Source organism: Thermobia domestica, chromosome 4 (assembly GCF_964235325.1).
Source record: "Thermobia domestica chromosome 4, izTheDome1.hap1.1, whole genome shotgun sequence".
Lineage (NCBI taxonomy): Eukaryota > Metazoa > Arthropoda > Insecta > Zygentoma > Lepismatidae > Thermobia > Thermobia domestica.
In genome coordinates, this window is record NC_137457.1 from 252,569,492 (window position 1) to 253,125,380 (window position 555,889).

Consider the following 555,889-nt stretch of genomic DNA (forward strand, 5'->3'; position numbering starts at 1 on the left):
TAGAAAGAAAGCAAAAACAAATAAGACTGAGTAAAACGAAATAATCGGAGAAAAACTCAACTATTCCAAATTAATTTTCATTGCATAGAAACGATTACTTTTCTTACTTCATTAAATCGGCTTTCAACATTAGCCGGGAAACAGACATGCAGACAGAGCAGAAGATTGAAAAAAATCAACGAAACTGCAAACCTAAGATAGGAATGCATTGAAGAGACCGTTCCCATCGCCAGGAAATCAATTTGCTGAGATATGGACGCTTCATCGCTATCCGTATGATAAAATATTCGACTTTTGTTTAGCAGTATGAATAGGAAATCAGAGTTGTGTGTTCATCACATATTCATTATATCATAGGAGCCGACTTTGGGGGGGCAGGACACTTTTGGTACCCCCAATATTTAAAGGTGGGGTCCTCGCCCCTCCAATATAATCCTGTCGAGGAAGGAGAGGATGAAGCGGAGTAGCGGACCGAGAACTTGGAGGGGGGAAGAAGAAGGGCTTCATCAAACAGTTGGTAGAAAACGGCTGAATGTTCATTGTTTGTTCATTGTTTGCCCCTTCCCAATATTTTCTTCAAGTCGGCGCCTATGCATTATATTAACACAAATGATATCGAGAGAACCGTGACGAACGTGCATCAGGAACAAAATATATATGTGTTGTTACGGAATGAAATAATAGTTGAAGTGAATCGAAATTCAGTTGTTATTTAGTCTTCCTATTGTTTCTAAATACATAATTAAAAAAAAGAGATTTAGATTTGTACTGTTATGAATGACATAGGTTTTAAGCGGCCATCTTGGATTCAAAGTGTAGTCATAGACCTTTCAACTTGGTTTGTGTTTATACTTTAACCCGCCGCCATTTTCACAAGATTATCGTAGAGAATCGAGACTTGCTCCATCTTCTTTCATTTAACAACAGCTTTAAAACGATGTGCTACTTAACCTCCTTTGCCATTTGAAACTTTTGAATTGGACCTCACCTGGGATCCTGTGGGGGTCCTGGGACAAGACGTTTCAACTTAAATCGTTTGAATATAATGCCTCACTTTCCAAATAATGCCACACGTCCTTTCCTGTTTTCACATTTGCCTCACCGTTTCCGATTTATAGGAGTAACCATTGACTTTTCAACTAATTTTTTGTTTACATTTTGACCCGCCGCCATTTTGCACAGGGTTGTCATAGAGAGTCGAGACTTGCTCCATTTTCTTTCATTTAACAACAGCTTTCAAATGATATGCTATTAATCCCCCTTGTTATTTGAAACTTTTGAGTTGAACCCCGTCTGGGACCCTGTGGGGGACCCTGGGACATACTATTTTACCCCAAACTCTGTGCCCTTGAAAATTGTGGGATTCGTGTTGGCCGAGTTTTCCACTTACCCAACCGTTTCCGAACAAATTACTCGGTTCCAACTATTCTGGTAGTTTTGTAGCTTTTACACTAAAAAAATATTGTAACTCACGATATCCCGTCCGGTGGCACGTGTAACTTTGGGATTCGTCTAGTTATTATAACATATCAAATGCAAACACAATTGTCTCGTTCGGATCTCAGCGGAGCCACTTCTTGACCCTCCGTTGTGGGTATAAATTCCCTTTAACTAGTTTTTGGGATAACAGGAAGTGCTGATGCGTCGAACATGGCCGCCTGCACAAGTGTGCGATAATTAAGTAGGCAAAGACATTCGGCGAAACTGAAATAGGCGAAACAGGATAATACAACATGTTGCAAGAAATGTAATTTCCAATTATTTGTCGCAAATTCTATAGTATCTGGCTGTGGAACAGAAAACCACTTTACACAAAATAAACCTAAAGTAGCGTACACAATAGTCCAATAGTTTGATGAATAATTTGTTAATCGTGTGTTTAAGACATGGAGAAAGTCACATTTGATTTTTTAATTTTCTTTCTAACTTACCCGGAGACTGAGAACATTTTTTAAAAGTAATTCTTTATTCAAGTGTTTTCGTTTCAAATTTGATTAGGAAACCATATTATAAGAACTGTAAATGTAAAATGCCATAGCTGAAAACAGGATGATAAATATCTTCACTGTTTCAACGGTATTACTGTAATTTCTTACGCGAGGCACTAGATTTCGATTATAGGTTGAAGCATATGCGGTGCGGGTCCCACGTTGAGTTGTGTTTCCATATCTCAAGTAGGCCCGCTGCTGAAAGGGACGCTAAACTCTAATTGAGTTGATTTTGAGTTTAACACCCCTTTCAGCAGCGAGGCTATATGAGACATGGACCTGCTGATTAGCGTGGAGTCCTAACCATGGCTAAACTCTAACTAATCAACTATTACTTTCTGATTTGTACATCATAAAATCATTCCTAAATGCTTTCTTGACAAATAGAATAATTCACTGGTTTCTTGCTATACATCTCGAAATGGCAGAATTATAACTTTTGTAGATAGAACAAAGAAATATTTAGATTACTCTATTACAATTGCCATGTATAATATCGATTTCAGCGGAAGGAAGGTGCTTAATTCGCTCATGTAAAAATAGTATTGAAAACGAACGTGAAATCTCAATTAATTTATTAATCAATCAATCGAACACAGTATAAAACATGTCGCAGTGGGGTGGGGTAGAATCCACTTCATCGTTCTTGATTGATTTTAAATCTAACAAAGGACATCACTCAATTGTCCGGCTCTGATTTCAATGATTTTTTTCTGTTAAAGGACATGTATGCACTATTTGTGATGATAGAAATATTTGCCGTGGTGCATGTTTCTATTTTTTTATAATTTTTAAGAGCTGTGATGCGGTTATTAGAGATTACTGCAGAAGTTCCTTACTACCCTTTATAAACGGAGCGTTAATGGAAAAAAACAACAATGTATATATAAAGCTTAGGGGAAGTCGTATGGTAGGCATGACCTTAACGGCATCCATCTTAAAATCCGCCATTTTGAATTAACGCCAAGTTTTTTAAATAGGAATAGGTAATACGATACATAATTTCGGGCTATAATTTAATTAGGAAGACAATGGTGAAGTTAGTTTTAAGATATGCCAATTTGGGTAAAAGTTACAGGCATATTTATTGTTTACTAGCTGAACCTGCGCTCTCTACACAGCGCATCATTCGCATATGAGCATAAATCTCCTCATTCCTTACAACATCTGTACATGTCCTTTTACAGACACAAGTGAAAGACGTATTGATTTAAAAATCCAAGGGGTATCATAAATGAGAATTTTTTTGATTATTTTTTCTCGCACCGTTTGCAAGATTTGAGCCTACTTCCGGTTGGAGTTTCTAATTCATGTATGGCCAGTGTTTTCTTTCTTCTTGCATGCAATATGTAATAAGATAATACATTACATACACAATTAATTATAATGTCAGTTATATATGGTGTTCATTGGGCAAAACACTCAAAAAATAAAATAAAGGTTCATCTTAAACTGGAGAAATAGTTATCCTTGCCTTTCCATTATTATTTGGTCATGAAACAAACGCTGAGACATATACAACCCCTATATACAACTATGTGGTGTTGGGATGTATAATGCGTAGGATGTGATGCTTTAGTTTTTTTTAATTTCAACCCTTCCAATGTGCCCGTAAAAATGTAATAAAGAAATAGTGTCCATGTTTTTTTTTTAAATATTCAATTAGAACTGGACAATCTACATGAAATTGGCAATCGATCAGTGAAAACGTCATCTTTCTAGAACCTGCAGTTTCCGAGATCTCATTGTCAAAAGGATTGACCACAAACAGATAACCGTCCACAACATCTATCTATTAAAATGCTACAATAGCAATTAAAAGCGTTTTTTTAAGTGCTCGCCATAGGCTAGCTCCTTTTTTGAGGGCTACACCCTCTCTTAGGTGGGAGAAGTGAAGGTATTATGGTTAAGAAGTAAGGAATGGTTGGGCTAAGAGTAATGTATTTATTTATTTATTTATTTATTACTAGAACTAGGACATTATGATCTTTTCGATCATAATCATACTTGAATGGTGGGTGTAGTTTTAATAACACAAGAGCAGTAACATAATAACGAGTATAACTGAATACAACATAAATAATAAATATACAAAAGCTTAGCCGCTCTCCCTGTCACCAGGGTAAACAATGAAGTTTCGAACTATTCTTTCTGAGTGTTGCAAACCAATAAGCAGATACATAAAACCAGAATAACCATTTAAAATAGGGATAAAATACGTACAGGTCATTCAACAAGTAATTTTCTCTCCTATTAATATAATAAATAATAATAATAATAATAATAATAATAATAATAATAATAATAATAATAATAATAATATGATAGTTTTTACGTCCGAGCCATTTCGGGCTACTGTGCATTTGCGGTAATGCTCGGAAAATAGAATAGAAACTGGACCGCACGTTGGACCGATATTGTATTTTTACCCGTATGAATCGGGTTTGCCCGATTGAACCGTATGAATAGGGATGACCTGATAATCCCATTTTTATGAAAACAAGCTTAGTCTGTCATTATGGTAAATGATGTGTTGTTTCACTTTATTATCATAACACAAATTGTTCTAATTATCATGTACGAACTCATAACGAGTCTATCGGGTCAAACGGTCCAAACAGGCCAAACACGGGTCAAACGGGTTTATCAGGTCTAAGTTGATCGAGTATACCAAACGCAATGGGTATCGGGCGGGTTCAGTTTACCCATAAGTTCAAGCACTAATTATAGGTTAAAGTCAATACTTAAGAGCTCTAATTGTTTGCATTCACTTTTTTCTTTTTTCTTTCTTTTTTTAGGTAGCCGACCAACGAACTTGAGGATACATAAATATAAATGCTCAAATCTAAATTATTGTATTATATTATTGCAATGAGCATCAACGTGATTTACTATTAGGAGTTAGCGTGATGCACTAATGTTAGTCTTATAAATGTTATTATTATTATTATTATTATTATTATTATTATTATTATTATTATTATTATTATTATTATTTGTTTATGCCCTTCATGCAACTTAGAATTAATCTCACATAAAGAACTATATCACACCTGATTGAACATTATTTTGAAAATTCTCACATAAATAGATAAAATAAACAATTGGAACTTAACACTTCAAGAGTTCAAAACATGTCCTCGTTTTCGTTTTCCTCAGTTTCTGAGGACGATTGAACTCTCTCGATGACAACATGATCTTTGTCTCCAACAAAAATATTTTGCAACACGATAACTTTGTTCAATGTCCTGGGAAAACATTATTATTATTATTATTATTATTATTATTATTATTATTATTATTATTATTATTATTATTATTATTATTATTATTATTATTATTATTATTATTATTATTATTATCATTAGTAGTAGTAGTAGTAGTAGTAGTAGTAGTAGTAGTAGTAGTATAGTAGTAGTAGAAGTAGTATATTTCATATATGCTACATTTCTGAGACTTGAGTCTTGATAGTACGTGAAGTTAAAATCAAAGGTTATGTTACGGGCGGCAAATGATGGCTTAACACCAAAAACATATTCCTGGCCGGGACCGGGGGTTAGTCTGTTTTATGTTTATTAAACGTGTTTAATAATTACAGCAAATGAAATATGTTTATAATAGAATGAGAAAGAATACAGTTTTAAAAGAATTAAACTACGTCAACATGTTAAAATAATTAAAAGAACCTAATTAATCAGCCACTTTGTACTCTCGTTTGCTTAACTGGATGAACTGAGGCCTAAAAGAAAAGAGTTTTCTGCCCAAATCTCATAAGCAGTGGGATATTTTAATATTATAGAAATTGACCCTCCTTTCCCTTAGAAATGTAATTTTCAAGACACTGAAACATATAGTATTTCATTACTTTTAGTTAAAAGTTCAAATACCGAGTTTCACGCATCTAGCTTAAACAAATCCTTCCTTAATTTATTTACATATTTTCTGAGTAAGTAATGGGGAATTCGAACATAAAAAATGTGCTCCCTTTGCTCTTTCCCTTTTATATGTTCAATTTTCAGGTTTTTTTTTTTAAAAAAACAGGAAAGCTTATATGCCAAGTTTCATTTTACTAGCTTCAGAAACTTGCGAGATACACTACCCTTTAAAAAAATCTTACCCCACCCTTTTTAGGATACTTATTTCCAAAAATTCTTTCTTATGTTCTGCTTTAATAAGAAAATTATATTTTATAATTAAAATTTAACGACTCTACTTGTAGTAATATGCCCAAAAATCACTCATCTTTACTCTTTTATATAAGAGTACAGAAGATAAATACAGTCAAACAAATGGACTTCCATGAACAGTTTCCGATTTCTTATAACTAACTTATTCGTACATTTCCCACAAGCTGTGGTTTTAAATTTACGCTCTGTCAAGGTCCAGGTTTCAAAAAGGAATTAACTGGAAATATAATAATATTATGTATTTATGTACATATGTAATATGTATAAATTTATTGTCTTATTGAAGCTTTCGTAATCTGAAAATAAACTTTTGATTTGCTTTTAATATATAAAAATCATGCTCCCCTAGAAAAATTTGCAGGCTACACCCCTAAATGACTATGTAGTAATTTCTGCAAAAATGCCACAGGACCTAAACTTTAGGTCTAGTGCCTATATTTTTAGGACTTGTGCCGTTTAGAACTTATGAATGTCACCCACTGTATTGCATAATAAATGTTCTTTGTTCAATTTTAAATCTACTGCGTTCTTTATGTATACAGTTGGTATTTAATGTACACTCGTGAAATGTCTAGTGAGCTTTTGTCCTAATTAAAAAAACTTTGGTGGATTTTTGTCTTACTCTTAATAAAATACGCTCCACACAGTATATATTGCAATTCTGAATGTTTGCTTGCTTTCAGAAGCCTGGTAAAATATGCTTTTTAAACATTTTTTCAATTTTTTATTTATTTATTTTTGTTTTAGGAATTTGTCTTGGGATTCTCGTATCTCCATTCGAAAGAAACGAATTTTTTAACTAATTATGTAATTAATTCTTAGAATGAAATAGGTTGTATTATGCAATTCGTGTATAAGTGCAGAACAGATAGTGATAATAATAATCTTAGTACTGTAGTACAAATATAGCTGTTATTGTTGGAATTAGCTACGTTCGTGACATTACTGCCAACTAGTTGCTGCATCGTTGCAATTTCATGGGGTGGTGGCGAATTTCAGAACTAAAGCAAGTGAATGAAAAAGGCACAAGACCTAAACGGCACAAGTCCTAAAAGGCAGAAGTACTAAAATTCAGGTCTAGTGCCTATATTTTTAGGAGTTCTGCCGTTTAGGGCTTCTGGATGACACCCGGCACATCATGCTGCCTCAGTGATGGTTTGGTGGGGAGTGAGCTACTCAAGCACAACCCAGCTGTATTTTTGCGAACAAGGTGTTAAAACATCTGCCAAGGTATACCAGGACACAGTGCTAACACCTATAGTGTAACCACTGTCTGCTACCATGTTCCCTGGAGAAAGGTGGACCTTCCAACAGGATTCCGCTCCAGGCCACACAGTGAAAACAACTTAGGACTGGCTGGCGCGGAACGTCCCTCACTTCATTTCTACCACTGATTGGCCTTCTAGCAGCCCGGACCTTAACATGTTGGACTACAAACTTTGGGTAGTCCTTCAGGCAAAGGTCTGCCATAAACGGCATCCATCTGTCGACAGTCAGAAACAATCCTTGGCCCGAGCAGTGAACAATTTTCCCATGGACAGTGTTGGGTAAGTTACATGTAAAAATGTAACGCGTTACAAGTTACTTTACTTTTTCCTAAAATGTAACGCGTTACTTGCCCCCAAAAAGTAACTGTTACTTTACTTCGAAAGTAACGCGTTACTAACGCGTTACTTTTAGGTCTGAAACTTAGAATATGTGAAAAAATGTTATCACTTCAATTTTCCGTACTACTATTACTATCGCTTTTATTATTATTATTATTATTATTATTATTATTATTATTATTATTATTATTATTATTATTATTATTATTATTATTATTATTATTATTATTATTACCTTTTCTGAATCGCTTTATGTAAATGCAAGGACACATTTTTACTTGACAGCTATAAGTTATGAATATTTTCATATAATGTAACATTGGCTAAAATGCCATACTGCGTTACTCGTAGGGATGGGCTAGGGTAACCAGACGTACTGATTTTCGCAGTACAGTACTGTTTTTCAAAGAGCTGTCCTGCGTGTTGCGAAGATGTCTAGGAAATCGAGAAATATCCTTCTTCTTTAAAATGTCCTGCGAAATGTCCAGGGTTAATTTATTTGCAATATCTTAATGTTTCATTCTTTATTCACAATATTTTGAATCAAACACACTCTTTTTCTGAATGATGAACCGCTGTGTTTTTTAACACTCCTCAGAAGACTAGGGATGGAGAACAATCAACAAACCATTTTTTACAATACATCGCTTTTACTGAGAAGGGCTTGTTGAGATATCGGTAAAGTAGGAAAGGTTTCTTTTTGAACTTATGACAGTGATGCTAACTAAGTTAAATAGAAGTTCCCTTGTACCGGTCTAAATTTTCTCTCATTTCTTAAAATAATACCACGCTTCGAAATTTATTATTTTTTTAGCCCAACACGAACTTTGACTTCATAAAATAAACCAATTTTTTATTCAACAAAGCATTTGGAGTTGTGTTTAATTCATTTAATAATTTTGTTCAGTGCTTCTTCTTAACAAAAATGTTTATTAACTTTAGGTTAACATTAAATGAAATAATGATATGCGTATTGCCGACGCAGTAAGATATCATATACTATTATACTTGTGTCCTACTTTTCGATTGTTAGAATGTGGTCATCCTACGATGGGCACGAGCGAGTACGAGCGAGTATTCTTTGAAACTCGATTCGACTAAAAACAGACATCTTTGAACGCGATTCGAAAAATTTCCTCCAACTCGACTCGAATTCGGGTCGAGTCGAGCCAAATCTGGTATGTAGTTTCGAGTATTCTTTTCAAGTATCTTGCATAGACAATATAGGTTATCAATGATACTACTAGTACAACTTTTATTATTATTATTATTAATAATAAATAATAATTATAATTATAATTATAACAACACTGTGTTTAAACATGAAAGATACGCGGTCTGTATTTAAATACTAAAAAACTGGTTGATTTGCTAACCTCGGTAGTCGTGAATTCTAGGAGTCAAGGATATTGTTCACGAGCTTGTGAATTTCGGTTGAGGGTTTAGGTTGAGTATTCGGGCACGAGCCAAACATTTTTTAAAAGTTATAGGGCACTGGCCAAATATCTTCAAAACTGTTTGCCCCGGGTTTACAATTGTCAACAACTTGAGCAGCTCGGCTCACAGCTCACTCACTATCGACCCGAACCGAGAAGTGAGCCGAGCCAACAGCTCACCGAACCGAGTCAGCTAGAGTTTCGGCCCAGATGAGCCGAACCGAGCAGATGGCTCATCCCAACCAAGCCAGCTCGAGCCGATGGTTCACCCCAAGCGAGCCGGCTCGAGCCATCGGCTCAGTTATTACTTCCCAACTGAGCTTCTTATTAAAAAATCTCTTGTGGTCTCGATATCGAGACGAGAAGACATGCGAGTAGTGTTTCCTCTAGTCAGCAACATTAAAAGTATTCCATATTACTACTTAGCTTATATTTCTCATGGCTTTCGCTTTCTAGTGTAATCAGGCCATGATTTCAAAACGAGTTAAAACGTAATAATAATAATAATAATAATAATAATAATAATAATAATAATAATAATAATAATAATAATAATAATAATAATAATAATAATAATAATAATAATATTATAATAATAATAATAATAATAATAATAATAATAATAATAATAAGAAGAAGAAGAAGAAGAAGAAGAAGAAGAAGAAATATAAGTATTCCATACATATAGAAATGCTTTTGACCAAGCACACAAGAAATTACATTTTGTCCATTTAACACTATCATTCTTTTGTCACTCACAATTATTAATATTCATATAGTAAATATCTTATAATTCTTATATTTTAAAATCAATTGACAGGGCTCTGATTGCTTTTATGAGAAATAAATCTTTGGTTTTATAGATCCTACGCAGTGGCAATGATCGTGCATCGTTTCGGTCCTATGCCGTTTCGGTCCTGCGCCGTGTCGATCCTGTGCCGTTTCGATTCTGTGCCGTGTCGATCTTGTGCCGTTTCGTTCCTATGCCGTGTCGATCCTGTGCCGTTTCGGTCCTATACCGTGTCGGCTGTATGCCGTTTCGATCGTACGTATTCTATGCATATAACTTGCACAGGCATAGAATCGACAGGAGTTTATAATTTTTAAGAGCAAAGATTAAACAGATAATAAAAATATTATTTTTTTAGGCACATGATTAAAAGTTAAATTATTTCAGAGCAGCGGCGTGAGAGCAAAACGGCACAGGACCGAAACGGCATAGGATCGACACGGCATAGGACCGAAACGGCACAGGATCGACACGGCACAGGACCGAAACAGGTTTCTGAGCTGAATTGTCGGTTGTATGCCGTGTCGATCCTGTGCCGTGTCGATCCTGTGCCGCATCCCCGTGTTGTGTTACAATGAAATATCAAGTGATATATTTTATCGATTCGTAGGTAATATTCAGTGTTCACAGAATTTAAACCTGGAAATGCAGCATATGTCTGTCATGTTATATTTTTCCATTAATCATATTGACTCTATTTGTTTAGCTGATTGGAACACATTTTATTTGGTCTTTTTGCCATGCCGGATGAATCTTTTCAAGGCATCACGTACTGAAGATAGATAATGGACTTCTAGTTTCCCGAAGTAGTACAACATATACCGGATATGATTTCAGGACCTTTCTTTTCAACTATCCCATACGATACAAGTATACTAACAGTATACCTGTATTTTCATAAATTTTATCCTGTCAACTCTGAAAAGGGAAAAAATAATAAAATACAATATATTGCAATAATATTACTTCATAAGTTCGGAGATCCGAGAATTTTTTAAGGGAACTTGAAATTTCTACAGTAGTTGCAACCGTGCAACTAACTAGTAAGATAGTTAAGGACATATATCTACCCCCCAAAAATGTGAGTAGACTCTCTGACAAGCAAAATTTACAGCAAATAAAAATAGAATAATCTGTATTTTTAAAAAAAATCCTTTTGGTACTAGGGCAAATCAGTCAATACTTCTACATATAAATATTGCATATTACAGTCACGGTCAAACATTCTGTTACTTTTTGGTTAGTCTATCGATCCTTGCCCGACGCCTGAGCAATTATTAGTATAAACACAGTAAATATTGTATATATATATATATATATATATACTCAGTTCAGTTGTATGCAGTTCAAGTGTTATAAAATGTAGTATCGAAAAAACATGCTCTCCAGCAGTGAAAGAATTGCTAAAAACAATAGATCATTCAACAAATAAAAAGTGTTCACGCGTCGATAAATTTCTAATTGCACATTGTACATTAATTTGAATACGTTGAATTAATTGAATTCTGTTTTTAAACAACGAGGTGCCTGAAAAATACTTTCAAATTTGGGATATAAAAAATACAAATATTCTAAATTTGTTTGAAAGTAGTTTCTTGGATTCAGAATTTTCAAATTAATATTAACACACACATACAATTAGAGATGTATCCAATCATGAAACATTTGCTATTGTCAGAAACAGTGTTTCAAAGATCTCAACTTTGACGTCATTTTTCTCGTAACCCTATGGTTCGACGCAATTAGAAATTTGTCCAAGCGTAGACACATTTACTTGTGGCGTGATCGTTAGATCTTTCGGACATAAGTTCGAGTAAACATTGTCTAACTTCTGAAGTGATATTAAACATATCAGTGAGCTTTCTTCATATAAATTGCTCGAGTTTCAAATTTTGTTCACTAATTCGTAGTTCAATAATGACACACCCGTTTATTCGTATGCCCGTCTAATATAGCTCTACCTTAAATCAAATACATTGGACAAGAGCGCATACTCCCAGCCAATCACCGAGCACTATTTGTTTACTTTATACTGTATTTCTAGGTAGAAATTCTCTGAACACCGTATATCACGTATCACTCAGACAAAATATATCACTTAATTTTTCATTGTAGCATCTTTGACACTATCATTTAAAGTTTGCATTATTTTGATTATGTTACTGCATTATGTTTATTTTTCTGCTAAATTATTAACATTTTTCTTAATTTTCGTGTGCTTAAGAATGTAGCACTTGTAACGTTTCTGAGCTAATATTAGGAGTAAAATTATATAATGCAGTTGGCAGACAAAAATATTTCCAATGATGGAACATTAGAGGTAGTATAGAGTGCTTTAGAATTAAAAATAAAATTTCTTTTTCACGTTCACCACTTTACTTAGATTTATAATTTCTTTTCATAAATCTGTTAGATTTAATCTTATATACAGAAAACTGCAATTAGTGAGTGGTCAAATATTGCATTAAGTATTCCAAAACAAAACAAACAAACAAACAAACAAAAAAACATACACAGAACTCATCCGATCGGAATCAAACTCGGCATAGTGGTAGATCTTGATCTGTTTCTAACGTAAGAAATATTAGGTAGTGCAGGCTTTGAGTTCCGGAGTTATGTACGAATAAATTTCTAAATCATTGGACATAACAAATGCCGCTTAAATATCAATGAAAGATCAGTTTTTGGATGGGAAATTAAAAATCAATACATATTTCACCTGTAATATAATTATCTATATCCATCTATCTATAGTTATCTAATGTAATATAATTACTTTTTCAGTTTAAAGATATAGCGATATATAAAACACTACACTGAAGAAGTCGTTGTGATGAGGTCTATCGGTCACCTCCCAGATGCGTACATGTCAAAATCCTTCCCAGATGCGTAAAAGTGCCATGGGCGATGACATGACATATTTTGATATTGATAAGAGTTTTCGCACTTCCGCACATGTTTAATAACTGACACTGATTGTGTGCATTTTTAATAAAGTTTGAGCAGAAGAGGATATGGAATTGCATGCTCAAGGAAATACGAAAAGATGCATACATGCTTTCCATACTGTTGTAAGTTTTTTTTTTTTTTTTTTTTTTACAACTCTTCACATTGAATTCAAATTCGACCAATGTATTCCCGAAATATGTGTGATATGAATTCACAAATCACATCAAAGGGATATACAAGTTGGCTTTTTTAAAATGTCTTCGTCGAACTATCTGGATTAGGAGCGGTCTGGTATCTCTGGGGACCCTCGGCTGCAGGAAGCTAGAGGTGCCCCTTTAAACAAAAATGTCCACTTGCTTATGTTACTAAATTCTATTATTATTGGCCCACTTAAGTAAAGTTACCTACCGCATTGTTTTGCTTATATGTTCTAATTACATAAATTCTACCATAATATTCTTTAAAAACAAATTGTCAATACTTTGATCAATGATATAAGGTAAGTAACCAATAAATACTACCAGGAATACTTTATACTTTTCATATATTACATGAAACTTACAATATTTTGGTTACTTGAAACTTCAAAATAGTGATTTTGCATAGGCGAATAAAAATTACATAAAAATCCTATAAAATCAAAGAAATATATATACAAATTGTGTACGTATTGTACTTAGATTCATTCATAAAAAGAAAATTTCAAACTATCAACCTATAAAATTATGTTTGAATATCTAAAACTGTATTCTGTTGATGAAGAAGAATATTGCCATATTATGAATACAACATTTACTAAGAAGTCTCCTTCTACCTAGATCAGGTTTATAGGCCTAACGTCTAAATGCTTCATTAAACTAATAACTTTTTCTTAAGTTTTTCACTCGTTATTGCTGCTTTATTTGTAATCAAATTTTTATCTAAATTTACAAACAAGTCTCGTTCTACATTTATAAAAAGTTGCTTAGACATTAAATCTTGGTTTAGCGCAGAAATTCTATTCAAATCTTTCTTAACAATTTTAAGTTTTGAAAAGTCCTTCCGCAGGTTAGCTGCGTTCAAAGCAGAGTTAATATAAACTTGTAAGCTGTATATAGAATGGTAAAAATTCCATATTGTGACAGCACGAAAACAATGTTAAAGGTACATGCTATTCATCTAGAACATTTCTTCTTCACTGAGCAGCTGACATGGTTCTCTTCGCCTTCTTCTGACTCTGAACCGTCATTCGTCTTAATTTATGTTATTCACATCAATTTCATCACTTTGATCCCACTGAGTCTAAGATCACCTTTGGTTTGGTAAGACTTCTGTTGGAAATTCTGCTATTCAATGTAAATGTCTGCCATTTCAGGGATATTTTTTTTATGAAGCTATGAACAATCTTTCAAAATATCTGGATTAAATCTTTTTTCAATACTTAAAGTAGCACAATCGATAATATGGAAATAAATTTGATTAAATTTCTGAACTGGAGTAACTTCTAAAACTTCATCTTTAGGTTTTTCACTAGGCATTTTTCTTTTCGAAATTCTCTTCTCATCGAAGTCCAGTAAAACTTCTACATCATCCACATCCTCTAAAAATACTATTCATGGATATTGCACTCTATTTTGATTTGTCAAGCAGAAATTCAAAGTGCTCTGAACTAATTTTAGCAGTGATTTGTTGTAACAAAGTTTGCACCAATTTCCAAGCTGTACAGTAATCCATTTCTTTAAGAATTTGGAAAGGGGAGTTGTGATCAGAAAAATATCGAGCATGACAAAAGACATGAGAACATATTCGAATTTGGACTATTGCTTTATGGCCGCGAACTTTGATTTGCAATCCAAGTTTCCATTCAATATTTTGTTTAAAACATTCAACAAATCAAAGCACGCACATGGCACTTCATGACTTTCCTGATTTGGTATCACTTATCAAAAACTGTTCGTCAATAATTGATGAAAGTGCCGTATGCTTACTCCACCATCTTGTGGCACCAATTTTTTGGAGTCTGCATAGTTTGGTGCTGGCACTGTTCCTTTTTAGTCTCTTTCTCCCAGACAGTCATTCTCTTGTAACAAGAACTTAAGAAAACAGCCGATTCCTCTACTAAACCAAATAAATTTTCTGCTTGGAGCAAGTTTACTGTAGAATCAGCTACAGACAAATTTAGTACGTGTCCCATGCAGTGTAAATTAAATACGGATTCTCCCTTTTGAAATGCTCTTGAAGACTGTTGTAACAGCCGCTCATGTTACTCGCCCCATCAAAAGAACACGCAATAATATTAGAAATTTTAATGCCACATTCAACTAGCTCTGACTTTATACATTCTTACAAAGCAAGTCCACTTGAATCAACAACTGTTAAATTTATGTCTTTCATATACCTTTCCTTGGATTACGTAGCGGACACAGATCGCCAACTGGTCCATAAAAGTTATACCTTGTGTGCTATCCACCATCAAGCTATAAACAACACTGTCTTGAAAGTCTTTCAAAATAATATTTAATTTGAGGATTTTGCTTGTTTAGCAGAGTATTTAATCTATTATCCCAATCCTCTGCGGGATTATTTGTTCTATGGCGTTTTTCATGACAGTTCCACATGCTTATTGGGAATGTAGAATTTTCTAGCCACTGGCCAATGAAATAGCCATAGAACTGCTCAAGCTTAGGGGATGTCTTCTTGAATAGACAGTCAACCACTGTCAATCATTTCTAATGGGAGAAAAGCTAATGACTCAAGTATTCGAACCTGAAGTCATTGTTGTTGTAGTCTGTAACCAAGACCAAATCCTGTATCTTACACCAAAGACCCTGATTAAAGTGAAAATTGCGCCCACTTATGGAAGCTGAAGGGAAAATTGTCCTAAAAGAATGTATTACTGCTTCCTTGAAGTCTACTATTACAACTTCAGGATTCCAATTCAGGACTGCAACCTTTCATATATATGCTTTCTCTTGTTCGGGAGAAGGCTAAAAACCTCTGTAATCACATTAGTTTCCTCTATTGAACTTCCAATATCTGCATGAATTACCAAAATTTGGGAGAAAAGTTTGTTGTAGCTCTTAAGAGTCTTCATCCCAGCGAAATTAAAATACCGCTAATTTTACAGTAATTATGTGATATCTTCAAATAGATAAAAGATAATCGAAATGTGGAACAAGAGCGCCCTAGACAATATTATTTTACATGAGAAACCGTTATCACGACTCACTTATCTGCTTTCGATTTCGAGCCATTTTGAAAATCGGCATTTATTTTCGCGTTTCTAAACAGCTGAAAACGGAAAGCCGGTAGGTGACTTGTGATAACGGTACCTCAAGTCACCTAGCGGCTTTCCGTTTTCAGCTGTTTAGAAACGCGAAAATAAATGCCGATTTTCAAAATGGCTCGAAATCGAAAGCAGATAAGTGAGTCGTGATTACGGTTTCTCATGTAAAATAATATTGTCTAGGGCGCTCTTGTTTCACATTTCGATTATATTTTATCTATTTGAAGATATCACATAATTACTGTAAAATTAGCGGTATTTTAATTTCGCCGAGATGAAGACTCTTAAATGTGCCATTAATAAAGCAGGTCGTACTCGCCTGCAAAATGAAACTATTCAGGTACTCTTATTCGCTGTGGCTGCTGCTCAAAACGAAACCTTTAGATTCCATATCCCCCTCTGCTCAAAAACTAACAAAAATTCACAGAAATAGTACCAGCTGTTGAACCTGTACGGAAATGGGAATTCGTATCTCACTTTTAAATCATAACATTTCATTGCATCTGGCACTTGTACACAACTGGGAAAGATTTTGACATGTTCGGAAATGGGAATATACGCAAGTGGGAGGACACCGGTCTAGCACTGACGAGATCTTTCCTTGGTGAGATTACATTCCGTAAGGTTCTGGTCAGGCGAGAGTCTGTCCCACGAGATTTTGGACGACCAGATTTTAGCGCACAAGGTTTCTGTCACGCGAAATTTTGGGTAGCAAAGTTTTGGACACGCGGGGTTTTGGCCAGGCGAAATTTTGAGCCGCGAGATTTTGGGCGGCGAGATTTTGGCTGGTAAAGTTTTGGCCAGGCGAGATTTTGGGCCAATAGGTTCTGTACTCAAACTCCCCAGGCCGTACACAGACAGACAAACAAACTCTTTATTTTATTTATATTAGATTAGATTACTGAAAATTTACTCGAGGTGTATAATGTTCTCGTTGGAAAGCCCGTTGGGAACCTTTGTGTAAACTAAGAAGAAGTAAAATAATAATAATAATAATAATAATAATAATAATAATAATAATAATAATAATAATAATAATAATAATAATAACCCCGCTAAAGACAGTAAAAAGGATTGCGCGAAATGTACATTTATGAATGAATGGGATAGGGTAGCCACCGTTAAAGTCACCGTTACCCGTAAAGATGTTAACGTACTCCATTCACGACCTTGTCAGAAATAATCTCTTTACCTATCCATTGCATGAAACAGAATTCCATAGTTCAATTTTGTTCAAGATATATCATTTGGAATAACGGACGGACGTAGTCACGTTACCCGTGAAAATTTTAACAAAATGACTTCATTAACGAACTCGGTCAAGACAATCGCTTTAGTTATCTATTGCGAAAAACAGAATTCAATAATTCGATTTCATTCAAGAGTTATGTGGAATAACGGAAGGACGTAAGTCGCCGTTACCCGTGAAAATGCTAACAGATTGACTCCATTACCGAACTCTATCGAGATAATCGCTTTATCTATCCATTGCAAGAAACGTAATTCCGTAATTCGATTTTGTTCAAGAGTTATCATGTGGAATAACGGACAGACCTAAGTCACCGTTACCCATAAAAAATATTAACAGATTGCCTCTATTAAAGAACTCGGATGAAATAATCGTCTTAGCTATTTATTCAAAAAAAAAAAAAAAACACAAGTTTAAAAATTCACTTGTGTTCAAAAACTATAATATGGAGTAATGAACAGTCATGCTGAACATACAATCTTGTAAGTAAAACTTGCGATATTAATAACACAGTATAAAATAGGAAATCCGAAAGATAGGTAACGACGATCTATACTGGATTAGCTTGATGCAGAATAAGATTTAATTTTTGTTTCTGTGGCCATGAACTTTTGGATTTCTTAAACCACATTGTTTTCAAGCTAAAAATAAAGAAGCTTTTTTTTTTCGTTATTTTGTGTTCTTAAAAGAAACATTACTTCCAACTTGAAAAGAGGTTTGAAATACTTTTTTCTAAAAACTTCCTTGAGTTTCTACTGAACCGAGCTTTAGTCAATCTTAACCACTTTTCACTGTCAAAATAAACACAACACAAAACTTATTTAACCTCGTTTAGTGCTCGTAATTTTAACTGTTATAAAAGCAAACATGAATTCACTAATGAATCTCAAACATGTGGAATATATGCAAATATTGAGTTTTTTTTCTTTTTTTGTTTATTTTCATGTTTTAGTTTCTGTGCGCCCTACATCTGCACCATCTTAACTGTCTACACCATCAACAAGCACGAACGTTCAAAACCTCTTTTTTTTCCCATTTATCACAGTAACAAATCATAAAAGGTCAGAATACACTCTGAAAATATGTGTGTATGTTTTAAAGTTTCATTTCACATTTAATTTTCGCGAAACATAACTCTATTTTTCTCTTGTGTGTTTCGCTTTATCTTTGTTTTTTTCTCTCTTTCTATTCCATCTATTCATATATTTTGAATTTTAAAAAGGGAACAAAAAACAGAATAAACTTCATCAAACATGAGTATGTATTTATCTTTGGAAAAAATATACTGCAGGAAATTTCTTCCATCTCTCGTCCCATGGTATTAAAATGAAATCAATATATATTTAACTTTTCATCATTGCGGTCACAAATATCATGATGTTTGAAAACGTGAGGAAAATTATGATTACGTTTAGGACCAGGATTTTCAAAATTTTATAAAAGCAAAATTAGTCGTTTATGATAATAAAAAAAGATTTTTTTTAAATATGTATAAAGAATGAATATTCAGTTTAACGTCTCACGATTCTCCTCTTTTTAGGTTAAAAGAGACAGATGATAAATTAGGTGTGTAACGGATGACATTTTCCTTCGTCACATTTTGTTTTGTTAGTGTCCATTGGCAAATGTCAGGTGTATTTGTTCTATAAAATTTTGTTTTGTATCTTTTCTGGTACTAATATCTGCTTCATTGGAAACTAAATGGTCCATTTAATATCTTTTAGTTCTCACTTCTCTAGTTTATTTGTTTGTGTTTAATTTTTGTTATTTACTAGTTATTGGATGAAAAAATCCAATATATTTCAACAAAAATTTTCTTGTAGGCCTTATATCTGGAGAACTATATACAGTGTAGCTAAACCCAAACTATCAGTTAACTCAGTATGATGCGTTTACTCCGTAGAAAATACGAAAACTCGATTTAGGAGCCATTCAAAAATTTTGTGGCTCCTGATCCAAGATCCAATATATTTCATTCAATCAAAAAATTTCTTGTAGGCCTGATGTCTGGAGAACTAGTAGATATAGTGTAGCCAAACCCAAACTATCACTTAATTCGGTATGACGTACTTATTCCGTAGAAAATACGAAAACTCGATTTTGGGACCCTTCAAAAATTTTGTGGAGTCTGGTCCAAAAACTAACTATTGGCCAAAATCGCAATATTTTGAACCACTTTTGTTTTTAGAAGCATAGGCTTGTTAAGCTGTGTATATTTATGTTCTGTACCATCACTTCTATTATTCATAAGTGGGATTTGTAGTGGACAAACACAGTGCACTTGCGTTTTCTTGGGGTTCTCCCGTTTGTTTACATCTTATTCTTTTCACAAATTCATTCACTCTCATTATCACTATCTCCTTTAGCCTCCAGGGCATTATCGTAGACGTAAGACTAAAAGATTTCATTTTGCTATTATTCATATATTGTGCCGTATGCTGGCGCACATCCAGAAATTTTTGTTGGGAGGGTTCCAATACTAAAAGTTTCTACATCTATTATTAAACGGGTATTATTCTGCACCCAAAAAGACGATAAGTAATTGTAAAATTGCGTCAAGTCCTGTAAACCGGATCGGCTTATAAAGAGGAACAAGGTAAGGAAAACGAGATGTGTGACCAACAGTGGACACTCCTGTGTTCCCATATGTAACAGCATCGAAGCGTTCAAGTCCATTTGAGTGAATACCTACGTTGGAAGTGTTTGTGTAGTGCCGTCTGTTGCATAGGCAATCGGAAAGAAAGTTTCGGCGTCCATTGTTAGAGCAAAAGTTGCTTCCGATAGAGCAGTAGAAGAAAACTGTAAGGTTCTGCGGTATTTTTAGCTCAAACTGAACCATACTTTTCCTATTCATTAAGATAACCATTATGCAACAATCTATGCAATTCAGTGACGCCTCGTCTTTCTCGTTAGCTGCTCACAGTTGAACGTTATGTGAAAGGTTATATCTTGTAAACCAGATCTTAAATTGTCTTGTAAACAGGATTGTCTATAGAAAGGTCTCATAAAATGGGTCCCTAGATTCCATTTGTTTCTCTTGTGAAACAAAAATATTTTTATTTAAAAAAAATATTTTATTTTGTACAATTTTGATTAGTTGTATGGATTTGTAATTGAATACGTCAGGACTTACTGTTATTTTTAATAGAAAACCATCCTTCTCTTCCTTATAAAACGTGGATCAATTTTACTACACATAAAAACATTTTTGCACTATATGCTGGATAACAAATGGATAACGTATTTAATTTAATATTCATCTTCCCGCATAGATAGTTCTGGATACGGGCTAGAAAGATTCGTGATCAGAAGTTCATGGTGCCTGAGGAAGACTGTTGGTGTCCGAGGAAAAAAGACATCCCTTTGTGGAAAGTGCTTAGCTTCAGAAAAACTTGAAAAGAAACGATCCAATGCAACTCGTGTAACACATGGTTCCATGAATGCTGTTTTGGGGTCAGAAGAAAAAAGACATACCTTTCTGGACAGTGGTTTGTTTCAGAAACACTTAAAAAGAAATGATTGTAGATACTAGGAAGTGATGTAATTATAAATTGAGCTAGTTATTACACCTTGTTTTCCATTTATTAATCATTTAGATTATTTGTGCTTTTGTGTTGTTATAAATGGGCTATGATCCACTTAGCAGGACATATGATCCACTTTAGAAGACAAATTGCTTAATATCTAGTTTTCGTACATGTTCCATGTTTTGTTTATTGTACATTTATGTTTAATTAGAAAGAAACAAAACTTCTTTTTTCAATAAAATACATATCTTTCTATCATGTGAAATTTCCTTATTTGTATTTGTTTTTTTTCCAAGTCGAAGCTTTTTTTTTTCTTGAAAGTGATCCGGTTTTGGGGACTTGACTATACTTCCAGAAATATTTTCACCAAAAAAAAAAAAAAAAAAAATGCTAGAACTAGATTGTTATTATAAGGAAAAGAGTACAGATGAAGGGTAAGATCAAATTTTCATGCTACATCAATCATGTTCCTGTTAAACAAGGATAGTTTTATTGAGAAAGTGTATAAATCTATGTTGAGTTGGGAAGTTTTGGGGGAAATGCGGTCCCGGTGGATCCCCGTAGGTGCGCCCTTGGCTATGTAAATGTAATGGGCCAGCCAAGGGAGCGACAGTGTCCGAAATAATTCAATCAAATTCAAGAGCAAAATGTTTGAACTTTGTTGGAAGAGAAGCTGAGCAAACGATCAGAATAGTAATTCGTGGATTTTTTTTTTTTTTTTACTATTTTGTTTCTTTCATTGTTAATAGGAAGGACACTGTAGTCCAGTGGTTAGAGCGTTGGCTTTATGTCCACGTGGTCCCGTGTTCGATTCCCAGACGATGCTTCTGCAATTTTCACCCAGCGTCGTGAGGCAAATTGGGTATTCACGTGAATGAAAGATGCGGCTTTGATGTCTAGAAAGCTCCTGATACGCCGGTTAGCGATAGGGCGACGCGGCGCGCTGACTACGACATAGTTCCACCAGTCGCTAACAGATGGCGTGGAGCGACTCAGGGCCACATATCGGGCTATTAGGCCAAGTGGTTTGGTAATAGAGTATCATTATCGGGATCATGTTTCCGAGGAATAAAATTAAGTGCGCTCACCAATGATATAAAAACAATATCAAAAACTACACAGCAAAAACTACTCAGCAGCGTCGTAACTTTAGGAAAATAAAAATTAATATGGGCACTCGTAGAAAGATATGAAGTTGGGTTCCGTACGAAAAGGTGCTGACTGCCACGGGTGCTGACTGCCACAGCCAATTATTGGTGCTGATTGCCACGACTGGCGCTGATTGCCAATATCAAGGTGCTGACTGCCACGATGGCGTGCTGACTGCCACGAGCCTGAGAGAAAGTTGCTAGACGTAACATTACCGGACGCCAAGAAGCATGAAAGAAACTAGATGAACCTTAGGATCGTGTTGTTTAGACCAACACCTAACAAAAGTAAACAGGTCTCTGTATGTACACTCATGTCCAAAATTATTGTCGCATGACTATAAATATGTTGTTCTAGTAATATAATTTGATAACGAATTCGTCCAGTATTTCTTATAATGTTAGTATGTGTATAATCGGCAAAGACAAGTATGTGGTAAATTTCATGTCAAAGGAACAGTAAATAAGAACAATAAAACGAAAATAATTTTTTTCTTGTCCATTAGTTACATTTTATTTTACTCATTATGATTTTCGTATTTATAATTCTTTCCCTATGAAATTTACCACAAATATACATTTCCTGATTATACACATATCAGTATTAAAAGTACTCTGCAAAATTATCAAATTATATTCTTACAAGACGACAGTTATAGATATGCGACAATAATTTTGGACATGAGTGTACTTCAGTTTTGTTAGGGAGCGGTGCGTACAAAATTGGTACGATTTATGTATTCTCACTTGAACTCCGTATGTCAGCGTGAACTATGTACAGCTGCGCAAATTGTTTCGAGCAACTCTTGAAAGTTCCATCAAAAAAGCACTGATGGCTGTCCCTCACAAGAGAGGTTCAGGATAAAGCACTCGTCTGCAGAGATACCAAGCATGCCATTTAAAGTCCCAATTCATGCTGATTACAACAAGCCAGTAAAATTCCTGTACGGTTGAGAACGGTTCGAGATATTCAACTTGGAAGTTTATATGAGAAAATGAGGATATACACGTTTATACGCGTTAAGTACAACATAATTAGTAACGAATATTGACATACGAATTGAAAGCTATCGGAAGTAACAGAAAAAAATGTGTTTTGCAATAACTAACGGGTTTGTTAGATACAATTAGTCATTACATTGTTCACAATAATCATAGGTTAGAGATGAAAATTGATCACTGTTGTTCTTCTGTTTTATGAAGAAATGACGCAGGCAAAAGACTCCCTTGCACCATGAACATTTTATACGTGCAATTGCGTTGCATCCGTCAAGGTAACAGTTCGCAGAACCAAAGCAAAAAGCAAATTCGACAAGTGATTCAAAAGTTATAGGCCTATAATTTGTTCGTAACCTGCAACGCAAACTGAAACAACCCAATGTATAGCGGTGATCGGAAGTGATTCGTATGGACACGAACTTTATTTGATTGTTTCGTTGGTACATTATAACGTCCAGATGAAGAAGTTTCATGCTACAGTACAAACCTCCTGGAATAATCTTTGATTGGTCGGAATTCAAACACATCAAATGGTTGCACAAATCGTGTGCAATTCTTTGGTATCTTCTCAACCATTAGATCTTTACCATCCGTCATGCAGCTTGTAATGGACAATTTGTCTGTGAATGGACCCCAGTGATCAAGCAATAGCAAGTTCAAACCATCAGGCTTCGCCATGGGAGAGAATACTTAACACATTGAAACGTGCATCCACTCATTTTCTCACATAAACTTCTACGCTGAATATCTCGAACAGTTCTCAACGTACAGGAGTTTTATTACCTGTTATAATCAGCATGAATTGGTCCTTCAAATGACATGCTTATTTCTCTGCAGGCGAGTGCTTCTCCGAAACTTCCCTTGTCAGCTGGCTTCAGACCATCATATCCATTAAATAATACAATAAAACAATTAATATAAAAAATGAAATGTGCAAATTGTACATATAACAAAAGACAATCCCTTTATAAACATCCAAGTGTATGTCGTTCCACTTAGTGAGCAACTTTGTAACTTATAGGATGCCACATAGATTTGCTGTGATGATTACTAAATTAACCCCTAATTATTCTCTACTAAATTAATTAATAATCATAAATTTAGTATGAGGGATTAATTCCTCTCTTTCCAAATACAGTTTCTCCCAGGATCGTTGCAGTCAGCACGCCATCGTGGCAGTCAGCACCTTCATATTTGCAATCAGCCACAGTCGTGGCAGTCAGCACCAATAATTGGCTGTGGCAATCAGCACCCGTGGCAATCAGCACCTATCCTACGAAAATATGTTATGAAGTTGGTCCCTTCTCCTGGAATCAAAAACTTTAATTCACATTTTTTATTACTTCTAGGAGTCCTAATTGGCGTTATACTGAAATAGGATCTGTAATAGCACAAATATTAACACGATAATTTACGATGTATCTTAGTAAGGCTCAGCACTTCTATCACAGTGTCCGAACACTACAAGCATTAATCGTTATGTAGTTTAATTTGCATAATCTTATCGTAAAACCTTCCTTTTTACATAGTCATAACATTAATACATAAACAGGGTTTCTTGCCATATGATCTAACAACGTGTTTAGTTATTCTTATTCTGACATGTCTAAACTATGGTGATTCCAATTCTTAGGGCAAAGACATACCAAAGAGACCTCGCGATCGAGGTCGAGACTTAAGTCGCGGTCGCTACCTCGATGTCTATGTCGCGATGGATGAAGTTCGCACATAGCGAGGAGGTCGCACTCTCGCTGTTAGTTTCTCAGTTTGAGGAGAAACGGAGAAACATTACTGTGACGCATGTGAAATTATTCCGTCGGTGCCTAAAAATCACTGCGAAACCAATTTTGAAATTGAAAAGACCAAACAGTTTATAAATAGGGATGTACGCGAGACGAGATACTAGAAATGCCAAAGTCTCGTCTCTTGTTTCGCAAAAATATTTGAGTCCCATTTCTTGTCCATCTCTATCAATAAATCAAAGACTTTTAAATTTTTTCAATTTTCTGTGAAAAAATGACCTCTTTCAGCACTCAGGAGAGAAATCATTTCCCAGTAAAATTAAAAAAAAAGACATGTCGTCAGGTTTCGAGGTGGAGGTGGTATTAACTTCAGCAAATGAATTTTCGCCACTACAATTCCATCATTTGATGTGTCCTCCCTATTGATACGTGTATGTCTTTTCTTTACATGTATTTCTTTAGCTTATTTCAGTAACGAATTTAGAAGATATTCTTTTTTATTAGAAGAAATTCTAAACAAATGAAGATTTTGTTCCGTGCAGCACTTCAGGGAGAACCAGTGAGAACACAAACTACAGCGATGCTTCCGATGAACATCGATGTAAAAACAAACTCGGTTGTTTACTATCGGGGCCATAACTATTCAGGACCAACCCCTTATTAGAGCCACTGTGCTGGCTAATTTCATTGGCCCTCATTAACTCTTCAATCATAGGCTAATCCTACTTCCAAACCATCCAATCATCTACCTCACCCAGAAATCACTTTCTATATAAGACTCCAGAATTGCAATGCACCAAGGACAAATACCGAAGGACTGTGACAATTGCGTCTGGCTACAGACAAAGTTCGCCTCTTCCCCCAAGCTAGCCAGTAAAACTTCACATAAGAGGCAAGAGTCCATATGGGACTCGGAACTCAAACAATGCAAATTGTCAAGACAAAGTTGCGAAACCTGCGATAGCTTCGCGGTAGACCTCTAGGTCGTGATGTAGCGTACAACTTCGGCATGTGCTTACCTATTATTTATCCATGGGTTTGTGAGAGTATCGAGGTAGCAACCGCGAATTAAACCTCGACCTCGATCTCGAGGTCTCTTCGGTATGTCTTTACTCTTATGTTATTTTCCGAAGTACGAATCCAGCAATAAAACAAGTAATCATCATTTTAATTTTTCTAATAATTATATTTCATGGCACTACACACAGAGTCACTCTAAGCCAACCATCAATACTCCTACAACAGAATCTACAGACGTGTTCAAATTATTAGACTCACTCTCGAAAAATGCAAAATTCATGTAGGAGTCCTAATTTCAGAGTTCTAGAACATTTAATTTAATGGTTAAACCACCAATATAGGTTCCTCCCTTTGTTTACTGTACAGTTGAAGTGGTGATATCACCGTTGAACAGTAGATGGTATTAGTGAGGGGGGAAAATTCTGAAAGTGGTGTGTCAGTTCTAGATAGCTATTTTGGTTCCTATCAACAAGTTACAGTCTCAAGTGTTGTGGTTGCTGTCGTAAGAAATTAACGACATTCAAAGCGTTCAACAGTTCGAATGGGCCAGTTTAAAATGATCATGACGTGTTTCGTGTATCAATCTTTTATTAATTGACACTTAATTGATGACAGAAAACTACTTCTCGCTATCTATTATCGTTTTTACTCTATACCGATCAACGTTAAAACCGGAAATGATTCATTTCTACCACTTCTGGTTTGAATATTACTTCCGCCAACGAACTCAAATCCTTACTTTTAATTCTGTATATCGTGGCCAAAATTGATTGTGAAATCAAATAATCCTTAAGATTTTTTTTTCCTGAAGGAAGGACACACAATTTTGTCTTCTAGTCAGCCGATCGGACCAACACACGGACAGACAAGTAAATATGTAAAGAGTTTTGGTAAACTAAACATCTTAAGAATAAATCTGCAGGCAGTACCGGGTATAAGCAGTACCAGCACCTGAACTGTTAGAATATATTTCTCAGAATGTATACAAAAGACGTACAAGTTCTATTCGTGGACAAAAAAGACTGTCAATTTGTGTTGGAGATTGCAGGTTAAAACTTTTTCTCCGCATTGAAGTCGCTTCAAACACGCTCTTGTTAAAAAAAAAAATGTGATTTATTTTTGACTATGATAATTCATTGGAAAATACCTCATAAATCTTTCATTTCAGCAAACGGTAAAAAGAGCGTTCTTTTTTTTTCTATTTAAATAAAATCCACAACGCAATAGAACATTTATTAATACCACACACTGGTATAAATACATTTATAGATTTGCTTGTAATTATCCGGCATGTATACATGTGTAAAGCAGCCGTTTTCAATGGGTCTACCATACCATTTGCAATAATAATAATAATAATAATAATAATAATAAATAAAACCAGACAATTCAAGGTGCTGTTGTTGCCCATCATCTGAATAAATACTATATGTCCCTAAGATGAATCATAGATGTAATCTACAGACGTGTTCAAATTATTAGACTCAACATTCAGTTTCTGAATATTTTACTGTTCTTACAATATTACGTGAGAAAATACTTTCGAACTTAATCCAAATTACTACTTTGTAACTCTGTCCTAGTTTCTAGTGGGTGTGGCATATGCTTTTCAATATCAATAAAACAAATGCGTACGTAATATTCAAATATAATTACTATAAAGTGTGTATATCCAAATTGGAAACAAAAAATGAAATGGAATATTTACAAGAAAATTATCTTTCACACAAAGATTAATATTTTTTTATGAAATACCTTATTCTTTATTAAGTCTTTTATCCTTGGGGGCATCCTATGTACGAGTTTAGCACATTTTGCCTTCAATTCAGCATCGTGATACCACAAATTGTTGATCTCCTTGATCAATTGAAGTTTGGATCTAACATGTTTCTTCTCTAGCTTTTATTTCATGAAGTTCCAAAAGTTTTCAATCGGGTTCATATCAGGACTAGTGTCTGGCCACGGAAGAACACTGATTTCGTTGTCCTCGAAGAATGTTGTCACAGCTTTGGTCCGATGGCATGGGGCTCCATCATGCATAAACATAAATTGTACGTCATCAAACCAGAGTGCAGTCTGGGAAAGCAGTTCTTCTTGAAGAACTTGTAGGTATTGATCGTGCTTCATTGTCCTCTCTACTATATACAGTCTTCCAGGCCCGAAGACAGAGATCACACTCAGGCCATGACTGAAGTAGGATGCTTCGCGGTTTATTAAAGACATTCTAACTTGAATTCCTCCCAGGTCAACGTCGCACATATTGTGAATATTCATCAGGCACAAAGATACATAATTCATCACTAAAACACACTATTCTCCAATCGTCAACAGTCTAATATTCTAGGCCACGTGCCCATTCGAGGCGTTTCTTTGCCATGATTGGAGTAGAATCTAATTTTTGTTTTCTTTCTTGACCGTGTACTTTTATTCCGCCGGCACAAAGAATCCTTCGAACACTTTCAGGCCAAATGTCTGCGCCATACTCAGCCATTTTTATGCTTAAGTCTATTAGAAGTTGCACTTCTGTCTCCCAGAGCCAATCTTTTTAGTTTTCTGATACCTCTTGGTTTTCGCCCACACTTCCCAACCCTATTTTCACTCTTGTTCATTTCAACAGAGATTCTACTCACAGATTTTTGTTCTATTCCAACTCTACTAGCAATGTATTGCCGTGTATATCTTATTTCCACCAGAAGTATTTTGTTAACTTCCATTTTACGCAGAGAAATGTCTTTTGCTTTTCCCCTTATGCTGTAACTACAGGACTACACAGAATGAAAGACTGACACACGAAAACACGTCACGATCATTTAAACTAGCCCATTCGAACTGTTGAACGCTTTGAATGTCGTTAACTTCTTACGACAGCAACCACAACACTTGAGACTGTAACTTGTTGATAGAAACCAAAATAGCTATCTAGAACTGAAACACCACTTTCAGAATTTTCTCCCCTCACTAATACCATCTGCTGTTCAACGGTGATATCACCATTTCAACTGTACAGTAAACAAAAGAAGGATCCCATATTGGTGGTTTAACCATTAAATTAAATGTTCTAGAACTCTGAAATTAGGACTCCTACATTAATTTTGCATTTTTCGAGCGTGAGTCTAATAATTTGAACACATCTGTATCTGTGATCTTTGGTAGTTTAGAAATAGCATGAGAAAGTACTGCAGAGATTGGCGGGCAAGTTATCTGTCAGACGCCCACTTTCCCAAACTGCATAAGAGACATTACTCTATCGTTCTATGACGTATATAGTTTTTATAACATATTCATAACCAGCTTTTGCTATCAATAAATATAACATTAATCTAAGTTATGCACAGTAGTTTGTGACTCATGTACGAACTTGTAGTAGTGCGTCCTAGGAGTACGCGTTTACGATCGAGGAAACGATTGAGGTGGAGCAAATTAAGGGAAACGGCGAGATAGGGTAATGGAATAAAACAAGTGTTGCCAGTGTACTAGTAATCATGAATCAACGAGAAGTAATCTGCAAAACCATAGACTACACCATCCATTGTTCTTGTTCGTGCATTACCATTGTCTTTATAAACGCCAGGTGTTCTCTGCTCTTTGGTCTCTCTGTGCACTTTACTGAAAAAGGGAGCAGCAAGAGACGACGTCATAAAGTATCCAGTTGGAGATGATCGCTGTAGTTCATTGGACAAAAATCCAATTTAGGAAATTTCCGGATAAGTTTAAGTCTATTGCAATTCTGGAACTTGTTAGGTAAATAACCAACACTTTCTGACCAGAGTTTAATACACATATTAAGTAGTAAGTGTATTGGGCTTGTAATCATAGAATTATAATCAGGGAATTAATTTGGCTCTAAAAAATTGTACTGTATCATTTATTACTGAATACTGCATAATGGTACATGGAAACTAGATGTTTTTTTATACCATTATAGATGTGTCCTTTCGTCTTAGGCTGTAGATGAATTTGATCCACTCTTCCTGTAGCATCTCCCGTTGTCGTCTCCAAAGAACAGTAATGTGGTTCCTGTTATGCTAGTGGTAAAAAGGGGTACCAAACAATGTCTATCATGCTCTCAACTGAAAACTCGTAGGCTGTAAGGTTTGTTGATCCTGGAGGCCACCTAAACAACCCCAAGTCACTATCAACATGAATTCAACTAGTAATATGGTGTGAATATTCTTTCTCGTTCGTAAAGTAACGCACTTTAGTGTGATAAAGAGGCACCAACCGGCGTCCTTAAATTATCGATACAGTTGCACAATCATAATGCTACCAATACTCTAAAACCAATTCTAAAATGCAATACAATTTCTGACATAGTATGATTGTTTTGCAAAATTGAACTAGTGCTGCCAAATAGGCGATGACAAGTAAATTTTTCATGCGACCATCTAAAAATCTGAGAGATTTGTTTGTGTTACGAAATAGCATAAAGGAGTCCAAACTTAAGTTTTGGAATTATATTATTTTTAAAACCAATTATTCAATTTTAATAATCATCTATAGAACTAAATTTGTAATGTACACAAACTGAACCATTGCAAAAACTAAATAGAAATAGAAAATAAATAAAACATGTATACATGGGTATGTTCTTATTTCTGGCTATATTATAGGTTGTGCATTTCGAAACATGAGAAACATTTGCAATGTTCTGCAGTGTTCTCTTCTTACGGAGAGGATACGGATTTCGATTTTTGTCCCTCGTTTGATTTTTCTACTGGGTGAGGTGCGGAATCACAAAGATATTCTCATATCGTACGCAACAGATGAAACTCATTCGATCTTGATCACATTTGGAATAATAGTAGATCTTCATGAGCTTAGTAAGCATAGGGAATGTAATGGTGTGTAGATCCTTGATTCCCAAGCTATAAGCTATCAGTGTGGATTTAAACTTTCTTTTTTTCTTTGACTAAGTCCTAATCCAAATTTGATACACAATAACTTGGAAACCAAGACTTAACATATAATCTTTCGAATGCCTACTTAGCTCACCAACGTTTATCATCATTTGAAGTTTAATCAAGTAGGGATTTTTTGGTAGGCCATCAAATTTTGAGTTTGGATTTGAACTTACTAACCCGCCTTAAATTTTCATTTAGTATGTAGATTTGAAATATATAATACTCAGCAATTTGAAAAATAGAATTTTATATCCCGTCAGTTATATTAATTCACTGGTATTGCTGAGTATGTCAAACTATTACTCCTTATCAGTATCTGCATCGAATAAAATTTCTAGTTGTTTCCCTATTAGTTTAAAAGTTATAACTACAAGTACGTTTGAATATACTGGCCGTGTGGAATCTGCATTATCCTGCTGGAAGATGAGGTACTAGAGAAATAAGGTCAGAGGACAGGATTCATGAGGTCATGTATGAGCAATTGATTAGTCATACTAGTCTAAATGAAGACCAACGGAATAAGTAGCTTATTACCCTATACCAGAATGCCAGAATGGATCTAGCGCGATGGTGAGTACAAGCATACACTGGCAAGTCTACTGACATGCACACAACCATAAATGAAAATAAAAATAAGCAAGAAGAACTTTCTTTAATGAATAAACCAACCCAAGAATAGGCTTCATGTTCACCTCGATCCCAGTACTGAAACCGAAAATATTAGAATAAATACCTGCCATTTCTGTTTTTAATGTTGATCTCCATAGATTAAAAGTGGCAAGAGATAGCGAGATAGAACTTTCTGATACCAATTCAGCTCCCCGAGAATTGGTTTTGTTCCTACCTTTATCCATCTATTCATACTGAAAGTGATAGGAATGAACGATTTTCAGTTTTAATCCTGATCAACATAAAACTGGAAACGTTAATAGATAGCAAGAAACTGTTTGTAGATATGAATTCAGGGTCACAGTAATACACTTTTGCTTTATGTACTTGTGGAGATATTATTTGTAGAAGTCCGTAGATTATTCCAGAAGCCAAGATTTTACCTCAAATATCAACGTTTCTTCGTCTTTGAAATGCTTTTCCTTCAAAAATGACTTTATGGCTACGAAAATAAAAATCAGATAGTGGAAGGTCAAAAGAGTATAGTGGATGGGGCAAGGATTTCGGGCTCACAGGATCGTGCTTCTGTCTGGGTAATGTGTGAGTTCTGAACTGGGGCGTTGTCTTGAACGATGCAACATTTTTGACAAGCAATCAATGTCTCTTACTTTTCTTGGACTCCTGTAATTTTTATAACAATAAAATATATCCCTGTAATTGTGGTGCCCTTCGCCAGGAGATCCATCATGAGTATTCCAAAAAAACTGTCAGCAAGACCTTGCCCTCTGAGGGTTGAGCACGGACCTTTTTTGGAGTTTGTGAGTAAGTATGCATTCACTACTTTGACTTGAATCTTTGAACGAATATTTCAGTTTTACATCCCACGGTTATGCCGGTTAGGCTAAAGGAGACGGTGATGATGAGTATTGAATGAAATGGTGGAGGAAACGGTAGAATCCCGAGAAAACCCACGCACACGGTGTTTGTCCACCACAAAGTTCACTTGGCGGGGGCTGGGATCAAACCCGGGACCCCAAACACCAGAGGTGAAGGCTCTACCACTGAGCCACCGCGGCCCCCTACTTTGACTTGACTTTAGTCTCTAGATCATAGCGATGAACCCAAATTTGATCCTGAGTTATTAGTCAGTTAAAACAATCTGGTTTTCATGGTACTGGGTCAAAAGTTCCTAAAAGCAAGTGACTCGTTCCTGTTTTTGGATAGGTATCAGTAGCCGAAGAACCTATCGGAAAGACACCTTGTGCACGTGCAAACGCTCATGGATTATTATTTTTTTCCACAGACTTTGAGATCTTCAACTAGTTGAGGAATGGTTATGCGGCGATTCTCCAAGATTGTGGCTTCTACTTGACCAATAGTGTTTTCATCAATAGCGGACTGGGATTGCCATAGAATGGAGGCTATTTCTACGGAAAATACAACCACACTTGAACTGACAATGCCAGTGCCTCACAACACCATATAATGGAGCTTACTCTCCGTAAGTCTTTCCCTTTTATCTCCTTAAATGTTTCCGTTGCTGTACGGCCCCTCAAATACAGAAAATTGATCACTGATCGGAATTCAATTAGATCCATCTTTACACTTTTGTTTAGTTTAGTACTTGTAACCCAAAATGTATTAGGAGTAAAAAGATTAAATTTCCTCATAACCCATAGAAACATGTATCAATACATACGTAAAATTTCAGTATTATACATAACTAGAACTATATCAGAGAAAATCTTTAATGGATGTCCCACGTATATTTTTATCTATACCTTGGTAACTATGTTAGTTTTCATGAGTGACCCACGAGACGAGACGGGAAATAAAATCTTCACGTCTCATAAATTTTGTAGAACTCGAGTGTTTTCGATTCTCAAAGAATCTCTTGTGTGTCTCGTCTCGATTTTTAGAAAGCTGCTCTCGCCTAGTCTCATTTTGTAAACAATTAATGCTTTAATGTTTTTTTTATAATATCACCTAGGTTGTCAGAATCCTTACGCGTCACGTGAAGTCCATCCGCAAAGGGTATGGATATAACAACTTTTAAACCATATTTACAATTGGAGTACATTGTCACATGACTTGCATATGTTTAAACTTCGATGAACGATCTTCATTATATTCATTCATTAACTTTAGCAGCTTATAGTTTTTATACTATGAATCATGTAACATAGCCTAAAACTGTATCATGTGTTTCAATCTAAGAGTTGGGTGAATCAGTGTCGCTCAGGAGGTTCGAGAAATTTATAGCCTTGTCTCGAAAACGAAACGAGAATGGTCATGTTTCTCTTCTCGTCTCTAATTTAAAAATGTACTTCTCATCTCGAAAACGAGACGAGAAATTTCTCGTCTCCTGGGCACCACTTATTTATACTGTGAATGCATAGTGATTTGATATGTACTAAGAAAATGTATAGAATGTAAAGGGATGCCCAAGAGGAAATACTATCCCAGTCAAAGAGTGTTACTCGCTATTGTATGATAGATTTGACTTTCTAGTCCAAAATACAGCAACTTGTATCATTACGAGAATGTTGCATGCCAAAATGCAGACTAATGCGTCAAAGCAAAAACGCGGAAATTGAAAGCTGTCAGCCTTAAAAGACGTATCGACATTTCATCTTTATGAAACAAGAAACTATGTAAAAATAAAGTACCATTTATAAACAGCTTAGAAATTTCAAAAGTTCATTGACTTCTAATAAGTTTTTGTAATTGCAAAAATGTGTGCAAAAAACTGTCATGTTCCCATAGACGAGTTCTACAGAGCCAAAAATGGATCAAAGAGCCGTAAATTTCGGACTTGATTTTTCAAGATGACAATCTTGGCTTAATGCCATCTGGAGGCAATGTTTACGGAGAATAATATCACTTGAAGGGTAAGGGGAAAAAAAGGAAGGAATGTCACAAAACTGCATTTTCGCGAAAACGGCGTTATAATATTGAAAACCGCGTAAAAAAGAATAGGATTAGTCAAATCTTTTGCCCCTTTTTACACGGACATATCTACATCTTCGCATGCATGGCATATACAGTCAAATAGTACCAAGAGTCGCCAACAGATAGGACAAAGCACCCGATAAAGCACACACATGGATATTCCTTGTTTTTTCCTCTTACCCCTCACTTGTGATTTTAATGTTGATGCCATCGGAGATAGTTGAAAATCATAACATTCTTCTGGTACAGCACAGTAAAAAATGTAGAGAATTTAATTTATGGAAATTATTATTAGTTAAAAAATAATAACATACAACATTTATATATATATATATATATATATATATATATATATATATATATATATATATATATATATATATATATATATATATGTATATGTATATATTCGACGGTATAAAATTATTAAATATGTGTTCATTCAACATCAACTTGTAATCTACAGATGCTGTGAATATAATATAATTCAAATATTAATAAGCAAGTTGCTAAATCAAAACAGAAAACTAATATATACCATAACATTTCCATGTTTTTGTTGAAATCCATGCATTTGATTTCATATATAGCTATCAAGAAGTCATCTTACAGAACAACAACATAGCAAGTGTTTGGAGTGCGCCAAAGCTCAAGGAAATTGACTAGTGAACAATGGTGCAAGTGCAAGGTACTGTTTTATGGCGAGAGAAAAATTACCACTTATGGAACTGATTCACATATTATAGCATAGGTGCTGATTGCATGGATGCTACAGGGCTCAAGTCTCCATTGAACATTTTTAATGCGTGCTTAGCCCCCATTCTATTTTTGCGTTGAAATTAATTTTGAAATTACATTTATCTGCAGTGATTTTTTTTTTAAAAGTCATCTAATGTAAGCTAACATTATATAGCAATAATAATAATCCAGATTTACAAGGGAGTGTACCTTCTTAGAATTATTTCTTTAAATTACTTGAAGTTAACGCTATTATTTTGTGTTTTTTAAAAATGTAAAAAGATTCATATAAATTACAAGACAATTGGAAGACATTTAAAGTTCGCACTAAAATTGAATCAGTAGTTTTGAAAAGGTCATGAGTCAGAAAAGTAAAGTTATGAGTACATCAGTAAAAAAAAAAAAAAAAAAAAAGTTTTATTATTTTTTAATTCTAATAGATATGAAATGATCGACTTCCGTTTGAGAAAGTAGAATTTTCTTGTCATTTTATGAAACAAACAGCTTGTTGTGAGCAATTGGTGTTACAAAATAAATAAATAAAATTTAGGCCTAAAGCAAAATCGTAATTTTCTGACTCATGACCTTTTCAAAACTACTGATTCAATTATTCTCATGTGTTTTGGAGATCTGAGAATAATCAATATTATTGTAATATTTTTCATCTCTTCTCTTTGACCAATATTGTTAAACACATATGAAGTGGTAAAACAAAATTTCAAGGCCTAGTTCGAGATTTGTTTAATAGAAAGTTTTCATAATCACAGTTTAAAAAATTAAAAACCTGATATCTTCGCAGTTAAAATAATTCTCCTACAGTTAAAATGATTACAGTTCATTTTAACTCAATATCCCTTCTTCATCGTCTTTCACGTCTTTTAAAAGTAACTTCTCAGTTTGGGAAACACTGAATTATTGGATCTATTTAAAACTTAGAATACGATTCACTGTGATTTATTTTTTTAAGTATCGAAGCGTGAATACTCATTGAAAAATTAAAAGTCGTTACCTATGTATTGTGGTGTATCACATATCTCATAAAGCACAATTCTGCATGCATTGTTAGAATCTCAAAGTACATTACAAGTTTTTTGATTTAGCGATGTCTTCTTTCTAGTGAAGTTAGTAGAATGCACAATTGTGAAGGTTGTGTTAATGAACAAAAATGCAAAATAATTCTTTAGGCGAAAATGATGTCTTCGGAAAGTGATTTATATTCAATTTTTAATCCTCTATTATTCAAGATGGTTTTGCTCCTTACCACTTCACTAGAGCTAGAAAGAATTGTATACCACCTTTACGTCACGGTACACCACTATCTTGGCCTTGACTAAATCCAATCGAAAACTTGTGGAATGTTAACGTTCCTGCAAGAAAACCTCTAACAAGAATTGATTTGATTTTAAGTTTACAGCTTTTCATGAGAGAGAATGTGAAACTTAGTGAACTCCATGCCAAAAAGGTATAATGAAGTTATCAAATCGTTTGGATACCCAATCAAGTATTAGTATAAGGTAAGTTCATTTATTCTTATAACGTCTAATGAGTGATATTCTAAGAAGCGCAGAGTTCAACAGAAAATTCGCTTAGATCCTAAATAAATCGTTTAAAAACTTTAACTTTGACAGTCTTGTTTCCAAGTATCTATGTATCCACGTAAAACTGATATTATTCAATAATTAAAAAAAAAAAAACATTAAACAGAGATAGGTTTCGACAATTGGTTATAGGTATATATGAGGTGCAAATCATTGTTAATTTGAATTTCCAAAATTGAAGACGGTGATGAATTATTGAAACTGTATATTCATTTTATACTTGGTTGTTAGAATCGATTACGTAGCGTACACTAATATATTTCCATATTTATTTTACAAAATATAGCTATAAATATACAGAAAGATTAGTGTTGCCCATGAGACAAAAAGTACATTTTCAAATTCGAGACGAAACGAGAAGCATCATAAAAAATATTGTTTCGTCTCGATTCTAAAAAAAAGTTTTATGTTCAATTTTTTTTTAATGGGAAAAATTCCTCTGTAGACTAAATAGAACAGGAAAAGGCTACTTTGTAATTCAAGGCTCATGTAATATCCAAGGAACACAAACAAAAATAGGTCATTGTTTTGCTTGTTGTGTATGCAGACTGAGTTTCTATCTCCTCCCTAGTATAATTGAACATACTGTTTAATCTGTGATTTAACTGCCTGATATAGATAGTAGTCTCATAAGTTTTGAAATATGACTGTAGTCGTTATGGGTACATCACATCTGTACCACGAGTATATGCTTCAGTAGAAGCAAAATGACATTTCGTTGCTTGTATATTAATAAAATATTCTTAATGCTTGTAAATATAACAAATATTTATAAAATACTGGTCTGTAACAAACGAAACACTAACCAAAGCTTCAACACACACTGTATTTTAAACTATAATGTGTTACTCTTTCGGATATCTAACCTGTCCTTCATCAGACATTATATAGACACTATAGAACAGTGTTTCGTTTCTAAAAATATCCAATCCAAAGCCATGGATAGTTTTGTTATACTAGTCTGTACTAACAGTTCAGAAAATATTAAAAAGAACGGGATTTGAGATACAAAGTGTGTTTCAATGATATGGGTGTTGCAAAAGTGAGTAATTATATAACTCAGGCCTATTCAGCTTTTCTATTCGGCTCTTCTGTTGTAACACAAATAAGGAGATCCAAACAAACTTTATGGGCGAGCCCGCTTCCCCATGCATTGGCACTTGAGTTTGAGACGCCTACTAAATACGCAATAATAATCATATATAGCCAATTGATACTGTTGGGCCATTTGACATTTCTCTTTGAGATCTTAGAAGTACTGTTTTCAGACGCATAACTCGGATTACTGAATAAAATAAAATTCGCAATACTATGTGTAAATTTAACATTATGTGTAGGCGGTACAAAGGCATCTGTTCAAAAGGAAACAACATTAAACATTTCAAGTGCTCAAAGCTATATGCAACTTCTAAACAACTCTGTATCACAGTATCTAAAGGGAAACTTTAACTCTTTGAAGTCTTTAGAGCAAGTTGGTTATTTCTCTCTGAGAAAAATGCTGCTGCACTCAATATCAGGCAGCAAGTGCAGTACAAAGTATCAACAAAACTTGCTTTTTTTGTTTGTTTAATTTCGAGTTCTGTCGTCCACACATACCAAACATACATTACTTGTATATTCTTTAAATCTTTAAATTAGATCTTCTATTTTAATTTAAAGAAATACTTTCATCAAAGTTTTAAAAAATTTCTTACTTTACGTACTTCACTTACATTGAATAGCAGAATGTACAGAGCATGTGAAGTATTTTTTTTTAATTACGTCCTTATGTAAACTGAGGTTATTAGCAATACGATGATAGGAAAACAACAGAAAGAAATACAGAGGTCTTATTAACGCTTGCAGGGACATCGGTCTAGAAGTAAATACAGAGAAAACAAAATACATTGAAGTTTGTCGGGATCGTAATACGGAAAATTATTAATTTATATCAAATAATACTTTCGACAAAGTGGATACTTTCAAATATCTAGGATCAATATTAACAGACGAAAACCATATTCACGAAGAAATTAAATGTCGACTAAAAGAAGGGAATTCGTGTTATTATTCAGTTCAAACTCTCTTGTCGTCGCGAATTCTGTCGAGGAATTTGAAGCTTAAAATATACAAAACGATAATCATGCCTGTTGTGTATGGATGCAAAAGGTGGTCGCTTACTCTGAGGAAAGAACATAGACTAAAAGTATTTGAGAATAAGATCATAAGACGAATATTCGGACCCAAGTGGGGTGGGAATGGGGAATGGCGGAAACTTCATAACGATGAACTGCACAATTTATACCGTTCACCAAACATTATTGGGGTCGTCTAGGGGGCTCAGGTGGGCAGGTCATGTAGCCGGAATGGAAGAAAGTAGGAACGCTTTCAAAATTTTAACTGGAAATCCAATCGGAAAACGCCCATTAGAAATATTAAGGCGCAAATAGGACATTAAGATGGGTCTTGCAAAAGTAGGAATACAAAGTAAAATCTGGATCCAGTTGGTTAAGGACAGAAATCGATGGAGAGCTTTTGTGAACGCGGCATTAAATCTTCGGGTTCCATAGGTCATAGAGAGAGAGAATATAACGAAATATTGGATAGGTTAATAATTACCTGTACCTTGGGTAGAAAGTGCTCATACATAAGCACTATACCTTATAGAATGTCAATTTAATTATAACAAAAGAAGAAGGTTTTTAATATCTGTAAGATATAGAGATTATTATATAGTTCGTTGCTATATAATTGTTTATGGATACCTAAGCGTCATGTATGTGTACACGACAGTGTAAAGGAAAAGTACATTAAAAGTGTATCAACTAATAAACCATTTAAAACCGTTCATCTACTTTATAAATCTGATATAGAAGGTGAAAATGATTTGATATATAATTACTAGAGATATTTTTACATGAAAACAGTTACTACCACTCAAGTTCTTGATATCATCAATCGAACCAGGTTGACGACTACCCTTGGTAAGTTCGTTATAAAAATTTTGGTTTGCCGAAACCCGGGACTTCTTGTAAATTCACTACCCGAAGCAAAGTAAGGGTGAATTTACTTTTATAATAAGTTAATGAATACAAATTTCACAAGATTGAGAAGTGGTAGAATCATAATAAGAAAAATGAACGGTAACGCTATGGAGAATGAACCCAATGATAGTGACAACGGTGAACATAGTGTAGCAACAGAAATGACACTGGAAGACCGGATCTTGTTAGCCTTACAGCGGCAAGAACAATGTCGTAAAGACGATTCTGAAGCCATGAAGCGATTGGAACAAAATTTGGTTCATATGTCCAACGAATTGAAACAGAAGATAGAACAGAAGTCCGAAGAATCCAACAAGCGATATGAGGAATTAAGTAAACGAATGGAACAGAAGTCAGATGAAACGAAACAATCAATTATCCAGGCGATGGACGACATCACCTCGCAGTTCGAGGGAAAGTTAAAAAGAATATCTGAGGATTGTCAGGATAATCATGACCACATTATCCAAGAAATCAGTGGTGTAAAGAAGGATTTAGAAGTAATGGAATCTTCTGTTCGTCAGCAAAAGGTTCAGGTCACCAATAATTCAAACAACATACGCGCAAATACGCAACTGATAGCTACTCTACAGGAGGAAATGAGGAAGCTACAGGTCAAGGACAACGCACACCACAATAATACGGTTAGTGATCGTTTAGAGTTTTCCCATTCACAAGAGATGACCTCGCCTCCACCCACATCTGATGAAGACATTATTTTGGAAGAAATACATCCGAAGAGTACAGATGGGCGGATAAGAGACGGTGCAACAACACATCATGTTATGGATAGGAATTGTCACCCAAGAAGTACACGGAATGATAAAAGGAAGGTAAAGTTAAGCGTTAAGATGAGTGAAATACGGGCCATGAGTAAATTCAGTGGTAAATGTAATGAGAATGCTACTTCTTTCCTGGAAAAATTTCAAGACGAATGCAATATAATGTGTATAGATAGATCACAATATATGAAGCTAATCCCTCATTTATTACTCCCACCATGTTCCTTATGGTTTAAGGCAATACGTGATCATATCAATACATATGAGGAATTCAAGGCAGCATTGATCGCGAATTATGAAAATGATTTTTTGCTTGCAAATAGAGATGCCACGATTAGAAATCAACATTTCAATCCCCGTTTACACAAATCTGTTGTCGAGTTTGTTGTAAATACCTACAACGAATTAAAAGTTGTTAATCCATTGCAGTCAGAATCTAGAATAATAGCATCCATTCGAAATTTGCTCCCATTTAAATTACAACAGATCTTGTTTTCTACACAATGTATGAGTTTCAATCATTTGTTAATGCTCGTTCAATGTTATGAAACTCAATACCATGCTTTGAATCAACAAGCAGGTGTGAGTAAAAATAAGAATAATTCAGATCATTTTGTACCTGTTAGGAATCTAGATATCCATAGTATGAACGATACGGAATACAACCGAAGCCGAGTAAATTCTAGTAATCCAAACGAGCAAAATAGGCAAAGCTATGTAGGGAATACACCTAACCTAATTAATCGTGGCAATCCTTATGTTAGATCATATAGTCAAAATAAATTTAAAAATCGACGAAATACATGGCGAAATTCCAGGAATGCAGTAAATCCTATGTATAGACATAATCGTTGTTCAAGAGATGACACATCGCATCAAGATCCAGGTATTGAAGTAAGTACTGTACAGAACAGTAATACGGGGCATAATCATGATTGTGCTGTGCAATGTACTTTATTGGAACCATACACGAGTATGAATTTAAACTAATTGCGGCTGATGTGGTAGGGGTTAAACCCATATCAGCTGTAGATTCTCATGAACATTTAGTTACAAAGTTAAGTGATAATGTCAAATGCACTTCAGATACTGATTTTTATGAACACTTATCTTCCAATTTACATATTCATGTTAATGATAAAAATGAACTTTCACATGACGTCTCTATAAATAATTATTCGGAAATAGCAGTTAATAGATGTCAGTACCAATTTATGCCTGTAGTAAATCGTTGTTGGTTCGAAGATGATACTGTCAATGATGGTTTTGATATTGAAAAAAATTTTGTATTTTTAAAATCATATAGTACAGCTAAAATACCTATCAAAATCAATGGGTTAAGCACTGAAGCTTTACTTGATACAGGAGCAAATGCCTCCCTATTATCGTATTCGCTGTGGAAAACAATTACTAGTAATTATTCGAATCCTAAGTTACAGAAGGCTGAGAATCTTATTATAGTTGATTTTACCGGTAAACATAAAAAGAGAGTAGCTGGAATTACTCGTGTGACAATAACTATTCAAGATTTTGAAATATCAATCCCTATTCTGGTAATAAAGGAACTGAACGAGAAATTAATTATGGGTTTAGATTTATTATCTCAATTGCGTGTCATGCTTGATTTTAAAAACCAAACGTTGACTATACCTGGTATACCTCAGGAAATCGTTCAGAAACTGCTTCCAAAATTAGATAATAGTGCTTGTCAATATAATAATATTTCTCATGTAGTGAATAATGTTTCTGTTAGTGCAGAAAGTGGTAAATTAAATGATCAACGAATGGAAGACACACAAAATTTGGTGAATTTAAAAGACGATGTATTGTTTTCTGAACGTGTTAAATCACTCGAAAGCAGTCTTGATTTTACAGATAATACAGTAAAAGCTGACTTTAAGAATATCCGAAGACATAACAAATTTTTGAAACGTAATTCTCAAGTAGAGTCTTTGCAAGAAGGAAAATATCGGATCAAGGTCAATGACTTAGTTTTTGTTAAACAACATCCACAAAGTAATATGTTGTTAAAGAAGATTTATAAATTTTGTGACATTTTCTCAGGTCCTTATTTATGTTTTAAGGAAATAAACCCTAAAGTTTTTGAATTATTGAACGCTAAAACGGGTACGTCAATTGGACTTCGTAATATAGATGAGTTAAAGGTTTGGAAACCTACTCCGTATACAAAAGAAAAATGGATGCATCTAGTGAAAGAGTTAGTCGCGCCTGACATTCTTGCTCAAATAAATAGGAATGAAGAAGACTAAAAACAAAAAAATATATATAAAAGAGTGTTCTCTGTTTGTGTAAAAATAGATTTATTTTCTTCCTTTTGTTCATTCAAACATAGGTTATGCTTAATTTTTGATTTTTATTCAATTTCATTTTCTTTGATTTTCATTAACCAACGATAAGTTTCTAATGATTTTAATTCTTTCTTATTAATGTGAAGGATTATAATTTAATTCATAATTGATTAAACACAAAAATTGTTAACATTATATTAATTTTGTGTTGAAACTTTATTGTTAAAAATAAGTATTAATGCAATGAAAGATTTGTTATAAATGTATCTATATATATGAAATGTAATGAAGATATACGAAGGGCGATCAAAATGTAAAGGACATATATAATGTAAGATCACTATTGTAAACGGACCAGTGATTCTTGAAGATAAAAGCCAAGTTCGTTTATGACTTTTATATTCAGTCCCATCGTCGGGCGACATTTTATATAACGAAATATTGGATAGGTTAATAATTACCTGTACCTTGGGTAGAAAGTGCTCATACATAAGCACTATACCTTATAGAATGTCAATTTAATAATAACAAAAGAAGAAGGTTTTTAATATCTGTAAGATATAGAGATTATTATATAGTTCGTTGCTATATAATTGTTTATGGATACCTAAGCGTCATGTATGTGTACACAACAGTGTAAAGGAAAAGTACATTAAAAGTGTATCAACTAATAAACCATTTAAAACCGTTCATCTACTTTATAAATCTGATATAGAAGGTGAGAATAATTTGATATATAATTACTAGAGATATTTTTACATGAAAACAGTTACTACCACTCAAGTTCTTGATATCATCAATCGAACCAGGTTGACGACTACCCTTGGTAAGTTCGTTATAAGAAAAAGAGAGATGATGATGATGATAGCTCAGTGGTAGAGCGTTCACCTCTAGTGTGAGGAGCCCCTGGTTCGATCCCATCCGATATGATTTTATGGTAAGAAATGTCGTTCCTACTTTCATTAATCATTTGGCTCATTTAGCCCAAATTGTAAATCGTGGGACGTAAATCAAGGAATTTCATTTTCTCACCATCAAGATTTTGTTATCAGAAAACTCCAACTCTTTTCCATCTTTCACATCTACAATGCAGCACGCAAAATTCTGCTTTTGTTGTCGATTAAGGAGATACTAAACTTTGAGTTTGAGAGCCTGGAGTAAGGGTACTGTGCTTACAGATATTGCTCTGTAACTCAAGTTATGATCTTAAATATTATGATGTGTGTCTTTCCAGATTCAATCCAAACTTAATAGTAAACTATTTTTGTATAGGCTTTGGATAAAGTTATATAGAAAACAAACTATTCTATAAATAAGGAAAGGAAAAAAAAACTCTCGTAAATGTATAGACATGTCATGTAAGTACATCTTTCCTCTGTATCACAAAGCATAAACATCATCGAACAAGGAAACTACGGAACGCCTATTGCTTGTGGATCTCAGGTTAAGATAGGTGAAAGCAGATTTTAACTTCTATGTTGTTCGATTAAGTAGCAGTAAAAGGCTTCGTACAAACTTAATGGTGCATGTTATTTCTTCGATCTCTTGCTACTACTACGCTTAAATGTTTAAACTTATTCCTACTTCATATTGTTCAAAACTTATGCCTTAAATATTCTTTTGTATCTATCACTGATATAGTAGTTACGGGGAAAATGTACAAAGAGGAAAAATGTGCATATCGGCAAATACACAGTACAATGTTTAATCAGTATTTGGCAACATTTATCAATATAGTGAATGTAATATGGAAAAGTACTCCGTAGAGGAGGTGTTGCAAAGAAGAAATCAAATTTTGATGATAAGTAGGTCACAAAATACGGTTTCTGTATTTAAATAGGGCTTGAGGTAACCTCAAGGTATTGTACAGTCAGAAACAATATTAAGTATACGTTGGAGCTATCATTTCTTAAAATGCTTAATATTTTTTTCTGACTGTACAAATGATTACTAGAAAGATATATTTATATAATTAAACATGAAGTGAAATGTTTCAGTTTAACTTCCCACGATTGTGCCCTTTAGGCTAAGGGAAACAAATGATTAAGGCAAGTGGAAGATGATGGAGGAATTGGTAAAGTAAACAGGAGTACCCTGAGAAAACCCACACACCATGTTATCCACCACAAACTTACTTGATCGGTCATGCACCCCACAAACCAAAGTTAAGTGCTTTACCACTGAGACACTGTGACCCCCGTAGTGTGCTTCAGTTTACATGGTGCTAGAGATGTAAAAGTTCGATTTTTTTTAAAAATCATTCTTTCTTTTAAAAAGGACGTTTTCTTCTCCATTTTTTAAACCCTGGAAAATTTTGGATCTTCTTTTAAATATTTCAATTTTAGTGGAGAGATAACAGTACATTTCACCTTGGTTTTCCCATTATAACACCAAAAACATTTAATAGCTGCATTCTGAAGAGAATGTCCTTTAAAAAGAAAGTCCTGAGTTAAGAAAACAGGTCATTCGATATCGTAGAAAAAAATGCAAATTGATGGACACAGTGGGTTTTCTAGTTTCAAAGAATTGTTTATACAGCTTCCACATTCATACATCATGAGTAGATTTTATGTAGATTACTCTTCTTGTCTTGTAGTTATGCTAATTACTGGTAATTCCTTAATGAGCGTGTGTTGCTTCAAACAGAGTTTGACTGATAAAAATTGCTCTTCTATTTTAGTTTTAATTTTATCTTTTTGTGACATATTTTCAAAATATTAGTGTTACAACACCCACATTTATAATCCCACAATTTGATTAATCAATAACATTGGTGATTTTGGTCGGAATGCATCCTGTTCTTACAACATGAATTCCTGTGTTAACGAGTACGGCGAACTACATGTACTGTATTATATACAACAGTCGTATTCTTGTGGTTATTGCAGATTGCATGTGATTCTGTTTCATTTTTTGAACCTTTCGTTTATGAGGTGATTTGCATTTTCGGGTGCAGCATTCTCTACCGTTCATTCAATTTGCTTTGTAGTCGTTATGCTATGGTTCATAACCAATGGAAAATTACTTTCCAGTTCAAGCTGCACGAGAGAAAAGAATGGACGGATCGAAAAAAAAAAAAAGGAACAGCGTTGGTAGTTCCTCAGCGTTTTAGTACTGAGTTTATGACGAGCTATTGAAAGCAACAGACATTCACGAGCCACCTGAGTCGTAATATAATTTTCGAATTGTGTCAGTTTTTTCTTATATATATATAAACTGGCCCCTTCAGGATCAGCGCCTTTACTAATAAATCTTACTGAGTATTCATCACATATGTAGGTTACTGATACATATATAACATATCCAGAACCTACATATATGATGAATACTCAGTAGGCCCTAAGATTTATTAGTAAAGGCGCTGATCCTGAAGGGGCCCGGTCTTAAACTCCTCATATATGCCTTCTGTATCTGGATGTCCCCCTTATCAAATTTACAGAGAAATCGACGCCCTTGGTTATTAGAGCCCTGTACATACCGAAACCTCAACAATAATTAATCGATTTATCATCTCTGACGTTCTTTCATTCCAGCGTCACATTATTTAATCAATGTATGGTTTGATGTCGGGACATTAATGGCATTTTCATTCCATTTAACACGTATAAGGTGTTTTCTGTAGATTCATATCGACTATACCACTTGTATAATTATTTTAATTGTATATAATTATGTTGTTATCTTATGAAAATAGATGTGTCCTTAGTAAACGCACTGATCACTGGTCATCAAATTGACTTATTAGTATAAGTATATTCAATTATTTGCCAAATGTTTAACAGTATATTCTATTCGCCATTTACAAACATTATTTTTCACTTTTGGATTTAAATTGTTTTAAGTATTTGTTAATACTCATTTATATGAATGTTAGTTATATATGTTAAGAAGTAGATAATGTTATATAATAGTTAGTAAAAGTCTTCATCAGCCTTACTTTGGTTGAAAACATGTTTCCTAGTCTTCTACAAGATTCTTCTTCTTTCTTATATTATAGAGATAGGTTTCCTTGCTTTTAGTGAATCTTGATTATATTCTAAAATATGTATTATTATCAGCTTCCAGCATAAGCATATGGGAGATTATAGTTTTACTCCAGGTGTATATGTGTATCTGTGTCTGAGGCACTTTATTTCTCGGCAATTACTGGCCAAATCTAAAGCAAATTTGGTGGGTAAATAAGAAATAAGAATATGATACTTGGTGGCCGTGTTTGCCCAGGAACGGGCTTGACTCGGTCTAGTTCGCCTTGTATCTTATACTTTATTTCTTAATATTATTGGCCGAATTTGAACGAAATTCGGCTAGCAAGTAGCCTACCGTTTAGAGAATAAAGATCGTTTATTATTATAAAGATCGTTTCGGACTCGGCCACGGGCAGGCTCAATTTGCCTTTTATATGATACTTTATTGCTCGGAAAATACTGGCCGGATCTGAAAAAAATTTATCAATTAAATAGCTCATGGTCTAAGGAATATAGATTACTGTATTTGGTGACCGATCTCAGCCAGGACAGGCTCGGGTAGACAACAAATGCTGTGTTCCACGGTTTTGTACGTAGGAGCTTCCGTATTTGGTTCACCTTGGCTTGTTATATTCCAGATGATCTGTGATACGAGAATTGTATGAATAAGTATTTTAAAAAACGTAAAATTGTTAAAAATCAGACTACACTAAATCTATATAACTCTTCACGCCATCGTGAAGCCTTGAAATTTTTCAATTCTCAACATTATTGTCTCATCATTGCCATAAGACCAGTCGATTATTCCGAAGAATGTTCGCCCTCACACGTATGTATAAAATCTTTATTTCTATATTCCAAAAATGCAGATGAAACTCGAAAGCTTAGCATGTTCTTCGTGTGTGTGTGTGTGTGTGTGTGTGTGTGTGTGTGTGTGTGTGTGTGTGTGTGTGTGTGTGTGTGTGCGCGTACATCTCTCCAACCATTTGTCTGATATTATCATGGAGAGCACGCTGGCTCAGTGATAGAGTGCTTACCTCTGGTGTGTGAGGTTTCTAGTTCGGTCTCCGACCAAGTAAGCTGGTGATGGACAACATCGTGTCCGTGGGTTTTCTCGGGGTATTCTTGGGGTATTCCAGTTTCCTCCTACATTCTCATTCCACCAACCCTTACTTCGTCCACTTGCTTTAATCATCGTCTCCCTCAGCCTATGGGTATAACCGTGAGACGTTAAAATGAAAAATTTCATTTATTTTATTTATTTATTTTATTCTCATGGAAGGTGATTCACCTCTGACGCAGTAATCTCCTTCACTTCCCACACGTGCCATCGTTATTTCTATTAGAAGTAAATACAGAATTTTAAATGTTTAATTTTATCATTTTCAATTTTATATTATTATTATTATTATTATTATTATTATTATTATTATTATTATTATTATTATTATTATTATTATTATTATTATTATTATTATTATCTTTAAAAATTCCTCATAGAAACATGAAATTTGTTCCCTTTATTAGTAAATATCTAATTAGGTCTTCTATATATAAAAGTATAGAAACAGCTAATAACTTTTATGCGGTTCTTGATTTGTTTCATAAGAATTTCAAGGTGCGTGAATTATTTTTTAAATTTTTTTAGATAAACTATGAATTGTCTTAGTATTTTTAGGCTTGCAACTGATTCTCTTAATTCTGTTTTGTATTTTTCTAAATACTATGTGGATTTGTTATATATATATAATTTTTTTAAATCAAATTATTTTTATTATATTTCTGGAGGTCATTTTGTAAAGTTTGTAAAGTGCCATTTGAAAGATCCTTTTATGTTTTGTTAGTTTTTAAAAATTATTTTCTCGTCTTTTATTTTCCTATCATCTTTTCTTTTCTCCTATGCTTAATTCCTTTTTTACTACTTATACTGCACTATTTTTTAAAACTTGGTCATGGATTTTTTTATTTGTTACAAAAAATTTTTATGCTTATTTTATTATCGTCATTATTACTAGCCTTATGTATCAGTGTATTTTACCTGAAGTGTTTAACTTAGAAATATTTATTTTCATATTTATTAGCAGCTACATAGCGTCTTTTTGAACTTTTTTTTCTCTTTCAATATTTTGTAAACTGTTACAACTATATGGTTCATAATAATTTATTTTTGAACTTTACACTGTATACTTATCCTATATGGTATACCTTTTCTATATGCATGTTAATTATGCTTATTTTTTTACTATTGTTATTTTTGTATTTTCCAGTTTGTAACAGATACTGCATGTTCTTATATTGTTTTTCTGAACTAATATTTTATCAATTTCATCTATTTTTGTATAATCAGTTGTGTGCTGTTAATTCTATTTGCATGCGCCGTATGCTTGTATTTTTTTTTCTTTCTTAGGGGCACCTGTGGCTGTAATTCTGTTTGCTTCCAATAAATATATTTCAAACATTATTATTATTATTATTATTATTATTATTATTATTATTATTATTATTATTATTATTATTATTATTATTATTATTATTATTATTATTATTATACTTCCAAACTAAGCGATGCATAAGTATCTGAAGTATTATAGAATAGCCTTGGAGTCACTTCGATAGTAAGACTATTCATGGCTTTGGATTGATTATTTTAACAAAAGAGACACTGACCAAAGCTTAAAACCCACTTTATTTTAAATTATAATTTGTAACTGTTTCGGATATCTAGCATATCCTTCTTCAGACACTATCGAAAATAAATGAAAATACAGGCATATATATATAAATATTGTTATGACAAAGTTTAAATTATTTAACCGTCATCAGTATTGAAACAGAAGTAGTAGTAAATTTCAACAACTTCCAGTTTCAGTAGTGTTCGACATTGTCGTTTAAATTCAAAGTTGAAATTTACTACTACTTCTGTTTCAATACTGATGACGGTTAAATAATTTAAACTTTGCCATAACAATATTTATATATATGTCTGTATTTTCATTTATTTTCGATAGTGTCTGAAGAAGGATATGCTAGATATCCGAAACAGTTACAAATTATAATTTAAAATAAAGTGGGTTTTAAGCTTTGGTCAGTGTCTCTTTTGTTAGAATAGCCTTGTCCATCCATCTGTCGACAGTTACCAAAGCAAAACGGTAACAAATATCGTGATGTGTCTTTTATTTCAATCGATTCAGTGTCCCAAGGAGAGGTTCCATCTCTTCCGATAACTCTCTATTCAAATCGAAAGTAGTTCAAATAAGCCACTTTCGGTTTCAGCGTTTATCGCCACAAAACGAAAACGGTAAGAGATAGTGATAACGTGTTTCTTTGCAAACGATTTAGTGTTTCAACGCAACGTATCATGACTATCCTGATCACACTATCACATCCGGAAGTAGTCCAAATTTATTGTTACTTTTGGTTTCAATACTGATTTCCACAGTGCAAGAACGATAAGAGATATAGATATATAGTTTTTTGCAATCGATCCAGCGCCTCAAGAATATGCTCAATCTTCGCGATTAACTTCTATTTAAACCGGAAGTGGTTCAATTTTGAAAATTCCGAATCAACATTTATCGATATAAACGAAAACGGTAATATATAGCGAGAAGTGTTTTTTTTTTTTTTTTTTTTTTTTTTTTGCAAACGAATCAGTGTCACGAAGCAACGTACCACGTCACGATAATGTCGAACACTCTACTGAAACCGGAAGTTGTTGAAATTTACTACTACTCCTGTTTCAATATTGATTTCCATAGAACGAAAACGTAAGAGATATCATGATACCGTTTTTTTTTTTTTTTTTTGTAATTGGTTCAGCGTGCTAGTAATAGATTTTGTCTCCTTCATTAACCCTCTATTCAAATCGGATATGGTTTAAGTAAACCATTTCCGGTTTCAACATCTATCGCAATAGAGCAAAAACGGTAACATATAGTGGCAATATTTTTTCTGCAATCGATTTAGAGTGTTAAGGGAACATACTACAATAACCCGCAATAATGTACAAAAACCGGAAGTAGTTGAAATTTACTACTACTTCCGGCTTCAATACTGATTTATATAGATCAAAAACGGTAAGAGAAATCAAGATGCAGTTTTTGTCTTTTTTTCCTTTCTTTTTTCTTTCTTTCTTTCTTTCTTTTTTCTTTTTTCTTTTCTTTCTTTCTTTCTTTTTTTTTTTTTTTTTTTTTTTGCAATCGTTTCAGCTTCCCAAGAGTTCGTTTTATCTGCTCCCTTAATAATTAATTTATTCAAACTAGAAGTGGTTCAAAATAACGATGTCCGATTTCAATCATTATCGCCATAGAACAAAAATAGTACAGCATAGCGAATAATGGCTTTCTGATGTGAATTCAGCGTCCGAGGAACATGTTATATGATATCTTTGATCTCATTAATATCTTTGATATCTTTGATCTCAACTTATATCTTTGATCTCATTAATCTATTGCAACCTGTAATTATAGATGTACTACTTGAAGTTTGAGTATTGAATTGTAATAGTTTGGAAGTCTACCGTAGTTTCATACTGTGAAACGAAATTCGCTTGTTATTACTTGTTAATATACTACGACCTTAAAATCCAAATATTTCCGGTTAAGAAATCCTTTTAAAATTCGAGTTGGTGGTACTCAGGAACGGATTGATTCAGTTGATATTATTTTAAAGCGGAAAATTTGTCTTGGAACTCCAACAGGTTTTGGAAAGGATTTAGTTCGGACTTCGAGATATCAAGATTGACTCGGAAAGCTCATTAATCGCAGAAACTTCCTTTTTCACTGTGCACATCTCTATATGTTTAAGAATGCCATTCCGAATAGTGATAGATTCTCTTTTGTGGCTGAATGGACAGCTCAAAAAGACTGTATAAACTTTGGTCGTTGCTTTCCAACCTTCTACTCAGTTGTAGACTCTTTTCCACGACGGTACGTGTTCTTCACACACTGCCACAAATCACCTGTGGATTTCAGCAGTCACCACGCCCCATTTCCGCAGGAACCAAGACGTCCAGTGCTGTCCTCAATAATCATTTTCCATGTTGTCCGTTAGTAACACTCACAGGAGTTCAAGAAATGGGCTGCACAGGGTGTTGCTGTCTTCCTTGTTACCAGTGACGCTCCTAATTGGTAGACGAAGGTCCTAGGCGTCTGTGACTACCTTCCCAACTTCAGTGATCCACTGCACCTGGAACAAGAAAAGAAGGTAAATTATTATAGTACACCCCTCGTAATATAATGTGATCTCGCATACAAGAGTTGCTAACGCTCTTATCTTTGGTGTGACTGGTCCCGGGCTCAATTTCTGATGGCTACACACGGTCAGAAAGGTATAGTGAAATCGCTCGAACCGTCCCCACGCGGCTACAAAGGAAGCGGAACACAATTGAAGTAAACCGCGTGTTTCTTTGTTACATGGGAGGGATAATTCAACATGTCCTTCCAGTTGAGGGTGGCCTGCCAGTTGACCTGCTGAAAAAGAAAGCGATGTTGCAATTTTCACCCTCTTGCTTACTGATTATTCAGTAATCTTCGCAGAAAGACAGATTTATCTAGTTTTTTTTAGTTACTTTTGTTTTCATTGCATCCTCCTCCTTCCGTCTCCTTTAGCTTGAAGGGCATAATTCTGGGACGTTAAACTGAAATATTTCATTTAATTTGAATTCGTTGTAATGAAGAGAAAAAAGAAATCAATCATTAGTTTCATGATATGTGCTTATATTACTCTTAACACGTTGGCCGCCATGTGCATAATTCTGATGCACAAATAGTGGGTTGCAAAATACTCCGAAATATGGCTTGGCGGCTAACGTTTAAACATAGCATATTTTTAATATTGTGTAACTTCCATAACGATAACGCGTGTACGAAGCAAACATGTTAAGTGGTTCGCCTCTGTCCTTTCTCTCCCCCGCCCCCCCCCCCCCGCAAGGCAGTGCCGCAAAAGCCCGATGAGAAAAAATACAATCTTTCTTTGCCACTCCCAGAAATCCGCCCCTGACCGCCCCTGTCCATACTATTATACTGAATTTCTTTAATGATTGTTGTGTTTTATTATTATTATTATTATTATTATTATTATTATTATTATTATTATTATTATTATTATTATTATTATTATTATTATTATTATTATTATTATTATATAATGTATCCATCGATAATAAAAGTTTAACGATGGCAACAACGTATTACTTCGACACCGAACACGTGCCGTTTATGGCTTATTTGGAGTGTTATTTATGAGGGCGGTTAGGGTAAATTTTCCGCTTGAGTACAAAGGAAGCCGGTTGGGGACCAATAGAACGTCTCGACTATATAGCAGTTTTTCAGGTCAACCATCCTGAAGGAGATCTTTCGTGGGTTTTCTTCACTCACACCAGGCAAAAGAAGGGAGGGATCATAGAAATAGTCCCAGGCCATTTCCTTTCTTTCTTTCTTCCCAATTCACCAAAGGATGTCATCCCTTACGTGACGGGCCAACATGGCCATAGATGCCAGAAAACCAGAAATCTAATTCCTTACCCTACTAACTAATGTCCGGATTTGTATGTAATTACATATTTTTTCCTTCATGTTTAGGTTCCTCAAATCCTTAAATGTTTGTGATTCACACCTTTAGGGTGCTTCAACTCAAGTTTCATATTACATATTTTAACATATTTTGACCAATATTACATATTTCTATGGTTTCTACATATATACATATTTTTTTACATAAAACTGTCTTAAAAGTTTGCGTTTACTGAAATTTTAATTTAAAATAAAAACAAACTCTCCAACTGTGCAAGGCTTGCATCTAAATTCAATTTTGTCATGTCTATATTTTCGTTTCTTTACCGAAAGAGAAATATATCTGTTTTTTTTCAAACTATGTTTCGCAGAATTTTCGCCTATAACAAAAGAAATATAAGAAAAAACAAGTAAAAATCCTCCCTCCGGGGTACATTAGCAGCGCTCTTTATTCTCAACTCTGGAGGAAGACAGATCACGTGCCTGATAGGCGACTGGCCAGGAAATTCCTAGAATGAAGTCTATTTGATTGTTATCGGAGGTCGGACGGGAAAAAAGATGAAAGCAAATCCTGCAATTCAAGTTAAAACTGTATGCTAGTGTGCTTCCAGGAATTTATTGCAAGAGTTCGTTCCAAGAAGCTGGCGATAATGGCAATATCATAGCAGGTAACCTAAGCTTTCAAAGAACTTCGCTTGTTTAACTGAATGACAGGAGGACAGTACTGTATTATTGCAGTTGCAAAACGCACGTGTTCTGTATTGAGCGTTGAAGTTAGAAATGGCTCCAGTTGCCTCAACTTTATCCGCAAAATTGCGGTCGTGGGTAACTATCGATTATGCGTTAACTACGGACGGTAAAGTGATGTTGTGCCAAGTGTGTGATAAAAAAAATGGATGTTCAATGAAATCTCAGTTAGAACAACATGTACGAAGTGCACTCCATGCAAGAAATAAAAATTTGCGAACTGCAAAAAAACAAGTACTCTTGACACAAATGCATCAAGATACTTCAGTGAGTGAGTTTTTCAAAAACTTGTGCCAAGCAATAATAGCAGCAAACATTCCTTGGAACAAAGTTCAAGTGCCAAAATACCGTGCACTTTCTGGAGAAGTACTGCGGGCGTCGAATTCCTGCCGAATCCACTCTTTGAAAGTGTTATCTCGAAGTTTGTTATAGGGAAGCTATAGATACCATTAGGGCAGAAATAGGTAGTTCATATATTTGAATTTCTGTGGACGAAACAACAGACGTTTTGGGACGTTATGTAGCAAATTTAGTGATTGGAAAGTTAAGTGAAGATGCTCCATCTAAATCCTATCTTATTACGAGTAATTTGCTGGAACGCACGAATCATTCCACGATTGCTCGCTTTGTAAACGATGGTCTTAAAGTGTTGTGGCCAGGAGGAGTTCAGGAAGAAAAAGTCCTTATTCTCTATACAGTTAGTGCAACGTACATGTTAAAAGAGCACTTACAGATTTTTACCCTCATTTAATTCATTTCACCTGTATGGCCCATGCTCTTCAGCGTGTTGCTGAAGAGATGAGAGACAACTTTTGCAAAGTAAATCAACTAGTTTCTTCCAGGAAAAAAACTGTTTGTTTAGGCGCCACAACGTGTTCAAGTTTACAGAGATCAACTGCCAGACGCGCAACTTCCTCCGGAGCATGTGCTAACATGATGGAGCACTTGGATACAGGCAGTACATTTCTACAATGAACATTTTCAAAAAATTAAGCCTGTTGTTCATTCATTTCCATCGGAGTCTGCTGTGTCAGTTGGCATTGCTCAGAAACTGTTTAATGACTCAAAAGTAGCGTGTGATATCGCATACATAGAGAGTAATTTTGGTTGACTATCTACAAGCATTAAAAAGCTAGAGGCTGTTGGGCGGCCTCTTTCGGAATCCATGGAAATCACAGAGGATGCAAAGAGACTGCTGCAAAATGTGTGTGGAGATGTAGCAGAAAAAGTTCGAAAGAAACTAAATGCAATGTTGGAAAGAAACCCGGTTTACGACAGCCTATTGGCAGTGTGTGAGATTGTCAGTGGTGAAACAAAAACCCCTCCTGAAGATATTTCCCCCAACTACATCCCCCTGTTGAAATACCCTCCTGTTACCTCATATGATGTGGAGAGATCATTCTCTGCATACAAGAATATTTTATCCGATCGACGACAAAATTTTACTTCTGATCATTTGGAAATGTACCTTGTAACTCATTGTGCAACAACACACAGCTGAACTGCAGGCACATCTTTTGTAAGTACTTTATTTCAAATTAAAAATGTTCATTAGTGGAAATATTCTTCAATCTTAGTTCAGCTGGTATTGTTTAAAAGATATAGAACTGCTTTTCCCTGCATGAAATAAATATATATAAAACCATACATTTCGTCTTAAGTTGCTTTTGGTATTTAAATCTGTATATTGCGTATAATTCATTTCAAGATTGGGCCGTGGTGACGGATGCGCATTTAGTGTAAAAGGTTATAGATTTGAAACGGGACCGCAACACACCACATGAGATTTCTAATGTACAAATGACGTATGCATTGCTTTTCTCGGAGCTTTCCTGTTTCTCTCTAGCCGATTCACATCTTCCTTCATTCGCGTCTGATTTTTATTATCCTGCAATCATTCACGTCAGTGGCGTATGGCTGTCTCAGCTGTTCAAGCATTTCACTTCATTGGGGGACTTGCATTAAGCAGGATAAAGTGTAGTAGATTTTCCTTTTTATTTTTATAATTCGTTTAAATATTGCATACTCATACGCGTGTTAATATTACGTTTCCATAAATATGTATTAATAACATATGTAATATTACATATTCTTATATAATATTACATATTTCTTACATTTTTAAGCGAGTTTTGTTACATATTTATGCACATATGTAGGGGGTTGATATTACATAAAAATCCGGACTCTACTAATAATTAACTCTATGCCCAATGGAACCTAGAGGTTCAATGTCGCCTTCATAAAAGCTCTCCATTGACTTCTGTCGTTAGCAAACTGGATCCAGATTCTACTTTGTAATAACTACTTCTGCGAGATCCATCTTAATATTGTGCTCCCATCTGGGCCTAGGTTTTCGTAATGGTCGTTTTCCGATTGGATTTCCAGTTAAATTTGAAAGCATTCCTACTTTCTTCCATTTTGGCTACATGACTTGCCTACCGGAGCCTACTAGACTTGATGACCTTAGCCATATTTGGTCTTCTTCTTTCTCACCTCAACCATACGTTGGTGGACAACATGGAAATATTGTCTTGGGAGCCCTTGGAAGAGCTGTTTTATATTTTGATAAGGTAAATGGTATAAATTTAATTTCTTCGTGAATATGGTTTTGGTCTGTTAATATTGATCCTAGATATTTGAAAATATGATATCTACTTTGGAGAAAATATTATTTGATATGTTAGCACATTTATAATTTGAGTATTACGAACCTAAGATAATATATAATACAGTATAATATAATTCTCCCTATATAAAAGAAGTACTGATTGATTGGCTGATTGATCAACTTCCAGGAAAACCCCTTAAGCTAGAAACTTGAAATTTGGACAGAGCATAGCATTTGTAATATGAGATCTCATTAAGAAAGGATATTTGGAAATACGACGGAGCTATGCGGAAAGAGCGATGGCAATTATTATCTTAAACTGGCAAATATTATTTAAAATGGTTTAAAATGGCTTCAGATGGAATATCTGAAGGTTAGAGACAAGAAATTTGGTACATGGACTTCTTATTTAAAATAATTAGACACGTATTTCGACGTTTCTCGATATTTGCCCTAGAAGGGAGGGGAAAAAGGCAGGAAGAGAAAAGGGTGAGGTTACAATTGTTATAATTGGATGTTTATATCTTGAAATTTGTTAAGGTTAGAGGCATGAAATTTGCTCTTTAGATTTTTCATTTAAAATAATCAAAACCGTGTTTCAGCATTTTTTAAAATATATTTTCCCTACAAGGGAAGAAAAATACGGGTAAACGCATTGTAACTCTTCTTTAAAGATTATTTGGAACCAAACTGTTAGATTTAATTGAATTTTGGTTACTAGTTTTATCCCGAAATAGTATTCAGCGATATTTTCCCGCTTTTTCTTAGGCGTTTTTGTGATGGTATTATAGTAGATTAGATAGAATAGATACTGATTGTCTCCCATTCTTTTTTTTTTAACAGTTGTCAAAGGAGAGAGTTAGGCATAGTTTATGAAACTCATTTTCTAACATTTTCTACAGTAAAAAGGATACATTTTATGAAATATGTTTGTTATTACAATGTATTTATTTATTTTGATGAATACTTTTAGTTTTTTAATATTATTAACCATGAATTTACATTCACCCTGTATATGTCCTGGATAAAATCATATAATCAATACAAATATCTAGATTGAAAGAATCAATAGAGAAAAAAGAGAACTCATCTTTCATACCAAAGTCTCATGTGACCTGATATGGCGCCGGAAAAGTTAACTCTCGTGAGAAACTAAAAAAGAAATAAAATTAATTGTCCGCCATATGATTATATTCAACCTTATTTCCCAACCATAATGTATCTCTTAACCTATGTATAATTTTAAACAGTGTTGCAAGGTGTTATGTGTCTGATGTCGCTAAAGTTAAACAAGAGAACTACAAACGATATTTTGCTCATATGTTTACCACTAAGTGTATCAATAAAAATTAGGGTAGATTAGAGTGTTATATGATTACAAGATGATATTCCTGTTCTTCGCATGGGAAATAATTTGAACTCTCTTCCCTTCTTTAGATACACATTTTAATGAAAGTTTAAATGAAAAAAAATAACATACTCTGTTTTAGAGATAAATTTTGAACCTCTTTATTCCCTTAGGATGCATACAGTAATCAAAGCGACATGTTAAAAACCCAGCTCGAGACAGGCACTATATTCCAAAATTCATTTCAAATGCTTTAATCATTTTTTTTCTGTCATGCTACCACAAATAACAGATAATGCCAATTTTAATGTAGTTACAGAAATTGCCCGTCTCCTCCCTTTTAAAAATACTGCAGAACCTATTTTTGCTTGTCGTTCTATTCGACTAAGCTTGGGCTTAAATGTCATTGGAAAGTGTCACTAATCGGCGTAGCGACCCCAAAAACAACGGATTCGATAGTAATCTCAATCATTTTCCGACATTTTGTTTCTCACTTTTCCTTGAACATCTCCCTCCTCAATGCCTATGGTGACTGAAGTTGGACTTAAACACCATCAAATGTGCCATTATTCATCTCAGTGACCCCGGAGTCTATGTATTCAATACTAATATCGATCGTTTCTACATGTCATCACCAACCCTTAGGGGTTTCTTACCCCAATACAAGCTGAACTTGAAGTTTTAGTGTGTCACTATATTAGAGTTGTGAATATGAAATATTTCAAGAATTGTGACCGACATAAAAACATGCCCAGTCGATTTTCACAATCAAATTCACTCCTGGACATAGAGCATAATCGAATAAAGTTATAGTGTGATTCTAAGGTAGAAAGCGCTTCATCACTTGGACTAATGTGTAATGGGTGGACAAACGTAAGAAGAGAAAGTATCATTAACTTTGTTTAACCACACCCGAGCCAGTTTATATATAATTACCTTCCAACTAAAACTGTGGAACATGATGCTCTATACATTGCTAAAACCGTAACTGATATGATGGAACAAGTCGAACCTGGAAAGTTCATTAGCATAGTAACTGATAACGCAGCAAATATGAAAGCAGCATGGAGAAAAGTTGAAGAAAAGTATCCATATGTCAACTTATGGTTGTGTGGTACATGGTCTCAACTTGCTTATACAGGACATTGTGAAAATAGACAGCCTGCAGCACCTTACTGGCCAAACAAAAGGTGTGATAAAGGAAATCAACGGCAGTGGATGCAATATTCAGGGAGAAACAAACGAGTGTGAAAGTTACTCCGAAACGACCAGCTGTAAGTCGATGGGGTTTCTTAAGAAATTTCTTTGGACAGTCTGCTGCAAAACAAATCCGCTTTAAGAAGTCTGTGCATTGATGAAAAGGCAGAAAAACTATTATCGAAAACACCCAAGGCCCTCATTCACCAAGATGTCTTCTGGGACAAAATAAGCAATTTTCATATTGTTCCAATAGCAGACTGGATCACTAAAATCGAAAGCGATAAACCTCAGATAAGTAAAGTGTATTAAATATTTTCCGACCTGAGGGAGAAAATCCAAAACACAGTTTCAAACAGTTCTTCGAGAACCGTAAGCAAAGTTTCTGCGTTCTGTATATTTTATTTTAGTTAATCTAGATCCAAGTCACAGAGGCAAGAACTTGACCACCGAAGAACAATAGGACGCTCTACAATATCTGAGTCAGATTTCAAGGCTTTATTCAGATGTTGAAGAAGCAGAAGTTCTGGCCCAATTTGCACAATACAGAATGAAAGAAAATGTCTGTTCCAGAGAATATCTGTGATTTACTGCGTCAAAGTGTCTCGTCTAACTTGGTGAACTGAACTATGCCCTTCTTGTGAGCTCACAAAAGTTGCAAGCATAGTTCTTGTTCTTTCTGTCACATCTACTCCTTTTGAAAGGATCTTTAGCACATATGGGAACATCCATACGAAGAAACGCAACCGTTTAACAAATTGACGTGCTGCTAAACTGACTGTTGTAAGCATAACTTGAAGTACACATCGCTATTTAAAAAGTGTTCTGTTGGAAATGAAAAGCCATCTTCCCTTTCTAAGAGAAGTGGACCGACTCCAAGTCGTAACCAAAATGAGCCTACAGTAGGAATAAGTGGATGGATATCCAGTGAAGAAAAGGAAGAAGCAGATTCAAGGACGAATGGACCCAAAATGTGAAGAAGAAACAGACACTTCTACACTTACAGAATCTGATGATGGTGACACTGATGTCGATGTGCTATATGGAAACTGGTGAATGATATCTCTGAGAACAGTGACAGTGCTTATTCTGATGATTCTGATGCAGAAACATATTAGTCAGCTTAACATGGGAACTGTTGAATCTGCCGTATACTCGTATAACAAAAGTTTTACATCATACTCCTTGCTTGGTAACTTACTACTTCCTACGCTACTTTAATAATAATAATAAAAAAGAGACTGTATTCACTGTAATAGCTGCGATTTTAATTTCCACAATACCAGTGTCATATCTGTATTAAACAATCATAAAAACGAAAAAGATATTTTTCTGAAATTTGAATGAAATATTTTAATTTTAAAAATTTCATGAAATTGTCCATCTCTAGTCACTATTCTTTTCAACGACCCTGAAAAATTATAGAGTCGACACTAATATAGGTCGTTTTAGATTGTTTTTGCATGTCATTCTTTTCCATCTTCTCAAGACACTCTAGAATTACTTACTACTTCCGCATTTTTTTTTTTTTTTTTTAAGAATGTAGGTCTAAGTCATGTGCATTCCATGTTTGGTTGAAATTGCTCGAGGCGTTCCAAATTTATCCTGGAACATATACAAACACACATACACATCCATCCATTTTTCGTCCTTCAATTGACTTTTCCCTGAAAAATCAAGGACACTATTTATCGTATGAGTTAAACTGAACTCCTCTGGTCGTTATCAAACTTGGCATGGTGGTAGACTTCAACTTACTATGTAAGCGTATGAAATATTATGACGGTTTTGCTTTAGATTACTAGTTACGGTGGGGTAAGGTCAAATTTTGTGTCATATCTTCGAAGACAAAAACCTATATATACCAAACTGAATTATTCTCAGAACCCTTGTGTGTTCTCGGGTCCCCTACTTTCCTCCCTATCAACTTTTTTCTACCTCTGTCACTATCATACACAAATATTTACTACCAAAGTTCTTTACAGGTGCGCACCCAAAATTTTCTGTTAAAAGGGATCCAATTCTACAAGCCAATATATCTGTGTACAATTGCGCCTATGTGGTGGTTTCCAAGGGGGGTCAAGTATAAGCGACGTTTCAAAAATAGTTTCAAATTTTGCTATAACTAATGTAAAAATTCTATTGGATTTTCGATATTCTGAAGTACAATTTCCTCTAGGGGGCAATCGCCCCACCTTGCCTCCCCTGATGGTCGCCCTTGTGTGTGTAGTACTGAAGGATATTATTCTACACCCGAAAAGATTATAAGTAATTGTAAAATACTTCAATTTATATTTTCAGAAGATTATAGAACTAGGTTATGTTTATAAGAGTACAGATGAAGTCGTCGCATGAGGTTTACAGGTTTACAGGCGAGAGGACAAAAATATTATTTTCTTAGAAAGATGTGTTTTTAATAAGATGGTAATTGAGCTACGTTACAACAGATGATCGACAAAGAGAACAGATAACGTTTTTACACCAACTGAGGCTTTCAAAATTATATTCAAACATGAAGAAAACGAAAACTGCATTTTTGAAGTTACGTTACTCTGGTTCTCATGCGGCGAAGTGTAAGATAAAATTTTAGTGTTACATCAATCATTTCCCTGTTAAATAAATATAATCTTGTTGAGAAAGAGTACAAATATAGGTGGAGTTTCGAAGTTTTGGCGGGTCCAGACCCTGTGGATCTCCGTGGATGCGCGCCCGGTTCTTTAGTATAGTAAACGAACATTAAGGTTGATTTAAAGGGACAAGATTTGCCGATAGATGTCACTACAGTCTTTGTATCTCTCTCGTGTATTTTTTATCTTTCACGAAAATTCACGATTTCTCTTACAAATTTCAAAATAGGGACTTCAAATTTTTCGAGAAGGAATTTCATAACCTATTGCAGGCAACAATCCGTGCCGATTTTTTTATTTATAATTTTCTTCATTGTTGAAATGACATGATTGTTGAAATGGATATTCAAACCTTTAACAACATAGCTGTTTCAACAATGAAGAAAACTCTAAATAAAAATCGGCACGGATTGTTGCCTTCGATAGGTTATGAAGTTCCTTCTCTAAAAATTTGAAGTCCCTATTTTGAAATTTGTAAGAGAAATCGTGAATTTTCGTGAAAGATAAAAACTACGTAAGAGAGATACGAAGACTGTAGTGACATCTATCGGCAAAGCTTGTCCCTTTACACCAACCTTAAACTTAATGAGCCTTATGCAGAGTCGTTATGACACGTGATTAGTGCCATACTAAAGAGTTCGACTAACATACGTTTCCTGCTGTAGTCAAGCCTTTAGTATTACGCTAATCATACGTCGAAACGACTCTGAATAAGGCCCAATAATTCTTTTTACTTCCTAATTACGAGTATTTGCAAATATAGGTTTATTTTCTTTCCTATGGTAGCTTTTATTTTAAATCATCGACATATTTTAAACTTACTAAACTTAACATTTACTTATATTTCACATCTCCGGTGAAGGTATTAGGTCAAGATATACCGAGTTGTTTGCTCATTAAAGTTTAGCATCTCTCTTCAGCACCAAGGCCATGTGAGACGTAGACTTACGGTTTAGCTTGGAATCTGCTCTATCGTAATGAGTTCAAATTTCAAATCCCTACCACCGGATTCGAGCCCGAAATCCTGTGTACCGAAAGCGCTCGCGCTAGCCTCTAGACAAATTTTGAGGGTGGCAGCAATGGGAACGAATTAATTCCATACAACCATTTCCGTCTATTGTATACCAGTAATTCATAAACGAAAACAACCACAATAGTAAACTATATTTATATTATTAGAATTTTATTGGCAATTTCAGAACTTTTAATTTTCGTTACGTCAAACACAACACTCAAACAATTCGTTTTAATATGTATCTTCGTTCAATCCATGTATTCCAAGTTTTGGTGTGCATGCTTAAGTGAAAAAGCATTTTTAAAAAGTCTCGAACTTTTTACAGGGGAAACAACTAACAATCAAAAATTATAACAATATTTGAAAGTCTGCCACTTCTAACATCCCATGATTACAAAACATCCCAACATTCGTCAAGTGCTCCATTGTGACATATGGTTTGCCATCACATCTGTCGTACGCGAAAACAAAGTTCATTTTCGATTAAAATACAAGTACAGTAAAATGATTCTACAACAGTAGTTACCAAAGTGGAGTCCATGGGACCTAGCCAGGAGGTCCGCGACGCGTAAAAATTGAAATGTGTTGTAATAAAATAGAACTGTCAGCTGTTATGCAAGAAGTATTTTTTTTCAGTTCTAAAAAGAAAGCAATTAGAAATTATACCTACGTTTGTAAATTTAAATGTTTCCTTACTTTACTAAATTTCTGCCCTGAAGCTGATCAACCGTTATATAGGACTACTTCAAGTGAGAGAAATTTCTTCTTTGTTTGGGCACTTTTTTAAAAGCAGTTGTATATACATTAACTTACGACGCCTCTGAATTTTATGGATTTCATCTTCAAGTGGTGGAAAGCTCCAAACACTATCACCAATTCTAGATTTTATTTTGAGAAAAGTAAATTTATTTATTTATGTATTTATTTAAATGTTAGTCATTGCTGTGCTTATAAACATCAATCCTCCCCCCCAATTCTGGGATTTCTAAAAAAAAAAAAAAAAAAAAAAAAAAAAAAGATGAGAAACCCCTCCTAAAATATGTTCTTAGATCTGCCGCTGGAATTGGTGTGCGTTGTGAGTACGAATAGGTGCAACATGCGATGTCTTTCCCTACCACTTACTTATGTGAGCAGAACTTTTCTGCTCTTTGCAGTATTAAAACTTTAAAGCGAAACCATCTTAATGTGGAATCGGACCTAAGACTGATGGTGACAAAAAATATTCCAGATTTCAATGCAGTCATGGAAAACCAAAGAATTTCATTCCTCACATTAGTGATCCCACATTTTAAAACGTTTATCAAGTGAATTTCCTTTAAAAAAAAAAAAAGTCTTGAAAGTTACTGTATTTTCAATTGAAATTTCCTTCACTAGCAAACAATTGTGTATTTTTAGAACAAATTAGTTGTTGCATTATTTTTTCTCGATCTTTTTCTTGTCATTGGTAATTCTAATTAGTACATTTTTTAATACCATGTGAAATTTCAGATAGCATTGCAAGGGGGTCCGCAGATCAGTTCATGAATGAACAGGGGAGCCGCGTTATCGAAAAGTTTGAGAACCATTGTCCTACAATATAGCCTATGCGTATTACAGTAGTCAACATTACATTTTTAAAAAAATAGTTTTTCAGTTGATACAAGATTTTCTACTAGTATTGCCAATATCAACGATAAGTCGCTATATCTAACGTTTCTGCCACGTTTGACAGCAACAAAATGTAACTTCTTTAAAGATTAAATTAAATGATAGATTTTTAAAATATGCAGTTAGTAATTTTCTAAGAATCGCAAATGAAGTTCAGTTCACTGATAATACAGGAACTAAGTGACATTTGAATTGTTACTTAGCTATTTTCATAAAAACAGAGTTGGTAGCAGTGCTGACGATCGTGGACTACATTCAGTTTTGTCATGTTTTACATGTGACATGAGTTAGAGATTAAAGGCGGAATTCAGAGAGGATTCGTTAATCGAGGGTTAGTCACAGACTAGTTAGAAAGCATACTAACTCTTTACTAAGGAAGGTGCACTTTTTGGTATTCAGAGTCAACTTTGAGTACAACTAAAATGATGATTTGGGTATGATTAACTTATATAACCCCAATGCATCGGGTGAGAAAAATAAATGTGGCAACTACGGAAAAGTAGATCAGCGCATGCGTAGTCTGTAAAAATGAAAATATATGAAATACGAAATATCTTGTCGCACGTTAAACCGTGGGCAAAAGATTAGCCTCTGCAGTAGATTAATTAGTCACATGTGATTAACTTCGTCAAATACTACGTCCTAATCAGAGACTCTGAATACAATTTTGATAACCATTCGTTAGTCAAACCCGTAGTATAGCGTTAATCAGACGTCAAAACGACTCTGCATAAGGCTCTAAGATTCTGTGCTTATTCTTACTAATTTTGGCAACAGTGTACCATTATTTCAAGTTTTGCTGTGAAGGGGGAAGAGTATTACTATTTTATTGATTTCTCAGGGGGACAATTGCCTTCTCTGTCCGGTAAACAATTCTCCTATGTACAAGTTATTGTTTTCGTGAAAAATTGTCTACGAATTCTGTGCTTTTTTTGTGCAGATTGGCATGGGCCCAAAAGTACCACTTCTCCTGAACAAATTTACCGGGGAGAGCACGGCGCTCTCCTCCGGTACGTGGGGTCCCTGGTTCGATCCCAAGCCAAGTAAACTTGTGGTGGACAACATCGTGTTCGTGAATGGGAGTATTCCCGTTTTCTCATACATTCACATTCAACTAATTTTTCCAACATCATTCACTTGTGCCAATCATTGCCTCCTTTAGCCTCAAAGACATAATCATGGAACGTTAAATTAAAATATTTCATTTCATTTAATTTTGAACAAATTTACTGGATCTCCCGGAGAATATCGATCACGAAATGAACTTAAATTTAAAATTGTAATATTAAAAAAAAATAACATTTTTGTAAAACAGTTTATATTGATACTTAATTTCGCATATAAAGCCAAAAAATTGCAGATAATAAAAGTTACTAATGCACATACTGAAATTCAAGTTTATTTTTATGTTTCAAATTTAAAATCATATTTCTGGTTGCTACGAGTAGCAGTAAGCAGCAGGGCCGTGCGGTGGAAAATCAGCGCCTGGGGCGGGAGTAGAGGACGGCGCCCCCATGCATATATTCCAAGCAATTTTTCCTATCTTTTTTCCTTTCTTCTCCCGAATTTTTCGCTCCCCTTACCTCGGCGCCCGGGGCCGTCGCCGCACTCGCCCCCCACAGCACGGCCCTGGTAAGCAGTTTAGGTTAATTTTCACACATTTTATAGGGATCCCATAGTTGACCTTCACATAGAGTTCAGCTATAACTAAACTTGCATCCATAAAGTATTATCAAACTGAAAATTAATTCTGGAAAGACATTACTAACTGGAACTGATAGTACAGCTTGTAATAGTTTTAGTATGATTAGAGTACCGGTACTTGCACTTCGAGAAATAAATCTCATCCATTTATACTCTACTGATAACGAAGTGTTAATACGTGATCGTACAAATTAAAAAAAAAAAAAAAACTATTCATACATTGTATTAGCTTCAAATTCAATGTTGAGAAAAGCATGCGAAAAAACTAACATCAAGCGTCAGCTTTTAACATGTAATCGAACACCGGACACTTTCCTCAGATATCCAATTCAAAAGAGAACGAATGGCAACCCTAGCCTCATTGAAAATTTGGCTGGGGCCCATAAAATCTATGGACGACTTTCCCCCTGGACTATTCCTTGAAATCATCACTGGTCTAGTCTCATATGGCTTCGGCGCTGAAAGAGATTTTTAAACTTTATGTACCAACAGTCAATCAACGGCATTTGTCTGGTGAGACATAATAGAAAGCATCATTCAGGATGGCCAGCCATGAGAGTAGAACCCAAGACCTCATTACAAAGCGCAAATGTTAACCGTGCATTTAGTGTTTACACCTAGTACGCATATTTTTATTATACGTTTTGACAATCAAGTCAATAATAAGATTTCACAAGCAGATTACACTAATATTAATTTTATTTACGTTACAGCACTCGTAAGCAGTGTTCTCCCCAGTGGGCCCTATTTCTCAAAACTATTAGTCTTGTAATACTAGTGTAAAAGGTGGTGGTGTAGTTTTAGCGCACCACATTTTGGAACATTTACAGGTAAAATTGAATACTTCGTATGAAAAGATATATTTATAAGGAACATACGTATTTCTGCAGACAATCAAATTTTATACACAGTAATACAGCTGTTAGTATAATGTCATGACGAGTGCTACTGAAACTCGTATATTTTGCCAAAATCCACTTCCTTTTCACTATCATCGCTTACGCGTATACCCACCATGGCTGACGCTCCTGCTCCCTTCGGACGCACCCCCGCGCGGACCCTTCAGCTTCGCCCTATCTTGACTCGGTTAGATAGCATTCGTGCTTTTTAGTGGTCACCTAGCACAGGTTGGTCTGTGCTTTTGCACTGTAGTTCTTATGGCGTACATCTGGAAATCATATTTATACGCAAATCGAGAAGGAAGTGTGGTCTTTCAACAATTATCTCTGGTGGCCTCCTTGAATTTTATCTATGCCAAGTAAGATATTTTCATGTCGCCCATGGCAAATCTTTTAGGAGACAATAAGAAGAAAATCTGAAAGAATTACAATTTTTCAACAATTATTTCTAGCGGTGCGCCAAAACTACACCTGCACGGTGTAAAATTTTTCAAAATTAAGTAAATATACCATGAAACCATGACAAATTAGAAGTATCAGCATTAGTATTTAGAAATGACTTTTGCTATTATTCTAGAATTTCTCCTTCATGATATTTAACGACTTGTAAAAAACATATTACAAGACTCGTTGCTTTGAGAAATAGGCCCCCGGTATACCTCTCAGGAAAGGCCCTTAGAAATGAAATCTTCCGAGTTTTACGACCCACTTTTATGCCGGCTATGTTAAAGGAGACGGTGGTGATGAGAAATGAATGAAATGGTGGAATGAAGAAAGTGGGAGGAAACGGGGCAACTCCGAGGAAACTCACTCCATGGTGTTTGTCCACCGCAAACTTCACTTCGCGTGAGCTGGGATCGAACGAGACTCCACCATGTACCAGAGGTAAACGCTCTACCACTGAGCCACCACCGCCCTGGGAAAGGCCCCTTGAGTTGAGCAACCATTCCCTGAAAGCTAAGATAAGTTTCAAGGTTACATGCCACTCTTCTGCAGAGTACATCCTTTAGCAGATAGTGTCCTAGAGCAGCCCCGACCATTTGAATCCCCGGGGACCGCGGTGGCTCAGTGGTAGAGCGTTCACCTCTGGTGCTTGGGGTCCCGGGTTCGATCCCCGCCCCCGCCAAGTGAACCTTGTGGTGGACAAACCACCGTGTGCGTGGGGTTTTCTCGGGGTTCTCCCGTTTCCTCCCACTTTCTTCATTTCACCATTTCATCATTACTCATCATTAGAGATGCAAAAAAAGCCGGCTTTTTTGAATCGATGGTTTTTTTCACATAAAAACGCGGCTTTTTTGGGAAAAAAACGAGAATTTTGGAAATTTTGGCTTTTTTCATTTTCATGATTTTTCTATCTAAATAGCTTTCTTATAGTATATTCTATAGTTAGATAAGAATTCCGTGACCTAAATGCCATATTTCACTCTGAAATTCACCATCAAGATGGATGGAACACATGTTTTACGAATTAAAGCTAACATAAAGAATGTAGTATTTCTAGGGCAATTTTAGAGACTTTAACTTTTGAGTTATCGACATTCTTTTCTTCTCTAGATCATTATAGTTCGTCATTCGTGTTCCATTTCTAAGAGCTTCATACTCTAGCTTCTAGCGCAAAAGTTAAACTTACGTTTCTCTATATATCCGTCAAAGCGTACGTTGTTCAATATATCCGTCAAACCGTACTTCCACATTTCTGTTATACTGTAGCTGTGCAACGATTTAGCAGTAATTTTTCGGATACAATCTTCAATACTAATTATACAAATAATCAGTAGCGGATTGAGAAAAGTACTTTGGGAGGGGTTTCTCTGATTGTTTCGTTTCTAAAATGTCCCTAATTTCTATTTGGGAGGAACTTGAAGCTTATGAGTACAGGCATAATATTTCGTTTCGTTTATATATTTAGCGATAATCTTCCGAATACAACCTTGAAGATCATTTTATACTGAGAATCAGTGGTGGGATTTAGAAGAGTATTTTGGGAGGGGTTTTTCTTACTAATGTTTAGTTTTTCTAAACATTCGTAATTTTTATTTGACAGGAGCTTAAAGTTATGAGTAAGGCTTAACTAATAGATATTTCCTTTGTTTTAGACATTCCGTACTTTGGGGAACAGGTTTCAGTCCGAAAGACCTCCCTTCTAACCTTCTCAAAACCGTCACTGCTGGTAATTAGTAATAATAACGATTTAAAAACAATAGGAAAGGAAGTCGGCCAACCTCACAGTACACGCACTATTTCTACTTCACAGATGGAATGAAGAAAAGCATTGTCAGAATGGTCGAATGCTGAGTTGAATCCCGAACTTCCCGATAGAAGCGCAAAAGCTCCACTCAGTCATGTTTGTTGTGCAGTTGTATTTATCTTAACTTAAATATATTCCGTAGTCCTTTTTTTTTTTTTTTTTGTGGTGGTGGTGGGGTGGGGAGAGTTCGGGGTAATGATATAAAGCAGGGTTGGCTGGTTTAAACCAAGATAGTTTAAACCGGCTGTTTTAAAAAAATGGTTTAAACCAAAAAAAAAAAAAAAAAAAAAAGAACGAAAAATACTTTAAATCGTGTGAATTTCATGGTGACGTTTTCACATATCATACCATCCGCATTACGTTTATCTACTTTTCACCTTTTAATCAAGGGGTCCCGTGTTCAATTCTCGGTCGAACCACAACTCATCTTTCAAGTGTAAACCAAGTAGCGATTCGAGGTGTCCCTCTAAGCGAAAGTCTTCTCCGTGATAACCTTGGTATTTCATAAGGATGTTAAGCCTAGACATACGAAATGAAACCAAATTATATATTTCTACTTGAATGAATGCCTGTTTTATAAAGAAGCCAAGGTTGCTTAAATATATTGATAGAAATTGGTAAAATTTATCAACTGCCTACGTAGCTTCCAACATCAGCTTGGATTTGACTTGGTTTTTATTTTATTGAATGATATCTACATACCAAGTTTGTAATTTAATACCTCAGTTTTAGTGTAGTGATTATGATACGTTGACCTTAAAATTTTACATACAAATACATTTAAAGTAATAGCAGGATTTTCCCAAAGGCTAAGGCGGGAGTTTCCTGATTTGTATATAATTCTGTATAATGTTTTTACTTGTGTAACTGTTTATCTTTTTGTCCTTCTGAAATGACAATTATATTAACAAGTAGGCCTATGTAAAGATCAGTACAACGTATTTTTATCAGGAATCCTTCGTGAGTGAGTCGGCAATAGCATTTGTGACCAATTAGTCCCGGTATTGAGTCCAAATGAACAATTTCTTTTGGTTGTAAGCCGAGAAAAGGTTTGGATTCCGCTTTACCTTGTTTGACCCCTTCCAGCATAATCTTGTTGTTGCATAATAACACCAAGGCGAAACAAGCAAATTTCTGTCCATATCTAATATAAATACATACAGTGAATTATTTAAATAAAAAAAAAACTGTTTTTTTAAATAAAAACCATGGTTTTTGTCAACCCTAATATGAAGGGTGTGAGCCAAGAACATGGTAACCAACAAATTTTTAATTGCTGAGTTATGCAGCAGATAGATAGCAACGCATACCGCTTCGTTTAGTCCTTCATGTATAGTCTTATGTGAAAAATCAGCTTTCCGACTTTCAAAATGGATTGTGCAACAGAAAATCTCTAATTTCTTAAAATAGTAAAATTGTGGGTTACCATGTTCTTGCCTCACACCCTTCATATGTGGAATCCCTCTTGTTAAAGTTCAGAAAACTTGAGGAAACCGTGAAGGCGGTTATACAAAACTATAGAATTTCAAGAATATACAATACCAAAAGCTCTAGATGTGCAGCCTGTAAGTGTATTATATAAATCTAAGTATTTCTCTTATGTTTTATTTTAATTTTATTTTGTTCCAAAAAAGAGGGTATGGAGTATTTTGAAGTAAGAATACTACATAGAATTTTGCTAGTTATTTGCGTATTTTATTTAAAGAAGTATTTACTTTTAGGTTTTGCTGGTTTACACTAGCTGTTTTCTTTAATAAACAACTGGTTTAAACAAAAAAAAAAAAAAAAAAAAAATGCGAATCGTGTGGACTTCATGGTAACGTTTCCACACAGTAAACCATCTGCATTAGTTTTATTTCCTTTTCACCTTTTGATGAAGGTGTCCCATATTCAAATTCTCGGTTGAACCACAACCCTTCTTTCATGCGTAAACAAAAGTAGCGGTTCGGATCTAACTTTAGGCGAAAGTCTTCTCCTTGATAACCTCGGTATTACGTAAGGATGTTAAGCCTGAACATACAAAACGAAACCAGATTGTATATTTCTACATGCCTGAATGCCTGTTGTTTTATAAAGAAGCCAAGGTTGCTTAAATATATATATAGAAATTGGCATAATTTATCGATTGCCTACGTAGCTTTCAACATTAGCTTGGATTGGACTTTCAATGATACGTGCGTACTAAATTTGTAATTTAATACCTCAGTTTTAGCATACTGATTATGATACGTTGACCTTTAAATTTTACGTGCAAAGCAATAACAGGATTTTTCCGTTATTGTTTTACATTTAGAGTAATGACGGGATTTTCCCGATGGCTAGGGCGAGAGTTTCCCAATTTAAGAAATTTACTGACCGGACTTCTTTAAGCTTATGTGACCTCTTTCAGCATAACCTCGTTGTTGCATAATAACACCAAGGCGAAAACACCTTATTTCTGTCAATATGTAATATAAATACATAAAGCAAAATATCTAACCCCCCCCAAAAAAAACTGGTTTAAGCCAAAAAAGCCTAGTTTAAACTCCCCTCCCTCCCAAAAAAAAAACGAGTTTTTGGCAGTTTCAAAAACAACCATGGTTCTTCCCAAGCCTGCTTACTTTTGTATATAGGAATTTAAAAAATCTTATTATATGCATTAGTTAATCCTTTGGAATTCATAATGTAAATATGTTGAGAAGTAAAATTGTTTGAAATATCTTTTCGAAATTCATGGTTTATTTTCGAGGCTTTATATTATTATCGGCATCAACCACTAATTAAATGACTTTTTGTGTTATAGAGAAGCGAAACAAAATCTGATTTATCAATTTAAAGCAGAATTTTGAAAAAAGCCCAAAATTTCCCAAGCAAAAAAGCAAAGCAGAAAAAACCGAGTTTTTTTTCAAAAAAGCCGGTTTTTTTCCGAGCCCTTGCATCTCTACTCATCATCACCGTCTCCTTTAGCCTAACCGGCATAACCGTGGGACGTAAAACTCAAAGATTTCATTTTTTCCATTTGAATCCCCGTCCATACATTTTTTTTCGAGAAAGTCTGGTTGTAAGAAATCGAGAAGATAATTATAAATTTTCAACAAGACATTACAAAATCATATTAATTAATAAACCTTTTCCTTCAACTAAGAAAGACTTCCTTTTGTTCTAATTTTAAAAGAAAACAACCACTAATAGTTAACAAGGTTTCATTTTTCGAAACCTTTTCAACTCCACTAGCAAGCACATTCAGCTGTATATCGCGGAACTGCAGTCATCTGACATTTGTTTACATGAATCCGATCTTTGTTACTGAGTGAAATAGTGAACTCAAGAAAACATTAAGTATTAATTAGAATGCTACTTAATAATAAAATTAATAAGTTTCTGTGATATAAATCATATAATAATATGAAACTAATACGAAACGAAACACCCTAAGTCTATTTCTAATATTACAAGCTGTATCACATTAATCCAGAGACTTTATTTTGACTCAAGAGTAAAGTAGCCTCGACAGCAGCGCCACACGAAAACAATCAGCTGTTCAGTGTGAATCGGTGTGGTGCAGTGTGGAGGTTGTTGCCTTTGTTTTTGTGGTCGATGGTACTAAACCCGACTTGCGCAGAAAGTTACTTACTTATAATAGCTTTGGTAGTGAACAAGAGATTGGTATAGTGTGGAAGTAAGTGTCTCCGTGTGATCAGAAGGATGTGTCAATAGATTAGTGTTATAGATTTCAGGAACTTGACTTACTGAGTTACTGCATACGCGCTACATTCCGAGACATTGACCTCCATAGGGGGACAGCATTGGTGAGTAAAAATGCTTTTTTGTTCTTTTAAAAATTGATCCACTGTGCTCATGAGCTTGATTTAAATATCAGCTGTTCGTTTTTGTGAGTGTACAGTGTATCATTCCCATATATATTGAAGCAAATTATTAATCTTTTGTTTTATTATCCTGGATACAAAAAAGGCCTATGTATTGATTTAAAGTTCGGTCCCGCGTTTTGTGCCAAAACAATAGATACTCCAGTTGATAGTTCAGTTAAAAACAGAATGACCAGAGCATGCTATATGTTGTTCCTTATGTACTAATCATTTGGAACGCTAATTTTTGTGTTTAATATTGAACTTTTATTCGTAATAACTACAGATTAATATTTTGGAAAATTACTTCCTTTCCCGTGTCTTTTAAAATCTGAGTTGCTTGTATAGTGACAGGCACTTCGTATCTGATTTTCTTACTCATTGAAGCATGATCCTACCGGCCAAGTAAGTCTTGAGTTGTTTTTATCAATTTTGAGAGCGAAGTTCATTGATAATGAATTGTGTTTTTAACGAAAGCTTTGTGCGGATTCCGTAGGGACAGGTTTGCTTATATATACACAAATATTTCATCCTCTTGCTGTCAACAAGTACACGATTTAATGAGAAGATATAGCAAGAGCACTTTATTCAACATAGTAGGCTCACTGGGAATTTATTTACATATATTAGTACTCGTAAATTTTAGTGAAGTTCAGTTTGTTACGTTATGCGGGAAACAATTTGAGTAGCTGCGGGTTCTTTGGAGGAGTTCAACTTACAGAGGTGTACAAGATATAATGCAGCTTTTGCCTTACATATATAATTCTTGGCCCGTGCTTAGTGTTATTATCAGTAATGAACAAAGGCGTTTTGTGTAGAGGAACTGACTTGTGGATTAATTACTCAGGAGATTAGTAAATTCTTTTTCAATAGGTTGGGTTGGGTAATTTCTGGTCGAACCTATTTAAATGGAGGTACACCATGAACTGGAATAGATTATTATTATTATTACTTACATTTTGTAGTACTTGCCATTCATTTTTATAAATAATCGTGTTATCTAAATGCACCCTGAATAATAACTGATTTCTGTTTTACATTCTTACGCAGCGCCGAGGTCATGAAGCACACGTTACTTAGGTGCTATTTTTAGAGTGATATCGTAACCAGTGTTTAATTTCTTTTATCCAAGACTTTCTATTCTTATCAGAATTTGAACCTGCAAACACACGCGCACCTTAAGCGAGCTTGTTAGCCATGAGATTATGAGGAAGAACACACACGTTGTATTTCGACTTTATCGCAGATCAGCTCAATTTCCAATTTTGGGTATAATTACAAAGCAGGGATATGTATATGTATTTATATATGTGTGTGTGTGTTTTCGTATGACATTTCGGAAACAAAAGTTAGGGGATTCTCTTTCGAATGAGCACAAAGGTACAACTTAACGTATCGAGATAATGTTTCAGGGGAACAAGATCCTGGTATTAGCCTTGATTAGTATTTCTACCATGTATGTGTATATTCTGATTCTAGCAGCGATTTACATAATGATGACTGTGTTTTAATAAGGGATTATCATGGTTCTTTTTTATTTTATTTTTTTCGGAAAATATGCTGGTCCAATAGCAATGTCTAAGTACGGGATTTTAAGACTTCTTTCATGTTGTATTTTAAACTTGGTAACACTTCTGGGTTAATGAAGCCAAAAGGTGTTTAGTACGAGGCGAACTTACATTTGATTATAAGTACCTTATGGTGTTTATTTCGTATGCGTGGACGATACGAAACAGTGTGTTGATCGTAGAACCTATTTACTTTATTAAGATCGTCGTAATGCTATTCTTTTTATCTGATAGTCAACGGTCGTGTTATGTTTGTTGTAATTCAATAAAGGTATTTGTTTCTCTTTATCTTATACAGAGCTTTTTTTTCGGTTATTACCGAGAATGCAGCGTATAAGCATCAGGAAATGATGTGGCAAGAAGGCATATAGCGTTTAGCGGTCTGCTTTCCTTGATCTAATAAAATATTTTCTTTTTAATAATCTCAGTCTCTCTTTGGAAATGGAATGTATAAGTAATTTGCAGAATATCGATAGAAATTTTTAAATAATTGTATTAAGGTATTATGAAAGTTAGAATTCTTTTAGGCTATATTCTTTTCTCCGTTTAATATCAAACATACTGAATGTTACGCATGTAAAGTGCAACAAGCAGCGACGTAACTTGGAGACTTTTTCTGTAGATTTTGATTAGTTTTGATTTCTAGTTTAGCGTACCGTTCAGCACCGAGGCTGTATGAGACGTGGAGTGGCAGCATAATGTGGGATCCGAACCGCATGAGCTCCCGCCGGGAATCGAACCCGCGTCTCCCACCCCAAGGCCATACGGACCGCTTGGCCACGAGGAAGATCAACTTTTTCTGTAAAGAGGAGGAGGGGCAAGCATTAATGTTTGGACCTTCATAGAAGTTATGCCCCCCCAAGTTAAATATGAAATTTTCCTTTCCCCGAAGAATTTGAAACCTTATTCAACGTTTTTATTACTTACAGGAAGTTTTGGGGCTTATGTTTAGCAGAAGGAGTCCGCTAAAGATAACCTGTTTTGGTGAAGTACGACCCAGATTTGATTTATATTCCATACACCAGGAAATATTTTTGTTCAGACGATTAGGCACACATGGTGGACCCATTCCATGCTTCGCAAATTTAATTGAAGGGACAATATTTTGCTCCAAGTCTCAACAAATATATAGGATATTATTTCTTGTGGACCTAATGTTAGATATTTTACCGAAATTTGGTCAGATCACATTTTCGTTACATTTAAGGGATTTTGTTTTGTTTTTGGAGTATGGTGAATTCTATTCCATGCTTAATTTAATACATTCATTTTCGTCGGTTGATTTGGGATCCTTTTCACCAGTGATGGTATATGAGTCGTAGATCTACAACTTGACGTAGAAACCAAACCATATTAGCTCCCGTTGGGGATAAAAAAAAAGATGAAATTAAAATTTTCACTTTACCGTTCCACGATTATTCCCCTTAGGCCAAGGGACACGAATGATTAAGGCAAGTGAAAGGATCGGTAGGAGGAAGTGAGAGTACCGCGAGAAGTCCCACAGACACTATGTTGTCCACCACAAACTTACTTGGCCGGGGATCGAACAGGGTCCTAACACACTAGAGATACGTATTCTATCACTGAGTCACCGGGAATCGAACCCGGGCCTCCCTATACTCATGTTCGTATCTTATTATATTTTCCTGTCCGTTCAGGTAGGGAAATTTTTCCTTGAAGTGGACTCCCATCGAGCGTCGGTGATTTTAAAAGGGTGGCAGTTGTCCCTCCACAAGTTATGGCAACAAAGGATACGTTCTCAGCATCTGGTTGAAGGCCATAATAACAGCGAGATACGTTTTTGAACGACTTAATATCATTGCTATACTTTTGATTACAGTTGCAATCTGTTACTTCCAAATATAACTTCAGTCTGGGTATTGTACGGTAAGTACATGGGTTGACTACAAACAGCATGGCAAAAAGGAGATAGTATTTTTAATTCGCTTTTTTTTTTTTTTAAGTTAAAGATATCGTATGTATTTCAGTTCTACTATTAACTTTTGCCAAGCCTAATCCAGTTCCTTAACCAGGCACAAGCAGAGAAAAATGTTTTGTATTAGTTGGTTGAAGTTTAGCGTCCCTTTTATATTATGGACGGTTCTAGACATTTCATAAGTGTAAGCAAACAGTATTTCGGCGTCTCCACCTAAATGACAATAAAAGAGTAGAAAGTTGTTAAGGCAAAAATTACTCTAATAATTGTTCTAATTGCAAATTTCTTCAATATCTGTCAGTCTCCCTGTGACTTTTCACGAAAAGTGGCGAAATTGTAAACAATTGACTGTGGATGAATACTGAACAATTTCCAATTTTAATATTTAATAGCATTTGTATTAAACAAGCACAAGCCACAACTAAGATATGTACCTAAGGTGTATTTTGACAAGTACAATTGAAACGTAAAAGTCGGAACACAATAAAACTCATGAGCTTCAAGTATAACACTAACACATGTTTGATTTTTGACATGGTCTTATGCTTCATTAAAAGCATATTTACATAGTATTTTCTAGGGATACGATTATGGTAATTAGCTTAATTTTTGCTTTCTTTGTTACTGAAAAGTTCATGTTATAAAGACACTTTCTTCCAATTATTGTATTATTGCATTCGTATCCATTTCAATGAGTATATCATTTTGTATGGCCGTCAATGCTAATCCATTTAATCGTTCTTAAGATATAGTTGATCTCGAATAATTCCTTATTGGTTTTAACTAAACTTATTTACAACTAATTTCAATAATGTGTGCCTTAATCCTTATTTAATTAGTCTTCGATCGAGTGGTGATACTTCAAAATCAGGTCCCCCACGTAATAAATTTTTAACCTGCTCCTGCAAAAATTATTTTCAGGGCCCCTTAGGCCTATAGAACAATTCAGTCCTTTTATGTCTCTTTCCAAAATAGACATTCGAAATGTAAACACAAGCAGTGGCGCACCCGAGATTTCTTTTTTGGGTCCGAAGATGTTTCGGAGTAGTTTACAAAATGCAAATAATTTTGTGTATTAATTTTCTTAAAAATTAAAAGTTCTAAGACTGTACATTTCAAGGAAAAAAATGGGCCAACACCGACCAATATTATGGCCACAATAGGCAATTGATTTTGAAAAAGGTCCTTAACCTGTCGAAATCCGGCGCGTTTACCTTACGAGCATTTCATTTACGATGAATTAAGAGTCGACTTTATTGTCCTTTTGATATAGTTTATCCATATCTCAGTCTGTACAATATTTATTTGAAGCTATTTGGAAAATTTTCCATCATTACACTTTCTCTAATAAATATTCACATTTAAAACACAAATTCGTTTTCCAGTTTGGCGCCTTCTGCGAACACATAGTTCACAGGATTCAAGATCCGGCCTTGATTATTATAGTGAACATCTGAAGATTACCGTGGAATCCGATCCCGCCGGAGATCGAAGCTAGGGCTCCGGACGTTCTTGGTTTATATGCATATAAAAGTATAGTAATTAATGTTAGCTTTACCTGCTAAACTGCAATTAACCTTTCTGACGTTGTGCTCTATGAATGAATCTATTTGGCTTTTGGGATTAATACACAGTCTTCCATCTCTCGTGCTTCTGGCTTCGTAGATTGGGGATGGTTACCTGTTAATCTAGGTAGTTGCGCATTTGCTTCCGATGTTGGATTAACATTGAATATTCTCAGTAGAGGTGCACAAAAATCTGCATTTTTGGGGGGAAGGCTTAGGTTTTCCCTTCTTTTAAAAAAAGAAAAATACAAATTTTAGCTTTTTTGGCTTTGTTTTGTTATTGAAGTGCTACTTTTTTCTTCGTAGTAGATTCTACAATTAAGGGAGACACATTATAACGTTAAATATTTGTGAGCCCTATGTTCATTCCAGGGCTGATATTCTTGATTAATTCTCAGACTGGAATAATATTGTTGCCAACAGCAGCCCATCATATCAAAAGTGTTGTGTTGGTTCCCTGTCTTACCTGGTTTGTGAAAATTATACATCTTGTCATGTGTTTTAACTGTTACCTAAATTCAAACTGACAGAAAAAGAAAAGATTTATCATAAACCAATAAACTGATACACAACTTTTTTCCCCCTTTTTTGATGTAGAATTTTTCTGTCTCCGATTTTTCATCCGGGAAACGCTTTATTCTAAGCTTAATATATTTTCTTTAGCATCAAATATTTCAGTTTACAAAATTAAAGCCGTAAACCGCTAGTTTGTGTATGATCTTACACTGGTGAAGCTTCATTCTTCAACATAATTCCGACTTTATTTTATTCTGTTTCATCGTGTCAAAATGTTTAAAATAAGAACCTTTTGGATAGAACTTTTTCTTCGAATTTTAATGACCTCAATAAATATTAATAAAGTGTCGGTTTATTCCTAAATTTAGTTTCACAAAATTTACTACATTTTGAAAACAGTTGTTGCTAACACTATTTCCAAAAATAGAATTTAAGGTCCCACAATTATACACGGAGGTTAAGGATTTTTTTTTTTTTCAGAATTTCTTTATCATGTTATAAAGAGAAAGGTAAGGCGAATTGTTTATTTACTCGTTAATACTGGAGTATTTTTTAAAAGACCATTTCCTAGGCAAAAGAAGCCTTGGAAAAATCTTTGTATCTCTAATTCTCAGTTCTCACTGAAAGTAGAACCGGGTATATATGCGCGCTAACCACTCAAATATCCCAGAACACTTAAATTGGGGCCACAACTTTTATTATTATTTCAACTTGCCATATTCTCCTGTAAATTATTTCTTTCTAACCTGTGTAAAAGCGTTACATTTATTTTAGATGTCTTAGCAATCAGTGGAAAAATCATGTTAATTTGAAGGAAAACACAGCATTGTACAAGGGGAAACTTTTGCCGTGTCAGGTTAAGTCTTGGACAATCATAGATGCGTTTAAAAGCTGGGATTGAGTATCATATCTTCTCATCACAAATGCAGATAAAGGGAATTAGAGGGAAGGGATATATGGGTTGCCATTTAGAACGAGCATTAGGGGAAATACTACTTGGTTTTAAAAATGAGCATGTTTAGACTTACAAGGAGACTTACGGAAGTGTCACTCACCGATTTGAATGAAACTTTGTATACTTGTAGAACATCGAAAAATAATCGACACGTATTTTTTCGTTTCGGCAATGGTGAAGATTTAAGGATGGAAACCACCCTTTGAAAGTTAGGGGTGGTCTCGAAGCATAGACCCAAAACAACCATTTAATTTAGAAGAAAACATACTGCCCGGGAATTTTAGGACAGCTGATTCAGAATCGGACGTCAAAATACAAAATTCAAAATGGCGGATGCAATATAGTGATTACGATTACAAAATGTCTCCTGGTTTCTCTGCAGTTAGCCAAGAACAATTATAGATTGCAGAGATTACTGCGAGGAGGTTGTAGACCAATTTGAAACCCCTTTCTGTACTTTTTTTTTTTTATAAGGATGCTTGGTAAAAGTGAGTCTCTGCACCTCTGACTATAGCGTTTACAGGGACACAAACAGTAGAACGTGTGGCAGTCAATAAATCTATGAGTCATAGCTACACCATACAGCCTTTAATTTCTTAAAATGGTGTTTTGTTATCACCGTTGTTAATTATTTTGCAGGAAAAGAATGGAAGATTTGGCCCTATGATCCAGAACATATTTTTTTATTCTGAAAATGTCCTTGTGAAAGCATCAAATTCAGGAAAATTAACATCAGGTCTTGTGAGATCATGCTTTCAAGATGTTTTTCTCCCAATGTCTAATGCAAAGTCCATTTTGATATTAGATTCGTGGAGTAGTTCCACTTCATCAACTTTTCAACTTATTTTACGAACAAACCATTCTGCAGGAACAACTGGTAGGATTCACCGTCTTTGTGTGTTCGTCTTTAGGCCGTGGAAAAACTTCTTGAGACATTTTTACTGATATTGTCCTCTACAACTATAACATAAATTTACATCTCCGTAATAGATAATATAATTTAGATCCAAATCACTGATTCTTAATCAGTTTTCTTCTCAGATTTGCAAATCTTATTAGATATGCGTGATACAAAAACAGTTATTTGGAAGAAGATGGTGCTGCAATTTAATATTTATCACAGTTATAGCTGTGATAAAGTGAGCTTGGTGTATATGCAATGTTTATGCATCAGACGGTTTTTTTTTTAATGAAATATCATTACTGTGAAGCATTTTCTCAATAAATTCATATTTATAATGATTGAGGATATATGAAGTTCTGACATAATGAGAGGCGTGGAAACTCACTATACGTAATTATTATAATAGGGGGAGGAGCAGAGACTCACTTGAATCAAGGATCGCGTTATAATAAAGGGGTTTCAAATCAAAAGTCAGGTTAAACCCTTTTCAAATCGGTCTGCAACCCTCTCGTAGTAAACCCTACCAACTATAATTGTTCTTGGGGAACTGCAGAGGATTTCAAACTAGAAGACATTTTGTAATTGTAATCACTACATTCGATCCGCCATTTTGTAATTTTGACGTCAGATTCTGAATTAGCTGTCCTAAAACCCCTCCGGCAATATGTTTTCTTCTATATTAAATTATTGTTTCCTGTCTGTGCTTGGAGACCACCCTTAGAGTTCAAAGGTCGATTTCCACTGTTAAATCTTCACCATTACCGAAACAAAATAATTCGTGTCGATTGTTTTTCGATGTTCTACAAGTATGCAAAGTTTCATTCAGATCGGTGAGTGACACTTCCGTAAGTCACCTTGTTGGTCAAATTTTTGGAAATTAAAAACTAACTATTGCTATTTAGAACGAGGATTAGGGTAAACACACTGATCGCTATTTAGAACGAGCATTAGGGGAAATATACTGATCGCTATTTGAAACAAGCATTAGAAGAAACGTACTGATTGTTATCTAAAAAAAAAAAGTTAAAAATAGTATTAAGAGAAACGAGCTGATTGCTATTTAAAATGAGCATAGGGAAAATACATGGAAAAAATCTGTTACGTATTAAGTAAGTATATTGTTTACTTGTAATAAATATTTGCTAAACTCAAAGCAGGATGATTTTTTTTTTTCCGAAACCTGGAAACTCATTACTAGTACTACTAATCCGTGGTACTTTCTCGAATATTCGATTCGAACAGTGGCGTACAAAGAGGTTCGTTAAGGAAGGGTTATTGCAGCTCACAAGTTCATATAATTTCAAGTGCTTATATAATTTTAATGTGATAAATATATATTTTTATATATCTTGCTCAAGAGAAGAGTTGAAGCTACGAAATTCCTCTTGCGTGCGCCACTATTTTCGAATGTGGAAGTATTTTGATCGTAACAACACTACTGTTGATGGGTCAACAACTGCGACTTAAGTTATTACGTGCGGCAGTATGACTTTATGTTAAATTATAACGTTGTAATATACAACATTCTGTGTAGAAAACAATTATATATTCAGGACAATTATTGAGCAGTTAATGGTTTTTATAAGCAAGAATTTTGGGAATTTGTCATTTTTTGCTCACAAGCAGCGTTTCATGTATGTTAATGTAGCAGATCTTTTGTAGTTTTATGTTTCTGTGAGATCATTCGTACTTGTGAATTCCCAAGTTGAAATTTGTGGTATCGAGGAATGGCAGTAGTAATTATTAATTACATTGCGGCATTTTCTCCTTTTAGAAGTTTATAAGGTACTGACAGTAAGTGGGAATTAAAAAAAAGGAGAGGAAAAAAACTTGGTTTTATTGCAGCAGCTTTTGTGGTTCCACGTTGAATCAGCCAACCATACGATGTATCCGTGTTTCAGATGTGTGTGCAGGCATGCATGACTGTAGCTGTGATACCATCCATGCTGAAGTTGGATTAAATGCAATAGTTAAATAGGAAACACGAACGGATCTTTGTTAATGTATAATTTCTTTCGAAGTCCCTCTTAAATATGGCCAAATTCTCGAGAGATTATGAGAAAAGAGCTGATTCTGGATAAAAGATTTCATTGCTTAATAGCTATAGAGGTCTTCCCATTAAAAAAAAAATAATATAGAATCATCTTTACTACGTTATTGTGTGGTAGAGATCTTCACGAACCGAATTTTTCGGCCTAAGCCCGATCCAGCCCAAATGTACCTAGGCCCATCCCATCCCGGACCCGAAAAGTTTTGGAGGATTTTGGGCCGAGCCCAGCCCGGCTTAATAAGTATTAAAACTTCTTGACTTGGGCCCGGCCCGATAAGCAAGCCGCCGCTAGGTTTTCACTCATCTGTTTGGAAATTCTTCCGCCCCACGACAGTGTTAATACTAGCGTATACAAGTTTAATTTCATCATGAATTTGGAGGTCGCTGCGACTCTTCAAATGCAGAGGCTTAATCATTCTACGAGCTTCAATCTTCTCCATCTTGCACCTTGCTGACAACTTGTGCCATCTGAAAGAAAACGAATGAGATATATAAGTAATTTTCACTAAATCATACATCTGGGAGTCTTTCTATTTCAAGTGTGACCCTCCTGGCGCTACTATCGATGTGTATTTTCCCGTACCTCGCCCAAAAGAGGAGGAACAAGTTACTGCGGCCGAGATCTTTCAATTATTGGATCCGGAAGCGTTGCCACAATGAATTTTTTCACGGACTTCGCTGTGATCTGTAATGTTAGTCATTCTAAGTAGCCTACGATCTTCACTCGTCGAGACCAAACGACTGAATGACAAATTGGCAACACAGGTGACGTTATTCACTTCTTTTCCCTACACAAAGGGATGATTTCATCCGCCAGAGGTAGGCGGGGGTGGAGCCGAAGTATAATTCGCATAGTTTCTGAGGGCACAGGTGGAATAGACAGGCTCTAGGCCAAGTTACATTAAAATCATTCTTTAACTTCTAGAAAATGATTAATTTTTTCGATACCTTCCTCGGAACTTTACTTTCAACGGTAAATTGGAATACTCTTAATTGCTCCGTTCGGGGCACTCCAGAATTAGATGCAAGACCATTTGAAGATGAGATGGGAATAAAAGAAATAAATTACAGCGAAATATAAAGGGTTGCAGGAAAGAATGTTTTGCGCCTTATGCGAAGGTTTTGTTTGACCAATTTTAGCGGAAATCTTTTCAGTGACATCTGTAAGTGAAATATATAGTAAAATTGATTAAGTGAAAATTGCTGCAAAATGGAATATGATTTTAGAATGTAGCAAAGAATTGGAGAATCAGTTAAAATCATTGTTAGTACTATAAATCAGCATGCAAACGTGAACACACTAACTCTGTTATGTATATATCGAGTACTTAGCACCAGCTATTTTTATCTTTGTACTTTGATCTGAGAATAACTTCTAAAAATTACCAGTAAATATCATTCATTTCTTGATTATTTAGGGCTTTCTCAGTGACTGTGTTTAGCGTTCCCACTTTCTGTTCTCAAGTCCCGGTGTTGCTTTTCGATGGGAACATATACGACTTGGATTCCACGTTAACTTGTAGGGTTACATCTCATGCATCTTCGGTGACGATAGCTTAAAACAAAACAAACAAACAAACAAAAAAAAAAAAAAAAACTTAGGGTCTCGGGTTCAATCTATGGTCGTTTCAGTTGGTTTTATGCTGGATAAACGCCGTATGTATGGTTTTTCTCGGGGTTCTACCCTTTAAATGTAGAAACTTAATCATTTTACGAGGTTTTGCCTTCCCCATCTTCTCCATCTGAACTTAATTTATTCTGCCATTTCCTTTATAATAATAATAATAATAATAATAATAGTCTTCCTTACCCTCAAAGCATAATTGTGGGACGGTAAGTTAATATAATAATAATTTAACTGCCTGCCTAAGCCCGTAAAGGGTTATGTTTGACCAGACAACGATTGACCACGCGACTTTCAGAATATCAACTTCTTCATTGTTTTAGGGTATCGTGAGTTCACACTCTGTAATGGTAATCACACTGATAAATATAACGATGAAATATGACTTTCTTGATTTATTTTGCCGGTGTTTTTGTGATTTCCTTTGGTTTTATATCCCAAACTGTTGAGAATTTAGACACATGATTTTATAATGTTTTGTTCAGAGCTGTCCAACCTAACAGCTCTCAAAGTTTAGAATGTGCAGCATACTTCGGAATTTATTCCTTTTAATATTAAAAGTAGGACATTAGAAAGAAAAGTTTGAGATGTATTAGCAAGTTCGAACGAAGGGAAAGAGAGAAAGAAATTATAAAATATGTATATATAGAGAGAGCATATTAGTGTATGGATAGATGTCATGGACGTAGGGCTATAATCTGCAACAGCACGCGAACCCATTTTCCTATTATTTAGCTAGTTCTTTGCATAATAGAATGTGGTGTCCTTGAATAAGATCACGGCACTGTATCAATCAATCGATAATCCTTATTTACATCTGTGGGTGATTGTATACTATTTACGCTTTTCTTTTCTGTATATTGCCTTACTTTATGCAAGTGCTGGTTTCTTGTGTACTTTTCTGCCATATGCAGTGTCGGTACCAGAAAGTTAATTTTAATGTGGCATTGGAGCATAGGTGTAACCATGGGTGGGGGTTAAATATATTCTTATTCCTCAAGGAATTTCTCGGTCCCCCAAAAGTACTTCCTCTGTTATGTGTTACAGCAAATGAAAAATGTTTATACTTATATTAAAATGCAAATTAAAAAGGAGAAGATATTTTGAACCCCTTCAACATATTAAAATAATAAGAACACTTGAAATTAATCTTTCACTTTATTACTCACTTTCCTAACAGTTAAGAATTTATTTTACTATTGCATGTTATCTAAAGGGTCTTCCCTAGTAAGATAGTAAAATCGGCCCTTGATCCAAATTGGGTTGCTATTGACTCAAAATATTACCCTTGACATAAAACTACCTCAAAATATTTTTAGACCTTCCTACCCCCTCCCCTTACCGAATTATCGTGTCATACATGCTCAAAATTGATTTTTTTTTTAATTTGGTGAGGGTGGTCGAAAAGTTTTGAAAGTTTCACAGATTGTATATGCTATCTGGATGTAAATGTGAATTCTTTTTCAAAACCATCGATGCGTTTTTTTTTTTTTTTTTTTTTTTGCGTGTTGAAAATTTCAAAAGAAATTGTAGAAAAATGGGGGGACATGTCGCTGATTTTTTGGTTAAAAAATTGTTATACCTTTACGTACAACGTATATTTTTTTCGGGATCTGAAAGTGATGGCAACATTGTCAAAAAGAAATAAAACTGAAAACAACCGTGTTTTTCGCACCATTTTAGGGCCTTTAAAGTGAGGGCCCCTTCAAACAATCCTTTACCAAAGTTCACAATTTTCATTTCCCTGGCGTCCCTTCCGCTTCCGTCGTTCTTCGGTTGTGTCCATTTCGGAATAGAAACATCAAATATGTCTCCGTAACAGTGCTTCCACTTCAAACGACTCTTGCACAACAAAGTTACACAGCTTGCGGTAGAGAGCGTCACTGTGTGTGGTCAGTGAAGCAAGCATTGATAGATACGAAGAGCCGATGCGAGGTGTTACGCATAACAAGAGTCCGGATTTTTATGTAATAGCAACCCCCTAAATATTTAACAAAAATCGCATAAAAATGTAAGAAATATGTAATATTATATAAGAATGTGTAATATTACATATGTTACATATTTATGGAAACGTAATATTAACACGCGTATGAGTAAGCAATATTTAAACGAATTATGAAAATAAAAGGGAAAATCTATTACACTTTATCCTGCTTAATGCAAGTCCCCCAATGAAGTGAAATGCTTGAACAGCTAAGACAGCCATACGTCACTGACGTGACTGATTGCAGGATGATAAAAATCAGACGCGAATGGAGGAAGATGTGAATCGGCTAGAGAGAAACAGGAAAGCCCCGAGAAAAGCAATGCATACGGCATTTGTACGTCAGAAATCTCATGTGGTGTGGGGTGGTTCCGTTTCAAATCTAAAACCTTTTACACTAAATGCGCATCCGTCACCACGGCCCAATCTTGAAATGAATTATGCGCAAAATACAAATTTAAATACCAAAAGCAACTTAAGACGAAATATTTTGTGTTATATATATTTATTTCATGCAGGGAAAAGCAGTCCTATATCTTTTAAACAATACCAGCTGAACTAAGATTGAAGAATATTTCCACTAATGAACATTTTTAACTTGAAATAAAGTACTTACAAAAGATGTGCCTGCAGTTCAACTGTGTGTTGTTGCACAATGAGTTACAAGGTACATTTCCAAATGATCAGCAGTAAAATTTTATCGGCGATCGGATAAAATATTCTTGTATGCAGAGAATGATCTCTTCACATCACATGAGGTAACAGGAGAGTATTTGAACAGGGAGATGTAGTTGGGGAAAATATCTTCAGGGGGGTTCTTGTTTCACCACTGAGAATCTCGCACACTGCCAATAGGCTGTCGTAACCTGGGTTTCTTTCCAGCACTGCATTAAGTTTCTTTCGAACTTTTTCTCTTACATCTCCACACACACCTTGCAGCAGTCTCTTTGCATCCTCTATGATTTCCATGGATTCCGGAAGAGGCCGCCCAACAGTCTCTAGCTTTTTAATGCTAAGTGCTCTAGCCGCTTTTAACATGTACTGTCTGTATAGAGAACAAGGACTTTTTCTTCCTGAACTCCTCCCGGCCACGACACTTTAATGCCATCGTTTACAAAGAGAGCAATCGTGGAATGATACGTGCATTCCAGCAATTACTCGCAATAAGATAGGATTTAGATGGAGTATCTTCACTTAAATTTCCAATCACTAAATGTGCTACATAACGTCCCAAAAATCCAAATATATGAACTACCTATTTCTGCGCTAATAATATATATTGCTTCCCTATAACAAACTTCAAGATAACACTTTTAAAGAGTAGATTCGTTAGAAATTCGACGCCACAGTACTTCTCCAGAAAAGCACGGTATTTTCCACTTGAATTTTGTTCCAAGGAATGTTTGCTGCTATCATTGCTTGACACAAGTCTTTGAAAACCTCACTCACTGAAGTATCTTGATGCATTTGTGTCAAGAGTACTTGTTTTTTTGCAGTTCGCGAATTTTTATTTCTTGCATGAGTGCACTTCGTACATGTTGTTCTAACTGAGATTTCATTGAACATTCATTTTTTTTTATCACACACTTGACCAACACTACTTTACCGTCCGTAGTAAACGCATCATCGATAGTTACCCACGGCCGCAATTTCGCGGATAAAGTTGAGGCAACCGGAGCCATTTCTAACTTCGACGGTCAATACAGAACACGGCCGTTTTGCAACTGCAATACTAGAGTACTGTCCTCCTGTCATTCGGTTGAACAAGTGAAGTTCTTTGAAAGCTTAGGTTACCTGCTATGATATTGGCATTGTTGCCAGCTTCTTGGAACGAACTCTTGCAGTAAATTCCTGGAAGCACACTAGCATACAGTTTTAACTTGGATTGCAGGATTTGCTTTCATCTTTTTTCCCGTTCGACCTCCGATAACAATCAAATAGACTTCATTTTGGGAATTTCCTGGCCAGTCGCCTGTCAGGCACGTGATCTGTCTTCCTCAAGAGTTGAGAATAAAGGGCGCTGCTAATGTACCCCGGAGGGAGGATTTTTATTTGTTTCTTCTTATATTTCTTTTGTTATCGGCGAAAATTCTGCAAAGCATGGTTTGACAAATAAAAAGGAGTGAGATATTTCTCTTTCGGTAAAGAAACGAAAATATAGACATGACAAAATTGAATCTAGATGCAAGCATTGCACAGTTGGAGAGTTTAATTTTTTTATATTTTAAATTAAAGTTTCAGTAAACGTAAAATTTAAAGACAGTTTTATGTTTAAAAAAAAAGATATGTAGAGACCATAGAAATAGGTAATATTGGTCAAAATATGTAAAATATGTAATGTAAAACTTCAGTTGGAGCACCCTACAGGTGTGAATCACAAACATTTTAGGATTTGACGAACGTAAATATGAAGGAATAAATATGTAATTACATACAAATCCGGACATTACACATAACCAATCAAAATATTATGACCACCAGCTTTTTTTTTTTTTTTTTTTTTTTAATAGACTCATTGGACTGACGTGAAAGGCATGGGTACAGTAGAACCGCTCTCCAGACAGTGACAGGGATCTCGCTCGATAAGTCAGTATGATGCATGTGCGTAGAATGGGGAATGCCGGTGATATATCAGATAAGGACCAGATTTTGATGGCAAGTTGGAACGAGCATCTCGGAAAGTTCGACTTGTGTGGTGTTCCCTATCTGCTGTGTTTAGTGTCTTTCAAAGTAGGAAAAGGACGGTAAAACCAGCATCAAACTATAAGGCGATTGCTGCATCTCATTAAATATGTGAGACGTCGTAGACTGTGGATTTTGGTACAACAGGGTAGGACGTAAACTGACACAATTGCCCACATACTTGCTCAAGTATGATTTGGGAAACCTTCACATCATCAAACAAAGGTCCGGTAGTGGGTGCGGAAGGTACAGTCCGCAGCAAGAAACCTGCAACATGAGCATGTACGTTTATTGTGAAACTACGCCTAACAGCCCAGGGAATCAACATAACGTTTAAATGGCACGAATCACACAGGGGAAACCTCGGCGTCCTCACCTGTACACTTGTTTTGGAGCAAAAAACTTCGTCGTTTCACAATAAATGTACATGCACACGTTGCAGGTTTTCTGCTGCGAACTGTACCATGACGGCTCTTACCTATCAGTAGGTCTTTGCGAATCACGTCATTCATGTCGATGATATTTCCAGGTGCGAATGGGATCTTTCAGCAGGACAATGCTGCTGTTACAAGACCAACGTTGTGCGGTAATGGTTCGAGGAGCGCCGTGGTACTCCAGTGGTCTCCAAATTAACCTGATCTTAACTCAGTTGAACACCTTTTGGGTATTATTGAACGCCAGATCAGAGCTTATCTACCCCATTCACAGGAATTACGAGACTTGAGTACAGATGTGCTGTACTATACCTCGAGTCTCTTATATCATTCTAGAAGTTATTAGAATCCTTCTGTGTCACAAGAGCTTCAGAGGGTTATGCTATAGGCGTAGCAATATTTAAGTCAAATTTACGAGTATTATTAGAGTATATGTGTGTAATGATTTGTGTATCTTGAAACATTGTATTCATATTATCTATTTATAGCTTTTATACTATGAATCATGTAACTTTAGCATAGTGTTTGAGATCTAAGAATCTAGTGTTGCCCACGAGATTCGAGAATTTCTTATCTCGAATTTAAAATCATACTTCTCATCTCGTGGGCAACACTAACACCAAAGAAAGTTTGTTACTACACTTGTATGCTGGGAACAATTATAACTCCTTAGCCTCGTGATTATTTTGTGATGGGCTCAATATCAACAGACGAAAATCATATTCACGAAGAAATTAAATGTCGACTAAAAGCAGGGAATTCGTGTTATTATTCAGTTCAAAATCTCTTGTTGTCGCGAATACTGTCGAGGAATTCGAAGCTTAAAATTTATAAAACGATAATCATGCATATTGTTCTGTTCATGCCTGTTGGTTACGGAACATGGTCGCTTACTCGGAGGGAAGAACATAGATTAAAAGTATTTCAGAACAAGATCCTGAGACGAATATTCGGACCCAAGAGGAAGAGGTATGCGCAATGGTGGAAACTTCATAACGAGGAACTACATAATTTATACGGTTTACCAAACATTATTAGGGTCATCAAGTCTAGGAGGCTCAGGTAGGCAAATCATATAGCCAGGATGGAAGAAGGTAGGAACGCTTTCAAAGTCTTAACTGGAAATCGGAAAATGACCCTTGGGTAGACCTGGGAGTAGATGGGAGAACAATATTGAGATGGATCTCGCAGAAATAGGAATACAAAGTAGAAACTGGATCCAGTTGGCTGAGGATAGAAGTCAGTGGAGAGCTTTTGATGAGCTCGACATTGAACCTCCGAGTTCTATAGACCATAGAGTTAGTTTGTTAGAACTTCCTCGTGAATAAGCGGTTAGCGTACGCGTCTTTGGCATGGGGGGACCCGGGTTCGATTCCGGGCGGGAGCTCATGCGGTTCGGATCCTGTATTAAACTGTAGCTCCACGTCTCATATAGCCTCGTTGCTAAAAGGGATGCTAAACTGAACTCAACAACAATTTCTGGGGTATAAATTCTATGTTTGGGGTCTTGGTACATTGAGATATAATAGTTCAGAAGATGTATATTGCCTAAGGAAGAAATAAATTAAAAAGAAAGAACACTGCTAAATTAAAAAGACAGGAAAGCGAGATAGTTTTTTGGGGGGGGATCTTAACTTGATTTAATCTTGCAGTTATACATTTATAACATAATAATAATAAAAAGTGAATCTTTCAGGGGGACTAAAGGTAATTGCAAGAGGGGGGGAGCAGACCTTCCCTAAGTACAGGCGTGAAAAGACCTCCATATGATTTTGATATCCGTATTGAAAGTTAAAATACCTCTTCTCTGGTGAGCGTGTACCATATGATGTGAGTGATAGGCAAAATGGTTGTTGCAGGAAAAAAAAAATGTGATTCTAATTTCATTTGTTTCTGAAAGTACTGTTATCGTATCGAAATCTACAACAAGAGGCCGGCCATTTTGTGTCCTGCAACAGTGAATTCATACAATACTGATAGGGCGTGGTACATTTATCTGTATATTGGTTTGAATACATAGAACTACCAAAACAAATAATACGTGGTAGTTTTTCCCCAGGTTTTGGATATTTATATGAATAACTCCTCTCTCTAACGATAGGAAAGAATGGTGCATTTTAGTTATTTATGTAGTTTGTAAGATTAATCGTAACGAACCCTTATTAACATTTTTGGACATAGGGTAGTGATACTTTTTTAATAATTTTAAATTAGTTCGTACGACTTTCTCTTGCATCCGGTGTGAGAACTGTGTCCCTGGTTATCGAACATTATCTTTTGCGGAGTTCAGGCTTTAATAAATTGCTAAACGATTGCGCCTGTCGTAGCATGCTCCATTAGATTAATGGGTTATAAATTTGGGTTGTGCAATTCTGCTATCCCTCTACAGACGCTCACATGATTGATGTATTGTTTTGTGTTCTATCATGATATTCTGAGACGAATTGCGACCTTGGAACAAAGTCAATGAAAGTTATGTTATGCTGAAGGATATACAGGGCGTTCGGATATTAACAGCAACGTTTTTTTTTTCTTTTTGACGAGGGGTTGAATTTATAAAAGCACTAAACAAATTAAGGGCCGGTTTGGGTACAGATTATTATTAGGTTTACAAAAAGAACAGTTCTTCGCTAATTTCTCGAGAACTACACAAGGATTTAGTCATTATTCATACAATATTGTTCAGCTTGGTTATATTTGTCAATTGGTAGCTTGTGTGTCACATCTTCGAATTTTTTTCGTTAAACACTGAATAATGTAGAATAAGGAAATATCTACGCCAAGAAAACACAATGAAACTTGAATATCTACGCCATGAAAACACAATTTGACATGATGGTGCATTCAGGGGCGTGCGTAAATGATGGTCTCTGGGTTTCTCTTAACTCCTCGTTGAACAAGATATTGTACAAAAAATAAATATTTACTATATAAAAATATGTATACAAACAACTAAAACGATCTCAATTTGGGAGCTTGAATCCCTCTTGGTGAAATTGTGCGTACACTACTAGTTACAAATCAATATATTTCACCTTTTTGCTCGATTTAGTCATTCTCTCTGAAAGAGTCGATCTTTATTTCTTATTCGAACTGCAAAGGAGAACAGAGTTTCTCCAAGTAATAGAAAAATAGTACAGATTCTGTACTAAGTACTTGTTAATAGTCCCTCTCTCTCTCTCTCTCTCTTTAAATATTTCATTCATTATGAGTAGGATAGAGTTATATGAAATAAGAATTTTAGGAATGATAATGTCGTTATATCGACTAACAAAAATTTTAGAAATGATTCAAAAAAATGGATCAAAACTTTGCGATTTTGGCCAATAATTAGCTTTTGGGATGAGGAGCCACAAAATTTCTGAACGGCCCCTAAGTCGAGTTTTCGTTTTTTTTTTTTTTTTTTCGGAATAATCACATCATACTGAATTAAGTGATAGTTTGGGTTTAACTACACTATATGTCGTTCTCCAGATATAATGCCTACAAGAAAATTTTTGACTAAAATATAGTTGATCTTTTGATCCAAAAATCAATCTACTTGATAAAATAAAAGACCTCGGTGCGCTAAGGAACTTATTGTCTTAAATATCCAAACAAAACGGAACTGAATTAAAATTACGTTCTCTTTCGCTACAAATGGTAATTTGTGTTAAAAGAATTCAAGTAGTCAAGATACAACTCACAGGTATGGTAGATATGAAAAGCTGAGCCATGCCGTTGATATACGAGTCCTGGGGCGGAAGTAAATAGCGGGTCTTGTGATATACACGTATAGTAATGACTTACATGGCGCAAACCCTGAGTTATGTATGAATTACGATAGTGATATTACACTGTAAGTGCATTTTGCGACATTAATAGTATGTAGTCGTAAAATGTCCTACAAAATGATGATTTATCTAAATCTAAATACTTCTCATCTAAATATTTTGAACCCCAGAATGACTTAGAAATAGGAAACTTCTTGCTTTTTGTGAACTATTTCCTTCTATAGCGTGAAGTTGGAGCTACTGCCCCACATGCTTTATCTAGGGACGATCCAGATATCTAGAAAGATTGGTCTTGCTTTGCCTACACGTGGCAGAAGTCTGAATTATGAAAATAGGATAACTTAGGAAGACGACCAACTATATCTGGGCTCCGCAATTTCACTAGTTGCTAATTCCTAGTCGTGGGGTGTTTTTTTTCCAGCTTGATGGGTTTTATCCATTTTCACCCTTTCTGTCAGTAACGTTATTAGTCATTGTTTTTTTTTATCCTTTACTTTTGACCACCTGATAGGTAACGTATCACGTGTACTAAAAAGCAAGAACTAACAATTCCGACGCCGCTGCATGTTCCATTGCATGGATATGTGGAGGCTGGATTGAGATCTGTGTCCAGGACTGGGTGCTGCGAGATTTGCGAGACAGTGTGCAATCACGCCTGTCCCTGTTTGTAGTTCTGTAGTAATGAGATTTTACTTAAGAAACATACTTGAACATCCTTATGGCTATCTTCTTGCCTTTTGCATGGGAGATCGCAGTATGCTCTCTTCATTAGGGATGCATGGTTATAATACCACATTATATTTTAAGCACACATCTCATGCTAAAAGGGGTTGTTACGTCAAACCAAGCAAACAAGATGCAGACAGTCGCTGACTTACCTAAATTCGTACTAACGTCACATATTTCCGATATAAGTAAAATTTGCGAATAGTACTTACACATCTGAAGTCAGTAGTTACATTTCTAAATTATATTTTGAGAGCTATGTGTAGTGAGTGAGGATAAACTACGTGTTAATTTTGCAACATTGCACTTGTCGTAATATGTAAGAAACACGATCGAGATATCTTGCGCCTGAGAGATTTACGTACATTTCGACTTAGGCTTGAACCCCTGGCACGATGTGTTTACGTAAACCTAGTGCTGTCTGTTACATGTTTACCAATAAGGCGTCATCTTTGAAATCGTGTTCTAGCAACAGTAAGAGGGGGAGGGGACAGTAGCTCAATAGTAGAGCGCTCACCTCAATTGGTAGGGATCTCTATTTCGATCCCACGTCAAGGGAGTTTGTGGTGAACAATATCGTGTCTGTAAGTTTTCTCAGGGTTCTCCCATTTCACCAACTGTCTCATTGCGCCAACAGTTTAATCATTTACGTTCGTTAATCACCCATCCTCTTTAACCTAAAGGGCATAATCGTGTGACGTAAAACTAGGATTTTTGCCAACACTTACTGGATTGGCGATATTAAAATTGTAAGAGTTGTGGACAGTAGTCTGAGCCAAATTAGTATGGACAGATGCACGATTCATAAACGCGAAGAAATTATCCTAATTTACTATATATTACTCTAAACTTAATGTTCAAAAAGTTTCCGGACGTATCATGTCGATGGCCTCCAGATAATCTGATCTATCCTCCTTCTGAATTACTTTCCATCAGGTTATGTAAGTCTCCAGTCTACGTGAATAAGCCAGTAGTAGTTCTCGAACTGGAAGGTGATATCCAACACACCTTAAGAATTTACCTCGAAATGCATATCTTATGCTAAAGGAGTCTTATATCCAGATGGAAAAAAAAATAATTTTTCGCCCTTGTGTTGTAAATAGTGGATCACGTGTAAGTTCCTTATTCCTGGAAGACAGTGCCTTGCTTAAATTAGTATCCATGATATGCTACAAGGTAGTCTTGTTCGTTCCGTTATACACGTGATGAGAGTGCAAATGTTGAACGTGATTTAGAAGCAAAGAGTGAGCCTCCCAGCATGTCATCTCTCAACATCATTATCTTTTCAGGTACTGCAGCATCACCATAACGTTACCATACGCTGCTAGTTCTCTTTTCATATACTTTTACAGGTTCATTATAGCTAACAATAACATAATAAATCATACACTTTTGCATCAAGTTAAAACAGATAAATACGGACAACATGTCCTTTACTTCAAGGTACGTGAATAAATGAATGAGCAATTGGTTGCTACAAGTACTATATTGTTACTTCTTTACATCACTTTTAAAAGTATCAATAAACAACAGTATGATATGACATTTTTCCATGCATTGAAAATAGATGGAGACTGCAGCAGGGGCGGATCCAGGATGGACTTCTGGGGGGGGAGGTTGTAATACTGCTACTTAGAGCTACTGTTAAGAGCTCCAAACACTGGGATGGGCTTTATTTATATATAGAATAATAAAGTTTCTTCGTCTGGGGAGGGCGATCACCCCCCCCCCCCGGTTCCACCCCTGGACTGTAGTGGCAGAGCTCTCATCTCTGGTGCATGGGTGGAGTCTATACCTCGGTTCTAACTATCGGCAAGGGAGCTTTGTGATGGACAAGGATCTTGTGCGTGAGTTTCATCGGGTTTCTTGCGTTTTTTCCCACTTTTCACCATGCCGCCATTCGCATCTATCATCATCATCTATAGAAAATAAATTCTGATGCGTAGTTTTGTGGATAATCGAATTTTTATAACGTGAGAATGTGTATAACGTTCGTTGTCAATATTAACTGATACTTTAACTGCCTCTCTCTCAGCTTCAGTCCTGGCGTGAGAGACCCGGGTTTGATTCAAGGCAGGATATCATGTGGTACGGGTCCCACGTTAATCTGTATGTTCACATCTCATATAGCCTTGCTCCTGAAAGGAACGTTGAACTCAAAATCTAATTAGTCAGCCTCGGTCCATAAACGTGGGACGATAAACTTTTTAAAATAATGAAAGTAGATATAGTGTATAATATGTTAATGTACTTATTTTAAGAAGGAAAATATAGACACTCATATATGTTAAATTCTTACGTAATCATGATGTATTTTAATTTATTATCCGTTATTATTATTATTATTATTATTATTATTATTATTATTATTATTATTATTATTATTATTATTATTATTATCCGCAAATAAACTAAGTTGCAAGCAGTTAACACCCAAATGATTATCTGATTCTACATTATTATTAGCTTGTAATGAATGAAAAATGTTTAAGGATTTAACTAATACCGTTCCGTAGATATCAATTGAACTGAACGAAATTATATAGCTCATGCGTAGTTCATTATAACATTAGAAAGACGAAAGTGTACAACATGGTTAATGATATAATTGCAGACCAAAATTACCGTCAACTCATAATCTTTGATTTTTTTTTTTAACTATAATATTGTCGAAGGATGGGACATACACATCAATTGATAGATGATATCGAGCCAAACAAAATGATGTGCTAAATGATATATTCTGATGCATAGTTTTCGAAAAATATAGAAATTTTATGTCTTTAAAATGTATATCGCTCGTTGCCTATATTAATTCTTTTTTAGTTTGCTGGAATTTACTGTTTATTTACTTATGTACAGTATATGTTTTAAAAAAAGAATCTGCTGTTAAGTATCAGATTATATCGCTTGTTGTCTTCTAACAGTGACACACATACTACTTCTAAATAAACTCCTTGATATTACAGCTCTCACCTTTGGTGGGAATGGTCCCGGGTTCAATTCCCAATGGAGACACTCGGTTGAAAAAGTGTAAGAGGTTTTCAGGCTAGCCATCCTTAATGAAGTTTTCCTGGGTTTTCATCATTCCTACCAGGAAAATGCCGGGATGGTACCTAACATACGAGTCCCAGGCCGATTCCTTCTTTCCCCAATTCATTCGTCCTTCCCTTTCATCGGATAGTGTGCTTACCGAGGGACATTAGAGTGTCCTTCATATACGTGACGGACTAACATGGGTATTAGATACTGAAAGCCCAGAAATATAATTCCTAATTCCTTGATATTACAGCCTAAAGTGATTTTTAGTTAGTGATAAACAGTTAATGTGTCATTTTTAGCTCCCGATGTAAGCGTACAGGAACTTACAGAATACGGTTTCACTTTAGGTGTATGTATGTGGTACTTGATTTCTCTCGGTAACTACTAGCCAGATTTTGGTGGTCGAATTCGGCTGGGCTCAAGCTCGGCCCATCTTGTACAGCTCACAGATGACGAGAAGAACCCTAGCAGAAGTAGTGTGACGTAGGTATGGGCTTGCCCACTTTTCGTACGGGAGTTTCAAATGACACCACGGAATAGCACACAGATAACTATCCGGAGTAGCAGACGACATCTAAGTATAGACCACACCTCAAAAACCGAAAATGGACTTGACCGTGTCGTTAACCTTTCCCCGCTGCCCCTGTTTTAGGGTTCTTCTAGTCATCTGTGAGCTGTATGTGGTGCTGTATTTCTCTCTGTAACTACTAGCCGGATAGATCGGCTGTTCGGTGGGCCAAAAGCCCATCGTCTAGGACAGTGATTCTCAACCGATGTGTCGCAACACACTGACGTTCTACGCAGTCCTCCTAAAGTGTGTCGCGAAATTTTAGAATTTAAAAATCATGAAAAATTTCATAATTATTATTTAAAATCGAGACAGACTGTACCAGTCAACACCTCCAGCGGTAGCAATAATGCTCAGTGCTATAAGAGTCATTATAAACACTAATTGATTTCACTATTATAATAGATATTATTATTATTATTATTATTATTATTATTATTATTATTATTATTATTATTATTATTATTATTATTATTATTATTGTTATTATTTATAATAAAAATATCAAACAAGTGTGTCGCGATGTCCTAGACATTCAGTAAAGTGTGCCGTCAGTCAAAAAAGGTTGAGAATCGGTGATCTAATGAATAAAGATGCGCTGTATTTCTGCGCTATGTATCTCGGTCCGGGAAAGGCTCGGCTCGCAACATTGGCTGTGTTCCACAGATTTGTACGCCGGAACTTTCTGAATTCAATTAACCGATTGTGTTCCGGTTGTTGTTTATGACTTTATCTAGACCGGAGTTTCTGCATGTAATTGAATTTATTAATTTATTGATTAATTAGTTGGAGTTTAGTGCCTCATTTTAACACCAAATTTTATGAGAGGCTTAGTCCGTCCGTGTGAAGTGTAGACAATTAGTGTATCTATAGATTGAATCCGAAGCACTCACGTTAATCATCTTTACAAAGTGATACCACGTGACTATTTAAGAATTTTCTTTTCTTACCCCCCCTTTTTTTTACACGATGCTGCATTAGTATCTAAAATTTGTATCTTCACGGGGAATTGAACCCGAGAACATGCGTGTAAACGATTTGATTCACTCCCGAAGAAAGGATAAATTATCAGACGCTGTTTCAATTGGATAATTCGCATCGAAAGACAGGTGACTAAATCTTTTTATTATTTTAATCACTTTCAACATTAATATTTTCTAGGATCTTTCTTTTATCTATAACTTTTGATGAGTGAACGAATGTTTGTTCATTGTTTAATAAATTTAATATGCACTTATAGTAGAATTACAAGCTAAAGCAACTTTTCTTATCAGCAAGGGGCGCTAGCGAATATTCACGGACCATCAATGGTTCGGATGTTGCCACTGCTTGCTACAAATGATTGCCGTTTGCTATTTTAACCGGGGGACGGGTATTAGAAACTGACTTATTCTTTTTTTGAATAGTGGCACTCTTTTGAAACTTTGTTTTTGAGGGAAAACTTAACGTGTAGTTTTGTTTGTGTGCAAACTATATATAGTTTATCATATAGTTTAGATTGGTCAGGGAATTAACTAATATATTATTCACGAAATGTCGTCACCGGTTCACCCCTTTCTGAGCATAACTTTAAACCTATGTGTAATGAAAGGGGTCTTAGTGTTGCCTCATTTTGTTCGAAAGTGGTATCCAAATAGCTTGATCGAGCTATTTGACATCTTTGAAGACTATTTTGCTTGTATGTGTGAAAATGAACACACATTGTGCTTGCCAGCCACAAAACTCATCTGAAGCAACCGAAGTTTAAACATCTGAAAAATCTATTCTTTAACAGTGAATAGTCTTGACAACTGTTCGTCAGTTAAAATTTTTAGAATATTTTATCCGATCAATCGATGTTTAAACGACCTATAAAACTCTTTATACTTTCTTTCACCTTGAGTTTATATTCGCATCAACCATGAGGTATCGATTGCGTTTATTGTAATATGATTCATGGTTATTTTTTATCTTTCAGCTTAGTTTGTGAAAGTTCTACTCGCTATCATAGAATACGCCAATCTTGGCTAATCTTGGGGCTATGTAACACAAGTATCTAATCGTAATATATCTTTGTATCACTAGTCTTGAAACCATTCTTGTTAAATTTTTAAGACATTCTTACCTTTTCTTCATCGAACATTTTTTTAAAAATGTTAAATCATGTCTGAGGGAGATGGACTATTCTTATTATTTCCTTATGGAGATGAACTATCCAGGACCTGTCATAAGGAAGGAACAATGTTTCGGGTCTTTCCCGCAGTTACACTACAGTACCACAGAACCACAGACCACAAGCTTGAAGCAAACATTTTGTATTTAACTTGCCCATACAGGTTAAGTTCATGGGTGGATGAGAAAGAAAAGATAAGAGAGAAAGAAAAAAAATAGTTATGTATCCCAGAACCGAATTGCAAAGTTTTGACCGAAATATTCTTTCGCCCCTAGTTCAAAGTTTGATTGTATAATATTTCAAGTTACAGGATTTAAAACGCTCATCCGTGTTAAAACCTGTGGTATCGAGTTCAGTTTCCGGAGAGGAGACGTAGAACTTTCAGTATTGATCGAGCATCGTTGAGGTTGGGACAGGTTTAGTTAAGTGATAACGAACTATGATTATGCATGAATGAACCAGGACTAATAGTTAACATCCTTTCAGAACCCAAGCTATATGAGACGTACCTACAGTTGAACGTGGGATGCGAACAACTAGTTATCTAAGCTGGGTCACGTCAGCAAGTAGTGTTCCGTACTTTCACAATTATATTGTATGTAAATTTATTTAGGAACAAGGTACGCTGTTCCCTTTTATTAAATAGAGAACCAAAAGCTTCTTTTCGTATAACAATAAAGTAAATAAGTAGGAAATCTTGAAATTTTCTAGTTAATATGTTCAGACTTAGAACCATTAGCCCTTAAGAGGGTACCGGTACAGGAATAGATACAACTAGTATGGATTAATAGCTTCGACTTAACATGGCTATAAACATTTTCTTTTCATTATATTTCTCAGATCTATGGATTTTTTTAAAGGCACAGTTGTTAAATGTAAGTGACAGATAGGTTAATGCAGCTATATCTGGGAAGCTTCATGGATATAGTAAAGTTGTAATTTATTCTATTACACTCCCGCCGCTGTTACTCCCGGCCTGTGCCAACCCTGCTGAACTGTAATTTAGCGTACAATCCTGAACTTCCCAATCAGTTATAGCTGTTTGTATTGTATTGACGTAACGTGGCTATAACCGAGTACTTTGAAGGACATGAAGTACCAGCAGTCAGTGACAAGTGCGCTGTATGGCGCAGTCTTCTGCTTTAGATTGTAATGCTACGTAATTGTAGGACGGTTCATACAGCGATACGACTATAATAATCTATTTTTTAAAAACGGAATTTTCGACTATTAATAACGATTATTAATTAACTTATTTGTCATTTACATTGAAGTATTATGCCTTTAAAAAAATCATTGACTGAGTAGTGTTGCAACGAGACGACGTGAGACAAGGAATACAGTTTTCTCGTCTCGTTTTTCAAAAGCTTATCTCATCCAATTTTGTAATTTTATGTATAAAATTTATGCCGTAATTGTCTTAACACATTCACTACCAATGAATGACTGTGCCATTGACTAATTAAAATCTTCCTCAATTGAAATTGGTTTTATTTGTATACTATAAATCAGAAAAATCAAAAAAAAAAAAAAAATGTACATATCTTCAGATGATGATCTTGAATGATTTAAGTCTGATATACATTTTAATTCAGATCCAACCAAGGTCGGGTGGGAGCGAACGTGTTAATTTTATGTAATAAAAAAAAAAGTTACCAAAATCCTTCCTGCACTACGAAGGAGTATGATATAACAATATTTAAACGATATTTGTTACTGGAGCATATTGTGTAATGACTTACATATCTTTAAACGTTGATAATTCTCTTAATTGTGTTCGTACAATCCAACAAATTTATCAGTTTATAGTTTTTATACTATGAATTACGTAACACTAAACCAGTGTTTGAGATCTAAAATTTGGATGACTAGTTTTGCCTAGGAAAGTCGTTAAATTTCTTGTCTCGATTTTTTAAAAATAATTTGAATTCTCATCTCGTTTTCTAGGTGTGCTGTACTCACTCCTCCTAACATAGGTAACTAGTAAAGTTGGTAAAGCTTACTAATATTAGCTAATCCACTCCTGGTCCCTCTTAAGATGTGTACTGCCTTTCTCATATTTCAAACAGCTTCGTAATGTCTTAGCGATAGAGGAACAGTGCAGTAAATTATGTCCTGACGGGAATCAAACACTCGCATTCAACACTCAGCAATATGGGAGATCTAGTTAGTTTGTATAAGTGGTAAATGAATTCCAATGTTCAATATGCGTGTTTCACTTTATACACTGACTATCTTAAAGATTAAGCGCAATGAATTTTCTTCCTGTGTTTCGTGTGTTCTGGTTTTAATTATCTTTTCCTGTCTTGATCTTTTCGCCCGTCTTCACGTTCGGCTGAACAGGGAGAACGCGTGGATCGTAAAATTAACCGGACACCAGAGGTTGTTGACACATCGCCCACGACTGAAGGAGAGAACCTTCCGCACTACAGAAATAAGGAATTAAGTAAGATGTGGATGCTTATTGTGACGAATTCTGTTAATGATAATTTTAGTCGGCGGCTTATCCCAGTGGAAATTCAATTAGGGATTATGAAGTATAGGACTGAATTAAATAATACCTAAAGGGTTTTTTGACGTAGGATTCACGTGTGCTTATTTGCGGGCGACTGAATTGGGAAGAAACAGTGGACATTAGGAACGACATTAGGTCTCAAAAGTGGAGTATTGAGAAGAACGGTTGTTCAAGTATTATATATAGTTGGAAGAACACTGAAAAACTGAACGTGTTAATATTTAAAATGAGGTAAGAAAAATTGATTGTATCGAAAAATTAACGGTTAAAAATAAAATTAAGTTCAAAATTGAAGTTAAAAATTGCATTGTTAACGATTATGAAATAAGAATTGTCATCAGCTGTGAAAATTAGTGTAAAATTTATTAGGCTGAATAACATTAAGAGCATAGGAAAATTAGTGGATTTTGAAAAATTATATTTAATAAAAACAAAATAAGAATGACATAAAATTAGGGAGAAAACTGTGCATGAAAATTATGTAGTTTAAAATAATGTATAATTTCTTGTATTCAATAGTGGTAATATCACCGTTACAAAGTTCATGACTTACACTTCAAGGCAATTTGTATCTGGTGTAGGGAAAGGAGCCTGCATTAATCCACTTCTATAGTGCAACCACAAGGGCGCCGATTTCTCTGTAACTTTGGGGGGTGGGGATTCAGATGTGTGTGTGGTTGCAGACAAGAGTCTAAGAAGGCATATATGAGAATTTTAAGACAAATCGAATTCAAATTATGCCAAATATTGTATATCCATAATATATATATATATATATATATATATATATATATATATATATATATATATATATATATATATATATATATATATATATATATGACAATAAAAGTACATATAAAAGTTACATATTCATAAATATACATGGGGGACCGGACCCCCCTAGGATCTGTGCCCTTAGGACCATCCCTGATTTTTAAATAAGCACTTCTTTTTTAAAAACAAAACGCTTATCCATTAAAAATTGACTCCTGCAAAATTTAATGAATGAAATCAATAACTAACAAAAATTTAAATTATTAATTTAATCCGTAATTTTGCTATGGATTAATTGTAACCTTGGTATTCTAATACATTTATTCCCCTAATTGAGCTTAATTAAATAAATTTACATATTCTTATAAGACTTGAGAACATTGTGAAAAAAAATTGATAATCCAAAAGAAATAGTCTTTTTTTTTAAAAAAAAATACCTTCTAGATTGTGAACGTAAATACGTACAATTACTTTTCTCAATAACTTCAGAACTAAATAAATGTGGGTGCGGTGACTTAGTAGTACTTCGCTCACTTTTGACCCGAGGTGTCCGTGGGTATCTCACGGGTCTTCCGTTTCATTCCACATTTTCGTCAAGTATTTCAGAATCATTCATTTTCATTAATGATGCATCTTTTTTTTAGTATACAGGAAGTAATTGTGGAATTTTAGACATTTTTGTGACCTAAAAATCCAATTTTAAGCCTTTTGGTAGAAGGATACAGGTAACGAAAGAAGTTTTGAGGTTACCAGCACCTTTCATTGTAAGTGGAAAAGAACACAAAGGTTGAGAGATTGAAGTTTTACTTGTGGTTCTATCACTAAATAAAACTAGATCTATTGCTTGAAATAGGATATGAATGACGAGACGAGATATACCTTTTAAATTTCGAGACGAATTTAGAAATACCCTTTTAATTTCGAATTGAGACTAGGAATACTTCTTTAATTTCGAGACGAGACGAGAAATACCTTTTAAATTTCGAGACAAGTTGAAAAATTTCTCGAGAGTCATGGGCAACACTAGCTGACTCATGTCTTAGATCACAAACTCTATTTTAGTGTTCACTAACTATCCTATTACACAAACAGATTCGTAGTATAAAAGTATAAATTAATAAAAATGATTGTACGAACACAGTGAAGATAATTTTTCAGTCTAAATATGCGCAAACCATTACACGTACAGTGGACTCTCGAGTTACGAACCCTTTGTGAATAACTCGGTTTACGAACAAATTTTCTGAACAATTTTTTGCTGGGCTTACCAAAAATATTTCGTTATACTAATACTCACACATGTGTGCTCCTGTACCGACAATTCCATGCGCTTAAGAGTACCTTTCGGCATTTGCTGTAAATATTATCTGTTATGATTCTGTGTTCAAAAACTGCGTTTGTTCCATTTTGCACTGTTTGTGCTTTTTGTAACCCTCATACATTTTTGTTTAATTTAGTGTTAATTATTTCTCTTTAAAAAGGGTAATGTTATTTCCATTCTATATTGTTCATCACAGAAAAGCACTCAAAAATGTTAAAATTACATACATCATCATGTTTCTGCGGTTAGGACGCATTAATTGTATTTACATTAATTTTAATGGAAAAAATAATTCCGATATACGAACATTCGGTATACGAAGTACTACAGAACGGATTAAGTTCGTAAGTCCATGGTTCATTGTATACTTCAATAATAAATGTGGTTTAAATGTTGTGTTCCATCCTTCGTGGACCTCTCTTGCGTATCAGGAATCTGATAACTTCTAGATGAAATTAGGAAAAACAAATACGGGAACGTATTTGTGAAGTTGAGACGAAAAAGAATTCTTCGAGAAGGACACGAGACGAGAGTTCAACAAAACTATAGTCCAGAAGGTACAACGTCGTTGGTTCCCGCGCATGAACCTGCTCGTCACTGGGGTTGTGGTAAGAGAGTAGCCAATCACAGGCTCATAGCGAATTACTTTTTTAACTGTTACTTTTTTCAAGTTGGTCACTAAGTTACTTTTTTGGGAGGTAAAGTGACTTTTTCGTGTAATGTTTTGCATTGGTAATTTTCTAAGAAAAAATACTATTAAAATAAATGAAAAAAGGCAGAAACTTGTTACTCATTACTCTTCTGAAAGCTTCAGTACTTGCTGCCAGCTTTATTCTAACTTCAGCTTTTATTCTTTCTAAAGCACAGTGGATGGTCGGTGGATGCTTAAGCTCTCAAAGTGGGGTTGAGAACCCTTCTGTGTCTATTCTTTCTTCTATTATATAGTCTTTTAGTTTCTCTCGTAATAGTTAACGCTCCGCTCAACGTTGCGTGTGTGTGTGTTTGATGTGTGGTTCATCATGTTCGTCTTGTGTTATGCTTCTTGTATGTTTCTTAAGAGTAGGTGATGAATTTGAATATTTCATGGCTTTGAGAGCTCTCAGTGCTAAGTTAAATATAAGGTCTGGGATGAAGAAATTCGGAAATAGGCCAGAACTGGTTCTACTTACTCAGAAGCTTCTTACATCTGCTAAGTACGTTTACCGTAACTACAAAGCATACTTAGAAAACCTAAGATAGGAGGAAGCTCCGAAAGAAGTAAAGAAAAAAAGAGAGAGGTGATGGAGAAATTGACAAAGGAAAGAAGGGGCATGATGACATTTTGGTCACTATTTCATGTGCTTTTGATGACTTTTTGGTCACTTTTTCGTGTGCTTACAAGAAACTAGACCAGACTATTTACAAGAGACCTGACCACTATGAGCCCTGCAATCACCACCAACCGTCTACTGCACTCAGGGAGCCACGAGTGACCAAGCTGGCCATTCCCCATAAACGTCACTACTTTTCGCGGAAAGCCAACGTTATACCTTCCGTACTATACGAGACGAGGCTAGGAAACTTTTGTCATCTCGTCTCATCTCATCTCGTGAACTGAAATGAACCACTACTTGGATGCTTGTCTGAGATTTTATATCCTTAATAGGGTCGAACAAGGCCATGCGAACAGAAAGTACTGGTGATAGCTACTTGGCCTTGAAAGAGGCAGTGTGACTGATCGTATGAAAAGTGCAATCCTAATGATAAAACGTCACCACCAATTCAATAATCAATTAGGATTAGAAATTAGATTTCTGGACTATCAGCATCTATGGCTGTGTTAGCCCGTCACATATGAGGGATAGCGTCCCTCGACAATCACATTATCCGAAGAAAGAGTAGGAAGGAAGCGGGTTAGAACCTGTATGTTAGGTACCATCCCGGCAATTGCCTGGTGTGAATAAGGAAACCCTCTCTCAGGATGACTGGCCTAAAAAAGCTTTGACACGTTTTTTGATCGAGGGTCCCCTCAGGAATCGAACTCAGGACCATTTTGCTAATCGAATAGGATAATAGCTTGTATAATTATTATTATTTTTTTTTAAATATTTGATGGTACTAAAGTTCGTGAAGTTGATGTCTTTAAAATTTATGTGTGATATATTATGATAGTCCTTAGCTGTGGAATAGTCCCAAACCTTAAAGCCCGCAAAAAAAAAAAAAAAAAAAAAAAAAAAAAAGTGATGAGATGGCTTTTGCTTAAATCGTGTGTGCTTAGTACACTATGTCTACCACCACCTGTATTTCGAACATTCTAAACTGAACTTCACTCGCTGCCACATTCTCAATAGTTTCTCGATACCATGCCAAGAGGGAAATTATTTGCACTCACCGAGATTTAATCCTGGGTCTCATGCAACAAATTTACCTGCACTAAGCATTCTGCTGTACGGAATCTCCATCTCTACCATGATAAGAAGTATATATATATTAAGTAGATTCTGTGTGAATGTTCCTTTAAAATGCACATTTTACATATAAAGATTTATTCACTTAAAAGCAGTGAATAAAATTTAGTTCACATATATGTTCAATGAATGTTCAAATGAATCATTCTGTAACACTGAGACTACAAATAACCTTAGCTCCGCAGAATTTAACATGTTTCTAGATTATAAATTAGGAGAGGACATGCATGTTTTAGTATTATTTTATTCCTGGAAGTGCAAGCCTATTTCTCATGTGCTGAAGGTATAAATAAGAAGCTTATTGTCCTAGTTAGAGTACATGAATTTCTGTTGAGAGTCTTTGATTATGACTTGATAACATGCAACCACAACGTACCGTCGCCAGAGTTCGAACCTCGGGATAGGATGTGGCGCATTGCGGTTTAACTTTGTGACTCATGGATTATGGTTAAATTATTTATATTAAATTCAGGAGTTCGATATATATTTACTTTGCAGTTCGTCACAGCAGAAACAAAACGTTGCCGTCAGGTCATATTTTGTGCCGAGCCATTCCAATTTCTTTATTTTTCCCACTCTATTTTTGGTCAACAAAACGTCTCTTTCTCACTTAGTCACAAACTAGAACAATATACATCATATAGGACCACACTAACGACATTTACTTCTACCTTTCAAATATTCATTATACTATATTAAAACAGTCTCTTATGTAATGTACAGTATAAGGATTTCAAGACTTTTAAACGAAACGTAGTTCTTTATAGTAGTTCTGAAACGTGATTGTGCTTCAGAATTCAGGTATTAGTATTTTTAATGCACTTCTCAGTAATGGGCGTCTGGATCGAGGCAAGGAAAATCTTTGCCCGTTCCAGGAGTATCAAAGCAAATAATTCCCAACTTGGTGGTTTGTGACGTCACAGTTTGGTCTTTTCAGCACACTGAGAGAACAAGGAACAGAGGAAACCTTGTGCTGAAGAAAAGCAATGGTGACGGCTAACCAAGAGCACCCATAAGGTAGTCAATTATTTTAGAGCATAGTCCATGACTCGTTAACCCATAACTACTTATATACTGGCAATTGCTTATTCCATTGTCTTTCCTCGTCTTGTGTGCATGTGACCACTTGGAAAAATCTTGTTTAATCCATGTTGAGCACTATACATGATATTCGTGACAAAATAATTGAGTAACATCTTTCCTAAGTTTGAGGTGAGGTCCTTCAATTGGTACTCTGTTGTTTATACAACACACATTTGGAAGTAAGCGAATCCCTGCCATATGGAGAAGCCATGGACTTAAATGACCAAAATACTGCTTTGGGGAAAGCTAATCCTGTACTACTATTACTACTACGACTACTAAACACTTCTGAAGACAAAACAAAGTATCACTCCTAGAAGTTCCAATTCTGCTCGGTGAATATCAACAGTTGAGGTAGATATCAACAGTTCAAAGATGATGCGTAGCTTTTAGCATTCTACAATTATACGCTTTTGTTTCAGTAGTAGAAAATTGTCTTCGTTAAAGTCACCGTTACCGGTTAAAATGTTAACGGATTGACTCTTATTAACAATTCGTTTAAGAGTTATCGTGCGGAGTAACGGACTGACGGACTTGTTAACATTACAGTCTCCTGTGGTCCACTAGCGTGATCCAAATAATAATAGTTACGCGGCGTGATAATATAGCCGTTCTTGCTTATCTAGTGGCTATCGCCGATGCCTTTGATGCACATAGGGAGAGTACAAAAATTAATTTTACAATCATTCACCTTTATTAATCATCCATCTCTTAACCTAAAGGGGATATCCGTGGGTCGTTAAACTAAAAAAAAAAAAAGTTTCATTTTTTGTAATAAGAATTGTATTATAGCCATTCACAGCTACGTATGATGGAAAATGTCGCGCATGTAAGCTGATTGATGCAATTAGTGCATCTGATTGTAATATGCATTGCTGCTCGCTTTGTACGCTGAAGTTCGTTACCTTATAATTACGTAGTATATCCATTATTACTTCACGATGTTGGATCAATACAAAGAGTTCAGTGCTCTGCCTGAGAATCGAACCTGCACTAAGCACACAATCACTAGTTGACTAATAGAACTTAGCTCGTTATAACCAGTGAATATTCATATCAAGCTAGATAACTTTTAGTTGTTTGATGTGCAATCACTACATTGCTTCCCATTGCTGTTGCTTCTACCCTGATTAGAGATGTTTAGACTCACGAGCCTGCTCTGGCTCATTAAATGAGCGCAAGGTCCTATGAATGTTAGCCCTGTAAGTAGATAGAGCCCAAATCTGAGCGAATGCGAGCTACAGTGAGATTTGGTAAGAGCATATGCGAGCCTCATTGAGGAAATGAAATGAAATCTTTGAGTTTTACGTCCCACGATTATGCCGGCTAGGCTAAAGGAGACGGTGATAATGAAATAATGAGTAAAATGGTGGAATGAAGAAAGTGGGAGGAAACGGGAGAACCCCGAGGAAACTAACGCACACGGTGTTTGTCCACCACAAGGTTCACTTGGCGGGTGCTGGGATCGAACCGGGGACCCCAAGCACCAGAGGTGAACGCTCTACCACTGAGCCACCGCGGTACCCTCATTGAGGAAAGCGAGTGCTAGTCTACTATCTGTTCAGCCTTACCTCTGAATGAAGATAAACAACAATATTCATATCCTTCCGCTGTTCAAAAATATGATTGGCTAGTGCCATTCTCCATCACTGCTATTTTCACACGAGGATAACCAAATTATGCTTGTGTCGTGCAAGTAGTTGTAGCAGTAAAAGTAGATTACACTTTCACAGTTGACTGGCACCACAGTCAGTGCATATGTAATATTTCGATTATTTCAGTAAGCATACTCGCTTGCAATATTATTGGTTGATATGAATTAATTTTTAGACTTCCAAACTATGATATGTATAACTGTCGGAAGTCTTATAGGATGGCTTTGTGTGTCCGTTCATCTGCCGACATGTATGAGAGTAAAAACAATAAATAACAGATATCGAGATGCAGTTTCTTGCAATTGGTTCAGCGTCCCAAGTATAGGTTCCATCCTCCACTAACACTCTATTCTAGCCAGAAGTGGTTCAAATTAGTCATTTCCAGTTTCAATGTTTATTGGTATAAAATGGAAACAGGAACAGATAGCGAGAAGTGATTTTCGCAAATAATTCTACGTCTCGAGGCAAAGTACTATGAGCATCCTAAATACTGTCAAAAACAGAAGTGCTTCAAATTTAATATTAGTTACGGTTTTAATACAGATTTTCACAGAGCAAAAATTGTAAGAGATACCGAGATCTGGTTTACTGCAATCGAGTCAACGTCCCCGTCGAGAATAGGTGCAATCTTCTTCATTAACCGTATATTCAAACCGGAAGTGGTTCAAATTATCCATTTCCGGATTCACTGTTTTTCGCCATAGAACAAAAATGATAACATATAGTGAGAAGGTTTTTTTTTTTTTTTTTTTTTTAAATGATTCAGTGTGTCAAGAGAATATACCATGACAACCCGCAACACACCACAAAAACAAGATGTGGTTGATATTCACTTCCGCTACCGGTTTCAATATTGATTTCCGAAAAGGAAAAATGTAAAGAGGTATCAAGATGCTGTTTTTCTGGCATCGATTCAGCTTTGCAAAAGTGTGTTCTGTCCCTTCCCTTAACCATCTATTAAATCCAGAAGTGATACAAATTAACGATTTCCGTTTTCTACCTGTATTGCCATAGAACAAATATAGTTTGAGATAGCGAATAATGTTTTTTTGATATGGATTCAGTGTTGGAGGACCAGTTTCTGTCTTTGGTCATAATTAACTAATGGAAACAGTAGTTATAGATGTACTACTTCAAGTTTGAGTATTAAATTCTGATAGTGTGAAAGAGTACCATAGTTTCACACCGTGAAACGAAACTCATTTGTCGTTTATAATAATGTCAGTTTTGTCTGATTGTTTCATAGTAAAAGTATAAAAGCAGTGAACTATTTTGCGGGGGAGTACAAGCTACATGTGGCTTTGTATTCGCAATTTATGGGTAAGGCGGACCAGTGTTATTGAGCGCTAGATTGCGAAAGCATAAGGTTCTTTGAGAATACTGAGCCAAAGTTGGAGACAGCGCGAGCCTGTGTTAGCGTGGGCTTTATTGAAATTGATAAGCGTGAACCTTTACGAGGGGTAATGAACCTGAGTCCTAGAAAACCTCTATTACAAAATAATCTGCAGTCTTGATAGGTCGAACTATTCGATTGCACGAAAACGTAATCCTTTATTGGTAGAGTTGACGGTGGTAAATACTTGCATTGTTTTTTCTTTTTCGAATATTGATTTATATGGAAATTCATTTTACCTATTATTTTTTTTTTAATTTGTTTTCTTACTTCGTGAAAGTTAAATTATGTTCTATGCCTTTAAATATTTAATAATCAAATTTAAGATTACTTACAATATTAAAATGTATAATGCACATTGAAAAAGCAAGGAACATTTGACTAGGTTTGAAAGAGAATTTAGTAAAATCAAATCACTAAACTCCTTGTTTCTCCAAATAAATCAATGGTCTAAAAAAAAAAAGAAAGAAAGAAAAAAGAAACGGCGTACGTATTCTACATCGTCAAGAGAAAATTCAGTAGTGATATTACAGTGAAAGTGAAAAGTTGTTGGGTAGTACGCCTATTGTCCCGTTAATATTATTCTAAAGCTCATTGGCAACTATGTGTTTTGTGGATGATGGTGAGATGATTCTCCAACAGTAACTTAAATCTGCTCGTGCCCATGACCTTGTTGATTTTTTTTTTTTCGCCGAGAAGCAAAAACTCGTTTTGCCTTGGGCAAGGTAACTCTTGTGGTTGTGGTCAGTGCCCTCTTTAAACTTTTATGAGAGAAGGCAACTGTTAAATCATTATTAATATTAGATCTGCAGAAACGAAACTCTGCCAATGGCAATACGAAATTGAAAGGAAATCAAGAATCCATCCATATTGTTTCCAATTTCGGTATAGTAACTTAGGCGATAGGGTTACTTCTTTTCGGCGGATAATATCCTTCTTTTGATTCAGGAAAAACTATACCGAGAAGTGACAGATGAATGGTTAACGTTTGCACACTGTATGGAAAGGTCTTGGGTTCTGATCCAGACTTTTTTTTTTTAATTCGCGATTGGATTTGTGTCTTCAACGTAATTTTAAATGAAAGATATGTTTTCTCATACATAATTTTAAATGCCTTCGGCGCAGTAGACCCGGGGTTTATTCCTGGTGGGACCTCGTCTAGTTCGGATCTCACGTTAAGCTAAAGACCTATTTCTGATATAGCGTTGGTCCAGGAAGAAATCAGTCTGTTGTTGGGCGAACCACTCACTGACTAAACCGCAGCATTGCTGTGGAGCCGACAATCCTGAATGTTTTATTCAGTATCTTTTGAGCGAACACACTCATCACCGCAGACGATTGTGGTTTATGGCCAGAATATATTTCGAGACGAGACGAACAAGGTATCTTGTTGTTGGTCAATCTGTGCGAAACGTTCGTCTCAACAAGCTACGACGGTCGTCTTCAATAAACATACATCTTCATTGATGTCCTTCATCCGATGAAACACCTCAACCAGTTGACATCTCTCTTCACTTAGAAACTGTATGACTGCTCGCTGATTTAACTTGTACGGATAAATATACATTCATTACAAATCACTACAACAATACAACGCTATGTCATCAACTGTTCCTACCAGGGGTGCCGAACGGGTGTAATTTGATCACTCTATACAGTGTATATGAGAAAAATGCATTTTAGTGAAGACTGTACCTAGCGAGTGGAGGCAGGGAAGGATTATTGGAACACGTTTTGAATTGAGGTTAAAATCAAATATTGCTTTTGTGTGAGTTGGTGGATCATGAAAACGTGGATACCCTTCTCCAGAGCTTGATTAAAAAAAAAAAAAAAAAAAAATGCATATGTAAATGTCATACAGGGTATGATGGTTGAAAAAAGAGGCAGAGAATGAAAGAGGCTACTTGATGGACGGTATTAAAACAGAAAAAAAATCATATGCGAAGACGAAGAGGTTATAGGAAGATAGTGGTGCATGGCAGCTTTTCAGTTGCGGCAAGTGGCCTGCCAATGATTACAGAATCACTGGCGCAAATCCCGGTTGGATGAGGATGACATGTTCCGTCCAATCGTGGAACTGAGGGACTGTTCCCCCCCCCCCAATAATCCTATTTGAAATATATTTTTTGGTGAGAAATGTGATGACTTATGTCCGATTGTCACAAAGGAAAGTGAGATGAAATTGATGTCCCACCAAGAATAAGCCAAAATCTTCAAGCCTCCCAGTGTTGAAGACAACTCTGCTCCCCGATCGTCCACAGCATTGTTTTTTAACTTAATAAATATTTCGAACATCACTTAAAAAAAAAAAAAAAGAAAGAAAGATTATGGGAACGATCTTACCTGTTCGCCCCAATATTGAAGACAGATTTGCGACGCTGCTGTGACAAAAGGAAACAAAGTTTCAAACAAAACAGAACTTCTTTTAAAACACAGAAATGTATATTCTCGGCTGTAGCATGTATTTATCTCTTACATGCACCAAAATCATGTACATCCACAAATACTTCTATCTCAGCAACACTGGCGCAAATCTCGGGGGGTGAGATGGGCATGTCCCCTCCAATCTTGGAATTGGGAGAACTGTCCCCCTCAGTAATCCGATTAGAAATTTGTTTTTTTTTGGGGGGGGGCTGAGGAGATAATTTGTGATAATTTGTCTCCGATTGCCACAAAGGAAAGTGAGATGAAATTCATGTCTTCCCAGAATAAGCCTCAAATCTGCCCGCCTCCCAATGCTGAAGACAACTCTGGTTCCCTGATCTTCCACAACATTGTTTTTCAACTTCATAACTGTTTTGAACATCGCTTAAAAAATATATGGGAACGGTCTTACCCGTCCTGTCTCCCCCAATGTTGAAGACAGATTTGCGCCGCTGGACAGAATACCTAAGATGATATGAAATGCGTATGCTAAAGCTTAGTGCCTATTCTAAGGGTATTCCCATATTTTGTGTATTTGAAGTTATGAATCATTTTAATGTTCTTACCATTCCGAATCAGTAGCTTCATGCATGTGGGACATCCCTCGAGAAAGTAGCCTATTTTCCCTACCCTCAGGAATACTCTTTCCTAGCATTAGAAAATTATATCTGTGAAGTTGCTAATTTCATCCATATAGTTAGTTGAAACAATGAAGCGTCTGGAAATTTAAAGCTCATGCCTCTACGAGTTGCTCAAACTTGTTAAGAAGAGAAAATTCTATTCCAGATGAAACTGAAAAACAGGTTGAAAAGATGCTGGATAAGGTGCTTAGCTTAGACCCAGGATTAGGAAGGGGCAGCAAGTTAATCGATCAGTACCGGTACATGTGTGGGATCAGTAATTTTCTGACAAATGAATGACTTAAACTTTCTGTGTCACTATGCAAATATTGTTCAGTCACTATAGTTGATGTTTAAAGGTCATTTTCGACCTATAAACTAAGTTCAACAGACATGAGAGCAAGTTAGACACCGTAGAAAATCTTTAAATATTTCAAGCAGTTTACTGTTGAAATGATCCTACCAATAGGGTATCCTACACACATACTAAACGCTATAAACAAATGAATCTAGAATGAGTAAGCGGTTTCTTAAGTGCATATTATTTTATTTATAGGGTATATTTTCAGATATTTTTGTGCATATTTTAAAGGAGTAGTTTTAAGACATTGCTGTTTAAACTTCATGTTAAAGACGGAATTACTTTCCACCAAAATTCTTCCCACAAATGTTCGTTTGAAGGTAATACTGGGATCTCAGTTCAAGGCCGCTGCAAACGTTCTTCAACACGTTTAGCCAAATTACTTCATGTGTTCAAACGTGCTGATTACTTTATCGTAATGATTATTGTTCGGTACAATGAGAAACCCGGCGAAACAATTACAGAAAACGCTTTTAGGAGATAATGCAAGGAATGCTTGGGAGGTATTACTGAAAACGTTATTAGAAGAGAAACGCATACAGAAGTAGAACCACATCTAATTAATTTTCGTCGTGCAGTATACGCTCACGGTTTGTTGCTGAGAAATTTAAGTGTTTGACAACTCAAGTCATTGCACTCCTTACCTTGTATTTGTTTACACTACTACTTTTTTTTTTTTAATAATTATTTCTAAGTGATAACACGTGTAGCAAATTACATTGTATTTGATAAAAGTCACACTTAATTATAATTTCCTCTCGTGTTAATGAAGAAAGTGGACCATATTGAATTAACATGTTTGTATTCATCAAATGCTGAATCATACCCTATAAGTTGTAAAATGAAAGTTCATTGCCGCATGCTAATTTGGAGGGAAGTAGAGAAAGTAGTGAAAGTTATTAATATTACATATTGCGGAATCAAAAAGAAAAAGTGCTTACGGTCAAGAGCCAGGTTACTTGTAAATTTAGGTTTTCATAAATTACTTGACCATCAATGCCAGGAAAAAGCAATACGTAATAACAATATAAACCGTGGTCTATTTCAGCTTATGAAGAATCATGGACATCCATGTGTCGGACATTCAACCAAATGATGTTTGGTTAGCGAATTGACTCCAACATCACATCGCACAACGTATCTATTCACATTTTAAACTCAAGTTTAAATTTAAAGTTTTTTCTTCAGAATTTTGTTCCTGTCCTCCAAAAATAAAAGTAGTTTATTTGAAAATTAAAAAATGGTGATTTTCCCCCGAAAGCTCTTCTGATTATATTTGTTTAATAAATTTACATTTCGTTAACAATCCTGTGATATTACTGTCTCAAAAATTCACACTAATAGTTTATTCTTGTAGTGATTTTTTTGTACAGTTTTCCGAGTAGCGACTCAAGCGATCCTAGTGTAACAGAGGCACGTACACAGTGGGTTCCTAAGGGTCTGTACCCCAAAACCCCGTAAATTTAGTCTAATTTTATAGGTAATTTTACAAAATTTACTATAATTTATCCTCATATTGAATTTGGACCCTCCTGAAAAGCTTTGGATCCTCCCGAAGTAAAGTGCTTACCTGTAGCGTATGACGAGGCAAATGCAAAATAGTGTTCTACAGCTAGAGTGTTTTTTCTTTCTTTCTAGCGACAAAATAGTAGTAAGAGGCTTATGATCTGCAATAAATAAACAAATAAAATAAAATAAATGGTTTCCTTGAGTTTTCTACTGATTTCCACGTTTCATGATATGTAGTGCGTAAGAAGTGGGTTTTGGATTCCCCCAATCTGTTCTTTCCTAGCGGCCACGTCGGTCAATATATTGACACCAAATTTTTAAAATGCTGGTTTATTACGACTTTCCAATTGGACGTTTCGAATTTTCTCCTAATATTCCAAAATATAAAGACACTTCACTGGAAATAAATACTGAAAATAGCTGTAACATTTCATTAACAAGCCTGTCTGTCATATTGTATAATTGATTCTTCTTAAAATTTCAAGAAAGATAGTAAACTGGTGTGGATTGTTTCGTTCTGAGAATTTTCGTGAAAAGGATTCAATAATTTTCTTGATATTTTGTGAATATGGGTTTCATCATTAACTCTAGAGTATGATATAATTCTCTCCTTTCTGAAAAACCTGAAAAGGATTCTTCTTCTTCTTCTTCTTCTGAGATTAGGTTTTCTAAAGACACGTACGATAGTTTTGATTATATTTCATAAATTCCATAATATTGTTAGCGTTTAACGAAAACACCCAATGAAAGTGCAGAGCTCAGAGCGTTTGGAAGAAAATGGTTGCATCTTTTTTCACACGAAGGAACATGTTGCGGCAATTACACTTGACAATCTCCGTACAGTTAGTAGTGAATGGTAGTCAACAGTTTGCCTTCCTGTAAAAATAAATAAAATAAAAATTAAAAAATCCAGCACCCAACATTAAAACTTGGTCATCTGCTATTGCATCATGGCAATGTGAATGATCACAATGCTGCTAGAACTGTAACCTTTTAAAGCTATGAAAGTATTACCACGTCCATTCTATTCGCCAGACTTGGGCCTTGTGCAATTTCTTTATGTTCCCCAAAGTGAAGGGACAGTTGTGTAGACGAAGGTTTTCATCTGATAGTGATGATATTCCTGCTTATTCGGAGTCTGTGATCCATATTGACGAAAGTGTGTGGAAAGAATGATTTTCTAAATGGTTCAAATTATGATACATCGGTTGGGAACCACTGATTTAGTGCAGTGGCCCTATAGTGTATTCCCAATGTATTATCCTGCAGAGTTTGCTTTAACTACATACACTGAAAGGAACCTCACTAGTCACGAAGGCTACGGAAGAGTTCGTCTATAATTGTGTGTGTTTATGTGGTCCAATAGAAATCTTCTCTGTGTTATTCTGATTCATTGTTTATGTATCAGGGGCTAATCCAGTTAAAGTTGTGTGTCTTGCATTTCTGTACATAGATACATTGAATTTGATTGAGTTTGCATGCATTTATGAATGAGAATTGTTCTGTAACGCGATACATTACATTATGGGGATTGTTTGTTGTCGTTCCATGTATGTATACGATTATGTGTACGTATGTAAGCAAAACAAAGTAAACTAGGATGATTTCTTGTTAAGATTTGTCAGTTAAAGACAATTAATGATCTGGTAAACCATCAAGATTTTTTTTTTCGTGTAACTAGGTATATTCTGCATTTTTTAAACAATTTGATTTCTTTACCAAAAGTAAATAAACGTATAATAATTTGATTCCTCTATCAAAAGTAAATAAATTAATAATAATTTGATTTCTCTACTAAAAGTAAATAAATGAAATAAAATTATTTTCGAGAACTATATGTCGCACACGATCTGCAAAACTCGTCGAATCTTAACCAAAATTGACATGAAGATGGACCTTTAGTTTAATACAAACATGAAATATTTTCTTGTACAGCTCTCTTTGGTTTTCGAGTTATAGATCATCAAAATTGTTTGGATTTAATCAAACTAATTCCTGTTCAGTTATTAATAATGAATTATATATTTTGTGTGTGTGTGTGTGTGTGTGTGTGTGTGTGTGTGTGTGTGTGTGTGTGTGTGTGTGTGTGTGTCCATGTGTGTGTCCATGTGTGTGTCCATGCAGGAAAGCCAGTTGTTCAATGTTATATTGTGAAAATAGAAGAAACTCGCATTTATTGACAAAAAGAAAGGGAAATACTGTGTAGGAAATTTCTTACAACTAGAAACAAACCGAAACATTACTGCAACCGTTTCGACAGGTATTAATTAATCTTTGACGTTTTTTAGTTCGGTTTTGTTTTGGTAGATTGCTTTGATTTTGTGTCTTTCAATGCAGAAGTAATCATCAATATTAGATTTTTTTTAAAACCGACTTTAAAAAAAGTTATCAGTTTTACCTGTATGTATTATGTATGTTTGTAGGGCTGTTCGCGTTTATATCGAGAACCATTGGTCATATTTCAATGCGGTTTTTACTGATCGAATAAGCTATTCCCAACCAATGTCTTTTTAGTCATGCATATATAGACATTTTTTAAAAAGTAATTTTCTTGAAAACAACTATTTTGTACTTTTTAGTACGATTCGTTTTTTGCTTGTTAGATTTATTTTTTAAAAAAAGTCATGTTTTTTAAATATATTTTCTTCTTTCTAGTTATAATTCTATTTACACTTTATTCTGTTTCATACATTTATTATTTATATTTTATTTCTCATACAGTCCATCTCCTCAAGATCCAACTAAATGTTAACTCTTAGTTAAAAATACGAGTAAATATATACAAGTAACAATGGAATGTTGTTATTAACCAACTTAATGTTGCTGTGAAAATTTCATCTTTGTATAACGTTTGGAAATCAGTTAAATTAAGATTGTAACATTTGAGGACACGGTTGGACCATTCTGAGGTAAAGAAAAGCATGTAAAAAAAAAAAAATGTTGGTAATCAGTTAGATTGCTTGACTCGTCATTAAATTGTAATGAGATAAATTATTTACCACAAGTTGATAAAACTAAGGCAGGACATAGGACACTTTGAAAATAAGCCTTCTGTATTTTCTTTCTTGTGGTAATTCTTGAGGGATATCACATCGAAAAAAAAAAAAGCTGCACATTTTAATGGAAGAAGATTCGTACAGCTTCAAAAACATGTATACAGAAGTTAGTACATTAGGACAGTTTCCTTCCCGTAGCTTGCAGGGGATACAAATTTAAATTTTTACCGGTGTGACAAACCTCAAGAGCCGCCATTGCTTTCAAATGTTTGTTTATAGTTAATCGTCTTGTGTTGTAGCAGCGATACCATTACCTTTGTCTTACTCTGTATACCAATGACTTACCTTGAAGCCATCTGTATTACATTTCTCCCTGACTAAAGCCGTTTGTATTATATTTCTCCCTGACTATAACCTGTATCGAAATATGTTGAATACATATCTTCTTTTCTGTAAATTTCTACTGAACATTATGAGTAAATAGGTAAAAGAGCGGCAACACAGGCTTTCCGCATTGGGCTCTTGGCGTAACGGCTTTTGTTACACAATGTTATTTCCTGAATGTTCAGCATGACAGCTGGTTTACGTACGCCACACATGTGCATCAGACCAAATCCCTGCATGAGTTGAGGATTTTTCATCTGTTTCACGTGCAAGATTAACTTTTTTTTTGTTTGTTTGTTTTGTTTCATAAATTTAGTAAGGAATGCTGCAGATGTCATCTAAGAAACACATGTTTTTCGTTTTGATTAAAAGATGTTAGCATCTGTTCCACAAGGATCTCGAAGATGAAGTAGGTATTTTCGATATAATCGGAGATGCTTGATATTGCAACTGGCTCTGTAGTTACGTTGTATATTCAGTAGCAACACGATATACTGGACTAAGATGGAGTGGCGTAACATTAGGGTCTTCAATGCAAGCAGGCCTGTTGTGGCATGAAGGTCGGCAAATATTCCCTTTTTTTGAATGAGAAAGATCATGTATTACACCGGTTTTGTATAATAGTCCTAAGTGTTCATTATTGGGTAAAACAGATGAATAATCAAAATATCAAAAAAATTCCATATTCTAGGTTTGTGCAAAGATCGGTGGAATTGCTAAGAATGATTACCGTCTTATATATATATTATATCGCCTTTCTCTCGCGCGCACTGCTTTCTTTTCTCCGGATCTGTCGTACATACAAACTGCGAAAGAAAAAATTCCAACATGAAAAAGGTGGGAGGTATGTCTGCCATGGAAAACTGAAGTGTACTGTTAGCGAAGCAAGTAACTATAATAGACCAAACATTTTTTACACTCCCCAGGTAGTTAAGAAAGTTAGGATTAATCTCTCTCAATTATTTTTCATTGACATACAGTCTACTTAGGAAATAATTTGTGACAACGAATGAATAACATGGGAAATTGTAATAACAACAATCTTTACCAAGTAAGCAAGTCAAAGTCTCGTTCAACCATACCAAATTTGATCTCAATATTATTGCTGTTTATAAAGTCAGGTGTTTTCTCAATTTTCATGTATGAAGTAGTTTTTATTATTATTATTATTTTACTTTCGTCCATTGTTCGAAATCCGGGACTACTTACACCACGGAGATTCTTACATAAGCTAATTTCCCATCTATAGAGATGCTATATTTAAAAAGTGGATTTTTGGTGCAGTCGCGAACATAAATAAGTAGAGATAAGAGTCTTTATCTCTCCACCTCTACTTATGGCTCCAACCTCTACTTATTTATGTTTGTGACTATACAATCATTCCAAACATGTGGGAAGAAATATAATATTGGGCGGATGGGCACAATATTTTCACACGTAGATTCAAGCTAAATTGCTTCCCTTTGACATTTTGAAATACGTAACTAAAACTTTTTTTTTTTAATGATGCAAGAGTATGATCGATGTTAATCAGCGTTGGTCAACAATATAAAATAATCTCATTCCGATTTTTTTTTTTTTGCATTTACTTTTTTAAGAAGGATTTTCAGAGTTTTATGAGCAGAAAAAATACATTTCCACAACACAAATATTATAATTGTACAACAATAAAGTTTATTGAAATGATATCAAATATTCTCCTCTCAGGTTACAAATGGACATTACTGACCGTCATTTTTGAACTTGATTAAATATTAAATTATCGCGTTCAGTTCTTGTACAGGGTGTTCGAGAAGTCCCCATGCTCCTAGGCTTGAATATCATAGAGAACAAAGCCAGTATAATTTTTGTTGTGGTATTGGTAACCTTGCTTTTATGGTCATGACAACTCTGGTATCCCTGCGTTCACGGTCATGTAGAACATTTCAGTTGTGAAGCCATGGTTGATATGAGTGGTTCCAATTATACTGTTGAGGAATGGTTAGAGGCATGTGTGTGGGTGCACGAGCGACCACACATAAGGTAAACAATGACACAAGAAATGACTGCGTTTAGTCACATGTCCTTCATCGTCGGTACAGAACAGATGAAGAATTGTGCGAAAATGTTGAGGAAGTCCCGTTTCGAACAATAATTTCCCAGATGCTCCACAACATGAGGAGGACATGAGGACGCATACATACGTATGCATGTACAGCAGATACAGATGTAGCACATATAGATCCACTGGATATAGTTTGTACTAAATACATAAACTGAAATTACATTGACATTGCTCTGACTGATACTCGATTCAAGGAATACAAGGGCTTCTCGAACACCCTATATGTAGCTTATTATTTACAATAAAAGTCTTCAATTTCAGTTACACATATTATGTATCTATTCCACGTGATTTGATTTCATTCAAAAAGTAAATGTTTGAATATTTGTTCCTGACATTTTAATAATAAAAAAAAAATACTTATGTATTTTACATGTAACCATGTAACTGCTGAATTCCAGATCAGTGAAGCGAATATTTTGCTAACATAAAATTCTGCTTGGTTAAAGTAACGATTTTGCCAAATGTTTTTAGTTGGTATAAAAACTGTAAAGGGAAGATCAAAGAAGGAACATCCGATAAAGATAGCAAATTTCTTTGCAACATCATGTAATCTTGTTATTACGTGTTTTCTTTGTCGAGCGCTCTTCTTAGAGCTTAATTCTTTTATTCTTCTCTTTTGGTTAATCAAATGCTTATTCCTCTTTCTGGATGAAGAACTGTGTTTCGCACAAACTTTTTCATTGTATTATTGCCAAGTTTCATTGTATTATTGCAGTGAACTGCATCAACTAATTTTTTGTCTGTAATAATAATAATAATAATAATAATAATAATAATAATAATAATAATAATAATAATAATAATAATAATAATAATGTAAATCTGTTGCGTTACACATATCTAGATTCTTATATAAATAAATAAACTCTTCCTTCCTTCGAATCCATTTCTCTTCCAAGAAAAAAAGATGTAATCGTCTTGAGGATTTATTTTACATTTTTTGTTCAAGTACAGGAGATTGAAACTGTGATGCAACTGGGATTTAAGACCATGCTTCGAAGATATTTCTCAATCTCCCTCTTAAGCAGTGATTTTGTACATACACGTACGTCCTGGGAGGATATCATCCTCTTATTATTTGCCTCTACATCAGGAAGAGAGATATTCCGACAAGAATATAGTGCTATTTGTTATTAGTAGCAAAATTTTCTGTCTGCTTGTAGAAAATAAGCTTTCATCACATTACTGTACTGCACTGAAATGCATTTAAATAGTATATGAAGTTGGATTTTTTGTTCAACACCGAGGTTATGAAGGACGAGAGCTACAATTATCGTGGGCTCTGAATCACGACTGTCGCTTCAAGCTGATTCAGTATACCGTTCCTTACGATACTATCTCATCTTCAAAAAAGCTAGTTAGGACCAGCTACTAGTGTGTATCGCTGGAAAGAAGAGGCTGTAATAAGCTACATAAAGACATCTCACAGCTGAGAAGTGCAGTATAATCTATATCTATACTAATATAATAAAATAATATATCTGACCTAGTTACCTGCTTTTCGCATAGGAGAGAGTGACCAAGAACCTCCAAATAGTGTACAGCTAAATCTTCCATATCTATTCCTGTACGAAGCTTCCCCCCCCCCTTTTTTTTTGATTTTCAGCTCGGGAGTGTCAGATTTGGGGGAATACGAAAACGTATGCACGTTTCTTTCAGTTTCTGAAACGCCGTGCATGTATGCAACCTCCGTTACATGAGGGTTGTGCAGCCTATGGAACGGCAGAGGATAAGTTACCCGGGAAGGACCTTTTTTTTTTTCTCTCCTTTAATCGATGTTCTGAATTAAGCATCGGCAACAACAGGTTCTTATTATTTTTATACAGTTTCTAAATTAAGATCCGACAAGTGCTTACAAGTAGTACTGTATAAAGCAGAACGGTTCTGATTCGTAAGCTATTATAAACTTTCCGCCACTGAGTATTGTCCAATGAGCTAATTCTTAACTTAAAATTGGTTAAATTGATTTATCTGTATCGGTTACAGGACTGTGTTAAAAACATATTATTATTATTATTATTAATACTATTATTATTATTATTATTATTATTATTATTATTATTATTATTATTATTATTAGAAAATGTATACCAGGAACTCATAATACTTCAGAAACTAAGTAATGTCCGAACTATATTAGCATAAATTATTTTTGCTGTCAGTGTGTTTGGAATTCATTTCGAAGTTTCAGCTTGTGTTTTTCAAAACCATCTGTGTAAATAATTTTAACAGTTTTAACATATAAGCTCACTTTACAAAATTATCACGGTATTTTAACTTGTAACAATTAATACTACATTATTATTTTACAACAGTAGAATATAAAAGTATAGTTGAATAATTGTCAATGGTATCAATTAAACAAAGCATCGACTAATACGTTCATTGTTCGAATGTGTTCAAAGCAAGGCTGATTTTCATTGATTTCCTAATTACGAGGATTGTTGTAGGAAAAGCGGGTAAATTCATTTACACACAATTCACATCCTAGGTGTACTTTTGTAGATAATTGTATAGCGTAAAGTTTATATTTGAGATTGCTGTAGCTGTGTTCACATGAATTCACAATTTATACTTGTATTTAGTCAATGCCTTTAAAGCAAGAAAATTAAATACAGTTTAATTCATTTTTAAGTACTTGTATAACATTTAATTACTTGTCTGCTTAAGGAGTTCCCAGTATTCAGTGTCTGTAAAGTCACTTAACATTTATTATTATTATTATTATTATTATTATTATTATTATTATTATTATTATTATTATTATTATTATTATTATTATTATTATTATTATTCTAGTATTAAGTATTCTGTCTGTTGTCAGATCTTGGGATAGGTTCGGGCCTGATAATATTTGTTCCAGATTTCTCTATTTTTCAGCTTCCTCTTTTAACTCCCAACTTTTTCATCAATTTTTTTTATATAATCGATCAGTTGTGCTCTTCTTAATTGTACTTGCTGTCTTCTATGGCAGTGTAAAGAAGACATTTCTTCGCAAGATGTGTCTAGTCCAACTGGCCTTCTTACGATCTCTTCTCTCCTATCTGTTTTAAGACAACTTCGTTTGATACTCTCTCTGTCAATTTTATCTTCCTTATCATCCTCCAACGCCACATTTCAAAGCTCTCTAAATATTTCTTCTCTAACTTCCGTAATGTCGAAGTTTCTGAATGGTACCGTCCTGTACTCGATAGCACTTGACTAGTTTCTTTTTTAGTCCAATATTAAATCTCCAAGTTAGAGTGATCCTTCCCTTTTGAATACTTCTTTGGCTGTGTTGTTCTAGACGTGGTCTCACTGCAGTAAGCGTCTCTCGTCAAAATACTTCATAGCTACTTGAAATGATCGACCTCTTCAAGTTTTCTTACTCTGACACGTAAGGGCGTATTTCCACGGGATGTTCTCATGACTTTCGATTTTTCGATTCTGATTTCCATTCCGTATACTTTCCCAATGTCAATTATTTTGTCCATCTCCTGTAGTTATTCTTCATTCTAGCTATAATAACAGTGTCATCCGTATACCTGATTTTGTTAATGATTTGCCCTCCAATCTTGAAATTCCTTCCATTAATGCCCTATTCACTGTAGATGTTGAATAATTGGAGTGACATACTACATTCTTGTCTGACTCCTCTTCCATTTCAATATTATTGGTTTCTCCTTGATTCAAACGCAACTTAACTCGTTGTCCTATGTACAGGTTGCGAATGAATAGTCGGTCCCTCCAATTGATCCCAAATTCTGTAAGTATTTTCGGAAGCTTGGTCCAATTGACCCGATCAAAAGTGTTTTGCCAGTCGATGAAGCACAAATCAACTCTTACGTCAGGAACTCGTTCTGATTCAATTCTCACCAACCCAACAGCATCTCTGGTACCTTTCCTTTTCGGAATCCAAATTGATCTTCCTCCAACTTCGTTTCTATTATACTTTCCAGCTGCCTGCTCAGGATTCACGCAATAAATCTTCCAATGTGAGAAATAAGGCTAATGATTCTGTCATGACTGCATTTCTTTGTGTCTTTTTTTCTTAGGTAATGGAACCATTATAATATCATGAAAATCCTTTGCCCGTTCTGCAAAGGTCTTGTTAAGTCAGTACTTCCATTGCACTGTCTTCTAATCCTCTGAGTAAGTCCGCAGGTATGTCATCGTCTCCAGTGTCCTTCTTCCTTTGCATGTCTTTGATGGCTTATATTACTTGACTTTTCAATATACTCGGTTCTTTTTCTTCATCATCCACCTCTTTGCTTCGATCGAAATATCTTTTAAGCGGTTCATCTGCTGACATAGATCCTTTATGTATTTCTTCCAGATTTTATTCATTCTTTGATGGTCAGTGACTATATGACCTTGTTGATCTTCGATTCCAAACTTGTGTATAATTTTGTTAGCTTTCTGCCCTAATTCTTGTGCTTTCTGATACATCAGATCATATCTTCCGTGCCGCTGAAGTCCCATTGTTTCTTCACGCATCTGTTCTATGCACTTTTCTTTGGCATTGTCAGTCTCTCTTCTCAGTTCATTATTTAGCTCTGTATTCTTTGATGTTCATGGTTTGGCCTTCTACATTATTCTATCTTCCTGAGTATCGCTTCAGTTACCTGTAGTTTTCTCGGTGCTCGATAAGAAATCAGTAAATGTCAATGCGAAGTGGAATAGTCAAAATAATGCATCTACGTAGCTGCGACAGAGATTACACCAGGTATGCTTGAACGAGTGTTTCGAACCATAGGACAGCGCTGGGAAACATATATAGAATTACAAGGCCATTACGTAAAAGTTCGTTATCAGGCAACCTTGTTAACAAATACTGATTTGTATTCGTAGTGAATCTACCTTTGGGTATGTTTGTCCTCACTTGAATAAAGTTTGTGTAAATGGAAAATGTTACATGACTTGGTTGACATTCTGTATGGTGTCTGTGTATGATCCTGTAGGAGTCAGTGGTCTACCTTGGCTCAGTTGTAGAGCATTCGCTTTTGGTGCGTGAGGTTCCTTATTCTATTCCAACTATCAAGTTGACTTTGTAGTGGACAAAATACCGTGTACATGGGTATTTAGTCTCCCCGTTTCTCCATTCCATCATTTTCGTTCATTACCATCATCACAGTCTCCCTAAGTTTCGGAACGTAATCATGAGACGTTAAACTAAAAGAAGAAAATGTCAAGACGGCGCAATAATTTGTTGGGCCACAAAGTAAACAGCGCACCTATTAAATAGCTAATATCAGACCTCATTTACAATATATATCTCAATTTAACGGATAAGAAAGGGGGATATCAGTCTATTGTCTATAAGAAAGGGGTACATTGTCAGGGTCATCAATTCTAGGAGAGACAGGTGGGCAGTTCATGTAGCAAGAATGGAAGAAAGTAGGGACGCTTTCAAAGTTTTAACTTTAAATCCAGTCGAAAAACGTGCATTAGGAAGACCTAGGCGCAGATGGGAGAAATATTAAGATGGATCTCGCAGAAATAGGAATACAAAGCAGATAGTGGATCCAGTTGGCCAAGGATAGTAGTCAATGGAGAGCTTTTGCAGCATTGAATCTGTGGGTTCCATAGGCCATAGGGTTAGTCTACTACATGTCAACCGCTGAGTGATCTAAATCCAGATCAGAAAATTTGTCACTACTACTGAACACTTTTTTAGAAACGAATATTCAATACAAATGTTAAAAATGGCTTTGAAGTTATGGACTTTTATCTTATTTGCGTTTTTCAAAGAATAAATAGTAAACTAATATAAATGTTGTAGATAAGACGTAGAAATATATATATATATATATACTTTAGAATACCATTTCTGACTTTTGATGATAGCGCTGTACGTTTATTTTGATAAGCTTCTTGGAAATGAGATAAGTTTAACATTTTTACATATCACAAAAAATTGTTTGATTCCTCAAGTACAAAATACATCCTTTTTTTTTTGTTTTTGTTATTAGTTGCTTGACACTGTACTATGTGATAAGTTGTTTAGTATCTTCGTATGTTATGCTTCGTAGATTAATAAAAAATGAGTTCCCTTTGGGTACTTTTTGAGATTTATTCTCAAACTCATCTTTATCACTTGGTTATATGGGTGCTTTTAAAATGAATGGGAAATAAAGTAAAAGAAATTTGTTCAAAACCTATATTAGTCTGGAGGAAAAACCCTACTTTTGGACCAAACCAAAAATTTCAGTATGTCTAATGTTTTTCAGCGGTTTTTAGCTCATTTGAGGGTGCTGAATCTGAATCTGCCGGGTGTACAAATGTACACCTTGAGCATTTTGAGTAATTCAAGATGGCGATCAATATGGCGGCTGTAAAAGTGACAGGAATATTTTTGAATATTTTATCAAGATGGGTATCAAATTATGTTTTTTGGGTTGCAGATTCCAATAATAAAGTAAAAAGTGTCATAAAATTGGTACAAATCGAGATATTCAATATGGCGCCAAATATGGCGGCTGCAAAAGAAGTTATGTTGTCATTTCTGAAACCTATTTTTGAAAAAATATTTACTGACATGAGTAATAATAAATCGTAAAATCTTAATCTTGTGCTCACAGATGGCAGCATTTTCATAGAATTTAGGAAAAATATCTCAGAAACAAAATAAGAGATACTTCCAAGTGAAATACTAGAACGATTTATGAAAGGCAAACATGTTCTGCGTCACAAACCAGGTATCTGGAATGCTATATGATCAGACATGTTCATTGACAATACTTTATGCGTTATGGCCATGAACCAGGAGGAATAATCGGACATACACTAAATCTATCAGCAGTGAAGCGATGGGCTTGCAGCCTTCACACTTGCAGTCGTTTAGTAAATGACATTTATGTCATGAGAGATGCTGGACGAGATATGGAAATAACTAAGCATAAGGAAGGAATGCCATCTCGAGTAAAAGGAGATACTGCAGACCGCATTAAGTTAAAGGAAAAGCTGTCTCATTGTATAGATCCTCTGAAGACCGATGATCACCCAAAAACTATTGTGAATATTGTGACAGGGAAAATTTGTTCCCAGAAAGTGAATGTTGATAATGCTGTTGAGATAGGTGAGAAGGCGTTGTGTTCTTACGAAGAAAAACTACCAACTGGTTTCCACGATCCAATCTAAACAACGGTTTGTAAAGTTTCCTGCGATGACGTCAAAAGAACAACTAGTATTGGTGTCATTGACACAGAACTCTTGTATACCCGTGCAATGTGTCTCACATCTACAAGAGATATTGATGCTAAAGGATTGATTTCATATGAGCTTGCCGCTGTCCCCACATCTTTGATGAATATGGGACTCCCAGGTTCTGCAAAAGTAAGTCAAAACTGAAACAAATATTACAGGTAGAGAAGTCTATGAGATCGACAAGCACGAAGATGCTATCATACTTGATGGTTGTGCTGTTTTGTGGGTGATCAACTGGCCATCTAACGGAACTGTTCTTGACTTCATAAAATTGTATCGGTCATATGTTCTTGAAAAATTGAACAAATGCAACGTGTAACTAATATTTGACTAATATAAGGAGTACAGCACCAAAGTATTAATGAGAAGCGTCAGAACATGATCAACATGTAGCAGGTATCATAAATTGTCTTTCAACACGTTCTTGCCCTCCCAACAAGTTTTGCTGAATGTTACGAAGAATAAGGTACAACTAGTACAGCTGATCTGCAAGTACATAATGAAGAAGGGTTGCCATCAGATTCCACCAAAAGCCTATTCATCACTGGACCAGAAGATGTTACAACAGAAATAACTGCTGATTGTATCAAGAAACGTCCAGATATGAAAAACACTCACGAAGAGGCTGATGCCATAATTATCACACAAGTAGTGATGGTAGCCAATCAGCTGGACAGAAATTGTACAGTAAATGTAATTAGTGATGACACGGATGTTTTTCCCCTCCTGATGCACCACTACCACACACAAAAACTTACTTGTTACATTTTTATGGAGGCAACTCAAAGTCATAGAGGAGTTATTGACATTGGATTCCCTGTGTCCAAACACCGTGATATTGTTTCAAACTTACTAGCACTTCATTCTCTTTCTGGCTGAAATATAGTTCCTACTATTTATGGCATTGGAAAGCAGAAGGCAATGAAAGTGCTACAAAGTGGGAAGGAGCTTCAAAAGCTTCGAAATAAGACATCACTACTTGAAGATAAGATTCAGGAGTCAACTGAGTTTATAGCTTCTTGCTATGGTAGTAGGATAACTGGTCCTACAATGTCTGATGTCAGAAGAGATGTCTGGCTGAAGAAATTGTCAAAGAAGTCTGCCGTACATATCCCGAAATTGAAGAGCTTGCCACCAACTACGGAGGCATTCTCTGAAAATGTAAAAAGAACTCATTTACAGGCTTGTATTTGGAAACAAGCAGATAAACCAGACCCACGAGACATGGATCCGACACATTTTGGGTGGTATCGTGATGAGTTGAACAAAACATTGGAACCAGTTACTGTACCACCGGGAACTGTGATGCCACCGAAAGACATCTTGAAGATGGTCAGTTGCGGCTGTTCTTCTGAAAACATGTGTAAAGGACGTTGTGGCTGTGTGGCAAATCATAATACACCGTAGCTGCACTGACTTCTGCAATTGTGAAGCCTCTAAACGATGCCAGAATATCTTCACACGTCAAAATACTAGGAATCTAGAAGACGAAAACATGAGTACTTCTGACGAAGACTGACAAGTGACTGATCTGTGATAGTTATTATTTTGTTGCAAAGTAACATACAAACATCGGCATTTTGTATTGTAAATGTAAATATTTCGCATTAATGTGGCCAGCAACATAATTCTTGATTAAGAAAACGCCCAGGAAAAAAAATATAAGAAAAACTTCAAACCTAAGCTTGTGTTGTTTGTTTTCTTTTGCACACAGAAATGAATGGTTTTGTAAATAAATATACAGAAGCCCAAAATGTGGGGAAAAATGTTCTGGAGCGCAAACAAGGTGAGTTGTGGTGACAGAGAAATCATCAACACCCAATCCAAAATTTCAGTGTATCAGATTATTGTTCTAAGTATGTACCTAGCTCGAGGGTCGCAAATCTGAATATTCCATATTGAATATATTGATTTCTATCGATTTCATAAGGTTTTTGAAGTAACTATTGAAATCTGGAACCCAAAAAACATATAATTCGATACTCATGTCGATACAATACTCCAAAAATATTCTTGTCAATTTTATGGCCGCCATATTGGGTGCCATATAGAATACCTCGATTTGTATCAATTTCATAACATTTTTGACATTATTATTGGAATTTCCAAACCAAAAAACATATAATTTGATACCCATCTTGATAAAATATACAAAAATATTACTGTCAATTTTACAGCCACCATTTTGGCCGCCATCTTGAATTACTCGAAACGCTCAAGGTGTACATTTGTACACCCGGCAGATTCAGATCAAGCGCCCTCAAATTAGGTAAAAGCTACCGAGAAACATTAGACATACTGAAATTTTTAGTTTCGATGGATTTCCTCCAGACTATATTTAAAGGTAGTCTGATAGAACAGATAATTCTTGAAGAAACTTCCACAATGGCTGGCCACTTGATTCGAACTCGAGACTTTTGAGTGGGAATCAATAATCCTAATCATTGTAGCTCGTCTACAGTGACTCGATGTTTGTAACACTGAAATAATTGGAATTTATAAGTTAGCACAAGAATACGTTGGTAATTATCTATTTGCAGAAGTTTATTTGGAATGAATCATCTGTACAGATTATCTCAGAGTACAGAGTATCTCTGTACATAGTACATTTCATTACTCAATTAAAAAATAAATGTGGGCCGTATTGTATATCAGCCTTTGTAAAATTTGCGTAGCGTAACGCAGCGCAAAACATAGAAAAATCAATTATAACTGTTTTGCCTATTATCGCAAACTGAAACACAAATTTTACGTTGTTTTGACGCAAACCATTGCAAAATGTGGCCCTCTGTCAATTTAATACAATAACTCGATGTTACCCGAGTTGTGTTAAATTTTGATTCAAATATAGTGCTATTTCAACTCCATTGCATTTTTGAGAAAAGTGTTAAAATGATATTCGTTAAAGCAACTACTTGACATGATGATGTGTCAATTTAGTAACACATCATTGGTATTGTTTGACATATTTGAAATATTCAAAACATGATATCTTATTAATAAATGCCACACCAGGAATCAAACAAATAAATGTTCGAACTGAAGCAGTGAATATCATTAGTCAACTATAAAATTCTGCTGTTAATGGTTCAAAGATTATATTTCAGTTTGCTTCTGGGTCTCCGGGTTTCATCAAATTTTTTAACTCACAAAGAAACCGATTCAAGTGTGACACGAAATTGTGGACTAGTTTATGCGCAAAGTGTTTCTGTGTACAATTAAACCCATTAGAGGGATAAACCCTCGATCTTAACCGTTCCGGAGATATAGAAGAATAAGAGGAAGGTTGGTGCTCCGATATTTTGCGAATTTTTGAATAGGTAGCGATAGTACAAGTAAAAGAGACTTATGAAGAATTTCTTCATCCACGAAACTTTAGTAATACATCGCCTTAGACATGAGGGTTGCAAAATCGAAGAGTCTATAAAAATTCTAGAGGAAGAATGTTTTGGAGGAGAAAGACGAAAATAACGGAGGTCCATTGTTGACTGAAATCTGTGTGTAAGGTATCTATGCATAGGTTTCTTGGTACTCGAATGAAAGCATCATCATGTCAAATAGGATGAAAAATGTAAAACATGGTGGACCTTTGCAACAATATGTGTTTATGTTTTATATTATTTGATTTATTTTTCAATAGCGCTTTTGCACAGAATATGACCTTGTATTTTTTGTTCGCATAATATCGTTTCTGTTCCTTTGGCAATATAATTAATACATTTTCATATAAACGTTTTTTCATTTTCTACGAACTAAAGACATGATATACGTATTAGCAAGTAATAGCCTATACAGTTTTGTTCTTCGTGTCAATGGCGTTTGTTATTCCTCATAGCCCTTTCTTTTTCCGGCCCTGGGTAAAAGCTACGCCACTCGCCCAAACATATTTGCTCGCAACATAGCCGAAAATCCACAAAATATCAGAGCACTAGTTTTACTCTTACACCTCTGTATCTCCGGAACGGTTGAGATCGATGGTTTTTCCCTCTAATGGAATTCATTGTTCACAGAAACATTTCGATTGCGCATAAACTCGTCCAATTTCGTGTCACACTTGAATCGGTTTTCTCGTTAGTTACAAAGAAAGTTATTTTAAAACTTGGTTGGTATGTTGTGCGGGTCCTTCAAGAATTTCAAGTTCAAAGAAAAGCACAGAAACAACAGTAAACAAATCCACATTGATAGATCAAGTGCAGTTCCTGTTAGGAAATAAGGATCGAATAAGTTACAACATACATAAATGAGAACCTTTGATTTTAATTCTCCGAAGAATTGAGTCACCTTCTTTCTAATAGTTTACTCTGGATTTTTTTTTCTCGTTTGTTTTATGGAAGTTGTCAATACTTACCTGAACAAAAGATCACGTTTTCTTTCGTGATGTAACGAAAACTCAAAATTTAGTCCATCATTTTTCGTTGCCTCTACTCTCTCGGCTGCGAAAGTTTCGAGGCCAGTTTTTCTGTCACTGATTATGGTGATATAATAGTCCAGTGATATATTTCAGTACCAGTAATGTTTTCCATGTAATGTCATTTTTATGTCTGACACAACCCATAAAACGAAACAAAGAGCGTGCGGGAATTTTTTAAAAAACAATGAAGTGCATGTGTACCGAAACAGCTGAACGTAATGAAGCGTGCTGCTCGCTAGCAGCATGTGTATATCCAACGTTTGAATGAACTCAAGTACATCATTGATTATAAAAACGCGCGCACAGGCGAGTACACAGTCAACAGCGCGTATAAATATAGCGATTTTTACAATACCAGTGTATACATGCGTGTATCATTGATTTTTATCTATGTATTTCCTGTGCATTTTGTAATGAATGAAAACTAGAAAAATATCAAATATACTAGATATTATCAAGAATTACTTTATATTACATGTAAATTATGAATTCGCATTTTTGATGGCACCAGTAAACAAACTAAAAATCGATTTGGCAACTCTAACTCAGTATTTGCCAAATACTCTGTTGCGATTTTTTTTTTTTTTTAATTCTTCTAGTAGGATTAAGTTACTGAGATATACTACTGACATGCCACCGAAACCTTTTGTAATACGATGAGGAACTTGGTTAGAGGCAGTAGATTATTATTTTAATCACTTCGAATCCATTCAAAATGTGTTAAGTGCTCTAGACTCCGACAGTGCTGTTTCAGATCAATCTATGTCTCTTGTTGGTGACTCCTCAGTGAAAAAAAAATAAATAAATAAATAAATAAATACAGTAGCTTACATTGAAGCAAATTTCTCATGCATCATTTCTGCATTAACAGCTCTTCAGAAACAAAGCATCCAACTGAACGAAACCTCGATATCGTTGGAAAAGTTGACGAATACCTCAACTCTAATGTTGAGAACTTTCAGAAGTAGTGAGAGTAGTTCAATACAGTGTTAGCCGAGAACCCATGTTACAGTGAAGTGAGTAAAATCAGTGCAGCCTTAAAAGGTAAATCAAGTATAGAAATAAATGTAGATTTAACGCTTCAAGTTGGTGCTTACTTTAAAATGCCCCCTTTACTGCTTATGATGTCATAAGTCATCGCCGCATGTGTGGCTTAGCGTTACGCTTGAATGATAACCCCTTGGAGATCGGCAAGGCCTTGCCGCATCGACCGCAATGAATTCAGCGATCTGTCTAGCTGTTGTCAGTAGAAGGTCGCATTAATTGTTTGATTAGGTTCCAGGACCTCCCAATGAATTGCTCTGACCATCTCATCACACACTTGAGATGAAATTCTTGTTTGAACGTCAATGGAGGTAGTTCAGAAGCGTGACATACAGTTCTGCGAGACTTAACGTTCCTGTACTTAACATACTTCACATCATCTGTGACACTGTATTAAGAAGGGATCATCTTTCTACCAGAAAAGTAAGGAAACATGTCGTGATTCGCCCCTCGTTGAGTTACACTCAACTGATATGGGACCCAACGATCAAACTTTGTGGTGAAACCCAGTGCCACAAGTCTTCGTTTCGTTCTTGTGCTGTGTACCTGCAAGGTTTCCGCCAGTTGCTCTACAGTTGGATTCGGATTGACTGTTATGACTTGGTCCAGATCATCTTCGGAAGACGCTGATGGACGCCCAAGCCGTGGTTAATCGTCAGCTCCTATCGCCGTACTTGAATTTCCGAAACTAGCAACGACATGTGTTTTCGTCAATTGCATCCTCACCATACTCTTGCCTAATGTCGCGGCCCGCGGCAGGCCAAGGCCGTATTACTGCCTTATCGAACTTAAACAGTGCCTGATCTGTTCTTTATTGGTCTTCATTTGATCGGCACGACAGTCTCTCCAGTTATGAGCTACAAGTACAGACTTACTGCCTGTTGCTGCTGTAATACTTTCCCGATAACATACCCATCAATTCCAGCTCTTGGAATGCCATCTGTTGGGTCACAGCACATTTCACCAGCGACCTATCACTATCACAAAGGGTAGAACTTTTACACTTAGCCAGTCAAATGATGGGACAGAAGAAATTATCATTGATTCCAACAGAGTTCATCGAGAGGCAATTACAATTTTCTCTTGAATTATGCAAGGTTTTCATAGCTGGAATTCCTTTGTGAAAGCTGGAAAATAAGACTATAAGGAATTTCCGAGAAAAATATAGTAAAAAAATGTAGTGTCTGAATCTGTGCATAGGAGAACTTACTTAAATGTTTGTTGTAAACAGACTCTTCAAAAGATTCGTGAGTTAAGTTTGTGGGAAGGGAAGATGATTCGGATGTCGATAAATGAGTCTACAGACATTACAGGTAGATACCTATCCAACGTCATCATTGAAACCATGAAACTAGTCCTATCCTCCTCATTTCTTCTGGCATCAGAGACTTCTAAAAGGCAAATAGCTCATCAATAATGCATTTATTCACAAATTCCATTGTTCTACTCTGGTCAGAAGGAACACGACACACTGATGTCCTCTTCACTACTGATGCAGCTGCAGCTCCATATGAAGAAGTCAGGGAGGGTGTTGAAAATATTGTTCCCCAACATGTTTCATTTCACATGTCCAGGTCATGGGATACATAGAATTGCTGAAGAGATGAGACTGTTGCACCCTAGAGCAAACAAGCTAATTTCAAACACCAAAAAATATTTTTGCAGTCTTCTTCCTGATTTTTTTAAGGAACTAGTACCCGGTGTTCCTCTTTTCCCACAGCCGGTTGTTATGAAGTGGAGGACGTGGACTTCATCTGTTATGTACTACGCAAACAATCTTGAAACCAATGCAGTGCTGTGATGGAGCATGGATTTCTGAGGTGAAAAGTCATTCATGCTGATCAGATGTCAGTAGATCTTGCATTCATGATAGTCCATTATGGTAAGTTGCCAGAAATGATTGCGAAATTCAAGAAGACAGGTGAATCTCTTAAGGGGGCAGACTACTAGTTTTCAAAAGCTAATAATTTTTCTTTTGTTCGTTTTTCGTAACTGAAAAGAGATAATGAAATGTAACTTACCACATTAATAGACAATGTTATTTTACACCCGAAAATACAAATCGGAAGAATTTCAGTGTTGCCATCCATAGAAATTACAGTGTGGTCAGAACTTGAATTACCCAAAAATTTAGGTTAAGGCAGCAACTAGAAAAATGAACTCAATGGTAATTGGCTTATCATGCTGTCTTTGTTCCTTGTTAACTACTTTTTAAATAAAATTTGTATTTATTTTGTAATAACTTATGTAATTTATTACAAAATAAATACGAATATTATTTAAAAAGTAGTTAACAAGGGACAAAGACAGCATGATAAGTCATCAATTACCGTTGAGTTCATTTTTCTATGCTTAACCTAGATTTTTGGGTAATTCAAATTCTGGCCCCACTGTAATTTCTATGGATGGCAACACTGAAAATTCTTCCGATTCGTATTTTCAGATGTAGAATAACATTATCTATTAATGTGGTAAGTTACATTTCAATATTTCTTTTCAGTTACTAAAAACGAACAAAAGAAAAATTATTAGCTTTTGAAAACTATTTAGTAGTTCATCCCGTTAACTACATCCTTACAAATGTTTCAAGAAGCAGTTGAGCATATAATGAAAGTGCCTGGAAAAAAGTGACTGTCCGTTTCTGAAAAGTGCAAATGCATTTTGATTGCTGTCTATGATTAAAATATATATATATATATATATATATATATATATATATATATATATATATATATATATATATATATATATATATATATATATATATATATACATACATACATACATATATATATATATATATATACATACATACATACATACATACATACATACACACTATATATACTGAATATGTTGAAAAATATACGAAAGATCTAAAATGATTTCGTGTTCCTGTTGTTGTAAATCGTTACTCATCACTACCGTCTTATTATTGTTACATTATTACTCGATATAAAATAGTTTTATTCGTGCAGCCACAAATTCCTGCTATTCAGAATCAGAATAATAGATTTTTAGATCTGTAGAAACCACATGAATTGCTTTAAATTTCATTGTGTTTTCCTCGTAGCGTTGGTAGACATTTCCGGCCATGAGAGTATTCATTTGAGATTTATTGCGGTGTTACTTGGGAAGACAATGGTATTATGCGCTGCATATACAACATGTTCAATATATAACAAATTGTTTGGCAGTTAACATATATGTAATTACATACTTATTGTTCCTTTAGTGTGTGCCGCGGTAATTTTATTCTATAGAGGATGGTGAGCCTTTTGGTACGCCAAACATTAGTATGAATGTCGTATGTAAAGTGTAGAGGGCGTTAATGTGTGGGATCTTACGATATAATGATCCTACTTTATACTGTGCAATAATGTTTGATCGTGAATTATCGTTTCATCTTGTGTCCTGTGCTGCGATTTTGATTATCGTATTAGCTTGACAACTTTCTTGAATATCTTCGATTAATTTGTGTTGGGGTGGCTCCGCGTAGGGAGCGGTCCGGCTTCGATTCTCCGTGGGACCACTCGGTTGAAAAAGTGTAAAACACTTTTCCAGGCCAGTCACCTTGAATGAGGTTTTCCTCATTCACACCAGGCAAATGCCGGAGTGGTACCTAACTTATAGGTCCCAGGCAGTTTCTTTCCTTCCCTTTCCCCGGATAGTGTGCTCGCCGAGGGACGTCATCACTCAAACGTGATGGGCTAAATGGCCTTAAAATCCCGAAAGCCCAGAAATCTAAATTCTAATCCTGATTTGTGATGGAAACTTGATTAACATTGTAGCCATGAAAAATTGATTTTTCTTAAAAATGAAAAGTTTGTTTATTAAGAAAATTACGTGACATTTTACATTCAAAATACTTGACTTTGTTTTATTTTAACTGATCAGAGAGTTCACGCGAACTTCTCTCTGTGATATCTACTAAGTAGTTCGCTAACAGTTCTAGTACAGTAGGTACTTGTGTTCAATTTGATCTGTTCAGTGCTTTACGGCGGACAATTGATAGTTAATTCGAAGTATGCAACTTTGTGCTAGTATAATATGCGTAGCCATTATAGGTATGTCTGATTAAGGAACAATTAGAGGAGATGGTAATAGTATCATTAGTAAAGCCATGTAATAAAGGAGTCCACTCCTACTTTTAGTATGCGAAGCAAACTCAGCTTTCCGTATAATGATACGATACATCATGTTAAGTACACTTGGATAAGTAGATGATGTTGCTGTCATGGATTCCAGTGTCTGTGTGTTACGGTTGCGTACGTAGAATTTAATTAACCGGGGAGAGGGAGCTTCCAAGTTCATACCATGTCATAATTTTCCTATACATATCGTAATATGGTAGTCTGTTTTTTAAAATAAAATCTTGTTGAGGAAGAGGGGGAATTAAACACCTCGATTGCGAACGCCATTGATATATTTAGTTTCTTTACTATATACCTGTATAAATCAATATAGCTCCTTAGTATTTGTTTTAGATACATTCCTTTATTATTGTGTTTGAATGAAGTTGAGTGTAAAGCTTGTTGAATGATTGTCTTAATTTTTATGATGTAGCATTCTTGCCACTTAACTCTGTACAACGAAGTTTTTTTTTTTTTTTTGGGTGGGGGGGATTTAAATTCCTTCCCGTTTGTTATTTGGAAATTCTTAACTGAAACATATGTTGAATGTTTCATAACATCTATCTGTCTGTACATCTCTGTTAATTTATGCTATTTTGAGTTTGTCGTTTTGCCCTTTAGGCTAGAGAAGACAGGGAGAAAATAAAAGATGGTTATGATATATATTGTGAAAGATCACATAACCAGACGCTGAATTGGGTCAGAATAGGCCGGTATGGCATACCGCTAGTAAATTAAAATACCAAAAATCATCCCAGCTGTAAAACGTTAAAATAAGCTCTACTATAATGAGGTCATGCTAAAGAGTATCGTTCTTCCTTCATACTGTACTATGTAAATTAAACAAAGAAGATCTTAACGAACAATATTCACACAAACACCTAATTTCATTAATAATAATAATAATAATAATAATAATAATAATAATAATAATAATAATAATAATAATAATAATAATAATAATAATAATAATAATAATAATAATAATAATAATAATATTTTATTATTACAGTAAACCCTCGTTAACACGAACTCCAAGGGACTGAAAAATCAGGAGTTCGTGTTAAAAGAATTCGTGTTAACCGGGGACCCAAATTTTATTATTCGAATACATTTTCTCCATACATACGCACTACAGTATACAGACTATACATACCACTACAGTATATTATGTATGTCATAGAAAACACTAGAGATGGTATCGAGACGAGACTGAGTAGTCTCGGTCTCGTTTCGGTTCCAAATTCGAGACGAGACCAAGACTATTCTCCGTCTTGATACCATCCATAGAATTGTATCGAGACGAGACTGAGAGTTTCGGTCTCGTCTCGATTTCGAAAAGCACTCCTCGGTCTCAAATTCGAGTTAACATCAAGATCGAGACTAGTTTCGGTCTCGGTACCGTCCTCTGAAAAGTGAAAACACTACAGTAAGTTTATTATCCTATCTTCGAAGATTTAAAAAAAAAAAAAAAAAAGTTTCCACGAAGAAAATTAATAACTCAAGTTATAACAGGTCAAGTTATAAAATTGATAACTCCGCTAGCAGGGTGAGTACCACTAGTAACGGAAAGGTATTTATGATTGCTGTCACCAGTTTGGAGTTACAGGGGAGAGAAGACGTTTTGTCTCGAGCTTTCGCCAGCTCGTCTGCCAAGCACCTGCATGTTCAGCGCTTGACGGAGCACAGAATCAACACCTCATAAGAGAGTAAAGGTACCTGTTTCTGGTTTTTCTCTTATTTACAAGGCAATTTTCGTCTGTATAAATACTGTATGACAAAAACTGATCTGGAGTGAAATCTGAAATAAGAAAAATGATCTGAAAAAAAAAACAAAGGATTGAAAGTTCGTGTTAAATGAAAACCTTTACTGACTCAAGGGACTAAAAATTAGTTCGTAATTCGTGCTAACCGAAATTCGTGTTAACCGATAAAACTTCCTATAAGATAACGTACAGCGATGTCGGGTCCGAAATTTTGTTCGTCCTAACCGAGTGTTCGGCTTAAGCGAGTTCGTGTTAACGAGGTTATACTGTATTATTACGTTTTGTTCACAGTTTTGATTTTTATTTGAGACTGCCTTCTCACAATCATGCTCAATAGTCCAATGGTTGCGTCAAGTATAAATCTGCAGTATTTCCGACATCACTGGTGTCCGGTGAGTTCCTAAGAAGTTAGCTACATAAGAATTTACTATGGTCATATTTTGCGTTGATCTCTAAATGTTATAATGAATGGGAGGACTGCAATTTTGGACTTTAAATTATTGCTGTGCATAAGTATCGAAAGCCTTGTAGAACTGCTCTATCCATCTGTCTTTCTATCGATATGTACCAGAGCAAAACTTGTAAGAGATATCGAAAAGCGACTATTTGGGAATTGATTCAGTGTTTCAAAAATATGTTCCAAACCGGATGTGGTAGAAATCAACCGTTTCCGATCGCAATGTTTATTTCAGTAACGAAAATGGTTATAGGTAGCGCTACTTTGTGATCGATTCAATGTCTCAAAAATATGTTTCGTCTTATGTGTTAACTTTCTACTCAAACCGGAAGTGGTAGAAATCAACCGTTTCCGGTTTCAATGTTGACTGCAGTAAACGAAAATGGTTATAGGTAGGGCTATTTTGGAATCAATTGAACATCTGAAGAAAATGTACTATCTCACTAAAATAGAGGTAATATAAAGTTACTACTACTTCCGGTTTCGGCATTGAATTCACATACTATAGTTTTGAAATCTTTCCTAGTTTCACAGTGTGAAATGACACTCACTTGTTTCTTTAAATTTTCGAAACCTGTAAAGAATAAATAGATCAGGCGCAAAGAAGATAACGAAATGTATTGTTTTAAAATAAATATAGAACACATACTGCCTTATGGTTTCTTTAATTAGCAGCCATACTGTAGCTTTCGGAACTTTGCACTTTTATTATCACCGGAATTGACTAAATTACTTGACTTATCCATTGTCAAACCCAGGTCATTTTACAATAAACGCGAGTGTGGTAAGTTCTTGCTTTTTGAACCCTAACGCATGCGCAAGTGTTTTTGTTTTAAATATTAACCATTTTTACTTTATCTTTTTTTAAACTTCCTGTAAAAGGAAATTAAAAACGTGTATTGGAACGAGAGGTGTGAAAAGTTGAATGCACTTATTTCTAAAAGTAGTCAGTTGAAAGTGTTTTTCTTCTTTTAACACTTCTTTGCTAATTTATTTTATTGTTCTTGTAGCACATAATGATTTCTATTAGGTATAATTATCAGGGGTTTTAAGTTTTTTTTTAAATATATAAAATTAGGTGCGCACACTGGAAAAAATCGATGAGGGGATAGATTTCTTGTTAATAGGCCTATATAAATCGAAGATTCATTTGTTAAGTTTGCACATGATTCTATGATCGAATTAAAAAATGTTTTTTTTTTTTAATTATGCAGGAAGTTTTTTTTTTTTTTTTTGCGACAGTATGTAATTTTTTACTTTGGTAGAGAGAAAACCGGAAACAAGATATTAACACGCTGAAAGTTACAAGTGTAAAAGAATCGTCCTTTTAACACAGTGTGTGATTATTCTGATAACGCTTGAGTGAGTGAATGTGAAGAACACAATAACAGAACTACATGCATTTTATTTAGTAATTTATTTTTTTAAAAGGATAATTAAAATTCTAGAGAAAGTAGACTAACTACTGTCTGAAGTCTTCATAAACTTTTGTGCGTACTATTTATTTCATTCTCGAACTGACTGCATGCAAGAAAAACTGATTTAATTTGTATTCATAAATTCCGGTATTGTATGCATATTTGATCAGATTGATAATTCATTACTTCCTTTTTACAGTATCGAAAAGTAATCAATATGTAAGGAATGTAAGTTTATTAAATATTTAGATTTTTAAAATGACTGAATGCATCTAACTTCGTATATTATATTTCTTTCTTTTTAAATTTAGAATTGCAGTCACGTTAATTTCAAACTATGTAGTGTAACAAGCTTTCGAATAAAGTGAAAATTCTTGTTGGCTCATGTTTTTTTAGTGTTGCCCATGAAACGAGACGAGTGGCGAGACGGGACACATTTCCTTGTTTCGTGGGCAATGCTAGTACACCCAAGTCTTAGATCGTCAACACTTTTAACCCTCGGATTACCAACGAGTAGGTACTTAGTACCCACCACAGTGTATATATATATATATATATATATATATATATATATATATATTGTAATTACTCTTCTAATCTCTTCTTTAAATTGTAAGAAAATATGTTATTTCTCAACATGTTTATCTAAGGCTTATGCTTTACAGTGGTTCAAATTAAACGTTAGTAGTGTCTCATAAAATTTGCTATTTTAAATTAGTGTGCTGAAAGTACCCCTCTCCGCGTTGGTAAGAGATTTGACTGACATTTAGTAGTGTCAATCCTAGATTGCAGTATAATAAATAGTTGTATCCTGCCTTTTTTTGTATTTGTTGTTTAGTCTTATTCCGTGTGCTGTTCATTTTGAGAGTTTTGCGTTAGTGTGTCTCATAAATTCGCTATTTTCAGTTGTTGGGGACTAAGCACCTCCCCGTTCGTAGATTTAACTGACATTTAGAAATGTAACTCCTAGATGGCAGCATAATAAATAGCTGCTAGTTTTATCCTGTGTACTGCTCACTTTAGTCCCTGTAGGTTTTTGGCAGAGTTTCTAATTTGATTCTTCTGCAAGATATATTTAATCTTAACAGGTCGGCACAAATTGGCCCCGCCTTGGTAGTCTGTTACAAAAATATCTACGTAGTGTGGGGCTTAATCTTACACTTTTCATTGTATGAAAACTATAATTTGATAAAGTGATTGTACGAACTGAATAAAGAGCATTTATCAATGTTTAAAGATGCGCAAGTGATTAGACAATACAGGGTTTGTCCGGAAAGTAATAGGACTGATTTTATTCCGCCATGACTGTACTTCAAAGCGTGCGTGCACCGACTGGATCCGGTAGAGGGCGTTCCTAGCTAACGAACGAGCGGCTGGTCAGTTGTCTCCGAGCTAGTGATGGGCACTATCGAATACTTTTTCCTATCGAATGATCATTCGATAGTTGTTTTGAACTATCGATAGTTTTTATTCGATAGTCCGATAGTTTTTTTATTCATTCAAATATCGTATTCCTGCGTGCTTCTCTGCTACCTAAACATTCATTCGATAGTCTGACAAATATACACTGAACTAGACTCCTTGGAGTCTCTAGGGAGAGGTCCGCAGATTAACAAGGTGGTTGAGGAGGGAAGAGCGTTGTTTATAAGTAGAAGCAGAAGCGCGATACCGCGTCGCTCGAATGAAAGATGGGCGACTAAAGAAATTCGTTTCTCCTTTGCGGTGTTTATAACAGATTTTTCCCTCAGCTACTATTCAACCCAATCTCCGGTTTATTTTTTTATTATTATTTTATGATGTTCATGCTATTATATCAAACATATTATTGATAACAGTAAAAGTGGGACCAAAAGTACATTTCGAGAATGCAAAGATTGCTTGGCGATTTTTTTTTCTCTGAAGTACTCTTAGGAAAACCAGGAAACAAACTCACTCTGGATGGCTGGCCAGAAAAAGGTGTTACATCTTTTCGACCGAGGACCCCACCGGGAATCGAAACGAGAACCGCTCGCACCAAAGGCGAGAAGGGGAACATGCTAGAATTGAAATAAGGATTGCAATCTCCTTAATTGTTGGGACTGCAACAGTATTTGTGAGTAAAGTAGACATAACCCGATAAAGAATATCTATTTTTTAAATTGTCATTATTTTCCTTTGTTTTTTTATATTTCTCTACTCAGATAGCTTATGATGCTACGCCTATATCGGCGAAAATCTGTCTTCAACATTGGGGGGGGGGGATACGATCATTCCTTTTTTTCTAGCGATGTTTAAAATATTTACGATATGAAGTTGAAAAACAATACTGTAGAGGATCAGGGGAGCAGAGTTGTCTTCAACCTTGGAAGGAAGTCGGACACAAATCATCACATTTCTCCCCAAAAAGCACATTTCAATTATGATTATTAGGGGGACATGTCCCCTTCATTCCCCCAAGATTTGAGCCAGTGCCTAAGAATACTAATATGATGACTGTGTATGCAGTCAGAAAGTGTCTTGAAGCCACTGGTATCATAATGTCCCTTGCGCTAACCAACCTTTCGCTTATCTCCTAATAATATGCAAAAAAAAAAAAAAAAAAAAAAAAATCCACTTAAAGGCATAACTGTTGAGCATCAAAGATTTCATTTTTACTTTAAATTACCTAAGAAACCTGTTTTAAACATCACTAAGTTAAGAACCTATAAATGTTTTCAGTCCAATTATGAAATTAATATAGCCAGAAGAAAGAAAGATTAGTATTTTCAAAATTTTAGTTACGGTAAGTAAAATCACAAGATTTTCCTCTTCACAGCATATACTACATACATTTTATCATAACTGGTGCGCGTTTGAAAATTGCTGAGATTGGCTGACAGTTGTCCACGCAGGGTAAATTAACTCTCCCCTTAGATCGGGGCATCTCTTTTCGGGATGCAATACCCCTCGAAATGGAACTTGAAGGGGAATTATACCCTCCCCTCTCTTCTCTGCCGTGTCGTGACAAAACGCTGTAACTTTGGCGGAGAAGTTTTGCGAAAATGAGCCGTAAAGTTTTCATTCGAAAATGTGATCTGTATCGTGTAGAACCAGTGTATCTTGACTTGGAAACACGTGGTTACATGTAATGTTACGTAAATGCATGTTGTGTGATTTTGGTGAAAATTGATTGGTTGACCATTATTGCCTAGTTACACTGGTTCTACACGATACAGATCACATTTTCGAATGAACTTTACGGCTCATTTTCGCAAAACTTCTCCGCCAAAGTTACAGCGTTTTGTCACGACACGGCAGTTCTCTGGTGACACGATAACGTTGCAAAATGAGCATATGTATGCAGTCACTTCTTTCCTCAATTCTCCGTTGCCTGCCATTGGCTGAAATTCATTCGATAGTTTTTTAACAGTCTACTATTGGTTGAAATTCATTCGATAGCGAAAAAGTAGTAGTGATATTAAGCCTTCTCCAGGGCCTCATAGAAAGACACTACGGCTCCTGAAGTCTTAATATAACTATCTATAGTACGAAACATTTCAACAGGCTGGAATTCACTCGCTGCTGTTCAGAAACATTCATTCACGTGGCGCGTTCTACTAGGCTCGGAAGAGGGCGTAATAACACTTCTGGTTTCTCCCTTTCAACATACAGCAAAGCGGCAGGGCCACCTAACGGTAAACTATCGATAGTCTGGTCTGGAGAACGAAAGCAGTCTGTCAGATAGTTAAGCTCAAGTGTTTGCCTCTACAAAGAAAAAAAAAAACATTCGATAGTCTGTCGGGCCTATCGAATACATTCGATAGTACAAAACTATCGAATAATTCGATAGTATTCATTCGATAGTGCCCATCACTACTCCGAGCACACGGAGAGTCAGGACAGGCTTTTTCGCGCGACGTGTTTCTGTGCGTGGTGCAAGCCGAAAATGCAGCGTTCGTTAGAGCAGAGGTACGCGATTAAATTCTGTGTTAAACTCGGTAAATCTGCGACAGAGACGTTTGATATGATCAAGCAGGCTTACCCAGATGATGCTTTAGCAAGAAGTGTTGTGTTTCGGAGGGCCGGGAAGAGGTCGCCGATGAAGACCGTGCTGGAAGACCTTCGACTTCGACAAACACCGACAATGTGAACTCAGAACCAGTTTTGAACTCAGACCGTCGACTAAGTATTCGTTTAATTGCCCAGATGTTAAATTTACCAAAAACTGTGGTTCATGAAATTGTGACGGAGCATTTGAACATGCGCAAGGTGTACGCGAAGATTGTCCCAAAAGTGTTCACTGACGACCAGAAATTGCGGCGAGTGGAATTGTGCCAAGAAAATTTGAACATGTGTGAAAGTGACCCCCAATTTTTGAATAACGTAATCACAGGTGACGAATCATGGATCTTGGAGTATGATCCCGAGACAAAGAGGCAATCTTCCGAGTGGCACACGCCGGCGTCTCCTCGCCCAAAAAATTGAAGAATGAGCAAATCCAAAGTGAAAACGATGCTCATTGTCTTTTTTGACATCAAAGGCATCGTCCACCATGAATTTGTTCCTCCTGGACAAACCGTCAACGCCAAGTTTTACGTGGAAGTGCTCAAGAGACTCAAACGAAGGGTCAATCGGGTCCGACCAGACATCGGAGCCGACTGGAAGCTGCACCACGACAACGCCGAGGCTCACACCACCTTTCTTGTGAACAGCTACCTGACCAAGGCCGGCATCCCAACGCTTCCGCAGCCGCCGTACAGCCCAGATGTGGCCCCGGACTTCTTTTTGTTTTCTCGTCTGAAACGCCCGATGAAAGGCAAACATTTTGAGTCGACAGAGGGGATCCAAGCAGCTTGCACCGCGACTCTCAAGGCTATTCCGGAGAATGACTTCCGTGACGCCTTCAATGCTTGGAAATCGCGCTGGCAGCGCTGCATCGACGCAGAAGGAGCCTATTTTGAAAGTTTTTAAAGAATTGTAACGATTGGCTCAATTTTTTTTAAAAATCGACTCACTCCTATTACTTTCCGGACAAACCCTGTATACTCCAATAATAAATATGGTTTAAATGTTGTTATATCACACCCGTCGCGGACCTCTGGCACGAGGAAGGGTTTTGATAACTTCTACAGCGGTAGCCCATTATATATATATGATGTTTCAAAGACTGCGGTAAAGAAACTAGCAACATAACTTGAACATTACTTTCATAACTTTCCTTACAAAAATATTAATCTCTGTTCTCCATGGTAAGGTTTACCAGTGCACCACCCAAATCGATACATGCCTGGAGACGAAGAGCAACAGTGTCGCAGACATCTTGACAGAACCGTACTGATATCCTGTGGAAATCTTTTGTGATAGCTTTCCGTAATTAGGCCAAATTGCGTACGTGATGTTGATACACTTTGTCCTTGAAAACATCCCATAAGGAAAAGCCAGGTGACACAAATCAGGAAATCGAACTGCGGTTCGGGAATATTTTCGTTCAGCCTCATCATACTGTTCTGGCATACACTAACGGTTCTAAGTCTATTGTGCTGCCAAAATGTCTTGAGCCGTGGCAAAAATGCGAACTAACGCACACACCCACGCGTTGAGCCAATAAGGGTTCAGCTGTTGCTAAGCGAGAGAAAGCGAGTGGAATTCCTTCAGCCGATAGCAGCGCTTGCAACGGAAGACTAGGGATCAAGTTAATGTAACATATCTATAGTGATCGTTATCCCCATTTTCAGGCTACACAGTGGTGCCGTATCGAAACTTCTTCTTTTTTTTGTTGCCCAGAATTGTACATGCTACAGTCAGTGAAACATCACATACATAATTTATGGGCCAACCTGTAGATTCAATTAAGAAGAATATTATGGCGTAAATTTCATACGTAAATTTACGACACCAGATCTGGAACATTTACGAGATGAGACGAGAAAATCTTATTTCTCGTCTCGATTGGTACACTAGTCACGAGTAATATAACATTTTATGTATAAAAAACATCACTTTGACCTTTGTATTTACATGTGAAAGATAGATCCTTAATGTAGAAAGAAATACAGACTGTAGAATTTGAACATTTAAATCTTGAGAAAAAAAAAATACGGTGCAAGATAGAAACTAAGCAACAATTTAATAAAGAAAATTATATAATTGCATAAGTTTAACCTTGGTACTTTCCAGCGAATAGCTTATGGATTTAATAGAAGTAGTTGATAAAAATATCCGTGAGTAGATTGCCGTGATTGATAGATTTGTTCATTAGATCTGATTTTTTTTCTTAAAAGCACCGACGATATGTGAGAAGAAACCTGCGATAAGGTGAGATTCGAACCATCATGACAAGTAAGTTCTCTTTATGAGTAATCGAACGCGGAACCACACACAATGAAAGCAGTTGCATTATCCACTTGCCATGAAAACTATACTATTTTAGCTCGGCACATTATTTATTTCCTTTAGCTTTTGCGGCGATCAACTACGGGTTTTTAAGCATGTCGCAAGTATTTTTATGTTCATGAAACCTTAAATAACTATTTGATTTGTCGATTATTCTTTAGTTTATTTGTTCTTTGTAAAACTTTTCTGGTCTGGGAATTGGTCTGCAGCAGGAATATAACACAGTGCGCTCCCCTAATATAAGAAAACAACTGTTTACCCATCTAGAAACTGATTTTATTTTGTTCTAAGAAAGAATCATATCCGCCTACGTGCTCAGCTTTCATTTTCACTAATGTCCAGCTGTTTATTGATTTTTGTTATGGTCTTGAAACCAACTTCCTCTGCTCTACTTCGACGTTTCTTTCTGAGGAAAGAAGAAATATTTGTTAAACAAAAAACAAAAAAAGTGACATATAATCTGTTACAATGATTTGCCGCAATGCGCACTGGATAATAATCAAGGTGGATGTTTCTTTTGTCGCGATTTTCCGCTTGCCAATCATATTTCCAAGTCTTAATTTTTGTTCAGAAATTTATGACAAAAATCAGGAAATGTTTTTTTTTTCATTCATCAATAAATGTGCATGTGACGTTGATTATTCTGCTCTAATTTTATTATGTATTTTTAAGTTTATATATATATATATATATATATATATATATATATATATATATATATATATATATATATATATATATATATATATATATATATACGTAATTTGATCATTTCCTTTTTTTTCCTTAGCAAATAGCGTGAAGGAAATCAGAAACTGATTTTCGCTCTTGAGCTTCTTTCTTTTCCATGTAAATTCATTGAATTGTTGTTGTGTTGAAGTATTGATTTTCAACGGTAGACCTACTTGACGTTTCGTTACGTATCTGTAAACACATGTGCTACAAAACAATTAGTTTGTATTTTGCTGGTTTGTTGGTAATTGAAGTGTGTGTATTGATGCGCTTTCTGTACTGAATAGGTGTGTCTCTGTTGTATAGATAAATGGCGAATTACTGTTCGGTAGCGACAGTAGAAAAAGTAAAATGCACTGTTCTAAAGTTGCCGATTCAGTAATTTTGAACAGAACATTCACAGTTTGAATATTAGAGTATATCTAGACAAGGGCGCCGATTTCTCTGTAACTTTTTTTTTGGGGGGGGGGCATTCATAAAAAAATAACATATAACAATAGAAAATACATATAAAAATACATATTCGTAAAAATACAGGGGGCTCACATGAGCTTTGGCCCTTCCGCCCCCCTTCCCCCCAGGATCGGCGCCCTTGTATCTAGACTTAACTCTTCCTCGGCCCCATCCAGTTTTAACCGCATCAAAACTTCTCGAAGATCTAGATAGAATTTCCTTGTAGTACAATATAAATTTCATGAGAATTTCACAATAATCTTCGGAGCTAGATGATGAAACTTCTCAACGGCTGACAGTGTTAATACAGTGTGTTCAAAAAATATTTCTGCTTAGTTCTTGCTATTATAAGAAAAATGTTGAAACAATCACTTTTATCCTTCTGTATGTATATGTCGTGATATAATAATATCTAACAAACATAAATGAGGCTAAGCTTTAATCTTCAACACAAAAGAGAGATATACTGCACGATAAATACGGGGCGTGTCATATTGTAGACGGTTGCTGTGCTATAATCCACAGAGAAGAGATTTTCTGAATGCACTGTATCATAATTAACTAATTTCATTGTGCGCATATTTACGCCTAAGTTCAGCATTGATCTACCGGTTTTAACTATTCTTTTTTAGTTTCAAAGAGTATACTTTCTATCGTGCGTTCCATGTAAATCTTATCAGAATCTGAGCTAGCATGTTTGGAGTTTCATGGTCCTACTCCAAAGAAAGTTAGTGAGCGCAAGCCTGTAATGTTACTGAGCGGGAGATTGAGCTAGCGCGAATCTTCTAGAGGATAGCGAACCCAAGCTAGAGCGAGTGCGAGTCTGAGCTAGCCTGATCATTACTGACAAGGAGAAAGCAGAGTTTGGTAAATGAACTTCGGGACCATCTTTCGCGAGGTGGTAGTGCACATTTAAAGTATTAATATTACAAACTGGAGAGCGCAATAGCCAGAAATAGCCTAGAAAAATCATCTTAAAGTTTTCGATTCGCCGCATATATGATAAGTCGCGTAAAGTTATCAAGTGACGGCGTGGAAGAGCGAGGGGCATCTATGACGCACGGGAAAAGGGTCTCGGGTTCGATTCCCGATCGAGTCAGCGTTTTTTGCTTTTACCAATAAAATAGACATTAGTAACTACAAGTAAAATATTAATTCCACTCGAGCTCGAATTCGAGTGAATGGACTCGAGCTAGCGTGCTGGAGTCTGCTGAAGTCATTCGAGCTGGAATCTGAGTCTGAGCTAAAATGAGCTTAATTGAGAATAGTGAGCATTGAGCACCATAAGAGAATGGCTACTCCAGGGTGCGTTTCCGATGCGTTGCCCCTCGCAGCGAACGCGACCATTATGGCTACTCGATAATTTTACTTTTGTCAGAGTTAAAAACCATACTGTGAGCCAGTCAGGGTGCCCATTCCTTACTGCTACACCCTTATTCTTTTTCATGCAAATCACGAGAAATAACTCTATTGTGTTACATAGGTTTTTTTGTGATTAGCTAATTTTTCGGAATTTCCTTGTATTTTTGTGAATTTTCTTTTGTTATACACGTACATACTTTATAATAGCAGAGTTCCAGTACTCTGTACAAAGCCTCTTCCAAGCAGCTGTTTCTTGCTCTAATCCCCTTTCCTGGCAACACGTCTTTTCCTTACTTTGGAAATATTTTACTGATTCTGAAACAGCAGGCGGTCTGTTGTTCCAAAATGCACCAAATACACTCGAGCTGACGTATTGGGCGCGCTTTTTATTGCTTTCGCGTTTGCAATACATTGTGATTAGGCATCCACATTTAAATACAGAGTCAGTATATTCCAAGCATAGGCATGAGCCATAAAAACGCGTTGCGAACGCTTCGAATAGCCGACAGTTAAGAATAGTGAGCCTGAGCCCGAGCAGTGACGACGACAACTTCCATTTCTTAAGAGGAGGGAAATAGAAATACAAGGAGCCAAACGATTTGCTTGCTTCTGCAGGTACAGTTCTTGGGGGATTTTCACGGATAAATACGTTCTCTTTCAACATGCTCCACCAGTAGGTATCAGGTGGTGAGAGATCGGGGAAGTGGAACGGGTATGGGAAGTTGATACCACGTGGAATAATTTGTCCTGAAAAGATTTTCTATAGCATGGTTAGAAATTCTTGAGCGATATGGCTGATCGCCCTGTCGTGTAGATATCTTGCACGACAAAACCTTTTCAAATCCTGAAGAAATGGTCCGCCCTGTAGCGTTCAGGATGCACGAGCCTGTTTATTTTAACGTGTACGTTACTTTTGAATATCGCAAAAGATACTTTTATATTATTTGACCTACATTGCAACATGTCTGTGGGCAAACATATCTACATGAAGCGTTCAATATCCTTCCTTCCCTTCTGGCGTCGTCACTGTACACGAGTGAGACTTGATTGCAAAATAACCATCTCCTATCGCCTCTGCTGTTTCTCAAAAACAGTTCCCGTGCCTGCTCCTTTATTCTGCCATGTGATTTACTGAAAAGAAAAGAGCAGCAAACTATAACGTCACAAGCATTCAGTTAGAAATGACTATCTTAAACTATTACATATTAGAACTTGACACAAAATCCAGAGTGATATATGCAATAATCATATTCATATATGCAATTCATAATATCGTAACTTTTATTACAGAGAGTTCATAAAATTATGCTTGCATCATTAAGGTGTTGCATTTAAAAGTCAATATAAGCAAGAAGTATCTATAAAATAGTGGGTAAGTAATAATATTTGCATTGTTTTTCATTACGAATTGTAAGATAGTATTTATTACGTTTATTTATTTTCCTGTAGTTCTTTTAGTGTTCTTATTGGTAAGAAGTCGAAGACCATGAATTAAATTTATGTCTGAAGATTCTTAAGGTTAATGGACTTCGGCTAGGAGGATGGAACGGGTCAGTTAGGTTCCTTCATGGAAATTTAGTTATTTTATATTTATAGATTGCGGTGGATACAAAGAGGAAAATTTAGAAAGTTGTCATTTTTAGTAACTTTTTCCCCGTAAAGTCCATTTTATGTGCTCATAATGGTTTCATGTTTCGTAATATCCGTATAACACAGACCCACAAAAAGCATTTGTATTTTTGGCTCCTTATTCAGCAACCTGCAAAAGAAGTTTTCTTCTTTTCCTTTAAGAGGTCTAATAACTGCGAAATTAAAATACTGCTGATTTTACAGTAATTTTGTGATATCTTAAAACAGATAAAAAATAATCGAAATGTGGAACAAGAGAGCGCTAGACAATATTATTTTGCATGAGGTACCGTTATCACGAGTCACCTAGTAGCCCTCCGTTTGCAGCCATTTAAAAACGCGAAAATAAATGCCGTCTTTTTAAAGGGCTGTAAATCGAAAGCAAATAAGTGAGTCGTGGTAAGTGCGTTTGTACACGGCAGCGATAATATCAGTGGAAGCGTCGATAATGTCGGTAGTGGAATCGACTTCATTGTACTCAAATCGTAGCTTGCAAATGCCATCGACATTATCGGCCGATCTTCCGACACGCAGATGCTGTCGGCGATATCGCCGATACCGGTTTTGTCGGAGGCAGTGTTTTCTTATGATTGGATGCACATGCGGCCGATAATGTCGGCCGGCCAGTGGTTTAGGTGAAGAGAGTGAGTGACAAGGAGCTGTGTATTCTTGTTTCGTTTCTTGTCTTTGGATTTTTGTTCTTTCCATTTTTTCTATCACAATTGTATAATATTATTATCTTGTCCTACAAACAACTTCGGAACAACTTATTATTTTTTTAGTCTCTGTTTTGGAGTAGCTAATTCCCTTTATTAAATAAAGTATAAAATGTGGGGAATCTGAAGAGTACTGATTTCCCTCTAAATAGCTATTATCAAATAGAATATAGGAAATCTAGGTAACCAATTTCCCTTGATAATTTTCTACTCCCTTTTTTTATTTTTGTTCTCTCTCTTTCTCTCTCTCTCTCTCTGATTGCATTTTTTTAAATCCACTAAGTGGTTTGCATGGTTTGTATCGAATTTTGACTGTAAAAAATAAAATAAAATAAAATAAAAATAAAGTTGGGGGCTCTTTCAAGAATGTGGGGGTCACTCCCCATCCCAAAGGGAAGGGGAAGCTACCGGAAACCTAATGATTAGGTATTAATATCGTAAAATGTCATAAATAGGGTGAAACGGGAGCAGATAAAATTTTAGTACTTTTTCCCCAGATCTAGTATTTTTTCTGCCTAGGTTAGTACGAAATATTTTTGCTGGGTTGTCACACTGCCGTAAGGGAATAGAGAAAGGAAAAAAAACGAAGAATTTAGAAGTAGTCAGTCAGTCAGTCAATAACATTATTAGACCTTTATATTATATTAAATAATAATAATAATAATAATAATAATAATAATAATAATAATAATAATAATAATAATAATAATAATAACAGACTTACCTTATTGCAACTGCAAACATTTCTATTGGTGGAATACAGGGTCTTATTTCTGTATTCTGGCGCTGAATATGGTTTCCAATTCTTTCTATTAGGAAACAAAAGTTAGTGTGGATATACGATAGTAATTTAAAAAAAATTTGCATAGTCTTCGCGTAGTTTCTCATATAGTGTTTAAAAAGCACCTTCTACATAACGCACAGTCAATAATGGATGAACCCAAAGCTTTCGTGACCTACGTTTCCTACTTCTACGTCGTAAGTACAAGACAGGAAGATATCTCCCGTTGGTAGCTGGACTCATCTTCTCTCTTTTCACGTCCTGCACTCTCTTTCACGTGTGCAAACCATCACCGGCAACGATATTGTCGGAGCTTCCACCGATATTGTCGGCGACGTGTGCAAAATAAGCCGGCACCGGCACCGATATAATCGGGGCTTCCGCCGATTTTGTGGCGTGTGTGTCAAACACGCTAACGGTATCTCATGTGTTGTCTTGGGCGCCCTTGTTCCACATTTCGATTATCTTTTTATCTATTTGAAGATATCACATAATTACTGTAAAATTAGCGTCATTCTAATTTCGCAATGATTAGGTCTCTTAGGGTTCTTCTGCCATTCCTGTCCGTGCTCTTATTTCCCGTTCACATTTCATATCTTCACTATCACCTGTTCTACGCCCTCCCTTTCAACTTGTGCTACTTTGTAGTGGCATAGTAGAAACTTACTGTTGAGAAAGGAGTCGTCAAAATGAATTAACGTTTAAGTTGTTTACGATGAAGAACAATGACAATTTTTTATTCAACACGTCCTTTCCTGGCCATTGGAACAGGTGGCGGGATCGCGAGTTAGTAGTTTAGAATCATTTATGAAGATAATTGCGTACTCTAGAAAATGTTAAGTTTCGATATCAGTGGCGAAAAGTTGGCAGAAATATATGGAATCTCATCAGCCCGGAAATGCTACTACCTCTACATGTAGAAGTTTCTCCTCCGTTATCTTCTTATGAAACTGTATCTACAGGCATATTTCACATACTTTTCAAAGCTTCCGAGTCGTGTGAATTTTTCATAACCGCGTCACTGTAACAAGTGGTAGTTGTTACCCGATGTTCACGCATGTTCATAAAACTTGGTAGAAACTGTAATAATTCTTCAGTTCCCATAAACTCAACAACAAGTTCAGCGTTAAGGAAAACACTAAAACACAGAAGAGAGTCCTTTGAGAGACAAAGAAAGAAAAGATGAAAATGAATTGTTTCAGTTTCTTCTTCCTTTCTCATCCGATAGTGTACCAGATCCTTGTGGTAGAATGCTTAATCAAGGACATGTAAGTTGTGTGGTTAGTAAAGATAAAAAAGCCATTTTTTTGAGGATGGAGCTTTTTTCATGAATTTTTAGGGGAACGGAAATTAACGTTTTGTTCTTTCTTTATATGTTTTTTTTTTCAAATATCAGCTTTATTTTCATGTAGAGATTGTACAATTAAGGGAATGCCTTCACAACATTCAGTATTTGTAAATCTTTGGTTCAGTCCGGAGCTTGCAATCTTGGTTGTTTTCAGACTGGTATTGTATTTGTTGCGAGAAAGTGTAAGATATGTAACACAACATATCACAAGTGTAGTTTTGTTTGCCTAACGATCTTATCAAGTGCTTGTAAGTTATTTATCTTGTCATGTGAGACTTGGGGGTTACCGAAATTCGTGCGAGTTTGAGATGTTGATAAAAAAGTATCATAAACTAAAAGACTATTTTTATTTTGGTATAAAATTTTCGCCTACATTTCCTCCCTCATTCGGGAAACACTTTATTGTGAATTTCAGTTACTCTATTAGAACCTAATGTGATCTCAATTCACAAAATTAAATTCATAAACGGCCATTTTGGATATGATGTTTGTTGAACACGACAGTGAAAATTCATTATTCACAGATTTTTTTCTTTCTTTATTGTTACATTGAGCCAATATGCTTGGATAAGGAAACTTATGAATAGCGTTTTTAAATTTCTCCTAATCGAATTTCACATTTAGATAGATATGGATATATTTATTCCGCGTGTGTGGTGACGCGGTTTAAAAAAAAAAAAAACAAATGTACACGTGGAAAAAGGCCAGAGATAAGAAACGCTACCAGATCTATTACATTCTTGTCAAGCAATGATTCAGAAATAGTCCAGACATGAAGACATTACCGAGGGCGAACATTGATTCAGATCCCAATCTCCTAGAGGTGGAAGTGCAAACCTTGTTAAAGTCAACTGAGAAAATGGGAAAAGAAATCGAAAGTGAAACTTAGAACCAGTAAGAAATATGGACAATGATGTGAAAGAATAGACCGAGGGAAAATTCTGTGTAATAGGCGGTATGATCGGAACGTCGAAAATAGTTAGGGAAAAGTTAAACAGAGTACTAGACACACTTCATAACAACATTGGCAGAATGGATAACTGAAGCGATGCTTAAGAATGGAAGAATGTAGAAGGGCGAATACCACGGACGTTAAGAATACAGAAGTCTGGATAATAAATTTAGAAGAGAGATGGGCAAAGCCAAAGAGAAGTACATGGAACAGATATGTGAACAATTAATGGAACTTTAACGGTGCGGCATATATTATTTGATGTATCAGAAAGTACAAGAATTAGGATGGGAAGCTAACAAAACTATACAAACGTTGAAATCGATCAACAAGGCCATGTAGCCACTGACCATCAAAGAATCCTTAGAATCTGGGAAGAATACATACAGGATCTGTATGGTTAGAAGAACCCCCCAAAAGATATTGCGAAGCAGAGGAAGAGGGGGACAGTGAAGAAAAAGGACCCAATACATTGAAAAGTGAAGTAGTACAAAGCATCATAGGCATGTGAAAGGCCACTGGAGACGACGACATACCAACAGATTTGCTCAAAAGATTAGAAGTCAATGCAATGAAAGTATTGACTTCACTTATTAACAAGGTCTACCTCAGTGGAGAACGGCCAAAGGCATTTCTTGTTACAATGGTTGCTTTAATCAAGAAAAAGCAAATAAAGAAGTGCAGTGATCGTAGAACCATTAGCCTTATTTTCCACCTGAAAATACTATTGCGCGCATACTAAACAGGCGGATGGGAAGAAAGATAAAAGAGATGTTAGATCAGTTTGGATTCCGGAAAGAAGAAGACAACAGAGATGCTATTGAGTTGACGACAATTGTTTCAGAACGAGTTCTTGACGAAGGGAAGAGTTGTGTTTGTGCTTCATTGATTGGCAAAAGGCTTTCGACCGGGTCAATTGGACCAAACTGCTGAAAATACTTAAAGAAATTGGGGCGGGGTCAACTGGAGAGACCAACGATTCATTCGCAAACTGTAGGACAATTTGTACATAGGACGAGAAGTTGTGCTTGAATTAAGAAGAAACTAGGAGTATGGAGATCGGAAGAAGAGTCACACAAGGATGTAGTATGCCCCCTTCTCGATTTTTCAATAATTGCAGTGAATGTTTAATTAAAGAAGTATTGATGAGTATTTGAGATTTCAAGACTGGATGGAGGGCAAATCATGAACAGGGTCAGATATGCAGATGACACAATTATTATAGCTAGAACCGAAGAAAAACTACAGATGATAGACAAAATAGTTGATATTGAAAAAATGTATGGAATGGAAATCAGCATCGAAAAGAAATGCACCCCTGCAGGTCAGAGTAGAACAAAGAGAACTTTTAGAGGTCGATAATTTCAAATATCTGGGAAATGCTTTGAGGAGAGACGCGTACTGCACCAAAGAGATTCAGGTCAAGAATTCCCATAGTCCAAGAGGCATTCAAGAAGAAAAGACCACTCTTAATTAGTATCTAATCCAAATGGTCCCACCATCTTATTTGCAGTCCTTCTCCTACTGCACTGTTGAAGTCTCCCATTACTATGGCGTTGACCTTACCCCTTTCCTCTTGATATAGTATATCACTAATTTCATCATATATTGTTTCTACTTCAGTGTCATCGTAGTCGCTTTTCGGCATATACACTTTTATTATCACAGTATCCACTGGTTTTGTACTTAGCTTTACAAATATCAAGCGGTCACTGCAAGATTCCATTTTGGTTACCCTTCTTGCTGCTTCGTTCCTCATTGCTATCGCGACACAATTCTTGGCCGTAACGCCACGTGAATAGAATATTTTGTAATTTCCCAATTTTATTTCGCCTTTTCCTGATCATGTCACTTCATTCAAACTTACTATTTCATTTTACATTTATCCATTTCCACTTTTAAATTTGCAAGCTTACCCGCACATTGGAAGTTAGTATTATAATTTTCTCTTATGATGATTCTTCTCGGAGTAGTCCCCATTCGGAGATCCGAACGGGGGATTATTTTACTTTCTAAATGTTTTATCTCAGGAAGAACCATCATTATATTTTTCTCCTCCTCCGTTCCTCCTGGGATATTATTAATAATTGATTTTTTTTTGGGGGGGGGAGAATATTTATATACTGTCTGTGGAGCAAACTACAGTGTTCATTAGCAGATTGTATCTACTGCTGATTCTCTTCATGACACGTATACACGTACTTTTTTTTTTTATCACGCATTACTTGTAATTTTTACTAATTTATAAAATATGAACTAATACATATAAACATAATTAGTAGCTGGTGTAGAAATGCTTAATATAATCGATATTTTTTGTTTCAAAGTAAATTTATTTTATGTAAGTTGCCCATTGCTCTAAATTGGCTTTTTTCCATTGGAACTGATTGTGGCCACGTAAGTTTCACTATATTAGTTTAAACCATTAACTACAGAAGTTGATAGATATGTCTGTATCACACTTATGAAAAGTTAGCGTACACCGCTTAACGCCGATGTTTTGACAGATTTACACGAACATATCTTTGTTATAATCTTCAAGTTCATATAATATTGACAAAATATACGAGTTAAAATATATGCACACCTCAGCCAGAACATTATGACTACCTACCTAATTGTCAGTATGTCCATCTTTGGCACAGCAAACAACCGCGACGCGTCTTGGTATGGACGCAGGCTATGGATAATAATTTTATACAAGCTAGATAATCAATTATTATTATTATTATTATTATTATTATTATTATTATTATTATTATTATTATTGTTATTATTATATTTGAAGTACACTCAAATGTCACGAAATTAATTATTAGTTTTAATTAACTGAATTGAGCTGAAAATTAAATATTGTTCTCGAAAGATTAACTATTATGCTGCCAATATGTCTTGAGCCGTGGCAAAAATGCGAACTAAAGCTCACACCCTCGACATACCCACGCGTTGAGCCAATAAGGGTTGAGCTGTTGCTGAGCGAGAGAACCTTGCAGTCGTCTACGCTATTGCCAGATTTAAAAACAAGAAACTATCGTATAGAATTCGCACGTTCTGTACTGACCGCAAGATTCGCGTTCCGAAGTGCGGCAACATTGCTCTACGGATGACGAAAGAGAGTGGAATTCCTTCAGCCGATAGCAGCGCTTGGAAAGGAAGACTAAGTATCAAGACAATGTGGCATCTCTATACTAAGTTTATGCGTTCTGTACTTTTTAAAGTAATAAATGCTGGAATTGGTTTCAAGGCTGTTTCTGAGTGAATACTTTCTTCAAAATAATATTAAAACTTATATACAGATTTTCGTGGCATTCGAGTCGAGAAGTAAGTTTGTCTAGACTCGTCTCGAATTTTACAAAGTATGTCTCGACTCGAATTCGAGTCGAGTCGAGTAGAGATTCGAGACATGTCTCGACTCGTGCACATCCCTATTTGCTGTACAGCATTTCAGCTATTGTTTACGTATGGTGTTGATTGGCGTAAAATTTGGAGTATTTAAATTTGGGGATTTTGTTTAAGCTATACTCAACATTGACTTTATTGCTAACAGTGAGGATAAAATTAAAGTAGTCCTTAATCTCTTTGAGGCTGCTAACTAGGGTGGTCCAAAACACAAAACTAACAGTGGTCGGGCATCCACAAGGCTTATTTGATTCCTTCTGATGTATACAAAGAACGAAGGAAATTTCAGTTCAATTAATTCATGTGTAGAGGTCGCTCTATTTTGTCTTTTTTTTCCAGTTGTCAAAACTTTTAGAAAAAAGTCACTATTTGTATTCTCAATTTACAAAAACGCTTTCTTCAGTGGATCGGGAAAATTTGTATGATGGATTTCAACCAATCAAAGAATAAAATGCTTCTGCTCTCATCTTTTATCAAGGCTTCATTATACTTTGGGATGAAACTTATACCTGTTTCAGTTACATCATCCACTACAGCCATTTGTTTTGATAATTTGCAAAATTCTTGGAAAAAAGCATTATCTCGCCAATGTTGTGGAGTTTGTTTGAGAACAGATTGAGACTTCTCTTTACCTGTTTTTCATGAGGACATCACATATCAACAGTGTTCTCTCTGTTACTAGATCCTCCAAATCAAGTTCGGGTTTCTTTGTCAGCTTAAATCGTCGTGGAATTTTCGGTAACGCTGGCCGCTGCAGGCTTTCGGCCATCTTTTCCTTTGTTTCTTCTGATATTCTCTCATCATAAAGTGCTAATCCTGAAAAATGTTCAGACAAAAAAAAAAAAAAAAAAAAGTCTTGAAAATGATACATTTGCATTACTGGAAATAGATTCGCCTGGATAAATTTTCAGAACTGACAAAAAGTTAATGTCATTGAGAGGGGCTTGATTGGCAAGTGGAGCTTCGTGAACTATTACTTCTAAGTGATCATATTGAAAGCTACGAACTTATATATATCCAGCTATTAGCACAGCGACTGCGTTAAATTACATTGTAGTATTGACACTTATAATGCAGTATACAGGAATATGATGGTGCGTATACCCATTACCCACCTAATATTTTTTATCATGCAGCATACATTTACCTTAAATTTACGAATGAAAGAGTATATACGGAGGTGGACATACGCTATATGTTTGAAAACGGTCCCATGTATACTTCCCAAAAAGTCTAGCATTAGAACATTGGTAATACCGTAGAAAGAAAAAGGTTTAAAATGAAGCGACCTGTAAATATTGAACAATAGGGCTAAAATTTAGCAGGTAAGTAGCTTATGAGTAGATGAAGAAAATAAGCCTTGTGGAGGATTATTTTGAACAAGTTCATTTTTTTGCATTTGAGCTTGGACCACCCTACTGCTAACTTATGATTGCCTACATTATTTGTAGTCATAGGTTTCAGGGATCGAATGAAACCACGATGTGCTACAAGTACTTGATTAATTGAGTAAGAAAAGGGGGCTGTAGCGTAGGGGCTACCCAAGACCGCCTCTGCTTTCTAACTAATTATTTACTTTTTTGGTAACTTGTTTGGAAATGAGTAGTAAAACCTACAACTATTGGGAAAAGTAAAAACGTTTTAGTGTAAAACTAAACCAGTTTTACCCATTCCCAATTTCAGCACACCAGCAGTTATATAAGAGATGCCACAAACAGCCGGTATTATTAACTTTATTACCAATGCACTTGTAAGAAAATTGAACAAAGAAAGGGTATTGATAATGGCATGGTTAGAACGATTATCAGATGACTGGCGAGAGGTCAGATCCAGTTGGAAGAGTCACGCGAATTCGATGTTCCAAAGGATGTCATGTCAAGGGTCTGACGACGATTCAAACAGCGTGAAAACGTCTCTCAGAGTTAGGTGGAGGTTATCCAAAGAGTACCACTGCCAAGATGACCGTTTATTACCCTTAACAGCCAGCCGCAATAGAACCGTCTCCGATCTCGGTAAGTATCCTGAAGTTGCTACAAGGATCACTATTTCAAGGTAATTATGTACAGACGTTTCGCTGAGAAAGACCTGTACGCCAGACTACCAGCAAAGTGTGTTTTATTGACTCAACCGCAAAAAAGAATTGCTGCAGAGAATATCATGTATGGACCTAGGAACGATGGAGTCACAAATGAATCCTAGTTTAGTTTCGCTGTTGATCCTCGACGTGTATTCATTCATCTGTAGACAACCTGAAACACAGCTGTTTTCAGTTAACATTGCTTAACAGGGTCATTACAAGTATAAAAGAATTATGGAGTGGAGATGAGATCATTCTGGGGTCTCACACGCCTCTGCATGTCTTTCGACGGGGTACCCACCACAGGCATGCGGTGTTGGGATATGGCGTTCTAGATCATATGTTCGTCTGTTTCGAGATGTAGTGGCCCATGATTTCATTCTAATTGTTGATAATACGTGTCCCCATCGAGTTGGCATAGTGGATGAGCACCGTGATACTCAGAACAGTAGGCGATTCGATCATCAGACTTAAACTCATTAGGACATACGGGAGGCATGTTTGGTAGGCGAATTATACGCCATCACATGACTCCAAGATGCAGTCCAGAACTTACGGAGCCACTGACCTAAGAATTGCAAGTGATACTGAAACCTCTTATTGATAGCCTCATCCTCAGCCTGTATTCACGTTGTGCGGTATGCCTTACAGTGCGGGTAGATCAAATACATTATTGATGTCCCTTACGTAACTTTTTTCGTCGAATATCGAAAATAAAGTCCCTGATTTTCATGCCTTGGTAAATTTTCGTTCCTGTTGCCTCTCACGTTTCTTTTTCACACGGTTTTCAGTGTGTTACATTAGAAATTCCACTTTCCACCAGTACATGGTTGGTTCTCCGTTTTCTCCGTGTGATACATCCTGCAAACCACGTTGTCCTTAACTTTTGCATGCGAGTGTATTAACAATCGAAAAACTCCATAAGGAAATCGATTAGTTCAGCTTTAATATATCCGTGAATCTTCCAGTGATACAACTGCATTAACGTACCGTGCCTATTTTTATTTGTTTTCTAATGGTGACAGGAATATTTCTAACAATGAGACACATACTACTTCTAACGGTGACACGAATATTTCTAGCAGTGAGACACATACTTCTAACAGCGACACACACATAGCAGGGACACACATATTGCTGGTTAAAATTGTAAGGATAATTTGTTTCACAATCGGTGTTTGTGTAAAATTGAATGATTCTCAACTCAAAGTAGGTTATAATAAAGTAAAATAATGTATAGTATGGAAGGGTTATTGGGTCAACGAACCCCATGTTGCCCCTTACGTTGACCTTTGGTATACAGGCATAAAAAGTTAAAGATGTAATATTATTTTTGTTTTTCCTAATAGAGCGTGTATGCTCTTTTCAGTTATTTGGATGGAATGAAACAGCATAAGGTAAAACTTTCCTTTCTCTCTTGTGGTTGAACTCAAAGTACTTTGCCTTCTGCAATGCGAACAAGCATGCACGTTCGAGGATTGCTTTTTCCCTTTTCTGCTTCTGCACACCTCGATTCAATACAGGTCTAACTGAGTTTTCGGTTCTCCCTCATGAACGCTTTGCGGTTTCTTGAATGAACTTGTAATTTCGTCTAGTGGAGCACATACTGCCGTGTTAGTTCCCCTGAATAGCACCGCAATTTCGTGTTTTCATTCTGCCAAATGTGTTGAGAATAAAAACCAGAAGATCAGCTTTCTATACATTCACACACGCGCACGTACCTGCATATCCTAACTGGGTCGAAAATTAAGTTACTCCTGCAGCAAGAGGATAGCGTCTTACTTTGACGTGTCACGTACTAAGGTGCTAAATTGTTATGTCAGTGAGTCTTTCTTTTTTTTTTAAACTTTTTCTTTCAAGCGACGATGGAAGAGAAGAAAGTACAGTAATGGCGATAAAATTAGTATCCAATTGATGTTACTGTATATGTTAAAATTATTCGAATATGTATTATTGTTGTAATTATCGGAGTACGAGGTGTATTCAAAAAGTATCGAACTTTTGGTTGGCAAAAATACATTTATTGATTCGGAAATCCGAAACACTCATCCCCTTCAAAGTAATCTCCTTGATAATGCACACACCATTGTTGCCCAGGTCTTCCGCCCTTGTTGGAAACACTCCTGGAACGCAGTTTTTGGAATGATGAGCAATCGTGCCGTCGCATTCCGCATGTCTTCTCTTGACTCAAATCGGGTCCCTTTTAGTGACATTTTCAGCTTGGGAAATAACCAAAGTTACACGGAGCCATGTCAGGTGAGTAGGGGGGCTGACAACACACAGAAATGTTGTGTTTGACGATGAAAGCCTGAATCAAATTTGGCACACACTCTCTCCATACCCAAATTCTCGTTCAAAATTGAATGTACCGATCCGATTGAATAGTTTCTACTTGAGTACCGCCAGGCTTTTGGTACGTTATCACTGCTTAAGTTTTTCTGTCATTTTACGAAAAACAAAAAAATGAAATTTGACTACCAGCGACAGATGCTTTTTGCGTGAAAAATTCACTTGTACGCATTCAGTGTGTTCTCTCTACATCTACACTGAAGAAAGTCTCTCACGCTTCATTTGTTTATACGGTGCGATACTTTTTAAACACACCTCGTACTTTCTACTGTTAGTCGATTATCCGAATATTCATTTTAAATATTCTAATAATTATTCCTTATCCTAATAAAATATTTGAATAACGAGTACTCAAAGGTTCAATTATTCAAATTTTCGATTTTTTTTTCGAATTTTACCAATAACATTCGTCCCTACATCCGAACAAAGTGATTTTTTTTAAAAAATATCTGTCTGTCTGTTTCTTCATCCGTTCGTCCCGTTGTACGCATGCCTAGAAACCATGCTGTTCAGTGTATCACCACCAAATTCTAAACTTAAGATTTCTATAAAATTCTTCCCTCGGAAGAGGTCCAAACATTTTCCCATTCCCAAAAGTAAGGATAGTTTACTTGGGTAAAAATCAAAACCTTCAATTTTCTCCAAAAAATATTGTAAAATTATATTTCACAAATTAATATCTCATAATCAACCCTATAATATGGTGTAAGAAGAAAATCTGGAAACACATTTCAGAGGAAAAAAGTCCAGGGGCTAGTTTACTCTTGAGGGCAATTTTTTTTCCAATGATTTCCACAGAATAATTCGGTTTCGTACAACAGATTTAAATCGTTCTGAAAAACAGAAGAACAAGTTTTCTCGCCATTCCCCCCAATTTTTTCATTATTTATTGTTTTTAGATATAAATATGATAAACATGAATAACAAAAGAATTTTCCAACAAGTATTGTCACAATTAAAGGTATCAGTGACTGGTGAGCGTGGGCGATTCTTATATAATTCGAACACTAACCGGAGGAAATAATGTTAGTTTGTGGATAATGTGTATGTGGTATAGGAACGTTAAAAAGGCTTGAGAGCACAAGTAAAGATTTTAAGAAGTCTATTTAGTCGCACTCATAATATGTTTTGGTACGTACGGTATTAAGAAAGGTTTCCTCCTTTCAAGGGAACAATTAGTATTCGCTTCTTTTATAATCTAATTATATAAAATCAAGAATTATAGAAAAAGAAAAAGATATACACATACTGAATGTCATTTAGAAGTTAAGCAGATTATGAACGATAGTAGGATTTGAAAAATAAATATACAGAAAAGCAGATAGTTGAAAAGTTAAGTATTATCAGTGAGTTACATATTAGTTGTTCATTTCTGAAGAGATACCACATCTGCAAATCCGCGACAAGAAGGTGAAATATAAACGGTAACAGCTCGTGTTTATGTAAACTCGATGCTTTCTTTGTGGCCATACCAAGAGAAAAATTCAGTCAATATAAGGTAGATTTGACACACCGTGCATATTCTGAGTTGAACTGCAAGTACCTATTAATTTTGAGAGAAATAAAGGTTTTGGGAGAGAAAAATAGTCAACGAAAAGAAGTCCTTAATCTTTGTGACTTGATGGAGGAACTGAAATAATTGCATAGCATTTTTGCGTTGGTGGATATGCCCAACGAAAAAAAAAAAAATCATACTATAAAGTGCTCTTTTGTCCAGATTGTGTATGTAAATATTTAAGTTTAAAAGGGGTTATTAGAGTCGAAAAGGCCAGTCCAACCTCTGTAGAGCATAAAGGTTAGAATTTCCTCCTCTTAAGGATTAACCGGAATATCTTTACTCTAATTGTAGAGTAAAATATATCGTTTTAAATTGAAATTTTTAAGAGAAATATAATTTGTAAAGGAAATATAATATGTTCCTCTTATTTCATTGCCCTAGAGATCGGAAACCGTGTTTTGAAATTCACCGATGTGTTTTGCTGACTTCGCGACTGCTAAATGATTTAACAAGATATTTGGAAAATTTCGCCAATTGTAATAAAATATACGTTGCTGTAGGGTAATAAATAACAACAGAATTACAGGAAATTTTATGATGTATGGTATACATTTATAATATTGATAATTTATAATTTGTTAACTCCGAGGATTGAATTAGTAACGGGACTGAAATATATTTTCCCAAGTTCTTTTTTTTTTTTTTTTTTTACTAAAGATATTTGCTGACGCAATAACGTGCCCTTTTTACCGTTTCGTTAGAAACTGCACCATTATTTTGTCAACTGTGAGTTGCGTGGAAACGGAATGTGTTGGAAACCCCATCCTTCGCCTTTCTTAAGCTAACGTTTTCCTCTTAAAGAGTGGGTGGCAAAGTAGTGGTTCTTAATGTCGACCACGATTCGTGTAGTCATCAAGTTCGGGTAATTAACTGTAAACTACGTGTCAGTTTGTAAGAGAGAGTTGGCACGCGACAGTCTCTGGAGCTCTTTGAAACGACTTTTCTAATGGATCACAGTTTTCCAACATCTCTGAAAAGAGTTGGAAATGGCTGGTTTGGAACATTTCCACCGACTTCTTCGATTTCATACTTTCAAGTCAGTTATCGTTCGCAGTTTCTCTTCCGATGGTCTACTAAGAGATTGATGAGAAAAGTAGGCGATATGGTTTGTGGATGTTATTTATGAGCATTTGCCGAGTTCGTATCCCAGATAATAGTCGTTGAAGACCGTACTACTAATGCCAACTGCAATGTAAATTTGAAAAGAAAAAAAAAAACTAATTTGATTTTAATAATTATGACTTTGCCCCAGGTGACTTGTTTCCGAGATATGGAATAGAAATTTGCTTTATCCTGATCCATCTTAAGTAATAAAAAGTACCCGGGCTAATGTTCAATTTAGATGTATGGGTGTCTTTGATTTCCCGGACCTGATAAAATGAAGAATCAGTATACTTTCGCGCAAGGCTAATATATAACATTGATCGAGTAAGACCCTTTTAATGAAAATGACCCCATAGCTTGAACATCCAAAAGTTACTTTATGAAAAAAAATCGATTTAGAGACAGTCCCCTGAGAAGATAACATTCTACGATCCCTTTGGGAATATTACCATCAATGATAGTTTTGAATGACTTATGTATTTGTACAGTCAGCGACAAAAGTTCTTTATGTTTGATGAAATTAGTTTCGTAAGTAACTCCAGAATAGAATAATAATTTGAGTACAATTTTCAGTAAATTAAAAGAATGTAATTTTCTGTAAACTCCAGCCATACCACCCAAAATAAATCCCATTCCAAAATTTATTCCCGAAATAAATTTTACCGAACCGAAAGAACTTTTGTCGCTGACTGTACTTACGTCTTGTCAGTAGCGAGGCTATATAGGACAAGACCTATAGCTTAAACGAGGATCTTAAACCAATCTAGGGGCGTTCCCTGTTTTCACACCGGGAATTGAACTGGAGACCTTGTACGTCGAAGGCACGCATATGTCGAGCTGGGCTTCATAAAGCAAAATTGTACACACGTGCATCAGTCTCTGTTGTTCTGTTCGTTGCATAGCGAAAGTGTTATAGTGGGCAAAGTGCCGCTGAATTTTTTTTTTTTTGGGGGGGGGGGTACATTGTGGCTCTCTTCTCATGCGAACTTTAGCATTTCTCGTGTCGAAACAATGTTTCTGTGGTAGGACGGGTCATTGTTAGTGTTACATTTATCTTAAACACGTGAATTGAAATCTACAGGAAAGCATACCAGTGCAGTGTTGTCTGTAGTCATAGTGGGCGTGCGTGATTCATCTGATTTTGTCGGGGTCAGAATTTTTTATATTCATCCAATAGCGTGAGATAAATGAGAAATTATTTGAATTAATGAATCTCTCTCTCTCTCTCTCTCTCTCTCTCTATATATATATATATATATATATATATATATATATATATATATATATATATATATAGTATAATAAATAAATTTTCTGCTTTTATTGCGTTTTTGAAGTCAGTTATTTTATTTTTATTTTTCAAGTTTTTCGTTACTCAGTAGTGTAGTTAGGTATCGAAACTAAAGATAGGACTCTAACTTCCTATAAAATGAACGTCCCTATGAAACATGCATGAAAAATTAAGTAATAGTTAATGAACAGAATTATTGATTTTTTAAATATTATAGTGATGCTGTAGGATGGTAACTTAGCCTAAATTTAACTTTGGGGATTAATTAAAGTAAAACTTAATAAGTAAGTTCGAGGGGTAATTATTGGCATATTTTTTTATGTAAAATGCAATAATTTATTAGAACAATAGTTTTAAGAATATAATTGATAAACATGAGTATGAAATAAGAAACGCGATTAGAATTGAGTGTTTTAATGTGTAGTTGACCTTGTGTGTTTCTGTAGATTTACGTAAGTCAGTGTGTTTAATGCCGTAGTGAGTAGAAAGGTTTACTAACCTTTTGATGAATTTAAAGGTGACGATATAAAAATTACACGCTACTAATAATTTAATATCTAAAATTTTAAGTATCACCACAACTGATAAGAAACATCCTTGGGAATAGCTCATTACATTAGTGAAACCGCATCAAAAATATAGTCCAGAAGGTATAACGTCGTTGGCTTCCCGCGCTTGGACCTGCTCGTCACTGGGGTGTGGTAAGAGGGTAGCCAATCACCACCAACCGGCTTCTGCGCTCAGCGAGCCACGGGTAACCTAGCTGACCACTCCCCCATAAACGTCACTATAACTTTTCGCGGGAAGCCAACTACATTATACCTTCCGTTGTGTGGGTAGTCTAAAAAGTAGTGAATCTTGGCATTAGCGTCCCAAATCGCTGGATATATGACTCACGATAGGTTCAGCCTAATGTGAGCTGACAGCTGACAAATTGAAGTTAGTGGATATGATAAAACCCTTGAAATTATTAATCAGACGTAAGGTATTGCAGCGCGAGGATGAGTGAACTTCCCGTAAAACTACGCTACATTTCACAATTTTATCTCGATAAAGGTGCAAATGCTGCACAGGCCTGTGAAGAAATTTTCATTGTTTGTGGGCAAGATATGCTATCCAAAGTAACAGCCAAATTAATTGAGTCACTTTCGTTCTGGGAATTTCTACTCGGCAATAACTTCAGCATCCATCACCAAACAATGTTATTTGGAGAAAAGTGACAAGAAGATTGGTGGCCCCTGGGTTATATGCAACACACCTTATTTTATTGATTATCTGGTTGCCGCATATTTTAGGATTTTTTTATCAGGAATTGCAGGAATTATTTAATTAAGAAAATAATTACGTATTAAAATGTTCCAAATATTTTAGACATAAGAACCTTTCTTCGGAATGGCTTATAAGGTTCCGCGGTGGCTCAGTGGTTAGAGCGTTCACCTCTGGTGTATGTGGCCTTGTTTCGATCCCAGCTCGCGCCAAGTGAGCGTTGTGGTAGACAGGCACCGTGTGCGTGGGTTTACTCGGGGTTCTCCCGTTTCCTATATTCCACTGTTTCATTCATTCATCATCATCACCGTCTCCTTTAGCCTAGCCGGCATAACCATAGGACGTAAAACTTAAAGATTTCATTTCGTTTTTTTCATTTTCGTAATAGCTTATTCGGTTAGTGAGAACCCCTGGAAATACCAACAGTACTTGATATAATCACAAACATACCTACATACAACTCAAACTGATTTGTTTTAAGTGTGTTAAAAATTCATATATCGAATTCCGTTTTAAAAAGACAGAAATAACAGATGTTGAAGTTGATGTGCTGGCCATAGATCGACCAATTAAACCATCTGAGCAGTTGTAACATTTTGTAAAGTGTGTCATTATAGTGTTTTTGTTTTATCTGTTTGGTTGTTGAACACTTCATATAGTACTATATTCAGTGACAATAAAACAGAGTTGAGATTGGGTTTCTTGTGTTTGAACTGTGAGTTATCTATGCATAAATGATTGAAACAAGCATAATCTGAAATAGAGCAAAACATTGTTAACATATTCCCATTTTCAAAACCTTTCTGTCTCCTTTAAACTTCTTTATCATGTGACAACCAAGTTTAACAACGACTGCACGTACAAGCGTAAAACACAGTATTGAATGTTGCGTACTCTATTTTTTCAGTCTGTTTATTACACATTGTGTTGGTTCACAGACGTCAAAAAAATGTGTGCATTTGAATCAACGTAAGCATATTCACAAATAATGATGTGTGACACAGAATTCATGACACGAGCGCCTCAAATGACGTGAAGGTTTCGAATAATTAACAGCAATGATCTGCATTAACTGAAGAATGATGTAACATTATTTATATACGCATGAGTGAAAACATGCTGTTGTATATATATACTAAAAAGATATTTGTATCAGAAATCCTTAGGTGCTTTTTATTTAAAAAAACAATTCTTGACACAATATCATGTTTACGTCGCTATTATGTAAGATTAATTAATTGTCCCGAGAAATGCCATTTGGCTGTCCTTAGATCATTCTAAAATTTAAGTAAAGTACTGTGCAAGGCCGTAAAAAAAAAATTTTTCAGACAGAGATTTGTCTGAGTAAACAAACTATAAAGAAACCTTATTAGCAATAAGAGCTGAAGATTACGTAATGTCAAGTGTCCACTTGAAAATTTCGATGTTTGCCCTGCAAGTACGACCTTGACACTGCCCCACATATAAATGCAGTCACGAAGCTAAGTCATGAACCTTCGTGGCTAAGTAAATAACGAGTGTTCTTTCGTGGTCTCGAACTCGATTCCGGGTTGGGATACTACGTCCGTAGCCAAAAAAATAAATAAATAAATAAATAAATAAATAAATAAAACAAATAGACCAAAAATTTTTTTGGAGGGAGTTAATTCAGTTCACATTACATTCACAGTTTCTAAGTGTATAAATGCAACTATTGTGAAATGAGATTTTCTTTAATAAGCTATACGGAAACAAAAGCAACTGAAATACATTTGAATAATTATTTTAATATGATTTTAACAGCTTCTGGAAATACTTCCGACAAAATACTTGAATTTCTGAAAATAATAAATTACTAAATCCATCCCTCCTTCAAAAGTGCAAACAATAAGGTAAGAATCCTTCACAAAACAGAGCGGTCGTAAAAAAAAAAAAAAAAAAAAAAAAAAAAAAAAAAAAAACGGAAATGTTAATACTTTAAATTGAGTTCTCTAATAGTGTTCTCCTGTTTTTGTTTTTTTTTTTAACTAAATAAATGACTGAAAGTTACAGGAAGGGGGGGGGGAGGGTGAATGTGGTTTCAGAGTGAGCTCAATCGCCATGTCCACAGTCTGGACCTAATAGTCTCGGATAAAATATTCGTTGCTCTCTGTCCTTTATTGTATATGTATATTTTATTATTTTTTCCCCTTTTAATACGATTTCTTTGCATTGAATTTTCAAATTCTTGAACGGTACAATCAGGATTCATTCTTACCGTTGAGATATGCCATCGGGAGTAAATTTATACAGCATTGTCGGAGGAGGTAATCGAAATGGCAGCAAATAAATAAATAATATTTAGTGTGAAATACCGGTGTTTGATGGTACTAGTGTTGCCACGAGACGATACAGAAACCTTTGAGGCGAGACATTATACGAGACAAGACGTATCGTGAAATGTCTCGTCTCGTCTCGTGTCTCGAAAATGCAAACACAGTTTTTTTTTTAAAAAATCTTTAAACATTTATTAATTCGGAATAAATTATTTGCCTTCGAAATGTATACCAGTGGAACAAAAAACTGATAGAAATGGAGACACCATCCCAGGAATTCTGGAAGCTTCTCCGTAGCCTAGCCAGACCGCAGACTGCCCCAAGAGTACAACCACTTAGAAGCGCACAGGGACTCGTACACAACCCGGAAGAACAGGCAAACCTCTTTGCGGACCATCTGCAAGAGATCTTCAGGGAAAACACCACACCGCCAAACGCAGCAGTAGAGGACGCCGTCCAGCTGACCTTACGCAGCATACAGGAAGAGACACCACCCCCACCGGAGGACCTGGCAACACCAAGAGAGATCCAGCGCATCATACAAGGGCTCCACAACCGGAAGGCCACAGGACCAGATAAAATACCCCCTCTCGCTCTGAAGAAGGCCCCGAGGAAAGCAATAGTACTGCTGACGAGAATCACTAACGCAATCATGCAGAAGGGACACTTCCCAGCGGAATGGAAGGAAGCCCGCCTGACGATGATACCGAAGTCCAGAGGCAACAGAACAGACCTCAAGACCTACCGCCCGATCAGCCTCCTCTCCCATCTCAGCAAAGTGGTAGAGAGAGTCATTCAAAGAAGACTTCTAAATCATATCCAGCAGCATGATCTATTGCCACCGCACCAATTTGGCTTCCGGCCGGGTCATAATACAACACTACAACTCGTAAGAGTAGTAGACAGACTCACCCAGCAATTCAATGATGGAGGCCACACCCTAGGGCTTTTCTTGGACATCGAGAAGGCATTTGACAGGGTGTGGCATAACGGAGTCATACACAAACTACATCGGGCGGGCTTCCCAACATACCAAGTGCGAACCAGAGCTACCTCGCAGGAAGAAGTTTTCGGGTCTCACACCTGGGGCACACCACAGACCCCAGACCAATCCATGCAGGAGTGCCACAGGGATCATGTTTGTCACCACTCCTGTATGCACTCTTCACAGCGGACCTACCAACAACGCCAGCCACAATGGTAGCCACATATGCGGACGACACGGCGATTTTTGCAAGCAACCGCAATCATCGCTACGCGGAAGTCGCCATGAGACGCCATATCTCCCTAATAGAAGAGTGGACGCAGAAGTGGAAGACGAAGATCAACCCCACCAAGACGGCACTAGTGGACTTCACTCGGAACACTAGAAGAAAAGACTATCACCTCACCATGTATGGCTCACCACTCCAACTACAAACTGAAGCGAAATACCTCGGGGTAACTCTGGATTGCAAACTCACCTTCCGCACACACTTAACCAACACTGCAGATAAAGGAGCCCAGAGAATGCGGTATCTACTTCCCATCCTACTGAGCCCACAATTTGAGCACAGGACGAGAAGACACGTCTATGAAATGTACATCAGGTCAACGCTGCTCTACGCCCACCCGGCGTGGGAACATGCAGCCCGCACAAACCAACGCCAACTGCAGACCATCCAAAACCGGGCAGCTCGCATCATAACGGGCCACAGCCGTGACACGAGAATCGCCCAAATACACGAAGATTTGGAGCTTCCGCTGCTAACTGAAGTACAACAAGTACAGTCACGAAGATTCTGGGACACCGTCCAAAGACACCAAAACCACTACGTCACTGCCATCGCCACCGGAGATCCACGAAGAAGAATCTACCGGATGCCAAGACCACACTGAACCAATCGACCCACAAGGAAGCAACATAGGGCCTGCGACAGTTGCAGCCCTACAATGAAACAACGCTGAACCCAAAAGTCAAGCCAAACGCAATTCACATGGAAGGCAAGGGCGAAAGCCCGGCACTTCAACCACTTAAACCCGACAATGTCTGTCTGTCTGTATACCAGCGTTTTAATATTTCAAATGAGGACTACCCTACAAAGAACAAGGAATACCTAAAGTTATTTTTTAAATGATTCTTACAAACAGCTTTCATTTCCATTTTTCAATCGATTCAACTATTTTGTGAGTGTTCCAGATTCAAGTACAATGTTAAAGTATTCATCGAGATCAGTATTTCAGATTTCAATCCGGGGTCTGGTGGGAATATCTATATGTAAAAATCCTGTTACAGAAGTACAAGTTCTCTAAGGTTTATCAGTAACTAACTATTGTTTCATGGTCTTTTTCGTTCCAAGCAAAGACAGAAACATGTCAGCCTTTTTCGTCACTGAGTTCTGAAAGAATTCTAGTTTGACCATAAAATTGAGTTTTTATTATTTTTTTATATTATGATGTTATTCGAACCTAAGCCATTTTTGAAATCGGAAAGTCACATAGGCCTCTTCATTTGTTGAAGTGGCGCCAGAGGCTCTGAAAAAATAATTTCGAAATGAGTGGGGAAGGCTTGCCTTTCGACTGTACCTACGGTATTCACAAATATTCCTGTCGTAGTAATTAATTACTGGTTCAGTCGAAACTAAGCTGTCGTTGTTGGAAGATTGTAGTCGTGTTGTATGTTGTGCTCTGTTAACCAAACCAAACTTTGTTAAAAGTTGTAATTTTAACCACTTGGCAAAACAGCTCTTTTTAGTGAGCCTCAGCCGTTCTAGTGTTGCTACGAGTGCACGAGACAAGACGAGAAAACCTGAAATCTTGTCTCGTCTCGTGGCAACACAAAATGGTACGCCATCTTTATTTTTTATTAGCTCATTAATTTATGTGGGAAATTGTTCTTCCGCTTTCTTTGAAAGGAACTAGAATTTTAATCATATGATTTTTATTGATTTCTTCTTCAAGTCTAGCTATATGTTCCTAAATTTTTCAAAATCAATTTGCATTATATATAAAGATCGTGTAATTAGTAAAAAAAAATGCGCACGCTTGGATAAATTTCTAATTATGCTTTGTAGCCTATACTAATTTGAGGGCGCTGAATCCAATAATACTATTTTTTTAAAAAATGTATCCGTCCATGACGTCACGAGAAAAGTTACTACAAAATTTGAAGTACCGTTTATATTACGTGACCAATGGACGCATAAATCTAAAAATAGTGTAATTGGGCTTAGCATCTTTAGTTTAGTATAAAATGTGCAATTAGAAGTGTATCTAACTGTAAGCGTTGAAACTTTTTACTCGTTCCGTGATCGGGTGTTTATTATTATTATTATTATTATTATTATTATTATTATTATTATTAATAATAATAATAATAATAATAATAATAATAATATTATTGCTAAAATTTGAATATATAACAAAATTTATTTTTCTCGAAGTAAGAGACATTGAAATAGTTTTGAAGGAGAAATCAATAAAACCAAGACATTAATTTTTTTGAAAGAAAATAGAAAAACAATTGTCCCTTATAAATCAATAAGCTAACACATAAAGGTATTCAACACCGTATAGTGAGCAATTGCAAGCACAATGATAATGTTTTTGTAAGGAGTGCGCATGAGACAAGATTCGAGGCTGTCTCGTCTCGAAAATGTGCTGTAAAAGTGATGTCTCGACTCGAAAAATGTATATTTCTCTATTGAAAGAGCTGTATCTCGTCTCGTGCGTATCTCTAGTTTCTGCACGGACAAACTAGAACAGTTATCATTTGAGCAGTAGTGTACACAGACGGGAGTTCCTGGTTGTTTGAACCCACCCCTTTCAACATGATACTATAAAAGACACATTACCATATTAAGATTTGTATACAAAAGTTCTGAAATGATATGAACTTGGATGTCTCTGAATCCATCACTCCCTTTCCTCATTGCCTCACCTTCGTCTAATTCTGTTTACCGTACCGATCAGATGCTTAGAATTGATTAAAGAATTCCCAGTGATTCTGTTTGAAGTGTAGTAATATATATTTTAGAGCTGCTAACATTGCAGTATTTATTGCTCTGGTTAATTGTATCAAGTTAGAATAAATAAGTCTATATGATTGATGCACGTGATGCACTCACGTTTTTGTGCTGTCGCGAATAGGAGATAACCCTATATGAAAGGTCAAAGATTGTTGCTTCGAATGAAAACTGGGTCGCGTGTTAAGCGCTGGTAGTAATGGGTTGCAAAAATTGAATTAGATTGTATATCCTGGTGTATTCAGACAACAGCTAATGTATGAATGAAGTTATGGTTGATTAACCTCAGCCTATGTTTTCATGTAATTGACAAGGAAGTTATTCATAATTAGTGTCAGTCTTTTGTCCGAATTATTATTATTATTATTATTATTATTATTATTATTATTATTATTATTATTATTATTATTATTATTATTATTATTATTATTATTATTATTATTATATTAAGATCTGAACCGGAGATTAAGATCGGAGATTGTCATTTAGTTTCCATAAGATCTTGAGTACGATGAAACCTTCCTTAACCTCTTAACTGGCAATGACGATGAGAATTTCGCTTGTATTTGCAGTCTGACGACTACGTTCGTAATCATAAGATTCGTATTGAGCGTGACGAATTAATACGTTTGTATTGGGCATGGCATGGAACGTGAAACTCAAAGATTTAATTTAATTTCATACTATGTATTTTTAACAAATTTATTCCTGATTCAGATGTAACTTTCTCATTCGGAAATTCTCCAGTTAACAGGTTAATGGACAGATCTCAATAGGGAAAACCTCTATAATACAGACAAACTTTTTATCCCCCCAAAAAATATGCTGTATGTATTATTATGGATAAAAACTCCCATTTTGCGGACAGTCTTTGAGCTCGTAACGTTTTAGTAACCTCTTCATTCCCAGCTTATGCATATTTAGCACAGAAAATACTTTCTACAATTTGGAAATAAATCTTCAATGGACCCCTTAAACTGGTCCAGCAGTTACAAATAAATTTCGATCAGAAACTAGAATTCTAGAGGATAAAATAGCAGACAAGTGTTGCGGACTTTTCCTCTCGAAACTCGTAAACCGTCAGGATTGGTTAATTCAGTCTAAATTGACAATATCTAATAATATTATTACATTTTCTTATGGGCTTACTTTTACTTTTAAGACAGTCCGTATGCGAATTAAGGGAACTTTTACAGAGGTATATCTTGAAAAAAGAAAATGAACAACAAGCATTTTGCAGTACACATTCATATGAACACACCCCCGGCGAGAGGTTTGTTTCTTTTTCAATATTAGCATATGTTTATTTTTTGTATGCTGCATACAATTGTCACATTAGCTATTATTAATTTAAATTTGTGTAATCTCATTGTATGGACATCTTTCATTTATTGACAAATAAGTTCCATCGGTATACGTTATTCAAATATTTATCTTTGTAATGTCCGAGTTAATGTGTTAAAACGTAACCTGCTGCTTTTAGAAATAAATTGATTAGCGTTCAACAGTATATCAAAATAAATATATATAAAAATAAATGAAATATTTTACTTCCCTCGATTATGTCCTTTAGACTAAAGAATAATGATCCATGAAAGTAAATAATTATGAACGAAATGATGTAATGAAAATATCAGAGAAAACGGGAGAACCCCCGAGAGAAAATTCTCAGACACAATGTTGTTCACCACAATATCACATGTTAGAGAGATCGAACCAGGGACCCTTTGCATCAGAGGTAAGCGCTCTTATCATTGAGCCACTATACTTTTCGTAAAATAGGGGAGGTCAGTTGAATATGAGCATAGTTAATGAAAATACTAGTATATCTCAAAAATTATGTATTACAGAAAGTAAAGGTCTCACCAAAAGAAAGCCTGATCTTTTGTCTACAAACGCTAGAAAGTACAAGGTTATACATACTTTTTTTTTTTTTGTTTGTTTGTGAGGCGAGAGCTCATGTGGTTCGGATTCCACGTTAATCAGTAGGTCCACCTCTCATATAGCCTCGCTGCTGAACGGGACGTTAAACTCAAAATCAACTCAACTCAGCTCAACTCAACTTTTGTTTGTGGGTAATAAACAAGTTAGTAAGGTAGGTGCGCAGTGCTCATATTTTCCGTAGTACAAGAGTAATATGAGCACTTTATAGGGCAAATATGAGCAGCACTTCTTTTTAAATATTTTCACATAAAATACAAAGCAGATACAAAAAATGCACAAAAGAATAAATAAAACACAAATGATTACGATAACGAGCAAAGTATAGTTGCACATACACGTAAAACACAGTTCATTTCAAGACTCCTCTCTACTGGTGTGTTGTAAATAACTAGGACAATAATCACAAACAAAGAACCCAGGGTGCTGAATGTTTACACAAAGGATATGATACCAGTCTTAGCATATATCACACTTGATCCGTTCTTCCCCTTTGGAGTTTTCACTAAATTTTCCTTCACAAATATGGCAAATACTATCATTCTCCTCACACTGTGTGGACGAGCCTCTCCTCTTTCTTGGCGTAGCATTTCTGGTGTTTTCTTCAATGAAGCTATTATTATGCACTTATGCTTTAGATTTATTTATGGATGTGTGCTTGTTCGCCTTTTCCGCACACATAGACTGTGAGAACACCCCTCCCACACACGGCTGGGATGAGAGACTGAAAATGGACGAAATGTACCCAAGCTGATTATGAACTTGAAGATTGTAAAAATTATATCATCCATGTTATTACAAATTATGTTATTACGGAATGTCTACTTGAGTTAACATTTGCAAAAGCTCCTCACGTCCATTTCTCTTATTACTTTCAAAAAAAAAAAAAAAAATGAATGGCCATATTAAACTGAATTCAAAAGCTCATATTTCACCGACTGCTAATGATATTTTAATATGTTGTAGTTCGCAACTCTGTTTATAGAAAAGAAGTGAGCAAAAGACTGGCGTTGTGTTCCTAGACAGAACTGACTATAAATCCAGTGACAAATTATATACAACGGATAGATACCAAGTTTTAGCTTATTATCCATTACTCTGATTTAACTATAGCTCCAAAAATCTACATTTTTTAATTCTAGGTACGTGTAAACTTGTATTTTATTTCATGACAACTGCAGCGGACGAACTGGGTTCCTCTGTGCAAATTCACGAAACTCCAAAGAATGCTACAAACTTTGTTGTTATCCTCTTGTGCAAGGTATGTGTGTGCTATGTGAGTTTAAGCTTCGTGCTGCGTGCAAACGGTGCGAGATATTGAGAAAAAAAAATAATCGAAAAAATCTCCCCTTTATGATACCCATTGCCGATTTTTTTTCAAGACGTCTTTCACTTGTGTCTGTAAAGGGACATGTATTATAGGGAGCTAGCTTTAATGCGAGGCTGAGGAATTCAGAGTTGATTGGCAGGTTCCCCACCCCGTCGCCAAGAAACGGTCACTCGACGACCCTGGGCAGGGTTGCCAGTGCGTTGTCAAAAAAATAGCTAATACTCACTTAATTCAAAGTTTTATGCAATTATGCAATCCCTATCAAAGATCCGTGTATACGTGGACACACGCAAATTAGGCTGTGATAACAAATGCTTCAGATGCAAACAAATGCAATCAAATTTTCTGCCTCGCTTCTTCGTCGCACTGCACTATGGCCTTCCTTATTATTATCTAGCTTCGCTGTGCATAGTTTGCCCTCTCTTACGCTGTGAAGCCATTGTCAAATGAATAATAAGCAACAAAAACGCAACTACAACATCACAACAAATAACCAACTTACACTAACTCTTCAGAATGACATTCATGAGACAAATTTTTAACCCTGGCAACGCTGACATATAGAAGGAGGGTAAGGGTGTATTGCAAGAGTCAGGCAGAAAAATTGTTGGATTTTTCCCCCCTTTACCTCAGCCCCCGCTGGTAAACAAGCCAGAATCAAGCTATACAGATGTTGCGAGGAATGAGAAGGAGATTTATGCTCATATGCGAATGATGCGTTGTGTAGAGAGTGCGGGTTCAGCTATCTATCTATTAAAATACTACAATAGCAATTAAAAGCGCTTGAGCTCCAACCTATAACTTCAGCTTTCAAATCTTTCATTTACGGTTATGTGTGATTTCACGTTTAACAGAGACAAACATTTTAAGTATTTTTACCTTAAATAGTCTATATTAGTTAACTATATCTTTTTCATAAAGTTTATGATATAAAATTATTGTTCAAAGCCTTCGTATTTTAATAAGCCTTCTCTAAAATCAATGCATGTGAATTGTGCTTCCACCTTCCGAGTTCTTTTAAACTATATGTTGAGGACGTTTATATGTTTATGGTCAATTCTTTCGACAATGAGATCTCGGAAACTACATGCTCTAGAAAGATGATGTTTTCATTGGTCGATTGGAAATTTTGCGCAAATTGTGCAGTTCTAATTGAATATTTAAAAAAATATATAGCAATTAGTTCTTTATTACATATTTTAGGGTACACTGGAAGCGTTGAAATTTAAAAAAAAGCGTCATATCCTATGCGTTATACATTCCAACACCACATTGTTGTATATTGGGGTTGTATATGTCTCAGGCGTTTGTTTCATGGCCAAATAGTAATGACAAAGAAAGGATAACCAATTCTCAAGTCTAAGGTAAATCTTTATTTTTGAGTGTTTTGCCCAATGAACACCATATAACTGACATTATAATTAATTGTATATGTAATGTATTTGCTTATTACATATTGCATGCAAGAAGAAAGAAAACACTGGTCATACATGAATTAGAAACTCCAACCGAAAGTAGTCTCAAATCTTGCAAACGGTGCGAGATATTGAGAAAAAATAATCGAAAAACTCTTCCCTTCGTGATACCCCTTGCCGATTTTTTTTTTTTTTTTTATTAAGACGTCTTTCACTTGTGTCTGTAAAGGGACGTACATATGTTGAGGAATGAGAAGGAGATTTATGCTCATATTCGAATGATGCGCTGTGTAGAGAGCGCAGGTTCAGCTAGTTGTATATGTTAAAATGTTAGGTTTATATGTTTGTCCGCAATTTTTTCGACAATGAGATCTCGAAAACCACAAGTGCTAGAAAAGCTTTCACTGGTCGATTCCAAATTTTGTGTAAATTGTACAGTTCTCATTCAAATTTTTAAAAACCGTGTCGTTATTGTTCTATTCAACCATTTTAGGGGCCGTTTTGAAACCATAAGATTAACATTGCTGCAGGCTGAAACTATGGTTGGACAACCAGAAGAAAAGTTACGTATGGTGGGTTGTCGGACATTGCAGGCGCTTTACTTAAATCTGAATGACAAAACCTATTGCATGCTGGTAATTTTAAAGGATCAAGAGACGCAATGTGGCGTACTCGGCCGGATATGGATTAGAAAAAAAAATATTTCCACTTGATATAGTGTTACTTCTACAATTTGCTACAAATTCACTCCAACATCTATACATAGCAATTCACTTCCTTTGTGAATCTCCTATTCTTTACTTGTGTAAGGAGACATAATCAGTGGAAAGGAGATTCGTGGTCATAAAGATGTGCTGAATAGACAGCGCAGGTTCAGTTATTGTTGTTTTAAAAAGTCTTGGCCGCCCACCTTGCTTTAGAAGGTAATATTCTGGTAACCGGTGATAAATAACATTTTTGTTTAAAAAAAAATACTGGCCACCTATCTTGCTTAAGAAGGTAATATTCTCTTAACCGATTATATGTACAGTGTTGTTTAAAAATATATTGGCCACCTACCTTGTTTTAGAAGGAAATATTCTGGTAACTGCTGATATATAGTGTTGTTCAAAAAATCTTGGCCACCCACCTTGCTTTAAAAGGTAATATTCTGATACCGTATATAGGAAATTCTAATCCTTTGGATCCAGCGGTGCAACTCTGTCTTCAACCTTAAGGGGGGGGGGACACGTAAGACTTTTATTTTTTAAGCGATGCTCAAAATATTTGTGAAGTTGAAAAACAATCCTGTGGAGGATCAGGGGAACAGAGTTGTCTTTAACATTGGGAGGCGGGCAGATTTGAGGCTTATTCTGGGGGGACATCAATTTCATCTCACTTTCCCTTGTGGCAATCGGACACAAATCATCACATTTCCTTCCCCCCAAAAAACATTTCAAATCGGATTATGGGGGGACAGTCCCCCCTAGTTAGAAGATTGGAGAGGACATGTCCCCCTCATCCTCCCGGGATTTGCACCAGTGTTTGGATCTAAATTTAAAAAATTGGCGGAAAAATCCACGTTTGTTCAGTTTGATTCCGACTATAGGTAAGAGTGCAGGATTTTTCTTAAGAGAGGTGGATGGCCAGTTTTTTTTTCTTAATAAGACTGTACTTAATTGAAGTTCCACATAATGTAGCTTTGTAGTATAGTGCTTACCTCTGGCGCAAAAGATACTTGTTCGATCCCAGGACATATGACTTTGTGGTGGATAACATTGTGTACATGGATTTTCTCAGGGTTCTCTCGTTTCCTTCTACATTTTTCAGTTCACAAACACTCCTATAACCAGTCACTTAGAATAAGCCACCCGTCTCTTTTACCCTAAAAGGCATAACTATGAGACGTCGGGCATTAAATTATAAATTTAATTCTTCATCCGTGCGTTTGTTCATCCCGTTTGCTTAAAATAATTGCCTTATTTTGTTTTCAGAGTCCTTTAGATTCTGTTCAAAACGCACTATTAAATATATATATATATATATATATATATATATATATATATATATATATATATATATATATTGGATATGTTAGTATGTTAGATACTGTTTATTTCTTAAGATATTTCATGGTATTAAATGAAATGTATTTTTGCTTTCTTCGTAGCGTTGATCCTTGGGAAGTTCAGCATGGAGAACTGCGACGTGACAGATGACTTCGGGAGGACGGTGTAAAATCAGTCTCACAAAAGATTCTTGTTGTGTTTGTAAGTACTTTTAGAGCTTTCTTTCTTGTAGTTACGTAAGTGAGTTAACTGTCATTCAAGATTTATGCGTTTACTAAACTGTTGGGTGTGTTAAAAATACTCTCTCTAAAATAACTCTCGTGTGCATGTGAGAGTGGTTTTATGGGTGGAGCTTAACGTGGAAAGATGTTGTAGCTGGTACATATTCCATTAGCGCTTGTAACTGTTTTTCAAATCTGAAAAAAATGATCTGTGAGTATCCGCAGTTTTTCCCCCACCATTTTCAAGATGAAAGAAACAACTTAGTGTTTGAGCTTGATAATGCTGCGGTATTTACAAATTATGGTTTATATATATATAATATTTAGCCTGGAATCGACACAATCACCAACAGTCGTAATGGTGGATTGTGGAAAAGATTATGGAAAAAAATCAGCCAAGATATTTATAGAGGTAAGAACTGAGAAAAAATCTTTGAATCGAGACCTGACCGCTTGATTCAATCCTAAAAGCTTTCGATTACAAAGTAAGGATGTTAACTAGGTTATGAAACCAATTGATCAGTCGTTATTTTTCTACAAAGCAATGCGACCACTCATCAATTTCATCTTTCAGTGACCGGTTAAATTATCATATTCTTACAATTTATACATATCTAGTCTAATATGTAAAATTGAAAGTGACTATGTTTGTGACTTCGTAACTTTTGAGTGACTCGACAGGTCTGGACCAAATTTTCAAGATAGATGAGATTCAGGCCTGGGAAGTTTTTTTTTTTTTTTTTTTAAATAATTTTTTCACTTTGACGGTAAAGCTTAGGGGAGGGATAGATACAAAAAATAAATAAATAAATAAAACAACTCCTGAACCATTCTACCAATCTCGATCGAATTTTCAACGTAGATGAGGCTCACACCTGCGATGGTTTCTGCTATCATTTTGCTTTGACGGTGCAACATAGGGGAAGGAAAAATATATAAAAATGATCGGAAATGACCGATATATTAGTGTTTAATCCATAACTTTCTGGGCCACTGAGACGAACAGTAACACTTCCGAAGCCATTTAAATCCAAATTCAACCCCATTGACGTTTATGTCCCTTCATTGCCCTGTGCGAAGAACGAGCATTCTGCTAGTAAATTATAAATACGTACATCCGGGATCACATTAGCACTTACGTGGTACGTGAATACGAAATTGAAACGAAATTTCTAATTTTACATTCCTCGGTCATGGTCTTGTAGGCTAAGGGACACGAATAATTAGCGAAAAGGCAAATATTAAAAGAAATAGTGGAATGAGAATGTGAGAATAAACAGGGGAACTCCGACTATACCCACGGACAAGATGCTGTCCACCACAAACTTATATGGGCTGGAACCGAACCGGCGACGTCTCGCAAGAGCTGAACCACTGAGTAGCCATGGCCCTGACGTTGGCTTGAAATTCAGATTATATCGTTGTTGTTGTGAGACTAATATTGCCTGTCATTCTGTTAAATGGGAATAATTAGCACATTGGTTGGCCCTTTTAAGGGAGAGTGTCAAACAAAACAGTTAGCTACAATGCTGGGTTTTATACTACAAGTTATACGATTTTCTGAAGACAACTGAGAGCTACGCCTTGTACACGCAAAATACGGTACAACGTATCTGGACCCAGCCATCATTTGTAGTTGATTGGAAACTTTCCTTACTGTATCCACTATGATAAATTATTTTGATGCGAATTACTATCTGATATTTTATCAACTTTAATCGATGAGAAATTGGGTAATGATTAGCCTCAGTTGTGTAAGTGTAAAATCAGACAGTAGCTATTCCGTCTAGAGACAAGTCCTACTTTTCAGATGTTAAAAAAAAAAAAAAAATCATCCATTCAAGTATTGATAAAAGATCATGTTTCGTGGATGAAGTTCGCTACCTGACAATCCTGTTGGATTTCATGAATTCGTTAGTAGTCAGTCACAGATCCAAAGTTAAAAAAAAAAAAAAAAACTTTGAGACCCCAAGAATTAAAACCGTAGAACATCGCCAGTAGGTTTTCATGTATTTAGTATAGCTGAAGCTTACTTGATGCATGAATATGTAACGTATACAGTGCAGTGTAGCCTATATGGTAAATGTTAAACATATATATATATATATATATCAGGTTAAGCCTGCCGAATGAAACATTATTTAGCCAATTTTCTTTCATTGTGTGTACTGGTTGTAGCTTTCTCCTTTTGTTGCTAGCGTCGTTCCAGAAGGATTCCACTTTGACGGTTCCATTTGGGTGACTTCCTCAATTGTTAACGACTGCCACTGTGCACAAAAGTTCGCAGTTACTCATTCTTAACATGATTTGAGAAGGAGGTCAAGGAATTAAGAGGGAGAAGGAGTGCGCCACAGCGGCCGGAAGATTGGTGTTCAATTTAACATGGGAGCTCAACCATTTTTTAGGCAAATCATGGTTTCATTTCGTTCTTTCGCAAAAATGTCTCAATAGCTCACTCAATATGATGCATCTCATTTTAAAGGTGCAATTTGAACGCTGTGCGTGATATTTTCTTCTTATAAATACAGATAATTATAATCCAAATTCCCATAAGAAAATGATCAAAATTAGAGGGAAAAGTCTTCTGTTTTTTTACAGTAAGGAAAAGAGCTAAAAACTTCGGACTTTTTTGAGAATGGAGTACTACCTTTGTATTTGTGCGCTACTGTACTATTTTTTCGCTGTTTCCAATGACATTCATTACACAATCGATGAGAAATTATATCCTTCATTATTGAATCTACAGAAATCAGAAATCAGATTTTTTCGTGTTCACGTACTTGGCCGTCTAACTGCTAGATGTCACTATAGTCATTCCTCATCCCACTTTCCTTCTCAGCGGGAGCCAGTCCTTTTGAAAACCTACTTTGAGCTTCTTAACAGGGGCGGGAGGAAGGAAATCATTGTGACGAACCGGAACTTCAAACACGAGGAATGACAAAATTTATGACCTCTTTAGTTGATGGTTTCTGTTTCAGCAGTACAGTGTATTTGTAGATGGTTTCTATGAGAAGAAGTAATTTGTGTTGGTAGCGATAAAGTCAACCTTTCGACAGAGATTTGTGAAGGAGAAGCCGAACCAAAGTCTTCGTTTATCTATTCCAAGAAAGAAATGAAAACTTCCTGCAGGACTGAGAATATACATACAAGAGAAAAAATAAAATACATTATTATAATCTTATTATAATAATCGAGTAGATTAATCCCCGAAATATTCTTTGTTTACCTGTCAAAAAATCAAGAATAATATAAAGCTCTTTCATCAGCTTCCATCGTACAACATACTAAACACAAACATTTATATATATATATATATATATATATATATATATATATATAGTCATAGGCGGCGATTAGGGGGGGCAAGAGGGGGTAGTTGCCCCCCCACTTTTTGAAGTGAGGTCCTAATTTATATAGTTTCATTTGGAAATGTAAACAGGGTGTCCACACAATTGAGAGAGAAAATCTCTGACTTTTCCCTGACTTTCCATGACGAAAATTCCAGATTTCCCTGACCCCTGAATAACTTAAAAATATAGAAAAAAGAAAGAAACCCTAGCCTCCACACTCCCCATAATAGGTGGCCTTGTTCTTTTCCGCTTCTGTTTCTTTCCAAAGAAATGTAAATTTACAAACATGTGCATTAGGCCGATATTGATTAGGCCTACACATTTAAATATTACACAAAATGTAATTACAAACGAAAGTGTGCAGTATACAGAGTACTTAAGATATGGAAAAAATTGCACATTATAATAGCAATTACACAGTATTATAATATTGCCTATAGTAATCAACAGTTCATACATGATTTTACTGATTATTAAAAAAAAAGCACACACACACATATTATGTAACACATACTTTTGCTGGCGCAGTTGTTAAATGCAACCCATTTAGAAATTTTTTCCATCCTTTCTCGCATAGTTTTCTTCTCATTGATCTGAATATCCTTCTTGTTGTCTCCACAGTTGAATTTTCTTCTCTTCTTTCTCCAGCTCCTTTAGTTATTGCTGAATCTTCCATTTCTCTCTCCTCTTCTCGTCTCCAGCATTTATTTCTCTTTTCTTTTCCAAATACACCTGATATTGTCTCATTGAACTTCTCACTGAATTTATCATACCTCTTGTAATTATTAATCCTGACGATCCACCTATTCTCATCACAGAATCCTATATGACCTGTTGAGCCACCAGAGATTCTTCTTGTAAGTTGTCAACAATAAGAATTTTATTTATTGTGAAACCACTTTCAAAAAATGCGTTTCCGTGAAAGAAGATAAAACATATTTCATAACTGACCATAAGTCAACGAAGTTCTTCCCATTTTCTAAGACTAAGTAAAAAACTCATCAAGTCCAATACCATCTCTGTCATTGGCTATGAATTCATTCGAGTGTTCCTTAAATTCTTCAGTGTGAGCTTTCACTGTGAGCTGGAGATACTATTTCTTAGCGTTCTCAGCCACTTGTCCAGATATCCTCTTGGCACCATGCAATTCTTCTAGAGTAGCGTCTACCCTTTTGACCAAATATACCAGGATGCAGTTAGACGTGTTTCTCGCAAAAAATTAGTTTCAACAACTATATCAGAGAACACTGAATCCTTCAATATCATCATTGAGAACACCACATTTTGCATCTAGTAACAGTAAAGAAATCAACCCTATTTCATAAATTCAGTAATTGAACAATGGACCTAAATCAATTTTTCCCTTACTTTCCCTAACCAATTTGCCATTTCCCTCACTTCACCTGATACATTTTTAGTTCCCTGATCTTTCCCTGACTTTCACTTATTTTCCAGAATGTGGACACCCTGGTAAAGGTTTTGTATGTATTACTGTTTCACAGAAAAAATGGTGCCATATGATGTTTGCCGTTGCGTGAGTACGTATTGGTTATTTGTCTTCTCGTGGAGTTAAGAAAGCTACAGGAATTGCGTTTTAATTGCAATTCAAAGCAATTAATATTGCAATTGCATATTTCTTTATATGCCATAGCATATGTTTGCAGTACTTACTGTATTTCATTTTCTAAGAGTAAAAACATTCATTTAATGGCATGTGTGAAATTAAAAGTATAAGTTGTTCATTAATTCCCAGTTTCAATATAACTTCTGCAAAACAAGCGTCATTATTCATTACTATGATTAATATTATCCCTTCTATTTATTTGTTTTGCAAATTTATTAAATAATCTGATCACACAATTTTCCAGACAGAATTTTTAGATGTTCATGAGCAAGAACTCAAATCTCTTCTTACACTTTCGTTGTTTTAGAGTATAAAGGACTAGTACCTACATGTATTGCTCTTATATATTTACTTAATAAAATAGAAGTACGATATAGGTATTTTAAGTGAAAAAAGATAGTATCCTATTAGTTATACAACCTTTCATCAAATAGTGTTAGAAACAACCAGGAAATCTAACATTGATGTACTTAGCTACAATTGTTCACATCATGTCTTGCCCCCCCACTTTCAACGTCCAACCGCCGCCACTGTATATAGTGGCGGATCCAGGATATGATCAAGGGAGGAGCTAAACCATAGTTTGTCTCTTTATCCAGAGTAAACAGGATTGAAGCCCATTTAATCAGTGTATACCTGAACGTCAAGGGGGGGGGGCTATAGCCTCTATAGCCACCTTTGGATCCGCGCCTGTATGTGTATACTGTTTACAGTGCCGGATTTACGTATAAGCTAAACAAGCTATAGCTTAGGGCCCTGCTCTCTTGGGGCCGAAAAATCTAAAGAAAAACTGGATATACATTTCTAAAATATAAGAAAATTAAAAAATAAAATAAAATGTATATATACGTAGCAACAATGCTTCCTGCTGTGTAGCCTACGTTCATGTAATTAATGGGGCTCCTTCTGCTAGTCTGCTTCCTAAATTATCTCTAGTTTGTTCATTTCTGTATGTAGGGTGCCTATGTTCATCTGGACACATAAAGGACCCCATTACCGTAAACAGCTTGGGGCCCCACTAAACCTAAATCCGACTCTGACTATCTATTTATGCATGTTTGCTCCCTCTCTTTTCGAAGCAGTGTTTCTTTGATATTGCTTCAGATTCCGGCAGGTTTTACCAAGGAGGGAAGAGTCCTTATTCATTCCAGGCATTCTGGAGCTCCTTCGTGGCTAAGCGGTTAGCATGCGCGTCTTTGGCGAGGGAGACCCGGGTTCGATTCCCGGCGGGAGCTCATGTGGTTCGGATTCCACATTAATCAGTAGGTCCACGTCTCATATAGCCTCGCTGCTGAACGGGACGTAAAACTCAAAAATCAATCAATCATTCCAGGCATTCAAACTAGGGACTGGACTACTTGCTTCCAACATTCTGTCCCCCATGTATCCCGGTCTGAATCAATTGCCTAAAGCCCATCAAACATTCAAATTCAAATGTAAATGTTGTTCATCAGTGTTGACACCGAAATATTTCTCAATCAATGGTAGGGGTGTTTGGTATCCTCAATCTGTCTCCCTCTTATTAGCGGAGAAATACTCTATATTCGGTAGTAATTTTTATTTTTTTAAAAAAAAAAGTACTGTTTAATGTATCGCATAGGAAACTAAATTTTTATATACCCTAGTAGTATAGAAACGCACCATACGGTACCTTACAAAATAAACATCCTATGCCAAGGATGCAAACATTAACAATAATAATAGAAAAACATACTAATAAACATTTTAAAGACATTCTTTCATTAATCAAGTCGCACTTAAAAGTAGAAAACAATTTTGGTTATGCATGACTTAAAAAAAAAAGGATGCGCTCTAATATAGGCTTACATACAGTTACTTTATAAATTCTTAAAATGACGCGCCCCATTCTTTTTATTTAGGCTTGCATAAATAAGATTATTTTTAACTTTTTAGTGCGAATTGATTAACAAAAGAATGTCTTTAAAAGGTGTTTTATCATTTTTTTTTTATTCGTTGGACACATTTTCCAAATCCTAAAGTGATATGCAACCAGGGAAATAAGGGCTGGTTAAAGGCTAGTATTTATTTTAGGATAAAATAGTTGAAAATAAAAACATATTAAAATTTGCTTTTAAAATAAATAGATATATTGCAAAGTATGAAAGTAAAAATGAAATATTGTATTGTCGCCGGACTTACGTCGCTCTGTGACAGTTCTTAGTTCTATGACGTCAGGAAATAAGTTCAATGTATACGAACACTTATTCAATGTTTGAAACAAACACCTGTTACGTCCTTGTACACTCATCTCCAAAATGATTGTCGCATATCTATAACTGTCTTCATGTAAGAATATAATGTAATACTGAATTTGCTGGGTACTTTTAATACTGATACTATGTGTATAATCGGGAAATGTATATATGGTAAATTTCATAGGAAAATATTTATAAATACGAAAATTAGAATGAGTAAATCATAATGTTCTAAATGGACACGAAAGTTTTATTTTCGTTTTATTGTTCTTATTTACTCCTCTTTTGACATGAAACTTGCATACATGTCTCTGCCGATTGTACACATACTAACATTATAAGAAATACCGGGTGAATTCGTTATCAAATTATATTCCTACAACAACATATTTATAGACATGCGACAATAATTTTGAACATGAGTGTACCTTCCTGAAGAAGGTGACACATCTTTTAATTCTATTGTTAATGAAGTGGTCTATTTCCCCAAATAAAAACCAATACCAAGCAGAGCATATGCTCCCTCCTGTCCTTCTAAGCCGGTACCCAAGGCTAAATGTAACATTGCGTCCCTTTCCTGTTGTAATAGGAAAAATTCAGGATGGTCAGCTACTGGTATCGATCGAGGACCATTCGAATGTGAAGGCGAGACAGAGGGTAAATCTGGTGATCATATTTTGAAAAGAAAATAAAGAAATGGATTCCACTAAAAAAGTCACATTGCCAATACATTTCAGATCTTTGTCTGGGTTTTCTGCCTTTCAATTCCAAGTTTTTTTTTTTTTTTAACCACGAAGGCCCAAAATAAATTAGAATATCGACTCTCCCCCTTTTTTTTTTTTTTTTTTTTAATATTTGCATGGTTCTTCATTTTATATCAGACTCTTCCTGCACTATTCCCGCGTTATTTACCATAGGTAGAATCCTTTGAGAAAGAGACAGGCGACAAGTGTTTTAGTTCTCTATGGTATGTTTGTGACCGTTGTAGATATTTGAGTGGCTGACGGCTGATATCATGTTGGTCCCTCTTAGAATATCTCTGTATTTATTTTTTCTTCAGTTCTGTTTCTCTTTTAGCCAAAAGAAAGGAATTTCACTCCTCTCTGTCCCATTTACATCCGTAACCATCCCCCTCCTGCGCTGTCCAACTTTGACCACATGCAGGGGAAAACGAAGGAAAAGGAGGGGTGCCATTTGCTTTGACGGCATTTCAGCAACAACCCCATCTGTTGCCAAAATAAGGAAACACTTTGCACTGCGATATCTTCGATTTGTCAAGGTCACTTGACTCCTTCCGACTCTTAAGAACAACCTTCTCCTGGTGTAATTTTTGCATAATTAATAATATTGTTTGCTGTTGTAAATATGGCAGCCCGGAAGCTATGTTCCTGTAGAGAGTTTTGCCATGTATTATGCAAGGTGCACGAGTATCGTGGGTGTAGTTTTGAGCATATTGTTTTTGTTATAATGGAAGTGAAATTCTGTATTTTGTCGTTTGTGTGTAAGTGTAGGTGTATCTGCCGGGCGAGTTCTGACATTTACTTGACATTTCGAACGTTAGGAGTAGGATGTTAATGTTTTATCACAGACCTATAAGGATACAAGCGTGTGAATTTTCGGGGATGTTTATAGGTATTTGAAGTAACTTTGAAGAAAACTTACAAGTGATAACATATTTTTCTCATATTTAACAAGTAGAATTGTCTCATATACACCACGTGAAGGAATTTGGTTTGTGTGGCGTGATATTTTCTGAATTAATATTGAAAACGGAAATAGTAGTACATTTTTACCACTTCCAGTTTTAGTAGATACTAGGAGAATACCCATTCTTATTTTGGACATAAAGGTCTGCATTTGGATTTAAACGGGATCTGAAGTGTTACTGTTCCTCTCAGCAGTCCCGAAGACTATGGACTCGACACTAATATAGGTAATTTTCGATCATTTTTATATACAGTAGAACCCCTCTAATCTGTCACATTTGGGACTGGAGTATAGTCGGAACGCAAAAAGGTCAGATTATCAGAAAATTCAGAAAAATACGAATTTACAGTAAAATAAATAATCTCTGAACACAAAAATGAGTGTATTCTCTACAGTAAAAACAAACAAACAGTAAGTACTAAAAACTGCACTGTGCAGTACAGTAAACACGCACAACGAAAGAAACGATGCAAGAGATGGCAGAGCACTAAAGTGGATGTGCGGTAACAGCATATAAACAACAATGCTGCGGCGGCAGAAACAACAATGGGCCTCGTGAGTTACCGATGAGTCGGAACACGGTCGTATCAACCGGAGTGGCGAACCAGCCGAGGGCGGACGAGAGGGGTTCTACTGTATCTTCACCTCCCCATCCCCCAAGTTGCGGGGCTGAATTTGAAGTTAAAAGACATCGGAAGTGTGTCACTTCATCTCAGCGACCCCGGAAACTATGAATTCGGCACTAATATCAGTCATTTTCGATAATTTATATATATATATATATATATATATATATATATATATATATATATATATATATATATATATATATATATATATATATATATTCCCCTATCCCTACCCCAAGTGACACTTTCAAAGTGAAATGATGAAAACCATCCCAGATCCGAACCCCGTCTATGTTGAAAATTTGATTAAGATCCGTCGGGTGGTTCAAGAGTTATAAAGTCACAAATATCTCACCTCCCTTTTACCTCTGCATATACTTTTTTTTTATCCAAATCTCGAAGAATGTCTTCAGTGTAAGTAAGTGTTAAGACGACTTTACGGTATATGAGACATTCCGGGTAGTAAAGGCGAACTCTACAAAGGCTTCTTTCGTGAAAATTCCTCTTGTGCGCTCTGAACGATCGAAATATCGTAAATTTTATTTTAAAACCGTCTGTTTTTAACACTTTGCGGACTTTTTTTTTTTTTTTTTTTTTAAGCTTACGGAGCTGTTTTGTGTGTGTTCCGTAATTCGTAGATAAAATTCGTTTAAGTGGTTTTTATTTTACGCTCAAGTGTTTGCATAAATGAGAAAGTCCGTCTTACTGGACTTTAGTTCCACGAGGGACATAGCCCAACACTCGTCCGGAATATGTTGAGGGAAAGAAACGACAATCTAATATAAATAAAATAAAGTTCGTTTGTTCTATCTGTCTGTGTGCGTCGTGGGAACCAGACGAGTAGACCGAGAGTTACCAAATTTTGGTCACTCATACCTTAGTCCAAGCCCCATACCAAGACGAAGCGTTTATTTTCAAAATTCGAACCACGGGGGGCGGGGGGTCTCAGGGGAGGCGTTTACCGGGACACGTAAAAATTGTAGAAAATGACTGATATTAGTGTCAAATTCATTGTTTTCGCGGTAGCTGAGATCAATGGTGATACTTCCACAGGCTTTGGCTTCCAAATACAGCCCCCATGCGAAGAATGGGTATTTCAGCTAGTCTATAGAAAATACCTGTAGGCGGGAGAACTAGCTGCTACAGATAATTGGGTATTACTACTCAGAACTCCTCAAATGACTATGGCTAATTATTTTTCGAGAGTTCAGATTACATGTAGTAGCCTTTTGTTGAGTTTTCCCGTACTACCAAGAACACATAAACTTGATTCTCTTTCTGTTACACAATCAACAAAAGTGTTCTCTGTGTGTTGTATCGTTAATATTGTGAAGGAAGTTACAAATAATTGCGATTCTGGCAATTCTTGTGCGAATTGCAATATACTCCATTATCATTCGTTTATTGACCAACTCTGATTTGACAGGTTGATAAGATTAGTTATTATGTAAGATTTAAAGAAAATGTTTGTGATTAATCAGCGACTGATTCATTGATCGATAACTGCAGAACATCACTAGTTTACTTAGCTTAGCACTAAAATGGTAACTTGAGGGAGAAGTAAGTAGTGAAACAACGTGCCAAATTATTTGCCTTGTTTGACAGAATTAACTGTTATTGTTATCACTTACACAACAAATAGTAATCAGAGAAGCGGTTATCATGTACACACCAGTGATGGAACGGGTCATGAACTATGACCTGACATAACAGATGCAGCGACCCGGACAGATCCGTCACTCCGCCATAGATCACGGAACTTTGTCACATACACGCAGAACAAGGAGTCTGCTAACTAGGTCTTTAGGTAGGGGTGGCAAGGGAAGGTGATTTTTTCTCTGTGACTACCTCCACCACCCTGGAATTTTCAATTGCCCGGTGGGATCTATGCATGAATTAATATAAGGGGAGTCAATCCATACCCTAAAAAATTATCTCGGCCTCTGTCTTTCTTCTTAGTGTTCTGGCTACAGGCATGCTGCTAATGCAGTTCTAAAGTATGATTCTGTCCTCCCCTTCTTCCTCTCCAAATATATCATTTTCTTTCTTGTTGTGTACGTATGATGTTTGTGTACCAAAAGCTCTACACTGAAAGAAAACTGCAAGAACTATCAGAGTGTAAGCCCTTAAGAATCATAGAAAGTAAAGCTACATGTTTTTCTTATAATGAATGTCAAAGGTTAAGCGAGTGAGCCTCTGAAAGTACCGAAAAAAAAAAAACAAACTTGTCGCGTAGAATGTGAGCGATGCCCAAACAGTGTTTTGTTATATCTTCCTTTGTAATTAGTGTTCGAAACTACTGTATTATTTTTCAGTATCGAAAGACGAATGAACATAGAATTATATTTGAAATAGTCAAGACTGGTATCTTGATTAAGAAATTTCACTCCAGGAATCGAACACATGAATAATTAAGCTCGAATAATAGATATCATTAATTCGTACAAAATTCTACAATAATGGTAAATTTTGCCGACGAGACAAGACGAGAAATTAGCTTGTCTCGTCTCATCTCGTAAATTTCTGTAAAAGTCTCGTTCTTGATTCTCGAAAACTTTGTCTCGTGTCATTTAAAAAAATATATCGTCTCGTTTAGTAATTTTTTGTTCAAAATTTAAGCTATTTTTTTTCCTAATTTAATCTAGAAGTTACCAGAATTTTTCCACCTCACGAAAGGTCCGTGAAAGGGGTGATGTAAGGACATTTAAGCCATGTATATTATTGCAATGTATTGTGTAATGACTTGCGTATCTTTAAACATTGATAAATTCTTTTCTTTATGTTCGTACAATCACTTTCTCAATTTATGGTTTTCATACTGATTTATACTGTAGTTTTCGAGATGCAGAACTTGTGTTAACTAGTGTTCCCCATGGGACTTGTGAAATTTCTCATTTTAATCTCGAATTCCAGAAGTGGCTCCGCGTAGCATAGTTGCTAATGCACTCACATTTGATGGGAACTGTCCCGGCTTCAATTCCCGGTGGAAACACTTGGTCAAAAAAGTATAAAAAACTTTTTCAGGCCAGCCATCCTGAGTGAGATTTTCTTCATTCACACTAAGCAAATGCCGGGATAGTACCTAACATAATGATCCCAGGCCGTTTTCTTCGTTCCCCAGTTCTCTGGATGAGGTTATCATTGAGAGATGTCTTCCCTCATGCGGGGAAAGACCAGAATTAGCTATAATTCCTAATTCGAATTTTAAAATGTACTTCGCGTCTCGTGGGCAGCATTAATAATGCAGTAAAGTTAATATGATTTTAGGTGCTTGCAGATTACCTGGCCTGTTTGAGTCAACAGGTCTGTCCGGGTCAAACCAAATCTGGGAAGCTAGACCCAGATCGGTTACCTTGACCAAAATCGTGACGAAAATGACCTGCATCATCACTATAGATAGGTGTTCTAGTATTAAACCAGTAAATCAGTCGAGTATATTGAAAAATGGCCGTTTTGCAACTCGGGTTTGCGCGGGATCGAGTTCACTATTGTCAATTAGGTTTGCGCTCTCTAGTCTAAATGAGGCTCAGGGTCGCACTCTTTCGAGCTGGGGCCACCTATCTTCACAATGTGACTCGCGCTAGCTCTATCTCGCTCTCGTTTACCTCAATTGGACTCGTGCTTACTGAGGGCTTTGGCTTGCTATCATCAATGAGGGTTGCACTCACTTACCTCATTGGAATTTGCGTACGCCCAGACTTGGGCTCTAGCTTGCTATTCATTCAAAGGACTTGTGCCCATACAAACTTAAGCTTTAGCTTGCTGTTTATTCAGAGGACTTATGCCTATACGAACTTGAGCTGATTGATTCATCTTGAACTCGAGAGCCAGGCTCGCGAGTTTGGACTTCTTGGTGGGGGAAATGGGTGAAGCAAGGCATATCAAACTGTAGTGCGATATCTTTGCGTACAAAAAGTGACTTTGAGTTCCTTCTTACGTAATTCTTGAATATTTCTGGCATTATTTTGATCCTACTGAATTTGTATTAGGCAAGAAAATGAGAGAGGCGAAAAAGCTCTGCCTTAACTAGTGACTAGTGAAGGGGGTAACTGGGTTCACGAATGTGCTGCTTGGTGTTTGGCGTCCAGCCAAGAGCACGGTCTAAACATAACCCAACCAACTTCAAATGATTTACGAGTAACTTTTTTCCTCCTTTATTGAATGCCTGATGTGTTTTTCCAGTACTTTTTTCCTATTGAATCATGAAGTTGGGCAGAACTATACAATAGTACTTTATCCACAAAACGAAAAAGTTGTAATTTTTTTTCTTGTTACGTATCGATTGTGCTGACGACTAGTTCCAGGAATAATGAAATTAACTGTTATTTTATTTAGTTTTTATCTAAATAAATAATAATAACCACCTTGCTGGTTCATAACACACCTGCAGGTAGTAAATTGAAGTCCTTTGTTTATTATTTATGTTTATTGAGTTCTATTGTACTCACTTAAAAAAAAGAAAAGAAAAGAAAAAGAGACAATATCTCACAAGTGTGCCTTGTTCGACACGTTTTATAAAACCTTTTTCTATTTAGGCCCGTAAACTATGGCTAGATTAGACGGTTGTGCGATATTTGGATTTGCATAACGCAAATACGTATCAACAAAATATCGAAACTTGATCAATATATCAAAAAGTATTGAAATATCGAAAAATATTAAAATACTGCACAGTCCCAGGCTAGATCTCTGCGGTATAAAATATTACATTCGTATTGACACATCTGCATCCGCGTCCGCAGATAATGAAATAAATATATACAAGGTCTGACAATTAAGTTCGCGAACTTGTTCCATAAAATGTGCTACCTACTTTTGCTGCATACTGACATGGTCATCTTCGAAGTATTCCCCTTGAGAAGCTATAAACTGATGTCAGTGTCTACTTCACCCTTCGAAGCATTTTTTTTTTTTTTTGACTGTTTCTGGAATAATCTTCAGAGCTGCCGTCATATTAGCCTTAATGTCATCAAAATGCCTTCCTTTCAAAATTGTTTTAATCCTTGGGTAATGAAAAATGTCATTGTAGACGAAATCAGGTGAGTACGGCGCATGGTCTACCGCAGTTATTTGTTTTCTGGTTTAAAAAAATACGTATGAACAGTACCATATGGGCAGGTGCATTTTCATGATAAAAAAGTCATAAGTTTTTCGTAAAAAGTTCTGGTCGTTTGCGTCTCACCTTCTCACGCAATCTTCGCAGCATCCCCAAATAATATACTTGGTTGACTGTTTGACCTAATAGTACAAACTCATGGTGTACAATCCCATGGATATAAAACATGTTATCAGGGACGTACGGAAGGGGGGGGGACACGGGGGTCCGGACCCCCCCTCCGAAATTTCGACTTTTTAAAAATTTAGCCTAATTTTAGGGGCAATTTTAGCAATTTTAATATAAAATAGCTTCATATTTAGTTTGAACCCCCCCCCCGAAATAAATTCCTGGGTACGCTACTGCATGTTATCAACATCGTTTTGATTTGTTATTTTGATTGCCGGAAGGTTTTCGGTCGTGGGGAATCAGCTGCCTTTCGTTGGGCACTTCGATACTTTGTTTCAGGGCCATACGGACTGATGCCAACGTCTACGTCCCTTTCGATGCATTTTTGGAACCCTGTTTCTGGAATGGCCTTCAGAGCTGCCGTCATATTAGCCTTAATGTCATCAAAATGCCTTCCTTTCAAAACTGTTTTAATTTTTGGGTAATGAAAAAAGAAGTCATTGAGGCGAAATGAAGTGAGAACAGTTATTTGTTTTCTAATTAAAAAAACAAACACGTATGGATAGGTACATTGTCATGATGGAGAAACCATGAGTTTCTTGCGAAAAATTCTTGTTGTTTACGTCTCACCCTCTCACGCAATTTTTGCAGCACTCCCAAATAATATGCTTGGTTGACTATTTGACCTTGAAATATAAATTCATACCCTCATGTAGGCTATATAAAGGCATGGATCCAAGGGGAGGGCTATAGGGGCTAAGCCCTCCCTTGACGCTCAGATATACACTGGATAAAATATCCTACTTTCTTTACAGTGGATAAAGCGGCAAACTATGGTTTAGCTTCTCCTTCAGCATATCCTAAATCCACGGCTATATATATATATATATATATATATATATATATACACTTCATCTTCAAAAAATTATTAGAATTTCATATTCTTCTTTTCTTCCAATTTCCATATTTTCTTTTATTTTTTCCTTCATACTTTGCCTCTCTCTAGTATAACAATTCTGTTTGGATCGGACATAGAGAAAACAGAATAGAATCCATATACCTATTGCCGAACCTTTATTTTTAAAAGGTTTGTTTACCAAAACTCTTATATAATTGCTCTGTCTGTCCGTCCTACACACACACACACACACACACACACAAACACGCGCGCGTCAGAGACACAAAACCTTTTTGATGGATCACCATCAATTTTGGCCAGGATGTAGAGCAGCGTTTCCCAACCTTTTTCAACTTGCGGCACATTACGGGTGTTACTTGGATTCTCGCGGCACACTTATAGATATTATTATTTGTAAGTATAAAACACAGTGGTATTTTTTCTGCGATTATTGATATCCTTCTCACAGAGAAGAAAGCTCAATCACTGGTTTTCCTCGTGGTAAATCATTATGCTTATTTTTCATTCTAATTTAAAAATAGAAACAATTGCAATGAAATATTTGACTCAGGTTTTTAAAATTACGCTTTCTTTTTAAAAACTGTATCCAACCTTTTACTAAGAAAGGTTGGATCACTAAAAATCGTTTTTTAAGATCACTAAATAACGAACAAACAAACAAATCTCTCTTACTTTTAAAACACAAATGTAGGTAATTTGTCCAAAGGATTGAATATTTTAATTTTTCAAGTTACAAAATAGTCTGCAACAATAAAGAAGCAAGAATGGTCCTAACAATGATAACCATTTTTTTCAACATTAGAAATGTACAGAACAGAAACACGGTATGAAACTTAAAATTGTAGATTCATAGTAGAGGTTCATAGTAATGTGAAATACAAATATAAATTTTTCCCTACGTTTTGCAATTTGATTGCTATAAAATTAATAATTTTGTTTCGATTCCTCGCGGCACACCAGCGGCCCATTCACGGCACACCGGTTGGGAAACGCTGATGTAGAGGGTCAATAGTTAGGAATTAAGTTCGTTGGTAGAGATAGGGCATTCAGCTGATCATAAGATATGGACAATCAAAAATCGGTTCCTCATGTATTAAATTTAAAAGGAGTGGTATGCAACCCAACAGTACGTAAATGCTACGTTAGTTGCATACTCTTCAGTTTCCAATATAACCAAACTCCTTCACGTGGTACACTGCTACTTGTTCTTAAATTATAAAGTTAGATATTAAGCAATGAGGAAACTCAAGCACAATACCATGTGTAAAGAACTATTATTATTATTATTATTATTATTATCGGACGGTTGTGCATATTTGTCAAACTATAAATTAAAATAACTGTTTGTGTTTTTTTGATTACACACAGCTAAGAAGTGAAAATAATCAGTACTTTTAAGTATTACTTCTGTGGGAAAATTATACTTATAACAACGTATATATTTGACAGGTGAAAGTGTTGTTGGTGATGGTGAAGTAAGTGAAAGTGGAATGTATACAACACAATTAATTACTCGATTTAATGTTAAAAAGATATTAGTTTTGGGAATGATATGTTTGTGTGTCTGTCTGTCTGTTGAGAAATATATTACAACACATTGAATGTCACGTATCTGTTGCATGTTTTCTTTTTTGTTTTAAAAACATTAATTCTCATCATTATTTTGTTTGGTCGTCATTAGGGAAGTTTTCGTTTTAAAACACAATACAAAGGGGAAAAAATAATCTCGAATGACTCATCGGAAAGGTCAATTAAGAGTTGACTTTAGCGAACTTTAGTAATACAAGGTCATGAAACGTAACCATACCTATGATGTTTATTAGAGCGTTTTAAATCAAAGTAAAGGAAATAGCATTTTCCTTCTTAATTGATTACTTTTAATAGTCTTATTTTAGCCGGAATCGTATAATCAAGTATGAAATAGCTTGGACATGGGTGAAAAAAATATTGGTAAACAAATTTGTGAGGGTAGTATGTAATAAAATAATTTCCATTTTTAACTCTGTTATAGATAAGCTTAAGGTTCTTCGATAAACTCTGTTCTTGACTCTGTTATAGATAAGGTTCTTTGATAAGCTCTATTCTTGATCCTGTTATAGATAAGCTTAAGGTTCTTCGATAAGCTGTATTCTGACCCTGTTATTGATAAGGTTCTCTGATAAGTTCTATCCTTGATCCTACGCTAAGCTAACCTCCACCTTCTCTGAATGTTATTAAACAAGCTGAAGATAATAAAGACTATCAAAAATATTGAAAGTGAGCGAGGTAATACGATGCTATTAAACAAGCGAAATAACTGTTTCCTAACCCTTTCTTTAGACCAAAAAAAAAAAAAAAAAAAAAAAAAAAAAAAAAAAAAAAAATGGGTGCACAGTTCAGAAAATTGGTGGGCACCCGAATTTATAAACTGTACGAAGGATCTTGAAAACAATTATTAGCTACAGGTCTTGGAAACACGATCAACTAAGATAAATCTTTATTTTTTAAAAAAATAGTATAAATTTATTTTTAGCCAAAAGTGTACCCAGAAAATACTGAAGAGAAGAGTCTGTCTTTTTTTTTTTAAAAAAAAAAAAGCCTTATGAGGCTGACTTAAAAATACCATATTAAACATACCTTAACATCTTTTTTGTGGCGGGATTGTAATTCCATCGATAGCAGAATCATCATTTAAATTGATTAATTAGTATTTAACATTCCTTTTCTGTCAGAACCTACTGCTTCAATATACTCCGAATTGTTTGTATTCGAATATCGGGAATCTAACTCAAATCCACGCACCCAGAAAGCTTGCTCATTAGCCATTTAACAGGAAATTGAGTTTCTAATTTGCCTAGTTATGCTCTTTAGGCTAAAGGAGATGGATAATTAATGAAAGTGAATGAATTAGAAAAGAATTGGTGGAATGTGAATGTGGGGAAACACCGAGTAAACCGGCGGGTACGGTGTTGTTAACCACAAACTCACATGGGCTTGAATCGAAGCACAAAACCCTTCGAACTAGATATTCCTGGCGCCTCTAAATGCTGAGCCATCGCCTCTATTCCATTTAGCTTTGAGAGCACACAGGATTATCAATCTGAAAGCTTCAGTCTGTGTAACAGCTGCATTATATTCATGTTTGCTTTCCCGTTGGACTCAAAAAATTGTAAAATAATATGAACTATTGCTTGTCAAAATCTAATAATATATCACGTGGAGAAATGTCGCCTGACTTAGCTGCATGAAATGAAATGTTCACTTCATATGAAAAGTTTGAAACTACTTTCCTTTTTCAGTATTATAACTGTGTTTTGTTCAGTAAGAGACCTTGTTATTGTCATACCTTGAAAAACACACGAAAGAAAATACATTCTGCACATCAATAACACGTGGCGAGTGCACAGGCACGTGAGCACAGAATGGCGTTACTGTGGCTGGAGAAGATTTTTTCTTCTCTAAAATGCAATGAGAATTGTTTACTCTAAATGAGAAGAAAGTTGTCATGGCAACCAACGAGGCGAAAACATGTGTCGCAAGGAAGTAAAGAAAAATGTCTGCGTTCGACTACTGGACGGTTGGTCAAAATGGGAAGTCGGGGAGTTTTCACCGTTCTCCAGTCATGCGCACCGAGGTATGTGCTTCTTGGACAAGTGCAGCAGCGTTTCTTAGCTATAGACTCCCGATTTTGTCAGATCAGTGCTCACGCTTCTTAAGATCTAGCTATCCATGGCAGTTAGGTGACAATCTGAAAGAAGACTTTTTCGTTCTTTGTTACGACATGGTGAGCATTCGTGCGTTTCCATAGTTCCTATTTTAATCTTTTTTTTTTTAATTTTTTTTATTATGGGTTAATTAGTGAACATTTCACTAGAATCATCTGCATATACAAGTATCTGCATGTATTTCCGTGCTTACTTTTCCTGCATGCTGCGGAATTACCTGGTGTGCCGCAGGAATAAAATTGACGTTAGCTTCGGGCTGTTGAATTTTAGACCGTAGTGTTCGGGTTTTAATTAGTGCCGTTACAATTTGAATTATTCTTTATTATTTGAATTTGCTCGCGTTAAATAAAACGAAGTTACGAAAAAACTCCTAGCGCAACAGCCCTTAAGGGGTCAAGACTTACCAGTCAGTTTGTGGCACGTATACTTCTTGGGTGATGTGTGGTCAATACCTCGGCTGTCCTCGTCGTTAATTTTGGTTTTCTAGACCAGAGTTTTCTATTGCTTTCTTTCAAGTAGCTTTTCAATTACCATACTTTTACGACGCCGATTGAACGCCACAATCCAACACTATTTGGTGATTCGAACGAACGGTCACTCATCTTTTCTCTGATAAGACATGGAACTGTTGAACTTCACGAGAAGCGGCATTCCAGTGCGGCTGGAGACCTACGGTACTTCAGGGCTCGAGCGTTCACCTCTGGTGCATGGGGTCCTTGGTTCGATCCCAGCTCGCTGCAAGAGTTTTGTAGTGGACAGACACCTTGTGCGTGGGTTTTTTCGGGGTTCTTTCGTTTGTTCCGACTTTCTTCATTCCACCATTTTCCTTCATTTCTCAACCGTAGGGCGTAAAACTTATTGTTTCATTATTGTTTCAGTGTGACTGGCGTCTTGCGGTATAAACAATCCGTAATTCAACTGCGAAGATTTGATTGAAGCTTAACTTACCTTTTTAGAGCCACAGAACTATACGTAAGATACATTTCAGTGTGTGACACATACCAGAAGTACTTCCATCGGTTTCTCGCACTCTCGCTAGGCTAGTGGCTAGCGTTTGCGCTTTTGTTGCACATGGTCCCGAGTTCGATTCCCAATGAGAGTGCATTAAAATTTGAATACACTACGATGATTCTGTTCCCATCTTAAACTGTAAATTCACGTCTCATGTAGCCTTTGTGCTGAAAAGGGGCACTAAATCATAACAAGCAAACACGAAGGAGCTTAAATAATGAATATTTGAATAATGGGATGACCTTGGCGTAGGCAGGAGAAATCGTCCTTCGGTTTTTAAGATAGATGCAAGCCTTTGTTGTATGAAATCAATTCGTCTTCTCAATGATGTTGGGACCGCGGTGACTTAGTGATAGAAAATTCACCTCTGGTGCATAGTGTCCTTTGTTCGATCCCTGTGGTGGATAAACGTCGTGTTCGTGGATTTTCTCGGGGTTCTCCCGTTTTCTCCTACACTGTCTTCATTCCATCATTTCATTCATTTCTCATCTCCTCTTTTAGCCTAGCCGGCATAACCGTGGGACTTGAAACTGAAAGATTTCATTTTTCTCAATGATCTTTCATTCTCTCTCTCTCTCTCTCTCTCTCTCTCTCTCTCTCAGGATATATATAAAATCCGGACTGACTGATTAATACCCAGGCCAAACTCCTTAAGGTAGAAATTTGAAATGTGGACAGTATACAGTATATAGAACTTGTGACGTGAGATACCACTAAGAAATGGTTATTGGAAATTGGGCTGGATGGTAGGCAGGAAGGGGCATTGCTGTTATTATAATATGGACGTTCATATCTCGGAATCCCTTAAGGTTAGAAACATGACATTTGTTATTTGGAGTTCTCATTTAAAATAATTAACCGTGTGTTTCAGCGGTTTTAGATATTTGATCTAAAATAGGGGAAGAGACGGGGAACGTTCACCAAGATGCCCATACGAGACGTTCGAATTTCATACGAGACTATAAGTTCAGATAAATGCTATATGAAAGGGGTAGAAGAAAGACGAGGTTCATTATCTGCAGTATCACATGGAGGCATTTGTTAGTCTAATAGAGTGGTTCTCAACCTAATTCCTATCACGACCCCCATTTTATCACACCCTCTTGCCAGCGACCCCCTTATAATTTCTGGTTTCTAATAAGCTTGTATGTGATTTTTAATATACCTATTGCGGAGATCTCACGATATCCATCTATTTCTATAACCGCAGAATCCATGGTGGATACAGTAACTTTCCTAAAAGCGAATGGATGAAAACCAAATTTGGTCAGTTCATTCATATTACAAATATTGAAAATCCGATCCGTCATACTATTTCAAAATGAAGGCCGTCTGAAAACTTTAAAACTTAGTTTTGGGTCGTATGATAAAAAACAAAAACAAAAAAAAAACTGTTGAAAATGGTTAGTAGACCTATTTTTTGTTGTTTTTAACTATGTATAACAATAAAAATATGCCTATCAGAACAAAATTCAAAATAATATTTATAAATATTTTCTGGTATTAGATTCTAATTATATTTCTCTCTTCCACTTATCTTTGGGACTCCCATGAAACCCTCTCGCGACCCCCAGGTTGAGAAACCCTAATATATATATATATATATATATATGATAAACACCGATGTTCAACCATACAGATCTAACTACCGAACTCGTTAAAAATACAAATGCGTGAATAAATTTCTAATTGCACTCTTTATACTAATTTGCGAGAATCCAATGAAACTGTTTTTAGACGTTGTCATCTATGGGGTCAAGAGAGAAATGATCTCGAAGATTGTGATCTTTGAAGTACCGCTTATGCCATTAGTAAAAATATCAACAACACTTGGATACATTTCGAATACTTCTTTTTACACTAGTTTGAGAATTCTGAATCCAATGGAACGATTTTCAAACATATCCATCCTTGAGTTCACGAAAAGAGTACCTCAAAGTTGTAATGTTTGAAGTATCGCATATGCTAATTTGAGGACGCTGAACTAATGGGATTATTTTAATACACCATGAGGTTCCTAGAAAAGTGATCTGAGATGTAAAATATTAGTATATAAACACAAATGAGCCAACTTTGAGGTCATTTTCTCTTGACCCCACGGACGAATATGTTTGAGAGTAGTTCATGTAGTAGAGAATAGTTTGTATTCAGCATTCTCAAATTATTGTAAAACGTGCTAAGGATAATTGAATTATTTTGGCATTGAGTTTTTCGTATAATGCGTACAACAAAGTATAATTCTTACATTTTTACAGTGATGTTTCTCAAAAAGAAAAAAAACCCTGCGTCTTCGAAGAACTTAAAAAATCAGTATTTATTGAGTGATAAATATTCGAGTTATTTTATCAGGTTTATTGAAATTCGAATTAAAATATGTAGTAAACACTTCAAGAGTAGAGCGCGTTACCTCTGGTGCATGGGGTCCCTGGTTCGATCCTCGTCCAAGTAAGTTTGTGGTGGAAAACATCGTGCTCGTGGGTTTTTCTCGAGGTACTCCCGTTTCCTTCCATTTGCTCATTTCACCAATTGTTCTGTCACCATTCACTTGCTTTAATCATCTTCTCCCTTAGCCTAACAGGCATAATCGTGGGACGTTAAACTCAAAGATTTCATTGGAGCTCCTCCGTGGCTAAGCGGTTAGCGTACGCGCCTTTGGTGTGGGAGGCCCGGGTTCGATTCCCGGCGGGAGCTCATGTGGTTCGGATTCCACGTTAATCAGTAGGTCCATGTCTCACATAGCCTCGCTGCTGAAACGGGACGTTAAACTCAAAATCAACTCAACTCAACTCAACTCAAAGATTTCATTTCATTTCATTTCTATATTCAGGAATATAGTTTGAGCACTTGAATAGATTTGTGCTTACAGTTTTACGTATCAATGCAGCTAAGGTTAGCTTCCGTTTCCAGAGACATTGATCTGCAGTTTGAAGTAGAATTCCGAATACCTTCATAATGCGTTTGAATTTTAAAACTCTCCCACCGGAAATCGAATCCTGGATCCTTTCACTGAAGGCACGCTCGCAAACTAGACCAGTGCGGAGACCTGCGTAGAATTTCAGTAATGTCTTTGGAAAAGAATCATATACGCTTATTCCTCTTGAAGAGAATCTGTAAATTCTTAAAATTTCTCAGAGAGAGAGACATGTTGAAGTTTATTTCAGAAACGCTTCTTAGATTCTGTATTTATAAGCAAAGATATCGATTTGAACCTCCAAAGCTAGTCAGTCTGCAAAAATATATATCATCCTCTGTATAACCATGTATGCGTACATCAAACGTCAACATGATAAAATCAATGTCATTCTATTGTTTAGGAAGCCGAAGTGTTCATTGCCTAATAACAACAGCTCGTCTTTGAATACTGTATTGTCCATTTGAATTCAGTGAGGATTGCTATTATATCTACCTTGATATTCAGAACCTTTAGGCAGTTAACAGAATTGATGCCTTTTTACATGCTCCTCTTTAACTTACATTGGTTCAAGCCGTATTCTCAAATCTGACCACCTGAATTTAACTCATTTCCATATGTCATACAATAATGAAATTTTGCACAGCGACGCCAGTCAGATGACAATACAATACTCGTATTCTATTGTTACTTTTATAGATTTCTATATATTTGCTTAATTAATTTTGTGGCTTGGATCTAAAAGGGCCAATGTCACTTTTTGGCAAAAATGAGATATTCGTCAATTTTAACACTTATAAATGGATAAGAAAGGCAGATGTTAATATGAATGGTATATATTCCAAACTATTTCGTGTTGACATTTGCTCTTCTTGCACAAGAAAATATCCATTTAATTATAGGCGTGAAAATTGAAGAATATCCCCCCAAAAAGTGACATTGGCCCTTTTTAGATTTAAGTTATTAATATTGCTCTGTACTATATATCCTACTCCGTTATGCAACCAAAATGCTCTGGAGGTAACATATATAGTATAACAGTCAGGAGATCTTCGTAAACTAAGTTTCAGAATGTGAAAGTTTGATATACTTCAAGAACTGGTTGCATGTGAGAGCATGATAACAAAAACTAAAAAGTAATATAAATAAAGCTTTTATAAAATGCACAAAAAGGAGATTCTTTTTTGAGTAAAATGAAGAAATCTATCTATATATATAAAAGAGAACGCACAAATCCTTTGTGAACTCATCACGCTAATACGGCTGAACCAATTTCTTTCATTTTTGGGGGGTTATTAGGATTTGGACCCTAGATGGTTTTTATCATATCACTTTAATTTTTAATTACCAGTGTCTTGAGATAATTGACCATTCAAGTGTCCATAAGTACAAATCCTTTGTTATTAGTTCATCATAGGTAAAAATAAACGTATTTATATGCAACCCGCATGACCATGTGACTCGGCGGGTTAACATAAATGACAGGCGATATCACTTGAAAGCGAAAAAGTAAAAATTATCTAAGTAACAACGTTTATTGCGTTCCGGGGTGACCGCAGCGAAGCGGGGTGAACGCTGCTAGTGAGTGTATAAAAGCATTGGGCGCAATTGATTATAATGGGTTATAGGCAGGGTTGCCAGATTTTGTAAACGAAAAACTAGGACACCAATCTCAGGCTATATATATAAGGTCATGGTTCCTACTCATTTAGTGCCCGCCTTTTCCAGGTTATTTCTCACAATTTTCCAGTTTATTCTATACACAGTTAACATAAATGAAGCCCCACAAGGGATGTGTAAAGAGTGTGAAAAGGTAACATAAGAAGAGCTGCCTGGCGTCCCTTATTCTGATTTGTTGTGTTTAACAAGTCCTAAATATTGTGCCAATTACAACACACCCTCCCATTTATGATTGAAGAGATGTTTTCGTTGTTGCGTCATCACCTGTCAGAAACACTAATATACTACTATAAATTTAGCATAAATAAAAAATAAAAATAAAAAATTGAAGTACCGTAAACTGGGGCTGCTTGGAAAACTAACATTTGTTTGTGGTACATGGTATAATAATGAGAGAACTATGACAGATACGTCGTTTTCTTCCAGACCAATGAAAAGTAGGCACCTAAAAGAAACAATATGGGTGGTCATAAGTGCTGTGTCTGATTTATAGACTGGTCTAAAAATTCTCATAGCAGTTGATATTTTTTGTGTTCTCTGAATTTTCTGTAAATTGTCCCTGTGTTTCCGTAATGAAAAGTGATTTTTACTTAGTTGTGCTAAATATCATTGTTTCAGAAGTTTCCGAATGAGACGAATTTGTTTATATTTCTACTTCCTTTCTGGGACAATATGTGGCCATTTTTTTCTTTAAATTTCCTTCCGCTTTTCTGCTAAAAATGGAGATATTGATTAGGGGATAGTAAACGATGCTATTGAAGTTTTGCCTGAACCTACCTACAACCGCAGAGAACAAGTTATTTTTCCATATAACTTTTAATAAGCCAATTTTTGACCTTTTTGTACTGTGTTACATTATTATTGTCATCGCACTAACATATATTTTTGCAACGAGTTAACGTAGATGTACACTTGTAAAAATGGTACCAGGTAATTTTGTAAACCAATGGAAGGCAATTACTGATCTGATACATGTAAGATTATGTAGGGCATGTTTTAGTGTCTTACAGAAGTCTCAAGAGCTTATGCGTGTATTGGCATTTGCCAAAATTTCCCTTGCAATGTTTGAAAAGCTACCGTTTATAAAAGCATATTGCAAAAACTTTTTTTTTTTATTTTTTTTTTTTTTTTTTACTGGTTCTGTAGGCCTTCAGGAAGACCAGTTTACTATTGTAGTTAGTTAGATTGGTTCAACAATTTATTGTGTTTAGCTAAAAGGTTGTACAAAAAGATCTCTCTCTCTTTCTTTCTTTCATTCTTTCTTTCTTTCTTTTCTTTTTTTTATATTTAAAACAGCCTAGGAATACATTACTATGAAAGAAATATAGGCATGTTGCATATCAGTCTTCTCAGGAAAGTGTGATTTTGCAAGTTGTTCTTTCCAAATAGTCCCATCTTTCAGACAGCTGTTACTACTATGAAAAGACGTATATTTTCCAAGTAGATCCACTTTTGGGGTCACTTGGAAACAGCACATTTTGGCTTCTGGGAGGCTTCAGTCTCAGTAAAATTTTGTTATGACTGAAAGAAAAAGTAACATGGACTAAGCTCTAGAAACAGAAGAAGAAAAATATATTGCAATAAAAACAATGGATAGTATGAAAAAGAAAAGAACTTTCCAAGTAACCTCAGTTTACGGTATAAAATAACTAGTAGTTAAAACCCGTCACAGAGAAAGACGTTCATTTCTATTGAAAGTGATATTCGAGAAATTATTGCCATAATATATGCTCCTTTTTTTAAAAAAAAAAAAAAAAAATCTCTCTCTCTCTCTCTCTCTCTCTCTCTCTCTCTCTCTCTGAAAGCGAAACAACCCCATAGGACGAAAGAATGGATGCGATTTTCAAATTCCTTCTTGTTTGTTTAGTAAAATTATTTAGCTACATAAATCTTCCGAAAACTTTGCGTTTTTAGTGAGAGACACTATTTCTTGCAGGTTGATCTTTTTCAGTCTGAAGAACGAAAACCGGGACAAACAGGCATCCCGAAAGCCTTTTTCGGGACAGTTAATTCTTTCATTGAAAACCAGGACTGTCCCGGAAAACCGGGACGTCTGGCAACCCTAATTATAGGGACTACTTAGAGCACCTACTGCTTTGTAAGTTTTAGTCCCATTTTTTCATTTTATCAACAGTAAATATAATATTTTTGTATGATTTTTAAGTTTTTTCGTCAGATGAACTATATTGTCAAAAGACAGCGAATCTCGGCAAAGATGTAGGAAAGGAGACAAAACAAAATTCTACAACGATAGAAAATGTTCTTAATTATGACCAAATAGTAGAAAATAAAATAAATAAATATTTTTAGAAATGTGCTTTTTTCTTTTAAAAAATCGTACTAAGGAGTGAAAAAAAATCTGTTTTCATGAAAATTACTTTTTTAAAATATTCAATTTTTGCATACCTAGAAAAACAAACGGAGCAGCACTTTCATATATTATATATTGATTATGACTATATGAGAGGAGTTCCTATATCTAAATAGTTTTCGCCTAGATACTTGTGCAGCCTGTAACTCTTAAATGTTTTGAAGTTTGCATAAAAGGGTACTGAGAAAGAAGCAAGTGTGGTGACATTTAACTCTCGTCAGCCACGTCCTTGAGACCACGAAACTATTAAATATATTCAAACATGTTGTTCAATAATCGTTTTTATCTTTTTCCTGATGACGTTGCTGGTAGAAGTTAGAAAGATAAAGCGAAGCGTTGACACAATTTTCGTTTAGATATTAATGACGTTCGCTGAAACACAAAGCCCATGAAACACGTGATGTTGAAGTCCATTCAATGTCATTCACATCCTTCTACCTTACAATGAATTTTTTAACAGCTCTTGACACGGAAGACCGGAAACAGCTTGCAGTTTTGCGTTGCCTTGCCGCTGAGTTGTTCTGTGTGCTTTTAATATGTAATAAATGAAATGTTAATTCGCTTTCAGTTGGTTGAAATGCTACTTACATATATATATCTCCAGTGCTGAATTCACGCACAATGAAAGTTGCCTGTATTGGTTTTGGTCGGTTCCATTAAAAAGTGACCAACGTATGTAGCGGTAGAGATGCAGTGGCCCCATTTTTTTTTTCTTTCGACTTTTTTTGTCTGGGGAAATTTTGGGCTTTTTTTTTAAGCATTTGAATTTTAATGAAGATGTAACTGTACGCTACACTTTTCTTTTCCCTATTATAGCATGAAAAACCTTTGCTTATTATATTCTGAAAAAAAAAAAAAAAACACCCTCTCTTGCTCAAAAGAGTAATGAATCAAACGAAATCTGTCATTGAGCGGGAAAGAAAAAGACAGTTCGGTGAACTCATTGGGTTTTCTAATTTCAACGAATTATTTTTTGAAGTATTAGATAATGTTCAACGATAAACATATTTTATTTTAAAAAGTGTTAGAAACTGTTCTAAAAATGTTATAGTTAATGTTCATGAATCAATTATTATTTACGATTTATACATAAACTAAAACTTCAGTTAGCAATGTTTTAGAATCTAAATACACATTTTATGTAGAGCAAAAGTAGGACAAATAAATATGTATATAGCAACCGCATTAGATTGTTGAAGCTGTTAAAATTCGAGGGGTCGAAAGTTAAAAACGCTGTCCAGAAATTTCCTATTTCAAACATACAGTATTGGTAGAATATAACATTATGGCCAAGATGGCCGTTTATGACTTTAATTTCGTAATCTGAACTCTCGTTAGTCTCTAACGAAATATCAGAGGCTCTCGAATAAAAGGTTTCCGGAACGGAGAAAGAAATTTTATACGAGAGCATTTTTTTTCTTGATTTATGGCACTTCTTCCGTCCCTGCCAATTTGATTCTACGTAACTTGAACAACAAATAAGAAAAAATATTTAACTTTCAAAATATTTAAACAACCATCAAGTACTTAATTAGATGGTTAAACAACCAAAGCGTCACTTGTAATACGCTGATTTGCATAACTTACACATGATAGCAGCCGATGCAATGCCAATTTGAAAACTAATCAAGATAGCGAACCCCGGACTAAACATAGAACTCAGACAGTTGAATGAGGAAATAGTAGTCAAGGAAGCTATTTTTTTTTTTCTTAAAAAGAAGGCCGGCTTTTTAAGGGAGGAAACCTCTATTACAAAAGAAAGGGCTTAAGTTTAGAGTTGCCCCTCCAGTCCAGAGTTGCCCTTGGACTTTGCAACATACAAAAAACAGTGTTTAAAGTATTAAAAATTGTTAATTTCACTTAACTTCAGTACACCGTGGGTTTCACAAAAATTTAAAAGGTTTTCTTCATTATTTTTGCGCATCCGTTACACCTATTCGCCATATTTTACAACTACCATGCTGCTGACATCTTCCGCGAATGCTTCCGCATCTGGCAAATAGTACTAACTTCCACATATCTTTTCTCGTATTAAACATAACTCTCCTGCCGAAGTTATATTCGCAAACATCAAATAAAAACTTCAAATTATCATTTCTTACTTCATTTCTCCTGTAAATTTTCCTGATTTTTATAAAAAGCGGAGGGGTAACTCTAAACTTAACCCAAAGAAAGTTGGCTTTTTGCATCTCTAGATGGCGCCACTTTTCAGTGGAATTAAAATTACTTTAGTACTCACGCAGTAATTGTAATCACCATCTTCAACAAGAAATACGTGCAACTCGTAATTCGTTAAAATTAAAGAGTTAATCATCGTTTTAGGTTGTGTCTCATTTATAATCTACTAATCTACTACGAACCTGATTTCGTTAGCGTTCATACCTTGATATGTATGGACCACCGTAATACCAACATAAGAGCCCCCATCATTGCGAAATTAAAATACCGCTAATTTTACAATAACCCTTAAGTACTGTGCATGTTTTTTTGTCACATTCAGGGCCGGATTTCCCAATAGGCCCGGTAGGCCCGGGCCTATGGGCGCAAGCTCCCAGGGAGCGCACGGCCGAGAGAAAAAAAAGTTTAAAAAATATCTAGAAATAAAAATAAATAGCAATAACTTAACATATTTTTTGAATTAATTTTTAAAAATCAGGCTAATAAAGCATTCTGATTTTGAAGATCATTGGAAAAAATAATTGTTGGTAAAGTTCACCAATCTTTTGTTAATACATTAACGGTATTTTGTTAAGCCCAGAACCAAGTAAATGCCTCAAAAAACTTGCAATGATAAAATTACGTCGTGGAGTGGTGTTTAAGCAATTAACATATAGGCCTGATATATTTTTTAAATAAAGGTTTTTAGGAAAGTAACTTTAACCGGACTAGGGGGCCGAAAAAATTATTGGGCCTAGGGGCGCCAAAATGCTAAATCCGGCTCAGGTCACATTACTACTACGCGAAGTCTGTCAGACTCCGAACAATATATTGCGGAAAAACTACCGACACGTTGTTAATTTTCGCATATACACTCAATATAACCAAGAAGGTAGTGGAAGCGACAATTTGGAGAGGTGGTAGAACGGGAAGTTATGGCGAACGCGGAGTTTGACAGACTCCGCGTAGTACTTACGGGATAATTATGTGATATCTTCAAATAGATAAAAGATAATCGAAAAGTAGAACAAGAGCTCGCTAGGCAATATTATTTTACTATCACGACTTTCGATTTCCAACTATTTAGAAAATCGGCATTTATTTTCGCGTTTCTAAATGGCTGCAAACGGATAGCTACTAGGTTACTCGTGATAACGGTACCTCATGCAAAATAAATATTTTCTAGCGCGCTCTTGTTCCAAATTTCGATTATATTTTATGTATTTGAAGATGTCAGATAATTACTGTAAAATTAGCGATATTTTAATTTTGCAGTGATTAGGCCTCTTTATGAATGGTCAACCATCTTTCCTCTGACTAGATACGATACTGGTTGACTTCGTTGATCTTATAAAAATGCCGTATTCCACTGCGGCTAGGGCATTGGCTTCTGATACCTTACACTGTGTTGTTAATCCACGAATACATTGTGAATGCTAATCCATGAATAAGTAGTGTGTGCTTAATCTCTATAAGACTGTTCTGAGCTCACCAGTAGTAAAGGACGGCGTGAAAATAGTTTTCCTATTTAATAAATGAAAATAAATATATTAATCCCGTGTATGGCCGGATGTTCAGTATGCATCTGGCTATCTGTGATCTAACTGACGAATATGGGAAAGTGAATTTAACATTGGTAACGTTAAAGCTGTTGCAATACGGATAAATTCCTCTTTAAGCAAATACCAACCTGTGGAAAATTATACAAGTTCGAGAGGCGCTCAAATTAATAAGTCTATTGCACGTATATTTCACTTGATGCAGATTTGTAATTTGTTTCCTTTAGCCTACACAGTATAATAATAGAAAAGTTAAACTAAACATTCCATTTATTTTTTGTTTCAAAATGAGAAATTTAGAATATTTCTAAATAAAAAAAAAAAGTATTTCCGAAGTTCCCATATCCTTAGGATTAAAAATCGTAGAGAACATTTATATACATATGCTACAAACGTGACTAATACCTTAGCTGCAAGAGAAAGGAATCCTGGATTGTGTATGAGTATAACAGGACGGGGTTCCAGTTAATCTTGCTCTTCGTGTGCGTGATTTCCTTAATGAAGAGGGAGAAAAGATTATTCACAAGCTTACGAAGGTAAGAGATAAAAGAGCGGTGCATCAAGGATGAAAATAGAAAGGTTCTGGCAAGTGCTAGAAGTGAGAACATAAAGAAGTGCTAGAAGGAGTATTTCTAGAAACTTCTTGGTGGAAACAACCCAAGGGAAATTTGCATGAATCAGGGACTTGTTTGGCCTGTGACTATGGTATAGGTGGAGATAAAAATGATAAAGCCCCAGGACTGGAAAATATTTCTATCGAAGCATAGAAAGATTTAGATAAAGCAGTGCAGTGATCTACTCGATTTAGGAAATATGCCAAAGGAATGGAGAATCAGCTGCGGTGTGCCGGATTTTGAAAACAACGGAAATGTTCAAGAATGTGGTAACCACGGAGGAATAAAATTTAGAAGCCATACAATGAAGCTCTGGAAGAGAGTAGTAGAAGCAAGATTGAGGGAAGAGACCGAAATAACAGAAAATCAATTTGGTTTCCTGCTAGGACGATTTGCACTTAGGATGCTAGTGGAAAAGTAGAGAGGATACCAGAAAGACCTCCACATTGTTTCTATCGACCTAGAAAAAGCGTATGATCTTATTTGGGGGCACTGAAGAATAAGCGTGTTCCGAACACATAGGCCTGCCTACATTTCTATAATTCAAAATATGTATAATGAATGTAGAATAGGAGTGAAGAGCGCGTGCCGAATAACAGAAGAGTTCACAAATAAAGTGGGACCTCATCAGGGATCTAGTCTTAGCCCATACCTTTTTGTAGTTGTGATGGTCAAATGTACAAAGGATATCCAAGAGTTAGCACCTTGGAATATGCTGTTTGCGGACGTTATCGTACTGGTAAATGAGACCAGGTCAGCGCTGTGCGATTGCGCAAAAGTGTGAAAGAAGCCTTTGGAAAAATAACTTTTCAGATACACTGTAACATATCGAATAGGATATGGAGACATATACATTTGTGTATACAACACGATAGAGCATATATAGATCCACTGAATACATTGTTCGCTTATATACATACTTAAACTGCAGGATATAATAAATATGTAACCTACAATTACATTGACATTGCTCTCTGTATACTCAAACCTAGATGGTACGGGAACTTCTCGGACACCTTGTAGGAGTTAAAAAGATAAGAAGTTCAGTACTTAGCTTTTCGTCGATCATATTTCCAGCTGAGGATAAGATAACCTTTTTATGATGCAATAATATCAGCTGTAAATACTGTAAATAACTTGATTAAAACTCTTTTTATCATATCCATAATACTTTCGCACCGAGGAAATTATATTCTCTAAATGTTATTATTTATTTATTTATTTTATGATTCTCTATGCACGAGTATCTCAGTATTCCGCTCTTACTTGAAAAAGATGTATGTATACGGTGAATCGTAATTGTTGTCTTCTGGTTCCGTATGATCCGTACACATAAAAAAAAAAAAAAAAAAAGCTGGCAGTTAGCATATATTTCTGTAGTTAGGCTAATGTCCTTATGTTTACTGATATTTTTGCAATTTAGGCACCCAGTTTGCATGGTTGTATTACCACCTTGATAAGTTTTAATGTAAGCAGTTTTAAAGCATAGAAGAAGCAAGTGTAAAATGTATGACTCTTTTAAGAATGAAGTAACGAAGTAGAAAATTCTACGCTGATGTATTATGTATACTGTAGGTTGACCTGCTTGGGAGGGATCAAGTTTCAGTTATTTTTTATTTTATTTTACTTTATTTTATTTTATTTTTTATTTTTTTTTTTACATTTTAATATAAATATACCATATTGACTCGAATATAAATACCCCATTTTTTTGTAAAATGAATGGCTGAAATTGTTGAAGGTTACTTATAATCACATAATACATTTTTGAACAAATGATATGATAGATGATAAATAGCATTGCATTTTTCGGAATGAATAGGGGTAATACCGGTAACCCATCTGGAAAGATACCTATAACAAGACACTAGTTTTGCGTACATTGGTTCGGTAGTTGCGTGAAGATTTTGTAATAATCATAATAAAGATGGTTGTATCCACATTACCGGCGCAAAATTTTAAAGGGACGCGTATAATCGAGAAGTGCTTATATTCGAGTAAATTCAAGATTAAAGATCTGATGAGTCATTCGTGAGGTGATACAGATTACAGTTCAGATTGAATCTAAGGAAGGACTTTTATCCATAAATGCATTGAATATACCGGGTATATCAAAAGTTCGGGACCGTTGGCCTACTCCACTGTGAGTAAAGAATTGAAAAAGGAAATTTTTTAAAAATAGGTGTTTTTTTAGTCTAAAATAGTGGATTTTTTCAGCTCTGGTTTGTGTTTAACACTGGTAAGGCGACCTATATTAAATGAAAAAGCAACGCTGCCACATTAGCATGCTGTTTCATACGGACCTCACCATATGAATAATACAAGATCTTTGGGGAATGCGTATTGACCGTCAGTTTTGTGTGCTCTTACGAGGCGACTGCACTGTGATTGAAAAAACTCCACCATTCTAGATAGAATAGCACCATTTTCTAAAACTTTTCTTTTCTTTTCTTTCTTTCTTTCTTTCTTTCTTTCTTTCTTTCTTTCTTTTTTTTGGGGTGTGTGTGTGTGTATGTGTCTTTACTCGTAAGGGAATTGACCTATGCCCGGGGCTTTTGGTACGCTTGGCAGGGCCGTGCCGTGGAAAATGAGCGCCCGGGGCGAGAGTATACGACGGCGCCCCCATACATATATTCCAAGCAATTTTTCCTATCTTTTGCCTCCCGAATTTTTCGCCCCCTTACTTCGGCGCCCGGGGCCGTCGCCCCCCCCCCACGGCACGGCCCTGACGCTTGGTGTATATATTATGTGGATTTGATTTTAAAATACGCCGATTTTTTCTCAAAAACTGTTTATATATCATCAATATTAATTTTCTCCCCTTTAGATATAGTATACTTGGGTCAGAGCTTTTTCCAATATTCGAAGCACTTCTGGAATGCAATTTTCGGTATGACGTTTAGCGTTTTCAGCGGTCTTTGTTTCCTCAGCGTTCATGGTTTTCTTTATCTTCGGGAATCGGAGTTACACGGAGGCATGTCTGGCGAATAAGGAGGCAGTGAATGACGGTGTTTTTTTTTTCACAAAAAAAAAATAAAATAAAATAAAATAATAATAATAATAATAAATAAATCAGGAACGAGCAGTGAAGTGTGAGTGATAATAATTCAATATTTTTGGTTGGTTGGTTTGTTCATTTGGAGTTTAGTGTTCCGTTCAAAACCGAGGCTCAATGAGACGTGGATGTACAACTTCACATGGGATCCGAACCACATGAGGTTCCACTGGAGTTCTGCATGTTAAAGGCACATACGCTAATAATGTAGCCATGAGTAGTTGAACATTTCTGAAACAAATTTTGCTACCGCACGTTTCATGCCCAAAACATCCGGGGGGAAAATATTTGGTATGAGTCAAGTAATATGCCATTGCGATATTTCATTATGATGCATTTTTTTAAATTGTTTTTTGTTTTAGAAAAGTATTTATACGACGAAGTTTAAAAACAGGGAAAAGAAACTTGCACTATTAATACAAATCTTCTGATTATGCAGCTTTAAATTACAAATCCTACTACCATAGCCTACATGAGTGCTCCGGGGCTCTTATTCACCCGTTGGTGATTTTTAGTGGGTGTTCAGCGTCCGTTGCGTTTGTACGTTGGAATTAATTTCGGAATTATTATGTCACCTCACGGGAAAGAATTAGAGCATGATCCCAGGTTCAGTTGTCAAGAAAGTATTCTGGTCTGGTAGTTATGGCCCCAAGTTCAATTCCCGGAGGGAGAGCACAAAAATTGAATTCCTCAATCATTCATTATCATTTATCTTCCCTCTTCTTTAGCCGAAAGGACATAGTCATGGCATGTGAAACTGAAAGATTTCATTTTTTTTAAAAAAAAAATGGAAGCTAAGCATATACTTTTGAAATTACTTACCAATATCGTATTCTAGCGTCTTTGAGTATACGTCACAGCTAGTATCGAACGATATCATATTGTGTAGCTTAACAATAATAGTAATCCATATTCACAATGAGTATAAATTATAGATTTTTTAAAAATAATATTGAGTTTGATGTCTTTATTTAGTGTCGTGGAGTATACTTAGCGCCCGTAGATTTAGCGCCCACATATAATATCGTGTACTTAGCGCCCAGAAAATATTTGATGCTTATCAGTGTGCTAGGGTTGACCAAAGAGAGAACTAGTTTATATGTATAGATGTAATTTCGTACTCATGTAATCTATACCCATCCCCTCTCTTTTGACGACTAAAGAACAAGGATTTTTCACTTGAAAGATCCTGCTATTCTTGCTGCACAATTGGCATGTTACTTTTAAAACCCTTAGGCAAGTTTAAAGAAATGGATTCTTTTCTTCCTCTTCTGATCACCACCGTCAGCTCTAACACTCTGACTTTTCATGTACATCTGTAATTACGTACAATTTAATTACGACTTAAGAGCATTACCAAATCACCTATGAGATTTTCATATAGCTATGGATATGAATTCATGTGCCAGTGTTATTTTAAAATTTATATAGTTTTAAATAATAACAATTACACGCACGTTAATGCAAATACTACTGCATGGAAAACAGCAATTATTTGTGCACATTGCATAACTTCATTTCCTATCGTAAATACAGGGTGTTAAAAAATTCAAATGCCAAAATTTGCTGGGTAATTCTTTATATCAAATTAAAATAAAACGTTCTAATAAACATGTGTTATAAAACGACTCCTTTCAGTGTTATAAGCCGCCCTAAACGCAATCAATTACATTTTAAACCCTACTTTGAAAATAATGGAACATATCGCAAGTAGTTAAAGATATTCGGCAACAACTAGTATTTTCTCTATCTAAATATCCATACAAGAATACACTTTTAACCCTAGGACTACCAGGTAGGTCCATTGCACTCGTACGCATACTTTCTTTAATAATTACTAAGGCTTAGTAAGTTTTATTGATTTTGAGTTTTACGTCCCGTTCAGCAGCGAGGCCTATGAGACGTGGACCTACTGATTAACGTGAAATCCGAACCACATGAGCTCCCACCGGGAATCGAACCCGGGTCTCCCGCGCCGAAGGCGCGTACGCTAACCGCTTAGCCACGGAGGAGCTCTTAGTAAGTGTTGAGATTCTATGACATTTCCCTTGTTGTGTTCTTGTATTATGTCATTTAAGTATTTTTTTTTTCATTTCCGTGAGTCAAGTGATAGTTTTTAAAATTTATAGCATTGGGTACAGAGTGGGTCCATTAAACTCGAGCCTTAATGAAGAAATATGAGGATAGATTAAGATTGTGGCTCGTAGTGGAGTTAAGGTTCTGATAATCTTCTAACTGTCCGAATGAAGTCAGATAACATATTGCAACTTTATGTGTTATTATGTAGTTTGATTGATTTAATTATTTGCAATTTTGCTTATTTTAGTAGCAGCTTTTCTTTATTTATTCACTTATATAAGTCCCTTGTCAGAAGCATAATAGTAGCTTTTGTCTATCAAACTGTATTAATTTTTCCATTGTATGCAGTTGCGTATCCAGGGGGAGTTTCCGGGGATCTGAACTCCCAAGAACCAACATTTTAAAAAGTTGCTAGAATAAAACCTAAATTTGCGCTTTCAGTCTCCACATTGACAAAAAAGAGTTTTCCGAAGTAGGACACTGACCCCCCGAATAGAAATCCTGGCTTTGCCACTGATTGTAGGAAGAGTGGGAACATTTTTGGTATATCAATAAACGATGAAGAAATTGATTCCCGACAGACGGCAAGATATTAGCAGACTTATATACAAATGCAACTGAAGTTTCTTGTTCAGGTACCGATATTGAAATGACACGTTGACTAGTTTCTTATCCAGAGAATGGGTTAGAAGTTTGAAGCGTAGCACCTATAGCTAATGCAAAAAGCACGTGCTAATGCAAAAAGCAAAACTCCGGAGAAAAGCGATCCTACAAGGGCTGCCTTATGTTTTGATGACAACATCGGTGCTATTAGAATACCCGATGACGAACTGTTCCTAATTCGTGAAGTTGCAGATTCTTCACACACTCTGCAATATAATTTTCTTACATATAATATGACTGTAGACGAACAACCTCTCATTTTGTGGGTGCGAGCCATTTTACAATTATAAAACACAATGCACAACTATCCTGAAGTGGTCACTTCTAGAGCGGAGGTTAAAACTCAGTTATCATATATTACAGCACAACAAAATCAGACGTTCACACTAACAATCATATAGCTCGCTGTTACACTACAAAACAATGAACAAAATGGCCTATGACAGCATTTTACATAACTGATGTAAGTGGACTCAACATTTATGGTATTGTATCATCAAAGCGTAATTTCAAACGAGAAACAAGCATTAAAAAGTTTGAAATGCCGTAAATTCTTCATTTCGTCTGGTTAGCAGTTCGCCAACGTTGAGAAGAAATCACGGAGAATAGAAGTTTCCCAGCATACTGAAGAGAAACAGCCTAAGAAAGTATCTTCACAAAACAAGAACTTTCTGTCGCAAATGCAATAAAACAATTACCTGTGACTAATTAATTTTAAATTTTGTTACGCAGAAATAAGAAATAAGTCACACGAACACGAAGTACATACTGCAGCAGTTGGGATTGGCGAATTTTTACAGGGAGAATGAGAAAGTCCGATTTCTATGGAATGGTGGACGGATTTGTTTTCCTTCTCTCTGACAAGGGTCAGAAGGGATGGATTGCTTACAGCAAATCGTACCAGAAGAAACTGAAGAATTCCTAATTTATTTTGATCAACATTACGTATCAGGTAGTTTCTGGAGTATGCGACTTTCATCTTATGGTGATCTTACGTTTCGATTTCTTCGCTAGCCTCTTTTGTTTCCTCGCAACATACCCGTTCATATAGCAACATTACAGAAAGACACGAACGAGTAAATTGACAGAAGCTTCGAATTTGAAATTCCAAAAGATTGAACCTGTCCATCCTTCCTTGTGGATGGACATTGGAAAAGGATGAGGCCATGGTTTCAACTGCATCGAACAAGTGTAGCGAGATGAATTACCGTAGAAGAGAGTAAAATGGAAGACAACTAGCCTTCAAAGGCGCTTGTTCAACTTAGTGATGGATTATTCTCAAGGAAACACCATACTCGTTCAATATCTGATTGGAATTGATTACTGCATAAGGGTATAATGTGTACAATAAGGTTCGTAAAGCGATTAACTTATTGGTTCGTAAAGTAACGTTCTTTTTATTATAGAACGTTACGTTGTTTTTCAGTGCTTGTAGTGTATGATATCAATTGCTTAACTATATAGATTTATATTACGCATAAAGTTATGAAATATGTATCAGGCTTAATGCGGCTAGCTTGTTAGATGTTTTTTCTGAAACTGTGTAATACCATATGATAATTTGACTTTCTTTCTTTTTTAGTATCGAACCCGATGTTGTTATATAGTCAGAGTTACCATATGTCAGGTTTTTACCGAGACAGTCCCGATTTGGAACCTCTTGAAATTAAATGAATCTTTGGATTTTACATCCCACGGTTAAGGAGATAGGAGTAGGATAGAGGAGACGGTGATTTTGAGAATGAATGAAATGGTGGAATGAAGAAAGTGAGAGGAAACGAGAGAACCCCGAGTTTATCCATGCACACAGCGTCTGACTACTACAAAGCCCATTTGACGCAAGATGGGATCAAACCAGGAACCCCATGAACCAGATGTGAGTGCTTCTACCACTGAACCACCGTGGCCTCCATGAAGACTCTTATCCCGGTGTTTCGCCAGTTTACATTTTGTCCCGGTTTTCAGTCGTGAGAATATGTTCACCGTTTTTTGTATGCCTTATCCTCATTTCAGTATTCTAGATTACGTCTGTTTTACATATTTTTCACATTAAAAGCTACATATGTAATCTTGGTTTATAGTACATTTAAATATTGGTAGAGCATTGCATACCATGGCGTACAGTTATACAATCTTTGGATCTAATATGCTTGTTACTTTCCTAATCATCATCATTGATACATCCAATAGAAATTAAATAAAAATGTCTCTTAAACTGCTTCTGTCGATGAAAAGTGGTGGCAAATAGTGCGCTTTGTCGAATTTTAGTGGCAAATTGTCCCTCAGCCCCCGTTCTTCCAGACATGTTGTATCATAATTTATTTAAAGTTATAATAACGTATAGTTTTGGGTATATAAAAAAAAAACTACTGCCCTCCTAAAATTTTCTCCGCCTCCCCCCAAGACGTTAAAGCTGGCGTCGTTATTGGTCGATCATAGCGCCAGGAAATTATAGTTTGGTTACTAGTTATTGATAATTATGCCCATAAACTTCCTTTGAGGTCCCGCTGGCTCAGTGGTAGAGCGTTCACACCTGGTGCCTGGGGTCCCTAACCGATCCCAGCTCGCTCTAAATTGTTCTTTGTGGTGGACAAACACCACGTGCTTGGTTTTCTAGGGGTTCTTCCGTTTCCTCTCACATTCTTTATTCCACTATTTCATTCATTCTCACTTTACCATACCTGGCATAACCGTCGGACGTAAATCTCAAAGATTTCATTTCATAAACCTGCCTTCACACTTTCTCCAGACTTAGGACTGGTTACATTTCTTACAGGAATATAGGCTTGTTTAGTTTTTTTTTTTTTTTAAGTGAACCTTGCCATGCTATTTTGATTATTGTTTTAACCAATCAAAAACATTTTCTTTATATTTATGTATTAATTTTCTTAAAATAATTTGCAGATATTACCCTTGTCAGTGATGATATTCACAGGAAGCGTGCTTTCATTTGTTACCCTATTCGCATACTGTCTCTGACTACAGTCAAAATGAAATTACATAGTTAGCAATTTGTTCGAACTTCTGCACATAAGCCAAAGCAGTTAAACAGATCCTTTGTTTCCTCGTATTTCTCTAGAATATTCTTTATTCTCTTGTCGATGTTGATATACCTTTTTGCTCTTTTGGTGCCTGGCTCTCCAAATTTCATTCTCCTCCGCATAAAGGCAGTGTTTACAGCTTCCTCTTTCAGCTTCTTCACCATCAAAAATATGTTCGGATGTTTTCTCCCTATGATGCAATTACGTTTTCCATTCCATTTTTCCACAACGTTATTTGTTCTATGCTTTTCTTTATAGAAATTCCAACTCTCAATTGGCCATGTAGTGTTCTCCAAGCACTGATCTACAAAATAATTTGCAAACTCTGCTATTTTCGGCGAGTCAGGTGCGTTCGACATGATTATCAACCATCCTTCATCTATATCTTCTTTGGGTATAAAACTTAAAGCTCTACATCTTCTACAAAATAATTTAAGTTCTTCACTTTCTCTATAATCTTGTGTAAGTCCAAGCTCTTGAATTTTTCGCCACAAGCATTGCATGAAATGGAAATTATATCCCAAAACTTTTGTTTGTGGGACGAGATCATTAAGAACCTTTTTTACAGCCGCTTCAAAATCAATTTTTAAAAGCTGAAGCCTTCACTCTGGAGCCCATCTTTTAAGCAAATTGAAGAATCTCCTATATATTAATTCGGTTTTGCTTGGTAGTAACGCGAATACAACGGGGAAAATGCTGTTTACTTCGTTAGTACTATCTAGCTCCACATGGATGGAATATAATTGTTGAAATTGTTGGGAGCAGTTACTGAAAGTTCCATCCATAAAAAGACTATTCAGCAGTATACTGGCGTCCTCAACCGCAAATATTAATATTCTTTGATCTTCAAAAACGTCGTCCACTACAAGAAAATAACCGCAATCAGGTAGACTTAAAAGTTCGTCCGGAAAACTCATGTCCAAACTTGTTGCAGGATTTTGATCTGTACCTAAAGCTTCTCTTCTTAATTTACAGAGACAAGACTTAACATTTTCATATCTCCAAACTTCTGTCACCAGATCAAAACCCTTTTCTTTCAATTCCTGAACTAAGTGAAGAAAGAAAACCTGTATTGTTAAGTTAGACGATACCAAATACAAATAAAATGATGAACTGAGTACCGTACAGGCACACACACACACAATATATAGGGGGCACGGTCCTCCCAAAGCTTGTCTTCTCTCTCCAAATATTTATTGAAAATTATATGTTATTCCATATATACATAAAATGATTATATATATCGGGGTCATTAAGGGCTTGGGACAACATAGTGCTATGCCATATTTATGTTGTTTCGAGAAAAGCAAAATTCAGCAGCAGGAATATCACACAACTTAATGGAGGCAAGAAGAACACTATGATGTTTTACTGCCGTCTAACTCCGATTATTGCAAGCCTGTCTGCGTGTCACCCTCTCCCCCGGAGGTGATGATTCATTGAAGCGTCATAATCAGTGCTATCGGCTGCTCTCTCTCTGTGTGTGTCTCTCTCTCCCTCCTCATAACAATTTTACTTAGTGGACGCTAAGTACACTGAACATGGATGTAAGAAAATAACAGGAATTAACGACCTGTGGAAAGAGTGGTAAAATGAACTGGACATCCCTGATTATGAGATAAGATCAATAGAAAATTCCTTCTGTGAGCCAGAAACACTGGGCGCTAAATCTACGGGCGCTACATGCACGGAACCATTTAGTGTGTGTGTGTGTGTTAAATATAGAAAATAAAAAATAAATAAAACCAACTGATTGGTTTTAATTTTCATTCAAATTATTGTCATTTGGTTTAGAAGTTTGATTGTAAGTTATTTAACTGATTGACAATTTCAATGGATGTATAATAATTTTGATAGAATTGTCGGTGTAATTAAAAATGCAACAGTTTGTGTAACAGCATAAATATGGAAATCGAAGATAACTTAGTGTTGGAAATTATTTTAGAAGATTTTTCTCTCATTATTACATGTCAGCTAAAATACCTCCAAAAGCACCGATCTTTGCAAAACTTGACGTGTAGCGCTCTTGAAGCAGGCTTCTCTAATCACCGCTTCTGAGTTGTCAAGAGAGGTAGCCGTTAAAGAGAGAACTCTTCTTATGAAGAAGTAAAATCGGAAGTGGTTCTATCGAAAATTCCTGTTATCTTATGTCATTTACATTTTGGGAGGGAGCATTAAAACAAGTGAAATACAAGTTCATTTGATTTTATTATTATTATTATTATTACGTCTAAGATATACCGTTTGTTGTATGTTCAGTGAATTGATTTAGAAATTCGATCACCAGTAACTCGGGTACGAAAAGCCTATACAACCAAATATTTCATACACTTACTCGTATAGCAGATTAAGTTCACCACCGTGTTGAGTTTGATCCTCCTTGGATGAGATCGGTGTTCTTCTTTTTTCTTTAATCTGACTCCAAATTTGAACGCAATTACTTGGGAACCAAAAGTCTGCACCACATAGGTGTACAGCTTTACTTTCACCGTTTTTTCCGACTCGTGGCCACGGGCATATAACTTGAAGTACTCACGAACTATCTCTATAAAAATTGTTGCGGAAGTATCGCAGGATTCTGAAGCATGGATATTTGAATAGAGCACATACTAGTTCCTAAATAAAGTCTTGACCCGACTCGGTAGGTCCCATAGTTTTGCAGCTATGGACCTTTTAAAGTTCATTTTTTCATGTTTTCGGCAGCCTATAACTCCGAAAGGAAGCATTTGTCGACCCAGGATGGTCTATATTTTTCGTCTTATCTTGGTGTCAGGAATCACCTCCCAAACGTTTTCGGTGTTGTTTTGAAACACCCTGTATAAGAGGTCAAGGTTACCACTATCGCAAGTTCGATCCCGATGGATGAATTTTGTTGAACTCATATGATATATAGTGTCCCTATTTATGAAGAAAAAAATCAAATAAAGGACGAAAATTACATTAGGTTTAAAACCCAAAGATAAGTGATACAAGAACACTTGAACGTACGGTGTTTATCGAAAGTTAAAGTAAGTATACTCACAGTTTGTTTTGCAAATGTGTATAGTCTGGTTCAAAAGACTTCTTAAAATCGTTCACAACGACACTTCTGAATGAATTTTAATGGTGAGTGACTTATAATTCCAGAATGAAAAGAAAATTTTAATTTAATGAAGGCTTGCTCTTAAGTAAAATCCATTGACTACTCGTAGTTCGAAACACCGGAGAATTTTACAGTTCTATATAACGCACACGAGATGACACACTGGCGATATCTACCTTCTAATTTAGACAGTCTCTCCAATTTCGTCGCAATTCTTGATCAAAATTGAATTTTCTATGCTCCCTTTGCAAATAGTCTGGCACTTCCGTTTAAAAGCAGGTACGCTAGTTATTCAGTTACACAATATTTATAATAATAACACAATAGTAATATAAACATTCTATTTTTTTAGTTAGGTATTTTTTTCCCTGTACTTTTCACGAAATTTTGATAAATTTTGTTTAGCGAAGAGCGTTGTTAAAAATGAAATTTCAGGTTTGGTCGTATACCGGATATTTCAGATAAAACATTCAGTGTTTATAGAGAATAAACGACTAGTGATTAAAAAGATGAAACAAACAAATGAGATAGGAAAATATTAGAGGAAGGCGTCAAATGGAGCTTTTTGGCTGCCTCACAGGATTTTCGGAATTCATCCGAGAATTTTGAATGGGAAAGTATGTGCCATCCATACATCATTCAAAAGATTATTGAAAGCAAACAACTTAGCACCACATATAAAGACAGGAAAGATGCCTTCTACTTTGATATTTTAGATTTATATATTTTTCACTTACACCACGTCGTTTTTGACAGCAGCTATGCAAGAATTCAGATGAGTGTGCCTGTCCCACAAACAGTGTTCCACACGAAAAACTTCCCTACGAAAGTTGTTTGTTTTTCATGATATGTATCAGATAGCGTACTTACGATTTAAAATTTTCAGGTGATTTCCCCAAGTCGACTCCCTGATAGTGGGCTCTACGAAGCTAGCAGAATTTTCAAGCACTGCTCATTTTATCTGAAAGGACTGATATAACCTGTATGTATTTTTTTGTTATCAGGAAATCTTCCAATGAAACAATTGGCTGTTATTTTTACTTTATTTGAGATACAGACTTGTCTTTTTTCTTTTTTGTAAAGATGCAGTAGTCTGTATAAATGCTGTTAAAATTTGAACAAGTCGTTATTCGTTTGTGTTTATTTGAATCATTGTTCAAATAATTATTCAAATAACGAAGGATTATTCAGATAACGAACAGTTATTCGCACAATTTTTCAGATAAAATATTATTCGAAATTCAGATTACAAACAATTACTCGGGTAACGAAGAATTTTTGAATAATTATTGAGATGAAGATTTATTGCAACAGTTTTTAAATAACGAAGCATTATTCAAACTAACGAATTTTCGAGCAGTTATTCAGATAACGAAGAATTATCCGAAATTCGGATAACAAACATTTATTCAGATAATGAAAAAATACTGTAATAGTTTTTCGATATAGGAAGATTTATTCGAACAGCTTTTCCAATAATAAAGAATTATATGAATTTTTCAGGTAACAAAGATTATTCGAACAGTTATTGAGATAATGAAGAACTGTTCCAAATTCAGACAATGAAGACTTATTTGATCAGTTATTTAGATAAACAATTATTCGGATAGCTAAGACGTATTCGAATAATTACTTTAACAATTTTTCAAATAACAAATAATTATTCGAAATATTATTCGGATAACGAAGAATTATTCGAAATTCAGATAACGAGAACTTATTCGAACAATTATTCAGACAACGTACAATTATTCTAACATTTATTCAGACAACGTGCAATTATTCGAACATTTATTCAGATAACGAATATTTATTCGAACAATTATTCAGATAACGAAGAATTATTCGAACAGTTATTCAGATAACGAAGATTTATTCGAACAGTTATTCAGATAACGAAGACTTATTCGAACAATTATTTAGATAACGAAGACTTATCCGAAATTCAAATTTATAAACAATTATTCGGATAATGCATAATATTGTTCTAATATTGAAAACGTATTTTCGAATGACAAAAAATTATCCGAAACTCAAATTTATAAACAATTATTCGGATAATACATAATATTGTTCTAATATTGAAAACGTATTTTCAAATAACAACAGGAAAATTTTTAAATAATTTTAATATCGCTAGTCTGTATTCTCTTACTTTATAGAATTATTTATAGCAAGTTAGAACTAGATACGTTACGTTCTTTCCATTAGAGATAAAAATGAAAAAGGAGTTTATTGTTACATGTGCCATGGGAAAGGGAACGCTTGTGTTACTAATTGCGTGCGGAGAGTAGCGTTAATTTTGGAAACTGTGATCTTCACCTACTAGCCTACTTCCAGCTGGAAGCTGTGTGGTGTGTGGACCATCACTGCTGCAGGAATTTCAACCTGCTGTTCTAATGTATCGATCGCTCTCCAGGCCCCACCTCGTGTATCATTGCGCTCAAAACACTTTTACCGAAGGGAGGCAGATGGGATGTTAAAATACCTTATAGGCACAAGTAATAACACAATCAATTTGCAAGAAAAAAATATAAAAATCATGTTATTATGTAGTTAACAGTATCATTAGTGTTTAAGATTTTCATTCATTCTTGATTTTTAAACAGACTATAATCTAATCTTACAGAACAGTTATCAAAATATTAGACACCAATAAATAGGTCGATTATAGATTGTAAAGTGATAAAAATAATCCACTAATTATGGTAAACAAGATTATCTATCGGTTATAAAGTAATGAAAATTTTATATTAGTATTAGAAAATTATTGAACAACTGAATTTTATATAATTTATGAGATCATATATATACCAGCATTTCATTTAAGGGGTATCGCATCACAGTTTTGCTACACAAAGTTTACGAACTGCGATACACCTTTAATCATAATTTATTACTCAAAAAACTTTTTTTGTTACAAGAAAACAGCACAATAATGTTTTTTTTTTCTTTCTTCATGATAGAAAGTTTTTCATTCTGATTTCATAAAATCGACATTTTAATTTAAATGCTTCTTTGATTTTCAGTAATATGTACATTTCAATCCTCTATAGACTAGACACCATATTACATTACACTGGCCGTAGAATTGCACTATTTACACTTCGACATTTTATAGCATATTGAAACAAAGCGCCTCAATGGGCTTTCCAAGTGCAAGACCTGAGTTTATTTTGCGAAAATTAAATAACTTGCGAAAACACAAGACTTCAGCAGTGCTTTCTTTTGTATCCTTCTGTTGTTTCAGACTGTGAAATAAGAAGTTAATACAGAACACATTTTCATAGTGTTGGCCTAGATTTTGTCTTTTACATTTTCTTGTTTTTCTCTAAAATGCCGAAAGAAAAGTAATATTTGGTTTATATTTTTAAAAAGAAATGGGAAAATACACTTAATCATTATTTAGCTACAATATGAGTTCGGAAATTAATACTTGGAAATTTATATATATTGTCTTTAAAAAATACGAGTTCACTACGTGAGCTGCGTCATGTCAATTCCCCGTTTCCTGGCGGCACTACAAATTCACCACTTAATGAAAAGATCGATATAAACATATTCAAAATCAGCTACCATCTTTAGCAATCTGTAGATTGCCAAAGCAAGTAAATAATAATTATAAATAAAAAAATAAAAACAAAATGGCGTTACTCTTCTTCTATTTTGCTTTTCATTATCGTACAAAAATAAATAATTGGCATTTCCATTGCTGTTAAAAATACTATGCAAAAAATATGAATTGTGATGCAAACTAAGTTGCTTCGTAAATTGCTATGCAAAAAGCAAAATGTAAATGAAACTATTATTATTATTATTATTATTATTATTATTATTATTATTATTATTATTATAGAACAATTACCTACACAGACACTAAAACTATCTTGAAGGGTTGCACAGCGATCATGAGCGTCAGCACGCATCACCTTTGCAAAAGGTAGGAAGTCATGATTGATTCGTTGTCATGACCTATTCTATTATTTGTGTGATTCCATCTTGATTTTCGCTAGACATTGACATTATGTGGTTTAATACCGGGATATTAAAATTTCATAAATGTAAAAACTAGGATTTTAATACATTGTGAGTGTATAAAAGCTATGAATAGATCTTGAACAAATTAAAATAAAAGGCGAAAAGACTGTAAATGCCATTGTATTCATTACTGTGTCGATTTTCTTTAAAAATATACTTTAGACAAAATGTTCCACCTTTCAGAGGTTTAGTCTGTTTTTGGTTTAAATTTGTATCTTCTGCTTTCGAATGAGACCCGTGTCAATGCTAATTTCACGGTAAGCATAGCAACGGTCTCGGTCGCTTGTGACGTCACGTATGCAACGCTGTTTGTAGTTGCGTCACGCGACACCACTCACACTATTGTTTCTTTCTTTTTTTTTTCACTGACTCGTATAAAATCACTAGTTTGTATGTATTTGTATGTAGGTAGTTACTGCTAGAGATAGCCCACGCACCAGGCCTAATGAACAGAGAAATATATACTGTATGTACTCATAATTACAAGCAGCAAGATTAAAGTTGTCTTTGTTTTCAGTGTGCAGTTACTGCACTAAATATGAACTAAACTAGTCGTAAACCGGGTTAAACATTAGTATATTTTACACATACATTTATGTATGGGCAGGGGTGCACTCACAACAGGAAGTCCACTGGGTCCGGATCTCCCTAAAACTTTGTAACTCAACATACATTTGTACACCTTTTCAATAAAACTTTACTTGTTTAACAAGGAAATTATTGATGCAGCATGAAGATTTGATCTTACACTTCATCTGTACTCATTGTCTTATAAAAACAATCTGAATCTATATTTTTTTTCTGGAAATATAGATGGAAGTATTTTACAATTACTTATCGTCATTTCGGATGAAGAATAATACCTTTTAATACTACATAGACGTAGTGGCGTGTAGTATTGGACCCCTCCTCCAAAAAAATGCCTGGACCCCTCCCAACAAAAATTTCTGGGTGCGTGCCTGTGTAGGGGTCACTGTCAGTGTCTTCCAGGTATACTTCCAGGGCACTAAAGACACTACCCCGGAGCTAATAAAATAAATTGTTCTGAGATTTCATGTTATTCTTCTGCAGAGTATTTTTTTTTTTTTTTTTTTTTTTTTTTTTTTAAGCAAGTAGTATCCCAGTACAGCTGTACAGCTGTCCTTACATTTTGATTTTGCTCCCTCCAGGCAAAAAATTTCTGAAAGAAAACCTTAGTACTGGGACTCAGTATTAGAATGTTCATTACAGGTACGAGGGGTACCCTGGTTCTATCTTTGGCCATGTGAGTTCTGACACATTACCAAACCATGTGATATTGTGTTCTTGGGTTTTCTCGAGATTTTCATTTCCTTCCACATTATCATTCCACCATTCCTTCATAATGATTCACCTTCACTAACCATCTTATTTAGAGGGGTCGCGGTGGCTCAGTGGTAGAGCGTTCACCTCTGGTGCTTAGGGTCCGGGGTTCAAGCTAGAGACCTGCACGGGGCCGAATTTTTCAGCCCGAGTCCAATCCAGCCCGAATGTACCTAAGCCCGGCCCAACCCAGGCCCGAAAATTTTTGGAGATTTTCGCCCCGAGCCCGGCCCAGCCCGATAAGTTTTTTAAAATTCTTGGCCCAAGCCCGGCCCGGGCCCGATAAATTTTAAACGTTTCATTTTGTAACATTTTTCACGGGTACACTTCTTCAACGTTTGCTATTATTTTAATTATCGTTTAACGAAAATCAATAATTATTAAAGAATTGCAATTAATCGGCCCCAGCCCGGCCCGACCTGAAGAGAAATCAGTGTCGGCCCGACCCAAAGAAATAGAGTCGGCTCGCCCAAGCGCAGCCCGCGGGCCGGGCCGGGTCGAACCCGGCCCGTGCAGGTCTCTGGTTCAAACCCTGCTCCCGCCAATTGAACTTTGTGGTGGACAAACACCGTGTGCGTGGGTTTTCTCGGGGCTCTCGCACTTTCTTCATTCCACCATTTCATTCATCTCTCATCATCACTGTCTCCTTTAGCCTAACCGGCATAACCGTGGGACGTATAAACTCAAAAACTTCATTTCATTTTTTATTTTAATTTATGCTCATGAAACTTTAGTTTCAATATCTACGATACCGAGTTATATCAAACTTTTGGAATTAAACAAGTTTTAATGCAATTGTTCTGAAATAAATGATAATACCTTTCTCCTCAACTTTACGTATAAAAAAACAACTGAAAAGCTTTATTCGGTTGTATAGTTAAATCAAGATAAGAGTAAATGGAAGTTGTATGAGTAATGACATAGTTGAGTTGAGTCAACCGTCTCGGGTATAACTGCCTGGGAATTGTTTCGGCCATCTTGACAGGCTGATCGTCTATTTCAGCTTTCTACATTAGAAGTTGTGCAAATAATAATAATTAATTATCCAGTGGAGAAAGAAATGGCCAATGAAGAATTGCTGTAACAGGCCAAGACTTCTGAAACTATTTCCAGATAAATTATCCCAAAATAACTGCTATATCATTATTCTATATCTTCCATTTACTCTATATGGTACACACACAGAGATGGCATCTAGGTGGAGCTTGGTAGGCCGTAGCTCTCCTAAAATTCAAGCAGCGTGCAGTGACGAAGTTAAAATCTTTGTTATAATTTAAAAATTAGACCTTGTTACACTAATTTGGTAATAACATCTTTATATTGTATTCAGTAGGACATGGGAAACCGTATGTAGGTATGACATGTTCTAAGATCATTCTGTTGTGGAAACGATGAGTTTGTCATTCTTTCTCCCAGAAAGAATAAAACAATTACAAATTAAATAATTAAGCTACTGAAATGCCCACTGTTCTTCGAGAAACAGAGGCGAAGTTAATATATACTAGGGTCATCCCAAAAGTATTCCCTCCCTTGCTGAAAAAAAAAAATCGTGTGAGTGAAGAAACTTGGAAAGTTTGTGTGAAGGAGGAGATACATATGTTGAATATCTAATAGGACTATTTAAAATATTGTTTCCCTCAAGTTTCTACCACCTTTACACCCTTTGCTGAAATCTGATTATTAAAAAATTCGACTTTTTATTTATTTATTTATTAACTCATGCATTTACAGCGAGTTGAATGTCTTTTCATTTCCTAGATTGCAAGACAGAATTATTCACATAGATTGTTTTTGACAGGCATGAACAAATGAAAGTCAGATGGGGGTAAAGCAGAACTGTGTGGGAATTGGGATGTTACTGACCATCCTGTTTTGGCAGTGCCTTGCGACTTTTTTCATTGGTAGTGGGAACGGGCGTTATCATAGTGAAAAACAACCCTGTTCAGTACAATGTGATTGCTATTTAATCGAAAGCTTCCCTCAACGCATGAAATGTTTTCATATTATTCTTTCCGGAACCAATCACTTGTCACATCAGTATGATCACATAACAATTCTCTCCAATCAGTACACTCACTCCGTTTTCATCCATCACTGGTGGTAAGTCTGGTACTTCGGTGTATATACTATATACCCTTCGAAATTTCATCATCCAGCTTCTAACATTGCTAATGTCAATTGCATCCTCTCGCCACCTGCAGCCTGCTATGAATCTCCGAAAGTTGGCAGCACTTTTTGCCAGAATAACTTTTTTTTTTCTCTGTTATTTATAGTTATTTATTTAGTTATCTGCAAATAAATTGCGCATTAGTAATATATCATATTACATGTGTATAAACTCTCGCTGTAATCTGATAAGTATGAGAATTTTAGGATACCGTACTCTTTGTATTTCTAGAGGTAAAAACTACCTTAAGAGTTAGTTTTTCGTCGTGAAGGTGAAAGTGTATTCATCATTGTGCTTTTTCCGATTTTGAGTAGTATACTTGTAATTTCTCTTGGATTGTTCACTTTTGTGATTTTGGATTAAGTATTAGCAAAGATTACTTGTTCGAAGGAAGTGATATTTTACCAAAGTACAGGTATAGGACTAAATTCGTTGAGATTCACTCATTCGTACATGTGTTCACGAGTGAGTCTGTAATGTGGCAACACTGGGAATCGTTTGCTATGCTCGATTGGCGGAAATAAGCAACAATTAAGGTGAATCCAGTATCGTTGCGGTAGAGTTGAACAAATTTCTACTGACGTGAGCGTGGTGCCATAACTATGACATGCAATAAATTCCTTTGGTTATTTAGCAATAACGCTCTCTAAGCTTGTGACTAACCCATCCGTGAAACAACCCCGCCTTGAGGAAACGTGAGGGCAGCGCTCGTGACTGAAATTCAGTTAAGAATTTAATCCTAGCCTATTGTGGGTTTTCTGATTTACTTGTATACTTGTATTTTGATATCATTCGTATTCCCTACTACTAAGTTACAACTGAAGTATACAGTATCATCATATGTACGGGTACACAAGCAAGGCTTCTATTTCCCCGCCAGAAATCGAGCCGGAATCTTCCGTGCCAAAAACACGTACCTAGTCATATAGCCACAAGTGAGCTTAATTATTACAGCGTACACTGAATGATATGGGAGACACAGTGACTCGGTGGTAGAGTGCTTACCTCTGGTGCCCGGGGTCCCTAATTCGATCCCCGCCCAAGTAAGTTTGTGGTGGACATCGTGGGTTTTCTCGGGGTACTCCCGTTCCCTCCCACTTTCTCATTCCACCAATTCTTCCATCATCACTCACTCGATTTAATCATCGTCTCCCTTAATCTAACAGACATAAACGTGGGACGTTAAACTGAAATATTTCATTTCATTTTGAATGATATGGCCTCAGGGCTCTGACATGAGCGCGGAATATTTCCGGATTAAGGTTTTAAGAAACCTTTATAGTTAAGAAATTAACGTAAAATGTGTGTGTGTATAAAATGATGTGGGTTTCAATTTGCAGAACACCAAAATGTTAGAGCATCATTTACTTTTCCTCCCCATTATCCCTCGTGCGCATGCGTAGTATTTATGAAATAATTAAACCAATATTATTTACGCCTAGTAAGTTTAATTTTGCAGAGAAGTTTCCGGTTCATCTCTCATTATTATTATTATTTGCAAAACCCAGCAAAATGGTATTACTCGTACATCCTCTTTGATCTGTCACTATTGATTAGAGTGACAGTGCATTAATTAGTTAATTAATTAATCTGTATCGTCGACTGCTTTCCGCTCGTATGTGGGTATTATCCTGAATTATTGCTAGTTAGCAGAATGCTATTTCTGTTCCGTGATAAAACGCAATAAGTATTGAATAAAAGAATATTACAGCGACTTGATGGTTAGCTAATACCAAAATCATTTCAGCATTTCAGAGAGGCGAGTGTTTGGCATGTTTGTGTAATAAGAATTTCTTATCCTACTTCTCTTTGTTTACCATGATGTCTACAGGAAATGCAGTTGTACAACAAATAATATTTTAATATCTCTATTTAAAGCAGTCAGCTCAAACATGGCTGTAGGATAGGGTGACCAGACGTTAAATTTTTAATGAGGTTCTCCCCTTTTTCCAAAAGTTATTCAGTGTCCCTAGAAAAGTGGAAACAGGACGTAAAAGACCCCTTTTTCTTAAAATAAGTGTCCCATTTTTTGGCTCGTATAATCACCGGTCATTTTAAACGTGTTTCTTGTATAGACTTTTTTTTTTTTTTAAGGAAAGGATTACGATTTAGATTTCTGGGCTTGGTCATGTTAGCCTATCACATACAAGGGATGACGTCCCTCGGTGATCACACTATCCGGAAAAAGGGAAAGAAGAAAGGATAGGGAAAGCGGCCTGGGACCTGTATATTAGGTACCATTCCGATATTTGCTTGTTGTGAATGAGAAAAACCACTCAGGATAGCTGGCCTAAAAACTTTTTTTTACACTTTTTCGAACGAGTATCCCCACCGGGAATCGAACCCAGGACAGCTCGCACCAAAGGGGAGAGCGTTAGCGACTACGCTACGCGGGGACACTCTTTTTAAGGAAAGACCTGTACAAGAAATTCTGTCATCAAAAATTTAAAAAAAAGATACATTCAAGAAACTTTCGATGCCCCTAATCGTGGTTTCAATTAATTGTAAAAATATATCTAAAAATTAAAATTGGAATAAGGTTCAATAAATAAAAATAACGTTATTTAGAAAAGCTACAGACTTTTCCATCACTAGTATGAATTACGACGGAACAGTGACTAGCTAAATAGTTCGTGAAATTATGCGTTTGCCGAGTATCCCATTTTATTATTCACTAAATCTGACTATTTCTACTGTAGGAACATCTACGGCCGAACCATTGAACCGTTTGAAATTATTTCTGAAACATAGTAGGTACTTACCTTGAACTGTTTTTTTCTGTCATGGTTAATATGCATCTGGTATAGAAGTGAAGAGGGTTCAAAATTATTGCACAAATCAAGTATTGTAATTAGTTAAGGAGATGAAACGCATCAAATAAACTTCTCATTAATAATATGTTTCAGCGTTTTCGAAAATTCCGCTTCTGAAAGCGGTCAATTTCTATAATATTTTAATATCCAATTCTATACGTGTAAATTGATAAAAGTAAGGAAACTGTCGAATCTTTGCATAGACAAAGCACTTGAATTGACTTGAGTTTTTAACATTACACTGATTGATATCCATTTCCTAAGGAAAGGAGGGAATTTAAATTATTCAGAATGACTGGTATGTCATTTGAAATAAATTTTTACTCATACTTAGCAGTTGGATGGAGCTGGGTTTTTATTACTTCGATTTAAATATGCATTCGAAGGGGGGGGGGAGGAGATTCAAATATACTTTTCCAATATTTTCCACAAAACATTTGCCTGTGTGAAAAGTGAGTACTTCTACTATTTTAAAATAAAAATCGTATTCTTCATAAAATGTAGGTGAATTGCGATGCAGTAGAGGTAAATATGTTAAATCTCACGCTTTAAATTGCAAATGTACTGTTTTATTATGTAACTAATGGACTAGTTTCAGATGGCAATGAGTTGGACCTTCACGGTACTTCAACGTAAAAAGAGCGTTACGAGCTATGTTTTTGTCGTTCATGGTTTTCCATTTGGTACTACACAGCTGTTGACACGGTAAATAACTTTCTTGCATTGTATGTGTATCTCGCTTTTGTGGTTATTGTTAGGCCACCAACGTCGTCTTTGATTTTAGCACTTCACACTGCTTTATACTATGTATGTCTATACGTCTGAGTGTTAACCTCGAAGGCAGTTTTTAGCCCACTTACCCTAATGTATCGGGATGAATCACTAAACCATTAGGGCGATGAAAATGGTACAGTATATAGTTAACTACAGTTGGTGCTACAGCCTAGTGTGGTCCTTGCCTTCTCTGCAATTAGCCTTTATTCTGTACGGTTTTTTGCAATCTGTTTCTATCCTTTCATTTCAATATTATTCAGATTTTCCATTGTCATCAGCTTATCTATTTCGTGATCCTCCTCTCTTCCTAATTTTATATATTCTTCCGGACATTATTCTTAATTTTTTCGACGTGTCTCAACTGTCTGTCATTGTATTTTGATATACTTTATTGTATATGCTCCACTTTTATGATTTTACCGTATCTTATCTTATAGTATATCTTGTAGTTTATATCCTCTAATCTAATATTGGATCGTATTTTTTTCCTCGATATTTTTCTTTCCAACCTAACATTTTATTCTTTTGTTTATTGTTGAGTGTCCAAGTTTTGGAATCATATTACTGATCGTACTAATGGTTTGTATATTGTCATTATTAATTTGTTCGTGATATTGTTTTGTTTGTAGAAAGTTATCCTTTCGCATAGTATGCTTTATTCTTTCTTTCAAACATATCGTGTTCCCATTCATGAGGCGTATAGTTTCTAAATCCGCCATCTCCAATTTTCAAAAAAAGTAGATTTACTGGTATTCCTTTCCATGCCCGACACGATGGGAGAGATTTTTGTCATTTGGTAGTTATAATGAATGTCCAGAAAGCAGGAAAGTATTTCTAAAAAGAAAATTTTATCTCACATAAACTCTGAGTTATCAGTTTTTCCTGTTTTTCACGAAACCTTTTATGAAGGAGATGGCGGATTTAGAAACTATACGCCTCATATATTATATAGTTTTATATATATATAATATAGTGGCGGATCCAGGATATGATAAAGGCAGGGGCTAAAAACCATAGTTTACCGCTTTATCCAGTTTAAAGCAGATTGAAGCCCATTTTATCCAGTGCATACCTGAGTGTCATGGGGGGGCTATAGCTCCCCCTTGGATCCGCCACTATAAATATATAATATTTGATACATATGTTGTTTAGTAATAGTTGAACCTGCGCTGACAGTACACCACATCATTCTGATATGAGAATGTATCTCTTTCCCACTTCCTCACTATATTTGTATATGTCGCTTTACGGATACAAGTAAAGAACGGTGAACTCACAAAAGAAGTGAATTTCAAATAGACAAACATTTCAACATTTTAACATATGTTGCGATGAGTTTGTAGCAGACTTGGAGAAAAATCCATATCCGAGCACACCTCATTACGTCTCAGGACTTTGAAGTTGCCATCATGCAATATGTTTCTGCCATTCAGAATAACAAAGCGCCTGCGATGTTCGTCAACCCGCTTTACCTAACTCTTGTACTGATTGCCTGATACAAGCCTACCAGCCTTAGCAACGCCCTAGTGATGATGATAATCTTATGGGCTCAAAACAACTAAAACGTCGGATAGAAATATAACGTTTCGTTTTTTGAACATTCCAATGAGAACTGGCAAATCTATACAAAATTTGAATTGACGAGCGAAACACTCACTTTCCTAGAGCTTGTAGTTTCCGAGATCTCATTGTCGAAAGGAATTGGTCACAAACATATAAACGTGTTTCCCCACTTATCTGTTTTGTCAATAGTATTGACAGACTGGAAATTTAGAGCTGGAGTAGATGAATAGGTAGAAGAGAATTAAGATTAGGTATACCAAGTACACAAGAACTGTGTTATTATAGTTTCATTAGACCGGTAGATACTTGTACGTCATTTGATTTCCTCCGATTAAAAGCACTCTGACCTTCTACAGTGTCAAGGAACCAGGTCCAAAGGGCTCTGGTATGCCAGATTGTGTATTGGTTGATATGTGTTTGTTTCTTCTTGGTACGTTTAGGGACCCCACGCACTAGAGGTGAGCTCCCGTTGAAGCACCGCGGCCTCAACCGTAACAATAACAAGAACTAGGTACAATATATATATAATCCATAAATGACATAGATAATTACTTGTATGTAATTTAGTTCGTTGGCTTGTAGATCCATAGAATGTATTTCGAACCCAGGTAATCAAGACTGCGCCTGGCCGGGACTATGGATCTGCGTTAACATTTCAGAACGTACAGTAGAACAGTAAGTGGCATCCCAGGTTTGATTTCTTATTACGTTACGGACAGTGGTTCTCAACCTTTTTTGACTGACGGCACACTTTACTGAACGTCCAGGACACACTTGTTTGATATTTTATTAGAAATAATAATAATAATAATAATAATAATAATAATGAAACTAATTAGTTTTTATAATGACTAGTATAGCACTGAGCATTATTGCTACCACTGGAGGTACAGGCTGTCCCGATTTTAACTAATTATTAAATTCCTCATGATTTTTAATTCTAAAATTTCGCGAGACACGTTAGGGAACTGTGTGATACACTGATGTGTCGCGACACATCGGTTGAGAACGACTTCGCTATGAGACATCGATTGTTATGGTGGAATTTCTCATTCCGATCCGTGGCATCATAATTAATTAGGGGCCAATTACTCAGCAATAAATAATATCCAAAAGACAAAAAGCACTTTGTTTTGCTTCTAAAGGAACATTTCATGGTGGTTTTCAATCGTTGTAACCGGAAGTTCTTCTGTTTTCCTTTTTTTTCGTGAGTTTTCGCTTTCATGCCCGTTACATTGAAGACAAAACCTTGGCGAAACCCAATCACCGAAACGACAATAAAAAAAAAAAGAAGAAAGAAAAAGAATAATACGAAAGAAATCACTGACCGTCCTGTGTGTTCTTCTACGATTTTCTCCACACGTTTCTGTAATGGACAAATTCAGCACTAACGATCCATTCTTCGTACAATGTTCTTGTTGTCTTGCCTTATCACACTACCAGTTTCCTGGATATTTATTCAAGCAGTTTCGTGAGCCGATATTGATAAACGTCTTGTTATCGCTGAACCTCGAAAGACTGGTATATTCAAGAAAAGAAGGAAAACTTATTCAGCCTTAAATTTTATCAATTTTGTCCCATCTCACAATTGCTACAAGTCTGGGGTTATATAGAAAACTTGTTGGAACCTTCTTGTGATATACTCGTTATTATTTTCTTGTTTTATTTGAACGAAATGTGCAATACATAATGGTTATCATTATCGTCCACCATTTGATTGTTTTCTTCTCGAAGAAATCAATATCGTGATCGAACATCTTTTTTGACCATATTTGGCATGTGGTAGTTCTTGATTAGTTTAATATTTTTCTATTTTATAAATGTACTTGTATGTATAGTATGTATGTTCCAGCATAACTTTGGAACACCTCGACCAATTTCAACCAAACATGGTACACATACTATTTGCAACCTGGAAAAGAATACTGTGGGGGAAAGGCCCCTTGGCCAAGGTGACCAGACGTCCGTTTTAGCCGGGACAGTCCCTTTTTTGGAACCGTTGTCCCGGTTTTTTATGATTCTCAAACGGGATGCCTAAATGTCCCGTTTTTAAGCAAAAATGACCCAATTGTCCCGTAATTATTACTCTAAATATAAGTAGTCAATGCAAATTCTACACTCTTCCATACCAACACTCATTGGGAAGGTTCAGCCGTGTCTGGAACTTCTGAATGTTCAAGTGGGAATTAAGTGTTCTAGGATTCAAGTAGGAATTGAGTGGCAATTCTGAGTGTTCAAGTAGTTAAAAGTATTGTTGGGTAGTACTTAAGTTAGAAACGTTGTGTTATCACTTTTACTTGTGCATTTTGTAAATTAAAAACACTACTCAGTCCCAAAATACAATCTAAAAGTCAGATATTTAGCCTCCCCGTCTCCGATTCGTATGCTAGAGCGTTCACCTCTGGTGCTTGGGGTCCCGGGTTCGATCCCAGCCCCCGCCAAGTGAACTTTGTGGTGGACAAACACCGTGCTCGTGGGTTTTCTCGGGGTTCTCCCGTTTCCTCCCACTTTCTTCATTCCACCATTTCACTCATCTCTCATAATCACCGTCTCCTTTAGCCTAATCGGCATAACCGTGGGACGTAAAACTCAAAGATTTCATTTCATTTTTTCCGATTCGTATGCGCCCCGTTTTTGCAAGTAAAAATTCTGGTCACCTTGCCCTTGGCACACCTACGGGAAGTGAGAGAGGGTGACAAAAATAATCGAAAATAACCGATGTTAGTATCGAACTTATAGCTTTCAGTATCGCTAAGGTGTATCATAACATTTCTAAGTTTAGCCCCCATCAGCACTTCTGGGGGTGAGGGGAGAAGGATAATATGTAAAATGATCGAAAACGACCAATATTAGTATCGAATCGGTAGTTATGTAATTCATGTAAATTTAATCTGCTACTGTCATTCTTTCTTGACATCCACATCCTGTTCGGAACTTAAAATTTTCCTTCCAGTAGTGAGTCTGTTCAGTTTGAGTAGCAGATTAATTTGTCATGCAGTTTCTAATTTTCCCTGTCGTTTCCAAAATTGGCGGTCCAATTTTCCACTTCTTTTGATACATTCTCTTCCTTTCATTCCTTCCACGGTACTCGTAACATTCATCTGAGGACTATACCTCGAATACTTTCTTTTCTTTCTTTTTTTGAAGTGTGTATATTTTTTATCATATCAAGTCGAAAAAAAAGTAAAAACTGGAGGGTCCTCGAAATGTGGGCATGGGAAGGAAGGAATGGAAGGAATGATAGGAACACTAGAGTAGAAAAAAAGAAAATAATTATAATTAAAAATACGAAGAGAAGCTAGTTGGGACGTTTGCTGAGAGTGACGTGCTGTGCGTTACAGTGCCAGGAAAAAAGGGAAATAATGACTTCATTGGCAGATGAATGCTACAATTGCTGTACAGTATTAAAACAGAAAAAAATCCTATGTGAAAATGAAGAGGTTAGCTTAAGACTATGTTGCATGTAAACTCAGTTTGAAGCAAGTGACCTGCCAATATTGGCAGAATACCTATGGTATTGATGATGATTAGACCAAATATGTAATTTACGGTGAACAGCATCGTGCTCATTGGTGTTATTTGGTTTGTCTTGTTTTTCCATTTTGTCATTCCACCCACTCTTCAACTACATCAACTTTAACTACATCCGTCTCCTTAGTCTGCATGGCACAACTGTGGAACTTTCAACTAAAGACATCATTTCTAAATATATTTTCGCAATTAGACCGTCTCTCTCTCTCACAAATAGTATACTATGATCTATAGCTTTAAATTCGCCCGGCAGATACTAACTTATAAAGAGAACTAGAGATTAATGTGAATTCACTTTGTTAAAGCTGCGGTTGTGAAAAGATCATATGTTAACCTCTTGTTGACCTCTGTGTCAATTTCATTTGAGCCATGAATTTAGAAGATTGAGAAAATAGAGATTATGCAAGGTCTGTGCACCAATATTAAACAGAAATGAACTTTCCGTGACATTGCAGAAAATAGTCACTACTACTGGTCTGTCCCTGTTCGTATATTGCTGCTAAGAAGGAGATCAAGTGACCTCAAAGTTTGTTCAGTGCGGCGCTGTTGGTGATCGTAGAATGACCATTCACCCTGCAGTTTGCGGAACAATCATGTGTCCAGCAGACACAAGCACTTGCCCCGCTAAATGAATGTATACTTCTTTTATTCACTATTTTAGAAGATTCGTGATCTCGAGTTAGATTCATAGATAGGTCAAATATTGTTTATTGTTCACGTAGCGTCGTTTTGAGGCAAATGTGGTGCTAATTGAATTAAGATGTAGTGAATTCCGTCTTGGAAAGCCAGTAGTAAAAGCACTGAATCCATATCAAGAAACAGCTTCTGGTTATCTACTGTCTTTTCCTTTATGGTGATCAGTGCTAAAAACCGGAAATCGTATATTTTTACTATTTCTGGTTTGAATAGAGTGTTAAGGGGGTAGAATAATCCATTTCTTGGGACGCTGAATCTATATCAAAAGTTTTTTCGTGCTATCTGTTACAATTTTTGGTCTATTGAGATCAAAATTAAAGTGGAAGGGGTAATAGATTTCTACAACTTATTGCTTCAATAGAGGATAAAGTATGAAGATGGAACCTGTTTTCGGGACGCTGAATCAAGTTTAAGAAACCGCTTCTCGCTGTGTATTATTGTCTTATGATTAACGTTGAAACCGGAAGAGGTTGGTTTCTGCCATTTTCAGTTTGAATAGAAAGGAGATGAAACCTATTCTTGGCAGTGGCGGATCTAGGCTAGGGTCGTGGGGCCTATCCCCCCCCCCCCCGAATTATTTGACTGACAAAAATAACTTGAGCTATTATTAATATTTTTTTTTCAAGTTTATAGTAAACTCATGATATACCTATCATAGTCTGGGTTCTGTCTGCCCCCCCCCCAGTTTTTACCTTCTAGATCCGCCACTGATTCATGGATACTAAATTCTTTACCTACCGGCTTTCCTTACTATACCTGTTGACAGATACGGATGGGCATAGCCGTTCTACAGGACTTTGCTCATAGCGTAATCTAAAAACGAGTAGTTACGATTCTTTTAAAAATGTTTTCAGGGTTATGTTTGCCTTTGTCCTTATTGAAAACCAGTGAAGAATATTAGGTAGAGAATAGTAATTACTTTGAACATGTTTATAGCTCATTCCAGTAGACAAATACAGTACAAAAATGGTTTCCTCGTACTTTGTTTTGTTGTTTCTTTTTCTTCTTTCTTTCTTTTCTTTCTTTTCTTTCTTTCTTTCTTTTTTTTTTTTTTTTAAGCAATAACTTTCATGAGTAATTCAGTTGAGTTTTGGAATCCGGAAAGGGATTTTTAATTAAATATTCATCATTAATATGAAGTTGTTTTCATATTTAAAACTTCCGGGAAGACAGTAGTTTTGTGCTAAATAAAAGTAAGCTTGCATGGGTTTGTGTAACAAAGGTGAGAATAAAATATTTATAACTTGTGTAGGAAATTATTTCTTTATTGTGAAGCATAAAAAAGAAGTATTTGATATTTTTTGTGTATTTATAGGGTTATAATGTTCAGATAATAATAATAATAATAATAATAATAATAATAATAATAATAATAATAATAATAGGGAAACGTTTCAGTATGTGCATTTTTTGCTAATTGTAATAATAGTCACACCATCGCTTGCCTGCCTGACGCTAATAGTTGTCGCTACTGCTGCTGCTACTGTTACTACTACTACTACTATTACTATTACTATTACTACTACTACTACTATTACTATTACTACTACTACTACTATTATTACTACTACTACTACTACTACTAATAATAATAATAATAATAATAATAATAATATAGCTTTGAGTTTGTTGTAGGTCTTGCAGCAGTAAAATGGTTGTTAATTGTTTATAAAATATTTGGAGTTCTAAAATAGGAATGTCGGAGAAAGCCGTTAGGAATGTAAGAAAAGTGTATTTTGTGGCTTCTTAACTCTCTAAGAACGGCTATCAATCTTTCCCTATAGACAACAAGAAAAAACACCCTAAAAGTCATCCAAGCTTATTGGGTATTGAATTACTTATTTGACATACTCAAATGTGACTTATAAACCACAGCTGACCTCTCTGTCCAAATGTAATTATATATACCACATTCTTCCTCAATGGAACGATCAGCTATGTGTTCATATGCCACGTCTATTGTAAAGGGTTAAACAAAGTTGAGGAGTTCCTTGAGCTTAATAGTTCGTCCGAATCCCAGTCCGAGCAATCCTGAGCCTCACTGAGAAAACATGCCCGAGCTGGAAAGAGTGTGAATCTGAGATATCCTTAACCTCATTAAGATCTGGTTTTGTTCCAGAACCGGAATCAGTTTTCCCGAGAATACTATTCTGGGAGCGGAAACTTAGAGAGATTTTCTGATAAAACGAACCCGATACCGAAATCTATTTTTCCAAGAATCAGTTTCGGACTTGGAACTGATTGATTTTGAGAGAAAATCCATCCAGATTCTGTAACTGAAACTGATATTGAAGTGGAACCGAAATTACAGAGAAAGAGGGGGCACTTTTAAAAAAAAATACTTGAAAAAAACGCTGTAAGTGATTCCTTTAAGTTATTATTTCACAATTGTTTAACATCATTTGCAGTTTCTTACAATTTTCAGGTAGAGTCAAAATATGTTTCGATTCTCAACTGGAAACACTATGAATTATGAATTTTTGGCTCACTGAATAGAACCGATATGTCATTTCGGTTCTCCCGAAGCATTCTTGATTAAAAACATTTCTTTAGGTTCCGGGTTTAGGAACCTAAAACATCTTTAGTTCCGTTACCATTAACAATTTTGATTGAGATTAGTGAACGTATGCCCCATTGTGGATAGTAAGCCTGAGCCCGAGATAAACCTCAGTTGCAGTCTGGTATAGGGTATGTTTCGTTTGTTGGGATTTTAATATCCCTTCCTTTATAGCACGTGAGGTGTGTAGAACGTTCGATTTAAACAGTGATAGAATGAATCTCAAACTTCGTGATCCGTGACTCGGAAGAACCAGAGGCAGACAGATCCATGAACCACCAACTCAAGCCTGGTGATCTGGACAGATCCATGACTCAGAGTGAGCAGAACAGACCCGATGTGACCTGCAGACAACAAAACATACATGTGGGGAGTATGTGTGAGGCTGCTAATGTTCTAAGAAACACTCTTATCTCACTAAATCTACATTTTTCTTTCTCGCTTGTCGTTTGCGTCTGTGTGTGTAAAAACATTACACTGAAACATAACTACAAGTTGTATCAGAGTATAAATGCATGAGAATCACAAAAAAGTTCAACTACACGCTTCTCTTATTAGAAGTCGTCAAAGTTTAACCGAACGAACCTCTAAAACTTGTCATTTAGAATGTAAAAGATGGTACTGATCCCAAACAATGTTTTGTTTAATCATTTTGTATGGCCTGTGTTAAAAAAAACACTGCATTATTTTTTACTATAGGGAGATGAATAAACATGAAATTATATTTGAAATATTCAAGACATGGTATCTTGATTAAGAAATGTCACATAGGGATCAGTCAAATAAATGTTCGAGCTCGAGTAGTAAACGTCATTAATCAATTCGGCAGTAATGCTGCAAAGCTGTATTTCGGCCACTTCCGGATCACTGGGTCTCCGGGTCAGATCGTGTCTGAGACGCGTGACCAGACCCAGATGACTCAGACAATAGTCGTGACCCTTTCCATCACTAGATTCAAAATATGGTGATGGATTCCAGGTCTTTCAAATCAAAGGCGAGAATATAACTATGTATGAGAGAGTTCTGCACTGTAGACCTTATGGCACAGAAGTATGGTTAGTGTAACCATCAAATAACGTCACTGTAAATGTATTTTCAATTTTGACCTCCAACGATTCAATATTAATTAGGCAACCTGATATTAGGTAAGTTTTTTTCCCCTTTACTTGCAACAATGAAATTTAAGATTTTACTCATTCAAAAACCGCCACTACATTTAAGGAGACTCACTCCTACTTGAAGGTGAAGAAGATGCAACTTCTGACATTGTAGCAGATGACGTGCCAGTAATAACAGACTTACGATGAGGTTAATCAATAAGAAAGATAAAGAAGCAGCGGAAGGTTCGCAAGGGAATATAATTTACGAGAGAGTTTTGATAAAGTTTTCGATATAACAAGAACAAACGTCTTTAGAGCAAAGTATATTAAGGAAAACTAATCTTTGTCATCCTAAAAAAGAATTATTGATCGTGAGTTTTGTGAGATATGAGAGAAACTTTCGTGCGAAGTGGGTTAAATTGTTAATAAGTGAGAATATGATAAAGAGAATAGAAATATCAAGTATTTATATATCGTTTTTCACATACTACAACTAATAGTGCTCGAGAATTTGTTGCATATTAGATTGAAGATAGGAAACTAATCAATATTGTGCAGATATTCCAATTGGTCAGTGATAGCTTGATATGATGAACAAACCAAGACAAATGCTTAGGAGCAGTTCTACAAAGGAGAAAATTAAGGTAGATATTCCACCAATGAAATGTAGCCGAAACTCTATTTCAATTGGAACAGTATATCACGAGAAAATAAATTATAACTAGAGACTGGATGTTTAGGCATTAAAAGCTTGGAAAATAGGCACTTAAAGTTTAAAAGGTAGGCAGTAAAATAGGCACTAAAATAACTCGAAATAATGAAGATAAATACTCAATACAATTAAAAAATAAATTCAAGTCATAGATAATGTTCAAGGAATATAGAAAGATACCTGTTTGTTAATATCCTCTTTTACTGCATATAGAAAAAACGAAGCTTGACATGCATTCCATGGTAACCACATTCTATACAGCACTTTATCACTACGCATAACAGTCCAAACTTTATACATTTTATCAGTACACACAGCAGTCCAAAATTTTACAACACTTTTATCAGTAGGGCCGCGGTGGCTCAGTGGTAGAGCGTTCACCTCTGGTGCTTGGGGTACCAAGTTCGATCCCAGCCCCCGCCAAGTGAACTTTGTGGTGGACAAACACCGTGTGCGTGGGTTTTCTCGGGGTTCTCCCGTTTCCTCCCACTTTCTTCATTCCACCATTTCATTCATTACTCATCATCACCGTCTCCTTTAGCCTAACCGGCATAACCGTGGGACGTAAAACTCAAAGATTTCATTTCATTTACTTTTATCAGTACACATTGCAGTCCAAAGCTTTACGGCATCTTTACTACAAACAGCACTTATATTTCTCGGAAGAGACAGAATCCTTTCTTGAAATACTAAATTATATATTTTTCGAACAAAGTCTTATTTTAAAGAAACTGCATAGAATAGGCAACATTAGGCAGGAAGGGGCGAAATAAGCAAAATAAAATTGGCTTAAATTGAAACTATAATCTCCATAAAAACTTTAAAACGTTATTTTTGGTCATATCTTTAGTATTAAAGAATAGGAATTTTACCTAACATCCGATCTCTAAATATAACATATTAGCGCATACAAAATTGGGAAAGTATGAAGCATTTCTGAAGATGTCAATCAAACCAATATATTAGGAGAGAAAAAAATAAAGTATTTTATAGCATAGAGTATTTTTTTTAAAAAAAGAAATGTATTACTAGCTCTACTTTAATTCAAATAACGTATCATGAAAAAACAGATTAGATTTTCTTTTTTTTTTTTTAAAAAAAAAAGAAATGTGGAATAAAGCGGAAACTAATTCAATTGAGAACTAAAAAATAAGTTAGAATATATTAGAGCATACAATATTGAAAAAAATTGAAGTATCCCAAGCTATAACTCAATCATAGCGTATCAAGAGAAAATAAAATAATTAGAATGTTTATAATACAGATTATTAGCAAAACATAAAATGTATCTGTAGCTCTTGGTTTAATTTAAATAGTGTACATGTATTGTGAGAAAATAAATTTAAAGTACTTCACAACACAAAATGTTATATGTTAATATAACCCAAGCCCTGTTTCAGTCGAAACAATTTATCACAACAAAATAATTTGAAACATGTCTATTACAAAACTTTTGACTTAGCAGTAACGGCAATGTTACATTGCCGAATCCCGTAGCAATGTATTATCAAAGTAGTTGATCTGTATTTTGAATGAATATCTGGTTGTTTATTTGTGTTTAGAATTGAATAATAATAATAATAATAATAATAATAATAATAATATAAAGAAAAAGACTACGTATTGAACTCTGACTGAGCTTTTTTTGTATTTAAGTGCTGGATTATATTGAGTACAACAGTAAAATTACATACATAAATGCATTAGTTATAAAATAACTTGGCCATAACCACATACAAGAAAGTCTGTACCATAACCCAAATAAAAACGAGGAAAATTTGCTAGAAATCGCATACATATATTTATTTTAATGTAATTCTGCAGTACGACGTGTGCTTGACGTGTTTCAATCCCCAGCGGGAGTGGAATTGTTACCTACATGCAAATGTAAGGTAGATATGTATTATTTCGTTCCGCTTACATATGTTTCCCCTTGTCCATATCCGGCTTGGAAACTTGTTGCTTTCGGTGTATGTGGTTGGTTCTCTCCGTTACGCGTTAATACCACTATTGTAGTTGACCTGTACAGAGACATTGCAAGGTTGAAAAACCTTCTTCTTGTGTACGTATATGGTGTGTTGCGTGAGAGTTCTGCTTCAGTCGGCATATATATATATATATATATATATATATATATATATATATATATATATATATATATATATATATAATGTGCATTTAGTTTTCTTTGTAAAGAAGAAAATAATGCTTAATTAACCTGTTACGCAGTGTGTCTGCTCATAACACGCTGAAAAAAATTCATCCTTTGGAGAATGAATAAAATACCATTGGAACGAGGCAGGATGACGTCACAAGTATAATTCTGATGAATCTAGGTCTCATTGTTTCACTGTGTACTAATGTACGTATTCTTTTCTTTCTTTCTAACGGATTTCTGTAAGCAAAGAGGAAAGTAACCTCTATAATTTCTCACGCACCAGAATGTCCTGAAAAAAATCACGGAAAGAAGGTAGCAATAAATGGTTCTTCCTTTTTTTAAAGAAAAATAATAATCGTGAATTTCTCCCCCTACTCCTCTTCATTTATGCTAATATGCGTTTAAAGTACTCATGAATGTTTGTATAAAAATTATAACTGTGTTTTTATGGACAATTAAGTAACTCGCTTGTTTTGTCGGTTATAATTTTTGTAATGTTATTCCAATAGTGAACGGTGTTAAATACCCACATTTTCTTTCTGTCTTTTTAAGATAATTGATTTATATGGAGATCTATTTTTCTTTTCTTTGGAATGAGCTGAAATATTAATGATTTGATGTTTCTAATTTCGTCTTCAAATTATGTCTTTATTTTGTGAAAAATAAATTTGGTGGGATATACATTTAATCCTAATTCTAAACTATATATAGGGGAAAAGGGGGTAATGACACGTGTGTGTTTTTTTTAATTGCTCAGAACAGCAATGAGAGAGCACCATGGAATCTAATGAATAGTGCTGTACATACCTACGTATGTTTACTATGAAATAACGGAAATTTGAAACCTTACACTGCGTGCAGTTACCTTGCAGTTGAGGGTAATAGCACGCAACAGTTGAGTTCGTAGTTAAATTATTTCTTAAACTTCCATATGATGATATTCCCTAAACGTATTTGCTTTCTTCGCTCTTTTTATTGCAGAAGAGCCTTAAGACGCATTGCTGTTAGAATTTCTGACCTTTGATGCTTTCCCTTCTGCTTCACTGACGATGGTTTTTGTCTAGGAATTGGAGAAATTCCTGTTAACGGGACTATTGCGGGGAATTTTTCGGAATTGGTGACTTCCCGTGATGGTTCAGCGCGACTGGGAGTTCAGAGAGTCACTAAATTTTGGTTTTGTCGAATCCATTGCATCATGAGAAAGGTCCGCTTTCATATTCTCAATCTGATTACAGCACTGATCACTTGCAGCAAAATCAGCATCTATAAAAACTTCTGGAGTCATGGGGAACATACCACACTTTTTAAAGTCTGATGAGGAATTTTTAATCATACGCACTCTTGTGTTCATGCGTGCTGTTACCCCAAATCAGGCGTTTTTTGTTCTTGACTGGCATGCGTAAATATTATAACAAAATACTAACCCTATATTTATTCTAAATTGACTTTTCATACATATTAACTACAAAAATACCGTGCCCCAGAAGTAAGTTTGAACTTAACCATTAAAGGAAACTGGTGAATTTTTTTAAGAAAAGCAAAGATTTTCAATATATGGTCATACTCCGCAGTACGTTCTCTGCAGCACTCTCCCACTCAAGTGAGGTTCGTTGGGCACGTTGTTGGTAGAGTTGAGCACCATACAGGCTTTCTCCTTCTTCTGCTTCTTTGTAAACAGGGGTGCATGCAATTATACACAGCGTGCCATTACCCCGTTTTCCCCTAAAACTACATGAATTGACATTAATTAAAGGGATATTTCCGGTTGATGTGGAAAGTTGAAATTAGGCACGATTGTAGCTTTCCAGGACTAACCTAGAAAAAAGTTGCCAAAAGTGATTTTTTAAAAAAAAAAAATTAAGGGGTCTAAAGGGCGGATGACGAAATTCCCATGTTATTTAAATTGGCATGTTTTATTTTAGATAGTTGAAATACGGAAAGGAACTTGAAATTTGATACAATTGTGGGTTGAAGAGGTGCGAGGCCGTAAACCAAATTCAGAAAATGTAATTAGAAACCAAATGCACGATATTCACTCTTGATGAAAAGACTGATAAATGAGACACGAGGCCGTAGGCCGAGCAAACGGCTAAATGCTATGCCAAATTCAACTATTTGCATATCCTGTTCATTTACGAGAGCAATTGATGCACTAAAAATGTTAGATTAATCAATAAAAATCGGTCGCTTCACTCCAAATTTGCAATTATTGCATACCTAGTAAGAGCTGATATGAAATCTGTGATCCTGAATTCATATAAAAAATACTTTGTCGCTATCGCTTTTCGTTTTCGCTCTATGGAGATCAATACTAAAACCCCGTGGTATTACTATTTTGTACTATTTCCAATCGCAATAGGGAAATTATATTTGAGAGAGAACAGTATTCTTGCGGTACTGAAAACTTATCAAAAACCTGCTTCTTGATATCTACGTATATTACATTTTGTTCGTCATTATGGTGGTCAGTGTTGAAACAGGAAATTATAAATTTGCTCTACTGCCTGCTTGATTTGGATTTGATGTGAGTTTAGCGTCCCTTTTAGCAACGAGGCTATATGAAACGTGGATTTAGAGCTTAATGTGAGATCCTAATCACATGAGTTCCCGCTGGGAATCAAATGAAGGTCTCCTACGCCAACTACTTTTCTACGAGGAAGAAATGGCTTGAGTAGAGGAATAATGGTAAATATTTGTATGAAACTTCTTTTTGGAACGCTGAGTCCGTGTCGAAAAGGCATTTCTCGTTCTTGCCGTTTCTGCTCTTACATCTGTTGTTTAATAAAAATTAACAATTTTATTTAAGTATAATTAAAACTTTGTCTCATTAAAAAAAAATTAAAAGCATAAAGGCAATAGCAATATTCTTTAAAACGTCAAAATTTTTATCAACCTTGTAAAAAATGTAAACAACATTTGTTGAAAAAAAAAGTGTCCTGCCAAAACAGTATAAAAAGCCTCTCTTTTAATAACAAGTGAAAATTTGAATACCTAAACTCAAATTGGCTTATTGAAAAACTTTGAAAATGGCAGCGTTGTCCTTTCCTTTACCTTTTTGATTTTATTATAATAACTTTGGCTATTCTTAAATTGTTGATAGGTTTTCCATTAACTGGTTAAATTACTTAAATACTTCACTATCACTACCAATCATTAAATTTGTTAATGTTGTTCTTAATATCATTAAAATTATCAGGGCTCCCATTAATTTATTGTGTTTATTATTTAAATGTTGTAAATAATTTTTTGCACAAGCTAACTGCACCTATCTTAAAATAAGAATAAATATTTCCTCACTTAGTGCCTTGAAATAGCTACAAGCAAAATATGATATTATTTGTTGTTATAATTGTCATGCAATAAAACATGTTAGCTAACAATCCATCAATCCTTTCATTTCATATTTCATATCAATACATAAAAATATTTTCAATAGTAATAGTGAATAGTAATAGTAATATTTATTATATATATTCTCTAAATATTTTAATATTTTTAAATTTATAATATATAAAAGAAACATTTTTTTAAAAGAGACAAAACACATTTGTCGACGGGCTTTGGGACGAACGAACATATCCTTTCTGTAAGACTTCTCATACTTATGCATAACCTAATTTGGAAAACTAAAACTTCACCAAATTTTAGTTGTGGACGTGAAGAGCATTTTGTTGGAGGGACTTTCTAGAGTTTATTCTGCAATATCATTGACGTCAAACATTCTCATTCCCTAATCCCCGAAAACCCAACCAGACAGCTTATACCTATATTCTCTGGATGTTGCTCTAGATACAGAATTAAAGACTTTTTAATGTCAAGTTAACAGCAAAAGGGAAGGAAACTCCCAAACAGTCATTAAACTAAGAGCAAACAGAGCAGGATGTTTTCCACAGAATGAGAAATAACTTTTCAGGAATATTATGAGTTTGATCGATATTTATGTCTAATTCACGTAGTTCAGTTCTGAGAAGTTCTCAGCAGAACAGGAGACTGTATAGAATGAAGTGTTATTCTCATTACTTACTAAGTAATATCTTCCGTTTTTCATGGAAATGCCATATAATAGGAGATACACAACACTCCATAATTTACAAAACAATTTTGACAAATACTCGGAAATATCATTAACTTCTGTTCTGCTGAATTTAAAAGTAAACAGAATTTGTGTACAAATAATTCCTTGCACTGTCTTTTTCTAGGAACACAAAAAGTGGAAGCTTTGTGGTAGTAGTATTAGTCATCCTGAGCAACCAATCACAAATATTAGATATTTTAATCGTCATTAGTTGAAATTTTAACAGATATGAAAATGAAAATTTAAATATTTGTCTTTGTAACATCTCTTCAAATTTCAAATTCGGACCTACTCAAATGATGCGTTGCTCCCTTGTAGCTAGGGTGCACGGTGGCTCAGTGGAAGAACACTTACCTCTAATGCGTGGGGTCCCTGGTTCGATCCCAACGCCAAGTAAGTTTATAATGGGCAACATCGTGTCCGTGGATTTTCTCGAGGTGCTCCCGTTTCCTCCCACTTTCTCATTCAATCAATTCATTCATTATTTACTTGTCTTAATCATCATCTCCCTTAGCCTAAAGGACATATTCGTGGAATGTTCAACTGAAAACTTTCATTTCATTTCATTTTTCCTTGTAGCTATATGGTGACCACACGCACCTTCGAGACTGAAAAATTTAGTATGATTCTCGATCTGGCCTCATATTATTTGGATGCCACAATTCCGTACTCATAAAAAGTCGAGGAGAGGAATTTTTTTTAAAATTAAGAACACTAAGAAAATTAAGAAAATTAAGAAAGCGATTTAACTGAGTACGCGCACCATCATTGATTTTTTGAGCCCATTTACTAATTGGCGAATTATTTTTGTTTTCTTTGAAATGAATTGGGAATTTTAATCATGTGATTATACTGATTTCGTCTAGAAATCTAGGTAAATGCCTTTTACTTTTTCAAAATGAATTTTTATTATACATATATAGTTAATGTTGCGCTCGAACCTTCAACCCCTGTACACCTTAAGTTGAAATCGTGCTTAATTTAACGCTCTAGTTGTTTACGTAGAACATTTAAAAAAATATTTACCTAACTAACTAACATGCTGTTATACAAGTATGAATGCTGAAATGTTAGTATTGATACGGCTCTTGTCTTAATAATAAATAGGAAAGCATGTTCATCATCATCACTATCTATTTCGAAATAATTAAATTGCAATAATACCGTTTAAGCTGCAATTAAATCGTCACAATATAGATCCTATTATTACTGAAATATTATATATTTAATGTTCAAATCTAAATATAGTTACAGCCCTTGTATTTTGAAATAATTAAATTGAAACAGTAAAGTTTCAAAGTTGCAATTAAATCGCCATAATGATTTTAAGTTGGAAAATTCCTGTCTGTTGGCGTCGCTACCTTTTAGTATGTCAAATCTAATTAAAACTTGCAGCTTTAACTTCACCCACTTCCATATTAGCTAGAGCTCTGAAATATTGTACAGGTACGTAAACCCGAAGACAGTACATACTGTCACGTAATTTCTTCCATGGCTTAGTGTTTTTAGTGTAAAATTACTTAGCCTTTATTAATGGTTCGCTAAATATATATATCCTGTTCAGTTATGCAACCAAAACTGTTATGATGCTTGTATGTTCAGTATAACAGACAGGAGCACTTTGTGATTCAATTCGGTTTCATACTGTAAAACTGTGGTAGACTTGAAGCATTAACAAAATACGAAAACATGACAAAAGGTTTTTAAATGTAACCTAAAATCAAATTTAAATGCAATGGTTTTTATAAAGTGCATCAAGAAGAAAAATATAATATTTTTGGTAAGGTAAATATGAGTAATACAACCAAGACGATGAAAGCAAGCGGGACTCTTAAGTAGTTTGCTACATATAATCTATATAGACTAGCCTTATATAAAATTGAAAGTCACTATGTTTGTGACTTCATACCACTTGAACCACCCGGCGGACCTCGATCAAATTTTCAACATAGATGAGGTTCGGGCCTGGGATGGTTTTTATCATTTCACTTTAACGATGCAACTTTGGGGAGAAGAGATATTTAAAAATGATAGAAAATGACCAATATTAGTGTCGAATCCATCGTTTTCGGAATCACTGAGATGAACAGTGATATTTCCGATGCAGCTTAAATCCAAATTCTGCCCCGCAACTTGGGGAGGAGAAGGGATATATATATATATATATATATATATATATATATATATATATATGCCTTGCTTGAGCTCAATTAGACACATGGATGCTCACATGAATGTTCCCCAGAGTTTAATTAAGCCGCCACCAGCTTGTCTCCCGTCCCGCATTACAGGTGTCAAGGAGCTGTTCTCTTGGAACACGACTGATTCGCACACTCCCATCGTCATGATGAAGAAGGTATCAGGATTAATCAGACAATGAAACGCTTTGCCACTGCGCCAAGGTCCAGTGGCGATGGTTACATGTTCTTTTCAGTCGTAGTTGCCGATGTCGATGTGTTAACATTAAGATTCGAACATGGATGGGTCGTCGGCTGCGGAGTGTTCGGTGTACTGTGTGTTCAGACACACTTGTACTTTGCACAGCATTAAAGTCTGATGTTAGTTCCGACGACGTCCGACATCTTTAATGAGGTGAGGGGTGCCCAACCCCTCTACGTTTGGACGTAGTTACCCCTTGGTTTCGCCACTTGTAGAAGACACTCACCACAGTACTCTTCGAACACCCGACAAGTTCTGTATTTTCCGAAATTCTCGTGCCGAGTCTCCGGGCCATTAGAACCTGCCCTCGGTCAAACTCAGATAGATCGCGCACCTTCCCCGTTCTACACACGGCCAGCACTCTTACTGATACTACATGTACCGTACGCCTGTCTGTAAAATTAAAAATTATAGAAAGATTTTCGAGACATTCGAGTCGAGTCGAGATTTTTACGAGGAGTCTCGACTCGAATTCGATTCGAGATTCGAGACATGTTTCGACTCGTGCGCATAACTACCTAAAATGAGAAGCATAGTAGGTTCTCTCATTTCAGTTGTCAATTACGGAATTCAGGAAGCGAAAAGATGAGCCAACTTGGTGATCTGAGAAAGAATGAGAGTGAAGTTTTATTAATTTATGGTACATCAATCATAAATAATACGAGAGACAGTTAAATGTTTTCTTAACATAAAAATAAATAATATCGTTATATGGTAAAAGAACTGGGAAGACATTTGTGAACTTTCTTAACAGAACTTTCTCTGGTTTCTCGTTAAGATTCTTCAAGAATGATAAAATCCTACTATATTATTAATGTTTAATGTGAAACAAATTATAAAAAAATTATATAATATTTTGTATATGGATCTTCTAAAACTGGTACCCATGAACAACCGAGTGCTATTATTCAACTCGAAATAAAGCGAAAATACTATATAATGGTATACCCTCCGAGACCTCCTTCTGACACTATGAGGAATCGACTCCATCAAGCGTCTATCGACTTTAACTGCCAGTCGGACCAGACGAGGATCCGAAAGGGTAAATTATGTATATTTTTAGCTTTATTTTGACTTGTGAAATCATACTCATTTGTGGGTCTATGGGCGTCATTTTTAGAACAACTGATATATATCCAGGATCCAGGATATGATCAAGGGAGGGGTTAAACCGTAATTTGCCGTTTTATCCAGTGTAAAGCAGAATTGAAACCCATTTTATCCAGTGTAAACCTGAGCGTCAAGGGGGGAGGCTATAGCCTCTTAGCCCCCTTGGATCCGCCCCTGTATATATATATATATATATATATATATATATATATATATATATATATATATATATATATATATATATATATATATATATATATATAATCGATAGATTTCATTGAGTAGAAGAAAGTAACTTGCGTCACTCTAAAAGTTCTTGCATAGCTCTTGAGAAAATCGAAAAAATGATGCAGAACGAAAACCACACCATCTGTTAAGGGTCTTCACTACAGGGAAATTAAACTACCGCTAATACGTTTTTGCATGTGATACCGTTATCACAACTAATCTATAATGCTTTCGATTTGTAACTGTACATAGATTTAACTTTTTTTTTTTTTTTGTGGGTTTTGTAAATAGCGGCATACGAAAAGCAGAATAGGTGAATTGTGGTAAAGGTATCACATGCAAAATCGTATTGTCTAGTTCACTAGGTTTCTGCTTTTCGAATATTTTTATTTGTTTTAAAGATATTACAGAAAATCTCTAAAATTAGCAGTAGTTTAATTTCGCTGTAGTGAAAACCCTTAACGGTAAATTCTGATGCATAGTTTCCGAGTAAATTCTATGCGTAGTATCCGCCACGTTGATTGGCTCAAATGTACGTACAAGTAAAATGCAATATACATATATTAAAAATACAACATCAAAACATAAACAGTATATTTAAAGTAATAAATTGTTAGAACCAACTGTAGAATAACGCAATTGAAAATAAATAATATACATAAACTTTAAATGATTAGTAAGAAAGAGTGACATATCGCCTGGAAGGAAAAATCTCAGAAAGAAAGATTATGTAACGGAATGAGCAGTTAGGCCTACACATACCAAACCAAACCAAACCACTTGGTAACGGCCCAATTTGTGGGTCTGAGTCACTCCACGCCATCTGTCAGCGACTGGTGGAACTACGTTCATTCTAAAGACGAACGCGTGGTCAGCTCTCGCTAACCGGCGTTTCTTTAGCTTTCTAGGCCTTATTCACGTTACTACCCAGGTTGCCTCACGACGCTGGGTGGCCGCCGAAGATTGGGGAATCGAACCCGGGACCACACGGACATGAATCCAACGCTCTAACCACTAGACTACGATGCTCCCCTAGGCCTACACATGGAATATTCAAATTGTACTTGTATTTCCTTTGCTAATCTATCACAAAAATTACTGCCATTCTGCGTAAATGTAAGAAATTAAATACTCTAGAGTTTATTTTTCTCCAATCAAACTAATTTCTGAATTGTGCTGTAGAAATATGCTATTAGCGAGAAATATTCCTTTTACTTACCGATTAGCGAACTTAAGAGTTTTTTCTATTAGCTGCTACATCGTACAGGCAGCATTTATTTAGTTTCTGTTGCCATTATTTTTCTTTATGTATCGTTGCTCTTCACTATTTTAGAAATGAAATATTCCATGATGATATCGTTGATCGTTAACTATCTTTCTATTTGTTACACTTGTCTTTTGTTATTGTTGTGCAGAATCCATTTTGAAAATTGCACCGTTTTGTGCAGCCAGATTAACGTAGGAAAATACTCTAAAACATTACAGCAAATCATTCCGAAAGACAACATCACCTCGTCCGTGCTCCGGCATTTGGTGCATTTTCATAGCATCGATTTTAACTGACATTTTTTCCTTCAAGTTGTGGCATGTTATTTTGATAACGGCAACAGAAATGATTATGTTTACTGTCGGGAGTGTTTGTGTGTGTTTGTATTTTATTTTATTTTTTTCCGTACAGCGTCAAAGAGATTTTTTACATCTCATCGATTTTGTATGTAAAAGTCGTGGTCCATATTGTCATTTTGTCATGTCGCTCGACAGCTGCAACAGACTTTAAATAGTCGTTGTGCAGGAAGCATAAAACCAAAAAAAAAAAAAAAAAAAAAAAAAAAAAACGAACTTCTCTATGTGCTAATTATTATTCTCCCATGTCTGTTCTCGCTCTATGTCTGTAGGGTACTTACAATTCACCGTCCCATTTTCTTTATGGACTTAACGAACAAATCCAGACACAAAAGGAAGGAAATTTATTTTCCAACTCTACAACCGATGTAAGCTCTGTGCAAAAAGAGAACTAAGACTTAAAAGCATATTTAAATGAGAAATGGTGTTGGCTCTTGATAATCCAAGTAATAAAATATTGCTGTTCGGGTGATCCAAGGTATTGTAATATATTGCATTGGTATAACGTTCATAGCCCTACGACATTTTCAATTTACGAATGACAAATCGAGAATTGTAAAGTAAAGCTTTTTTTTTTTTAACCATTGTAATTTGGGCGATGAGGTTCTTATAGGTGAATCTAGGACTTGTGAGATTTCATAACTATGACGAATGTTCCCTTTTTTGAGACATAAACAGCGAAATATAATAGACTGTAGGCCTTGTAACTTACATTTAGATGGGGAGACGCATGGTGGCTCAGTGGTAGAGCGCTTACCTCTGGTGCATGTGGCACCTGATTCGATTCCCGGCAAGTAAGTTTGTGATGGACAACATCGTGTCCGTTCGTTTCCTCCCACATTGTCATTCCATTAATTCTTCCATCATCATTCATTTGTCGTAATCATTCGTCTTCTTTATCCTAAGGGCATAATCATGGGACATTAAACTCAAAAGAGTTTAATTTCTTTTTATTTTCTCATTTAGATATTCAGTATTCAAGCTAACCTGGTTGAGGTTTTCCAGTGGTTCCATAAAAAGAAGATGCAACTTCTGGATTGGGGTATTTCAGTACCATTCCCGGAAACTCTCACAGGACTTTTTCCAGTGTGGAGGGCAAAAGCTGACAAACAGACGAAGTCGCCAATGCACACACCTTCAAATACACACAATGCTTCATGTAAAACAACCATTATTTAAGCATGTTGCATAATTTTATTAGCTACGGTAAATATATTAAATACTGTGGTGAAAGAAAATCTGTTTTACTGTATGAATTTCGAAGAACCGAATCCCTTTCTAAAATGCCCAACCCCTTTTATTTTTTAACTATCTGAAATGCCCCTTCTTCGCACGGGGTAATATGTTTCAGAAAATTATTGGAATTCCCTTCCCCCACTTAGCTTACGCATTTCAAAGGAACTAGTAATAAAGAAAACTCCATAAGATACTCTATTTTTTACATACATTTTGAACTCTCTACTCGTTTAGGATAAACCCTTTAATCAAAATAATATAATAAAAACGTAGCTTAATGTAGATACTATGTTCCGAAATTCTTTTCAAAATGGGGCAGGCGTTTCCACGTGACATATATTCGACGCTAATCTTGGCTATTTCGGACATTTTATATTTCGCACCTTCTCACTTCCATGCCCATGTAGGCTGAGCTGGGACATAAACTGCATCTGGAGTATCACTATTCGTCTCAAGCTGCCCCAAAAACTATAGATTCGACACTAATATAGATCGTTTTTAATTACCTCACCCCTAGGGGCGCTAAGAATGTCTCATCGTCACAGTATTTTTAGTTTTGTAACTCATATGTGTAACATGTTTGGTTAAAATTACTCCAGAGTTATGCTGTGCAATGCATACACACACACACAGCGTACATCCATTTTTAAGCATTTCTTAATTACTTCAAATAGTTTCCCCAGTTGCTGGGTCAATACCGAAAATGTTCGCCTCCCTGTCGAAAATCGAACTAGGGATCTTGTATAACAAAGTAATCGCGTTAACTATTTGATAACTTCCAGGCATTCGAGAACGTAATATAGTAAACTACTGTAAGTATAGAGTGACGCTTTTCTAGGTCATACACAGTTGTTTACATCAGTATGTGCTTGGCACGTGTCTTTCATTTCAGAACCTCGTAATCATGTTGTCTTACAGAAGATTTATGTAGAATGCACAGAGAAGTGTATTTTAAATTCAGAAATAATGTTTCCTTAGGTGACTGAAACAAAATGAAAATGAAATCTTTTGAGTTTTACGTCTCACAGTTATGCCGTGTAGGCTAAAGGAGACGATGATGATGAGAAATAATGAAATGGTGGAATGAAGAAATGGGAGGAAACGAAAGAACCGGAGGAAACCCACGCAAACGGTGTTTGTTCACCACAAAGTTCACTTGGCGCGAGCTGGCATGTACCAGAGATGAACGCTCTACCACTGAGCCACTGCGGCCCCTCAGGTGACTGAAAAGTAGCATCTTTTGCCAAAAACTACAATGTTTCACAATAATTCAATGAATTCCATGAACGTTCTCGAGCTTTTCCTTTTTTACTGCATATTTTCATTTTACACATTTTTTTTTCATAATTATAATTTACTTGTTATCAATCATTCGTCATTAACTTTAAGAGGACGTTAAAACGTGGAACGTTAAACTCAAGAGTTGACAGTTAGTAGCAGTTACAATGCAAATCATTCAATTGATTATGAGTTATTTGTATGGGATTGCTTTGTATTTTAGTTAGCCAATTTCTTAACTTGGGCAAAACAATGTCGATGGATTTGGTAAAGATGTTGAACAGCCTGTCTACCGGAAAATTTTGTCCGAAGAGGAGGTGAAATCAAAATTTTGAATGCTACACTGGCATACTATTTGCTAGAGGAAGTGTCCTGCACAAGAGTAACATGTAATCAATTTTTTTTTTTTTTTTTTTTTTTTTTAATCCACAAAGAGAATTTTGCTATTTTGGAAGTATGTCTGAAAGAATAATATTTCAAATACATTCACCATCTTTGTTTTCAGCCTATTAATTTGTATGGGATTTTCTTTGAAATGAATAGTGATTTAAACCAGTGCTATTTAAACGGGGGTACGCGTATCCCTGGGGGTACGCAAAAAGTTTTCTGTGGGTACGTAATCCTAAAATAAGCATAGTTCCAACATTTATTGAATGATTATAGTTGTAGAATTTATTGAATTATCAGTGCTATTTCACAACTTCTTCCATTTCCATCAGCATATTTATGTGAATAGGGTTTCCCTGCATTAACATCAGCAAAAATGAAGCACAGAAATTGCTTGAATCCAGAAGCAGCTCTGATTTCCACACTCTCGAAAATTCGACAAAGAATCGAGGAGTTGGCATCCCGGAAACAAGTTCAGTCATCTCATTAACAAGTTAGTTTTAAAGTTCCTTTTCTTTTTTAAATTTTTAACACTGTCCTCAGTGTGCGAATTATCAGGGAGGATGTGGGGGAAAATTCCCTCAGTAGAGCTGAATGTCTCCCATACCTTTTTAAAATTCCCATGTTAATATTTTTGGATCTGCACTTTATCCCCCTGTAGTCTTTTGATTAGCACATTGATTATCCTTTTGTTGGGTCTCTGTTTGCCCCCCCTTTTTTTTTAATCAACATAAGTTTAATAAGTTCATTTCGATCTGACTTTTTAAAAACACTTCAGGGGTACACAATTGGATGGCGAACCGTGGCTAGGGGTACGCGAGAAAAAAAAGTTGAATAGCACTGATTTAAACGGTTTGTTTTTACTGGTATCTTCACGATTATGTAAATGTCTCAGTCTATGAACATTAATTTCCTGCGTTACATATTTTTAGTATTTATAATTGAAACTTCAAGTAATATTAGATTTATATATTCGAGGAGTATTCAAGAATTATTGTCCCTGTTATAGAAGGATATATTTCTCCACAAAATTACCTATTGCAGAAATGAACTTTATCCACCTATGTGCTGTATAGAACCATTAAACCTTGTAAAATCCATAGTACATGCAAGAGAGAGATTATTTTCAAACTTTTTTCTGACTTTTTTCACTTGGAGGAAGGAACGCTTTCACTTAACATACTAACCATAATCAATGTACATCTCATTCGGTGTTAGCCTTTTATCTGGCATATTTGATCACGGTATGCACTTTAAAGGTCCATAACTCCAAAAGTATAGGATCTAATGTTGGCGGGTCAAGACTTCGCTTTGGAACTAATATGTGCACTATCCAAATATCCATGTTCCAGAATCCTGCGGTACTTCCACAACAATTTTTATACAGATAGTTGGTGAGTACTTCAAATTGTATGTCCGTGGACAAACTACCTCTATAAAAATTATCACGTGAGTACCTTAGGATTCTGAAACATGGATTTTTGGATAGGGCACAGATTGGTTCCTGAGTGAAGTCTTGACCCGACTACGGTAGATCCCATAGTTTTGGATCTATAAACCTTTGAAAGTTCATTTTTTCATGTTTTTATCAGCCTTAACTTCGAAGGGAAGCATTTATATAATATCGATTGTGATGATTTCGCACCCTGCATCCAACAGTGATACACATACCATGTGTAATATTTATTTATTGAAAATTATTTTCTTTTTCTGCAGTACTGAATCTTATTACAGATCTTGAAGCTGAATTTATTCAATGTCTTCTGGTTGATACCATGAAGAGAGTGCAAGAGTACATGTATATATGAGACTTCATATGTATATGTATCTCGTGACATGTAGGTTCCTGAAGGGAAGTTTTATTCAATATATATCTCCCGAACCAAATGGAAGAGCTAAGAACAAAGAGACAACATATGGCAGTAAATGCTTGTGTGGATACTCCCTTGGTGGAATGCAATGCGACACATATAAAGAAGAAAAAAAAAACAAAATCTTGTACTGTTTCCTTGTTCTTCGTTTTGATTTGTTTTGTTTCTTTTCACTGCTGAAGAAAGAAAATGGCTTTCTCGTAAGAATAAGAAAAGTTCCAAACAGGATTTTCTATCTCAGTGAAGAGAATCAGTGTTGGTGGAAGCGTAATATTGCTCCTCAGGGAATGGATCTCGTCGACCTGTCGATTTGTTTTGATATTGTCTCGAGCGCTGGTAGTCGTTTGAGAACCGAGTCACATTACGAAATTTGCAACTACTACAACGTTCTTTCTCTTAGAAACAAGGATATTTTGACTGAAGATTGAAATTACTTTTCACTTCCTTATGTATATATAGTGTTGAGATAAGTAAGTTTTCCCGTTTGAAAATAACTAGCAAACCTATATTACAAGTAATTACTACATTCTTATTGTATTTTTATTTTTAATTTTTGTTATTTATATACAGTTAACCTCGTTAATCCGAATGTTTGTTTGCTCGAGCTGTTCGGATTATGAGTAAGTTCAGATTACTAAGGAATGCTTAAAAAAAAGCCCGAAACAACCTTAAAATACGTATTTACTGACAGCATGTACGTAGTAGAATAAATTGAAAAATTAGATAATAAAGACTTGAAACTTTGTATGTTGCTGTTATTTACTACAGTACGGCAACTTTATGTAAGAAAAAAGTAATTTGGAAAGTCTTTAATCATTTTTGACACGTTTTTTAAATCTATAAACACAGTACGCATGTACAGATGACGACTGAAGGCCGTTCGGAGTAGCGCGGCGTTCGGAGTACCGTAAGTGCGGATTAGCGAGTTTTTACTGTATTTTTTATTTTAAATTTGACTAAGTTCAAACTCAGAATTCGATAGCCCATAACTGCGAATCGAAATCTTGTACACTATAGTGTTTTAGAAGCTTATATAGCAGATTAAGAGCTATATCTCAACTCTCGTCTCTTTTTGGGGACCGAGCTCCTCCCTGGCTAAGCGGTTAGCATACGCGCCTTTGGCGCGGGAGACCCGGGTTCGATTCCCGGCGGGAACTCATGTGGTTCGGATTCCACGTTAATCAGTAGGTCCACGTCTCACATAGCCTCGCTGCTGAAAGGGACGCTAAACTGAAATTCAACTCAACTCTTTTTGGGGACCATAATCAAGACAATACGAGAACTTTTACAATTCTCGTGTGCAATACTAGTTCACTCAACGTTTAATGCTATGTGACTCATAGTATAAAAACATCATTAAAATCATTTGATAAAATGCTATTGATAATTGATAAAATGATTATACAAACACAATGAAGAGCATTTGTCAAAATTTAAAGATATCCAAGTTTTTACACAGTATATTCCAATAATAAATACGGTTTAAATGTTATAATATATTACACCGTTCTTGTGACGCGGAAGGGTTCTGGTAGCTTCTAGGAAGGATTAAATTAACAAAAAGAATCAGCGCATACATTTTGTGCATAAATTTACGAAACGAATCGAAAAACTGTCGAAACGAGACGAGAAATATTTTTTCGAAAATCGAGACGAGACCAGAAAGGAAAACTTCGTCTCATGAGTAACACTAGTCAAATTCTACCACAATGCAAAGTTTCACCCAGATTGGATGAATTTGTTTTTTTTTTTTTTTTTTCAGTCAAGCACTGTTTGGTTTCTGTATTTGAAGCATTTCTAGTAGTTTGGTATTAAAGTTGATCATTTAGGTCAGCCATTTCCAACTGGCTGCTACATTACACACTTTTACAAAGAAAAGAAAAAAAAACGGTGAGCAAAGAAAGGAAGAAGATAAGATGGGAGAATAAAATAAGCAAAGTTTTTAGCAGTGTACGTGTAGTCATGGACATATAATAACATTCCTGCAAAATCGTTGAATATGCTATCGATATGCTTGTTTTACATGCCACCACTGTCTTTTTTTTTTTTTTACCAATGTGATTGTATATGCGAGTTCCTTAATCTCTCCGTGTAATTTACTTAGAAGGCGAGCAGCAAACTTGTGACGTCATAGAACATTCAATTGGAAATGACTGCTTTGTGTAAACCTAAATTGATCTTGTCGCCCATTTTCAGTACACTAATGTTTTATAAGCCCTAGACCTACATTTTTACGTAGGACCCGAAGTACGTGTTTTCTCATTGGTAATTGAACTTGGGCTTCCGGCAAAAAAGAAGTGAATTTGAGATCTTCCACCTGAAATATAAGGTATTTGCGTGCGGCAAATAAGGCGTACGTAAGAAAAAAAATCTTCATTACATAAATACTTAATATGTAATAGAAATAAATCTATGTGCATTTTATTTGTCAATGTTTTTATCTATCTTATGGTAAATTTACTTTAACTTAAACATTGAGCTAAATGTATGAAAAACGTATTCAAAGAGAAAAATACACGGTAGGTAAATAAGGCCCACCATTTGAAAAGTAAAATTTTACGACCTGAGAGACTACTGGAACTCAATTAACACGTAATATTTTTACAGCACTTTAAATGCTAATAATAAAAGGACATTTAGTAACAATATGGATATAAAATAATAAGGATATAGGTAATCTTCCATGTGTTATGCAGTCGTTAGTTAAGTCGTGGCAACTAACTGAATTTTAAATAATAAACTTAGACATATAATAAACAAGTCACTATTGAAAACAGATTTCACTAACTTTCAACAATGTTTACACTTGATAACACTTGTAGCAAATGATTTCATCATCATTGGCGTCGACCCAGACAATGCATTCATCAAATACCCATACACCGACCCGTTTACAGCTTCGCATGTCACCGATCCATTCTTTGGCGCATAATGAAGGATATCACGATACCTTGAACGCTCAGAACCGCACGAAAATGTGCTTAGAATATACCCAAAAACAGTGGTATTAGCCATTCACATGCATTATAATTAGAAAGACACCAGTGTAGAACTCGAACCTGCGAACCACCATAGTCAACAACTAGGTACGAACGTGATAGACTGCCCAACTACAGAGAATAGAAATGTCATTCTCTTATAGAAATTCAATATGGATGACTCAGAACATTAATTGCGTGATGACACGTGGGTGAATTTGCTTGTTCTATAAATTGTAAGGAGGAATTTGCCACAGTGAACAAACTCTAAGGTTAGCTTAGAAATGCCTCTTAATCATGACCAATAAGGAAGAATTTTAACAATGGGCAAGCTTTAGGGTTAGGTTGAAAAAGGAGAATTTGCCGCAGTGAACAAGCTTCAAGGTTAAGTTAGAAATAGAGAATTTGTTGCAGTGGACAAGCTTCAAATTTAGATTAGAAAAGTATAACTTGCTACACTGGACAAGCTACAGAGTTAGATTAGAAAAAAACATCTTAATCGTAACCTACGAAAGAGAATTTGTCTCAGTAAACAAGCTTCAAGGTCAGGTTAGAAAGGGAGAACTTGTCACAGTGAACAAGCTTCAAAGTTAAGTTAGAAAGAGAGAATTTGTTACAATGGGCAAGCTTCAAGGTTAGGTTAGAAAGAGAGAATTGGTTACAATGGGCAGGGTTCAAGGTTAGGTTAAAAAGAGAATTTTTTACAGTAGGCAAGCTTCAAAGTTAGGTTAGAAAGAGAGAATTGGTTACAATGGGCAGGGTTCAAGGTTAGGTTAGAAAGGGAGAATTTGTTACAGTGGGCAAGCTTCAAGGTTGTTAGAAAAATTGTTCTTATTTATGACCAATAAGGGAGAATTTGCCACAGAGGGCAAGCTCTGAGGCTTACAAAGATATCTTAATTATGTCCAAAAGGATGAATTTACCACAGAAAAAAGTACAAGCTTCAGAGTTAGAAAAGTATCTTAATTATAACCAGCAAGAGACATTTGACACAGTGGACAAATTTCAAGGTAAGGTAAGAATAAAATCTTTAATTATGATGAAGTTAAGGGAATTACTAATTTATAGATATAGAAAATTTTGAGGGTTTCCCTGTACTTCATGTATTGACAAGAAGGTAACTGAGAACGTGAATCACGTCATCTTCCTACGATCATCAAAAGAAAATGAAAAACCTAGTGAACTGAAACTGGTGATTAGTTCCACTGGTTGTTTCGTGGCTTCCCTCCCATGTGGTAAGAGTGAATTGATAGAAAAAGAGTAGGAGATCGAGAAAACTTTGAAAAAAGAAAACATCCGTCGCCCGCCAATTTGATGATCAAGTTCCGCTGTATAGGCTTCACACTCAATTGGATTTCTGATTGTTTTTTGCGCTGAGTGAATTCCTTGAGGAGCTGAGCTGAGAGAATAAAATTTGATGAACTAGCAAAGAAATACTGTAACTTAGTAAACTTGGAGACGTTGTAAGCAGATTGATGTAATTTATCAGCTCATTTAGTGTTCAGATTCAGAGTATTTGTCATAGTTTTTAATTTTAAAAAGCCGTTCTCGTCGATATGTTTTTCAAACTGTTTCAAACGAGTTTCTGCATTGACTAGGATATAAATTTACGTTGCATTTTGTTGAGATCCTTAATGACTTCCTATAAGTTTGATAACTGTGTTATCAACAAGAATCAGTTTGTTATTCATATTTATGGTTATTTCTTTTATAGATTAATGACTTAAAAGCTAATCTATTTATAATACAAAATCATCTTAGTCTGTAAGTAATTTTAACTTCTAATAGTTACCGCTTCGGTGGTTCGCTGCCTACCTATCTTTATTTGAAAATGCTGTATATAGTTACGATGCTAAACATGAACAGGCGTGTTTGCCTGTTTATTATTAAGGAAAGGCTCGTATTAAGTGTAAATAAGGTTTTAATTACTTATATAAAATCCAAAAGTATTTATTCGGTGTTAAACGCAGTGTAATTTATTAAGTAAGCACCATGAACACAATACACTAACTTCGTTGAGGCTCGCGCTCATTGAATTAGGATTGTTTACCAGAGATGATGTGGGTCAATGAAAGGGGGGAAACAGTGTAAAATTCGACTGTGTTTCAAAAACATTCGACAGGGTAAGTACTATTGCTACTAATACAATTATAAATAAATGTTTGAAGTTTTTTTTTTCACACATGTTAGATATGCTTATCTTAGGCCTTGAAAGTAAATCGTAGATAAATTCACCAGTGTTCAGAAGATGCTGTCTACAATACACTAAGCAGAGTGGGTCACTGTGGATCACGTTCTGTTGACCCACCACCCACTCACAAATCTTGACCCACGACCTATTGACTCGGGGCTCGCTAGCCTCAAAAGGACTTGGGCTCATTTGAGTTCGTGCTCAGTTATTCTACCTGATCCCGTTTTGGGTGAAATTTCCGGACTGCGCAGATTTGGGCATCTATATACTTCGGTATGATACGCCTCTGTTAGGAAAACTTCATGCTTGTTAATTTTTTTTGAAGTTTTTCTTTTTCAATGCTCAAGTCTGTCATCATTATTCATTCGTAATTTCCGTCCTTCTTTAGTTGACAAAGCATAATGTGAGACGTTAAACTACTCTTAATAATACATTTTTACCGTCGTATTATGTATTATTAAGGATGAAATCCTAGATATGAAATGTTTAAAGGCATAAGCTAGTAGGGATGACAATAAAAGTAAAATTTTCAGTATAAAATAAACTATACCAAGTAGATATTATATCGTGACAAGGTAGATGTAGACATCTAAAATATTAAAATAAGGTTAACAACGTGAATTTTTGCCCACAGCCTTTTTGTCCCTGTCCACTTGATGCGAAATCGATATATACTTATTTAAGATGCAAGTAGAACACTAGTGTTAGATTTGAATTGATTACAGTCGTGAAGTGGTGGTAGCCTATGCTTGCAGGGAAAGATTTACAGATATTATATAGTCAAGCTGTAGACAGAAAGATGGAAGTGATAAAGCAGAGAATATTTGATGGCACGTGACATTTATCAAGATTAGAGGAAGATTTTCGAAACTGTCTAGAGGGTGGACGATAATATAAGAAATTTTCTTATTCAGATAATCATACAAGATTTCTGCTAATGTCAGTTTTTTTTTTTTTTTGAAAGAAAGAAAAATGTTTGACGTGATAACTTGTCCTTCGTAAATCTTGTTGAAAATCAACATTTGTGCATTGTTAGTAAAGCGATTGCATTGTCATGTCGATAGTAGGAATATTCGAATACTAACCAAAGAACATAATGAGTGTGATTCGATAAATTTTAAACATCTAATTAGTGAGTACAGTAGATCTAATGAATCGTATACAGGATTTGTCCCAAAAGTTCCCGGAATGAGTTTTTTTTTAAATCATTTATTCAATATCTGTTTACAATCTTTACAATATCAGTATACAATCTTTCCAGAACTTCTCAAAGCATTCTCACCCTGCTTCGAACACCGTTGCCAACGCTTCACCTAATCATTGAAGGCGATCTGGAAGTCGTCAACGGGAATATCCTTCAGTGAGGATGTTGCGGCTGCTTTTACCGCCTCCAGCGTCCCATGCCAAGTTCCTTTCAAGATTCTTTTGATCCTTGGGAACAAAAACAAAGCCGCTGATGCCAGGTCGGGATTGCATAACGCTGCTCCAAAAACGGGTCCATTTTTTGCTCGACGAGGGTGTAATACGTAGATACCTCTGCGCGGAGCGTGACCCTGCCTCAATAACTGTCCGCAGGGAACTGCTGGTCTCGTTTCCAAGCTTAATCCCCCACCAACTTTTCCGCTCGAAGCTCCGCCCCGTCAGCCAGCGTTCCCAGCTACAAAATATCGTTCCGGGAACTTCTGGGACAAACCCTGTATGATTATATGCATATTATTAAGTCTCAACTGTACCCGGTGCCATGTAACGGAACTATGTGTACTTCTACTACCTTTGTTTCAATAGTGGAAAATGAATGGAGTATGGATAGCTACTGTTAAGATGTTAATAATTTGATTCCATTAATAAACACGTCGAGATAATTGCTCTAGGTATCTATTGCAATAAATAAATAAATAAATAAATAAAATAATCAAAAGTTTGATTATTCAGGGGTTGTCGGGTGAACTAATGGACACGCATAAGCCTCTGTTATAAATGTTAACTCATTGGTTCCATTAACAAATTCGGTCGAGATAATTACTCTCGCTATATATTCCAAAACATAGAGTTATCGTGTGGACTAACGGATGGACGTAACTCACCATTACCCATTAAAATGTTAACGGATTGATTTAGTTAACGAACTCAACCGAGATAATTGCTCTATCTATCTACTGAATAAAACAGAATTTAAAAATTCTGTTATCGTGTTGAGTAACGGACGGGCATAATAACATTACAGCACTATAAGCACCACATGCGTGGTCCTAATAAAACATTACAGAGCCATAGCTATAGTACTTATTTTTTAATATTATAAGTCCTACGTACATGATCCTAATAAAACATTACAAAGTCAATACTACTAAAACAGTACGGTTCAGAGTGAAACTAAACATCGAATCAGAAGCGGTAAGAAAAGTAACAATATGAACGTCCCCAAAATTAATTAAAATAAACTCGGCACTGTTGTAATTGTACATAACTGTAGATTATGAGATAGCGAGAGTAGATACATCTATTATAGATAAAGAGCTTTTATTTAACACGGACCACAAACACTTTTACATATATATATATATATAGTGGTCGAAGTGAGACGGTATGCGGTGGTATGCAATACCGCCTCTGTTTTTTCAGTTATCGAGACATACCGCCACTGGAGAGTAGGTGCTAAATACCTTTAATAAATCCATTTTTATATACAGTAATTGACGAATACCTTTGTACGTAAACAGATTTTATTTCTTATGTAGAAGTAATTTCTAAGTTGACAGCACCACATTTTTGCTATCTTTTTCCTGTCTTTTGTTTTTAAAATGTTTCATCATCTGGTGTATATTTTGATGTACCATATTAAATTGTTTCTTATGTGTGTGTGTCTTTTTGTCTTAATGCATATATATAAATGTCGTGTTTTGAGCATGGGCGGATCTTCCGCGGGTTTGGAATACTTCTCAGTCGAGTGGGAGTTCCGAGAGTTTTCTCCCAAGAAATTGTTAATATAAAAACTCGGTTTTTAAGCATTTTCGTGTATAATTTTCTATAATGCAACATAAGGGGATTAAAAACAAAACTTGTTGGCGGGGGATCAAAGTCTTTCCATGTACCTCCCTCCCCCTCTTATAATTACAGAACTCTGCAATGGTTTTCAGCTTTTATATAAATAGAAACGCAATCTTTTAGGCAACATACTCTCACTGCATTTCAGCATTTAGATAGCTGATATGTCGAGTCAAAATCGTAATAAAACATACCGCCTCTGCTTTTTTCGAACTTCGAACACTATATATATATATATATATATATATATATATATATATATATATATATATATATATATATATATATATATATAGAGAGAGAGAGAGAGAGAGAGAGAGAGAGAGGACCGGATCCAGGATTTTCTGAGGGGGGTGCACCAATAACTATCAGTACATTTGAATCAAATTTAATTTTTTAAAATGCCTTTAGGCATCTGTGGTGTGTATGAGGAACTGACTTAAACTATTGTGTTTAGCAAAACGGTGGCTCAGTGGTAGAGCGCTCACCTCAGGTGCTAGGGGTCCCGGGTTCAATCCCAGTCCCCGCCAAGTAAACTTTGTGGTGGACAAACACCGTGTGCGTGGGTTTCCTCGGGGTTCTCCCACTTTCTTCATTCCACAATTTCATTCATTACTCATCATACCGTCTCCTTTAGCTTAACCGGCATAACCATGGGACGTAAAACTCAAAGATTTCATTTCAACTACTGGCATGTGACACTCAACTCCAAATGGAGAGAGTTGTTCTAACCACCTGTTTGTGTTATATTTTAACACAATCGTGTTAACACATACGCATGTTGAAATAACACAAGGATTTTTTACAGTGTAGTATAAAACCTATGTATAGAACCATACATTGTATACTTTGTATATACCATACATTGTATATAGAACCATACATTGTATACTTTATTCTTTGTACTACTTAATTCTAGTATCAAAGTCGGGGTTAGCCTCTTATGTAGATGAAGAATGTATCCTATTTATATCATTAATTATCTCGTAACATATGCACATTTACGCTTCCATAAAACTATAGTATTTTGTAAATACAAATAGTTTTTCCATGTTTACAATTCTATTCATTATCTTCGCTTTGTTCGCTAAAGTTTTAAAAAAGAGGTGCGCAGAGCGTCAAGCTTAATAAACATTTCTTATTTTTTTTAATCAAGTGCGTTTTCTCTCATTACATTAAAAAAAAAACACGTACGAAGTCGATCTCTTAGCAACGAGCATTGACCATTTCCTGGAATATCTGGATAAAGTTCAGTCCACGCACATTATGCATGCAACGACTTCTCATGTATGCGATACACGGGCAAAGCAAGATCATTGTTCTGTAAACTGCTTATTACGCTGTTATCGTTTCTTTCATATTTGCATAGAAAAAAATCATTTTTGGGATCGACTTAGTTTTATTTTAAGATATTCTTTCTTCTCTTTCATATTGCTTCGTTTAAATGTTGCAAGATTTTGTGATTTTGCTAATAACAATAAGGCATTACACAAATGTATGGTAACTACTGGCTCGATCTAAACCATATTTGGTTATCGGGCTCGGCTAGGAATATGCTCGGCTCGGCTTGTATTTGGTACTTTGTATCTCTGTAACTATCGGCCGGATCTGAACTAAACTTGATGTGCAAATAGCCTGTCATCTAGATTGCTATAGAGAGTGGTCCAAAAGTAGGTATACAATCCTGTATGTTTTATATATATATAGGTCTGTATACCTTTGGGCTCCTTTGGCGTGGGAGGCCCGGGTTCGATTCCCGGCGGGAGCTCATGTGGTTCGGATTCCACGTTAATCAGTAGGTCCACGTCTCATATAGCCTCGCTGCTGAACGGGACGTTAAACTCAAAATCAACTCAACTACTTTTGGGCCACTCTGTATTTGGTTGTCGAGGTCGACCAGAGACAGGTTCGGCTTGTATGTGGTACTTCATATCTCGGTAACTACTGGGCGGATCTGAATAAAATTTTGGTGGGTAGTAGCCCATCGTCTAAATAATAGAGTTTGCTATGTTTGGTGGGCGAGCTCGGCTAGGGACAGGCTCGGTTCGGCTGGGCTTGGCTCGACAACAGAGGCTGTATTCCAGAGCCGGGAGCTTCTCAGTTCAGTTCACATCGGCTTGGTTCATTATGAAATGTAATTCCGAAACCTTGCTCACTTCCTGCTATTTCAAAGTTCTGAATTTCAGAATTCATAGTCTCTAGTGTTTAAGATTATCCATAGTTTCACAGTGTGGCTATCAATGAAAAAAATATTGTAAGAAAATCGTGCCACAAAAAGAATGCAATATGAATATTTTAATCTTGATTGCTTATTATTCGGGAGACATTATCAAAGATTGGAGTTTGGGGTAACCCAATGCATTAGAGGCTAAATTCAGCATATAAAAATCTCATAAATAAAATTACCTAATCATATTTCAGCCTCATCAACAGCGATGGCATGAACTAATGGCTCACTTCGGTCACAACTTTTGTCAGGATCTGGGTTTCTCTTCTTAAATCCAGTGACCTGGACAAACCCGGTGACCAGTGACCTGGAAGTAGCCGATGTAAGGTCAATTCTACAGCATTAATGCAGATTTTTATAATGAATTAATGACGCCCAATAGTCATGTATTAGATTCCCTATATGACATTTCTTAATCAAAGCACTGTCTTGAATACTTCAGTTATATTTTCATGTATAATCGTCTCCTCATACTAAAAAATAATAGTGATTTTGAATACAAGATATACAAAAATACTTAACAAAACACTATGCTAAGCGGCATATCTCGTATTCTACAGGACAAGTTTTACAGTCTCGCTCGATTAAACGGTGACATCCGTCATTAGAAAATTTACTTGTAACTTTTTTCCCGTGATTCTAACGGGCTTCACTTTGTCAGCCTTTACAGCTATATTTCATTGTAATGCTGTGACACACGGGCACACAAGAAAGAAAACATGATAGATTTAACGAAAAGACAAGATAGAAGAGAGAGAGAGAAAAGATAATCATTCTCGTTAGAATTTCATTACTAGCATACTCTCCGTATGTATGGCGATGTGGGTTGCGTGTTACGAATTTCGTCGTTGCTCATGAGAAGACAACACGGGAGGATCGTCGCGTGAAGTATCATCTACGTAACTTTGTGACATCTTCACCTACTATCTGGATAAAATTAGTGGACTCTCTACAACACATTGTGACATCAAACACAGTGTCTCGACGACTAGTATCAACTGGGTTTCGGGTTCACTGCTCCCTACGTAAGTTGTCATTAACACTAATGCATAAATGACAATGTGTGGAGTGGTGTCACACTTGGACAGCATGGAATTCTTATGAATGGCAACGGATCGTGATCAGTAATGAGTCTTGAATCTGCATTACGATAGGTGACATCGGTTGTATGTGTTTGGGTTGCGCCGGCGAAGAAGTCACATCCAGTCAATATTGTGGAACTACATACCCGCAGCAGCGTTACTCCTGGCATCATTGTGTGAGGAGCCATCTCGTATGACTTTCGGTTATCTCTCATAGTAATTCACGAACTCGGTGGTCTGCGATACGTGTGTGAGATTCTGCGTCCGCATTTGTTACTTACTCTTCCTGGTAGAGCATGCTGGTACAATCTTTCAACCAGACAACGCCCGGCCACACAGTACGTGTGTCTGTGAAGTATCTATGTCATGTTGAGATTCTTATGGCCAGCAACTTCACCTGATCTCTCCCAAATTGAACACATTTAGGACCAGCTTGGACGCCATCTCCACACCACTGTCGATCTCCAAGATCTCGATTCATAGTTACAGCAGCTGTGGACCGGTTTGCCTCAGGGAGCGGTTACAACGACTCTAAGACTCACTTCCAAGCCAAATCAACGCATGTAACTGTGCCCGAGAGGTTATTACAACTTACTGATATACAACACGCATTACACAAGTACAGCCAAATCCTTTGTCGGATTGATCTGATCTTATTATTACAATAAAGTTGTAATAATAAGATAATAAATTACAATACCTTGCAACCCATGAAGTTTTATTTCATTCCCTCTATTCCTTCCGGGTACTTTTTTTCTTTTTTTTTGTGAGTGAGTGTATTTATTCCGTTTGCATTTCCGAATTGATTCTATAAAAATCATTCGGTTACATATCCAATAACATATAATATTTATTATCTTGTAAAATTGAAAGATTATAATATTTTCTTGATGCATTGAAATTCAGGTATGCATTCGATTTCAAACGTCTGTAAAGCAAAATATTAATTCATTCGAGCACCAAGACGTAGAACCTTCCGTTTAACACAGAATCTTAATCACACATGCTCCTATAGAGAATCGAACCCTGCTATCGCATTTTGAAGGTGCGTGAACACTAAACATATCGCCACAACGGAGTTCATCTCTCCTTCGAGGGTGAACGCCTACGCTTCATTACTGCGAACCACCGCCCGCTGGAGTCTCTCCTCTTGCTCGGCTGCGAACATTATTTCGAGACGGCAAGGGCACAAAAAAATGGGGAACAAAAATCTTGTACTATAAATAGGGATGCGCACGAGACAAGGCTTGAGGCTGTCTCGTCTCGAAAATGAGCTGTAAAAGTGACGTCTCGACTCGAAAAATGTATGCTTTTCTATTGAAAGAGCTGTCTCGAGACTAGAATTTTGTCACGAAAATTCCGTCTCGACTCGTCTCGTGCGCATCCCTAACTATAAACTAGGGTAAAATCATCCATAGTTTGTATCCTTGAGTTTAAACTAGTTTCAAAGAAAAAATGAAAAATAGAGTTGAATAGTGAGTACGTGTAATCTGAAGTTCGAACTCCGGTAGGGGGTTATTTATATCTCCAGCTTTGTGAAACGATTGAGAAACTACCTTTGTTAAAAAGGGATCGAAATTTAGTGAAGAAAGTCAGAAATAACAGTAAGGGGAGATAATGGAATGACCAAATATCAGGGGCGTATGCAGGATGGACTTCTGGGGGGCGGTGGGTTGTAATACTGCTACTTAGAGCTACTTTTAGGAGCTCCAAACTCTGGGAGGGGTTTTATATATATAATAATAATAAAGTTTCGTCTTCTGGGGGACGATCGCTCCCCCTGGATCCACCAATTAATTAGCTAATTAGTAACAGTTCGATTATAATGAATTACCGAATTACAAGGATCATACTATTTCTTACTTCAGATGTAAGTACACTTCGAAAATTTTACTTTTATCAGAAATTTCTTACGTAAGTATAAATTTATGTACTGTATATCGAATTTAAGTAGCTCTGGGATTGTCTCTGCGTCTTGGAGGGGGTGGGGAGAGACAGAGAATGGCAGAAATAAATTGCAAAACTCCTTTCTCATTTACAGTTTTCAGTTGTTTTTTCCGAATATTGAGAGAATTATTGTGTTTGTTAATTAACCCTACGTTCCATAATATTGCTCTTTTCATTATCGTATTCTATAATGCCATGATCTACTTACATATTATTTAGTAAAAGCATGACCCATGCACTTTTCTATTTTGTATAGATTTTAAAGATATGCGTATTTTGAGCATTTTTTTTTTCGTAATAGGTTAATTGCAAGAAGTCATGTAATTGTAAACCTTTCATGCAGTCTTGACATAATTTTCACAAGTTCTGCTAACCTATTTAGGTTTGTTGGTTATTAATCACAAGCTCAAAATCAGAAGGTTACTGTTGATTCCTATAAAGATTTCCAGGTGTTTTCAAGAACTTTCGTTTGATGGAAACTAACCATATGAGTAAACTACCCTTTCTTAATGTAGCTTTAGAGCAAGTAATCAACTAATGGTTTATGCCATTTTTAGGATTAGTAATGAAATACTTAAATATGAAATATGAATAGAATCATCTTAGAGTCACGAAATCTGGTTAAAAAAGAACGAACTTAAGTAGTTAAAAACTCTCAGTTTTGAGTAAAGTATTACTGATGCTATAAGATCGTAATGCAATATTTATTTCTGAAATATGATCATTAGATTCTGTTTTGAGAGAATCATCCGAACAAAATTCATCCGTGAAAGGATTATCCTCTATTATAGGATAATTAATTAAATTTGTGAAAAATGAATGTGTAGAATATGAAATACATTTCTTTTTTGCAGAAAATCGTCTGAAAAAATACTCAGTAAATCTGTCCTTTATGAATATTTCTTATTATATCTCCGAAATTATTTCATTATGCTGTTTAAAAAAAAAATAGTTTTCTGGTTTCGGCAACGCAAAACAATCTAATTAATGCTATTACATATCTCCATCCACTGGTCACCCAGAAAGAAAGAGAAAATAAGCTCAGTATTTTCCGAACATTTCTATTTAATAAATACTAGAAGATTATGCAGAAACATCATAAGATTTTCATGTAACTTCTTATTGATAATTGTAAAAAATCAAAAATAGTGGACCTTCCTAAGAATCCTTTTCATTACCGATGCTGTGTGAAAGGTGGACAAAGTGTAGAATGAAATTCAAGCCAGGAATCAAACCCGATTTCATCGATTCCTTATATTAATCATATATCAGTCACATGGGATCTCTATGACGTAATATTAAAAACATTCTTTTATATGAGATTTCTTACTAAATATCCTTGAACGGAATATATCCATCAGTTGACTACATGTAAGAAATAAGTAGATCATATTATTGCAATATAGTATATTGTAGCTTAATGCAAGACTCTTCTTAACAATTGTTTGTAATCAGTTTCTATAATGTGAGTAAAGTCACGAATTTATCGAGAGGGTTTACACATTTTATTTTTGCACCAGGATTTCGTCAACCGCTCTCACCTTCTTCGATGCCTTTTTACTTTCACCTTTCTAGATTCCACGAACGTAATATCAAGGGAGAGAGAGTTCCCCTCGAATTCGACCTCAGTGTTGCCAAATGCAAAGAAAACGAAAGACAATCAGCCACCTGGAAAAAGATGGTTACTTTATTCATGCAGCATTTTTTCCCCCTTTCACCTGACAATTTTAATTCTTTTTATTTTGCTGTACGTTGTGTTGAATTCTAGTTCGTGAGTTGTGTACGTGATGTTGTAAATATGTTCCTTCGTTATTATTAAACCTTTCTATATCATTTTCCTTCTTTGTGGAAATTATTTATGTTCCACTTTACTTTCATAGAAAGTAAGATGATCAAACAATAGATCCATTCATCCATCCTCTCTTCTAGAGCAAGTAGTCTTAACTTGTTGTTAGCGAATATTGTGAGAGTTTGTTAATATTGATGGCTGTAGTAAAAAGGGCATGTGACCATCGACTATCCCAAAATTGAAACATATGAGCAAGTTACATTTCTTAAAATTAAGAATCATGTATTCGTATAAAATGATAAAACTTTGGAACAAATCATATTTTAAATATTCATAGCTAGTAGAAGTAGAAAACACTATAGTAGGGACCTCTTCGATGGCCTAGCGGCTAGCACACATGCTTTTGGTGCACCGGATCCCGGGTTTGAGTCTCAATGAAAGAACTTTGAAATTTGAATGCATTACGTTTCAGATTCTACTTTAAACGTCTCATATAGCCTCAGTGCTGAAAAAGGACGCTAAATTCCAACCTACCAAGGGGCCTCGGTGTATCCATATAAGCGTTTACATATGGTGTTTGGGGTCCTTGATTTGATTCCAGCTTGCGCCAAGTAGGATTTTCTACGGACAAGCACCTTGTGCGTGGTTTTCTCCGAGTTTTCTCGTTTCGTCCTATTATCTTCCTTCCACTATTTCATTCATTAATTACCTTTAACACCGTTTTCCGTAGCCTCGGTGTATAAATGAAGGACGTTAAAAAAAAAAAAACAACTACTACTACTACTACAACTACTACCAACCAAAATACTATAGACTGGGATAAGACAAGAATCTAATGCACTCCATGGATTCAATAGTAAAATTGACGAGGTTAAGTTTTGAACGTATTGTATGTAAATAATGTAATTCCAATGTATAGTAGAAGCAATAATAATCCTATCGCTCCTGGCCCGACGCAATTGCAGAGATAACCATTACTTAAAACTGGCTTGCCTAGCCATTGTTTTCTTTATTCCAATTATCGTAACGTAATACATTTGTTACGATAATTATCTTCCGAAATAATTAGCTCAATCAGTTTTAACCCTCTTCACCCGGAACACGATATTATAAGAAATGAACATTACTATATCATAAAATATGTAATCAAAAATCTTGTGAATTTGAACTTCAATCCACCCCCACCCCATTTAGTGAAATTCTGCGTGTTGAGGTTTCTGCTGTACTACGTGTTGTTGAGGTTTGTCTCGTTGACTTGACAACCATGTTCGCTCCCAGGATAGGGCAATGGGTAGTAATTATTCTTTTTCTGAACTAGATTTAGTATACGTAGGTCTATTTACATTAAATACCATAGGAGCATTGTACAGGGTTTGTATGATAAGTAATGAGACCAGGTCTGGAAACATTGTTTTATTGATCTGATCTGTACAGGGACTTAAAAGCTTTCGAAGTACTCTCCTCTTGCGTCGATGCACTTCTGCAATCGATGTTTCCACGCTGCAAACGCCCCCTGGAAGTCAGCAGCCGGCATGTCCTTTAGAAATGTGGTCACGGCTGCTTGGATGGCTGTGACGTCTGCAAAACGGGTTCCTTTCAAGCGTGGCTTCAGCTTCGGGAAGAGGAAGAAGTCGGCCGGGCTCACATCTGGGCTGTAGGGTGGTTGTGGAAGGACTTCCACCCCAATCCGGGTCAAAAAGGAGGTCACTAAGAAGGCGGTGTGGGCAGGGGCATTGTCGTGATGCAACTTCCACCGGCTAGCGATCGCCGGTCTTTTCCGCTTGACGCTCCTGTGCAGTCTCTCAAGGACTTGTTTGTAGAAGGCGGCGTTGACGGCTTGTCCTTGGGGTACAAACTCCTTGTGGACCACCCCCACATTGTCAAAAAAAACAATCAACATTGTTTTCACCTTTGACTTCGACATTCTGGCCTTCTTGGGGCGCGGGGACGCAGGAGTGTGCCACTCCGCGCTTTGACGTTTCGTTTCAGGGTCGTACTGGAACACCCACGACTCGTCACCTGTTATGACGTCATCTTCAAAGTTAGGGTCACTGTTCATGAGGTTCAACAGTTCCTGACAACAATCAACACGTCGTTGCTTTTGTTCGTCAGTCAACACTCGCGGCACCAGTTTCGCACAGATTTTTCTCATTCCCAATTGTTCCGTCACAATCTTGTGCACTGTTGTGTGGTTCATATCGAGTTCATCAGCAATCAATCTCAACGATAATCGACGGTCTGAGTTCAGGAGATCCCTCACTTTTGCCACAGTTTCGTCCGTAGTCACTGTTGTCGGGCGTCCAGCCCTCTCCAGATCCTCAACGCTTTCCCGGCCGTTCCGGAACGCACTGTGCCAACGAAACACCTGGGCTTTGGATAGGGCTTCCTCTTTGTAGGCCTCCGTGATGAGAGAAAGCGTCTGAGTAGCCGTTTTCCCCAGGCGAACGCAAAATTTGATCGCATAACGCTGTTCGATGGAACCCTCCATGTTTGTTGATTTTCCGCCGTGACAAGAATGTTCACAAGGGCTTTGTCCAAGGCTTGTCCGCGCTCCACTAAGGCTCGGAGCCAACTGACGCGCGGTGCGTTGCTTTGCTCGGACCCCCCCCCTACATCCTCCATCACCGACAAACCCGCTCCAGCGACACGCGCGCCGCGGCGCGGCGAGTCTCATTACTTATCATACAGACCTTGTATACTCACTGCACTGTGCATAAATATTTAGGACGTTCAGAGCACAAGGGAATAAATTCCAGTTACCAATCGTACGCAAAGCTTTTTAAAAAATGGACTTGATTCTCTGGTGCCCTGGACGCGCCAGTTGCTGTTTTCATGTAGAATTATGCCCACACATTCATCAAAGTATGTATGTGTTCATGACTGTACTTATGTCTCGATTTCTTATCCACTTTTGGAAAAATCCTTCGGATTTTCCTGTTGACAGCGATTCCTTGCATTGTTGATTGACGGATAGATTTAGTCATTTCTGGTTTTCAGGAATTCAGATATTTTGTCGTAAAAAAACGCTTTTGTTTCGTTGCATGTGTATAGAGTATCAGATGCTTTTGTTTGCATCTACGTAGCTAAAGAGGAAACATATTTCATAATAATATCATTTATGTAGTTAGAAACTGTGGGCATAAAGTGAACTCAAGTTACTTTCCATTCTCCGCCTAAAAAGACTTATCGTGGTCTCCTTGTCTTATTATTCTGGCCACGCCCCCGCTAAATAGACATAGCTTGATAACAGTATTTTGAAATGCTGAAATTGTGGAGGTTATGAAGTAACACACCACAACAGTTGATCGCGAATGAATGATTTCTAGCTATTGCTTTCACCATTTGGTTATGTGACGTTTTGCTACGGGATATTTAGCAATAATTCCAATTGACTCCATAGGTCAAGTCATTCTTCTCGGGGTATAACAAAAGATTGTATAAAATACCCCAAGTTTGTTTAAATTTGATTGACTATACCAAATCGCTTTTATGCTAGTTAATTTCACCCCTACGCAATGTTAGAAATGCTGTATTGTGAGAAACTTCATAAGTTTTGACCCAAACTCTTTTTTTATAAAGACGATTCAGAGATTGTACAAAGTTCGGTTATGTTCATGGTTTACTTCCACAGGATAAACACGAAGAAAGAATTAGTCAAGCAGTGGACATTCTGGTTGTTTCTTCTAGGTAGCTGTAGATGAATGTTTCGCTGATTTTCATCTGTCTATCTGCTAATTTTGGAAGCCAAAGTCACCCGTTATATAACTAATCCTTGTTACAGAGGAGACTAATTCTTTGTAATACGCAGTGGAAGTTTTCAAAGACGTTCCCCTGTGTATATTTTAGTCTCTCTCTTTTTCTTCTATTTTAAAGTTATTCGTAGCCAATAATTTAAGGTCATCTGTCCCAGATGGTTTTTGTTAAATAGCAGTTTTCAATTAATGTATATAGCAGCAGCTTAAAGATTTAACGTATATATTTTAAGATAATGCATTGTTTTGGAAAAGTAATAAAAGTATACATCTATGTTTAACAGATTGTCTGTTGTGGACAAAATGTATGCGCGACATAGTGGGACCAAATGTTGTTAGCGTCTAACAGAAAAGAATTTGTCCCAAGTTACACACACACACACATATAATATATATAAAAAGTTGAAATGTCCGTTCTTCATACGGGAAGAATAGGTTTATGAGAAATATTCAAGTAGGTACCGAGCTTGAAGTAGGTACTATCTTCCAAAAGTCATTTCAAACGGATTAGACGTTTTTCCGGACCGAATACTATGAATTCAGAACAAATCTTAGTTATTTTTGACATTTTGCTTTTTACCTACTCCTTCTCCTTTCTCTGTCAATGGAATGATCTTGGACGTAAACGACATTGGGAGCGTCACTGTTCATTTCAACAATTGCAAAAACTATGGACTGCACACTAATATGTCGTTTTTCATCATTTTTACATGTCATTCTTTCCAACTCCCACCCTTTGGGGTGTGTGATTCCAAACTTATATTTCAAGATTGACCTATTGTCTACCATGTTTGGCTAAAATTGCTTCAAACGTTTGGGAGCTACGCTGGAATATACATTCATACTTACATTCAGTCTATAGATGTGCGTGCAACGCCTTTTGACGTTTCTTCTGTATATTCCCATTTCAGTGACATGCTCGTTCATGCCTAAACTTGGGATTAAATGTCATCGATTGTAACCTAATAGCTTGGCGAACCCACATTATGGATTCAACACTAATCTCAGTCATTTGAGACATTTTATTTTTTACCCATTCTCACTCCATGCCGATGGAGGCTCAACTTGGACATTAATGGTATCGGTAATGTAATTATTAGTCTGAACGACATCCAGAACTATGGATTCGATATTAAAATCGGTCGTTTTCGATTATTTGTAAATGACAATCACTTTCTACCATCTTAGGGGTGCTAATGGGAATTAGTATCACCAATCAACTTAAGGACCCGAAAACTCACATTTTGGTGCTATATCAGTCGCCTTTGATTTTTTTTTTTTTTTTCATCTCACTTGTTCCCTCCAGGGGTACTGATAGGGGCTGAATTTGGATTTAAACGACATTGGGAGTCCGTTATACTACAGATTCGACACCAATTCCGCCCTTTTGAATCATTCTTCCATGTATCTCCTTCCTCCTCAATGGGAATCTTACCCTTACTGGGGGCCGAACTTGGACTAAAAGAGTGTAGAAACTGTCACTAATCAGCTCATGGATACCGAAAATTATGGATTTTACACTAATATCTGCCGTTTTCGATTATTTTTGTCGTCTTCTTTCCCTAGATGTACAAGGATGTTTTACCCTCACTGAGGGGTATGAACTTTGACTTAAAAGGCATCGAAACTGTCACCAATCAGCCCATGGATCCCAAAAACTATGGGTTTGATATTAATATCAGTCGTTTTCGATGATTTTTATGTGTTTCCCCATCCCCTCTCTCCTAGGTGTGCTACATATACAGGATGGACTATTTATCCTGATATGACCTTGTAACTTTTAAACAATTACACTCTTTAAGCATCCGTCTTTAGTCTGCAAGGCATACTGTAAAACATAAAACTGAAATGAAAGATTATTCGTTTGAGTCAAACTTTATATTCACTCACTTAGCCGTATTTCCAGAATACGTTAGTTACAGCAACAATATTTATTATTTTTTTCTTTTGTGCTCTCCATTATGAATTGCTCTGTGTAAAACATGACCTTAGGGTGCACCAAATCCGACTAGATTGATTTGACATAAGATAGGATCCAATGTAATAATTTTATTTCTGCTGCGGTGAACCTCGGAGATTAGAGATATAATTTGTTAGTTTTTAGTTAAATATAAACTTCACCAACCAGATCGTTCAGGTTCATAAGTTTAGTCATTTAGTACGTTTCCTTTCATCTCGTGTCTCAAGGCTGGTATAAAATGAATACGAGTTCCGGACATGTTGACGGAATGTCATATTTCCTTTTCACTTCACTGACAATGGTTGTAGTGGATGTTATTGAGTAGACCTTTATATATCTTCAGCATCCTGCTGACAGCATTGACGCAAACAGACGTAATGTTGCTGAGTTAGCAGCATTGGCGGGAGACACTGAGTAAAAAAACTCTCATCCGCTATCTTCCGGCCGTGGAGCCGAGGAATCGTTGCGTGTAACCGGAGTGAAAAATAGTTTCACTTTCAGAGAAAACCGCGTTGAGATACAAGGGAGTTCTTTTCAACGTCTTCCGAAGACAATGCTATTTGTCTTAACGCCATATCACCACACCAGAGACGTGTTTTCTCTCATTCAAAAATGGAAAGATTATATTTTTTCTCTCTCACACACACACAAGGAGAAAGGAAACATTATGCAAATGAGTATTTTTTTTTACTGTTACCTTTGTTTCATTTTTCCTCCTCGCCCTGTTTCCTCTTTGCATAATTACCATGTAATCGTTAACTGTATTACTACAGCTATTCTGTAAATTTTATTGCATCATGGCGAGGAAACTTCTGCCGGTGAAAGAAGGATATGTCCAATATAAACAAGGCATACATGAAGTTAGTAATATTGGAGACTAACCTTGTTCTCGTGCCGATTTAACGCTTCTATATCCCGTGTTTCGACGCTATCTGGGACACAGACTACCTATATTTTCCAGTTAGTGGCAACACCGTGCTCGTGGGTTTTCTCGGGGTTCTCCCGTTTCCTCCCACTTTCTTCATTCCACCATTTCACTCATCTCTCATAATCACCGTCTCCTTTAGCCTATCCGGCATAACCGTGGGACGTAAAACTCAAAGATTTCATTTCATTTTTCCAGTTAGTGGCATTGCTGGATTTTGTTTTCTTTTAAGTTTAGAAAATAGGGGGTGGGGGGAAACAATCCTCCTCCTATTGGCAGCTAAGTGATGAAAATATTAACTTTTCTTATGATTTACAATAGAAATAAATGAATGAAACTAAAATAAAATTTAAATAGTCATGTTAATAATGATAAATAATATGTACGAGGAAGGTTCAATAATTATTGTCCCCGGCATATTTAAAATACTTAAGCTGGGATGGCTGATGGGGGATATTGTAGCCTAATGTCTTAGATGCCTATATGCTAAATTTCAAAACCATAGCTGCTATATTCTTTTTTACCGTTTCAGGTGTGAGAGGTACCACCTAGCTTGAAAAATTGAGAAAACCGAACAACGAGCTGTCATCAAGTACCTCCAGAAAAAGGGGTTAAGCCCAAAGGAGATTCATGAGGACATGATCAGTGTGTTGGGTAATGGGGCTCCTTCCAACCAGGCGGTAAAGAACTGGTGCCGCGACTTCCGTTGCGGCAGGGAAACCTGTCAACAGGCCCCTGGTGCTGGTCCTCCAACAACAGCATGCACCCCAGAAAGCATTGATGCTCTGCATGATACGATTATAGCAGGCAGACGAATCATGGTGCAACAGTTAGCAGACATCATGCACATCTCTGTAGGCTCAGTGGAAACCATTGTGCATGAACACTTGGAATTCAGAAAGGTGTCAGCGCGATGGGTACCCAAAATGCTATCTCGTGAAAATCAGAAAGACAGAGTTCGATGTTCAAGGGCTGGTTTGGAGGTTATGGAGGCAGACCTGAAACAGTAGATGAGACGTGGCGCCTCCATTATGATCCTGAGTCCAAACGACAGAGCATGAAGTGGTGGCAGAGCAGTTCGCCTCCCCCACGCAAGTTCAAGGTGCAAGCATAAGCACGCAAGATTATAGCCACAATTTTTGGGGATGCGAAGGGTGTGCTCCTTATTGACTACCTGGAGGTTGGATACACTATCACGGGGACCTATTATGCAGCCCTAATCCCTAAATTACGCGAAGCAATCAAGGAAAAACGGCGCGGGTGTTGCAGCGAGCAGTGCTGTTCCACCCAGATAATACTCCGGCCCACAAAATCCATCTTACTGGTGCCGCAATCCATGCTGCTGGTTTTCATGTGTTGCAACATTCTCTCTACTCACCCGACCTCGCCCCTAGTGACTTTCATTTTTTTCCAAAGTTGAAGGAGCACCTTAAGGGGAAAGAGTTTCACTGAAATGCAGCCGTTGTTGAAGCTGTGGAGGAATGGCTCACGGCTCAGCCAGAAACTTTCTTTGAAGCTAGCATAGTGTCTTTACAGCATAGGTGAAGAAGTGCATTACTATGATAGGAGACTTTTTGGAAAAATAATACTCCTTATAGGTCAGGGACAATAATTATTGAACCACCCTCGTATACATTTTATTGTGGCGAAAGAACATACAAATCGTGTAACCAAGGGAACTTCCCGAAATATTGATGGAGAATATTGCTTTGCAGAAGATTGTATATTATACAGGGTGTTTCAAAACAACATCGATAACGTTGGGGGATGATCCTGACACCAAGATACTTGTAAGACAAAGAGTATAGACCAACCTGGATGCACAAATGCTTTCTTTCAGAGTTATAGGGTGCCAAATCACGAAAACATTAACTTTAAAAGGTCCGTAGCTCCAAAACTATCGGACCTACTGTAGTCGGGTCAAGACTTCACTTAAGAACTGATATATATCCTATCCAAAAATTTATATTTCAGAATCCTAAGGTACTCTCGGAATAATTTTTACAGAGGGAATTTTTCTACAGGCATTTAAGTTGAAGTGCTCACCACCAGCATTTCGAAATACTGCGAACTCAATAAGCATAATTGTCACTACTGGTCAGATGTCAATCCTGTTGGCATAGACCAGTAGATGCTCAACATTGTTGTGTGGCATCGCCAATGGTTACCTCATTTTAACACATTTTTTCGATGGAAATGTGACTGGTGAAATTGTTCTGGAATTTCTTTTACGATACATGAAAATTAATAAGTACACACTGTACAGTAATTTACCTGATAAGACAGACCTAAGAAAAATATTTAATGAAGGCATAAACCTGCTTGAACGGGTCTACACGCGCTTTTTTTTTCCGTGCCAGGGTGTGGCCGAGTTATCCGGACTGCCGGGTTATCGAGTGCTGAGTTTTAGGGACTAATCGCTTGCTAAGATGAGAAATGACAGATGAAATTTCATTGCGTAATGTTAATTGAGTATTAAAAAAAAAACTATCAAATATGGCTAGAAACAGTAGCAGCTTTTGAGGGAAGCCATGAAATGAAATCTTTAAGTTTACACCCCACGGTTATGCCGGCTAGGCTAAATGAGACGGTGATTATGAGAAATTAATGAAATGGGGGAATGGAAAAATGAGAGGAAACGAGAGTACCCCGAGAAAACCTACGCACACGGTGTTTGTCCACCACAAAGTTCACTTGGCGCGAGCTGGTATCGAACCAAGGACCCCATGCACTAGATGTGAACGCTCTACCACTGAGCCACCGCAACTCCAAAAGTATAAATTTTATCGCTACAAGCTAAAGGAAGAAGGCTTACCTGATGTACTAATTCTAAAATACAACTTTCTGAAGCTGTGTATAAAGCTTTCTTTCCTTAGATTGTAGTGATAACATTTAAATTTGTACTTATTGTACTTCGCTGAAAAGAGCCGCCACTGGAAGAACTCAAAATGTTAAAGTTAAAAGATGTTGGTATATACCTAAAAAGCTTATGGATTTTCTATAAATTACTTTTAACTTAATCTACTTATCAGTTCGACGTTAGCTAAACTTTTTGAAAAGTCTATTAAAAAAAACTGAAAGTGGGGAAAACTAGTGCATTTAATACTTGGAACTAGTGACACAAAAGACACGGAAATAATTCTTTCATGGTCACTCGTGGTCGACATTTCTAAGAGTATTATGTTTGAAGGCAAATTAAATCTTTGTGTAATGGAGTGGATTTCTCAAGGTTCCATTTTAATTAGTTTCCGTTCTTGTACAAAAGGAATTGTCAATTGTATTGGAGAAAGGGAATTGCTTTTTAACAGAGTGATCTTCCAAAATAAGAGGAGTTGAAGTAGCGGAAAGTAAACACTCAGATCGTAAACTGCATCAAATGAAGAGTTTGATGTATTAAAATATATAATATCGTAATTTAATTCTCGGAATTCATCTGTAGAAGTAATATATACATACATTCGAATATTACTTGCGAAGTAATTCTCTTATACATCCATAGATTTCATACACAAATTTAGGTGTGCAGATTTAGAATAGCCTAAAGTTGTTTTTCTTTTTTCTTTTTTCGTAATGAATAACTGAAGTTATAGGTAACTAGCTAAAATACCTGTTTTTCGTACTAGAAGAATAGAGACTCATGAGAAATATTTGAAAAGAATATTTAAACCCCCTTTTCTCCGCTCTTTAGAATATGTATTTGAATTGAAATAATGTTTTTTAAAAAAAGAACTCAGCTTCATCCAAGTGCTAACGTGATTCAAAAATTCATTTTTAGCTGTGTGTGTCGTTATTCTATGTGAAAAATGTAAAACTTCCCCTCTTCTCAGGGTACACATTTCGAGGTGTAATGATGAAATTCAGTCGACAGAAACTCTGATTACTTTCAAAAATTAATTTTAAATAGTTCAACCATGTCCTTACTTTCTCCATTTTATGAATACAAAATTGAAAATTATTGTATTATAGAATTTGACCCCTTTCTCTTTCCCTAGAAATGAAATTTTCGAAAACTCTGGCATACTTATAGTTTCACCCTATAAATGTTCAATGTGAATACCTTCAAACCTGGTTGTGCCCGTTAATGCATACGGGCACAACCAAAACACTCATCTTTGTTCTTAGATTCTGATGCTGATTTTAAATTAACACTGTATTGGTATACCTAATCTAAGAGTCATTAGAACGAATTGCAACTACAATTTTCTTCTTATATAGGCCTACGTGCTGTACAGCTTGTTGTTAAAAAAAAATCACAGTGTAAACACAGCAAAATTAAATAACTTTATATTATTAGATTGGTACGAATGAAATGTCCAACCCAGATGCGTCACTTCGGAGGGCTAGAAAAGGGAAATAAAAATGCAGTATCCAGTTAATCAAAATAGTCGTCGTCTGCAATCACACATTTTTGGTATCGCTCAGCCATCGATCGAATTCCGTAGCGAAATAAGTCTAAGCTCTGCAAAGCGAAAAAATTCTCAACCGCACGTTGCATCGCCCGATCATCACGGAAAGTCTTCTCTGTCAAGGAATGATCGAGATGCCGGGAGAGATGGTAGTTTATGAGAGAGATATCGGGATAATATGGTGGGTGAGGAAGGGTTTCATGCAGCTACTCATGTAGAGCTTGCGCTGTCTTTTGCGCGACAGCATTGCCGTGCAACATGAAGACATAGTGTCTGTTGACCATTGATGGATGCTTACTGAACTGGAACGATCTGCCTTGATGATTCCACCTCGCCTGTGAAGACATGACTGATCACTCCAACATAGACCACCATACCAGCAACAACACCTGTGAGTGAAGAGGTAGTTCAGGAAACTATTCTGTGCGTTGATCACGATCCAACCGTTGTCCGATTCTTGGTGACTGGTGTCAACTGATATGGAACCCATGAGTCACTTTTTCACCCTATCGTTTTTACGGAGCATCCGAATTACAGAGAGTGGTACGAACACTTTTCCGAAAGTCCGCTTCAGATGTATTCATGTGAGTAGCTCATCTGAACATAATGTATGTCTGCGATTATGGGGATCATTTTGCGTCTCCAAGAGGAAATTGGTTAAACCAGCGGCGAATAGTGCGTTTATTCGACGTGCGTTTACTGCCTCAAATACACTATTAATATTTTTTGCGGTTTGCTGTGCAGAACGTTCCAGATCGAATTCATAATTTAAAAAAAAAAAAAAAACTTAATTGTGTATTCTCCATGCTCTTCAACAAGGCATTACTTCATGAGTGTCTAGGTACCTCACCTGTTAGCTAGACGTGTACAGAATTTGTGACGTTAGATGTGTAACCTTAGCCCATCCCTGTGTTGCAAATCTTTAAGTTTTACGTTCCGCAGTTATGTCGGCTAGGTTCAAGGAGACGATGATAATGGGACATGAAGGAAATGGTGAAATGAAGAAAGTGAGAGGAAACAAGAGAATCTCGAAAAAACCACACACACGGTGTTTGTCCACCACAAAGTTCACTTAGCGCGAGCTGGGATCAAACCAAGGACCCCATGCACAAAAGGTAAACGCTTTACTACTGAGCCACCGCAGCCCCATCTCCGTATAATATTACCTGGCTCAGAAATTCAGATCCAAACTTAGATCACAGAATCCAGATTTCGATTGCGAATCTAGACTAGAAGCAAGATTCTAAATTTCGGATCCAGGTCGTCTTGTTATATAGTTTGTATTTTAGACCAGCTTTCAGAAATAGAAATACAGTCAATATCACCATGTAAATGCACTATGGGACTAATTGAAGTGACATAGTAACCATTACTATTTATCAGTATACCATATATCTTATAGCGTAGGTCCATGAAGAAATTTATACTGTTTCCGGGAAAATCCGTTACCGGTATCAAAAACAACTGTCAAAGTTGATTCAGTCGCTTTCATCCTGGAAATGTCGGTGTCCAAGATGTTCCTTGCAGTAGACCATCCGCCACAGTAAACATTAATGATATTATGTCAAAAGCCGAGCAAGACTAACACGTGTAAGCAGTCATGACACCGCCAATAACCTAAACATCCATCACCGAACAGTGTTAAACCATTTGGAGAAAGCTAGCTACAAAAAAGAAGCTCGACACTTGTGGGCGATGTGATCTGACTCAAAAACGTTTACTCAGTCGAATTACTTTCTGCGAAACTCTACTGAAACGTAACGAACTCTTGCCATTTCTAAAGCACTTGATCGTGAGTGTTGAAATGTGCGAAAACAATCCACAATCTGTGGCGAAGCACATACTGGCAGGAAGGTTATGCTGTGCATTTAGGGGGATAAGAAGGGCATCAATCATCACGAGCTGCTGCCACTATGCAGAACAATAGACTTGGTTCTGTGCTGTGGACAATTAGAGCAGGTGCACCTAGCAATTCAAAAGAAACGGACGTGACGTCAACAGAAAGCGTGTCATATCACGCTGACAGCGCCAGACTACATACATCTTGAGCGACCCAGCAAAAATGGCGAGAATTTGGCCGAGAGGTTTTAAAGCATTCACCATATATTCAGAACCTGGCACCAGAAGGGTATCAGTTGTTTTGGTCTCTGAAAAACTCCATCGTTTCTGAAAGGACGTGTGCAAACCACGTTTCACAATTTTTGACCACAAAAAGCATAGAAGTTCTATAGTGATGAAATTGCGGTTGTGTCGGAAAAATGGCGGAAAGTCATCGAAAAAAAAATGGTGCATGTGTGATTTCATGTTATTTTCAAATCACAATAAATGTATTCTAAATTGTGACCTTCAAGGGCTCAATACCTTTTAGACAACCTGATGGTTCCGTATAGGTTTATTCTCTAACACAAAGTCGAACTGTCATATATTTAGTTATCCATCTTACAGTTAGATGGATAACTATACAAATTACAGTCAGTAGTTACAAATTGTTTTCGATGTAATAGAAGTACTTACTGAAGAATTATATATGTTGCAATTAAACATTATATACATATAAATATACCTTCTGCGACATATTGTATTGGTTGTTGTCAGAGATATTGTGCTTATCTTTGTATTCTGTTAAGACGTGAAGAAACATTGTTTCACGTTTCATGTCAATGCCCTTTACATTTGTAAGCACGTCACGTCCTGGTGTGAAGCCTATCTCGTATTACCTTGATAAAGCGATCTATATTTGGAGATTTGGTTAAACATTGCTTCGAATCTCTTGGTTGACGCCGAAAGGAGGACAAATCGATACCGGGGGATTCAGCGCATCGTTACCTCCTCCAACTGCTGATACAGGCTCAAACAGTGATTTCATCCCCATTTAACGATGATCGGTGGAAATCTGATGGTTTTCCCGCTGCGTTAATTGACGTCACTGAACTTAGGTGAATAATTTGTTCGTTAGAAAAAGAGAGAAAAAAAAAGCATGTGTGTGTAAAATGAATTCTACTGAATAATTAGTTTTCCCAAAGGAAAGAAACACTGTGAGAATGGTTGAATTCGATATTTTTAAAATACAAATCATTACATTATCGTGATTTCGTTTTATCCTAGTAATTATGTGACCACGTACTATAGTTATCTGATTGCATGTTTTAAAGGATACTGTATGGAAATTGTATTCTAAATTTGATAGCACATTTTCTCTGTTTTCTATTTAGTTAAATTTTAAAAGCTAATTTAAATCTCAAATAAAATCCTTATTTTCTTTCTAATCCATTCTGATTTATGAACAAACTCTGCTAAGGACATTATAGAGGATGACGCGAACACATTTACGAATGAGCTTGCGTTTATAATAAAGATTTTAAAAAATCGAAGTGTTTTCGCCTAGATCACTGGTTCTCAAACTTTCCGATAACGCGGACCCCCTTGCAATGCTATCTGAAAATTCATATGGTATTAAAAGTATACTAATTAGAATTACCACTGACAACAAAAAGAAGAAAAATAATGCAATAATTTATTCTAAAGATACATGATTGTTTCCTAGTAAACTAAATTTCAATTCAAAATACAGTAACTTTCATGACTGATTTTTAAAAAAAAGGAAATCCACTTGATAAACAATGATCTCAAATGTGGGGTCACTAATGTAAGGAATGAAATTCTTTGTGTTGTTTCATAATTGCATTGAAATCTGGAATAAGTTTTGTCACCACCAATCTTAGGGCCGATTCCACATTAAGACAGTTCGCTTTAAGGTTTTAATATTGCAAAGAGAAGAAAAGGTCTGCTCACGTAAGTAAGTGGTAGGAAACCGCATCAAATATTGCAATGCCTTTTTAGACAACTCTTCATACTCACAGCGCACATGCACCCAAAAGGTACGAAGTTCATTTTCTTTGAAAATGTATTTCCACGAGGTATCGCAGGATAGCTTCAATAGCTGTTCTTGTTATGTGTTAGTTTCATACCTTATACTGTATGTCAAGGATTTCTACGTTAGTGAAAGGATTTTTAAACCAATCATTACCAGGTTGTGGGATAAGGAAATATTCTCGAAAACTTGCAGCTAATACTCTCAAGTGTCCTACAAGTGTTCCGTGCACTTCAGAAGATAGTTCTTCACCTGAAGAATCAGTGAAATCCTTGAACACTTGAAATGATGAATAGTTATTATTTTCTACTCGTACTGCCCACAGCTGCAGTTTCTTAATCTTAAAAATACTTCTTGCATAACAGCTGTGAGTTCCATTTTATTACAATATATTTCAATTTTTAGGCGTTGCGGAGCCCCTGGCTAGGTCCCACGGACCTCACTTTGAGAACCACTGGTCTAGATGATTATGCATCCCGTAACTATTAAATGTTCTGAGGTTTCCATAATACCAATATACGAAACTTACATTTATAAATCTATAGAGCATAGATAGCCACCGTTACGTGTGGAGATATTAATATATTGACTCCATTAGCGAACTCGGCCAAGATAGTCGATCTAGGTATCTATTGCAAAAATCAGATTAAAAAAAAAATCTCTTTCGTTTAAGAGTTATCGTGTGGAATAACGGACGGACGGACATTACGTAAATTCTACAATCCTATAAACCTACTAGCGTGATCCTCATACGGGAAATAAAAAGAACAAAAAATTCGTTGACATTATATTATATTCTGTGAATGTCGATTAAAAGCAGGGAATTCACATTATTATTCAGTTCAAAATCTCTTGTTGTCGCGAATTCTGTCGAGGAATTTGAAGCTTAAAGTATATAAAACGATAATCGTCCCTTTTGTGCTGTAATTTCCTTTATTTTCTTGTAATCATGGAATGAATTTTTAGCTTAATACTTGAGTCAAGTGCTTTTTTTCTAGTGGTACACAGTACCGGCACCTTCTTTCTTAAACCTCTTTAATTCGTTTTCTGTAGCCATTTTCCTTATCTTTATAAAATGAATTTTTCAATATAAGTCTGCATTTAAAACTGGAACTAGGGTATGTTATACACATTTGAACGATAATACGAACAATAGATTATATCAGTTGCCAATTGCTTTCAGTGGTCTATATTTTGACACTCGCATTTGCAGTCAAACAGTTCGAGGTTTTGGTGAGTGGTATCTCCAGGGAAATGAAGTCCCAGACATTCTACTTTTTGTAAAGCATACGTTGGACACAATTCAAATATATTTCAGAAAGTGTAGAAGAAGGTTCTCTTTGATGAATCTTGTAGGAACTTCATCCAGGTCATCTCTGCTTTTAAAAAACAACTTCAATACTGATATGCAACAAGATAGAAGAACAGACCAAAGACGCACACACTTGACATCAAAGGGCCGCGGTGGCTCAGTGGTAGAGCGTTCACCTTTGGTGCATGGGGTCTCGGGTTCAAATCCTGTTCCCACCAAGTGAATTTGTGATAAACACCGTGTCTGTGGGTTTCCTCGGGGTTCTCCCGTTTCCTCCCACTTTCTTCATTCCATCATTTCATTCATTGCTCATCACCACCGTCTCCTTTAGCCTAGCCGGCATAATCGTCGGACGTAAAACTCAAAGAAAAAATTAACAAAAAGACGAGATCAAAGGTCCCCCTCCCAAAATTTCGTAACTCTTTGTAAATAATGACGATACTTTCATTTGGTTTGCATCAGGAACATATTTACGGCGTGTCCACTTAGTCCGAACCCCTTTAATCTTTTGACATCTTATCTCCCAACAAAAATTTCTGTGTGCGCGCGCCTGAGGACCGCTTTCTCATACACCTTAGCAAATGTATGAAATCATGGGTGCTCCTAGGTCGTTATCTGTAGCTGATAACAATAACAAGAAGCGATGTACAGACGATTAGAGTATGTTGAAGGATATATTAAGTCTAGCCGCATATTAACCACAGGATAGGTCAGCCAAGCTGTAGCAGAGGGAGGCAGAAGAGAATGCGGAGCGAAATGCCTGAATGTATTGATCTGCCTTTCAATCACATTATGGGAGAGGCTTTTGTCTATTACGTACTCTGGTAAATTTGTGGTACGAAGTTCATTATTATTGTTGGTAGTTTCTAGCCTGTATTGTGCCTCCGCTTACCTATTCTTGTCCTTCAGTCAATATGTTGTAAATTTTAAAATTGTCCAAATTGCTGTGTCCATTGTCAGTACCAACACTTTTAAATTTGTTTTCATCCATTTCCTTTTTAAAAATATGTCAGGTTTTAGTTCTAATATTTTCTGATATTTTTGTTGTATTAATTTGAAGTAATACAAATATTGAATTTGTTTCTTTACAGAAATCGTGATGGATTAGTGGTGCCAGCCTTGACTAATCATGGCAGCAGGAGGGAGTACCTCTGGCCACAGGCGGCAGGAGTCGATGTATGCCATGACAGGCCTCTACTCCCCTGCCACAGCAGGCCCCGCCAGTGACTGCTCAGAACTTACCGATACAACCACAGCCTCTTCCTGCGAATTAGTACATACAAGCCATGACAGGTTAGATTGCATTCTTTACCTCTTTGTTCCCCAGGTTTCAATAGAATTATTAAAGTAAGGATTTATATACAGTTTAACTCTTTGACTACCAAATTTTTTAATGTGAATATTCTTTTATAAGTACATGTACGACTCCTTTAATGTGGGATATTTCTGACATCTGTACATAGTTTTGGAAACTAAACACAGTCTCCTAGTCACATCTGAACCGATGAGAGAACAACGTGTATTGTTTTTAGAATTTTCTTTAAAAAAAATAAAATAAAATAAAATAAAAAGTTTGAATTATTCGCATGAGACACATGTGTTCCGTTGGTATTCAAAGGGTTAAATGAAGACTGAAAGTCATAATTATATAAGTAAAACTTTGCTCATGATTGAGGTAAGTTCATAAATAACAACTACACGTAAGAAGGTTCATTTTGTAATAAGACCTAAGCAGTATATTCTTATTTGCCAGAAATGATGATGTTTGTGATCATACTTTTCTTAAACTTATGGAGTCAGCTGACTTTAAACTTGTCTTTCTCGGAAACAAGTTTTTTTCAGTTACACTAGTCTCTCGTGGAACCGACGGGTTTGATTCCCAGTGGGGACACTCGGTCAAAAAAGTGGAAAAGCTTTTTCAGGGCAGCCATTCTGATTGAGGTTTTCCTGTTTTTTCCTCATTCACACCGGACAAATACCGGGATGGGTACCTAACATATACGTCTCAGGCCGTTTCTTTCTTTCTTCAACCCATTCTTCCTTCTCCTCGGATAGTGTGATCGCTGAGGGACGGCATCACTCATACGTGATGGGCTGACATGATCATAGATACGGGAAGCCCAGAAATCTAATTCCTAATCCTAATCATTTAACCGAATCTGATGGGACCGATAGTACTTCGGTTAAATGAAAATTCGATTAAACCGGAATAATGTTCCATATATACAGCGTATCTCAAAAAGTCCCCTGACATATGGTAACTCTGTTATTACCATAGTTACAACAAAATGTAAGAGGGAAAACCGTCTCCAAATATGATGTTTTCAATCTAAAATGAAGGATTTTTTTAAATCGGACAAGCTGTTTGGGCTGTACATTCTTTATGCGCCAATGTTAAATGAAAATGCAACGTTGCCATTTACCTGGACCAATAACATAAGTGAACGAAATTATTGTCTTTTACGCTAGCATGTCAATAGCCAACCCCCATTTGAAACAGTGGGACTAACTTCATACACTTATGTTGTGGGTCGATGATTTTGCAAATAGACTACTCTCACGCGTGTTTTATTCCATTCCACTTATTTCGATTCCTTCCCATCTTTGCTCAATCCAAGCCGATCCTATCATCCTGTCATGCTGTCATCCTGCCGATCCTGTCATCTTTCGGCCAGTTAGGAAGGACTAGTTTAATGAAATCGGGAAGTATTGAGTGATAGATACCCTTAGATGGAGGGCATTGTGAATATCTGAACATAACAAATTGTGATTCTCAAATTTAAACTGTGATATCAACCCTCAAGCTAATCCTTAATCATCCTTTATTACTTGAACAAAATGGTTAGGAGGTTGGGGGCGCGATGGCTTAATAGTAGAGCGCTTACCTGGCTCGATAACCTACTAAGTAAGTTTGTGGTGGACAACATCGTGTCCCTAGGTTTTCTAGGAGTACTTGCACTTCCTCTCACATTCTCATTTTACTAATTCTTCCATAATCATTCATTTGCCTTAATCATAGTCTCCCTTACCCAAAGGGCATAATCATGGGACGTTAAACTCAAAGATTTAATTGCAGTTTGTTTAACCCTTTCGTGAGCCAATTTTTTCTGCAAGTGATGGAACGATACCTCCTCCATGTTACCCAACACGCACTCAAAACAACGAAGCAATCAAAAGAAATGATTTATCTAGTACAATTCCCATTTCCATGGTGTAAACGACTCATAACCAATGGGAATATCGCTTCCCAGTGGAGCAAATAAGATCATACCACAGAGAAAATAATATTTTCTCTGTGATCATACTTATGTTCCCTTGGCGGGAACTATTCTTCCCATTGCGCACTTAAGAGATTCGGTTTACTTGCTGAATGTTTTGTTAACTGAAACCTTCGTTAAAACATGGAGATCAATTTTGAGGCTGATAAATACATAAATTCTGAAATATAATATTGGTTTGTAACAGTAGCAATAGAAACCAGTGGGTCTTGGGGTCACGAAGGATCTAATTTCATTAATGAAGTTGGTCGTCGAATAGCAATCAAAACTGGTGACCCCCGAGCTACTGCATTCCTTTTCCAACGTATCAGCATCGCCATCGAGCGCGGGAATGTGTCATCGATCTTAAGCCCATTACCTCCTGGTAAAGAACTGGACGAGATTTTTCTTCTATAACACACAATAAGACGGAAGTAGGCATCCTAGGAGGCTCACAACCACTTTGACTATGTTCATGAAGAATGTTTTGAATCCAGTTTGGATAAATATAAATTCTTGGAAGTCATGACTTAATACCGGTAAATTTGGGAGTAGTAGCAACATTATCTACAGATTTTACTTTGTTGCTCAAAATCGTTAAAGACCCGAAAGATATTGTTGTCAAGCTGTCCGATGTTTATTTTGGAACAAATATGCTATAACTAATGTTAAAAAAAACACTTCGTCATATTATTTAAAAATATGTTGGTATGCATGTACAACTGAAATAGTTTTCCTGGAATGACATGTTAAGAAATGTATAAAAATATATTAACCTATAATAAAAATAAAATGTCTATACATGGCGAGGTAAGTGTACTGTGAGGTGACAACTAACTCACTCACTCACTAACTCTATGACCTTCACAAAAGCTCTCCACTGACTTCTGTCCTTAGTCAACTATCCAATTTCTATTTTGTATTTCTATTTCTGCGAGCTACATCTTAATATTGTACTTCCATCAGCGCCTACGTTTTCCTAACAGACGTTTTCCGATTGGACTTGCAATTAAAACTTTGAAAGCGTTCCTACTTTCTTCCATTCTGGCTACATGACCTGCCCAGCTGAGCCTCGTATACTTGTTGACCGTAATAATGTTTGGTAAAGGACAGACGGTAAAATTATCGCAGTTCCTTTTACAGAGCGAATTGATGATTAATCATTCAAAAACAAATTTTATCCCTTTTACCCTTCTCTATTAACCTAGTAATTCTAATGAAAATTCCAATTCCATGTACAGTGTGTGAATGATATCATGGTACACAAACTTAATCCGTTCCAGAACCCTGTTCGAGTTCCAAGATAATTTTTCCATTTTTTTTAAAGATAAGAGAACCTGGATTAATCTGTTCCCTGGGTTCCAGGAATTCGAATTTTCAAAATAATTTTAATAGTAAATACACTGAATTTTTAAATACTTGAATAAAATTAAATTTTTAGGACCCATGACGAATACACTAAGTTGCTATATTATATATAAAAAAAATATACAAAAAATAAAATTATCAGTGAAATCACATGAGATACTTCCACTGACTGATTGTGGTTCTCAAACTTTAGAGGAGTTTGTTGTATGATTGAAGTATTAATACCTTGTGAGCGGCGAGATTATATGAAACGTGGACCTACAGGTTAATATGATACGGGAAGTATGATGGTTCCGTAGTAAATGCTCACCTTTGGTGCGAGGTCTGGTTCAGTCTGAGATTATTAGAGTTTCTTGAGTTTTTGTGGACAACCTAGTGTCCGTGGGTTTTCTAGTTTCCTTCTACATTCTCATTCTACTAGTACTTCATAATTATTCACTTTCATTAATCACCTGTCTTCTTTTAACCTAAGAGGTATAATTATGGGACGTAAAAATGAAAAATTCTATTTTTAAAACATAATATCCAAATTAGAGGAAAAAGGGAACCTGTTTTCCTATATCAAAAGTTAATGTTTTAACTATTTAACCATAAGGGCTCGAAAAGTAGCAGTTGCTGCGAATGTAACATTTCCTTTATCACTCGTTTGTGAGTTTAAATCCCATTGTAATATTTTTTTGCAAGTTACTTGATTTAGCCGAAGTACTTAGTATAACAATATACCGCAATCTATTAGCAATAATCCACCGGAACAAAAATCTTGAAGTGAATGTATACTAATGAACAGTATTAATGTAAATAGAAGCAGAATTTCGTGCTTTGGTTTAATTATTTACATCATGATTCATTCATGAGCAAGGATAGGAGTTTCGCGAAACAAGCCTGTAGGAGAAAAAAAATAATGTGTTTTGTAAGTCAGTTAATTAGGAGATACGAAAAATACTGAAATGTTTCGTGCTAAATAAATCGTACTGCATGGATAAAAGTTAAACGTTAACATTTCAGAAGAGAGATTGAAAACAACCGGAAACGTTATAAATATGAATGTATAAAGCACTAGTATCGTCGAGTAGGTTGCCAAGAGAATTTTCTTTACCTGAAAAAAAAAAATAAAAAAATGAGCTTAGTATTATAGAAACTGTGCAGTATTATTTCGCAGGTGTGGAGGTCGAGGCTCATGACCCGCTCTGGGTACCCACCAGTGGCGTAGGGAAGGGGGGAAAAGGGGTCGCCCCCCCAAAGAGGTCCGACAGTGTACTTTGGTACTTTGATGTTTATATTTTTTTATATATATTTTTATGTTTATATATTTTTTGTTTGTAATTTTTCTGTATGTAGTATACCTATAACAACACTTCCCCCCCCAAAAAAAAAAAGCACATCCTGGCTACGCTACTGGTACCCACTAATTAAGAATGGAGAGAATTAGTAGAGTAAAACGAAATACTGTTAGGTCTTAGAAAATGACATTAATTCATATATACACTTGTGGGCTGGAAGTAGATTATTTATAGGAACTAGCATCTTAAAGAAGTACTGATTACGGATACTGAAATGGGCTGAAAGAGGAAGAGGTAGTGGTTACAATTGTTATAAAAAAAAGATGGTCCTGTCTCAGAATCCCTTAATTTTATAAATATGTTAGGGATATGAAAAATGCAAGGCCGTAGGCCGAGCAAATTCAAGAATCTAGTGCGAAATCCCCGACTAGCCGAATGCTACTATCTATCTAAGAACTATATTCGAGATTGTGACTTGTTCAAAACTATTTTCGTGATTTTTGGTCATTTTAAATTGAGGACACAATGAACCATGAAAAATGTGTGACCTGTTATAGCAGCTGATACCCCTCTTGGAACACTGTTAAATTTGTATCCTCAAAGTGACATAGTGAGTGATGATCATATTGACGTTTGTGTGTCATGAAGGAAGTCCAGTGAGACAACACCACGGTGCAGTGCGAAATCTGCGACTGACAGCTGAAGAATTCGGGAGTGTCACAAAATGACAGCTCGCGTTCGGCTGTTCATTTATCCAATGAAAGCTTGTCACAGCTGGGTGTTGCGAGTAAATACCATTCACTTAAAGGATAGGAAGCAGAATAACACATACATAGCGAGACATTGTGTGTTTATTCTCTTCGACTTCGTGTTACCGGAACTAGTAACTAAGAGGTGTCAATTCTATGATATAACTTTCACATATATTGAAGTTGAAACTCAAATACTAACAATAATCCAAACTCGTGTACATATCTACTCAGTAACCAAATTCATGTCCATTGTTGTCTTGCTTACGAAGGTTCAGAACAGACACAAGTAATGATTATATATAAACTTCATCTGTAAGAAACTTCCAAAGGATGAAATCGCTTGGTGTCAGATTCGACAAACTATTCAGGTCCCGAAAACGCGACGGGAAGTACATTTTTAGATTCGAGACGAGACGAGAAACATAACACAATTATCACTAGTTTTCCAGAAACTAAAAATTTCACTAGTTCACCCAAGTCTTAGCAGGGGCGGATCCAGGACCGACTTCTTGGGGGGGACAGTGGGTTGTCATACTGCTACTTTTAAGGGCTCCAAACTTTGGGATGGGTTTTATTTATATATATAAAATAAGAAAGTTTTCTCCTCTGGGGGGGCCGATCACCCCGATCACCCCCCTGGATCCGCCCCCTGAGTCTTACATCTCAAACTGTTCCAGCCAGTATCATATAATTCACAGTATGAAAACTATAATCGATAAAGTTATTGTAGGAACATAATGAAAAGCATTTATCAACGTTAAAAGTACGCAAGTCATTTCACGAATCACTCCAATAATAAATATGGTTTAAATGTTATATCCTACCCTTCGTGAACTTCTCGTGACGCGGAAGGTTTATGATTACTTCTGGATGAAATTAAGAAAAGAAAAATGATGGCATAAATTTTGTACATTAATTTACAAAACGAACTGAGACGAGAAAAGCTTTTCGAGAATATATTCGAGACGAGAAAGAATTCCCCGAAAATTGATACGAGACAACGCCTCTACAAAGTTTACGAGACGAGACGAGAGAACCTTAATTCTCATCTCATCTCTTCTCGGGGCCAACACTACGACAGACACAAAAATCACGGATTATGTTTGATACCATTTGAAACATACCGAATCTGTTGAACATTGTGCTTAAATAGTTGTTTTATTCCCCTGCGAAATACCGCCATTCCTTTACGAATAACCAGCATAAACTAGTACATAAATCATATGATGTTAAGTTGTGAACAAAGAAATGATGTTGCGAAATCTTCCGTAATGATAGCAATACGAGCATCTCACGAGAGTTTTATTCCAAGAATAGTGAAGCGTAAAGGAAATTTCCAAAAGATAGGTCAAGAAAGTCAATTACTTAAAGGGTTTTAGTTTATTTATTTGAATCGTCATAAAAGAAAGTCGCAGACATCTACATGACATTGCATTTTGACAAGCATTCCTTCACGTTGTTGCTAGCAAGTGTCGAGGAAGAGCTACTACTTTTTCCGATGCATCATTGTACTTTTGTTCGTTTGATATGACGTGTCTCAGAATTCAAGAAAAAAATAAAGATGTTAATGCAAGTACCCACCCAACAACTGACATTCGCCTTATCTCCATTCGCATTTAACTAACGGTGTTAGAGCCAATTCAACTCAATCGCGTGTGCTTCCATAGCATCGTTTCGATTTTGTTTAAAAGCTGAAGCAGTTGGTTTGTATAAAGGTAACCAACAAAGTTCTTTCGCTTTTTCACCCACTACCTTCGAACATCGATATGTCACCTAAGACGTACCTGGAAGATCAAAAATAGTTCCCATCAGCATTGATAATCTTCTACCAACGTTCTGGAAGGCCATGGATTCCGTCGCGGTGGAACTTGGTGGGTCGTGAAGCAAAAAAAGGTATCTAATGAATTTTGCATCTCTACTAGGGATTTGAACTGGCATCTCTAAGATGATTGTCCAAGGAATGGGACAGGTGATAATCGGACGATGCAGTTTCCGACGGATGCGGATGCAATAGTGTTTCCCATCCAAGGCGTAGAATGATGTCTCGGTTGATCCTAGCCACGTGGGGCTTAGTGTTGTCCTGTAACAGGACCCCTTTTCAATTCAGAAAAGCTGACTCTAGAGTTTTGAGTTTTTCTTGAACACGGCTCACCTGCTGACAGTACACAGTTGTACTGATGCTTTGACCAGCTGGTAGCAGTTCCCGATGCATGATACCGCGAGCAGTCCACCAAATATACAGGAGAACCTTCTTCTAGTACAGTGCTGGTTTCGGATGTTTTGGAACCGGATCATGGGATGCTAACCAATGATGATGGCGCCGTGGAGCTTCATACAGGATCCAATTATCATCACATGTCAACACCTTGTCCAAAAAAGGCTCCTTCCTCATACGAGACAGCAAAGAAACACATGTGTCTGCTCGCGTTGTCTTCTGGCCCGAAGTCAAATCATGTGAGACCCATCGACCCAACTTGTAGTGCTTCCCAAGTTGGTAGAGGTGCTGTCGAATGGTTTCTCCACTCTCACTGAATTATAGTCCCAGTTCCGCTCATGTCTGGCCACTGTTCGTCTCAATTGCTGCCTGAAGATCTTCATTTTGTACATGCGTTGGTCTTCCGCACGTGGTGCGTCTTCGAGTTTTTCGCCACCGTCCTTAAACTTGTTAAACCACCGATGCGCTGCTGTTCGCGTAGTCACGACACCCTCATCAAAGACCTGACATATCTTCTGCCACGCTGCAGCGGCGTTTAACCCCGTTTGAAAAAATGAAATGAAATCTTTAAGTTTTACGTCCCACGGTTATGCCGGTTAGACTAAAGGAGACGGTGATGATGAGAGATGAGTGAAATGGTGGAATGAAGAAAGTGGGAGGAAACGGGAGAACCCCGAGAAAACCCACGAGCACGATGTTTGTCCACCACAAAGTCCACACGGCGCGAGCTGGGATCGAACCAGGGACCCCAAGCACCGGAGGTGAACGCTCTACCACTGAGCCACCGCGCCCCCCTTAACCCCGTTTGAATTCGTACAGCATACATATCTTTATGACGCTGTGGAGGTCCCATGTTCACTTCGTCCTTACGCCAGTTCGCGGTGTAACTGAACTGCCTCAATCACGTAGTAGTATGTTTGATATACCCACCCAACAACTGACATTCGCCTTATCTCCATTCGCATTTAACTCACGGTGTTAGATCCAATTCAACTCAGACCTCCACAAAAAACGACAGAACTTTCTTGGTTACCTTTATAGGTAGAGAATCCTATTATGTTAGTATAGCAACTTCAGAGAAAAATATGGGGTACTTACTTGAGGTACTACTCAGTAACTGTGGAGTGATAGGCCGTGTGTATACAAATGGTTATCAAAATAATGGAAACACCTGAAAAAATGAAACGACTCTGAATCCCCGTCGTTTGGACACATGTAAGTCATGGATGGTTTCCTCCAGAGCAATATTGTATCACTGCAGCATATAGTTCTGCCAGAAGGATGGTGGAGGCTATCTGTTGAAACTCCTGAATTGGCTATAGGTATACAATCATTTTCAAATAGGTCTAGGGATTGGCTGGGGCAGGGAAGTGTTATTGTTCATCCCAATCTTCATGAAAACACGCTTCAAGAGCTTCAGTGGTGTGAATGGCTTCATTATTATGCTAGAAAATTCAGTCATTGGTTGAAAACATACAGATGATAGACACGTGATCCACATAATCATTGGCGGTAATGCGTCCTGTGAGAGGAATCTTAAAATCCACGGGATGCTAGAAAATTGTGACCCGCAAGATCACGGAGTCGCTTTCGTGCTTCCTGGTTGGAAGAAGATCGTTCAGAGATTAAGCTTGTTGGGTATCCGATTTACACGAACATAACTTATTGTTGAAAAGAAGGTGAAAAGGGGACTATCGGACCATATTATCGTAATAAATCGTTGGTTGACAGTGATTAGCGATATGCAACTCTCATCGTACTTAATGTTGCCACAAGACGAGACTTCAAGTTGTCTCGTCTTGTACAATGTTCGTCTCGTCTCGAAAAGATGTACTCGTCTCGTCTCGAATGGTTCCTTCTCGTCTCGTGGCAACACTAAAGTGGCTGAAGCCTACAAAAAAGAGCTGTTATGCCAAATGGTGAAAATTACAACTTTTAACCAAGTTTCGTTTGGTCAAAGGAGCACAACACAACACGACTACAATCTTCGAACAACGACTGCTTAGTTTCCACTGAACCAGTAATGAATTACTACAACAGGAGTAATACCGTCGGTACCGTCGAAAGACAAGCCTTTCCCACTTATACTGAAATCCTTTTTTCAGAACCCCTGCCGCCACATCAAGAAATATGGAGACAATGTGATTTTCCGATTTCAAAAATGACAGGTTCGAATATCATAAAACAATAATAAAAATTTTATTGTCAAACCAGCAGCCTTTCAAAACTCAGTAGCGAAAAACGCTGACACATTTCTGCCTTTGTTCGGAGAAATCTTCTGAAACACTGATCTCGATTAATGCTTTAACATTGTACTTGAGGGACACGATACGAGACATTTCACGAGACAAGTAGTATGTATTGTCTCATGTCTCGCCTCAAAAAGTTCTGTCTCGTTTCATGGCAACACTAATCGTACTCAGCAATAAACTGTTGCAGGTCCTGATCTCTCTGCAGTCAGTTTTCGCACATTCGCTCTACGATCCTTGGTGAAAATCCTCTTTAGTTATCGGAAATCACTGTTACTGAGGCTTCTCGTTTGTCCATTATTACAATTCGCCAAATGTTGAGCCGTGAGTTCTGAAGATTATAAGCATCTTGGACTATATTCCTCGTGACATCTAATGCATTGACCAGCTTAGTTACACTTGCGCCAAGTAAAGTGACCTCTTTTGAAGATGGCCTCTCTCCCGTATGGCCGCCTATGGTTCTAACATGTTGTAATCATTATCGCTACTGAAGGAACCAACGCCAATTTTTGGCTGAGGGGTCAAATTATATTTTGTCATTATCTTAACGCCGTAACAAACGTTTTAAAAAAATCATTCCTTCAGATTTATGCGTCAAGATATATCTGTGTTCATAGTTGGGAAGTGGATATACAATAAAGGCGCACTTAGTGAGATTAACGCTATTGAAACATGGTATCTGTTGCAGAAGTTTGTACATGTTTGCTGGAATTAGCATTCAAATAACGTTCCCAAAAAAATTATGCCTGAGGAAAAGAAAAGTTCTTCCAGTTCAACTGTAATTACAGAAAACACAATAACTTGTTACTCGTTTTCCCTTTCTACTGCTCTGTTGGATATCCCTTCTCTTTTGTTTTGTGTTGCTTTGCTGTGGAATCTTGTAGCAGGAAGCATTTTCCAAACAAAGACAATAGCAACTGGCTGCAAAGTTTATAATGTTTCATAATGTGAGCTTTTTATCTCCCGTTCTCTACTTTTATCCTCTTTTGTGACTTTTTAAGTCGAATAGAGAGCTTCAATTGTTCCCTCTTGCCTCCTCCTCCCCAAACCCCGCCAAAGAAAGGAAGTTCTTAGTTCTTTTTATATGGATTTTTTTAAAAGTATTTGTTGTCCCAAAAGTGGAGGAGAGAGAGATGTCCTTAATTTTTGTTAGTATTCTCCAGTAGCAACCCAAATGATTCTCTAAGACAGCAAGTGAGTTTCCTTTCACATTGTGAAAATTTCTGCAGACTTCCAAACTATTCAAAAGTCAATACTGAGACCGAAAGTAGCATATCTGTAGCTTCCGAGTTTGATAGAAGGATAACGCCAGAGACGGAATCTATTCTTCAGTCCCTGAATGCATATCAGAACAGTTCTTCACTTTCTCTTATAATTATTACTCTACAAGAATCAATATAGAAACTGGAAGTTGTACTATTCTCTGTTTCAGGTTAAGAAAATATTAAAACGGAAGTACGTCAAACACGTCACAACAGCGTAACCACTAGCAAAGAAAATGAAATGAAATATTTTAAGTTATACGTCCTACGGTTTTGTCGGCTAGGCTAAAGGAGACGATGATGATGAGAAATAAATGAAATGGTGGAATGAAGAAAGTGGGAAGGAACGGAAGAACCCCGAGAAAACCCACGTATACGGTGTTTGTCCATCACAAAGTTCACTTGGCGCGAGCTGAGATCGAACCAAGGATTCAGTGCACCAGAGGGGAACGCTCTACCACTGAGCCGTCGCGGCCCGCCAGTAGTAAAGAGTGCACTTTTGTCAGAAAATATAGGTTATTTATCTCACTTATGCATTTGCACAAGTGAAATAAATAACCTTAAGTGAGCATAGGCATAAGTGAACATTTCTTTAAAATGTGACCGTTGCCTCTATTCGTAGAATAAGTGTAATGTGAATGACACAAGTCAGTTTGTGTAGGTGTAGGTATATATGGAAGAACTTCTACTCAGGGGGAACGCGGGAGTACGCCGTTCCCCCACTTCCAAAAATATATGTGGCGTTCCCCACTTCCTAAAAAAAATTACAATGGGCAAAGATAGGAATGGGGTACGGTGTGGTCATCCGTCCCCCTACCTTTTCAGATCCACTTTTATCCATGCTTCTACTTAAATAGTATTATGGCCTGTGTATTCCAATGTATTAATACGTATAATACACGCAACCTTACCTGCAGTCAACAAGAAGAAGAGAACCATGACGCAAGTAAGATTTTCAGATTTACCCACTCTCAAATAACAATGTATCGAAAGACCTTTTAAAATGTAGTTATTATGCACTAGGTAAGCGACTAAACTAAACACAGACAAACTATTTGCTGAGCAAAACAATATATTTGCATTAAACAACTACATGCGTGTTACAGTTTCGCAAACTAACACATTGGATTCATCAGACAATATGAGATACTGGATATATGTACAATCTTGTATACAAATGTACAATTTTATATACAGGCTAAAGTAAGAGTGACTGTTAGAATAACAATAAAAAAAATGGCAAGCCCATTCTTTCTCAGTTAACTTTCTTGCAGTAGGGTAAGTTTGGGAACATTGACTCACGTGTAGCCAAGTCCTTCGACGGCAGGAATATAACTCATTGCTTTCAGCGTCAAATCATAGCGGTTTACGCCAACACAACACAAGATTTACGTTTTGAGCTAATCGACATGCAGTTATAATTGCTTATGGTATTTTTACGTTGCGATCTTCAAATTTTGTGATGACCAATACAGAATAAGACCTCTTGTGAATTATGTAAGTAGTTCAGTTTCTTTTTTTTTTTTTTTATTTTGACACTTGTTCTGTTCGTCTTGATGTATTCATGGAGGTCGTTCCGTACCAGTCTTCGCCAAATTCTGCGTAGTACAAAACACAACGTAAAATCGCAAAAAGTCATAACTGCTACGCCGAGAATCAAAAGCTAAATCGTAAATTTTGTTGCGTTGACGCAAAACGTTATGGAATGTGCCTGCTTATTACAGTAAACCCTGTCTTCAACGGACCCTTTATTAAACGGAAAACTGTCTTAAACGGAAATATTTCACGGTCCCATGAATTTTGGAGAACAAAACGTGTAAAACTCCCTTCATTAAGCGGAAACTGTGTTACGCGGACAACGGAAAGAAAAATAAACATTTAACGGAAAATTCTGAGTTCCAGACTACAGCGTTTAGAAGATGTTTAGACATTCTGTGAGACATATACATTACACTATCTGGGAAAAATGTTTCTGGACAGTGTTGACTTTCCGCAACCACTACTCATATTCACCCCCACAAATTGTCCTTAATCCCCACAGCTTAATCAAGAATAATACGGAATGTCGGAAAGAAGAAAACGAGATAGAGTAAGAAGAGGAATACGATACTGAGTTCCAAGAAGAGTGTAGAATAAATACATATCAAGATTCTCTCAGAAGTTTAAAGGAACTGCAAAAATTTGCCTTACGAAGAAATGATTCTGATTCACTTAGTATAATTTCTCAGGCTAAAGTGTATGCAGAAAGTCAAGCAGCCAAGCAGCAATGTACACAGAAAACACTGCTTGGCTATTAGAAAAATAAAGAAAACGTGTGCATAGCATATTTTGTATTCATTTTAATTGTTTGTGTATTTATTCGTAGAAGAAAGAAGTACTGTAATCGAACAATGTACGTACATCAATATATTTTCTCAGTATGCCCCTTTATAAGCATGTATTTTTTTTTTTTAAAGAAAGAAAAAGTCTACCTCCACTAAGCGGAAACCGGACTTTAACGGAAATTTTTGTTAGTCCCGCTCGATTCCGCTAAAGACAGGTTTCACTGTATTAAGTTTCTTCTTGTTGCTATTCTGGTTTTGTTAGTATGTTGGTTAACCATCCAATTTTGGTACAAGTATTGAGAATACTTCAATTGCTGTTGTGCTGTTTTTGGAACCAGTGGATGTAAATTCTCCATGGTGTTCATAACTTTTACTTTTCTCCTTATGAATCATAAGAAGAAAAATAAAGCAAAGGGATACCTCTTTCTCCAAGTAAAAAGCTGATATTAAATGTTTATTCATGTTTCGGAAGTCAGGTAATGAAGGAGGGTACTCAATCTGTCTTCAGAAGCAATTCAAATGAGATCTGAAGCAACATAAGTTGGAACCACAATACCGTAATAATGAAAGTTACACAGGAATTCCATCGTAGTATAAATCAAAGAAAAGGTTTCTACTCCACACAAGAGAATACATAGAGCCCAAATTCGTATAGGTCTTCTCAAAATTTGCGGATCGCAACGCAACTCAAATTTGTGTTCTGTTGACTCAAACTGTAATGGAATGAGGGGCTAAGCGACAGTAAGAAGACAAGACTGAGAAATGTGACTCGTTCACCTAAGCAGCAATATGTCATAAAATCATGTATGTGTAGGAAAATGAGCTGCTTTCTGGCAGAAAATTCATCGCATTATATAGCACAGTGGACGATTACCTACCTAGTGTCAAGGGCGCCGATTTCTCTGTAAATTTGGAGGGCCCATTCAGATGCAGAAAGCATATATGAGGATTTTAAAACAAATTGCACCCAAATTATGCGAAATATTGTAAATTTACAAATACATTAACGGGGCCTACATGAGCGAACCCCTCGGCCCCCCGGGATCGGCGCCCTTGCCTAGTGTCACTGTTGACTATGCATCACCTGCTACTTGACATGGAATTCAGATTTATATCCCGTAAGCGATAGTGAAATTATTATTATTTTAGTTTAACGTCTCACCATTATTCCCTGTAGGCTAAACGGGACGGATGATTAATGGAAATGAATCAATGCGAAATTAAACTTTTGTGCTCTAACACCAGGAATCGAGCCCGAGATGTATACTACTAAAGACACGTGCGCTATGGATTAAACCAGCAGAGAGGGCATGTCTCGTAAGTGCCTTTTCTTGTTGATTGAAAGGAAGGATATCGTAACATGAAGGAAATTAACCAATTCAGGGAAGCAGTTAGGCGTATTGTTTACACGGACAAAACGTGTGTTAGCTAGTGATGAGCGCAAGAGTCTTGGTCTTGCAGTTTTTGCAAGAGTCGTGCATGCAAGACCAAGACCAAGACCAGGAATCCCGATGTAAGACCAAGACCATACCTGCAAGACCGAGACCAAGACCAAGACACTTGCGCTCTCAAGAGTCTTGCATAAGTACCGGTACTACTTGAATGCTTTTATACAATGTAAAAAGGAAGGAGGGGGGGATATTACATCTTTCACTTGATTTTTTTGGCTTCAGTAAAAATGGCGATGGAGTGAATGTGTTCCCAGTAGTTCATGCAATCCGTGAGAGTCGATCTGCCCCGGTAGCATATAAGTACCAAGCATGTCTTTTTTTTCAGTATGTCGTTTTCTAAATAGGTTGTTTGTGTTTCCTGTAGTTATTACTCGTTTTCAAGCCACACAGGTGTCATTCTAATCAAAGTTTGTTGCACACAGAAATGTGTCATTGGTGCTTAATTACGACACATTCCTGCATTTTTAAACAATGATGATTACTTATTGGGAAATTAGACACTATTCTACAGGTGTATTATTTGGAGTAAACTTAATCTTTTACCTTCGAGTTGGAAAAGTTTGTCGATTCGTCCTGGAGTAAATATAGCAAAAGAGGGATTTGTTTTTCACCCTTCAATTGCTTTGCCTCAAGTAGTCTGCTGATAGAACGCGACAAACGCCCAGTAAAAAGAAATTTGTAAAATAAAAACCGCAAGTGGCGAGCGCAAAAAGTAAATTTCATGCGTACTTCGAAGTTGTTGCAGGAAGTGGGGGAGCATCCCTACGTGTTATGCAAATTATACAAAAAATCAAAGAATAAAGTGGCAATAAAAATGAAAAACGCTTCAGAACTATATTTAAAAAAAAATGCATAAGAACGCAGCGCAGGAACTATCTTCATTAAAGCAGCAGCAAACTCGAAATACTACAGATTTCTTTAAATCTGGTTTCATTATTATCAATATTATTTTAATTTTTCTCTCTTTTTAGTCAATATTGCTAAAGTTATCATCATCATAGGTATTCTACGATTATTGGTAGGTCACTTGCTACAACTGAGAAGCTTCGATGTACGGTGGTCCTAGTGTTTTCGTCTTGACGTAGCAATTTTCTGTTTTAATACTTTCCTTCAACTACACTTTCCTTCGCCTCTCACTCTTTTTCCTTTCACCATGCCCTCTAGAACGTCCCTCATAATATAATTCCTCCTCAGCCAATGTCCCAACCAGTTCCTCTTCCACTGCAACTATTTCTAACACCTTCTCATTCGTTTTCCGTTCAACCCAGCAAATTCTCTCCTTTTTTTCCCCTCCATGCCCACATTACGAAAGCCTCCATTCTTTTTAATCAGTTTTGCGTAATGTCCATTTTTGTGCCCCATAGCGTATATATTGGTATCAGTAAAACAATATCTCGATATTTATTTGGAAGTTTGTTCAATACAAAGACTAGCTAATCGTGGTTGAAAAGAAAAAATCTGTCGTCTTTAGAGTGTAAACATAAATTTGCAGTTCATGGTATATCAGTAATCTGTACCGTCTTGATTTTCCTTCGTGCGTCTCAGTGGTAGCCTCCCCAGTTTGGGAACTATAGTGGAGTATTAGATGTGTTAAAAAATATAAAAAGATTACGAAACGTTGTGATTTATTTTATAAGCGGGGGTAAAAGTGAGGGGGAACGCGGGAGTACGCCATCCCCCCATCTCGAAAAAGTATGTACGGCGTCACCCCAGTTTCTAAACAAAATACAATGGGCAAAGGTAAGCAGAGGGAACAGTGTGACGTCATGGTGCTATCTAGCGTCCCCCCAATTTTTCAGATCCACTTTTACCCCTGCTTATAAGTAGTGAAGCGTGGGCACCCATTAAAAAAATAAAGGCAGTCGCCTATGTTGTACACTATCATCATACTTACACGAAGGTAAACTATATTACATTTAGAAACATTCATTGTATTTCCGTTACAATTGGCCCATTGTAGAATTTATTATCCCTTATATCCAAAGTAAAATTTACCTATGAAAAGCATAACATTTCTTAAAAGCAAGACTTGCCAGACTCTTGCAAGCAAGACCAAGACCAAGACCAAGACTGGATGTGCAAGATCAAGACCAAGACCAAGACCAAGGGTTCCAGTGCAAGGCCAAGACCATCTTGGTCTTTGTCTTGCATTTGCTCATCACTAGTGTTAGCGCTAACCATACAAATGGCCGTGTGCACCAACGAAGCTCAACTGTTGAACGAGGGTCATAACCAGCTCGTTCAAGATTGAGTCACGGTCAAATGATAGATAAACCTGGTTTTAGCGCATCTAGTGCTGTAACGAAAACTAAGCGTTGAATTCAGATGTCTTACAGCCATATAGCCTGCAACCACAAGTTCCCTAATAGTTAGAACATCACTGTTTTTGCGCATTTAAATTATGAGAGTAAAAATATTTTATGTATTATTGTGTATTATTAAGCACTGAATATTGAACTTCTTATATATCAAATGGTTGTAATATTTTAATTTTGTGTGTTTCAGATGTGAAAGGTTAGAGAGATCTCTACAGGTGCCTAACCTCACGGATCCTGTTATCCCAGACGACACAAGGGATTGCGGAATCCTTTCATGTAGGCCAGCAGCCGTGCAGAAGTTTGCAAGCATTAAGGTAAAGTGTCTACTAATGTTATAATAATAGCAATGATAAGTATTCTACTCCCACTAGCAGTGTCGCTTTGCTCAAATTGAAAGTGTCCATATTCTTTGATCCTTAGGTAACCTTTTCGCCTTAACCTAGAACTTGTATGAAGACCAACCCAATCAATTTATTTTCAAGAACAGGTTAGTTTCTTTTCTCAGTGTGAAACTAAGGTAGCCTTCAAAGCTTTGGGAATTCAATACTCAAACTTGAAGTGTACATCTATGACCTATAGCTACTAGTTGCAATAGATTAATAAGATCAAAGATTGAACCTGTTCCTCGGACACTGAATCAAAATTAAAAAGCCATTAATTGCTATGCCTTACTGTTTTTATTCTATGGCGATAGATGTTGAAACCGGAAATGGTTAATTTTAACACTTCCAGATTCAATAATAGAAGATTAAGGGAGGAGATAGATTTTACTTTTGGAAAGCTGAGTTGGTTGCAGAAAACTGCATTTCGATATCTCTTTATCATTTTTGCTCTACGGAAATCAGTAAGGAAATCGGTAGTAGTAGTAATTTTCAAACATTTCCAGTTTTGGTAGAGTGTTGCGGATTGTGATGGCATGTTCTCTTGACACCCTGAATCGATTGCAGAAAAGACCTTGTTGATATATACAGGGTGGTAGGTAACTCCATCGACAAACTTTGGGAGGCGATTCCTTATACGAAATGAAAGAAAAAAAAAAGTTCTAATAAACATGGGCCGAAAAATGCCTCCTTTCAGAGTTATGATCCATTGAAAATTCGAAAAATCATTTTTCAAAACTCCCTAACTTATGGGGTGTTTACACTTAGTCGATTTGCGTTCGATTCAGTTGAATTGACGTCACTTTCAACTTAATCGACCGTGTAAACGGGACTTCAACTTAATCGCTTGTTGATCGAAGGCGACTAATCGACTGGCAACTGAATTGAAAGACGTTCTATTTTCTGTGGTTGAAATAATTGAACACATCAATCGATCTAATTCGGCCTAGTTACTTCGATTTAGTGGCAAATGCAGCGAGTCGATTTAGTCGTGCGACTGAATCGACCAAGTGTAAACGCCCCATTAGAAACTGTAGGACCTATCCCAAGTGGTTTAAGGAATTACACAGGAACTAGTATGTTCTCTATCTAAATATCCATGTTTCAGAATTCACCGGTACCAGCGAAACGAACGCACCATTAGTACTTAAAGGAGTATCCCTATACTGCAACTTCCTTCTCACGGTTCCTTTCACCGGTAACGGAAGATCGTAAAACATGGATATTTCGATAGAACATACTAGTTCCTGTGTAATTCCTTAAACCGCTTGGGATAGGTCCTATAGTTTCTAAGTTAGGGAGTTTTAAAAAATGATTTTTCGAATTTTCAATGGATCATAACTCTGAAAGGAGGCATTTTTCGGCCCATGTTTATTAGAACTTTTTTTCTTTCATTTCGTATAAGGAATCGCCTCCCAAAGTTTGTCGGTGGAGTTACCTACCACCCTGTATATTACCATTTTTGTTGTACGGAAATAAATATGAAACTGGAAATGATTAGTTTTAACTACTTCCAGTTTAAATACAGTGTTAAAGGAGAATGTGGAACCTATTATTGGGAAGCAGAATCAATTGCAAAAAAACATTTCGATATCTCGTACCATTCTTCCTCTGTGAAAATGAATATTGAAGCTGAAAGTAACATTAAATTTAAACCACTTCTGGTTTTTGTAGTGTTGTGGATGGTCGTGGTATGTTTTCCTAAGACTTTGAATCATTAAAAAAAAAAAAAAAAACTGTTTCTCGTCTGTTACCGTTTTCGTTTTATGATGATAAATAATGAAACCAAAAATGACTAATTTGAATCACTTCCGGTTTGAATAGAGAATTATCGGAGCAGATGAAACCTATTTTTGGGACGCTGAATCGATTGCAGAAAAACGCATCTCGATATCTATTAGCATTATTGCTGTGATACCTTTTGACAGATGGACGGATAAAGCCATTCTATGATTCTGACACTTATGCATAGCGTAAGACGTAGTTTAGAAGTCTAAACTATTCATTTGGTTTATAGTAGTTTCAAAGTGCGATAATTTATGCATTAAAGTAGCAGGTGCTTCTATGCATTACTTCTGGCAGTATTTTGCGCTCCTTCTGCGTCTTTCATACAGAATTCATCTGAAGTGGAAGTCTTGCATGAAATTACACCTCCTCGTATGGGCACCTTAACTACCCGAACACTTTTCTTTTTCTGCCCTTCTAGGCCCAATATCAAAAGTGCTTAAACGTGTGTTTAATTATTTTAAATGAAAAGTCTAAATACCAAATTTCACGTCTCTGACCTTAAAGGATTCCGAGATATCACCATCTTACTATAGCAACTGTAACTCTCACTCCCTTTTTATTTATTTCTAGACTGAATATATATATATATATATATATATATATATATATATATATATATATATATATATATATATATATAGGGTGTTGCAAAATACTTGTTACAACTCTTGGGAGGGGAATCCTGCCACTGAGACAAAAAAAAAGTTCTCTTGAACTTTCGGCTATCGGACATAGTTTCAGATCTACAAGATGCCGAAAGCGTGGGAAAATGACTTTCGGACGCCAATAGTTCGGAAACTATCCAACGTAAAGAGGGCGGGTAAAAAATTCACTGAAGAAGTCACACCTGCTGTATTGAATTTTGCATGTTTCACAATCCTACCATGCACGCGCAAGGGATTCCCCAAAGGAACGTAGGGAGTCCCGAATAATCTGCTGAATGAAAGTTGGTCTAAATGGATATGAATTGATGGGGTTTCTACCAGGTAACAATAATTCGTTTGTATTAAGTCGATATCTGGAACAAATACAAAATGGTGGACACCTTCATGCTCGTTGTGTGTGGTTGCATAATCGCCAGGTACGGATGATGGCCAACAGTGAAGTTCTGAGTATTAAGTGTAGCGAATTTGTACTCAAATGCTCTAGAAAGTCATCTGGAGTGTCGGTAGAGTACAACAGATGGAGCAGGGTGATTCACATGTGTGGAAACACGTAACGAAAAATGCCCAGAAATGAACTCTGGGATTGCCCTAGGGATTGCTAAATATGAACATCTTATTATAATAATTGCATCCTCGCCCTCTTTTCTTCCTTCTAGGTTAAATGCAATAAAAACTGTAAACCTCGACTTCAATTATTTAAAATAAAAAGTCCGAATTTTGTGCCTGTAATGTTAAGATATTCCAAGATATGGGTATGTTGTTATAATAACAGTTACTGTACCCCCCATTTTTCCTCTTTCCAGTCAAATTTCGAAGTTTAGACCACTGAACCTATATATATTGTCCAGATTTCAAGTTTCTAGATTAAGGAGTTTGACCTATACTAATGTTCCACATTTCCAATTGTATCATTTGCACATTAATACCCGCAATAGATTAATTTTAGAAAAAACAGAAAAATCTGATCGCTTGACAAACGGTGATACACAGTCCAATTTCCTTTGTCATTCGGCTATAGTAAATACGGCAGGTTAGTTATTGCCATAGAAAGAAGCAACACACTTAAAAAATTGTTTGTGTGTGCTGGTAAATCAAACAGTAAATCATATACGTGTACGGTTGCATACGGCTACAAGAGTTGTCTTTCTCTTCTCGATAAATATCTCTGTTTCTATTCGAAGTACTCTGTCATCTCAATTTCGTCTTGTTTCGTCTTACCTCGTACGCAAACTCAGTTCCCATACTTACATTGGCTCCTTACAACCCAATTTTCTTCAAGTATGACAGATAAAGTAGCACACATTCAAAAAAGTAAGGACACGTTAATATAGCTGTTAAGGGTCATCCACTGTTCCCAACAAAGTTTCCGAATATTTCGATTATAATTATCAAAAATAGGAACTATGCTTTCAATTAGAGCATCATGTTAATGATTTCATAGCTAACGAAGATTTCATTTCATCAGTATTTCAACACCTTGTCACAAAAGAAAACTGAAAAGTGTGTGGTTCTCTTATTCTTTCTCTCTCTCTCTCTCTCCTGCAATGCGCCTCGCATCTGAATGTTGCAAGAACCCACAGAGGACTCTGGCCGGCCATGGCCCGCGTTTTACCCGGTGACGGGTCAGTGCAGCGGCTTCCAACGTCATATGTCTAACTTTCTCAGTATATAGGCTTATAAATGCTACATAATACCACATTATGCTCTATAAGTATGTACCACATTATGCAACTTCAGGTCTTCTAATGGGGGCGCGGTGGCTCAGTGTTAGAGCGTTTACCTCCGGTGCTTGGGGTCCCTGGTTCGATCCCAACTCGCGCCGTGTGGACTTTGTGGAGGACAAACACCGTGCTTGTGGGTTTTCTCGGGGTTCTCCCGTTTCCTCTCACTTTCTTCATTCCATCATTTCACTCATTTCTCATCACCGTCTCCTTTAGCCTAGCCGGCATAACCGTGGGACGTAAAACTCAAATATTTCATTTCATTTTTTCAGATGATCTAATTATATCATTTTTACGACAATTAAATAGTATATTATTAAATCATGGAACATGTTCATCGTAATTTACATCACAATAACACAAAACAACTGTTACACTGGTAATCAAACTATTTACTAACTAAAGAGGACCAAAATAATTTATTTAGAACTTTGTCGGTACATCTAGCAATTCTTATACCGAGGGAAATTTCCCCCAAGTACCTGCGCTTGCCAAGTGCTTGTCTTCAGGGCGTTACCACGTTTCGCACTGTGTGATCGATGGAAATTTTACTCTTAACAGGTTTTGTTAAAAAAAAAAAAAATCAATAACTGACCAGCGGGCCGAAAGACAGGGTTAGGCGGGCCGCATATGGCCCGCGGGCCGGCCGTTGCACACGACTGCTTTAGAGGAATATACGTAGAGCGTAACCTCCAGATTCACGGTACTCATTGTATAACTCGATCTGCCTACGTTGTCAAGTTCTGTAACTATGCATTTCGAGCGTGAATCAAATCCTCTCCTTTCCTTTTCCACGCAGCAGAGAGAAGAGCCGTGAATGAGGTTCGAGACTGAAACGTTACTAAGCGACCACCTTCTCCTTTAATGCCTCTAGTTGCCTAATATAGTGTAGCCTTTGAAAAGCTAACGAATTGGAATTATCCTTCTTTCGGAAATGATGGAAATAATTGGAGTGCTAATATGAGTCTGAAGTGTACTTATGAGAAGCTTTTATGCTAGAGAAGTATACATTGTTAAAATAATATATACATTATCTTTTTTTAATAAAACACAAGAATGAAATACATAGAATGTATTTCAATAAAAACACAAAATTATCAGAAATACTAAGAAACTGTATTCTACTTCCTCATTAGCAAAAATTCCCAAATTTCGTTTTATTATAGGTTATATTAATAATATTAATACTACCTGGTACTTACTGCTTTAAATAAAAAAAACAAGGATAGGAATGCCGAAAGAAACCTTTAGGAGGAAGAAAAGTCTATTTTGTAGGTCCTTGAGTTAAGAGTTGAGGAAAAAATACTCATCAACTGCTTTGTGTGGAGTATTATACTGTAGGACAGAGACTTGGGCATTACACAAAAGTAATAAAAAATGAGTGGAAGCTTTGGAGATGAGAGGTTATCATTAAAAAGAGGAAGAGAAACTGAGCATTGGCTGAGAAGGAACTTGTTACAGGGTATTGTAGCAGAAAAGGGTCGAGGGCAAAGGAAGATACAATTAATGGACGGTATCAAAATAAAAGAATCGTACGTTAAGATGAATAGGTTAGCTAAAGACCGTGAACTATTGGAAGCTACTGATTGGAATTAAGATTTTGAAGACTTAAATATTATATGAATATTTTAATTAAAAAGTAAACTGAAAGTAACAATGGATTAATTATACGAATAGGAGATGGTAATTTTAACTTATGGTTTATTATATTCAATGAGAACCTACCTAGGTAGTTTAAGTCATATACAGTACTTTGAATTAGCACCGGTAATTAATAAACAAGTACTGTATAAAGGAAGGTAACGTAATATAACTCTACTTGAACTGAAGCAAGGAGATGAATCTTGGCAAATTTTAAATTCTTGATGGTCCTCAGAAATATGGAAATTGACGATTTCAGAGCGCAGACGTGTCTGAGTTTACATTGCAAATTACATTGCACTGTAATTTGCAAAATATTTACTAAAGATCAAAATTGAATTAAATTCTACTTTAGCATATAATAGGTACTCGTGTAATAATGATGAATCCTGTTTGATGCGGGGTTATCGACACTCCATATAATGTGTGTTGATGTATATAAAGTACAGTTCAGTTTTATATAATCATTATCGTCGCCCTACGTACTCTGCCATCGTTAGTGGAAAAATGATGATGTGTCACAAATTTAGATTTGCACTTCAGTCCTCTAATTTCTTTGTCTTGGCGTATGAATAACTCTTCGCTTAATATCGTCCGGCAATTACAATATATTTCTTTTCTTTGTTCTTTTCCCTTACCTTTTATCATATCCTTAATAAAATTTTCTTTCTTAACGTCCTAGCAAGTTTTACTAGACGTAACAATTAATCGCCGTAATATCATATATCTATTACTCTATTTTCTTCCCTCATTTTTCTACCTTACCTTTTATCGCGTCAATAATAACGCTTTCTTCTCAATGTTCTAACCATTTTTATCATACATAAGAATCACTTTCCTTTATATCGTTTATCAATCACAGTGTTTTTCTTTTCCTCATTCTTTTACCTATCTTTTTATCATCTCTAATAACACTTTTTTCCATCCCAACCAATTGTTTTTTTTTTTTTTTTAACTATCTTCAATCTTATTCCTTTTTCCTACTTTCGCTAACACCTTTTTAAGTTTCGTCTTTTTACCTGACTGATTTAAATTATTACCCATATCCATATTCCGAACGTTTCCAGTAGTTTTTTCACCTCTCTTTTGTTGCCCACATCCATTCAGCAATACTCAATATGAAACATGTTGAACAGTATTTAAGTCCTTACTCCACGCCGGCAATATAGTATTTTTATTTCATAAATAAATCTTTCGCCATTCCTGTCCTTGGTGTTATTTTAGTTCGCATTTTAGATCTTACTAATAATATTGCTTAGATGCAGAAATTAGCTATTTGCTCTTTCTTTCACCTTTTGTGCAAGAGGTCTCTCGTTCGATCCTAGCTCGCGCCAAGTGGACTTCGTGGTGGACAAACATCGTGTGTGTGAGTTTTCTCGAGGTTCTTCCGTTTCCTCCCAATTTCTTCCACCATTTCATTCATTATCATCATCAGCCTTCTTTAGCCAACACGGCATAACAGTGGAACTTGAAACTGATAATTTTGTTATTTCGGGAAAGGAGGTAGCAAGTGGTTATAATGTTTTGGCTGGTAAATGTACATTTATCTCAAATCTCTATCTATATTTTAACTGAACAATAGTTCAATGTAAATAACAGATTTATATTAATGTAACTGTGCCGATGGAAGCTTATTGAGCATATTAAAATTGTTATTATATTAATAGTCTAAAACTGCATAGGGAAATCGACTAGTAGCATACTAAGTTACAACTTTACTATGCCTATATTTGTTGTATGTATTCATCTACTCCCTTTTATCCCTAATTATGGTTGATGTTGGCGGATTTCTAATCTCAGTGTAATGAGATTTGTAATACGAGTGGTTTCTTCAGTTACATAATTATATGTTTCTGTCTTTCGTAACAATACAGAATAATAATAATATCGGTTTCATTACAGTTTAATAGGGTCAGTTCTTGGAATTAATCCAAATGGATTTCAGAAGTTATAGGTCGAAAGAAAGGCAATATCAGTTTCCTGAAGGATAATTGAAAACTTGAGATTTTATTAAATGGAACTCCGAAGCTTGAAAGAAAGAAGCTGGTGATCGATTCTCACCTTTAGAGAAGGGGGGGAAAAAAAGCACCTTTCAGTGAAATATTCATAAAATATATTACGTAAGATATGAAAACTGGGAACCTTTAGATTTGTTGATAAAGTAAGCAAGAAAGTGATTGAAAATGTCGAAGCAAAACTGAAAATATTAGTTTACTACGCCAAAAGCGAACTGCACTGAATGCTTTCTGCAGAACCAGACATAAAGAATTGTTTAATAAATAAATAAATAAATAAATAAATTACAGTAAAACGCATATTCATATCAGGGCGTCAAATATTTTGTCAGATTGCCTTCTTATATTGAAACCACCAGACAACTTCGTGGAACTAAAATCAAACAGTCTTGTTTGCCCACACAAATAAAACTTGAATTGAAATCCTGACTCATATACAGGAGTATTATATACAGGAGTATTATATACAGTCCTCATATACAGGAGGACTTGTATTATACTTTGAATCAGTTATTGTTGTAAAATCAATTGCAGCCTTGTACGAGATATATGTAACCAGGCGCGGATATTAGGGGAGGGCTATAGGGGCTATAGCCCCCCCCTTGACGCTCAGGTATACACTGAATAAAATGAGCTTCAATCCTACTTTCTTTACACTAGATAAAATGGCAAACAATGGTTTAGGCCCTCCCTTGATCATGTCCTGGATCCGCGGCTGTATAACTGAACTTCCTTCTAGCTCAGTCAATTCTTACTGATCGATGCATGACGTAGGAACTCCTTTAACAATCTGAGAGAGAGCAGGGAGGAATACTTGCGCAAAGGATTCACATGATTCATAGTATAAAAACTATAAATTGATAAGTGACCATACGAACACAATGAAGAGCATTTATCAAGTTTAAAGATGCACAAATTTAGTATTATTATTGGATTATTCATAATACAGTATACTCCAATAATAAATATGATTTTAATGTTGTTATATCACATCCTTCGTGGACCTCTAGTCAGGGGTGCCCATCCCCCCCCAAAGCTGATGGCGCACTCCCCCTCAAACTAATAATCTCTTCCCTCCTCAAAACTCAAGTCCTCTAAAAACAATTGCCCAGTGTAGCAGTAGTTTTTCTAGTACTAGTAATTGTTATTTTTGTTGTTGTTTTTATTTCCTGTAGTAGTATTATAGAATGCTTGTAGTAGTAATAGGGGCAGTAGTAATTATAAAAATGGCATTACTTTTATTAGTAGTCTTGGTAGTGTACAATACTAAATATGTTCTATAAGGATATTGAAGGGTATAAAAACTTCTACACACTGTGTATGGCACAGGTATTCATTTTTTTTTTTTTTTTTACAATTAGTAGTATTAATTTTTTCTTTACAAAATATTGATATAATTCCCTTGTACATGAAAAGTAAGACGCAAGTTACAAGTTATTGAGTTTGATACCAAAAGAAAATGTTATCCTCGAAATTAGCCTATAAAAAGAAGCGATATCCAACAAAAAACATTCCTGTAAAAGAGCCAAATACGAGTGGCCTTAAGAGTCTTCATCCCGGCGAAATTAAAATGCCGCTAATTTTACAGTATTTATGTGATATCTTCAAATAGATAAAAGATAATTGAAATGTGAAACAAGAGCGCCCTAGGCAATATTATTTTGCGTGAGGTACCGTTATCACAAGTCACCTAGTGGCTTTATGTTTTCAGCTGTTTAGAAACGCGAAAATAAACGCCGAAATTCAAAATGGCTCGAAATCGAAGGCAGATAAGTGAGTCGTGATAACGGTTTCTCATGTAAAATGATATTGTCTAGGGCGCTCTTGTTCCACATTTCGATTATCTTTTATCTATTTGAAAATAATACATAATTAATGTAAAATTAGCTGTATTTTAATTTCGCTGGGATCACAAAAATAGGCGCCAAGTTCTGGTGGACAACAGTTACAAACACTCACTGGCTCACTTCAAATTTAGATTTGAAACTTGCTGTTGTCTGTATTGTTACACTAGCTCACAATTATGTCAAACTACTTTATAATTTTCACCAGACAACATAGGCAAGTTTCAAATCTAAATTTGAAAGTGATTACTTGAGTGTTTGTAACTGTTGTTCACCAGAACTTGGCGCTCATTTTTGTGATTTCAATTCTTGGCGCTATTTTAACCGATCTATTGTTCGGTTACGTTTACATTTATGTATTTATTTATTTATTATGGACGACATATAATACCCTGGAAAATGCAATCGCACAAACAGAAAACTATACAAAATATTATCATTAATTCATTTATTATACATCATGTAGCAATTGAACAGCATTACTTATTAAGTGTCGTACATGGTATAAATAAGAAATAAATAAATGCTCCCAGCAAAAAATGGGTAAATTACCTACACAAAGCGATAAACCGACCAGCCCATCCTTTCATATAGCAACTTGCGCGGTACTTCATTCATCGAGTTTCTAAGCAGGGGCAGGGGTATTCATTCTCGAGATTTAAAAAAAAAATCGCATCGTGTTCCAATGTTATTCTGACGACAGCAAAATTACTTATTCGACATTACAGTAAAATTCTTCCCCATTTTTTTTTATTCCCCCCAATTTTTTTCTCGATGGCACAACTTGCGCCATTCATCCCTTCTGTGGGCGGCCCTTCTCTCTTAAAACGAACCAACCTTTCCTTTCATACGGCTACTTGCGCGGTACTTCATTCATCGAGTATCGAAGCAGGGAGTACGGGGGTTTACCCCGGAAAAATTTTGAAAATTAGATTCTCAAAATCGTGTTTTAATGCTATTCCGACAGTAAAATTGCTAGTTCAAAAGTAGAGTAAAATCCCCCCCCCCCAATTTTTCTCAATGGCGCAGCTTGCGCCATACATCCCCCCTGTGGGCGGCCCTGCCTCTAGTGACACAAAAAGGATTATGATAACTTCTAGATGAAATCATGAAAAAATATCAGGACATAAATTTTGTACATGAACTTATAAAACGAGACGATATCTTTCCGAGAAACGAGATTTCAACAAAATTTACGAGAACGAAACGAGAAAAACGTTATTTCTTGTCTCTTAACGACCCGTGGGAAACAGTAAGCATATGTTCGAAGTGTACACGTGGTTATGAATTCAGGAGTCGCATGTTTGTTAAATCATCGACTACGCTATCGAGTTTTGTTGCCTGTCACCACTCTCTTCCATCAACGTCAGGTTACCTGTCAGCTTCTATCCCTCTCTATGTGGTTTGTTGTGAAAAGGAGTAACAAACTGTTACGTCACACAGCATTCCGTTCAGAATGACTGTTCTAGATCACATGATAATAAACCTTTAAAAAGTGCACATTATTTTCATCCATCTGAGCCTTAACATATGCCATTGGCAGCCATAAATAAAGTAGAAAAATAGATTTTAATTTTAAAAAAATCCGTTTAATTAATATTTTCATAGACTCAAACCAAGGACCAGGATATTAAATGACAATTTTTCATCTATAAATAACATTGAGAATATTTATACCAATGTAGCTACAGCTACGTAAATAGTTTGACTAAATAATATATGGTTTATTTTACTAACATGCGTAGTTATTTGATTAATAGTGTTTGAACTATCAAGTACAAGATAACGTTTATTTTCTTGTGCAAAATGTGTTGGCACAATTTGAAAAGTGCGTTTAGAGTTTTTTTTCTACACTCACCCACTTTCATATATTTTTTAAATAACTTAAAGTTAATGAAAAATAAATTTGTGATATTTTTATTAGTAAAATGTGCAAAATGTCACTAAATAAATTAATAATTAATTTCCAGACGTTTTAAATAATAGTCCGTGAATCTGAATGAGCAGTTTATGATTCATAATTGGATATTCAAGTTTTATTCAATTACGAAGTGATTTGAGAATAACTGCTTTTCCCTTAAAATCAATCTGTTCCTTAAGAGGCCCTAAAAAGAAATATTCAGTATGTTAGAGGATACAAATAAAAAATTTTCTTGTATGTGCAGGATACAGGGGCGTCATTTAGGGGGGGCAGGGAGGGGCATTTTCCCCCTCCCCTGAGTTTGAGATTTATATAGATTTTATCAATAGAGTAGTAGTAAATGAGTGAAAAACGCGAAATTTTACTTATATCGAGGGTTTTGCCCCCCCCCCTCAAGCAAACTCTGAAATGACGCTCCTGGCAAGATAAAAAATAAAATTAAATTAAAGCTCCAACGCTCATATTCTTGTCTTAATTTTGTTCATCAACCCTTGGTATGAGTAGACTTAACTGGAAAGTAAATAAATAAAAATACACTAAGAATTGAGTTGAAATACACTAAAAGTTGAGCATTGAACATGAGATATTTCAAAATATTAACTTTTTTTTATGACATTCATACATAATGTTACCGCATTAAAATGTAGAAAAGTCATTTCATAATGTTATAGGGAAACGTGCTGGTAAAGACGAGTTAATGTTTGTATTTTTTATTTAAATGTTTCCCGACAAGCCACCAATAGAATTACTTTTATTATTATTATTATTATTATTATTATTATTATTATTATTATTATTATTATTATTATTATTATTATTATTATTATTTAAATATGATAGGAAGCACTCTACCCTAGGATAATATACTAGAAAAGAAAAGAATCACGCTTTATCTTCGAAAATTACAATTATTCGTAATTAGTCAGTTATTATTCAATTGACAGACAAAGATCCTGACTTGAGTCCAAGTAGTCAAGATACAATCCTGTCAACATTAGAACAACTTAAGAAGATGCTTATCTACAGCTGATCTGCTGTATTTTGAAATATTGAAAGTAGGGCTAACGGCTGTTAAGACTTTTTTTTTTTTTTTTTTTCAAAATGATCACTACTGGTAGATTACACTATTGAAACATTGGTTCAAATTACATTTTAAACTAAAAGTTAAACATCAACAAAACATTATGTTATAGAATATAATAGCATATTTGTGTAGTTGAATTGTAAAGATAAAAAGTAAGATACCGGTTTATTCATTCTATAGAAATGTTCCTTTATAATCATTCAAGGATCCCATTGAATGAAAATAAATAACAACTATCTAATAAAAACAATATTTGTTCATACACAGTGAAGCGTTGTGATACGCACCATATGCTTTGTTTTTCTTTTGTGTTTTGACCTTATTCTCAATTAAAAACGTAATACATAAGCAACTTAAGAAAGAACTGTTTCATGTACTAATTCGTTACTGCTAATTCTTGTAATAATGATTAAATATTTATCTAATATATATCTAAAAAATATTTATCTAATATATCTCTCAAAAGCTTTTGTTTAACAGTCCCTGTATTGTATGCAATTTACTTACTGGTGAGATTGGTCAGAATTGTGCTAATAAATGCTAAATAATGAATAGGAAGAGAAGTTTACTCTTGGTAATGTCTGAAAACTTGTACTGAAGGTTTGTGTAGATTGTCAGCTATCGCACACCGACCGATGCCTTATTTAATCAACTCTTGTACCATGGACGGTAATTGATATGCAAGAACTTGATTTAAGAGCTTAATGAGATAATTTAATTTTGACCCTTTCATTATATACAATGCAAGTTGTTGTCTGTAAGACTAATTACATAATTTCCGGAATTTTATTTAACACTAACTTTGACAAATAATATACTTCCAATTTTATAGCGCATACTCGGCTAGCTATGTCTGTGAGAAAAGATCAATAACACCGAAGTTTCGTACAGTAGAGAAGGAACGGATCATGAAGTTCGTGACCCGGAAGATACGGAGACAGACAAATCCCATGAACCACCAAGCAGGTGACTCAGACAGACCGGACCCATGACTTAATCTGACCCGGATTGAACTGGAGGCAACGAAACATCGTCATATATGTGGGGTGTAAGGCTGATAATGTAACACTGACAAACATGATTATCTTCTCTCTCTCTCTCTTTCTCACTATCTGTCTCACAAAATCTATATATTTTCCCGCTTGTGTATACCCTTGTATGTCATAGCATTGCATTGAAAGATAACTACAATATTTGAAGAGCATAAACGCGTCAGAATTACAGGAAAGGTAAGTTACATGTTTCTTTTTTGTGTGTATAAGGGATCGTCAAAGTTTAATCGAGCGAACCTGGAACACTGGTTGTCTAGAATATAAAAGATTCCGCTGAGCGCAAGCAGTGTTTCAGGTTTTGTGTGAAAGACTGTGGCTTCGGTGAGATCCACCATCCACCCTACAGCCCAGATTTAGAACTGCAGCATTGGCAAAAACAGCCGTGTGAAGTGGCATGCAGTATGTGAGCACAACACTTTGAAGTCGATTCAAATGGCTCCCTCAAACGAACTATAGCACGGCCAACAAGAGATGGTCTCTGACGTTTCTTACCACATGCGGTGGGACATTGCAGCCCCTACTTTGATACCAGTGTTACCAACTACGATCACTCTGTCTTATACCATTAATTAAATTGCCACTACAGTTGCACCAAAAAAAAAAAAAAAACCTTGACACGCGAGTAGTGGCAATGTCACTACGAGCTGTCAGAGACGTTCTCTTACTGGACGCATTATAGACCCAGTTAGATGGTTGAAATTGATATATTATTTCTTCCTTAGATATGCCTTGAACGACTTGTTACCAGTTGTGTGACATTTTACTAGCAGGCCGGAAAATTTTAGTAATAACCTCGTATCGGACGTTCTCAGCTGTCAACCGTTCTTTGAACAAATACCTTTAAAACCTTTTTTAAAAAATTAAAAAAAAAGTAAATTCAACATGAAAGAAAATGTGCACCTGAATCTTGACGTATGAGCAATCCTTTGTATATTCTGTCTCCGTGATTTCGTAATCTTTTGTCGTTTCCTTTAGTATATATATATATATATATATATATATATATATATATATATATATATATATATATATATATATATATATATATATATATTTGAGCGCAAAGCGAGACAGTCTGGAATTATATCTTTGTTATAATTAAGTATATCTATTTTTCATTTCAGAATCTGAATCAAATCACATGTTGATCATCGTTAGTGTTGCATGAAATTTCACGAAAACACGTAATTAATCTTACAGATAACAACTTGTATTATGTTTATAATGAAAGGTTCAAAATCAAATTAACTACTTAAGCTCGTAATCAGGTTCTTGCGTGCCAATATTCGTCCAGAGTCTTGCATTGATTAAATGTGGCATATATATATATATATATATATATATATATATATACGGGGATATGCATATAAAATATAGGGATACGAGAGCACAAACATTCTCAGCCCAAGGAGGAAGTAAACGAGGTCGATTTATGTTCAGCGGTGACTGGTGGGAAAATGTCATGCTCATGTACTGGAAACGTTTGAATGACCTTTCCAAGGGCAACATGACAGCTCCGCTACGTCTTTTTAAACGGTCGGTGGCGCTTCAAAATTGGGTTACTGCTATAGTCAATTTTTGCTGCTTTATCTGCTTAAACTCTGGCCTTCTGCACCTAATTTGGTAGTAGAAGCTGGTGTGGTTAGTGAGATGCTGTTAAGACGGAAGTTCCTTGTTACTTCTTTCGTTTTGCATTTTCTTGTGACATTAACATTTTAAACGATAATTTACATTTTCCGTGTATACTGCTATATTATTCTTAAACTTACCCAAATGATTCTATGCATAAGTATTTGAAGTCTTACAGAATGACTGTATCCGTCCGTTTATCCGTCGACAAGTTTCAGAGCAAAAACTGTAATAGATAGCGAGTAGCTGTTTTTCTTAAAATTCGATTCAGTGTCTGAAGAATAGGATTTATCTCCTTCCTTTAAGCCTCTATTAAAACTGGAAATGGTACAAATCAAATATTTCCGGTTTCACAGTTGATTGTCATAGATCAAAACGGGAAAAACAATGATGAAGAGCAATTTCTTGGAATCGCTTCAGCTCCCAGGATTCCATTTTCACTCATCCTTATATTAAAACCGGAAGTGCTAGAACCATTTCCTGTTTCAACATTGTTTTAGAATAAAAATAGAAATAAATAATGAGAAGCTGTTTTAATGAGTCGATTCAGGATCCGAAAAGTAGATTATATCTCCACCCTTATCACTGTGTTAAAACTGGAAATGGTAGAAATGTGGTAATATTTCCGGTTTCACTGTTGAACTTCATACAGCAAAAAATGGAAGGAAATAGCGGAAAGTAGGGTTGTCAGATTTTTCACAGGCGGGAAAAAGTGCGATTTTTACTATTTTTAGTGGGGGGAATCGTATATTCAGAATTTACATATAGCAATTCATATATGATTTCCAGTAGTAATGTAGAATACTTTTAACTGGAAACTGGGACAGTTTTTCATTAAAAGCAATTCCAACACACAAAATATAATACAGTAAAACCTGCCTTCAACGGACCCTTTATTAAACGGAAAACTGTCCTAAACGGAAATATTTCACAGTCACATGAATTTTGGAGTGCAAAAGTGTAGAAGTCCCTTCATTAAGCGGAAACTGTGTTATGCGGACAACGGAAAGCAAAATAAACCTTTAACGGAAAATTCAGAGTTCCAGACTACAGCGTTTAGAAAATGTTTAGACATTCTGTGAGAGGGTAAATATATATATTACATGTCTGCGATAAATTCTTCGTTCTTTTGTTAATTTTTCTGGGCATTGTTGACCTTTCCCAAGCACTACTCATATTCACCCCCACAATTTGTCCGTAGTCCCCTCACCTTAATCGAGAATAAAACGGAAAATCGGAAGGAGAAGACGAGGTGGAAGAAGAAGAGGAATACGGTACCGAGTTCGAAAAAGAGTGTAGAATAAAGATGTATCAAGATGATCTCAGAAATTTAAAGGAACTGCAACAATTTGCCTTTCGGAAAAATGACTCTGATTTACTAAGGATAGTTTCTCAGGCTAAAGTGTGTACGGAAAATAGAACAGCTAAGCAGCAATGTATAGAGAAAACTCTGCGTGACTACTGAAAAAATAAAGAGAGCATGTGCATAGCATATTTTGTATTAATTTTAAACTTCTTTGTGTATTAATTCGTAGAAGGAAGAAGCATTGTAATTGAAAAAGGTACTACAACGTACGTACAATATTTTCTCAGTATGTCCGTTATAAGCATGTATTTAAAAAAAAAGACAGCGTCTACCTCCATTAAGCGGAAACCTGACTTTAACGGACATTTCTGCGAGTCCCGCTCGATTCCGCTAAAGACAGGTTTCACTGTATTATACAATTCCTCGTGGGAGCTCATGTGGTTCGAATCGCACTTTAAGCTGTAGATCCTCGTCTCATTTAGCCTTGGTGCTGAAAGGACACTGAACTAAAATCCAGCCAACCACGTATATTACACAAATCTTTGTTGCCTTTAAATTTACTTTAATGAGGCCTTTGCATCTCTTATAGTACAATGTTCTTTTTTTTATATGTTCGAAAAATCCTTGCAGGACATCGAAATTCACAACCACTTGGTATTCTGCTTTTATTAGTTTACACTAGCTTCTTTTCCTGACCGAGCAAACTGCTACATCATCGAGATGGTGTTGCAGGCAAAGATTAAAATGCTAAAAATGAAATTATTCTTAGACAGAAGGCTAGGGGGTGCCGTTAGATAGGAGATAAAAACACAACCTATTGTAGGTATTTTCTTTCTGAATGCTAAGATGTATCGTTGTGTTGTCAACAGTGGATGAGAAATCAGTTCCTTTGATTAAAAAATATTTTTATCGCTCTAATTTATAAGAACATTTTGAAAGTATCCAGGTCTGTAGTATGTTTCATTTATTTTTAAAAAACGGAAGAAACTGTATTGCGGGAAAAATAAGAAGGTATAGCGTAAAACATGTCAGAAACACGTAAAACTTTCAGGAAAACACAAGATCTGGTAACTCTAGCGGACAGAAACTTTTTGAAATGATTTTATAGCGTCCTAAGAATTTTCACCTCAACCTTTATCCCTCTGTCCAAATCGAAGATGGTGGGAATTTTGCAACCGGAAATGGTAGAAAGCCACTGCTACTTCCAGTTCGAATATTGATTCTCATAAAGCGAACTGTAGTAGGAGGTAAGCAACTTTTCTTTTAATGTGTATTTAGCACCCCAAGAACAAATTTTGTCTCAATTCTACTGAAACCGAAAGCATTGAAAGCTAGTATAATTTCCGCTTTCAGTATTGGTTCCTATATCTATAGTAATAGTTCTAAGAGGTAATGAGAAACTGTTTTTGATTTGGGTTCTGTGTACGAAGAACAGATTGCATCTCTAATCCTATCTGTCTATTAAAATCGGAAGTTACAAGTGTACTATTTGTGGTGGAATTCATTTAGTTTGGAAGTGTACTGTGGTTTCGCACACTTGCTCTTCTCACAAATACAAGACCCCCATGTGGGATCCCTGGTTCGATCCCAGATTGTGACAGGTGAGTTTTGTAGTGGATTTTCTTGTGCGTGGGTTTTCTTGGGGTTCTCCGTCTCTTCCCACTTTTTTTTTCATTCCACCATTTCACTCATTATCGTAATCGCCATCATCACCCTTAGCATCGAAGTGTAATCGTGGGACGTTAAACTGACCAAGAGAAGGCATACTACAAAGGGCTGTGGCAGACCAGATAGCTTTTAGTTGTACTGCAGAAAATGTCTTTGAATATTTTGTAGAAACAACTTTTGTTCATTGTTTACTATATCCAAAAAATGACTTGAAGTGGGAGGTGCGTGTTGTCCCTGCTTCAATCCCCGGCCAAGTAAGTTTGTGTTGGACAACATCGTGTACGTGGATTTTGTTGGGGGTACTATTCTTTCCTTCCAAATTCTCATTTCACCAATTAATCATCATTCACTTGCTCTAATCATCGTCTCCTTAGCCTGAAAGGTACACGGAGAAAAATCCGTTCTCCGGATAGTGGTATATTGTACAAATATACGTTATCCTCTTGCTTACTACAGATATCAGTACAGAACATACTGTCGGGGCCGGTGGCAGGAGGCGATCAGAACTTTTGCGGCCACTGGTGAGGGAGTCCCACCACAGGTCACGAACATAAAAAGAGATTATTAGCGACAATATCTCTACCAAAGGTAGCCGAAATCCAACTAACAGAATAATTAATAAAGGATCACGAAAGGTCTCAACAATATCACTGACTTAGAGAGTTGCCTGACATTAAAAATGTAATGGAGCTGAGCAGTCTATGGGGCTCGGCAATTTATTAGTACGGTAAGGAGGAGGTCCGTCCTGTTCAACCAATGTCCGACTAACAAGGCTGTCGGCAAGGTGATTTGATAGGGAGAGAGAGAACAGGATGAGTGCCTATGTATGACAATAATTAATTCCAAAGTTCAAGCACGAGTTTACGAGATTACAAAGGAGCCTTGATCCGTGAATGTCCCGCAGGTAATTGCCAGCACTTTAGGGCAATGACGGCTCCAAGGGGGTCACTAGTTAACGTGAAGCCCACACAACAACGATATTAATTAGCACACCAAAATATTAGACAACTAGGACTCGTGCAAAGAAATAAATATTTGTAGCGGGACGACAACTTAATAATTAGGCACGTATTATACAACCATGGATTTAAAAATAAAGCTAATGCAATGGAGACAGGATTATTAACACACTTAATGGACCTCAAATACGTAAAACTTCACAAGACAAGGTCAGGCTTGGCTATACTTAAATAATTCAGCCTAATAACAATTTAATCGATAAAACAATAAAATGGAAGAGATAGTTATCGCTAACAACCTTAGTTGTAGAATCACTTTACACAAACACTGAAATCGGCTATTGGGTGCAAAGAAGTAGACGTGATTCTGAGTCGATGCGAGGAATCAAGATGCACAATTAAGATCACTAAAACAATTTAAATCACTCACCTCGCAATTGAACACCTACACAGATGAAAGAGTTCCAAGTGGCCTCTGGAGATATCGTCGAGTCCTGTATAAGTCCAGTTGAGCTTAGCGTGGTAACAAGATGTTCGCTGCGACCAAGAATTCCCAGAAGATGTCTGTATTGGTTCGAGCGGTAAAACCAACGAGATGCTTCCACTTCCTACGGAGAGTGAAGTTCTTTCTCCAATCGGAATTCTCACGGCGAATGCAGGAATAGTACTGGAGTCGCAGAACACACACAGAAGGGTGATGGTTCACTCAACTACAGAAGATAAGGAGTTCGGTCCTCAACAGGCGTGACTGGTGTAGTGGTTCTCGTAGGAACCAGAGAACGAAAGAGATGTGATAATAATGACTTCGACGAACGGCTTCTTCGGAGGTACTTTCTGAGGGAATATAAGTAGGTGAGGTCGTACTTTGAAAACGTTAGATAGGCGTTTTAAATGACTGGGACGCCGAGTTAGAAGTAGTATGAGTTTTATTGTAAGTTGCTTTTGTACAGCGCAGAAGAGTTGATAAGCAATAAGTTGTTATACATCAGAGGTAACTTTAGATGACGCACAAGTCTAGTGGCGTATGCGTGAAACTTGAGAGGGGTCAGAATATGACCAATGATAAAAGAGAAACAAGGGCAGTTCAATGAAGAGATTGAATTACGACTGCCTGCATGTAGTAGTAGTAAACTTACTAGAAACAACGTTCAGCACAGTAACAAAGTTCTTGCTGTATTGCACACACGAAATGAAAACAGAGATGGTCCTCGGTAGGAGAACGGAGATGACGGAGTTCTCCACTAACACAGTGTAATAACACACTCGGAGAATGCACTAAGTTCTTCTCTCTATGACTCTAACAAAGTCAGAGAAGAAACGCAAGTCCGGCGGGCGAAGGACAGAAGCCTGAGCCCGAAGAGTGGGCCGGAGCCCCCGGCGACGAGCACGAAGCTCGTGCCTCGTAGACACACAATGATTTCCCCCTGAGAACAGCTTGTACAGCTATTTTGTATTCAGGGAGTTTATTCACACGTTACGTACGTGGGAGTATAGTAGGGTGGTATCTTCCCAAAAGGGCGGATACTCGTGTGCAATGAAATTAGTCTTTACGTTTAGATTGGGTACTGATAATCTAAACGACTATTTAGGGTGTTAACTAGAATAGTCACGCATGCGCGTTATTACAAACAGTATAAGGCTTTAGCGTCATCTAGTACATAATATCCAAATTAAAAGTCAAAGGTTAATTTGATATTACAAAGAAAATCAAGCTTTATCCAGATTTTACAGGTTTCTTAATCGTTTCACAATGATACCAAAAATACAAGTGTTCCCAAGACACTTATTTTATACGGTGTCAAAATAGACATATTTAGTATTTTCGAAGTGTCAACTTCGGCGCCAAAATGTTAATTATACGTCTACCATGTTTTTGAGAACATCTGGGCTTAAACAGAGGACAATGAGAGTATTCAGAAAATAACATCAGACTCTCAGATAAGACACAAGGGTTAGATATTCCCTTGCACGTGCAGCGAATCGAAGGTTATAGGTTACCAATTCAGATCTGTTTCTCAAGATGCAAAGAGGGGAGAAAAAGATATGAGTTTCCTCTTACGAGAAAACAGCTAACTTTAAGTATTCGTCTGGCTTAGTTATTCCACAGAAAGAACAAAATATAAAGAGAGAAATTTAACATTGACTAATACCTGCAATAATTACATGGCAATAAAGCAAGTAAAAGGTTTTTAAATAGTAATTATGAATTTAATAACAGTAAGAAAAGCAAAAAAATTAGGTCGGCCCGAAGGCGCCTCAGGTCGGCCGCTACAGTCCTCCCGCGTAAAATAAAAAAAAATAGACGAGGGAACTGAGGAATATTTTTTTTGACTACTTGGGCTTAAATTTTTTTTTTTGAGAAAAGAAAAAAAAATTAAGTGGCAATATTGTTTTTAAACTTTAGAGTTGGCAACACTTTTTAATCTTTAGGATTGGCAACACTGCTTAATACTCATACATAGATATATTCAATTAAAATTCCTTAGTCCTAGTTGGCAACACTTACTAATTCTTTAAGTAAAGTTCATAAAGGTAAAACATTTTTGTTGCTTATACCAGCAAGTATTATTTTATACACAATTATAGCTAAATAATCGAAGTACTTAAATCCATAAAGTAAAAACCCATTGAAATAATTATATAGTATTAGGTAACACCATAATAAAATAATATGACACAAAAGTAATTATATCAGTAGTACCGAAGTATTCACTAGAATCCCAAAATAGCTTAAATATATATTTTTTTGTGTATATAAGAAGATATACGATTATCTAAAGGTCTAATACCTAGGTCATACCCAAACAATTAAAAAGTTAAAGGAAGGTTTATATATATACACCTATAACTAGAATTAAATATGAGAACCCAAAATTATTATTAAACTACGTTAATCAACAAAGTTATCATTAGACTACCAATTATCTAGATATAAAATCTCGATGGTGAGTGAATCACAAATTTAAGAAATTACTACATGGCTCTACCAATGGTTATATACGTATAATACAAAGAATTCCCTAGTTGGTACGATTTGTTCCTACATATTTACAAAACTAAGCTTTGTCTATAAAGGCCAATACAACATGATTTCATATAACTACTTTATACCTACTAAAACATTATAGCGAGGGATAACATAAATGACCTCAATTATGTACAGTACACATTTAAAATAATTTTTTTTACTCAGTTTTTATAGTTATTATTATTATAATACGAGTTCCTATATATACAAAGGATATACCTATATGTAAAGGGGATGGATGACCCATACTAAAATAATATAGTTAGATATTAAACCCAAGTAACATGCAATTATGCTTTACAAATCAATTATAACTACAAAGGAAGTATATATAGATAATAAATATTTACACGCAAATTTTTTTGTTTTTTACTAATTTGCAATCATTAACGATAGTTGTATTCTTGACTTCTCTAGACATTCAAGGAACTGCACATTTCCTAAACGAAATTTCCACTAGGTATATATATAGAATTACTAAATTTAACAAAAGATTTGAATGACTTCTATATTATTAAAAGTACAAGAATCAACTACTTAAAATTCTAGGGATTATACACACTACATAGAATCGCAAGACTACCGTATACAGAGTATAACTACATTAGTTAATGAAGTATTTAATTCATGATTTTTTATTATTATTATTATTATTATTATTATTACTATATGTAAATTTTCTTTTTCTCTACGTTTTGTTTTTGGATACATTAATTAAAAATTTACACTTTATCACTTACTCCAAAATTGTCAAAACAAACCATTAAATATACGATAAGAAAGGGAGCCAGTTTGTTTTTATGTTCTTCTAGTCTTTACCAAAATTGGGTTACTGGGACTCCCTGAGGTCGAAGGTTATCCACTACCGGAGGGTAGTTGGGAATTGACACTCAGATGTTTTCTCTTTTTCTTTTTTTTTTTTTTTTTTTTGCTACTACACTCCACGCTGAGGTCAGGGTGGTGTGAAGAAAAAGAAATTATACTACAGCCCTGTCTGGTAAGGGTCTGGTTTTTCTTTAAACAGAGAACGGCTAAAAGAAGAATTTCTATGTTTGCATACAAGCTTTCGAATGAAATGAAGGCTGATTTCTTTTAGCGCGAAAGGGATAACTAGAACATATATATATATATATTTTTTAAACACTTTATAACATTCATCCCTTAAACAATTAGAATTCAGTACGGGACAGCGTATGAATGTTTCAAAATGAACCCTTTTTAAATAGCATTTATATGGAACACGACTCAATACAGGGTGTTCATAAACTAAATGGCAAGTTTATAGTTACGTCTAAAAAATACCTAAATTACAATATGACGCAAACGACCAATATACAAGATCAATTATGGTCTAAACTTTCAACTTTTACATTTAACAATATGCCAATTAACGCGTGGTTCAATATTATTGTTTAGTGACTATTGTCACGCAGTTGAACAGACGCTTAACAAAATCAATCAAATAAATCATCTCAATTTATAGAATGAACTGCTACAAATAATTAATCAACGCAGTTGAACAGACGCTTAATAAACTTAATCAAATAAATCGTCTTAATTTATAAAAGGAACTGCTACAAATAATTAATCAACGCAGTTGAACAGACGCTTAATAAACTTAATCAAATAAATCGTCTTAATTTATAAAAGGAACTGCTACAAATAATTAATCGATAAGAGAGGTAGAGTTACAATATAAAATTTCAAATCAACATATATTTAATTGTACTATTCGCACAGAGGTACTTCACTTTTACGTCATTTTATTAACAAAGGAACCAATTATAACTGAAGTACTGACGTTTAGAAATTAACAATGAATTTAAATATAACTTCAGGCAATTATCTTGTTGCCTTACTATGATAACAACTACCTTTTACAGTAAAATATTGATATCATTCAATTGGTAGGTCTTAATTTCAACCTGGATATTCACCAAAATTCATATTAATTATCACATATAGTAGATATCAAAATACAATTATCATATGCATTATAACGCATAATATATCAAATGCCATTATCATATTTATTATAATGTATATTCACGTTAGAATATTATTAGAATTACAGCTTAAAATATCTATTCCTAGTAAATACAATAATCAATATATCCAAATGATAAAAATAGAATGTGCCACAACCTTATAGAAATACAATCGAACGGGAATAGACTATAATTACGTAAATACATTTAAGAACAATTAATACAATTCAACGAGAATTCCTTACAGGAGACATGATGTCGACTCTTAGATACAAATTAAGTTGGCACTCGGACGGCAGGAGGCAAGAGAGGTATAATAAAGATTACTTTTAGCCTATCTTCTAATATTAACTCATATGACCCTGGGACTTACATTTACTTCGCATTTATTCATAACTTTAGCTTTGAGGAATTTAACCGCGTATTTACATTTTAGAGACCTTTTGGGATATCTATACGCACAAAAGAACGATTTATCATTTCAAATAGGAGACAAGAAAGAGTTTATATGCAATTACAAAATGATCAATAATGCACTTATTTACTAAACAGGGCGGCTGTATTTGACATTTAGGCCCGATAAGAATTTTATTCTAGAAAATAACTCGATTCCTGGACTTGCAAAAGCATTTCTTTTACTCATGATATTATAACATCACTAATTTACTCGGAAGCTAGAAAACATAACAATACTTGATACATTGGACAAGCGAATTTAATTATCTCTTCGGACAACCTTAGATTTTCTTAAGGACTCGTGCTTGGACTCATTAGGGAGCAAGAGTGCTCAAAAGGATTAGGTCTACACAAACGCACCTTTGATTAGATTAGGCACTCGCGAGCAAGAACATTTATGACCATTTAAATACAACATTAGCTTCCATACATATCATTACCATCTCGAAAAGCACATAATTAAAACTTTAACACCATAGGGTGTCTTTCGAACGAAACACTGGGCTTCCTTCCGAAAGAACCAAACATTCTCTGGTCGTTCGTTAGTAAGCTGAACGATAATAAACAGCTGCGGGACCTAGGGGGTCCATAGCGACCTGGGATGTAATAGGAGGGTCCCGTACCTTTAAGGGGGTAAGCCTTCTCAAAGATCCGGCTTAACATCCTTACAATTACGCGGACGCACCATTATACAATAAGGTCGATATAACAGAGGATCAACATTAGAGATTGCGCGATTCTCAGCTAATACAAGCGATAGAAACAAGCGGCAATTCTCTGAAACGACCAATTTACGCTTTGGGGCTGATAATTATAGTTAATTATCACGTTTGATGGAATTGGTACAATAAGATCGATTCAACGGAGTATAATCATCAGAGATTGCGCGGTTCTCAGCTAATACAAGCGATAGAAACAAGCGGCAATTTTCTGAAACGACCAATGTACGCTTTGGGGCTGATAATTATAGTTAATTATCACGTTTGATGGAATTGGTACTCCTTTTAGGAAAGGGAATTGACACATCCTAACCTAATCTATACTCCATGAATTATTACTGGAACAAGGGAGAGGTATGATCACTGTCTCAATATTTTCCGACAGGGTGTCTCCCAACGACACGTTCCAAAATTAGATAGCTCGCTAAAATTTACAAAATAATTACACAACTCGAGGCATTAGCGCTCGGCAAGGAATAGCAAAATTAGTAACAATACTACAGAGCACGGTTTTACGTCCTGAACAAATGAAATTATTAACACAATGACTACGGTCTAATTTATCGTGACCGGAAAGTGATAAATTTATAGATAATTCAACTTCTAACATAATGAATAAGAAAAGATTCATTGATTAATAATGTCTACTAATAAATTATTTAAACGTCTCCTTAATTAATAACAATAGCTAAGCACAAACGGAATTGTTAGGATTAATCTTTCGACTACATTAAGTTCACGTATTTCTTCCGTAATAAAACAGCCTTACACTGGCAATTAAAATTTACAAGAGCTTTATTAAAATTACTAAACTTTGATGCCATGGACTTCAAAAAGCAATAACGCATATCCTAATAATTTACGCTCTTATCATTCAATCAAAATACAAGGGACTTCGCGGTCTTAGAATACAGGGTACTATACGTCAGGGGTGTCCCACATTAGTGTTGTCTTTATTCAAACACGACTTAAAATAATAAAATAACGAGTTAGGCTTAATATTACAACAACTTATTAAGAATGGTCTCTACTTAAAACAGATTACTAAACGGAATTTATTGCCCTTTTAAACTTTCAATCTTGGTATACTTAATTCTCTCATAATTAACAAAAGCACGTCCATTCATAAACAATAAAATTAAATTGGCCTCCAAGAGAATTTAAAATAATTTGAAAACTTCAAAATCACAATAATGAATCTCATTATGAACTTTTACTGAGAAACGAAACATATTAAGGCTTTAGTTCGTATAGTTCGTGTAAGGAATCTCTTTAGCACCTAACATAATATTTAATTTACCACTAACGCTGAGAAGCCAGTCGGGGAAAGATCAAGAATTTACCCACAATCAAAGAACTAACAACGCGTGAGTATAAGGACTCACAGAATGAAAATTTCAAAATAAATTTCAAAATTTCAATGATGTTTGTTTTGACTGACTTGTACATTAATTACACAAGCAGAATTTGAATACTTGGAGTTCCTACACCAGCCTTGCGACTGATGATTCTTGAAATGAATCTCGCGAAAATCCATTGCAAGAATCGAACTCAGAATACGTTGAGAAGCTTTGAATACAGAACGGAATAGCTTTCATCTCGATAGGTGGAGAAGGAAGTATCCGTCCCGCATTTGGCGCCCTAAACCTTCTCAAGGTATTGTGTTGATATTTCTCCCTACAGTTTTTTCTTTTGAATACTAATGCATTACACAACCGAGGAACGCTAACCAACACACTTCCTTTTTTTTTTCGCTCTTTCTTTTCACAAAATATATAGATATATATATATATTTTTGTTTTGCCCAGCTGGGGAAACTAACAGAGAACAGATGTTTTCTCTCTGTGTTGAAGAAAAAGGAACGAACTATTCTTTTGATATATGGACTGTTTCTTTTTCCTTCCCTCATTGACTTCTCTAGAACAAGCAAAATGATAGTTAAGCTTTCAGGGTAGAAGGGGGCATTTGCCCAACGCAACACATCAACACAAAATGTTTACTTTTAGATTTAAATTTCAAGCAAATTAATAGGAAACCTGTCATTTCAACTCACACAATTGAGCATTAAATTATACGAAACTCATCTACAATATAAATGTGACCCTAAGCAAACTACTTAACACAAATGAAAGTAATAATATAAATAACTCCTGCTTTGTCATTTACAAAAGCAACATAGGATTCTATAATCAATATCAATTAACACATTATTAGATGACGAGCTAATGATCGAATCCCACCGCTGCCACCAAATTTATGTCGGGGCCGGTGGCAGGAGGCGATCAGAACTTTTGCGGCCACTGGTGAGGGAGTCCCACCACAGGTCACGAACATAAAAAGAGATTATTAGCGACAATATCTCTACCAAAGGTAGCCGAAATCCAACTAACAGAATAATTAATAAAGGATCACGAAAGGTCTCAACAATATCACTGACTTAGAGAGTTGCCTGACATTAAAAATGTAATGGAGCTGAGCAGTCTATGGGGCTCGGCAATTTATTAGTACGGTAAGGAGGAGGTCCGTCCTGTTCAACCAATGTCCGACTAACAAGGCTGTCGGCAAGGTGATTTGATAGGGAGAGAGAGAACAGGATGAGTGCCTATGTATGACAATAATTAATTCCAAAGTTCAAGCACGAGTTTACGAGATTACAAAGGAGCCTTGATCCGTGAATGTCCCGCAGGTAATTGCCAGCACTTTAGGGCAATGACGGCTCCAAGGGGGTCACTAGTTAACGTGAAGCCCACACAACAACGATATTAATTAGCACACCAAAATATTAGACAACTAGGACTCGTGCAAAGAAATAAATATTTGTAGCGGGACGACAACTTAATAATTAGGCACGTATTATACAACCATGGATTTAAAAATAAAGCTAATGCAATGGAGACAGGATTATTAACACACTTAATGGACCTCAAATACGTAAAACTTCACAAGACAAGGTCAGGCTTGGCTATACTTAAATAATTCAGCCTAATAACAATTTAATCGATAAAACAATAAAATGGAAGAGATAGTTATCGCTAACAACCTTAGTTGTAGAATCACTTTACACAAACACTGAAATCGGCTATTGGGTGCAAAGAAGTAGACGTGATTCTGAGTCGATGCGAGGAATCAAGATGCACAATTAAGATCACTAAAACAATTTAAATCACTCACCTCGCAATTGAACACCTACACAGATGAAAGAGTTCCAAGTGGCCTCTGGAGATATCGTCGAGTCCTGTATAAGTCCAGTTGAGCTTAGCGTGGTAACAAGATGTTCGCTGCGACCAAGAATTCCCAGAAGATGTCTGTATTGGTTCGAGCGGTAAAACCAACGAGATGCTTCCACTTCCTACGGAGAGTGAAGTTCTTTCTCCAATCGGAATTCTCACGGCGAATGCAGGAATAGTACTGGAGTCGCAGAACACACACAGAAGGGTGATGGTTCACTCAACTACAGAAGATAAGGAGTTCGGTCCTCAACAGGCGTGACTGGTGTAGTGGTTCTCGTAGGAACCAGAGAACGAAAGAGATGTGATAATAATGACTTCGACGAACGGCTTCTTCGGAGGTACTTTCTGAGGGAATATAAGTAGGTGAGGTCGTACTTTGAAAACGTTAGATAGGCGTTTTAAATGACTGGGACGCCGAGTTAGAAGTAGTATGAGTTTTATTGTAAGTTGCTTTTGTACAGCGCAGAAGAGTTGATAAGCAATAAGTTGTTATACATCAGAGGTAACTTTAGATGACGCACAAGTCTAGTGGCGTATGCGTGAAACTTGAGAGGGGTCAGAATATGACCAATGATAAAAGAGAAACAAGGGCAGTTCAATGAAGAGATTGAATTACGACTGCCTGCATGTAGTAGTAGTAAACTTACTAGAAACAACGTTCAGCACAGTAACAAAGTTCTTGCTGTATTGCACACACGAAATGAAAACAGAGATGGTCCTCGGTAGGAGAACGGAGATGACGGAGTTCTCCACTAACACAGTGTAATAACACACTCGGAGAATGCACTAAGTTCTTCTCTCTATGACTCTAACAAAGTCAGAGAAGAAACGCAAGTCCGGCGGGCGAAGGACAGAAGCCTGAGCCCGAAGAGTGGGCCGGAGCCCCCGGCGACGAGCACGAAGCTCGTGCCTCGTAGACACACAATGATTTCCCCCTGAGAACAGCTTGTACAGCTATTTTGTATTCAGGGAGTTTATTCACACGTTACGTACGTGGGAGTATAGTAGGGTGGTATCTTCCCAAAAGGGCGGATACTCGTGTGCAATGAAATTAGTCTTTACGTTTAGATTGGGTACTGATAATCTAAACGACTATTTAGGGTGTTAACTAGAATAGTCACGCATGCGCGTTATTACAAACAGTATAAGGCTTTAGCGTCATCTAGTACATAATATCCAAATTAAAAGTCAAAGGTTAATTTGATATTACAAAGAAAATCAAGCTTTATCCAGATTTTACAGGTTTCTTAATCGTTTCACAATGATACCAAAAATACAAGTGTTCCCAAGACACTTATTTTATACGGTGTCAAAATAGACATATTTAGTATTTTCGAAGTGTCAACTTCGGCGCCAAAATGTTAATTATACGTCTACCATGTTTTTGAGAACATCTGGGCTTAAACAGAGGACAATGAGAGTATTCAGAAAATAACATCAGACTCTCAGATAAGACACAAGGGTTAGATATTCCCTTGCACGTGCAGCGAATCGAAGGTTATAGGTTACCAATTCAGATCTGTTTCTCAAGATGCAAAGAGGGGAGAAAAAGATATGAGTTTCCTCTTACGAGAAAACAGCTAACTTTAAGTATTCGTCTGGCTTAGTTATTCCACAGAAAGAACAAAATATAAAGAGAGAAATTTAACATTGACTAATACCTGCAATAATTACATGGCAATAAAGCAAGTAAAAGGTTTTTAAATAGTAATTATGAATTTAATAACAGTAAGAAAAGCAAAAAAATTAGGTCGGCCCGAAGGCGCCTCAGGTCGGCCGCTACAATACGTTATCCGTATGCTACATAGGCACTGCCCTTGGATGTTACATCATGCCGTTGCAGGATGTCTGATATCTAACCTTATATCACATGCATATATTTATGTTACATTCCTCAGCTGTATGTTATATACGTCAATTTGTATGTGAGATCCTGACCGCCTATATTGTTTCTTTCGGAAAGTACGTATAGATGGAACACTTATACGGAAAGTATTATAAAACATGCGTTTTCAGTTACACGTCTGCTGTACGTTAAGTCCAAAAACTACAGGAATTACTCATGTAACCTATCTTTTTAAGTATGTCACCTACATTTTTTTTTTCTCAGTGTGTAATCGTGGGATTAAACTGAAAGATTATATTTCATGTCCTGAAGTGTTCTTTCAGAGAACAAAAAAATGAGTAGAATGCGTCCTAACAATGCTTGATAGGAATTGCTCTAACACTGTTCAAAATATATTTGAATTTCTGATGTGTCCAGTTGAGTACACGGACACAGAAATGACCGTGAAACAGTGTTATGGCACTTTGTTCCTTACGATTTTCACATTTACAAGTCATTTCTGTCTGTATACCGGATTCGGAAACAGTTAGACCAGTGACCCGCAGATAATGGAATGTCGTAATGCCATGGAGAGTATGTATGAGGCTTATAATGTAATTCTGACAAGCACAATTCTTTCTTTCCTCTATTTTCTCCCTAAATCCATCACTTTGTGTACTTTCAACGAACTTTAGAACAGTCGTTACTGAATTTTCTGTCTCTCTTGCTCTGTGTGTGTGTGTGGGGGGGGGGTGTTTGTTTTTGTTTTATTTGCGATTTTTTTTTAATTTAAGCCCTCCATTAGATAGAGAATCAAAAACTGAATGAGGAAGTGATGGAATTTTTCGCGTCACTCTTACTATTCTCGAGATATTGACCAAAAAAGTTCCGATTTCGGGAAATATAAGGAGCCATATCTCGGGAATCGTTAGTCATAGAGAGATCGTATTGGTGTTGATCAATACTTAAGATGATGGTGAATAGTTTGGTACCAAATAGTAATCAATGACCACTGGCCAATTGGCCACCGTTCCTCAGATATTGGCCAAAAAAAGAAAGTTCTAATTTCGGGAGATTGAAGGAGCCATATCTCGGAAACCATAAATCACAGAGAAATGAAAATTTGCAAATTTTTCAGTTGTGAGTCCTCCACTTTGAGCATGTGTTTTCATAAAGAACGTATCGTAGAGCGTTGTGCCAGAACTCTTAAAACATATGGAAAAAAATTTAGCACTCAAGGAAATTATAAATGGATAGATATATTACAAGAAGTGTTTAATAATAAAGTACATAGAACAATTGGTATGAAACCTGTAAAAGTTAATAAGAAAAATTAATTCTTTTTAAGTTCGTTCTGGCAATGCCTTTGGAGCATTCTCTTTTTTTCAACTTTTTTTTTTAAATTATTATTGCATGCGTGTGTGAAAGCCCTACACTGAAAAATAACTGTAAGCTCTATGAAAGTGTAAGCGCGAAAGCATAACAGAAAAGAAAAGCTACATTTGTTTTTCTTGAGACGTCGAGCGAGCCTGGAAAACTTGTGTAGAATATGAGATGCCGCTGAGCGCAAAGTGTATGTAGTCAGAATTACTGTAGTGTGTTGGCTGTAGTCAGAGTTAAAATTACTTTTCAGTATGGAAAAATGAATAAACGTGAAAATATATTATTTGAAATATTCAATACATGATACCATGATTAAGAAATGCCACCTTAGGAATTGAACACGTGAATAATCAAGCTCAAATCATTAATTCACTATAAAAAAATCTAGTAATGCTGTAGATTTGATATTATATTGTCAACTTCCGGGTCATTGGTTCACATGCTTTATCCGGTTCACTGGGTCTGAGAAGAAAGACCCATACCCGAGAGACCCGGACTAAAGTCGAAACCCATGATTCATGCAAGTCCTTAGGAAGGAGGCAACTAAGGGGACAGATCCTAAATTTTCTCTTCACGTTCGATTATGCCGAAATGGGTCAAAAAATAAGGTGTGAGAGATCAGATTTTCGTATAGCGCAATAGCCACCAAATTTGGTACACAGACAAGTCTTCACCAGATTCAATTCTGTACAAAGATTTTTTTTTTTTATTTTCGACCTGGGGACGGAAGGATTTGCAAAGTGAAAATATATGCGAAAACGTGTACACTTTTCTCATAATTTCTAAGACTCTATATGCAATCCACAATACGTCATGGTTGTGCGGACAGCAGAGGATAAATAGCATTGAATGCAGTAAGAACCTTTTTCCCCCTGTGTTTTAATTAGGGATGGGCAAAACCAGTTTTTATAAAAACGAAACCCGAAAAAACAAATTTCGGTTTTCTCCAAAACCGGTTCGGTTTTTCACTGAAACCGGTTTCAGTTTTCTTCAAAACCGGTTTCAGTGAAAACCTTGGAAAACACATAAAACTAGTTTTGTGGAAACGGATTCGGTTTCCGGAGAACAACGAAACACTATTCTGGTCAGAAATAGAACAAATTTTGGAAGAAAACGGAATCGGTTTTGAAGAAAACCGAAACCGTATCCAATGAAAAATCGAACCAGTTTTTGGAGAAAACTGAAACCGTTTTTTAATTTTCTAAAAGCCGAAAACCGAAAAACTGGTTTTTGTACCCACCACTAGTTTTAATCGATATCTCAAATACGAGTAAGAGTCGACAAGGACGACTGCTTGTTCCTCTTATCCAGGTTGTGAAGAACAATGGGTTTTTACAGCTAGTAACTTTATATTACTTTTCGAAAGTTAGCTATTAACTTTTCAGTCGAACTTTATTTTTTGTACGATGATCCAAAATAGTCACCCGTGAATTTGTGGTCCTGATTAACATATTGTTATATATATGACGACAGAGCGTTCTCATATTCTTATGCCGCAATTCATGTTCGTGAGAGATATGACTGAAACAGCCCTAATGCATTATTCAATTACAACGTCCATGCGTTAATTACACCATTTGCCCTATGTTGATAACTGAGATGAATTTGTTTCTTACGGATTGTTAGTTACAGAACAGGAAGTTAACTTGCTTTATACTGCACTTAATGTAGCCTCTGTGTGTGTGTTTGTAGATAATTATCCATTGTGTTTTGTATCCTCGTAATTAGTTACGTTTCTGGTCTTTGTGTTGTGTCACGAGGATGACACTAAATAAGTCACGAGCAGAGCCTTATGTTTTGATATCTGGGTTGCTGTTCTCAAGAAGCGTGTATTCACAAGAGCAGAGACGAATGTCCAAATGCAAATAATGCAATGCAACTGCAGTAGCCAAAATCTTGTATTATCATACCTTCCTTTTCGTCCTTTATACAAGTATACGTGGGGTTTGAGTCCTTTTAAGAATAGTATGTAGTAATGTGTACGTCACAGTCAGGAGAAGTGAAACAATAGACAGAAGTACGACTTAACAGTATATATATATATATATATATATATATATATATATATATATATATATATATATAATACGTTTCATACACAATATATGCGTCAATGGTGGAGCGTTCACCTCTGGTACATGGGGTACCGGGTTCAAACCCTGCTCCCGCCAAGTGAACTTAGTGGTGGACAAACACCGTGTGCGTGGGTTTCCTCGGGGTTCTCCCGTTTCCTCCTACTTTCTTCATTCCACCTTTTCATTCATTTCTCATCATCTTCTCCTTTAGCCTATTCATTCACTTCTCATCATCACCACCTCCTTTAGCCTATTCATTCATTTCTCATCATCACCGTCTCCTTTAGCGTAGCCGGCATAATCTTGGAACGTAAAACTCAAAAATTTCATTTCATTTCATTTTACAGTACATATGTAAGTAAATAAGTAGGGGAGACCGGGGCAATAAGAGACAGGAGTTATGAGAGACACGGCCCAAAAATATCCTAAATATCAAATCAAAATTGTAACAAAAATAAGTAATTAAAACGTCAATTACCTTTACTTTCCTACCCCACTTGTACTTATGAACTAATATGAGTTTTTATATTGTCACGCTTTGCAAAAAATACCTTCACTTTGAACTTACCACGAAAGTTCGTGACTGTTGTAAAATAAAATTTTATTGTGAAAAGTGAGTTACAAATGTGGAAGTGACTGACTGCTATGTAACTTTGTGACTAAGATTATAAAGATTGATGTGAAATTTTGAAAAATGCTGAAACATTGCATTTCAGTTCAATTGAGGGTATGTCTCTTATTGCCCCTTTTAGAAATTTTGAAGGGGTAATAAGAGACAGCTGTCTCTTATTATCCCAGTTCAACTTTATGCTTATTTAGCGCATGTGACGAGTATAACCTGCTAGTTTTTTGTATATAGAAAGTAAATAGGAAAATTCCTACTCTGGCAATCCAGTCAGAGTCTGTGCATAGATAGTGACAGAGGAGAATATGCTTTGGATCGACTAATTTCATCATCAACTGGTGAAAGTTTGCCAGGAGAAATTGATCCAACCAGATCAGAATCTTGCTTAGAAATGTATTATGCTGTTTACTACGATTTTGACTGGTATTTTGGAAGGGATATTGCTTTCCCAGATGAAGAACCGTGTAAGATTAAATTTTTGAAAAAAGAACTAAATGGTTTCAATTTGCCTGCCTATGATGACATTCAAACAGTGACATCCAAATTTATGTTTTATGGACCTATCAAACTGGATGGAAATGGGCCATTCCAGATTTCCAGAGGATAGCTCCTAAAATTCGTTGTGTTTATAGCAAAGTGAAAAAGGACTTTTAAAACTAAAACAGAAAGATTAAATATCCTCTTCTTTGATAGGCCTAGGTGTTTCTAGGACTATTCTAAACATTTGTTAAACTCATGCCTATATACCAACAGTTCCTTTTCTCATACATTTTTCCTATATTTAAGTGGTCCAGTCTAAGATAATTAATAAGACCTACCTGCTATAATTATATTACACTAAAGTTTAAATTACATTTATGAGTTTTTTTAAATGTTAACTCGGAGTTTATATAGGCTAGCATAACATTTCCAAACTCTTTGGTACATTTTTCACTGGTTCGTTCGACTGTACATCGTAAAAGGTTTAATATTCACCTTACATATTTTTCGAAAAGGTAGTTTCTTTTTTTCTTTCTTTTTTTTTTTTTTTTTTTGCATAGGCTACATTTTACAAAAAAATTGATCAACAATAGGTTTACAACATTTTTCAATGTTCTCTTGTTGTATGATTACAATTTAATAGCTTTTTCAAACCATTTAAGTTAGCTAAAACTATTTTTCAAATGCTGTGTTTATTTTCTTTATTGCGAATTTAGGCACTTTTAAAGTTCATTTTCAACATTCTCCAGAAAATTTCTTGTCAGCATTCCTTTTTATTAGGTAGTATGAGTTTTGTCCATGACGTATCTAGATTACGTAAAACTCAACTATACTTTGTTTTTGTTTTTGATATTTAATACTCAGGCAAGTAAATTTTCCGAACGAACTGTTGAATTTCATTTTTTAAATCTTGATATTTCCGGGACATATGTACATTCATGTCCAAAATTATTGTCGCATGTCTATAAATATGTTGTAGGAATATAATTTGATAACGAATTCGCCCGGTATTTCTTATAATGCTAGTAAGTGTATAATCGGCAAAGACATGTATGTGGCAAATTTCATGTCAAAAGAGTAGTAAATAAGAACAATAAAACGAAAATAAAACTTTCTTGTCTATTTAGCAACATTTTGTTTTACTCATTCTAATTTTCGTATTTATAATTATTTTCGTATGAAATTTACCACAAATGCACATTTTCCAATTATACACGTAGCATCAGTATTGAAAGTACCCTGCAAAATCATTATCAAATTATATTCTTACAAGAAGACAGTTATAGATATGGGACATCATTTTGGACATGAGTGTACATATTTCTGATCTGAAAAAAAAATTGTTCAGAATTGTCTGAAGATGTTTCTTAAAACTATTACTCATTTTCTATTCTATTTGCATGAGCAGTGAGAGCCGTGTCTCTTATTTCCCCTTAGGGGTATTTGGCACGAAAAAGCAACTGGAAAAATGTGTTAATACATTAGTAGGTTTCATTATTTTAGTACAATCACATATATTTCTTTATAGTTCCTCAAGAAATCAATACAAGTGCTAGATTTTTTGTCTCTTATTACCCCGGCCTCCCCTATTCCAGAAGAATAAAAAGTATTACCTGCATCAGATTGACAACGAACAATTTAACGAGGGGACATCAAAAATTCGTGCAATCATTCAGGTGACGAAATAGACCCCCCTCGGAAATGCATTTTATAGTTAGAACCTTTCATGTTAAATTGTGGACTCATTATAACTTTTTTTATATATATATGGATAAATCACTGAAGGTGCTATGATTGATAAACTTGAGGAACGGGGCGTCATTAATTTCCTCATCTTCAGGGGAAATCAGCAAAACAAATCCACGAAGAGATAAAAGAAGGTATGGGGATGAAAGCTCATCCTATTAGATGGTATCGAAGCGGAAACTGCTTTCCAAACGGGACACATGACTAGCGCGGAAGCCTCTAGATCTGAGCAAACAATGGAAACACCCTTCCTTCCCGCCCCTAAAAAGAACGGGTGCAGAAGTCTTCCGCCAAGGTGATGCTTTCTGTTTTCTGGGACTGTGAAGGGGCCATCTTAACAGATTACCTACTACAGGGCAAATTATTACCACTACCTTAACTACCAATTCCTATCTCCTGAGCCTGACTAACTTACGAGATGAATTGAAGAAGAAACGTTGTGGTGGTTACAAAATGGATGCTGCTGTTGGCAGACAATGCATCAGCTCATTCCGTTCATGCAGCCATGATGAAGGCACTGGAATTAGGATATGAACCCCCTAAACTCACCGGTCCTAGCACCCAATGAAGCGTTTACTCAGAAGGCGCCATTACGAATGACGTCATTTCTGAGATTGAACTGTGGTTTCAAAGCCAAACTACATACTTTTATAAGACAGGCTTACGGAAAGTGAAGAACCGCCTGCAAAAACGTGTCACGGCGATTACGTAGAGAAGGACTAATAGCATCATGATGTCAGAGTTCTCCAGAGTGGATTTCTTTTAGATGATTGCACGAACTTTTTGGTACTTCTTGTACGTTTAAGTGCCATAAAAATAGTTTTTTTTATTTTCTCGAAAACTACGCATAAGAATTTCCCCTGAAGTATGCCATTTTGTTCATCTGAATGTGATTTATTGATTGGGGTATGTGTTATATTTTTCTTTCGTTAAATAGCAAATAATCTTGTTTGATTTTGATTTTAAGTTCTTGTATTTTCTTCAGTATTGAAGTTATATGAGATGGAACCCATAATTTAGATGGTCGTTCGGGCACCATAATCCGTTCAGGGTAGACCGACATACCTGTGCTGATCCAACGAAATAAGTAGCATCACAGTTAATTCTCTCTTCAGATATTCATAAAAATGTGATACTGTCAACTTAAGATAGTAGCAAAGTAGAGACCTGCACGGGCAGGGCCTGGCCCGAGGCCCGAAGCCCGACCCGGCCCGCGGGCCGACTCTATTATTTCTTTGGGCCGGGCCGGGCTTGGGCGGGCCGACACTGATTTCTCTTCAGGTCGGGCCGGGCAGGGGCCGATTAATTGCAATTCTTTAATAATTATTGATATTCGTGTAACGATAATTAGAATAAAGTCAAACGTTGAAGAAGTGTGCCCGTGAAAAATGTTACAAAATGAAACTTCGAAAATTTATCGGGCCCGGGCCGGGCTTGGGCCAAGAATTTAAAAAAAATTATCGGGCCGGGCCGGGCTTGGGCCGAAAATCTCCAAAACTTTTCGGGCCCGAGCTGGGCTGGGCCTACGTACATCCGGGCTGGATTGGGCTCGGGCCGAAAAATTCGGCCCGTGCAGGTCTCTATAGCAACGCTTTTTAACATTTGTAAATTGCAGTCAATTAAGAGTCGCAACAATACATTTCATCTCCATTCTCAATTCTCCACTAAAATCGGTGATATAAATTCACTACAACTTTGATTTCAATACTAATGGAGACAATATCATTTCGTACAAACATTACTCCTTCACCTAGTGTACACGTGACACTGTGACTTGTTTCAAAAATGATTTTTACATATTCTCGTAGTTTCACAAACGTAAAAGGTAGAACTCAGATCAACAAGGATAATTACTTACTACTAATCAATAACGGTCTTCGTAGTCTTATCCAGCCTTTGATACATAGTTTTGAACTTCCAACCAAACTATACTATGCATACATATTGGAAATCTTGGTGGCATGGTGGTTAGTAGTAGAGCGCTTACCTCTGGTGAGTGGAGTCCCTGGTTCGATCCCCGGCCCAGTAAGTTTGTGGGGGACAACATCGTGTCCAGACCAATCCCGTTTCCTCCCACATTCTCATTCCACCAAATCTTCCATCATCATTCACTTGCCTTAATCACCGTCTCCCTTAGCATAAAGGGCATAATAATAGAATGTTAAACTGAAATATGTCGGAAATCTTATAGAACCGCTACACCCGTTCGTCCGTCTGTCTGCCAGCCAACGAATATCAGAGCAAGAACGGTAAGAGATATCTACCAGCAATTTTTTGCAATCGATTGAGCGTCACAAGAATAGACGTCGTCTGCTCAATTAACCCGCTATTGAAATCGGAATGGTAGAAATCAACTGTTTCTGATTTCAACGTTGATCGCCGTAGAACAAAAACGGTAATAGGTAGCGGCAAGCAATTTTCTTGAGATTGATTAAGACTGTCAAGGAAATGTACCATCTCCACCCGTATTACTCTAATAAAACCGGAAGTGGTAAAATTTACTACAACTTTCGGTTTCAACGGCGATCATCATACAAAAATAACGGTAATAGACAGCGACAAGCGATTTTTTTTTAATCGGTTCGGCTTCTCAAGAATCTCCACCTATAATACTCTACTACAGCTAGGAGTAGTAGAAATTTCCTAGTTCGTTCATTCCCAATGTTGATCTTCATAGAACAAGACGGTAACAGATATTAAAAAGATATTTATATTTTTCTTTCTTTCTTTCTTTTTTCTTTTTTTTAGAATCGATTCAGTGTCCCAAGAATAGTCTCAATCACCTCAAATTAACGCACTATTGAAACAGGAAGTGGTAAAAATCAACAGTTTTTGGTTTAAACGTTGATAGCCATAGAACAAAAACGGTAAGAAATATATTAAGAAGCGGTTTTTTCAACGTCTCATAGAAAGATACTATCGCATCTGAACTGCTTTACTAAAAAAAGGAGTGGTAAAAGTTTTACTAGTACTTCCGGTACAACAAAAACAGTAATAGATTGCGTCAAGCTGTTTTTCTTTTTTTTAATCAATTCAGCATCTTATGAAAATATTCCATCTTCTGTATCTCTCTATTAAGATCGGAAATAGTTGAAATTTAGCACGTAATAGATTTCATCTCTCACTATCACTCTGTTACATCCAGGAATTATAAATCTATTGCAATTATGATATAATCTAAGGGAAACATAAGCATGTATTGGAGGAAGTCTATTAAAACAGGGTGTTTCACAACAACACCGACAACGTTTGGGAGGTGATTCCTGATATCAAGATAAGACGAAAAGTATAGACCAACCTGGGTGCACAAATGCTTCCTTTCGCAGTTATAGGCTATCGAAAATCTGAAAAAAATTAACTTTAAAGGTTCAAAGCTCCAAAACTATCGGACCTACCGTAGTCGGCTCAATACTTCACTTAAGTACTAATATGTTCGCTATCCAAAAATACACGTTTCCGAATTCTAAGTTACTGACGCAACAATTTTTATAGAGGGAGTTTTTCTACGGTCATTTAATTTGAAGTACTCACCAACTACCTCTATAAAAATTGTTGCGGGAGTACCGCATCACTCTTAAACTTGGATATTTGGATAGAGCGCATACTAGTTCCTCCGTGAAGTCTTGAACCGACTACGATAGGTCCTATAGTTTTGGAGCTATGGGCCTTTGAAATTCATTTTTTTTTTAGATTTTCGGCAGCCTATAACTCTGAAAGAAAGCATTTGTACACTCAGGTTGGTCTATAATTTTCGTCTTATCTTGTTCCTCCCAATGTTCTCGGTGTTGTTTTGAAACACCCTGTATAGTTTTCGTATTTAATACTATTAAAGCATCATTATCTTGGGCACAGGTCGGTAATTGTTTTGTCAATAAATCATTCATGGTGTATCGTATTGTAACATGTTTATTGAGATGTATACAACTACATCATGATTGATTTCTGAATAAATGGCTCTGGACTTCGCAAAATCTGAAGTACACATCACAGAAACACAGCGGCTTAATTATAAAGTATTTCACCCCTTAATGATTACGTGTCTCTGGTTCGATTTTCTATCATGAATTGTGTATCGGACAGCATAGCATATGTTGAACTTCCTTGTAGAAGTAAATCCGGGTTCTAAAAGAATCCATGTTTATATATTCTTATGTTGGTAAAATCTCGTATGTAGTTTCCTTTTGTACTTATCCTTTTAAAAGATCCTACATCCATGAACTGTTAAAAGAAGTAACAGTGCCACAGTGTACACCACATGAAGAAGTTTAGTTTGGTTTTTAATAAACTCCTTAACAGGCCCGTATCCACGGGGGCCGCCCCCCTAAACTTTGGCTGGCCCCCATAAAATTTCACGGTAGGCTTGCAAATGAATTATAATATGGTGATGAAGTATAATATAATTGGGTCGGGCCCCCCAACTTCTACCGGGTCCCCCCTAAATTTTTGGTCTGGTTACGGGCCTGCTCCTTAACAAGCTGAATTTTAAGAAGCCTAAGCTTAAATTTAACATTTTACTTCAAACTAAATTAAGTATACTTTAAAAGATAATTGAATATTTGAAACTAAAAATATTTGAATGTCAGGTAGAAATTGATTTATATATAGTTTCATTTTAGCGTTGCATTCTACAGAGAGGTTTTGTATTTTGTATCCTGAGCATTGCACTAACCCACTAACCTCAGCAGCACTGAGGGTAATCTATCAAATAAGGATGCTATCCAAAAATACTCCCTTAGGAATACATGGGGAAACGATTTTAGATTGTCTACATCTTGGGATCAGTTAAATGGCTCCAGCTCCATCAACAAACTCGATTGACGTCAGGTTAGAACCACCACATTAATTGGTTAATAACTTTCCGTATGTAGAAGCACTAACGTTATGCTTGTAGCAATAACGTAACACTATTGATTGGTATAACTCTTATTACAATCCTTAGATGTTGACTTGATAAACCCGCTATATTTCACTCACGAACAGCAAATTTCTCTCGACGGTTTGACGACATCGGATCACCAGCTGATTAGTTTACGCTAAACATCAATTCAAGTGTTGCATAGTGTTGTGTAGAGGGAATTATGGGTTATTCGATATAGTACTATATTTTGTATTTCATTGTTTTACACAAATTATTATTTTCTAAATTGTGTTTTGCTGGTTTTGTTTGCAGGTATTTGTGTTCCTGTTGTCGTTTCTGGTGACGTTACAACAGGCGCTGTCCTCGGGGTACATCAATTCTGTGATCACGACCATCGAGAAGAGGTTTGAGATCCCGTCCAGCCTCTCTGGCCTCATCGCGTCCTCCTACGAAATCGGAAATGTCATCACTGTTATCTTTGTTAGTTACCTCGGCAGTCGGCGACACATTCCGGTTTGGATAGCTGTAGGTGAGTACCAGTATCTTTGTTTCCTTTTCTCTGTGTATGGAAGAGATAGATATTAATAATTGTTAATCATAAAATAATTATATAACAATAAAAAAGATATAGCAAGATAATGAATGTTATAAGGTAAATGTAAAAGAAACAAATATATTACCGTAAGACGGGGTTACTTTGCACAAAATTTGAAAACAGTTTCACAGTCCTCTGTCGGTAAAATCATGAACTGTAAAGAGGAAATTTGAACTGCCACCGTAGATGGAACATCTAACTGTATTTTGGCTATAATGTTGGCGGTTAACATCAATTCTTGTTACCCGGAGAGTTTGTTGTTGTAGAGCAGCGTTTCCCAACCGGTGTGCCGCGAATGGACCGCTGGTGCGCCGTGAGGAAATAGAAACAAAATTATTAGTTCTATAGCAACCAAATTGCAAGACAGGAAAAAAGGTATATTTTTGTATTTCACATTACTATGAATTTCTACCATGGAAAAAATTACTGGAGTTGTAATATTATTTTACATCTATTACTATGTAGCAGGCAGTATTTCGGCTCGTACACATTTCCACGGTTAGCTGCTATGTTACGCTTCAATTGAGAGTCATACTAACAGCGAGAAATGGAAGCACTTGTACGGTACGCAAGTGAACGTTCGTAGAACACTCATTCGCACGTGAATGACAGAACAACACTTTGTTCAACAGGTGTGTTTTAACTTCGACGCATCGCAAGCTGTGTGATTGCAATAATATGCACCGGTTTTGGTTTAAACAGCAAAGTTAAAAGTACAAGACATTTGTTTGTTTGTTCGTTTGTTATTTAGTGATCTTCGTTCTTAGTGAAAGATTGAATACAGTTTTTGAAAAAAAAAGCGTATTTTTAAAAATATGAGCCCTATATTTCATTGCAATTGTTTTCTATTTTAAAATTAGAATAAAAAATAAGCATAATGAATTAGCATAGGGGAAAACCAGTGATCGAGCTTTCATCTCTGTGAGAAGATGATCAGTAATCACAGAAAAAAAAATTACCATGATATTTTATATTTGCAAATAATAATAATAATAATAATAATAATAATAATAATAATAATAATAATAATAATAATAATAATAATAATAATAATATGTGTGTGTGTGTCGCGAGAATTCAAGTTACACCCGTTGTGTGCCGCAAGTTGAAAAAGGTTGGGAAACGCTGTTGTAGAGGTATGGAAAGCAGTCACTGTAGAAGCCGCCAAAATTTGAAAGATATCACCTACAAAAACTTTCGTCAAAGTTAAGTAAGTTTCATAGAATACTACTGTGTATAATGGGACCTTTATGCAATAGTTGAAATTGAAATGTGAAACGTTTTAAAGTCATAAAAAAAAAAAAAAAGTAAAACTGGAAGAAGGCGGTTTCAGCCTCTACTCGGGGTTGGTTTGCACCGATCCAAAATACCGCGTAGATAGGAAATTATTACTACTGGAACCTCCGGTATTCTAAATTTAGGTAAATTTCCTATTTAAGTAGATGCCGGAATGAATTTTTTGTTGGAAAATAAATTATGAACAGTGGCGGATCCAGAAAAATAGTTTGAGAAGGGCTTCACTCAGAAAAGCTTAGTTTTTTCTAGAAATCACTAGACTTTTTTGGGAGGAGCTTGAAGCTTATACGCATAGGAATGACTAACATTAGATTAAAAAAAAAAAAAAAGAAAAGAAAAGAAAGAAAGAAAGAAAGAAATCATGCAATTTGGATGGGCTTCAGCCTCAAAGTCCCAAACCCCGTAAATCTTCCACTGATTACGATTGGAATTATATTCGTGGACATAAGGAATAACCAAGACAGATCAGTTCGCGGGATTTTTTTTTTTTCTGTTCCTGAGTTCTGATACCTGTCGAAAGAGAGAGAGAGAGAGACGGACGTAGCCGTTCTACAGCATAAAACTTTCGACACTTAAGCGGAGTGGTAGAAATTAACCATTTCAGATTTTGAACGTTAGTCGCCATAGAATAAAAACGATAATAGTTTTGCAATCGATAAGCGTTTTTTTTTTCAATCGATTCAATTTCTTAAAAAATACACTTCGCTCTAGTCTCCTTTAGTAAGATCGGAAGAAGTAGAAAATTACTACCTAACAAGTTTCATCTTTCACTATAACCGTAAGTTGTTATAGATCAATATTGAATTCACATAGGTTGGAAGTCTAAAATTGGAATTCACTGGAATAGCTCAATTTCATTATTGGCATTTCCTCCTAATACTCATTATTTCATAATATCACTATGCTTTGTGTTATCTTTATGTAGTAATATTTCGAGTGAGACTGTTAATATTCTGACAAGAGAAGTTGTTACAAACAATTAAATATAACTATTAATGTATTGAAAGATGGCATTTTTAATAATGTGAGAAAACAACCTAGCTGTAAATGTTTGCATATTACGTAGCAACGGTAGAGTAGATGTAGAAATACTTGGGCAGAATACTTTCAGACATAAGCAAGCTTCTTAACGACTGTTTGGACAACGAAAGTGTAGGAAAATTGTTCATTGGCATGCTGTTAATACAGAGGTACTAGTTTAAAAGTAACGTACTTTTGGTATTATTTTGAAAGCTATTTTCATTATATAAGCATTGCTTCTATCAGTACTGATTAGTGACCTGTAAAAGCAGCGGTTGCAATATCAAATATATGTGCACACATTCATAGGCGCCAACTTGAAGAAAATGTTGGGGGAGGGGCAAACAGTGAATAAATATATCATCATAATCAGCTGTTTTCTATCAACTGCTTGATAAAGGCCCCCTTCCCACCCCCATATCTCGGTCCACTGCTCCATTGCATCCGCTCCGCTGCGAAATTCACGACCTAAGTCAAATTCGTTTAAAGGCATTAAAACAAATTCAAGTTCAAAATTTGGGAACTTCATTGCAACTTTGCGCACCACATTGATCTTTACTTTTCATATCAGTGCTCCCAAAGTGTTGGTTGAAGCTTCAGTGCTCTATTAAAAACACAGTTTTGAAAACAGCATTTTCTATCGAATAAGAAGGCAGTTCCTAATATTGAATTAAAGGCACGACGAAGTTTACGCCAGAAATTATTGCTCCTCTTTGCTAATTCTTCCTAGACTGAATTATATTGGGGGGCGAGAACCCCACCTTTAAATATTGGGGAGCCAAATGTGTCCTGCCGTCCAAAGTCGGCGCCTATGCACACACTACATGCGGCGCGCGCTCTGCTGCCTACTATGTGAAGAAATATGTAACTTTTATGGAAATAAACTGTTATTCGGCAGTTGACTGAAGCCCCATTTGTTAACCATACGAGAAGATGTGATGTAGGTATAAATGCTTTTTATCATGTTGAGAAATAGAAGTTACCTGCCATAATTTATGTCCAAGATACCAGATAGGGTTGCAGCGCTTATGCTACCGTAAACTTAAACATATCTACAGGTATCTCTCTCTCTCTTTATATCCATAAAATGCTTAATAGGTGCATTAATATTGTCTTCTGCTGAAGAGCAAAATATTATTTGACTCAAACGCTTTTTAATACTTTTTTGTGTTACCTAATGCAGCAGCCGCGCATTTTCTGCTGTTAGACAATAGGCAATAGCCATATGTAAGAGCCATACTCACCCTTAGCATGAGACCCGGGTTGGATTCCTATAGGTGCTCGTGTGTTAAGCTGTATATCCACGTCTCGTATACTCCACATACTGAAAGGTGTGTTAAATTCGAAATCAGCCAACCAGCGTGAAACAAAAAGACATAAGTCAGAATTGATTGATTACTGAGGAACATTTAATATTACTTTTTGCAACAATACCAACCAATCACATTTTTTTTTTATTATTATTCTGTGTGAATTTTATTCTTTACCGTACAGTACTTTATTTTTCTTCAATGCTATTAAGAGACACGATTGGTCACCCAAAGGGGAGATGTAGGTCAACACTGCTAAAATTTCCTAAATACTGTATATACTTAATATATCATGGTTAAATGCAGCGTTGCCAGATCTAGCATAATTTGCATGTCTTTAGCATCTAGCATCTTGCTTTTAGCATCCTGCCCAAATCTAGCATAATTTCAGCAAGTTTATCAAAAAACCGCAAAACCTGGAGATGAGAAAGAAGTTGGTCGTGGGAAGCAAAAGAACGTCAGAAGTGTATCCTCTCCCATTGATTCATTGATTCATACAGTTGGTAAACCATACAGGCAGTCTCATTTTCCGAAGTAAGTTAGAAACGGCTTTGGGCTTTTTTTAGTGTGTGTGGCTCCACTCAGGGTTTTCTAATCCTCTAACTGCGAGGCATGGGCGGAGCTATGAGAGCCATTCTCCCATCAACTTTCTAACAACTTCACCATCTTTATTTCTGACTTCATGACCATCTTTATTCCTGAAATGAAAGGTCCGAGACCGACCAAAAATCTGCCCCCCAGCAGACAATTCCCAACTCCACTTATGCTGCGAGGTAATTTTCTTTCAAAATATGTAAACAAACACTTCGCATTCATTTATACGATATATAGTCCATTGAGTCTGGCAACGACTTCACTAGTTTAATTGAGTTAAAGCTTTGGTGCGTGAAGTATTGAGTTCTATCCACGCGTTTTTGCGCTCTGCATATTTTAAGTTACGTTATCGTATCTCAACTTCGTTTTTCTTTCTTTTAAAACTCTTGAATTAGTAATTATGAGGATCTAGCATAATTTGACCAAATCTAGCATAATTTCGATCAGGTTTTGGAATAATTCCGAGCTGTGAGTCTGACAACGCTGCTAGTATGTCAACTTCCTTCATAGACTAAAATTTTAGCTCAGTTTGTTAAAATATTACTCGAGAGTTCCCAACTTTGTATGCAGCTCCCTCCTTCGTTTATCTTGCTAACTCTTAAGCCCTTCGTTGCTCTTCCATTCTGATGTTGTATGTCGTAGTTTGCACCTTTCATTGTCAGCAAATCACACAGCAAGAACAAAGAGCAAACAGTAAACCTGGGTTGATAAAAAGACAATGATGACAGTCAAACACGAAAATCGATGTTGTGGTCGATGGTTTTGCAGATACGTTACTTGTGTATCCATGACTATTGGTACACTGCCAACATTTGCTTTATTTCGTTCCCCTTCATTGTTATTTCCCCTCACGTGCTCAATCTGTTATCTACGTATGTCATTTTTCTGATCATGAAAATCTGCTCCTACCTGATATATTGACTAATTGGAAGTGACTGGTCTACTAGGTCTACCCTAATCCTTAGAGGCATGTGTCCTCGGTTCGACTTCAAATTAGGATTGATTGAATGATTATCTCATTTCTTCTTTAACTTATACAGTACGATTTTTCAGTAGCTGCCCTCGTGGATGGCTTTTCTGCCGTTAGGAAGTGCACATTCCAATGCAGGGCCTACACGAACCAAGGATAACAGTACTGAAGCATTAATGTACACTCATGTCCAAAATGATTGTCGCATATCTATAACTGTCTTCTTGTAAGAATATAATTTGATAATGATTTTGCAGAGTAATTTTAACACTGATACTATGTTTATAATCGGGAATTGTATATTTGTTGTAAATCTCATAGGAATAGAATTATAAATACGAAAAGTAGAATGAGTAAAACAAAATGTTGCTAAATGGACAAGAAAGTTTTATTCTCGTTTTATTGTTCTTATTTACTGCTCTTTTGACATGAAATTTTCCACATACGTGTCTTTGCCGATTATACGCATACTAACATTGTAAGAAATACCGGGCGAATTCGTTATCAAATTATATTCCTACAACAACATATTTATAGACATGCGACAATAATTTTGGACATGAGCGTACATTACTTACGATGCATTTTAACAAACACTTTTTATCTTTGAAGAAAAAGACTATCTGGAAATGTCTTGTGATATTACACTAACACCAAAAATTGAGAATTAAACCAAAGGCACCTTACTTGAAATGCTTCTGCTGTTGATAACCTTGCCAAACATCCAGCTGTTCATTACACATGAAGAACCGTATATACTCGAATTTAAGACGCCCTCGGATCTAAGACACATCGTGGATATTCAATGAAGGAACTCAGAATTTGACAGTACAAATTAAATCATACGGATTTATTTGTTCAAACTAAACATTTTAATGTTGAGATTAAAAAGGGAACAAAAGTGCTATCTTACAACCTTAGTTACAGTGTGAACAAAGGACAGCGCCTTTACACAATTGCCGTGTTTTCCACTGACTTACCTCCTTCCCCTGTAGGCGAAATCTTTCTTAGCGACTAACCTTCTTACTGTGAAATTTAGTCCATGCAAACTACACCTTTCAGGCTGCATAATTCTGCTGTTAACTCATTTTCGACAATTTCTTGACATACCTTCTTTTCCCTCTGTCTTCAATTGTTTTCAGTAAGGTGAAGAAAGTAATCACTTGTTTAACGCTGTTTGAACGGATAATAAATATACATTATATAGAAATGTAATAGAAATATTACTGAAATTTGGTTTAGAAATATTAAGATTATATCTCGTGTAAGGAGGTGGGTAAAAAATTGATTGGCATTTTTCCAGTGACGATAAAAGGTAAAAGTGTTCATAAAAGCTAGTGTATCCTACGAATATAAAGTTCAAGCATTAAACTTTACGTCTATGTAAGATATTGTAGCAAGTCAAAAAAAAAAAAAAAAAACGCATATAAAGTATGGTTGTCGATATTGTGACAATTTAGACTTTTTTTCTTATCTTTCAACGACAGTTTTAATATGAGGTTCTTTATGAACCATTATACTTCGTGTTTTCGTGCTTATCAACAGCTTATCAATAGTCAATAACCTTATCAACAAGCATTCGTATAGTGTGGTACGTACATGAAACGCTTAACACTAAAATTATTGTTGCAAGTGCGAGAAAAACGTCTAAACCGTCAGAATGTCAACAACTATGCTACACGACCATCATGCTACGTGATATAATATTTAATACAATATACTGGCTTTTATGAATACTTTTACTTTTCTACTATCAATGGTTAGAAAGACCAATCTTTACTCACCTCCTTTAATATTTAGGAAGTAAGAGACATTTCCACATCGAAAAATCGAAAGTCATAATAATATCCCGTGGAAATGCGCCCTTACAGGTCAGAGTAGAACAAAGAGTACTTGAAGAGGTGGAACATTTCAAATATCTGGGAAGTATTTTGACGAAAGACACGTACTGCACCAGAGAGATCAGGCCGAGAGTTGCCATAGCCAAAGAAGCATTCAACAAGAAAGGTCACTCAAGGAAGAAATTGGTTAAGTGCGATGTATGGAGTATTGGACTTTATGGTTCAGATTCTTGGGCATTACGAAGGTAGAAAAGAAGTAAGAGAGCTTCGAAATGCGGTATTGGAGGAAGATGGAGCAGATAAAATGGACGGAGAAGATAAAGAATAACAAACGAAAATGTTTTAAAATGGGTAGGAGAGAAGAGGAAGCTTCTAGCCACCATATACGATAGAAAGGCCAATTGGATTGGACACGTCTTGCGAAGAAGTTGTCTTCTTCATACCGCCATAGGAGGAAAAATGGAAGGAAAGCGAGGAATAGGAAGAAAGAGGGTACAAGTGATCTATGATTTAAAGAATAGAAGAAAATATTGGAAGTTAAAAGAGGAAGCTGAAGATCGAGAAACGAGGAAGATACCGTACATTTCCAGGCCCAAAATTAAAATTAAGAAAAAAGAAGAAAAATACTCAGTCCCAGGACTGCCAAAAGGGAGAATACTTAATAATAATAATAATAATAATAATAATAATAATAATAATAATAATAATAATAATAATAATAATAATAATAATAATAATAGACATTTACATAGGTTTGAAGAAGGAAACAATAAAATTAAACATTAAAATTCCAGATCATTGCAAAGTAAAAACAAGAATCATTTTCCATGTAATTCAATGGGTTTAAAAATAATAATTCAAAAAACTAGTAGATCTTGACAACGTTAATCTAAGATTGCCTTTGAAAACTAATGACATCAAACAATATTTAATTATTTCTGTGTGTGTGTGTGAAATTCTAAGACGTTATTAAATTTAAAAATTTTCAGGGTCTCGTATATACCATGGTCCCGATCAAGATCCGAAACAAGAAACATGACAGTTCTCGTCTCGTTTTCGAGACGCGACGAGATATTTCATAAGTAATCACGTTACACTAAAATAGTGCTTGAAAAATCCAAGTCTAAAACTTGGATGAACTAGTGTTGCACAACATTAGTTCATCCAAATTTTAGACCTCAAGCACTGTTTTAGTATTACATGATTCATAGTAGAAAAGCTATAAATTGACAAAGTAATGGTACCAGCTTGCTCCTAGTGAACCTTGTGTGAAGGGTAGGGTTCTCAGAGTTCTCCCGTTTCCTCCTACTTTCTTCATTCCACCATTTCATTCATCATCATTATCATCACCATCTCTTAACCTCTGTGCATAAACGTTAAGCTAGGAACTTCATTCCTAATGGTATCGACCATCGTAAAGAGTTTCTCAAACATTAATGTACATAATAATTCCCTAATCCCATTTGCTATATATAATGGAAATAAATTCCTCTTTCATATAGCACTTATGGGATTTCTCTACTTCATTATAAGTGATTTTTTTTAATATCCATAGCGACGAACATACAACAAAAGCGATCAATTCCCAGAACATGTAAAGTCGGCGAAGTCATATCAGACCAAATCCGCTTTTTCTCTTGATGTGGACGGTCTTATATGCTAGAGATAGGAAAAAGAAGCCTGAGCAGTTCTTTGTGTTAGAGAAAATGAACAAAACTGTGAAAAACAATTCCAGGAAATAAGTAATTTAATATTTTTGTTTACTATATATATATAAAAATATAAGAGAGGGAGATTAACAAGAAAACATAGAAGTGGGATTTGGAATTTCAGTATGGCAACAAAACAAGATGTAATTCTTCAGAATTTAATTTAATTTCTTTTCTGTATCAAATGCCAGAGGACTTACATAACGCTCTCATGACAATTGTTCATCTTGTTATTTTCGAATTCCTTCATCTGTCAGATATTGATCGTGTTGATCCGGATATTCGGAAAGACATGCTGAACATTATTAACGCAGGTGTGAGAGGTGAATTTCAAAATTCATTATGTCCCTTATCAAGATAAATAAAAGCATAACTGTTACTACAGTGTTTCAGTTGGGGGATAAAAGCAGTGTCGTAACTAGGGGGGGGGGGAAACGGGGCTTGTGCTCCGGGCGCCGGATTTGGGGGGCGCAAAACTAGGCAAAAGTTTATTTTCAATTAAAGATCATTAAAAAAAACTACTTCAGAAACTTAACAGGACATCAACTACTCATCAATCTTAGGATCATATCCGTAGAGCATAAGTTATCTTCAAAGCTGTTTTTTTGACGACATTGTAAAAACTTTTGCAGCCAAAAGAGCCTGCAAAGTTAAATTTTAGTTCCAACTTTTTGTGTTTTCATTTAATTTACATCGATTTAAGAAATTTGCAAAATGTCAGAGTATAATACTCGAGACAACAGCTTAACTGTTTGTCATAATTAAATATTCTATTCTGAAGCAACAGACTGTTGATTCATTCTACACATATCTACATCCCAATATAATTCCAAAATCATTGTGATTTGCAGTTATTATGATAAGACTATAAGTATATGTCAAGCGTGCTACTCTCAGATTATTTGGCAATCAAATACTATTTAGTTTGGTGTTTTTTCTTGTACTAAAAATTAAATTATCTATTGTAATTTTAAAATCAAGCTTTGCCACTTGGAGAAAAAGCAAAATAGAAGCATTACTATGTGATGCCAATATCAGGTGTAGTTGAGGAGCGTTTTGGTTTGGTTGGTCAGAGGGGGGGGGGACTAAGGCGAGCTCTTGTCCCGGGCGACAACTAGCCTAGGTGCGTCGATGGGTAAAAGGGAGTGTTCATTAGTTTTAATCGTAGATTGAATTAATACTGAACTGGATCTGGTGTAGGCATTCCACAAGAGCAACCTTCAAAAATATTGGAAAATTTCTGTGCTGTTTTACCAAAAATCAATTACAAAAAATAAACTGTAAGAATGTTTAAGAACTAAAAATCATAGTACACTCTTAAAGTTAAAAAGAACATAGTTGTAAAAAAAAAAAATGCTGCGGGTCACCGCACTAAATTTTCTCGCTCCAAAAGTGAAACTAAAGTCACGTTATGCATTTATAACGAATGTTACATTCCAGACTCATTTTAATAAAGATTTTTTTTTCTATTGGCCAACTCAAAGGTTGGTGCGTTGGGGAATGTGCGTAGTTTCTATTGTAATAAAAAGTAGTTTTAAATGTTTGGTAACATAAGTTACTTATCAACATGTCTTACGTTTTTCTCAATATTTTAATTAGTATCAACAGAGCACGACTAAGAAGGAGGCCGTTAGGATGGCCAAGTTTTCGATTAGGATTAGGATTTAGATTTCTGAGCTATCGCCATCTATGACCATGTTAACCCGTCACGTGTGAGGGATGATGTCACTCAGCAGTCACACTATCCAAGGAAAGGGAAGGAAGAAAAAGATTGAGGAAGGAAGGAATGCGACCCGGGACCTGAATGTTAGGTACCATCCCGGCATTTGCCTGGTGTGAATGAGGAAGACCTCACTCAGGATAATTGCCCTGAAAAAGCTTTTACACATTTTCGGCCGAGTGCCCACACCGGGAGACAAGTTTTCGAGTAGAGTACCTGGCCCCTCTAGATCTCCCTGTAGCTTCGTCATTGTACGAAGGACTGTTATCGACCTTAGAAACATGGAGTAATCTCAGTAAAGAAAACCAGAGAGTTGACCATGTGGCTCGTTGCTGCAAAGGAATGAGGTTTCATGTTTTCTTGCAAATTAACTTTTGGAAAAGTATCTTGCTACTTATGTCAGAACTCGTAGAAGTATAAATTAAAATTTGCTTGTGAGTACAAGAATCCCGTCAGTAGTCCTTTCTCTGTCTAATTTTGCAAAAGTTTGCTGTGTGGCAATTCTTCTTTCCAAGTTTCGTTTACTCTATAGTACTTTTTACTGTAGTTAGTTTTCTTGGTTTCTATTTTTTTTTTTTTTTTGAAAGTTATATTTCATCTGTTTTTAAAAGAGCTTTTCTGACAAATACCTAATCTGCTTTCTTGTATTTCTTTTTACATTTTTTTATTGTGAAAAAAGAAGGGATAGGAGTAACAAAACCTGCAACGCGCCATTTCACTTTGCGATTTGCTGCGGTCGTATACCACGCAACTTGTTTTATGAGAATTGCTACTTTACGACTGTTCATTCTTCCTCTACCACACTGAACAAATGAACTAGGCAAAATGTCAGAGGTTTGCAAAAGCTAAATTAATGATGAGTTTCCGGTCGAAAGGTCGGGATAACAATACCGTTGGATAATTTAGTAACTAATATTAAAAAAAAAAGTTTTGTATTTATTTATTTATTTGAGGTTCCAATTTGAAGTCTTCTGTTTATATAAATATAATGTTATCTTTGTGGTTCCGAATAGAATGTCCTGGAGGATGAGTTTATTGATTCTTTATTGTAGGATGGGGGTGTGTTATTGTAATTTCTAGAAATTTGCATAATTTTTAACATTGTGTACCATATAGTGATCATTAATGAATTAGTCCCAGAAGCGACAATCCTATTAGCGACAGGAACTGTTATCTGTCCTATGAGCGACCGATTCATTTACATTGTGATGATGGAAGATGATATGATTCCATCTCGTGAAATATGTTTGCCTCTGGCGTTATTAGCGCCCGAACAACCTTGGTATGAAATATGTACGTACCAGTGATACTGTTCGTTAAATATATTTTTCCTCTACACTGTGAGTGCAAATAAAACATTTTAATTTTGAGTTAGATTTGACATAAAACATATCAAATAACAACGAGACAACAGGGATATTTCCATGAAAAGTACATTCGTATGTAATTATTGAAAATCCAGTTGTAATATCCCCTTTCTTCAAAAGCTCTGCTTTATGTACTTAATTTGATTCAAATCTAATTACTCACTAAGCACAGTAATATATTTTATTTTGAAAAAGTTAAACATGTAAGAGTTTCGCTAACTATCTACTTTTTTAGACTTCCTAAAACTCTATGAATAAAATGAAAAACAAGTCAATGACAAAAGACAACTTTTGAGATCCCTTACATCTGATTGGCTATTCTCAGCCAATCTCACCAATTACAATGTAGTTCACTCTAAACAATCCAAAAGATAAATTCTTTAAACTACCTTCCCCCCTATTGTAAGCTACTAAAACGTAAACTAATTGCTTAATTTGCTTTCCTCCCTTGTTTTGACATACATAAAAGCTTGTGTAGCAATCTGAAAGAATCCCTTATAACTAGACGAACTGTTAAGTCCTGCGAGAGATTTATAACTTGTGTAATAATTTCTTCGAATACACCATGTTTTTTTTAGATTTCTTTGATATCCTCAAATGGTGAACAACTTTTTTCCATGGCGCCCGGTGGGAAGGCAGGGGTCGCCCCTTTGGCTCACAAAAATGTATACGTAATACAGCAAACCACGTATAATAAATACCAGATATACCAGACGTGATACAGCAACCATGGAAATACCCCTCCCTAGAAAATTTTCTTCGGGCGCCCCTACCTCTTTCTGATTTCTTTCTTATGCCATAAACATATTCAATCTAAACTTATGCTCCGTATCATTTTAACATGATTTTTTAAAATTATATTAGAATCATAGACAAAGGAGGAACTACTCTAAATATTTAGTTAGTTTTCCCCTTGATGCATTCATAGATATTAATTCAAAATATAATATTAGGAAAAACGTATAAAAGATTGTTTATGTAATGAGAGCATCTTCACGTATTAAATTCAGGTAGAGCGAAATTTTTCATAGTACATTTTGTTAGGTTCTAAATCACATTAGCATGAAACAAGTTAAGAAGAGAGAACCTTATCTTCTTCCATTATCTTAGTATGAACGAATCGGTGACTCATAGGGCAGTTAACAGATCGAATCGGTCGCACATAGGACAGTTAACAGTTCCTGTCGCTAATAGGACTGTCGCAAGTGGGAAGACACCATCATTAATACAGCGTTAGGAATAGGATTATTGCAAGACAGACGTTGAAAAATAGTTTTCTTTTTTTTATAATTTCATAAATGATTTATACCAGTATTACTGAACAAATCTCTTAAGAGGCCCCATCACGGCGAAATTAAAATACCGCTAATTTTACAGTAATTGTGATATCTTCAAATAGATAAAAGATAATCGGAAAGTGGAACAAGAGCTCCCTAGACAATATTATTTTACATGATATACCTTTATCACGATTCGTTTATCTGCTTTCAATTTCCAACCACTTAGAAAAACCGGCATTTATTTTCGCGTTTCTAAATAGCTGCAAACAGAAAGCTACAAGGTGACTCGTGATAACGGTACCCCTTGGAAAATAATATTGTCTAGGGCGCTCTTGTTTCCCATTTCGATTATCTTTTATCTATTTGATGATATCTGATAATTACTGTAAAATTAGCGGTATTTTAATTTCGCAATGATTAGGCCTCTTAATGGCATAGCGAAAAACAGCAGCGTCATTTGAGATTTTGATTTGAGAGGAAGGAGGGAATTTTCCACCAATATATGTAGAATTTTGTTTTTTTTATTTGTATAACACTGTGATATTGATGCTCCTGACCAAGCGACTAAACTTTTACAATACCGATTATGAAAATATTACGAATTTTATGAATGTGCGTTAAGAATTCTTGAACTTGATGTAATTGCCTATGCCCATCAATAATAGGATGTTCCCCATTTTCGTGAAAAATTTGCGCAGACAATTTTTAGGCCTCGAAAAAGAGGACATCTGGTAACCCTGATTAGAAATAAGTGAACGGTCAGACCAGGCATAATCGAGGTTAGTCTTGCGTTAGGACTATATATATATATATATATATATATATATATATATATATATATATATATATATATATATATATATATATATATATATATATATATATATATATATATTTAATGTTGTTATCGATCCCAGTAGAAGAATGTTTGGTATAAAATAGTTTTATCACAAATTTTGTGAAAGAGGTGTTTTGCTAACGTTATTACAGAGCAAAACAACTATTTTGCGATGGTTCCGCTCTTTCTAAGGGAAAATCTTACATAGTTTGGCTCGTCTTGTAGACCATTTGTTTTTTGTTTTATATATATATATATATATATATATATATATATATATATATAGTCAAAAATACAGTTGATACCGTGCACAGTCTACAGGACTTATTCAACCGTGACCAAACTTGGCATCGAAGTAGACCTTGACGTGTGCTTAATCAGGGGCACAGTGGCTCAGTGGTAGAGCGCTTACCTCTGGTGCATGGAGTCTCTTGTTCGATCCCTGGCCAAGTAAGTTTGTGGTGGATAACGTCGTGTGCATGGGTTTTCTCGAGGTACTCCCGTTTCCTTCCACTTTCTCATTCCACCAATTCTGCCATAATTCTCTTGCTTTAATCATATTTTCCCGTAGGCTAAAGGGCATAAGGGAAAATGGGGAATGACAGTCACTTAAAGGAAAATTTGAAAATCTCAAAAACTACGGAGTAAAACAAAATGAAAAAGTGCGTCTGAAAAAGCAGTGTTTTTTGGTACATTTTTGTGTATTACTGTGTTGCCTATCGTTAACAGTTATTTTGGCAAAAAGTAACGTCAAAAAGTAACAATGTATGTTTGAGACAGTTGCCCTACCGCTAAGATAATGGCACTCAGTATCCATGCTAGTAGTAAATCAGTACCATTTCTTATACCATAGAGAAAGCGTATCTTTCTGTACGTATATTTATTAATATGAACATATAAATTAAATGAAACATTATAAAAGATATAAGAATAGAATATAATTTCGAAATCTGCCCTTTTATGTAGTGAGATGTTCTCAATTATATTCATATGAAAAATAAAGACTGAAGGAAGCTTCAGAAATAAAATTTCAAATATATGGTAATTACAGAGTTTGCTAAAATCCTGAGTTTTCTTTGAAATAACCAGACACTAAATAACACTGGAAAATTTTCAAAAATTCCTATTGTTGTATCGAAGCAAAGAGAAATACTTTATACATCTCCATAATCACAAAATTCACAAACATTAGAAGCCCCACACGTAGAGTGTACACATTGCAAACAATTTCCACACCTGAGCTCCTCCGTGGCTAAGCGGTTAGCGTACGCGCCTTTGGCGTGGGGGACCCGGGTTCGATTCCCGGTGGGAGCTCATGTGGTTCGGATTCCACGTTAATCAGTAGGTCCACGTCTCATATAGCCTCGCTGCTGAAAGGGACGCTAAACTAAAATCAACTCAACTCAACAATTTCCACACCTAAATCACAGCTTGTTGTTTTTACCGAACTCTTCATATATTATACAAACATTATCAGCATCATTTCCATCATCACAGTGATCTGCAAAATCATCATCACTATCTGACGAACTTCCGAACTGAAGACACTGGTTCCTCTTCAACAGAATTCCCTTCCTTTCTGCTAATTAAATACCTTTCTGGTTTCTTATCCCCATTTACTGAGTTCTTTGCTTTCGTGATGACTGTCCTTTTCCTCTTTAGCCTATAATTTGGCTGTCATTGGTGTTGCTGTCAAGATCATTGATTGTCCTGGTTGCCCAAGTTTCGTCTTCATGCATTTGACGTGTTCTATATCACAACTCGTAAACCGTTTGTAGATTAATTATAATGTAATAGCCACAGAACGAAAGAAATTTAAAATATATGTTTTTAATAATAAGTAGCTGAGAAATGGCGCTCACAGTAATCTGCGACATTTTATATTATTTATATTTTGTCACATGAAGAAGGCCAAATATTTAGCTTATTATAATGAAGAAATGCATAAGAGATACTATTATTATATATGTAAAAATGACAATACTCTATCTTAAACGTTGAATTCACATTTCTTACACTTTCTGTCGTCTTAATTTTATGACAAATAATACAGAATTCATTTTTCTCATGTTGCTTCGCCGACGACAAGCCCACATGTACTTTCATTTCTCTAGTGCCACTTAGCACTGGATTCTAGATGTTAGCACAGGTTAGACTCCAATACCACGCTTCGTTGAGTTGATTTTGAGTTTAACGTCCCGTTCAGCAGTAAGGTTATGTGAGACGTGGACCTACTGATTAACGGAATCCGAATCACATGAGCTCCCGCCGGGAATCGAACTCGGGTACCACTCTTCGTAATGGCTACAGAGGGGTGAGCACCATTGCATTCCGAGCGCCATTAGTCGACTCTCCCTTATTCCTGGGACGTTAAACTGAAAGATTTCATCCGCAGTCAGTGAGTAAGTTGATAAGAATTTAGAGTCCCTTTCAGCAGCAAGCCTGTATGAGACGTAGGCTTATAGCTTAAGGTTGAATACGAATCACCATAGTGCATTCAAATTTGAAGGGTCTCCTGCTGAGAATCGAACCCGGCACCCCATGCATCAAAGGCGTATGTGCTGGCCACTAGACCAACAGGGATGGCTTTTTCGCATTAAGGAATCTTATAATTAGTTACTTTGCAATCCGTGTTGTCTACTTTTACTTTGAGATTGATCCTCTGCTGCCACGAGGATGTTACCATTTGCATGCATTCACTGTATATCGTCCGGATTCTCCTTTAAACTGTAGGTCTGCGTTTCATATAAGCTCGGTGCTGAAAAGGGACGCTAAACTCCAGTCAATCAATCCACTTCATTTCAAAGGAAACAGATAAATAATTTTCCATGTAAATTGGTTGAAAATCTAAGATGGTACATATATTCGACACTGTTAAGAGAAGCTGAGAGAAAAGAGAAATTAACGGAAATAAAGCGTTCCTTTCTTCAGACAATTGAAGTTCTGAAGGAATCAGACAGCTTTCTTTTTGTTCGTATCTCTATTGCTTGTTTTACTAAGTCACATCTTCACTAACATTTTTAGTCTTCAGCATTTGGAATTTTTGCCAGATATTATGGTAGCCTATTTCTTGTGATCGAATCATACACTTTATATCATCATTTTTGCTACACTTGTTCAGTGGAGGAAGAACGAGCAGCTATAAAATACAGCAATTCTCATAAAACAAGTTGCAAGTCAACGAATATTTGGTCAACTGCACTGTCATTTATATTCTCACTTTTTCTTCTCCACTGTCTGTCTGGCTGATGTGAAATATTGATCGGGTGTTGACCTACATTGTGGACGGATCCCTATTTTTCATATTTTTCCCTTTTAAAATATTGTAGTATAAACTTTTTTTTTTTTTTTTTTTTTGCATACATGTAGTTTATTATATACCATTATCTTTCCAAAAGTTACTACTAATTGTGTGCTCCAATATTTTCTAGATACTGTCCCAGATGAACAGGTACAACCTATACGTTTGCTACGACCTTCCTCAAAGACCTCAGCAGGAACATCACTTATGAGCTCACGGATCTCATTCTCAAGTTTGCAAGAGTTTTGGTCGACTGCGATACGCTTCTTCCTTAGCCCTCCCCATAAAAAGAAATCGCATGGAGTGACGTCTAGACTTCGCGCTGGCCATTCTGTGGGACCCCAACGACTTTTCCAGCGTCCTGCGAAGCGTTCATCAAGCTATTCTCTTACAGGCAAGGTGTAATGAGGGAAGCTCCATCTTGCATAAATAACAGTTCATGTGACTCGTCCCAGTCAGAAATTGTAGGCCATACAAAATTTTCTAACATTTCCAGGTATCTTGCAGCGTTCATAGTGTATCAACAGATAGGGTCCAATAATGCGAGAAGTTAATCCACACCACGCTTTCGGCTCGCCCTGCATTTTTCCAGCGGTCTCTTTGGGATCATCATCTGCCCAATAATGGCTATTATGACTATTAACGATATCTACATGAAACACAGCTTCATAACTCCACAGAAATTTATCAAACAGATCTGGATGATCTTCATGGTGTGCGGGCATCATTTCAGAAAATTTAACACGCCTATCACAATCACCCTATACCGTGAAAATCTCTAGGAAAAAAAAATATGATGTCCCTTCTCGGAAATGAAGAGAAATCTTTCAGTATGTCATAGAGCAGTGTTTCCTATCTGTTTGAAACCACAAAGGAAAGGAAACGCAACATCAGGAAGAGACGAGCTCTACTTCTGAACCGGTGTTGAATAGAATCTTAATGAGTTTATTTAATCGTAGTGGCTATTTGAGAATGTCTTCACCTAACCTACTTGCTTGTACTTGCTAGCTAAGGCTCCGTAGTTTAGTAACAATAAAAAAGACCGTTGTTTGCAGAAAGGACGGACAGTATAGGAATGTCAATATTAAAAAAAAAAAAAAAAAAAAAAAGTCGAAAAATTAATTTTTCGGAAGCATGAAACGAACAATTCTTCGGAAAACGAATATTTGGAATGATAGCAAATTCAAACTCGAACCTTTGAAACAGGGGAAAAAAATTAATTTTATATTTTGTCGCATGATCCATTGTAATAATTTATAACTGTACTCCCTGCCATATGATACCTGTATATCTATAGTGTTCCGTTTCCAAGGTGTTTCAAATGGCATGGAATAGGCATTAATAAAGGACAATAAATGAAATATTTTAAAGATTAAAAATGTAGGCATACAATCGAGAGGATTTTTTAAAAAAGAATGCAGTTGGGCTCCTTAAGTGTAATTTGTTACCTTTTGTTTCAGTATTTTTGGTCGTTTTCTTTGTGTTCTAGCTATTGATGTATGGCTTTGTTCAAACCTGTTTTATTCATTATTTTACAGTTGTTAAAAAAAAAAAAAGATAGAAACCCTATCGAGAAATATTTAATTAATGAGACTTGGAAATACCACTGTGCCTTTTGTATTATAGGCTACCGAACGCAGAGAGACAAATATCAAAGGATGAAGTTATAATGTATGTGTGTGGAGTGAATGGGTGAACATTTGGCTTAGGATTTTGTCGATGTTTTTGCTCTTGGTGTCTCTGTTTGGTATGTGTTGGCTTTGTGGGTCTTTGTGTGAACAATATGTTTTGTACGTTGCTTGAAGCTAATTTCTTTGTAACATCTAAAAACAGGAAAAAATGCATTATAATGCTACACTTTGTATTCTACAGTGATAGTCAAAATTGTTTCTTTCATTGTCAATGGAACTAAACCCTTTGTCGTCAATAGGATTGGTTATCTTCTATACAGGGTGTTTCAAAACAACACCGACAGCGTTTGGGGGGTGATTCCTCACACCAAGATAAGACAAAAAGTATAGATCAACCTGGGTGAACAAATGCTTCCTTTCGGAATTATAGGCTGCCGAAAACATGAAAAAAATAAACTTTAAAGGTCCATAGCTCCAAAACTATGGAACTTACCGTAGTCGGATCAAGGCTTCACTTAGAAACTAGTATGTGCCCTACCCAAAAATCCATGTTTCAGAATCGTGCGGCACTTTCGCAACAATTTTTAATGAGGTATTTAGTGAGTACTTCAAATTATATTCCCGTAGCGAAACTCCCTCTATAAAAATTGTTACATGAATACTGCCGGAATCTGAAACATGGATATTTGGATAGGGCACATACTAGTTCCTAAGTGAAGTCTTGACCCGACTACGGTAGGTCCCATAATTTTGCAGTTATGAACCTTTAAAGTTCATTTTTCAATGTTTTTGTATGTTTAAATTTCATATACATGTCCATAGTAACAGGATCTCTGAAATTTCATACAGATATTCGTACGTAAACTCGATGACGGTACAGTATTTTCATATATAATTTTCTTCCAGTTTACTCGTACTATAAAATTAATTAAATTATTACCAATGTATTTCGATTGCGTATAAGTGTTTTTAGTGCTGGTCAGAATAAATGCCAGTTAAGAGTAATGGCATAACAGCCATTTTGGGTTTATGTGGGCATTGTTTCGGGTCATCTTGATTAGTTAATCGTCTGTTTCAGACTTCATTGGGCATTACATTCTGGATTTGCTAAAAGGGTGGCATTGTTTGTAAACTTCCATATACGTCTTGTGTTGCTTCGAGATCTTAATGTGCCAGCTCTTACAGAAAAAATAGAAATTATTTCGTTCCACAGCTTCCCATCATGCTAGGGGTTATACTTGACATATTCTTTTGCATAAAAAAAAAATAAAAAAATGAACTGTCAAGTCTTATAAAAAATATTCTTAGGAAATAAGATATGTAAGCTCAGGTATTAGTCATGTCAAGTTAAAGAAATTGGGAATTCTTCATTGCAGGATATTAAATAAAAGCAATAAATAAATAAATAAATAAAATCGTTAAAAAAAATAATAATGAGAACCGAATAATTACAAGGCTTTAAAAATGACTTATTTCTCAATAATTTACGCAAATAGTAATATTCCTAACGTAAGTTTCGCCAGTGGTGTACACAGAATTTCATTCAACGAGGTCTAGAGAGCAGGATTCAAGCTCCCATATTCATATCATTTCTGGACACGCGCAATTTTTGTATACAAATTTTAATATGGTAAATGTTCATTATTATTATTATTATTATTATTATTATTATTATTATTATTATTATTATTATTATTATTATTATTATTATACATATTTTGTTAAATGAGGAGTTGCTAAAATCAGGAAAGCCTTCCTTCTCGTACGCCACTGAGTTTCGCACGTGTGACCAAATAGCATGCGAAAAGATTACAAATAAGTTGAAAACTTATTATAGCCCTAACATTGTTAGCCAACATGCTTTATAGTAGCGTCATGCATGTTGCAAGCCTCCAACAGCTGCTTTTCGTTTAGTCAAATAAAAAACGTGAATACTATTTTAATTTTCTGAAGGCAATATGACATTGATAAATGCTCTTCATTGCATTCGTAAAATAACTTTATCAATTTAGAGTCTTCTATTATGAATCTTGAAACACTAAAAGAGTGTTTGATACGTAAGACGTGGGTAAACGAGTGTTGCCCACGGAGACTCGTATAAATTTCTCGTTTCGTCTCGAAAATGAGATGAGAATTGTCATGTTTCTCGTACTGTGTGCAATTTGAAAATGCATTTCTCGTTTCATGGGCAACACTGTATAATGCTAGTGAATATATCAGAATCAATCAAACTATTACAAAAAAAAAAAAAAAACTCACATTATGGAGTAAAGCGTGGCTTTAGTACTTGCTTCCCTGCGGAGAGTCGCAGGTTCGATCCAATTGACGTAATAATGGACAACATTTATCGTAGGTTTTCGTGGAATTCCTCTATTTCTTCTTATTTTTCTTCATTCAACCAATTTCTTTCACAATAGTTCAATTGTAGATACGCATTTATTATCTGTCTTCCATACAATATCATAATGAATTGAATTTCATTTTAGAATTCACCCCCCCCAAAAAAAAAATGGTCTTTTTATAACATTGTGATGAAAACATTGATTGCAAATACAGAAAAAAAATGGGAAAAGAAGAACATTCATTTTTCCTTCTCTTGAGATTTAAAAAAAAAAAAAACATTCTATGACGTTTTTAACCTGCTACATAAGTATGCAGGTGCGTTGAAGAATATCTGTACTTTATTTACATCGACCGTGTTATAACAGAGTACATTCAAATAGACTTTTAGAAGGTAAAAATTTTCGTGCTTTTTTGTTTGATTGTGTCATTGATTTACGTAGCGGTATAATGAAAATTTGATGAAATTAGTTGGATTATTTAATTTACCATGGATGTCCTCTGGCGTTTTTAATATTCTGAAGCTATTGTTTCAATTCAAACTTTTGCTAAGTTGTTAGTATCGTATTTGATATAAAGAGGTTTCGCAGCTAGAGGTGTTGATACGTTTTAATGAGCCATTGCTATTCATTTAACACCAATAAAAATTATTTAAAATGAATTGAAACTAGATTTTATATGGTTTCTTTTATTTGTCATGGGAAAAATAGCGATAATAATATGATTGATGTAATTTATTATTACAAAAAGTTTTTAGTTTCGTTCTCAAATTGAAAGAAAGCTTTCAATCAACCGAATGTCCAATTCTTGTAGTTTGTGATGAAGAAACATCAAAGTCTCTCATATATTTTGCTGATAATCTTCCTTGGGACCACAACCTATGAAATTCAAATTCTATATTACCGTAAGCGGACAGACCATTCCAAGTAGTGTTTTCGGTTTCGAGACAAGTAATTTTTCGTCTTGTCTCGTTTCTGGCATGAGAAATTTCACGAGTCTCACACTGAGAAAAAAAAATGTAAGTAGCGTACGTAAAATCGTATGTTATCTTTGTAAATCCTGTAGTTTTTGGACTTAACGTACAGCAAACATATAACTGAACGCATGTTTTATATTTTCTGTATAAGTGTTCCATCAGTACATACTTTACGTATGAAACAATATAGGCGGTCAGGATCTCACATATAAATGGATGTTTATAACATATACCTGACGAAGGTAACATACATAAGAAAGACTGTTAGATATCAGACATCCTGCAACGGCATGATGTAACATCTAAGAACAGTGCCTATGTAGCATATGGATAACGTATGCTCCGTACTGATTTCTGTAGTAAGCAAGAGGATTCCGTATATTTGTAAAATATACCGCTGTCCGGAGAACGGATTTTTCTCAGTGCATGAGCAACAATAGTTCACCCAAATCTTCAATCTCAATCTCCGTTTTGGTGTTAACGGTTCATATATAAAAGCTACTGATTGTACGAACGTAAACACAATGAAGAGAATAGTAAATATGGTTCAAATGTTGGTATATCTCAACCTTCGTGGTTCGTGACGCGGAAGGATTCTAATAACTTTAGGTGAAATGAAAAAAATCAGGACATAATTTTTGAATATAAACTTACAAAAGGAGGCGAGAAAAGCTTTTCGTGAATCCAGACGAGAGCGATTTTTTTTTTTTTTTTTAATGAGACTGAACTTTTACAAATATCGACGAGACGAGAAATCCTCATTTCTAGTTTTGTTTTGTGTTCAATAACATTTCTAAGTTTTGTAATTTTGTATGGGATGCTTTTTAGAATTGTTTCGGAAAATCTGTCCCCACTTAAGTTTTTGTTTTACCCCCATTTCGAGCAAGGTGACCTCGATGGCTCAGTAGTAAAGCGTCCATCTCGGGTGTATGGGGTCCTTGGTTCGATCCTAGCTCGCGCCAAGTAGGCTTAGTGGCGGAGAAGCACCGTGTGCGTAGGTTTTCTCGGGGTTCTCCCGTTTCCTCCCACTTTCTTCATTCCACCATTTCATTCATTTCTCATGCCTCATTTAGACCACACGGCATATTCGTGAGGTGTAAAACTCTGACTTTTCCTTCCATTTCGGCTTTTAGAAAAGGTTGGACAAACACCGTGCTCGTGGGTTTTCTCGGGGTTCTCCCGTTTCCTCCCACTTTCTTCATTCCACCATTTCACTCATCTCTCATAATCACCGTCTCCTTTAGCCTAACCGGCATAACCGTGGGACGTAAAACTTAAAGATTTCATTTCATTTTTTTAGAAAAGGTATCTCTCAATTGACCAAGCGTCGCAAGAGGGTAAGGTGTTCCCAATTGCCAGGCGCCTTAGGGCTTTGGTGGTTTGATCAACTTGGAGGGATTGATGATTCTTGAGGTATGTTGCTGTCTTTTATCCTAAAATGTCGGCTACCTTCGTTGATCTTCGTCTTGCCGACTGTTGGCGATGGTGGGCGACTCCTCTTCGGTACTGTTGTCTGCGTTGTATTTGTTTATTGCCAACACGTGTAGTAAACACATTGCTACAGCCTGCTGTGAAGACATGCGGAACCTTACAATATATGACATGTTCCCTGTAATCTCTCTACTAAAACCGGAAGTGGTTGAAATCTACTGCCCTTTCCGGTTCCAATATTAATTGCGAAAATATCACACCAAATAAACCAAACTCCTTCACGTAGTGTATAAGGGACACTGCTACTTATTTAACAAAACCAAACAGAGATCGCGGTGGCTTAGTGGTAGTGCGTTCACCTCTGGTGCATGGGGTCCTCGGTTCGATCCCAGCTCACGCCAAGTGAACTTTGTGGTGGACAAACACCATGTGCGTGAGATTTCTTAGGGTACTTTCGTTTCCTGGCACTTTCTTCATTCCACCATTTCGTTCATTTCTCATCATCACCATCTCCATTAGCCTAGTAGGTATAACCATGGGTTGTAAAACGTAAAGATTTTATTTAAAAAAAAAAAAACAAAGACAATATAACACATATCATGTGCAACGTATGGAGGTAGACTTTGACTTGATTACTAATGCAAGGGAAATATTTTCCCATGCAGGCCTTTCTAATGAAAATTTGACTAATTGGTATTTAGAACATCATTTAGGGGGAATTACATGAAATAATTGTGTTAAATATTAATTTCAAGTTAAACATTAACCTAATAAGTAAATGAAGTGTGTACTTATAATAATGATTCGCCAAAATAAATTAAGGACTTTTTTTTCAGCAATTGGAATCGTCATTATCAGTTATGTAGTAGGTTTGTTTCACATTACCTTGACACATTTTATTTAATTTTTCCCAGTAAACATAGGATGTTTCGGGAATAAACTGACGAACTTTGCATATATGTTCAGAACCTCAATACAAGAAAAAAATTATCTGTGACTTTGGTTAGAAACGCTTAATTACGGAGATGAGACCAATTTAAAGTAATTTGTGGAATTTGTCAAAGGATAGCTACACTGAATAAAATAACAGACATACTTTACATACGTGTTCAGGGCCTCGATACAAAAAAGGAAGGAAATAATAAAAGTTTATCTTCGACTTTCGGTGGAAATTCTAATTACGGAGGTAGACCGAATTTAAGATAAACATCCTACAACCAATTCCACTAATTACTTTAAATTGGCTCCATCTCCATAATTAGACGTTTCCAACCAAAGTCTCAGATATTTTTTTTCTTGTCTTGATGTCCTGAAGATGCGATCGAAGCTTGCTGTTTTATTCCCTGAACAACCCTGTATATAGATAGACGTCCCTGGTATTTACCATCAATCTAATCACAGAACTTGTTTTTGATCTATTTGCTTAGATATTGGCGACAAATTAATTGATTTTTGAATTTAATAATTAATTAGTAATTTCTCATTCAAGTTTTGTAATTTTGTAGTCTCTTTGTTGTTGTTTTGTTTTTGTAGAATGATAATTGTGACTTCGTTATTATTTTCTCTCATTAAAAAGATAATAATAAAACCTATCAGTCTTAATTATTAAATAACTATTTGAACTTCGTAGCAACGTAATTGCTTTTTATTTAAAATGTAAATTTTAGAAAAGAACCATTTTCATTCTAATTTCTTCGACGTCAACAATACTGTTTCTGGAATGGATAACAAAGCGAATTTAATTACGTAAGCACATTGACGAGGCAGATTAAATCTCCTATTTACGTTGAAATGATCTTTGAGCTCTGGAACAAACAGTAAATTAATTTCTGCTGTATTTTCCTCAATGATTAAATGAAGGTAATCTCTGTGTATTTCAGCGTAACTAGAGACAGCAAACGCATTCATAGTCTAAATCAAGTTATTGTTATATATATAAAGCATTATTGTATTGCAGTAGACAGGGATACGAAATTGTGAGGTTCAAGATCATATAGCTCCCATACAATGTTGCCATGCAAGCAGTAGCTTCTGATTGCCCCTACATAGCAATGCCTAGGGATGCGCTCGAGTCGAGACATGTCTCGAATCTCGACTCGACTCGACTCGAATTCGAGTCGAGATTCGAGTCGATACACACTTTGTAAAATTCGAGACGAGTCGAGACAAACGTATTTCTCGACTCGAATTTTCGAGTCGAGACGAGTCGAGTCGAGACGGCTCTTAAAAATCTCGACTCGACTCGAATGTCTCGAAAATCTTTCTATAATTTTTAATATTATTTTGAAGAAAGTATTCACTCAGAAACAGCCTTGAAACCAATTCCAGCTTTTATTCCTTTAGAAAGGTACAGAACGCATAAAATTAATAGTTAATCTTTAAAGATCAAGATTTAATTTTCAGCTCAATTCAGTTAATTAGAACTAATAGTTAATGTCGTTGTATTTGGTTGTACTGTAAATATAATGATAATAATAATAATAATAATTTATTATCTAGTTTGTATAAAACTATTATCCGTAGTCTAAATCTAGTTTGTATAAAACTATTGCGATAGAGTGAACTTCATAAATTCTCTGAATGAGCAGTTGGTAGTCTATAGTAATTTAGCATAGTTATAATTATTGTGTTTTCGTTCCCATGAACGCAATAGGGTTACGTAACTTCTGGATTATTCGCTTGCCCAACTATTCTGAGGCTTTAATATGTTGCAGCATATCACGAGCTACGGATAATATATAATGTAACATTTGTTGTACATCACATATGATACGAGACTATTTTACATAGTATATCTTATCTAATATAAATAAAATAAAGAGTTTGTTTGTGTGTTTGTCTGTCTGTCTGTGCGACCTGGGGACCAGACGAGTGGACCGAGAGTTCCCAAAATTTGGTCACGGGTACCTTAGTCCAGGCCCCAGAACAAGACGAAGCGTTTTTTTTTTTAATTTCGAACCAGGGGGTCTCGGGGGGGACGTTTACTGGAACCGACCTGGGGACCAGACAAGTTGACCGAGTTACCAAATTTTGGTCACGGATACCTTGGTTCAGGTCCCAGTCTAAGGCGAAGCGTTTTTGTCAAAATTGGAACCAGGGTGTCTCAGGGGGGCGTTTAGCGAGACATGTAGTAAAAGTAATCCAAATTGATCGACATTAGTGTCAAATCCATAGTTTTCACGGTCGCTGAGATCAATGGTGACACTTCCATCAGCGATGACTTGCAAATTTAGCTACTACTGTATGCGGGCCGGGTGTCAGCGGGTGAGGAATACCGAGACATGTATAAATAACCCAAATTGATTGATACTAGTGTCAAATCCTTAGTTTTCGCGGTCACTGAAATGAATGGTGAAACTTCCACAGGTGTTGACTTCCAAATACAGCCCCCATGCGAAGAATGGGTATATTAATCTAGTATTACAATAAATGGACTGCTTGGATGCCAAGAACTAGTACAGATAAGTACCATCCACTTCTATGAATAGGTATTTTTTAAAAGGATTTTTGTAAACACTAAGTTATAAAACAATGAACTACATACAGTAGTTATGGTTTTGGTTCCCAACATAAAAGAAATATGGATTGTTCATGAGATATTGAACTTCAACTTTCACTCCTGGAAAATTTCAATTTTGGAGTTAGGCCACTTGGCATCAAAGCAGTTCACTGTAAGATAAATACATTCCGCACATTAGTAACCTAGTTGTTCAGGGGCCTTCGATTTCCATCCTCTCAAATGAAAGCTGAATGATTGCTTGATACATGCTGACTATATAGGAGAAATAGTGTATTAAGTTTTCGAGCTTTGGTGCGTATCCGTATTTACACTCTGATATAACTTTAAGTTCACACTCAAATCGAGCTAATTGTTTAATGCATTTCGAAAGCATTTGTTTTTATGCAGCTCATTAAGGAAAATCTATTTCATAATCGTAACATTTATGTACTAAGAAACTATGAACGTAAAGTGGACTCGACCTAGCCCCGTGGCCGCTGTGACTCAGTGGCACAGCTCTCACCCTTGGTGTGTGAGGACTCTGATTCTGTGTGTGTGTGTGAACTCCGCGGCTAGTGTATGCGTACAGAGTCGGAAGCGGTATGTATTGTTTATACTACTTACAACGTTACCCCCCACATAAAATATAAATTCACCCTTTCTCCCTTCTCTTTTTCGAATACAATGAATCGAATCTTTTGCTGAAGAACGATGCTAAAAGAAAATTGAAACATCTGTGTCTAAACTTTCTTTGAAGCGCAGTCTTTTGTATTTGTAAGGTTTTGCGAGTGTTTTCGAGATAGCCAAATTTTTACCATGGACTCCTGCTGCGAACTGACCGTGAGTAAACACCCGATCTCGCTGTGCTCAATTTCTCTCGCACACGTGAAATGGGTTTGTTGTTTCCAAAACAAATAGGAAGTTACCTTGTGCTTTTGCATTTCTGCACGCACACATGTACCATTGTTGTTTTAATGATCAGAAGAAATATCAAAACCATCCGATATATATGATACAAAACAGCTAACAGAGGGAGGCAAAGATAAAAGTAGGCCTATACCAAGTTTTCCGCGTGGTACCATTATGGAGAATAAATATTTGATAAACTCACGTAGATGCGCTTAAACCTATTCCATCTGTCCTTATAATTTTTCTGGTCTCATCAATTTCTCAGGAGAATACGTACAACATATGTCCAAATTCCATATATACTCTTTCTAAACTAATGAGTAAACTCATTAAGAACACCAACTGATATCAATAAACAGGAAAGAAAACAATACTTTATACTTCTATCATTTGGTACACATCTCTATGAAGCACAGCTTGTTTCTTTTTGAAATAGCTCCTTCGTGTCACAGCTGTGGTTAGTTTTGTTTTGTGTTAGGATGAAAGAGAGAAATGCAACATTTGCTTCGAGGTGAAGTTATATATATTATTAAGATGAGCGGTGATAAGCGAGGTTTAACAAAGAGTGCCTTTCGGATGCACAATTTAACGGGTAGTTGCAGTCCGTGTTGAGAATCGAACCAAAGCTATGTAAGACATGTTAATATTGAGCTCTTTTGTGGTAAAAGTGAACTTCAGAAACACACAAAAGACTTGAAACATCAAGCTAATGTAAAGCAATTGAAAAATAGCCTACCTATCGCTGCATCTTTTCTGTGGCTAGAAACATGCAGTGTGTAGCAACAAGAATCGTGTTAAGGACTTTTTTTTCGAACATAACATTCCCTTCCACACCATAAAAGACAATATAATGTTTGTTAAAAGAAAGTGCACATAATATTTTTAAATTTTGTTTGTGATCCTATCATGCATAATTATAAATAATGCCTTTCATACTACGAGAATGAGTTCAACTATACGTCATGGCCTCTCTAAAGCGGGGCCGCGGTGGCTCAGTGGTAGATCGTTCACCTCTGGTGCTTGGGGACCCTGGTTCGATCCCAGCTCGCACCAAGTGAACATTGTGGTGGACAAACACCGTGTGCGTGGGTTTCCTCGGGGTTCTTCCGTTCCTCCCACTTTCTTCATTCCACGATTTCACTAATTTCTCATCATCACCCCTCTCCATTAGCCTAACCGGCATAACCGTGGGACGTAAAACTCAAAGATTTCACTTCATTTTTTCCCTCGAAAGCGATATCTTTCAAAATTATTTATTGTTAGATATTGTAAATTTACGGTATCTATTTTAGTGGACGGGAAATTTTGCATCTAATCGGATAATTTCATGGCTTCTAACAGGAATTCGCAGTTACGAAATTTGCATCACTGGCTTTTGAAAGGATGCCTAGAAAAAATATTACTAGAAAATAACTGAAAACACAAAATGGATTTGATAGCCAAATTCACGTCATCTTGGTGCGTCATCATTTTTCTTTAAATATTTGTATTTAGTATTAGATTAGAGTTTAGTGTCCCTTTCAGCATCAAGGCTATATGAGACGTGAACTTACAAATTAACGTGGGTTCAGAACCACAGGAGTTCCCATCGGAAATCGAACCTAGGTCTCCCGCACCAAAGACGCGCACGCTAATCATATGGACAAGGGTGTTCGATATTTAGTAATGTGTACATAAAGTTGTGAAATTGCGCTTGTATAATGGAATGTAATTCCTTCTACTGACATAAACCTTCACAATACTTAGCTGGACAAAGTATCTTTAAAAAGAAAATGTCACTCTTTATGTTTCAGTTCCTGGTTCGACTGAAGGATGGAACAAATTGCAATGAGCGTTTTTGGATCCTACTTTGTGTAGTTGATTCATCATAAACTTGGTATTTGATACGGATATGAACTATTACGCTTATTTGGTGTTTATTTCTAAATAATAAGTCCTAATACAATTTCATAAAGTTGTAATTCTTCTTTAGTTTGTATCACTTTACACAATGACAAATCCAAAAGGTGTGTTGTATCGGTGCAGTACCAGTTTTCCACGTTTTTCAAAATGTTCCAAAACCCAAAGAATAATCTTTAATTTCTGATACTTTAGTCGTCACAAATTACAATTTTATAATGTAGTCAATGTTTATAATTACTGGGCAGTTGGGCGTTTAAACTAATGACATCATAATAAAGTCAAAACCCTAATTTTGAGTTGAATTGATTCTGATTTTAACGTCCCGTTCAGCAGCGAGGCTATGTGAGACGTGGACCTACTGATTAACGTGGAATCCGAACCTCATGAACTCCCACCGGGAATCAAGCCCAGGTTTCCCACGCCAAAGGCAAGTATGCTAACCGTTAGCCACGAATGAGCTCCACCATAATTTTAGTGGGCGATAAGAAATATCTCGCCAGTGCTTTTACAATAAATAAAATTTTATAAGTATTAGAGAATAGTGGTAAGAGATTTTATAATAGCTCTTTTATTTATGAGATATGAGAATTTTGAAAAAAACAACAACTAAAGAATAGGTTGTCGGAACCACAAAAGACTCGTAAAATAAACTTTCTTATAAATACATACGCACCTTACTCACCTTTTATAATTGCTATGCTTACGTTCTCCATAAAAACAGAAATTCTCTTTTAGTGATACTTTACACAAGATCATGAAGTGGGTTCAAATTTAATTAAAGGCAAAATACAATACAATAATCCACAAATATTGCCTCAAGTGAGTTTAAAGATTTCTAAACACTAGTGCGAAACCGGGCTCTGCCGTTGCGATCGATTTACAGGTTTTGAGACGAAAGTAAGAAGGGTCTTACGCACACAGTAAGTAAAAACAATTAATATGCCGGTAACTTTCCCCCAAATGGGTGTATCTTAAAACTAATCTCACCATTATTTTTCTAATTAAATTCTAGCCCGAAATTATGTATCATATTACCCTATTCCCATTTTGAAAACTTGACCTTAATTCAAAATGGCGGATTTCAAGATGGCTGCCATCAAGGTCATATCTACCATACGACTTCCTCCCAGGACTTATATGTATCCACATGGTTTTTCTTCACTTTTCTTCATTAACGCTCCGTTTACAAAGGGTAGTAAGGGACTTCTGTGGTAATCTCTAATAACCACATCACAACTCTTAAAAGTTATTTAAAAAAAAATAGAAAACATGCACCATGGCAAAAATTTGTCATCACAAGTAATGATGCATACATGCCTTCTATCAGCAAAAGAAGTTTCATTGAAATTGGAGCCGGACATCTGAGTGATGTCCCTTGTGGGATGTGATTGAACGTGACGTCAGAACACATCGCCCCCCTTCCCGGAATTTACGGGAATTAGGTGACTGAGTGAGCACATGTGGTGCCAGCTCTCTCCAGCGACCTATCAAGGATCACTGCGTGTATGCCAAGACGTGTCGCCGTTTTTATCCATGCCAAAAGTCGACATACTGACAATTAGGTAGGTAGTCATGATGGTCTGGCTGATGTGTGCGTATATTTTAACTCGTACATTTTGTCTCGACTCGAATTTCGATACGTCTCGATTCGAATTCGAGTCGAGTCGAGACAGAGACTGTCGAGTCGAGACACGAGTCGAGACAGAAACATATTTTCGAGTCGAGACACGAGTCGAGACAACATTTTCTCGAGACGAGTCGAGACAGGCTTAAATCTCGACTCGACTCGACTCGAATGCATCCCTAGCAATGCCCGTAGCTATAAGAATCCTTCCAAAAGTTAGGAAGTTGAGACAAAGATAGGTGTTTTGAACACTTAAAAGTTGGACTATGATGAAGAGTTATAGACAAAGGTTTGTTGGTACGCATAAATAGCGGACTAGTTGTAACATCTCAGTCTTTTTTGAGTATATGGTTTAGTCTATGCGCCTTCGGCGCTGGAGAGCCCGGTTCGAATCTCAGCAGCGAGAACTCGTGTGGTTGGGATCCCACGTTAAGCTGTAAATCCACGTGACATAGCTTCGGTGCTGAAAGGAGCACTAAACTCTAATCCAACCAACGTAACTTAATTGTTTCTGGTATTGGATATTGTATAAAATTACTTCTGTAAAAATATTTATTATCTCTGTAATCAAAGAAAATTTAAACACACGTAAAAGGATCTATTCTTCCAAACTTCATATTATCGAAATGCTAGCGCTACTGTAAGTAGTATTAGTTTGCAGAATCTTTTCCAGCAGGCCTCGTATTAACCCAAATTAGCATGTTGTTGGATTTCTCTTCTAATGAAATTAAGCCTTTCACTTGTTTGTAGTGTACAGACAGTTGTTATATATCAAAATTTGACGATATATTGCAAGTATCTGAGGCGTTTCGTATTTGTTCTTAACGTCTTGGTTTAATACTAGCCGGAACAAACTCGGATTTACATAGTCTGCTCCCTCCCCTCAAAATTGTCCAAACATAAGTTAACATCATTCGTGCTATATTAAAATATCCAGGTTGTATTGGTCATCGATATTCAACTAATAGGAATAACCTATCACTCGCTTTTGCTGAGTGTTGACCTAAGATTTAATTTGTTCTGATATTTCAGCAGAAAGCAAGTGGAGAATTATGACTATAATGTAAATTTTCATATATCTTAGCTTTCAGTGTAAATTTTCACCGGGTGTCCCTGTTTCTTCGTCTAAAAATCTGGAAACCCTAATCTAATCAATATATTGAATTGGCTCGTTTCGTTCGTGAGTAATTTGACTGGGCATAAACTGCTTCCAGTTCTATGTCTCATAGTTTTCCATGTAGCACACTTTTCCATGTCAGTATCATGTATAGTGAAACTTCTATAGAGCGAGAGCTAAAATTTCCAGTTAAAATCTATCATCTCTATAGAGATGGGCTTCTTGTAGAAGGTACACTGATTTACCAATTCAAACCAGGAAGTAAAGCTTAAATAAAGGAAGCTGCAATTAAATTATGAGGGTATTTTCAGAAGTTTTAGACCTGACACTGTAATAACGCGCCATGGCATATAGTACCACATATGGAAGAAATAATGTATCAATTTCAACTATCTGCTGCAGTTCGTTTGAGGCAGTCATTTGAATTAGCCGCTGTGTGCTGAGTTTGCATTCTACATAATAACGCTCCATTCCACAGGGTTGTTTTTGCCAAGGCTCCAGCAAAATACTGTGACTTCGAAAAGATTTAACTCTCCCCCTACAGTCTAGATTTAGTACTGTGGCTTGGGCAACAACAGCCTTGTTGACGGGAGCATTGCAGTGTGCAAGCTCAATATACAGCGATTGATTCAAATTATCACCTCCAACGAACTGACGCTGCTGGACGGTTGAAACTGATATTTCTTTCACAGATGGCACTATATACCATGAACAGCTTATTACCAGTGGCGCGATATTTCAATGTCAGGGCGGGAACTTTTGGAAACGCTCTCGTATATCTTACTAGCTGTAAACACCCGTCGTATTTGAGTCTAAATTCAGAATTTGGGTAAAAAGGGTAAGGACCTATCGTTGCCGACTCTTAATTTAGTCAGAATCTTTATCGTCATAATTTAGTGTTCTACCATTATTGGCAGGTTACTTGCCGCAACTGAGAAGCTTCCATGCTCCACGATCTTCTGCTAACCTCTTCGTCTTCACGTATGATTTTTCTGTTGTGGTATCATCCATTAATTGTAGTCACCATCACCCTCTCCCTCTTTTTCCTACCACCATACCCTCTAGCATGTCCCTCATGATATAGTTCCTTCTTAGCCAATGTTTCAGCCAGTTTTTCTTCCTCTTCTTAATATTTCAAATTGTTCTTTTCTCTCCCCAAAATTTCTAACTCCCTCTCATTCGTGTTCTGCTCGACTCAGCTAATTCTCATCATTCTTCTCCATCTATAAGTAATCAGAATCCTTCCGCGACAAGAGATAGGCCTATGCACGAAAGATGTGATATAACAAGGTTTAAACCATTTTTATTATTGGATAATATTGTGTAATGACTTGCGTGTCTTTAAACGTTTTGTCTTCTTCCAAAATATTGATATTTTAATAATGTGATCATTTTGTGCCATTTTGAACATCGTCCATGCCAAAATCTTATTATTATTTTTTTTAATAAAAAATCTTAAATGGGCTGCACACGTTCCAATTTTGGACCATTATTGAAGTTGCAGCTTTTATTTTATGGTTGATCTTAAACTGACATTACGATCACATTTTTCGTCACAAATATTATTTCTACAAGAAGAAACACGAATTATTATTGTAATATTTTGGAAGTTTTGTGAAGTGTGTTCCACGAACTTCTCGATTTTGTTCTTTAGTTTTATTAGTATTTTGAAAAAATAAAAAATAAAATGCTAGTGAAAGAAAAAGAGCCATGTCTAAAGGTGTTCTCTCAGCTGCTTTACACAACACCCAATTGTTATGAATCACAGCAAGAAGTGCAATGCAAGTCCTCCCCAGTGGTTTGGACAGTTGCCATGTACTTTCGACTACCTCCTTCCTTCACTGCCAGCATTTTCAGGAAGTTTTTATATGCCCTAACTGAATTTACATCATATGATCCAACATGCAGATGTGTGGATATGTTTCCCAACTTCCTTAAGCTCTAAAGCGATGACCTTTTGGTTTATATGTCAGCTGCGCACAATTCAGTCTATTGACTTTTTTTTTTCTTTCTTTAAGGAAAGGATTGCTTATTATAGTCCATATGTGCTCAGATCCCAACGTATTCACTTTTAACATTAGTAGATATTGAAGTCATTTTAAACCAATTTTCGTTAATATTACCTTCGTATATGCTGCACAGCCTCAGAAATTAAAAAATCGTAACACGCTCCATGTCATTAATACACTCCCCCCTAAGATTATACCTTTTAATTTGCACACAAACAAAATCATCATTTTCACACGAAGGTCAAAATATTAATCAACTGATGACAATAGCAAGAGACTAATTCTTCGTACCGGTAGCAACATTTGAATCATTCCAATCTTCATGTGGACGCTTATGCATTTTTGACAGTTTTACTGCCGATAATAAAAGTTGGTTTGTTTTGTAATTTTACTACATATTACTCTTCGACATTCTCCGTATATTTCTTATAATCTCCCCGTCTCTACACATATTTTCCATACTAGTAACATAATGACGCCTATCTTATTAAGCAACTGTAATTGAATATATTATATTGTAGAGTCCTGCATTGCGCAACTTTCGTACTTGCTGCTATTATCAAACTGCGATAATTACGTAACACTTTATGAAATAATTCTGACATATTTAAGGGACTAAGGTCCTTGGACGACAGAACCCTCAGACAACTATATTTTAAAATATTGCTTATTCCAGTATCACACGACAAAAAGAAGCAACTTCTATTGTGAAATTACAATGTTTTTGAAGTCTGCGTAAGGAAAGGATGATAAAGAGGGCGAGCCAGGAGATATTTGGTCTAGGAATTAATTCGTGCGGTTGGTACGCACACATTGAAGCTGTAGTACAAACACAAAATACATAAATACCTTAAGAAAAATATTGTACATCGCTAGCCACCACTTTCGCCCATCTGTCAGGCAATGTACGGATTCCGTGGCGAAAGAAGTCCTCATCCTTGGAAGCGATCCAGTCAGAGACTCATGTTTCGATATCTTCTGAAGAAGTAAACCGCTGTCCAATCAAATCGTTGTTCATGCAATCGAACAAGTAGTAGTCCGAAGGAGCAACGTCTGGTGAATACGGCGGGTGGGGTAAAACTTCCCATCCGACATTTTCTAAATAGGTTTTGACCGGTTTTGCGACATGTGGGCGAGCGTTATCATGTTGAACAATAAGTTTATCATGTCTGTTCTCCCATTCTGGTCGTGTTCTGGCCAGAGCTTGCTTCAAACGCATTAATTGTCGTCGATAACGTTCTCCATTCATAGTTTCACCCGGTTGCAGCAGCTCATAGTACACCACACCTTTCATATCCCACCATATGCACAGCATAACCTTTGCACAGTGAATATCTCGTTTTGGTTGTGATGGACCTGGTTCACCTGGTTTCACCCAGGCCTTTTTTCGTTTAGGGTTCTCGTAATGGATCCACTTCTCATCACCCGTAATAATTCGATGCAGAAACCCCTTTCTGCTCTGTCGTTGAAGCAGCAATTCGCAAATGGTTTTTCGTCTTTCAACGTCTCTGTCTTTCAATTCATGTGGAACCCAATGTGACATCTTTTGAATCATTCCCATGGCTTTCAAGCGTTTGGAGACTGTTGTTTGATCAACGCCTAATGCTGCTGCAAGTTGTTCCTGCGTTTGACACGAATCCTGCTCGAGCAATGCTGTCAATTCTTCGTCTTGAAATTTTTTTGGCTGTCCAGCTCGCTCTTGGTCTGCCAAGCCGAAATCACCACTTCTAAACTGTGCAAACCACTTCTGACGCGTTCGCTCAGCTAGAGCATGGTCACCATACACTTCCACCAAAATACGATGAATTTCAGTCGCACTTTTCTGCATGTTAAAGTAATGCAGCAGGACACCCCGCAAAAACACTTTATCAGGCACAAATTGCGCCATGTTCACTTAACTACAAACTGGTGTTGTTGACGCTTTAATCCACTGCCCTATACTACGAACGATACGCGATGACAGGGGTTTGCAACACATGTGTGGATACACGGAACTGTGTGACGCTCCGTTCGTTGCGCCATCTCTTGTCCACCCGCACGAATTAATTCCTAGACCAAATAAGTGTAGAGAAGTGTTGAGAAAGAAGGCGAGGCGAGTAATAAGTACAGAGAAATGTTGAGAGAGAAAGCAGGGCGAATGATAAGTTTAGAAAAGCGTTGAGAGAGATTAAGGCGATGCGAGAGAGAATTGTTGGAAGAGAATAAGGAGATGCAAAGATAACTGTAGAGTAGTGATGTCAACCGGCTCGGCTCGATTAGAATGAGCCATTGGGTCGGTTCGGCTCGACTCATGTGAGCCATCGGCTCGAGCCGGCCCGGTTGGAATGAGCCATAGGCTCCGCTCGGCTCAGGTGAGCCATCAGCTCGGTTGGGCGAGGTGTTGGCTCGGCTCACTTCTCGGTTCGGCTCGGTGGTCACTGAGCCGTGAGCCGAGACGCTCGAGCCGTTGACAACACTACTGTAGAGAAGGTTGAGGAAGAAAACAAGATGGTGGGTAATAAGTATAAAGAAGTGTTGAGAGAAAAGGCAAAGGGTGGAGATAAGTAGAGGAAACCGTTGAAAGACAAGGCAAGATGAGAGATAAGTGCAGAGAAGTGTTGAAGAAAAGAACGCGAGGCACGAGATGAGTGTAGAGAATTGTTGGGACAGGAGACGGCGAGGTAGGAAACAAATGTAAGGAAGTATTGAGGATGAAGGCTAGGCGAGAGGTAATTGTAGAAAGATTGACAGTGCAAATAATCATGGATATATAAGTAATGTATGTGGAGAGAGACTGTCGGCGTTTTAATTTATCTATCATCACTGCTTTACTAACATGATGTCGCTATATGTATTACTTATGTCTCTGTGGTTTTATGAGAATCGTAGAAGCAAACTAACTGTTTGTTTGTTTTTGAAATTTAGTGTTGTCCTTCAGCAGACGTAAACCTACAGATTAAGGTGGAATCCGAAGCACCATAATGGCTCAAGTTTCAGTGTTCTTCCACCAAGAATCGAATCCGGGACCGTGTACACACAAAGGCGCACGCTCTAGTCATTAGACCAACGGGAAAGGGAACAAGCAAACTAATATCCGAGATCATCGAGTTCAAGATTGTGCTATATCTTGGTGTTGAGATTATGCTCTGAATTATATCTTAAGAATTGGTTATAATGTTCAGATAATTAATTTATTAAGTCTAGCGACTAGATAGAAAATACGTCTATTTGGGTATGTTTCGTTTATTAATAATGTGTTGTTTCTTTCTAGGTTCTGTTATCATGGGGTTAGGTTCAATTATTTTCATCGTTCCCCATTTCATCGCTGAACCTCATTCGGGTGGCGTAGGAGCTAACAACGCTACCTCGGACAACATTTGTCGCGGTGTGTCCGTCAGGGGACAGGCTCAGGATATGGGCCTTGAGCGACTATCCTCAGGTGAGTCATTTGTTCATTGATTTGGTTTCATACACCGTAACATCTTTTTTACACTTGCGTATTATATTAGGTAGGTATAATTGAAATGTCCTACAGACATGTCCTTATTTTCAGACCAAATAATGAAAACTGTTCGGTTAGTCAAAGTAGTCTCTGGTTGCAGCTACACATTTTTGCTATCGCTCAGCCAACGATTGGATTCCATAACGAGACAAGTATGAAGTCTACAACGCAAAGAAGTAATCGTCTGAATTGCACAAACATCTTTCCGATGAGCCGCTTCCACGGTGTTCTTGAAGAACTCGTCAAATCCTGCTGTTGGTCGGTGGCCGCTTCGAGGCAACATATTTCACAAACCAACAGTGTATGCTACGTGCGTTCATCACTTCTGACGTAAATGTACTGTTGATGTTTTTCGTGGCTGGATGTGCATATTGTCCCAGTTTGAATTAGCAAAAGGGAAATCACTCACAATTGTGTGTTCTCCATGATCTACTGCCACATGACTCTCTTCAACAACACACAGTTTCCTTCTGAACACAAGCAGTTGCAGAGGGGGTCGTACGCTTCACCTCTGTCCATCCATTGCGAGCTTCCAAGTAGTACAAGGTAACCAAAAAAGATCTTACCGTTTTTGACCTCCCATTAACCATGTTCTCTCACACAGAGAGAAAACGAAATGACGCACGTGCCTGCCAAGCAATCGAGAGTTATCTGACCATCGACCTTCAGTAATACAGGTAGGTTACGCATATACACTAATCGTAGCTCGTTCAGTGTCGAAAAGAAATGGAGATATCGAAGCAACTTGTTCGTGTGTTTGTTGCATGACTTTAAAGTGGCCCTCTTCGCTACCGTATCAAGTCGCTGCATATGCCAGGCATTTGGAGAGAGTGCCGTGAAAGAACGCACCGCCAGGCATTGGTTCCAGAAATTATGTTCGGGAGACGGGAGCCTTTCAAATGAACTTCGCAGTGGACGACCACATGTCTTCCATGACGAGGCTTTGAAAGCAGCCATCGAGGATGATAGTAGTCTAACGTGTGATAAACTTGGAGAAAGGTTCCATGGTTCTGGAACAGTATGTGCATGGGATAAGAAAACCATACAATCAAGGGCGCCGATCCTGGGGGGGGGGATGGCGGGTGAGCCCATGTATCTTTTATGAATATGTATTTTTGTGTATACTTTTTATTGTTATATGAATATGCAATATTTGGCATGATTTGAATTCGTCTTAAAATCCTCATATATGCCTTCTTAGACCCTTGTCTGCAACCCACATCTGAATGCTCTTCCCCCCAAAGTTACAGAGAAATCGGCGCCCTTGCATACAAAGTAAGCAAGTGGGTACCCCACACATTGTAGGCAGTCAACAAGGAACCATAAGTGACGGCCTGTTTGTCCGTGCTTACTTGGCACCTGAACACACCCATTTTTGATCGCTTGCTCACTGATAACGAAAAATGGGTCCCCTGTGACACTATCAAGATACCAGACATTGGTTGTTGCTACGTGACCCTGTTCATCACACCTCAAGACAACTTTTGCAGCCACAAAAGGTTATGCTCTCTGTATGGTGGAATTGTCGCCAAGTGGTGCATTACTAGCTCCTTCCACCGGGTCAGACAATCACTACTGACCTCTACTCTCAGCAGTTGCAAAGGGTGCGGTAAAAGGAGCCGGCATTGGTGAATCGCAAAGGTGTGTTTTTCTGCATAACAATGCCAAGCCACATGTGTGCGGAAGACCCTTCAGCAACTTGGCTAAGAGACAGTGTGCTATGTACCATATTCACCTTACCTTACGCCAACAGATTGCCACCTGTTTCATTCTCTCGACAGCCACCTCCGTGGGAGATCCTTTGGAAATGAGGGAGATGTATGGAACGCACTCATGGACGTCTTTGGATTCACGACCATTTAATTTTATCACCAGGTGTTGTGCAGCTACAGGAACGTTGGCAAATGTTTTTGGATGCTGATGGAGATTACTTCGAAACCTAAAGATACGTACTGTTCACTGTATTACTATTTGTTTATCACTGCTTTAGAATGGCAAGAACTTCTACGATTACCTTGTAGTACCGCACTAGACATAAAAACGAATATTTCAATCACACCAGCCCAATATAAACTCACTCATTCAACTATAAACGCAATTACATTTATTTACAGAATGAATGTATACTGTACGGTATACATATTTAATTATTTACAAGCTTTTCCGTAACTTGCAATGGTCTGATTTTGTTTTCAAATCTTGTAATTTTGTGTTAATAACTTATTTCCTGACGTCATATAACGATGAACCTTGCCATAGCGACATAAGTTGGTTAACAATATTCCATTTTTAACTTTTCGAAACTTAACAGTTCTTTTCAAAATAGCCTTACAATATTCATATTTGATATCATGACGTACCAATAGAAGTGTGCAAAGCGGTCTACCACTGAGTCTCCTTATACAAAAGTTAAGGGTTAGCTCCCTTGGCTAAGCGGTTAGCGTACGCGCCTTTCGCGTAAGAGACCTAGGTTCGATTTCCAACGGAGAGCTCATGTCGTTCGGATTCCACGTTAATCAGTAGACCCACGTCTCATATAGCCTCGCTGCTGAACAGGACGTTAAACTCAAAATCAACTCAACACATCTCTTGCTTGATTTTTTGAAGATCACATGCATACAATCAGAAATTGTTCTTTCGTAAAGCAGAATTATTTAGTAACGTTCACATGTTCGAACAAAATTTCACATTTTTTTATAACATTAAAAAACAAAATAAAATAAATATTTTAAAAACATACTTTCTTTTAAAAAGTAACAAAGGAAATAAATCGTACTAAAAGGTAAAAGCTAATGATGTTTTCAAAAAATACTTTTAAAAAAAAATCTGTTTATGCATGACTAAAAGGAAAAGCATGGAGAGCGTTATGAATTCATACATTCTTCAATTCTCATGTAAAATCAAGTGATTACATGAGTACTTCCCGTAGTTTTCTTTTTAGTCATACATAAATATTTTTTTTTTTTAAAAAAAGGAATTTTCTTGAAAATAGGATTATCTTCTATTTGTTAGTACGATTTGTTTTATTATGTTCGATAATCTTTTAAAAAGGGAGCATGATTTTAGATTATTATTATTATTATTTATTATTATTATTATTATTATTATTATTATTATTATTATTATTATTTACGTATACAGGATGGGCACAAAGTGACATTCCCCAAAACAAGTAAAAGAAATAATCGAGCTATCAACAAGCATATTTTGGTACGTGTTTTGTGAAGAGTTGTTTACTAAGAAGTGTCGAGTAATACAGGGTCGAGATAAATCGCAAATTAACAAAGGAACAACATATTTTCATGTTAGAAGCTTGGTGGAAAGACAACACAGACACAAATATGGTGGCAACAGGCTCCAGAGGAAGATTTCTCGGTTTGAAACCACCATCATGTCAAACTATGAAGAACCTGAACGAACAATTCGAGGCTACTACGACCATGAAGTGTACGAAATGAAGGAAACACTGAACTTGTTGCTCCTTATTTTATTATTTTTTTTTTTTTTCTAGCCCGAAGAAGTTTACCAGAAGAGCGCACCTGACCTGAGAATGGTGTGTACCTCTTTAAGGAATACGTTAAACGATTTGAAGATGAAACCTTATCTGCCAAAGCTTCTGCACGCGTTGCATAAATGTGATCCGGATCATCGACGTGTTTAATTCTGTGAATGGTTTCTCATTCGGAACGAGGCTGACAGAGACTTTCTAGAAACGAATTTTGTGGACAGGTGAGACCTCATCATAGATGAACAGTCGCGTAAACAGACACAATTACCTTTATTGGAGTGATAACAGTCCGAACGAAATGGTGACAGAGTAGTTAAATGTTCCTGATGTCACTGTTTGAGGTGGTATTTGAAGTGGTGAGGTCATAGGACCATTCTTTCTTGAAGCAAATGTTACCAGTGACACATACCTTCAGATGCTGCAGGAACTTGTCGTTCCAGAACTTAAAAATAACCCTTGTTATAAAGACATTCAGTTTACCTGGCAACACGGTGGAGCATCACCTTACTTTGGTGTTGTTGCAAGAGATTTCTTGGATCAACATTTCGATGGATGGATTGCTTGTCGTAGTATGTCAAATTGAGCTCCCTATTTATGTGATATCATACCATGCGACTTCTCCATACAGGATTTGTCAGAGGCGGAGCGTCGTAACTATATTCAGCGACCCATAACAGACGTTTTTCTTCTTATTCATGAAGACTTTTGCCATTCCTATCCTCGGTTTTATTTCCCATTCACATTTCAGAATTTCACTAATATTATTTAGGGTAATCATTTCCAGTTGGCCGATGTATGACGTAGAAGCATTTTTTTTATAATCTGAGAAAATCAGAGAAGAGAATAACGTAAGGAATAGAATAAACAAGCGTTGACAGTGTACGCGTACTCGTGGTTCCACAAGTTAGTTTGTGTGCAAATCCTTCTACTACCCTATCATTGCGTGTCAGCTCCTACCCTCCTCACTGAGAAGGCGAGAAGCAAACTGTAACATAAATGAGCATTAGTTCGAAATGACTTATCTATATGCTTGAAGTTTCCTACTTATTTTATTTTCTCCCTTTCAGCTTTTAAGGATTCGAATTGATTTTAAAGTTGGTTTAAAGGGACAAGTTTTGCCGATAGATGGCACTACAGTCTTCGTATCTCTCCCATGTAGTTTTTACCTTTCACGAAAATTTAAAATTTCTCTTACAAATTTTAACCTAGAGACTTGAAATTTTTAGAAAAGGAACTCCATAACCTATTGAAGAGAACAATCCGTGCCGATTTTTTATTTAGAATTTTCTTCATTGTTGAAATGGCTTGATTGTTGAAATGGATACCCAAACCTTTAACAATGGAGCTGTTTCAACAGTGAAGAAAATTTTAAATAAAAAATCGGCACGAATTGTTCCCTTTAGCAGGTTATGAAGTTCCTTCTCTAAAAATTTGAAGTCTCTAGGTTGAAATTTATAAGAGAAATTGTAAATTTTCTTGAAAGGTAAAAAATACATGGGAGAGATACGAAGACTATAGCGACATCTATCGGCATAACTTGTTCCTTTACACTAACCTTAAACCAGACAACGGAAGTTGGCCATGACTGAACAGCTTGTTACCTGGCTGTTTTCCTCATCTCAGTCTTAGCACTATTTGAAAAATGAAATGTATGAATTGAAGAACTACAAAAAAAGGAGAGTACAGGTGTCCTGACTTGGTTACAAACGAATTTTATTTCATGATAGATGAATTATATGATGTTTTCTTTATGTATATGTGTGTGCAATGTAAGCACTTCCTCAATATATATATCTTGTATGTTCGGTTTGCTTCTGAAGAATATGGAAGCAATATCCTGATGTAGCGACGAATATCGTAAAAACAGCAATGACAGAAGTAAATATACATTTTTCCCTTTTCTAGAACGAATACACATGTGTTTTATATCTCAAAGCGAGTGGAATCTTTTTCTTTTATGAAATTTTTTTTTCTCTGTTTTTGATGCAGGTTTATCGTCACCGCCTTTATCGCCGAACAACCATTATCCGCGAGGAGACAACTGTATTCAGGGCTCCCCCTCCACGGCGGGACCTGTGTTGTTATTCCTAGTGGCACAGCTGTTACTGGGGTGTGGAGGCTCCCCTCTCTTCACTTTGGGCACCACATACATCGACGATCATGTCAGGCCAGAAAGTGCTTCCCTATATATTGGTAAGTACCCGAAACAGGGTTGGCAATTCTTTATATTATTATTATTTTTTTATATAGGAAATACAAATGTACCTATGTTTATCTTAGCTCGTTAACGCTAAAGAGAAAAGTTCTGGAGACATTGTAACAAAACTTTCTATGAATATACAAAACACTGTTTTTCCACCTTACATTTATTTAGGATTATATCTTTCACCATTCTTGAGATACGTGTGCGTCTTCGACACTAGAGACCAGGGTTCGATTCCCGGCGGGAGCTCATGTGGATTGGAACCCGCGTTAAGCTGTAGGTTCACATCTCACACACTTTTGATACTGCAAGAGATTCTAAACGCCAAGACAATCCAATTGAGAAACATGTTTGTGTGTACTGGGCAGAAATAATTACATTTCTTATTATAATATTGTTCCATAAGGGTTGTTTCACGGTATGTGGAAATTTGGAACACAGTATTCCAGGAGATATACAATTCAAAGCTGTAATAATACCTGATGAACTACAGACTGATCAGTCTTTGAAATCATAGCGAATCGGTTGGCTACGAACAAATTAATTTGACGGATGGTGCCGAAGTATTTCACCGACGGTAAGAGACCCAGATCTAAGAAAGTTTCTGTGTAGATCGGCTATAGAAGAGAAGTACTGTGATCGTGGAAAAAATCGAATTCGAGGAATTTCAACGGTTTTACATGTTTCGTGGCCCCCTATATTATCAAAAAGAAGTTGGGAATATTCGTCCATATATATATATATATATATATATATATATATATATATATATATATAATGCGTCTAGAAGCTACTCCGATCAACCTAAAACCGAAGCAGATTTTTAACTCACGGGTTTTATTAAATTCTTCAGCAGAGGTGTCAAATTTTCTTCCTATCTCCAGAAGTATGGGTAGATTTATCGAAGACAACTATGCGATAATATTTAGAAAAATGCTACTGTGTAAAGCAGACTCCTCATTGGCTGGCCTAACAAAGCACAAGATTTTAATTACAAGCTATTCTCGATCTGCATCGCTCTAATTACAGTAATTGCTAATTAGCTAGCTTATCTGATTATATATCAGTCCCGAGGGGGAGGGTATGAAAACTGATACTGTTAAATTCAAGGACCTCGAAAAACTATGAATTCAATACCAATCTATGTCGCTTTCGATTACTTTTAAAATCTCGCCCCCTCCCTGGGAACGTCTTCATCATCCCATGGAAAGCAATGGTAAACCACCGTGGGTTCACAATGGCCAGAGACCTTCGGGTCAAATAAATACCTTCGGGCAGAACACCACATTATAATCATCATTGAGAGAATTAGGTCACTTAAAATTACGTTTAAACTTTTAATACTTAAACTGCTACTCAACACGAGCTGGTAAGTTTGCATAATTACGGTTTGTTTCCTTGTTTGAGACATAAGTTTGTGCGGAAGAAGGGGCAGCAAATTATTTAAAGCACAGGGGCGCACAATATATAAATACGGGCCCGACTAAATGTGATTTCATGATTCACTGCACAAGTTGAATTAGGCGAAAATTTAATTTAAAAACGTCAAAAGAGCAAGAATGGGCCAGTAGAATGATTTTCCTAATATTTTGTTCCATTATTATTATTACTGGCCCGTCGATTACTAGTGCATACGTTGTCATCAATGCTCTGTTTCTGTTCTGAATAGCCATGCTGTGATATTCTTGAAAATGACACAGCTTGCTTTGCGTACGGTAATTAAAGCTTAGTTTCCATCCCTGTTGCTCCAGTCTGTTTTTGTTTCCTTTCACCAGAGGAGAGAACAGAAACCACGGGAGATACACATTCTTTATCACCACTTTAGGTTGGTATGTTTTTTTTAAAAGGAGAGCAAAAAGAAACCGCATGTGTAAAGGTAGAAGTAGTTATGTTTTCTATTTCTGTACTTCGTCATCCACGCAAGGAGCTTTTAGAGACACGAGTATACTTGATATCTCGTCAAACGTGAGCCATTACATTTTGCTGCATTTGACAGTTCCAATTGGAGTAGGAAGTCTAACTCTCTTGCGTATGATTGACAGTACAAGGTGCGTGTGTAGATTTCCTTCATAAAATAGTTTGACAGTTACCGACCAACTGCAGTGGTTGCTGATGTCTGGCTGTCTGTAAATTTCATTTCCCAGATGTAAAGTTCAAGTCTTTGTATAGAACGTCAAATATCACCTGTCCTTAAGCACCAACACATATTCCAAAATCGGGATCTCGAGGAAAAAATAAGTCAGTATTTCTTACTATTTATGACTATGGGTGGCATTAATAAAACAGGACTACCGTGTTTGCCTTTGTATGACATACCACATTTTCTGTATTCAATTTTTAGGAATCAGAAAACATTATTTTCTCTGCATTTTATAAAGAATTGTTCTTCTTTAAAACTACGAAGTGATATTTAGGCAAGAAACATGTGCGGAATTAACTATTCTTAACTAACTGTAGAATCCGTGTGCGTCTGGGAATTTCTATAGCACATGTGCATTATATACCATGAAACCATAAATAAAGTGATTGTAACCAAACTACATTTACTGAGTCACTAAACTGTACGCAGCTGGAATGTTGTTGCACACCGTAAAGAAACAAGACAGACATACTGTACATCAAACAACACAGAAGAGGGAATACTTATTGAAACTGAAATAATCATGATCTCTGTATCGGCATATGAGGCGCATTCGAATTCTGAACTTATTTTAAAGGAAGAACAGCTGCACCTTATACGGCAGCATATACGGTAATTATTATTATTATTATTATTATTTTAAAAAAGTACAGTAGAAGCATTTGCTCACAAATATTCTGTATCTTTTACTTGGTTACATTAAATAAATTATTTAATTCCTAGTAATAGTTCATCAGTTAACCTGTTACTCATCACCACTTTATTCGGAGTGGTGGAGGGGTGTCTGTGACTAATTTCGCAATAGTCAAAATGGGCCTTATGCAGAGTCACTTTGAAGTATGATTAACGTCATACTAAAGGCCTGACTACTGCAGGAAACCTATGTTAGTCGAATTCTTTAGTATATGACTAATCACGCGTCAGAACGCCTCTGTGAAAGTTTTACGTCCTACGGTTATGACAGATAGGCTAAAGGAGACAGTGATGATGAGAAATGAAGTAAATAGTGGAATGAAGAAAGTGGGAGGAAACGGGAGAACCACGAGAAAAGCAACGCATATGGTGTTTGTCCACTACAAAGCTCACGTGGTGCGAGCTGGGATCGAACTAAGAACCCGATGCAACAAAGCTGAACGATCTGCCACTGAGCAGTGACATTCAAATTGATACAGACGTTTGTATTGTTCATATAGTGTGTGTATCAGTTTCATACGATATCTAGAAAAGTCGCAGCTTTGTGATCCAGAATAGAAGAAAGAAGTTATTCTAAAATCGTTAGTCAAAATTTACTAACAAAATTTTGGTTAAAACAATTACAAGCCACCAAATAAAGAAGAAACAATTCAAAAGTAAACTGAAGGGGGGGGGGGAGTCTGGAACTAAACCAGTAAAACAAATTCTTCAGTTGTTAGACTTCTTTTTTTAAATAGTTTTCGCGACATCAGTTTATTACTTGAGTCATCTTCAACAGACGTGAATCTACTACGGATTATGATTTTAAAAAAAGGGGGGGGAGGAAGCTTCTCTTGGAAAGCAGTTATGGTTTATTCATAGTAATGCCGGAGCTAATGTTTGCGAGTAGAAGGAAACGCTTCACACTCGTTTGAGTACGAGGTCTTGCTTCGATTTTCGTTCCTTTACTAAGCATTAAGAAAATTCTTTTCTTTTAATTAAAGCAAAATGATTTACTTATTTAAATTTGCTCATCAGTATATTGGCTAATGCAGTCAAACCTTCAACAAAATTCATATTTTGTGTATTGTGGTTTCCAAGAAAAACTCGGATTTTTATTTTATTTTATTTTATTTATTTTTTTTTTTTTTTAATTTTCCGAATAATTAATACTACTTTGTTAGACCATTAATGGTATATTTATTTGCGAAATGTGATTATTATCCGCTCAGATTTCTTTTCCACAGAGAATAATAATTCGTTCTGTTTCGTACAATGAAATGGATTATTTCTCCCGTTGTTTTATTTATTTAAAAACATCAATACTCAGTAGAGCGCTGGCGTTGCTAGTTGTATGTGTGTATCAATTTTAGTTTATTTATTGTGTTCGCCCTTATTATGTGCATGATCAGAATTATGTAGGAAACAGGACCAACCAACACCGTGTGTGTGTAGCTTTTCTCGGGATTTTCCTGTTTCCTCTATCTTAATTCCACTATTTTGTTCCTAATCATCATCATCATCATCATCATGACCTTAATCTCGGAGCATTCATGGAATATTTTTTTTTTTATTTTTTTATTTATTTTTATTTTATTTATTTATTTATTTATTTATTTATTTATTTATTTTATTTTATTTTTTTATTTTTATTTTTATTTTTATTTTTATTTTTTTTATTTATTTTTTTTTTTTTTTTTTGTAATGGGGGATTGAGGCTGTCTCGCCTCAAAATCGAGCTGGAAAAGTGATATCTCGTTTCGGAAAGTAGATCTGTTTCTATTGAAGGAGCTCTTGTCCCGTCACGAAAATTTTGTGTCGTCTCGTGCATAATCCTATACATAATGATACAAAGTATGGAACATGTCAATTTACATACTCGTTTATTAATAAATTATGAATAATAAGATACAAGAATATAAACAAAATGGAAACTTGGCGTAAGCAGTAAAAGACAAAGAAAGAAAAAAAAAATACGATAAGAGAAATTCCTATTTCATACCACTGTAAGTAATGCAATACACGCAGCGATTCCATCATATGAGTTAAGTCAATCCTGTGCTCCTCTACAGCAGGGGTGGCCAACCTTTATGGATTTGAGGGCTACTTTTCATTTCAGAAATCGCTGGCACTCTACTTATCTGTTTACTAGTCTGCTAGTTGGAAAACCACAAAACAATAATAGTGATCGATACAGACAGTATTGATACAGACCATCGCGGACTACCGCTCATGACTTGCTGATCGGCGCGTTGGCCACCACTGCTGTACAGTACAGTTGTGCCATTTCTTTACTCAGCCCATTGATTTATAGGGGAAATTAAATTCGTTATCTTTAAAATGAATTGATTTTAAAAAATACCGATATTTCTCTCCAAATCTATACAACACCGATTTTCACTCACGGGGTGCGGTGACTCAGTGGTAGAGCGTTCACCTCCGGTACTTCGGGTCCTTGGTTCGATCCCAGCTCAGGCCGTGTGGACTTTGAGGTGGATAAACTCCGTGTTGGTGGGTTTTCTCGGGATTTTCCCATGTCCTCCCACTTTCTTCATTCCACCATTTTCATTCATTTCTCATCATCACCGACCATCTCCTTTACCATAACCGGTATAACCGTGGGACGTAAAACTTAAAGATTTCATTTCACCGATTTTCATTCCCCGCTTTTAACAAAAGATTAGTTTGGTTCCTGTTTATGACTTTTTTAATAGTTAACTAATTTTCATAAAACGAAAAGCATTTTTCTCCTTACAGTGGTTGAATTGTTATAGATTGCTAAAATTCCACTTAAGCATCACCATTATTCCCCAGTTTTGGGGATCTTTGCGACAGATTTTTGCAGGTGCTCCATCGGTACGTTTGGAAGAACTTAGCAATAAGGTAATTTCCATGCCCGAAAGTTTAACTCTTTTTTTTTCTTTCTTCAGAACAGTTCAGATTGTCAAATCTTCCTTCAGAACAATTCGGGTTGTCAACTCTTCCTCCAGAACAGTTCGGGTTGTCAACTCTTCCTCCAGAACAATTCGGGTTGTCAACTCTTCCTCCACAACAGTTCGGGTTGTCAACTCTTCCTCCACAACAGTTCGGGTTGACAACTCTTCCTTCAGAACAGTTCGGGTTGTCAACTCTTCCTTCAGAACAGTTCGGGTTGTCAACTTTTCCTTCAGAACAGTTCGGGTTGTCAACTCTTCCTTCAGAACAGTTCGGGTTGTCAACTCTTCCTTCAGAACAGTTCGGGTTGTCAACTCTTCTTTCAGAATAGTTCGGGTTGTCAACTCTTCTTTCAGAATAGTTCGGGTTGTCAACTCTTCTTTCAGAATAGTTCGGGTTGTCAATTCTTCTTTCAGAATAGTTCGGGTTGTCAATTCTTCCTTCAGAACAGTTCGGGTTGTCAACTCTTCTTTCAGAATAGTTCGGGTTGTCAATTCTTCTTCCAGAATAGTTCGGGTTGTCAATTCTTCCTTCAGAACAGTTCGGGTTGTCAATTCTTCCTTCAGAACAGTTCGGGTTGTCAACTCTTCCTCCAGAACAATTCGGATTGATAACTCTTCCTCCTGAACAATTCGGATTGTTAACTCTTCCTCCTGAACAATTCGGGTTGTTAACTCTTCCTCCAGAACAGTTCGGGTTGTTAACTCTTCCTTGGATCTATCGCGCGCCACCATCATGGATTGCCATGGACTTGTACCATGGACTGCCATACTTCGTACCAGGATGCCAACTAATCCCGCTCACGCAAGGTTAGATGCTGCGCCGTGATCCGCCACTAATACTTGCAATGACATAAATGAGATATCATGTAATAAATTCTACTATTGTAAGGAAAAAAATTCTCGTGTTTCTTGAATAAGTATGAAACAAGTTATAAATAATTTTCAATAGGGAGTTAATTTCCGTCACCCAGTATTTACTAAAATGGATAAGCCGACTTGTGTGTACTGTAGGTATTTCGTTAAATATCGACAGATGCTAGTGTCACTATTTCCATAACTATCGACTGACACTAGATCGATAGTATTTTTACTGTGAATTCCACTTCGGTATTTTTGAGTCTTGGAAAGGTGAAAATACCGGTTCAGTGGTAGAGCGCTCACCTCTGACGCTAGGGGTCCCTGATTCGATTCCAGACGAAGTAAGTTTGGTGGACGACATTGTATCCATGGGTTTTCTCGGAGTTCTTCCGTTTCTCACACTTTTTCATTCCACCAGTATTTCATTACCATTCACATTCACTGATTATCTGTCTCGTTTAGCTAAAGGTTATTAACGTGGGACGTAACATTAGAAACTTAAATTGAATCCACCATATGCAGTACCTTCGTGCATCTCCCTTATAGAAATATTCTTTATACTTGTGGTGTGATATATATATAACGTTTCTCTTGTATTTCCTTTATCAAAACAAGTTGTTTACAGTTTAACTCATTGTACATTGTCAAAATAAATTAAAGAAAAATTATAGATCTGGTTTGAAAACTTCACAATCTGTATTTGTCGCTCTCGGTATCGAACCAAGCGCTTACCAGTAACGAGACGAGAACTTATTTTCAACTCATTATTTCATTTTTAGGATATTACATTATAATGCTTCTATCTGTACCTTAATCAGTAAGGCTTTGCGTTTGATGTATTACACAGATTTCACATGCAAGACAAATGGCTGTTGTTGGATCGCGTAACTTCCAGAAAGTATAGAAAACCACAAACGCTATCCCTTCATCGCGTCCTCGTCTTTTGAAGCATTAACGGATCTATTTGAGTCTAAAAGGACAGCCACGATGGCTCTGACTAATGCGATTTGGATTGAGTCGAGATTTTCTAGTTTTAGTGACAATTACTTTCGCAGAAAGGTATTATAAAAACTTTGTGGTTGAAACCTTCCTGTTAAAACCATTCCAAAATCCATTATCTTCCATCACTCTTTACTTGTTCTGTCAGTTCGTCCACAAGAGAGTCAATATTTTCTCTTCCTGAGCCTTTGATAACTCAAAAAGACCTAGCGACCTCCGTTCTCTCGATCGGTGATCCGATGATTTCAAAGCTTTCGCTGCCAACTATACACACATTTCTGTTTATATTTTATGCGTACGTAAGTTAATCTTTCAGTCATTTCAGAAAATATTTATTGTATCATGAATACATTATTGTAACTTTATTACTGATTGTACCCATCCTTGTTTTGCAATAATATATCCTTTCTAATGGGAGTCACGGTGACTTTGTGGCAGGGGGCTTACCTCTGATGCATGGGGTTCTTGGTTCGATCTCAGCTTTCACCAAGTGGGCGTAGTGGTGGACAAACATCGTGAGGGTGAGTTTTCTCGAGGTTCTCCAGTTTCCCCCTACTTTCTTCATTCCAGCATTATCATCAATCTCATCGTCACCGTTTCCTTTAGCCTCGGTACATAATTAGGGGACATTAAACTAAAAAATCTAATGTTCAAACTAGGTCTGCCTTTACAATTAAAGCAAAAAACCTTTTGTACAAAACATGCGGAATAAAATAACTTATTACCATAGCTTTATATATAAAAGAAAAAGTTTTGACTGATCAACGCCCATGTCAAACAGCGTACCTTAAAACTTAACATTTTGACGGTGCATAGGATTTGTAACGTAAGCTACCACTAAGGAAGGGTTTTTGGAAATTTGGCAGGTAAGGGGGGTAATGTGAGCGGTTTTCTTCGCCCCTTCTTTTTTTCTCTTCTAGAAAAAATATAGAAAACAATGAAACGCGAATCTAATTATTTTAAGTGTGATCTTATATACCAAATTTAATGTCTCTACTCTTTCGAGATTCAGAGAGAAGGACACGCACATACATATATAAGTCATCGTCCTGGTGGGATGAGTGACTGATCAACTCTATCCATTTCAAATAATACGATACATGCATCGCCATTTTTTGTATTTCCCTTAGAAGGAAAGAAAAAGGGTAGGGTTACAGTTGTTGTAATGTGATGGCTATTTCTCGAAATCCTTTAAGGTTATTGACATGAAATTTCGCATTTAGCCTTTTCATTAATTAAAGACTGGTTTCAGCGTTTATATATAGGAAGAAAAGAAAGAAAAAGGGAGGTGGTTGTAACTGTTAAAATAAAATAGATATATCTAGGTTAGGAACTTGAAATTTGGTATTTAGATTTTTCATTTAAAATAATTAAAGATGTGTTTCAGCTTTATAAATGTTTTCCTTAGAAGAGAAGAAAAAGACTGTGGGTTGCAATTGCTATAATAAAATGACCGTGTCTTGAAATCCCTGAAGTAGCTCCACATAGCGTAGTCGATAAGGCTTTCGCCTTTGGTGCGAGCGGTCTCCGGTTCGATCCTCGGTGGGGAAACTTGGTCGAAAAAATGTTAAAGTGCTTTTTCAGACCAGTCATTCTGAGTGAAATTTTCCTGAGCTTTCCTCACTCAATGAATAGTATCCAGGTCCCAGGTCGCTGTTTTTCTTCCCCATTCCTTTCCTACTCTCCAATTCCCCGTACAGCGTAATCGCCGAGGAATGTCATCCCTCATTCGTGACGGCGTAACATGATCATAACCGCCAAAAGCCCAGAACCGAGACTTCTTAACATTAGAGAAAGGTTAGGAATATGAAACTTGGAAACTCCATGTTCAGAACAACTGCTCATATGACAGCATTTTCGGAAATCCCGATTTTAAAGAGAGTAGAATTTTATTTCTAATTTTGCTCGCAATATATGACTTCGAAATTGTCTGATAGTGATGTGAGGTGCAAAATTTCCCGCTATATTTTTCCGGAAAATTTTCCGTTCTAAACAAATATCAGTAATCAAGTAACAATTCCTCAGTAATCATAACATTGATTGAATTCATGTATAGAAATGTTAAAAAGTAAAAGATCGTTTAAAGAATCTGGAAATCTTCATGGCTCAAACAATTTTCAGTACTATGTAGGAACAATTGAAATAATTTTTCATGAATCGAAATATTTTCTGTCTTCTATGAAAAAATTGAAAAACTTTTTATGAATCGGAAAATTTTCATCGTTTTGAAGGAAAAAGTAAAATTACTTTTTGTGAATCGAAAAGTTTTATTGCTCTGTAGAAACAAGTGAAAAGAATTGTCATAGATCGGAAAATTTTCATTACGATGTAGAAATAAGTGGAAAAAAACTTTTCATTTGCCGGACAATTTTGGATATTATGTATAGTGATGTTAGGTGGAAAATTTTCCACTATATTTAACTGCACATTGAGCTACAAAATTGAATTTCTATAGAAGAAAGTTAATCAGCAACAAATTATAATTTTCCAATTAGTTTTCGGAAACCAGAAAATTTTCTAATATTTCAAGTTGGGAAGTAAAAATTTACATAGTGTTTCTTTCTCTCTCTCTCTCTCTCTCTCTCTCTCTCTCTCTATCTATCTCTCTCTCTCTCTCTCTCTCTCTGCGAGCTCCTTCGATGCCAAGCGGTTAGCATACGCACTTTTGGCATGGGAGACCTGGCTTCGAATCCCGGCAAGAACTCATGTAGTTCGGATTCCACGTTAATCACTTGGTCCCGTCTCATATAGCCTCGCTGCTGAAACGGACGTTAAACTCAATTCAACTCTTCTCTCCCCCCCTCCTCTCTCTCTCTCTCTGTGTGTGTAAAGTGCAGAGAACATACATCGAGTTCGTAGAGTACAAATATCCCATTCTATTATTTAAAATTTAAATTTATTAAAAGTAATGAATATTTTCCGATGTCTTAAAAAGTTTCATAAAGTGAAAATCTAACTAATCTTCATTTCTTCAAAAATGTTTCTAAAACTTCAATGCGTTCTTCCCTCAGAATCCACTTTTGATCTCACAAAATTATATTTTGTCAGTTTAATACGCGTAAGACGAAGTTTTCTCATAGCTTTACTACTTTTTTAGATTTACATACTGCAACATTTATAAATAAGTAGAGATAATATAAAGTGCCTATTGTAAATTTTTGACTACCCAAAATTCGAGTTTAAGTAACCTATGAAAAGAAATACTGACCATTTCCTGGAAATAAACATTTATTTATACATATATTCATTCAGAAGAGAAAGTGAAATATAACTAATACGGAAGCTGATTTGTGTAGTTGTTCTTCCAATAAAATAATAAAAGAAACGTAACAAGCTGCACTATTGGCGCTGCGTTCTAAAAGCAACAAGTAATTTCATTTTAATTTACAAAATAAAAAACATATTTCTATATACATACATAATGACGATTCGATAGAACAAGTATATATATAGTGGCGTATTTAGGGGGGCTTCCGGGCTTAATCCCCCCCCCCCCGAAATCTTACTTACTATAGTAAAGTATATGAAATATCTTGCAGAATTTTCACATTTTCAGGCAAAGCCCTCCCCGAAAGTTAGCAAAGCCCCCCCGAAAGAAAATCGTAAATACGCCACTGTATATATATATATATATATATATATATATATATATATATATATATATATATATATATATATATATATATATATATATATATATATATAATATACATTATTTCTAATACATTTTTATACATAATATTGATAGTTTTACAATACAAATATCTGCTCTAAGATGTTGATTATACAAAATTCCAATATTGAAATTATGATTTACGAGTGTTAAACACAATAAAATCAAAGCATTTCTTTTTATTTTCTGTTACAAAAATAATCTCCATAAGGAGCTTTTATGTAGCTATTTCATTACATAGGCAGGCCTATATGTGTGAAGAAATAGTGGAATTTTCTGTTTTTGAAATAATTGATAAATTCACAAAGGTTTCTTTCCGATTTCTTGTTACATTTAAATATTGGAATGGGATGTTTGTTCTCTACGAACTCGATGTATGTTCACTGCACTTTACACACACACACACAGAGAGAGAGAGAGAGAGGAAGAGAGAGAGAAAAACACTGTGTAAATTTTTACTTCCGAATTTGAAATATTAGAAAATTTTCTGGTTTCCGAAAGCTAATTGGAAAATTATAATTTGATGCTGTCTAATTTTCCTCTACAGGAATTGAATTTTATAGCTCAATGTGCAGTTAAATATAGTGGAAAACTTTCCACCTAACATCACTATACATATCAAAAATTGTCCGGCTTATGAAAAGTTTTTCCACTTCTTTCTACATCGCAATGAAAACTTGCCGATTGACAAAAAGTTATTTTACTTTTTGCTTCAAAATAATGAAAGTTTTCCGGCTCATAAAAAGTTTTTCAATTTTTCCATACAGAATTTTTCGATTCATGAAAAATTGTTTCACTTGTTCCTACATATTACTGAAAATTGTCTGAGCCATGAATATTTTCAGAATCTTTAAACGATCTTTTACTTTTTAACATTTCTATACATGAATTCAATCAATGTTATGATTACTGAGGAATTGTTACTTGATCACTGATATTTGTTTAGAACGGAAAATTTTCCGGGAAAATATGTAAGAAAATTTTCCACCTCACATCACGGCAAAACAACGATGTAGGAATAAGTGGAGTATGTTTTTATGAATCGGAAAATTTTCATCACTGTTGTTAGCCTTATCAGATAAATTTTTGAACGCGGTTAGGACTTGGTCCGACATGGGTTTTTATTCTTGCTGTGCGAAGAACGAAAGCAAAGGCTGAAATATGAGATAAAAGACTGTAGATCAAGCAAATGCGAGGCCTGGAGACAAAGTCCCCAGATAACCAAAGGCTAGTGTATATATATATATATATATATATATATATATATATATATATATGTAATGTGCAGGGTGATGCATGTGATTCATGGTAATGTATAATGTGCAATTATACTGCACCGCTTAGTATAATTGAGTAGTGCAGGGAAACGGGATAATTAATGCATGAATAAAGTTGAAAAACTACATTTAATACAACGTAAAGGGCATTTATAATGATGGGCAATGGTCAATTATGTCTTGAAAATAACATCAGGACGTTCGCTATGTTCTGTGTTTTCGTAATCGTAAACATTCATTGAGTGGTTGACATAGATCGTCGCGATAGATAGTAGTACCTATGTGACATACTCCCGTCCTGTTGAAACCATATGGTTTTAATATTTAGATATGGTAGTATTTTCAACCCCTTCGATCTATTCTTTGCATGCTATAACAACCGCATATAGCGACGCTTCCTGTTTTTGAACAGAATTGGGATGGCTTTTCTCCAGAATCGAACAGCCTCCATATTCTCTGATGTACAGGCCGTGCGAACAATATTCGAGGCTGCTTCTTTAATCCTTTAATTGGTATATTGTGTTTTAAATTCTAGAATAAAATCCAGTTGGACATCGATAACTCAAATTTTTTGATAACTCGGATTTTTTCACATTCTCATGAACTCTCCATAACACTGTTAAAATAACCTGTTTTAAGGGTTTCATAATCATGTTTAAAATCCTCGGTAACTCAAACTTTCGTATCTCCGAACCTCTACAAGTCAAAATTCACCTCTATGATTCGAATTTCTCCTGATGTGACATCGATAACTCGAAACTATAGCTCTATGCTTTTCCGTAATTGTCATTGTCGCTTGTCCTGTCATTGTTGATAATATCTACTATAATTGTGTTTTACTCGTGTCTAGACATGAAAGCCACCCTCCAAAACAATTCATGTACAGTATTTTATTTTTACCAGTCATTTTATTTAATTTAAGGAATTTTCACAACTTTTAGTTCTAGAGGTTGAACGGATAAAACTTCAGTTATAGAGGTCACTTTTGATGAGGAACGCGGAACCTTGTATCTCGAATTTTTGTTGTGGCCACTTTGATAACTCGAACCTTGATTACTCGAAAAACTCGATAACTGAATTTTTTTCTATTCCTTTCAGCTTCGAGTTATCGATGTTCGACTATATTTAATAATAGTTTACTTATAATTACGTTTATTTTAAGATACGGAAAGGATACTAGCATAAATACTATGCTCTTAATGAGTTAAAAGATTGGAGAAGGGAACAGAAAGAATCATTCCCGACCTTGTAATGGATTCTATAAAATGGGAAAATAGCCAACAGATTTTTTGGAAGCAATAATAATACAATTTCCTCGGTAATCAAACCTGTGAGGACTATAGGACCTTTAATCTTTGTATCACATGGAGTAAGAATTGTTGGCATTCTGAACGGAAGGAGGGAGAAGCTCTGGCTCAGTGGTAGAACGTTCACGGCTGGTGCGTCGATTCCCTGGTTCGATTGCACCCCGCGCCAAGGGAGTTTTGTGGTGGACAAACACTGTGTGTGTGTGATTTTACGGAGTTCTCCTGTTTTCTCCCATTCCTTTATTCTCCCTTAGCCTGGGTGGGCTGAGGGAGAATAGAAGAAGAACGAAAGAAGGTTTATGGAAGAAACAGTGATGAAGTTGAAGAGAAATAGTCTAGGTTTACAAGGGATGAAAGTACACAAGATGTGATTGTGTTATTAAGAGTAATCAGTGAAGTGTAAAGACAAAGATATAAATATATCTCCTATTGATTAAATTGATTGAGTGATCTTGGAAATGTTGATAGGAGTACTAAAGAAGATAAGAAGAGTAAGGAGCGTTGACTCACTATAAATGAGATTGAAGAATTAAAACAGGAGGAAGAAACAGAAGATTGATACCGCAAAAAGAGTTCGACAGGAACATTACCTCTCTTGTATATGTTTAATATTTTATAGTTTTCCCATAACTTTGAAGCTAGGGCACTTGATAAGCAGATTTTCCACAGCAATTCATTCTGAAAGAAAACATTTTTCGACCCGTGTTCATTAGATTTATTTCTTTTTATTCAATATAAAGAACAAACATACCGTTTTAAAATTTCCCTGAAATTCTTGGCTTCCGACCAATACAGAACCAAGCATACCTCCTGTATATAACGAAAAACAGTCGAACTTCCACTGTTTTTTTTTTTTTTTTTCGAAGTTAAACAAGAAGTCAGTATTCTTTCTTTCTTGTCATTTTCCCCTACGTAAAATTTTCTAGTCCAGTGCTACTCTGCGTCAAGCTCCAGGTAACACGAAAAGAAGTAGATTGGATTATTTTTCTTGTATTCGGCCAACTTTAGTTTCTTTTCTTTTGTTCCTTTACAACAGAGAAAAATAAGTGTTCGGTGAACTACAAACTAATGTTTACCCCTGAATGTTTTCATCTTTCGTAGACGTTTCATCGTCTGTGTATTTTATTGTATTTCGTCAAAGTTGCTACTTAAGAGTTATTTCCAACTAATGTTAGTAACATACAAAGATTCCTTGCATAACACGAGTTTCAATAACGTTTTTTAAACAATATTTACGAATTGGCACTAGGTTTGCCAATTCACATTTTTAAATTGAGCAGTTGGCAATAAGTTTCCAATTCACATTTTAAATGTAAGCAATTGGCAGTAAGTTTTTAATTCACATTTTTAAAATTAACCAATCGGCAGTAAATTTTCAATTTACATTTTATAATGTAAACAATTAGGAATAAGTTTTCAATTCACAATTTTTAAATGTAAGCAATTGGAAATAAGTTTTCAATTCACATATTTTAAATGTGAGCAATTGGCAATAAGTTTTCAGTTCACTTTTTTTTTTTGAATATGAGCGATTGGCAATAAGTTTTCAATTCACATTTTTTAAATTAAGCAATCGGCAGTAAGTTTTCAATTTACATTTTTAATGTAAACAATTGGGAATAAGTTTTCAATTCACATTTTTTAAATTAAGCAATCGGCAGTAAGTTTTCAATTTACATTTTTAATGTAAACAATTGGGAATAAGTTTTCAATTCACATTTTTTAAATGTAAGCAGTTGGGAATAAGTTTTCAATTCACATTTTTTAAATGCATGCAGTTGGGAATAAGTTTTCAATTTACTAAATGTAAGCAATTGGGAATAAGTTTTCAATTTACATTTTTTAAACGTAAGCAATTGGCAATAGGTTTGCCAATTCAGTGTCTTTTTTTTAAAAAAAAAACAAATAAAAGCAGTAAGTAGCAAATATATATGTGCAGATGTATATAACGATATTAACTATCTTAACATTGGGCGCACTTGTCAGTGGCAGAACACTTACTTCGGTGCGAAAAGTCCCTTAATTCGTTCCCAGCCCATGTAAGTTCGTGGTGGACAAATATCGTCTGGCTTCGGGTTTCTCTATATTCTCCCGTTTCCTCGCACATTGTCATTCTACTAATTCAGTTCATAATTATTCATTTGTAATAATAATCCGTGTCCTTTAGCCTAGGAAGTACACTGTATATAATCCTAGGACATAAAACCGAAAATTTTAATTTTTCTCTTACGATTGTACAATTTCGTAAAAAAAAATTAAAATGATTCTATTTATTAATTAGTTTATAAAAAATAAATATATTTTTTCATTTTCAACTTGTCAACTTTTCAACTTGTGTACAAATTCAATCTAAACCCATTATAAATAGACCTCGAACAACGTAGTTTTCTAGCGCGGGCATTTCGCGAAACTATTTAACAGTATTATGCAGTTTTCTTTTCTTGTCGGTTACTTTGCTATTATTGGGGAAAAAAGATAATTCTACTATCACTATCACCAATAAAATAAAGGCTATTTTAAAAAATATATAGACTCAATTACAGGAAAACAAAGGTGGTACTTGAAGAAGAGTCGTCACAAAAGTAAAAAAAAAAAAAAAAAAAAAAAGCTGAAACTATCATGTTTTTCCCAAAATAACCTGATTGTTAGGAAAAACCTCCGCTTCGCTTTTTTTTTTTTTTTTTTTTTTTTTGCATGTTTAGTTAGAACACACAAACATGGAAAAACTTTCGTGCACGTGTAGCTTCTCCTTTCTTTTGCTTTGTCGAAGTTTGGTTATAAACTGGAGTAAAAATAATCGTGTTTATATATTTGTTTCATGTCTATTTACGAATATGTCAACATAATTATTTTCACTCTAGTTGATAACGTGACATACCGTAAAACTGAAAAATTACTGCCTGGCTCTCACGTAATTCTCCTCAGATATTTCACAAGAAAACTCCGGTACTCAAATTTATTTAATATCAGAAAATATTGTTCACAATTTGAAGTAATTTGTCGTTTTTCAGCACTTATATATGGTCATATGTCAGTTTGGAACAGTGTTTTGAACAGTATTGCTTTAGAGGGTTTCGGTTTCCGATTCTTCAAAACACAGTACAAATTTGTCTGCATAGGTTAGAAACCCTGTTGATGTCTGTTTGTCTTTATTTTTGTATCTTGTTAAAGAAGACACAAAACATGTACTAGTTGCCCTGACATTTAAATTCAAAAGGAAAAAGCGAAGGGAAGGAAGAATTTTATTTTTTTCTTATAGAGGGTAGATAGCTTGTAATCATTTGCTTCTGATGACAGTTCAAAGACAGAAAAAAAAATCCTTTTTCTAAGCAAATATAAACGAGGAAGTATTTTTAGAACAAAAAACCCTCAAATCGCCAGGCACAATTTTCCTGTTTGTTTTCTCTCCCTTCTGGAATAAAAAAGAGATTTTATTTTCAATAGAGAATTGAAGACCTACGCGTCCGTTTGTATCCTTGTGTATGAATTGGGGTCTATTTCTTTATAAGAAACCTTGTTTGTTATTTACATCGTAGAAGTTTTCATATATAATAACAAACCGTAGAAACTAATGATAGCTCAACATGCTGGTTTGGATTTTTTTTTTTTTTTTTTTTTTTTAAGGGGAGAGTTCGTTAATGTGGTTTAAGGACGAATCATATGAGTATTCTGCGATCGCTGGTAAATAAATCTTTCGTATACTGCAGTCCATTCCTAATCCCTTCATTATGGTGTGGGATGAGTACCTACGATAGCTTTTTTTAGTCCATTGTCCATTTTAGTCCATATTGAATTTTTTATGTATGTTTTCTTTGAAATGAACTGTAGTTGTGATCATTTTTCTTCAACATTAGTTAAATACCCGTTGCTTTTTCAAAATGAATTTGCATTATGTGTAAACTTAATAATACTTAAAATAAATTTCATTATTAAATTTTAAAAATGTATCACAAAATTTAATTTTCACGAAGTATCATCATCATCACTGGCATTCTTCCACTATTGGCAGATCACTTGCCTCAACTGAAAAGGTACCATGCAACATGATCTCCAGCTAACTTTTTGTCTTCGCTACGATTTTTTTTTTTTTTTTTTTCTGTTTTGATACCGTCCATCAACTGTAACCATCTTCGTCCCATTCCTCTCTTTCTTGCCAACATACTCTATAGCACATCTTTCATGATACAGCTTCTTCTCAGCCAATATCCCAACCAGTTTCTCTTCCCCTTTTTTTTTTTTCAATTATGTCGAATCTTTTTTTATCCACCATTTTTAACACAAACTCTAATTCGCTTTCTCTTCGGCCCACCTAGTTCTCCAGTCTTCTTCACATCCACATTTCGAAAACTTCCAGTTTTATTTCATCGCTTTTTGTGTAATATCCATATTTTTGACCTATATAATACAACACTGCACACAAAGCATTTTATGAGTCTTTCTCTAAATTCTTTATTCAAGGATCCACAAAATAGGCTTTTCTTCCTCGTAAATGTTTCTTTTGCCATTCCTATTCTTACTTTTGTTTCAGCTTCTCATTTCATATTATCACTAATAATACTACCCAGGTATAAAAAATTAGTCACCTGTTCTATTTTCTTCCCTCCTACTTTTACATTTTACACTCGCTGCTTCATTCCAATCACCATAACTCTTGTTTTTCTAACATTTATTTTCATCTCATATTCTTCACGGATCTTTTTCATGTTTTTTAAGATATTATTATTTTTAAAGATTCCGCAATACGCGTTATATCATTTGCAAACCGTATACAGCTAATCATCTACCCCCTACCGAAATAACTTCATTGTGTAGATTTTTCTTCGCTTTCTCTTTTAGGTAGTTAGATATTCGGCGAGAGACAGCATCCGTATCTAACTTCCGTTCGTCTTTTCTTCACCTATTCTAACACACACTTGTTGATTCATGTATGTTTCTTATGTCATCGATCTTTCCATTCCAACTCAACTTTTTTCATTTTATTTTAGAATTCGCATCAACAATTCCTAGTTCACGAAATAAGTGACATATAAATAGGTTTGAAGAATAAAACTGTAAAATCAAAACATTAAAATTCTATTTATTACAAAGAAATCAGAAAAGTTATTTCCTATATAAATTAATAGTTGCAAACAAAGATGGCACGAGTATCCAATACCGTTAATATTTTATCGATTTGACTTTCCCCTCCTTTTTTTTTTTAACCTAATATAATCCGTCGTTTTCGTATTTTTCAAATCATATCCTAACGAGTCTCTTTACTTGATTTCTCCCCAGCTTTAGTTAGTTTTTTTTTCTACCCTGTTATTTTCCTTTTATGATTTTTTCATGGGTTCATTTCAATGCTTTGTATCTTCTCTTGATGTTCTTATATGGTGTTTCCACAAGAAGCAAATCCAAATTACAATTTTCCTTATTCACACGAGATAAATGCCTCTATAAGTTCCAGGCTTATGCTGGGATGGTACCTCATAATGGTTCCAGGCCGCTTCCGTTGTTCCTTCCAATTTTCCAAACAATTTGATCGCCGAGTGACGTCATCTCTCATATATGACCAGCTAACATGACTATAAGTGCCGAAAGCCCAGAAATCTAATTCCTAATCCTAATCAACCCAAATTACAAATTATTCGGTATGTTCTTTTTAAATATGAGGAATATAGGGAAGCCTCATAAAGATATGAAAAATACTTATTACGTGTTTGCTGTGGAGTATTGTGCTACATAGAGGTGAAGTAGTATGTATTACAAAAATGATAGGAAACCTTCGTGGTACGTAGGCTAAATGAGACATATGGTTAATGAAAGTGAATACTTATGAAAGACTGGATTGGGTGAAAATGTAGGAAAACCTCGAGAAAATCGATGGATATGATTGTCCACCACCAATCTTCATGGCTTGAGGTCGAACCAAGGACTTCTCGTAATAGAGGTGAGTGCTGTACCAAGGTTGAAGCCACCATTTTTGCTTTATGGTATTCAATGTTGAAACCGGAAATGGCAGATTTCTACTACCTCCAGTTTGATTAGAAGATAAATGAATGAGATGGAGATTATTCGTAGGACATTGAATCCAAATATATATATTAGGTGAAATACCCATTCTTCGCGTGGGTCAGATAAAATATCTATGTAAACAAACTGAATAACGAAAGGGAAAAAAAAAATCATTTTCTACTACTTTTAGATATCCCGCTAAACACCCCCTGAGACCCCCTGGTTCGATTAAAAAAAAACTCCTCTGGTCCCCAGCCGATCGGGCTGTATTTAAAAGTCAAGTCCTGTGGGAGTATCACCATTCATCTCAGCGACCGCGAAAACTATGGATTTGACAGTAATTTCGGTCATTTTGGATTATTTTTAAACCTTCGGCCCGCAGCCGAATGGGGTGAATTTAGAAGTTAATGCGATCGAAGTTTCACAATTGATCTCAGCGACCACGAATACTATGAATTTGAGTCTAATATCGGTCATTTTCTACTACTTTTACATGTCCCGGTAAACGCCCCCCCCCCCTCAGACCCCCTGGTTCGAATTTAAAAAAAAAAAACACTTTGTCTTGGTCTGGGGCCTGGACCAGGGTACACGTGACCAAAATTTGGTAACTCTTGATCCACTGGTCCCCAGGCCACACACAAACAAACTCTTTATTTTATTTATATTAGACGGACGGACATAGCCTTTCAGTAATACTTTACAGACTTACGCTCAGTCTGGAAGTATAATAATAATAATAATAATAATAATAATAATAATAATAATAATAATGCCTGAAGTAACATATACAATATGATCTATGTTCTGTAGCTTGTGTTGTACAGGAAAAATTAATGTTTTATTACTTTAATAGAAAGCATTCTGTTCAGTAAATCAATTTCCATGATCAAAGGAAAGTATTCTTTTTTAGTGAAAAATAAACGTAGGAAAAAAAAAAACAGGTAATAGCTTTCCTGTCAAATATTGAGTCACATGCACTTTAGTTGCCCAGGGTTATAGTTGTGTTTTCTGTAATAGACTACCAGCGTTCAATTTAAAGAAAAACTTTTGTATATATGTCTAATATCCATTCCCTTTATCCTGATATATATTTACATAAAAGCGTACAAAAAAAGGAGGGAATGGCCGCTTTTCAATTAAACTATAGTCCCGTTTTTACCTTTTTTTTTTGTGTGTGTGTTTCTTTTCTCTTTTATATAGTTTCAAAGCTACAATATTTGTCATTTGTATTATGAAACGAGTAAATGCAGTCGATATAGAAATTTAATATTCCTCAGTAGGATTACCTATGTTTTTCTTTTAAATATTCACATATGAACGACATCTGTCCGCGGATAAACGAAGTGGTAAACATCAAAGCGAACTGATGCGTGATTTGTTAATATTACTTACTAAACTATGCTCTTCATAAGTGACGAAAGTGTTATACATGTAGTATACAGTTATGTCCGTCCTTCCATCGTTGAACAGGTATCTGAGCAGAAATAGGGACATAAACTTTTTCTGATATGGATGTAGCGTCCCCAAAACAGATTCTGTTTCCGTTCTGATCCGTCTATTTCACCAGAAAGTGGTTGAAATCTTCCATTGCCGGTTTCAATGTTGATCACAATAGTGCGAAAATGGTAAAAGATAGCAAGAAATGCTTTCTGGTATGGATTCAACGTCACTGGAATATAATCCTTTTCCCCTTTCACTCAGCTAAAATAGCGAGAAAGTAATTTTTGAAATGAATTTGGTTCCAAAACGTGTTTTAGTTCCAAGCCGAAAGCGGTGACTTTAATGTCCTAAACATGTTCAATCTCGGCTCAAATCTCTCAATTGGAATTAGAAGTGGTAACTTTAGTATTCAAAACATATTAATTTTAGTTAAAAATCCATCTATTGGATCCCCAAGTGGTGAATTTAGTGTCCAAAACATGCTCAATCTCGGCTCAAATCCCTCTAATGAAATCAGAAGCGGTGAATTTAGTATTCAAAATATATGTTTAGTTTGGACTCGAATTCCTCTATTGGAACTGGAAGTGGTGAATTTAGTGTTCAAAACATGTATTCAATCTCTGCTCAAATCCCTCTATTGAAACCCGAAGTGGTGAATTTAGTGTCAAAAACATATGTTCAATGTTGGCTTAAGTCCCTGTATTGGAACTGGAAGTTGCAGAAATCTCCCACTTTCTCTAAATATTGATCTCTATAAAGAACGAACTCAAGATATTGTTTTTTTTTTTTTTTTTTTTTTTTAATATGGATTCAGCGTTTCAAGGGAAGATACTCGTATCTCTGGCCTTAATCCTCTACTGGAACCGGAAGTGGTACAAATTCATACTTTTATTTTTAATAATGATAACCATTGAGGAAAAACGCCAGTAGGTGTCCTAGAATGGTCTCTTGGTATGAAATAACTAAGAATAAGTTCAATTTTTGCTTTCTTCAATCTATTGAAACCAGAGATATTAAAAATATGCACCCACTCCCAGTTTCGATATTGATCCCAATAGAACAAAAACGGTCATAGATATCGAGAAACAGTTTCTTTGATGTGTATAGGTTTATTTTCGGCTTTATTTCTCTTTACAAACCGAAAGTTGTAAAAACCTGTTTCTTACTTGTAATATTGGATTTTCATAGAGCAGAAACTATAAGAGAGAGAGCGATAAATTGTATTTATATATAGGGTCACCCAAAAATTAGTTTTCTCCTGAGAGAAAAAGCATTCTAAGAGTTGGAATATATCGCGAGTGATGAGAAATATATAGTTTAGTAACCTACCGGTTCTTTTACCTTTCTTCAGTAGTAAATATACGAAATATCCTTACTACATGTATCGTAAATTTGTTTCCTCGTAAGGGGGAACTATCTTTTGAGCCACGCTGTACATAGGTGCAGCATCACGTATAGGTTTCATCCTCCCTCTTGTTCGCCTATTGAAACCCAGAGCTGTAATACGTGCCCCCTATAGTGTACAAATCCACCATAGTTTCACAATGTGAAATAGAACTCACGTGTTCTAAGGGCAGTATTAGCTGCTTACTTAACCAAAACAAGTCGTTCGTCGAGTTTCAAAATCAATGTTATCCTTCCGTCGTATTGAAACCAACACTACTTTGCAAAGAATCGAAATTATTAAATATAAAAGGTTATTGCAATGTTTTTGTTAGGGTACTTTTTTTAAATGTTAGAATCAAACTAGTATCTTTAATTTCGCACATTTTCATACTGCAATTTTGCACAGATACGTAAACCCAGTGACAGTACAATATTTCCACATTTTCGATGTAACTTTTCGTTTTAACTCCTTAGCACGCATAGTAGCTTAAAAGGTAACCTTAAGTGTTTGTTTATAGGATGCCGCAGAATATGTCTTCCTTGTAAACAAGGGTGTTATGGATGTGGTATTAAGTTGAGCTATACAAGATTGCTTTCCTTTGTATAATTCCAAAATAGTGTTGAGTTAATTTCTTCTATCTACTAAGTTCAACAAATTTTCCTCTTTGTCGTTAACGAGTTAATGTAAAATTAATTGTCATTAATTTATTGTTCTCAACAGTGTATCCTATTCCGTTATGCAAACATAAATGCTCTTGAGTTCGCATGTGCAGTATAACATGCAGGAGACCATCTTGAATTACGTTTCAAGTTGCGAAACTACGATAAACAGAAAGAACTGATTGATTGTGAAAACTTCTTATAACAAAAAATAAAATAAAGTCGTAAAATCAGTTTTAATGAAAATGCAGATAAACAGAGAAAATATTTTTTTGGTGGTGGTAAATGTTGGTGGGACTAAGTTCATAAAAACATTGGATGTTCTGTGTATTTCGTTATAATCTATCATAATCAATAACGACCAACGTTTTTATAGTCTTAGTCACATGTCTTCACTTTACCCCATCACCTAAACAAAAAAATCTCCTATGTTGTGCGCAGGGTTTGCCCAAATGGGCCCAGCCCGAAAAAAAACACCGTTTTTTTTCTGGTTGGACCCACCTGAAAGAAACCACCTTAAAACCCACCTGGGTTTTTCAGCTTTTTGTTAGTATATTGTTGGTACAACTAAGGTGATTACATTGAAAGTGATGTTTATCAGATTTTGGACTTTCCTAGGCGAATTAGATGCTTTCACGTTAAGGTATACAACAACATAAGACTTTTATAAACTTCTGAATGCACTGAATGGATTAAAAAAAAAAAAAAAAAAAAAAAAGCCGTACCTTGGATTGAGATAATTATAGAACAAATTTATGGATTGTGCTTATAGCCTATTTGAAGTAAAATATGCAATTTTAAATTTTAGAAAATACTTTTCGTGAATAGTGTGCTCGCCCACTCGGCGACGTCGAAGAACGTTATCCATCATATGTGATGGGTTTAGGGCCGTAAGTGCTGGTACTATTAGTAAATATGTAGTGCATTAGTAAAACTATTAGTATTATTGTTTTATTACCTTTGGTGGTAACACAAGTATTCTTCAGTAAAATTTAGTTTTCCAGCAACAACAATTTAGTTCAGTTATTTGTTGCTACTCTTCAAATGAGCATTCTGCAGAATCAACAGCAGCAATAGCGTAAAAATTCTTGTCAAATTTAAGAAGCTTAATGCTCGGAGTTCCGAAGATTACGTAACTCTTACTATTTCAAATGCTGAATTCAAACTTCCTTACTAGTGGAAATTTCGATGTACACTCATGTCAAAAATTATTGTCGCATGTCTATAAATATGTTGTTGTAGGAATATAATTTGATAACGAATTCGCCCGGTAGTTCTTATAATGTTAGTATGTGTATAATCGGCAAAGACATGTATGTGGCAAATTTCATGTCAAAAGAGCAGTAAATAAGAACAATAAAACGAAAATAAAACCTTCTTGTCTATTTAGCAATATTTTATTTTACTCATTCTAATTTTCGTATTTATAATTATTTTCCTATGAAATTTACCACAAATATACATTTCCCGATTATACACATAGTATCAGTATTAAAAGTGCCCTGCAAAATCATTATCAAATTATATTCTTACAAGAAGACAGTTATAGATATGCGACAATCATTTTGGACATGAGTGTACATCAAGAAAAAGCTGCATTTTCGAAGGGAAAAAAAAAGTCGCGAAAGAAGTGCTCGGAAAATTCTCGCAATTCAACGCACAAAGCGTCGTAACTGAATAATTCAACACTATTTATTTTACGCTGGAAGATATTGAATTTCATTTAAGACATTTTGAAACATTTACTTTATAAAATATGAATTATGTCTGTGTTAATTGTTTTAAATTAATTTTCTGGGATAACGATCTTGCAACAAGTGCTCGGGAAATTCCCGTAATTGAACGCACAAAGTATTGGAAGTGAACTTCAACAACAAAGCCACTTATTTTACGCTAAAAAAAAAAATAATAATAATTTTAGACATTTTGAAACATTTATTTTATAAAAGATGACTTATAGATTTGTTTTAAATTAATATTTATTGTTCATATTTGGCGAACGTCACTGAGGCTCCTGGGATGATTCGATCTACATTTGGGGGCGCGGTGGCTCAGTGGTAGAGCGTTCACCTCTGGTGCTTGGGGTCCCGGGTTCGATCCCAGCCCCCGCCAAGTGAACTTTGTGGTGGACAACCACCGTGCTCGTGGGTTTTCTCGGGGTTCTCCCGTTTCCTCCCACTTTCTTCATTCCACCATTTCACTCATCTCTCATCATCACCGTCTCCTTTAGCCTAACCGGCATAACCGTGGGACGTAAAACTTATAGATTTCATTTCATTTTTATTTTCGATCTACATTTGTTCGTTCGTCTGCCTCTACCACACATACTACAGGGTATAACTTTCGGTCTTTTAAGTTTTAAATTTTCAGGGTACAAGCACGAGACACACTAAATTTCCTATATAGATTTTGGCGGCATACCAACGTAAAATTTCAAAATGGCGGCCATTCTTTTTTTCAAAATAGCGGATATCCACGCTACAAAGTGCAATTTTTGGTCTTTTAAGTTGACATGTTCAGAGTAGAAGCACGAGACACTCTAAATTAGCTGTATATACTTTGGCAGCAATCCAACGTAAAATTTCAAAATGGTGGCCCTTTTTTCAAAACTGTAGTGAATAGAAAATTGTTGTGACAATTGTGACAATGATAATCTTGGAAAATAAATCACATTTTAACACTTTTACCCCAATACATTGAAATATTTCCGAAAAATCCAATTAAACCCGAAAATACCCGAAAAAAAAACATGGGCCCAGGTGGGTTGGGCTTTTCCAAAAAAAAAAAAAAAAAAAAAAGATTTTTTCAAATCCTGGCTGTGTCTCTTATAAAAGCATTGTTTTTAAAAGACTTTTTCGGTTATTATTTTTCAGAAAATCAAGGAAAATTTCAGGCGATTTTTACAAAAGAAAACCAATTTGAAAGTGCTATTTCTTCTTACGTGAACAATTTCTCGATTGATTTAACTCAACTTTCCATTGTTTCTTACATCTTGTATTGTTTGGTCCGTTTATTTCAATCATGGCCTTGCCTAGGTATTTTTCTTTGTGTTATTCTCTCCGTAGCTAATAGCGCGTTGTGTCCAACTACCCCATCAAAATAATCTTCATTATAAATTTTTTTGTCTTCCTATCATTTCCAATACTCTTTCATTCGATATCTTATCGACTCATCTAGTTCATGTAGTTTTCAATAGCCTTCAATTGCACTGCATTCCGAATTCTCCCAGTTTCTGTGTGTGTTTTTTGTTTCTATTCCCAAGGTTTATGCCTCATATCCATTAATGCCACTCCACACCCATGCTCTCATCGTCCTTATCTAGCATTATGTCAATATTTTCGATCACTTTTTTTTTTTTTTTTTTAATTCAGATGTCTTCAACTTAGCAATTCTGGATTTTACGTCTTATGTGTGCCTACTATCTTTAGTAGTTTTATTTCCTAAGTAACAAAATTCCTGAACTTTACCGGGTGATCTTCTATCTTAATTTTAATGTCCTATCCTTAAGAAGTCTGTAGGAAAGGGATAGGCCGCGCAGAAAAAGCGGGTAACAACACTCTGATCATAGGTGTTATAACACAAGCCCTAGTGAGCGCTTTGTGAGTCCGAGCTCCATTAAGAGTAGTGGGCCCGAGAAAACGGGGGGACCGTTGAAAGAATTACCCTAAGGAAGCGCGAGCTCCATTGAGAATAGAGAAAGCGCAAGCACCATTGAGAGTAGTCAGCCTAACAGAACGCGAGCCACATTGAGAGTAATAACCCCGAGAGAGCACGAACATCATTGAGAATAGTGAGCCCGAGAGAGCGCGAGTCCCATTAAAACGGTTATCTCTTGTTACAAGATTGACTTAGCGTAGTTTGTATGGGGAGCGCTGTTTTTTTTCTGCAGCGGTGAACCTTCGAGATTTTCATCACTCTTACAGTCACTTGCAAATAAAAATGTAATAAATTGAATGTAAGTACCAAATTTTTCTTTTTTTAAATAATAAAAACATAGCTTGTTATTGAGAAACCAATTCTGAAAATGGTCTCTCCTCATTTCTTGATAATAAAATTACTGATACTGTTCTTTTTCTCTTCCCGTCTCAGCACATCTGTTCTAAGAATATTCCGAAAAGGAAAAAAAAATCATTCCATCTGGTTAACATAAAAAAAAAAAAAAAACATTGGATGCACTTAGATCTCTCGTGTTGAGTTATTCCCTGCAGCGTTTGGATGGAAAAAATAGATCATGGAGGAATGCCCTACAGCAAAAGAGCCCGAGTCTTTTATTATTCATATAAGTCACCTCGAAGCAACTCCCTAGAGCGCCATGACAAGTCAAGACTTGTCGAGGAGAATATCCCAGATGAATCTTCCAATTTCAAGCGTGTTGGTCTAAGAAAGCGAATCCTAAAAATTATGTTTCCTGTCTCTCTCACACTTTCCCGCATTATGATACGTTAATCTTCGACCTCACGTTTCATGTGTTTACATTAAAATTTCAAATGCTGCTTTGGATTTTCCAGAATACAGAAAGTGCTACCGTATATAACTTTGATACTTGTAAACTTGTAGAGTATACGAGTGCTGCATTGCTGCCACTGTGAACTGCTCTAAAGTTTATGGTTGAAAAGTCTTTCTAACTCGAAACTAATAAGCTTTTTGCATTGCAAAACTCTCTGCATTGAATGTCTTTTGTGTTCAAAGTAACTCTAGAAATCGCTTCTCACTAAGACTATAGAATCATAAACAAAGGAAGAAAGAACATGTTTGAGATTTTCTTAATTTTTTTTTTTTTTTTAGAATATCTCCAAAACATAATATTTCGTTTTTAAAGGAGTCTTCTAGAAAACATGTTACAGAACACACATTAAAGAGTATAATATAATGAGCTTTCCAAGAATATATTTTGTGTGCGATCTTGTGGGTTGCTGTAAAGGCATAAGAAGCAAGATTACAAAATCGTTACCATTTTTCTTACAATCTGTAAATGTGACAAATAAGACAATGATTACCCCCCCCCCCAGGACTTCTTTGCTAGAACTCGGCAACGTTAAAGTCTATACGACTGTGTAAACTTAAATAGCTACTGAAATTTTCACATACTTCTGTCTCTTTAATCTACTTTTACGCGAGTAACTTGTTGTTTGTCAACTGATTGGGTCATTTTTTGCAATCAATTGACAGATTAAGGATGATGTATTTCCAGTAGAATTCGTTTTTCATTTGTTTCTGATGTGAATTACTCGTACATATGGAACTAACAGTGGTTATATTTTGCATAGAGATATCTGGAATTTTTTAAGTTTTTGAAATTGAGGGGATTTTAAAGAGCAAATAGATCAAAAATAAATAAGGGGAAAAAACATACTTGAAAATAAACTAACGTATTGTTTCAAACTAAAAATATGAATTTTATATCCTTGCACTTAGGTTAAGAGTGAACTGAGAAACCACTTAACTTAACCATTTTCCATCTACTACTGCCGTGCATACTCATCTCCAGTTATTAGGCTTTGTACATTATGTCAACAATAACAAATCAGTTTATCCTGCTTGTTTGGATCGAATTTTACAAATCAAATAGTCCCTCTCCTACTATCCTTATTTTAAATTTCATATATGCAATTCGTCGATGAATACGAGGCTACTTCAAACGTAATACACACTTTAGTTTTTCTCTCTTGGCGGTTTATTTCATTTCAAGCAATTTCTTTATACAACTCTAAGAAATAACCCCATTGCTCAATCTTTTACGTGTCAACGTCTTGACAGATCTGCTGATCGTCGTAGGGTATCATTTTGGTTAGTCTTCTGATGACTCGGGTAGACGTTTCAGGAACGTCATTCGGTGATGAACAGTATTCCCACAAAACTTTCAATTTGGGGTGGGAAGAGGTAGAAGTTTGGGGGACTCAAATCTGAAGTGTGCGGCGGGTGTTGTATTACACCCCATTTACACTCTGTCAAATCTGGTATGTGCGATCATAACTGGTACTTCAGGTGCTGCGTGCATTATTAAACAAAATAAGTGACTGAGTACGAAGTATGTTTGATTTTGTACAATTGTCTGCACAAATTTCATTACCGTATGGAACTCGTATCGTACTGGCAGGGACGTACGCAGGGGGTGTCCTGGGGGTTCGGACCCCCCCCCCGAAATTTCGACTTTTGTGTAAATTTAGCCTAATTTTAGGAGTTTTAATATGAAATACCCTCATATTGAGTTTGGACACCCCCTCCGAAATAAATTCCTGCGTATGCTACTGCGTACTGGATCTGTATGGAACTCTATGATAAGGATTCCTTGGAGGTCATATGCTTCACCTCTGATTGTGATTTTGCCGTTTTTGGTCTTCCTAACTTTCGGTTAAGTTTTATCCTGATACATCTTTTCCGAAAACTACTAAAACAAGGGAAGATTGAATACGATCTTATAAGTAAAAACTTCATGTAACACCTTGTAAATCTCGGTTTGATTTTTCGATGCGTAATTTTTTGATTTTGATGGAAGATCTTTGATCCTTTATCCAATACAGTAAACGAGATAACAGCAGCAACACTTGTCACTGTCAAACTGTATACCTAGGGATGCGCACAAGACAAGATTTGTGGCTGTATCGTCTCGAAAATGTGCTGTAAAAGTGGTCTCGACTCGAAAAATGTATATTTCTCTATTGGAAGAGCCGTGTCTCGACTCGAATTGTCAGGAAAATCCTGTCTCGACTCGTCTCGTGCGCATCCCTAGGTATAACTTACAGAGCTCACAGGCACACGCCTTGCTGCCTGAAGAACTCAACTGCAACTGACAAAAATATCATTGCAATTACATCATCCACTCCGCAGTGTCGATATTGTGTGCTTGAAATCACACATGTATTTGATCTGTTCCGACTCATTCAACCCTGAATACAATACGGGCTCAGAACGCTTTCAGAGTGATTGATATGCAAATAATTGCTTTCAACATAAGATCGCCACTGGCTTAGGGTCATTAGCTTGTACCGGAGAAGCTATATTTAACCAATGCATTATTATTTGTTGGTTTGTACATAAGGAATAAAATCTCGAATTATTGCCGCAGTTGTTCTACATTGTTTAAGCTAACTGCAAATCCTTGTTTCATTGAAAATAAGAAAAAACAATTTTTAAATAACCCTCGTACTAACTTTATCACAAGGATTTGCAGCTAACTTAACCCTCGTTATTTTCCTTGTTTCAACATAATGAACTGGCAGTATACCGGAACTCACATGCAAACTTGCTAAGAGCATCTCGATGTATAAACTCCGTAATTAAATGTAGATAACTTCTCAGGCCATGAAGAGTTTGTGTGCAAAAGAGTGGTTTCAGGTTGGCGATCTGCATCAGCAATCTCTCTAATTTTATATCGTGGTGCGGTAAATGCATGTGGAATATGGTGCATTCAATATCATTGCTTTAAATAGGCTCTAAAAGGAAGAAACTAAGTGGATGAGACAAACTCAACATACAGGCGAACCATAGTCAATTAGAAAAGTGAGCTGCATAGAGGTAACAGAAAATTAATCTCCACAGAATAAAAAAAAAAAAAAAAAGTGAAAAATATTCCACAATTTTTCTGAGTAATTTTCTAGAATAAATAAGTTTCTTTTCACATTTTGAGAGTACAGTAGACTTCCAAACTGTGGAGAACCAGAATTAGTAGAGCATCACTTCTAGTTGCAATATAGAGGAATACGTTCGGAAATGGACTCTGTTCTTGGCACACTGTGTTCATTTAAAAAAAAAAAAAAAAAAAAAAAAACTTTTCGGTATACCATGGGGGACCCAAATTTAACCGGAATTTCCTGATAAAAAGCATGGGCTATATTTTTGTAATGCAACTTTTTTTTTATCAAATATAACTTTAACCACCCTCATAGTACTAATGCAATTGTCAAAAAAAATCGGTATCGTTTTCAAATTTGATGTAATCTGACGAGCTTTTTTTTGGACGAAGCGAGTCATTGATTTGACTGTTCTTTACTTTCTGAATCGTACCCATAGCACCATGATTCATCACCTGTTGTGATATTGTTGAAAAACTCCTGATCGTCTGTGACTGCGTTCTTCATTTCACGGCAGGCTTCCACGCGACGATTCCTTTGTTCTTCGGTGAGAAATCTGAGCACAAACTTAGCAGCCACTCATTGGATCTCAAAATCGTCCTGTAAAATGCGCTGAATGGTAAGTCTTAGAATTGGTCGATTGTTTTGCGTCGATCCTCCCTGATGAGATATTTTGGCGATGTTGTCCTCGGTTCGCGCACTGGAAGGACGACCGGAACGGGGCTGTTATTCAACTGTCATTTTCCATCATTTAAACCAAGCAAACCATTTGTACACTTGCGTTCTACTAAAAGCATGTTCTTTGTAAGCTGTTTGCGTTATTACAACAGTTTCTGCTGCGTTCTTGCAAAACTTCACAGAAGCACGTTATTCGTGAGAATTTGTCATTTTTTGGTATCACGAGTGCCCTAAACACACAGAACTGCCCAGAGAAACTACACGCATCATTGTCGGTTGACGGCACTTAGCATACTGACTCAGGAGAGGTCCTCCCGTAGAGCCCTAGCGGCGCAACCTCGTACTACAAATACACAATGCGCAGAAGTACGATTCCGGTTATTTTTGAGTCCTCTCTCGTATCTTATTGTCTTTGCTCTATACGAATCACTTGTGAAAGCGGAAGTTGCAGTAGTTTTTATTACTTCCGGTTTCAGTAGAATAATACGAACTGAGGTGGAATCTATTTTTGTGATTCTAAATCCATATCTGAAAAGTGTTTTTCGGCTCCAGTTATTCTTTTTTTGTTATATGGGAATCAATATTGAAACCGGAAGTGGTAACAGATTTCTATCACTTTGGATTTTAGTAGAAAGATAAAACTAGGAACGGAACCTTCTATTGTTGGGACCCTGAAACTGAATACATTCAACCCATTGAGAAAAAGTGCTCCATGCAATGTGTTACTTGTTTTTGCTCTGTGACAAGTAGCGTTAAAACCGGAAACAGTTTTAAACTTCTGGTTTGAATAGAGGGTTAGGGAAGGGGATGGAACCTATTCGTAAGATACTGAATCCAAATCAAGAAACCATTTCTCACTGTGTACCCCTTTTTCTTTCTCTGAAACCTATTGACAGACAATCGAACATAGCCATTCTATAAGACTCTCTATTCTTACAAGTATGCACAGTTTGGAAGCCGAATAAAAATATGGAATATTGACTCACTGTATGATATTCTGTAACCGTAACTAATATGCGTCAAGATACTCTAAACATTGTCAGGGTAAGAAGGAATTAGAGCAGTCAACAAGTAGATTTAAATTGATTAAATTAAGAATTAAAATACGAAGTTAGATCTGAAAGTAACAACGGGATATTAGTTCTATCTCTGTGCAAATTTCAATTTGGCTATTGTGTGCACAAGGAAAGGTGGCTTCTAACTGTTGGGTAGAGCAAGTGGAGTATTGGAGGCGCTGTTGCCAGAGGCTCCGCAACAGAGACATCAGCGCTGGCGACAAACTTAAGACATTTAACAAGTCGTCTCAACAACCGGCAACAGCGCGGTCAATGACTTTCGTTGCCTAGCAACAGCGTGAAAGAATACTGCTGTTATTGACGAACAATCCTCCCTCTCGTTTTGTTTACAACATGTGCAGCTATCTGTCAGAGGCCATCTTTCAGTAACTCGATAATAGTAACTAGATTAAAATCCAGACTGGAGATTAGTGTAATGTTTATATTCTGGCAGGTGTAATTTCATGAAACTGAGATTTTACTTGGTTTTCTCATTATAACAATGGAGAAATGAGAGTATTTATGGATTCCAACTTCCATTTGACTTGTATTAAAAATGCGAAATCTAGGGGGAAAACAAAAATCCCTACTAATGTATTTCTATTATTTATATTCTATTAAGACAAACAAACAATCAATTTATAAAAATGAAGAAAAAAAGAGTCCCATAAATGTAACTTTTCTACATCCAAAGCATACAGTATACTCAAAAAATGTATGTCAATTCCTCGTTTTTGCAGTCAGCGTACTTTTATTATCAGGGTACAATTTGTGGGCTTTTAGATCTCTTTCTTTGTCCAAAGTGATATTTTCTTCTTTACCTAAGGCTTAGAATTTAGTCAACCTAAAAAACTTGACATGGTATGTCTCTCTTAAAGCAATTGTATTCGTAAGTTTGACCGTATGATACATAACTCATACAGTATTGGGTTGCAGAATTACCCTTGCAAACATACAACGCAATGATACTGTGGAAATCATTCGAGATAGCCAGCCCCAGATCGAATTTTTCAGTCACGATTTTTGAATCTTGTGAAGTTTCTTTGGTAATTGTAGAATCTCTAGTGCGCAAACAAAATTGGTGATTGAAATAAAGAAGTCAGACAAAGCCAATATTTTCCATAATTTTCCCTACAAATCTAGATTTTTTAAACATTACTTTTATTACATTATTTTCTGTTTTATTTAATTCAAATCTAGCAACTTAAATTTTACTCACTTACATAGTAACTAGAACTGAGATTTTGTACAGTCACGTAACCCCGATAACGATACATTATATACTACACATGCAATTACATACACTACAATACGGTTTACAAGACCAACGCATAGTGGTCCAGACACCCTCCAAACCTGGCCTAAACCTCAAGATTCGAAATTATCAGAAATGTGAAAGACCTTACAGATTTAATAAGGAAAGACGTAAGGTGTGCAGAAATAGGTAGGTTTTCGTGGAGCTCATAAGGGTTGGGCCTACAATTAGTACCAATGTGAAAGATTAAAGTCGTGGAAGACCATTTATCCACCTCGGTAGGGTACGCAAAGTTCATGATGTGAAAACAAAATAATGTTCCGTTGTTAGGCGTCAATAATGATTGTACAGAACATTGTTATACATTCATCGTTCGTGACACAAACGTAGAACTCTAATATGGTTTCATATACCAGCTAATATGCGGATAAATAAAATTAGATCGAAAACCAAAATTAGTATACTTGATATTGAATTTCATGTAGAGTTTTATTTTGAGTCCAGCCGAGTCCAGTTCTATTATGTGCTGGATGTGATAGTAGGAGATGTTATCTGTTACAGAAAAAGACCAAGTTGCCCGGTTTTACTCGATCTGATTTGAAAGGCATATTTGTATGTGAGTAGGATAATATTGTTGCGAGTAGTATTTAGGCTAATGACTATTTTTCCTTGTCATTCCAGAAATGGCATACGAAACAATACGAAGGAGACTTCTACAAGTTCTGCAGAATGTAGACCAAAAAACAACACCTGATTAGCTTTCTTGAGAAAGAAACGTCCACCGAATTGACTAGTACAACACAATACATGGTGCCGTTAATTCAGTGGACGTTTCTTTCTCAAGGAAGCTAATCAGGTATTGCCTTTTGGTCTCTTTGTTTCCTTCTACATTCCGCAGAACTTGTAGAAGCCTCCTTCGAATTGTTTCGTATGACATTTCTGTGATGAGCGCATTTAGTGAGAGTAGAGTCTTGGTCTTGCAGTTGGTGCAAGAGTCTTGCATGCAAGACCAAGACCAACACCACACCTGCAAAACCAAGACCCATATATATAAACTGTTGTTAGGGAATTTTATAAATGCATTATTTTTAAATAGTTTTTGCGGCTATTTTTCATCTCTAAATCTTATACATTACTTCTAATTAATGCATACCTCAGTAAAGAAAAAACTGATTTACATTAATAGCTTACGTTTTAGTTTTCCTTATATCTCGAGAAAAAATGAAAAATATTCTTAAACTCCTTCATAGTAGAGTATTGAAATTGTACATGCATGCATTGGTACATTCTATAAATAGTTTGTCAGGTCTTGCAATGCACATTTGTTCCCAGAGGTATGTCGTAAAAATTAGAAACAATCTAGGAAGCCACGAAGAAGTAAAATTGCTTCTGGTGGACTTGAGAATCACTCCAAATTTATGTACTCTGTGCCAGGAGTCAACCTAAGTAGTGCCAAGAGCAACATCTTTACACGTATGTTTCACATATGTAGATACAGCTTTCTAATTTCTTTTTCTTTTTTAAGTTTCATTACATATTATAATATTACTAGTTATGTAACGAAGGCTCTGGTTTAAGTCCAAGTGGTGCTTGAATATTTAAAACGAAAGTTCATGTTTCTTAAATTATGTTTATGGGTTAGCAGTAATTTTCCTGCCTATCCAAGAATTTGAATAAACTTCTTTTTTCTTTCGTATAATATAACAGAATGTCTTGATTCTGCCAAGTTTTTGCGAAGTTACTTCATATAAAATATTCCCAACGACAAAACAAAATTTAAAGCAAGAAACTCAAGAGTTATGCTTGTAAGATTTTTAAAGTTAAAAGTTATTGCAAACGAAGTAGGGTGGGACGGAGTATTTTTTTTTTTTTTTTTTATTCTTTTAGTGTTTATAAATATGATGAACAGTGATGATTTGAGATGGTGGCCAGGAGATGGAGTTTCAGTCCCTCTCAGCCCTGGGACGATGACCATACCTCTGATCGTGCTCAATGTGAATTACTTAATTCTTTGCATCATCTCCTTTCAGGGGCGGATCCAGGGGGGGGGCGATCGGGGCAATTGCCCCCAAAAGAGGAAACTATCTTATTTTATATATATATATATATATATATATATATATATATATATATATATATATATATATATATATATATATATATATATATATATAACCCTTAAAAGTAGCAGTATGACAACCCACCGCCCCCCCCCCAGAAGTCGGTCCTGGATCCGCCCCTGCCTTCTTTCCACTCCCCGTGAATTGAAAGTTCCTCCCGGGGAGAACTGAAAACACTGTTGCTCATCAGTCAGACTATGATAAATTGTATTTTTGTAATATTACTACTACAATTACATTCTGAATCCTCACATAAAAGTTTCTTAAAATCTTAATGACTCTTAAAACTGTTAACGTAATACCCAATTCTAACATTTTCCGGATTGATATCATAAGAAAAGCAATAGTAATTTGCTGTAGATCTTAATGGGCGCCATTACCACGGAAATATGCTCTGGATGGAAAATATTGTTGTATTAGTCTGGTTTTGAACTTTGGAAAAATTGATTGGTTGATTGATTTGTATTTCAGCATCGATGCTGTAAGAGACGTGGACCTAGAGCTTAACGTGGAATCCGAAGCGCATGAGCTCCTGCCGGAATTTGGGAAAATTAAAAAATTGCGGCCAGGGCCTTTTTTATTATTATTATTATTATTATTATTATTATTATTATTATTAAGAACTACGTGTTGTTCTACGTTGTTTTTAGTAAGTTGCCAGAATCTTTGGATCAAATTTGGTGGTAACTCGGTTCGGAAAAACTTTCATCTTGATAACTTATTCCAGCAACACCACAAAATTAATAGATGATACGGGGCAGACTTACGCACGAGCAAATCAGTTGTAGTGACAGTTTCCGGTGCTGTGGACTTCATTGGCGCCGACTACATGAGGGCAAAGGGCGTGTGCCCCCAATTACTTTATCTTCATGGGGGCATTGCCTCCAAGGAAATCGTCTGTAAAGACATTGCCCAACTCGAAAAGCTAATTGCTAAGGAAAGTACAGAAGTAAATACTTTTAAGGGCCATACCCACTTGGTGAAAAAACCCTTCATGTGAGTTCTACTGCATTTATTGTCATCGAGACGAAGAGATTGTGATGGCAATGGAGAACAAATGGCAAATGGAATTCTAAATGCAAAGTTCTTACTTAGATTTGTATTTTCTGTATCCCCTCGAAAGCTTTTAATGTGATAGATTCAAATCATTATTCAGTTATTATTACTGTTGTTTTTATTATTATGCTTAATTTTAAAAAAACGCGATGCGAAATTTTGTGTTCACCAATGTTTAATACGATAGTTTATTTCCATTAATAGTTAAAAAAATATTAGAATATGACAAACACTTGAGTGATTTCTTCTTTCTAAAAGTTCCGTTCAAAGAATCAGTCATTGTTTGGTCACAATAGATGACAAATCTTATCTACTTGTCAAAATTTATCGCAAAATGCATAATTGCAATGACCTCAAATTAGAATGGTGTGTACACATACAGATAAATAGTTATGATGTTAACGTTAATGCCCTTAAAGGAATTTGGAAAGCTCAGCGCGGATAGCGACTTACTGTGTGTGTCCTCCCCATTATCAACGGAGATTCATGTAATCTTAAAACAGAAGGAAATTGGAGCAACTGTGTACAATCCAGGGATTGTCTCATCACTCGGAGCACGTGCAAACCAACGCAATATCACAGTATAATTTAGCCCACTTATCCATCAAAAAATAGTCCTTTTTGCGCACCGACTCACAAGATACGTAACTGCTTCTACTTGTTGCTGCAATACTCTACTACAATTGGTTGATAAATGATTAATGTTGTCACGAATTCAGATAGCACCTCGTATGTGAATTGTCCGACTGTATTTATGTTGTGCTGGGGAAGAAGAAAACATAAATTGTGTATCTGCCTCCAGAATTTGACATTGTCAGTTTATTTTATATCTACTGTAGTAGGAAAGCAAGGTGTTTGAATTTAATTTTAGAGACCATTTCAGTTGAAGAATGAGCATTTTTGTATTCTTCTTTTATGAGATTTATTTTAATTTGTATTTCTTTCATTTCTAGGTTTTATGTACAGTATGGCAGCATTTGGTCCTGTCTGTGGTTTTCTCCTGGGTGCTTATCTCCTATCATTCCATATGGATTCCTTCTCCAGTGCACCCGTGGAAATAGGTGAGTGAAAATTAACTGTATAGCAAATAATCTGGTTATTTATCACTAAAGACCGGCAGTTGGAACAAAATGAATTTTAAAAAATGGCAGTTTATATTGCAAAAATGAATATATATATATATTCATTATATTTCTGTTATTAATTTATAAAAAACATATAGTAAATGCGTTAATCTACATTAAGGATTGTAAATAGCACTAATTAATAAGTATGACTTTGAAAGTATCAATAACTAGAATACATCAGAAGGACGAAAAAAGAATGAAAATTACAAATCGTAGAAATGTTAGTATCATTAACATAAAATTGCAGAGAAAATGCTGTAGTGAGTACTGTGACCAAAACTTGCGTTAAAAAAAAAAAAGTTAATCCATATCCCTAACTTGGCACTTTATAAAGCAGTGTTCCCATGCTTTAAGTTCATTTCTGATTGCACGATATCATAAGCATTTTATTTAGATTGTCCACACACAATTTGTCATCTGCTCGTTAAGATCGTTTGAGGCCTGAAAACGATGTGTCAAGATCACATTTGAAGCACGTGACAACTTGGAACAATAATAACGTCAAATGTGGTTTCCATATATTTGGTTAATCAAATAGCATTTATTCACAATTTCTTGTAAAAATGGCAAAATATGGCATTTTGTCACAACTGCCAGTCTTTATTTATCACTTTAAATGTCCCCGAACAGAGATCAACATTAGATGTAATAATTGATGGGCTTGTTGAATAGGATTCATAAACGTAATACATTATTAAGACTTAAGAAAATTATTCTTGAAATAAGTAATGGGATGCATATTAATTATAAAAGGTAAAATTGTACTTATGTAAGCATCCAAATGATAAAACAGCCATTAGAGGCTGCGTTTCAATGACTTTTTTTTTTTTTTTTTTTTTTTTTTTTTTTGAAAGAAATTACGTTCATTGCAAAAGTACATTTTTGTATCGATTTCTCCTCCATTGTAGAGAAAACATCGTGAATCACGATTTTTAAAATTACTTGTCGAAAAACTACTCCCTTCGTCATCTTATCATTTCTCCCAAAAAAACAAACCAACAGTTGTCTATGTCGTGTTAAATCAATTGATAAAAATGCTTATTATTCTGCATTATTTTCTTGTCGGCTCAGTATTGTAGGTTGGATTATTTAAAATACAAACCGGAAAATAAGAATTATTTTTATAAAAGATTAACCATTTGAGAAAAATATTAATCTTTAAAAAATATTGGTGTATGTCTAATTAAGATGATGCTTAGAGACTATTCCTACTTAGAAAATATTAATTACCGTCAAATGGGGCTACTATAAACATGGGGGCTACTTTGAACAAAACTGGAAAAATGTTTCAATCAAAATTTTCATGCCCTGAAAAGTCATTTGTGGCTCATTTGAATATTACAAGTAGTAGTTTGGAGTGCTCTGAATTCAACCATAACAAATCTGTAAGCTTTACTTAAAAGCATATATGAGGAATAATATTAAATATGAAGCGATGTTTTTTTTATTTTTTTCGTCGACCAGAAAATTGTGTCTCTGAAACTCTGGTTTAAAGCAGTAACTGCCTAAATCAGTGTTACTGATGAAATCTCAGCCATTATCTAACGATTCCAATAGGTTCTATTGTTGTCTATCCTATATTCAAATTTTGGTGAATTTTTGAAAACCACATGTCGTTTTAGGTAAGAAATGGGGCTACTATGAACAGCTGATTTTGGTGGGTCTAAAAATCAGTTCGTGGGTAATAGTACGGTATTTTCTAAAGAAAGGTAAATGGCATTATACTGGGCAAGTCATAGACAAAGAGAGCTGCAATTGGAAAGTCAAGTTTACGCGCATTAATAAAACAGGTACCAGTATGACATTCTATTGACCCGAAAATGTAGACAGTGATATGGTTTGTGCAAAACACATTGTTCCGATGTTACCAGAGCCCAGTAGCGTAGCCAGGATGTGTGTTTGGGGGGGGGGGGGCAAGTGCTGTTATAGGTACATATAGAAAAATTACAAACAAAAAATATATAAACATAAAAATATATTTAAAAAATTACAAACATCAAAGTACCAAAGTACATTGTCGGACATCTTTGGGGGGGGGCGGCCCCTCCGCCCCCCTTCCCTACGCCACTGCCAGAGCCCATTCTTAGTAATCGAGGGCTTCTTAAGTTTGGTGGCATCTCTTTTGAAAGTCTCAATTTGCAATAAGGCCAAGCATGTTCCAATCGTATACAAATAGTTTCTTACCATCCTGTATAGTGTAAATAGTGCTTATCCATCGCACTGAAAAAAATATTTGCGTATCTTTAAAAACGTCTCTGTTAGATTCATATGAACATACGGACCTCTATGTTTATATGAACATACGGACCGTTGCAATAGTGATACGATGGACATCAACCTTTAAGAAATATTGGGTAAGTACATTTTAAAAATATTTTCTGCGTTAGGAAAATTGCACAACTATGTAATATATACCAAAATGTTCATAAAACTCGCTTCTTTTAAACTCAATATCAAAGAATACCATAGAGCTTATAGGCAGAATTTTATAATAACAATTAACATTATGTTCAAAGTAGCCCCATTTATGGGGCTACTTTGAACACTCGTATTTCATTTTTTTTTTCTAGCTGAAGACATTATCTGACAACAATAGTTATCATCAGAGTGATACTACTCTTTTGTGCCATGGTTTTAAAAATATAACAGTGGGCTTACAGTATGTTGTTTACAAAATATTTAAAATCATTTTTTTTTTATCAAAGTAGCCCCATTTGACGGTACAATTTTTCATTATTGCTTTTGTATGTAATTTCCCTTATTGGTCTAAGTAAGAGTTAGTTGCATTTCTGTACAGTAGATACCAGCAGTAATCAATGTTGCACGGTGGAAAGACATTTTAATAGCAGTGATTCACGAAGCAGTAAAATTTTTACTCTACTACAATTAAGGAAACAAAAACTAGATAGTTCTACAAATAGCGTAATTTCTTAATTATTATTATTATTTTAAAAAATCCTCATGAGGATGATGAAATTGGTCACTGAAACGTAGCGTTAAATTGCCGTTTTAGTATTTGGATGCTGAAGTAAGTACAGTTTTATCTTTTATCAAACTATTTTTACTTGTATCTTATAGTTATGATCAATGTAAAAATAAATAAATAAAACACTGTATTATATGGTACACTAAGTAGGGGTACCTTAAAGGAAATTTAAGTAAAATAGAATACAGAATGGCCCAAAAGTAGCTATACAGATCAGCATCGATCAAGTATGACATTTTAATTTATTAAGACAATAAATTTACTTGCTTTGGTTTTTTCCGAGCTTAAGGTATAAGTGAAAATAAATTAAGAACAGATAAGGAAGAAACTAAATCAATACTTGTCATGGATTACAATAAATAATTGATGTAAAATGCCATGACCGATCAGTACGGGACTGTATACCTACTTTTGGGCCATTCTGTATAATACTTGTAACAAATTGGTTTCGAACTGGTCCTGAGTTCGAGTCTCTGACGGACAGCCTATAATTGTAGCTAAATTTCCACTTATTTCTTCCTACCCATAATGCCGAAAATTTATAAAAATACTTACATGGACACAAAGATTAATTGGCAATTACAGATTTAAAAATTAAAAAAACGCAAAAATTTCCATAAAACTTATAGGCCGTAATCTCAAAATAATAATTAAAAAAAAAATATTGAACGACTTTCTGTCAAATGCCCTCTTTATTGTGATTCCCTTATAAAATTTAATATTTCCATTGTTCACATTTTTCTATACTATACTCCATGAGAAAAAAGGGGAATAGCAACTCTAAGGAATTATCTCCTAGCGAAGATGATATAGAAAGAAGTTCTTCCACAATCTATATTATTCTTCATATGCTATTTACTTCTGAGTTTGTAGTGCTTCATAGTTAAACCATCATTGTACAGCGGTGGACACTTCTAAATGGTACAGCCATATGGAGATTTACGGCTAAGGTGTACCATTTAGAAGTGTCCACCGCTGTACATAATTCAATTAGTATGAAATTTTTGGCACACATGATGTTCTACAGAAGAGAACAACCAGTCCAAGTTGTTTATTCAAGTTGTGGTTTCTTGAATATCTAAAATATGAATTTATTATTTTGAGATTACGGCCTATAAGTTTTATGGAAATTTTTGCGTTTTTTTAATTTTTAAATCTGTAATTGCCAATTAATCTTTGTGTCCATGTAAGTATTTTTATAAATTTTCGGCATTATGGGTAGGAAGAAATAAGTGGAAATTTAGCTACAATTATAGGCTGTCCGTCAGAGACTCGAACTCAGGACCAGTTCGAAACCAATAGATGCCCTCCGAAATTTAAGAGAGTGGTTTCTCAGGGTGGCTGATGGGTTGTTCTTCCAACTGGAAAATTCCCGAAGGCTTAACAATAGTTCGTTTAAATTCTCAACGGCAGCAAATGCAATTTCGTATAGAAACCATGCTCTAAGTAAAATATTCAGTTCCAGCAACATTGATTTTCTTATCGGAGGATTACGGTTTGTGAGACGGCTGCTGATTATGATTTCTTAAGCATGTTAAATGTTGCTACCTCACTACATAAAAATGTCCAAAAAAACATCGCATATTTATGTACACAGTACATACGAGAATGTTTTAGTTCAAATAAGTGTTGGCTCTAAATCTTCCTGTAATTTATCATTCAACACAGAACATGTATTCTTGTATCCAAAACACGTATCACGATATTGATAATGTTGACCTTCGAAATTGAATGCTGTATACTCTTGTGACTTGGGAGTAAACAATGCTTGGTTATACGAATTGACCATATCTAAAGATGTCGTGAATGATTTCTCTTGTACTTTTAACAGTAATTCTTAAATACCTTCAGATCTAGTTTGCTTAAGTTCTACACACTTGTTAAGTAGTCGTAAATAAACACAAATTCATGGATTTCGAGTTTTTTGGGTACAACCACGGTAGGGTTGGAATGTATAGAGGTAACTCGTAAGCCTAAATCAAGTGATTTCTGAATTTCCTCTTTAACAACTTGTAAATACTTACGAGGTACAGAATAATGTTTACCTACTAACGACTAACCAGTTTTTACTTCCATATCATACATGAAATCTGCTGTATGCTTAAATTATGTGCCTGATTAACAGCATCATACATTTTCTGATTGGTATCTTGTTGTTTTACAAATTTACAACCTGACTGGGAAAAATTTTGATATTCAAAATTACCTTAATCATCTAAATTTCCTCAAAATCCAGGTTTAAAAAAAAAAAAAAAAAATCCGCAAAATATCAACAAACGCTCTTAGATTGTTACGTTCCATAGAAATTTTTACCATTACGAAATTGTAAATCACTACATAAGGCAACGAGTGTATCTAATCCCAAGATAAAAATCTTGATTAAGTGATTCGGTAACGTAAACTTTGAGGTTAACAGAAATATGATAGATTTGCACTGTGGTTAAAGTATTTATATATAATCTCTATCTTTTCTTTTTTTATGGATCCACTGCAATATATCAGAAAAATACTATCAGTATTAAAAATTTAGATGAAGTAACATCGGCACTGATTTTTCTCCATAAATCTAAACTAATAAGTGATACATACCTCTGAGTTCGAATCTCACAGACATTCCACTTCAGTGTCACAAATTTTAACTTAGAAGACATTAAATGTGCTTTTCAATTAACAAAATGATCGCCGTAGTCGGTGTCTGACTCACAATCACTCCTGGCTAATTCTTCATGTTTGCAGTTGCAAATATAATTATGAACGATGGAAAAATATTTGTTCGGACCTACAGAAAGATGTTCTATATTAACTGATGCTCGACCCCCAGCACAACTGCTTAGTGATTTCCCGAATTTCTGTAATTTGGTAATTCCTGGCCAGTTGTTCAATTACTATTTCTATTATGAGAATTTCGATTTTGCGAATGATTATTGTTTTGGTTTCGTATTCCCTGATTTTTCCAGCCTCTAAAATCAGAAGATTATTGTTGCTTGGTGATGATCGATTGTTGGAATTCTGAGAATTATGATTTTGATTATCCCGTATCACAATTGTCGTGACATTGCGAATACGAATACCTATTGTTGCTGTTTTGACTGTAGACACTATTACAATTAAATCACTGGCCCTTATTTTTTCTAGCCTGTGTGAAATTCATTCTTTAATCCTGATATTTATTCTGAGTATTAAAATTGTTGGAACGATAGTGATTTTGCTTGTTAGCATTCCCTGAATTTTGTCGGTTATGATTATTTTGCATTGAAATGTTTCTATTCTCATGTTCCCTGGTTCGTCTCATGTAGACCATTTCTAATCTTTGATCTATGAAAGAAATTTTGGATGTCAGTATGAGCTTTTAAAAAATAAATAGTTTTGTAGTCTCATTGATAAAGTGGGTATGACACCAGGTATCAATCGAATATCGGGCAACTCTGGGATCTATTCTTTTAATGTTGTAAACTGAAATAACGCAAAATTGTGTACAGAATTATGTATCTTAGGATCAAAGCGAGCGATTCTACATGCAATTAATCTATGTAAAGTGTTTGATTCACTAGCAAAAGATTGTATCAAAGCTTCTTCAAGTTCTTGAAAGTCAATAAAATTATCTTTACGAACACTGAACCATACTAATGTTATCCTATCTAATAAATATGGTATTGCTTTAGATAACGCTTTATCAAAAAAATTTAATATTCGTGCGGTATCTTTCAACTTCCATAAATAAAAAGTAATAGATGTGTCATTAGCTGAGCCTGAAAATTCAGATAAGCTATGTAAATCTATGGGATGTATTTCGTCTCTCAATCTAAGTGAAGTATGATTTTTACTATCAAATTCTGGACGCCTAGTGTGATCAAATTTACTTCACATGTTACTTACACGCCCTCTATCGTCAGAGTCACTTCAATGTCGATCACGGAAATTCTTAATGGGTGTACTTGTAGTAATTCTAGGTACACACGGAAAAGAAAGTATTCTTTAGTTGACAAATTTCCTTTTTCCCATTAACTCGGGAACAAATGAATTAATCTGGATCTTTTTGTGGTTATTTGATAACTTGCCAAAATCGGTACTCTTATAGATTAATTTACTCTTGAGTTAGTAGGAAAAGAAATTTTATCAACTGAAGAATACTTTCTTTTGTGACTGTACATGGACCAGTGATCTATTTTCTAAAATTAAAAAAAAAAAAAATCTTTGAGGATCTGTACATTTTGATTTGTATTAATTACCTCATTGTTAAGTGTTCTCAATTCGGCCTGTTTATGTTCGTTTCCTTCATCTACGAGGGTCATTGCAAAAGTCATGGCAACTATTTTTTTTTTTTTTTCAAAAATTGTAATGAATATAAAAATTCTGAAATATACGAATAGAAGATTAGTTCATATATAAACATTACCTGTAAGGAGATGGATGAACACACACACTACCATAAAGATATAGCACGAGAAAACAGACGAAAAAAAAAAATTGTCGTTTCAAACTTGTTTTACTGTCAATTGCAACAGTACACAATAGTACAGGGCAAGAACACGTGCCTGCGACATCTTAGAGTTCCTCGAAGCAGTCTCCCAAAGAATCCATGACATACTGCGTACTTTGTAATGCTATTGTGTACTGCTGCAATTTACAGTAAAACACGTTTGAAACGACATTTTTTTTTCTCGTGTTCCAACTTTATAGTGGTGTGTGTGTTCATCCTTCTCCCTACAGGTAATTTTTACATATGAACTAACCTTCCATTTGCATATTTCAGAATTTTTTTGTTCGTTACCATTTTCGAGAAAAAAAAATAGTTGCCATGACTTCTGCAATGGCCCTCGTGTTATTCTATTTATTCAGTGCACTTTAGCTGTTTCGATACAACAGTGTCGAACTAAATTTTTATTATCATTTACCTGCTCTCTCAATTGACCTATTTCATCATCTAATGTTTGTTCTTGATACTGTTGTACTTTGGCCTGCATTTCCCTGCTTAATGAGATTTCTCGTCTTCTCTAGCTTCTTATTTACTATAAGTAGCGTCAATTTGACCGTGCATTTGTACTTAATTTCTGAATGTTTTCTTTATTTTGCTGAATAAAATACGCATTAGCCTGCAAACTTTTATCTTCGAAAAATGTATGATTTGACAGCTGAGATTCAATCTTTTTTTACTTTTCCCTTCAAATGTGCGTAATTTTCTGCCATTTCTATATTACTTATAAGACAATCATTTTTGGACACACTGTACATATCCTTTTAATTTGTCTACTTTCTGTTCTATATCCTTAAACTCGACCTGTACCTTTGCGAAATTTTCATTGCATTCACGGAAATTATCATTAATCTGTTCTTACCTTAAAAATCTTTGATTAATTTGATCAAAATTCTTCTTATTTTCTCCCTTACTTGTTCGTTTTCCTCCTGCATTTAGAGTTGGCTGACTTAATCTATTTTGAAACGCTATACTAAACAGATAACACATGATTGATGATTTTTTAAAGTAAATAGACCATTATCTGTAAAAGGACAAGGCTGTAAAATAAATATGGTTATTTTTAATATCTAATATTATTGTGAATGCTTGTTATAACTCCTTAGCACACTTTCAGGTATAAATCTTTCCTGAAAGAATATATATATATATATATATATATATATATATATATAGAGAGAGAGAGAGAGAGAGAGAGAGAGAGAAGAGAGAGAGGGTTATTCCTATTTGGACATTAACGGCTGACTACGTCCATGTCTTCTGTGTTGGAGACGTTAATTGTAACCGATTGGTTTCTTTAGCGTGGGATGCGACATTCGATATTTATAATTCTGCTTATCCATCTACTTTGAACTTTAAATAGTGAAACATTATAATACTTCGGGATCAATAGTAGTTTATTTTCAAAGTTTCATGTCATTACAACATATTTACACTTATGTTACTGTTAAATAGAATCATAACCTAAATTTTAAGTCAACTGGAGTATCATTAGTTTCTAATTTTTAAAGTAATTGGGTCCTTGATTTTACAGCAATAGAAGAATTAAAAAGGAGAATAAATCATGCTTATAATAGTGTATGTTTCGGGAATTCTTTTCTAATTCGTTCACTATAAAATTATGTTTCGAATTCTAGATTTTATTCACAAACTTAAGTTCTTTGTCTTAAAAAATGAGGTTCAACGCCATAGATAAAAACCTATCCTGAGCCATTTTTCAGTACCTGTATTACTTTTTTTTTTTTAATGTTTACTTTTTTCAGACCCAGACGACCGACGGTGGGTAGGAATGTGGTGGGGAGGCTTCCTTTTATGTGGATTGTTGCTAGTATTAGTAGCTATTCCCTTTTTCGCTTTTCCCAAAGTCCTCCAGGTAAGTTGCTTTCTTTACCATGAGTTCCTATATTACATGTCTCTTTGCAACTGTTATTTTTCTTTCTTTCTTGTCAGTTTCGTCCAAAGTATAAAGATTATTGAAGAATAATCATACATTTTTTGTTAAGAAGCTGTGAAAATGTTGTAGCGGAGAGGAAAAACGATTGTTTTTATGAAGTGTTAGGATTTTTAGAACTTATTATAAATTAAAAATTGTCTTCTGGAAAATACATTAGTTTGAGTGAATTAAAAGTTAATATCTTTTTACCTCGGTAAAGGATTTATTATTTTTTATCAGATTGAGAGTGGCTAGGTGGTTGAAAATGAATGAATGATTGAAAGAGTTGGATTGGGCGCGTCGACAGCGAGGTCTTTTGCATCCTTCTGTGACATTAAAAATAAGAAATAAAAAGGAATAAAAGCATGGTATCTCAGGAAAAGTATAAGTTAACCCCTTACCGCATGCCAAGCCATATATGGCACATACCCTTTTTTCACTTGAGTTTTTTTGTAATTTATCAAAGGCATCAAATGACTGACTGTTTTGTCTGCTGTGTGAGATATTGACGTGTATGAATAAGAGATTTTGGTGTCATCTGGCATGTTCTTCGTGAGTTGTATGTGTGGCATATATGGCACTTACTTATTTCTCGTCGGAATTAAATGCAAAATCTAAAATTCAAGTTTTAATTCATTTTCAAGTTCCTATATGAGGATTTCCAATACTGATTTTTTTTCGCTGAAGGAAAAAAATCATGCAGAAAGGGGTTAAAAGCGCAGTCTATAGCATAATAAAAGGTGTCAGTTCACTTAGGAGTTTAAATGCCATAGCATTTAAGAAATGTGCAAACTCAATACACAAACACAAGGACTGGTTAGTACACAAAGACATGGTGGTTGAAAATAAATTGGAAATTATAAAATATTTCTTTTCGTTTCAGTATTGTAAAATGTTCTTATTTCACATGTGTCAGTGATAAGCAAATTTCAGTTCAGTGCATTAAAATAAGGTTTAGACACGAGTTAAATCCTATACGCGTCTCCTAAAAAGTTCAGTACTTACTGGTAAGTAATTAGCAGAATATTGCTCATTTTAGTATGTCTATGTTCTTTATCTTTTCCATCCATGATACGCAGATGAAAATTCACCTGAAGCCTCCTCATAAAGTCCTGAGATTTCTACCCTCAAATAATCGCAGGTCCTTCCATAGCTCCCTAGTTTGTACGAAAATATTTGTTCGAGAATAGCTTTTACAAATATCAGCTAGCAAAAGTACATGTTAGCCATATTAACACCCAAATTTTAGGCTGAGTAATTCCTAATCCTCCTGATTTCCCCAATTTTATCAATCTGGTGCTTATACAATTCGCGCTACCTTTTTCTTCAGCATCACACATTGAATTCATTCGACTTTTTCTGTTTCTTGAATGTTCATTTTTTTATACTATTTTTTAAAGTCTGTTTTTATTGCGTTTTGTGTTATCTGATGTATACTATGCTTAAATTTTTGCAGCGTGAAAAAGAAAAAATTCGTCTAGTGGAGAAGTCAAGACCAGAATCCACAAGGCATCCAAGACCTCGAGAAGGTTCTACTGTTCAAGGCCATACCAACGACAGTGGCTACGGGAAAGACGTCAAAGGTATGATATATATATATATATATTTAATTTATTATGTATTATTTTCTGTCTCTGGTGTCTCATTATAGCTTATGCCCTAATTAGAAATCTTAAAAAGGCAACTTCGGTAGCATTTTGTTGGGTTCAGCAAGCTTAGTGGTCGGCCAGCCTGATGAAAACTACAACTTTAGAATGACTTTAAAAAATAATTTTATGGAAAACAATACTGTTAACTATCACCTATTAACAGTGTTGTACAATATTTGGCAGGAGCAGAGTGCGAAATCCTGGAAGATTGGGGGAAATTTCCTCTACCCCAATTTCATATTTTGAAGAAAATTCTTCCTCTAATAAATTGACACTCTTATCAGAAGCTTGTAATTTAATTACAGTAATTCATGACACACTTATCAGAAGCTTTGTAATTTAATTACAGTAATTAATATGTAATTAATGAGTGAAGTAATGGTAAAGGCATCTCTAATCTGGCATAATTTAATAATTATGGTGATATTGAGATATGTGGATTCTCTATGTTGAAACATCCCAACGCGAAGATTTATTATTATTATTATTATTATACGTATACATTCCTGTCTTCCCTTCATCTCTCCCCCACTTCAACATTTATGATTTCGCACATTGGTCAGAAAACAAACATTTTTACGAAATCAGGGAAGTCGATGAAGATTGCGGTAAAAAGTTTCATGATACGTCAGAGTCCATAGTAAATTGCTTGCATAATTTTTATATATATATATATATATATATATATATATATATATAGTGTTCGAAGTGAAAAAAGCAGAGGCGGTATGTTTTATTACGATTTTGACTCGACATACCGGCTATCTAAATGTTGAAATACAATGAGGGTATGTAGCCTAAAAGATTGCATTTCTATTCACATTATGACTCATACCCGTTAGAGAGCTTCTCTGTAATTACAGGGGGGAGGGAGGGACATGGCGAAACTGACTCTCCGCCAACACCTTTCTGAAAAAAAATAAATAAAAAACTATCCCCTTATGTTGTATTAAAGAGAATTACACACGAAAATGCTCAAAAACACAGTTTTATATTAAGAATTTCCTCCGAGAAAACTCGGAATCCTCACTCGACTGAGGAGTATTCCAAACCTCCGGTGGATCTGCCCATGCTCAAAACGCGACATTTATATGCATTAACACAAGAAGACAGACACATACATAAGAAAGAAACAATTCAATATAGCACATCAAAATACACACCAGATGAACTTTTTTGAAGATACCTCATTTTAAAAACAAAAGGTAGGAGAAAGATAACAAAAATGTCAGTGTTGTCAACTTAGAAGTTACTTCTATATAAGAAATAATATCTTTTTACGTGCAAAGCCATTCGTCAATTACTGCGTATAAACATGGATTTATTAAAGGTATTTAGCATCTACTCTCCAGTGACGTTACGTCTTTATCACTGAAAAAACAGAGGTGGTATGTCTTCATCACTGAAAAACCAGAGGCGCTATGGCATACCACCGCATACCGTCTCACTTCGACCACTATATTTATAACTGAAGGTTGTAATATGGTGATGGATTTGCGAAAGGACACATGAAAATAATACGCGCCTTGTGTACCTTACTGTCTGTTGTTTTCTTGAGTGCTACCAAAATAACGTGTTCAAAATGTGCAATAATTTTGATCTTTGGGAAGACAAGTTTATATTAGTTTCCTGTGTTTTATTCCATCCACTACGAGTAACCCGTCATGAATCCTGTAGAAAATCAATGCTTTATATCGAAGAGTGCAGCTATATTTATTCAAATCTTGATTCGTCATACAGGTTCCGCATTCTGTACCAGGTGCAATTTCACAGAGAAGCCAGAACATTATGACCACTTACCTATCACCTGGGATTTCCACCTTTGGCTCGCAAGACAGTAGCAATGCGGCTTACCATGAAAGCAATGAGACCTTTGTAGACGGCTGGAGGCACGGTGCATCGTACCTGCACGCGCGCGCACGCACATACACATACACACACACACACACACACCACACCACACACACACACATATATATATATATATATATATATATATATATATATATATATATATATATATATATATATATATATACACAAGTCACTTAATTTCTGTAAATTCCGCGGAGAAGGTTGATGAGATTGAATCTGATGTTCAATTACATTTTAAATGTATTCATTTGGCTTAAGGTCAGGTGAGATTGGGGCCATTGCAGCGATTGAAATTCACCACTGAGCTCCTTGAACCACTGCAGCACAACGGTACCCTTGTAATAAGAAGCGTTGTCCTGCTGAAAGGTGCCATTCTCAGCTGGAAATATGGCCAATATGAATGGTGTACGTGAACCGGGCATGAAATATGTAAATCCGTTGAAATCTCGAGTTCGATTTTTTTTTTTTCCACGATCACCATACTTTCTTCTCTTCTTTCGACGCTCGAAAGTAGAGAGCGTCGAAATGTGGATTACGACAGGCATTCTGGGAGAAATGACGTTCAGGAAACACTTGTTCTTCTGTTTGTTTATTCTTCTTCTTCATTTCAATTTTAATCTACTAGTTTGTGTTCATTTTTCTATTAGAATATTGACGAAGACTGTTTTTTTTTTTTTTTTAAACATATTAAAGGCTGCAAATTGGTCAGTAAATGTCAATATTTAGTCACTATTTGAAGAAAATAAATATTTCAGATCGTCGTAAGATTAAAGGAAAAAATTCAATTATTAAACAGCAGATTAAATATCTGGAATGTTTTAAATTAATAAATGGAAACTATTAAGCTTAGAAAGTGGTGAAAAAAGAATAGATGTTTATTGGAACGAATTTTCCTAAAAGACTAACATTTGAGAAGAGCTCAAATTCCAAATCGTGTAAGAAATTGCGAAAGCAACTCTCACTCTTTAACATGGGTCAAGCTGAGGTTGAAAAGGGCTTTTCAAGCTCCCTACACATTATGACCCCTGATTGGGCTTAGTATATCAGAGAGCGTTGTCGATAATCTCTTGCACAGTAAGGGAGCTCTACATGAACTGTATGATGGAAAGGCACATCTTGTAAATATACCTGAAGAACTCTTAGATTTGGCTTATGCTACTTAAAAGAAGTTGTAGACTGTATTGTGAGGAGTAGAGAAAATTAAAGGAAGAAAGGAAAGAAAAGCAAAGGGAAAACAACGAACAGCTGGAAAATAACCGGAAAATAATTTTGAGAAAGTAACCACTATAGAAAACGGATCTACTTTAAAACATCTAAAGGATGAAGAAGAAAAGAAGACACACATTCCATACGTCACTGAAGGAAACAAATGAAGGTTGAAAGAGGCCATAAAGAACAAGTATCATGTTGCAACCAATTTAGCGCAAGCAACGCTTGACAATGCCGTAAAGGTGAAATAGGAAGCGAACCAAAAGAAACAACGTGCTGATCAACTACAGAAGACAATCAGAAAATAAATTTTGACCAAAGCATGTGCTATTTAATAAATAGGGCCTAATATCGTTACAGTTTTGGAAAAATATCTTTGCCTTCATCAGACACATTATTTGATTACTTCGTTACTTTGCCGAAACTATAACGATATTATTTATTAAATAGTATTGCTTTGGTCAGAATTTGTCTTTAGATTTATATAAGAAGTTCCAAAACTATACAGAAAACAAAATCTTCATTAATTACAACTTTTGTCCCGAAAAAAGTAAACATCTATATTATATTATTGTATTTTATTATATAATCTTATTGATATCTTATTTTATATTTATATTAAGTTACTTTACTAAAATATTTATTGTAATATTTTAATTAGTTTTGTTTCAACTAACAAAACAATTGAGAATTAACTCCAATAAGAGCACATACCAGTATGTGCCCTTTTTATGAAGAACGCTTCAGTGCAATTGTGTTTAAAGTGTTCGTAATATTTATTTTTATTTTGGGGGGGTGAAGTCAAATTTCAGGTTTTGCTTTAACAGTTTGACAAAAAAAAAAAAAACAATCTTAATAGTTTTTCATCAGTAGATTTCAGTAAAGGTATTATTATATAAATAATGCAGGTCAACTCCAGTAGGCACGCTGTGGTTTCACTGTCCTTTTCCTATCTTTAGAAGGTGCTAATCGTGGGAGATCGCGCTGTTTACAACATGCCCGTTCCCAGCCGACAGGCCATTACAGCCTTGCACCTATCAAACACTGATATATCTGTTGGCCTTCCCGTTCTACGCACAAGCACATACTGATTGATCGAGTGAGTCTCTATTAACGTCTGGCAAGCGGTTCTGCTGTGTCTCATGTCTCTTACGTTAGCCCAAAGACTTCGTTCAAAAAGTAGGTAGTTTACATAATGTTTTCGCTGATCAGCGTATATGAACTACAAAAGAATAACGGTAACATAATCACAATTAATGGATATGTTTCTTTTTCTTTTTTACTACATTTTTGTAATTTTCCTCAATATTATTTTCCTTGATAAAGACTGCTAGTGCGTGTCTAGGAAATTAAAAAAAAAAAATGAAATGTACCAGATCATTCATTCAGTTTTATGAACTGTCAGATCCTTTCCATTTGTCTCGAAAAAAAACCCTATAGAACATTTTTGTATATTTTAATTTAATACTAAAGAATTATTTTAGTACATTTTCCATTAAGTTTGAAATAAATTGTTATAATAGTGACTGCAGTTTTACAATGTTATGCAACTCGAGTAAGCTTTCGTTAATCTATAATGCTTTCTCGGTATGTCTTGAATATTCGACACTGTGTCCCGAGAGTTCTGTGGAAAGGGTGTGGATTATGGTTAAATTGGCAATGTGTGAAAAAGGGAGACAGAATGTATAATAATATAATAAATCTTTTAAATCTACAGAGTCTGGAGATTCTAATTCCTTAGGTTTTTCTGTTCGCTCTGTGGTCAGTATTGCCAAGTTAAATATCTTTCAGTAATTTTTATGGAATTTTGTAATGACAATGTACTGAAATTTTCTGTGTTTAAATCAAGTATTGTTTGTTTTCCTTGTCAAAATGTAATATAGTCTGTTCATAGATTATTCTCTTTTATTTTTATTTTATTTATTTTTTTAGATGTAAAACTGTTTACTAACTCAGTGGTTCCCAACCGGTGTGCCCCCAGTAGCATAGGATGTGTGGCGAAATTTTAGAATTTAAAAATCGTGAAGCATTTAATAATTTAGCGTCTCGGGCGAACATAATGGTAAGCGTCACTTCCAGTGAAATTGAGTTATTGGGTGGAATAAGTTGTGATCGAATCACAGAATACTATGTTGGTAGTTCTATTTCAGAAATATACTTGCAAATGACAGGAAAAGTTTGTTTGGTATAGGTCATTGCATTGAGTTGTATGGGAAAGGTCAATCTTCTTTTTCCAGTTTACTCGAAAGTTAGAAATGTGACATACCACCATTATGTTCACCTGAGTCCATACATTAATTAAAACCAATTTTGAGATAGACTGTACCAGTCAATGTCTCCAGCGTCAATAATAATGCTCATAGTACATAAGATCAACACTTCGTAGAAATTTACAGTCGTACGCTACTACCTATATATATATATATATATATATATATATATATATATATATATATATATATATATATATATATATATATAAATGAAAGTGAGTATGTTTGTGAATAACCCTTGAACCACCCGACTGATCTCGATCAAATTTTCAACGTAGGTGAGGGTCGGCCCTGGGATGTTTTTTATCATTTCACTTTGACGGTGCAACTTAGGAGAGGGGAAAGGGGAAATATATAAAAATGATCGAAAATTACCGATATTAGTGTCGAATGTATAGTTTTCGGGGTCACTAAGATGAACAGTGACACTTCCGATGCCGTGTAAATCCAAATTCAGCCCACAATAGTAATATTTAATTTTTATTTATTATTTTCTGATTTTTCATTATATTTTCTTTGTTTTTATCGATTTGAGAGCACTTCAGTAATAGTAAAAAGTGACTTGACAAACGGAACATATTACTAATTTTTCTTATTTTAACTCAACGAAGCGGGTAATTGACGCTGGTTATTAATAATAGTAAAAATGAAGCAAGTGTATCACGATCTCGTGAACTTTCAGTAGTGTGTTGTCCGTCAAAAAAGGTTGGGAGCCACTATTCGTTAAAATGAGCCTCTCTTCAGTATTTTAAATATTTGGTTGTTTTATGATCTTATTTGTTTATCCTTTCAGACATCCCACGATCAATGTGGAGATTAGTCTGTAATCCCGTATACGTGGTTACATGTCTTGGTGCTTGTATGGAACTTGTCATAGTATCAGGATTTGTGGTCTTCCTACCCAAGTACCTTGAAACTCAATTTAGCTTGGGCAAGAGTCAGGCTAGTGTCTTCACAGGTAAGTCTTTTTTTTTTTTTTTTTTTTTTTTTAATACAAATAGTAAATAGGTGTGTTTTGTTATTGAATTAAGCAAGCAAAGTTGTTGTGCGTCGGCTTCGTGTTTCTTCGTAAGCTGATTTATCCAAAAACCATTGAATGTAGAATAAAAATAAAATTAACAATGATAAATTTTCCTTGTTGATAATGGCTATGGTGTACAAGAGCGTCTGTATAGGTGGTTCCATCGGGGAAAGGGGTTGGAATTAGCTTTAGTTGCAGGACTGTCATTTTGAATACTACTTTCAACAATATATTTTTAAGAAATCTATTTTAAAGAGTTGCGGTATTATTTTACTTCTGCAGTTTTTAGTTTTATTTTCGACTCAGCAGGGAATTGGAGGAGGATCATAATTTGTAGTATGTATAGTATAGTAAAGGGGACAGGGCGTTAGATTCACATCCGCGTGGTCCCGGATTCGATTCCCGGGCGGTGCTTCCCAATTTTCGGCGCCCACTCAGTGTTGTGAGGCAAACTGGGGAGTCATGTGAATAAAAGACGTGACAGCCACTAAGTCTAGAAAGCTCCTGATACGCCTGTTAAAGACAAGATGACACAGTGCGCTGGACGTTGTTCAGCCCGTCGCTAACAGATGGCGTTGGAGCGGCTCAGGTTCACCAAGAGGGTTTGTACGCCAAGTGGTGGTATTAGAAATCGTGGTGCTTGTGAGGTGGACAGGTTACAGTACTGTACTACCAGTATGTTGCAGTTTCGGTACCTTTCAGATCTTTGCCTTCTTTCGCATTAAATTTATTCTTCCCGTGCGAAGAACTGTCGACATTGCTCGTCTTCATATATTTCACGCACTTCTTTAATTTTAAAGATTTTGAATAAACATTATTCTTTCTTTGCAAAGAATGGGCATTTCTGCTAGTAATATGATGAAAGTTCATTCTTTGGCTGTAAAGAATGTTTCCAGTACCTTTATGCCTCTTTTTCGTAATACTTTCTAAGTCTTTGAGTGCACTGTTCTCCAATTGTTTTCTTACTGTTTTACTATTATTTTAAAAATAAAAGTGACGCGGCTCGTATGTTATTTGGAAAAGTTGTCAATGGCTAATTTGTTACTATTTTCGGAATTAATAAAACGAATAAATTAATTTGCCTTTGTTATTTTAAAATATTTCTCTGATTTATTGTCCTCATTGTTAAAAATCAAATATCATTAGTAACCACACTTTTAAAATTAGAAAGTTACCATAGAAATATTATATATATAATATGTGTGTGTGTGTGTGTGAATTTTAAAAGTCTGTGTACTGTGAAGAAGTAACTGCTTAAGTATGGAATATTTAACATTTTGAAACATTGTGAAATATGTACGAATTTTATAAATTAAGGAAAAATGCAGTAAATATTGAGGACATTATGCAAAATAAAGTATGTCACTGTGGTATATCGAACACTAAAACGAGATAAAGGTAAGCTTTATCAAAATCGTATTTAAAAATATATGTATATTTTTCTAAACGATGCCTATATCTGTTCAGGATTAAGAAATGTTCTTCATAAACAAAATCTGTTTTTTTTCGGTTTGGTTTTTTATTGGCAGATTAATTTTATACATGTCAGTACGATTATATTATAATGTAATAATTCTCAAAATGTAAAGCAGTATGAATATGTACGCACTGCTGACGTGTACATAATTGCACATAGTTGCACATAACTGCTTATTTTTTTAAAAAAAAATACTCAACTATCTAACGTCACTTATATATACTACACTACTATGAAAGAAAATATTCCTTTAACATTTCTGATTTAATACGTAAAAATTGTGGTATCAAGCCCCGATATAGGAAACTAATAACATAGATTTTAAACAGCTATCCAGACCAAGAAACAATAGAGTTCCATACTCTATTCTAAAAGAGTCTATTAGCATATGCGCTCACCATACATCTCGTAGAAATGAAGTCTTTCAGTTTAACGTCCCACGATTATGTCCTTTAGAGTAAGGGAGACGGATGATTAAAGCAAATGAACGATGATGGAAGAATTGGTGGAATGATAATGTGTAAGGAAATGGAAGTACACCGAGAAAACCCATAGACCGATATTGCATACATCTCGTATATTGTCTGTCAGGCAATAGGATATAACACCAAAAACTTTGGTTATATTTTGTAGTATTATGTTGCCTGTGCTTGTATAGTTTGTCTCTCAAATAGAATTGTACGGTTCAGTTATTTAGTTGGATTCTTGAAGGTATTCTAATGTTATACAAATGAAAACTACGATTTCACCCAAAATTACTATGTATATGTGAAACTATTTCTGAGGCGTAGTATACTCAAACTTTCAAACAACGACATAGAGGCATAGTTTAAAAGTTTCAGAAAGGTAAGAAACCATAATTGTTAGTATTTTTTTTTTTCTGAAATGTATAGGTATTTAAAGATAAAGAAAATAATTCCAGAAGTAAAGCTCTCCGCTTTTATTGAAGCATTTACTGTTTATATCATAGTTGTATTGCAATTTTAGTTTTATATCTCTCAGTGCTTCATAGAATAATATGTCACCATGTGTAATAGTCTGTTATGTTGAAATATTCTAAACTATTTGTACTAGCAAATGGTTTTGTGGACTGAGATACTCTTGTCTGAATGTTGTTCATTCTAGCTTCGGAAGTACTTATGCATGAATCAAGTTAAAAATTGGCGAATGTAAACATCTATATTTTAATAACCTGTGATAGGGCCTGCCGTGGCTCAGTGGTAGAGCATTCACCTCTGGTGCATGGGGTCCCGGGTTCAAACCCTGCACCCGCTAAGTGAACTTTGTGGTGGACAAACACCGTGTGCGTGGGTTTCCTCGGGGTTCCGTTTCCTCCCATTTTCTTCATTCCACCATTTCATTCATTTCTCATCATCACCGTCTTCTTTAGTCTAGCCGGCATAGCTGTGAGACGTAAAATTCAAAAATTTCATTTCATAACCTGTCATACACTTTTGGCAATGAGCACAGGTTATTATATTATAGATATTTGCTTTGGTCACATTTTATTTTGATTTAAGTGGATCGAAGAAATAAACATACGAGCACTACAGAATGCCATCTGTAGAAAGCTTCTTTAAACTGATTCAAGTAATTCAAATCTATCATTATCTTAATAAGATGCCTTATTTGATATTATTGACATAATTTTCAGAATTTTACTTTATATTCTTAAGTTGTAATTTGAATTTGAAAACTAATCCAGAATTTTCATACAATTTCAGGCAGTATTGCCATCCCCGGTGCATGTATAGGAATCTTTATGGGGGGCTGTTTGCTGAAGAGGCTAGAACTCAGGCCCAAAGGTGCCGTCCAGTTTGTTTTGGTGTCTAATACCATTTGTCTTGCTTGCTATGGGCTACTTTTCTTTCTTGGCTGTGACAACGTCAAGATGGCTGGTACCACCATACCGTATTTTAACAGGTAAATCCTTTCTTAAGTGTTCTTCATTTCAAATAGTGGATAAAATAAGGTAAACGATAACAAAAATTAGAGGCTAATACTTAACAAATGTGTAAAATACTGTAGCATATGGTTTACGGTAAAGTTAACATATAAAATTTTGTAGAAATTGTGGTCATCTCATTTTAATTTATTGTAAATCATACGTACAAAAACAAACAAAAGAAAAAAATGATACTTACACTTACGGAGAATTATCTGAAACAAGTTGAATGGAGAGGAGGACAGAAAGGTAAAGCTATTACTTTGATGCCCACTTAAATTTGAAAATGTTGAAGGGAAGGTGTCTTCAGTCTCCGGTGATGGTTGACTATATACGAAACTTTCAATAAACATAAAGCCAATTTTAATGAACTGGCTCTATTTTGTATATTTTGTATAATACGCTTATTTTAATTGGATTGTGCATGTTTTTTCCTCATACAATAATAATATAATAAGTGTTTCACTTATTATGTGAAGTTAATATCTCAATATTAATTTAAAATTATTTATAATGTTTTTATATATTTTCACTGGGTTCTCCCGTTATAGAAGAACTTTGTAAATTCTTTAGTGAGGTAGAAATGTAATATGACAGTTTCATAACTTTAGTATGGTAATTTTTGAAAGTTTGCTAAGTCCTGGTGGATAGTTGTTATCTAATAATAAACAAATAGACTATTCTCAGAGTTAAAATGAAAATATTGTTGATCTAAATAAAACATATTAAGTTATTTGTTTTGTAATTTATAAGCTAGCTACGAAGTTCTTTTCCGAGAATGATCGTTCATAATATCTCTACGTGCAAGTCCGTGTATTGGCCGCTGAACAATTATGTACAAAAAGGATGAATTAAAAAAAAAAAAAAGTGAATGAGTAGGAAGCATAAAGATGTTTGGAATATTCAAAATTGACAAAGGATTGACGTTCACATTTACCATGTACCTCAAAACATACAAAATTTCACATCGGAAAAAGTAATTTACATTTGGTTTTGTAATACCTTTTTCATTTGCGTTTCCTTTATTATTCTTTAAAAGCATAACTCATATAACTTTCCCAGATCTATTGATTAATATAGAAATGGATTTAAACGATTACTTTAAAGTATACGTGAAGGTGTTCTGCTTGAGGCCTTCTTACCTAGAGAAGCTGAATAGGACTTTTAAGCTCTAAAGCAGGGTATTGTCACCAGTTTCTTTCGAAAGTAGTATATATATATAATTTCATGTACAATGTAAAATTAACGTGGAGTTCATGGATTCTTTTGTGTGGAAAAATATATCATATTTATCTAAAATTATACAAGTATAATTCATTAATATTTTTTTAATAGTTTGGAGCAGTGGTTCCTAACCTTTTTTGATTGACGACATACTTTATGGAACACCCGCAACATCGTAGCACACTTGTTTGATTTTTTTGTTTTTTCCTTTCTAATAATAATGTCAGTTAAAATGCTTCAAGTTTCTATAAAAATGTGACTATACTGTTGCAGATGCTGGAAACATTGACTGTACGCTCTGTCTCAAAAGTGATTTTAACTAATTTTATTAAATGCTTGAATACATTTAAATTCGAACATTTTGCGACATTCCTCATGGGACTGAACGACACACCAGTTGAAAACCACTGGTCTGGAATATACGTTAATTCCCATGCAGAAAGTACTTCGTCGCGAAATGGTTGTTCATAATAATAATAATTCTAGTGCAAGATTTTGTCCTTCTTGTATAATTATGAACGTTAATATTGGTTCGAAAAGTAAATTTCTTAAATTTTTACAAAGTTCGTAAGTTAAAACTCGAATAAATCCGGAAAATGAAGAATTTTTTCTTTTTAAATATTTTAATTTTCTGAGAATTAATTTTATGAAATGAATTTTGGAAGTTTTTATCTTTAAAAATACTCGAGTAAGCACGTTAACTTGAAGGACACAACGGTGAAAGTCCTTAAGACGGAATTGTTAAATATTGTGTTGTTACTTTACCCGTATAATGTGATTCGTGAGTTCTAAGAGATCCTCGAATATTTCACAGAAATTCCAAAGCTGGATTTTAGTAGTGTTTGATTCAAATTTTCATTTATCTTGTCAGAATTTAAATAATAATAATAATAATAATAATAATAATAATAATAATAATAATAATAATTTATTTAAAATGCACATCTATCTATAGAAATACCTTTATATAATACTGTTTTTGCTCTAACGCTAACGATCATGCTACTAGTAAAAAGTATCCACGCTTCGATAAATTTATAGTTTCGCTTTTTCTAGTAATTTGAGAATGCTGAATCCAATGGAATTATTTTTAAATATATCTGTCCATGAGATCACGAGAAAAATTACTTCAAAGTTGGAACCTGTGAAGTACCGGTTATGCCAATAGCAGAAGTTCACACACACTTTAGTACATTTCTAATTGTACTTTTTACACTAAATTTGAGGACGATGAATCAATAGTACTATTTTTAAATACACCCGTCCATGCGGTCACGTTAAAAATGACTTCAAAATTGGGATATTTATATTTACGAGTGGCAGTCAAAAAGTTCCCGAAATATTATTGTAGCTTTTTATTACCACAATATAAGTACTCATTTACTTAGTCGCTTTCAAAGTAGGTACACTCATGTCCAAAATGATTGTCGCATATCTATAACTGTTTTCATGTAAGAATATAATTTGATAATGAATTTGCAGGGTATTTTTAATACTAATACAATGTGTATAATCGGGAAATGTATATTTGTGGTAAATTTCATAGGGAAAGAATTACGAAAATTACGAAAAAATACGAAAATTAGAATGAGTAAAACAAAATCTTGGTAAATGGAGAAGAAAGTTTTATTTTCGTTTTATTGTTCTTATTTACTGCTCTTTTGACATGAAATTTGCCACATACATGTCTTTGCCGATTATCATACTAACATTATAAGAAATACCGGGCGAATTCGTTATCAAATTATATTCCTAGAACAACATATTTATAGACATGCGACAATAATTTTGGACATGAGTGTGCCTTCGGAACACACACACACTTCCTCAACCACTCCTGCCAGTATTGGAAACACCGATGAAAGTCCTGTTTTTGGTATCTTCCGAAGTTCAGCCGTCGTGTGGGTTTCAATCTCTTCTACGATGGCGAAACGGGTACCTCTGAGGCCCATTTTTAGCTTCGGGAAGAGCCAAGAATCCGATGGTTCTAAACTGTTTCTCTACCCTAAAAAGTCTCTGAAGCAGATTTCCTCACTTTACACATGAACTTGATGTTTACGTGTTGTTCGAATTGCAACATTGCGCCAAACTGATTACCACACACCCCTCCGTTCATCTACACTACTGGTACTCTGCCTGTTATGACCTGTTCATACTTGTTAAATTCATGATTAAGCAACCTAAGAACTGGACTGTACAAGAATCATTGTGATTATATCACAAACACTAAAGCTACAACAACATTCATGGAAATTTTGACTGCGCCTCGTATTTATATCTCACATTTGGGAAGCCCGTAGCCAGCCCAAAAATTTAGGGGGGGAGGTAGAAGTTAGGGGGGGCCCGACCCAATCATATTATACTTCATCACCATATTATAGTGTATTTGCAAGCCTACCGTGAAATTTTATGGGGGCCAGCCAAAGTTTAGGTGGGGCCCGGCCATCCTTGCCCCCCCCCCTTCCCCCCGTGGATACGGGTCTGCATTTGGGATCACTTTTCTAGGATCCCCGTAGTTACATATATTTATAAAAATAGTTTTGTTGGGTTCAGCATTCTCAAATTCGTCTAAAAAGTGTAATTAGAAATGTATCTATGCGTGGGCACTTTCTACTAGTGGCTGATTGTTAGTTCTTTGTGATGAACAAATTTAGTTTTAATCCTTTGTAAATAGACAATGAAACAAAGTGGGTTTGGATATCACGAAATCAATTAACCACGTTATCCAAGATATTAATTTATTTCAATTTCAAAATCTCATAAAATTACCTTAGTATATGAATTATTTTGGTACAGTAAAATTATTTTTGGAAGTTCGCGAAAAATTTGGGAAACCGTTTTGATTGGAGTTTCATGTCGACCTTGAAAAAGTTGACGTTACCGTTTGGTTCAGTTCTGAAAGAAAAGAAAAAAATATCAATAGAATATAAATATCAAAATAAAAGTACAATAAATGTAAGACAAAGGTAACATTTCATCCAGTACTTAAACATAAAAACCAATTCATCATAGCTTGAGAATTTCTTCCTTGCTTACATAGTTTCTTTGTTCAGTTGAAACAATATCAGAAAAAAAAGCGTTGCTTTTATTTTTGGTGGTGAAATTTTAAATGACATATTATTTTTTATTATAATGCCCTATTACTAATAGAATGAAGAAGAAACTTATGTAATGTGCGATTGCGTTATGCAGGTGATAAAATAATTTTGTGATAGATTTGTAATAAAATGTATATTGTCGCGTGTAAGATCCTTCCCCGCTACACCAATTATTTGTTGATTTTAGGAAGGCTTACGACTAGATTAGAACAGAAACATTGTACAACATTCTTACAGAATTTGGAATACCGAAAAAGCTAATTAGATTACTTCGGGATTCATTTAAACATATCTCAATTAAGGTCCGGGTAAGAAAATTTTTGTCCACGAGCTTTCACGTCGAGAATGGCCTGAAACGAGAAGATGCGTTGTCTCCATTATTATTCAATTTTGACCTGGAATACGCTATAAGGAAAATCAAAAATAGTAACCAGGGCTTAGAGTTGAATGGTGTTCACCAGATTATGGCGTATGCTGATGATGTAAATTTAATAGGGAATGACAGGAGAACAATAGAAAAAAATGCAGAGATCTTTTAAACGCTTGCAGGGACATGGGTTTAGAAGTAAATGCGGAGAAAACCAAATACATGAAAGTTCATTGGGATCGTAATACGGCAAACTATGGATGAGTTAAAATATCGAATAATACTTTTGATAAAGTGGATACTTTCAAATATCTAGGATCAATATTAACAGACGAAAACCATATTCAGAAAGAAATTAAATATCGATTAAAAGCAAGAAATTCGTGTTATTATTCAGTTCAAAATTTCTTGTCGTCGCGAACTCTGTCGAGAAATTTGCAGCTTAAAATATATAAAACGATAATCATGCCTGTTGTTCTGTATGGTTGCGAAATATGGTCACTTACTCGGAAGGAAGAACATAGACTAAAAGTATTTGAGAACAAGATCCTGAGACGAATATTCGGACCCAAGAGAAACGGGAATGGGGAATGGCGGAAACTTCATAACGGGGCACTACATAATTTATACTGTTGACCAAACATTGTTTCAAGTCTAGGAGGCTCAGGTGGGCAGGTCATGTAGTCAGGATGGAAGAAAGTAGGAACGCTTTCAAAATCTTAACTTTAAGAGTAACAGGAAGACCTAGGCACAGATGGGAGGGTAATAGTAAGATGGATCTCTCAGAGAGAGGAATACAAAGTAGAAACTGGATCCAGTTGGCTAAGGATAGAAGTCAGTGGAGAGCTTTTGTGAACGCGGCATTGAACCTCCGGGTTCCATAGTCCATAGAGTGAGTGAATTAGTAAGTTAAGATCCTTCCAGGTTTCTGTTTAAACCAATATTCGAGTGTAGAGCAGCATGAGTATAAAGAATCAGTTTTGTTCTTAATATTTTAGGTGAGACTTTCCAACACAATTTTTTCTTTACTCATGGTGTGACCATGTATTAAAAGACTTATGTGACTCCTTTAATAGAAAACTGAGACAACTCAAAACTTACTCTTATTGAGATATTATGTTGAAATTGGTTCTAAACACTAGGAGAGTTTTGTATAATGGTCTCGCTCTCTCTTTAAAGTCTTTCGCTAAATGCTTCATCAGAGAAGAAGGCAAAAGAAATACAAGAAAAGAAAAATCTAGAAAAATAGAGGTAGGGCTAGCTGTGAAGCGTCCGTATTCAATGCATAACATTCCGTTTATTATATCTTACTACAATAGATTAATACAGATATCTTAATGATAAATTATGTTCAGTGGCGGCTTACGAGGGAAGACATCAATAAAAATTACAATTTGATCGCTATAAAATAAAGGAAGAAAATTCTGGTTTTCAGCTTGGACACTTGTTTATTTTTTTCTATGTCGGTAGTACAATGTATGCACAATCTTATTTTTTTTTTAAAAAAATGACAACCCGTTTTGCTTCAAAAAATCATATTCTGATATTCGCACTTAAGAAAATCTAATACTTTGGCTCTAAATAAATATATCAATTGGTGAAAGCAAATCAAGATTTGTTTCATTTAATAAAAGCTGTGGGTTGAAATATAGGTGTTCTCAAAAAGAGGTGTATGGCCATTTTTTTTAAAATAACAAGTCTGTACATATAACATACCGGTATATTTATTGTCATTCTGCCATTTAGTCACTTAGACACTATTTAAGCACTATAAGTTAGATGCACATTTAATGTGAAACCAGAATCACCAATTTGTCCTACAACAGTGGTCTAAAATAGAATCTTGATGAACATCCCACAACGTTCTGTACATCAGAAAATATTTGTTTGCTTCTATTAATTCTATGTAGAGATGCAAAAAAGCCGGCTTTTTTGAATCGATGGTTTTTTTCACATAAAAAGCCGGCTTTTTTGGGAAAAAAACGAGAATTTTGGAAATTTTGGCTTTTTTCAACTTCATGATTTTTCTATCTAAATAGCTTTCTTATAGTATATTATATAGTTAGATAAGAATTCCATGACCTGAATGTGATATTTCGCTCTGAAATTCACCATCAAGATGGATGGAGCACATGTTTTACGAATTAAAGCTAACATGAAGAATGTAGTATTTGAGGGTAATTTTAGAGGCTATTTAACTTTATTTTAACTTTTGAGTTATCGACATCTTTTTTCTTCTCTAGTTTGTCATCCGTGTTTCATTTCTAAGAGCTTTTAGTACTCTAGCTTCTAGCGCAAAAGTTAAACTTGCCCGTTTTTCTATTTATCCGTCAAAGCGTACGTTTTTCAATATATCCGTCAAACCGTACTTCCACATTTCTGTTATACTGTAGCTGTGAAGTGATTTAGCAATAATTTTCCGGACACAACCTTAAATACCAATTTATACAAATAATCAGTAGCGGATTTAGAAAAGTACTTTAGGAGGGTTTTTTCTGTTTGTTTCGTTTCGTAAAAAGTCCTAATTTTATTTGGGAAGTGCTTGAAGTTTATGAGTACAGGCATAACTAATATTTCGTTTCGTTTATATGTTTAGCAATAATCCTCCGGATACAACTTTAAAAATCATTTTATACTGAGAATCAGTGGCGGATTTAGAAAAGTATTTTGGGAAGGGTTTCTTACTAATGTTTAGTTTTTTTTAAACATTCGTAATTTTTATTTGACGGGAGCTTAAAGTTTATGAGTAAAGGCATAAATAATAGATATTTCGTTTGTTGCAGACATTCCGTAACTTTGGGGAACGGGATTCAGTCCGAAAGACCGCCCCCCTAACCTTCGCAAAACCGTCACTGCTGGTAATTAGTAATAATAACGATTAAAAACAATAAAAAAGGAAGTCGCCCAACTCACAGTACACGCACTATTTCTACATTCACAGATGGAATGAAGAAAAGCTTTGTCAGAATGGTCGAATGCTGGTTGAATCCCGGACTTCCCGATAGAAGCGCAAAAGCTAATCACTCAGTCATGTTTGTTGTGCAGTTGTATTTAGCTTAACTTAAATATATTCCGTAGTCTTTTTTTTTTTTTGGGGGGGGGGGAGTTCCGTAATGATATGTTGAATCCCTCTTGTTAAAAATTCAGAAAACTTGAGGATTGGGTAAACTGTGATGGTGGTTCTATAAAACTTAACTGTAGAATTTCAAGAATATACAGAACCAAAAGCTCTAGATGTGCAGTCTTTAAGTGTATCATATAAATCTAAATATTTCTCTTATGTTTTATTTTAATTTTATTTTGTTTCAAAAAGAGGGTATGGAATATTTTGAAGTAAAAATATTACATACTATTTTGCTAGTTATTTGTGTATTCTTTAAAAAGAAGTGTTTACTTTTAGGGTTGGCTGATTTACACCAACTTTTTTTTTAATAACTAGTTTAAACCACAAAAATAAAAAGAATGAAAAATGCGAATCGTGTGAACTTCATGGTAACGTTTCCAGATATCAAACCACCTGCAATAGTTTTATTTCCCTTTCACCTTTTAATCAAGGTGTCCCATGTTCAATTCTCGGTCGAACCACAATCCTTTTTCATGCGTAACCCAAGTAGCGGTTCGGATGTCAGTTTAAGCGAAAGTCTTCTCCTTGATAACCTCGGTATTTCGTAAGGATGTTAAGCCTAAATATACGAAACAAACCAAATTGTATATTTCTACATGCCTAAATGCGTGTTGTTTTATAAAGAAGCCAATATTGCTTAAATATATTGATAGAAATTGGCAAAATTTATCGATTGCCTACGTAGCTTCCAACATTAGCTTGGATTGGACTTTCAATGATATCTACGTACCGGTACTAAATTTGTAATTTAATACCTCAGTTTTAGCGTACTGATTATGGTACGTTGACCTTTAAATTTTACATGCAAAGCAATAACAGGATTTTCCCGTTATTGTCTTACATTTCAAGTAATGACGGGATTTTCCCAATGGCTAGGGCGGGAGATTCTCAACTTAAGAAATTTACTGACCGCACTTCTTTAAGCTTATGGGAGTTCTTCCGGCATAACCCCGCTGTTGCATAATAACATCAAGGCGAAACAAACTTAGGCTATTTCTGTGAATATGTAATATAAATACATAAAGCAAAAAATCTAAGTCAAAAAAGCCTGGTTTAAACCAAAAAAGCCTGGTTTAAACATCCCCCAAAAAACGGGTTTTTGCATTTTCAAAAACAACCACGGTTCTTGCCAATTCTGCTTACTTTTGTATATAGGAGGTTAAAAAATTCTTATTATATACATTGGTTAATCCTGTGGAATTCATAATGTAAATATGTTGAAGAAAAATTGTTTGAAATATTTTTTTCGAAATTCATAGTTTATTTTCGATGTTTTATATTATTATCAGCATCAACCACTAGTTAAATGATTTTTTGTGTTATAGAGAAGCGATACAAAGTCTGTTTTATCAATTTAAAGCAGTATTTTGAAAAAAGCCCAAAATTTCCGAAGCAAAAAAGCAAAGCAGAAAAAACCGAGTTTTTTTTCCAAAAAAGCCGGTTTTTTTCCGAGCCCTTGCATCTCTAATTCTATGACACATTTTAGTAATATGTCTTTCTTTTTATCCTTTCTAAATGTAAACAATGTGATTTTTTTGTTTCAGTTCAAAGCCCGAACCATTCCAAGTAAATTTAACAGCAGCCTGCAACTTTGGCTGTGAATGCCGAATGACTGATGTGGAGCCTGTCTGCGGCAACAATGGACTCACTTATTTTAGTCCATGTCATGCAGGATGTACTGCGTTGTCTTCTCGGTCCAACTACACCAACTGTGCCTGTACGTTATATTATTCTTTTTTCACATTTTATGAAATATCAAATCAAACATCTTATATCAAACAGTTGATATACAGAGTATCTCAAATAATTTAAAAACAGAATATCTCACTAATTAAAGCAGATACTTATACAATTTTTGTATACCTTAAGAATGTATATATTTTGACAATGAAGATGGGTACAGTCTTCTACAGGGTAGGGCGCCATCCCTTATCATCAGATTTTCTCATCGCACATTCTTCAAGAAACGGAATGAACGAAGAGGAAGTGCTGCAAAGTATCCATCTCGATGTCTGTCGATTTAACCCCCATCGACTTCTTTCTTTGGAGAATTCGAAACAAAGGTGTAGGCCGTACTATTCTAGAGGATCTGAGAGAGTAGATTGGCCATGCCTGTGATGCTGTACCATTACAAACAATGCAATAATCGATGTGTTGGGCTGTTCTATATCGTTGTCGACGATGTATTACGGCAGAAAGTGGCCATTTTGAACATTTACGTCATTAAAATCTACATCACTACAAAAATTGTATACCTATCTTCTTGGATTAGTGAGATATTCTGTTTTAAAGAGCATATTCATTAATTTGATATGTCCTGTGAAGTTGGTTTCCAGAAAATAGTGAAACATTGAATTTAATTATCGATTCATATGTTTATTAGCATTAAATACGTTTGTGTGTGTGTATAAGAGAGAGAGAGGAGAGGGGATTATTATTGTAGAAACGAGCAGCGAGTTTTTACCATTCGACTTAACTGTCGTTTGTGTTTCTGGCCGTCTATATGTTCCGCGATAGTTCGTAAAATTTATTCGATTTTCATGAAACTTGGTCTATGCCTCCCGAAATAATCCTGTTTTTCAGATGGAACCCATCCAAAGTAAAAAGGTCAAATCCACCATATTTTGCAAATTCGATGAAATGTATATACATATAAAACCATATTCTAGTATAAATTACGTAAGACTATTCAATTTTGATTAAACATGCTTTCTTTAGGTCATCGCGATCATTCCCATTAGTTGAAGTTGAAATTGGTCACGGATAAACGAATAAAAGGGAGTAAGTTTCTCCCAAACTTCGAAGTTCCCGTATTTAAATAATATAATAAGACAATAATTGAAGCGCTTAGAGGATAAAGGTGTTATGTTACATTTTTTGAAAACGTTGCATTCTGGCGGTTCATGCACATGTTATATGTTAGTCATGCTACGTAGCACATCATTTTGTAAGTCTTCGTCTAAGTGTAGAGATTTAGAAACGTTGAAGAAGGTTTTTTAACAAACAAAGCAGTGAAAGTCAGTTTTCCCGAAATGTTCAATTTGTTACATATCACCTTTATCATCTAAACGCTTCAATTCTCCTTTGACTTGCACCAAAATTATTTCGATGTTGATGCAACACGGCACATATTTTCTTTGAGGCTTCCCAGACGTCATCACTGCGTGGGGTTGAAATCTGCCCAGAATGAATACTGGTTTTAAAAAAAGAAGTTAAATTTTCGTTAAAAAAAAGTTTTAAAACCATTCTTTTCCTTTGAGATTCTCCGATGATACCCACTTCATGGAGTCAAAATTAGCGAAGAATAAAGAGGTAAATTTACCCTCTTTCCATATTGAAAAAGAAAACGAGGCAGCTTTCATATAAAATTACTCGATTTTTATAGAACATAGGGTATATTCTACGAGGCTTTCCCACAATCCCCGTTGCATGAAATTGAATTTATTAAAAAATGAGAGACTGAATTTATACCATTTTTTATCCTGATTTAATAAATATTGTTTTGCGAAAAATTCGTAAAAATTCTTCAATTTTATGCAATATAGTGAAAATTGTAAAGGAAAGGCAATGAAAATCTTTTTCACTTTCGCTCGTTTGCACATGTGCAGTATCACTAGTTGTACATCTACATACCTTGTGTGTTCGTCAGTGTAAGGAACCAACGAGACTTGATTATTTCACATTGTCCTACATTGTTTCCATTTCGTGTGTAAATTTCACTGAGTCAAGGCTTCAGAAATATATGCAATGTATAATGTTTCTCATTTCGCATGTATGTTCTATAACATTGTATGTATTTTTAAGCTTTGATTCAGTGAGATTCACTTAGATTGTGTTGGTTTATTATTATTTGGTGTATCTTGTGTGTTACTGTGATAAATTATAAAATAAGCTTAATTCAATTTCATATCATTTAATAAGTATTATTATAGAATGCTTCTATGATAAAAACCTTGATTTAGCTACTAGTGTTTGTATCAACATATTAAACAAGTTATTGTTTGCAAATATGAGGCTGTTACTATTATCACAGTTTCAATAGCATTATATATTTCTAAATCTTTGTAATGTTCCTACACTATGTCAAATTAAGAGGCGCATACTGACCGTTTTGCTATAGTTTAAAAACTAATATGGGTAGATTAATATAATTACGCATAAATTAATTTTAGACTTTAAAGTTTAACTGTACAGATTTTCAAACTTCTGTATTCATTTTTAATAGGTTCGTCTGTGAAAGTAAGCCGTTTTTTACTCTGATTTAAAGTGACGGAGCTCACCATGTAGAGGAACAACATATCGTGACAGAGTTATGTTTGCACCTGGTAGATCTATATTCGTCACCAGTTGAAGGATGTTTATGGGAATACTACGCTTGCTGACTTTCTATACAGAAATGGGTGCATAAATTTACTGGTGCGCGGGGGTCAACTAAAGATCTGTCATGATGGGGAAGCATAATTTATGTATTCACCGCAGAAAACGTTGTTCGTGTTAAGGCCCTGGTCATAGAAAACAGAAGGCTAACTATTGGAAATATCTGTAAATTACAGAATTCTCTCATGGCATCGTTGAAAGAGCTTTGACAGATCACTTGACGTTGTACAAGGCAAGCTTACGTTGGGTCGCTCGACAGCTGGATGAAGAGAACTTGAGTTCCCATACGACTGTTGCCAGTAGTCTTCTGACAAGAAACTGTGCTACTAATGGGCAATTATTGAAATTTGTTACAATCAATGAAACATTTATTCTCTTCTTTATAAGGTAGTCCAAACAGTGGAAACACTCCGCTTTACCTCCACAGAAAAAAGTTGCCGTGCTCTTTCGAATGACAAAATTCTTTAGCCCATCTTCTAGAACGAAAGAGAACTTCATTCTAGTTGATCCTGTACCAAAAGGACAAATGATCATAGACACTACATTATTCAGATGTTAGCATTTGGTTCCTGCACTGCAGCAACATCGGTCAAACATAGCAGTTAGTTTTCTCATCAATTGGGACATCATCGATCTCAAATTGTCACTGGCTTCTAACAGGATGAGATAATCGAAGTGGTCCCTCTTCTACCCTGCTCTCCTGATCTAGTTCTCAGTAACTTCTGGATGTTTTCATAACCCAAGAATTCATTATAAGACAGATATAGCAAGTCCAAAAGTGCCTTAAGCATACTCCCCAGATATGTAAGTCGAAAATTGAAAAGTGTGGGGAAGCGGTACGTAATTTTGGTATACAACTCGTAATCAAATCAGAATTATTGTTATTCAGATAATAATCTAAGAACCGTAGTCTTCTTGTCCTTTTTTTTGTTTTCCTTCTTTCGTTCGTTCCAAATTAAAAGTCTATACACCTTTGTTTATTTTCCATGCGTGCAACATGACCTACCTATATTATAACGTTGATTATATTATCATTGTGTGTCAAAACTAAACTAAACTGTATAGAAAACACAAACTTTTCATGTTCATGTATTTCAAAAATAGTATAAAGTATTTCAAAAACTTAGTATAAAAACAACTAAGTTATTGCTCTGTACTTTTTAAGAGTGTGAGGACGCAGTACATTATATTATCGATAACTTTACGTTTACATTGTTGGCTCTCATATAGTATACCGCTTTGATTTATACTTAAATTGTATTGAATTTGCATTGTAACTTGAACTATGTCTTGTATTTGTTGTAGGTATCCATGGAAATTTAAGCCTGGTTACTGCAGGTGGTGTTGAGTTTGCAGAAGTGACAGTGGTTCCAGTGGCCACTGCAGGACCTTGTAACTCTCCATGTAGGACTATATTTCCGTTCCTTATTCTTTTGTTCTTCATGACATTCATTGTTGCTATCACGCAAATGCCACTACTAATGATTGTACTTAGGTGAGATTTAGAAATAGTATTACGTTTATTTTCTAAGATTGATAGAGGTAAATAGTGTTATTCGTCTTCTAAGTGTAGAGTAAATATTTTACACTGAAAGTTCCCCATGAAATGTATGTGATATTGCAGCATCAGCACACTTTATAATAAGTAGCACTTAAGGGTCTTCGCTAGCTCACCCCCATTTTTTGTAAAATTTAATAAATTACTTAAAAGCCAATGAAGGATATCAAAAAATATTTAAAATGAGCCAGGTAATATTTACAAAATACTATGAAATAACCAAATATTCGCTTCCAAATCTTTACTTACAGAGCAAGGATGCACAGTTTATGACGTCATAATTCCTTGGCACCCAAATTTATACATCACTAATGTCAATTACCTACTTCGCTGGGTTAAAATAAGGAAAAGTAGTAATATATTCCGTTAGTCAGTCACTTTTTACTATTACTGAAGCGCTCTCAAATCGATAGAAACAAAGAAAATATAATGAAAAATCAGAAAATAATAAATAATCTATATAAATAAAAACTAAATATTACTATTGTGGGCTGAATTTGGATTTACACGGCATCGGAAGTGTCACTATTCATCTCAGTGACTCTAAAAACTATAGATTCGATACTAATATCGGTCATTTTTGATCATTTTTATGTATCTCCCTCTCCCCCAACTTCCGGTGCTGAATTTGGATTTAAATGCATCGGAGGTGTCACTGTTCATCTCAGCGAACCCGAAAACTATGGATTCGTCAGTAATATTGGCCATTTTCCATCATTTTTATATATCTCCCCCTTCCTCACCCTAAGTTGCAGGGCTAAATTTGGATTTAAATGGCATCGGAAGTGTCATTGTTTATCTCAGCGACCACGAAACTATGGATGTGACACTAATGTCAGTAATTTTCGATCATTTTTATATATTTCCTCCTCCCCTTCCCTAAAGTTGTGGGGCTGAATTTGGATTTAAACGGCATCTATTCATCTCAGCGACCACGAAAACTATGAATTCGGCAAAGTCTAGCAGGTGTAGAAGTATGAAAGCGGAATCTTGTTGTGCAAATGACACTGCTGTTATGTGACAATGAGCAAACATATTTTATTCAAAATAATCACCACTGGTAGTAATACATTTTTAGCACCTCTCCGGCAGCTTATGAATGCCACGCAAAAAAAAAAAAAAAAAAAAAAAAAAAAAAAAAAAAAAAAAAAACTTCTTCCTTTGAAGCGAACCAGTCGTCGAGCCATTGTCGTACAGTTTCATACGACTCGAAGTGTTGCCCGGCAAGTGCATGTCCCAATGAGGCAAACAGATGGTAATCGGACGGGGCCAAATCTGGTGAGTAAGCCGCATGCGCTAGTATTCCCAACCGAACTCCTTGATGGTATCCGTGACCCGTTTTGCTGTATGTGAGGAGGCATTGTCGTGGAGCAGAATGACTTGATGTTGTTTTTGCACATTCCGGTAGTTGGTCACGTATGGCTTGGTGTAAAGCGATCATTTGCTGTTGGTAGCGATCCGTGTTAACGGTTTCACTAGGTTGTAATAGTTCATAGTAGATGACACCCTTTTGATCCCACCACACGCAGAGCATTGTCTTTTTGCCAAACCGATTTGGTCTGGCAGTGGATGTCGATGGTTCGCCTGGATTCACCCATGATTTACGACGCTTGGGATTTTGAAAATATATCCACTTTTCATCCCCTGTAACTATCCGATGGAGAAATGACTTGCGTTGATATCTGGCGAAATTGTGTAATTCTATTGGGAAATTCCGGTTTCATACTTCTACACCTTAGTTAAACAAGTTTTAGTCATTTTACCTTCTGAAAATGAGTTTCCTTATTTGTAAATTTAGTATTTGAAAAATAAGTTCTGACGCAACAGCCGTCAAGGGGCTGGAGCCTACCAGCCAACTTCTGGCACTAATACCTTTGGAATGATATGTAGTCAACACATCGACCTTCTTTGCCGTTAATTTCTGGCTTCCTAGACCAGAGTTTGCTGCTTCATTCCTCCAAGTGGCTTCTCGTTTGTCCTTACGATGCCGCAATTTGGTGAGTACAAACGCTCACCCATCTTTCGTCTGACCCAGATCCGACATGCTTGACTTTGCTGATCTCATGAGAAGCGGTATTTCGGTGCAGCTATATCATTGGTATAAATTTAATATTGCTTAAATTAAATTTGGTTATTAAGTATTAAAAATTATATGTATCACACAAATTTAATTTTTACTTAAGGGCATTTAAAGAGATTTGAACAAGAAATTGGTAATTCCAGTTCATTTGAGAGAAAACAGAAAAATAAGATTGCATAGTAATATATGAGCTATGAAAAATAATGATAGTGCAAGTATTCAAGAGCGTTGAAGTATCATAAAAAAGCGTAAATTGTGACATTTTCTAATAAGATGAGATATGACCATCTCTTAGGAATCAAAGAGTGTCCCTATGACAAGTGGAAGATCACTAGCTTACAATACTGAAAGTTTATGAACGAAAGGTGAAAAATAATTGTCCTAGATGCCTCTCTCGTAGACATTGAACTTTAGATCACGTGCACCGAAGTTGCACATGATAATTGAATGTAGTTTCACTTACAAAATAAGGTATGGATACTCCAGAGTACAAATATATGTATACAGTTTTATACATTTAATATAGAAGTAGAAAATGCTATTGTGAGCAAAAATGTCGACTGGATTGGATTTGCTGCCGTACGTTTTCTCTCACAAACTACAACAGAACTAGGCAGTCCAGACTACAACAGAAACTAGAATTTTTACGTATTTCGCTGAACCCTAACATCTATGATTACCAAACTTCAATAGATGAATCGTTTAGAGTACAAATCAGTTAAAGATTGTCTTCGTTACGTTCTAAGGTAATTCATCATTCGCCCCATGTACGTCGGGAAAAGTTCTCTCTTCTTCTAGATGAACTTTATATGTTTGATATCATAGATGATGTGCTTGCTGAAAACCCTGGAAAAGAATGCCTCTCTTTCTCATCACTGGGACACCTTCACTGTCGTCACCAACCACTGAAGAAGAAAAACAAAAATTAGTTTTTTCTGTGGGGCAGTTGAGTTCCTTGTGATTTTTTTTTTTTTTTTTTAATGAGTATAAACATTAATTTTATAGGATTATTTCCATGTGTTTATTAGCTCAAGACACTTAAAAATTCTTATCATCTTAATCACGTTGATAGCTGTCAGGGAAAATTCAACGTTCAATGTAAAACAACCTTCAATAATTTGAAGGAGAAAAAATGACAAACGTTTGAGTTTATCGGTTTCCATGATTTCGAAAACCGTCCTTACAAGCGACCATAGAATTAACGAAGTTAATTTCTAATTATTCGAAAAAAAAAAATCCTGTGGATCAGCAATTGACATTTGTTAGTAATAAATAACCGTTGTCATTTGTGGTTTTAAAGTTGTTCAAATTTCGCTAACCTTAATACTAGGTCAAGTTTTATTTGTAAATGTGCTTGATTACTGCCAATTTGAAATAGAGGATTATTAGCATACTTGTAAATAAAATTATATTGGTATTGCCAATGCTACAGAAAATCCTTAGTATGTAATCGGATAAGATCCATGATTTCTATTTGGAATTCGATGAATAAAAGTACTTTTAATCCTCATAGAAGTCTCATAGCTTAAGTCATGTCATAAGTCATTTGAGGATAAACATAAGATCGAAATAACATTTAAAAAACAAAATCATTGCAAAAGTTCCGATACATGCAATTTATTTACTTATTTTATTACTAAGTGCTGGAAAAAGACGTAACGAAAAATGTATTTTTTTTTTTTTAATGTAATAGAATTAATGGTTTCACAATAATATCATGGAACTAATTTTTATCCTCTGGAATTAAATGCTAATACTTTGAAGTGTTAGGGTAAGGGTTCAATATCTGTAAAGGATAAACCATCTGTTAGAGTAGTTCGTTGGTTCGCAGCCATGCCTTTTTCTAAAGTTGTTGGAGAGAATTATTTATTTATTCCGTTTCCGTAGACAACCTTTACTACAGTCTTATTTATGTTTGGAAAGACATCAGTTAGAGCCTAGTACTCAATGTTGACCTTAATATGTCCATCCAGCTCTTGTCCACCCGTACCCGCCGATTAATACAACAAGTATTGTATTATATGTCGGGCGGTAAGATATAAAAATAGAGACACTCTCAACGTTCATTTACACATGTGGCAACTTCCTAGCATACTCCTATCAGAGATCGGAGGATATCGTACCTCTATGTAATCCTATACTACTGAAGCACGATTGTACGATGTAAAATTGCAATATCTTACCTCAATGTGCCTTATATTAAATACGTAGTGGGAGCGCACTGTACATAATTCATTTCATTAACTGTTTTATTTATCTTGTAATACTTTCACATTTTCTTGCTATTATTTTAAAATTTAGTCTTTGCCCCCATTTGTACGCAACACGAGAGATTGACGGAACATAGATAGTTTATGCGAAATCTAATATTGTCTATTAGATAAAAATATCAAAATTTTATGTCATTAGAAACTGGCAATCGTAGTTTTTTTTTTTTTTTCTGTTACCACTTCATAATTCGTTTAAAAGTGTTAGTTGGTAATGTTATTCTAAATATTGACTAACACACTCTATAACGTGTCCACTTTTGTGTCTTATCCATCTCAGAATGACGCATTCCTCTCCGAAAACTGCGTAGTTCGTTGAGAAGAAAATTCTCCGAAAAGTCTTATAAACATATTCGTCCTGAATACTTAAAAGTAAAACATAAGTGTGTAATGTAGTCCACTCTGTATATCTACTCTGTGCTTCCACTATGTATATAGAGTGGTCGAAAAGTAGGTATACAGACCTGCATCGATCAAGCATGACATTTTAATTGATTAAGCTAATGAATTATTTGCTTCGATTTTTTCTAAGCTTAAGATATAAGTGAAAAGAAATTAAGAACAGATAATAAAGAAACTAAGTCATACCTGTATGGATAAAAATAAGCAAATGATATAAAATTCCATAAGCCGATTAGTACGGGACTGTATACCTACTTTTGGGCTACCCGATATATATGATGATAGCCGTAAGTAGATGCTTGTTTTGATGATTATCTGAAGGAGACTTTAATTTTGTTGTGATTTATTGCAGATCTGTTGGCGAGGAGGAAAGATCTTTTGCACTTGGAATGCAGTTTGTTATCTTCCGGCTATTTGGCTACATCCCAGCTCCCATTCTGTTCGGAAATCTTATTGATTCCACGTGTCTATTGTGGAAAAGTACGTGCGGGGAGCGTGGTGGTCGCTGTTTGCTATACGACATAGAACAGTTTCGTTTCAGGTAAATGTCAACTTACTTAGTGTTGGTTTCTTTCATTTCTGTTTGCCTTTCCGATGATTTGGAAGCATATTCTTTGGCATCAATTTTCACGAAAAGAATTATGACTTTTTATGTAATAAAGAAATTTCAGACTTATCACTCTTAATTTTAGCGTCACCTTTAATATACTTCGAAGTACGCCGGTATAGGATTACTGGATCTCCGGACGGCCTGAGTTCGAAGTGGATTTCATGAGTGTATGGTCAGCAAACAATCTACAAGCTTTGATATTAATTATATAATTAATTATGTGTGCCGTTTATGTCTTATATGTATTAGGTTGCTGTCAATGAAATGTCAGTTTCAATGTCTGGTGGAAAACTAATCTGAATAATATAATACAGGGATGAACTAACATCATAAGCTCTGTACACGTTCAGCAAATAGGTTGGGATACCCAGACAGGAAGCAGTATATTATTGAACAAGGTCTTATGATATAACACCATGAAAAATATGGAATGATTCAGAAACTAATGGCATGAAGGTGATACCTTTAGGTATGTTTGACATATAGCACCGATACAAGTATCAGTGAAAAACTTATAATGTCAGCTACAAATAGTGGCATCATTTTTCAACATAGTCCCCATTATGGGCAACACACTTGCGCAACGCGAAATAAGATTTTTCATGCCGACGGCAAAGAATTGTGGTGGCTGCTGGCAACACCATTGCCGAACTACTATTTCCACCTCCGCGTCACACCTATAGCGTTGGCCCTTGAGGCGATCCTTAAATTTGGGGAAGAGCCAAAAGCTTCAGGGCGCAAGATTGAGACTATAGGCAGGATGAGGCAGAATGTCAACAACATCTTGCCAGCAGAGGGAACAACTTTAAATTATTTAGCGGAGGAGAGGACGTGTGTGGGTCTTCCATTGACTGACACTTCGTTTCCGGGTCGTAATGGTGTATCCACGACTCGTTGCCGGTAATGAATGTTCCTGGGCGCACAACTTTCCGCAGTCAGAAATTCCATAACGGCCCGCTGTTTCAACCGGACATCACCACTGAATGCCATAGATTGCACCATTTTTGTGGAACGAGAAGAGATAGGAAGGAGAAACAAGTAATCAGGAATGTCGAATGAACATACCATTCGCCGTTAGTTTTTTTTCTTCTTCTTCGTCAATTTTCGTTCCGGATGACAACTTGCAAAATGAGCCCCGTAGGCACAGAACAGTCACCATACCCGTGTCATTCAGCACCTCCGTGCAATCGATAAGGTGAAAAAGTTGAGCTCATGGGTGCAACATAAGTTGACACCGGCCAACAAGAATCTCTGTCTGAAAATGTGCACTTCTATGAGTGAAAGAAATAACCGAGAAAGTTTCCTCCATCGTGTTCACTAAAGATTAAGGAATCTACTGTGACAATCGAAAATTGTCAGGGCAATGGGTTGATCGTGATAACGTTTCTAAACCACGTCTCCACCCACTGAAGGTGTTGTTGCTGATATGGTGGTCTGTGGTGGGAGTGATCAACCATGTCTTTCTCACGCATGGTGAAACCATCACTGCAAATTTTTATAGTGCTGAACTCCATGAAATACAACCCGAACTTGTCCGCAAGCATCCAGCAATATTCAACAATAGATATGGTGTCCGCATTATGCACAACACTACTCGTCCTCAGAGGATGTTGCAAGCTCTCAGTGAGTTGCAGTATGAAAACCTTTCCTCACCCACCATATTCCCTCGATATCTCTCCCACTGACTATCACCTCTGTCGATATGTCGGTCATTTCTTGGGAAGGAAGACCTTCTCTGATGATCGGACGGTGCAACATGCGATTCAGGACTACTTCCCATTGCAAACTCCGGCTTCTTTCGCCACGGAATCCAATCGTTACCAAAAGCGATATCAAAAGTGTGTAAAAGTGTGGATACAGACGGTGACTATTTTGATTAAACAAGTATAGCAGTAATTATTATTATTATTATTATTATTATTATTATTATTATTATTATTATTATTATTATTATTATTATTATTATTATTATTATTATTATTATTGGCCTTTGGAAATGATACACTTGTTGCGGACATTTTATTTGCACCAACCTAATAGTAGTTAATTGTTGTTAGTTATTTACAAACATTGTATTTTTATTGTAGACAAAGGCTTGGTTTTAACTTTCCATTGTTGCGCCTGTATTATCGCATAGCATCAACCTTTAATAATGATTTGATACAGTTGGAATGAAACCTAAAATTAGTTACTATGGAATGAATTGTACAATGAGGTTTTTAATCTGTAATATCAACACTTGTTACAAAGGATAATAATAACTGTAAATTATAGAGCGTTTTCCGAGAAAGCAGTTACACCAATCCTGTTCAAAATAATTCACTATCTTCTCGCTATACCAGTCAGTAAATTCCCAAGTCGAACGAGTGTTTAGTGGAAATGGAAACTTTATGATCAGACAATAGAAACAGAATACCAACGTAAGTGGTGATGGCTGAAATTTGTGTTCAAGTGAATTTGAAAATATCCTTTTCAAGATTTTCTCAAAACGATTCTGGAAAATAGAACTCGTCGTAATGCAGCGAGGACCTCCGAAACACTAATTTGGTACAGTATACGTTCGGTTGTAATGGTAATGTTAGTAGTTAGTGGTAATAAGCGTTAGAAGTAACAGTGCGAATTATAATAAAAAGAAGATCTTCAGTTTCAGATTTGCGTTTCCAATTACACATACGCTGCTGGCTTTTGGGCTTCGACCAAACTACTATGCCTAATCTGCTACCTTCCTTTTTAAAAATATCTTGAAGCGAACCGATGAGGTGTAAAACTCTCTAAAAGTGGCATTGAAACCACGAATATAAAGTTTGAAATTCCTTTTTAGACTTTAAAATTGTGCTATGCGTACTTGTAAGTCTCAGATGTCTTATAGAACTGCTTTCTTCGTCCGTCTGTCTGTCGACAGGTATCAAACCAAAAATTGTAGGAGATATGAAGATGCAGTTTTTTGCAATCGATTCAATGTCCCAAGAATAGGTTTCATCTTTTCCGCTAACTTTCTATTCAAACCGGAAATTGTTCAAAGTAGTCATTTCCGGTTTCAACGCTTATCGCCATAGAATAAAAATGGTAATAGCAAAAATCATTTTTTTCGCAAACGATTCAGCGTATCAAGACAAGAAAATCACGACTATCCCGAACACTTTACCAAAACCGGAAAGTTGAAATTTAATTTTACTTCCGGTTTCAGTACAGATTTCCACAGAGCAAAAACGGTAAGAGATATCGAGATGCAGTTTTTTGGAATCGATTTAGCGTCCCAAGAATAGATTCCATCTCCTCTATTAAATCTCTATTCAAACTGGAAGGGATTCAGATTAGTCATTTCTGGTTTCAACATTTATTGCCGTAGAGCAAATATGGTAATAGATAGCAACAAGCGGTTTCCTGCAGTGTATTCAGGGTCTCAAAAGTACATACCATCTCAATCTGCAACAGTCTTACAAAACTGAAAATGGTTGTAATTTAGTACTATTTCCGGTTTAAATGCTGATTTCCGTAAACCGAACACGGTAAGAGACATCGAGGTGCAGTTTTTTTGCAATCGATTTGAACTTTCCAAGAGTAGGAAAGTCTCTTAGCCATCTATTCTATACGGAATTGGTTAAAATTAACGATCTGGCTTCAGTCTTTATCGCCATAGAGCAGAGCCAGTAAGAGATAGCGAATAATGGCTTTTTGATATGGATTTAGTGTCCGAGGAACAAGTCCTATCTTTGATCTTATTAATCTGTTGCTATCAATAGTTACAGGTGTACAAGTTTGAATATTGAATTCCCATTCTTTGCAAGTCTACTGTAGTTTCACGCTGTGAAACGAAACCCACTTGTTATTACTCTGTGAACAACTATACTTCCATTTTATCTCTTGTATATTTTTTAATCTTTCTGAGTAACATAAAGATAGTGAAGAATATCCCGTGCACTGAGACGACTGCACTCGAAGCCAACGAGTCAAAAGGGGACTGATCCGGTACCAAAACGAGCTGAAATTAACCGATAGAAGTTCTGTTTTTAAATAAGAATTGTATAAATGTGAGCCATGGACTCGTAAAGAAGATGAAAAACGGAAATTGGAAGCCTTCGAAATGTGGTGCTGTATACGAATGTTGAAAATTAAATAGGTGATAAGGTATCAAGTGAAAGTGTTCGAAATGGTAGAGGAGAAAGGAAATATACTGAGCATTATTTCAAAAAGAAGAGATAGGATGATTGGACATATTATGAGACATGGACGAATCCTCTATTACTTATAGAAGGAACGGCAGGAGGAAAAATACCTAGTGGATGGCCACGACTAAATCGTATTGACCAAATAATACAATATATAAGGAAGAAAAGGATACGTGAAAGTGAGAAGTGTGGCTCAGGATAGGGAAGAGTGGAAAGCTGTTTCAAACCAATGTAAAGATTGCAGATCTCAGAAGAAGAAATGGTATATTTAGTGGAAGCCAATCGGTAAAGCATCTGTCTCAAGGGAAAGTATTAGAACAACTATGTTTGCTTACAAGCCAAGATAAAGATAAGAAGAAATACAAAATAATCAAACAACTTTATGCTGTTCATAATCATCAGAAACAAACATACAGCGTATAGTACCTAGCACTAGGGCTCGAAGTGATCTCCATCAGTATCCCGCGTACTTTGCGAACGTTTCTGCAGCTTCTCAATGCCCTTGCGATAAAGCTGAGGCAGAGAGGGGGACGCAAAGACGTTCGTAACTGCCTGTCGCAGGTCTGCCTCATTGTCGAAGGATTTTCCACGGAGTTGTCTAGGGGATGAAATTGGCGGTAATCTAATGGCGCTAGGTCCGATAAATATGGTGGATGGCACATAGTTTCTCTCCCCCCCCCCCAGTCAAGTCGATGAATGGTATACCTGGTCATCCTTACCACGTGTGATCTCGCATTTATCGCACACCCATGCGATTAACCACGTTAACTCTTGTTGCAATTAGGAAATAGCACACTACCACCTTTGGAAGTTACAGCTTACTTCCTGTCATACAATGTCATCTAGCAGCAGAAACACAAACCTCTGTTGAATAAAGCAACGACGCTACTACGAAGGTGTCATTTCCACTTGGACTATCTGTATTTTGATCGATCCTATATTGAAACTAATTCTGTAATGTTACTGTACAATCTTAAGGCTTGTACTACGAATTCTCAGCTTCGATGTTAGTCCACGTGGTTCATGATATTAGGCTTGAAATATAGTATCGTTAGTATATGAATGCTTTGTGCCTTGAATCTCGTACTTATTTCCATAATTATTTTTTTTTCTTGTCATTTCTACATAGTCTACATAATAGAGAGTAGACAGAAAACACACACAAAAATATTATATTATTCTTTTTCGTTATAGGTACGTCGGGATATGCGCCAGTATTAAAATTATGGCGTTAGCATTGTTTTTGATCGATTGGTGGCTAGTCCGGCGGCGAAGACAACTAGAAGAACAAGGAACTTTAACCGTCGGAGAAATTGTTGGATCCATTATTAGTCTCGATAAATGTAAGTAATTTTTGCTTTATTTATTCTCGTCTGTTGATACCTTTATCTGTTCGATAATTAGATGCAATAATAATGAAAATTAAGTAAATAATTGTTAAATAACTACTTAAGGTGAATTTTGTTATTTCGTAAATTAAAAAAAAAATCAAAATAGAAGCACATTTGTAAAGTATTTATTTTCAGTTTGAGAATAATTGTTAGTAAAATATGGATCTAGCTATGGGTAAATCGTTCTCAGTATCTGGCCAATATTGTATTTGGAAGAGATTCATCCAAAATGAATTTGTGATATTTCGATGGCGAATATCTAGTTCGTTTCCACGAGGAACCCCTATAGTCTATGTGTTTGCGGCTCTGGAATTTCAAGACCATTTTCTTTGCATATCTCCAAACATTCTTGATAAATTTGTTCGAATGTTGTTCGTTGAGAATCATATTCTCCAGATCTCATTTTTGACAGCGTTTGAACTAGTGAATCTACAAGAATCAAACCTTCCGACATGTCTGCATCTACTTGAGATAAGGCGAAGCTCAAAGTTATAGCATGCCAGCAGTCATCTCAAAATTTACCATCCCGAAAACATTCCCTCTTGTACAAATTACACTAACTTGCCGGATGGAATGATGGAAATAAATAAATATCACAAGTTCCAGATTTGGTTTCATACCACATAATATAAATAGTTGTTTGGTATATAAACTGTATTAATAATAAATACAGTTTTTATTAAATTTTCTCAAATTTTAAAAATGACGAGAAATAATATTTCTAATTTTACCTCCCTCGGTTATGCTCAGTAGGCTAAAGAGAACTGAAGATCAAAGAAAGTGAATGCTTATGAAATAATTGGTGGAGTGAAAGAAAATGGGAAATCCCCGAGAAAACTCACGGGCATGATGTTGTCAACTTCAACCTTAAACACGCGAGGCTGAGGATCAAACCAGGATTTCTGGCACAAGAAATAAGCGCTCTGCCACTGAGACACTATACCTCCCACTCCCCTAAAATGTCTAGAGAACAGTATGTTTTAAACTTAAGAGAAAAGATGCTGGTATTATGTACCGTTGTGTGCCGCTAGAAAAAAAAGCATTGCTGATTAGTATGTTTATTAAATTAGTTCTGCAGTTCGTAGAGTACAATATACAATTTTTTATATAAAGCTAGCCGAATATAACTATTATTTTTTATCTCTTTTTATCTCCTGTAGTATTTGAGGAGCCTCCAAGACAGAATGGACAAAATGGACAAGTGTATGTTCCAGAAGCATCAGCCGAGCAAGCCGAAAAAGTGGAAAATTGCGTCACAAGTGATACGGAAACAGAACCTTGCCTGTGAAGACTTTCGTATTTTAGCATGAAATCCAGTTGCTTCCAAAGAGAAATTAATATACATATAAAAATGTAAAGAAGAACAAAGCCTCCAGATTCTTGTATAAGATACCGTGTAAATATTATTATTATTATTATATGTTTTGTTGCAAGCATAAAGACTACGTGGTGAGTGTGTAGTAATGTATTTAGAAAAGTGTTGTCGGAAATCTCTAATCTGTTTATAAAAGAAAAGTACTGCAAAAATCTTTTTTTTTCTGTGAGTAATCTCAGTATATAAGTTGACTGAAGGTGTCAGTTAAAATTTTCATCACCTGCATGTGTTAATAAAGCTGGTGGGCTTTATATAGCGAAAAAGTTTCTCGGCCATCTTGTGAATTTGTTTAACAAGATAAAATAGATGGAGGAAATATGAAGTATTTATTTGAGATTTTTTTTTTAATGCAGTGTGAACTTCGAAATGACAATGTGCGTGTGAATGGAAAGAGACTGAGATTAAGAACAGTTTATTCATATATAACTAAGTTTCTTTTTTATAACTTGTTATTGTTGCTGCAGGGCGTGTGGTGCTTGAATACGAGATAAAGAACAAAATATTTATTTATTATTTATTGTATGAGAGTTGGGGAAAAATGTGTTGTTTACACCGCTCTTTTTTTGGGACCATTAGAACATAATCATACATTATATCTATATCTATCTATATACACAACCACGAAACACACACGTACATACTCACAACTTAATTGTACGGTCTGCACACATAAGTATTACCATTAAAATAAGTATATACTATATCAATTCATTAGAAAATAAATTCTTGTTTCATGGTCTCAAAACAATTTCTAATCTAATTTCATTTCAATTTCTCGTAGTCAGATGATCTCATGGCGCAGGAATTCATGCTAAAAAATACAAATACATAAGTGTTTAAGTAAGTGGCATTCCTTTCATGAGAAATCTTTCTCGACTTGGCGGTTTTAAAATCCATGTTTCATATATTTATTGAAAACTTCAAGCAAACTAAAGAAAAAAAGGCTTCGTAAAGAATTTGCAATGTTATATTACAACAAAATTTATAAATGAGAATTTCTGGAGGAAAAAATATGCTCTCTGGTTTTTAATCTACCATTTTTTATGTTGTAAATAATCTAAAAGACATTTATTCCTGAGGTAACTTGTTTTTTGTTTTTACTATTTTAGTACACGAAGAAATGTATGTGTAGGAATAATGTCATCCACGCAATTAAAATAATATTCATACATATAATATAAATAAATAAATAGATAAACAAGTAAAATAAATGTATGTAGAAAAGAATTAATGGTGCTCTTTGAAATTGTAAAAAATAAGAACATATATTTTTAATATATTTTGTGTGAACCAATGATGAGTGAAAGATTGATTATGTACGACTCTGATTTTGAGTTCTTTGGTTTCTTTGTACATATTGTAAATTGCAGTAAAATACATATATTAACACAAGCAAGCACAGATATAAAACTTAATACACAAATATTTACATATATATATGTATGTAAAAAAAACATACGTATACATTTATATGAATGTATATTAAAACATATAAATATATGAATAAATATATATATTTGTGTACATGTACGAGAGGTACATTGTTGATGCTGCTACAGACAAGAAAGTTTATTTATGAATAAGCTATGAAAAAAAAAAAATAATTACATGTCCCAAATTATGTAAAGCGTATATTTTGAATGAGGTGTATAAGGTTTGTTGAATAGTTTATAAATCAGCTGCATGTTTGGGACCAACAGTATTATATAAATGTGTGTATATATATCTATATATATTTTTTTTCATTAAACCAATGTAATGTTAAATGTGTGAGATGCAAGGATGACTTTTTTTTTTACCTGAGAAGAAAGATATCTTTATACAAAGCTGTGGCAGCATGGATAAATCAGGGTTTAATTCAGTACACGTGTGTGGTATAAATGTAAAGTATTATATGTGTCTCTTTCCTCTTTATTTTGGCTTCCTTTGAAAGTATTTCTTGTCAATTTCGAAGCATAATGTTATTGTTGACGATATATATAAAAGAAGAAATTAGTTTTAATGATGGCACAATAATGTTATATATATATATATATATATATATATAAATTAAAACAAGTATATAGATGCTAAGTCATGTAGTAACTTGTTGCATGTACTTAAAAAATGTTGAAAAATAAAACAAACTTAGCTTTGAGAATCAAACTAAAAAAAAAAGAATATTTATAAGTATACATATTATATATACATGTATTAGATGCAACGTTTAGTTATAGGAAAGCATGTTGTAAGGATCTTAGGCTGGTGTACAGTTGATCTCAAAGAGTATACTTCGAACATCTTAATGCACAATCGAAATTAATTTATTCACGTTTTTCTTATTTCGTTGTTACTTCTTTTTATATATATATAAAAATGTATTAGTTTGTGTCCTATAAATGTGACTGAATAGTTCCTTGGACATGGTAAATGGTCTTTGTGAATTTTTTTTTTTTTTTTTTTTAAATATAGATTTGTACGTTTGTGTGTGTGTGTGTGTGTGTGCGTGTAAATGTAGAAAAATTGTCTAAAGGTACATTTTTAAATGAAAGTTCGACAGTTTTGAGTTACCTGTATCTCAAAGACCAAAACAGAATAGAATCTGGATTGTTTATTTAATGTCAACCTTTTATAAGTATGTTTTACTTGAAAACAAAATGGCTGCCAGAATAAATTTTACTTATTACAGTATTGTTAAATTTTTAAAAAAAGAAATGGTAAATTTATATTTCGTTTTTGTAGCTGTTCTCTTACACGAACATTATCTCGGTTTTTCTTCACTTCAACACAAGCTAATATACCAAAACAATAACACATTTTTTTGTAAAAGCTTTTCTGTGATATATATTTTTAAGCAATTGTATTTTTCTTCTTTTATTTGCAAGTAATATTGTATTAGTATTCTTCGTAAACAATATAATAAACGTTCAAGTAACTCTTTTAAAATCTCATTCCCCGTATTATTGTAAGTTAATTATTATAATGTTATATTCATATATTTCTCTTATATTACTTGAAATATTGTTAATTGTACATGAAAATTACAAGAAAATTTAGAGAAAAATTTGGCTTATTTAGTGCACAAACTTACTGTAGATTGAAGACTGATAGATTTAATAATATTATTATAATGTATTAGAGAAATATTGTCTTACACAACTGCTAAGAATAACAGTACTCTAGTAGATGTATAAATATACTGTTAAGTGGGTTTGTTTTCTCCATAGAGACAAACTTTTACGAAATGTACTTCCTTTTAAACCAATCCTGCAGTTAGTTTGTGAGATTTTGGCATCAAATAACATATCATGTTTATATATATGAAATAAAAATGGTCTCGTGATTTTGTAATTTTTTCTTCCTTTATTTTAGAGTATTTTGTAATGTAAATCATTTGTTGAATTATTCACAATACAATTTCTCTGTACCCAATTTTTTCCCCAAACATCGAACACGTAAGTGATTTTCTAAAGTAATGTTAGTTGGATAAACACATCTTAATATTTTCTCATAATCCTAAATTGAAAATGATACACAACTTATAAGCCGAATATAATTATCATATACATACATATTAGTCAAATGAGGCATATATAACAGTATTACTATAATTAAAGGCATTTACACTAGCAAATGTATAACAAATCTTGAATGTAATACCGTGTAAACAAATTTTCAAATTCTAGCATGAGAAATACATGGCTTAACACAAAAGTTGCGAGATTAGCCCTATAACTCTTTCTTTCTTTCTTTCTTTCTTTCTCTCTCTCTCTCTCTCTCTCTCTCTCTCTCTCTCTCTCTCTCTCCCTCCCCCCTCCCCCCCTCTCTCTCTCTCTGAATTTGTACATTTATGAATCTGAAACTATGCTGTAAATTAAATTCTATAACGGTAACTACATTTAAATTGAAATGTAATACAAAATTGGTCATTCAGGCCTCAAGAAAATTTGAATTCGATCATTCATGCTTTCATACTTTTTACCATCAAATAATGTATAGCAGTCAGAATTCAGATCTGGTGATTGGCATTCTTCACTAAATCAAAGATATGATTGAGTTGAAAACAAAATGTAGCCTATAAGCTGACTTTACAAATAGTTTTTAAAATCAGGTTCAGTTTTTAGACTTGCACTAAACAACCAGAAGAATGAAGTTTACATTTTTTGAAAAAAGATGATGATGAAAAGAAAAAAAAATATTCAAGAGTGTATTTAGATTGAATTTAGATTGATCATTCTTAATGCACATTACAGCTCGTATAATAATAAAAATTAGGAATGTAACTGTTTCTTTGAAAACTTAAAATAATAATAAATTAACATTTTCCCCATTTCTTTGCGTTGATGGTCATTTTAAATCGTGTAACAATTCAAAATTAGGGTTAAATTCACTCACTTTAATCATTTAGTGTACATGATATATAGTGCATTTATATATATATATATATACTAGCCTTTGGCTAGCCGGGTCCTCCGTCCCCAGACCCCTGCGTTTGCGCAGTCTACCGCCTCGCACCTCTTAAACCCATAATTCTACCGAATTTCAAGTTTATTTTCGTGTTTCAACAACTAAAAGATAAGATTTTGTATCCCAAGAAAACGCGCATTTAAATAACATGGAGATTTTTCATTTCCTCTCTATATTCCTTAAAAACTAAAAATATTCAGTTTTGGCAATTTTCCTGTGGGTTACTCCCAAAAGGATACAATTTTGCCAGATTTCATCATTGTAGCCCTACAAGAAGGGCCTGGGCTAATCATTTTGGGGAGTAGATGTGCTATATAAATAACATGGAAAGGATTTTTCAGTTCCTCATAAAACCATTCTAAAGTTGGAAATTTTTATTTTTGGTGATCTTCTTAGGCAATGCTAACGAAAACGTACGAGCATACCGAATTTCAAGGTTTTATTCCAACTCCAAGTACCTAAAATATTAAATTATACGTCAAAAAAAAAAAAAAAAGATCCATAACATGGGAAATTTCCTCATCCCCCCTTTAGACCTCCCATGAACCTTTAAAATATTAACTTTTGACAATTTTTCTGTGGGTTGGTCCCGAAAAGCTACAATAATGCCAAATTTAATCATTGTAGCCCTACCGGAAGTGCCCAATAATTTTGAGGTGTAAATAATATGGGGAAGATTTTTCAGTTCCCCATAAAACCACTCTAAAGTTGGAAATTTTTATTTTAGTGATTTTTTTTAAATAATCCTACAGAAAACGTACAAACATACCGAATTTCAGGTTTTTGTTCCAATTTCAAGTACCTAAAATATCAGATTATAGGTCCAAAAAGAGAGACATTTAAATAACATGAGGAATTTCTTCATCTCCCCTTTAGACCCCTAAAAATTAAAAGTATTCAATTTTGATAATTTTCCTGTGAGTTAGTTCCGGAAAGCTACAATAATGCCAAATTTCAACTTTCCACGTCAACCGGAAGTACCTGTTATTTTATGTCAGTGAGTGTACTCATGTAGTTTTATATATAGTTAGGATAGGATAGGATATTTAACAAAAAAAAAAAAAGTGTCCCTAAAGTAAAAGAAAATTAATCTAGAACTTGCTTCATTCATCAAAAATTAAAAATTGTTACTGTGAATTGAAAAATATATATATATATATATATATATATATAATCTGTTTGTTTAAAGATTACGTGCAAAACAGCGTAGCAATGCAAAAGTAATTGGATGTTTTCCTCTTTACCCTTAAAACGATATGAAAATTGAAATTAGTTGAAGAAAATGGTACAGTTAATGATTTTTCTGCTATCTTTGCCTTACAGATATTAGGACTAAACTCGCAAGTTTTGTGTAAATAGATTTGAAGCTTCAACTAAAACCCAAATGCTGAATTGAGATGTTTAAAAAAAAAAAAAAAAAAGAAAAAAAAAAGAAAAGAAAAAAAGTATGAGCCAAAGAAGCACAATTTGTCGAATATTTGAGTTTCTTTATTTCGAAAATATATACGAAGACCGTCCAGAAAGTGGAAAATGATACAGTATATCTCAACGAAATCAAAAGATATCAAAACAAAACTTCATTTACAACAATGTTAAATCTAACACTGCGTTTCTACGTAATCGTCATTGTTATTGAAGCACTTATCGCAGCAAGATACAAGTGTTTCAATATCGACGTTATACTTATCTACTGAAGTGACTGAAGTCATAAATTTACTTACAAGAGGGTAGACAATAGCTGTAGCAGCCTAGGATGACTCCCTTGACGACTTCGGAGCGCTATTCAAAAACAAGAGACGTAGAATGTTGTCGGTAGGGATTGTGTTTATTCATGACAACGCTTGGCCTCATATAGTTGCAACAACACAACGAGAATTGCAATGTTTCAAGTGGGATGTTTTTGACTTCCATATTTGTCCTTATTTGGCGCGAATTAACTTTCACCTTTTCCCAAAAATGAAGGGTTTTCTCGAGGGAACGTACTTCCATTGTGATAATGCGCTTAAAGAAGCCATAACTTAATGGCTTCAGTCATTAGCAACATATGAGTATATCATGGGCATTGAAAAACCTGTGCCTTATTGTGATAAGTGCCTGAAAAGCAATGACGATTATGTAAAAAAAAAAGTTGCTTTAGGTTTAATATTGCTGTAAATGAAGTTTTATTTTGATATCTTCTGTTTTTGATAAAAATATACCCAATCGTTCTTCATTTTCTGTACGAACGTCATTTATATATATATATATATATATATATATATATATATATATATATATATATATATATATATATATATATATATATATATATATATATATATATATATATCTTATCTGCTGCTTTAAATATTGCGTATGTGGTATTTAAAGGACGCAAACAGTATATGATGTTCCTATTTTTCAAAACAAAACTACCGAACACTCATCATAGTACTTAAATTTGTTAATCATCTTGAAAGAGTTATTTTATACGCTTCTATAGTTAAAATATAGAAACTTGATGCCAAAGACATTGCATATATACTTATTTTTTCCTTAATCCTGCTAACTTGCCTATTATTACGTAGGCCTGTAATAATAGTCACTTCAAAACATCGAGGTAGGCTATTTCTAGTTACAAAAACATCTTGGTAATAATATAATGGTAATAGATATATTACAGTAATCCAATTACTTTGTAATCTTTATCTTTAAAAGCGTAGTAATAAGATATTCTGCCTAATAGAAGAGTTAAGCGTTTATTACGAAATAAGAATAGTTTGAGAAACATATAAATTATTTATAGAAATTGATTATTAGATAACTGAAAAAAAATTGTGTGAACAAAAAGCACACTATGCTGAAGCGTGGTGCTCTATGAAACAATAGATAATACTTATATACATATAAATATACACTCTATTTTGCTCTCTCTCTTTTTTTCTTTATCTTATAATAATCGCTAAATTTTGATGCTACAATTAATACAAGGAAGTATGAATAATAGTGCACTTTTTTGGGCGACCTACAATCATAACTTTATCTGTACAGGAATTAAACAAGAACGGAAAACACACAAAACAAAAAGTTTTAATGTCTGAAACTCTCAATACATTGAATATATTGATAGACCTGTTTATTGAAGAGAAAATGAAAGGAATTAGATATTTAAAAAAGTCTGTTAGTTTGTGCACGCATTTTAACCTGTAATAAATAAAGCAATTAAAAAATATGTATCAATGAAGATTTTTTTTATTTATATCTTCTGCCTTTCCCTTATAATTCTATATAGAACATAAAATCAGATTTGGATACAACTTAATGATTAATGAAACAAAAAAAAAGGGTTTGAAGTGTTTGTAGGGACTGATACTGTATGATTATGAAGAATCACATTACAGAAAAACCTCCATGAAACGCATTTATATATATATATATATATATATATATATATATATATACAGGGTGCGGCACGTAAAACCGACCCGTAAAGTGAAAACATAAAATGAAATGTAATGTATTGAATATGACTACTCACCTTCACAGCAGGTGCTGAAAGAGTCCTCCGCCCACTTCAACACACATGTGAGCACGATTGAGCGGATTCATATATACCCTTGTCAGTTCTTGTGTTGTAATGCTATTGGTGACATCCTGGTCTTGAGTTCTTCAATTGTGTGTGGATTTGTTTCGTATACAGTCCCCTTTAACAGTCCCCATAAGTAAGAGTCACACGTGGACAAGTCTGGTGACCGAGGAGGCCACAAGCCTTTGCTGATTGTCCTTTCTGGTGTAAACATCTCATGCACAAGGGACAATGATGCAGCTGATGTGTGGCATGTTGCACCGTCCTGCTGAAAGTAACATAACTGACGTTCCTCTTCGGTCAAGTGTGTATAAAACTCCTCCAGGATTCCCATATACACGTCACTGTTGTCTCAAAGAATATGAGCCCAATAACGCGTGTGCCGGAAATGGCACACCAAACACCAATCTTCTCATCATGCAAGGGTACCTGGTGGATTGCGTGTGGATTTTCTGTCGACCAATACCGGTTGTTTTGGCAATTTACGTACCCAGACAGGTGGAACCATGCCTCGTCACTCATGATGAGCATTAGTGGATCCAAGAAACCACTGGCAACATTGCTCAACAGCCATGAACAGAAATGCACTTTCTTCTGCAGGTCAGGCTCCTTCAGTTCTTGCACAACACTTATTCGGTACGGTTTTAACTTCAGTCCCCTTGAAACACGTCTGCAACTTCTTTCACTCGCATAAACCTGTTGACTCAATCTCCTGGTTGACTTTCGAGGACTTCTTGTCCTTATCTCCTCCACCTGTATCTTTAATTCAGGTGTGCAGACAGATGGTCGTCTGTTCCTGGGAGCATTTTGAACCGATCCTGTACGCCGCCATTTTTCAGTCAATTCCTGAATGGTGCTTTTTGCTGGGACAGAACGTCCTGGAAATTTCTCCCGAAACAAATTCTGTGTTTTCAGAAAAGATCCAGTGAGAATGAACCCTTCAACAATGGCAACACGCTCGGGTATCGAATACGGCATTATCACACACTGACACTCACCCGGCTTAACACAACGAGGCCTTTTTCTCAACTGGTTTCGACAAGTTTCACTGGCTGCGGCTGCACGTGACTGCTGCAGGTCACGTAAGTTGACCCGACCTCGACACGCCATCTCTTGGTAGGAAGGTAGATTATTTAAGTCTACATCAAAATAAGGAAAAAAGTTCATATGGACCTGTGCTCAAAAGTGGATAGTTTTGGAGTTATAGGGTGCCGAAACAAGTGAACTTTAAAAGTTCATAGCTCCGCTACTATGGGAGCTATCATAGTCGGGTCAAGACATCCCGAGGAACTGGTATGTGAGCTATTCAAATATCCGTGTTTAAGAATGCTCCAGTACTTGCACACCAATGATCAAGTACTCCCGAACAGTCTCTTTAAAAATGATTGTGCAAGTACCGGAAGTTCTGAAAGATGGATATTTGGATAGTTCACATACCAGGTCCTCAGTGATGTTTTGACCCGAGTAATAGAACTATAGACCTTTAAAGTTTATTTTTTTTACGTTTTCGGCACCCTGTAACTATGAAACTATGCACTTTCGATCACAGGTCCAGAAGATTTTTTTTTTTTACTTTGATGTGAGGAATCTATTCCCAAACTATTGTGGCAAATTTTTGTAACACCCTGATATATATATATATATATATATATATATATATATATATATATTAGGGATGGCCAATTCCGGAATTTTTACTTTCCGGAATCCGGAAAGTAAAATCGGAAAATTCCGGATTTCGGAAAAATTCCGGAATTCGGAAAAAATCCGGATTTCGGAAAAATTCCGGATTTCGGAAAAATTCCGGATTTCGGAAAAATTCCGGAATTCGGAAAAATTCCGGAATTCGGAAAAATTCCGGATTTAGGAAAAATTCCGGAATTCGGAAAAAATCCGGATTTCGGAAAATTCCGGAATTCGGAAAAAATCCGGATTTCGGAAAAATTCCGGAATTCGGAAAAAATCCGGAATTCAGAAAAATTCCGGAATTCGGAAAAATTCCGGATTTCGGAAAAATTCCGGATTTCGGAAAAAATCCGGAATTCGGAAAAATTCCGGATTTCGGAAAAATTCCGGAATTCGGAAAAAATCCGTAATTCGGAAAAAAATCCGGATTTCGGAAAAATTCCGGAATTCGGAAAAATTATTTTTTCTTTTTGTAATCCTAAGAATTTTGTTCAAATGCAAACGAACAAATTTCCTTTTTGTAATCCTAAGAATGTATGATGCAAGTTAAGCTGAAACTTACATCCTAAAGTATACACTACTCAATCTTCCCATGGTTAATGAGATGTAGTCCAAAAGTACGATGTACTCCTAATATTTAATTTTTGTTTTACTGTGATATTGTCCAGAGGTAAGAGATATATCACACTGAGATAAACAACTTGACATAATGAAGATGTTATCATACGTAGTTTTCCAGAAAATCGTGAGAAACGATTTTTTATGAAGTTAAAATATGCGTAGCTTGTTGCCAGTGTGATGCAATTGATAACTTTTATGCTGGAATAGTCTTATTATTATTATTATTATTATTATTATTATTATTATTATTATTATTATTATTAATCGTTTATGTACTGTAAAAGAAAAATATGAACCGTTAAGTAGTTGATTTTATCTGTTGTTTTTTGATATCTTCTAACAGTAATAACAAATTGCTTGTAAATACGCAATGATTATCAAGGACAATGGCATATTAATGTAAAAACTACTCTGCAGGCTAGCAATAAACAATAAACAATAACAGATAAACAATAGTCCCCCCCCAAAAAAAAGTAACTAACTTGGGCACGTCAGAATGTTCGCGAGAATATAGGGACGCATTGAGACTAGCAAAAAACGTGGTGTTATTATTACTCAAAGGGCCGTACGATGGAGGCTTTAACGTTAATGTTAATGGCACCAATGAGCACTTACTTGCTCTAACGGTTAACCTCATTTTTGAGATGATTCTTAGAAGTGGGCGTGTTGGCATGCAGTTGGAGTACTAACGATTTGCGTCACTATCGAACACTAACGTAGCACTAGCGACGTTTAAAGTCGAAATTGGAGTCTGACATAAGTGGCTTGTCAACTTCACGGACATTATATTTTCCTTGAATGCGAGAATTTTGCGCCCGGGAAATTTGCGCCCTACCACAAAAATAGGAAAAAATGCGCTCGCAATATATTTGCACTGGGATGTTTGCGCCCTACCCCAAAAAGAGGGGAAAATGCGCCGGCTATATATTTGCACTGGGATGTTAGCGCCCTACAATTCAACTTATTATTGTATTGTGTAAAGTAACTTCCACTCGCACTTGAACTAGGCTTGCCTCTCATCGTCTCAGTGAGTTACTCCATCCGTTATAATATTCCGAACAAATGAAAAAAACACAATTTTAGTTCACTAAAGGGCAATCCATACAAATACAATTTTTCATTATACTACAAAATTTACAATAAACGTATAAATGACTGATATATAATTATTTATTAATATAATCAAAGAGTATAATTTAATCTACAAAAGGCTGTTTGGCTCTACCCAGATATCTCTGTTCACAATCCTTGCGAGTTGTTTGGCTTTTCAGGACACAAAATATAAAAAAGAAAATGTAAAGTGAATGTAAAATCAGTTCAGTAATATTATCAAGAAAACTATGTACAGTGTGTTTACTTGCTGGAATTACACTTCAAACACACAATTGCGTTCAGTCGTTCTTTCAGGAAAAATGTTCCGGGGGGCACATTTAGTATTCCGGAGGGGGGTCACTGCTGGTACTATTCTATTTATTATTATATTATAGACGTATTATTTTGGTCTCCTCCGAGGGGGCACTCTGAGAGCTCTGGGGAGGCCAGTGTTCCCCCAAAATCATCTCTGGAAGAAGCAGTGATTGCGTTGATCCGTTGTGTTCTTTTGGCTTATATTGAAGTTTATTCTCCCCTTATATAGCCACAATGAAAATAAATCACAAATGGCATGGTTGTGGGGGGAGGATTTTTTATGCTGTAATGTCAGCCCCTCCGAGGAAATGCGTAAGCTCCAATAGGTTCTTTTATTTCGCAGGGCTCAAACTTCCCGGTGGAGGTACATCGCAGGCGCAATTTTCCCTGTTCTTGAGGTAGGGCGCAAATTTCCCAGACGCAAAATTCTCGACACCGTTCGAGTGACCTCGGAAGACGATATCTTTTTCAATACTTTTTTTATATTCTTTTACTCGAGATTTCTTCAAAGCTTCTTATTAAAATACTTACTAATATATCCTCATTTTATTGTCCTAACCAATCAATATGGGTATGTTGTCAGTAAAATATTTAGATTGATCGAGCCTCTGGTGTGTAACCACAGTATTTCATATCATGCCCCCATTAGAAATCTTGGCTAAACGAACCAATATATGTTGCCAATAAAATAGTTTAGAATGATTGAGCCCCTGGTAAAAAACCACAGTATTTCGTGACAGACCCCCCCTTCCTATTACCATATTCTAGCTACGTGCCTGACTCAGCTAATTCTCTACATTCTTTACCAAGCACACATTTTCTAAAGCGGAAAATGCTCTCTAAATACCTAAGCTCATTATTTTCAGCAGATGCACAAACTGGGTAACATTCTATCTACATGAATGTTATATATATGTCGATTACTGGAAACCGCTTCTCGCTATCTATTACCATATTTACTATATAATGATTAACGTTAAAACCGGAAATGGTTGATTTGTACCGCTTCCGGTTTGAATATTACATTTATCAGGAAACTCGATTCTTAACTATTGACTCTGTACATCATGGCCAAAATTGATTGGTAATCCATCAGATAGTTCTTGAGACTGTTTGTTTCACTGACGGACAGAATGAATATATGGCTATAGAGTTTTTATAAACTAAATTCGTTAATGAGTGATGATGGAACAACAAGAAAGGGAACCAAGAGTACCACCGGGAAAATTTTCGAACACAAAATTAGCCATCGAAAACCCACATGTTCTGGGTTAGAATACCATAGATGAAAACTCTACCACTGAGTCATCAATCAACCGCTTATTAGTTTTGTTAACTATTATATTAATATAAATTAATGAATGCCTGCTTATGTTAATTATTGAACAATTACATTGTATACTTCGTAAAGTCAAAAATTATAAATTTGTATTTACTGTACATACAGTGAGCGCAGAGTGTTCGTACACCTATGCTATTGAAACGAGAATGCCTGCGAAAAAGAAACAGAAAATTTAAGAAGTGTAATAACACACACAATATGAATAATGAAAACTAAGCTTTATGAATATATCAATAAAGAACCACAAAGACAAGTTTAATGGTCAGAAAGTAAATAAATTCCGTAGAAAATGTATAGAGTAGACGCAAAAAGTGATCGTACACCTGACGTACGAATACGAAACAAAGATACCACAACTGGGGTTCACTAGTATTCACCTGAGTATACACCTCTGTATAGCATGACGAGTAACAGAATGAGTTTAGTTGTGAATAGGAGTGAAAAAACTGCACGGTGGGCTGTCGAAATGGGAAGCAACCGAACAGAAACAAATGAGGAGACAAGAAAAGTAATTATTAAAGTGCATAAGAAGGGTAAGTCTTTGAGAAAGATAGCAAACCTCAGGGGCAGATCCAGAGGGGGGTGATCGGGGCCATCGCCCCCCCCACAAGAGGAAACTTTCTTATTTTATATATAAATAAACCCATCCATAACAAGTTTGGAGCTCTTAAAAGTAGCAGTATTGCTGCCGACCGCCCCTTCCCCAGAAGTCCGTCCTGGATCCGCCCCTGTATAGAGTAGCCACAATCGAGTATTTTCCGCTGTATGTTTGGAGTCGTTGTCTTGCTGAACAATAAATTGTTTTCAAGAACCATCTTCTGCGCACTAGTATGGAGATATTCCTTTAATATGTTAATATACACTTTGTGGATCATCACTCCATCGATAAGGTGGAGACGACCCACTCCTGAGGCACTCATACAACCCCAGACGAGCACGGACCCTCCTCCGTGTCTTACTTTAGGGACGAGATTTTGAGGATTCATCTCTGTATTCACCTTGCGCCATACCATACGCCTCCCATTGGACTCGATAAAATTAAATTTACTTTCGTCCGAAAATATGACCCTATTCCAGAAAGAAGCCTGATCCCTTATCTTTATACTCTTTTTCAAACTTGAGTCTCTTTATACGATTTTTGTTCACCCAGAACATTTTTCTGGCTATCCGACCATGATACCCTGCAAATATTCCGCACTGAACTGGCTGATACTTTAACACCGCGTGTTTCCAGATCCGTTGCCAATTGCACAGCACTACTTTTTGGAACCTTTTTTCTTTCCCTAATAATGTAACGTTTAACTTGTTCACTCAACACTCTTGGTCTTCCAGTTCTTTTTTTTTTTAATTATTTTTTTAATTATTTTTTTTTTATGGTTTCGCACAGTGATAGAAACATTATACATCGCAATTATTGTTTGTACTGTTGAACGAGGCCTGTCTGCAAGGTTTGCCAGGGGCGGATCCAGGACGGACTTCTGGGGGGGGGGCGGTCGGCGGTAATACTGCTACTTTTAAGAGCTCCAAACTTGTTATGGATGGGTTTATTTATATATAAAATAAGAGTTTCCTCTTGTGGGGGGGGGGCGATCGCCCCGATCGCCCCCCTCTGGATCCGCCCCTGTCTCTATAATACCTTGAAACAGCTTCGCACACCTCCCCAATCCCCAGACATGAACCCCATAGAACATCTACGATCTGTTCTGGAGACAAGAATAAGAAGGCACAGCTTGTCTACTAAAGAAGGCCTAAGAAAAGCTATTCAAGAAGAATGGGACATAATCAGTCCCGAAGCTACAGAACTACGAACTACTACAGGTGAAATCAATGCCACGAAGACTACAGACAATCATTAACGCACAGGGTAATCCCACAAAATATTAAATAACTTAATATACTTTATAAGCATTAATTCAAGCATAAGTGTACGGTGACTTTTTGCGTTTACAAAAAAGGAATTCTCTCTTTTCTTCTGAACAAAACAGTGATTGTCTTTGTTTGGCCTTTCTCTTGTGTATAGAAATAAAATGTATAAATGTGTAGTCTTAATTCTGGTTATATATATATTTTCCACCTCCCGTTCTCATGCTAGCTGTTTTCAATATAAAGTATGCACGTTGTACGAACACTTTCTGCGCTCACTGTAGGTATGTTGACAATAAGCGAATGTTATTGGAATATTTGTTAGAGATTTATTTTCCTTCACTGCCTTTCGCCTGGTTAAAAAGTAGTTTGCAGTGCTTTGGAGCAGCTGCAGGTGGGAACGCGATAATGTTTGAGACATACCGGCGACTTTTTTGTGTGTGAAAATAAGACCTTTCTCATAAAGTAGTAAATAACTGCAGTAGCAATTGTCTACGTAAATGATAAAGACATATCCAACTACAAGAAATTAATACAGTATATATAGCCTATTCATTATTGTTTCTCTTTTAACAGCTACTAGCTATGGATGGCCAATTCCAGAATTTTTACTTTCCGGAATCCGGAAAGTAAAATCGGAAAAATTCCGGATCTCGGAAAAATTCCGATTTTTTCTAAATTCCGGATTTTTTCCGAATGTCGGAATTTTTCCGAAATCCGGAATTTTTTCTGAATTCCGGAATTTTTCCGAATTCCGGAATTTTTCTGAATTCCGGAATTTTTCCGAAATCCGGATTTTTTCTGAATTCCGGAATTTTTCCGAATTCCGGAATTTTTCCGAATTCCGGAATTTTTCCGAATTCCGGAAAGTAAATTTTCCGATTCCGGAAAACAAAATTTCCGGAATCCGGATTCCGGAAAATTTTGGCCATCCCTAATATATATATATATATATAATACGTGTATGTATGTGTGTGTGTGTGCGCAAACATATGTGTATTATTACGGTACAGAATCTTCTCGGGGGGCGCGGTGGCTCAGTGGTAGAGCGTTCACCTCTGGTGCTTGGGGTCTCGGGTTCGATCCCAGCCTCCGCCAAGTGAACTTTGTGGTGGACAAACACCGTGCTCGTGGGTTTTCTCGGGGTTCTCCCGTTTCCTCCCACTTTCTTCATTCCACCATTTCACTCATCTCTCATCATCATCATCGTCTCCTTTAGCCTAACCGGCATAACCGTGGGACGTAAAACTCAAAGATTTCATTTCGTTTCATTTTCAGAATCTTCTCTTTTATAGACGATCGTACAAGCAAAAAGTACGATATCGGGACTCGGGTTGGGCAACAAGAGTTATATATCCTTAAAGAGCATCAAGTAGTTAGTTAATTACCAAGTTATTAGCTGCAGTCTGCCAATAGGAAAAAAGTGATGGGACTTCAAAGGTAACATGGGGTCTATGGCAAACACAAGAAAGAAAGCGTTTCTTCCGTCTTTCCTATGCATTGACTATTTGAGAAAGTGAAATAGCGATTCAAATGACATGTTCAAGCCACACAGTTAATGTGGAAAGTAGAAAAGATCGAATGATCCAAACAAAAAGTTCGTACAATGTGCACATCTTAAACAACTAACAAAGACAATGAGCTTTCCGACAAATTTGTTTCTGCGAATATCACATCATCTGCAAAGAAACTGATCCCGGCTGGATGCACAGGACTAGTGCAGCCCGTGGACGTACTTTTTTCTTCTAGCCAAGAACTTTTTGTGAAATTCGTCACTGTCACAATCCCAGGATAAGAACTTCTGGCACCGTGACAAGTTCTTGAATCTCAAATCGTTTACGCTGTATCAGTTTTGTGCTCCCCTGTTCCGCAACATGGTTCATTTTGTTTTCTCCAAAGCAGGATACCTGGATATCGAACCGGAAGCACTCCAGACACGCATTCAGTACTGCTTCGAGACTCCCTTACCACTGAATTGTGTTATCACTGCGTGTCGATGGCCATTGTAAGCAGTGCCGGACTGGCCACCTTCAGGGCCCTTGGCGCGGATCCTTAAGCCGAGAACTATCAAGCGGGTCCATTGGACCCGTGATTATACTTTTCAATATTTTTATTCTCTTCATGAAAGTTAATTTGTTGCGCTGTATTTATTTTTTCATACAATAAAACAATGTGAAAATCTCATAAAATTACTCCATATCCTCCATTCTTAATTAGGGTCCATTGGACCCGAATGGTAGAACGTGTGTGTAAAAATGTATGGTAATTGTAGGGATAAATGTCCCTCTACATATATACTGTATATATATATATATATATATATATATATATATATATATATATATATATATATATATATATATATATATATATATATATATATATATATATAAAACTTAATACGAAAAAATCATATTTTCTGTATTGAATAAATATGTAGTACAAAGCAGATCGCAAAAAAAATTTACAAGAATACTAAGACAATCGAACGTAATCGTGAAGTTACTTAAGTCCGAAGTTTTACTGGTTCACGGGACCGTACTGATATGAGCAAGGGAGTTCCGAGAAGACTTCTTTCGGGAAGACGAACTTAGGCTTCCGTAACCCTTTTGGTAGGAAGCATTTGCGATCGCGAAAATTCGACCAAAACCTACAGGTCCTGCACCTCGTGATCCCTACGAGGCCCCCACGGGCCTCGGGCCCTTGGCGATTGCCAAGTAGCCAACGTGGCCAGTCCGGCACTGATTGTAAGATGTGCACATTGTATAAACTGCATTTGATAGGATCTTTCGATCTTTTCTACTCCACATGAACTGCATGGCTTGAATATGTTATTCGAATCGCTATCTCACATTCCCAAATGCATAGGAGAGACGGGAGAAATACTTTCTTGCGTTTGCCATCGGGCCCAATGTTACCTTTGAAGTCCCATCCCTTTTTCCCTATTGGCGGACTGCAGCTAATAATTTGGCAATTAACTAACTATTTGACGCTCTTTAAGGATATATAACTCTTATTGTGCAACTCGAGTCTTGATATCGTACCCTTTGCTTCTTAGATACGGACACACACATGTAATCTTCTTCCTCCTCGTCCAACCTCATAGTAGCCACTTCATAACGAACAGTAACTACTTTCAGGTAATATGTATTTAGCATAGAAGGTTACAATTTGAAAATAAACCTGTAGTATAGTACAGTAGACAGAAAATCCATTCCCTCACAAAATGTCTTTGTGCTAAGTCTCACAGGTCAGTTGAAAGTTAAACCTGATTCCTTTCCTGTGACTACAGCAAATACTCAGTATTTCCTAATACTTTTGCATGTTTGTAATGCGTTACTTTTACTTTTTTTTAGTACGGTCGGTATGAGAAATACGGGATTTTTATAGGGGATGACATGGAATTGAGAAGAAAATTACCACACGTTTAGAATATTTTGTAGCCCATGGAAACACTTTTCCCAGTGATACTTTTGTTTCTTTAAAGTGGTGGATATACTCTTCATCCCCCAGTCACTGAGATAGTATTTCGACATTAACCTGTACTTACATTTTCTACAACTAATGCATTTACTGTATACTGTATATAAATGTCACGTGAGTTGGGAGTAATGTAAATTTGTATAATTTCTGCGTAGGGACATATCTAATTTACTGACGAATAATCATTTGGCATTGGTTTTCTTTACTCAGTGTTTTCATTATGTCAAGATGTTGGAACTTTGAACTTAAAAGACAAAACTTTTGAACCAAATAACCAGCAGTAAGAAGTAAAAAAAAAAAAAAAAAAAAAAAAAAAAAAAATCATCCTGTTTCTTGGCTCTACAGCTCTGAAATGAGACTTGGCCTCTAGTAGAATTTGCCTCCATAGACGTCTGTCCTTCGTCATTATTCTCCAGTTCTGAATTTTTCCCTCTTTCATGCCGCATACCACTGACAAGGAGACTTACGGAAGTGTCACTCACCGATCTAAATGAAACTTTGCACACTTGTAGAACATCGAAAAATAATCGACATGTGTTTTTTGTTTCGGCAATGGTGAAGATTTAAGGGTGGAAACCATCCTTTGAACGTTAGGGGTGGTCTCCAAGCATGGTCAGAAAACAATCATTTAATATAGAAGCAAACATACTGCCAGGAGGGTTTTAGGACAGCTCATTCAGAATCAGACATCAAAATTACAAAATTCAAAATGGCGGATACAATATAGTGATTACAATTACAAAATGTCTTCTGGTTTGAAATTCCCTGCAGATAGTCAAGAACAATCATAGTTGGCAGAGGTTACTACGCGAAGATTGCAGACTGATTTGAAACCTCTTTCTATTGATTTGAAACCTCTTTATTTTAACGGAATGCTTGATAAAGGTGAATCTCTGCACCTCTCCCTATTCGGGATGCTTATGTATAGTGAGTTCCTCGCCTCTCACTATGTCAGAACTTCATACATCCTCAAATTGAAGGGTAAGGGGAAAAAACAAGGAATGTCCATGTGTGTGCTTTAACGGGTGCTTTGTCCTATCTTTTGGTGACTCTTGGTACTATTTGACTGTGTGTATATGCCATCATGCGTAGATGTAGACATGTTCATGTAAAAATGAGCAAAATATTTGACAAACCCTATTCATTTTGTACGCGGTTTCAATATTATAACGCTGTTTTCTCGAAAATCCAGTTTTGTGACATTCCTTCTTTTTTTCCCTTACCCTTCAATTGTTATGATTATGAAATTATTAAGAAAACGCTTCACAGTATAATATTTCGTAGAAAAGTGTATGATGCATAAACGTTGTCTACACCAAGCTCACCTTATTACAGCAATAACTGTGACAAATCACAAAATGCAGCACAATCTTCTTCCAAATAACTGTTTTTGTATATACGCATATCTTTTGTAATAAGATTTGCAAATCTGGGAGAAGAAAACTGATTATGAATCCGTGATTTGGATCTAAATTATATTATTACGGAGATGGAAATTTATGTTATAATGTAGAGAACAATATCAGTAAAATGTGTCAAGAAATTTTTCCACGGCCTGAAGACGAACACATCAGGAGGCTGAATCCTACCAGTTGTTAGTGCAGAATGGTTTCTATTTTGAGGTACTTTTTTGTTTGTTCGTAAATAGTTGAAAAGTAGAATTGTGACCACTCCACGAATCTAATAACAAAATGGACTTTTACATTAGACGTTGGAAGAAAAACTTTTTGAAATCATGATTTCACAAGACCTGATGATAATTTTTCCGAATTTGATGCTTTCACAAGGGCATTTTCAGATTAAAAGAGGTTGTTTTTGGACTATAGGGTCAAATGTTTCATTCTTTTCCTGCAAAATAGTTAACAACGGTGATAACAACATCATTTTCAGAAATTAAAGGCTGTATGGTGTAGCTATGAGTCATAGATTTATTGACTGTGCTACACTTTCTACTGCTTGTGTCTCTGTAAACGATAAGTGAGAAGTGCAGAGACTCACTTTAATAAAGCATCCCATTAAAATAAGTACAGAAAGAGGTTTCAAATTGGTCTGCAATCTCCTCGCAGTAATCTCTAACAACTATAATTGTTCTTGGCTAACTGCAGAGAATTTCAAACCAGAAGACATTTTGTATTGTAATCACTATATTGGATCCGCCATTTTGAATTTTGTAATTTTGACGTCCGATCGTGAATCAGCTGTCCCAAAAGCCCCATAAAACTTCCTTCTAAACTAAATGATTGTTTTCGGTCTACGCTTAGAGATCACCCCTAACGTTCAAAGGGTGGTTTTCACCCTTAAATCTTCACCATTGCCGAAACAAAACAACAAAAAAAAATACTTGTCGGTTATTCTTTGATCATCTACAAGTGTGCAAAGTTTCATTCAAATCGGCGAGTGACACTTCCGTAAGTCTCCTTGTGAGTCCAACCATCTATTTTTCAGTCGCCTCCTCAACGGTTCCTTTGAATATCCTTTTTTGCTGTTCAGTTCTGGTCCATTCTGTTTGTGTGTCTGAGCCACCGCAGTCAGTATATTTGTATGTATGTAATGATGTCTTCCTTGCTGTATAGATTGTAGACTTCGTGGTTATATATATCATTCTATGCCATTCTATACTGATTGCCTTCTAGTTCAGTTGGCCTGTGTATCTTCCGCTGGATTTTCCGTTCGAAGCTACCTAGCATATGTTTTTCTTATTCCCGAAGTATCCAGGACTCTGAACCATACACAACAAGTGGTCTTATTAGTGTCCTGTAAAATTCGGCTGTTTTTCTACTTACTGCTATTGATCGGAGGATCAGTAGCAAAGTTAAGTATGCTCTGTTCGCTGTGTTCATTTGGGTTGAATTTCTGCAGTTTGGTTATTGTTGTTCCTGTTTCTAGGTAGAGTCCCCCCAGTTCCAAAATTGGAGGGGAAATGTCCCCCTCATCCCGCCGGGATTTGCGCCAGTGAACATATGGGTAAATGTTCATAAATACATGAAATTTCGTCGGGATCGTAATGCTCCAAGTTCTGGATGCGTTAAAATATCAAATAATAATTTCGACAAAGTGGATAATACTTCAAATATCTAGGATCAATATTAACAGACCAAAATTATATTCACGAAGAAATTAAATGTCGACTAAAATCAGGGAATTCGTGTTATTATTCAGTTCAAAATCTTTTTGTCGTTGTGAATTCTGTCGAGGAATAAAGCTTAAAATAATGAAACGATGATCATGCCTGTTGTCATGTATGGTTGTAAAATATGGTCGCTTTTGAGAACAAGATCCTGGGACGAATATTCGGACCCAAGAGGGACAGGAATGGCGGAAACTTCATAACTAAGAAAACTACATCATTTATACCGTTTACCTGAGGGTCATCAAATCTAGGAGGCTCAGGTGAGCAGATCATGTAGCCAGAATGGAAGAAAGTAGGAACGCCTTCAAAGTTTGAAATGGAAATCTAATTGGAAAATGACCATAAGGAAGACCTAGGCACAGGTGGAAGGACAATATTAAGATGGATCTCGCGGGAATAGAAGTACAAAATAGAAACTGGATCTAGTTGGCTAAGGACAGAAATCAGTGGAGAGCTTTTGTGAATATGGCATTGAACCTTCGGATTCCGTAGGCCACAGAGTGAGTGAGTTAGTTTATTTTTCGCGTGAATTTTGCAATCCAAAATTCTACATCGTTTACTTTAATTCGCCATACATATGTATTACACTACGGGTTTATTCTAGTGTCAACTCAATTATATTATTTATTTTCCTTAATTTTTCAAAGGATAATTTAAAACATTATTGAGAGAGAACACCATTTTTACGTATCCGAGAAAGAAAATAAATCGGAGACATGATAGCAGTTTAAATTTGGCGATTTTGAATAGAATTACCCTTAGAAAACTAAGGAAATGTTTATTATTAATTTTAGTTTTATTTGAAAAATACAGAAAACTATATTTTTAGAAGTGATTGTTCTATTAAAATTTTAAAATTTCAAGGACATTTGAAAAAGGGTCTTAGGTGGAAAAAGCCCATTGGAAGAAAGTATTTAATAAAAAAAAATAATAAAGTTTATGGTTTTACTTGAGATAACCTTGTATGTCAACTTCAATCTATATATATAAAAGAGAACGCACAAATCCTTTGTTACCTCATCACGCTAATACGGCTGAACCAATTTCTTTTATTTTTGGGGGGTTATTAGGATTTGGACCCTAGATGGTTTTTATCATATCACTTTAATTTTTAATTACCAGTGTCTTGAGATAATTGACCATTCAAGTGTCCATAACGTACAAATCCTTTGTTAGTTCATCATAGGTAAAAATAAACGTATTTATACGCAACCCGCATGACCGTGTCACTCGGCGGGTTAACATAAATGACAGGCGATATAATGTTAACATTTACTGCAATCTACTATGGTTTTTATCATATCACTTGAAAGCGAAAACTTCCGGGGTGACCGCAGCGAAGCGGGGCGGGTTAACATAAATGACAGGCGATATAATGTTAACATTTACTGCAATCTTCTATGGTTTTTATCATATCACTTGAAAGCGAAAAAGTAAAAATTATCTAAGTAACAAAGTTTATTGCGTTCCGGGGTGACCGCAGCGAAGCGGGGTGAACGCTGCTAGTGTTATATATTTGTGTTCCTTCAAAATACAGAAGCATTAAAAACATATTGTAAAAGCTGTATTTTCGGAAAAATAGAAAGGACAATATACTGTATATATATATATATATATATATATATATATATATATATATATATATATATATATATATATATATATATATATATATATATATATATATATATATATATATATATATATAGGCCTATAAACATGAAAAGTGGAGCTGAGGAGAAAACATTGTTTCTCAAACAACTCTATATTTTAAAAATGTCATTCTTATCTGAAATACATTTTTCTTCAAAATGATTTACTTTGCCCATTATAGTTTCTCATACAGCTCTCATCTGATGCGTACGAAACTATTTAATAAAGATTTTGTTAAGAAAGTTATTTTAATTCATACTTACTATTTTCGATGCACTGATTCTGAAATTTGAATTTCTGTTCCGGGATCCATGTTGTTTTTTCTTTTAACACTACATTATTTTGTACCCCCGTTACAATATTATTTTTATATTCACATCTTCCATAGAAATATTAGTCATTGTTGATACATTAATTAATGCTTAAATAATGAATAATTAATGATTGATTGCCATCAAATCAGAAGTAACAATAATCACAATTCATCTAAAGGGGGACAAGCGAGTCATGTGACCTGGGCGCGGTGCACCTAGACGGCAATATATTCATTTACTGTCGTTTCTTAATATTTTTAACCAATTTCAAAAAGGAGACGACTTTTCAACTCTACCCGTTTATATAATTACCTCCCAGATGCGTACATGTCAAAATACTTCCCAGATGCGTAAAAGTGCCTTGGGCGATGACATGACATATTTTGATATTGATAAGAGTTTTTCCACTTCCATACATGCTTAATAACTGACACTGTTTCTGTATATTTTTAATAAAGTTTGAGTAGAGGAGGATATTGGAATTGCATGCTCAGAAAATACGTAAAGATGCATACATACTTTCCATACTTTTTTTTTTTTCGACTCAACTCTTCACGTTGAATTCAAATTCGACCAATGTATCCCCGAAATGTGTGTGATATGAATTCACAAATCACATCACAGGGACATGGAAGTCGGCTTTCATAAAGAGTCTTCGTCGAACTAATATCTGGATCTTCAATGATCTTGGTCCATGTGCAGTAGGCCGTTTACCGTTGTTACCACCACCTATAAGTAATGCTTATCAGTAAATATATACGATTTACAGTTTATGACAACTCATGAATATATTAAAGTGCAACCAAATAGCATCTAACATCTTTTGAAACATCAAAACTAACCAAAACTTTTTTTTTTGGGGGGGGTCAGGCTGCATATATACTTTCTTCTTTTACCTTGCAAGTTGAGATACTTTCTGTCGTAAGCATAGTCACTTGTCCTGGCTTCTAACTTGAGAAAACGGACTAATTCGATGACATGAGGATTTTGCTTGTTTAGCAGAATATTTAAGCTGTTATCCCAATCCTCTGCGGTTTATTTGTTCTATGACGTTTTTTTTTTTTTTATTATTATTACAGTTCCACATGCTTATTGGGACTGTAGAATTTTCTAGCCACTGGTCAATGAAATATCCATAGAACTGCTCAAGCTTAGGGGATGGGATGTCTTCTTGAATAAACAGTCAACCACTGTCGACCATTTCTAACGGAACAAAAGCTAATGACGCAAACATTCGAACCTGAAGTCTTATATCATCATTGTTTTTGTAGTCTGTAACCAATACCAAACCCTGTATCTTACGTCAAAGACACTGGTTAAAGTGAAAATTGCACACTTATGGAAGCTGAAGGGAATATTGTCCTAAAGGAAATTATTGCTGCAGTAGTATGGGCTGCACTTTGCCTCACTTTGGACTTTGACCCCGACCTTTGTGACGTCATAGGTCAAAGGTCAATGACCTTGGCCCGGGGTCAATGACCTAGGGGTACCTAGGACCACCCCCTCTAAATTTTGGCAGGGGTACCATGGCCCACCCCCTAAATTTTGGCAGGGGTACATAGGACCACCCCCCTTAAATTTTGGAAATTGCCAAATCTAAAAATTTGGTATGGTAGCCTAGGACCATAGTATGTACCTCTATCAGTATTGGGTGTCTATGTCGTTCCCTTTCATGGGTAAAAAATTGCCAAAAATTCAAATTTCGGAGGTTTTTGACCTAATTTATCCCCTTGGATGAGGTGTTATTACCCTATATGGTTATATGGGCGTATACAGGGGTCCATTACCTTTCATAAGACATGGGAATATTAATGCACCCCTTTAAAAATTTGGGAGGGGTACCTTGGCCCACCCCTTAAATTTTGGAAATTGCCCAATTTAAACATTGGGTATTATAGTATAGGACGCTAATATGGATCACTATAAATTTGGGTGGTCCACCTCGTTCCCTTTTAGGGGTACAAAATTGCCAAAATATAAACGTAAGCAATACGTTGTACCACGTGTTTTGTTTCGACCTAAGTTATCCCTTTGATGAGGTGTTATTACCCTATATGGTTATATGGTCATGTATAGGGGTCCATTACCTTTCATAAGACATGGGTATATTAATGCACCCCTTTAAAAATTTGGGAGGGGTACCTTGGCCCACCCCTTCATTTTTAGAAATTGCCCAATTTAAACATTTGGTATTATAGTATAGGACGCTAATATGGATCACTATAAATTTGGGTGGTCCACCTCGTTCCCTTTTAGGGGTACAAAATTGCCAAATTTTAGTACAACCACGTGTTTGGTTTTTAACCTAATTTATCTCCTTGGATGAGGTCCTATTACCTTATATGGTTATATGGTCATGTATAGGTGTTCATTCCCTATCATAAGACATAGGTACATTGGTGCACCCCTTTAAATTTTTAGGAGGGGTACCCTGGCCCACCCCTTCAATTTCAGAAATTCTCCAATTTAACCATTTGGTATTATAGTACAGGACCTCATTATGTATCATGATAAATTTGGATGGTCCATCTCGTTCCCTTTCATGGGTACGAAATTGCCAAATTTAGGTACAACCACGTGTTTGTTTTTTGATTTAATTTATTCCCTTGGATGAGGTCCTATTACCTTATATGGTTATATGGTCATGTATAGGGGTCCATTTCCTATCATAAGACATAGGTACATTTTTGCACGCCTTTAAATTTTTGGGAGAGGTACCTTCGCCCACCCCTTTAATTTTGGAAATTGTTCAATTTAAACATTTGGTATTACAGTATAGGACCCTAATATGGATCACTATAAATTTGGGTGGTCCACATCGTTCCCTTTTTAGGGGTACAAAATTGCCAAATTTTAGTACAACCACGTGTTTGGTCTTTTGGCCCAATGTATCCTCTTGGATGAGGTCCTATTACCTTATATGGTTATATTGTAATGTATAGGTGTTCATTTCCTATCATAAGACATAGGTACATTGGTGCATCCCTTTCAATTTTAGGAGAGGTACGTACCTTGGCCCGCCCCTTAAATTTTGGATTTTTTTTTTTGATTTAAGCATTCGGTATTATAGTACAGGACCTTAATATGTATCATGATAAATTTGGATGGTCCACATCGTCCACTTTCATGGGTACGAAATTGCCAAAATATAAACGTAAGCAATACGTTGTACCACGTGTTTGACATTTTGACCCAATTTATCTCTTGGATGAGGTCCTATTACCTTATATGTTTATATGGTTATGTATAGGGGTCTATTCCCTATCATAAGACATAGGTACATTTGTGCACCCCTTTAAAATTTGTTAGGGGTACCTTGGCCCATCCCTTAAATTTTAGAAATTGCTCATTTTATATATTTGGTATTATAGTACTGGACCCTAACATGTATTATGATAAATTTGGGTGGTTTACCTCGTTTCTCTTTCATGGGTACATGTTATATGGGTATGTACAGAGGTTTATTACCTTTATATGTTTATGTTCCCTTTTAAATTTGGGGAATTATCAAATAACAAAATTCGGTAAACCTTTTTCTAGGACCCATTGTAGATGTTGGTGTTCCTCTTATGGCCAAATATTCAAAATTTAAAGGTTATTGACAGGCTTTATTATTGAATAAGTACAGGATTTATTACTTTTTCATAACACACAGGTGTATTTGTGTACCAATCTTAAATTTTGGGAGGGGTACATTTCTTATTGTCATATCAATAATTGGTAATTGGATAGTATCTCATTCATTGGGTAAATCATTATGATCACGTAATCAGTTATTGACCTATGATGGAATTAGGAGTCCAGGACATTGGAACATTGAAACTTTGTAGGATAATTTGAGAATTGCGTCATTGGTTTTGATTATTCCCGCCAAATATAAACGTAAGCAAGACGTTGTACCACGTGATTGTCCTTGATGAGGTAGTGTACAGGGATTCATTTCCTTTGTTGTGGTACTTCTTAAGTTTGAGTACACACACACTTCTAGAAAACAGTTGGTTCTACTCAGGTAAACAATTGACGGACATTATTGACATTATTGAACATATAATGATATGATTAACTCTAAGACTTAGGTATATCAAGAGAAGTATTCTTTAAATTTGGGAATGGTGATAAACAGAAGGTGCGAAATTTGAAACAATACATTGAACTTTAGTCACAGCTCATAGTCTAAGATCATTGGTGGTGATTGATTTGAAATCTGATAGCTAACCTTATTGAATTTTATGACTCATAGACGAAAGGCAATACATGCTACAACACTGGCAAAGTTATTGTTAATGCAATTTGATTGGTTGATCACTATCTGTCGTGCAATCTGATTGGCTGATCACTATCTTTCGTGCAATCTGATTGGTTGCTGATTTTCAAATCTTTGCTGTATTCAGTTTTAAGTTTTGTTTAACATTTAAAAATCTTGGTTTCGTTCAACATTTTGCACTCACTGATAAATATGATCAAAACCGTTTATTTGTTAATCGAATAGTTAAAAACCGGATAAAGTTTGACGGTTAACCGTGAAACGTAAAATTTTTTTTAGTTTGAAATTTTTTGCTTGAAATTTTTTGTTTGAAAATTTTTTCGTTTCCAATTTTTTTTTGTTTCAAAATTTTGTTTGAGATTTTTTCGTTTGAAATTTTTGTTTGAAATTTTTTTCGTTTGAAAATTTTTGTTCGAAAATTTTGTTTAAAATTTTTTGTTTAAAATTTTTCGTTTCCAAATTTTTTGTTTGAAATTTTTTGTTTCAAAATTTTGTTTGAAATTTTTTTTCGCTTCAAAATTTTGTTTGAATTTTTTTTTGGTTTGAAATTTTTTGTTTGAATTTTTTTCGTTTCAAAATTTTTGTTTCAAAGATTTTTGTTTGAAATTTTTGTTTCAAAGTTTGGTTTGACATTTTAAAAGTTTGTGCACTCATTAGTAAAGAACCGGAACTGTTAGAACTAAAACCTCTGGCAACATTGTGGTGCAATAGTACACGTCAGAACCTGGGGTTGTACTTGAAATGAAAAAAACACAATTCATTCAAATGGATCATTTTATTACACTCCACATACATCCATACCAGATAGTGGTTCTGGATATTGTCGATACAATGTATTTTGAACTTCTTGCACTAGTTTGTCTTTAGCATATAATTTTAATTCCAGTTGAAGTCTTTTAAGGTCTAATGCAATATCAATTGGTGGAAACTCAATGTCCATTTGATCACAAATAAACTGTTTATCAATACAGGTATGCACCCAAGAACGATGTTGACAACCATCACAATATCTAGATACATGTTGTACAATATGCATAACACATTTTTCAAAATAGTACTTTTTCAGGAATATACTTGTTTTGTTGCACACTTCCACTGCATGTTTCACACACTGAAATACGCTGATAAATTTGATCCATTCTGTTTCCGTTAGATACACCATATTGCGAGGGACATGAAATGTACTCTTTTTACGTAACAGCACCATCTTCTCTTCGAGGACTGTACGCAGCACCACTTCATGATTTGAGCCTAATGATTTGACTATGGTCACATTTAGCTCATCATGAAAATAATCGTTCATTTGGTCGATTCGTGAAGATAATATTTGCCATTCTTCACAGGTCAGTTGTACACCAAATTGTTCTGCTTTGCCCAATCGAATCACTGGGTCAAATGTTCTAGCACTGATACCAATCATCACATGTTTTGTTTGAAATATATTTATTGGATAATAGCTTGCGAAGATGAACTCTTTATCGTTAGAAGTACACATCTTTCCTCCTGAAAAGCACTTGCTCAAATGATTTCGTGGGATGACACTGTATTTGCTGGTTTATAGTTATTGCTGACGTCATTGGTAAGGAATGTGCTGACATTTGAATTCATGGTTTCATCACAGTTACTGACGTCATGCCGAGCAACCAAATTCATACAACTACAGCTGACGTCATTGGAAAGAAATGTGCTGATTCATGATTTCATCACAATTGCTGACGAATCCGGCTGTGTACTAAATTCAAATTGATGACTTCGACCCAAGAGTCTTTTATAGCATAAAGATACAGATCCAGTATTTAAGAAACGCAGCAGTTCTTCTTGTTTTGATGCTTCCATGGGTAAATATCTTGCTGGAAAAATTATATTCTTATCATTTTCAAGCTTCACTACGATTCTTAATCCAAACTCTGTAGGGATCATTTGGCTAGCTAAGATTCTATAAGGTACATTTTGTTGTAAATCAGTAATCTTGGTAAATGATTTCATCACATCACGCGTGTTTAGAAACTGCAGACAAGTAGCCATGATGACGTTATCATGAATACTAACTCGAACGATGATGCAAAACTGATGACGTTGCATTATTATGTTCTGACGTGTACTATTGCACCATGATAAACAACGTTGCCAGATGTTTTTGTTCTAAACAGTTCCGGCTAGTGCATACCTGTATTGATAAACAGTTTATTTGTGATCAAATGGACATTGAGTTTCCACCAATTGATATTGCATTAGACCTTAAAAGACTTCAACTGGAATTAAAATTATATGCTAAAGACAAACTAGTGCAAGAAGTTCAAAATACATTGTATCGACAATATCCAGAACCACTATCTGGTATGGATGTATGTGGAGTGTAATAAAATGATCCATTTCAATGAATTGTGTTTTTTCATTTCAAGTACAACCCCAGGTTCTGACGTGTACTATTGCACCACAATGTTGTCAAAAGGTTTTTGTTCTAAACAGTTCCAGTTCTTTACTAATAAGTGCACAAACTTTTAAAAATGTCAACAAACTTTGAAACAAAAATTTCAAACAAAAATCTTTGAAACAAAAATTTTGAAACGAAAAAAATTCAAACAAAAAATTTCAAACCAAAAAAAAAAATTCAAACAAAATTTTGAAGCGAAAAAAAATTTCAAACAAAATTTTGAAACAAAAAATTTCAAACAAAAAATTTGGAAACGAAAAATTTTAAACAAAATTTTCGAACAAAAATTTTCAAACGAAAAAAATTTCAAACAAAAATTTCAAACGAAAAAATCTCAAACAAAATTTTGAAACAAAAAAAAATTGGAAACGAAAAAATTTTCAAACAAAAAATTTCAAGCAAAAAATTTCAAACTAAAAAAATTTTACGTTTCACGGTTAACCGTCAAACTTTATCCGGTTTTTAACTATTCGATTAACAAATAAACGGTTTTGATCATATTTATCAGTGAGTGCAAAATGTTGAACGAAACCAAGATTTTTAAATGTTAAACAAAACTTAAAACTGAATACAGCAAAGATTTGAAAATCAGCAACCAATCAGATTGCACGAAAGATAGTGATCAGCCAATCAGATTGCACGACAGATAGTGATCAACCAATCAAATTGCATTAACAATAACTTTGCCAGTGTTGTAGCATGTATTGCCTTTCGTCTATGAGTCATAAAATTCAATAAGGTTAGCTATCAGATTTCAAATCAATCACCACCAATGATCTTAGACTATGAGCTGTGACTAAAGTTCAATGTATTGTTTCAAATTTCGCACCTTCTGTTTATCACCATTCCCAAATTTAAAGAATACTTCTCTTGATATACCTAAGTCTTAGAGTTAATCATATCATTATATGTTCAATAATGTCAATAATGTCCGTCAATTGTTTACCTGAGTAGAACCAACTGTTTTCTAGAAGTGTGTGTGTACTCAAACTTAAGAAGTACCACAACAAAGGAAATGAATCCCTGTACACTACCTCATCAAGGACAATCACGTGGTACAACGTCTTGCTTACGTTTATATTTGGCGGGAATAATCAAAACCAATGGCGCAATTCTCAAATTATCCTACAAAGTTTCAATGTTCCAATGTCCTGGACTCCTAATTCCATCATAGGTCAATAACTGATTACGTGATCATAATGATTTACCCAATGAATGAGATACTATCCAATTACCAGTTATTGATATGACAATAAGAAATGTACCCCTCCCAAAATTTAAGATTGGTACACAAATACACCTGTGTGTTATGAAAAAGTAATAAATCCTGTACTTATTCAATAATAAAGCCGGTCAATAACCTTTAAATTTTGAATATTTGGCCATAAGAGGAACACCAACATCTACAATGGGTCCTAGAAAAAGGTTTACCGAATTTTGTTATTTGATAATTCCCCAAATTTAAAAGGGAACATAAACATATAAAGGTAATAAACCTCTGTACATACCCATATAACATGTACCCATGAAAGAGAAACGAGGTAAACCACCCAAATTTATCATAATACATGTTAGGGTCCAGTACTATAATACCAAATATATAAAATGAGCAATTTCTAAAATTTAAGGGATGGGCCAAGGTACCCCTAACAAATTTTAAAGGGGTGCACAAATGTACCTATGTCTTATGATAGGGAATAGACCCCTATACATAACCATATAAACATATAAGGTAATAGGACCTCATCCAAGAGATAAATTGGGTCAAAATGTCAAACACGTGGTACAACGTATTGCTTACGTTTATATTTTGGCAATTTCGTACCCATGAAAGTGGACGATGTGGACCATCCAAATTTATCATGATACATATTAAGGTCCTGTACTATAATACCGAATGCTTAAATCAAAAAAAAAATCCAAAATTTAAGGGGCGGGCCAAGGTACGTACCTCTCCTAAAATTGAAAGGGATGCACCAATGTACCTATGTCTTATGATAGGAAATGAACACCTATACATTACAATATAACCATATAAGGTAATAGGACCTCATCCAAGAGGATACATTGGGCCAAAAGACCAAACACGTGGTTGTACTAAAATTTGGCAATTTTGTACCCCTAAAAAGGGAACGATGTGGACCACCCAAATTTATAGTGATCCATATTAGGGTCCTATACTGTAATACCAAATGTTTAAATTGAACAATTTCCAAAATTAAAGGGGTGGGCGAAGGTACCTCTCCCAAAAATTTAAAGGCGTGCAAAAATGTACCTATGTCTTATGATAGGAAATGGACCCCTATACATGACTATATAACCATATAAGGTAATAGGACCTCATCCAAGGGAATAAATTAAATCAAAAAACAAACACGTGGTTGTACCTAAATTTGGCAATTTCGTACCCATGAAAGGGAACGAGATGGACCATCCAAATTTATCATGATACATAATGAGGTCCTGTACTATAATACCAAATGGTTAAATTGGAGAATTTCTGAAATTGAAGGGGTGGGCCAGGGTACCCCTCCTAAAAATTTAAAGGGGTGCACCAATGTACCTATGTCTTATGATAGGGAATGAACACCTATACATGACCATATAACCATATAAGGTAATAGGACCTCATCCAAGGAGATAAATTAGGTTAAAAACCAAACACGTGGTTGTACTAAAATTTGGCAATTTTGTACCCCTAAAAGGGAACGAGGTGGACCACCCAAATTTATAGTGATCCATATTAGCGTCCTATACTATAATACCAAATGTTTAAATTGGGCAATTTCTAAAAATGAAGGGGTGGGCCAAGGTACCCCTCCCAAATTTTTAAAGGGGTGCATTAATATACCCATGTCTTATGAAAGGTAATGGACCCCTATACATGACCATATAACCATATAGGGTAATAACACCTCATCAAAGGGATAACTTAGGTCGAAACAAAACACGTGGTACAACGTATTGCTTACGTTTATATTTTGGCAATTTTGTACCCCTAAAAGGGAACGAGGTGGACCACCCAAATTTATAGTGATCCATATTAGCGTCCTATACTATAATACCCAATGTTTAAATTGGGCAATTTCCAAAATTTAAGGGGTGGGCCAAGGTACCCCTCCCAAATTTTTTAAAGGGGTGCATTAATATTCCCATGTCTTATGAAAGGTAATGGACCCCTGTATACGCCCATATAACCATATAGGGTAATAACACCTCATCCAAGGGGATAAATTAGGTCAAAAACCTCCGAAATTTGAATTTTTGGCAATTTTTTACCCATGAAAGGGAACGACATAGACACCCAATACTGATAGAGGTACAATCCGCGGCAAAAAACCTGCAACATGAGCATATAAGTTTATTGTGAAATGACGAAGTCTTTTGTTCCAAAATAAGTGTGCACGGGAGGAGGCGAAGGTTTATCCTGGCATGATTCGTTACACTTAGACGTTATGTTCATTCCCTGTGCTGTTAGGCGTAGTTTCACAATAAACTTACATCCTCATGTTGCAGGTTTTTTGCCGCGGATTGTACATACTATGGTCCTAGGCTACCATACCAAATTTTTAGATTTGGCAATTTCCAAAATTTAAGGGGGGGTGGTCCTATGTACCCCTGCCAAAATTTAGGGGGTGGGCCATGGTACCCCTGCCAAAATTTAGAGGGGGTGGTCCTAGGTACCCCTAGGTCATTGACCCCGGGCCAAGGTCATTGACCTTTGACCTATGACGTCACAAAGGTCGGGGTCAAAGTCCAAAGTGAGGCAAAGTGCAGCCCATACTACTGCTGCTTCCTTGAAGCCTACCATTACAACTTCAGTATTCCAATTCAGGACTGCAACCTTTCATATATATGCTTTCTCTCGTTCAGGAGAAAGCTGAAAACACTGGAATCACATTAGTTTCCTCTATTGAACTTCCAATATCTGCATGAATTACAAAAATTTGTGAGAAAAGTTTGTTGTAGCTCTTAAACGTGCCGTCAGTAAAGAAGGTCGGTCGTGTTGGCCTGCTAGGCAGTCTACAAAAACGAAACTATTCAAGGATTCTTATTCGTTGTGGCTGCTACTCGAAACGAAACTTTTCGATTCCATATTCCTCTCTGCAAAAAAACTAACAAAAATTCACAGAAATGGTGCCAGCTATTGAACTTGTACGGAAATGGGAATTCTTATCTCGCTATTAAATCATGATATTTCATTGCGTCTGGCACTTGTACGCAACTGGGAAGGATTTTGACATGTACGGAAATGTAAATGTGCGCAAGTGGGAGGATACCGTTTATAATATATGTTATAGGTATGTTCACGCTTAACTTTGACGTAGGTGCTTTTTTTTTAACGAGTATACCTTACTGACGGTCCTTATAAATTTCTTCAGGCCCGGTGGTAATCTTTAGAGCTAGATAATGAAAAATCTCAACGAATACTATGTTGAAATTGGGTAAGATTTTATTGAATATGTAGGTATATGTTTGCTGCGTTTCGATATGACAGTTAGTTGGTGAACTACAGCTGTGGAAATAATCACGTGCACAAGCTGTTCATCGGATTAATGATATAGTGGCAATGAAAGAGTTTGAAGAATGTGTGTGTACGTGTGTGAAATTTTTCTACAAACTTGCCAAAAATTTACAGAGACATTTCAATTCATTCAGGGTCTCCTCGTCCAAAAACAGCACGTATGAATCGGCCAAAGATCAAAGTAATGTTGGTTGTGCTTTTTGATTAGAAAGCCATTACCCATCACGAATTTGTATCACGTGGTCAGAAGGTAGACAAACAATTGTACCACGATAACATAGTTGAGAGATGCTGTGCGCAGGAAGAGGCCTGAATTGTGGGTAACAGAAAACTTGGATGGTGCATTGTGCCAATGTACCTACTTTCGCTTCGCTCCTCAATCGCAGTTATCTGGCAAAATATCAAAGTCCTGTTGTGTCACATTCACCTTATTCTCCGTACCTAGCCCCAACAGACGTTTTCCTGTTTCCCAAACATAAAAACACTTTGAAAGGACGTCGTTTCAAACCATAGAAGGGATTCTGGACAATGCAACAATAGACCTGCACACCATCCCAAGTGCGTTTCAGGAGTTTTTCTAAAAATGGCAGAACTCCTGGAAACGGTGCATTGCCAGTAGAGGGGTTAGAGGGAAACCGTGCTTAAAATGTTGTACAATGAGCAATAAAGATGTTATAGCAAAAGTTAGGTTTCTTTTTGCACATACTTCGTGCACGTAGGTGAGTGAACCACGTTTACCTTATTATGTCTCTAATAAGCTAAACTTTATCGATTAGAAAATCATGTGAACGCAATATAGGGAACTAATATCTGATTCGCTTTCATGTGTAACTGTTAAGTGTAAAACGAGATAAAATTGTTATATATTCCTACTGTATTTCTTTAGCTTAAAGGAAAATTAGATCTTGTTGGAGTAGCACGAACTTCCAGTGAGTCCGCCCACCTTAATTTTGTCATTTCGGTAATAATAGAAAGTGTATAGAAGGTTCTTTATACAGGGTGGCCCAAAAGTAGGCATATACTGCATTGATCAGGTATAACATTCTAGTTTATGGGTTTATTTGCTTCGGCTGTTCCAAGCTTAAGGTATAAGAAAATAGGCATTAAGAACAAATAATAAAGAAACTAAGTCTGTCTGATGGATAACAATAAGAAATGACATAAAATGCAATGAGCTGATCAGTACGGTACTGTATACCTACTTTTAGGCCACCCAGTATTAAATTGTAACACTTCTAAAGGTATGCTCTGAAGCAAGAATAAACGAATAGGTGGCTAAAAAGCCTTGTTACATCCATTCGGAGTGCCTATTGTTTAGGAAGAATCGATACATTACTTACCGGTCTGTTATTTTTGCATTATCGAAATATCTGGAATAGAATGAGGACTGGGCACATCCTAATTTCAGGACCAACAGGGATTTCAAGAAAATCGTAAACCTTTACGTTGGCGGCCCTAGTACCAAGAGCGCCGATTTCTCTGTGAATTTGGGGGCATTCAGATGCAGAAGTATATATATATATATATATATATATATATATGGATTTTAAGATAAATTGCGTTCAAATTACTCCAAATATTGTATATTTATAAATACAATAGGGGACCCACAGGAGCTTGCCCCGTACCGAACCAATAAAAGAAGATTTTTTTGTTTTTAGAAATTTGTGAGAGGCTGGCAACATTATTACTTGTCGTACGCAGGAAAAGATATTTTTACGTGTACGCCAGACATTGGGTACAATCATTTTAAAAAAAGAAGGGCGGAAGTTCAATACCAAGCGAGAAAAAATTCCTAACATGTTTCCTACGAGAATCACCCTGCAGATATTTTTCGAAATATTTTGGTTTGCCTTGACATTGGCAGCCCTAGCGACGACCCTAATTGCTACAGAGATATAAACCATACCTCTGCTACAGATTCCAATGAGATAACTTTTGTACCTCCCGTGCGTACGGCAAATAACAGTGTTGTCAGAGCCCAAAAAGTTCGAAAAATGTATTTTTCCCGACTCTTTATATTTTTTTTCTTATTTACGGGTTGGACACGGGATACACAAAAGTTACCTTGTTGGAATCTGTGTCCCATAAGCTTTTCAGCGAGGTATAGTTCATGTCTCTGTAAAAGTTAGAGGCTTCGCTAGGGCAGGCAACGTCAGGGTCGATCGAAAATATATATATACAGGATGATTCTCATAGGTACGATGTTCCTATTTTTTTCTTCCTTGCTATTGTATCTTAAGCGCAAAGCAAACAACGCTTCTTCGAAAATCCATTGTGGAATTATCTCAAATACTATATTTTAGAAATAGATGACAATAGCAAAATTGGCTTGTAATTAGACATACTATTTTACTTTTTTCGTTAGTTTTAATTTATGGAAGAAGATACCAGTGCTCAGTGAAAGATTAATTAAGTAAGTAGGGTGGCTAGTTCATCAGCACAATTTTTGACAATATAATCTCGTATTTCATCTGAACCGCATGAATTTTTATTTTTTAGCTTTTAAATGATAAATTTGATTCCTTGTATATTAACAAGTACAAGGTATAAACAATGATCATTGAATTCTATGCTTTGTAAAGACGGTTTAGTGACGTGTTCAAAGTGTATCTTTTGTAATTCTTCAAGAAATTGTATGAAGTTATTGAACATACTTAACTACTTTGATAGGAAAGTGCATTTTAGTATTATATTTTTTTTTAAGTGTCGGTTTCGTTGGCTTAATGAATTTACATTCATTTCCTTTTCCACAATATTCCACATTTATTTATTTTTATTGCTTTTTTAATTGTATTTTATTTCCGTAGTGCATCCGTTTTATCGCACGCAATGTTGATCTAGACCCTACTTTTAAGTAATATTATTGAAAGGATTTTATCGAGTTTTATTTGCTTTCTATGTGTAGCTTTTTTACTTTTGTGCTTGATTTTTATATATATATATCCTGTGTTACCCATGCGTTACTTTCATTGTTACAAATAGTTCTAGTTTTCCAAGGAAAACATTCTAAGCAATGTAAGGTGAGGGTGCTATTAAAATGGTTGAATTTACCCTTGAATAAATCCTAAGTTTCATTTCAGAACAGTTTTCATGTTGCAATTTTGCTTTAAATGTATAGCTATGTGTTTTCTTTCGTAAGATGTAACCAACAATAATAACAAATTACTTTTATTAAATTAATTAAATTACTTCAACGTGTTACCTTCAAAACTGATTCCAAACAAGCTCGGCATATTTAATGCTAGTAAAAAGTACAGTACAGAACGCTAAATTTGAATAAGAGTTATAAAATTATACACTGTATCTATGTTGGATATTCCTTATTTATTGTTTCATATATAATTTGATAGTGTTGCAAGTAATCAAATATAGCTACAGGTCTACAAAATATTAGTGCTGTAAATAAATATTAAATTCCTATTTTTATTTTTTTTTATTTTTTTTACTTACTAGCGATAATATAAAAAGAGAAAATGTGATGATCGTGGAAAGACGAATTCGATATTTCAACAGATTTGCACGTTTCATGGCCCCTACATGCCTAAAACGGATTTCTTTATGTCTGTTCATCTGTCCGTTCGTTCATCCCGATTTAAATATGTTCGCTTTCCTAGGGGTCTCTCAATCGTTGAACGTATATTGAGACCAAATTTTAAACTTAAAAGTTTTTATAAGATTCCCTAGCGGCATTTTTCGGATTTTTCTTCCTACCCTGAAAAATAAGGATAGTTTACTGAAGAGTGAAAATTAAAATTTGCTATTTTCTTGAAAACGGCTTTAACATTTTTGTCCATATTTCACAAACCAGTGCTGCATCAACAATTCTATAAAATCCGGAAGAGGTAGTTTACTCTTGGCGTTGGTTCTTTCTGGACGATTTTCTCAAAAATTCCCACGATTTTGTTCATATTTCATAAAAATATATTTTATTAATAACGACTGTGATGTAAGTAGTTTCTTTAAAAAAATTACAAGGGGTAGTTTGCTATAAAAGTGAGTTTCTTAAAAAAAAAAAAAAAAAAAGAGGCAATTTTGTTTATATTACATAAATAAATGAAAGGCACAGGAAGAGTTTCTACTTGTGATGGAAATGTTTATGTGGTTAGAATTAGGTAAATAATTTTTTGAAATTTGTCAAGAAAGTAAACAGATGAGGGGACGGTGATATTGGGACCTTAAATAAAGTTTTCTCATAAAGAAGTACGTACACATCTTTCAACGTACAGAACTTTGTGTCAGAAATAGTATTTTTGAACCTTTATATTTTTCTTCTGTACCTTGCAAATGTGTTACTAATAACCTGGCAATATAGCATAACTCATTTGTTCTGAAAACTCCAAAAGGGTAGCTAATTCTTGGAGATAAGTTTTTTGTTACAATTTTCATTTAAAAAAAAAAAAATGGCAAGCAATTTTGTTCTTATTTCACAAATAGAGTTTTATTAATAACCTGATAATATGGAATAACTCATTTGTCCTGAAAAGGTCCAGAAGCGGTAGGCATCTTGCGGTGTTTTTTCTCGGACGATTTTCTCAAAAACTCAGTGCTTTTGTTTATATTTCATAATCACGGGCGTCTCTGGCACGGAAAGGGGGACGAGGGGAAGTGTTCCCCCAATATTTTGAAATACAAAATATTCAATATTTTATTCTAATTTATTTTATTTACTAACGACAGAATAACATAAATAATGATAATTATATTTATTTGGAATATAATATTCAGGCTGTAAAACGATTATAACAGAGTTCTTGATATGTCTCAGGGGTCCATGAAGGTAAACAGAAAGGTAACAAATGGAATTGAAGATAATAAACAGGTTGGGCTAGGTACTAGCATTTAAATAACTTTCTTTGATATCCCTCCCAAATTTTACATGTCAGAGAGGCCAGTGTTCATAATTAAAATTTTCATTAATAACCTGACAATATGGAATAACTCATTTGCCCTGAAAAAATCTAGAACAGGCAATTTATATTGGGAATTAGGTTTTCATACGATTTTCTCAAACACGAATCAGGCGATTGTTAGGTTCATTAATAGCCTGACAATATGGCATATTTTAAAAAAAAATTACAAGGAGTAGTTTACTCTTGGGGTGAGGTTTTTTTTTTTTTTTTTTTTTTTTTTTTTTGATAATTTTCTCAAAAACGATCCAGGCGATTTTGATCATATTTCATTAATACTCATAACCCTGTAATTCGGGTTAAATAATTTTTCATGAATAAATCCACAAGGGATAGTTTACTATTGGGGTGAGTTTATTTTTAGATGATTTTCTCAGAAAGGACTCAGATCATTTCGTTCATATTTCAGTAATAACTCTATACTTTTGTGTAAATCAGTTTGCACGAAAATATTCACAAGGAATAGTTTATTTATTTACGATTTCCTCAACTACGACTCACAGAAACCCTAAAACAGTGTGAGTTTGGAAACTTGAATCCCCCTCCCCCACTTAGTGAAATTCTGTGTACGTCAAGGTGACCAGACGTCCCGTTTTAGCCGGGACAGTCCCTTATTTTCAACCGCTGTCCCGTTTTTTTCTGATTCTCAAACGGGACGCCTAAATGTCCCGTTTTTAAGCAAACATGACCCAGGTGTCCCGTAATTATTATTCAAAATATAAATGGTCAATGCTAATCAGGGTGGATTGATTTAAATCAGTCTGATTTAAATCACGATTTAAATCAAGATTTAAATCACTTGATTTTTTTAATAAAAATCGTTGATTTAAATCGAATTCCTAAATAAATTAATTTAAAATGAAGATAAGTAAAATCCCGTTTCTGTTCTGTTATTTCGATTATGGAAGTTAATAATCATAATACAATGAGACTGAAATGTACAGTATAGTATGAAAACAAGTGTCATGCAGAGGATGATTAGGGAAAATCCCGTTTTGAACAGGTAACGGAGCAATCCTTCTTTCTTCTTTTCGTAACATTGGGTTTGGGTTTTAAAATCGTTAACTATTCCAACGGGGAAATCACCATTGACATTTAAGACGAAAATTCTTTTTTGTGCTTGTCTGTTTGTTTGTCCTCAGATAATAGGGCGTATTTAGAGGGGTCCTATCCCCCCTCCAATTTTTTTGTTAATGTTATAACTTTAGGCGAAATTTATATATTTCATGCCGCAAGCTGGTTCTGAGTTTTTAAAAATAGGCCCCTGCCAAATATCAGTAACTTTTGTGAAAAAAAAAGTGTCTTTTTGATAAACGTTGCTGTACTTTTTCCTTAATGCTTGACGTTTTAAATTATATCACCTATTTTTAGGTGATATGGTAGAATCTTAATTATTCGATTAAAAAAGTACCAATAAGGCATTTTACTTCGTTTTCTGTAAGGCTGGAGGCATTTTAGAACACGTTACATATGCTTTCACGCAAGGTTGGCTGGTTTAAACCATGCAAAAAACGAAAAATGTTTGTAAAAGTGTAAGTTTTCGTAAAATCTTCAACACACCCATTAGTGGGTTATCGCATGTCACTCCCGCATATTATTCCTATTACATTCAAATTTAAATTCCCCATTCATTACTCAAAGAAATTAGCCCTATACTACAAAAGCAATTTGTTTGTAAGGTTATGAATGTTTCTTTTGTGATTTTTTTAATAATTTGTTATTATTGTTATGCAATTGCAATCAAAGGAAAATTCTAAATATTGTATCGTTTTAGTAATGTTTACTATCTATAATATACATCAAAATATCGTACTTTGGGGAAGGGGGTCATACAAATCCCCCGAGAGGCATTTACTGAAATCAGAAATATTTTTGGTATCTATTTATGTATAAATGGGTCAGAGCCAAAGTCGACTCAAATAATTCTTATTTTTATTCACTTTTCTTACTGATATGAAAATTACGTCGTTGTATTTCTTTAACTTGGACTAATCAAAGTCGTAGTGAACTAATTTGGACTAAATTAGTTCTGTACTCTGCAGTATTTTGAAACTGTCCATATGTAATTCTGTATAATGGTTTCAATTGTGCAACTCTTTATCTTTTTGTTCTTCTGAAATGACTCTTGACAATTAGACAATTATATTAAAAGTATGTAAAGATCAGTACAACGTATCAGGAGTCCTTCGTGAGTGAGTCGGCAGACGTATTGCATTTGTGTCCAATTAGTCCAGTTTTCAAGTTCAAATGGAGGACAAGTTGTTTCGGATGTAAGAGACGAGAAACGGTTTGGACTCCGCTTTAAGCTTATGTCATCCGTTCCAGCACAACCCGGTTGTTGCATAATAACACCAAAGTGAAACAAACTTATTTTTGTATTCAAAGTGAATTTGGATAATTCAAAATTCAACCCCAATACTTTCACTTAAATGGCATAATTAGCATTTAATACTAATTCCTAACGCTTTATCTTCAATTCGCGACTTGTATTATACCAGGGGAAAGATTTGATTTAAATCAAAAAAATCGATTTAAATCAAAAAAATCAACAAAAATGATTTTTATTTAAAAAATCATGATTTTTTTCCACCCTGATGCTAATTCTACACTCTTCCGTGTCAGCACTCATTGGGAAGGTTCAGCCGTGCCTAGAACTTCTGAATATTCAAATGAGAATTGAATGTTCTGTGGTTCAAGTGGGAATTGAGTGGGAATTCTGAGTATTGAAGTAGTTAAAAGTATTTTTGGGTAGTACTTAAGTTAGAAACGCTGTGTTATCACTCTTACTTGTGTATTTTGTAAATTGAAAACACTGCTGAGTCCCAACATGCAATGTGGAAGTCACCCTTCCCCCTCGTCGCCGATTCGTATGCGTCCCGTTTTTGACAGTAAAAGTTCTGGTCACCTTGGTGTACGTTACTGGTTGGGCTTATATCACCGCCTATGTTTACTATTTCTTCACTTGCTACTTTACACTTACTTATTGACTATATCTGTTCGTTCCTAAGTTAGTCGCTAGATGGCAAGAGTATATGCGAAACCATACGTTTTCAGGTGGTTACTTATCTTTCTACAATTAGAGATTCTCACAAGTGGATTATTGAAATATTGAAGAAACGGAGGGCGCGTGAAAATGAGATAGGTTACACCAGTGTTATTTAATGAAGAATTCATAGAAAACTTCCCAGAAGATTGGACTCACTAATTAAATGTTACTTATAACATTGTATAATACAATATTACACAGGGCAGTAACTTGTGGGGGGTAGGGGGAGCAACTGGCCCCCAGAGAAGCTCACCGCCGTTCGAAGGGGAGCCCATTTTAAGACAAAATTTTCTTACTCCATATACGACACGAACCTGAAATTATAAATGAAGCATCAGTTTCACTACATTACATCAAGAAAACAGCACACAAAAGGTCAATAAAACAAAAATGATTTTTGGGCTCATTTCAGTATATAAAAAAAAAAAGTCTTCTATTAGGGGTGCTAGAAATAATATTTATTCATATGGCTTTTATGGAGCGGGCCCAGGGACGTACGTAACGGCCCCTCAGACCTTATCCTGCGGGAGGGCCAACAGTCTCCGGGGGTTCCATAAAGAGTAAGAGAAAGATGGAAGAGGGGCCCAAGAATTCGAAAAGCAATTTTTCTAGGGGGCCCAAATACGCGTATTAATGCTTGTCCCCCAGAAAAAAATAATAAGTTACGGCGCTGATATTACATTACGAACAATGCTGAAACGTGAAGAACATTTTTACCCTACTTAAGTCTCTTGTAACACAGTACGGTAAGGAAAATAGAACAATTTTCAACTTCATAATTAGTGAAATTTTCGAAAAATTACTAAGCAACTATCATAAACTATAAGTTTACATTATAGAAAATAGTCACTAGTCACAAATGAGTTTTGTTTCATAGTGCGAAACTACACCAGACTTGCAAATTATGTGACTCTCAAACGTGAAGTAGTACATCCACAACTACAGGTTGCAATAAAAGAGGAATAAGATCAAAAGATAGAACCAGTTCCTCGGACCACGCCCGTATCCGGGGGGGTATAGGGGGAGCCGGGCCCCCAAAATTTTTGCGGGCCCCCCTAAAATTTTCACGGTAGGCTTGCAAATGAACTATAAAATGGTGATGAACTATAATATTTTTCGATCGGGCCCCCCCTAGCTTCAGTCGGGCCCCCCTTACATTTTTGGGCTGGCTACCGGCCTGCCTCGGACGCTGAATCCACTTTAAAAAGCAAATAGGGTCTACTTGCTATCTCTTACTGTTTCGGCTTTATGAAACTTAACATTGAAACTGAAAGCGGTAATTAATGTGTATCACTTGCTGTTGCAACAAAGAAATAAAATCAGACGTGAAGCATATTCTTGCGGTACTGAATCAATATCAAAAACTTCTTGTTGCTATCTACGTCCGTTTTAGCTACTATAGGATCACTGTTGTAACCAAAAAATCTACCATTTCTGGTTTCAAGAGACAAATAAGAGTCGAAACAAAACTCATTTTTTGAGCATTGATTTTTTTGTTATTTTAAGTAAACTCATTTCAAAATCTCTTACAGTTTCTACTCTATGGAACTAAGTTTTGAAACAGAAAGTATTAGTAAATTTCAACTAGGTCCTATTTACGATTTTGATAGAGTATTGTGGGTGGTAATGATATAATTCTCTTGAGACGCTAAAGCGGTTGTTAAGAACTGCTTGTCTATGAAAATAAAAGTTGAAACCGAAAATTGACTATTTCTACCGCTTCCGGTTTGAATACAGAGTTAACGAAGGAGATGGAACTTATTTTTGGAAACCTGAATTGAATGCAAAAAAAGTGCCTTCTTAATATATATAGATATATTTTAAACCGCTTTTGCTCTATGAAAATCAACACGGAAAATGGAGGTATTAGTAAATTTCAGCGACTTTCGGTTTCCGTAGATTATTGTGAGTAGTGATGGTAAGTTGAGACACTTAATCGATTGCAAAAAAATCGCTTCTTGAGATCTATTATCGTTTTTATTCTACGGGGATCAACGTTGAAACCGGAAATGGTTGAATTCTAGCACTTCCGGTTTAAATTGAAAGTTAACGAAAGACATGGAACTTATTCTAGGAACGCTGAGTCGATTCCACAAAGCAGCTAGATGTTGAATCGAGAATTATAAATAGAGGATTAACGAAAGCGATGGAACCTATTCTTCGGACACTGAATCGATTGCAGAAAACTCTTCTCGATATCTTTTTTCTTTACCGTTTTTGGTCTATGGGGATCAGTGTTGAAACCGGAAGTGGTTAATTTCTACCATTTCCGCTTTGAATAGAAAGTTAACGAAAAACATGCCATTTTTTCTAGGGATGATGAATGGATTCCACAAAACAGCTTCTCGAAATCTTTTACCGTTTTTGATCAATGAAAATCAGTATTCAAACCGGAAGTAGTAGCAAATTTCAACCACTTTCGGTTTTGGTTCGAGTTTTGCGGGAGTCTCTTGAGACTCTGAATCGACTGCAAAAACATCTTGTCGCTATCCAGTACCTTTTTTGTTCTATGGCGATAAATGTTGAAACTAACAATAGTTAATTTCAACCACTTCTGGTTTTCGGAAAATATTGAGGATAGTGATGGTGTGTTGACCTGAGACACTAAATCGACTGCAAAAAACCGCTTCTCTATATATTTTATAGGTTTTTGTTCTGAGATTAACGTTGAAAAGTCAAATAGTTAACTTCCACAACTCCTGTATCGATTAGAGGGTTAACAAAAGAGATGGAATCTATATTTGGTACGCTGAATCGATTGAAAAGAAAAACTGCTTCTCAATATAGTTTACCGCTTTTGCACTATTAGAACCAATATTAAAAACGGAAGTAATAGTAAATTTAAACCACTTCCGGTTTCAGTGGAGTTTTGCGAGCGCTGACGGTATGTTCTCTTGAGACGCTGAGTCGAGTCAGTTGCAGGAAAACAGCTTGTCGCTATTTATTATCGTTTTAGTTTTACGTCAATAAACGTTAAAACCTAAAATGATTAATTTTATCCCCTTTCGGTTTAAATAGAAAGTTAACGGAAGAGATATAACTTATTATTGGGAAGCGGAATTATTTGCAAGAAAACTGCTTCTCGATACCTCTTACCGTTTTTTTTTTTTCCCGATACCTGTCAACAGACAAATGGATGAACCGACATAGCGGGCCTTATGCAGAGTAGTTGTGACGCGTGATTAGTGTCATACTAAAGAGTTCGACTAACATGTTTCCTGCAGTAGTCAGGCCTTTAGTATGACGCTAATCATACGTCAAAATGGCTCTGCATAAGGCGGAGCCATTCTATAAGACTTCTGTCACTTATGCATAGCATAAGTTGGAAGTCTAATAATAGATGACATAGGTCTCAATAATAATAGAGGACTCAAGTCTGCACCTGAAAATATAAAATCTCGATTATTTTTTTTTAAAGATTAGATTAGAGTTTAGAGTTTCTTTCAGCAGCAAGGCTATAACAAGACGTCAATCTACAGCTTAAGGTGGAATTGGAACTACATGAGCTACCATCCGGAATTGAACGCAGTACTCCCGCACCAAAGATGCGTACGTTAACCATATAGGCACGAGGAAGTTCTGGAACCTCAATTGAGGTACTGAATGAAAAGAAGAGAGAATAAGTTCTTCAGAGATGTTGAGTAGGTAGGATCCTGGAAAGATGCCGGACAAATAAGTCGCAGAGTTTTATACTCACACTTAATACATATAGTCCAGTAAAAATAGGATTGAGAAAGGAACAAATTAGTAACAAGCTGAAAATTGGTATGGAAGTAGGGGGATGTGTCAGGAATAACATACTAAAAGTCCCCTAAAATCCCACTGTAGCTTTTCCCGCAATTTTGAAAAATGTCCGCCATCTTTAGACAACGACAAGGAATTTATGGAAATCGTCACCCTTTATGTTTATTCCTCTAGCCACCGTTCTAATTATCACAAAGCCATGAATCATATATGGTTGGAAAGCTTGAAAGACAGAAAATCTAAGTAAATAACATATATGTCCATCGTGCTAAATTTCTAGAAGAAGAGGAAGAAGAAAACAGCTTTTTTATTTAAAAAAGATATATTTTCAGAAATCATGAGAAGTTTGCAACACTGACAGTTATTGCACACCAACGAAACACCACCAATAGATATCCTTGATATTTATCTCAATCATAGCCAACAATGACACAAATCGGTCCAATACAAGCCGAGAAAAAATATAACTTATGTTACTTTCTGACCTCTTTGTACAAAAGTGCATAAGGTGACATCCACTTTCACGGTTCTAGTCACCTTCTTTTATCACATAGGACCAAGAGTTATATATCACTGGAAATCTTAAGAAACGTAATTTCGAACGAGGTAACACTTATACTAATCAAGTCCAATTTGTGGAAGAAGCGCAAAACTCAAAATTTCGGGACAAAACGTGATTTTCGCAATAAATTCTTTAAAACTTGTAACATTGACAATCATCGTATGTTAACAAAACTCAGTTACCGTTTTCACTATCATCATTATTAATTTACTCTTAAAATGGCCAACGTTTTTCCTAATGGAGTAAGCTTTTATGATACATAGTTTTACATCACTTAAATATAGCACAAAAATCATTTATTGACAGCATTAGAAAGTAGCAGAAATTGGTAGTCTCCTATTCATAGGAAAATCGTAATTCACACACTAAAAATAACTCTCAACTACAATAGTCACTTGAATGTATTTTTTAAAAAATGTCTTGTTTATAACTAGAATGCAATTTTCCTCCTAGTATTCTTCAAATCAACTTAATATTTACATTACACGTTAGTATGCACTTTAAGAACATTTTTGTAACTAGTCCATTCGGACTTATTTTATTAGAAATCGATGAGGTTATCATTATCTCGTTCATCTCTATGGTCTTCATCATTTGGTTCTGCATTCATGCATCCAATTCCTCGACACTGACATAAATTAGAGCACACAATTCCTGCTTTCCGACAACCGTACATACTTTCACAGCCCTTTTTACAGTTACAGGATATTACACGGAGCGGTTTCCTTGGTCATTCTTGCTGGTACGAGGATACCTCCTAATGTTGTCCATTCATATTCAGTCGCTCGCATATCATTGAGCAATACCTGGGCTCAAAAAACGTACACTGTCAAAGAATGAATGCAATATACCACTTTTAACGTACACACGCAAAGGTAATGGTCTTTCGGATATAATCATTGAAGATATAAGATACCTTTGTGTTCTGAATATCCAAACTGAAATCCACCTTCTATACGATGTAACATGGATGATTCTCAAGTGGTTGAAGACACCGACTTGCCCGAATTGGAATGGATTTATGCAGCCGGTGACAAGCAACAACCATAAGTACCAAGCATATTAAGTAGTAATTCAACCTTTTATCAATCTTCAGCCAATAACCATGGATGCTGTATACTCGACGCTTATGTTTGCCAGCAAAGAATGTGCAAAAAAGAAGCAAAAAAGCGTGCTTAGTCACGTTGCTTCAACCTTTGTACTCTAAAACATGTGACATTGTAGCAGCATGTAGAAATTCTGGTGAATTACCGTCAGCGATTGTTAGACTTGGGGGTTTTCCACACTATAATGTCATTTATGGAAACAGTTGCATATACAATGAAAGGTAGTGGCATTGAAGAACTTTGGTCTTGTGTGTATGCTAGTAACTCCATGCCTAGATAAAGCCATGCCATTCTTATTGCTCGTGCTTTGCGAGCTAATTTTTTTAAACACAGTTAGCAATTGCAATATATACTGTTTATTTAATGAATCAGGCGCCACTGAGGAGTTTGAGCGTCAATTGCGAAATGTTTGTATTCCTCTGATGACTGAAGAAGATATCGATACTGATGTAGTGGTTCAACATTCAAACATAGTCAATCAAGATTGCAAATGACCTGAAGTTATTCATTGACGCTGCTGCAGAAACAAGCCGTATCTCTAAGTCTCCGCTCTGTAATTTCAGCTTGTAGAAATTATGCGTCTTTTAGTTGGAAAGAACTGGAGACTTGAATCTTCATCTTCACTGCATATGAGAAATGTTACCATACTTCTATGCAGCTGAGCATCTTTTGTATGCCAAGTACGCACATCTGTACTTACAAGAAATGTTGCGGTTGGAGGATGAAATGGATCTTCATGAGTTCCAGCTATTTCAGGAGACGGTTACTTCACTATTCGTAGAAAAGATATATTTTGGAGTGGCACATGGTCTGATATGACGATTGAGCAGATTTTAGCGAGAGTAATGAAGAGCAGCGGTGGACTGACCCATAGGAGAGGCATAACTGAAAAGATAATATCTAGGTGTGTGTCAAGTATGCCAGCAGCGTGCCACTTACGAGAATGTCTTGAAAAATTATGAAACAAAGATAGGTAAGAACTTCACACTGGTCGGCATGTGGACCTGTACTAAAGCAGTCAGTCACGTGATATATTACATCTAAAGAAATTCTTGCGTTGGTTTTGGCAGCATTCTCCATTCCCTTCATATCCGGAGCTCGCGTCCCTAAGCACTGGCATGGTAGGTAATGAAATGATCAACTGATAAATCTAAGGAAATCGGATTGGTTGCTATGGAAGGAATGTTTGGACGGACTTTTGAAAATGTGAAACTTAAACAAAAAGATGCGTATCCGTGATGAGCCACTGGCTGTAAACACCATACTTCAACTGAATCATATGAGTAGAAGTCCGAAAAAGAACTCCAGCAGTGTTTTGCTTACGAGCTTACACCCTATTCACTTCCTCTTTTCACAGAAATGTCCATGAGAAAAATGAAAAAGTCCGCTTTGTACGACATGTTTGAATATCGGACAAATTTTAAAACTCAATTTGAAAACACTGTGTACGTTATAGATGGAGGCTGGCTTCTACATCATGTTGTTTGGCCACAATATGGAACATACCTTAACGTGCACAACTCGTATGTGTCCTATGTACTCACAAACTCAGGAACGAAAGCAACAATTATTTTTTTATGCGTATTGCACTGAAAACTGTACAAAAGCCGCTGAGCGGGAGCAACGTGAGTCAAAGGTTCAATAAGCTTTGGTGTTATTCACAAATGAAACCACATTATTAACAAAAAAAGATAAATTCTTAGGTAATTTCAAAAATAAGGATTGTTTCGCCCGTGAGTTGATGGTTCATTTGACACAAACTGGAATTCAAACCCAGCAAGCAAGAAGTGATGCTGACGCACTTATAGCTAAAAATGCTGCAGCCAAGTATTTAAATCCTTGTAAGTACGTCGTGATAATGTTGACATGAAGTTGACGCGAGGATGTTGATATTTTAATCATTTTGCTTGAACAAGGTAATAATCAGTACGACATCACATTTCGAAAGCTTGGACGTCTACAAGACGTGAGTAAGAAATTTAGTACTAAGAAGTTGTAAGATACACAGGCAAATATACTAACTGGTTTGCTCAGCTACCATGCTTTAACTAGATGCGACACATCATGTTGTTTGTATCGACAGGGAAAAGACAAGCCATTCTGATTACTTCAAAAACGGGAAGATTTATGCCGATCACTTGAAGTTTTGAACCATGATAATGCTAGTGTACAATCTATGAAGCTGGCACATTATTTCTACTAACACACTACGATTCTCCAGCAATAGTAACCTTACTGGATGAATTCCAGTATCATTCATACATCCTTGCAGTAAGACGCTCCCCATTCAGAACGAAATACAATTGGCAAAATTGCCACCCACCAGTGATGCTGCGAAACACCATATCATCAGGTTCAATTGTACCGTGGAAATGTTTTGCGAGCGACTGAATATGGATGGACAACATTAGGAGGTATTCTCGTACTAGCAAGAATGACCAAGGAAACCGCTCCGTGTAATATCCTGTAACTGTAAAAAGGGCTGTGAAAGTATGTACGGTTGTCGGAAAGCAGGAATTGTGTGCTCTAATTTATGTCAGTGTCGAGGAATTGGATGTATGAATGCAGAACCAAATGATGAAGACCATAGAGATGAACGAGATAATGATAACCTCATCGATTTCTAATAAAATAAGTCCGAATGGACTAGTTACAAAAATGTTCTTAAAGTGCATACTAACGTGTAATGTAAATATTAAGTTGATTTGAAGAATACTAGGAGGAAAATTGCATTCTAGTTATAAACAAGACATTTTTTAAAAAATACATTCAAGTGACTATTGTAGTTGAGAGTTATTTTTAGTGTGTGAATTACGATTTTCCTATGAATAGGAGACTACCAATTTCTGCTACTTTCTAATGCTGTCAATAAATGATTTTTGTGCTATATTTAAGTGATGTAAAACTATGTATCATAAAAGCTTATTCCATTGGGAAAAACGTTGGTCATTTTAAGAGTAAATTAATAATGATGATAGTGAAAACGGTAACTGAGTTTTGTTAACATACGATAATTGTCAGTGTTGCAAGTTTTAAAGAATTTATTGCGAAAATCACGTTTTGTCCCGAAATTTTGAGTTTTGCGCTTCTTCCACAAATTGGACTTGATTAGTATAAGTGTTACCTCGTTCGAAATTACGTTTCTTAAGATTTCCAGTGATATATAACTCTTGGTCCTATGTGATAAAAGAAGGTGACTAGAACCGTGAAAGTGGATGTCACCTTATGCACTTTTGTACAAAGAGGTCAGAAAGTAACATAAGTTATATTTTTTTCTCGGCTTGTATTGGACCGATTTGTGTCATTGTTGGCTATGATTGAAATAAATATCAAGGATATCTGTTGGTGGTGTTTCGTTGGTGTGCAATAACTGTCAGTGTTGCAAACTTCTCATGATTTCTGAAAATATATCTTTTTTAAATAAAAAAGCTGTTTTCTTCTTCCTCTTCTTCTAGAAATTTAGCACGATGGACATATATGTTATTTACTTAGATTTTCTGTCTTTCAAGCTTTCCAACCATATATGATTCATGGCTTTGTGATAATTAGAACGGTGGCTAGAGGAATAAACATAAAGGGTGACGATTTCCATAAATTCCTTGTCGTTGTCTAAAGATGGCGGACATTTTTCAAAATTGCGGGAAAAGCTACAGTGGGATTTTAGGGGACTTTTAGTATGTTATTCCTGACACATCCCCCTACTTCCATACCAATTTTCAGCTTGTTACTAATTTGTTCCTTTCTTGGCAGAAAAATGGGCTATCTTTACTGGACTAATAGGGTATTTTATACTTTTAAACAAATTCATTGTGTATTTAATAAGGCTGTTCCGATTACGGTGGATTGTTTACGTGATTGTTTATATACTCTAATCACTTATAATCGGAACATTGAATCGTGTTTGACATAAACTATAATTGTTCGAGTGAAACAGTTTCTTATCAAATGCAAAGGAAATGGCAATATAACTATAAATATTTTGTTAAATTTAAAACTAATCTCTAATCCCGGTGCGTAGATTAATATATTGTTGACGTAAACCTGAACTTCGCATTTGTACTACGCATCAACAACAAAGCTCGCATGATCCTTGATATATTGCTGCCAAAGTGCGTAATTGTTGTTTCTTTGTTACGTCCTTCTTTGACGGCGACAAATTGTCTGGGACACCTGAAGAGTGAAAGGAATGCATCCTAATTGCTTCTCCTTGTGTATTAATAGAAAACAAGCCTAAGGTCACATAGGCATCTCTGCAGGGGAGCATATTTTCAACACATTACGATTCAGTTCCGTTCAGTTTGTTATCATTCTCTGTAGTACACAAGAGTGAACAACAGGCCAACCAACAACTATTATTTCTACTATACATATAGCCTAGTATATCTAATGTTATATAAGCCTACAAACATAAGAATAAAAACCATATTGCAATGTTTGATACTCTTGCGCAAAAAAAAAAAAAAAAAAAAAAAAATCAGAAGTACTATAATAAACTTTATAACTCTTCCAAGAAAACTAAAATAGCTATTTTCTATTTAATTTCATTTTGAAATTCTTAAATTTTGTAGCAAGTTATCACTATAGTGGATGTCGCCAGCAACACTCCGTGAGAATAAACGCATATAACGTGGTTATTGTTAATATTAATATGTTTTTTGACTTTTCCTGTGCTAACCACCATAAAATTGGCTTTAAGGCACGGGTAAGCATATTGGTAATTACATTATCTTAGCAAGAAATTGTTTTTCTATTGCCCGCTAGACGTTAAAGCATGCTGTTATCAATATACCAAACAACTACCACAAAAGAGTACAGAAATCATTTGCTCGGTGCAGTATACTAACAAACTGTTACTGAAAATTTAGTTTAAAAAATAAATGATTTGATTTATAACGAGAATAAGTTATATTTCACAGTGCTAGAAAGAGTTAAACTGAACTGATGGCATTAGAAAGAATAACTCGTAGATTTTTATTGTTAACCTCACAGCCATTTAATATACTGTATGTTTCATGTGTCACGTTGCGCTGCACTCATCAATACGATATTCCTGTTTACGTCAAACGCACTCCAACATATCAACGGGATTGGACTTGATGACAGCAGTGATGCTAAGTCGCAGGTTTTCAGATAGAGGGGTACATAAACAATACTTTTGTATGTAGCTCTATAAAAAGAAACCACAGATATTCAAGTCATGGGATCTCGGTGGACACTAAGGTTGCAGATTTTTCAGAGGAAAAATGCAAGAGTTATCGATATTTCGGGGAAGAAAGAAAGACATGTATTTTTTATTGTACACTCTTTGCTTTTTATAGACTTAAATTTGATTTAAATTATTTGCTGAGGAAAAAATACGTTTATTGTATATATATATTAACGTCACAGTTTCGCCAACTATCCACTTTGGCTTCATTAGATACTTTTGGTGATAAACTTGTGATTTCTCCATTATGTCAATGAATCTACCCACACAGCACTGTTCATGCGGGAGTTTTTGATCAGACAATAAATAACTAGTAGACCATCCGTTATAGTCGCCTGATACTGTCCCGGATGACTTTTTTCTTTACCCAAGGATCGAAACAGAATCGAAAGAAAGGCATTTTGATGACATTAAAGCTTATATGACGGAATCTCTGAAGGCACATCCAGAAATAAGAGTTCAAAAATGCTTCGAAGGGTGAAGTAGGCGCTGGTATTAGTGTATAGCTTCTCAAGGCTTTGAAAGTGAAAACGCCTGTATGTAGTAACAAGGTATGTGGTCCATTTTATGGGACGAGTTCGCGAATTTAACTGTCAGACCTCGTAGTAACTGGAAACTGAGTCAGTTTCACTAAAAGCACTCACAATATATAAAGCATTAAAAAATATTACACTTCCCAGTGGGCTTTTATGTTAACCTCTAGTTCCTCGTCTCTTATAGCCTCGATGCTGAAAGGGACGGTAAAATGAAATCCAAACAAACAAGTACACTACATAAAAATGTCTCTTTTCTTTTAATTGTATTTTAATGAAGATTTTGCGTTCCTTAACAGTTCCTTATTCTTTTCTATACGTAGAACATATCGAAGTTGACAATAACTTGAAGTTTTGCTTTTATTATTTCACAGTACTTTTTGTTTCTGACACGAGTGTATTGTCTAATAAACTTACAATGATTGGATAAATCAAAAGTTCATATTCCGAATCTGAAAATCATTTCTCGGCAGTTCCACTAGTATTACATCGATATAAACTGCAATATGATCGAGACGATATTGACAGACAAAGATTAAGATACTAAAACGCCATTATTATCATTATTATTATTATTATTATTATTATTATTATTATTATTATTATTATTATTATTATTATTATTATTATTATTATTATTATTTATTAAACAACACTGGGGCACCAGTTAGATAGGAGATAAGAAAGCAACCTGTTTCGTTTTCCATCTGCATACTAACCTACATCAGTGTGATCCAGTGTTGCCAACAACCTCTGAAGAAAATAAGCTAGATGACCTTCAGAAATATGCTTTTTTTACGCAAAATATGGCTAGATTTTGAATTGCTAACCTACAACCTACATTGTAGATTTTAAACCCCATTTTTGTGTGTAGGATTGTAAGTGAGTTATAGTAAAATTTGAAAGGTTGAATTTTGTTCGCTGAAGACTTAACAAGCATTATACATGACTTTAAATTACAATAAAACCCATTAACAACTCAACTAATTTGTCAACAGCCATATTATCAGTGGAATTGAAATAAGTCATCATCAATGACGTCGCAGGTAGCGGAGGATACACCAACTGGGTACACCATCGTTGGATTGTGGATTGGTTGTGTTTGTGTATACTGCCATTGTCCTAATTTTCAGTAGCAGCCTACTTCTTTCGGCAGGTCATAGTCTTTACAAACACTTCTTATTTCTCGGTATACCGACATGAAACATCATGATTACATTGAGATATTTCAAGCTAATTAGATATCCTAATTATTTCCTTTAATAAACAAAAACAATCTCTGTGACTTAAAAACCGATCAGTGTATAACCTGACCAGGATAGCTGTGCGGTTTTGGGAGGATGGCGCTGCTGTTGTGTTTACATCAGTTTCCTGGCACGCGCGGTGGGACAGGGGAGCGAAGAGTTTCACTTTGCAGTGTATCCAACGGTTTTTTAAAGTTGCAGTTTAGATGTTGTACATAGTCTAATCTCTTTACGTTTAATAAAAAACGCCGTAACTTATGTATGTATTATAGTGAACCATCCCTGAAGTAATGCAGATGCATTGTGAATAGTGATTTATGAATGGAAATTACCAATTTAAGAACAACATAGCACAGTTGACAATTCAGTGAGCTTCTACCGTGTATTAAGCAGATTGTATAAAAATTGATTACGTTTTATTCGATTTCATTATAAAACAGTAGCAGCCTGTAAAACGCAGGAATGACAATGTCAGTGACTAAAAGATTAATTTTGGGTTGATAGCTTAGAGTTTTCCGCAATATCTTGTAACTGTAAGTTTAAATCAAGTTAAGGTTAAGGCTCATGATGCTGCTGTTTAAGTGTATGTTTATCGATTGACAAATAAATTATTTTTTCGAGTTTTAGCCAGGGAGGAATCTCGAAACGTTTCCTCTCGAGAACTGTGAAAGTCCTTTCCGCTGGTCTATTGGCCAGCGCATGTGCTTTTATTGTATGTGGTTCTGGGTTTGATTCCCATTGAGAGAACAAAATTTAATTTTACAATCCTTCACTTTAATTAATCATCTGTCTCCTCTAGCATAAACAACATAATCATGGAACGTTAAAATAAAGAAATTTCATTTTTTTGGTCGAGAAATGTGAACCCTTTGGGGGAAAAGGAGGTGAAGAAATTTTTCCTTCATTTTTTAAAGATTTATGGGATTGGATAGCTTGCCTTTAGGGATTGATTTGTACAATTTGATTCAGTGCATCCTTCTTTTAGGATCATTATAGAAATCCAGCTCTTTGGTAGAGTTCGAATAAAAGTATTGATAAAACATCAGAGTATGGGTAGTGTAAGAGTAAGTATCATTGCTTCAGCACACAATAAATTTTATTTATGAGGAAAGAAATTACCTCTGGACTAACTCTGAATTTCTCTCAGGTTTTAGCTATCAGGTCACAAAGAATTAAATCTACTAACTGTTTTCACACACAATATAATTTTGAAACTTGGGAGCCTAGTGTTATATTTGTGTCTGTAGTATATAATAATGCTGATACGTTATTCTGTTGAACATCTTAAAGGTATTTGTCGATTGACTTCAGAGGACTTTTAGCCCGTAAACATAAGTTGCCTATAGTTCAAACATATCAGATGTACGGTCTTGTTTAATAAAACCTTCTCCTCCCTGTCCTCTATTTGAAAAGTCCTATATTGTTATTCACATATGAAATTCAAAGGCAAAGTCAATCGTCTTTATTCAGTTGTATTTTTATTTCAAGTGTAAGTATTAAAATGCGCTACGCATGGTTGCAAGAGGTTGGGTGGCTTTTTTAAAATACTGAACTGACATATCTAACATTGGCACTCATCTTCTTTATAAATTGATGTAAGAAACGGCCGATTGATTTCCAGCCAATTACTTCATCACTGATATCTTTGAGCAATGAGATAACAATGGAAGACAAACTTCGTTCTTTTCAAACTTGATACTTTGAAAAACTTATGAAAGTGGTTTTGTTATTCAAATACATATTCGCTCTAATCAATTTCAGAAGTAACATTAATCTTAGAATAACGTAATGGCTGTAAGAGTTACCCTGAAAATGTATTTTGTATGTTTTCTTTTTTACGTAATTCAGAGATTTTGTCTGAATTTTACTGGAGTTATAAGGAATCTTCACCCTAAAAAATGGTATAGTTGGCATAACCATTAAATGGTTAATAATACCAGAATAGTATTGCTTATATAGGGACAGCTATGCTTATGGCCAGTAATAGCATACAGGTATGGCTACTAAATCCGGGTTATTGTTACCATACATATGTGCAATAGTACCATATTTCTGTATTGTAAATTTAACTATAATCGGAGTTAATAGTCAATATTACCATGCAGATTACAATACAGCTACATCCCAACTATACCTTTATAGCTCTGCCTACAATACCATATTCGTTCGAATACTATACCGTATAGGTATTGCAAAGATACTAGATAGTTGGACAACAGGTGGACAACCATACCGTATAGTCATTGTAACCATTATATATTGTTGTATTTGCAAGACTAAATTACAGTACCTACAATACCGTATGGCTATTTTAACAATACTGTCTTATTGAGACAACCATATAGCAGGGTAGCTGCACCAAATTTTATACTTCATGTAACCATACTATATTGCTGTAGTTGCAATATTATATGACTATATCTACAATACGGTATGGCTATGTGAACAAGAACGTCTTGTTGAAGCAGCCATGTAAGATGGTAGATGGAACAACCTGCATAGGTACTATAACCATATTATATTGCTATGGTAGCCATGCCGTATTGTAATATTGAAGATAAAGTATGTTTGCTGTTACCATGCTAGATTGTTGACAGAACAATCTAGCATAGTGTGTGGAACAATTTCGGAATTGTTATAGAAACAACACGCATAAACACACCACCTTGATTCTGCTTCATATTAAACTTCACAGAAGATAAGACAAAGGTATTATTAGAAACAGTTCCAGTAACCATTTCAATACTTCTTTAAATGGATAATGGAAATGTTTCTAATAATACTTTTGTCTTATCTTCTGTGAAGTTTGATATGAAGCAGAATCAAGGTGGTGTGTTTATAGCTATCGTAACCATGCAGTGTTGTTTCTATAACAATGGAACTGAGGTGGTATGCAATGTAGATCAGAAATTACACAGCATTTATAACAACTACTTTTATTTTCCTTTAATCAAGTATACATTACAGAAAAATTAGAAATGCAGCACAGTAATACCAAAAAAGGAACTTTACAATAATGCAGTTACGAAAGTATATAAATCTTTTAATCAATGCAATGAAAATATACCACATACCTTTGATTTACATTTCTTTCTTAATATTTTTACACGTATTTTATAAAATGTGGATGTTACTAAATAACAGTTATTCCAAGTAACTGAACACGGAAGACACATATTGATGATGTGTCCAAATTAGAATTATTTTTCATCTTACAGTTTCAGTGTACATCTGACACCATCTTCTGAGAGAGGAAATAAGATGGCAAATAATGGGTAAGGAAATTGAGAAGAACTCGAAGTATTCAATTTTGTAATCCATTCTTTTCCCATCCTATTTTTCTCTATCTAAAGATGCTGTCAGGTGTACAACCAGACTGTTAGACAAGATATAATTCTAATTTGGATACTAAGAATTGCCCCAATTAGATAAACTAGAAGTTTTGAAGAATCAAGATTCACTTAATACAATACACATATATACACGGTGATTCAGAACTCGAATTCGCAGGAAAATGAACTTTGAATACCCTGGTCCTCGTAAAGTCCTTAAAACTACAAAGAAAAACGTTCTTCGCAGGACAATCCGCCTCCACCATATCCGTTACGTTTCAACACAAAACTATGAAATATTCAAATTTGAAAGTTTTACTCCCTTGAGCGGAATATGGTACATCAACTCTGTCAATCATAGCGTGTTCTAAAGTTCATTTCCTTACGACTTCGGTATGCATACAAGCAAGAAATATATTGATTCTAGTAAGGAGCATGTAAATGAATATCAAATGAAATTAAATGCTGATTCATTTCACATTCTAAATTCAAACTTGAAAATTTAGTGGCAAGTATTTGTGCTTAAACTGATTCACACAGAACAGGAATCAGAAGAAAACAAATATATATATGTATTATTCCATTAGACGCAGATTTACTGTTTTACTGATAATGAATATATTATATAACGATTTATGGCTGATTCGTTTTATTATTAATGAATTTAACACTAATGCTTTATTGTTGTAAGATCATATTGCACTTATTTTTAATTTATTTTCCACATTCCTAATACTGATACAATAAATCATTTTCAACCAAAACTGCTAAGTTTTTTCTTAGACAGAAAACCAAGAAGAAAAAAAAATGAGTACAACTTAACAAATATACACAATTCTTTTGAAACTTGGTAACCGTTTGCATTAAAAATGTAAATAATATTTAAAAAAATACAAAACTAGTTACAAGACTGCTTTTTTTAAATGGAAAATTTTGTAACTACCATGTAGTTCTTTAGTGTCAATACCTACATCATAATAAATGTGTTTCTTCCTACGTTTGATAAATAATACGGAAACATGCATAAAATAAAGCGTAGAAGATTGAACTGAATTAGTGTTTCGCTATGTTAACTGAATTTTCCTTATCATTTTATTATTACATATTTTTCAAAAAGCTTTTTGGAGTTGGTAGTGCGTATTTCTAATGTCATTTAATCTCTCAATTTTTTTTTTCTTTCTTTCTAAAGTGTACCGTATATAACGGAGTACTGAAAAGTTTTCAGAATAGTTTTGCAGCTCGTGAAGTTTAAGCTAGAATGATTAAACACCACCAAGCAATTCCTCGTACATCCTTTGTGAGTCAGTGCCCTAAGCGGCTTTGTCCTAGGAAGTCGCATTTAGTTTTTAAGCGTATCTTCCCCCAGTTATGCGCTGAGTAACAGCGAAATTGAAGGTGACGAAATTTATGAAACTAGGTAAAGCTAGAAAATCTGCTTCAGAAACACATGAAATGTTGAAGTCAACATTTGGAAAAGATGCTTTAGGCCATGGTCAAACGTAAGAGCATGTTAAAAGTGACAGAACATCGGTTGAAAATAATGTCCGTTCAGGATACCCGTCAATCGGCATAGGATTTTGTACCACGAAGAGAACATGGGAGGATTACTGTAAAGGCTGTGTAGAGACTTGCTGTAAAGACTGTGAAAAAAATTATACTACTAACTTTCCATCGGATTTACCCAACTCTGCACCGTGTAACATTTTCTTCTTCAGAATGGAAATCAACTTCAAGGGCCGAGGATTTAACAGTATACAACACTCAAGCGAAACTGCCATCACGAAACACACGAGTGGAAATATATGCAAAAATTAAACGTGATCTTCTAGCACCAAGTCGCTTAAGCATTGACCACCAAGTGATGCACGAGGAGCCATTTGCCGGAATTTTACTGTACAGACACTGCGGAAACTGAGTACCCCATCATACACAAGACATTATTTAACATGATAAACGCAAACAAAAATTTACATTAAATGCCCACACAGACTGGATTACAAACGACACAATTTCACGACGAAAATTTTCGTTAGAAGTAATTATTATTATTTTACATTTTCTGAAATTATTTTCTTGGTACAATATGCATTATTTGCATCTAACAATAATACGAAAGTATTTGCTAAGCAGTAATAAGACTTGTAAGAAAAGGCACAAGAACAAATAAAATACTTAAATACAAGGGACAATAATTAGAACCATCGTTAGCGTAACGTTTCGTAACACCTAATATAAACGTTACAATACGAAAGAATATCTACTGATTCATGTTCTATCATAGGTTCGCTACATGTTTCCGTACCTATCTCTTAAGAGTTAATGGCATTTGATTTTCGCGACGTCACGCCTGTGGTTTTCATTCCTTAATAGTATTCGATTTCTCCTAGAAACTTTCCTTATTTTTATAAGTTTAAAATAAAATGAGGAGACAAAATGTATAACAAAGAAATTGGGGCAGCTCCTGCAAGTATCTACATTTTAAGGAGTAAAAATTTTGTTAGTGCACCAAGGATCAGAACAGGAATCGTCAGGCTGACGTCCTAGATTCAATCTTACGTCCAATAGCATATTTTCAACTCTAAAATTAGAACAAAGTGTAGTTTGAACTCAGTAAAGGTTATAGTAAATGGTTTATGTAATTCAGTGAGATTTTGAATGAAGAAATATTATGACCACTAGCAATGTATTTGCAATCAATAAAAGCTATTCTTTTCGACGTACGACACATCATACTACCATATAATATTAATCGGAATTTAATGGCATCATATGTTTTTCTTAAGACGGACACCTTCCCAAGATACGGTTCTTGACTTTGACACATTTATATTAGAATTGCAGAAACCCATTAAAAACTGCTTTCATAAATATATTTTTAGTAGTTTAAACTTAGTGTCACATGACATCCTTCCCAATTAAAAAAAAAATACTTAGAATTAAAAATGGCAGACAACGATTTACCTTCCTTTCACGCAATATTGCTTAACTTTTGTTTTAAACCCATTTCGGTAACACTAAATCCTTTTTATTAGCAAATCCAAGTTACATTCTTATGAAGGAACCCGAACCCATACAAACTTTTGCGACTGGGTACACGGATTCCTTTTCCAAAGCGGTTTTATATATATCGGGTGTAAGGAAAAGGTAGTACAGGCAGACAGACTTGATTCTACAGCTAAAACGATACGAAAATGTCTTTATAAAGTTGCCCTTTAAGGCCCCCTTTTGGAAGGGAGAGACCGGTAAACTTTGGTCGATATGGCAATATCGCACGGGTTGTCCGTAACAACACTTGATAGCAGCGACTTTGGAATGGTGTTTATCGTGGAGTAGAGGAAAGTGCCGTACTTCAAACGAAGGTACCTAACTTCAAAGCTCTTTGTCATTTTTCTTTTTCTTCTTCTTTTTTTAAAAATAAAAGTATGGAATATGGGATGCAGCAAAAGGTCTGAAATGTGGCGGGAAAATGTGAAGAGATGAAAACGTACATTTAAAATGTCAAATTGAATAAATGTCGTACAAAAAGAAGCTTTCTGTGCCCAGATCATGACAAAACATGCCGTTTCAAATCTAGCCATTTTGTTGTTAAAATTAAAAAAAAACTGATTTAAAAAACCTTAGATAACGAAGAAGTTTAAACTAAACTCCAAAGCCGATATCACGTGTTTCTACAGAGTACCGCAAGGTGTTACCTCATAGTCCAAATTTTACCCGTCTGTCACTTCAAAAGGGAACCTCGGAGGACAAAATATCGTAAGACATTTTCGTTTCATTTCAGCTGTAGAGTCAGATTCTGTCCAAGCTGTGCGATCTTTTCCTTACACTCGATATGTAACCTTTTTCTATTCCGAACAAAAAATCAGTATAAAATTTACATAGAACCAACCATGTTTTTTAAAAGTTTAGTTCCTACTTCGGTGGCCATAGGACCATGCAGGCAAAACATCTAGTAGTACAGGAATGTATGCTTCATTGCAAATGCTTTGCTAGTGGATATAATATTGTTTGACTGAAAATCACATGGATTAAGAAACATTTTCTTATGCTCGAGCCCTATTACGATTATGTTAGAAAACACTGCCCCACATGCAACACAAAATCATACCGAAACAGAAACATATATGTTGTCATTATCGATTATCTTATAATACGTAGGAGGCCCTGCAAAATTCAAATTTACTGGTATGCAGATCCACTCTTGCGTGAAAGACAAATGATATGCACAGTAGTGACTGTCATAGCCAACTGTTTTCATTTTCTTACATAGAAGGAAAATGTGCGACTCTTCGTCTAACAAAATTTTTTTTATATTATAAAAGTTTAAACCATCTTCATGAATTTCGAACGCTACCATGCAACACTTGAACACAAATCCGTTGTATATGCACCAAGCTACTGACCGACAAAGTTTCAACAACGAAGGAGGTAAACACATTGAAAACAATGGAAAATCCTGATCTTGTGAAAGGTATATCTTTGCTCCAGGTCCAGTTTCTTGTTGAATATGAAAACCGTTTTTCTGAAAGAACTTATAACATATCTGCAATTGGTGTTTCAAACCTATAGTTTCTAGAACATTCTTTCGACAATAAGCAATACGGGCAGCAATCTTGGACGGTTGGTGTTTGGATTCATACCTCATACACCATGTGAAAACAAGTGGTCCTATATGTCGCATTAAACGTGGATAGTGAACCATATGATGATGCTTAGGTTTTAATGTATCCTGAAAAAAAGATTTGTATATCTCATGATGTTCTTCAATTAATGTACAAAGTAATTCAGAAGTGTTTACGTGAATAACTTTTGATGTTAATATGACTGTTATTTCTCTTAGCAGAATATAAAATTTCCAAACGATATTTTCCTCGGGGATTAAGTCACCCATTATCAAACCAAAGTACCTTATGAGAAATAACATTTCAGCAGCAGACAAGTTTAATTTATTCTTTTCAAGATTTTCAGAAGATAAAGGTGCCGGCTTATTTACGTCATCTGACATGCTTGCAAAGGCCGAAATCCTACTGTTTAAAATATCCATTGTGAAAAGACGTGTTTCGTTGATGTAGTACTTCAAAATATGCATCATATCATAGTTCCCCACCCCTTCCAAAAGATCATGCATCACGTCCACACTGTAATTTTTGGTAACATGAAAACTCGGCAACATGTTCCAAGTGCTATTCTCTTTTACTCCTGTCTGTGAAGCATCTCCGAGAATTACATGTAGTTCATAATTCTCAACGTCCCGCAAATTCCGGACGTTTTCTCTTGACTGCGCCTGTAAATCTGTTTTTGATGTAAGGCAAAACCTGCAAGGGTACTTAGCAGAAAATGACTCTGTAAAGCCAAGAACGGAATTCAATCCAAGATTGTCACCTGTAATAACACACAACTTAAAATAAATCTGTACTTCTAAACCATTATACATTACACATATACCTTCACATTCTAGGAAACGCAACTCTTCAATAAGAATTGAAAAGGTTGCTTTATTACCGAAAGTTTTTCTATCATTTGAATGAAAGAGTAAGGCGAGAAATATGTTCTCTAGTTTCGCGAAAAACTCCGGTGGAATACATGCAATTGTATAATAAACTACCCCTATCTTTTTTGTACCAGCATGCCCACTTAAAGGATTGTTAATTTCGTAATCGTCAAAGTAAAGAAATAAAGGTAATATCAAACGATCATCAGAAACCGTTACCTCGTTTCTCCAATGCAGTCCTTGCACACTACTGAAAAGTACTTCAGTCTCTTGTTCTGCACTGTTCTTGAAGTGGAGTAACGTTGACAGAACATTCGGTAACTCCAAAAATCGTTTAAGCATTTTTCGCATAGGCACAAACTTTCCAAGCACTTGTAATGTTTCCACCGAAACCTCGCCTTTCTTTCTCTTTGAAGATAATTTCTGTCCAATAACATAATCAATTGGTTTTATCAACCTGCCCATTGTCTCTAACATGCCAAATCGCCTATATTCGGTTTCCAAGCTATAAAATGGACTGGATATTATACTAAACATGTTCATTACTTCAGTTACTGTATTATCATCAACATGATTTCCTCGAAGCGTTTGTAAAATTTTCTCTCTTAGCAGTTGCATCACACTACCGCCCATAAACCCGTGTACCCAGTCGCAAAGGTTTTGTATATGAGTTCTGGTTAAGTTACATTGACTATACAGTTTAGTAATAAAAAGAAGGGCTTCCTCCTTTACAGCCTCACGGTAATCTTCAAGAGAAAGGCTTTCCACAGAAGTTTCAATTGGTATATCACCATTATCAGTCAACTGTCTCTCAACATTGATGTGACACACCTCATTTTGGTATCCACGAAAAGGCTGGTTCCCATCACCACCCGTACTTGTTCTTTCGTGTTTCAGCAAGTGTTTGCGGAATGAATTGGCGTTATCAAATTCGCGTCCACACAACGATTCCCCACAACGAAAGGGGCTCATGGCACCTAATTTGTGACAAAATTTTAAATGAAGTAACAGAGACTGACTCGTTCTTAAGTCACTATGACAAACAAAACACTTAGGCATCTTCTTACAAACTAAAAAGAACGTATATACATGAAAAAACTATTTTACAAACTAAATGATTAACGGAAAACAACCTTTCCCGCCATTACACCTTTGATATTTCAGAGATAAGCGTGTTCACTGAAGGAAAATTCTTGTCGCAGTCATTTTCAATTTTGTACATATGTTTCTGCACAAATGTCCACACCTGTTCCGATTCCTTCGGATATTCTGCATCCAGTACTTGAAACGTCTTGAATGTGCTATCGATTGCTTTCAGTGGAGTTTCAACTCTGTAGAGATTATCCTCAATACTCACGTAGAAGGCTTGAGGTTCATCTATTTTTGAAGCGACAACGACGGGCATGGGCTGCACACTACATCCAAAGCGCTGCATCTTTAGATGATGCCTTTCTAACTCTGTTTGAAGATCGGACGCTTCCTGTAAGTCATGTACACAGAATTATTATCACGTTACACACCTATTAACACGTTATCAAATTCCAAAAACTACAAATACACGTATAATTAAAATGAGCTTGTATTTTAAACACGAGGTGCACCAATAATATATATAGCAATGCAATTAAACTGCTACCAACTGTTTTCAGGCATTCTTCTATACTAGAAATGTAATGTAATGAGGTCATAATTGACGCGAGTCACTTCTACGCGATATGAAATGTCTTGAAAACTAATATAGGTTAATATGACAGTATTTCGAATGTATTATTATACCCCTTGAGTTGTACATTTTTAATACCGTTCATTGTGTTTGTATTATCCGATGCAATTAAGAAAAGTTCTGGAAAAATTAAGTAAAGTTCCTTAGAGGAATCTACCCTTTAGTATAAGGTTTGAGAATAATCACAAAGAAAACAATCTGAATTATTGCACTTATAAACTTGACAGTAGTTACGTGAATAGATAACTGCGACATCAATAAAATTGTCCTAAGCTTACACTTAATGGTTTACATTTACAGTAATAAATATTTCAATTAAATGTGGCAAACTTGGAATCACATCCAGACATAAAGTAAGCACGGATATTTTAAAGATAAATTTAGATCCTGTACGTCAATGACCGCAATTCTTGACGTTACAAATCTCCAGGAAGAAGAAAGAAAAACCTTTGCGGAAATTTGAAAAGCAAGGATGCTACAATATCAATGAATTAGTTTTTAAAATAATGATCGCGAAAAGGTTGGTGCCGTTCCCCTACGTGCTGTTTAGTATTTTTATAAGATTGATATTACACACATATCATTACCTCGAGTATAAACACTTCTTACTTATTTATGCCATAAAATGAAGAAAGGAGTGCTATCATAGTTCCAATATTTGAAGGGTTGAATGAAGAACATTTTTAAAGGCACTGGGAAAAAGCTGTTTTGAGCCAAGTAAACATTTTATCCATGACCATAAACATATTTAACCTCTACTTATGTTTTAGAAAGTTTACATAGCATTCACCGAAAGTTTTACAGCATTTTTACGTTTACTATTGTTATTGGAATATAGGGTTTCATCACGGGAACTTCATAAGGCATAAACCTACAGTGGAACCGAAAATACGAATAACATCCTAAAATCCCCTCCCCCTTCCTCCCGGGAAATCGAACGCAGTCGCCCAACAAAGGAGATAAGTGTACTAGCAACGAAGGAGTAACTTTTAGGTCGGCCTTAAGTTCGTCACGTTTGAGGGATGTCGTCCCTCGGAGAGCACACAATCCGAGAGAGGGGAAGAAAGAAAGGAATGGATGGGGAAGGAAGCGGTCTGGGACCTGTGTGTTAGGTACCATCCCGGCATTTTTAGCATCGTTCACTGTGTTTATATTATCCGACGCGATTAAAAAACAAAAAAAACTCACTCAACCCAGGAAAAAACACTCAGGATGATTGGCCTGAAAAAGCTGTTACACTTCTTTGATCGAGTGATCCCACCGGGAATCGAACCCAGAACCGCTCGCACCAAAGGCGAGGGCGTTAGCGACTAATAAATATTGTGTTTTCCTATTTTATGCATATTCCTTTCTATCTACACAACTTAGGTTCACGATATCTTCGTAAGATACAAATCGCGTCACATACACCGATATATGCTTTACTAATTGCATGAAGAAGAGTCATGTATATTGCAAAATATGGTTGATAGCTCACTCCACCAAGGGCGTGCTGTCCCGAGGGGGCCTTTTCTTAAACAAACTTTTTTGTTTCCATGTACCACCAATATGATCCTCTTGATATGGTATGGTAATCATATCAATTGAGTGCACATCAAAGATGGAGCGGGTCAGTGGCTATGGATCACGTGGGGATAATTTTGAGTATACTTTAGTGGATCTTGGGTTACATTTCCATGTTCCACTGTTACGTATGACTACCCTAACCCAACAGTAACAACTGACTCATTGTAGTCCTCAATATAAAACATTCCACTTTGATCCACTCTCGACATATTCGGTCAGTAGGTCGAAGTAGATCAGTAGATCATGGTGACACGTGGTGAGTCAGAGTGGATCGTGGTTTGATGAAAATGGTGTTTGCTTACACAATATTTTTGTTTGAGCATAGCAGTTTTTCCAGAAAAGCTGATTTTTTTTTGTTTGTTTGTTTGTTCGATAAGGTTTCGTGCAATGTTCTCCATTCTCCAATCACTAATTAAATGTTAATGACATATTTCGTGGTAATCAAGTGTAGATATTAATACATTATATTACATAATGGTACATACTCTGACATGAAAAAGGAATCCTTGCTGTGCCTCGTATTTGGAAGGTTTCCATAATCCACCTCCGTCTTTCCTTTTGATACACGTGGTCACAGATGGGAAATATCTTCCAAGAAGTATTAATATTACGACTGTTCTGGCATCTGGAAAAGAATGAAATATCAAGAACATTTGTAGGTAATTAATTTACGCTTATACAGCGAGGTCCGGAAGTGGGCGTACCTCTAATTGGTATTTTCTGACGGTTTTTGGTTTTACCTACATTTGTTTGGTAACACTGCTTGGCATTGTCTGGTAACATTCCTTTGCATTGTCTGGCAACATTGCTGTCCATTTGTTTTCTGCTTGGTAACAGTTATCAGATCAGTTCCTGGCCGCTGGATTGGAAGAGGTTGTGCATCCAGCTCTTTGCCAGGCCTCCAAGAAGTCCCGATCTGACGATATCAGACAATGCTCCCTGGGCTTTCATGAAGCAACACGTAAGAAACACTCGATATCACACAACGCAGGAATTACGAGCAGCTGTGGAACACGCCTTCACCCTCGTTGACTCCGGAGTATCTCCGCAAAACATCTGCCAGAACTTTGTGCAGAATTCAGTTGTGTTATGACATGGATGGTGATCATACCTTTGTTTACGACTCTTACGACTCTTACGACTTCAAGGTAGCTGTGTACAGACATTCTACCATAACTAACACTATACTGTTGAAACTAAAGGGGGGTACGCCCACTTTTGGACCACTTTATACTAATTTATTTGAATGTAAGTGCTAACTTTCTTACTGCATTCATTCTCATACCTGCAGAGGTTTGCTCTGTGATACGCAATGAATACTGTATATTACTTTAAGTCAATAATCAAAGAAAAAAGGAAATTACATTTTGTAAGCAATGGACAGCAGTCTGAAAAAAACACACACAAAAAGTATCATCTTTTGTAACTACACCCAGATTCGGCAAAGGGATAATGCGATGTTTCTTATATGCAAATATTGGGTCCAAATAATGGTGAAAACTAATCTTAATACGATACTTATCTATCGCCTATAAGTACGTGTATAAAAGCTGTACATGAAGTATATTATTTCAAGAACCAAAGGTTAAAGTCAACGTATGTATTTCTCTTTGGGAAGTTGCAACAGATACGGATAAAAAGAGATAAATTGAACAGCTTAATGAATCAAAATAGGCAATTAACAACAAGTTAAAGACTACACGCTGCGGAAAAGCTCTTTCGTCACAAATTCTAAACATTAGTTTCATTCATTGCTACAAAAGGGATTTCATATCTGCTTATTAACCCTACTGAATCTATCTTCTTCATATACTGTTATTCAAGTAAATACTGATTTCAGGGATGTAAACTGGTCACTGAAGTCAGTATTTCAGACTCTTTGGGAGATTAAACGAAAAATGTTCAATTACTACACAGCAGTTGAAATATTTCTCGTGATCTGAGCTCAATAATGAAACAAAAGAATAACAGAGCTTTTTTAAGTGCTCGATATGTTGTCGATTTACAATTATCATTTATTTTTCTTCTAGATTTTGATTTATTCTGCTCGGACTTACGACTAAAAGGAGACAAGGGAAAATTGCCGGAGCAGCTGTAATTGATCTTTTCTTTGCTTACGGGAGTAGGCTGAACAGTGTTGCGTTTTAATAATTATAGTGAACAATACTTAATGAAATAATAAACAATGTGTACACCATTTCTCCACAGTCACAACTTACTTCCATGCACTTCGATAAATTTTATTATAATTAGCAATTTTTAAAAAAGGGGGCAGGAAGGACTCGTAAACCTTATTCGCCTTCTGTGCAGATGGTATGGTAAAAATCAATACTGGATAATGAAAGTGTAAGTGTAAAGGCTAATATGGAACAGAGAAACAAAAGAGAACTTCTTCAGAAGGGAATTTGGAGGGGAGGGGATGAGAGTACAATGCTGTGACACTTAAAATGCGTCTTGATTTGTATATTTGAACAAACTTTTCTTATTAGATTACGCAATTTCTAGTTTCTTACTCCGATTATTCAAAGTATTCAAATGTTCTCGGAGGGAGTGACCGCCCCTCCCTTTAATCCGTCCGTGGTGTCATTCGTTTGGCTTTTCGCTACTAATTCAAAATGCTTTCCGAAACAAGTTGTCTTCTTGTGACAGCAGGGGGTGGAAGAAACAAACAAACCGTGAAAGGAAGAAAGAAGTGGTTTTGGGCTCTTCCAGTCCAGACCATTCTAACCACTGAGAAGTGAGAATCACAACGTGATTTTTCTGGTAAGAGCGTCCTTTTTAAAGCAGCTAACAAGCAAACAGATGGTCAGCCCTCTTCCCTCTGCAGCATACTTTTTATTCTCTGTTGCCAAACTTACTGAAGAATATATTGCAATTAATCTAACGCATGTAACGTAAATTGGAGACCGTGGTTGGATTTATATGGGTCTTGTCTATTTGTATTAAAAATTTCAAGTCATTACCTACAATACTTTGTTAGAAATTACCATATTAAAATTTACATGTTTTCAAATGGGAAGTTAGAAACATAAGCGAAGAGGTAGAAGATCCCCTTAATAAGAAAAATAATTACCTTCCCTGATGTTCTCCTGCAGCAAAAGTTCTACTAATGTGGCTCCGTCATTTGTTGTTTGTTTGGTCGTGGTAAGTATATGCTGAATCTTCTTTAAGTCTGCACTCCACGTTGAAAAAAATGTTATATCTTTCCCAGGATATAACTGGCCAAAATCAATGTCGATCTGAAAAGTAAAAGAAATTGTTGTCACATATACCTAACGCTGTTTGATGATATAATGTTCTATGCTTTCTTCTCTTTATACAAAAGTTTGGTAGTATAGTTTTCTTTGAAGTTCATTAAATAATCTTTGTTTCAACAGAGCGTTTTTAATCAAGTTATGAACATCAATGGCATTCACCCCACTATAGTATCCATTTTCAGAAAATACTATGTCTGATTGAAAAAGAAATCCCAAAGTAGGCATGTAAAAAACAATTACTTAGAGT

At 35.6% G+C, this 555,889-nt stretch overlaps 2 protein-coding genes across 2 annotated transcripts; one reads left to right on the top strand and one right to left on the bottom strand.

Moving 5' to 3' along the window:
* Positions 1-72,864: 72,864 nt before the first annotated feature.
* Positions 72,865-487,361, top strand: Oatp30B (Organic anion transporting polypeptide 30B). The gene is made up of 17 exons (XM_081755739.1): positions 72,865-73,127; positions 182,174-182,273; positions 296,163-296,364; positions 313,735-313,861; positions 355,946-356,162; positions 394,163-394,330; positions 399,891-400,094; positions 438,135-438,242; positions 447,532-447,641; positions 449,158-449,284; positions 455,501-455,665; positions 458,930-459,128; positions 468,508-468,680; positions 472,646-472,835; positions 478,000-478,188; positions 483,621-483,769; positions 484,978-487,361. Exons 3-17 carry the CDS (start codon positions 296,201-296,203, stop codon positions 485,103-485,105), a joined length of 2,418 nt encoding a protein of 805 aa, XP_081611865.1. The 5' UTR covers positions 72,865-73,127; positions 182,174-182,273; positions 296,163-296,200; the 3' UTR covers positions 485,106-487,361.
* Positions 487,362-547,707: 60,346 nt separating this feature from the next.
* On the bottom strand, positions 547,708-550,155 carry LOC145683098 (uncharacterized). Its single transcript, XM_081754458.1, has one exon. The coding sequence runs from the start codon at positions 550,153-550,155 to the stop codon at positions 547,708-547,710; it is 2,448 nt and encodes an 815-aa protein (XP_081610584.1).
* Between the last annotated feature and the right edge of the window lie 5,734 nt (positions 550,156-555,889).

Excerpts from the sequence above, each read along its gene's own strand:
- LOC145683098 (XM_081754458.1), bottom strand. The coding sequence starts at position 550,155 with ATGCCTAAGTGTTTTGTTTGTCATAGTGACTTAAGAACGAGTCAGTCT.
- Oatp30B (XM_081755739.1), top strand. The coding sequence starts at position 296,201 with ATGGCAGCAGGAGGGAGTACCTCTGGCCACAGGCGGCAGGAGTCGATG. Across the intron at positions 296,365-313,734 it reads GTACATACAAGCCATGACAG|ATGTGAAAGGTTAGAGAGAT; the intron begins GTTAGATTGCAT and ends TGTGTGTTTCAG. Across the intron at positions 449,285-455,500 it reads CTACGGGAAAGACGTCAAAG|ACATCCCACGATCAATGTGG; the intron begins GTATGATATATA and ends TTATCCTTTCAG.